Source organism: Mustela nivalis (genome assembly GCF_964662115.1).
Source record: "Mustela nivalis genome assembly, chromosome: 14".
Classification (NCBI taxonomy): Eukaryota; Metazoa; Chordata; class Mammalia; order Carnivora; family Mustelidae; genus Mustela; species Mustela nivalis.
Genome location: NC_139033.1, coordinates 36,195,066 through 36,712,564, shown reverse-complemented (window position 1 = coordinate 36,712,564; position 517,499 = coordinate 36,195,066). Strand labels below are relative to the sequence as shown.

The following is a 517,499-nucleotide window of genomic DNA, read 5'->3' as shown; positions in this document are numbered from 1 at the left end:
ATTCCTGGAGCCCTCACAGCCTTAAAACCCTCAACCCTCCCCTCCATAGCGATGTGGGAAACAGAGGTAGAAAGGAATGTAAACAAAATAAAATTTCCTGATAACCTGAAGTCCATGGACAAGTACTTGAGTATGACATTCCTTTAGGAAACTCCCAACTGGTCTGAATGTTAACGCTTTGTTAGAGGGAAAAACCACCTTAGCTTGACCCTGGCAAAGCCTCCAGGATCCCGAGAGCCTTCTTTAGCATATCAAAATCCTCTTGGATGCCTCCCTTTGTCCTTACCTGCCCCAGCTCCCAAGTATAGAATATGTCCCCCCTCACATCACCAGTGCAGATCTTTCTGCCCACAGATGCCATCCCCATGCTTTAATAAAATCACCTTTTGCACCAAAAACATCTCAAGAGTTCTTCCTTGGCCTTGGCCCTTGGCTCTGGACCTCACCCACAGTTAAAAACTACATCCCCATGAGATATAGAAACAGCCTTAAAACCCTCAATCACCCAGACATTTTACACAGTTAGAAACTGAGGCTCCAAGGCCAGGGTATGGCAGAGCCCAGCAAAATGAAGTATTAATGGCCCCAGCACAGCCCGCTTGCCCTTTTAAAGTGGGTAGGTGCAACTTCGTCCAATTACATGTAAACACTTTTTAGCTATTGGGGTGCAGGTCATGATCCCAGGGTCCTGGGATCGAGCCCTACATCGGGCTCCCTGCTCAATAGGGAACCTGCCTCCCCCCCTCTCTCTCTGCCTGCCTCTCTGCCTACTTGTGATCTGTCTCTCTGTCAAATAAATAAATAAAATCTTTTTAAAAAATACTTTTTAGCTATTAATAAAGCCAAATGACACTCTGTTGAAGGGGGGGGGGCATTTCACATGTTTGTAGCTTTAAAGAAACCAAAATAGATTAGTATATAACCATTTTCCTAGAGTATGGGGACCCATGAAAGGAGACCATGAATTTCAACCCTGAATCCCAGAACTCCAGTCTGTGCGTTATTAAAAGGAAAAAGAAAAAAATAAATAAATATAAATAACTAAAGGAAACACCTTTGTATCAGGATTATCGTTCCTCCCCCATGGGCTGAAAGAGGAGTTGGTTGTACCAGTGTCACCTGTATCAGGACCTGAATTGTTTTGGAAGGAAGACAGATTCCCAAAGCTTGAGCAATGCAAAAGTGATCGCTGCTCTGGGGAAGCATGAGGTCATCTGCACGTGTTGACTCATGTCCTCTTACCTGCAAAGCACCTGGCTCCCTAGCAACTTCCCTCAGACCAGTCTCTTTCCGCTGCTGTGGCTGCAAAATCTTTTCTGCACTAAGACTTCATGAACCATCTTCAGAAAGCCCGGTTTTTGTTCTTCTTTGCGAATGGGCTCAGGGCTGCATTTGTTTCATTCATTTCCTAAAGACTCATGCATGAGCCTCTACAGTTGAGCAGAAGGGGGGACAAGGGGAGGGGGAGTGGGGGGTACAACTAGCCAATAAGCCCCATGCCCGCCCTCAAGGAGGTGACAGCTCAGTGGGAATGCGAGGAGGGAAACAAGCCATCATAACCCACAGGTAAGCTGGGTAGCAAGGCAGGGGTGGCTCTGACTCATTCTCAGAAGTCACAGAAGGCTTCTTGGAGGAGGTGCTATCTAAATAGAGATCTAGAGGATGAGTAGGAGTTTCTGTCCTCCCCTGAGTCACTGTTCAGTGGCAGCTGCTGTTATGGGATCGTTCCTCACTCTAGATCTACAGAGCAAAACAGCGAGGCAGTGGCTAGACAAATGAAGCGCCTTCCCTCTTGTTTCCCTCCAGGTCTGTAGACAACACTTCATTCGTTCTGGAAGGAGTCTGAAGCCAGGGCAAGGGTGGGGCTAAGGGGCAGGGATGCTTTCCTCCCCTGAGGACACTGAGTCAGGAAGTACCAACCTCAGCACCATGGAGATCATGGCCACCGGACTATTCTGGAAACGGGCAGCGGCGTTTATGATTGTGGGTCTTCTTCTCCCCTCTTTCGCTACCATGTATGGATATTTTGGGTGTGTGTGTGTGTGTGTAAGTAACAGCTTTATTGAGATACAATTTACAAAGCATATTATTTACTCACTTAAAGTATATGGTGTCATCGTTTTAGTACACTCAGAGTTGTTCAACCCCCTCCACAATTTTAGAACATTTCACCACCTTAAAAAGAAACCCTGAACCTTTAGCTGTAAGGCTTCAATCTCCCCATCTCTCTCAGTCCCTGGCACCCGTTTACCTCTATAGTTTTTGGTCTTTTTTTTTTTTTTTAATTTTTAAAAGAGCCCTCATGGCTGGAAATAAAGGCAATGTGCTCCAGCCAGGTGGGTCCCCAAGGGTTTTTCATTTTTAAAATTAATTTATTCATCAATTCATTCATTTAAGTCATCTCTACGTCCAACATAGGGCTTGAACTCATGACCCTGAGATCAAGGGTCACGTGCTCCACCGACTGAGCCAGCCAGGCACCCCAGTTTTTGCTCATCTTAATATTTCAAACATTTCGTATAAGTGGAAGCATATAATATGTGGTCTTTGTGACAGACTTCTGCACCTCCCCTCAGGTTTTCAAGGTTCCTCTGTTTCACTCTTTTTTACAGCCAAATTATACACATGTATCATGGGCTTCAGACTGACATCAAGCCAGTCATCAGTCCTACACAAAAAATGCCACTGATTCATTGATATGTTCTACAAACATGTATGGAGCAGATTCCACAGGACGCCCAGACCATGTCCTCAGAAGGTTTCCAATTCCTGTCGCCATCTTGATCACCACCATCCCCAGTCTACCGCCATCTGCCTGCTGGACCAGGGAACGTCCCCAGAGTGAAATGTTAGCCTTCAACCGTGACCTCTTCACCTTCCATGGCTTCCCCTGGTCTCAGAACAAAGACAAAACTCCTGGGTGTGACCAAGTACCACCCCCATCCCCAGGCTGGGCCTCCCTCCCAGCCATAGCAGCTTCTCCCTATGCAATCCCGCTGTCCCGTCTTCCCTCACCCTCTTACTTGCCAAGAACTGTCCATCTGGAGGCCTCTCCCTAGAACAGTCTTCTCCCTGATGCCTGCTTGTCCTTCAAATCCCAGGCCAGTCGTCCCTTCCCAGAGAAACCCTCCCCTACAGTCACACTCACACCCTCATAATTCATCTGATAGCCTTCTACATCTTTGCCACATAGCTTAAACCCAGGTTCGACTAGACATTTGTGATTGTTTAAGACCCGCCTCCCCTCTAGACTTTAAGCTCTTTGAGGGTGGGTCTAGTTTTGCTCAACCTCGAGTCCCTGCGACCGAACAGTGCATGCATCATAAACACAGAAAGGACATAGGTACCAATATTTGTAGAGTGCCCCTATATCCAGACGCTTCTACCAACGCTATCTCATGTACCCTTACACGGACCCTATGTGGAAGGTATTGTTAGTTTCGTTTCACCAATAAGATCCATGAAGCTGAGACAGTAAAAATAAATAACCTGCCAAAATCTGGTGAGTGACAGAGGAGGAGTCTCTCCTGGGCCTATGGAATTCTCAGTTCTAAGTTCTTTCCACTAATACCAGGTTGTTTCTGGAATCAAGAAGACACATCCCTCCCATTCGAGAATTATGAAATAAGCCCCTGTTCACAAATGCCAGTTAAACACGGAAAGAGAGCAGCAGGGCAAAATGTAGCCTCCAAGCAAAAACCATGGGTTGTAGAGATCACAGGGAGATACACTGGGCTTGTCAAGGGGGAAGCTTCCTGATACTTGAGACTCACAAAAACTACCCCCCAACCCCCGTTTGTCAGTTTCATTCTTAATTGACTTGATGGAAATGTGTTCTCACATTTCTAAGTGGAGACCGAACGTTTCCTTTGGAATTTTCTTACATTGTTTTATTTTTGGGCGTCAACCTTTTTCATTTTAGTCCTGCTAAGAATTCGCTGTGCATTTCCTTTGGGGGAATTTTTTTTTTTTTCTTTTTTTAGGGAGGCATTACCTCCACCAGGAAAAACTGGTTACCAGAGCCAGCCCCTGAGGTCGGCTGACTTTGCACAGTTATCACTGAGGCATTTTCATGTAAAGGTTCTCCATCGTTTCAGCGTGACCTCAGAGCACGTGAGGCAAGGTTCATCTGCGACCACACCCTCCTGGACCTGGTCCTGCCACAAGCTTTGTCATCAAAATGTGAGTGGCTGACCTCTCGATGACATAGTTAGGTCATTAATAATTCTTTCAAACCAGGAATTCCCCAATTCATGTTAAATGGGAAGAGGGTGATCCGTCGAGGCCCCTGGCAGCAGGCCATCTTCCTATTACAAAGGACAGATTCCTTTTACTCTGGGGAATGTTCTGGATATGTTCTTTGGCAATCGAAACTGCTGTCTGTTTCCAACAGAGATAAATTTGCTAAAAAATAATGTGTCTGTACAGATGCTTCAATATTACTCAGTCTTAAAAGGGAAGGAAATTCTGACACAGGCTACAACGTAGGTGAAACTTAAGGATATTGTGCTCCATGAAGCTGGTCACAAAAAAACAACTGTCGGGGCGCCTGGCTGGCTCAGATGGCAGAGCACATGACTCTTGATGCTGGGGTCGTGAGTTCAAGCCCTATGTTGTGGGTGGGTTTTATTTACCAAAAAAAAAAAGAAGAAGAAGAAGAAGAAGAAGACCAATATTACATGATGCCACTGATAGAGGCTCCTAGAATTGTCAAATTGATAGAAAGAGAAAGTAGAACGGTGGTTGCCAGAGGCTCAAGAGGAGGAGGGAAAATGGGAAGTCAGTGTTGAATGATCTTCGGTTTAGGAAGATGAGGAAGTCGTGGAGGTGGGTGCTGTGAGTGTATGTGGTGCCCCTGAACTGTGCACTTAAAATGATAAAAATGGTAAATGTTCTGTATATTTTACCGCCAAAAAAAAAAAAAAAAAGTGTCTGGGAATTTTTTTAAAAGTCTCACCTGTTGTCCTTCTAAGTGTTCATGAGTTGCCCCTTGGGGTGGCATGCCCCCTACCACCTTGTTTTTCAAGGTTCCCTGGACCAGCAACCTCGCCATCAGCAGGAAGCTCAGGCTCACCCCAGACCTACTGAAGTGTTATTTGCATTTCACAGGATCTGTGGGGTTTTGAGAAGCCCTGCAGCAGACCGGGGCACTCAAGCTTGAATGCACATTGGACTCACCTGCGAAGCTTCAAGATCCTAATTTCATAGTTGAGGATGGCCAGGGCCCAGGATCTGCAAGTGCTCAGCGGGGAATTCTAATCTGCTGCCAAAACTAGAATTGCAGCCACAGCTGGGATCTACCCATCCGGACTGAAGACTTGGCACTTTAACATCTTCCAGATTTTCTCATCTCGGCACTGGGACATGGTTTCTGAATGGAACACTCTGAAGTTCTGTCTGGAAAGTCTCATCCTCTTGTTTTTTTCATAATCTAAATTCATACGACAGGGACTCCTTGTGACCGCTCGTCTAATTGAACTGACTGGTGGGGCATGAAAAATGTTTATATTGCTCAGTTTTCTAGATAACCGAAACTTATACCTTTTGTGACAGAATTTTTCTGAAGATTTTAAGTCATTGGGATGTAAATATTTCTCTCCCTTTTAAAAAGATTTTATTTATTTATTGGGGGGGGAGAGTATGAGTCGGGGGAGGGGCAGAGGGACAAGCAGTCTCCCCACTGAGTGGGGAGCCTGACCCTAGGCTGGATCCCAGGCCCCTGAGCTGAAGTCAGACGCTTAACCGACTGAGCCATCCAGGTGTCCCTAATTCCTTCTTTAAAACTTTGGGACTAACCTAATTTCTCATCTTGCAGTAGCATAAATTTTGTTTCTTAGTTCAAAATTTTTATTTTATTATTATTTTTTAAAGATTTTATTTATTTGTTAGAGAGAGAGAGCATGCACAAACCAGGAAAGCAGCAGGCAAAGGGAGAGGCAGACTCCCCACTCAGCAGGGAGCCTGATGTGGGACTCAATCCCACAACCCTGGGATCATGTCCTGAGCCAAAGGCAGACCTTAACTCAATGAGCCACCCAGGCATCCCTTAGTTCAAACATTTTCGACCAAACTCCTTTCCTCAATAAATACTGTACTGCAGCATGACATAATAATTGTATACAATCAGCTTTCACGATATTAACAAAAAGAATAATCTCAATTTAACACATTAGTTCTTATTTAATTCATAATTTTCACTATGACACTAGGCATGCATTTTTTAGTTTTTTTGTGGAAAGACTTTTTTTTTTAAGATTTTATTTATTTATTTGACAGAGAGAGATGGCAAGCAGGCAGAGAGGCAGACAGAGAGAGAGGAGGAAGCAGGCTCCCTGCTGAGCAGAGAGCCCGATGCGCGGCTCGATCCCAGGACCCTGAGATCATGACCTGAGCCGAAGGCAGCGGCTTTAACCCACTGAGCCACCCAGGTGCCCCTGGAAAGACTTTTTGATGAAGGAAGCAGTATGTTGATTTACATTTTGGGATAAAACCCTTAATCTGTATAACTATTCCAGGAGCTTACCTGTCATTACACCTACAGCATCCAAACTCATCCCTGCATAAATCTGAAACTCCAAACTACATTTAATTGCCAGTATAACCCCTCCGAGTCTTATACAGTTCAGAGCTAATTGTGTCTGTAGTCAATGAAGCTGAAATAAATAATTCTTCCTTTATAATGCCATTGTGTTCAAAACATACTTTAAATATTATCATTAGCAAGTTCTGTTCCTTTATCAAGTTGCAATGAAAACACTAGCTTTACTTGTTCAGTTGGTTGGTCTATAGCATTAGTCAGTTCCTGAAAACACTGAGCTATACTATCCTAGACAAATGTTCCTGAGCTATCTTCTTTACACAGATCCACCTACTTCCAAGCAAACCTCTTTAATTCAGTCTTTTACTGGCGTCTCAGCAATTGTATTTTTTGAAATTTTATTTTATTAAAGATTTTATTTATTTATTTTTAAAGATTTTATTTATTTGACAGACAGAGATCACAAGTAGGCAGAGAGGCAGGCAGAGAGAGGAGGAAGCAGGCTCCCCGCCGAGCAGAGAGCCTGACTCGGGGCCTGACACCAGGACCCTGGGATCATGACCTGAGCCGAAGGCAGAGGCTCAACCCACTGAGCCAGCAAGGTGCCCCAAGACTTTATTTATTTGAGAGAGCGATCAAAGGGTAGAGGGAAAAGCAGACTCCCCAGTGAGCAGGGAGCCGGACTCAGGGCTCTATCCCAGGACCCTGGAACCCTGACCTGAGCCAAAGGCAGACACTTAGCCAACTGAGCCAACAGGCATCTTGAAATTTTATTTTATTTTAAAGTAGGCTCCACACAGGGAGGTCTGAGTGGCTCAGTTGGTTAAACCTCTGATTCTTGTTTTAGGCTTGGGTCATGATCTCAGGGTCCCCTGAGAACTCTTCCTATTTTACATATAAGTGCTGCTTAAGTTTTGACGGTTCCATTGGTTCATCAGAGTATCTATTTCTTTCTTTTTTTTTTTTTTTTTAGATTTTATTTATTTATTTGACAGAAATCACAGGTAGACAGAGAGAGAGAGAAGCAGGCTCCCTGCTGAGCAGAGAGCCCGATATGGGACTCATCCCAGGACCTTGAGATCATGACCTGAGCCAAACGCAGAGGCTTAACCCTCTGAACCACCCAGGCACGCCAGACTATCCATTTCTACAAATAATGTATCATTGTTCCTGCATTTTGCCATCAATGATGCCTATAAAATCAAAACCAATATAGCAACCAACATATCTGAGCCAAATTACTATTACAACTTCAGTCCTCCCTTCTTTGAAATAACTCGTTTTCATCATATGGTTTCCTACTGCTGCCACTTTGGGAAAAAGTGTGTCTCCCCTTGACAAAACTAGTCCAGTAAGCTTCGTCACCAGCAGTAAATCCGGAGTTAAGAAATCGTACTCCCACACCAAGATCCTTAACGTAACCACATCTGTAAAGCCCTATTCGCTATTTCATAGGTTCTGGGGATTGGAACATGAATATCCTTGGGGGCTTTATTTTATCTACAGATAGACATGACTTTCAGGGAAAGCGCCCTGCTCTTTCTTTCTGCAGAATGGAGTACAGATGAGTCAGCAGGGTCAGAAGCCACCGGGTTGGATCATGAGAAGATTAACAACCACCTGCTGTAGACGATAGAGTGATTTAGGTAAGAAGAAGCTTCCTGGTATGGCTGGGATTGCCATGCTAGCTTGGACCTCTATGTGCCAGAGAAATAAGCAACTATCTTACTGGTGAGGCAGCCAGTATTATCTGAAGGCTTCTCTATTACAGCAATGGGCCTAGTATCCTAATGAATTTTACCATCAAAAGAAAAAAAAAATAAGATGAGAGGAGGGGGGAAAGGGAATGAGGGATGGAAGAACAAAGTCAAATTGCACTCAGTCAAATTCCTAGGTTGGCTCAAAAGCAATTTCGAATATGCGGAGGAATGTGACAACTCACTATAATTCATATAGAGAAATAAATTCCTCAAGTGACAAATCCCTTTGCTTTCATTTCTTCTCTTGCAAATTGGTCAAGATTCAGATCCACATCCTGATAGCCAACTCGTGTCAGTGACCTCTGCTCTTGGGTTCGACTTTGGCAATCTTGTCCTTTGATCTCTATTTTCATGGGCTTTTTTCATTTTCATGGGCTCAGGGGCTACCGTGACTGAATTCTCATCTCAGGATGAGCTCCCGAAGTCTGGAGTGTTGGTCGTCTTAGGAAGCAGATAATCTTGGGTTTAAGAGCAAGTTTGCCTACCTGCGTTCTCTTGATTTCAGTTCAGGGCTGAGCGGAAGGTGAATGACCAAGAGCTTATCTAGTTGGAGTTTGCATTCCACGTGGCTCAGATGGGGAACAGTGGAGGCTGAGTAATCAGATGTGGTTTTTGACAAGATGGTTTTAAGACCCGCCTTTCCGAGCCCGGTCTGTAGCCTCTCTTCTCCTCGGGGATGGTCTGGCCGACAGGAATAGGGAAATGACAGATTGGACTTTCCTACCTGCTCTAGTTGAAGCTCTAAGGATTCCACCAAGTGTCGATCCCTTCTTAGCTGATGGGGAGAAAGAGCTGCAGCTTCCTGTCTGGCTCTTCAGTGCTTAGGGGACATAGAGATTTGAATTTTTTATATAGTGTGAGCATCCTAGCTCTACCCTTCTTTCATTTCTTGCAGTTTTCCTCCTGGAGAATTCTTAGGTTCAACTAGCTTTATAAGCTATTATCAAAATAACAATAGTTAGGGTGCCTGGGTGGCTCAGTGGGTTAAGCCGCTGCCTTCGGCTCAGGTCATGATCTCAGGGTCCTGGGATCGAGTCCCGCATCGGGCTCTCTGCTCAGCAGGCAGCCTGCTTCCCTCTCTCTCTCTCTCTCTCTCTCTCTGCCTGCCTCTCCATCTACTTGTGATCTCTCTCTCTGTCAAATAAATAAATAATCTTTAAAAAAAAATTCAAAATAACAATAGTAATAGTAATATTAAAATATGGTGTTTTCTGGTGTGCCTGGGTGGCTCAGTGGGTTAAATGTCTGCCTTTGGCTCAGGTCATGATCATAGGGTCCTGGGACTGAGCCCTGCATGGGGCTGCCTGCGCACCTGAGAGTCTGCTTCTCCTCTCTTTCTGCCCCTCCTCCCCACTTATGCTTTCTCTCTCAAATTAATAATAATAATAATATGTTTTCCACATTCCTAAAAAATTTGCCATGAAACATTTAAGACATTTTTTAAAGGTTTTATTTATTTAGTTGACACAGAGAGCGAGAGAGAGAGCACAGGCAGGGGGAGCAGCAGAAGGAGAGGAAGAAGCAGGCTCCCCACTGAGCAGGGAGCCAGACACTGGACTTGATCCCATCTTGGGATCATGACCCAAGCTAAAGGCAGCCGCTTAACGACTGAACCATCCAGGTGACCCTAGGATATGTATTCTACTGCAATGGTTCTTTCTATTCAACACTGAGAGGTCCATCAGCTTGATATGTGAAACTCTAGCCCATTAACTTTCACTGCTATTTACTATATGTGTGAGTATATACTACAATGTATTCTCCTGTGGATATACACATAAACACATCTTATAATTTTTTTTTTTTTTAAGATTTTATTCACGGGGTGCCTGGGTGGCTCAGATGTTAAGCATTTGCCTTGGGCTCAGGTCGTGGTCCTGGAGTACTGGGATTGAGCCCCACATCAGGCTCCCTACTCAGCAGGAAGCCTGCTTCTCCCCCTGCCACTCCCCCTGCTTGTGTTCCCTCTCTCGTTGTCTGTCTGTCAAATAAATGAATAAAATCTTTTTTTAATCTTTTTTTTTTTAAGATTTTATTCATTTATTTGATAGAGAAAGAGCACGGCAAGGAGAGCAGCCAGCAGAGGGAGAGGGAGAGGCAGGCTTATCAATCAGAGAGCCCAATGTGGGGCTTGATCTCTTGATCATGACCTGAGCCGAAGGCAGATGCTTAACAACCGAGCCACCTAGGTGCCACTAAACGTGTCTTTTAAAAGTAAAATAAGTTTCAGGACTCCTGGGTGGCTCAGTTGGTTAAGCATCTCCCCTCAGCTCAGGTCGTGATCCCAGGGTCCTGGGATCAAGTCCCACACTGGGCTCCCTGCTCAGCGGGGAGTCTGCTTCTCCCTCTGCCTGCTGCTCCCCCTGCTTGTGTTCATGCTTGCTTGCTCTCTCCCTCACAAATAGATAAAATCTTTAAAAATAAAATAAGTTTCTTTGTACACAGTGTCAATTGTGGCACCTGGAACTGTTTTTTCTAGATCTGTACTGTCCCAGGCAGTAGCCACAAGCCGTGTGTGGTTACTGAGCACTTGAAACCTGCCTCGTCTAAACTGAGATATGATGTGACTATAAAATAATAAAGTAGATGCCAGATATTGAAGACTTAGTATAGGAAAAGGCAAATAATTTTTATATTGATAAACTCTTGGATGTATTGGGTTAAATAAAATAGATAATTATAATCAGTTTCTCCTGTTTCTCATACCTTTAAAAATGCAGCTACTAAGAAACTTATAATTATATGTGTCTCTCATCAAAGGCAGTCCTGAGAGGAACGTATATAGCAATACAAGCCTTTCTCAGGAAACAAGAAAGGTTTCAAGTACACAACCTAAAGGAGCTGGAGAAAGAACAGCAAAGAAAACCCAAACCCAGCAGGAGAAGAGAAATAATAAAGATCAGAGCAGGAATCAATGAAATAGAAACCAAAAGAAGAGTAGAACAAATCAACGAAACTAGGAGTTGGTTCTTAGAAAGAATTAATAAGATTGATAAACCCCTAGCCAGACTTATCAAAAAGAAAAGAGAAAGGACCCAAATTAATAAAATTATGAATGAAAGAGGAGAGATCACAACCAACACCAAAGAAATAACAAACAATTATAAGAACATTTTATGAGCAACTATAGGCCAGCAAATTGGACAATCTGGAAGAAAGGGATACATTCCTAGAGACATAAAAACTACAAAAATTGAACCACGAAGAAACAGAAAACCTGAATAGACCCATATCCAGTAAGGAGATGGAAGCAGTCATCAAAAATCTCCCAATAAACAAGAGCCCAGGGCCACATGGCTTTCCAGGAGAATTCTACCAAACATTTAAAGAAGATGGGGCACTGAGGGGGTTCAGTGGTTAAGCCTCTGCCTTCGGGTCAGGTCATGATCTTAGGGTCCTGGAATTGAGCCCCGCATCGGGCTCTCTGCTGAGCAGAGAGCCTGTCCCCCACAACCGCTGCCTGCCTCTCTGCCTACTTGTGATCTCTCTCTCTGTCAAATAAATAATAAAATCTTTTAAATAAAAAAAAAGAATTAATACATATTCTCCTGAAAGTGTTCCAAAAAATAGAAATGGAAGGAAAGCTTCCAAACTCATTTTATGAGGCCAGCATTACCTTGATCCCAAAACTATACAAAGACCCCATCAAAAAGGAGAATTACAGACCAATATCCCTAACGAACACGGATGCAAAAATTCTAGCCAACAGGATCCAACAGGATTACTCACCACGACCAAGTGGGATTTATTCCAGGGCTGCAAGGTTGGTTCAATATCCGCAAATCAATCAATGGGAAACAATACATTAATAAAAGAAAGAACAAGAACCATATGATACTCTGAATAGATGCTGAAAAAGCATTTGACAAAGTACAGTATCCTTTCTTGATCAAAATTCTTCCAAGCATAGGGATAGAGGGCACATACCTCAATATCATAAAAGCCATCTATTAAAAACCCACAGCAAATATCATCCGCAATGGGGAAAACCTGAGAGCTTTTCCCCTAAGGTCAGGAACATGGCAGGGATGTCCACTATCACCACTGGTACTCAACATAGTTCTAAAAGTCCTAGCCTCCGCAATCAGACAACAAAAGGAAATAAAAGGCATCCAAATCATCAAGAAGAAATCAAACTCTCACTCTTTGCAAATGATATGATACTTTATGTGGAAAACCCAAAAGCGTCCACTCCAAAGCTGCTAGAACTCATACAGGAATTCAGTAGAGTGTCAGGATATAAAATCAATGCACAGAAATCAGCTGCATTTCTATATACCAACAGCAAGATGGAAGAAAGAGAAATTAAGGAGTCAATCCCATTTACAATTCCACCCAAAACCATAAGATACCTTGAAAATCTTTTTTTTTTTTTTTAAAGATTCCATTCATTCATTTGACAGAGATCACAAGTAGGCAGAGAGGCAGGCAGAGAGTGAGAGAGAGGAGGAAGCAGGCTCCCTGCGGAGCAGAGAGCCGATGTGGGGCTTGATCCCAGGACCCCGGGACCATGACCTGAGCCGAAGGCAGAGGCCTTAGCCCAAGGCAGAGGCCTTAGCCCACTGAGCCACCCAGGCGCCCCAATACCTTGAAAATCTTTTAGAAATCTCCACTTGTCTGTTTTTGTCATTTGACTCCTACGCAACCCACAGGTGGATGGAAGATCCTCCCCCTACCCAGGAGGGTGCAGGTTGACTCTTGTCTCTGGGGAAGGCCCACCAGCCTTGGCAGCCTGGGGGAGCTGTGTTGAGCTTGCGCTCAAGCCTGTTGCTATGCAGTGTCACTGGGCCCAACTCTGTGAGGTGTGCTGAGGTGGGTGGGAAAGTGGGGACATCTTCTTCCAGCTGCTAAACTATGAGAGGACCACCTTCTGGAGTCTGCCAGATCTTTCATTCTTAAGAACATTTTAGTCAAAAGTAAGAACTTTACCTTTGCCTGTCCACAAGTCATACTTATTTTTGATGCAACTTTTGGCAAGATCAGTCCTGCTGCTCTCTCATAATGCCAGTGTTTCCAAAAGAAATGGGGTTCCTGAGCCACATGAGCAAAGGCACTCATACTTTTCTCTTGGAGTTGAAATTTACTTTCTTTGGGTTGATTACGGGGGAGGTGTATGCCCCATCCACTCCAATTCTCTTATTTTGCAAATCTCCAACTATGAGTGTTCTTGCTTCCTATCACAAGAGGAGCAAGTTCAAAACCAATAATTCTATCAGAGAACCCTGGGCAGACTCTCATGTTTAGAACTTTGAAATCATGGCTATCTGCCTCAAGTTACTTTTAGATCCTTAAGCAAATAGTCAATTACCTGCCTCATGGGCCAGTAACCCTCAGCACACCTACCCTGCCATCTGTTTCACAGATGGCAATGTTTCAGTATCAGGGAGGGATGGTGTGTGGCTGAAGAGGTGGCTGGCTGGCCCGTGGTGGGCTTGCTATACTGTGCTAGAGGGTTTGAACTTAAATATACAGTGTACATCTAAAAACTATTAGGAAAAAAATGGGAAATTTATGGACTCTAAGACTAGATGAAGAGTTTTGAGACTTCACACTGAAAGTACAATCCATAAAAGGAAAAACTGATAAATGAGACCCCATTCAGAATTAAGAATTTTTGCTTTGTGAACAATGGTGAGAAGGCAAGTTATGGATTGGAAAAATATGCTTATAAACCACATATCCAACAAAGGACTTATAGCTAGAGTATATAAGAAGTTCTCCAAAAACCCAAACAATCCAATTGAAAACAAACATATTTTACCGGAAAGCATATACAAATGATGAATTTTTTTTAAAAGCCTGAACAATCCAACTAGAACAGAAACAGACACGGCACTGGAAAGCATACACAAATGACAAAGCACACACAAAGATGTTCAATATTATTAGCTATTATGGAAATGCAAATTAAAACCACAGTGAGATATCATGACAAACCTAATCAGAATCACTAAAATAAAAAATACTGATGACACAAAATGCTGGCAAGAATATAGAATCACTGGATAGGAATGTAAAATAGTACAGCCACTCTGGAAAATAGTTTGGCAGGGGCTTAAAGAACTAAACATGCACTTCCCGTATGTCCCAGCAATCGTGCGCTTCGGCGTTGGCGTTGATCCCAAGAAATAACTCAAGTTCATGCAAAATCTATACACAAGTGTTTGTAGTGGCTTTATTCACAATAGTCCCGAACTGGAAATATCCCGGATGTCCTTCGAGGGGTGAATGGTTGAGCAAACTGCCGTGCAACCCTGTCACGGAACACTGCTATGCAATAACGAGGAATGAACTAATGATACACTCCGCAACTTGGATCTAGGGAATCAGTCTGAATGGAAAAAAACCAGTTCAAAGGTTATATATTGTATGATTTTATTTATAGAACATTCTAGAAATAACAAAACTATAGAGAAGAACAGACTAGTGATTGCCAGGGGTTAAGGGTGGGAGTTGGGAGGATATAGAAGGGAAACAGGAGGCAGGCATGCGGTGACGGAACTGGTCTGTATCTTAGATTGGTGGTTATGTGAAGCTACACTTGTGACAAAATTGCATACACACACACACACACCACACACACACAGGAGTGCTTGTGAAATTGGTGACATGTGAATAAGCTCTGTGGATCGTATGAGCAGTCAGTTGCCTGGTTTTGCTCTGATGCTGTAGATGTTACCACTGGAAGAGGCGAGACAAAGCTCGCTGAACTTCCCTGGGTGGTTTTTTCCTACAACGTCTTGAGAATGTATCATTTCAAAATAAAAAGTTTTTTAAAAACCACATTTGGGGGCGCCAGGGTGAATGTAGAGTTGAGTGTCTGCCTTGGGCTCAGGTCATGATCCCAGGGTCCTGGGATGGAGCCCCGCCTCGGGTTCCCTGCTCAGGGGGAAGCCTGCTTCTCCCTCTCCCACTCCCCCTGCTTGTGTTCCCTCTCTTGCTGTCTCTCTCTGTCAAATAAATAAATAAAATCTTTAAAAAATTTTAAAAAATAAAAACCACATTTGGGGGGCACCTCGGTGGCTCAGTTGGTTAAGCATCTGATGCTGGCTCAGGTCATGATCCCAGGGTCCTAGAATCCAGCCCTGTGTGGGGTCCTCCATGCTCAGCAGGGAGTCTGCTTGTCCTGCCCCCTCTGCCCCTCTCCCAATACATGCCACGTGTGTGTGCGCACACGCGTGCACTCCTTCTCTGTCTCTCTCTGTCAAATAAATAAAATACTTTAAAAAATAAAAAAATAAATAAAATAAAAACTGCACTTGGGGATAAAACAATTTTTAAATTTGGAATTATCTCAGGATATATACATTTATAGAACTCTTATTTTGCACCCAATACCCATTTGCTTCGGTAAGTATATCTACTTAGAAATCTGTCTTGCCATTCAGTGCCCTGTTCTGCTGAACATAGGGTTAAACAGCATTTTTGGTATGACAGTCGTGGACTGTTCTACGACTTTCTAGATGTTTGCTAGCAGTGTCTAGAAATGATATATGGGCACTAAGTGGGTCAATTTGTTGGAATGAACGTGGTTCCTTGTGTAAACATCTCGTGCTCAATCCCATCAGCACACATGCAGAGTCTGTGGTAGTAAACTTGCTTGACTTTGGGGGGTTGGAGAGTTATGAGTATTTTTAATAACCATAATTTCCTGAACCTGATTTTAGTATACTTTCCATATTTGCTAATATACCATCTACTTGAAGCGTGTCTTTAAAAATATGTGACTTTGGAGGCGCCTGACTGGCTCAGTCAGTGCAGCATGCAACTGTTTGATCCTGGGGTTGTGAGTTCGAGCCCCATGTTAGGTGTGATTACTTAAAAATTAAAAATAAATAAAAATAAATAAAATTATGTGACTTTTTACATTTTTTGCATGTATTATCTTATTTAGGACTCCTATTAATCCAACTAAAAATATGCTTACTTCCTTTCCTAAAACATAAACATGATAAGTTATTTTTCCGAATAAAATGGTCCATGAACATTGTTATCCCAGCATTGCTATCATCGCTCACAGCACTGCGGAAACTCTCCTTTCGGCCTTTTTCTGGGGGTAGGGGGTACTCTGAGGCATATTCTTTTGACTGCTCTCAGTTGTGGAAAGTTTTCACCATTTCAAGTTTAGAACTTTATCTACCTATCTACCTAGGTCTGTCATCTAAAGTAATTCGGCACAGATTAAAACAACAAGGCAGTATTTTCTACTTTCAGGCTTACAGAAATTCATCTGTACCAGCAAGGATGCTGAGAAGCCGGGAGTCCTCTGCATTGCCAGGGACAGTCTGACTTGCTACAGGTTTTTGGAAAACAACTGGGCAATATATCCCTCCAAAGCCTTGAGGAAGGTACAAACAGTTCCAGGAGGCATTCCACTTTGGGGTAAGTATCCTGTATTTTAAAGTTTACCCAAAGTGATGTGCACTGCCATAATGGAAACCTAGTCCATTGCCTACAGAATATATCCCCTAATTTACTGTCAAGTTACTTCCGTTCTCCCCTGGGGAGTCCTGGGAGACCAGCCAAAGGAACCGATTTTCCCCAGCCTGCCCATCTCAACTAGAGGAGGTTGGGAAAACTGCGCCACACCCACCCCTCCCCCAGGGGGCTCCAGTTCCTGCTAGTTTCATTTGCATCTCTAAGTGGGAGGCAGAGTGACAGCTGCTTTGAGTGTAAAGAGCCCAGGGCACGTACTGCAGTAAGAGTTCAGTACGTGTGCTTTCCAGCCTGTTAATCATAAACACACACACACACACACACACACACACAGCCTGGGACTACTATTTTGATGTAAGAATCATTTGGTGTGTACACTCCCCTGTGCTCATTTACAAATCAATCCTATTCAAAGGCTTTCCATCAAGGTCATTTTTAGCTTTTGCCCTTCCTTCTCAGCTGTTTTTGTTTTGGGGGTTTTTTGGTTAGTTTTTGTTGTTGTTGTAGTTGTTGTTTTCCACTAACGTCTCACCATTCTCTTCCATCCTTCCCCCAAATTTAGCCTCCTAATTCAAGGGCTTAAAAATATTTATAAATACTTTCAATACCAGGTGCAAATTAATCCCTGTACACACGTCAAAGGGATCGTGTAATGACTTTCAACATCTATCACTTTCCCCTACGGTATACTGTACAAGGGCCCGCCCCTGTTCCTTTCTTATATTGTTAGATGTGTGAAATCATTGTCCCCAACCCACAATCCCTTCTTAGAAATGCTTCTGTTCCCACAGGCCAGGGGAGCCAGCCCTACCTGCCCATTACTTTACATGAACTGGATGCCTATGCCTCCTTTACGTGAACCCGCATAAATGAGTTTTTGTTAATGACACCCAATGATCCTTGAATCCAATTCTCAGAGTGGGTCTTCAAAACAAAGATTATATAAACTAATGAATAAATATTAACCATATTAGGAACTAAGCCCATTCATTTTTCATCTCTTTTTCTGTTTCTAAAAAATGTGAAATATGCCTTCCATACAGAAGAGTGCATACAATTTATATATAAGGTTTAAAACAACGTCTGCCTGTGGTGGGTGGGTGGCTCAGGTGGTTAGGCATCTGCCTTTGGTTCGGGTCATGATCTCAGGGTCCTGGGATTGAGCCCCAAGTTGGGCTCCCTGCTCAGTGGGGAGGCTGTTTCTCCCTCTGCCCCTGCTTCTTGCTCGTGTTCTCATCTCTATCCCTCTCAAATAAATAAATAAAATCTTTAAAAATAAATACATTTTTAAAAATAATAAAACAACCTCCGCTAGAAACTATGCACATGTTTAATGAGTTCTTCTGGGCCAGACAGTAAATATTTCTGGCTTTGTGGGACATCCGGTCTCTGTCAGAACTTCTGTAGAATGTTTGTAGCACTAAAGCACATGATTATTATGGTTGTATTCCAGTAAATATTATTGTAAAAAAGGCATCGGGCTGGATTTGGTCCAGAGATCATCACTTAAAGATGATAAGATCACTTCAAGATGATAACACTGGAGCAGTTTCTGTTGGCCCATGCTGGACAGTGAATCCTCGCTCCCTTCAAGACACAGCTGCCATTCTGATCCTTGTGATACACATTTTCTCGCTCCTCTTTCCAGCTCTGTCCGCTCTGTATGTGTTACTAAACAGGAGAGCTTATTTTTGCCTGTTTTTGAAATTTTAATAAACGGAATTCTAGTGAATGCATTCTTCGTTTTCTCTTTTTTCTCCTCCTTTTCCAGGCTGATATAATCTCTCCCAGACATGCAGATCAAGGAATTCTCTCCCAGAAGCAGAACTATAAGGTTAGGAGGCTGTTGGGGGTGGCACAAGGCAGTCCAGCTCATGAGAATAGAATATACCATCAAGTTCCTCAACGTTGTCTAAGGTGAGTCCCGCCCCATATATGCTGCAGTGAGCACCTCAGTGGCAGAGCCCAGTCTGGAGACCTCCAGGGCCCAGCCCTTCAGGGCAACCCCTGTCAACCAGAGCGTACAGAAGGACATTGTGACCTACGGTTTGGGGGGACCCCTTCCAGTCCGGGACAGCCTGATGCTGGCAGACAAGATGGCCCCACAGGAAAGACAGAAGAGTACTGGGCACCCGGGTGGCTCAGTCGGTTAAGTCTTTGGCTCAGGTCATGATTTCAGGGTCCTGGGATCAAGCCCTCCATCGGGCTCCCCACTCAGGGGGGAGTCTGCTTTTCCTTCTGTCTCTGCCTCTCCCTCTGCTTGTGCTCTCTTGCTTTCTCTCCTTCTTTTTCTGTCTAAAAATAAATAAAATCTTTTTTCAAAAAACAGAAGAGTATTTCTAATCCCTGACCGACAAAACAGTGTTGATGGTCCTCCAGAAGGTGTGGAAATGGCAATCTCCATCAGAGCTGGGGAGGTCCCTACTGGGGGAGAACATTGAAAACCTAGAAGCGCACGCGTGTGCACGCGCGCACACACACACACACACACACACACACACACAAGCAGCGGAAGATGGAGGGCCAGAGGGAGAAGCAGATTCCCCACTGAGCATGGAGCCCGATGCGGGGCTCGATCCCACGACCCTGAGATCATGACCTGAGCTGAATTCAAGAGTCAGACACTCAATCGCCTGAGCCCCCCAGGCTCACATAGAGAGCCTCTTGCCGCCTCACATGTCTCTCTTCCCAAAGAGCCCATGATTGAGGAAGCAGGGGGAAGGGCACGAAACCTCGAGTGGGCTGGCTAAGGGAGACCCGAGGGTTCTTGACCTGGCCTGGTTTGTTCCTGCCTGACATCACTGAGCTGAGCAAGGCTATGGCCTGAAGTCTGATCCTCAGCATCCTGTCTTCCCACCTACACTCTCCCTACCCCCCCTCCACTCCGTGCAGAGTCCTCCTGAGTGACCTCTCAAGCCCACTAGTGCGACATTAGAATGTTCGCAATGAATTATTTATGCTGGGGGAGAGGACACTTCCTGCCTCATTTTATGAGCCTGGTATAAACTTGATATTAACATTTAACAAAGATATTATGAGAAAGGATAATTCCAGGCTATTCTCCCTTGTGAACATTAGATGTAAAATCCTACACAAAATATCCACAGATTCCAGCTATATAGCAGAAGGTCAATATACAGAATGATCAAGCTGCTTTTTCCTGCCCAAGAAAACAAAATGTATTTAACAGTCAACAATCGGGTGCTGGGTGGCTCAGCGAGCTGAGTGTCTGCCTTTGGCTCAGGTCATGATCCCAGGGTCCTGGGATCAAGTCCTGTATCGGGCTCCCTGCTCAGCAGGGAGTCTGCTCCCCCTGATTATGCGCTCTCTCTCTCTCTCTTTCTCTCTCAGATAAACAAATAAATAAAAATCTTTAAAAAAGGAAAATAGAACCTGAGTGTTAATATTGATTTATGCCAAACAATTCTGTGAAATCCTATACAATTAAATGTGCCTTCAGATATATTGAAAGACAGAGGGCATACCGTCATTGCTTCCTTAGCAAATCGCCATAGATCTCTGCTGTGGCTAGTTACCAATGGCTTTTTTAGACTTTCTAAATGTCCAGAGATCTCCGCCGACTCAGTCATCTCACTTTGGATGGTAGCAAGAGCGTTACGGAGATTCAGTAAACTTCGGCTAATGGCAGTGGTATTTGCAAGCAATAAAAGAAGGTCAAATGCCAAGTTCGTTATTGGAGATTATATCTGATAGCCGTGTCTTGCCTTGCAAATAAATTTAAGAGTTTTGAGTCACAATTTAAGGCTGTTCATGCATCATCAAAGGAAGATTAGACGACATCATAGTCCACATGAAGGTAATCATTAATTCCTTCTTTTTGCCTGGGAACTTACACGTCTTGGAGCCCTGACACATCTGTGCCCATTTCACAGCAACAGATGCATATCCTCTTAACTGAAGTCAAAGAACTATAGTTCAGTGTCATATTTTAAACTAAAGGCACATCTATTGATGCCTAGCCAAGCACTGGTTTGTAGGCTGGGCTATCTCTACTATTGCTAGAAAACTAAAACCGTATAAAAAGTTTCACTATGATAATAATTTTTCTTACACCCAAAAGGAAAAAAAATATCCTGGAAGAAGATCATTTCCACTTTGTATGGTGTTCTTTAAATGATCCCCAGCCTAAAATATGCATGAGGTCATATAAGCTTGTATTTGCCTAAAGAAGTTCTGAAGGAATAAACCTGAAACTGACAAAAGTCATTAGTGACCTGTGCAGTCTCAGAGATCAAAACTGCACAGAAGAACCTAAAAGTTTTCACTCTAAAGCGTCTCATATTTTTAAGTTCATGAACTATGTGAATTATTTATCATTGAGAAAAGAAATCTGCAGCTAACTGAGCAGACTCAACAAAGACGCAACTTTGACTTTGGAGTTCTGTTAACGATAGTTTTCTGCCCCTGAATGCCCCTTTTGTTAGCCCCAGCCCGTCATGCAGGTGTTGGTGACAACAGGGCACAGAATAAGCTAAAGTTTATGAGGTTATGGGCAAATAAAGGACACCTGCCCTCCTCACTGTTCTTCTGCAATCTTCCCTCCAAAGATAAACTTGGTACATTACAAATGAAGTTTGTGGCATTGCTCCAGAGAGATAGAATAAATGAAATCTTCTCAGTGCCAAACGGAATTTTTTTTTTAACTTTAAGGACTTCTTTTAACCACATGAAAGAGTCTCTCTTTTTAAAAAAGCCTTTGTTATATTGTTTTTCGGATTGCAAAAACGAAATAGAGATTTTTGTAAGGACTTTGGAATACACAAAAAATAAAGAGGAAATTCACTAACATGAATTTAGAGTCAGAGCTTAATAGGGGGATGCAGTTAGCCTTTCTTCCTTAGAACACATTTATGAGGCAGAAAATGAATTTCAACTTAGCTGTGATCTGATAGTTTATTTTTTCCTACTACGGGGTGTGATACATCAGTCTGAGTGTTGGCAGCAACGAAGGCCTCTTATTAAAACTGGAAATCAGCTGTCCCAATTTATAGACATGTTGTGATTCAAAATCCACTTGGAATGCAAAACACAATTTTCTCATAGAACAACATAAAAATGATGGCAAGATTCTGAGGCAAACAGAAGTCCACATAATTCACAGTGACTCAGAGGCCAAGAGCGTTTTGTTACACTGAAAGGAAAGAGAATAGACCTTTTCTTTGCCTCAAGAAATAAAAAAAGACGTTTATAAAGAAAGTATATGCTGATATGATAAATATACAGCAGGATACCCTTTTATCAGTTATTTATCGAAAGTGATTTTATTCCTTCCTATTTGCTCCATTACGATTGGCTTTAAGGCTTTCCCTCTCACCCTTGTTCACAATGTCCATCTTGCCTTCATGTTTAAATGCTTTTCCCGTTTTAATTATCTTCATTATTGTCCATCTCCATTACTGTCCATTTGTTTGGATTCAAACAAATCATCTTTGATTTTACCCATGGAATTTCAAGATGAGGAAAAAATCTTGTGTGGGACTACAGAAACCTTTTGCATAGCAAAGGAAACCACCGACAAAATGGAAAGACAACCTACTGAATGGGAGAAAATATTTGCAAACTGTATATCTGATAAGGGGCTAATCTCCAAAATACATGACGAATTCAACAACTCAACAGCAAAACAACAAACAATTGATTAAAAACTGGGCAGAGGATCTGAAAAGACATTTTCCCAAAGAAGACATCCAGGTGGACAGCTGTCACATGTACAGTTGCTCAACATCACTGATTATCAGGAAAATGCAAATCAAAACCACAATGACAGACTCTTAAATACAGAGAACAAATGGATGGTTGCCAGAGTGGAGGGTGGTGGGGAAAGGGTGAAATAGGTGAAGGGGATTAAGTGCAAACTTCCAGTTATAAAATAAATAAGTCACAGACATGACAAGCTCAGCATAGGGAATGCAGTCAATAATACTGTGAAATTGCTGTATGGTGACAGATGGTGACTGCACTGACCATAGTAAGCACTGAGTAATATATAGAATTGTTGACTCAAGGGGCACCTGGGTGGCTCAACTGGTTGAGCATCTGACTCTTGGTCTCAGGTCATGATCTCAAGGTTATGAGATCAAGCCCCGAGTTGGGCTCTACACTCACGAGGAATCTGCTTGGGATTCTCTCTCCCCCTGTGCCTCCCCCTGTTTTTTTTCTCTCTCTCTTTCAAATAAATAAATCTTTTTAAAAATGTTCAAAAAGGGGCGCCTAGGTGGCTCAGTGGGTTAAGCCGCTGCCTTCGGCTCAGGTCATGATCTCAGGGTCCTGGGATCGAGTCCCGCATCGGGCTCTCTGCTCAGCAGGAAGCCTGCTTCCTCCTCTCTCTCTCTCTGCCTGCCTCTCTGCCTACTTGTGATCTCTCTCTGTCAAATAAATAAATAAAATCTTTAAAAAAAAAATGTTCAAAAAAAATTGTTCAGTCGATGTTGCATACCCCAAACTAACATTTTGTGTTAATTATACTTCAATTAAAAAACTGCAATAAGATACCACCTCACACCTGTTAGAATGGCTGTTCTCCAGAAAACAAGAAATGAGTGTTGATGAGGATATGAAGAAAAAGGGAAACTTTGTATCCTGTTGGTGGGAATGTAAATGGGTGTGATCATGGAAAACAATATGGAGGCTTCTCAGGAAATTAAAAATAGAGCTCCCACATGATTCAGCAACTCTACTTCTGGGTATTTATCTGAATAAAATTAAAACACCAATTCAAAAGGTAGAATATTATTTAGCCGTTAAAAAAGATGGAAATTGCCACTCGTGACAATGGTTGACACTTGAGGGCATTGTGCTAAAAGAAATAAATGAGAGAAGACAAATACCATATGATCTCAGCTATATGCAGAATCTTAAAAAAGGGGAAAATAGCAATAAAAAATAGTTCATCAGAGAATAGATTGCCAGAGGTGGTGGGGGCAGGGGAATGGGTGAAGAGGGTGAAAAGGTACAAACTTTCAGTTACAAAATAAATAAGTCCTGGTGATGTATTTATAGCACGGTGAGTATAGTTAACAGAACTATATTATATTTTTGAAGTTGAATTTTGAAAGTTCTCATAACCAAAAAAAATTTCTGTAACTGTGTGATGGTGGGTAAGAGACTTACTAACAGTGACCGTTTTGCAGTACACACAAGGGTCGAGTCCTCTTGTCGCACATCTGAAGCTCATATAAAGTTATATGCCGAGTATACCTCAGAAACAAATCTTGTGGGGCACCTGGGGGGACTCAGTCGCTAAGCATCTGCCTTCGGCTCAGGTCGTGACCCCAGGGTCCTGGAATCAAGTCCGGCATCGGGCTCCCTGCTCAGCGGGGAGCCTGCTTCTCCCTCTCCCTCTGCTCCTGCTTGTGTTCCCGCCCCTGGTGTCTCTCTCTCCCTCAAATAAATAAATGAAGTCTTAAAAAAAAAAAAAATCTGGTATGTGGAGAACACAGTCGTTCTCTGGCTTTCTCCTGAGGGTGTCTGAACCTTCTAGGCTGTGGAGCGCTCTGAGCAACCCTTTCCTCTCAGCAATGAGCCTAACCGTGACAATATGACCACCATCAACAGCAGTGACAAAATGGCCACTGTCATTTGAAGTTCACATATCCTGTTCCAGGCACCTTTTTTTTTTTTTTAAGTGGGGGTGGGGAGGGGCAGAGGGAGAGGGGGAGAGACAATCCCACTCAGAGTCCCCACTGAGTCGGAAGCCAGTCACAGGGCCTGATCTCCTCACCCTGAGATCTTGACCTGAACTGAAAAGAAGAGTTAAGCATCTGCCTCCAGCTCAGGTCATGATGCCAGGGTCCTGGGATCCAGCCCTGTGTTGGGCTCTCTGCTCCGCGGGGAGTCGGCTTCTCCCTCGCCCTCTGTCCTCCCCCCTGCTTGTGCTCTATCTTAAATAAATAAATAAAATCTTTAAAAAAAAAAAAAAAAAGAGGAAACTTCTTTCTGTCTAAATCACGAGAGCCGCTCTCCCAAACACAAAGATAAGAGCCAATAACCATCTTTGGGTAATGTATGACTTTGCTAGAGCTGCCCTGCAAAATACCGCCCACGGCGGGGGACTTAAATATCAGAAATTCATTTCTCACCGCACGAGGCTGGAAGTCTGCTATGGAGATGTCCCCAGGTTTGGTTCCTCCTCTCTTTGGCTTGCAGACGGCTCCCTTCCTCCTGAGTCCTCTCGCCATCTTGCCCGAGGGTTCATATCCCTGGCGTCTTTTCCTCCTCTTAGAAGGACAGCAATCCTACTGGGTTAGAGCTCCACGCAGATGCCCTCCCTTACCCTTAGTTACCTCCTTAATGGCCCCTCTCTTCAGATTCAGTCACACCAGGGGCTGGGGCTTGACCTTATGAATTGGGGGTGGGCGAGGATGCAGTTTAGCTTATAATAGCATATAATCCGGCACTGGATCTCCACACAACACCCCCCTCCACCACCAGCCGACCCAGACCCCCTGCTGTAGCAGATTAAGCCCTTGACCTGCGCGGGGTCTCCTGGGATTGCAGTCAGGCCGATGCTGCTCTCTCTGCGATCGCTTCCTGCGAGAGCGTGAGGCTGGCCGGGGCGCGGCCCACCGGCGGGCGGCACAGCGCTGGCATCCTAACACTCCGTCCTCCGTGTTTTATCGTATAAGGTTCTTTCATTCTCGCCACAGTCCCCTGCGGTATTATTATTATTTCCAAATTATAGTTATGGAAGGGAAAGAGAGAGAAGTGGAATCGTTTACCGAAAGCCAGAATGTTAGCTTTACATAGAGAAGCAGAAAAAAACATGTGAGAGAGAGAAAGACAGAGAGATGAAGATTCACAAACCAAAAAAGGCTGGAACTCATGCCATCAGAAGAAGGAAAAGACAGCCAGCCAGACATTGGTACTTGGGGGAAATGGGTGTTCAAACTCAGGATAATTTGGGAAATGATGAGGTCAGAGTCCTCAGTTGTATTCACCAGCTGGTGGAGCCTGGACGTCCCTGATGGGGTCTGCGAAGTGCTTATCACAGGGCCCAACGCGAGAGGAACATAGAGGTAGATGGTAGATGTAGATGACCGTGATCCTGAGACTCTGGGCTTCCACCCTTCTTGAAAGCAAATGTGGGGGCTCCAACTTGGAAATCAGAGAAGTTTGGCGTAGGGTCATTCATTGGACAAGTATTGAGTTTGAATGCTGTCCGTGGCCCTGACCTCAGTGCGGCAATAAAGTGGGGAAGACTGACGTGTTCCCTGGGTACCTCGTCCCCCCCCCCCCGCATCGGCACGTGGTCTGAGAGGGAGGAGACAGAGAAGATGGGCCATGACACCCCAGCATGAGAAGTGCCAGGGTGGCCCGAGTTGTGGTAAAAACACACAGGTTGGCACCTTCTATGCTTTGGGAATGGTGGGAAAGCTCCCTCGTGGAGGGAACTTCCATTATGAGCTTTGCGAGACATGTAGAATGTCACTTGTCTGTTCATTTAATTTTTTTTTTTTAATATTTTATTTATTTATTTGACAGACAGAGATCACAGTAGGCAGAGAGGCAGGCAGAGAGAGAGGAGGAAGCAGGCTGCTGAGAAGAGAGCCCGACGTGGGGCTCGATGATCCCAGGACCCTGGGATCATGACCTGAGCCGAAGGCAGAGGCTTTAACCTCTGAGCCACTTAATTTATTTTTTATACATTTACAAAGGATCTTTGAAATCCAAGGCATTATGCTAGAGCTAGGAAGACAACAATGACCTTGCCCTTATAGTACTTCACCAGGTATGGGGGGGAGAGAAGCATTAAACAAACAATTATACCAAGAGTAGGTGGGGGAGAGAATGCTCCGGTCTGCAGGACCTCCTGAGGCAGAGGTTTGGGGCGAGAGAGTGTCTGTTGGAACATTCTGTTGAGGAGTCAGGAGGGAGAGGAGTCAGGAGTCAAAAGGCTAAAGGAGCCCCAGGGGGAGATCGCCAACCGTCTTGAAAGTCCTGTTGTAAAGGGTGGGCTTCCTCCTGCTCCTGCAGAGATTTCTGGCCCGGAGGCATCAGATCTGCATTTTAAGACAGGTCACTGGGGCAGCTGTGCTGGTGCTGGATGGGAGGAGGCAGGCCCGGACAGGAGTCCCCTCGGAAGTCTTGCCCCGGGCAGAGTACAGAGTGATGGTGGTCTGAAGGTGTTGCAGAGAAGGGGACAGATGGAGATTGGGGGGTGGCACCCTGCCCCAGCCTGCCTCGTAGCATTCAGTGAAAAGGGGCGAGTGCCTGCCTTCTATGCCAGGCCGGACAGGTGGCTATCTTGCCGTCTCTGGCAATGAGAGGAGATCCAAGTGCTCCTCTAACGCCCCCTCCCCCCAGCAAGGGCATTGAACCAGGAGAGGGGCAGGAGAGGGTCTTGTCAACAGGGCTCTAACTGTAAATCCCCCACCCCTGAAATGAAGGGGTGCACTTAGGGAGCAGAGGGGAGCACCGGGCCAGTGCAGGGACCTGGGTTTTATTTCCAACACTATCCCCAAGTCTCCTTGAGCCCATCCTGACATCTGCCCTAGGCCTCTGTTTTCTCTGTGGTAGAGCCAGGGGGGGCTGAGTTAAAATCCTGTAGCCTGTAAGCTAGATTTCAGAATAACATTCACAGAAAAGAAAGTATTTTCTGAAGCTGTGTTTACTTTGGGGTTTGATAAGAAGAACATAAAAGGCTCTGATTGGCACCATTTAAATATTTGTTCCAGGACTGATATTTGCATTTAGGATGAAATGAATAGATACACATTATTTATGATTAACTCTGAAGCTCGGGAGGAAGGGAGGAACATATGGAGTCAGGAGGCAGTTAAATCAGCCTGATCATAAGTAAAATAAAGCCCTTACTAGCCGCCCTTCCATCTACTAGCTAACTCTCCAACTCTGTCTTACTTGTGCATTTTCGTGGCACTCTAAAAGCTTATCCTCATTGCTTTCAAAGGTTCTATCTACAACCTCTGGGGGAAAGATGCAGGCAACCAAATCACACAATAAATAGCAAACACTATCTGCCCCCCAGTGAAAAGCTAATGGTCTTTGAGAATGGTCTGCAACAGATTCCTCTTAGCAACCACCATGCTCCTGCTAATAGTCAACTCACTTTCAGCAGTAAAGATCAGGGCAAATGACCTGAATTTTAAAAAAATAACATAGGGTACAATAAATGGGCTGCAAATTGCTCCTTTCTGTATAAACTACACTCTCAGGGGTAAAATTTCAAACTTCTAATGGCCAGAATATTGGACAAGTGGGGATTTTCCTACTAAGGAATCAGAGAAGGTGACAGAAGAGAATGGCTTTCGCAAAGAGAGAGCTGGAAGCTAGGAGAATTAAATCCTTGCATCTGTGGCAAGATCTGAGCTGCGAAAAGAATTAGGATCAGAAAATTGTCCAGCCTTCTCGGCATTGGCTGGGGCAGGCTCTGATGGTTCTTGTCTCTTGACTTCATGTTATATTGAGACCAGAACCAGATGCACCACTGTAACCAAAATTCCTGGAGACATTTAACAAAATCCACCAATCCTCCAGGGGGGAATACATAAAAATCACTTTTTTTGGCTCTTTGATCTGTGAAGGGGTACACGCCTTGACTCCATTCACCCTTTTGGTGACTCCATTCACCGTCACTCCCCCAAAACCATTTCATCAACCACCAGGGAACCCTCAGCCTTCATGAAAGGGACAGAAAAGGAGCATTTCGCCCAGCTGATCGCCACCTGCTTCCCGAGCTGCTGTCTTCTCTTCGATTTCAAGATATGTACGGCACAGTCAGATGGATGCCCACCAATGACTCATGCTTCCTTTTCTACTCAGAGCTGTTTCTGGGATGGAGCCGCTCGGCAGGGGACTCCTTTTCCAGACCTTTCTGTCACCTAGTCAGGGCACAAAGTAATTCTTGCAGTGGAATATGACCAGAAGTGGTGAGGCTCGGTCCCAGGCTAAGGAGCACCTCCTTTACCCTGCTCCTTCCCATCTGGCTGTGGGAGGATGCCCAGGATAACCTTGGAAGCCACTGTTGCAGGTGACAAAGCATCTGTCGCCTGGGTCCCTGAGTCACTGTGTGCAGCAGAGCCCCTCTGATGCCAGTCAAGAGCGTAGATTTGGACTTGACATGAGTGAGACACAAAAGTCGGAGATGGAGACAGTTATGTGGGAAACTTCTCCTTCTCACTGGTCGTTCCTCCCCAACATCCTTTACTGCTCTTCCCCTTCTTCCAGACCTCCAAATGTTGGGGTGCTCCAAGGCTCAACTTGAACAGGTACAAAACTTGGGTCTTGATTCTACTTCCCCAAACCTATATCTCGTCCAGCATTAGAGAAAAGCAGAGGCTGTTGTGAAGCCAAAGAGGGGCTTCTAACCCAGGCCATGTGGTAAGGGAAAGTTTTCCAGAAATAATGGCACCAGAGCTTAGTCTTGAAAGAGGAGCGGGAATTATGGAAGGAAATGGAGCAGTTGAGGGCACCCCATCAAAAACCCAGAAGGAAGCAGGAGTGGTGAGTGTATCAGCTAGTTTGGAGAGTAAACTGAGTTTCAGGAGGAAGCTGGCTGTTGGCAGGGCTTGGCTCATACCCAACAGGCATATCTTATCCAGGTATATCTAGAAGACCACACTGAGCTAATGGAAACTTTAACCAACACTTTATTATATAAGTCTTGTTATCCAAGCAAAGGTTATTACATCAACTTGAACAACATTGAAGATAAAAATTAATTCCCTCCATACCTGACATCAAGCTCCCCAAGTCAAGCTCCTGGCTATATGAGACATGAGTCCCACACCCCAAGGGGGAGATGGGCCATATCAGTGTCTCCCAAACTGGTCTGCCCATCAGAACAATTTAAAGGGCTTTTAAAAGTTAGACGCTAGATTCTGAGGTGCCACCCCTGACCTGCCTACTTACCTGGAACCCTGTCTTTAGTACGTGTCAAATTTGGTGATACTTTAAATTCCAAATATCTTGGCAAGTACTTTTTCAAAGGTGTGACCTGAGCTGAAGGCAGAGGTTTAACCCACTGAGCCACCCAGGTGCCCCTATTCTGTCACACCTTTGAAAAAGTACTTGCCAAGATATTTGGAATTTAAAGTATCACCAAATTTGACACGTACTAAAGACAGTTATGCAAAATCATGTATTGCCATTCAAAACGATAAAGGTACATGAAGCTATGGAAAGTGTTTGCGTTGGGCCATCAAAGTGTGGGCAAAAATGATTTAAATGAAGTCACTTGTTTGAAAAGTTGTTTTAATAATAAATATTTAAACAAATTGAAATGATAGTGGTTTAGATGGACAATGCTACAGCAGGAGTTTTTCTGGATATGCAGTGTGCGGGGGTGGGGTGGGGGTGGGGTGAGGGAGATTGCGTGTGTTCACTTCAGTTACTCATTAACTATGACTGGAGCCCAATATCATCCATGCTGTTTGGAAAAAAAGTTTTTTGAAACATGGATAGCTATTCTAAATCTCTCTCTCCCTCTTTTTTTTAAAAGCTGAATTTGGCTTATTCCAGTGTTTCCTTTCTCAAGATTCCTTTTAATATTAATATTCCTATTAATATTCTTTAAAAATTATCCTAAAATGTGTATTGACTATAGGGTGAGGATAGATGCTCTTAAAACAGAGAATTGGTTTTTTATTAGTAGAGAGTCCAGGGTTTAGCCAAGTTCACTTGGTGAGGATTTGGATCCTTTCCCTTTGCTCGGGGTCCCTAATTTTGAGAAAAATGGGGTAATTTGAGATGGGCTACTAATCAAGCAGGAAGAAACCTTGTCCCTGGGGGATACTTGACATATTTTTATGTTCTCGGTAGTAAGAAAAACAGACTGGATGAAGATATGCAGTTTGCACATAAAGACTCATGGATGACTGTATGGAAATAGAAAGTTTCAGAGATGTGTTTATATACGGAGATGTATTTATCTCTATATGTATGTGTTTATCTAGCATCTGGCTGACTTTCTGAGCTTTGTGATTATTGGTGAAATACTCACTTTTCCCCCTAATCTCACTTTTCACCTGCAAAGTGGGGATGATAGGACGTTGGTCACTTAGTTCCAGTTAAGAGGATGTGGGCCCAGTGTGTTGTCTGATATGTGACCCATGACTGAGACCTAAAAAAGAACTCCTTTCCCTGCCCGTTCACAATTTAAAACTACATATTTTTATAAGGGAAAGGGATCTAACCTCCTCTTTCTTCCTAACCAACTCTCACAACCAACTTCTTTAAATATTGGAGCTGTGGACATTTCAGTAAGGAATTCTTTTTAACTCTAAGTAATGCAAATCTCGCGGTCATGCAGACTCTGTTTCATAGGAGCGTGGTGTATGCTAAACCCCAACAATCCGGAATCACTCGAGAACGATTTGTCCCTAGTTTTCCGTGGTCAGTCAGAATTTTGGGGGGTTGGGAGGAGAAGTCTCTGTTTTTTCCAGAGCTCTCTGGAGGGATTCAGAAGCATAGTTGTGCTTGGAGATTACTGGTCCAGTTTTTCATTTCACAGGTGGGGCCCTGGAAAGAGCTGTCCACAGTCAAGGTTGAGAGTGGTTTCTTGTTGACCTTTGGTCTTCTGCCAGACTTACTAGATTGTTCATCCGATTTATCATTTTAGTGCAAATTTTAACCCTGTCTCTTGTACTTCCTCGTGATTTTGTATCCTGGGGTTGCTGTACAGAGTCTGTATGAGGGAGAAGAGACAATCCGACTAGCTCTGAGGGCCACAGGTGGCATTCACCTGGGGCTGGTCTATGGGCTATGCAAATACGGCTGATGACTGCAGGCCACAGTTAAATTCTATGAAAACAAGCCCACGTCTCCAGTTCAGCAAGACCCTTCCTCTGCCTCTTCCAACAGGGGACATTAGAACTCCTGAGCCATAGATCAGTCACAAGGCTTTGTGAGGGCTGCAGGAGACCCTGAGGCAGCCCTGGGGGCTGGTGAAGAGCAGGGCTCAGGGGCTGGACCACTGAGTCCACATTCCAGCCCATTCTTTACTCTCCATACTCACCAGAGCACGTGTTCTCCTCTGTAAAATGGGGATAATAACATTACCCACTCTTACAGTTGTTATGAGTATTAAATGGGCTAATATTTATGAGCCTAGAACAGTGCCTGCCATTCCTCAAGTACTCGGGAAATGCTGGGTAAGTGCTTTATTAAATGCTTTCCAAAGTCCTTTCCACATGTCTTGATAAGGGGTCCCTGATGTCTCTTAGAGGAATGGGGATCAGATTCTGCCAAAACACATGCTGCTTTGAAACATGGCTTTCTTTATTGGGTCCCTAGAAGGTCTGTTGCTCTTCCACCCACAGAGACCTCCCTGACCCAGGGGCTGGTCTCTCTAGTGAGACAAGATGGGACTCAGCTTTCTTCGAGGACACCGAAGCTGTAGTAGTAGATCACACCCCCCTTTTCTGGACTCAGCTTGTACCAAACCGTGCTAGACTCAGGAGAAACTTGAGTCCTTAATGGCCTCCTTTATTGGAGAGGCGACGTACCTAACGCTCTGGGTATCAAAATGACAAGAGATGACGACGCACCTCACATATCCTGCAGGTCAGTGTTCCTGGGTGCAGTCCTCACCTCCACAGAGCAAAGAACCTAATGCAGGCTCCACGTCTGGCACTGGAAAATTAATGTTTAATCAGACCAATACGTCAGCATTCATTACATTTGACCTTCCCTAAAGCCTTTTAAAGCAATGAGAACAATTGTCATGGGGAAACGGAAATCCTAAATTGTACTGGCATTTTACCAACTTCTTTCTTCAAAAAAATGGGAACCCCTATTCTGAATCTTATGCTAATCATTCTTTTGTTTTTCGTTATAACTTTATCACCTTAACCTATGTTTTGTAGTTTTTTGCATGTTTTTGAACTTGCTCTAAGTGGAATCACAGCGTCTGTGCTCTTTTGTGTCTGGTTTCCTCAGCTTGTTGTATTGCTTAGATCTTTTTAGTGTGGTTGATGCAATAATGTGTTCACCTCTGTGTTGGCATCCCATTACGGGCTGTCTCTCTGTTTTTCTGCTCTGCCGTCGCCTGAAATTAGGATTGTTTGCATCGTCTGTTTGGTTGCCGTTAGAGATCAGGAGCAGCCCTGCTGCCCTTGTGTAAGTTTCATGACCGTAGCTTACAAGTATGATAGAATTAATCAAGTGGCGGCACGTACTTTCCTTCATTTGGACCTCAGCCTACCTCTGTGTGATGTCTCTTCTCCCACCGAAGACACTGAAAGCTGGAAAGAACATTGTTCTCGCCCTAATGATAAGAGAAAGCCAGGTCATCTACACCATGACTACTTTTGAGGGCTTCACAACAGCCAGTGTTGCAAGGCAAATAAGTAGCTGGAATTCCAAGGAGACAAAGGACCCCCTGAACAAAGATGGACACATGGACTCTTCTATCTGTGGCGGAGGATGGGAGGAAGAGGCACTGACCACTGTATAAGCAGGTGAGAGAAAATCAGCTAAAATTTTAACAAATTGTAAAAGAGTGAGTATACACTGGCAAGACAGCGTAGGACCAAACACAAGAGAAGTTGGCACTCATGGATAGCTCTTTTCCAGGGGCTTCCACTGGGAGTTCACAAGAACCTTGGGGGCCAGGTGGGAGACCAGAGGCACCAGTGTGGACCTGTGGGAGGGGTTTGGCCATGATTATCTCATGGCATAAAACTTCCCTGTCATTATCAAACTCAACAGCCAAAGAACAAACAATCCCATCAAGAAATGGGCAGAGGTGAGGCGCCTGGGTGGCTCAGTGGGTTAAGCCGCTGCCTTCGGATCAGGTCATGATCTCAGGGTCCTGGGATCGAGTCCCGCATCGGGCTCTCTGCTCAGCAGGGAGCCTGCTTCCTCCTCTCTCTCTGCTTGCCTCTCTGCCTACTTGTGATCTCTCTCTGTCAAATAAATAAATAAAATCTTTAAAAAAAAAAAAAAAAAGAAATGGGCAGAGGACATGAACAGACATTTCTGCAAAGAAGACATCCAAATGGTCAACAGACACATGAAAAAGTGCTCCACATCACTTGGCATCAGGAAATACAATCAAAACCACAATGAGCTACCACCTCACACCAGTCAGAATGGCTAAAATTAACAAGTCAGGAAATGACAGATGCTGGCAAGGATGTGGAGAAAGGGGAACCCTCCTCACTGTTGGTGGGAATGCAAGTGGGTGTAGCCACTCTGAAAACAGCACGGAGGGTCCTCAAAAAGTTGAAAATAGACCTACCCTAAGACCCAGCAATCACACGACTGGGTATTTACCCTAAAGATACAAATATAGTGATCAGAAGGGGCATGTGCATCTGAATGTTTATAGCAGCAATGTCCACAATAGCCAAACTATGGAAAGAACCTAGATGTCCATCACAGATGAATGAACAAAGAAGAAGATGTGATATATATATACAATGGAATGCTATGCAGCCATCCAAAGAAATGAAATCTTGCCATTTGCAATGACGTGGATGGAACTAGAGGGTATTATGCTGAGCGAAATAAGTCAAGCAGAGAAAGACAATTATCATGTGATCCCCCTGATATGAGGAATTTGAGAGGCAAAGAGAGGAGTTTGAGGGGTAGGGAAGGAAAAAATGAAACAAGACGGGATCCGGAGGGAGGCAAAGCATAAGAGACTCTTAATCTCACAAAACAAACTGACGGTTGTTGCGGGGAGGGGGAGAGGGAGAGGGTGGTGGGGTTATGGACATTGGGGAGGGTATGTGCTATGGTGAGTGCTGTGAAGTGTGTAAGCCTGATGATTCACAGACCTGTACCACTGGGGCTGATAATACATTATATGTTAATAAAAATAATAAATAACAAAATAAAATAAAGCAATTAAATGGAAAACAAACAAACAAACTTCCCTGCCAGGACTCCTCTTGCATACAGAGCAAAAGTTTTAAACTGCTGGGGAAGGGGCATCAAACCTCTACCTCCCAAACCTAGATAGGGGCCCATCACTTCTGGGGAAGGGAAAGAAGAACAAATCTACTCCTGGGGGAGAAATAGGAAAGAGCCCTGATCCAAATCCTGTGCCATATCATTGGATGTCTCTCTCTCTCCCTGACTCCCTCACTAGCCCCCCTGTCTGTGCAGACACAGGAAAAAAGGCCACGTGAGGACACACAAAGAAGGCAGTCCTCTGTAAGCCAGGAAGAGAGCCCTCATCAGAAATGGAAGCTTGGGGCACCGGGGTGGCTCAGTCGTTAAGCGTCTGCCTTTGGGTCAGGTCCTGATCCTGGGGTTCTGGGATCAATCCCCTCATCAGGCTCCCTGCTCAGCGGGAACCGTGCGTCTCCCTTTCCCACTCCCCTTGCTTGTGTTCCCTCTCTCGCTGTGTCCCTCTCTGTCAAATAAATAAATAAAAATCTTAAAAAAAAAAAAAAAAAAAAGAAAAGAAATGGAAGCTTGCTGGATCTTGACCTTGGACTTCCAGCCCCCAGAACCGTCAATTTCTGTCCTTGAAGCCACTTAGTCTGTGCTTCTTTGTCAGGGCAGCTTGAGCAGGTCAATATAAAATGTGAATGTACTCGGGGCCACTGAACCGAATGCTTAAAATGGTTAAAACAGGAAAAGTCGTGTATATTTTATCCTATGGCAGTAGCTGCCCGCTGGCCACAGAGCTGAGCAGTAGCTCCTTGCTGCTGTTGAGAAGTGAGACATACAGAGAGTGTCAACAAACCAACACCAAAGGAAGACTTTTTTTTTTTTTTTTTTGCTTTCAGCTATATGAAAGAATTATGCCCAATGGGCAGGTAGATAAGCAAATGCACTAAGGTAAGTGAAGTTCTGCTCAACGACCACACGGGATGTACAGCTGGTCTAATAGCAAGATAACTAGGGGCGCCTGGGTGGCTCAGTGGGTTAAAGCCTCTGCCTTTGGCTCAGGTCATGGTCTCAGGGTCCTGGGATGGAGCCCCACATCGGGCTCTCTGCTCAGCGGGGAGCCTGCTTCCTCTTCTCTCCCTGCTTGCCTCTCTGACTACTTGGAATCTCTGTCTATCAAATAAATAAATAAAAATAAAATCTTTTTTAAAAATAGCAAGATAACTATACATTTTTAGGGGCGCCTGGGTGGCTCAGTCTGTTAAGCATCTGACTTTGGCTCAGGTCATGATCTCAGGCTCCTGGGACTAAGCCCAGAGTCAGGCTCCCTGCTGGGGGGGCGGGGAGCCTGCTTCTCCCTCTCCCTCTGCCCACCCCCGTGCTCATGCTCTTTCTCCCCCTCAAACAAATAAACAAAACCTTTTTTAAAAAAATTATTCAGCTGTTTAGGTATAGGTACAAGCTCAGACATCAGTTGGGTTAGGTCAGGGTTTGGTTTTTCCTAGGTGTACCAGCTATGATGTTTTTATTTGCCAGTAACAGAAAACCTCTCTCAAACCAGCTTAAACAATAAGAAAATGAATTATTTAACTTAAAGGGAAGTTTAGAGGTAGTTCAAGCTCCAGGGATGGGTGATTCCGTGGCCCAGTGGTTTCTTCAGGGATCTGGGTTCTCTCTTCTCTGCTCTGCTGTTCACATATTGGTTCCTCACAATGACTTGTGTCTTGCAGTTGTGACATGACTGCTATTGGCAATTAGGTCCACCTGCTTCCTTGTTCCTGCGGTGCAGGAGGGAGAGAAAATCTTTCACCAATCAGGGAGCACACGGCCTTTTCTTCAGATTCTGACAACTACCGTGGCAAGAGGGCCATGGGTTTGCTAGGATGGATTTAGACCTGTGGTTCTCAAAGTGGGATTTTTGGACCCACAACATGAGCATCACCTGAGAACTTATTACTGAGTAAAATCTCGAGCCTCTGAGGAGACCTGTTGAATCAGAATAGGTATGAGGCCCAGTGATCTGTGCCTTAACAAGCCTTTCAAGTGGTTCTGAGCCACAGCAAAGTTTGACAACCATTGGCTTAGGACAGTATGTCGAACTCCATGAACAACGGGAGGGTTCTGCTAAGAAGAAGGGTGTGGGGAACAGACATCTACCAGGGTCTGCTAGACCAGATGAGCATCTCAGAGCAAAGCCACGGTCAGCCGACTTCAGGGTGTTTGCAGGAGAGCGATTCTAGGGATGGGCCCTGACATCTCAGTTGCCGGAGAAGGGAAATGAGAGCACAGAGGAATGATGAATGGTGGAGAAGTGAAGCTAGCAAGCTTCAGAGGCAGTGAGGCTGGAGAACTGAAATGAGCTGATAAGACAGAAGGTGTGGTGGCCATGAGACTGTACCCACAGGCCTCCAACTATAGGGAGTGTAAGTGACCAATGGCATTGTCTTGGCCCGAAGACCACACTCACCATGGGCTGTTCCCATCACCAGATGAGAAGGATACTAAGGCTGGACCATTCAAGGGGCACACACTCCTTAGAAGGTTGCCTTTGGGCTGGAGGACCCCCCATCTCAGCTTTAATGAGTCTTCCTCAGATGCCATGACAGCCCAAGAACCTTCCTGCCGACCTTCTCTCCTGTTCTTCTTCATTCACTTTAAACTTGTATCACATCCTACAGCTCTCCCAGCCTTAGCCAACTCCCAGTTTTTTCCTCACACAGGCACTTCCCCTGTTAAAATTCTCGTGTATTTAACCCCCTCTTGGCATCTGCTTCTCAGAGGACCTCGACAAACACAGAAGGTGATGATTCTTGAGTTGAGTTGGAGACTGGGATTCCATGTGGCCAGTGATGAAGATTCATAACTGGTCATTGCAGGGCAGCTCGGGAAGCTCTGTCCGGGGCCCACCCACCTGCCCAGCAGTCACAGCCCCCTATGGTTGACCTGGGCATCCTTTGAGGTGGAGAGGAAGATGACACTTCGGTACAGTGGCTATCCTACTGGCTGAAAACACCCCTACTTGTTTAGTGACAAGCCCGGTGTCCAGTTGAGTCCTGGTGTCTTAGAGAACCTTAAGCTTCTCTTAGGGTTCCCCACAAATGCCTGGGTCAGGATAACTCAGCATCTCCCTGAATGAGCCCGGTGTCCATGACGTTGCCTCCCCAACGCGCTATGAGACAATTCCTTCCCCTTGCGTCCCTTCACTGTTGTCACCAGCCAATGGCTCCATGGGTGTGGAGAAGAGGGAGAACTATTTTATAAGGATTTGGTTATGTTATTCTGTTTGCATCTCTTCCCTCAGTGGCTGTCACCCTGCCTTCAGTGGTCCTGCCCTTACCGATCTCGCTGGAGACGATGCCTGTAAGCAGCTCTAACAGGTGCCTGCTCCCCTCAGTTTGGCGACACCCCCCCATCCCCACCAGAGTGGAGCCAGCTGCCTTCTCACTGGGCACTGCACTCTGAACCCTCGGGGCACCTAGGACCCCCGTCAGGTTCTCAACCTGGAATCCAGGGTCCATGAATGCCTTTTAGGGAGACCGAACCCCCACACATCCCGCAGTTGGGTGCACACTTTGTGCGTGTGTGTTTGTAGGCGTGTACATTTGAGGGGCAGAGAAGGAAGACGGGTCCAGAATTTGCCTTATTTTCTCAAGAGTTTGTGACTTCCAAAAATATATGTATCAAGGGTAAAAGCCACTTCTTTTGGAGAGAAAAGTATTCGAACCTGATCTTACAGGGTAAGGGTCTGACCTGTAGCAAGTCCGCCCTGAGAGCAGGAAGGCAAGGCACCTCCGGCTTTGCTGTCAGGTCCGATTATGATGCTCGAAGCAAAGGGAACTGATCTTCCCCCTAATGAATCCGATGTCACTAGAGGATTTTGCTGAGAACTAAACACCAAAAAAGCCCCATAGTTTCTGTTTTCTTTCTTTGTCTGCAGAGGATTAGTCCAAGGAATCCTAGATGTTTTCATATTACCACGTGGAGGGTTTCCTCGGAGGGAGACGGATACAACGGCGGATGGCGATTGCACGACAAACTTGAAGGTGTTACCAAAATGCGAAATCGGTTCCACCGCGTTTCTGACCCGCGACGGGAACCCCACGAACGCTAGGGGGAGCTACACACCGCGGAGCCGCCGCCTTCCTGGGCATTTCACAGTGAGCGCGCGGAAATACGCAGAAGGCAGGAAGAGCAGCGCCTTGCTCCACGTGGGCACCTGTCGTGAGGGGCCCGGCAGGTGTCTGTCCGGGTCTGCAGGCGGCAGCCGGCCCCGGGAGGGGCTCCTGCGCAGGCGGGGCGAGCAGCCTGGACCCGCCGCCTTCCTCCCACTGTGTTTTCTCCAACCTCAGTTCCCTCCTTGAAAGGCGAGGAAGCTGGTGGATTCATAAATGCGCGAACAGATGAGTGAGCATGCTCAGGCACTGATGAGATCCATGAGGATCTGGTCTGCCGGAGGGGAATGATGGTGTCCGTGGGAGGCCGGCATCAGCTTCATTTACTTATTTTTATTCGCAGTTTCCTGCCACCTGCTCTAGGCTGCAGACTAGTTTTTTGGTTTTGGTTTTTGTTTTTTTGAGGGGTCCTGACTCAGGCACTGATGATAACTGGAGGGAGGAAGTCTTTAGAGCCAGCCTTTGGCTCTTGGGGTTTTTAAATTGTGGTGAAACATAACATAAAATTTGCTTACTTCTGGGTTATACGAAAGAGACATATTTAGCCGGAAAAGAGTTCATCTGTATAAAGTATCTGTACTTGAGTAATTAAAAAACAAACAAACAAACAAACAAACAGGTACAGGGGCTCCTAGGTGGCTCAGTGGGTAAAGGGACCGACTCTTGGTTTCAACTCAGGTCGTGATCTCAAGGTCATGAGATGAAGCCTTGCTCTGGGCTCCACCCCGGCAAGGAACCTGCTTGAGTTTCTCTCTCTCTCCCTCTGCCCCTCCCCTTGGTTGCATACTTCCTCTCAAAAAACTAAATAAATTTTTAAAATAGTTATCTAGAGGTGCCTGGGGGGCTCAGTGGGTTAAGCCTCTGCCTTCAGCTCAGGTCATGATCCCAGGGTTCTGGGATCGAACCCCGCATGGGGCTCTCTGCTCAGCAAGGAGTCTGCTTACCCCTCTCTCTATGCCTGCCTCTCTGCCTACTTGTGATCTCTGTCAAATAAATAAATAAATCTTAAAAAAAGAAAAGATATCTCATATATATGTTACATATTTAAGTATATATACACAGTAAAGAATTGGGATTCTTGACTTGGTAGAAAAAGATGTGGTCATTCTTAACAGTAGCCTAAATATGACACACCACTGTGATGAATGAGCATAGCAAACATTGATGGTAATATTAGACCACATTAATAGGAGCAAGCATCTAGAACACTGCTTCTAAGTCTTGGCTGCACATTAGAATCACCTAGAGGCTTAAAAAAAATTTGATGTCAAATTCTTGAGGCAGTTGATGTAAATGGTCTGAGATATGATTTTTTAAAAGCTCCCAGGCGATTCTGGTGCGCAGGCCCGGCTGAACCCCTGAGACATTCCTGTTCAGCTGGGCTCGGGCCCAATCACACCTCTTGTTCCATCCATGTGCTCCACTTAAGGGAAATAAAGACAAGCCAGTTCCTATTCAGGGAGGAGTCAGAATTGTGAAAGAACAACAATTCGTTTTTATAAGAGGAACAATTGAAAAAGTACAAACATGAGGACAGTGGAGAGACAGTCAGGAGGGACTTTAGAGCTGGCGTTCCGCCTGTGAGAGCCTTCTCATGGAAGCGGCTTCTTTGTCTGGTGGCCTTTGTATGGTAGTAGCTATTATTACTTTTTATGAAATAAATGTTTATTTTTTAAAAGATCTTATCTGTTTATTTCAGAGAGTGCGTGTGCGCATGTGTGGGGGTGGGGGCAGAGGGAGAAGCAGACTTTGCATTTAGCAGGGACCCTGACGCCTCAATCCCAGGACTCTGGAATCAGGGCCCGAGCTGAAGGCAGATGCCCAGCCGACTGAGCCACCCAGGTGCCCCTAAAATAAATGTTTAAGAATAGCACTATCCAAAGAGGGATGCTGCCCAGCGAAGCAAAGAGTCCTCTTTTGAGGGGCATGCCAAAGGAGCCCGATCACTGGCAGGGATGTCACGGAGACGTTCTGCAAGTGGAATGGGTGACAGTTACAGTCAAAGGGATCCCGTCCAAGCAGGAGGACTGACTGGCACTTTCTGGTGTCGGGCATTGTGCTAAGATACTGCGTTCCTGGGTCACCTGGGTGGCTCAGTTGGTTAAGCGGCTGCCTTCGGCTCAGGTCATGATTCAAGGGTCCTGGGATGGAGTCCCACAGGGGGCTCCTTGCTCAGCGGGGAGCCTGCTTCTCCCTCTGCCTCTGCCTGCCACCCTGCCTGTTTATGCTCTCTTTCTGTCAAATAAATAAATTAAAAAAAAAAAAAAAAAGATACTCTGTTCCTTTATTTTCAAGTTCACACTATGCCCCCAGGGAGGGGACTATCGTTTTTTCCAGTTCATACTGGAGGAAGTGGAAGGAGGCTCTGAGGCCCGGCAGGTGTCACATGTAATCCACAGGCCCCCCTATGGATGGAGCTTCCTGCCTGGGGCTTCTATGATTCTAGAACATACAGTGGGTAAATACCCAGAAATCCAGGCCGAGTAGGAGCGATAATGAGGCAGTATTTAAAACGGCCCCATCGGCGCTGACCTATGCAGATGAAAGGTGGTATGTGAAAGCTTTCTCCTTAGAATCTCAAATGTCAGCGCTTCAAGGGTGAGAGGCGACCCTATCTGCACCCCGCCCCGGCCCTCACAGGCTCAGAGAGAGTCCCGAGTCCTGTCCCGGGTTACACACCCGACATTCACATCCTCTGACACGTAGAAGAGCCTTCTTGCTCCCGCTGCCCTCGTCAACGGTCCTGCCTTGGTTCCAGACACTCCGGAGCTGAGCTCTCTCAGGCAAACGCTTTCAGGGTCAAGCCGGCCAGCGCACAGGGCACTCCCTCTCCTCACTGTACTGATACATTTTCGACTTTGATTCAAAAGGGCATTACTGAGCCTCTGCTTCATGCTCCAGACCTGGCTCTGAATGACTCATGACTAATTTGCAAGAATTAAATCAGCCCACAGAGAATGCACACGGCCACCATTGAAGGGTTTACAAAGAAAGATCCTTTGTTCCCAAACTGCTTTCAAAGTGGTTTCCAAAGAAGGGTTGCCAAAGGTGTACTGAGCTGTGTCCGCATCCCTGCCATAGGGCATACCTGCCTGGGGAAATACCACTGCAGAGCCTAGCGGTCCCTGGTGGCCACATCCCCGGGTACTGGCCCCATGTGGCTCCAGCCGGCTGCTGCCCACTGGAGTGGCTGCCCTCTGGGAAGAGGTTGCCGAGCGAGGAGGACATTTCTGAGCACCCACCCCTATACGCGCACCCAGACCTCACATCTAGATCTTTACCAGTATAACCAGAGGAGATGAGTGTCACTTCTGGGCAAAGGTGAGTAGGAAAAAGGAGTGTCCTCTGCATTCTGGCTCATTTCCTATCAGGGAGCTGCGTGGAAATGACTCTCCTGCCCCAGGGAGGGTGGGGCCACAGGAGGGAAAGAAAGTGAGTGAAAATCGACTTAGCCTATCTGAATAAGGAATCAACCTTGGTCTGTGCAGTTGTTAAAACATGGAGACGTATCTGTTAGAGCAGCTAGCCTAGGCCTAGGACAGCGGTCAGTATCAGATTTCACCGGACTCTAAATACATAGACACAGAGCCCAGTCACTTGCCTCGCACTCAGTAAATGTGCACTGGGTACATGAATAAATGAATCTAAAGTGTGTGATTAATGGTATACTTTGCTGGATGGAAGTTAGGAAATTCTAATGAACAACTTTTAGGATGTGGAGGGTGTTTTAACACATGCTGAGCCTTGGTCCTCAGGTGGCACCTAACAATGAGGGAAATGGATTGTAGCTGGTACAGCCACACCCCGAAATAGATCTCTTAGTCCAAGAAGGTCTACATTTTCATGCCTGCAGAGTTCTGAAAGCAGGCTGATGAGTCTCTCCCATCAGGGGAAGGGAGGCTTCTTGGCTGGGTCCCAGGGAGATGGAGAGCCTCACGCGTACCCAGTGTAGCAGCCTGGAAATGCTGCTTCCTAGAACCTCAGGGCTAGAGGTTGCCAAGTTCCCAAAGAGTCCTGCGTGTCACAGACAAGCCACAGCTTGGTGAAGCAGACAAGTCACCCAGGGTCTCTTGGCCATCCGTGGGTCCACAGCCAGAGGCAGGATAGTGTGGATGAAGGGTTGGGATCTTGGGACCCAACCACCCTGATTTGAATCCTAGCTCCACTCCTTCCAAATTACCTAACGTCCCCATGCCTCTACCTCCTCATCTTTATTTTTTTTTATTTTTTATTTTTTTAAAGATTTTATTTATTTATTTGACAGAGAGAGAAATCACAAGTAGATGGAGAGGCAGGCAGAGAGAGAGAGAGGGGGAAGCAGGCTCCCCGCTGAGCAGAGAGCCCGATGTGGGACTCGATCCCAGGACCCTGAGATCACGACCTGAGCCGAAGGCAGCGGCTCAACCCACCGAGCCACCCAGGCGCCCCCTCCTCATCTTTAAAATGGGGGTAATTAGAATAGTACCGACCTCATAGGGCAGTTACGAATATGAAATAAGCTAGTATACGGAAAATGTTCCACACGGAGCCTGGCACACAGTAGGCATTAGGGAAGGGTTAGCGCTTGTCTTTACTACTGAGTTCAGATCGCCTTTTCCCCACGTCAGTGCTCTCGGGCTTCCAGAATGAGGTTGTTAAAATGATGAAATATGGAGACTCATCATGAAGCAGAGGATGCCAGAGAGTTCTTATACCAGATTTCCAGAACACACAGCCTGAAACCCGAAAGCTTTCTGCAGAATAGAGCCCATGAACTGATACTTGGCACACATGGAATCATTCATGATGGGAATGGAGAATTCAGGCGTGATTCATGTCTCAGGAATGCTCTAATGAGAGTCGAAGTATGCTATTGTTCTTCAGTGTATAGTAAAGGGAAAGAAAATACAGTGAGTGAAAAAGTAATCCTAAGTGAGAGAGACCATAGGAGAAGCGGCCCAGGAAATGAACATGGTCAACCGCTTTTCTCTGGTTTGGATGCCAAGCTGTGGAAGACAGTGACTGTTATGGATTTCATATTGCAAGCAAGTTGGTCAGGTTTGGGGAATCCTAGAGTGTTAGGGTTTTTTTTTTTTTTTTTTTTTTAGAACTGCCTAGAATCAGTTAGTGCACATCTATCCTCTCATCGAGTTCCCCTGGCCCAACCTTCCCTCCAGGGCGGAATTCCTTATTATATCCTCAGCAGATGGTTGCCCAAGTTCTGCTTAGAGCCTCCTTGGTGGGAGCCTCAGGGAGCCACGGGGCCGCCCACTCATTACTGGGCAGCTCTAACTGTTACCGAATCCTCCCCTAGACTGAGCCAACAATCTGCCTCCCTGGAATGTTGGCCCTTCGCCCCTACATTTATCTTCTGGTGTGAAACATAATACACCTCTTTGCTTTCTCCCTCTTGATGGTGCTACAGCAGGGTTAGACCTCCCCAGGTGGAGGGCTGGACTTGACATTAACTTAGCTATGGCCCTCACATAAATTACTGAAACTCTCATGGCCTTGATTTGCTTCTCTTTAAAGAGGGCCATTGAGTTTTCAGAAGGTTCCTGTGAAGTCAAAGTAAGGAGGCGGAGGGTAGACAAAGCATGGAGAATAGAGTCTGGAACCCAGCATGCAACAGATGGCATGCTTACGGGGCCCCCAATCTCCTCTCTAAGTTAAACAACTCCATTTCCTTCAGCTGTTCACTCCTGCTTGGGGACCAGCTCCTAGCCCCATTCAAGCTGTCTCTCTTCAAATGCTGGTCTACAAGCTTTATTTCTTCCTTCATTTGCCTCGTCTCCATTGGTCCTCTTCCTGGAGAGGCTCACGGTGAAGACAGACTCAAGCCTTGGAGTGGGGGGGATAACTCTGAGGGCTGGGCTGTATTGGTGGGAGGAGGACTTTGGGGTGCCCAGGAGGAAGTTGATGTTAAGGGTCAAGGTAGAAGTGGCTCTTCCAAGGTTGTGCTGTATGGAGGGAGAGAGAGCTAAAGGGAGAGATTCAAGCTTTGCTTCTAGAATGTTCAAGCCTCCTCCGGGATATAGAGAAGATATTCAGTCTACAAATGAGTGACCATAACATTGGAAGATACTTCCTTTATCTTATGTCCCTCAAGACCCTGAGCTCAGTTAATGGAGTATATAAGAGAGAGGGGGCTTCTTGTTAAACTAGATCTATTTCCTAACCTCGATCTGGGCACTACAGTGTCATGAAAGCAGCCTTAACTTGTGCCCTGCCTTTTGCAGCCACACATGGTGATGATGTTACTCATTGACTAAGCTTGTGGTTGACTGAAACCTTTATATTTTTTTCATAGGAACCACTTTCATTTATTTTTTAAAATTTGTTTAAGATTTTATGTTTAGGTGGGGCACCAGGGTGGCTCAGTGGGTTAAACCTCTGCCTTCCACTCAGGTCATGATCTCAGGGTCCTAGGATCGAGCACCACATTGGGCTCTCTGCTCAGCGGGGAGCCTGCTTCCCCCTCTCTCTCTGCCTGCCTCTCTGCCTACTTGTGATCTCTGTCAAATAAATAAATAAAATCTTAAAAAAAATTTTTTTTTGTGTTTAGGTAATCTCTACATCCAATATAGGGCTTGAACTCACAACCCTGAGATCAAGAACTGCTCGTTCTACTGACTGAGCCAGCCAGGTGCCCCACGAGAACCACTTTTTTTTTTTTTAAGATTTTATTTATATATTTGAGAGAAAGAGAGAGCACAAGTCAGGGGGATGTGCGGAGGCAGAGGGAGAAGCAGGCTCCCTGCCCAGGAGGGAACCCTACACAAGGTATGATCCCAGGAGCCCAGGGTCACAACCTGAGCAGAAGAGAGATGCGTAACCGACTGAGCCACCCACGAGCTCCAAGAACCACTTTTAAACAGGTTGTCCCCATCTTAAACATGTATAGCTGATTCTGCAAATCAAACTGGGAAAATGGGTAAGAAACTTTACAGTGCCTAGCCCATTATAAATGCCAAATAAATGACAGTATTTTATTAGCAATATTAGTATTATCATTGTTTGGTTTAATTTTTCTAGTTTCAGCAATCTAGCTTGATGAGGTTGGGTAGTAATTCCATCACACACACACACCCTCCTGACTTAGACCAAAGCCCACATTTGACCAGTGTGCTGACTCTGTCCCAGAAATTAACGTGACGGTAGAAATCTGATAGAATCTGATGCAAGGTACGCAGCCATTAGAAAGAATCCTCCTACTCACTTTCCCTCTTCCCATCCAGAAATATATCCCTCAGCAACATCTAACATTTTACAAGGAGAAAATTTTGCGCTGGTGCGAAACTGTCCCCTCTCTTATTCAAATTTAAGCCACCGTTATCTGGGAGGAAGCGCCTATCCCCTAAAACCTTAGACCAAATTAGTCAGCGAGCATGAGTGTCCTTGTCTGTGAGAGAAGGCAGAAGCAGAAGGCGGCAAAAAGGAGACAAACCAGGAAGAAAGGGGCAAACAGGTGAACTCAACCTTCATTTAAGCTCCACACTTGTTCTGGAAGGAAGTTTTCACGACACTGCACAGAGAGAGTAGAGCTAATGCCCTCCTCATTCCTGGAAGTTGTCTTATTTGGAAAAAGGGTCTTTGCAGATATAAATAAGTCAAGGATCCCGAGATGCGATGATCCTGTGTGATCCAGGTGGACCCTAAAGCCTGTGACAAGAATCCTTCTAAGGGAGAGACAGAGGGAGATTTGCGACTCCAGAGAAGGCCGTGTGAAGACTGAGGTGGAGACTGGAGGGACACAGCTGAGGAAGCCCAGGAACACTGAGAGGCCCCAGAGCAGGGGGAGGCAAGGAAGGATTCTCCCCCAGAACTCTCCAAGGACACACGGTTCTGCTGACACCTTGATTTTGGACGTGTGGCCTCCAGAGCTGTGAGAGAATACATTTCTTTCATGTTAAGTCACCAAGTCTGTGGTAATTTGTTACAACAGCCACAGGAAACTATGACGGAAGGTATTTCCCCTCCCTCGGGAGCTCCTCTCGGGCTGAAGGTCCTCCCCTGGGGAAGACGTAAACCACCTCTTAGCTCTCTGACCGTTTCATCACCATGAGGAAATAGAATGAGAGATTTAATATCAAGTGGAAAAACTCAAACAGATGATTAAGGAATTAATCTGTCACAAGTCAGATGACCACATCTAGGTGAGCAAGAGGCATTCCAAGTTCATAACTGTCAAGGCTGGACAGGCCTGTGGAGTCACTGATAGGTCTGGCCTGAGGGGAAAAAAATGCTGCCTGGGTGACTGGTGCTGCCATCTTGGATCCCAGTGAGGCAGGAAGGTAGCCAAGCCGGCTGGAATGAGCATGTGACTAGGAGTCATCCTGGATCTGGGACTTGCCTATTGGCCAGAAAAAGAAATTTATCTTCTCTAGTCTTTAGCTTCCTGAAATGGAAAAAAAAATAAAGATATTCCAGCTCTAAGAATACTTCTGTGGGCTAATCTATTCATGTCTGCAATACATGTAATTTTCTTTTCAGTATTCTCTAGCATAGTTTTTAATAGAACCATAAATATGGACAGACAACTCTGCCATTTCTAGTCTACGTGTGATTGTGTATTTTTTGGTATGTGTCAGGATAGTCTGGAATATGTTGTGGTAACAGACACACCCAAAACGCAGGAGCTTAAAACAGTAAAGATTTCAAATTGTGTCTTTTCAAAATGCCACATGTCGAAGTCCTAACCCCCAGTACCTCAGAATGTGACCATATTTGCAGATAGGGTCTTTAAGAGGTAATTAAATTAAAATGAGATCATTAGGATGGGCTCTAATCCAATATGACTGCTGCTCTTAAGAGAAAATTTAGACAGAGACACACACAGAAGGAAAACGATATGAAGAGAGACAAGATGGAGACTGGCTTGGGACAGATTCTTCCCTCACTCTCAGGAGAACCAACACTGCTAAAGCTTTGCTCTCAGACCTGTAGCCTCCAGAACCGTGAAAAAATACATTTCTGTCATTTAAGCCATTTAATCTGTAGTCTTTTTTTTTTTTTAATGACAGTCCCCAGCAAACTACTATAAAGACTTACTGTTGACCCTTGATCTATGTGAGTTTAGTGCAGAATGTGCAATGGCATCTTTTATCTATTCTAGCCCAAGAAGCCAAATGGCAGAAAGCTTTGATGGGTAAATGGACGTTTCTCAGTTGTTCCAACAGAGAAAATTGGTGAGGGAATGGAGTCATGACAGGGCACGAAGTGTAATCACCATCCCAGATTAAAAAGCACCTACCCCGCAACCAATGGGACCACACTCAATGGTAATATCGTGGGGGGTATCATGGGAGCCTCGGAGCCAGACTTGCCTGGGTTCAAATCCCAGCTCTGTCACTTACTCTAGGTCTGATCCTGGGCAAATTAGCTAACCTTCCTTTGTCTCACTTTCCCTCCATCTATAAAGTGGGCCTGGCAGAAGGACCTGTTTTGAAGGGTTGTTAGAGGCTTGGCTGAATTGGTTCACTCATTTAGAACAGCTCCTGGTACTTACTAAGCATTAATAATGGCCATAATCACAGGGTAAGATGCTTATGATACCTCTCTATGGATATCAATTGTCTAAACAGTTCATTAGGAGTAACTGCGGTAGTAACTAGAAAGAGGGAAATATTTTGTTCTTAGTACCAATAATATATGGAGAAGTGATCCATTTGATGCTGAGTTTAATAACCCAAGCTGGCTAGCCTTATCATTGAATGGCTAAGATATTTTTACAGAGTAATCAGGTGACCGGAGACTAAAACTGACATTTCAAGTCTACTCACAAGACAATTTGGTGAAAGTATGAAGTCTTAAATCTTAAATTAGCAAAGTCTTGAACATATTTATGTAATCCCTTAAGATATACCTAATAAGGGGCACCTGCGTGGCTCAGTGGGTTAAGCCTCTGCCTTCGGCTCAGGTCATGATCTCAGCGTCCTGGGATGGAGCCCCACATTGGGCTCTCTGCTCAGCAGGGAGTCTGCTTCTCTCTCTCTCCCACCTCTCTGCCTACTTGTGATCTCTGTCTGTCAAATAAATAAATCTTAAAAAAAAAAAAAAGATACACTTAATTATTTGCATTATTGAGGTTGAAACACAGGAAAAGTTTAAATATAGATCCAGATCTCAGGCTATATCTTTAAACCCAATGAAATCAATTTAAGTTTCATGCAATAATATAATTTGCTACATGAAGTTGTGTTGTTAATTTGACGAGCTTGGTAGCTTTTCAAAGATGTGTAAATGCAGTTTGCTTTATAGTTTACATACAGTTTCTATAAGAGCTAAAAGCGAAAGGAGGTAAAAGAGATTGGAAATGTATTTGTGTGTGTTCAGGTTATTTATCCCTGACTAGAATGGGAGATAGAGATTTTTGTCTTTTTTGGTCATTACCTTCTCTTAGGATCCAAGAACAGAATTATGTTCTAGGTGCTTAACAGGTACTAAAGAAATATTTGCTAAACTGTGTTGAATTAGCAGTATAATAAAAATATGAAGGCCAACATTGGATATTTGGGAGGTATTAGTTTGCTCAAAATAGTATCTTCAAACAATTTCTCTGAAATAATAATTACCAGGATGCCTGGGTAGCAGCCAACTCTTAATTTTGGCTCAGGTCATGATCTCAGGATCCCGCGATCGAGCCCCACATTGGGCTCTACACTCAGTGGGGTGTCTGCTTGAGATTCTTTCTCTCTCCCTCTTCTTCTCCCCTGTCTCTTACCCACGACTCTCTCTCTCTCAAATAAATCAATAAATCTCTTTTTATTTTTTTTAAATTTTTTTTAAAGATTTTATTTATTTGACAGAGAGAAATCACAAGTAGATGGAGAGGCAGGCAGAGAGAGAGAGAGAGGGAAGCAGGCTCCCTGCTGAGCAGAGAGCCCAATGCGAGACTTGATCCCAGGACTCTGAGATCATGACCTGAGCTGAAGGCAGCGGCTTAACCCACTGAGCCACCCAGGCACCCAATAAATCTCTTTAAAAAAAAAAATTATTGATTTATTTTATAAATCATTATTTATATTTAATTGATTTGATAATTTTATTGATTTATTTTATAAATCTTCATTATTTATATTCAAAAGATTTCTATTTATTATATAAATATTTTTTTAAAAAAGATTTTATTGATTTATTTGAGAAACAGAGACACAGTGAGAGAGGGAACACAAGCAGGGGGTGTGGGAGAGGGAGAAGCAGGCTTCCCGCTGAGCAGGGAGCCCGATGTGGGGCTCAATCCCAGGACCCTGGAATCATGACCTGAACCGAAGGCAGCCACTTAACAACTGAACCACCCAGATACCCCAGTAAATAAATAAATCTTTTTTAAAAATCCTATTAAATAATAATTGCTGGCATGGGGAGACCCTGCTGACTTGTCGCTGAGTCTTTGATGTCATTGCTGGAACTGTGTGTGGGTCGTGGCCTCGTCTCTCGCCCTGCTGCAGATAATCCGTGCCTGTCTGGGTTCTTTGGGATATTAAGTGACAAAAACCCAACCCAATACAGTTAAGAGAAAAGAAAGAATTTTTTTTTTTTTTTTAAGGAATTGAACAAATCATAGTAAGAATAGGGGATCCTTCTGGGCCTCAGAAATACCTAGAACCTGGATTTCAATAACACCAGGAATAATTGTTTACTCTCTCTCTCTCCCAATTCTGTTTCTTCACAATTTCCTTCTCTCTTCTCCTACTGCAGACTGGGTTCCTCCAGACAGCTGGGACCTGACTACTGGATCCTCTCCTTAGCGCTAACTCAGAAAGCCCTGGAGAAACATTCTGATTGGCCCACCTTGGAATGGGCACCCCTTCCGGCCCAATCCACCATGTCCAGAAGACCGACTCCTCTAGCCCAGCTTGGTGGGGTGTTTATTTGTCTCTTCGCTGTAGTGCTATTAGCTGTGGTCAGGGCTAGAGCTGCAGAGCACAGACTGGACCCCCGGCTACCATCTTCCCAGTATTCATTGAAAGAGAAATTAAGAACCCACCACGATGTATGTTCAACCAGAGGCCCTTCTCTTTACCTGGCTTTCTGTCCTTGCTTCCAAGTGGATGCTTGAATCACCCACCAGAGCCTGCTCACAGGAACTGACCTCGCTGTGCCTTCTGAACCTTGTCAGGAAATCTCCCAAACTCCCAGAAGTGCCTGATCCTAATACAAAGCCCATGCCCAGCACAGGAGAGACACATCTAGGATGGGCAAGGCTCAGGGTTGGGAGAAGCGCCCCATCACAGGCCGGCACCCAGTGGACCTCAAACACAGCGTTTAATAAAAGGGTCAGAGAGAGAGAGACATAGCCCCTGGGTAAGGACGGTCCCAGGGCTCCCACCTCCTCAGGAGGGACCCAAGCATAGTCTGGGGTCAGCCCATTATGTCCTTTAGGAATTCCCCGTTAAGCCCCACTCTTCCTCTGATACATTTTTCATGGCTGAACTCCCTCGTGTCTGTTCCCTTCATTCCCTGCCCACTCTGTGAGGACAGGCATTCTTCCTCTCATGCCAGGTGACCAGCAGGTGAAACACTGCCTGCCGTCTTAGGCACCCAGATAAATGAATGGGCTACAGGAGTGGGCTGGGGGGGGGGGGTGGTGATAAGGGTGTGGGGGATGCCGCCAGGGAATCTGCACTAGACTCAGGGGAGGAGTGACAAGAAGCAGTCTGGTAGGACAGTGAGGCTCCAAGCTCCAGGCAGGGAAAACCTCGGGTCTCAGTCCCCTGGGCGGAGAAGTCACATGGTGAATGTGGACCTGGAGCCAGTCCAGAATGTGACTCTGCACCCCCTGTGACTGGAGAGCCCCAGGTTAGGTTCTGTTCTAGAAGGACTGCAGTAGATCACTGTTTTTCCAGCTCCACCATGATTAAAATATTACCCAGACGCTTGCACCCAACCAGAGGACTCTTAATATTTAATATCCTGTTGATTCTCAAGGGGAAACTGTAATTGCCTATTAGTCGTATTACAGCTGGCTCCAATTTATGAGGGATGGTGTACCCTGTGCATGGCGGGGGTGGGGTGTGTCACAGGGGGCTGAAGCAATGGATAATAAGAAAAGCCCAAATGGTTTCGAAGTGTGGAGAAAAATAAATAAGTAAAAAAATTAGTAAGAATAAAAAAAGAAGAGTAAGAAAGAAAAGCACACATTTATTTGAATTATTGGGTTGCCTCAGAATGAAGTAGACCCCACAAATATAAAGAGAACCCATGGTGGATAAAGCACCACGGTGCTGGTTCAGAAGAGGTCAGTGCTAATCCAAGTACAATGTAAAGCTGCCTGAATCAGAGTCCTGGGGGTCTTAGTGCCGCTGATGCCGGGATGGGATGAAATCTAGAATCGACCCCCTACCAGAAGTTAAAGATGCTTTCCATTCTCTCCCCAGCAGAAACACCAACGCATTAACAAATATTTAATGGGGGCTTGCCACATGCAGGGGCCTCCCAGAGACGCTTCCCAAAAGAGCAGCCCATTGTGGCCACTGTCCTGAACGACACTGAATAAATACTTGCACCGTCCTGTCGAAGAACCACACCTCCGATCCATCCATTAGAAGCACCACATAGGGGGCGTCTGGGTGGCTCAGTGGGTTAAGCCGCTGCCTTCGGCTCAGGTCATGATCTTAGGGTCCTGGGATCGAGTCCCGCATCAGGTTCTCTGCTCCGCGGGGAGCCTGCTTCCTCCTCTCTCTCTGCCTGCCTCTCTGCCTACTTGTGATCTCTCTCTGTCAAATAAATAAATAAAATCATTAAAAAAAAAAAAAAAAAGAAGCACCACATAGATTGGCCCCCAGGGAGTGGAGGCTCTCCATCAAGATTTTGCAACCTGTCTGTCCCATTATTTGGCTTTCTCCTCTGATAGTGTCCCCCACACAAGCAGGAGCGCAGGATCCCCTCTGCTGCTTCTCCCTGTTTCCTTCTTCCTTCTTTTCTCCCCAGATGGTTCTGCCCAAGTGGGCCCCTTCAAAAGTTGTCCTATGGTCTAGAAAATTGTCGCGCTTCTACACGGAAGACGTAGTCGGGTGACCGGAGACGAAAACTGACATTTCAAGTCTGCTTGCAAGACAATTTGGTGAAAGTATGAAATTTTAAATCCTCAATTAGCCAAGTCTTGAACATATTTATGTAATTCCTTATGATACACTTAATCGTTTGCATTATTGCGGTTGAAACACAGGAAAAGATTAAATATAGATCCAGATCTCAGGCTTTATCTTTAAACCCAATGAAATCAATTTAAGTTTCGTGCAATAATATAGTTTGCCATGTGAAATTGTATTGTTAATTTGATGAGCTTGGTAGCTTTTCAAAAATTTGTAAACGCAGTTTGCTTTATAGTTTACATACAGTTTCTATAAGAGTTAAAAGCAAAAGGAAGTAAAAAAGATTTCAAATTGTGTGTGTGTGTGTGTGTGTGTGTTCAGGGTTATTTATCCCTGACTAGAGTGGGAGATAGAGAGTGGGAGATAGAGTGGGAGATAGAGATTTTGGTCTTTTTATGGTCCTCTGAGGACACCAGGGCTTCTAAGAATCTCTTGTCATTTAGAAAGTGCCACACCTAGCATAGAGCAGTGTTTGATGAATGAGTCCCCCTTTCTCCCCTTGTGGACCTACACCATTCCTTCCCAGACCAAGTTCTGGAACCCATTGTCCTATTTCCATCCACACCTCCCTCTAACAGCAAGTGTCTGGAACATTTTCTCCAGATTCCTCGCTCAGGCAGACAGCTGGAGTCTGAGGGGCCATCCAGTGGACTGTTATTGGTAGTTATAGGTGCACAACACACTAAGGAATGGAGAGGCCAAGCCCACAAGGGAATACCTTGAGCAGAGCACACAGTGGATAAGCTTTAGTTACTAATGGACAACTTATCACAACCAGGTTAACGTCACTTCACCAGGCATGGTAGCCTGCAAAATGGCTTCCCAAGATACGAGGTCCTAATCTCCCAAACCTGTAAATGTTACATTATTTGGAAAAGGGTTCTTTGCAGATGTGCTTCTGTTAAGAATGTGGAGTGCCTGGTTAGCTCAGTCGGTTAAGCATCTGCCTTCAGCTCAGGTCATGATCCCGGGGACCTGGGATCAAGCCCCACGTTGGGCTCTCTGCTCAGTGAGGAGTCTGCTTCTCCCTCTCCCTTTGACCGATACCTCCTCCCGCTCATGCTCTCTCTCTTTCTCTCTCTTGCTCTATCACTCAAATAAATAAATAAAATTAAAAAAAAAAGAAAAAGAAAATCTTGAGCTGGGAAGATTATCCTGGATGATCTGTGCCCTATAGGCAGTCACAGTTACTTGGATAAAGGGAAGCAGAGGAAGACTAGACACACACACAAAGGAGAAGACCATATGAAAAAGGAGACAGAGATTGGAATGATGCCAGAAAAGTAAAAGCGTGTTTGAAATGCACATCTCAGTGAGCTCGGTGAAAGGGTGTGTGTGTTTTCTTTGCGTGAACTCGCGCACACAGGGTTTAGAAACAATTGTATTCTTATCCTTCAAGGTACAGCTTCAAGGGCTGGTAAAGGCTAGCTTACATAAATAAGTAGGTAGGAGCAGAGGATTTACTTATTGTGGTCACACTCAATTCCTTGAGCTCCATCTAAGGCATATGCCAAAAATCGTATTTTACATCTCTCAGTTGACAGTTCAGTTAAATATTCCTTCAATTTTGCTCAAGGCACAGAATTGGAAACCATCTGACTTGCAAAAGGATTTGTTACCCAGTCATTAGAGTCATTCATTTTTCTCACTCTCTGGGAAGTACATCAGAAAGTTTTTCCAAGATTTACCAAGTTATTCTTAATTATACCAGTCACTCTTACTTTGGGAGCATATTTTCATTCCTATCATACTCAGAAAAGGTTGGAAAAATGGAAATACCGTTACTTTCTATTCTTGCTTAACAATGTACTTAAAATATATAATTTTTACATTGCATGCTTAAACATGGGGAGTATGTATTTTTTTTCCCCCAAATCTGGGAGCTGCCGGTTTAGCTCTTTCCATATATAGATAATGTCTGCCACGTAATCCAAATGACAAGGCCAGTCCTCACCATCATGTCAGTTAGCCAAGTAAGACTTCCTTTCTGCTAGAAAAAAATCCAACTTTGTTTTTTAATTCATATCATCCCCCTACTCTGTGTCTTCCACGACGGCGACCTTGCATTTCTGACCCCTGCAGGTGAGAGAGATGGAGAGCTGAGGCATGGAGCCTGCCAAGAACATGGCGCCTGGGTGACCGTAAGGCTTGGCCGCCATCGTGGGCCTCTGTCTAAGGAGGAGTGCAGTCTTTGACAAACAGGGTGGGTGTGCATTGCGGCGGAATAAGTGAGGTGTGTCACCTGGGTTCTCCAAGAGGCAGATGCAAGATGGGCTTAAACGCAGGAAGACTTTATTAGAGGCAACCAGGATAAGAGATAGTCGAGGCAGGGTGGCTCTGGAGAAAGCGGAGAGAGCTTTCTGACCACAATGCAGGTCTGAGGGCACTTGGAGAACCGGTAGAAGCGTTGTAGGTCACATGGTCTAATAAAGGATCAGTAAAGGCCATCGGAGAGTTCTGGAGGCAGAGCTGGGTCTCCCACGACCAGGTCTGTCTCAGTATCCCGGCCACCCCCAGCCATTGGCAGAGTGCAGCCCCCGGGCCGCATGGCAATGGCTTTTGGAGCAGTAACTTCACTGAACCCTTAATCGACAGAGCCACTGTGGGGGGGGGGCAGGTTTGTGAGGGGCCTTTTCATGGCCACTCCTGGAAATATTTATCTGAAGATTGTCATTACTTCTGTTGCCCCAGTCTTTAATAGATCTGAAACAAGAACATGATGGCACAGGCCAGAACACCCCATTTCTTATGCTGTGGTTTGACCCTTACCAGCAACATACTTCAGGCTGGACCTGAAAGACCCGCGGATCCCCTTACCCAAGAATCCAACACTGCCACTGGATGCAATCAGCAAGAGGTTCTTTATTGTTACGCAGGCGCCTGTGGGTGGTCAGCAGCTCCTGCTAGCTGAGCACACCTGGCTGGGGTGGTGCAGGATTTTTATAGACAGGTGCAAACAAGTTTTGGGTGGGGCGCAACTGATTGGTTGACAGTTAGAACTTTTGAAAAAGGCATACGTGGAGTTTGCTGATTGGCTTTGGGGACCCGCTCGCGCGGAAGAGAGAGGCGGGAAGGGGGAACAAGCTGATTGGTTCTGAGGGCCCGCGCGCAGGAGGAGAGAGGCAGGGAGGGGGAACAAGAAGGGGGAAGGTAGGAATGCCATCATGGCGTCTTCTATTATTTCTATAAGCCAAGCAGTTACAGAAGGGCAAAAGAGCAATTAATCACGCAATTAATAACCTAATCTACGCCTAAAAGCCAGCGGTTCACAGAAAAGCAAACAAGCGGTTAGTTATCCTATCTATCTTCCAGGGGAGGGGTCTTTCCAGGGCAGGGGTCTTTCAGACCAAAAGCAAGTTCGTTGTGATAAGGTTCAGGACACACTTTCCCAAAATAAGGCACCTTGACCTATTGAATATTTTAAGTTGAAGGAATTTGAGAAATGGCAGGGGGAAGAAAGACTCTCTGACCTTCCCCCAAAGCAGGTCATAGACCCTCAGGTAAGAGGTGCCCCCTCCCCCACCCGTGTATTCCTGGAGGAGAGAAGCATCCTTCTCTTCAAGAGGGAGAGAGGCCAGAGGAATTGGGACAAACACGCCTCACTGACTGTCCCCAGTTTCTTACAGTGGCTCATATTCTGTCCTGTCCTGTCTGGCCACGACAGTCTACTCTTCTTCAAACCCAACATAAAAACTCAGGCTTACCCATTTCTTTGGGTTTCATTTCCTTATGAAAGCTCCCATGGCACATAAAACTTAACATTAAATACATTTGTATGCTTTTCTCCTATTAATCTGTCTTCTTCAGTTTAATTTTCAGACCCTGTCAGGGACCCTAAGGGAATCAAGGAACACATTTGTCTCTCCTCCAGGAGTGTCTTGCGTGAAGGAGGCTAATGCTAATATTCTAAATTGTCCTTTGTTTGGCAGCTGGGACCTTTTTAATACCCTGGGGCAGTGTTCATAGTAAGATTCCTTGTGGGTGAGAGTTATCTGATAATTTTGTGCGGTGGGAAAGGGGTGAGTATGAGTGTGCCGAGGGGAGAGGACCCCTTGGATCTCCACTGCGATAGCCTCCCAATGACATGTGCTTGGACAGCCCGCGGGCTCTGGGTCGGTTTGCGTCCTTCCAGGAGCAGAGGCCAAGGTGGAAGGAGACGGCAGGAGATTTCTTGGGAGCGTGTCTGTGGATGACAAAGGAGACAAAGAGCAGGAGGGGGTGGGGAGAGCCTTTAGTTCAGGACTCCGATTTGCAGCCTGTGAAAGGAAAGGAGGAAGCGGGAGAGGGCAGGGAGGAGGGGTCCCAGATGGGAAGATGGGGAGCCAAGTGGCAGGTGTGACAGGCAGGCCACTCCTGCCAGATGTAGTCCTGGGTGGGCAGCAAGCATGGCTGGAGGGAGGGAGGAAGCCCAGTTTTGAGGGCGGGGGCAGGTCAGGAGATGCAGGAAGATTGGGCAGCGTGCACCTGCACCTGCCACGGTGTCCCCTCATGGGGACACATCCTTCCTCCCATTGCTTCTGCACTTGCCCCCCCCCCCCCCCCCCCCCCGCCCCGTGTGGATCCTTCAGGACCGCCTCTCTCCCTGCAGGTTTCAGAAACCCTGTCCTGAGGCCATCTCGCACCCTCCCCCACCCAGCTCCCAATCTGTGTCCTGGAAATCAGGCTCCACCCTGTAGCAGAAGACTCAGCCGCTGGGGGAGATGGGGTGGGGGTGGGGAAGCGTTGCATCTGGTGATGGAGGAGCGGAGCAGGTACAATGTGGCTCTTCCTGATTTTTTTTTTTTTTCCAGCCCTGAACATCTAAAACTGGATTGGTCCTTTGGCCCAGCCCTGTAAGAGCTATGTCCTCCTCCTGAGATGGGGAAGGGGAGGGGGGTTGGGGGTAAGCGGGAGTGGAGGGGAAGACTCTGCACAGGGCGTTTCCAGTAGACTGAGCTGCATCCAGTGCTGTGTTCTGGCAAGGTGACCTTGAGAAGAGTCATGCTCAAGGCTGGGTGCTGCTCCCTTGTATGTAGCAGGTGTCGTGGGGAGGGCTGCCTAGACAGGCAGCTTACTCAGGGTCACACCATGAGCAGGGGCACACTAGAATCAAAACTCTTGTCTCTGGGCTTTTCGATCAGACCTCTGTGCTGAAGAGGAAGAAGAAAGTCGTGTTTAGAACAACTATGTCCTCCCTAGCTCACAGTGAAATTCTGCTCTAGGAGGAAGCTCAGATTTCTTAAATACTGAGATTCGCTTACAAGTCAATAACCAATTAAAGAATTTTTTGCTCACAATAATATCAGATTCTTTGGAGCCAAACATTTAATCTTTCTAACCATATGTTCTATACGTTATTCAAATTTGGAGGTGGGAACAGCTGTCAGGTGCACAGAGGGAGGAAGATGATGGGCTCATACTGGGTGCTGAGACTCAGGACCTCTGAAGAGAGGTTTTCTTTTTCTTTCTTTCTTTTTTTTTAATGAGGCGATTATTTATGAAAAGAGAGAGAGCCTGAGAGAGAACAGAGAGCACAAGCAGGGAGGTGGGGAGCAGGGCAGAAGCAGACTCCTCACTGAGCAGGGAGCCCAATGCAGGGCTCAATGTCAGGACCCTGGGATCATGACCTGAGCCAAAGGCAGACGCTTTGCCGACTGAGCCACCCAGGCACCCCGACCTCATACCCAAGCCAGACCCAGGACCAGTTACGTCAGAATCTTCTGGAAGTAGAAGCCCGGCATCGGGAGTATTTGAAGCTCTCCAGGGGACTCTAACGTGCAGCCAGGAATGGGGACCGTCACATATAAAGGGGACCTAGCATATAAAGATGACTTTAGTCAAATGAGAGACCCTGAAATCCTGACTCGGACTACATACACTCTTCATTTCGAAGTAGTTTAACTAAGGTTAGATGTCAGGATTCTCAGCCCACAGGAAGGATGAGCAGGGGAAGATCATACTCTCAGAAGCAGATTTACCAAGAGCAACAAGCAGGCAAAGTGTGGTTGATAAGCCAAGGAAGAATTGTAAGACCCCACAATTCAGAGACAGAACTCTGAGGATACTTGTCTGGGGCCATTACATAGCAGGGCAAACTGACCCGCCCCCCACAGTTTCCCTGAAGGCGACCTATTAGCGCAGCACAGTAATTCGTGTTCATAACGATGGCTGAGTCATCCCACAACCACACAGCTTTGTTTTGGGGGCAGAAGAGTACAGGGCACACCACCGGGCTTGAGTCACACCCCAGGAAGACAGGCTGCCCTGACTAGAGCCATGTTCTGTTTTTGGAAACCCTGATGGGTTTGGTAGCTGGATAAAGCATCACTTTAAAGTTAGAAGTGGTTTCTACTTCCTAAGAGGTGGATATTAAATTTTTCATTGGGGCAGGCTGTCCCTTCTTCAGAGAAACCCCTTGCTGAGTGCAGAGTGGGCCACACATCTCTTGGGGGAGAAAACCTGTACTGGGCAACGTGGTCCAAAAACAGATCTCCCAGACTGTGAAGTTAAGCTTTTTTCTTTGTTTTGCAAACCTTTTTTTTTTTTTTTAAGCAGAGATTTGTTATGTTCTTAGAGGAGATTTTATTTTCCTCAGTAGGGAGTTCTGTTGCTCTATGTCTGGAAGACGTGCCTATTTTTCAGAGCCGTTCTTGAACAAGCAGGAGAGCTAGATCGAAGTTTCCATGGGAACAGGAGGGCTCCACAAGACTTGAACTTGACCTCACATGAAAGGAAGTGGGCATATGGGGGACACGTGGTCATTTAAGTCCGAATACCCCAGAACGTAAGGATGCTGGGTTACCATTTTCTGGGATAATTTCATTTGTCCCACTCAAGGCCACAATGCAAGCCCTTGTAGAGGCAGAGACTTTTCCTGCTGCCAATCCTCCCAATGGGAGACTGGGTCAGGAAAGGAGACCCCGAAAGGTGAGCTATAGACAGAGGAAGGAAGAAAAGTCCCTTTTTTCTCTGCAGTTTCACATCAGTTTTCCTGGTCCTCGTGTAGAGCAAAGCAGGGTTAGGCACTTCCGTTTGGAAGCAGGTTGAGAACCAAGTGTGGTTAGCAACTCTTGAGTGGATCCAGGCAGGAAGCTCTGTGAGAAGCCACATCTACTTGAAGTTATCAGGTGTTCTTTGGGTTGTATTTTTCTTTTTTCTGTCTCCCGAGCAACATCGCACTGAAGTTTGATTGAAAGGGACCCCTGGGCTCCTGAAATGCTTTGGGGAGAGTAGGGAAGGAGGGTCCCACAAGGAAAGGAAGCCACGGAAGTGGCCTGAGAGGTACTAAAATCAGTGGCCACCAGCAGAGGGCAGGGGTGGGTAGCAGCAGCGAGCTCTCCATGGTGATAGCGGCAAAGGGTAGAGTGGGATGACATCTAAGACAGGCAAAGTCGTGACCAGGATGCTCATGGAACTCTGTACAAGCCACACCGAAGGGTGCTAATTCCTGACAGCCATATAGGACTGAAGCCAATGTAATTTGAGTGTGTGGTGGCAACGATCTCTAATTATAAACCGTTGGGCTAAAACATTGGGCAGACACTTAGAATCAGACCTGTGTTCAACAATACAGCCAACTACTTACCAGCTATATGACGTCAGGCAATCCACCCAGAGCCACCCAGTGTCAATTTCCTTACGTGGCAAGAGAGTTATCTACATTATCTAATGTTAATCCTCCAGAAGTTTTTTTTGTTTTTTTTTTTTAAGATTTTATTTATTTACTTGACAGAGAACATAAGCAGCGGGGAGCAGCAGGCGGAGAGAGAGGGAAAAGCAGACTCCCCATTGAGCAGGGAGCCCAACGTGGGGCTCAATCCCAGGACCCTGGGATCATGACCTGAGCTGAAGGCAGATCCTCCAGAACTTTTAAGTTTGTTTTAAGGATCAAAAGAAGTCATCTCAAATATATTTCAAAATGGTAAAATACTATGCAAAGCATTATTTCATCTTTTTCAACCAAAATGATGAAATGTTAAAAAAAAATTGCTTTTACTGATAATCTGTGTCTCTAACAGGCACTCTGGGGGCTCTATCCAGCAGGTGCTGGAAAAACGCAGGTGGCAACTGTCCCTGGTTATTAGTTCCACTTTCTCTGCCTCTGGAAACACACTGAGGGGCAGGGAGACGGAGTGGTCTGGCATACGCATCCCTGACTTACTGGAAAAATAGAAGTTGCCTCTAAAGCAAATAAATAAAATGCAGAAAAAGCAGCTCAGCAGATATGCCCAGATAACCAAGCAGAGAAAAGTATACTTTTTGAGTCCCAAAATGACAAAGAGCCTGCCATGGGGCTCAATCCCAGGACCCTGGGATGGTGCCCTCAGCTGAAGGCAGACTCTTTTTTTTTTTTTTTTTATGATTTTTTTTTTTTTTTTGTCAGAGAGAGAGCACATGAACACAGGCAGACGGAATGGCAGGCAGAGGCAGAGGGAGAAGCAGACTCCCTGCCGAGCAAGGAGCCCGATATGGGACTCGATCCCAGGACGCTGGGATCATGACCTGAGCCGAAGGCAGCTGCTCAACCAACTGAGCCACCCAGGCGTCCCTGAAGGCAGACTCTTAACCAACTGAGCCACCCAGGCGCCCTGAACAAAATATATTATTAAAATGTTTAACTTACTTTTAAAAGACAGGAATCAGTTATCTAATCATTTTATTTATGTAGGAGCCCTTGCCCCCGAATGATGCTTCACCCTGTGCCCGTGTTCAATTCCATGCCGCTCTCCGGAGTCCCCCCTCCCGCTTAGCGTGTCTCTTCCTCTCCCATTTTGCTGCTTTCCTTAAAATGGAGCTAAAAGGCAGAGACTATTTTCACCTGAATTTAATCTAATTCTGATTCTAATCGAGATCCATTTAAAATGCTCATTCTTTATCCCAGCATTTTTTCCAGGCTCAGGGAATGACACAAAACGCACACCTAACAACAGCCCTGGGGCCAGAGACTCTGGGTCCCTACTCAGTTTCCTCGGCAGTGGAACTCCTCCTCCTTAGCCCTCTGGTATGGATGGTTGGCTCACTGGAGGAAAACAGCCTATTTTGAATCTTTTGAGCTTCCTGCATGGAGCTGGATCTTTAACGCACTTATAACAACGGCCCATACTAGGTGCTCAGTAAGTCGTTGCAGGGATGAATTACGAAAGTTGTTATTCTTCCAGAAACCTAAAGTCCTCTCATAGGAAAGAAGCATTAACGATACAATGTTTTCATTTCTAAATGCTTAGAGATGAAAAGTTAGATCTTTGGCGATTTCAATTTCATTCTGCTTTTACAAGTGCACCAAACTTGAACTTGACACAGGGCAGAACTTAGCCGTGTGTTGACACAGTGCCTCTTCCCTCCCTCCTGGGCTGACCTGCTCTCCCGCAGCCCTCACGCCAGCCACTTCTCTTCCCATGCAGGGCCCGAGGCTGTGAGCTCTCGCAGCTTTTCCCTTCTGCAGCACCGAACCACACACAACGTGGGTGGCAGCTGCCGGCCTGTTCACCTCAGCAGTTCTAGAAATGCTTTGCCATGAGCAAGCAGAAAGCATGTGGTTTTTTGTTTAGTTTTGTTGAGTTTTTTAGTTCATCCAACAAGAAGCCATAACTTGATTAATGATAGAAACAGTACAAATTTCAAACCAAGCTGCAGTTATTCTTTTGAAACACCAAAAAAAAAAAAAAAAAGTCCTCATTTTCAGATGGTTACATTGTTCATTCCATAAGAGTATTTACAATATCATTACTGTTGTTTTTGGGGGCTTGGCCTGCCTTTGCTCTTGACACATTGGTTTGTGACTTGACCAATTCTATGTCTTTAACCTCTACACCTGTTTCATCAACCTCTTCCTCTTCACTCTCCTCTTGTACAGTTGGAGTCTGTGTTTCTTGAATGTTTGAGACAGCTTCATCTTGAACTTTGAATTTCTCAGCAGTTGCTAGTTGTGCTTGGGACCGGCCTGGAGGACTAAGTCTTCACCTGCAAAATCTGCTTCCATTTAGTGTTTTATACCTGGTCCCTCCCGTGTAATAGAGGGAATGAAAAAAAGCCTTGAATGACTGACCAGATGAATTTCATGCAAGAATTTTTAAAAATTAAATGATTAGATATTTTGAGCATTTTTCTTGTGGGTTTTATGGGCATTCATGCATCTTTTGTGAGGCATCCGTCAAAGTTTTCAGCCATGTTTAATTGCGTTGTTTTTTTGCTGTTGATTTGTAAGCACTGTTTAGATATTCTAGATATGATTCCTTTGTCAGGTATGTATGTTGGGAGTATTTTTTCCCAGTCTGGTTTGTCTATTCATTTTTTAAAAAAGATTTTATTTATTTACTCGACAGAGAGAAAAAGAGCACAAGTAAGCAGAGCAGCAGGCAGAGGGAGAGAATCAGGCTCTTTGCTGAGCAGGGAGCCCGATGTAGGGCTCAATCCCAGGACCCTGGAGTCACGACCTGAGTGGAAGGCAGATACTTAATCAACTGAGCCACCCAGCCACCCCATTCATTTTTTTTTAAGATTTTATTTATTTACTTATTTGACAGACACAGATTACAAGTAGGCAGAGAGGCAGGCAGAGAGTGAGGAGGAAGCAGGCTCCCCGATGAGCAGAGAGCTCAATGCAGGCTCGATCCCAGGACCCTGGGATCATGACCTAAGCCGAAGGCAGAGGCTCAACCCACTGAGCCACCCAGGCACTCCCCTATTCACTTTTTTTTTTTTTTAATGGTACCTGAACTGAAATTTTAAATTTTTATGAAGTCCAACTTATTATTTTTTTTAATGGTTAGTGCTTTTTGTGTTCTGTTCGAGGACTCTTTGCCCATCCCAAGGCCATTAAGTTATAATGCTTCATTCCAGCAGCTTTGTGCCTGTGGATATTACATTTAAGCCCATGATCAATTTTGAATTAGCTTTTGTATATGGAGTGAGATAGGGATCAAGGTCATTTTTTTTTTCTCTATATATATCTAGTTGTTCTACCAATATTATCAGAATTATTTTCCTTTCTCTGCTGAATTAATGCCAACCTTGGAAACAATCCAAATGTCCATCAACAGATAAATGGATAAACTCCAATATACTCATACAATGGAATATGACTTGGCAATAAACAAAGTATCAATACATGCAACGACCCGAATTTGTTATTCAAAAACACTGAATGAAAGAAGCTAAATACAAAAATAAAAGGTTATTACTCTATTTTACTTATATGACGTTCTAGAAGAGACAAAACTAATTCTACAATGACAAAAAGCAAATCGATGTTGTCTGGTTGAGGATAGGGATGGAAACTTTCTGGTGTGATGGAAATGTTCTGGAACTTGTTTTTGATGTTGGTTACATGTGCATATACAACTGTCAAAATTTATCTATCTGAACAGTTGAGGGCCATGCCTTTCATTGTATGTTAATTATACTTCAGTTTAATATATGTTAAAGAAAAGGAAAGAATTAGAATATTAACATCCCTGGACTCTGCCCAGGGAAAAGCAAGTGTCCTCTGTCTCTGCAGATGGCTTGCTGGTGAGGCCTGGGAAAGAGAGAGGAACCCAGGCAGCATACTTTACCTCTCCCTGTTCCTGAGACTGTGGGATAGATTTTCAAAACATTGGCTAGGAGAACTGCATTCAAAAGCAGCTGAGTAAATAATGGGCCTTCAGTGAACTGTTTTTTTCCCCTCTGTGTTTGGAAATCTGAGCCTGGTGTATCTTTCCCAAGCACATTTCATTTAGAAGATAATTTACATTTGCACAGAATCATGGCTACAGCCCATCTGCTCAACAATTATGCAAAATCCAGCACTCATTAGAATGTGATGTGCATTGATCATAACGAGCATAGGAACTTGAACGCTTGGGATTCAAGTTCTTCTAAAATAATCCCCAGCCCCGTCCACACACCAGAGCCTGTCATTTCCGACATTTTCTCTGGAACGTCACAGTTAATATCCATTTGGGGGCAATTGCAACACGGTGGCAGGGGGTGGGGGTGGGGGTGGGGGCGGGCGTTAAATTCCCAATCTCTATACCGGATTTTTTACTACTGTGGTTGAAAGAGATCGCCTTGGCAGTTGTGGAAGGGTGTGGCTGGACGAGGAGATGTTTGGTTATTTATACTTGATGGTTTTATCACCGAAGATGATCTGTAACAATGAGACAGCTGGAGCGGTAACATGATTCATATTAATGTATGCATGTAAATGGCTTAGGAATGGAATTAACATAATTCCTGTGCTTTGGTTTTCCCTCAGAAGTTGAGACGACTGGTTTATTTACAGTCTGCAGTGTGCGCGGTCAGGCAGTTATGCTGCGGCACAGATGGTGATGGAGGGAAGGCCATGTGCTGCGGATCAGGGGGTCAATGTTAACGTTACAGTGTATGGGTACACTGAGGAGCCCAGAGGAGAAAGCAGATGACAACAAAGGCTCCTTTCCTCTTCCAGAGTTCTTAACCCATCCCTTTGGTCCCTTTGTTCTAGTCTGCCAGGACTTCGGAGAGGAGGGGGATGGGGAGGCACAGTGAGATCCCAGGACCCGGGCTGCCAAAGCAGAACCTCGTGGGAAGCAGGAAGGCACGGCAGCCAGCAGGCTCCAGGGCATTGGTGGGAAGCAGGGGCTGTGATCCAGTGGGGAGCTGGGCTCCAAGATGCTCGAGCCCACAGACCGGCCAGAAGAAGTTTCCATAGGCATGACAGACTCTGAAAGCTGACACGGCAGCAGTGAGAAGGCCCAAGGGGGCACCCTGCTCTCAGAGCAGAAGTATGGCTGGGGAGACAGGAAGTTTCTCTGCTACTGAGAGGAAGTCCTAGGTCACTGCAGAAAGAACAGAATTCAGTCCCAACACAGAGAGGCCTGTGGGTGGAAAGGTGAGGCCTGGCCAGAAAGTAGGCCTGGGGAGGCCGCCATTAGGAAGGCTTCTGTGTTTTCCCCTCTCAGTCTTCCATTAAAACTTCTCTTCCCCTCAGGGGTGCCTGGCTGGCGAGGTCAATAGAGCAATGAGTTCTTGAGCTTGAGATCGTTGGACATGTAGCCTGCTTTTTAAAAAATTATTTAAAAAAAAAATTTTTTTTTTTTAAATAATTTCTCTCCTCCTCAGACCAAGTTCACTCCCACAGTTGGAGACGTAAGCCCCTGGTACAAGGAAGAAGGCTTTCCTCCCCAGCCCAAGTCTCTCTCTTTCTCTCTCAGTTATGTGTGTATGTGCAAATGTGTGTGTGTGTATGCAGGTGTTTCTTCTGGGGAAAAGTGCATAGAAAGATATCAGAAGTCAGAGTGGTTGTTTGTGGGGGAGAAATGGTTTCCCTGATCCTCTTGGAGCCCTGACTGGGTCTGAAAATTTATATGACACTGAAAGATTAATAGGAGAACTGTGTACAAATTTATTTAGTATCAAGTTTATGTGACATAGGAGCCTTCATAAGGAAACGAAGACCCAAAGAAACGGTTAAGCCTGATTGTTTTTAGGCTAGATTTGGTGAGGACTGGACAGTCGTGGTGAAATATGGAAGGACAGAGTAGGAGGTCAGTGTAGTGAAGGGGAAGGGGACTTAGCAAGGCCTGCTCAGCTCCTTCTGGGTGCTCCTCTGTCTTGGGAGATAAGGATGTTCCTTTCCTTGGGGTACAGACAGGGAGACTGCCTCTCACATGAGGTCTATGACCCGCTTCAGAGGAAGGTCAGAGAGTTCTTCCTGTTCCTGCCATGTCTCAAGTTCCTTTGTCTTGGGGTATTTCATATGCCAAGGCGCCATATTAGTGTCCTGTGTCCTGAACCCCAGTGTCTCCCACATGGGAACATGAGGCAAGGGGGAAGGTAGCTTCAACCCCATCCAACAGCAAGGTCTCAATATACACATTTGAATGGATAAACACATAATTTAAGAGCATTTAGTAGTGAGTTTTCATTCTCTGAAAAACCATCTTTATAGCTCTATTTTTATTATATATAAAATCCTCCATTTCTTGGGATGGATTTTGTTAACTCCTAGCTCTGCACCATTATGAAATGCACATGCTTTCACATAACCATCTTCAGAAATGGCCTCAGCATCCCAGTCGATGTCCTTTCCTCTCTCCTGCTCTCAAAGCTCTGACAGGGTTGCCTGGCATCACCATTCCTCAGGTGCCTGCTTCAGGCAGTGACCAAGCTGATTCAAGCATGTTGCTGTTCTCAGAGGCCCTAGTATCACCGATGGGCTCCAATGATGGCTCCCATTCATTACCAAGCATCTACTAGGTGCTGGCCAGAGTGCTGTAGACTTTACAAAAGTGACCCCATGAGTACTCCTGCCGACCCTAGAAGGTAACATTATTTCCAATTTCAGATGGTGAAACTGAGACTCAGGAAGCAAGCAACTCATTAGAGAGCAGAGTTGCAATGCACATTCAAGACCTATTTCAAAGTCTGTTCTTTTTCCACTAAGCTCTTCAGACTTCTCCATCATAAAAGCTTTTTAGTTCTCAATAGTTTCCAATTAAAATTAAATGCTCTGGAACAGTATGAAACCCTGAGAGCTAATGTCTTGGTGATGCCAACTGAAATACAGGCTGGCCGCCAATGGAGACTCAGTATAGACAATTATCAGGGGACAGCTGCGGGGCAAGGAAGCCATAATCAAGGGAAAGGAGAGAAACTATGATTGAGGTTGTTTTGTTCTAAGCCTGCAGAAGTTTGGGAAAAGCCAAAAAATAAATGTAATGCTGCAAGACTCATTTGTTATTCTTTTCTAGCCACTTAGCAGCTCACCCATCCTCTTGCATTTGGAGTTCATAGTTTACGAATTTGATGGTCTAATGTCCAACATGGAAGATACTGGTGTTCACTATTCCAGCCAGCTTTGCAGCTGAGCATAAGCACATGGTCTAGCATCTTCCAGTTAGACACTCCACCCAAGAAGGGTCTTGATTTGGCCGTAAGTTTGACTTGCCGGGCCAACAGGGCACTCAAGGCACTGCTGCATGCTGCCTCTGGGATGCAGTCACCAAGACAGACTGGGCTTGGTGAACCAAATCTGCAGCAGGTTCTAGGGTCATGTTCCCAGCTATTTTACCCTGGGCATGGTTCTTCAGCCCTTCCCTAATTCTCTGAACCATCCAATATCTCTTTCTAAAATAGCTACATTGAGATGAACTTTGTAGACTATAAAATTCATTCTCTTAAGGAATACAATTTGGTGGTCTTCAGAATATTTTCAGAGTTGTGCATTCATCAAAACTATCCAATCATAGGGACACCTATAGGTAAGCATGGGACTCTTGATTTTGGCTCAGGTTATAATCTCAGGGTCATGAGCTCGAGCTTTGCATCAGGCTCCCATGGTCAGCCTGGAGACTGCTTGAGATTCTTTCTCCCTGTCTCTCTGCCCCTCCCCCACTCATACTCTAAACAAATAAACAAACAAAACTATCCAATTACAGACGATTTTAATCATCTCCCCTGCAAGTTTCATACCCATTAACAGTTACTCCCCATGGCTCCTTCCCATAGCCCTTGACAACAACTAATCTGTTTTCCATCTCTATGAATTTACCTATTCCGGACATTTCATATAAATGGAATCATACGGTATATGGCCTTTTGTGTTTGGCTTCTTTCAGTTAGCATGATGTTTTCAAGATTCATTTTGTGGTAACATGGATTAGTACTTGACGACCAAATGATTTTCTGTTGTATGGAAATATCACAATTTGTTTATCTATTCATGTATTGATGGACATTTGGGTTATTTTCACTTTTGGGCTATTAAAAGTGATGCTTCTATGAATGTTTATGCACAAGTTCTAGTGTGGATGTACATTTCAGTTCTCTTGGGTATATACTTAGAAGTGAAATTGGAGAATCATATGGTAACTGTGTATCTAACAGAGGAACTGCCAAACTGTTTCCATAGTGGCAGCTTCATTTTACTTTCCCACCAGCAATGTGTAAGAGTTCTGATTTCTCCACTTCCTCACCAACACTTTTTCTTTTCTTTTTTCTTTTACCCATCCTAGTGAGAGTGAAATTGTCGGTCTTATTTGCATTTCCCTAAGGACTATTGGGCATCTTTTCATGTATTGTTGCCCACTTGTATATCTTTTTTGGAGAAATGTCTGTTTAAATTCTTTGTCCATTTTTAGATTGGGTTATTATTTTTTCATTGTTGAGTTGGAAGATTTCTATTTATGTATTCTTGATACAAGTCTCCTATCAGATATAGGATTTGCAAATATCTACTCCCGTTTTGTAAGTTATCTTCTTTTATTCTTGACAGCATCTTTTGAAGCACCCATTTTTAATTTTGATGCATTTCAGATTATTAATTTTTCTCTTGGATTGCTTGTGCTTTAGGTGCCCTAAGAAACCATCGCCTGATCTAAGGTCACAAAGCAACTATGCTTTCTTCTAAGAGTTTAACGGTTTTATCTTTTAACATTTAGTGCAATAGTCCATTTTTAGTTAATGTTTGTATATGGTGTGAGATAAGGGTCAGAATTCATTCTTTCACTTGTGGTTATCTGGTTATACCAGGACCATTTGTTGAGAAGACTATTTTTTTCTCCATTGAATTCTCTTTGTAACCTTGTCAAAAATAAGTTAACAATAAATATAAGGGTTTATTTCTAGACTTTTAATTCTATTTCATGGATCTAAATGTCTATCCTTATGCTCTTCACAGAAGAGCACAACAAGCAGAGTCAAGAGGAAGAGAAGAGCAGCAGAAGGGTGCTTAGCAATGGGAATCCACCCAAGCATCCAAAAGGGAGAGTCTCAGGGAGCATGAAGCCAGATTTCCATGACACCATTTCTAGACTCTAACAAATACCAGAGGAGGATTTCTAGATGTGTTATGGGAAGGGGGTGGGAAAACTTGGAAGGGAATAGATGGATTTCTTTTGTGCTCCCCTTACCAAAAAAAGGAGGCAAGCAAGCATTTGCACCCAACTTGGATACATTAGTTGCACCCTACACAGTGTAGAGGGACATTCTAGTTCCATACAGGATGAGTCTAGGACCAGAGTGCAGTGTTGCTTTGACTTTGGCCACCAAATCCTTCTTGGTGTCCTCCCTCCTCTTTCTCCAGCAGGTCTCAGGCTTTAAGTTCTAGCCTCTGCTGGACTCCGTGTTACACTGAAGTCTGCAGTCCAGGCCTGCCAGAATATGTAATGGCTAGTTCTTCTCACATCTTGGGCCATTTCAAACTCCCATTTCCAGATGTATTCATTTCCTACTGCCACTGTAACAAATGACCACAAACTTAGTGGTGTAAAACAACACACATTGGTTTTCTTATAGTTCTAGAAGTCAGAAGTCCAAAACTAGTTTCACTGGACTACGAGAGAAATGTTGGTAGGGTTGATTCCTTCTGGGGAGGATCTATCTCCTGGCCTTTTCTGCTTCTAGTGTGACCCACATACCCTGTCGTGATCCCTGCCTCCATCTTCAAAGCCAGAAGCACAGTCCTTTGCCCCATGGATACATTGCCTTCTCTCTTCTGTGGTCAAATATTCCAGGTCCCCTGTAATATCAGGTCCCTCGTAATATCACTTAGGATTACATTTAAGGCACACCCAGACAGTCCAAGACAATCTATCTCAAGATCCTTCACTTAATCACATCCATAAAAACCCAATTTCATCGTAAGGTGACAGTCACAGGTTCTGGGGATTGGGACAGGGACATCTCTGGTCACCATTATTCAGCCCACCACACAAGGTGGCTGCACTGGCTGATTAGAGTTAGAGATTCCTCTGACTGGTGGGGTTTCTGACAGTTCTCTATATTTGGTCTATATCTTAACTCTGGCCGTTATCAAATATTCTGAATATGACCCATGTTTCCAACCTTCTTTGTTGAGGTGGTCAGTAGATATGACTTTGTAGGAGGCTCAAACTGACAGTGAGTGAGCTCAGGAATGTATGAAACTGATGCTCACCTGTAAGAAAATCAAGTATGAGTCGAGGCAAAGCATATACGAGAAAAGCCCAGGGATAGATCAGGGATACAAGTCTGAAATATCAGAGACAGAGAAAAGCCACAGGAAGGTAAAGAGCAAGGTTCTTGACTCACGGAGCAGATATCAAGCAACTGATAGGAGGCTTTCTGAAGTTTCAATTTATCTGGATGCCAACTGGAGACAGAGCCTGAGGCAGCAACCAGGAAGAGCTTGTTTCTGTGCAAGAAAGATTAAGGCAGAATCCAGCCCAGGCCTGGAAGTAGAACCCTAGCTGGGACCCACCAGGAACAACCCAGAACTGAACGTGCCAATATAGCTCATTTATTTCCCACACGGGTTCCTGAACCAGTGCCATGAGCCCATGACTCGTCTCCCCCCTTCTGCGGCAATGCCTTCCAGAGAGTAATCAATGATCAGCTGCATTGCCATCACTTGGCAAAATGCAGGATCTCGACCTCTTCCCATAATAATAAAAATTTCTGAGAACAGGGTCCTGGACTTTATATTTTAATAAGAAGAGATAATAATCCTTAAGCATTGAAGTTCCCAGCTGGAGAGCATTAGGGCTGGCATACTCGAGGCTCAGGAACACTACATTTTCATAAGCTGTTGCACAAACTACTTTGAGTCACCCATGAAGGCAAGTGAAATAGTCATAACCATTAACCAAGAGACCCCAGAATCACAGAAGACCTATCTGAGAAGGCAGATAGATCTGTTTCTATTCACTAACCAACTGTGATTGATTGGTAGTGACTTCCCAGATCACAGTGTTGAGATACATTATGAGGCCTTGCTTGGGCTTGGAAAGGAAGAGAGCAATGCTTGATTAGTAATGTCTGCTATGGTCACAGTGGTGGGGTGGGGGGGGAATGGTGTATGTAGGAATACGTGCTTCTCTTTGCCATTTTCTTCTAGAAAGACTGAGTATTTTATGATAAGGTAGAGTGTACATACAAAAGACTAGATGGAAACATATATGTACACTTTAAAGAATAAAAATAAAACACATTCTTTTAAAGATTGCTCTAGATAGCAGCTTCCAAAATCTCCTTGCGTAACACGTGGCATTGTCTCACAACTTTTTAAATGTCTAATTTAAATAAATCCCTTTTGGCACAATGCGAGTCCAGTCCCTTCCATTCTATCCTCAGAGAAAATCAGAACAGCTGCTCCTGCTCTCTTATCCAATATGTCTCCCTATTTTTAAGAATTCAGTTCTCTAGAAAAAAAAAAATTAATGAGACTCTTCTATTTTAATGAGTTACTTGTTTGGTGGCTCGGCACTTTTTCCTCCCCCAAGCCCAACAGTCTTGGTTCCAGAGACTGAGAATAGGACATTGAGAATAGAAGGAATTTAGATACCATCCAACTCTTACTTCTCACAGATGGTGCAAGAGGCCTAGGGAAATGGAGGACGTGGCTTGCCCACACAGCAGAATCAGAACTAAGACCCAGCTACCCTGCATCTTAGTCAGAGTTCCTTCCAACAGACCATGACACTTCAACAATCGATGTATTCTAAAGTGAAAGACTGTACGTAGGGCCAAACATGTTTCAGGGTTCACTTTCCACACACATCGAAGGCCTCCTAGCTCAAGCCCTATTTCTTTGTCCAAGGGATTCAGACCCATGCCTGGGTCAGACCAGAAGAGCTGGGGGGGTAATTCCTCAGAAACAACATTTGACCACTAAGTGACCCTCCCATTAACCTGCCCTTTATCTGCTTTCCTCTTATGCTCTTTTTTTTTTTTTAAGACTTTATTTGACAGAGAGAGAGAGATCATTAAGTAGGCAGAGAGGCAGGCAGAGAGAGAGGGGGACCCCGCTGAGCAGAGAACCCAATGCGGGGCTCGATCCCAGGACCCTGAGACCATGACCTGAGCTGAAGGCAGAAGCTTAACCCACTGAGCCACCCAGGCGCCCCTCCTAGGCTCTTTCACTGCCTTACTCCCTCATGGTGCTTTCTGGGATTCTCTCCCAAATAAACTCTTTGCACCCGATTCTTGATCTCCGGATTTTTCTTTTTGGGGAAATCAAACTGAGACCATGCTTTATAAGAAAAGAGCTTTATAAGAAACTCAGCAAGAGCTGTGAATTTAGGAAATCGCTTGTAAGTGGATTTCCAAGGATGAGTGGTTTGAGGACTAGCTTTATAACTTATGGAGCCCAGTGCAACCTGAAAACAGGAGGGGTCGGGTTGAAAAAATACTAGGAATTTCAAGATGCTGACAGCAGAGCATTGAACCAAGGACAGAGCTCGAGCAGGCCCCTGTGACTGGCTGTGCACCCGTGAAGTTGGGCCTGACGCTCTTTCTATGTAAGAATGACAACTGGCAATGATGGTGCCGTTTGCTGAACCCTAACTGTGTGCCAGGCAACATGCACCATGACCTGTATTCCTCATGACAGCCCCAGGGAATAGATACTGTTTACTGGAAAATCACTTGTACTACAGGAGGAATGTATGATGAGATGCTGAGTGGAACCTGTCCTGTGGTTCCAGAATCATGATTAAGATTGAAACCCCCACACACAAAAAGGTACCAAGTACACCCACTATGGTAGGCAGAATAATGGACCCCCAAAGGTGTTCACATCCTGATCCCCAGAACCTGTGAATATTTACCTAGCATGGAAAAAGGACTTTGCAGATATAGTTAAGGATAAAGGCCTTGAGATGGGGAGAGTTTACTTGATTACTCAGCTGGGCCCAATTTGCTCACATGGATCCTTAAGAGAACATTTCCCCGTTGAGGTCATGTGACTATGGAACCCCATCAGAGAGACGCAAGACTGCTGGCATTCAAGGGGGGATGGGCGTGCATGAGTCAAGGAATGTGGGTGGCCTTATGAAGCTGGAAAAGACAAGGAAATAGATTCAGAGCCTCTAGAAAAGAACTCCGCCCTGCTCTGTAAGGAGATAAATTTCTGTTATTTTAGGCCACTGAGTTTATGGTGAGTCGTTATAGCAGCCACAGGAAAATTATACGCTCACACTCTAAAGAAGCAAGCCAGCACTCCTCCAGATACCTGCTGACTGAACTTAGGAGGATGTTGTGGAGTAGGGACCATCCCCTCCCCCCACCCCAGGACCCCGCCGCCCCCATGGGGCTGGGGAAGAGAGGCCATGACCCCATGACAGGGAGATCGTGGGGTATGCAGGGATCCCACAGGGGCAAGGGGCTGGTCTTTCTTCTCCCAAGAGGATGCTTTCCCTTCTCCAGACAAGTGAGGGAGAAGCTTCCAGGGGTACCAAGCTGTCCAAACCAAGCTCCCAGGATGCCCCATGCTGCTTCAGCCTGAGTCCCATGGCCACACCATGCCTGGCGGGTCACCATCCTGCTTCCTTGGCTGACAGCGGGTCTGCTCTGAGAGCTGCACCAGGAGGAGAGGGGTAAAGCTACACCCAGTAAAATGAAGGAAATATATATATATATATATATATATATATATATATATATGATCTTAAATGTATATTTAAGATCTTATTTATTTGGCAGAGAGAAAGAGAGAGAGCACAAGCAGGGAAAGTGGGAGAGGGAGAAGCAGGCTCCGTGCTGAGCAGGGAACCCAACACGGGCTCCATCCCAGGATCCTGGGATCATGACCTGAGCCAAAGGCAGATCCTTAACTGACTAAGCTACCCAGGCTCCCCAATAAAATATACCTTTACCATACTCAGTGTAGCTCAGCTAGTTGAGCATCGGACTTGATGTCTGCTCAGTTCGTGATCTTGGGGTCCTGAGATCAAACCCCAAGCATGACTCAGCGTGGAGTGTGGTCGAGATTTTCTCTCTCCCTCTTCCCCGGCCCTTCCCCCCTGCTTGTGCTCTCTCTCTAAATAAATAAAATCTTTTAAAAAATAAAAAATAGAAACATATCTTTAAAAAAGTTGAGCTGATTACTGATTTGCCCTGTAAATGGTATGTGCCCTCATTATAAAGCTTGCTTGTTCATTTGCGCTTCCAAAATATTTGTAGAGCATAGTAAAAAGAATAAAAATTCACCACTACATAGCAACACTGTAAATATTATGTTGTTTCCTTCTAGGCTTTCATTTACCGTGTGGTCTTCCACATCTCCTTTTATCAAAACAAACATGATATACAGCTTGTTTCATTGAACAATAATGTTAAATTACTATTTTCCCACATTATGAAAGATTTTTGGAAGACTTTTTTGAATAGCAGCTATTATCAGACATGTGGACAATAATTTAACAGATTTGTTTCCTTTTTTTTTTTCTTCAATTTATCAATAATATTGCAATGAGGATTCTTACACTCCCATCTCAATATAAGACAGTTTCATACTTTATCTTTCCCTTTCCTTTTTTGGAAGGGGGAGGGGTATCTTTGGATAATAATCTATTTATCTTTTGTATCAGTCTATGTGCCGAAGAGTATATAAGCATACATGTGGGCTTCCAGGATGATACTAGAATGAATGCCATTACTCTCAGCTCTCAGATCAAATCTTATATCAGTAATAGGACGGTAACATTTATATCATTTAGAAACCTTCAGGCACTACTGGGTATTTACCCTAAAGATACAAATGTAGTGATCCGAAGGGGCACGTGCACCTGAAAGTTTATAGCAGCAATGTCCACAATAGCCAAAGTATGGAAAGAACCTAGATGTCCATCCACAGATGAATGGATAAAGAAGATGTGGTATATATACATAATGGAATACTACGCAGCCATCAAAAGAAATGAAATCTTGCCACTTGTGACGATGTGGATAGAACTAGAGGGTATTACGCTGAGCGAAATAAGTCAATCAGAGAAAGACAATTATGATATGATCTCCCTGATATGAGGAAGTTGAGAGGCAACATGGGGGGTTTGGTGGTAAGAAAGGAGTAAATGAAACAAGATGGGATCCGGAGGGAGACAAACCGTAAGAGACTCTTAATCTCAGCAAACAAACTGAGGGTTGCTGGGGCTTGGGGGGATAGGGAGAGGGAGTTTGGGTGATGGACACTGGGGAAGGTATGTGCTACGGTGAGTGCTGTGAAGTGTGTAAAACTGGTGATTCACAGACCTGTATCCCTGGGGCTAATAATACATTATATGTTAATAAAAAAATTAAAAATTATAATTAAAAAAAGAAACCCTCTTCAGGTCTTTCTCTGATCACATCCCCCATCCCAACCCAGGGAAACCTTCTTGTGAAAATTCCTTTAGGTTGTTTATTTATCTTATTTTAAAGATTTTCTTTATTTATTTGATATAAGCAGGGGTAGTGGGAGAGGGAGAAGCAGGCTTCCCTCTGAGCAGGGATCCTGATGTGGGCCTGGATCCCAGGACCCTGGGATCCTGACCTGAGCCGAAGGCAGACACTTAACCAACTGAGCCACCCAGGCACCCACCACTTTAAATTTCTTCATAACTTTGCCACCTATGCAAATCTGACTGAACTCTACACTGGGTGTACATGATTCTGTCCTTTTTGTGATTGGAATTACATTTTTAGTGTCTTTTATAACTTCCTTACTTTGTCCACATGGCACTCTTACGCCCATTCATGCCAGTCTGTGCTGCTGGGTGTTGGGGGGGTCTTGTTCTTGGCTGGCTGATACGGGCCAGCAAGGCACTGTAGCTTTGTCAACACCGGCATTAAACACTTTTTTTTTTTTTTTAATTTGGCCAATTTCATAAGTAGTTGTTTCAAGACCCGTGTAAGCGGGAAGTGTCGAGTCATGGCCCACATTGTCGGAATGAGAGCACCACGAGGTGGCTGTCTGAGAAGGAAACCACAGACATCTGAATGCAAGGAGTGTGATATGTGTATGTTTTCAAGAACCCACCTGATTACTTTACCACCGCATCTGAAGTTCGTGCTCTACGCCTGATGCCTGTAGAAAGCAGGGTGTTCGTGGTTCCTGTCACTTCTAAGGAAACCTGCAGGAAACATGACTGGGCTGGTCTGCTGCATAAAACAATTTGTTCCATGCCTGAAGATGCAGATGCCAAGGACAATGTCACTGTTTGGGTACCGTTCCGCCTTCTTTAATTGGCTTCGGAAAACTTGAGAAAGAGGAGTCCTAAACAGTAGTAGGCAGATCTTTTTTTTTTTTTTTTCAGTTGTAGTGCCATGTTCATTGTTCCTTCACTTGTTTTTTGTTAATGTTGTATCTAAATACGCCTCCTGGTTGGCCGCTGTGCTGTACTGTGAGGCCAGACACGCCTCCTCCCTGTTTTGGGAGCCAGAGAACGACTGGCAAACTCCAGTTGCCCCCAGTGACAGGAGCGTGGGTGTGTAATCCACACTCTGCCGATGGTGTTCTGGGAGCTGGGGCCCCGGCCCTCCAGGAGTAAAGCAAAGTGAAAGATAATCACTGGCCAGGGTCAGCAAGGCGTCTGGTGGTGAATGCCCGTGGTGAATGTCCAGAATGTCCAGACGTGTGGGACCCATATGGCGACAGCAGCGGCGTAAGCAGACTGTCCCTCTTGGTGGATTTTGGCAGCATTCCCAGCTGCTGGTGCTTTCTGTTCCAACCTGTTTCCCGAGCCTCGTTCCCATCTGCTACCATTAGATCCATGGGCTACCTGTTATCCTTCTGATATACTATATTTCCTACTTACATTTGCCAGAGATGACCTCTGTCTGCAGTCACCAAGAAACTCAGATGGTCACACTTACCAATGATGGTGTTCACAGTAATTTCTTTTTAAAATCTAGCATCAGACATTGATGAGGACTCCCTCCATTTCCTATTAAAACTGTTTTATGGAGGGGCCCCTGGGTGGCTCAGTGGGTTAAAGCCTCTGCCTTCAGCTCAGGTCATGATCCCAGGGTCCTGGGATGGAGCCCCACATCGGGCTCTCTGCTCAGCAGGGAGCCTGCTTCTTCCTCTCTCTCTCTCTGTCTGCCTCTCTGCCTACTTGTGATCTCTGTCAAATAAATAAATAAAATCTTAAAAAAAAAATATTTGGTACATTGTATCCCCATTTCAGAACATCTTTCAGCCAGACCGAAGATCTAAATATAAATAATATTAGTAATAGTCTCAACGTAAAAGAAAAAAAATCTCTGAGAAAAGAATGAATCACACATTTGAAAAATGGAAAAAAGATATGAAAATAATTGAAAGAGGGCAAAATGTAATGGCAAATACATAGACGGAGAGACACTGAAATTCTCAAGGAATTGGTGCATGCATTTCCAAACAATGATTCACAGTGTGTGATGATCAGATTGGCAGGGGCGCCTGGGGGGCTCAGTCGTTAAGCGTCTGCCTTTGGCTCAGGTCATGGTTCCAGGGTCCTGGGATCGAGACCTGCATCAGGCTCCCTGCTCTGCAGGAAGCCTGTTTCTCCTCCTCCCACTCTCCCTCTGTCTCTCTCTGTCAAATAAATAACTAAAAACCTTTTTAATAAAAAGTATCTAAAAAATGATCAGATTGGCAAAGATGAAAGAGACTCATACAGCAATGTCGGTGAGAGTGTAGGAAAAAGACCCTCTTATTTACTGTGAGAGGCTGTTAAGATAGTTACCTTGGAGAAGAACTCGGTAATAACTATCAGAAGTTCAACAATACACAGCTTGCAGGAATGAGAACATGGTACAACCTCCTTGGAAAGTAGCTGCTTTCTTACACAGTTAAACATACATCAACCGTATGATCCAACCTTACACTCCCAAGCACCAAGAAGCGTGAGAACACGTGTCCACACCATACCATGTACAAAAATACTCATAGCAGCTTTACCCATTACAGCTCAAACCTGGAAACAACCCAAACATCTATCAACAGATAAATATATAAACAAATCGTGGCATGCCCTCCTATCCTTTCCATGCACAGGAACATACTCAGCTGCAAGAGCAATGACTATTTCGTCCAACAACGTGGGTACATCTCAAAGAAAGCCAAACACCAGAGCACCTACTGTGTAATTCCACTTTTTTAAGGTTAATTTATTTATTTGAGAAAAAGTCGAGAGAGAGCGCGCAGGAGCAGGGGGGAGAGGCAGAGGGAGAAGGAGAAGCAGATTCCCCACTGAGCAGGGAGGAGTCCGACGCGGGGCTCGATCCCGGGACCCCAGAATCATGACCCCAGCAGAAGGCAAACACTTAACCAACTGAGCCACCCAAGCGCCCCTAATTCTGCTTTAAAAAAATAAATCTAGAAAATGTAGGTCAATCTATAATGACAGAAAGATCAGTGTTTGCCTGGGGCAGAGAGCCGATGGAGGCACAGACTGCAAATAGGAAAAGGAGAATTTGGGCTGAAGGAAATATTCTGTGTATTGATTATGCTAGTGGTTTCACAGATGCAGATTTTCACAGGTGTGTATGTATGTACAATATATATAATTTGTTGAAACTCATTAAATTGAACATTTTAAATAGGTCAACTTATTGTATGTAAATTGCATCTCAACAAAGCTGATTGTAGAACTGTAAGAACGCGTTCCCTTTGAGCCAGCAATTCTGCTTTAGGGATTTATTATACAGAAGTATTTGCACAAGTGTGCAATGACAGATGTGTAAGATCATGAATTACAGGGCAGTTTGTAACCACAAAAACATTGAAAATCACCCACAATACCCATCAGGGGGCGGAAGAGGAGGAACCAAAGGCTAAGCCACTGTTAGAGCCTAATCTGTAAACTCCGAGGGGCTGTATTTCCAGGCCTTGCACAGGGCCCAGCACACTGTATGTGGACAGATGCAGAATGAAATTCAAGAGAGAGTAGGAAAAAAAAAATCAACTTTCAGGAATAGATGCTCCCACCTAAAGTGACCTCGCCAGAGTTAGTCTGAGGTGTTTCAGGCTCCGCAACAAGACTGGGGGTCCTGGTAGTGGATTGTCCCCAGGTGAGGCTGGGACATCCCTGAAAGAGGTGAAGTAGGGTGAGACCATAATATGCTGCGGGGAGATCAGAGGAAGAGTCATCTACGGGGGTGGGAGCTTAGCCCACCAGGGGGGAGGTGCCATCAGCAGCTCCTCGGGAAAAGTGCTTACTCAACACCGCCGGACCCCCTCCATCCAGTCCAAGGAGGTAGTGGTGTGTCCTCAGGATCCCATAAGCGCAGTGCTCTGGGGCACAGGGCCTCTCGGAATCACGGCGACACAGGGCTATTGGCAAAGGAAGAGGGTCCCACGCCTTGACCCTGAGACTTGGCGTTGGTGGACCCTTGTAAGGTATAGAAATTGATGCAGGCAAAGGCAACAAGATGAACCAAGTGGAGAGTACAGGGCCTCGGGGCTCCTGGTTCCGGTTCCCATTGCCAGAAGCTCCCATGCGGTGGGCGGAGCAGGAAAACCAGGCTGCTGGCCAACGTGTCAGTCAGGCAGAACAGGGTTTGGCAAGAGAAGATCCAGCTCCGAGCTACAGTAAGGGAGACAGGCAGTCGGGTCAAGAGGGGGCTTGGGGCTCTCGGCAGGGCTGCTGGAAGCACTAAGGAGAGAGAAAGGCAGGCTCCGTCCCAGAGTCACCGAGAGTCAGTCCTGAATGAGGCTGGGGAAAGCTGTAAGGGCAACCAGGGTAAACAGCCCTGGGTTCAGCCTGGTCCCTTGCTTATGAGCACAGGGTGGTGTGAACAGGGCATCCGGCTTTAAGGTCACAGTTCATACTTAGCCCTTTCGGGTGTGACTGAAGCACATGATACGGTTTCTCTCTGGCCACAGCAGGTTCAGAAGCCAGGGCAGAGCTAAGCCTCCAAGTCAGGGGCATGAACGTTTCCACAGGGAGGAGTTGAGGTCAGAAATACCAGAGGAAACAGGGCAGGGGATGAAGAAAAGTGCATCCCCGCTAATCCCCAGGGTCATGTCTTACTCTTCTTCTTTTTTTTCTTTTTTTAAAGATTTTATTTATTTATTCGACAGACAGAGATCACAAGTAGACAGAGAGGCAGGCAGAGAGAGAGAGAGAGAGGGCAAAGCAGGCTCCCCGCTGAGCAGAGAGCCCAAGGCGGGGCTCAATCCCAGGACCCTGGGATCACCACCCGAGCTGAAGGCAGAGGCCCCAACCCACTGAGCCACCCAGGCGCCCTGTCTTACTCTTCTTTTGAGGGATAGATTCTTATAAGAGAAATTTGATTGGGATCTCTCGCCAAGGGCCCTCCTACAAAGCAATGCTGAATGGTTGGGAGAAGGATGGAGTGGCTTTTTCCAGGCCCAATCTTCTAGATGGTGCCTGTTTTTTGAAGAAAGAAAGCAAGTGCCTATGCTGGCAAGGGAGGAAGTGGAAGAGGGAGAGGGAGAGAATCTTCAGCAGGCTCCACACTCAGCGCAGGGTCCAACTCGGAGCTTGATCTCACTACCCTGAAGTCATGACCTGAGTCAAAACCCAGAGTGGGATGCTTAACTGAGTCTTCCAGGCGCCCCTGGATGGTGCCCTTTCTATTTGATGAGGCACTTGAATGGTCTCAGCTGGGAAGAAGTTCTGTGTTTCAAACACCTGTGTCCTTCATTCGCATGGAAAGTGATGGTTTGCATTGCTGGGATCAAATTATCATCCCTCACAAAGCATTCCTGGTATGTAAACTTATGGAGAAGCAATAACAAATGTTGCTAGATTGAAGGTCTTAGTGTTAGAAGAGAGTCCAGGAACATTTGGAAGCAAACAGAAAATAGAGTCAATTCTCATCCATGACCCACCACTTTCAGGGGTTTCCAGGGACTCTTGTTTGTTAATTTCAGCTCTGAAGGCTATTTTGACCTGTAACTTGGCCCTTGAGATCATAGAAAGCTCCAAAATGTGGCTATCCTTGGCTATCTAGAGTCATAATAGTGCCTGCCCAAAGGGTTGGTGTGAGAATCAAGTAAAATCAGGTCAACGGAGTTTGTGTGGGTCTGTCTCCTTGAAAGTGCTGTAAGTAGTGCTTCCTATTATGTTTGGGACACAGTAAGTTTTCGTCAATAAGTTTGCTTCTGCAGCCACAGGAAAAACATTTTTTTGACCAGTCCATTTACACTGGCAAACACCATCTTGTCTAGAATCCATGAGAGGCCAAGACCCATTGTTCAGGCATTGATGTCAGGTCTCAGAGATCCAACCCTCCTTCAACTATCTATGCAGACCTCCAGTCACTGCCCATAGACCCATCCAAAGAGGCAGCTCACAACTGGAAGAAGCCTTTAGGTTTTCTGCCAAAAACATCAATGTCAGAGGGCTCCTAAGTACCACTCATTTCCATGTGACAAGTGGATCAGGCTCTGGCTGGCTCTTAATATTACTTCCACGCAAACTGGGAGAAGACATGCCTTTCGTTGGCCAAGTTCACGTTCATGTCTGTCAGTGAGATACTCACATTATTCCGGGGAACAGTAATGGCAATATTTTTGCTTATGGGAGACCGAGAATGCTGGGCCTTCTTTAGACCACTGCATGGTGCCATTTCTAAAGATTATTTATTTATTTATTTGACAGACAGAGATCACAAGTAGGCAGAGAAGCAGGCAGAGAAAGAAGGGGAAGCAGGCTCCCTGCTGAGCAGAGAGCCTGATGCAGGGCTGGATCCCAGGACCCTGAGATCATGACCTGAGCTGAAGGCAGAGGCTTAACCCACTGAGCCACCCAGGTGCCCCTGAATGGTGCCATTTCTTCTGAACATTCAGAACCCTCTGGTGGGAAAGAGCCCTATACTGTTTTTTAGCTTCTTGTAGTTTGGAGTTGCTTATCTTCTTCCTCCACAGGGATATATATTTTTTATTGCCCCCTTTTTTTATGCTGAATTTCCTAAACTCCTTTATAATGCTTTGCCTTATGAATTTCCTCTTGAATGAATCAAGTTCTTTCCTGTTCTTGGTCTAAATTGTTGGTTCCTAGTTGCCCCCACCTACTAGGAAGATCCAGGCTCAACACATAGCCTTCCCTGCTTACCGCAACAGCTTCCCAGGATTTTCATATATCCCAGATCTATATATAATTTAAGGTCCCCTTGAGCGCGGATAGAGTCCCACTTGCTGACATGGTTTTCAAGCAAGATGCAGGACTCAGTCCCCTAGTTTTCTGACCAATCGATATGTAAGTATTAACACCTCTTTCTTTTGTTTTTAGTTGAAAGGGCAGTAATTTACATGGCGGGCCATCCTTGGACTCAGGGCCCAGATTAAATGCATATTCACATTTAACCTTATTTATTTTAAATATTGAAGATACATGGGAGACCCCCACCTGACCCATCTCTTTCTTGCTTCCTTGGAGGTCAGCACCATCATTTATATCTTGCCCAGAAATGTTTTTGTGTTCTTGCTGCACTTGGTGGCCAAAGGGCTGGGAACTGGAGTTGTAATCACGGTCTCTTCCTCCTTTCCACTTCTTATGGGAGTTGGAGGGAGCTTTTTGAATAGGAGAAAAGAAACCCCAAGCGTCAATTACTTGAGATGTGGTTTCTGAGGTCTTTGTTCCAGTTGCAAAGAGTATGAATTTGATTAAAAAAAATTGAGTTACAATAGATGAGTCTTGTCCTTTTGACAGATGCTTTGAGCCCCAGAACACTACCAGTATCACATAAGGCCACAGAGAAGTGTATAGTCCTAAGTCAGCCTTCAAAGGGAGAGTCAGATCCATTCAAGCCCACAAGATCTTTCTAGTGCAAATTCTTCGCTTGATTCTGGTTCAAGCTCCTAGCCAGCTACAAGTAAATAGCAAAACAACTCCTTTGGAGGAGCTGGCATATCCATTAAGATAAAAACATTTTCTAAAGAGAATAGTAGGAGGCAGATTATAATCAAGCTTGGAATAGAGTGCGGAGAAATCTGAGAGCCAAAGGCAGTCAGAAAAGTGTGTGAGGACACAATCACGATGTGAGTGGCTAAGAGCAGAGCAAAAGAACAGCTAAGTGAGAAGGAAGATTGGGAAGAATGGTGAAGGCCATGTGATAAGCCTGGTTTTACTTGGCTAAAACACTTTCCCTGACTACTTCTCACCGCCCTTAGAAGAGCATCATTTTTGTTTTTAGACGAATTAATTAATATCAATTGTAATGGCAGAAAATGTTGTCAAGAATTGGAAACGCTGGGGCACTTGGGTGACTCAGTGAGTTAAGCCTCTGCCTTTGGCTCAGGTCATGATCCCAGGGTCCTGGGATCGAGCCCCGCATCAGGCTTTCTGCTCAGCAGGGAGCCTGCTTCCCCTTCTCTCTCTGCCTGCCTCTCTGCCTACTTGTGATCTCTGTCTGTTAAATAAATAAATAAAATCTTAAAAAAAAAAGAAAAAAAAATAAAATAGTATCAAAAGTTATAAAACTTATGAAAAGGAAAAATATATATAAATATTGGTATTTTTCCTACATATTGTAAATTTTAAAATTTGTTTTTATTTATATATTTACTAAAGATTTTTATTTATTTACTTGAGAGAGACTGAGAGACAGAGAGGAGGGGCAAAAGGAGAGGGAGACGCAGACTCCCCGGCTGAGCAGGGAGCCTGACACAGGGCTCCATCCCAGGACCCCGGGATTGTGTCCTCAGGCAAAGGCAAATGCTTAACCAACTGAGCCACCCAGGCATCCCCCCCTCTTTTTTTTTTAACAAATAAAAATGATTTATATTTAAGGTATACCATGTGACACTTATATATATGTATACATTGTGAAGTTATTACCACAATCAAACTAATTAATATATCCATCACTTCCCTTAGTTACCATTCTGAATACTCTTATAATGTGTATTCCTAGGAGTGGGAATGTAGGGTCCGTGACCCTATAGACATTTTTAAGACTCAACAGATATCGCCGAGTTGAATCTAGAAAAGGTGTACTAATACACATTGCTGCCTATAGTTTGTAAGAAGCCAATGTCATTGCTGCCTTGCCGCCCACAAATATAATTATAAAAGTGTTTCTCAGTCCAGAACCTTGAGGTGGCCCCAAGAGCTAGGGCTTGGGAGGCTGAATGCCAAGTTCAGCGGGCCTGAGTGAGGTTGTGCAGGGGAGTTGGGGGGCACACGAGGAAGGTTTAGAAGAATTCCTGCAAGAACTCTGATGCCCCTAGGTATCTTCGGACACTTTTCAGGAGACCACAGGTGAGCTGCTTGTGCATGGACCTGCTGGGTGGCTTAAAGGTGCAGACCAGAGGCAGGTCCCATGGGCATTTCTTCTTGACATCTCTTCTTCCCAGACTCTGCTTAATTTCTCTTGCCTCGGCCTCCTCTAAAGCTCCTCTCGGTATAACCTCCTGACAGCCCTAGAACAACCACTTCTGTTTCAAGCCAGGGAAGAAAGACAAGGTGGACCCATTGCCTCTGATCCACTGGAATTAGGACGCACTCACATGCCCGGAAATGGTATTTCAATGTTGCATGTTGGGTCACCTCTGCTTCCAACCAGATTCAGGACCTAATGCCCAGGGACAAGGGTGGGCATACGCAGACTCCTGCTGCTTCCCTTCCTTCCCTTCTCCACCATCTAGTCTGCCACCAGTAGGACATCAGAGCTGGCATGTACCAGTTTGCGAGAGCTGGTGGCTACATGCTCAGGGATTCTGAGAGCCAATTGTTAAATAGAGTTATTAGGAAAAAATTAAAATATATAAACTCACCACTAAATACAGTTAAAAGCGAAGGTGGTAAATACCCAAAACTTACCCCTTGGTTATCTTACACCATTTTACTCTTACTTACATCTGCTGAGTCTGTGTGGTGGAAATAATATATGATGGTGTGCTACTGCCCATGTCATGTCTACTCCAAGCCCAGCAACGTCACACTGGTGGCTTGAAATCAGCTGTGGCGGAAGGGCTTCTGCTCAGAACCATGGCCAACGCTACAGATTGGGACTTGATTTATTGTCTTACCCATTGTCTAGATTGAGGATTACATTGAAAATTGCATCCTACCTGCAGCTGTTACATTTTGAATAGCACAACAATGTCGAGGAAATATTCTTCCCACATGGGAAACTCTTACCTTAAGCAGCAGAGAAGTCGCTGACACCGTGATGAAGGAATGAAGTCCCAGTTTGCTCCGACGTGGAAGTATAAACTGAAAAGTAAGGAGGGCGTTTGAGCTGAATACTGATTTTATTTCTGAAATTATATGAGGACACCACTGACAGAAGATGTTATATTACCCTTCAAGTGCCATTGTTACTTTTACTGGTATGACACACAATTCTTTTTCAGATTCTGATACTTAAACGGCCAAAATGACAGTGATGTTAGAGCGAAACTGAATGAGGTTTTGGTGTCATTAACGCAGCGTTACAAGGCTCAGGGGGAGTTTGACGGTAGATCCCCTATCAGAATTAATGACGACTGCATTGGAAGAATAGTGGTTTGCAATGCAACTCTACTCACCCAGAGTGGCTGATTTACAACCAGAGGTAGACTATGAATATGAGGATTTGATAAAAATAAGAATACTTTCTGTAAGCATCAAGTGGCTATACGGAATTTGTCATAAAGAGTCTTATATATGTTAGTATTGTTTATAAGCTGTGTGCCACACATCCCTTATGTGAGTGAAATTTATCAAACACACATGTATTTTTCCACAGAGCTGGTTGTGATATGTTCACCAGTCTATCTCTGCCTGTCACCAACCTCCAGCCTATACTCACCATGCCCTCTAGTAGGTTCAAGTTCTGTTCAGAGTCCCCCTCAATGTCATTCATGCCTAATGTTACAGGCACCTGCCCTTAGACCAGTAGTCCAAGGCCAATGCTATGAGACTTGGGAGAGAGCCATGGCACATCTTGGCTCTGCACAGCACCCTTCTCTGGGTTGGCCTGGCCTCAGCATCCCTTGGGTCTCCAGCTAGGCTCCTATCACTGCGGAGAGCATTTCCAAGACTCAGTCATTGCTCCCAAAAGTTGGGTTCTGAAATCCTTGACTACATTTTAAAATAGTCACACAAATGTCATACCACATTTTTTTTTCCCCCCAGAAGGAGCCGCCAACTGTATATTTTCTAGCTTAGAGAATTTTTACATTTGATGTTTTAACTTGTTGTTTTGACAATGCTGACTTCTACCTGGATCGCCATCAATTTGCTTTGAGTGTTTGTGGGATCAGGCAGGGTCTCCTCAGCCCACAGGGGCATCTAGATGCCAGTATGAAATGATAGTGAGCAAGAACATTGCTTTTACCGAGCCAGGGTGGTTTTATCAACTTACTCCACCAGGGAAGTCTCACAGGGCTTGGTAAGAAATAACTTCTCTGCACGCTAGAGAGACTCTTAAGAAGCAAACAAGGCAGGAATAATCTTGGAGCCTTTATTTCACCCGCCTCTTCTTTTGCATTAAATTTAGCTAAGACCATTGCCTTACACAACTCCAAACTCTTTATTTTTTTTTCACATGGACTTTATTTCCAGCCACCATGCATCCCCACGGGAAGCCCCAGAGAGCTGTGTTGGTGTTTTCAGAATTAATGTATGGGCCTCTGAGGGCACTCGGCAGGGTCTCCTTTGCCCAGGTGATGCAGGAACTGGCGGAGATTTTGTACAAGACAGATGTCATCTGGAACATGAAGCAAAATGCCAGTGCCACAAAACAAACTCAAGGTCTGAACAAACAGAACAAACCCATTGTTTAACCAGTAAACGGCATGCGGAGGAGGGGGTTCGGGTGGGAGCGGAATGCATCTCGTTCCCGGACCATTTGTGTGTTATTTTTGTTTGAAATGATCATATTAGCTCAGAATCATTTATATTTTTAAAAGATTTTATTTATTTATTTATCAGAACGAGAGAGCGAGCACAAGCAGGGGGAGCCGCAGGCAGAGGGGGAGAAGTATTCCCGGCTGGGTAGGGAGCCCAGGGCGGGGCTCCATCCCAGGACCCCGGGATCATGACCTAAGTGAAGTAGACATTTCACAGACTGAGCCAGCCAGGCATCCCCAGAATCATTTAATTTTTAAGAGCAGCGTGAGCGTGCATAAACCATCTTGGAGCTCAACCTGGGGGCGCACTGAGCCTCCTGAATAAAGACAAAGCCCTGGGAGACAGACAGCTGTAGATAAAAATTCAGCACCCTTTCCCTCCATCTAAAATGTTAGAATTCAAAAGACTGGAAGAATCAAGTGTTTGCTAATTTCTGCCTGGTCTGAGTGATGGAAATAAGATGAACCCAAACTGAAAATATGGGACAAGCTTTGGAAAGACAAACAGCCAGGAGAATGTACTGTGGGAAAAGGGATCCTTGCAACAGTTTCATTAAGAAAATTAGCCTGGTTGTAAATATCACCTATTGAATCCTTCCTCATGTAACCTTTTGTTATTTGCACAAAGAACTGCACATTCACACTCTGTTGCTGAAAAGAGCAAACAACATATGGCTGACAAAAGGCACGTACCCAGAGCAAGAGTTTTCACCGGGCATGTTCCCAGCAAACACGGCTTCGCGGTAGCAGTTCCAAGCAGCTCAGAACCATCCGTGAGATCAGGGTCAGGACCAGCCAGCTCAAGAGCTGGTGCTCCCCATGCCAGTGTGGGTTTTTTCTGGGGGTGGAAGGTGGAGGGGAGGCTATCTTTCCCACCCTTTCCCGTGGGACTGAGTTCCACTCAAGCCCTCCCTGACACTTGTCCCATAAATCACTGCCTAGTGAGCAGCACTCACGAGGGAGACACCTCCAGCATTTATTGTTCGTGGAGAGTTAACAAGCCAGCAGGTGAATGAGCCTGCTGATTACATGCTACAAATCAAGATTTTCCATCCTCTCCTCTGCTTCCCCATCATATGGTGATCCTGTGGCACGTGCACACGCCCACGCCCATGCCCATGCATGAAGGTGGCCCTGGAGTCAGCAGTCTGGGCTTCTGCTACTTCTCTACTACAAACAGTGTGATTGAGAACACCCCACGCATCTGAGACAGGTCTCCTCTTTTGTAAAATGAGGGGGTGGGATTAAACCATCACTGGGGTCCAGCTGAGTTCACACAGCTCTGGGACCTGGACCGCCACACGACATACCTTTGAAAGGAGACAGACCATCTCTTCTGTGGGGACAATGAAAGAAAGCACTGGTTGCATCCCGCTGGTGACCCATCGTCCTCCTGACGCGCAGTCGTAGCATCTCTCCTGCACTTTCCTTTGGCCCTTCCTCTTCAGAGCATTTTCCGGCCCCCAGTTCAAAGGCCTGTGATTAAACATGGTGGCTCAATTAAAATAGTTAGCAGGTGGTCAAGAAAGGCAGAGAGGAAGAAAGGCAGAGAAGTTTTCCTGGGAAAACTTTTTCAGGGTGAGTGAAGAGGCTGAGGCCAGTGAAAATTAGAATTGTCCTTACTGGAATTTCCCAGTCTGGGAGCCCAGGTACCTCCCAGGAGCTCTGTGAAACCAAAGGGAAACTCACTGAGAAGGGAAGGCCAGCTACTTTTGTACTCCCATAAAGAGCAGCTCCTGTAAAAATAGATAGCCTACTGTCCCACTTATCTATTGTTGCATAGAAAACTACCCCAAAATGCACTGGCTTAAAACAGCAACCATTTTATTGTATTTCCCAATTACGTGGGTCAGGAATTCGGGCAGGGCGTAGCTGGTGTTTCCTCCGTTTCCCCAGTCAATCTGTAGAGGTCATTCCCTAGTTGCTGGATGAGCTGGTCTGGGGCGGGACGGGAGGGGCGTGTCCAAGATGGCTTCTCCGGCTTGTATGTTGCTTCGGCTAAGGAAGGCTCAGCTCAGCTGGGGCTGTTAACCGGAGCACCTACAGGAGATCTCTCTGGTGTAGGGGTCTCAGGTTACTTGAATTTCTTACTCAGCGTTCAGGGCTCCCATAGAGAGTATTTGAAGAGGCCAAGTAAAAAGGAAAGCTTATGATCTTAGCCTTGAAGTTTCTGGAACATCACTTTCACTGCATTCTACTGATGAAGAAAGTCACTGCGGCCAACCCAGATTCAAGGAGAGATGAAGTAAATGCCATCTCTCAGTGGGAGTAGCAAAGAATTTGCAGCCGTCCTTAATCTACCACACCCACCCCATCCACCCCCTCCCCAAATTCCCTACAGCAGGTGCAGTGGGTGTCCAGCCACTGTGCAGGATGGCTGGCTTCTGAGTTCAGATACCTAATCAAGGGCACAGGGCTTTCATCTCTGTGTGCTTAACACTTAACCCAAATGCTGGTGACTTAACTCTAATGGCCAGATCCTGTGGTCTATTTTCTCTTTGCTACTTGGCCCAGACTGCTCTGCTCCTCCTTTGTTCTTCTTCTACTTTTCCTATTAATAATACATAATATGGTGTTTGTCTTCATTCCTTCAGGCTGCTGTAACAAATATAGCTAGAAGGAGTGGCTTCCCCAACATTTATTTCTCACAGTTCTGGAAGCTGGGAAGACCAAGATCTGGTGTCTGGAGAGGGTCTGCTTCCTAGCTTGTAGGCAGCAGCCCTCCCGCCGTATCGTTACCCAGCAGAGAGAAAAAGATCATCTCTCTCCCGTCCTTTCCTATAAGGAGGCTCCTCCTATCCAGAAGGACTCCACCTTCTTGACTTAATTTTCTGGCAGAAGTTCTAGCTCCAAGAACTTTGGAAGTTAGATTTTAACATACGAATTAGAGTGGGGGGTGGGGGGGGCCAAGCATCCGGCCCATAGCAGAGTTCTTTTTCATCACAAAGTCACACATGCTCATTTGTAGAAAATAGAAGGATGAAAATGACTCATAAGGCCACAATCTGGAGATAAGCACAAGCGACACATTCTTCCATTCTTTCTTCTGTGCATACATATTTACATTTGTAGTTTGCATTATACAGAGCTTGTATCTTGCTTTTTCAATCAATAACTCATGACCATTTTTGTGAGTGGTCACATCCTCCTTGCATTATGTTGTAATGCTCACAAACAATTCCTTTCCTTGGGATGCCATCATTTATTTAGCAATTTCCTAATTGCAGCTCCTATTTTAAGTTTTTCCCAAATTTTGACTTTGATAAGTCATACCCCAAACATTCTCACCTATCAAGTTAGTTCATGTTTTGTTATTTCGTTACAGGAGGTTGTGAGAAGTAGAATTCTTTGAGTCACATCGCATCTGGAATTGCTTCCTTCCTTTGACTTCTGGGTCACTTTTTCCTTCAGGATCATATTATCTCTAGATAATCAGTTCTTAGCACAAGGCTTCATCTCGTCCACTGCTTGCAGTCGATGGTGAAAGTCCTGGTGATGTGGAAATCGTTGGGGTTCGGAGGGCCCAGTCAGGAAAGAATTCTTGAGACGTCTTCCATACAAAAAGGTGATTTTATTCAAGCACAGGGACAGGGCCCTTGGGCCAAAGAGCTGCACTGGGATTGTGAGGAGTGGCCCATGGCTTACTTTCAAGTTGGGGGTGGGGGGTTGAGGATAGCCTCAGTCTCTAAGAATTTTGAAAGAAAGGTTTCCAGAAACTTGAGGGGGCTAGCTATCGTTAGGAAAAGGTCATTTATTACCGTCTAATAAAACCTTAGTCATGAGGCCCTTCAGATGAATACCGGTGGTTCATATGCTTGGAGGATGATTGCTAACATGTATCTTGGGGGTAGAGATAAAGGAAGTTTCCAGAGGAATTTTTATAAGTTGAAGAAGAGCTACAGGATCCTGGGGGGTGGAGGTGGGGGCTAAGATTGCCTGTTGCCCTTAGCAGAGTATCAACATCCAGGCCTCCGAGTTCCTAAAGGAATGTCACCCTGCCTGCTTCAAGGGCTGTAGGCAGTAAGGAAATGTAATGTTTTTCTTTTGCCTTTGTTCCCCGTATCACCAGGACCTGGTAAGAAGGGCCTGAGTTTAAAACCCCAGAGAAACACAGAAAAAGATTATTTTCAACTGGCAAAACTGTATTCCTATAAAACCCAAAGAAGTAAACACAAACATTACTAAAGACTATTTAAAAGTTCACTAAGATGTCTGGCTATGAGAGTCATCTTCAAGTTTCAGTATTATACGTAAAAAGAAAATACAATTAAAATAGTATAATTTTCATAAAGGCAGGTAAAAATATAAAATAGTTGGGAATCTAATATCACTGGAGCAAAATACCATGTTCCTTAAAAAACAGAGGAGATATGGTAATACAGCAATTCTCTCTAATTCTAAACCAGAGTTTTAGCACTATTCTAATTAAAATTCTAATTGCATGCTTTGCAGACCTTAATATAATAAGCCTAAAATTCATTTGGGAAAATAAAGGGAATACTGGTAAAAAGAATAGTGAGAGACAACCAGCTTTATCTGAAAATTGATCTTTTTATAACACTCAAATAGTCAAAATGATATTTTAGAGATTTGCTGTAAAACAGAAGCTAACAGCACCAAACAGAAATGGAATAGTTCTAAAATATGTACAAAATTTAGTATGTAAGAAATCGAAACAAATAATAGAATTATTTTTCTTATAATAATGTATCTGTGTGGTTCAATATCAGTAACAGAAAAATTCATTTGAACCCACACTTCTCACTGGGGATATTAAAAAGAATTAGTTTTTATTTTCATTGTGAAGATGAACAAAAATACAGAAAATGATTAAAGGAATTAATAAAGATTTTTTAAGCAATAGAAAAACTCATCCCCAAAAAGGACGTTTTTTTTTTTCCCAAAGATTTTATTTATTTGACAGACAGAGATCACAAGTAGGCGGAGAGGCAGGCAGAGAGAGGAGGAAGCAGGCTCCCTGCTGAGCAGAGAGTCCTACTCAGGACCTGATCCCAGGACCCTGAGACCATGACCTGAGCTGAAGGCAGAGGTCCAACCCTTTGAGCTACCCAGGTGCCCCAAAAGGACAGTTTTTAAACAAACTCTTGGAAGATCAGGGGAGAAGCCTATTCCAAATGTAACTTTCAAATGAGAGAATTTCTTACTTCAGGATGTGAAAAGTTCTGCAGATTACCATACCTCTGGGTCCTGGGGAACCAAAGCTGCTGAGTTTCAGGGGAATGGAGTATATACAGAAGCCGTCAAAGCTGCCCAGAGACCATCCCACTGGAGACAGGGAGCTTGTTCAAATTTGGGCTCCAGCATCTGAAATGGTCTCAGTGACCAGCTTTGTGTCTGAGGCTTTCCGTTTCAAGATAAAGAGGTTTCTCTTCAGGGAAAGGGAAAAGCAGGCACAGAGTTCTGTGAGGCAGCATTCTGGAGATGCTGGCGCCAGGAGGCAAAGAACACCGGAGAAACCTGTCTGTGGATAACAGGGAGGGCCTTGGAGCACACTTCTACAACTGGAACTCAGGTTCAGGTTGTTCCTCTGTTCTACCTCTTATGAGTCTGGATCTGGGGGACAGCTAGCCGGAGTGGGAGAACTATGGCGAGAAGAGAAGCCGATCCCATCACCATTACCCGGGACTGTCAAGGAAGCCACATGTTTACTGGTTGTGTTCCAGGAGAATCCAAGGGCGGGGAGCCAGCTATGCTGGGAAGCAGCCTCTGTCATGTCCCAGTTGGTCCAGCAATAATCTTGTGCCTACCAGAGGGCAGAACATTAACCCTTTGTCAATTTCCTTTACTGCTTGAAAGGGGAGAGAAAAGTGGAGAAAATACACCCTGTACCATTTCCCATCTCAACAGACATCTTTAAAAATGCAAGAGCTTGGGGCGCCTGGGTGGCTCAGTCATTGGGGCGTCTGCCTTCTGCTCAGGTCATGATTCCAGGGTCCTGGGATTGAGCCCCGTATGGGGCTCCCAGCTTGGCAAGAAGCCTGCTTCTGCCTCTCCCACTCCTGCTGCTTGTGTTCCCTCTCTCGCTGTGTCTCTCTCTGTCAAATAAATAGATAATATCTTTAAAAAAATAAAAATGGGGTGCCTGGGTGGCTCAGTGGGTTAAGCCGCTGACTTCAGCTCAGGTCATGATCTCAGGGTCCTGGGATCGAGTCCCGCATCGGGCTCTCTGCTCAGCAGGGAGCCTGCTTCCCTTCCTCTCTCTCTGCCTGCCTCTCTGCCTACTTGTGATCTCTCTCTGTCAAATAAATAAATAAAATCTTTAAAAAAAAAAATAAATAAATAAATAAAAATGAAAAGAGTATGTTTTAGCTTTTGGTAAAACCTTAGGGCTTCCTCCACAAAAGGAGAGGAATAGCAACTCCTATGTGAGAGGATGCTCGGCCTCACTACCAATCAGAGATATGCAAATTAGTGTCCCCTGGACCTCCGCCTCTCCCAGGTTTCAGTTGTGGGCCTGGTGGCTGACCAGTTTAAGAAGTGAGAGCTCAGGGCAGGACCACACTTGCACACATACACACTTACTTGTTCCTTAGCGGCCGACCGGACAGACTCTGCCGGATCCCATGCTAAGTAGTTTTAATTTGTGGAAAGGAAACATTATTTGGAAAAATAAGAGTTCTTAGTGCTTTTACACTGCGGTAGGGCTTGGAGTGCTGGAGAAAGCACTTTGAGAGCCGAAGTCCAGCCACGTTATTAGTAATTCATTGGCCTTTGCACATATGGGAGATAATGCGTTCCTTGGCCCCGTGGTCCAGGTGGTCAGCTCTGCCAGCGATGATCTGGAAACACTTTTGAGCCGAGCACCACGTGGGCAGCTGCAGGGGGTGGGGGCCTCCCTCCTGCTGCAGCTGCCGGGGCAGCTGGGATGGAGGCTTCTCCTTTTGTCTGGTTATAGCAAGCGTCCGGGTTTAGCACACAGCCTTGTACGCTGCAGCCCAGACCCACTGAATGAAAACGGGAATGCTCGCAGATGCCCAGGGAGCTATTTCTGGTGCCCTAGTACCCCCGTTTTCATTGTCCAGATGAGACCTGATTGAGTCCAGCTCCCGCATCCTCTAGAAAGTCCCGAGGTGTCAGGGTTGAAAGGTTGGGTGGGGCCCAGAAGCTGCACATTAAATCTAGAGTGGATCCCTGGGCTTTTTTGCACATTCTGTATGAAAATGTGCGCCCTACAGTATTGCTTAGTAAATTCACCAGGCCCTGGATCTTAGTAATCTAACTTAGGTAATCAGATTACTTATCAAATACCTGTAATTACTCAACGTCTCTTTAATCATCAATGGTAACAGAGAACAATACTATAACTTTCCTATTGTAAACACAAATATCTAACAAATACATTTCATTGATTATTATACATATCAGTGGTTGGAAAAAAAATAGAAAGAAAGGAAATAACCCACTAGTTCATGGGTCGAGTGGGATGGCATGAAATGTTCTCACAGTTGGCGTCCCTTTCCTTTAATTGTTTTGTTGGGCTGGTGCTGAAATGAGCTTGAATTTCTCAGTATGCACTAATTAATGCTACAGAGAAGTGGCCAGGAAGTTTGCTACATGAGAGAGGAATTGAGTTTAGGATTAGCATTTGAACAGCATTTGCCAGGGGAGGGCAGAGGCAGCTGGTTTTTTCGCCCATGCAGAAACCTGCTTTGCTTCCATTATCATAGCACTTTGATTCCAACATGCAAAAAAGTCTTTCATCCATTCCTTTTTATCAGTTTCCCTAACAGGCAAGCGAAAGATGTGAAGTCACCATTGAAATGTCCTTTACATGGCCACCATCGAGATGCCCTTCACATGGTCACCGATTAACAGATCATTCGGGGACCATCCATCCAAGTGGTCATCAATCACCCCCATTGAAGGACAGGATTGAAATCACGCTCCTCCAATTTCTAACCAGAGGAGAGAAAGAAAGGTCCAGAATCTTGATATGTCAACCCCGGATTCATCAGGACCACGGGGAATCCAAGCCCTCTGTGAAGCTTCCCTAACCCATCTGGCATCCCTAGTGTCCCCCTTCCATGCTCTCTAACTGCATCTGTTGCTTTGCAACTCCCCACAATGTTTGCTGCAGTCGCATGGCACCCCATTATATTTCACGAGGGCTTGTCTTCACTCATTCAGCGGTGGGGTACTACGTTAGACTGCATGGTCAGGCTTGTGAAGAGATGATTCTGGGCTGATACCTCCATGGTGAGTGTTGCTGGTCAGTATCCTCGAGAAACAGCCTCTGGGTGGAAATGAGCACACAAGGCATTGATTACAGCGTGGGGGGCGGGGATCAACCCCCATGGAATGGACAGAGGAAGCAGCATTGGCAGATACCATCCCAATGAGGCCTCAGGAGTGGAGACAGCCTTTTGGAGTTGCCCCAAGTTGGGGCAAGCGGGACAGTCATTTATGCCTCTGCAATTATTAGCCATTAGATATGGACTGCTCCAGAAAGGAAACATGACCTTGGGAGAGGCAGCTCTCCTGGCTGGGGAGCTCCCCAAGGACAGTGACTGCTGAGGACTGTCTGCTGGCAACACTTTCTGCAGCTGGGGAGCAAGTCCTTCAGTTCTGAAGTGGGATCTCAGCAGCCTCCATAACAGTGAGTGCAAATCTCCGGAGCAAGAACATTCTGGGTAGAGGCATGACCAAATGCAAAAACCTAAGGCAAGAGTTTGCTTGGTGTGTGTAAGCAACAAAATGGAGGAATGTAAGTATACTAGAGGGAATGTGCTAGAAGACAGGTAGTGGAAAGGCAGGCAGGAGCTTATGAGCCAGGAGTTCTGGGTCTATTCTGGTGGCAATGGGAGCCATTTCAGGGTTGAAGCAGGAGAGTAACAAGATTGACTTTGACTTTTGCAGATCACACTGGCTATCAGGTGTAAGTGGCTTGTAGCGTGAAGACTGGGACTGGGGAAGCAGTAAGGGGTTGTGGCAGGTAGGGTAAGAGAGGATAGTGACTTGGATTAGGGTTGTGGCAGGGAAGCTGATGAGCAGTAGTCAAAGTCAGGATTTATCTTGGGAGCAGAGCCAATGGATCTTGCTGACTGGTTGGATATAGGGTTTGAGGGAGAAAGATAATTAAAGAGGACTCCCACATACGAGCCCGCCCAAGTGGGAGGTAGGGGAGATAGAAATAGTTTGGATGTAATTAGATATGAGTGGAGGATAGAGAGGCAAATGAGTTAGGATTTGTTCTGGACCTGGTAAGTTTGAGATTCCCGTCTTAGTCTTGGTTCCCCAGAAACAGATGCTGAGATAAGAGTTTGAGTGCAGTAGTTGGATCAGGAAAGGGTCCAAGGAAACACAAATAGGGAGGTGGGGAAGGGAGACAGGGAAAGAAGGACGCCATCGGGTTTACTTTACCAAGCAAGTTACTGATGTAGAGACACCCACACCTGACTACTGCCGGGGAGCTCTAGAAAGCAGCACAGAGGGGCACCTGGGTGGCTCAGTGGGTTAAGCCTCTTCGGCTCAGGTCATGATCTCAGGGTTCTGGGATCGAGTCCCGCATCGGGCTCTCTGCTCGGCAGAGAGCCTGCTTCCTCCTCCTCTCTCTCTCTGCCTGCCTCTCTGCCTATGTGTGATCTCTCTCTGTCAAATAAATAAATAAATAAATAAATAAATAAATAAATAAAATCTTAAAAAAAAGAAAGAAAGAAAGAAGGAAAGAAAGCAGCACAGAGCACGCACTGCAGAGCAGTCCCAGCCAAGGGGTAAGGCTGCTGGCATATTTGTCAACCACTCTTACGTGCGCTCCTGAGTTATTAATTCCTTGGCACATCTGGCTATCCATATGTTTGAGCAGAGTAGGCTCTGCCAGCCAGAAGCAGTCCTTGGGCCGAGAGGCAGCTGCTAGCCACCAGAAGCCGGGCTGGTGGGCCCTGAGATGGTACCCCGGTGGGAAAGAATAGTTCCAGAGTCAGGACCTAGTTAAGACACCAGATAACACAAGGAGGTGCTAGGATGTAAAGGAGCCAAGCTCAAGGGCCAATTACATCGTTGACTGTCAAGTCACAAAGAGAAAAAGCACGTGGGCAGATGAGGGGCTGGTCTGATCTGAGGGATGCCCAGGGACAGAGCTTCTTGGCACTTGGCACATTTGTAGAAGGCCCCGAGTCAATAAGAGTGTATCTCGCCAATTCCAGAATCCCCGTGGGATTGTATGGGTCAGTTCGGGATATCAGAGCTGCTTCTTCAGGGAACTTACCTCAAGACCAATGAGGTAACTTTCTCAAGGTCGTCTATAGACTTAAGGTGCTATGAATGTTCCTCTTCTACAAATGCAGGTGCTGGGGTACAAGAAAGAGAAGGATTTTTCTTACACTCTGCACGTTTGCCAGAGTCCCCAGCTAGAGCACACGGCACACATAAAAGCTCATCTCGGTAATTGTTTCTACGAAGGAGGCTTGACGATTTTATCAATATTCATGAAAAACTATTTTTTTAAAGCTATGAGGCATGTCAAAACATCTCAAGGCTGAAGGTCACATTATTCAGAATCCTTTTCTTCTCCTATAGTGCTTTAATTCTATGTCATCTTTCTGTCACAGTCCAGCACACGTTCCCAAGTAGTATTAATTACTCCATTACTTAATCAAACTCCCAATCAATTAGGACCTACTGTCAAATGTAATCAGCTATTTATCTTAAACAGGCTGTCGTCTCTTCTCTAAAGTCACTGTTGATGGAAGTGTTGAAATTTTCCTCAAGAACAGCTGAGTGTTGGGGTGCCTAAGTGGCTCAGGCGTTAAGCGTCTGCCTTCGGTTCAGGTCATGATCCCAGGTTCCTGGGATCGAGCCCCGCATCCGGCTCCCTGCTTGGCGGGAAGCCTGCTTCGCCCTCTTCCACTGCTTGTGTTCCCTCTCTCGCTGCCTGCCTCTTTGTGTCAAATAAATTTTAAAAATCTTGAGGGAAAAAAAAAAAATGGCTGAATGTAACCTCCTTGTTTCGTTTTCCAGCCCCTGGTCCTCTAGCTCTGGAACCCGACGGTTGTGGGGGAGTGGGGTAAAGCTTTGCAATTTAAATGTCAACAGCCTCCAACCTGGAGCTATCCCTGAAGCTTCTCCTAGGCGCACCATGGGACTGGATTTCCCCCTCAGGTCCAACTTTTGCTCTTAGCAATCTTTTTTTTTTTTTTTTAAAGATTTTATTTATTTATTTGACAGACAGAGGTCACAAGTAGGCAAAGAGGCAGCCAGAGAGAAGCAGGCTCCCTACTGAGCAGAGAGCCTGATGCGGGGCTCAATCCCAGGACATTGAGATCATGACCTGAGCCGAAGGCAGAGGCTTTAACCCACTGAGCCACCCAGGCGCCCCATGCTCTTAGCAATCTTTGCTTGGGTCCTTCATGTTGGTTTGGCTTAACTGTGTTCTCGAACAGCATTTATGATCCGGCCGGGAGAAACCCCACCCTTCAAGTTCTCATTAACTCCCAGTCAGAGGCTCCTAACCTGAAGCTCATGGAGCACTAACAATCCATAGATTTGTTTCAAGGATTCCATGGACCATTTCAAATGAATCCGAATTGATGTGGCTCTGCGTTTAGGCTTTTCCAAGATAAAGCTCTTTCCACAGCTTCTCAAAGAAATAGGTGACCTGAAACAAGACTGAAAACCACTTTTTTCCCTTATTCCTTGTAAAGAAGTTTCAAAGAAATAATTTTCCTTTGTTTAATGTTTTCCTTTTGAACTAGCTCTTCAGTCAGGACATCAGTCGGGCTGCTCCCTTTCATCTGAAACACCTTCGATAATTTTATTTTTTATTTTTTATTATTTTTGGCATTCATGCCAGATCACTCACATTTATACTCCAAACCCATACATTAAGGTAGGAAATTATTTCTAACTCTCTGATTCTTAAAGTGGTTAGTTTATTTTCCCCCTGGAATGGGCATTAAGATTTTGTCATTTCCTCATGTATTTATAAACTGGAAACGTAGACTCTGCTCAAATAAAGATGTCCCACTGGGTTTACCATGCTAGGGGACAGGAAAATGAAAGGACGTTCCATGGCCAAAGGAGGAAACCCTTCTCATATCACACTGAGACTTTTCCTCCTCCTGCTGGATTTCACACTCACAATCAATAACCACGCGCCACATGGGCAGCTGCATGGCACCCTGGGGTCAACTTTACCAGCACATGTTTGCTAAGCAGTTATGGTCTTACCTGCTACCTTAAAGAGACGGAGCCATAATCTCCCAGCATTTGTCTTCTAAGCTCTTCTCCTGAATTAGGAAAGCCAGGTTGTTGTTGAGGGTTGTTTGATTTTTGGATGTGATCTAGAGGTGGGCTCTTCAATGGTCAAGGAAAGCCATGCCAGGAAGTTTGGACATTATGCCAACCACAATGCCAAACCACTAAAGGATTTAAGTTAAACAAGAGAATAAGAAGAAGAAGGGGGGGAGGGTGAAGGGGGAGGAGGAGGAGGAGCAGAAGTAGTGATGATCAGATTTACATTCAAAAAGTAACGCTTTCAAGAATAATAAAGGGAGGCCTAAGATTTGGAGTCCGCATGTCAGGCTAGAAAAGAGTTCCTCTGCTCTAGATTGAATGCGGTGGGGATGGAGAGAATGGGCCAGATGTGGGAGACTTAGGACATGGGAAGTGAGTGAGTTAGCATGGCCATCAGAAGGGAGTAAGAAAGGAATCAAAGAGTACCTCTTTGTTTCTGGATTGGGTCGGGGTAGATGATGGTGCCAGTTACAGGTAAGAAACAATAAGTAGGTTGGGTGTGGGCAAAGAAAGAGAGGTGAGGAATTCAACTTTGGACTTGTTGATTTTTTTTTGTTGTTTGTTTTTGTTTTTAAAGATTTTATTTATTTATTTGACAGACAGAGATCACAAGTAGGCAGAGAGGCAGGCAGAGAGAGAGAGAAAGGGAAGCAGGCTTCCTACTGAGCAGAGAGCCCGATGCAGGGCTTGATCCCAGGACCCTGAGGCCATGACCTGAGCCAAAGGCAGAGGCTTAACCCACCGAGCCACCCAGGTGCTCCTGCACTTGTTGATTTTGAAGTGCCTGCAAATCATTCAAGAAAAAATGTCCTGGGGCGCCTGGGTGGCTCAGTGGGTTAAAGCCTCTGCCTTTGGCTCAGGTCATGATCTCAGGGTCCTGGAATCAAGCCTCGCATGGGGCTCTCTGCTCAGCGGGGAGCCTGCTTCCTCCTCTCTCTCTGCCTGCCTCTCTGCCTACTTGTGATCTCTGTCTGTCAAATAAATAAATGAAATCTTAAAAAAGAAAAAAGAAAAGAAAAAACGTCCTGCAGATAATTTCAAATACAAAGCCAGGAGCTTGGGGAAGAAGTAGAAACATCAGTCTATTCCCATCAGTATGTAGATAATTAAAAATTACCCTGGGATTGGGATAATGAAAAAATTAGGTACAGGACAAACTCTAATATATTAAAAAAAATTTTTTTTTAAGAGAGAGAGTGAGAGAGGAGGGAAGGATAGAGGGAAAGAGAAAGCATCTTAAGAAGGCTCCACACCCCGCATGGAGCCTGACACAGGGCTCAATCTCACGACTCTGAGATGACCTGAGCCAAAATCGAGAGTCAGACTCAACTGACTGGGCCCCACCTAATATAGGATTTTAATTTTTTCCTTAAGTAAACTCCACAGCACACATGGGGCTCAAATTCACTACCCTGAGATCAAGAGTCACAGGCTCTACTGGCTGAGCCAGCCAGACATTCCAGAACCCTAATATTTAAGACACAGATTAACAAAGAGGAGACTAACAAGAAGTCACCAGGGATTAGAAAGGAAATAAAATGTGTGTTGTAGCCTGGATGAGCCCTAAGGACAATTATGACGAGTGAAGTGAACCGGTCACCACAGGAAAAACATTGCATGATCTGGCTTGTTTGAGGTACCCAGAGCAGTCAAATTCTCAATTTCCTGGAGCAAGGGCAGAAATTAGAACAGTGGTGTCAAGAATGAGGGGAAAAGAGATATGGGGAGCTAGTATTAAATGGGTATAAAATTCCAGTTGTGCAAGATGGAAAGAATTTTGGAGATGGACAGTGATACCAGTGGCTCAACAATGTGAAGGTACTTAATGCCATGGAACCATAGGTTTAAAAGTGGCTGAGATAGTATATGCTTTGTTACATGTATTTTGCCACAATTTTTAAAGTGTGCTGGAGAAGCCAGGAGAACAGAGCATCTGGAGGGAAAGGGTGTAGTCAACAGGCATGTCAAGAGGCCAAGCATGATTGGGACTGAAAGATGTTCAGTCAAGCAGCATAATGACCACTGACATTCTTTTAAAAAGTAGTTTTACAGGTATCATGGGGATAGAAGTCAGATTTCTGTGGGTTAAAGAATGAAGGGGAGCACCTGGCTGGCTCAGTTGCTAGAGCACACAACTCTTGATCTCGGGGTTCAAGCCTTACATTGGGGGCAGAGGCCACTTAGAAAAGAATGGAGGGCTTCCAGGTAAGACTGCATTGTAGTTTTAAAAGGTAAGGTGCCCCCTTTTTGCTGCAACATACAATAAACAAGATATAAATACATGTAAAAATATAAAAACAGATGTCAAAGAAAAGTCAGAACTGGATAGAATTTAAGGTGGTGAAAACAGATTTTATTCATAAAGCTATTGCGATAGGGGAAGAGATTCTAGTATAGAATCGGGCTTAATTCTGGAAACAGCTAGAAGCTGTGAGGAATTACAACCAAGGAACAAATTTTGGGGAGGGGGCATTGGTGATGGACAATGACTATGAGGAGACACCACACCTGGAGGAATTATGGTTGAACCCACCTAAAACAGTGTTGCTCAAGGCCACCCAGGGTGATCTGACATCACCTTGGGGTAGGGAATTCTTACTAAACTGAGATGCTTTTTTTTTTTTTCCAAAAATTTTCTAAGTGACCACTACACCTGGTGTGACGCTCAAACCCATAACCCCAAAATCAAGATCACATGCTCTACCAATTGAGCCAGCCCTGTGTCCCTAAACTGAGGATTCTTGCTCAGACTGGATCCCACAAGGAAGCACAGACAGGCCTTGTTAGAAAGTTGAGGCCGCAAGAACTCTTTGTCACAGTCCAAAAAGAGAACACAAACACTTTTCTGCTGGAACGAAGCCAAGCTACCAAAGACCTGGTGACTGATCTTAAATATTCTCAACATCATATGGAACAGTATTTCCATGTTGCTATAGGGAAGGCAAAAAAAAAATTCTTTCTCTACTCTTTTTGGTTCAGTGGGTGGAGTCCATGAATCAAACTGGGGAAAAAAAAATAGATTAACAGGAGAAAAAAAAATAGATTTAGTTCTTTACCTATAAGGGGAGTTCACAAAGAAATGACTCAAGGGGTGCTGGGTGGCTCAGTGGGTTAAGCCTCTGCCTTTGGCTCAGGTCATGATCTCAGGGTCCTGGGATCAAGCCCCGCATCGGGCTCCCTGCTCAGCAGGGAGCCTGCTTCCTTCTCTCTCTCTGCCTGCCTCTCTGCCTACTTGTGATCTCTCTCTGTCAAATAAATAAATAAATTTTTTTTTTTTAAAAGGAAGTGTTGGCTCACTGTACTATACACCTGAAACTAATATGACATTGTATATTAACTGGAATTTAAAGAAAAACTTAAAGAAGAGAGGGTTAGTCTGGAGTATCCAGCATAACCCCAGGTTTCCTTTACATGTGGAGGAAGTGGAAGACCCTACGTCAAGGTCAGGTGGGAAAGACTCGGCGGCCCTGCTGGCTTTGAAGGTGGGGAAGAGGCCACAGCGCAGGCCTCCTCTGCAAAGTGGAAACCGCAGCAAATGGATTCTCCCTGGGAGCCTCCAGCAGGAACGGGGCTCAGCCAAAACCCAGACGGTAGCCAGCGAACTCCACGCCAGCCTTTTGACCTCTAGCACTGTGAGATAATGTGTGTGTTTTTAAGGCAAAAAAAAATAAAAAATAAAAATAAAGAAGAAGGAAGACAGAATTCAGGGATTATAAACCATTTTATTTTTGTTTCTTAAAAAGATTTTATTTATTTATTTGACAGAGAGAAAGATCACAAGTAGGCAGAGAGGCAGGCAGAGAAAGAGGAGGAAGCAGGCTCCCTGATGAGCAAAGAACCCGATGTGGGGCTCAATCCCAGGACCCTGAGATCATGACCTGAGCAGAAGGCAGAGGCTTAACCCACTGAGCCACCCAGGCCCCCCTTATAAACCATTTTAACAGAGGGTCATAAATTGATTGCGGAGAAGTAACTAGACAGAGAAGGAAGGGTCGGGCGTTCTAAGAGCAGTAAATTAATTGCGGAGAGACAAATACGTGGGGAAAGCTAAAGGAAGATCAAAGTCATGTGGTGAGGTTTGATAAACAGACTCGAGGGGTCTTTTCCATCGACGAGGGTTGTTTTTGTGCTTAAGGTCGTCCTCCTTTTCGCAGTTCAGGATGGGGAAATAACATTAAAACAGAGATAACTTGACAGACGGAAACGGATGCGGTCCTGCCTCTCATAGAAAGACGCGGGTCAGTGAGATTTTCCTGCGTCTGCTGTTCTCAGTCACCTTCAGCTCAAAATAATCCTTGTGCCAAAATGGCGTATTTTGGGGTCACATGCTAAGATCCTTTTCACTGTCAGGATGAGACCTGAGTGGGACGCTGGGCCCCATGTGGAATGCTGAAGGCAGTTGTGAAAAATAGACCGGGGGAAGGGAAATACGAGTGAGTGAGTGTGCATGTTTGCACGCACATGTGTGTATGCGTGTGAGAGAGAGAAAACCCTCCCACTAAATGTAAGCCCAGATTCCAAAGTACGCGAAAAAAAATCTAAGAACGCCGACAAAATAATCAAAAAATAAATTCACTCAATTAATTATTTGGAACTCATGCTCCCTAATAAGTAGTTAAGAATCGTCACAAAAGAGAGCAGATGTGAGGGGTATCAGAAAACTCGACACGAAGACAGACAAAACAACCTTTAAATCTTCAGAAAAGAAGAAAGGATATGTTGCATCTATCCAGCAAGATCAGAGAGGTTAAAACAAGGAACATTTTGAGAACAAGAAAGAATGTTTGGGAATGAAAAACGTACTTTGAAAAAATTTCACTGAAGATGTGGAGAACAAAAGGAGAGTCGTCGTCTGGAAATCAGAACAAAAGGACAAGAGAAAATAGAGCAGAGAACAAAACTGCGGGATCTGTTTCAGAGACCAGACATCTGATTCTTCACCAGACAGACTCACAGAAGGTCTGTGGAGAAAGTTCTAGAGATCCAGGAACTTGGATATAAAAAAAACAAAACAAAACACATCTTTATTTTCCCTAATCTCTAACAGACATAGAACATTTCCTTCTGTTGTTAGTATAAGCAACAAAACACAGTAGTCCCGTGACTGGGTCACCAATAGAAATCCTAGATATTTTCACTTTTTTTTTTTTTTTTTTGACAGACAGAGATCACAAGTAGGCAGAGAGGCAGGCAGAGAGAAGAGGGAAGCAGGCTCCCTACTGAGCAGAGAGCACGATGTGGGGCTCGATCCCAGGACCCTGAGATCATGACCTGAGCCAAAGGCAGAGGCTTTAACCCACTGAGCCACCCAGGCGCCCCGATATTTTCAGTTAACAGATCTCTTGAAATTAGTCTGCACGCATTACTATTTCTTTTTCAAGACTTACTTATTTTTAAAAAAAGATTTTACTTATAGTAAAAAATATTTACTTTATTTACTTATAAAAAGATATTTACTTATTTTTAAAAAGAGTTTTCTTTATTTGAGAGAGAGCACACAAGCTGGGGGGAGGGGCAGAGGGAGACACAGACTCCCCACTGACCAGGGAGCCTGACGCAGGGCTTGATCCCAGGACTCTGAGATCGTGACCTGAGCTGAGGGCAGACGCTTTACTGACTGAGACACCCAGGTGCCCTGTAAGATTTTATTTTTAAGTAATCTCTGCACCCAACATGGGGCTCAAATTTACAACCCTGAGATCAAGAGTCACATGTTCATGGTGTCTGGGTGGCTCAGTCTGTTAAACGTCTGCCTTTGGCTCAGGTCATGATCTCAGGGTCCCGGGATTAAGAACCCTGCATCGGGCTCCCTGCTCAGGGGGGAGTCTGCTTCTCCCTCTCCCTCTGGGCTTTCTCTCCCTCTCTCGCTTTCTCTCAAACAAAAATAAAATCTATAAAAAAAAAAAAAAAAAAGTCACATGCCGTACTGATGGAGCCAGCCAGGAGCCCTGCTCGTTACTATTTTAAAAAGTCATGGAAGTTATTAAATTTGCTACTAGATTTTGTTATTTAAGCATATAACTCTAACAAATACAATAACACATATAACTACATGACAAATTTATTTCTTAATGTTTTTTTAATTATATTTCAGCAGAGCTGTTTTTATAATCTGTTAACTGAAGGAGAGCCAACTGGGAAGTAGCTTAGTAAATGCTTTACTCGTCCCCTTACTGAGCACTACGGTCCCAGAGACTGTCTTTCAGGTTACTCTGAAGAACTGTTCCAAAGCCTGTGAGTTCCAGGGGATTCTATATGCAAAAAGGGGAAGGAGGTGTACTAGTTTGCAAGCAATTCTCCAAACACTCATGGGTCACCAGGTATAATTTGTTTTGTTGTAAAGACTAAGGTTTGGAGCACCTGGGTGGCTCAGTGGGTTAAAGCCTCTGCCTTCGGCTCAGGTCATGATCTCAGGGTCCTGGGATCAAGTCCCTTATTGGGCTCTCTGCTGAGCAGGGAGCCTACTTCCCCCTCTCTCTCTCTCTCTCTGCCTGCCTCTCCGTCTACTTGTGATCTCTCTCTGTCAAATAAATTAAAAAAAAAAAAAAAAAAGACTAAGGTTTACTGCTTTTCACACAGACACACGGGATACCCTTAAGTCATCATAATACATTATGTTTCTATCATAATGATTATATTGTCTGCGTGCCTCTGTTTCCCTGGTTTTCTGGTTATTGTGTATGGCTTCTCCTTGAAGTCACTTGAGAGGGCCCCAGAAGGCTAACAACAGTTGCCGATTTTTTTTTTTTTTAAGATTTTATTTGTTTATTTGACAGAGAGATCACAAGAAGGCAGAGAGTCAGGCCAGGCGGGGGATGCCGGGGGAGGGGGGGTGCGGGGAGCAAGCTCCCTGTGGAGCAGAGAGCCTGGTGCCATGTGGGGCTTGATCCCAGGATCCTGAGATCCTGACCTGAGCCTAAGGCAGAGGCTTAACCCACTGAACCACCCAGGAGCCCCTCAGTTGTTGATTTTAATGCACTACAGTTTTAGGACATGAACTCGATGCATTCAAGGCACAGAATGCATACGTATATCTTGCATTTCAAAGCGTTATTGTGAAAAGGGGTTCATAATATAAAAGATAAGAACCTTTAATTTGGAAAATGAGAGTTTCATAAAGAAAGATATCAAGGGAAAATTAACTAAAGAAATGAAAACAAGAGTAGGATTCCCGGACCTGAAGGACATAAATATCCAGATTGAGTGGAGAGTCTGTGTGCTTAGACCAATAAATGAGGATCCATGTCAAGATCTAGGATCATGAACTTGAAGAACTTATGTGAAGAAGACCCCTCCCGCCGAATCTTCCAAAGAAACAAAAGAACTTATGAAGATTTGGGCATCGGGCAGCTTATCTGAAACACCGGAAGCCAGAAGACAATGGAGAAAAGTCTTCAAAATTTTGAAGGAAAATTATCTCCAGCCCAGAATTTTAGATGCAACCAAATTATCCATCTTAATAGATATGAGTGCACACAGAAGCTTCTGCTCCAGCAAAATGAAGGAAGAAATCACAAAAAGTACGAGACAGGGATTCAGCTAACTGGTAATCCAACACAGGGGAGAAGTGAAATTCCCCAAATTACAGCACAGGGTAGTCCCAGATTAATATCTCTCCAGCAGTTCTACAGAGCAGACAAGAGGAGAAAGGGATTCCCCAAGAACAAATGCAAATGATCGCGTATTTGATGTTTCAACATATTGGAAGATTTCATCTCCTGCAGAGATTGGAAGATAAATCAATGATAGCTACTTTTAGACACATCCACTCGTATCTGAAACTTGGTTTGTGGCGGAGGTAAAATTACAAACCTCTAGAGAATGTATGGCTTATTCGATAAACAGCCCTGGGAGAATTAGTTATCTGCATAAAAAAGCAAATTGGATCCCTATCACAGAGAGAAACCAATTCCAGGTATCTTACGAGCCTAAATCTGAAAAGTGAAATCAGGGCGCCTGGGTGGCTCAGTGGGTTAAAGCCTCTGCCTTCGGCTCAGGTCATGATTCCAGGGTCCTGGGATCGAGGCCCCCATCCGGCTCCCTGCTCAGCTGGGAGCCTGCTTCCTCCTCTCTCTCTGCCTGCTTCTCTGCCTACTTGTGATCTTCGTCTGTCAAATAAATAAATAAAATCTAAAAAAAAAAAAAAAAAGAAAAGTGAAATCATAGATGAGTAGAAAATATCTTACCTATAGAAGAACACACAAATCTCAACAGAAGTTACAGGTACTTGAGTAATAATTATATTATTATATATTATTATATTTTATATAAATAATAAATTATTATTCAATATTACTCAAAATTATTACTCAATAAATTATTACTCAAATTTGAGTAATAAATTTACAATTTTAAATTTCTTTTAATTAGGGATACCATACATAAGTAGCAAAGACAAGGCCCTCTGGAGGAAGCCACTTGTAATTCATTAAGTGACAAAGGATTCATACCCAGTGTATTTCAATAACTTTTACAAAAAAATAAGATAACTTTCATTGGAAAGGAGACAAAAGAACAAGCAGGTCATGCCAGAAGTGGGAGACGGGAATAGTGAATAGCATATGAAACGATGCTTACCCTTGTATTAGTCAACAGGGAAATGCCAGTTAATCCCAATAATCTACCATTTCATACTTTAAAAAAAAAAAGATTTTATTTATTTATTTGAGAGAGAGTGTGTGAGTGAGAGAGAAGAGGAGCAGGGGCAGAGGGAGAGAGAGAAGCAGACCCCCCTTTGAGCAGGGAGCCTGACACAGGGCTCCATCCCAGGACCCTGGAATCATGACCTCAGCCAAAGACAGGTGCTTAACCGACTGAGCCACGCAGGCGCCCCTACCACTTCATACTTATGAGAGTCTCAATTTTCTTATTCTTCTTCTTTTTTTTAAGATTTTATTTATTTATTTGACAGACAGAGATCACAAGTAGGCAGAGAAGCAGGCAGAGAGAGAGAGGAGGAAGCAGGCTCCCTGCTGAGCAGAGAGCCTGATGTGGGGCGCCATCCCAAGACCCTGGGATCATGACCTGAGCCGAAGGCAGAGGCTTCAACCCATTGAGTCACCCAGGTGCCCCTCAATTTTCTTCTGGTACCCATTTCCTCCCGTGTCTCAGGTAAATCCTGGTTTAAAGCCATCACAGCTAACAAGGCCACAAGGCAGTATCTACTGTGCAGTTGTGAGAAAGGATTATTCACTCTAAAAAGAAAAGACACGTAGGGAAGTAAGAATCTTGGATATTTTGGGGTCTCCCGGTGATGCCTGGAGCTATGGCAGCCACCTTGTGAGCGTGAATAGAGTGAGGTTGAAAGGAAGACACTGAGTGGCACACAGGAGATAAATGGAAGAAACCTGGTCCTTGATGAATTGTTGGATTAACCAACCCTCGTAATGCCAAACCAGATTTTGTAGATCTGTGGAGGGCAGGGAGGCATAGAATAACACATTGTTGCAGACGTTTTGAATTTGGTTTTCTAACAGTTGCAGCTTAAATCATCCTAAGTGTCTCTGACACTAAACTGCAAATTACTCAAAAGAAGGGACATGTCTTTTTCACTTTTATCCTCAGTACTAAAAACTGCTAAACAGAGGCTCAAAAATTACTTAGTAAATAAATGAGAGACTATCCAGTCAGGATGGCTCTAGACAGACTATCCAGTCAGGATGGCTCTAGACAGAATGGTAAAGGAAATGGAAGACTTTTTTTCTAGTCCTCTTTCTTGGTCCACTTTCCTATCACTTCCCACCCACATATTCCCACCACACCCACAACACCCTCTTAAGTTCTTCTGATACAAAGTGACAGGTGATAAAATTTTTCTCCCCTTCTCCAAGCCCTTTATCAAAAACACCTCTTAAATTGTCATTCCCTCCAGAGTCTCACACACTGCAAATGTTAATATTATTAACCAATTGCACCAAAATATTTAGTTCCTTAATTTAGCTTCCTGCCCAGATCACATCTCCATTTTTATAGCCATCTGGGAACGCTTAACCAAAGAAGTCTCTTTTAGGGTTCCCAGACCAAATTCCAACATGGCAGGGGAGAAGTTTCCACCCTGCAAGTCACCAAGCAATTTCCTCAGACGTCCTGCTGGTGTCCAAGAATTCAAGTCAAATCTGACACCGTCTACCCAGAGAAAGCATCAGATCCCACAAGTTAAGGATTCAGTCCCACCAGACTGCCCCCAGGCCACTACAGATGCCAGTTGCAAGCCCCAGGCTGTTACCTGCGCTTCCAACCAACTGGCTTCAGATCGGCTACTCTGATGACCTCTTCTTAGGTGGTATTAGTTTGCTAGAGCGTCTGGCCGAACTCAGGGAAACACATTTACCTGTTCATGAAGGATTTGATAAAGGATTCGATTCAATGGCCAGGTGGAGAGAGATAGAGCAAGGTCCCGAATAGAAGAGCTTCTGTCCTCATATCCTCATAGGGCTTTGGGCCAGCTTGGTGACACGTGGAAGTCTTCGGGCTCTAAGAAAGGAAGAGCCCAGAAAATGAAAAAGCTCTCCTTTGCGGCTTTATTACATAGTCGTGATTGATTAAGTCGTGGGCATTGCCTGATTCAACCTCCAGCCCGTCTCCCCTTCCTGGCGGACTAGGGGTAGACTTGAACCCTCCACTCATGGTTGGCCCTCCTGGCAACCAGCCCCTGCCCTTGAGTGGAGTCCAAAAGTCACCTTTATAATAACGAGGCACCATCCCACTTCTCCATTAGAAGCGTGTTCCAGGAACTGTGGATGAAGACCAAATACAGCTGAATGACCAAATAGGTATTTCTCACAAAAGATTATATCAAAAAGCCAATGGTAGGAAGATGGAGCCCAAGGGCAATGTTGGTAAGATACTGGAGGTGTCGGGGTGTTTTTCCAGCACCTCTTGGCACCTTCCGCACACACGGCCGTGCCTCCTGCTCACCAGCTTCCCTGTTAAGCCCACCCCATACAGGCCAGCGGAGGCTCACGACCGGCGGGAGTAACACAGGCATCTCCACTAGAAGCCTCACGAGAAATGAGACCAGCCGACCTCACACCCCAGGTGGAACATCACCAGCCTGTTTCTTCTCAGGGGCGAGATAAGTGTGAAATTAATTATTCATCTAATTTGGGCCAGCCCTTGAACCATGGCTGACCAGTTGGCCAACTCCAGGTGGCACCATTTGCAAACAAAAGTTTTATTCACAAGGGAGCTTGTCGCACAAACCGGTGTGAAGAGTGCCCCCTGGAGTTGTGTGACGATGTGCTCCTACTCCGAACTCAGCAAACAATTAAATAGACATGGTGGCCTAGAGATGGTCTCTCTTCATTCGGTGAGTGGGAGAACCCTCCGGAAGCTTCCAGGGCTGCCTCTTGCCGGCAGTCCTTTTGGGGTGAGGCAGGAGGAGAGCAATGGAAGCCCTGCAGAGTGGAGACCGATACCAAGAGACAGCCCTCCACGGTCATGGTCTCAGCCCGGGCTGCATACTGGAATCATCTGGGAAGCCGCAAAAACAGATGTTTGCATCTGAAGTAACTGGTCTGGGGTGTAGCGGGGACACCTGAGATACGAAAATGTCTCCAAGGGAGCCCGTGAGGCACCAGGTGGTGAGCCATGCTCCAAATCTATTTCAGCGGGCAACCCCACCCCGACCCCCGAACCGGTACTGGTGCCCCAAACCCCACCCTGTACCAGAAGTGTTTTCTCTTTCCCATAGCCCATGAGTTAATCTACATAACATGCCTGCAGGGCAGGTCAATGCAGCTAGCCTTTTTTTTTTTTTTTTTTTTTTTAAGTAGACTCCATAACCAATGTGGGGCTTGAACTTAACCCTGAGATCAAGAGAGTCACGTGCTCTCCTGACTGCGCCCGCCCGGTGACCCACTGTTTGCCCATTTCTGATAGGAAGAAACAAAACTCTGAGAACACAGGTATCTAAGTTAGGGATTTACAAAATGCCTTTCCTTCTATGAGATCTTTTAGATTGTGAAAGTGAAGATGTGCTTTCTGCCTGTTCCTTGAGGGCAGGAAGATCAGGATTTGAGTCCAGCACAGAAGGATAAGGTGAATATGGGAATGGCATTGACAGTTGGACCTGTTAGGTGTGGTAATGTGTCATCGTAGGGAAGGCCGGGTCTTACTCTATAGGCACTTGTATTTCAGTTCAAGATACTCGTATTAGAGGAAGAGAACTGACCAAGTAATTTCATGGATTCTTTCCAAATCTTTGACACCTACAGTTTCTATGGCTCTCTGTGTTTCTCTCCATAACACATTTTGTGTGTGGGCGTCTACACTTATCTGTTTGTATACGCATGGGTCTGGGCTTGTGTGAATGCTCTTTTTTTTTTTTTTTAATTTTTTTAAAGATTTATTTATTTGACAGAGAGAGGTCACACGTAGGCAGAGAGGCAGGCAGAGAGAGAGGAGGAAGCAGGCTCTCTGCTGAGGGGAGAGCCCGACGCGGGGCTCGATCCCAGGACCCTGAGACCATGACCTGAGCCAAAGGCAGAGGCTTAACCCACTGAGCCACCCAGGTGCCCCTGTGTGAATGCTCTTTTAACATAGCGTTTTCAACCACCTACCAGAGGATCTCATACTTATCCCGGGATCATGCCTTGTACATCACTGGATGCCAAATCACTCTCTCTCTCTCTCTCTTTTTTCTTTTTAAAGATTTATTTATTGAGAGAGAGAGAGAGAGGAGGTGGGAGAAGGTCAGAAGGAGAGGAGATACAGGTCACACATGCGCAGTAGAAAAAGCCCTGGCACTTGGGGCTTGATCTTACAACCTGGAGATCATGACCTGAGCCCAAACCAAGACTTGGATGCTCAACCGACTGAGCCCCCCAGGCTCCCCAAACCTCTTTTGTTTTAGAGCAGATTAACAAAATCTTGATAAATTCGATTATGAGTTGGAAATGTTTGTGATAACAAAGGCGGTCAACAAGAACACTCAGGTGGTTCAATGAACACAAGCACGTTAACTTTTTATTTGGAAATAACTTTAAAAATTCAGAGTTTCCTGGTACATCCTATGCTGAGATTCACTGTTATAAACATTCTCCCCTGTGTGCTTTTTCATTTGTTCTGCTTGAGCGCTCTCTCTCTCTACACACACACACACACACACACACACGCACGCACACACACGCACGCACGCACACATGCACACAATCTTTTTCTGAAGGGTTTGAGAGCAAGTTCCATGTCGTGATCTTAACCCCTGAATACATCAGTGCGGATCTCCTGAGGATAGCGCTCTTCCATTATGTAATCATACTGCAGTTATCAGCTTGATAAATACATTTCCATTGACTCAAGACTCTACCATCCGGGCTCCAGTTTGTCAGTTAACCTAATAACACCCCTAATAGGCCCCATACTGCAGGATCCCATCTAGGGTCAGTTATTACATTTAGTGTTTCTGTCTCTCAGCGCCTCTAGTCTGGAGCAGTTCCTCTTTCTTTCTGGATGGTACCATTACCATCTGTAAAGAGCACAGTTAGCCTCTGCCCCGGCTTTTTCTGATAGGCCATTCCACATTTGGGGTTTGTTTGATGTCTCTTGGGAATGAGATTGAGGTTAAGGATCCTGGTCCAGAACCCCACCCAGATGATGCTGTGTCCTCAGGGCACCACACTTGTGATGCAGTTTTGGAAGGATGGTGAGGTCCAGAGCTGACAACCAAGAAAATTCTTGAGACATCTTTGGTGCAAAATTTCTCGCTTTATTAAAGCACAAGGATGAACCCTTGGTTGGAAAGAGCTGCTGCCCTGAGGTGGTGGGGAGTGGCTGATTCTATACTTGGGGCTTGGGGGAGGTAAGGGCAAAGGGAGGGCCCACGAGGACTTTGATATGCGAAAGAAGACCCTCCGGATCCTGGAGGCCTCGCTATTGTCAAGCTAAGGTTGTTTTTCCCTCTAGCAAAGCATTAACATTCAGACAGTTGGGAGTTTCCTGGAGGAATGTCACTCACATCCCACCCTGGAGTGTATGTTGGGGGGTGGGGAGGGGAGGGAAAAGGGAGGCGGGGGATGGGGGGTGGGGGCGTGGGGAGTGGGGAGGTGCTTTGCAGGGTGTCAGCATCAGCTGTGTCCTCAGCTGGCCTTCTGCTCCCTCATCACTCGGAGGTACAAGGCGCCCCTGTTACTTAGTGATGTTAATTTTGATCTCTCAGTCTAGGCATTGCCTGATGTTTCCACTGAATCATAACTTTTAACTTCCTCCCTTGTAACCGTGACAGCTTCTCTGGGAAGATACTTTATGACAATATATATTCTCTGCGCCTCTGGGAAGATACTTTATGACAATATATATTCTCTGCGCCTCATCAAAACACCGCCCTAGATTTAGCATCTATTCAGGAGTCTGGCCTTTCCCAGTCTTTACCTTGGTGCTTGCTCATACGGATTTTTGGAGACCATGGTCAACCCAGCACTCCCTCATCACCAGTTGGTCTATAGCCCTGCTCTTCTCACTCCGTCCCTCCCTCCCTTCCCTAGATGCATGAATTCCTATTTTTTTTTCCCAATGGTTTATAAATTGTTACTGTGCTTAATCATTGTTGAGCTCAGATTGGGAGACTCTTCAAGGTGGTTCCTGTATCGTCATGATATGCCCACCATTGTACAATAAGGCACTTTCTTACTTTCTGGCATAAAGGACTGTTCCAGACCACTACTTATGTGGGAAACAAGGCAGAAGAACCGTTATTAAACTTTCTTACTACGTACAGCCCACTGACAAGTCCTTGAAACCTGGAGAGTGACCTTCCTCTAGGAGCTCAGCTCCTTGATGTTGACACTTTGCTAAAGGCCAAAGGCTATCTTAGCTCGACCCCCAGGATCCTGCAAGTCTCCTTTAACATCTAAAAATTCCTTTGGAATGTTTCTTTATCTCTGCCTCACGCTCCAAGATACATGTTAGCAATCATCCTTCAAGCACGTGACCCACTGATACACAGCTGCAGGGTCACATGACTAAGGTTTTATTAGACAATTTTCAGTGAATTCTGAGCCCTTCTATCAAGTTATCAAAACTCAGGGTGATTGTGGGATCCTCCTAAACTTGCAACTGAAGACTGAAGAGAGAAGCAGACTCCCCACTGAGCAGAGCGCCAGGCATGGGGACCCATGGCAGGACCCTGAGATCACGACCCGAGCAGAAGGCAGACCCTTAACGGACTGAGCAGCCCAGGCACCCCTCATGGTTACAGTTTATTCCAAGGAAAGGATACAAACTGAAGTCAGTGAAGGGGAGACGCATAGGAGAGAGCCCGGGAGGGGTCCAAACATGGAACTCTGGTCATTTTCTCCCTGCGGGGCTTGGTCAACGTGACTTCCTCTGGCCATGGTGTCTGAACGCACCTCTAGAGATTGCCAACCAGCGAAGCTCACCTGAGCCTTTGGTGTGGGGCATTTGTGTTCCTGCGCAATCACACGCTGCCCCCCTGCTGACCTTCAGTCCCTAGCCCTTCCCAGAGACTGGGTTAAAACTTGAGTCTCTAGTTCCTCTAGAGGTCAGAACTGATAAGGCATGGCCCAAAGCCCCATTCATAGATCCCATTGTTAGATTGTCCCACAGCCAAGGCTCCCAGGTAAACAAACATTCCCAACAGGCAGGACGTTCCAGAGCCAGGAGATCACCTCCCGGTAGCTCAAGGCTCTTCTCAATTCACCCGTGAGCCCTTCAGGGATCCTACCCGCCCGTGCCCCGCCCCATCCTGTTACTGGTGTGTGCAAGGTAGGGGCATAGTCAACATGGAAAGAGAACAAACTCCAGGAATGCCTGAGGAGTTCAAGAGATGACACAACAGGAAGACACATTCCTCTACATTCTATCAAATTCAGAATGTGAAATTTAACATGCCCAGAAAACATGAAATAGGTCGTAGCTCCCTACACGCTTCGTGCAGGGGAGTCAGCGTTCGCGGGCTTGCTCAAGGGATGAGGCAGCATCACCAGCAAATGGTACCGGAGAGATACAGAAGCAAAAAACCCCTACATTGTTGCAGTAATAGCCGGTTCCAAAGAGCTGTGGCTCTGGCAGTTAACAGTGTTACCTTTTACCTTGTGGTGAGACCCAGGAGTTTAGCCAAGGAGAGTGCTTTGGGCAAATAGAAAGCGATGGCACCCAGCTCCTAGAAAGGATCTTCGTGTGCACTTTGACCAATCGCATAAAGGTGATTACTTCTCTTCTCTTCTCTTCTTTCAGTCAGTCTAAATCTTCATGGATAAATCACCATAACTTAGGTGATCTCGTGAATTTTCTAACACATTTGTTAACCAAAATGTTAAAGAGACAGCCCACAGAAATGACTGGCCTGATGTTGGATATACTTGGGGCAGCCGGGGTCCGGGCCATCTTGCACCTGCTCTGGTCCAGTCCTGGAATCAGTCTTTTGTCCATGGAACCCGGACAAAATGGCTGTCAGAGACCAAGGTCTCTCTATTAATTCCATGAGCTCGAGAAACACAAAACTTTGAACTTGGGAGGGAGAGTTAACACTTTCTGGTCTTTTATCAGAATCGCCACCTGTAGGGAATAATGCCATTTATTTGGGGCAGTCCAGCATCTGTCCCTTTCTCCCTCCTGCTAGTACCCCATCTTCCGTGGGGTGTCTCTGTTGGGCATAGTTGGTTTATCACTAACGGAAAGGGCCATTAGCTCCTCCTTATCCCCCCGAGAACCACATGACTAAGCCTCTCTCACTTGGATGCTTTCCCCTGTGAGTTTAAATCTTGAGCAAGTATCACAGGAACATAGACAGTTGGAGGTGGTCCCAGTGGCAAGAGGGGGTAGTGGAACTTCTCACGTTCTGTTAGTCGATCCCTACTGAATCCCCTGGTTGGTTTTGTTGTTGCTGTTGTTTTGTTTTGCTTCCATTTCCCAAGACAAAGTTCATCATCCACCTGTTGATTTTCTGGACTCTTCTGAGCCTTCTTGCAATAAACACTCTTTTTTTGCTTTTTTGCATAATATAGTCAGTATTGATTTTGTTCCTTAAAGCAACGACTCTTGACTGAATTAGCGTACTATTTATTTCTGTTTTTTTTTTTTAATTGTTGTTTGGTATCAAGAGGATTTTGATTCCGTTAAGTTTTGCAAATGGTAGTAATTTAACAGCTTGTCTTGCAATCTCAGGATACACAGAAGTAAAGTCTTCCAAAAGCTTGAGCGCAGAGTTATAGGAAATTTCCATTTCAACATGGAAGCATGTAGCATATCTAAGAACAGTTCTTAATCCTTAGTGGGTGATTGTTTAATTTTGAAAGTGTTAATGAACAGCTTTCTCAACCACTTACAATTTTTGCTGTTCATAAAAAATACTTTCTAAATATATCTTATAACATGAAATGTTCAATGATATACGTGAAAAAGAAACTCAAAAATCTCAGGGCTTTCTCTTGACCCTTAAAAGTTCTAAAACAACTAAATTTGTTTTGTCTTTGTATATGAGAGATAATCTTTGTTTCACTTTCATCCTTGGTGCATTATTTACATTTGTAAGCGTATAAGAAAGAGATGGAGGTCAGCACAAAACGGTTCAGCCTTTTGGCACAGTTAACACATTGGCAGCCTCCCTTATGTTTAAATCTGTGTCTGTCACATTGGAGTATATGCAAATGTGTGCTGATACACTTCCAAAAAAATAGAAAAAAATCCATTGTGAAAAATGAAATTTGGATGTAGGCTTCTATGTGGAATCCTAAAAATCCTGCTGGAAACAACAGGTTTGCTGGGAATATTCACCCTGTTCTGTTTTATTTTTTTTAATTGTACATTTCTAGGCTTGTCCTCCCTCCTTCCTGACATCTTCCCTATGCCCAGCTCAAAAGAAATATCTCCCTTCCTGGGGCACCTGGGTGGTACATTCAGTTAAGCATCTGACTCTTGGTTTCAGCTCAGGTCACGATCCCAGGGTTGTGAGATCGAGTCCCGCATCGGGCTCCACTGTCAGTGTGGAGTCTGCTAATGAACGCTTCTCTCTCTTTCCTCTGCCCCTGCATACTCTCTCGCGCGCTCTCTCTAATATAAAGAACTATATCTTGAAAAGAAAAGAAATATCTCTCTTTCATGTGCTTAAAGCAATTATTTCCTTTCTATAGAAAGAAGAGGCAAGATATAGCCTTCCCTGAGTGCTCACCATTTGGGCTCAGGATGTATTTATTTAATTTTATTTTTACATATATAATGCCTTGTTTTCTCAAATGTATTTTAAACTCCTTAAAGCCATGAGCCAGTTCTTGCACAGACAAGTGTCACGTGATCAGTGCGAAATTCCACTTTTGCCCTGCAGACCCATTTTCACCTACTGAATGGAGTGTTTCCCAGTCATGTCGCCTGACACCTTTGCAATGTTGACTCATCTTCGTGCCACAGGTGCTATTTTTACTAGACATTTTTCTGCGAATTACTCACTTTCCAAATCAAAAGTAACTTATTTTATTTTATTTTTTTTAAAAGCTTTTATTTATTTACTGGAAAGAGAGAGAAAGAGAGAATGAGCAGAAAGAGAGAAAGACGAAAGAGAAAAAGAAGCAGACTCCCTGCTGAGCAGGGAGCCAGGCTGGATCCCCAGGTCTGGGGATCATGACCTGAGCCAAAGGCAGGCACTTACGCAGGTGAGAAACCCGGGCACTTCCCCCAACCTTAACTTGTTTGAAAGGAAGCTTTTCTTTAAAATAAGGAAAGCTGGTTGGCTCAGGCAGAGCATGTGACTCTTGATCTCAGGGTTGTAAGTTCAAGCCCCACGTTAGGTATAGAGATTACTTAAAAATCAACTCTTTAAGGGGCACTGGGGTGGTTCACTTGGTTAAGTGTCCTACTCTTAACCTCAGGCCTTTCTTTTTTTCTTTAAGATTTTATTTATTCATTTGAGTGTGTGTGTGTGTGTGTGTGTGTGTGTGTGTGTGTGTGTGTGTGCATGAGCAGGAGGAGGGACAGAGGGACAAGCAGACTCCCTGCTGAGCAGTGAGCCCAGCTTAGGGCTCTATCTCAGGACCCCAACATCATGACCTGAGCCATAACTGACTGAGCCCCCCAGGTGCTTCTCAGTTCAGGTCTGCATCTCAGGGTCATGAGTTGGAGCCCCACGCTGGGTTCCACTTTGGAAATGGAGCCTACTTAAACGTCAACAACAAACCCAACCCTAACCCTAACCTTAACCCTAACCCTAACTAACTAACTAACTAAAAGGAAGCTCTCCATAAATAGGAAACCAGTATTGTTTGGCACAAAATAAAGGTAACATAAAAATAAATACATTTTTTATGGAGCATCTGGGTGGCTCAGTGGGTTAAGCCTCTGCTTTTGGCTCAGGTCATGATCCCAGGGTCCCAGGGTCTATGATCCCTGAGATTGAGCTCTGCATCAGGCTCTCTGCTCGGCGGGGAGCCTGCTTCCCCCTCTTTGCTTGCCTCTCTGCCTACTTGTGATTTCTGTCTGTCAAATAAGTAAATAAATAAAATCTTTTTTAAAAAAAATACATTTTTTAAAGCAGCACCATTATTTCTTAAACTCTGGCCAGCCGCTGCTGCCTTTGGGCTTTGAGGCCAAGGGAAAAGCACATATTAGAGCCATTTCTCCTTAACTGATTGGAGGGATTTGGAACTTTGGAAAGGGCGTACCTTTCTTTGTCACCATGGGACTCAATGTTATTGAAGTTATCCACATCAACTAAGTCCACCCTGTGTAGCATAGGAGACACACACCCCGTATAAGGAGAGCAGCTGACCAGTAGCAGGAAATGTCTTGTCCTCCAGCTTCTTGCTTTGTGTGTCTCCATGACTCAGTCTGCAATTCTTCCCCACTCTTGCTTGCATGGTGGGACCACACAATGCGTGTCTCATCATTGACTCAGCCTCAGATCTCTTATCTATAAAATAAGAGAATTTTACCAGAAGCTCATTTTGGCCATTTCCAGTCCTGACTTTACCAGAGTCTATGACCACCAGATCATAAGCAGTCATGGAACTCAGGACACACACTCCTGTCTGCGTCACCCCCCAGCGACTGATCGCTGTTCACCAAATGTTCCGCACTGACTCAGTCATCTTCACCGTGAAGGATGATGATGGCCATTATTCTGCCCCCTGACAAAGGACCAGAGTTAAATACAGGACAGATCCTTTCTCCCCTGAAAGGCAAATATTCAGGAAACAGAGAGTTTTGAGCTTGGCTCTGCCCCCCAGAGTTTCCATTGTTCCAATTACTCCAACTCTCTCACATTTTATTTCCATAAAGGGAAGGAAATCATAGACAAGCTAAATATATTTTAGCATGTAATCCCAGTTTAAGTTAGCTAAAGGGCAACCGAGCTCTAAAATCATGCTGCAATCTCCCAGAAATCATTTTCTAAAAGCAGAATGTTGGGACCTCATAGAATTGATGGTAGTAAGAATGTGCAGATTGTAAAGCTGGTCTTCCCTTCTCTTGGCGGCGTGAATTTCTGGAAGCTTCTGCTTCCCCATCCATTACATGAGAGATGTGGGCTTTGCTAGATTACCTTCGTTTTCTCTCCTAGCAATTACCTTAAACATTTACAAAAATTCTCAGTTTTGAGGAAAATGATCAGGAATCAAATTTGTAGTCAGCCCTAAAACCACGATATAGTAGGAAGTGCAAATAGGAGGTAAGATTTAGAAATTCTCCCTTATGTAATAGTTTAAAAAAAAAAAAGATCTTAGGTGAAAATACAAGTGAGAATTCCTTATAAAATGAGAGAAAATGGGGGTGTCTGGGTGGCATAGTCAGTTAAGCATCTGGCTCTTATTTCGGCTCAGGTTGTGATCTCAAGATGGTGAGAGGGAGCCCTGCCTGGGCCCTACACTCAGCAGGGGGTTTGCTTGAGATTCTCTCTCCCTCTCACTCTGCGCCTCCTGCTTGTGCGCTCTCTCGCTCTCACAAATAAATAAATCTTTAAAAAAATAAAAGAAGAGAAAATATAGCCTTCCAACATGGTACCTATTAATACATAAAGCCATCAATTCATATAATGCAATTTTTTAAAAATTTTAAGATTATTTATTTATTTATTTATTTGAGAGAGAAAGAATGAGCATGAGAGGGGGGAGGGTCAGAGGGCGAAGCAGACTCCCCACTGAGCACAGAGCCCCATGCGGGACTCCAGGATCACAACCTGAGCCAAAGGCAGTTGCTCCACCAACTGAACCACCCAGGTGCCCCATCATATAAGTCAATTTCTGAATGAGCACCTTACATTTTATTCCAAGCAATATTAGTGAGAAAAATATTTGCCTGCAAATATATATTGGAAAACTGTTGATTATCTGCCAAAATATTGGCAATACTCAACACTTAAACCTACAAGCCTGTTTGGGAATATGGGGTATTTCAACACTAAACACAGGCCAGCTCACCTGCCTAGCCATTAGCCAATAGCAGAGATATAGGGGCAGCTTACAATTAGGCTAGCAAGGGTTGTATACAGACTTTAGATACAAACTACTGTAGCGGAGGGGAAAGAACTCTTTCTAGGAACTCTAGGTTCCCAGCTGGGGCTCTAACAAAAGACAGGGTACTAAGAGAAAAGCATACACATTTATTAAATGTCAGTTTCACATGGTACTGGAGCCTTCCTACAGAAGTGAAGACCCAAAGAAATGGTTCATCCTGAGTGTTTTATACTTGGTTAGATGAGAAGTGGGAAGTGGTGGGAAAATGGGATAGGACAAACAGGCATGAGCTAAACTGAGGAAACTCAGCAAAGCCCGTTCCTTTGGATTCCTCTTGCAGTCTCCTGTTCTGGGAGGGGAGGGTGCTCCTTTCCGGCAGGTGCGCACGGGGCGCGGTCTGCACGCGTGTGCAGGGTCTATGACCGGCATCAGGGGAAGGTCAGACAGTTCTTCCTGCACCTGCTGTTTCTCACATTCCTGAAGCTTAATATATTTAATGTGCCAAGGCGCCGTATTTTGCGGTAGCACGGGGTCTGAACTCAGTCATGGCAAAGTGAATACGGAAGGAAGGTCGGAGCGCTTCAAGAAGGCAAGCCTCTGGAGTTCTTGTGCTAAGCGAACGCCTGGGGGAGGGGTGAAGCTTTAGCCACTTCTACCGTTTTGGGAAATGAGAGTCCAGGCTTTCCTTACAGACTCTCATGTTACGATTTCTGTTGGAGAAGGCATTTAGAAAGAGCAGAGACTGTAATTTTATCTAATAAGATTGGTCCCTGTGCAGGGGCAACTCCAAGTCCACCTGCAAGAGGAAACAGTCTTCCTTTGATTTCTCTTGCCATCTGAGTCTTCTGAGTTAATTAGAGCCGGCAAACTGGTTTGAGTTATACAGTCTGTCCACTTCAAGAAAACCTTACCAAACTATGTATATTTCATCAAGCAAACTAATTTAGGTAAATAGCACAGGGGAAGGAGGGGGAGGAGGAGGAGGGCAGGAATTTTAACTACTACAGAGAAGCAGCCTTTGATTACTTTAATGTGCTTTAGAAACACTTACTTCTTTTAAAGTCATTGAGACACTGACTTATTTGTTAAAACGGATAAATTATGGGATCGCTATTCCCGTTACTAATGATTCCTGCACAATTCCCAGAGACAAGTGACACCGGAATGGAATCAGGATTCAAAAATCTGAGCTACGCAGAGTTGTGGATGAGTCTTGTTCAGGTGCTGAGTCAAGGACTCACGCATTTTAGGTGAGATGGCAGATTGCCACAGGGGATATAAAGAAGCCTTCAGAGACGCTGCGATGTCCTGGAATCTGGGGTGACCGGGAGGCAGGGAAAGTGGGAATACAGGGATACAGATGAAACAAGATTGGCAAAGAGTTGATCGTTGTTGAAGCTGATGATGAGTGCATGGAGGGCTCAGTATGCTATTTTCAACACCTATTGAAATTGTCCACAATGAAATGCTTAAAAGTCTTTTAGCGGCACCTGGGTGGCTCAGTTGTTAGGGGTCTGTCTTCCGCTCCGGTGATGATCCCAGGGTCCTGGAATTGAGTCCTGCATTGGGCTCCTTGCTCAGTGGGGAGCCGGCTTCTCCCTCTGCCTGCTGCTCCCTGGTTTGTGCTCTCTCTCTCAAATAAATAAATAAAATCTTTTTTTTTTTTTTTAAGATTTTATTTATTTGACAGAGAGAGATCACAAGTAGATGGAGAGGCAGGCAGAGAGAGAGATAGAGGGAAGCAGGCTCCCTGCTGAGTAGAGAGCCCGATGTGGGACTCGATCCCAGGACCCTGAGATCATGACCTGAGCTGAAGGCAGCAGCTTAACCCACTGAGCCACCCAGGTGCCCAATAAATAAAATCTTTTTAAAAATTTAAAAGTATTTTAAAAAATCTCGCAGAATGCATATGGCCAGGAAACTGGGACAGCTGAGATGCAGACAGCAATGTGGCTGAAGGGCACACTGAGGGAGCCTGCAGGTCAGCTGGGCAAGCGTTGGGCCACGACTTGGTTGTGTTTGAACTTGCATTTTTGCCCCTCTGCGGCAGGCAGGAAAGATCAGACAGCGTCCGCCAGGGCTCGCCCTGAGTCAGACTGTCACGGAAGCTCCAGATGCCTTCTGTGCTCTTTGAAACGCTCAGTCTTTGCTTCTTCCTCCTCGCCTGCAATGCTGCATCCGCCACACTCACTTCAAGGGCGCCTCTTTATCAAATCCCATTGCAGCGGAAGTTCTGAGCTCGTAACATTCATTTTTAAGAAACATAATGGTGCTTTTCTCATTTACATCTTTGTGTTCATGACCTTCTCCCTATTGACCTGTCTGTACATGCATTTCTGGGAGAGAGGGGCATGGGATTCTCACCGGTGGGGCGGGGGGGTGTTACAGCAGGAGTAGAGAGAAGTCCTGTTTAGGCTCTGGCATCCGAAATAGGATTTTTGCCCAAATATGTAGCGTTACAAACCACACTTGGTTGAGAAATAGGATTCATGTTTTCTTTTGGTCTCCTCCAAGAGAATACCAAGAGCCTGGCCCCTCGTACCACAGGGTTCTAGGTTAGAGGGTTCCCATCGGTATATAGGGGAGAGGAGAAAGTCTGTCTCTTCCATCCCGGAAGAGTGTGGGGAGAAGTCAGGGGACAAGGTAGAGGGGAAGGCAGATGCTAAGATCCTCAATTTCTGTTCAAGCTCCCTCAAGGAAGAAGCTGGAGGCAGCTTTAGAAATGTGTTAAAGGCTGGAAGGCAGCAGGGCATTTGGCCTGCTTCCCATTGAGGGCTGTAGGCTGCCTGCTTTTTCCAATCTGGGGATAGCTCCATCAAAGTGAACGCAGACAACACATCACGAGTAGTAGAAGGAGGGAGGACGTAGCTCCATGTGGTACTCATGGACCTTTGAAGGTCCCACCTGTATATGAGGCTGAAGGGGGTAAAATTGAAGCTTAGAGAGTTTAAGTAACTTGACCCTAGATAGTAAGTGGCAGAGCTGGATTTTGAGCTCTTAGTTCTTCACCACCACGCAGCTCTGCTTGGCTCTACCCTGCGGCTGGGTAACACAAGAGCAGAGTTCCCGTGTGGGTCGCAATGCCTTCTCCTCTGCTCAGGCCCTGGGCGCGGTCAGCGTTCACCCAGGTGCGTCCCCTGCTGCTCCCGTCATCCCACAGCAGCGGCTGCCGAAGTGCCTCCACGTCTCCCATCTTCATCGTATTTCTTCCACACCTTCCCCTCACACTCATGACTCAACTGCAGACATCACCTCCTGGTTTCTAGAACTTTCTATGGCTCCCCATGGCAGTGACTCATTCCCTTCTGTGGGTTCTCACGGCATCGCACACAGAAACATAGTTACATACTTACAGGACAATCACCTGAGCTGGAGTGGGCGTCTTCAGTGACAGGCGAGCACCATATTCATCTCTGAGTTTCTAGCCTGGAGAGGAAGTGCTGGACTGTGGGCTGCCTTGGTTGCTTGAGACTCTTCATACTGTCAACCGTGTGTCTTCCAATACAGCGGAGGCCAGCAAGCAGAAAATGACATGTGAAGCTAGGTTTCCATGAGGAATTTGGGTCTTGCCAGTCACGCATTCGTGTAAGACTCTGAAGACTGAGCTATGTATTGCAAAAGGCAAGGGGCAGGTATTCATCTTGCTGGGGTGGATCTTGACTTTTTAAATTGTGACACCAATTCCCTGAGTCAGGTGGATCTACATACAAATGTAATATAATCCACAGAAATTTGTCATGGGGAGGAAAAAAGCATGAACTTAACAGAACTGCTCCCTTAAGTTGTCAACAACCTCTAAGAATCAATATCCATCCCCACCCAAATGACCTGGGTAGCCATGACTTTCTCACTTGCCTTTTCAAAGAAAACAGGCTTTGTGTTGTATTTGATCTAGATCATATGGAAATTCTGTTAAATTTGTCACAGATTCTAGCTGTTGAAAAGAGAGCGGGAAATAGTAAACCAGGACAACAGTATGATCAAAACGACAAAAAAAGTAAACGATTATTACTGGCAACAAAGTCAACAAATGTCCCCTGAATTCCCAAAAATCACACCAGAGAGCTTCCATGTAGCGCTCAGCCCAAAGTTTTATTTGTATAAATTTGATTATATTTCTTTCCACCTTTGCAATGGAAGATTTTCACCTTCAACAGCCAAGATGTATGAACCAATTATAAAGTACACCAGGAAAGCTGTGGGCATGGGAGTGAGGACAGAGTAGAAAGTCCTGGTAGAATTTTACCAGGAAGGCAAAGGGAAGCTCAGTGATTTGGTGAAGATCCCAGAGAGTTGGTAACCGAACCAGTTCTCTTCCTACCATGCACCTTCTAAAGGGGCTATGTTTTCAATAAACTTCTTGGGAGGAGTCAAGAATGGCCATAGCCCGCATCCCAGAGCCAAGAGGCCAAGCCTGGTGAGATCCTGCCAGGCTCCTGGGTAGTGGCATGGGGCAATGGATACCAGAGCATCAACAGAGCCACGGGAACTAGAAAGAGCTGCAAATTGTTCATGGTATGGGCTTTGGTGCCTCCCAAAGGGCGAGAGCACCGGGGATGAATGTATATTTATATGAGTCTTAGTTTAAGAATCATGTAGACCATTGGTCCTTCGCAGCTCTATACCCAATGCTAAAAATATGGTCTTAGTTTGGAGGCATCCAGTTTGCTGCGTTGGTATGCAGGGCTTTTCCTGGGCTGATCACTTACATTGTATTTTCAACACCGCTCTCAGAGGCACTGTAACAAGCAGCCACTGGGGGTATTGAAAAGATAACAATCTACCCACACGGGGTCCTTTCTTCATTGTTAACCAGCCAGAACAAGCCCAATGACATCTTCAACAATCTAGCAGCCTTTTGTGACTTCTTCTTCCTTAGTCAGCTCTTGACACCAACTCAATGATTAGGTTAGAGCTGCAAGGAATATTTCAGATGCAGCTCAAGCATTCATCATCAGCCCCACCCCCACAAATGATATAAAGGGAAATAAAGACACTTAAATAATTACAAGTTTAGAAAATATAAAGTAGAGCAGATGGTTTTATTTTAGACCGTTAAGTGAAAGTGGATTAACGTTTTTTTCTTAAAAGACATTTATTTGAAAATTTCAGATCAATTCCTGTGTCACTGTCTAGTATCTAGTCTTGCTTGTTTTAATCTTGTCTCTGCAGATTCACTCCTTCTTCTTCAGCTGCGGTCACTGTCGTGGGTCTGCCCTTGCGTGCCTGTCACTGGACTAGGTAACTAATATCCCCAGGAAAGGTGTGGACTAGAAATGTTTGAATGTCTTTTTTTTTTTTTTAAATATTTATTTCAGAGAGAGCAAAAGTGGGAGAGGCAGAGGGAGAGGGAGAAAGAATCTCAAGCAGACACCATGCTGAGTGTAGAGCCCAATGTGGGGGTTGGTCCCATGACCCCAAGATCATGACCTGAACCAAAACCAAGAGCTGGATGCTCAACCAACCTAGGCACCCCTGTTTGAATGTCTTTTTATTTATTTATTTATTTATTTGACAGAGAGAAATTACAAGTACACTGAGAGGCAGGCAGAGAGAGAGAAAGAGAAGGAAGCAGGCTCCCTGCCGAGCAGAGAGCCCGACGCGGGACTCGATCCCAGGACCCTGAGATCATGACCTGAGCCGAAGGCAGCGGCTTAACCCACTGAGCCACCCAGGCGCCCTGTTTGAATGTCTTGATACCCCGCCACCTGACTGCGACTGCATGCCTACCCTTGTTGCCTAACACCGCGTCCATCTGGTAACACCCCACCCCTTCCTTCCTAGTTAGCACCACTTTGTGACTTCTTGTCTTTCCCATTGCCTAGATCTTCCCTAACAAGGTCAGTGCCAAGGACTTTGACTTCCTGAGGTGTTTCTACATTTTAAAAGTAAGATATGGGGTGCCTGGGTAGAACTCAGTTGGTTAAGCAGCTGACTCTTGATTTTGGTTTAGGCCATGATCTCCGGGTCCTAGGATCAAGCCCTGCATGGGGCTCCCACTTAGTGGGGAGTCTGCTCGAGGATTCTCCTTCTTCCTCTCCCTCTATCCCTCTCCCTGCTCCTGCTGTCTCTCTCTCTCTAAAACAAACACATAAATCATTCAAATAAATAAATAAATCTTTAAATAAATAAAAAATAAATGTAAAATGCTTATCCAGAGAAATAAAAGGCAACAATCCAGAAATGTATTTTGTTATAAAAGTAATGAATTGACCTGAAAACGAAAGTTAAAGTGTTGTCGAAGGCTCTTGAGTGAAAAGAAAACATTCTCCTCCCTATTCCCCTTTCTCTGTCCTCCTCAGGTGAGCTGTTTTTGACCATTGTCTCTCATAAATCATGAGGAAGTAGCTCCATAACTCTAAATCATGTGATATACCCGTTTCCTGATTTCTCTAAATAGCGCCTCTTGACTTCTCGTCATGAAAATGAGGAATTTACTTTGTCATTGTCCTTTTCCTCCTTTGCCAAAGTTTTATTATATTTTTATCTTTTGATCCTTCTGGGAGTCAACTGTGGAAATAAGTGAAGACCAACCAAATGAGAAAAGCAAAGGCTATTTATTCTGAGCTTTGATACGGCAAAGGAGCCAGCCACCATCACTTGTATTTTGGCAGAGATTCAAAGGCAGGCAAAGGAATGGGAAAGCTTTGTAGTGGAAAAAAAAGAAGGCTTCAGAAGTGCCCTGCTTGGGGTCTGTTTGCCTGGGAAGCTGTAAGCGAGCCAACTAGAGGTGAGGCATCCTATTAGTAATTAGTCATTAATAATTAGACAGGGGTTTGTTTGGCTTCCTCTGATTGGTTTTAAATTGAAGAGAGCGCAAAAATTAGGGAAGCTATCGGTTACCGATTGTCCCAGCCATTTGGGGCTGACTGGTTACAGAAGTTATTGTGTAGCGTCCTGAATTATCACTAGAGATAGGAATCTGACTTCCTGCAAACTTAATTTCCTTCTCTTCAGACAAGGAATCTTTAGATCTTAATGGCCAAGGTTGTCTTGTAAGTCCATGCTTTGACTATCCCATTCACATTTCAAATAACTGCTCAAGAGACAGCATATTACAGCAGAAGGAGAACTACGTGAGTGTCATGGAAAGCTGAGTTCAAAGCACAGCTGTGTCTTCCTACCCCCAGTTGGGTGTTTGGGGCTGTCCATCCCTCATAATGCTGCCCAGCCATTTCTTCGGTCCTACAGAGTGGAAGAGTAGAATAGACAGATAAGGCGTTAACGTTAGTGTTTCTGCTTCCAGTTCCCGGTATTGGGGTGGGTCCCACTCAAGGCTGATAAGAAAGCAGAGTAGTCTGTGTTGTCAGCATAGACTTAGGAATCCAACAAATTTGAGTTCCCTCCTGTCTCAGCTGCTTACTCCCTGTATCATCTTAAGAAAAAAATTACTCAATCCCCCAAACCTCCATTTTCTTATCCATTAGATGGAGATTAAAAAAATTCTATTTCTTAGGGTTGTTGTGAAGCATAAATTAAATAAGAAGCATAAATTGTGAAGCATAAATTAAATGAGAATTTGCACCCAAAACTCCTATTACAAGCAAGGGTTATTGATTTTGTTGTCAGGGGTAGATGTCATACCTACTCAATAGAATTAGAGTCTAACACTTATCCTTGGGAGCATATGTATAACATGATGGGAACCAAATGCTCATAAAATACCCATTCCCCCAAAGGATAACACATATAAAAAGAAAACCTGGCCCAATAGATGTCCTTATATAAGTGGAAGAAAGCTTAAGCACAGCATTTCTAAAGTATAGAAGAAGCTCCCTGGAATGGTTTTCAAAAACACAGTTGAAGGTTGTAGAGCTCCCAACCCCGTAGAAAGGGACAACTGAGCCAGATACAGGCTCAGCAGCAGAAACCATCCTCTGGGCCAGGTGCGAGCTGCTGGTGTCTGGGAAGGTGCATGGACTCCCTCGGGGAAAAACAAGCAAGAGAAGAAGGTGAGGGAAAGTGGCATTGAGAGAGGAATGACCTAGAAGAGTAATGAGTACTTCTAAGTGGAGAAGAACTAAGAGAGGGAGCGTAGCGTGCTTGTGCATGGGCGTGTTTCCGAATGTGTTACAGGCCAGGTCAAGGGAGGAGAGAAAGGAAATAACAATGAAAGTAGTGAGTGAGGGGCACCTGGGTGGCTCAGTGGGTTAAAGCCTCTGCCTTCGGCTCAAGTCATGATTCCTGGGTCTTGGGATCGAGCCCTGCATGGGGATCCCTGCTCAGCGAGGAGCCTGCTTCCCCCCTCTCTCTGCCTGCCTCTCTGCCTACTTGTGATCTCTCTCTCTGTCAAAATAAATAAATAAAATGTTTTAAAAAATCAGTTCTGGGGCGCCTGGGTGGCTCAGTGGGTTAAAGCCTCTGCTTTCAGCTCGGGTCATGATTCCAGAGTCCTGGGATCGAGCCCCACATGGGGCTCTCTGCTCAGCAGGGAGCCTGCTTCCCCCTCTCTCTCTGTCTGCCTCTCTGCCTACTTGTGCTCTCTCTCTCTTTCTCTCTCTCTCTGTGTTAAATAAATAAATAAAATCTTTTAATTAAAAAAATCAGTTCTAAGCATTAAAAAAAAAAAGTAGTGAGTGATGCTAGATACAATCTGAAATGGATTTCGTAGTTCTGAAACATAACTGAAAAAACAGTGACTGGGAGATTTAAAAAATGTTTATAAAGGAAAATTTCAAGCATATACAAAATTATAGAGAATGGTTCACCCCACATATTCACCACCCAGCTTCAGAAATGATCAACTCCTATCCAAGGTCATCAATCACCCATTATTTAGTCTTTTGTGTCTGACTTCTTTTACTTAGCATCATGTTTCTGAGGTTCCTCCATGTTGTAGCCTATTTCATTACTGTATTTATTTTGATTGGTGAATAGTATTTCATTGCATGGATATACCACTGTGTTTATTCATTCACCAGCTGATGGACCTTTGGACTGATGTCCAGTTTGGGACTGTCATGAATACTGTTGTTCTGCACATCCATGCACAAGTCTTTGTGTGGACGTATGTTTTCATTTTTCTTAGATAGATTTCTTGAATAAATTTGCTAGGTAGATTTATGTTTAACTTTTTTACAAGCTGTCAAAATTATTTCCCAAAATGGCAGTCCCATTTTCTATGCTCACCAGCAGTATATGGGGGTTCCGTTTTCTCTGTGTACTTGGTATTGTCTCTTTTTGTGATAGCCAACCTAGTGGATATGAGGTGGCATCTTCAAGGGGCTCTAATTCCCCATGTACATAGTGATTAATTGTGTTGAGCATCTTTTCATGGGCTTATCAACCATTTGGTGCAATATCTTCTTTGGTGCAATATCTTTTCAAGTATTTTGCCCACTTTTTCATTGGGTTGTCTTGTTATTCAATAGCAAGAGTTATTTATATATTGTGGATACAAGTCTATTATCAGATATATGATGTGCAAATATTTTCTTCAAGACTTGTCTTCATTTTCTTCATGCTATCTTTTGAAGTATTGATGTTTTTAATTTAATAAACTTCAATATATCAAATTTTTTTCATGAATGGCTCATGATTTTAGTGCTGTATCTAAGAACCCTTTGCCTAAACCCAGGTAACAAAAACTTTCTCCTATGTTTTCTTCTATAAGTTTTGCACTTCTCACATTTACATTTCACCTATAATGTGTATTTGTGTAAGGTGAGGTAAGAGCCTAAATTCCCTTTCTTTTCTCTCTTTCTTTCTTTTTTTTTTTCCATACGCATATGCAATTGTCCTCATGTTATTGTCAAGAGAAATATCATTGAAATGTTTTGGCACCTTTTTGTTCCATTGATTTATTTTTCTATCTTTACTTAAGTATTATACAGTCTTAATTAATTAACTTTTGAAATTGGGAAGTTTAAGTCCTCTAACATTGTTTTTCCTTTTCAAAATCATTGTTTTGTGATAAAATGATCATTAATACCAGGATACTCCTATTTGAACTTAAATAAAAAACAAAACTTGGGATCAAATCACACTGTTGTCAGGATTTGACATGGGTTAATTTCTCTAGCACAGAGACATTTACTTCTTCACCCACCAAGTCTCTTAGTGGGCAAGCCTCCTCTGGGGAAAGCACTATAATCACCATGATTGAGATTCAGTCTCTGATCCGGGAGGTTTTTTTTTTTTTTTTAATTAAAGATTTTATTTATTTATTTATTGGACAGACAGAGATCACAAGTAGGCAGAGAGGCAGGCAGAGAGAGAGAGGAGAAAGCAGGCTCCCTGCTGAGCAGAGAGCCTGATGCGGGGCTCGATTCCAGGACCCGGAGATCATGACCTGAGCCAAAGGCAGAGGCTTTAGCCCACTGAGCCACCCAGGTGCCCCAGATCTGGGAGGTTTTATGGTCTCAGACAGAGACATGCATATTCACAAAAAATATAGCACCTGTTGAAGTCTTAAAGTTCAAGTGCACACACATCATGTATCTAAGACACCATAGCACAAAGAGCATAGGACAACTTGCTCCACCAGATGGGTCCCAGAAGGATTTATGTGGGAGGTGACAACTGAGAGAGGACTTGACAAAGGGTTGATTTTACCAAGATGGCCTCAAGAAGCTCATCCGGGCCTGGGAAGGACATAGGAAGGCACAATACTGCTTGAGGGCAGACCAGAGCGGGATCATTTTGGAGAAGGTGCGAAGGACAGAGCCCAGGTCTGGACAAGGAGAGTCTGCTCTTTAGGCTCAAGAACCTCAGGGGACATTTGGCATGATTGAGGGAAGCGATGCCTATTAACACCTCCTCCAGGTTTGCCCTCTTCTCTTCCTCCTTTTCAAACTCTGCTGGAGGGGCTCCTGTGTGGCTCAGCAGTTGGGCACCTGCCTTTGGCTCGGGTCATGATCCCGGGATTCTGGGATCAAGCCCCACTTCAGGCTCCTTGCCCAACAAGGAGCCTGCTTTTCCCTCTGCCTGCTGTTCCTCTTGCTTGCACTGTCTCTCGCTGTCAAATAAATAAATAATCTTAAAAACAAACAAAGCCGACTGGATATTTTTTAGGACAAGTCTCTGCCTCTAGAGCCTTCCTTCCAACCACCATCTGGGGCCAAAATGGTAACAAGACATGGAATCTCTCTTTTCTAATAAATGTCCACAAGCTCTAGTCTAATACTGAATTGATTATGTGTATTACGTTAACCCTTGAGAACACTTCTGCTTGGACTAGAGACCGAGTCTGGATTTCAGGAACGGCAGGCTCGCAGAACATGGCCAAGGTCTTCCTCAGTGGGCTTCTGCCTGGTGAATAAGGGCCCAAGACAGGAGATCATTGGTCCCCATTGCAGCCATCTAGGGTCCCCAGAGCATAAGCACAGACTTGGCACCGCTAAACAAAGTACCCCATCCAGGTAGCTCTGAGCACAAAATGTTGAGGTGGGACTTGGGCAAATGTGTGAAGGAGAGGAACTGGACAATGCCCAAGACATCTTTCCTCCAATTTTATCATGTGTTCTACTTTCTGATCCCTTAAGGACTTTGAATGGTGGTGAAGTTCAGAATGTTCATGACATAAGAGCCTTTGAGTGTCAGAACTACAATATGTACAGTTGACTGGTCAGTTATAATACATATGGCTAACACATAGCCATCCCAGTCTCTTTCTTCCTTGAGCTACGTCCTCCAGAGAAACTGAGAAGTGAGATCTCTACTTAGCTGACCATTCTTGCAGTTGGAGGCAGTTATGGGACCCAGTTCTGGTCAAAGAGCTATAAGGAGATTTGGGACAGAATCTTCGGCAAAACTTTTTTCTTTATGAGGAGGCATTTTATCGTTAGCTACCGCCCCTCCTCCACAGCTTCCTGTTTTGGAATTCTGTTGCAATTTTGGAAGCTGGAGCAACCATTTTGTAATCATGAGGCCTCAAACTCAAAGATAAAAAACTAACACATGGAAGATGGTGGGCAAAGAAAGATGGAAAGAACCAAGTTTCTTGATGTCATCACTGAGCTGTTCACCCAGCTCCGGTCTGCATTCCTTCAAATTTCTCATTTGGTGAGATAATAAGATGCCGTCATTGTTTAACTCATGGTTAATAATGTTTTCTGTTGCCTGTAGCCAAATATATCATAAAAAGTATGACCCTAGTTCTTTCCCTTTCCAAACTTTCTAGCCTTTACTTACACTGAAAAGTACAGAACCCTTCTAGTCCCTGCCTGGAAAATAAATTGGGGGAAAAAATAGCCAAACTTCCAGGAAAACACCCTCGTGATAAATGATTAGATGATAAAGAGTCCACAGTAACACTGATGGAGGAGAGTAAACAGCTAAGGACCCATTGTGACAATGGCCCTTGTCCCAGTTACTTCATGAGAAAAACAGAAGGACCAGTGTTTTGTTGTACCACTCTGGTAAATGAGTGAGTTCAATAGTGACCGACCAGAAATATCCATCTCACACAAAGCAGAAGACCATTGTTTATAGAAGGGAGGGAAGCAGAAGGTAGTAAGGGAGAAAGGATGGAGAGAGGCAGGAATGAAGGATGATGGGTGCGATACAAAATGGAGGGTACACTGTTGAGGGCTAGCAAAACATGCCATCTTGAAACATGCCACCTTGGCATAAAGGTTATTCTGACCTAAAGACACTTGAAAAACAGAAGATTCAGGAAGGGCATTCTGACTTCGCCTTGTCTCCCTGAAAGCAGGAGAGAAAACTCCCAGGGGAAAGGTTTCCTCAGGAGGAGAGAGAAATTCTTATCACCAGAGATGGGAGTCAAGGTGAAAATAAATCTGTACAAATAGACCTTGTTAAAATAGTTAAAAAAAAAAAAAGATTTTATTTATTTATTTGACAGAGATCACAAGTTGGCAGAGAGGTAGGCACTGAGAGAGAGGGGAAAGCAGGCTCCCTGAGAAGCAGAGAGCCCTATGTGGGGCTGGATCCTAGGACCCTGGGATCATGACCTGAGCTGAAGGCAGAGGCTTTAACCCACTGAGCCACCCAGGTGCCACTTAAAATAGTTTTGTTTTTTTTTTTAAAAGAATACAAAACAAAAAGAAAACTCGTATCTTCCTATACTCTCCTCATATATGTTAGTTACTTTTCTATTATTGCTATTCTTTAATAGTATGTGAGCTCTTAGGACTACCTGTTTGGGGTCTTTGTTTTCCTATGGGGACCCTCATGTCCACATAAGAACCTATTACTCTGTCTCATATCAATGTCCTTCCCAGGCCCCGCTGGAGACCCTCAGAGGGGAAAGGTAAAATTTTGCCTCACCTGCAGGGAGAATTGGGGCCACCGAGAGTTATGGAGCAACGGGCAATACCAGGACTAAAATCAGAGGCTATAGAGCAACATCTGGCCTGTGGGGTAGTTGTGGGGATTGAAAGCAGACACTTGAAGGGACAGGAGAGTCCCTGGCCATGGAGTTTGTCCTGCAGGAGGCTGAAGATAAAAGAGAGAGTGTCTTGAAAAGTAGTTCGCAAAAATCTTGTTTCTTCGGGCTTCAAGGACTTTGAAGAGGAAAGCTCTAGCTTGTTTGGGGGGTGGGGTGGGGCAGCAGAACCTGGAAAATCAAATACCCAGTGAGAATCCAGGCAAGTGAACAGTAATCCCAGGAAGGAGTGGTGTTAGTAAGCAGGCTGAGCGCCTGCCAGGTACACGACCATGGAAAGTGTCCCTGACTCTTTGCCATAGCACCTCTCCCGTCTGCGTTTAGAAAGCATGGGCGAATAACATTGTAGCATCGTGTAGGTTAAAATGCAAGCTGAGCTGAGGACAATGTGGCCAAATGACTCTGGGCTAAGGAGAGGAAACTGGAAAGAACAAAATGGCAAGGACTGTCATTAGCAGACCAAGGGGTGGCTTAGGGGAAGGGACTTAGCGCATCTATAACCTCTGTCAGCCACTCCACGCCCCATGGACCATTGACCAATGTTCATGTAAAATGTTATCTCTATTCAGCCTCCTACGTAGAGGCATAGCTGGTTTTCTTAGAGCAAACTGTGTTCATTGGCTAGGGCTGTCATAACAGAATAGCTCACGCTAGGTGGCTTAAACAACCGAGATTTCCTTTCTCACGTTCTGCAGGCTGGAAGTTCAAGATCAAGGTGTCAGCAGGGCTGGTGTCCCCTCAGGCCTCTCCCTTGGCTAGTAGATGGCTGTTCCTTCCTTTGTGCTCACACAGACTCTTCTCCACACCTGCGCCGTGTCCTTCTTATAATCCTAATCTCTTCTTATAGGGACATACTGGATAAGGGCCACCAATGACCCCTCATTGTACCTTGATTACCCCTCTAAAGGTTCTATCTCCAAACACATGCAAAGATACTAGGGGTTAGGACTTCATATGAATTGGCGGCAGGGGATGGGGCACATATAATTAAGTCCATAGTGCCTCTATAACAAATCAACACAAATTCAGTGTCTTCAAGAAACACATTTTTTTTCACAGTTCTGGTCAGATGTTCTGAAATCAGTTCCACTGGGTCAAACTCAAGGTGTCGGCCAGACTGCTTTCCTTCTGGTAGACTTGGGGAGACTCCCTTATCTTGCCTTTTTGACTTCTAGAGGCTTCCTGCATTTCAGAATTCATGGGCACTCCATCTTTAAAGTCGGAAATGGTTGGTGTTAAAAGATAAACTGAAGCTCAGGTGCCTGGGTGGTTCAGTGGGTTAAAGCCTCTGCCTTCGGCTCAGGTCATGATCTTGGGGGCCTGGGATCGAACCCTGCATCGGGTCTCTGCTCAGTGGGGAACCTGCTTCCCTTTTCTCTCTCTGCTCACCTGTGATCTCTGTCAAATAAATAAATGAAATTTTTTTTAAAAAAGAGAGAGAGAGAGAGTGAACCACCTTTCTAGAAGAAAATTTGACAAAAAAAAAAAAAAAGATAAACTGAGGCTTATTAAAAAATTTAACAGTTTATTTGAGTAAATACTAATTCAAATTGGGCAGTACCAAACGGGTAGAAGTTAGGACCTCTCCACCAACAGCAACCAGGGCAAGATTTTTACAAAGAAGATGTGGAAGCAAAGCAAGGAAGTTAGTTGGTTGACTATAGCTTAAATGGTTGAGAAACCCTAGCTGGCTGTTGGTTTTCATATCTTTCTTCCTTCCTTTTTTTTTTTTTTTTTTTAAGATTTTATTTATTTACTTGGCAGAGAGAGACACATCCAGAGAGGGAACACAAGCAAGGGGAGTGGGAGAGGAAGAAGCAAGCTTCCCACTAAGCAGGGAGCCCGATGCGGGGCTCGATCCCAAGATGCTGTAGCCATGACCGAAGCTGCAAACAGATGCTTAACTGACTGAGCCACCCAGGCCCTTCTTTCTTCCTTCCTTTCTCTCTGTCTCTGTCTCTGTCTCTCTCTCTCTCTTTTTTTAAGATTTTAATTTATTTATATGACAGACAGAGATAACAAGTAGGCAGAGAGGCAGAGAGAGAGAGAGGAGGAAGCAGGCTCTCCGCTGAGCAGAGAGCCCGATTTGAGGCTGGATCCCAGGACACTGGGATCATGACCTGAGCCCAAGGCAGAGGCTTTAACCCACTGAGCCACTCAGGTGCCCCTTTCTCTGTTTCTTTTTCTTTCTTTCTTTCTTTCTTTCTTTCTTTCTTTCTTTCTTTCTTTCTTTCTTTCAAGATTTTTATTTATTTATTTGAGAGCAAGAGAGCAAGAGCCGGTGGAGGGACAGAGGGAGACACCAACTCTCCGCTGAGCAGGGAGCCTGATGCGGGGCTCAAAGGCAGATACTTACCCAGTTGAGCCCCCCGGGTGCCCTGGTTTTAATTTCTTAACCTTGAGGGATTTCGGGTTGAGATTTTGGTTTGCATAAGTCGCCAAGTAAGACACAGTAGCCACCTCAATCTAATGTTAATTCATTTAGCATCAGTCAATTCTTTCTGTCACTGCGTTCCTCTAACACTCTGTTCTGTCGTCAGATCTCCCTCTGCTTCCCTCATAAAAGGACACTTGGGACTGCATTTGGAACCCACCCCAATAATCCAGGATAACACCCCTCGCATTTTAAGATCTTTGATTTAATCATACCTGCAAAGTCTTCTTGTCATATAAGGTACCATAATGACAAATTCTGGAGATGAGGACAGGTGCATCCTCAGGGAGGTCATTAGTTAGCTACCGTGCATCATAAATCTGCTTCGCTCTTGACACCCCCGCAGCCAATCAGATTGCTTTCCCTAACCCCGCCTACATGGTCATCCGAAGCTGCCAGGGGCTAGGAGCTGAGGACTCATCTTAGAGAGGAGCCTGGGAAGGAAGCAGCCAAAGAAATCTTGTTGAAAGCAGGATGGCTTAGGGGCATCTGGGTGGCTCAGTCCATTAATCATCTGTCTTGGGCTCAGGTCATGATCCCGGGGTCCTGGGATGGAGCCCTGTGTGGGGCTCCCCGCTCAGCAGGGAGCCTGCTTGTTCCTTTCCTCTGCTCCTCCCCCAAGTTGTGCGCTGGCCCGTGCGCTATCTCCCTTTCTCACAAATCAATTAATGAAATGTTTTTAAAAAATAAACCAGAAAGGCTTAAGTGTGAATGACTCTGATGTCTCATTAAACCCTGCTGGGTGTAGTGCCCTGTTTATTTTCTTGTTTTGTTTTCTATGTATTTACCACTAATCAACTTCAACCATTTTTCCAACTGCACAAATCTCCTCTCGAGGCATTCAATTAACAAAATTAACAAGATGTATTTTTTAGAAAGATTCTATTTATTTATTTGAGGCGGGGAGAGAAAGAGGGAGCGTGCCCAAGTGGGGAGGGAGGGGCAGAGAGAGAGAGACAGGCAGACTCCCTGCTGAGCTGGATCGGTCTCTTTCCTACATGTTTGTGAAACAAACTTTCTCTCTCTTGGCTTACTCACTCATCTGGGGGGAGGACATCCTCTAGTCAAGCAGTATCCAACAGAAAACCTGCAAGGATGTGTATATTCTCTGTCTATATAGTCCAGTGCAGTAGTCAGCAGCCACAAATGGTAATGGAGCATAAAATGTGAATGGTGCAACTAAGAAATGAAACTTTAAATTATATTTAATTGCAATGAGTGCAAATTTAAATAGCCACATCTGGCAAGCAGCTGCCATATTAGACAACATTCCACTAGTAGTTTCCAGTGAAAGTATCCTTGGGAGGTAATTTTTTGGGTCTCAAAACATTGTGAGGATACAATAAAGAAAAAACAATTTCTTTATTGCATCCTTACCATTTATGGTTTGTCTGAGAACATAATTCTAGTTATTTTACTTTATTTTTTAAGATTTTATTTATTATTTGACAGAGAGAGGAACAGCGCAAGGGAATCACAAGCAAGGGGAGTGGGAGAGGGAGAAGCAGACGCCCCACTGAGCAGGGAGCCCGATGTGGGGCTGGATCCCAGGACCCTGGCATCATGACCTGAGCAGAAGGCAGACACTTAACCACTAAGCCACCCAGGAACCCCTAATTCTGGTCTTAAAAAATTATTTTACCTTAAAATTGTGAAGACATTGTTCCATATATTTCTAACTTCCAGCATTGCCTGTATTGTGATCTGCTTTGCCCTCTGAAAGTTTCAAGATTCCATCTTTGTCTCAAGTGGTGGTTTTGCACTTCCTGATACAGTGCCTTGGTTGTGGTTCCCTTTTCTTTCTTTCTTTCTTTATTTCTTTCTTTCTTTCTTTCTTTCTTTCTTTCTTTCTTTCTTTCTTTCTTTCTTTCTTTCTTTTTTTTAAAGGATTTTATTTATTTATTTGAGAGAGAGAGCATGCATATACACAGGAGTGGGGAGGGGCAGGAGAGGGAGAAGCAGACTCCTGGCTGAGCAGGGAGCCCGATCCAGGGCTCCATCCCAGGACCCTTGGATCATGACCTGAGCCAAAGCAGATGCTTAACTGACTGAGCCACCCAGGTGCCCCTTAATTGTGGTTCTATTTGCAACATTGTTCTGGGCCCTTGATGAGCCCTTTCAATCTGGAAATGCATGTCCTTCAGCACTGAGAAATTGTCTTGAATTATTTCACTGAGGGTATCTTTCCATTATTCCCCCAGTTCTCTTTTTCTAAAAGTTCTATTATTCAAATGGTAGACATCTTGCAATAATTCTCTAATTTTATAATATTTTTCCTCTCCTTCCCAGCTCTTTCTTTTTGCTCAGCTACCTGAGAAATGTTTCCAGCTCAATTTTCTAACCCTTCTATTGAGTTTCAGATTTATGCCCTCATATTTTAAATTTCTGGCAAATATTTTTGTTCTCTGAATGTTCTCTTTTGATAACATTCTGTTCTTGTTTCGTGGTTACAATATCTTTAACTCTGTTAAGAATATTGATAGCTTTTTATTTTTCATTTGATTTTTTTAAAGATTTTATTCATTTATTTTTAGAGAGAGAAAGAGAGTGCATGTGCAAGCAGGGGGAGGAGCAACAGGAGAGGGAGAGAGAATCTCAAGCAGACTAATTGTTGAGCCTGGGGCTGACATGGAGCTCAAACTCATGACCCTGAGATCATAACCTGAGCCAAAATCAAGAGTTGGGTGCTTAACCAACTGAGCCATCTCAACACCCTGATAGATTTTTAAAAATAAATTTTCTCCTACAGATATAGTTTCCATTTCCTCCAAGCTGCTTTTTGTCTGTTTGCTTAGGTCTCTTCCTTGTTTGAGGCTTTTACCTTGCAGTGAATATCCTTGGTTGTTGATCCAAATGTAAGAGCAGGGACTAAAATATTCTTCGAAAGCTCTGGGACAGGCTTGGAGTTTACCAAACCCATTAACCTCACTATGGAATGATCTGGTTGGACTATTTAATTGGAAAACCTGCTATCACCTGGGTCTTTAGGTGTTTGTTCCGCATTGGTGAGATTCTTCATTCACAACAGACTCTTGTCTTTGGTGTAGACTGCGAGTCTCCTGCCAGGAAAGACACTGGCCTGGCTGCTAGCTTTCTGGTACTCCCAAGGAGGAGAGCAGGAGGGTTTGTCATGCTCGGGTTAACTTAATCCTCCCACCATTTTCAGTTCGATACTCCTATCCTTAATCCAGAGCCCATCTTCAGAGCAAAGCCCTGAGTCTTCCGCCAGAATGAGCAAATCGTGGGGCAGATCTATGCAGCCGACCGCTTTTTCAATAGACTTTCAGGCAAGTGTCCCTCCTTTAGCAACCTCTTTTTAGTCTTCAGTTTCAAAGGTGCCTGCTGCTCCAGGTTTGGAAACTTTGAAGCATTCATTCTGTATCATAAATCAGATTGGGTCTTTATTTTCCCCACTGCCAGCTTAGAATTCAGCTTTTTTTGACTTTTTGAAGTTCCTTTACCAACCATTTCTCCAATTTCCAAAACGTGCCTGCTGCTGTCTCCAATCCCATGCTCCCTGTCCTTGCGTGTCAATGTCTTTAAAAAAAAAATCCCTCCACTGTCATTTCAATGAGGTTTCAAGAGACAGCAAAAGTAGATGTATACATTCCATATCCTTTTATAGGCCTACTGGAAAATGAGTTCGTTTTCATCTTCATCCTTCCCTCCCACCCCAATCTAACTGGTTCCAAACCACAGTGCCTTTAGTTACACAAACATTTACTGAGCAGCTATTTTGTCAGCCTGTGTTTGCCTCTAATTAGACCGAGGTCACCCAAATGAATAGACTCTGAGTAGAGACTTACTGAAAGGCACTGCAGCATCCTGGGAGTTTTACAGAGAAAGACCTGGCCTGGCTGCCGGGGTGGGGTGGGAGTCTCCTAGCCTTTGAGTCAACCCCGACTCTCGCACATTCCCCTCTGTGACCATGCTTGACCTTCCTTGGACAGCTGGCTGTCTGGATTCTGGCCTCCTCCTACCATGCACAGAAGAGCCCCACAGTAAAGAAGCATCCGGCCTGATGTCACCAGTGCTGAGAATGAGAAGCCAGGATATGGGGTATGTTGGTGAGCTAGTCACTGACTTGCTCAGTTAATATAATGTCACTGGAAGTGAGGTGTGTCACTTCTAGGTGAAAACTTCTAAAGCCACGGGGCGCCTGGGTAGCTCAGTGGGTTAAGCCACTGCCTTCGGTTCAGGTCATGATCTCAGGGTCCTGGGATGGAGCCCCGCATTGGGCTCTCTGCTCAGCAGGGAGCCTGCTTCCTCCTCTCTCTGCCTACCTCTCTGCCTGCTTGTGTGATCTCTCTCTGTAAAATAAATAAATAAAATCTTAAAAAAAGAAAAGAAAAGAAAAGAAAACTTCTAAAGCCAAACGTGCACAATACCACGTTTCCTTTTTTTTCTACTTCGGCCATCTTGGAAGTCTTGGAAACACAAAGATTGAGTTTATCTCAGCCTCTATCTTTCTGTGAGGATAGAGCAGAAAGAGCTCCTCAGACGACCCGTGATAGATGAGCAGGCTGAGCAATCAATATTCTTTGTAATTTTAAGCCCCTAGGAATTGGAGTTGGTTCCACAGCATGACTCAGATTCCCCCGACTGATGAACTGCCATCTTAACGTTAGCACATACCTTCCTGTCTCGTGTAACATGACTGAGCCCTTCTACCCAGTTCCCAGGTTCCTCCTCAGGTAAATGGTTTCCTGTGCCCCTCGCACGAGGCCTGATCACTCTTCTTATACTAGGAGTTTTGCTGTGCCACTGAGCTAAACATCTAGATTCCATGACAATGGACTTGTTACCCATTTTATGTTATGACAAGCCTCTGACATAAGTTGTATAGTATTTGTTGCCATAACAACCATGCAACTCAGATTTTCCAAGCTAACACACACATACTTGGTGTTCTAACTATTCCTCAACCAGCTCTGGTGAGGTTGGAATTATTAACATCATAATACCTCGGATTATATGAACTTTAAATCCCAAGAGTTATGGGCAGGCTTTAGTCATGGTATTCTACTTTATTCATAAATCTCAATGCTTAAGAAATCAAGTGTTCTGGTTTTACGATTTGTGGACCTTATTTCATATGTCAGATTCGTCTGCTTCGTGATGAATTGGAGTTTCGCCCAGTGTGGATTGATACAGAAAAAATTTATGGCATGAACAATGTATATTAATGAATAATCCACTCCAAAATGTATAGTTTTCACTAAAAAAAAAAAAATCTAGATATTCAGGGTGAAGTAGGTCTAGATTATAGAGTTGGAACCAAGCATATAAATAAGTGCTTACAAAATCCAGTAGCCATGAAAAGACAGTAGAAGCAACAGACCGTGATTACTACTTCTCTCCAAGAAAGAGTTTCTGTCATGAGCATCTCTTTATGGTCTTTAAAATGCCAGTCTTCTCCTTCTCTCCACCCTTACTTAATGTTCTCCTGCTATTCTCCCAGTTTGATATGCCCTCCCGTCTTCTTTCCTCTCATCCAAATCCAATAAACCTTCTCCTAATGTCAGGTTCAAATTTCTCATCTGAAGCCTTCCGAGCCAACACTACTCTCTTTCCTTTCATAGCATTTATAATTTGGTATTTTAATACTGGACTGTAAGTCCTTCATGGGCAAAGATCTTGTTGTACAGATCTTGAATTTCCACACAGCAAAACAATGTAGATATTTTCATTCTTTCGCTCACTCAGCAGATTGAGCATCTCTATCCTGAGTTAGATCCAGAATTATAAAAGCTCTGACCTGGAGGTCTGATGGGGCTAATAGCTATGGAAACAGGTAAATACATTATGATAAATATCTAGAAGAGGTTTAGACTAAGTGTCCTTGGCTGTCTGAATCTTATCTATGCTCTAAGAATGGCTCTGTTGGATCAAAGTAGGATTAGCATACAAGGTATGGGACACACAGAGAAGCCTGCCAGGCTGGTAACCAAGGTCCAAGAAGCAAGAAAGCAAGCTCTGATAGGAATTCAGTATCAAGAGGCAAGAAGCCATTGTCAAAAGACGTAGAAAGTGGAGGGAATGCACCAGCAGGTAAAGTTAAGTGGGGAGCTGTTCTGGAAAATCACCTACACCTGTTCCGGTTATTATGGCTGCATAGCAAATGACCCTCAAATTTGGACAAAAACAATTTTAATTTTGCTCATGAATCTACAATTTTTTTGTAGATTTTACTTATTCATTTCCAAGAGAGAGAGAGAGCTCAAGCAGATGTAGAGGCAAGAGGAGAAGGAGAAAGAGAATCCCCAGCAGACTGCACTGAGCAGAGAGCCCATGGTGGGACTGGATCCCATGATCCAGAGATCACGACCCAAGCCGAATCAAAGAGTTGGACATTCACCCAACTGAGCCATCCAGGCATCCCGTGAATCTACAATTTGGACACGGCTCAATGGGGATAGCTTATCTCGGCTGTCCTTAGCACCTTGAGGGGGTCAAACTCTGGGAACTGGAATCATCTGAAGGTTCAGGTACAAGTCTGGTGGTCTGGGAGCTGAAGCAGCTGGGGCTCCTCGGTCTGTCTGTTTGTTTCCATGTGGCCTTTCCATTTGGTGTCTCCACCATGGCGACTGCAGCATGGCCAACTGCACTGGCTTCCTGAGGCCACACAGAAAATTATCTCCAACTTAGTACCTTCGACAAGCACATTTACCACACAGTTCCTGGGGGTCTGCATGGCTTAACTCCACTTAGGGTCCTCCACTTAGGGTCTCACAGGGCTGCGATTAGGATGTTGGCCTGGCTGCGCTCACATCTGGAGACTCAACTGGAAGAAGTATGTGCATAAGTTCACCCAGGTATCTGGCAGAACTTATTTCCTTGTGCTAGCTGACTCCAAGTCCTGGCTTCTGGCTGGTTGTCAGCTGGAGGCTGTCTTCAGCTCCTGCCCAGATTCAGAGGGAAGGAGTCTAGACTCCACATCTCAGTGGAAGCAGTAGCTGTGCCCTTATGGGAAAAGCACTTATGGAAAAATATACTTCATTCCTCTGTCCCAGGCTTTGATTGGCTTTACCAAGAGATGGCAAGACAGAGTACTGCTCCGTGTGAAGAGCCAAGTGGGAAACGCATTAGGAACATAATCGGGGAGAAAACCTTTCAAACGGGGTTTTTCATCTGAGGTGAATTTTGAAGTGGGAATTGGTTAGTGGTCTATAGGAGCTCGTGAAATGACATTCCCTTTGGCACTGAGCCTGTAGGGTCTGGTACAGCTTTCTGCTTTGGGTATGTCTGTTACATCTCCCTAACCGGACCATTAACCTTTAGAGAAGAGAGAGTCGTGCTTTTTGTGTTCCTTGAGCATTGTTAGTCTCCAGGGAGGGACGCCATTCATTCCTTCCAAATACCTAAATTCCTAAGGCCTCTGTGTAAAAATTATCACCAGTTCTTGGAAAAGACTATCCTGAAAAGGTATCTCTCAATCCTGCTGTGATGGCATCCTTCTTATGTCAAGACACACAGGATGATTTTGAGAAGATGGCTGGATGTTTAATGAAATCTCTTCCTTTCAGAAACCTGTCTTCATGAGGAGCGGGAGGAAGAAGTCAGGAGACACAGGCAGAGGCACTCGGCTGTGCTCACGGATGAGTGGATAGCTCTGTGGAAGGCTCGGTCATCGAAAATGTCTTCAAGGGTCTCCCTCCTCCCGTCTCACCCCCAGCGGAAGAAGTTTCGAGAGTTGAACTGGTGAGGTGAATCAAAGAGCCCTTCCATGTCCTCGCTGTTTGGAAACATCTTTACAGGGATGTTTCTGAGCTGTGTTTTCAAATATTTGTAAGTCAAAGCTGACTCTGAGCCAAGCTTTGATACAAAGGTTTTTCCCAATGCGTTCTGCCTTCCCTTTTGCGCTGTGTTTTTCCAAATTTAACTCCCTCCAGCATCATGCCAAAATTCCCTCTTTCTTCAACCATAGGTTCTTCGCCTTCATCCTCTTAAATAAATACAATTGGCAGGAAGGAAAGACACCAAAATCTGTTCACATGCATGTCCGAGTGACTGGTAGTTGCTCACAGCTGTGTTCTCAAACGTGACAGTGTCTGAGAATCTCCTAGTTGGTAAAAGTGCAGATCCCTGGCCCTACCTGAGGCCCCTAAGTGAAAGGCTATGTATGAAGGGGCCCAGCAGCAGCTTCTCATGGTCCTGTAGGGAATTTTCTTTTCCTTTCTCCACATTCCAAGTTTGCCTTTGAGAAAAGCAGTCAACAAAGGGTAGGACTAATTTATGAGGAATTTTCCTGCTCTTGCATCTATGATCTATTAATTACACCTGCCCACAATTCCCAAATGCTCAGACCCACCCTGCAAGATCGGGATTTTTCTCTTGAAACCGAGCTTAGCAGCCACATGTGCATTCTAATTTCCCAGGTCCTTTTCCCTGTGGAAACACACCTGATGAAACCCAATTCCCAATTCAAATTAAAGTATAGCACCAGGGATTGAAATAAACACTAAAGAGGATCCCCGATTTGCTCATTTTTCTTTCCTCTTGGGGTCCTTAGCATTGCTGTAGCTTTGCCAATACCCCCTTCACTGACTCACGTGGCAATGAGGGGAACACAAACATCAAACCTCAGGCACTGAAGACACCTTTCCCTGCCCTCCGGGCAGTAGGTTGTGTGCCGTCCCCTGGGGACGTGAATCTGGTGGGCACCATTGACTTGGTGTGCCTCCTTATTCCCTATTGTCCTGTGGTAGGAAGAGCTCACTCATTTACTCATTGCACCAACTCTCCAAAGGATGGTAAAGGGAAGGATGGAAAACAAAATATTTGCTCCATCCCTAAGGCTAGAGGGTGTGGTTGGGGACTCAGTCCGTGCATCTTGCTAACAACGGATGACGAAGGAGAAAGGAAAACTAGATTCAAGAATTTTGTGACTGTTTCCATGTGTTGTATGGAAGGTGACCAACATGGAGGTGAGTGGCGATCCCCTCCGTTCTGCAGGTGAGGATTCAGAGTCCGACAGGTGAAATGACTTGCCCAATGTCACACAGTCCATGTATTTTCTCCTAACCTGGGACTCTTCCTGCTATAGCAACAGGTAAGCCGAGAGAAGCCAGAACTTGGCTTGTACATACCAGTATTTTTCATCAAAATCTTCCTGGTTATCCATGGGGTGTCCGTGTGGTTCAGTCGGTTAAGTGTCAGACTTGGGATTCCGACTCAGGTCGCTACCTTGGGGTGGCGAGATCAAGCCCCGTGTCGGGCTTAATGCTGGGCGTGGAGCCTGCTTCAGAGTCTCTCTCTCCTTCTCCCTTGACCCCTCAGCCCTCACCGGTACCCATACCCGCTCGCTCTCTTGCTCTCTCACTCTCTCCAAAAAAATAAAGAAAAAAATCGTTGCTCTCCAACAAATGTCATCCAACATTTGGATTTGGTTATCCAAATGGAAAAATGGCTGTCTCTTTCTCTGGTAAACATTTTTTAAAAACTTTACATTATATTTATTGCAGCTCAATAAAAATATTTAATCAAAGAAGAGAAAATACAAAGAAATGACCAGAGGACAATTTAGTCTTGTCATTTGTAGTCCTCTATTTTGGTGCCACTATGTTGTCTCAGCCACTTCAGCTGAAACGCCTTTGATCAGACAAAACCTTCCTTTGGTAAATATTCCCATCACTTTTTTTTTTTTTTTTTTTTGGTAGGCAATGTAGGGTTAAAAGTGGTAATCATTACCAACCATGAGCCCATCCAGATGATCTCTTCCAGCCACTCCCTTTCCAGATCTAGAACACAAAGCCCAGAGGGCTGGAGCGCCGGCTTACACAGCTAGGTGGGAGGGGCAGAGGGACACTGGAATCCAGGAAATCAGGAGTGCAAGTTCATGACCCATCCTCTCTGCTGCGGCTCTGAAAAATAAATCTCAGCACTGACTCAAAATACATTCAAAAGACTTTGTCACCTTTTTTCCCCCCTAAACTTTGTGTATTTATACCAGGACCGTGTTGAGCCTTGAGCTGTAGGATTTTCTATGTCAGTCCCGGGACATGGTGACATGTCTCCACTGTAAGACATTAAAGGAAAAATGGCCTAAGTGTACTTTAAAAATCTCCCTAACAGGTTATAAATGAATCTCTTAAGCATTCTTTCAGAACAGAAGAGCCTGCAACAGATTCAATACTTGGCATCGCGTCACAACAAGTTCGAAATCCACACACGGTGAGATGGAGACGGGCACCACAGGCGAAGGCAATAACAAGGCAATAACAAGCCCGGCAGAGCGCGGCGGGGCGCGGGGCATCAAAGCCCTGTAGGCTCCGGAGGGTCACAAACCCACAACGTCAGCACCACCGGGAGCTCGACAGCCACGCAAAACCTCGGGGCCATCACACACCTGCTGAATCCAATGCTCATTGACCCCAATTTTTGAGGGAACTCCCGTGCAGGTCAAGTTTGCGAAGCATGGTCTACAGTATTTTCCCATTAATGACAGAGCAGTGGGCAGCGTGAAGGGTTGCAGAGTAGATGAGGTAGGGCAGATCCGACCCTACAAATGTAATATAAACTTTTTCTTTTCTTTTCTTTTTATGATTTTATTTCTCTGACACAGAGAGAGAACACAAGCAGGGGGAGCAGCAGAGGGAGAGGGAGAAGCAGGTTCTCCATAGAGCAGGGAGCCTGTCGTGGGGGTCGATCCCAGGACTCTGGGATCATGACTGAGCTGAAGGAAGACACTTCACTGACTGAGCACCCAGGAACCCCTTTCTTCTTCTTCTTTTTAAGATTTATTGACTTATGAGAGAGAGAGAGAACAGGGGGAGGGGCAGAGGGAGAGGAGGACAAGCAGACTCCCCGCTGAGCAGGGAGCCTGACATGGGCTTGATCTCAAGACCCCGAGACCATGACCTGAACTGTAGTCAAGAGTCGGACGCCCAACCGACTGAGCCACCCGGGTGCTCCTCACCTAACCTTTCTGAGGATCAGCTTCCTCGAGTATGATCTGAGGCTTTGGTTAACAAGGTGTTGTAATGAGTTGACCAAGTTTTTTCAGTCGAAATTGTGTAAGACCGAAGGTTGACTGACACATACAACACACATTTGGTATGCTCCGTGAGTTCACCACCAATTTTACTCCCATTTACTTCCCATCTCAGAAAAGAAACTGTACATGTTGCACAATTCGTTGAATTTGGGCAGCTGGTGTCTACTTTTCTTTCTGAAAAAAAGTCCCGAGAGCCAGACCAGTCTTGGCTTTACCAAGAATCCTGACTTGGTTTCCAAAGCTAAATGGTTGCCATTAAAAGTCAACATGTCATTTGTCAGTTTCCTCATTACATTACTCCCTGCCCAGAGTTTCTGTAATCTGCAGGCTTTCAACTCCACTTTTGACTTGAGTTACTGATCCCAAAGTAAACACCGACAAAGGTGGTGGCAAAGTCAACATGTTCTTTGAAAGGCAACTAATCTAGGCATTGAATGAAATCAGATGTCAGCAGTTCTAGTGTACAGTGTAGGTTAGAGGAATTCCTTTCTCCAGGTAGTTAAGTACACCATACCAGTTCATCCGGGTGAGGAATGGAATCTACATTTGGCAAGGACCAAAGAATATTTTTATAAATCAATAACTATTCTCAAAGCTACTATTGACCTCTGATCAGCAAACCTGACAGTGAGGAGAGGTTATGGCGACAATTTTCCTGGTAAAATGCAAACCTTGTGGTTAAACATTTGCCAAAAGCCCTGCTAGTAATCTCCAATAAAAATGAACCTAATTTGGCCATGTGTCCTTGCAGTGCTCTGGAACATCAGGAGAAATTAACTGGCTGACCCAGCACATCCCAGCTCCTGGAGTAAGAGATTCCTCTGGGCCTTAAGTGCCAGCAGAGAGAATTCTTTCCTCAGTTTCTCTTCTCTATCATGGGGCCCAAGGTAGTAGGATCTGTTAGGAGATTAAAACAATTTTTTTCCTTGAGGCATATGGGTGGCTTTTCCAGAATGTCATATAGTTGGAATCATATAGTATATACATTTTTCAGATTGGCTTCTTTCACTAAGGGATACGGATTTCAGTTTCCTTCATGTCTTTTCATGGCATCCATTCACCTGCTGAAGAACATCTTGGTTGCTTGCAAGTTCAGTAAACATGAATAAAGTTGTTATAAAAATCTGTGTGCAAATAAATATTTTAAAAATGAGGGGTGAGGGGTGCCTGAGTGGCTCAGTGGTTTAAAGCCTCTGCTTTCGGCTCAGGTCATGATCCCAGGGTCCTGGGATCCAGCCCCGCATCGGGCTCTCTGCTCAGCAGGGAGCCTGCTTCCTCCTCTTTCTCTGCCTGCCTCTCTGCCTACTTGTGATATCTGTCTGTCAAATAAATAAATAAAATCTTTTTTTTAAAAAATCTTTTTTTAAAAATAAAAATATATTAAAAATTTTGGGGGCGCCTGGGTGGCTCAGGGGGTTAAGCCTCTGCCTTCGGCTCCAGTCATGATCTCAGGATCCTGGGATCGAGCCCCACATCAGGCTCTCTGCTCAGCAGGAAGCCTGCTTCCCCCTTCTCTCTCTGCCTGCCTCTCTGCCTGCTTGTGGTCTCTGTCTGCCAAATAAATAAATAAAATCTTTTAAAAATACATATATATTAAAAATTTTTAAATATTAAATTTTTTTTTTTTAATATTTTAAAGCCCCGTGTTGGGCTCTCGGCTCAGCAGGGATACTGCTTCCTCCTGTCTCTCTGCCTGCTTCTCTGCCTACTTGTGATCTCTGTCTGTCAAACAAATAAATAAAATCTTTTAAAAAGTAAATAAATAAATATTTTAAAAATGAATAAATTATGCTTTCTACCGTGCTTGAACTATATACAATTATCTACTTAAACACTTCCGTGTTGAGCTGTATTGTGTGTTTATATGCCTATTTCCCTTTCAGTGTTCTGAAGAGTCTATGTCTTATTCATCATTATTTCTCGTGGCACAGAACACGAGGATTATAGGTTCTGCTCATCCCTTGGGTTGTAACTGGGGGAGTGGGATGGTAGGTGAGAGCCCGATAACCTTGCCTGCAAATGTCTTAGTGATGGATTTAACAACCTGTTCTTCATAAATATAAACACAGTAAGACCTCAACTGAAAGAGTAAGATTCAGGATTTCCCCATAAAAAGGAAAATTAGGAGGTTAAACATTTTCAGTTTTATGGTAACAGAGAATGGGATCCCAACGTTTGAGTGATTCTGTGAAAGCCTTTATTAATATTTTCTGTGTTCACAGAGAGAAAATAGGCAGCCGAGAGCATCCTCAATAAGAAAATACCAACAACGCATTATACATCTTTAATTAGTGCTAATGGGTGCTGTATGTAATTAATTCAAATTACCATCCCTTCTTCAGTGGAAACATTCCCCTTCCCTGAAGCGTTCATGAAATGCTGTACATTTGTCCTGATTTGCTGCAAACAAGATGCTTTGGTTTCCTGACAAGCAAGCATTTGCTGCCTTTCTGATCGTACCCTGCTTACCCTGGAGCTTGTATGAGAGAGAGACCCAGAAGATTTGGGTGTTTGGGGTAACTTTGATTTCCTCTAGTAAGCCTAGTTCAGGAGACACTTGTCAATGCCCTTCCCCAAGACCTAAGACTAAGCAGATATAACCCTGTTCCTGCTGACTACAGAGGGACCCACTCCTTACCCAGATCCCAGCTTCTCTGTCCTAAGTGTCAGCACCAAACTCCAACGACCGGCTTTACTGTCCTTCCATATAATTAGCACCACATTCATGTTTTTATTTTCTACCACTAATTCCCATCTGAGGGTCATAAACTATCTCAACCCTAATAGTCCCTCTTTCATAGTTTTCGAAGTTGAGCCATTAATTACCATCCATCATTCCCTGAAACACAGGGAATGTTAAATTGCTCTTTTGACAGAGACTTCAGGTAAGGCACAGGGACACAAACATGATCACTACAGAAACTAGCTTACGGGCTCTAGAATGCAAAGCGAGCTCAATATTGCATTACATACTCTACAAAGATGGGCAGGAAGATAACATGGAAAATAAGATAAATTCTCTTTTCCATCCAAATGTATTTAGGAGGCATGAGAGAGAAAGCAGCTATGGAGGTACACAGTAGCAGAACTCAGCATAAGGCAGAGCCCAGATCAAGAACTAAGATGGCTTTAAACAATCCCCCATGAAACTAATAGACATGAACATGTATCATTTCTTAGTGGGACTTTTTGGCTGCACATAGGGAAGAAAAGTCTGGATATCTGACCTTTGCAGAAATGATGGAAAAACAGATCTGATAGTGCTTTCCTTTGGGAAAACCCATTTTTCTATACTACATCCAAAGAGAGAAATTTGAAATCTATCATGCAGGTCCAGCACTGTGAATAGCCACACAGTATCTCTGCGGGAATTAGAAGAAAGCTCGCCTATCTCCAGGCAGATGCAACCTTTCATCGCATCCTGGTAAACAGAACACAGTCCACGTTTCAGCCCCTTTGCCCCTCAGCCAGACAACTTTGAGCAGTGAATAAACATCATCTTTTATAACAATCCTACTCGATGCTCTATTTAAAATCTTTCTTTAAAAGTCTTTTTTTTTTTTTAAGATTTTATTTATTTGACAGAAAGAATACAAGTAGATGGAGTGGTAGGCAGAGGGAGAGGGAGAAGCAGGGAGCCCGATGTGGGACTTGATCCCAGGATCCTGGAATCATGACCTGGCCAAAGGCAGCTGTTTAACCAACTGAGTCACCCAGGTGCCCCCGAAAATCTTCTTTAAAAAAAAAAAGAGAGAGAGAGAGACAGCACAAGCAGGGGGAACAGTAGGCAGCGGGAGAAGCAGGCTCTCCCTGGAGCAGGGAGCCTGATGTGGGGCTCGATCCCAGGACCCTGGAATCATGACCATAGCCAAAGGCAGATGCTTAACTGACTGAGCCACCCAGGTGCCCCTCTCCTTAGAATCTTTCAATGCTTATTGCTTTCAAGATAGAATTCAGGCTCCGTATTATAGTCCCAAACTTGCTCTCCTCTCCTTTTCAAACTCTGATTAGAAAAGCATGAGACCTTTTACTCTGTCTTCTGTATCTTTTAATTTCCCATCTATATTTTCCACCTCTATCAGAGTGCTACACTCTGCATAATGACTTCAGATCGATCTTCTAGCCCATCAATTCTTTCTTCAGCCATGCCTAATGGAATGCTTGCTATGTCCACTGAGTCTTTAATTTCCATCATTGATTTTATTTCAATACATTCTAATTTTTAAATCTGCTGTGTTAGTTGCTCCCACCACCAGAAATTACACTTATGGTGACACAATAGTGTTAGCAAACCAATGATGGCAACTATATTGTAAAATAAATGTGTCAGATGAATATGTGAGCCACCTGAAAGGTACACAGTGTTACACATCAATTCTAACTCAGTTAAAAAAAAAAAGTCAGTCGGGCGCCTGGGTGGCTCAGTGGGTTAAAGCCTCTGGCTTTGGCTCAGGTCATGGTCCCAGGGTCCTGGGATGGAGCCCCGCCTGAATCGAGCTCTCCGCTCAGCAGGGAGCCTGCTTCCTCCTTTCTCTCTGCCTGCTTCTCTGCCTACTTGTGATCTCTGCCTGTCAAATAAATAAATAAATAAACAAATCTTAAATAAATAAATAATATCTTAAAATAAAAATAAATAAAATCTTAAATAAATAAAATATATAAATCTTAATAAATAATATATAAATAAGTAAATAAAATAAATCTTTAATAAATAAATAAATAAATAAAATCTTAAATAAATAGAATCTTAAGATAATAATATAATAAATAAATAAAATAATAATCTGTTGGGCACCTGCGTGGCTCAGTGGGTTAAGCCTCTGCCATCGGCTTGGGTCATGATCCCAGGGTTCTGGGATCGAGTACTGCATCGGGTTCTCTGCTCAGCAGGGAGCCTGCTTCCCCCTCTCTGCCTACTTGTGATCTCTCTCCTCCCTCTGTGTCAAATTAAAAACAAAAAGTCTATCATTGTTTTGCTAGTGTTTTCTCTTTTAAGCTCGTCTGTGTTTCTTATCTAACAGGCAGAATATGTTTAAAAATAATTTCTTTTTAAAACAAATAATTTCTTTTGGATAATTTCAGCACTTGAAACTTTATAGGTCTGTTCTGCCCTGTTTTTTTTTCTATTGGTTTGCATTCATGGTACCTAGCTTCCTTGAACGTGTGTGTGTGCACTCATTTATTACCGTGAGCTATGCATTTTCCTTAAGAAATTATTTGAGGGGGGCGCCTGGGTGGCTCAGTGGGTTAAAGCCTCTGCCTTCGGCTCAGGTCATGATCTCAGGGTCCTGGGATCAAGGCCTGTGTTGGGCTCTCTGCTCCGCAGGGAGCCTGCTTCCTCCTCTCTCTCTGCCAACCTTTCTGCCTACTTGTGATCTCTTTCTGTCAGAGAAATAAATAAAATCATTTAAAAAAAAAGAAAGAAATTATTTGAGGGAATTGCTTGAGGCCAGGGATGAATGTGTGGTTCTCTGAGATGTACATTCACTTCTGCCAGATTCGTGAGGATAACTAAGAGCCTGGGACATACAATGAAGTCATACCTTGAGGTTAAAGGCTTTCAAAAAAATTTTTTTTTGCTTTTGTCTGTTTTTTTTTTTTTTTTTTTTTTTTTTAAGATTTATTTGTCCAAGACAAGAGAGAGCACAAGGAGGGGGAACAACAGAGGAGGAGCGAGAAGCCCAAGGAGCCCGATGAAGAACTTGATCCCAGGATCGTGGCACCTGAGCTGAAGGCAGAGGCTTAAACAACTGAGCCACACAGGCGTCCTAAGAATTTTTTTTTTAATTTAAAGATTTTTATTTATTTATTTGACAGACAGAGATCACAAGTAGGCAGAGAGGCAGGCAGAGAGAGAGAGGAGAAAGCAGACTCCCCGCTGAGCAGGGTGCCTGATGCGGGACTCGATCCCAGGACCCTGCGATCATGACCTGAGCTGAAGGCAGAGGCTTTAACCCACTGAGCCACCCAGGCGCCCCCTAAGAATATTTTTTACATATATGTTTTACCCAGGCTATTTTTAGTTGTTTCCTGCTGGAGGGCCAGTCAGGACTTCCGGTCAGTCTTGGTACTTGCCATGAAAGTCTGAGCACGGTGTGTGACCTTGGGCAGGTTACTTAACCTCTCTGTGCTCGGTCTGCCTCTCTGTAAAATGGGGACTATAGTAGTGCTTGTTCAAAGAACTGTTGTAACACCTACGTAAAATGACAAACATACAGTGCTTACAACGATGCCTGGCACACAACTAACGCTCTGTGGCTTGTCTCCTGCCTTCCTAGCCTCCCATAAGCTCCGCCACCACCATCAGCTGTTCTTATTTCTCACTCAACACCCCTTCTTGGCTTTTTGTCACAGTTGAACGGAACGGGTGCTATAGCTCTTGGGTAACATCTGTCTCCCCAGTTGGACTCGTCTCTAGGAAGGAGGGGTCATGTCTGTCTGAAGTGTCTATCTATAGTTTCTAGTATAGGACATGACCTGTTGTAGGCACTCACCAAACCTCTGTTGAATGAACAGATGCGTATTTCCACATTTTCCCAGGGGCCACATGCGGAATGTGGATGGTCTCTAAGTATAGAAGGCTTTAATGGAGACTTCCTAACTCTGGTGAAGCACAGAGCTCTGCAGTGGGGCCAGGTGTGAAGATACTAACCTTCTGGATCTCGGTTTCCCAATCTGTGAAATGGGGACAACAACAGTACCTACATTGATAGTAAGCACTCGATACCGAGCCCAGGCTGTAAGAACATGCCAAATGCTAGTTGCAATTAGGTCCACTATCTTTTTTTTTTTTTTTTTTAAAGATTTATTTATTTGAGAGGCACCTGGTTGGCTCAGGGGGTCAAAGCCTCTGCCTTCAGCTCAGATCATGATCCCAGGGTTCTGGGATCGAGCCCTGTGTCGGGCTCTCTGCTCAGCGGGAAGCCTGTTTCCTCCTCTCTCTCTCTGCCTACTTGTGATCTCTGTCTGTCAAGTAAATAAATAAAATCTTTAAAAAATGTTATTTATTTGAAAGAGAGAGAGTGAGGGGATGGGGGAGAAGCAGACTCCCCTGCTGAGCATGGAGGCTGATGCGGGGCTCAATCCCAGGTCCCTGGGATCATGACCTGAGCCGAAGGCAGTCGCTTAACTGACTGAGCCACCCAGGCACCCCCTAGCCTTTCTCTTTTGGTTACTCTAGATGACAGTCCAACTTACGAAAGTGCAGGCTAAAGGAAATAAGGACCAGTAATCATCCGGCAAGGTGGGGTGTGTCGATGTTTTAGGTTTTCTTGTTTCTGAAAATGTGTGTGACACCGTGTTTAGATGAAAAGCAGAAAAGTGTTTCTCGTGCGCCTGTGCTGTTACTCTTTTCGTTCTCTGGGGCGTAAACTTGAGCACTTAACAAGAAAGAAATGTACTCGCATGTAATAGAAAGAACTTGGGGCTCCTCCTATGCCACTGGGTTTCACCATTTGATTTATATTTAGGGAAATGGATTATGAACTTTTATAAAAGTCACCAGAGCCAAATAATGGAGAGTCCTGAGGACCAGAACGAAAGGAATCCATTTCTTAGGGTGGGAATACGTGCCTCCCCGGCCCGTGGGGAATAAAGTCCTAGTCACGTTCAATGCAAGCTGAAAAATACGGTGGTTTAAATGTAGAACTCTAGGTTTTAGCTGCTCATCCTTTATGTGAACCTTATTCACCAGCATTTCAAATGTCCCCATACTTCCACCTCCCACACCGGGTTCTGTATCATCTTTACCTGGTTCGGGATGTTATGGAAGTGAGTTCGGTCCTCAGGTGTGTCTCAGGCCAGCTTTTCTTACCTCAAGGTGAAAAGGAAAATGGAGATAGAGTTAAAACAGTAATATTCTCCTGTATCAAGGCAACAATGTGGTGGTTACTTGAGTTGAAAAAAAGCCACAACAAAGCCAAACAAACCAACCCCCCAAAAACCCCAAACAAAGGAAGGAAGACATGTTCCGTTCCTGCTGGAGGAATGCCCCTGTTGGCCAGCTTGGGGCAGCGATCACGCGGCCAGCACCTGCCAATCACAGCTGAGGGAAGAAATAGCACTCTTGTGGTGATTTGCATAACTTTCTGAAAAATGCTGATTTCAGTTGAGGAAATCATCACATTCACCAAATGAGGACTAGCTGTCTTTAAAATGAACTGAGATGGGTGCCTGGGTGGCTCAGTGGGCCTTCGGCTCAGGTCATGATCTCAGGGTCCTGGGATCAAGCCCCGAATTGGGCTCTCTGCTCAGCGGGGATCCTGCTTCCCTCCTCTCTCTCTGCCTGCCTCTCTGCCTACTTGTGATCTCTGTCAGTCAAATAAATAAATAAAAATCTTAAAAAAAAAAAAAAGCCTCTTTAAAATGAACTGAGAGCAGCCCTCTCACCTTAACTGCACATCAGAATCACCTGGAGGATTTTCAGGTGTTCTGATGCCGGGCCCCACTCCTGACTGGCTTAAATTCGGATTACAGAGCTAGGGCCCAGAATACTGATATTTTTAAATCTTCCCAGGTTATTGAAATGTGCTGCCAAGGCTGAAAACTGCTGCCCTAGCCTCTTGTTATTGTGGAGAAAATCCTAATAGCCCTTAGGCTTGACAAGTATTGCCCCAGCTGTTGATATGAGAGATGATTCCCAATTTACAGATGGGAAAACCAAGATCCAAATTATTTACCGGTGTATTCAAGGCTTAGCTTCATCACTGCTCAGTTTCAGAATGTGATCAATACCTTTGAGAATACCCCCTCTTTAACTATTTTTTGGTCCTCTGTAAAGGACACTTGAATTACAGATTTTTAGACTAGAGAAGGACCTCATTTGAAGTGATTGAACAAAGAAGGCATCCGAGAAGAGCAGGAGCTGATCTCCGCCATCTTTGTCTCCTGTGCTCCCTCTGACCATGCCCAAGACAAACATTTGTTAAGTGGAACCACGTGACCAAGGTCCCACAGCCCCTACACCTGGCCTCTGGTCAATGGTTGCACTACACCTGCTCCCTCATTTGGAGGCTTAAAATGTGTGTGACACGGTGTTTAGATGAAACTCTGTGTTTCATCTCAACCATGGGCTTTTTCCTCAGGCACCGTCAGCTTCCTGTTTTCCATGATGCTTCTCCTCAACATACCACATTTCACTCATTTCTCCTTGCCCTGTTTGTGGGCAGTGCTCTCTCTGGAGCTCTGAGACAGTCTTGGGCACTACTCCACCTCCTCGTCTGCTTTTTTGGCATGTCTCTGAGGAGAGCCGAGCTTGAGGCCGTGGTGTATGAGTCTGAGCCTGGGGTTTGTGGCTGTGACAAACTGGGGGTCTCTGGTACCTGGCAAGAGTAGGGCTGTGTCGAGGTTGATACTGTGAGGGGCTGCATGGGGCTTGGGAATGGAAAGAAGGGCTGGAAATTTCCACTGTGAGGGCACTCACGGAAGGACCTCAGGTGAGGGGTGGGGAGGCCATAGGTCTGGATGACAACATCACCATCAGTTAGAGGAGAACCAGCCTGTCTAGGAGCATAAAGGGAAAATGAGTTACATCCTGAGTAGGCAAACCCGGGCTTGGAGAGCTGGAGATCTCTCGACATTGAGGCTGTTCCTCCAACACAGACTTCTTGCGGGCAGGCACTGCCTCGCTGCTGGGATAGAAGCTCAGAGAATTGCTTTGGTCACTCCATGGGAGACACGGAGATAGACACCTCAAGGCATGTCAAGGAGCTATTGAGTCGGACTTATCGGGGTCTAATCCTGGCCATGTGACTTCAAGCTCACTCCTTAACTTCTCTGGGCCCCAGTTTTCTTTTCTGTAAAATACTGTCTACTGTAGAAGATGATTGTTGCTACTATTATTTCAAAATATAATTGAGATTGAATATAACATTATATTAGTTTTATATGTGACATATGATTTGCTACTTCTGTATATTGTGAAATGATCACCACAGTTACCATTTTTTCCCTTGTGTTGACAAATTTGAAGATCTACTCTCTTACTGACTTTTAAATATACAATACAGTATTATTAGTTTAGTTTATAAGTCCCCTGACTTATTTTATAACTGGAATATTGTACCTTTTGACTACTTTCACCCGTTGTTACTATCATTTACACAAAAAGCACTCATTAAATTCCCTCTGTATAGATTTTTGTATTTGTACTGAAACAAAAAGAGATTTGCAAAACAAAACACCAAAAAGCAAAGCTTAAAGGGAACTTTCTTTGACCATATCTTATTATCTTGCAGTCCATAATAGAATGCAAACACAACTGATATCAATTGTGGCCTCTGAGAGTAACTTCTGAATTGTCAACATAAATGACAATGTTGTATTTAGTATAGCTTGTGAATTATTGTATTTATACCGAATTTTTATTGTTAGAAAATAAATAATTTAAGTATGTTATATGATATCTTCCTGTTTATTGGAACATTTAAGTAGACCGAGAGCCAACTTGAGGAACTGTGTTAAAGAATTCAGAATTGCAAATATGGTTCCGTTCTCTAAATCAGTGAAAAATGGGAGTAGAAGCAAGGGATGGAATCAGAGCAGGGATTCTGGTTATCTTTCTGGAAGGCTCAGGAAATTTGTAGGTTGTGTCTTTGTAGCTGATGGGTTGTATGTATGTGCGTGTGTTTCTTAAACTAGGATTCAGGAGATGCTAATGAAATCACTTCAAAATGACCTTGTAGCTACTGAAATTAAAAAATGTTGGAAATAAGAGCCAAAGTCGATAAATTACAGACCAAAGGGGGCAAAGTACATTGGATTTTTGATTTTGATTTTTTACAAAACCGTGATAATGACATCATCAAATTTTGTAGTATTTTTTCACTTTACTACCTCAAAACACACTTCATAATCATGAGCTAATAAACCTTAAAACTACCCCTACCTGACATCACTATCAGCGTCTGTATTTCCCGCTGGGAGGAAGGGAGATAGAGGAATTAAGTGATGTATCTACTTAGGGGCCAGAATTAGTTTAGATATTAGTTTTCAATTTTAACTAATCACTGAAACATTATTTGGGTTTAAAAAAAAAAATACACCACAACTCTTGAATAACTTTTTTCCTCCATGTATCTATTTCAGAACAGTCTGGTCATCAAAAAGAATTCTGGCATTTTCTTCTCTTCATAAAAATTGTTGCCATGGAAATACTTCGGTTTCCCAAGTCCTTCAGTTGCCTGCATCTGAACAGGTCATAAACAAGCAAGATTAACGGAGGTCCAAGGTGAAGTCTTTTATGATGGAAGTAAGGGTGGTCATAGGCTGCGTCACAAAGCCTTCCCAAGTGCATTTCTTCAGAATAATGGGACGGTTCGTGAGGCTGTGTTCGCTAACGGTGGTTTCTTCTGCTAACTGGCAAGGGTCTCTGCCTCCTTCCAAATCAAACCCACTGAACCCCTGACTGTTTCCCATGCAGAAGTCTTATTTTATTTTGATCAGCTAATAAATATGAACTTCTGTATACTAGAAATGCCATGGCATCTCTTAGAGGCTGTTGCCCCCAAACATTGGGAGTTGGTGATATTTTTCAAGGCAGTCCAGGCCATTGCTTGCATTTTCATCAAATCATGTTGTTAACTGATAACAGTCATTTGTTTCATTCCTGGGGGACCTGACCACGGTGTGATCTTATAGCCCCCGCAAAAACGTTCCCCCTCTTGCCCTGGGATAGGAGCTATGCATTACTTTTCCATGAATTTGTTGAAATCCAGTGGGTGCAGGAGGAATCGTAAAGTTCAACTCTGAGCAGGAATGTTTCAGAATCTGAATGAATAAGAAGGGGAAGATTGATTCATTTCTGGATCCATGATCTCTACGCATCGTTTTATTTCATTCTGATACAGTGTCCCTCCCAGCTCCTGAGCTCTATCTGGTGCTCATCTTTTCGCAAAAGTAGGTTAAACAAGAAATGAATTTTGCATTGAGATTTTCATCACCGCTCTCATCTGGAAGGGAGATCAAGAGTTGCACACTCTTCTGGCTAAGCCTTGCATTTGTAGGTTTAAAAAAAAAAAAATGTTAAGCAGACTCCCAGGTTTGGAAATAAGAAAGAAGGCCCGGGACAGAGATGTATATTTCAGAGTCTTTGGTGAAAATAGTGTAATTGAGAGCAGAGGTGAAAACAAGATCGCAGGGGACATGATAAACGGTACGAAGAGAAGAGGGCCCAGCAATGAGTCCCTTGGGAGCTCCCAGGCTGGAGGAGAAAGAGCCCGTGATGGAAAGGGACCAAGAGAAGCTAGGAAGCTGGATGGGAAACCACGTGAGTGTGCTTGTCTGTCAATGAGCCCAGGAAGGACCACGGAACGTTTCCAGAGGAAAGACGAGGACTCTGTGGAGGAGGCTACTGAGAGAACCAATAAAAAAGACGAAAGAGTATCTGCTGGCATTGTCGAAATTAATGAGAACCGGACTGGAGGGTCAGGAAATCAATGGTTGTGAGGAGGTGTAGACAGCAGGTGTAGACATTTGATTGTGAAGGGAAGAATTGAGATAAGCTGGTGACAGGAAGGGGATGAGAAGTCCAGAGAAAACTCTGTCTTTATGGTTTGTTTTTTGTTTTTGTTTTTTGAGGTTGGAAGAAAATTTAAATGTTGATTAAAAGATCCAGTGGGCAAAAGAGGTGATATCTGGGAGCAATGGGCTTCAGGCCTCCTTGGGATGACTGACCCAGAACAGGAGAATGGACAAGGAGGAGGCAGTGGGACTGGGCTGTGGATGGGATGTTTGCAGGGTGACAGTGAGGGGCCTGTTGGATGGTTTCTGTTTTCTCCTAGAGCACCCCCTCTCTTTTTAGATTTTTTTTTCCTTTTTTTTTTTGACAGAGAGGGAGAGAGAGTGCATAAGCAGGGGGAATGGCAGGCAGAAGGAGAGGGACACACAGACTCCCCGGGAAGCAGGGAGCTCAATGCAGGACTCAGTTCCAGAACGCTGGGATCATGACCTGAGCTGAAGGCAGCCGATTAACTGACTGAGCCACCCAGGTGCCCCTAGAGCCCTTTCTAAAACAAGAAGCAGAGCCATCCACTGAGAGGGATGGGGTAACACAGACGTCAGGAACAAGGGAGCACAGCTGAGGTTAGCAACTGGGAATTCACGGTGTGAATTCCTGGCTTCACGTCTTCAACGATTCTCAGCTACCCAAGTTTAGGCTGGGATAAAGCAGAAAGAGCAGGGGTTGGAGGCAGACGCAATTTGGGCACAACTACGAGAGAAAGGGACAGACAGAAGGAATTAGAATTTCAGGCAGACCAGGAAGGTGGTGAATGAAGCCAGAGAGGTCTCAGAGCTCGCGGCCGCCATGGAGGGATAATGGTCTTGATGATGCCAAAGGACACGGGAGACCCTAAATTGGGGTGAGAGGAGTCTGACACAATAGAATGGGTGTTTAAATCACTGATTTTTGAGGTAGAGCAGTTTGGAGGGCTGACAATATCTAGGATGTAGAGAAGAGGAGGGGGCCATTCGAAACAGGGGTGGGGGGTTGGGGAGTCAAGGAGCTGAGAAGCCGGGAGGCTGGATGGGGAGCTCCACTCCCATTTGTTCTATTCCAGGCGGATTATAGCCCAGCACTGAGGTGGCCAGAATAATGAGGAACCAGGCGCCAAAGTTTTCGTTCAGTACAGGGGCATGGACTGAGAGATCCAAGGACCAGAACAACAAGAGGAAAGAAAGGCACAGAGACCCAGGCCTCAAAGAAGTGATTTTTTTTTTAAGATTTTATTTATTTATTTGACAGACAGAGATCACAAGTAGGCAGAGAGGCAGGCAGAGAGAGAGGAGGAAGCAGGCTCCCCGCTGAGCAGAGATCCTGATGTGGGGCTCGATCCCAGGACTCTGGGATCATGACCTGAGCTGAAGGCAGAGGCTTTAACCCACTGAGCCACCCAGGTGCCCCTCAAAGAAGTGATTAATATTAAACTTTAATGGTAAATGTGTAATGGGATGTATTTTTAATGTGCTGTAGTTTTTTTTAATTAATGTCTTATTTTTTTCAGGGTGACAGGTCTGTGATTCATCAGTCTTACACACTTCACAGCACTCACCATAGCACACACCCTCCCAATGTCCATCATCCAGCCACCCCATCCCGCCCACCCCCCTCCACTCCAGCAACCCTCAGTTTGTTTCCTGAGATTAAGAGTGTTTTATGGTTTGTGTCCCTTGCCAGTTTGGTTTTGTTTCACTTTTGTCTCCCTTCCTCTATGATTTTCTGTCTTGTTTCTCAAATTCCTCATATCAGAGAGATCATATGATAATTGTCTTTCTTTGATTGACTTATTCCGTCAGCATAACATCTAGTTCCATCCACGTTGCAAATGGCAAGATTTGGGGGGTTTTTTGATGGCTACATAATATTCTATTGTATATACATACCACATCTTCTTTATCCATTCATCTGTTGATGGACATCTAGGTTCTTTCCATAGTTTGGCTATCATGGACAATGCTGCTATAAACATTGCCCCTTTGGATCACTACATTTGCACGTACCCCTTCAGATCACTACATTTGTATCTTTAGGGTAAATACCCAGTAGTGCAATTGCTGGTTCATAGGGTAGCTCTATTTTCAACTTTTTGAGGAACCTTCGTGCTGTTTTCCAGAGTGGTTGCACCAGCTTGCATTCCCACCAATAGTGAGGAGGGTTCTCCTTTCTCTGCATCCTCACAACACCTGCTTTTTCCTGACTTGTTAATTTTAGCTGTTCTGACTGGTGTGAGATGGTAGCTCATTGAGATTCTGATTTGTATTTCCCTGATGCTGAGTGATGTTGAGCACTTTTTCAAGTGTCTGTTGGCCATTTGGATGTCTTCTTTGTAGAAATGTCTGTTCATGTCTTCTGCCCATGTCTTGATTGGATTGTTTGTTCTTTGGGTGTTGAGTTTGATAAGTTCTTTATAGATTTTGGATACTAGTCCTTTATCTGATACGTCATTTGGGGATATCTTCTCCCATTCTGTCAGTTGTCTTTTGGTTTTGTTGACCTTTGCTGTGCAGAAGCTTTTTATCTTGATGAAGTCTCAATAGTTCATTTTTGCCCTTGCTTCCCTTGTCTTTGGTGATGTTTCTAGGAAGAAGTTGCTGCTGCTGCGGCCAGAGAGGCTGTTGCCTGTGTTCTCCTCAAGGATTTTGATGGATTTGTATCTCACATTTAGGTCTTTTATCCATTTTGAGTCTATTTTTGTGTGTGGTGTAAGGAAATGGTCCAGTTTCATTCTTTTGCATGTGGCTGTCCAATTTTCCCAACACCAATTTTTAAAAAGATTTTATTTATTTATTTGACAGAGAGAGACACACACAACAAGAGAGGGAACACAAGCAGGGGGATTTTGAGAGGGAGAAGCAGGCCTCCCACTGAACAGGGAGCCCAGTGTTGGGGTGCTCAATCCCAGAACCCTGGGATCATGACCTGAGCCGAAGGCAGATGCTTAATGACTGAGCCACACAGGTGCCCCACAAACGCCAGTTGTTGAAGAGACTTTTTTCCTATTTTGTCAAAGATTAGTTGACCATAGAGTTGAGGGTCCATTCCTGGGCTGTCTATTCTGTTCCATTGATCTATGTGTCTGTTTTTGTGCCAGTATCATACTGTCTTGAGGATGACAGCTTTATAATAGTCTGGAGTTGTGATGCCACCAGCTTTGGTTTTCTTTTTCAACATTCCTCTGGCTATTCAGGATCTTTTCTGGCTCCATACAAATTTTAGGATTATTCGTTCCATTTCTTTGAAAAAAGTTGATGGTATTTCGATAGGGATTGCATTAAATGTATAGATTGCTCTGGGTAGCATAGACATTTTCACAATATTTGTTCTTCCAATCCATGAGCATGGAATGTTTTTCCATTTCTTTATGTCTTTCTTAATTTCTTACATGAGTATTCTATAGTTTTCTGAGTAAAGATTCTTTGCCTCTTTGGTTAGGTTTATTCCTAGATATCTTACGGTTTTGGGTGCCATCGTAAATGGGATCAGCTCCTTAATTTCTCTTTCTTCTGTCTGGTTGTTGGTCTATAGAAATGCAACCGATTTCTGTGCATTGCTTTTATATCCTGATACTTTACTGAATTCCTGTATGAGTTCTAGCAGTTTTGGGGTGGCATCTTTTGGGTTTTCCATGCCATCTAATGTGCTGCAGTTTTAACATAGGGTATCACAGATTTAAAAATCACATATTTCTGATTTTTTTAAGAAAAGAACTTGAGGGGTGCCTGGGTGGCTCAGTCGTTAAGTGTCTGCCTTCAGCCTGGGTCATGAGCCCAGAGTCCTGGGATCGAGCCCTGCCTCCAGCTCCCTGCTTGGCAGGGGGCCTGCTTCTCCCTCTCTCTCTCTGCTGCTCCCCCTGCTTGTGTTCCTTCTCTTGTTGTGTCTCTCTCTGCCAAATAAATAAATAAAAATCTTGAAAAGAAAAGAACTTGAGTTGATGTGATTATGAGACATTTCTGTTGTAAAGGCATAGGAGTTTTGTTTGTTTTATAGTAATTGAAGTTGAGGCTCCACTGTGGGACCCTGGGACCATGCAGAGTGAGTGACCATCCGATAGCAGGGCTTACTGGAATCATCTATCAAAAGGTAAAAAGGTGGGACACCTGGGTGGCTCAGTTGGTTGAGCAGCTGCCTTCGGCTCAGGTCATGATCCTAGCGTCCTGGGATCGAGTCCCACATCGGGCTCCTTGCTCAGCAGGGAGCCTGCTTCTCCCTCTGCCTCTGCCTGCCATTCTGTCTGCCTGTGCTCGCTCTCTCCCCCTCTCTCTCTCTCTGATAAATAAATAAAATCTTTAAAAAAAAATTTAAAAAAAGGTAAAAAGGTCATTTTCCCAGACGCCATTTCAACCACGGGAAGCAGAAGATTTCTTGATCTACCGTTCAAAGACATCTGGTTTTAGAAGACAGGGAAAGAAAGGAAGAGAAACTGCTTTTGTACAATTCCATAAACGTAGTTTACAAGAATGTTCTTCCTACTGAAACAGGTGGGATGACTCCACATAACCTGACTGCTTAGCCATCACAAACTTTGGATGCCCAGAAATTCTGCTTTCACAGGGATGCTCTGCTAGTGTCTGGAAATACTAAGACTGGGCCGGCAGCCCATTACAAGGCTTGCTGGAGGCTCTTAGTTTGTCCCAAGTGCTGCTGAGGTCATTAGCCTTCTTCCACTAAGCAACACCTGCCCCTTCCCAAAGCTTTCCATTACAGCTGGCCCCAGAGAATTCCAGAGGCATCCACACCAGGAAAGCAAAGGGAGAGCTCTTTGGGTATGAAATGTAACACCAAAAGCTATTTCGTCCTTGTACAGGCGCAAGTCCTGCTGCTTTGATTCTAGTTCCACAGTCCAGTGTTCACTTTCTCAATTCCTGCTCTGTTTCCAGGCAATCGGCTTCGGATTCCCAGAAAAATCTGGTAGGTGAGGTGGAGAAAGCAGAAGCCAACTATGATGCCAGCCCCACATGAACTCAGCAGATTGCTGTGAGTTCTTGACTATGAAGTTTGAAGAAATGTTTGCAGCTGCTTCTATCTGATCCCCCCAAGGGAAGGAGGCTCAGCTACTCCACAGAACCGGAAATGTGCACAAACTTTGAAATGGTCCCTTCCCATTGTCTTGTTCTTAGAGGTCTGATCCTGTCGTGGGCTTCTCTTGCCCTTGTATGTTCAGTGGCCCCATTTCATTTGGGGACCTTCCCTGCTGTCCTGCCATCTGGTCCTGGCAGGGCTGTCACCACTCGGTCCTCTTTTCTCCCCTGCACAGGGGCGGTACTGTAACAGACCCAGGCAGGGCCTTCCCTCATTGAGGAGCCGCGGCTGCAAGCAATCTTCTCATTTGGAAAGAACCAGACTGTGGAGAGAAGCCAAGCGGAGCCAAGGGGAGCCAAGCATCAGAGCCCTGATGACATTATCTGTACTTCTGGACTGGGGCAGGTTTCCCTATTTGCATTTGAATGGTAAATACGGTTCTGTGCTTCGTTTTTTTTCTTTTTCTTTTAGTTAAACAACATATCCTTGAGATTACTCCGCATCAGTGTAAGGAGGGCACCCCCATTTATCCTCACAACGACACAGTTCTTTAACGTGTGGATGCATCAGTCACTGATTCAACCACTTCTCTATTGATGGCTGTCTAGGGTTATTTCCAATCTTTCAATATTTCAAGTGCACAAAGCTTCATATTTTCCCATGGCTGTTAGTCTTAGAGGTGGGGTTACTGGATTATCCTATCAGTGTAATTTTGGCAAGACACGGACCAATTCTTCTCCACAGGGATTGTTCTGCACGCTCACTAGGAAGGGGGGGTATTGTGTGTCTCCACCATCTGGCCAACAGAGTATGTCATCCAACCTTTTTTTTTTTTTTTCTCTCTCCAGCGTTTTAATCCTGTTCTCTCAAGTCCTGCCCTCCTTGGAAAGGCAACGCAGCTTCTCACCGACACCAATGACATCCACTTGATAAGACTGTAAGAATATTCATGGAGGTTAAGTTCTAGAGGTGCTGGCAAACCAAGCCTAGAGAGGGTGGAGAACTCATCTATGTTGAGGGGCAGATCACGACCTCCTAACTGGTGATACTGAGGAATAGCCCAGGACACTGGAAAAAAGATGGAGTAGAGGTTGGGGAAAGTGGTGGCAGCGAGCACCTTGGGGTACATTTGGAGGTGAGAGAGGACAAAAATTGTAGAGAACAATGTAAGATGTTTTGTCCCAGCTAATAGCTGTGGGAGTTGCTTTGGTTTATCTCCAGAAGTGTAAAACCACTGGTAATTCAAGAAGATTTTTAGTATATGAAATTGTCTTTCTTTTTTCCAGTCTTTTGGGAACTAGATCTTTTGGGAAATAATCCCAACGCCCCTCCTCCCCTTCACCCTTCCTCTGGCACACAGCAGAAAGCTGTTTCAACATTGTTAGGGAAATCTTGGGCCCTGTTGGTTGAGTTCAATGCGTTTGCCTCAATTTCCTTGTTTCTTTCTTTCTTTTTAAAGATGATGGGGGAAGCAGGCTCCCTGCTGAGCAGAGAGCCTGATGCGGGGCTTGATCCCAGGACCCTGGGATCATGACCTGAGCTGAAGGCAGAGGCTTTAACCCACTGAGCCCCCCAGGCACCCCAATTTCCTTGTTTCTAATAAAATAATAAATGCCAAGAATATCATTTAGAAGCATACTTTTAAAATTTTACTAGTGGGGTAAAAGAGTTCTAAAATGAAAAGACACATTTCACCTTTTAAATCAAGTAGAGAGTTTTCAGGTCACTTGGGTTTTCGTTTTGTTTTTTTTTTAAACAATCAATGAACTTGTTAAAATTGTTAATGAAAGCAGCTGTTTTAGACCTCCAACCACTGAGTTGAAGGAGGTAATTTATTTTGCTTCTGGCAAATGAAAATGTAAAGAGGGAAAAAATTTATTCCTCTTTCTACCAAAATTCAGATCAAATAATTGAGCGTTTGTGCCATCTGGAAAAGCTTAGACTGAAACTTCCACCACACTTTTTGAGGTTGGCTGAAGCACTGCCTCCAAAAATATCTAGGTCCTAATCTCTGGAATTTGTAAATGTGACCTTATTTGGCAAGGGACTGTGCAGGTGCGATTAAATTAAGGCTTTTCAGGTGAGGGGATTTTCCCGGGATGTCTGGGTGGGCCCTAATGTAATCACAACCCTCCTTCTGAGGGGGAACCTTGACTACTGGCAGAGGAATAGAAAGACTTAATGGTGGTTTCCACGAGGAGAGAGAGTTTTGAAAATGGTGGAGAGGAAACTGTAAGCAGAGGAAGACAGAAGATTCTCCCCCGAGCCTTCGGAACCTTGTTTTTGCACCCAGTGTTACTGATTTCAGCCTTCTGGTCTTCAGAACTGTAAGAGAACCGATTTCTGTTGTTTTAAAACACCAAGTGTATAGGCCTTTGTGACAGGGGCCATAGGCAACTGATACACTTTCCGGCTTCTAGGAAATAAGAACTTGGTCTCTGATTTTGAAATTGACTGAATCAATTACCGGGCATGAATGAGACAGTAAAGGCATTATTTAAAAGAACAAATTTGCGGGGTGCCTGGGTGGCTCAGATGGTTAAGCCTCTGCTTTCGGCTCAGGTCATGATCCCAGGGTCAAAGAATCCAGTCTCGCATTAGGCTCCCTGCTCAGCGGGGTAGCCTGCTTCTCCCTCTCCCTCTACTGCTCCCCCTGCTTATGCTCCCTCTCTGTCAAATATATAAATGAAATCTTTAAAAAACAAAACAAAACACAAATTTGCCTCTTTGAGGGAGAAACCCATAATTATATTAAATTTCAAGTGCTCCATTTACAAATAAGATCATACCTCATCTGGCATGATGGTTGTCCGGCTGCTCCAAAGGTTTTCGCTACTATAAACTATCTTTGCTATTATGTTTTTATCTTTAATTTTTTGAGAAAAAGTGTGGGGAGCGGCAGAGGGAGAGACAGAAGCTTAAGTGGGTTCCATGCCCAGTGCAGAGCTGGACATGGGGCTGAATCTCAGGATCCTGATACCATGACCTGAGCCGAAATCAAGAGTCAAATGCTTAACCCATTGAGCCACCCAGACGCCCCTTATCTTGACTTTTTAAATGTATTGTCAAGTTTGCAGTTACAACATAAACTAATTCCCAAACGTTCCATGCATGAGCTTAGGCTGCAATAAAGATGGGTAGCAAAAATCTCAAAACCTCTACAATAATAGATGTTTATTTATGATTTATACTGAATTTTGGCAGCTAAGTTTGTGACCTGCTCTAGGCTGCAGGTCAGTTTCAGGTCTGTTTCTTGTGTGTCATCATGAGGGCTTAGGAGCAACCCTCAGCTGGGTTGTAATGTTCCAACCATGGAGGGCGAGAGCACAAAGAAAGTGGCAAAACTTGCAAAGCCTCTTATCTCTATTTTGAATTGGCCACCTGCGTCTTCTGCTCATAAGCCACGGGAGCAGAGTAAATTACGTGGTCAGGTGTGATATCACTGGGGCAGGAACACTTATTCTGCCTGAAGGTGAGGAAGTGAATATTTGCTGAAACAGTCATGAATGGGCTCTACTCTTCCATCCTGAAAAAGTTAGCTGAAATCAAAGAATGTTGCAGGAAATACAGTGTTGGCATTGCGGCAGTGGCTGAACCTGAGACTTCTGTCTGAAATCAAGGCTCTGAAATGCGGATAAAGTGGTCTCAGGGTGGTGATGGCCCTGGTTCTTAGCAAACAGGAATCCACTTTGGATTGCCATTGACTAAGATTAACTGAATAAATTCACAACCACATTCATTAATGATAAACACACATGGAATGAAGTCACCATGGGTGAGCGTCAGCAGAAACCAGAAGAGACATATTCTAGACTTTTAGATATTAGAAGTAGCAAAGCATAAAAATTAGGTATGACTTGTTTAGTGAAGTAAGTTCGGAAACACAATAAGAAACTATCAGGAATGATAAAGCCGAGTAGAAAAATAGAGCTTTTAGATATGAAAAACATATCTGTTGAATAAAAGCCTCGATGGGCTAAACAAACAAACAAAAAAACTAGACTCCACTAAAGTTACTTAGCAAAGCAGAAGAGAGATCTGCATAACCCCCTCAGAAGGCAGCACGAATGGACAAGGAGGTGGGGTACATTAAAGAGGGTACGAGACACTGACAATAGAATGATAAAGTCTGGGACGCCTGGGTGGCTCAGTTGGCAAAGCAGCTGCCTTCAGCTCAGGTCATGATCCCAGCGTCTTGGGACTGAGTCCCGCATTGGGCTCCTTGCTCAGCAGGGAGCCTGCTTCTACCTCTGCCTGCCACTCTGCCTGCCACTCTGCCTGCGTGTGTGCTCTCTCTCTTTGACAATTAAAAAAAAAAAAAAGAAAAAGAAAAAAAAGAAAGAATGAGAAAGTCTACGTGTGATCAGTTGGAATACCAGAGGGACAAATCTGGAGAATGGAGAAAGCAGTATTTGCAGTGATGAAAGCTATTTTTTCCAGAAATAATAAACTTAAATCCACAGATAAGGCTCAAAGTAGATTAGGCAGGATAAATAAGAGAGCCACATATAAGCAAATTATAGAAAGCTCAGAACACCAAGAATGAAAAGCAGCTAAAGATAAAACAAATGACCTACACAGGAACAATAATTAGACTAAGAGCTGCCCATTCATCACTAACAATGGAAGCCAGAAATCAGACGAATAGCATCTTCGAAATGCAGAGAATGAGACCACCCTTTTACCTTGGATAAGACCATTGAGTTTTGAAGGGTTGTCGTGTTCCCCAGTTGCTCCCCAAAGTATTCACGAACTTAATGACTTTAGAGGGGTGGGGCCGGGTAAATGGGTGATACTAGCCACATTAAGAAGATGTATTTACATCTTTCATTCCATCACCACTCTGAGTCTGCTTCTAATATATAATTTTCATCATCTTCCATGTACAGAGACATTTTCAGATAAATAGAAACACAGTTTATCACCAGTCAGCCTTTACTAAAAAAAATTTAAAAGTCTGTTCCTCAGGAAGAAGGAACATGATCTCAGATAAATGCCTAAGAAGCAACAAGGAATCCTGAGAAATGAAACCACAAAAAACACATTGCTAAAAATAGAAGAAAAAGAAAAAAGGTATGAAAACAACTAATTTGGTAGTTTAAAAAAGGATGGGATGAAACTGGGTAGTGATACCATGGAAGAAGCAAATAAAAAAATAGTGTTTTAAGCTTCTTCTGTTGTTTAGATGGGGGAGAAGACTAACTTTGGATTTGTTAAGTTAGGCATGCATATAAAATGTTAAAAGTAGACAGTAAAAGAATAGAAATGCAACAATGAACATGCCATCTGGGAGAGGGAAACAAATAAGAAACAATAGCACAATTCAATAAAAAGATTCATTTAAAAGGGAAAAACACAGTGAAAATGTGGAAACAAATCTAGGTATTTTAGAAATATTATTTAGAAAGGAAAACAGCTAAGATGGCCAGTTACGAGGCAAGTGTTTTATCACACAGAGGAAAAAAAAATAGGAATCCGGTATCTATGTCTCAGATATTTTTGGAGCCCTAGAATGAACAGTACACAGGTGTTCAAGGTATGGTTCTTAAAAAGCTTAGCTATATATTTTTTGCAGAAAGATTAGTTATTTACAAGCCTCTCTTCTCTTCCCACCTCTATACTCTTAGCAGTTGGAAGCATGGTTTATTTCCATGCGTAATCATAAACACCTTAATCTGCGGTCTTTATAGGTCAATGAATGCAGCTAAGTTCCGAGATAACACCAGTTTTTACAGGTACGTGGCCATCTTCAAAAGGCCTGTTTCATGGGCTTTCTTTTTAAAGAACCCAAGTCACCAAAAAAATTGAGAAAAATGTAGTGTTATTTATGTGAAATTTATGCAAATATGTGACACTCCATTTTCAGCAGTGGGTACTTCCCAGGCTGGATCAAGTTACACACAGTTAGCCAAGCCAACTCAGTTTGTAAAGAGGCTTAACATTAAAATGTTCCCTATTTGTGATCCTCCGTTGTACTTTAAAATCGTTCTTGCCGATTTTTTACTTCTGATGACCCAGTGAAGAGCATTTACCAAACACCCACAGCATCAGATCTTAGGACGGTTCAAGGCAGCCCCCAAAGCGAACAAAACGGAACACATTCTAAAGAACGACCTACAAGTCAGGTTCTGGGTAATTGTTGGGTAGATGGGAACCCGACGAGAGGATGCAAAACAGTTTGGATAAGAACGCCAAATATTTTTTTTTAAGGGTTGTCCTCCCCACACTATCTCCAACCCCCCAACACACACAGATTGCTCTGCTGAGACTTCTGAGTACTGGGGGCAGTTGGAACTGGTCAGCAATATGAGTCACGTTAAGTATATTTGTTTACATCCTATTTCCTTCCACAAAGGATTTGAGTATGTTTATAATATGCAATTTTGTCTACATTAAAAAATCAGGATCATAGAAACTATGTAGAGTGGGAACATTTGTCTAGGCTAGAGATCCCTAAATTTTGTTGTGCCTTAGAATCACCTGGAGAGACTCAAAATCCTGATGCCCACATGGCACCCCCAAATCAATTAGTTCAGTGTATGGGGGAGGAGGGCAGAGAATAATAGTTTTAAAGCTGCCCAGGTGTTCCTCTGTGCAGTCAAGTTGGGAACCACTGGCAGAGAAAATTTACATGAGCATCACCTGGGAAACCATTGGAAGCACTGAGGCCTGCTCTCTTTCCTGAACTAGTGTTATCCTAGCCTCCTACGTTTGCAACTGAGCACTTGGTACTGGGCGCTGGGTCATTTTAAAGCTCCCCGGATGGTAACAATGTGCATTCAGCATAGAGAACCACTGCACTGGGGGAAAGCCTGTACGTAATTACAAAGGGGACTGATTTCATTTTAAATAGGTTCTTTCATGGCTTAAGGCCATAAAGTTGGTCCTGAGGTGCCTGGTGGCCAAAGTAAATAGAAAAACAATCATTTGAAATAATTCTTCTCTTCCGTATGTAAAAGTTTATCAGTTCCTTGGAAGAAAGAAAGCTTTTCTTCAGAGGTCTGAAATGTCTCTTTTGAGTCTTTTTACAGGGGCCATTCAAGGATGTTATGGATCACAGTTTTATAAACACCTCTACAGTAAATGACATATGGAGAGTCTCATGTCATTTCTAATTGCCGTCCCTGAGAGAAGGCCAAGGATATGACCCAAGAGTGCCCGCGATGCTGGCTGTTAGGGTGGGGGCTTGGGAGCGGACCCATGAAGACAGGATGAGAGGAAGTATGACACACCTCTACAGTTCCTGTGTAATTTCGGCCTCCCCAGAGATAAAGGCTGGGACTGTGTACCTCCAGGATGTAGGAAGGGTGTACTATGTAATTAGAAATTACAATTCTCGATTAGAAAACTTTAAAATCAATTTACACCCCCCCCCCCCCCTTAAAGGGCACGAAGCTTGACAAAGGCCAGCTGGTGAGGGTAAAGAAGTACTAACTCATGCAGGAGTCATAGGCCGGTGAAGAGCATGTTACCATTGAGGTGTGCACAGGTGTGTCTGCCAGAGAACCTTGTTTATCAAAAGAAAAATAATTTAGGTCCGAAAATGTGGAAAAACTTTGGAAATGTGGAAAAAGAATGAATGGGGAGACCCGTCTTCTGTGCTAAAGGTTAATTTTTTTTTTTTTTTTCTTCCCCGTAGTGGGCTTTTCTGGCTTCTAAGTACTGTTGATTTAATGGCAGATCTTTGGTCGACCAGAAGGCTTCTGAGTATAAGTGCTGACTCCCTGCATCTGCAGGGCAGATTGTTTTAAGCCATTGTACTGTCTTGGGGAGTTAGGTTGGGTACGCCCATTTTCTTTTGAAAACGATTTAGCTGGGCCTACGGCAGATATTTTAGTAAAGTAGCTGGCAACAGCCATAAGGATACTTATGGATCACGAGTTCTCGCTTCTTACTTGAAGAATTCTGAAAGCACCCTTTTAATCCTAAGTAGGCGTCCCGAGGTTTCCTCTCAAAAGAAAATCGCATGTTCTGCTTTAAAAAAAAAAAAAAAAAAAAAAAACCAACCAAACCCCAAAAACCAAAAAATGAAAACAACCAAAAAAACCAACAACTCGCAATATCTAAATTTAAGGAAAGGCTTCCTGGAAAACGTCGAGGGATGAATTTTTCACTTATTTAAAGTAGTCTTTGGCGTTCCTATAAATCTGAAGGATGAAAATGAACTGCTTGCTATGGAAGAAACAGTAGCGGGGATGTGGGAAGAATCCTACGGTGGCTAATACAGACGTCTGTAGGGTTTGCATATGCAGAGGATAACCTTAAACTGGAGTTTGGTATTTCACGTTGCGGCTCACAAATGAGCTGCCTTTTATTCAAAGAACAGCGCTGTCTGTTTTCGAGTGGGTGGGTGTGTACCCAGAGCGCGCGCCGGGTTGGTTTTGTGCCCTGTGAGGTTGACACAGGCAGTGGCGACTCGCGGCCACACCGGGGCAGCCTCTTCCCTGCAGGCGGCCGGGTCGGGCGGATCGGCCCCGGGAGCTGACACCGTTGCCAAGTCCGGCTGGCTGGGCTTGCCAAGAATTTAAAGGGGTCTAGAAACATCCATGTTTCCCCCTTTAACGATTACGGCGAGCTCAGGGCTCTGAATAAAAAGACCACCGGGAAGAGGAATGAACTGAGCGGGTTCCCCCCACCTCGGGAAAATGCCTTCAGCCCCCCCATCTCCCCACGCGCCCAAATGCCCAGGTCGCCCCTTCCCCCAAACAGGGAAAGCTGGAAGGGGAGGGTGGATCAGCTCGGAAGGCCAAGCCCGCACCCGCCCCCAGCCCGGGCAGACCCGCCGCGGGGCCTGGCGATCCCCACCGCGCCGCTCGGCCGGCCGGGGGTGGGGTGGGCGTGGGGGCAGAGCCCCGCCACCCCGCGGCCCGCGGCCCGCCCCCCAGGCCGGCCTGTGATTGGCTTGGGGGGCGCGTGTGCCCGCCCCGGCGAGGCGGGGAGGGTCCCCTCTGGGCGCCTGGTGGGAGGAGGCGGAGGACGGGGCGGAGAGAGCGGGGGCCGCAGGGAGCGAGCGAGGGGGCGGGCGAGCCGGGTTCCGGAGATCCGAGAGCAGCCTCGGAGAGGGGCGGAGAGCGGCGGCCGGGCGAGCGGGGAGGGGAAGCCGGGCGGGCTCGGCGCCGCCGCCCGCTGCACGGCGCGCTCTCGGGACCGCCAGCCCGCACGGCCCCGCAGCCTTCCGGGAGGAAGCGGGTCAGGCAGCGGCCGGGGCGCGCGCTCGGGCTCCCTCACCTGCCGGCGTCCGGCGGCTCCTCCGGAGGAACGGAGGGACGCGCGCAGGCCGGGCGCGGAGGAGGAGAGAAGAGCGGCCGCTCGCGCCGCAGCCCAGCCGCCCCGGAGCGCCTCGGAACCCGCGCGGGGCGCCGGCTCCATGGCGACCGGGCTCGGGGAGCCGGTCTACGGACTTTCGGAAGACGAGGTGAGTGGCGTCCCCTTCCCGCCTGGGACTCCCCGGGGAGTTCCTGTCCCGCGCCGGTGGGGGGGGAGGGATGAGGACTGGGCCGACCCCCGGGGTGCGCGTCCCCCGAGCCTGCGGCGGAGCCCCCCAAGCGCGGGTGCGCCGGGCTGCGGGGACCCGGCTGGGGGCGGGGGGTGCTCGGGCCCATCCTCCCGGCGCTCGCGCCCCGCGTCCCCAGCGGAGTGCATTGTTTGTAAATAAAGCGGCGCGGCGCCCTTCGAGCCGGGGTTCGCTCGGCCGCTTCCCCCCTTTGGGGGGGTGGGAGGAGGGCGCGTGCGCCTCTGCCCCCCTGTTCTCCCTCCTCTCCCAGCCGCGTCTCCCGGGCTGTTGGGCAACTTTCCGCCTCTCGCCCCTGCAGCTTGAGAGTCCATGATGTGTGTCACGTTTGGGTCTCGGCTGGGGGCCCGCGCCGCGCGGGGGAGCCCGGGGCCGCGGAGGAACCCGAATTGTTCTCAGCCCCCTCCCCCCGGAACTTTCCGGTGAGAGTGTCCGTAAGTGCGCCGACGAGTGCATGCTGCTCCCGGTGGGAGTGGGCAAGACGCTCCAACTGGGTGTGTCTGTCCCTCTGGCTGGCAGAGTCGTAACCAGAAGTGTGGATCTTGGGGTCTTTTTTGGCGGGGGAGGGGGGCGGCCAGCATGGTGGCAGGTGCTACTGGAAACTTCGAGGAAGCTTGCAGCCCTGCCATTTTTTTTCCCCTCCCAACGATTCAAAGCCCGGCACCTCCGGGGTAGGTGGAGGGACAAAAGCTCCATCGATCCCCTTTATTAATAAAGCAAATCAAATAAGCCACGCCCCCAAGGCTGTCGGTTTGAGTGTTAAGAGCTTTGTTTCTACCCTCACTCTCTCCTCGCGGTTCCTCCCCCCCCCCCCTTTGGAAACGATCCTGCTCCATCGCTGCTTAGCTCTCTCTCGACCAGCCACGCTCGGCTCTTATTGGTGTGTTGCTCTGCCAAAAAGGGGGGTGGGAGGCCTGTCGCCGGCGCGGCGTGACCGGCAGGGTGGATGGAGCAGGTAGGAGGGCTTTGCCATCTGGCGGGGTGCGCGCTCAGGTCTGGCTCCCCTTTGGAGAGGTGAATTTACAACCCATGAAGCATTACTGAGCAGGGAGGTATTTCCTATACTGATTGTGCATTTCATGAAAAGTTGATGCCCGAAAATTCAAGGATTTCTGGCTTTCTCCTTTTCTTCCTCTCCTTTTTTCCTGAGGTTCTCTCTTTCGCTGGTGTTGGGGGTGGGGTTAGTGGAGAGGCTATAATCTGGACCTGCCCACGTTATGGCTTCTCTCTCTCACCAGCTTGCCCGCTCTGGTATGGGGTGTGTGTGCGTGCGCGTGCTTTGTAAGTGTGTAATGGAATAGTTATCCTGGGGTGGGGAGAGTGTTTGGGGGTATGACCTTTTTTGTCTTCACAGGGCTAGGTAAGGCTTGCTGTGGTATGTAGTTTATCAGAGAATGATCACAATGCAAATTATGTGTGATTTACGTTTTCGATTATTTTGCCTTGCTGTGCTCGTGTGCAATTCCCATTTTGGTGCAGTTACCTGGGGATGGGTGAAAAGGATCATTGTCTCTTTCACCCCGGGGGTTCTCCTCTCCCAGGCTTCTCTCTCTGGCTCCTCTACCCTTTGAGGGGCTTTCCCTTTCATTCTGTACTTCTCCATTTAATTAGCAACCGTAGATGGCTGGCAGTGAGCTTTTAGAAAGGTGCTGAGATACAGACATTCCTAAACAAAGGGCTTTTGAGGTATTGTTGGGGGAAGACAGCTGTACTTCAGCTCTGGTCTCTCTTGTTCTGAATTACTTGATTTTTAACAGTGCAATGAAGAAAAATTTATTAAGAGTGTTTTGAGAAATTCAACTGGAGAAAGGAGTCCAATGCATGTCCCTGTTGCTGGTTCTTTGTTTACATATCTAGTGTCCCCATCTACCTAGCATACATCTGGCCTCTCTAGATGAGTTAACTCGGGTCGTCCTAACTGGTGTCCCGTGTGGAAGTGAAGGATAGAATATACACAGAATTAGGGTGTGTGTGTGTGTGTGTATGTGAATGAATGAGTTCACTCCTGTATGTTACTACAGGGACGTTGGGGCTCTGTGGGGAACAGCACGAGGTGATGAAGACATTTTCTTGACTGGGGGATGGCTATGTTGCTGGTACTGTGAGGTTTCCCAGCACGTTGTAACACAAAAGACAAGTCGCATCTGTTGTCTTTTTTCAGCTACTCCTCCCAGTGAAAAAAATAAGGCAGGGCTGTTTTGATGACTTCACATTTCTCTGGTATTTGCTTTTTATGGGAGGTTTTGCACCATCAGGTCAGCCTTTGGAAAATCAGAGAATGCCTTCGTAGAATATTAACAAATTGTTGAATTTGCACAGCTTGTTTTGTCCCCCTGAATTAGTCAGCGTAAGAAAACAAATGAAAGATCTTAGCAGACTCTTAAGCAGCCCAGCTGATGAAACCAGTGGCCAGGGTTGGTTTTCTAAGGTGTGTCCCCCCCCACCCCTCTGCGCCCCGTCAAGGCGTTTTAAAATATGAGTGTACTTCAGTTCACACACTTGGTGTTCTGTGGAATATTACACTTGAAGATATTTTGATGGCTACTTAGAGTTATACATCTCTTAGCAAAATAGGCGTCCATACCGAGTGCATTAAGTTAGTCTGTGTTTTCATTGGAAGTTGATGGAAAGCATTGTGTGTTTGCAGTGCACTTAGTTTCCTATCCCATCTCAGAAAGATTTCTTTTGCTCTGAATACTGCTGGTGACGAAGCATTGCGGTGGGATGCTGAGACAGGACCTTGCTGCCAGGTCTCTCCGGCTTTTAGAATGGAAGGGGTTAATTATGGGCTTTGCTTGTGTGAGTGTGTGGACTGTTTATTTTTTGTGTCTTTTCTGGCTGAGGTTCCTCGAGGAGGTAGAGTTCATATTTACTGATGTAAATCAGGTCACCTTAGGGAGACCAAATTTGAAATTGCCATGAAGGACCTTGGTGTTAGATTAAAAAATTAGCAAAACTTGGGATGCAGGGCCCAGCATCAGATTCGGTTTGGAATCCGAACATTGGGATTAGTTGCTACATCTGGCTTGGTTCCTTGGCAGTTTTTTGTTTTGCTTTTTGTTTTTATTTATTTTATTTTTTTGGCAATCAGTGGCACATTTTGGCAGTTTATTTGGGAATGTTACTGTTAACCTCTTGAAGTCTTTGATGACAAAGTCTTAGAAAGGTATCCTTTATTGAAAAGATTCTGGGTAAAATAAAAACTGACGTCTGAATGACATCTTTCTTATTAGATGTGGCATTTTTGGGGTGGTTACAGTGAGGCAGATGGCACAGGAATGAAGGCCAGGTTGACGTGGGATAGTACTTTGACACCCTCTCTCTGTGTTTTCTACAAACACAAATGCTTGGTTAATGTTTCATATTGCCTACTCTGCATTTAGCATTGTGTTAAGGCTTTATGTACTTGTGGTCTCATTTATCCTCAGGAGCCCCCCCACCCCTTAAACTGGAGGCTCAGAGATGTTAGGTGACCTGCTTAAGGACACACAGGAAATTACAGAGTCAGGATTTGAACTCCATTCTTTTGATAGCACAGCCCTAGTTTTTAGCATTCTTCCTCTCTTCCAAGTTCTTGAAAGGTTTTCATTGCTAGGTTGTTGAGGTTGATTTGTAGTGGAGATAAACCTCAGAAGTTGTAAACAGAAGACTCGTAGGTCCGAATTGACCAGGAGGCTTGCTTAGTGTGGTCTCCACTGTGTTTTAAAGCTTGTGAAATTTTGCAGAAAATGGCAAAAATCTAACCTCATTGGGGCTAGTATCCTCACTACTCCTTACTGTTCTAGGATTCCTTTTGTTCCTACGGGTGGTTTAACCATTAGCATAGGTATATTTTTTCTTTAAGATGCTGTCAATTTTAAGATGCACCATTATTTTATGTACTGCTGATACAAAAAAAAAAAAATTGGTGTCATACTGTGATACACCATTAATTTTATGAAGAATCCTTATTTGAGGATGTTTTAGAATTACTGACTCTCATTAGAAACCTGGGATAATGGGGCACCTGGGTGGCTCAGTGGGTTAAGCCTCTGCCTTAGGTCACAAGTCAGGATCTCAGGGTTCTGGGATCGAGCCCCAAATGGGGCTCTGTGCTCAGCAGGAAGCCTCCCCCCCTGCACCCCCCCCCCCACCTGTACTTGTCATCTCTTTCTCTCTCTCTTCTCTCTCTCTTTGTCAAATAAATAAATAATTTTTTAAAAAACCAAACCAAACCTGGGGTGACCCTGGGCGGTCAGTTTCAGTAGGTTCCTCATTCAATGCTTTCACGTCAGTTGCTGGTCAGATTTCTGCCTTTCTGTTCCTGAGAAAAGGGGTCGCATCGGGGAAATGCTCTTCTGGGCATTGGCAGAGAAGAAACAGGGATCCTACAAGCTAGGCTGCCTGAATAGCCATCTGTAAGTAATTCAGAGTGGTCGTTCATTTTTTAAAAAGTGGTCTGTGTTTTCAAGAGATTCCTTGAAACCCTGCATGCCGTGCCATCTGTGCAGCTGGGGCAGACGAACACAAAGATTGCTTTTGGAAATTGGTTAGAATATTGTCTGGACTAAAGGTGGAGGCTGAGCTGCAGTTCTGCAGAGGGAGAGAGAAGACTTTCCCATTTGTCCCAAGTCCGGATGCGTGAGTCAAGCCCAGCCATGCCGGCCGGTGTGCTTTCCGCCTGGGACACGAGCGTATTCGAGTTACAGCCTGCGTCGTGATTGCTGACATGTAAGAAAAACCATAAAAGGACCTAGGTTTTATTGTGACATTTAAAAGCAACTTTATAAACCGGCGAATATAATGTATTGTCTTAAAGGTCTACTCTCATTAGGTTTTTATTTTCTTAAAGGATTGTGCGGCCTTTGTAGAAACTGACATTTTAATTTATATTCCATTTAAGTCAGAAGGCTTTAAATGATCTTGTTCCTGAAAAGCAGTTTCCCTAACTTAAGGAACAAAAATAGTTTTGTTCAAAGGATTGTGGCAAAATGGGAATCACCAGGCCATGGTTTCTTTCCCGTAGCAGAACTCGGTTGAAAGAGAAGTGGTTGAATGGTACCTGGGCGACTCCGCAGTGCAGCGAGAACCTGCATCTCAGGAAACTTCCTTGTAAAGGTTTCATGATACTGAATCATGAGTATGTTTGTTGTTTATTTGGAAGACCTTTCCAGGAAGCCAGCCCCGACGTTAGAGGATGGTATCACACATCATGGCGCCAGTGCTCTGGAGTTCCTGTGAAATCGCTTCTGCGCTCACTGTGAGGGAAGAAATGTTGTGCTCTTGGCTCATTTACTTGTCGCCTGTGTCTTGCGTTTACTTAAACAGCATAGAAGCGCGCTAGTGTGTGACCCGTGAAAGAAATCAGTTTGTCTTTGACAGATTGAGATCATCTTCAGATTTTTGAGTTAGAAGGTCTATTTGAGCAGATGTTGTTGGTGTCCTTGAATTCTGGGTCCTAGATGAATGGCAGTAAAATGAGATTTTACCTTAAGAGTTTTCAGGTGTTTTGATGTTGTAGGTCTGTGGAGTGATTTGGGTTTAGTGATCTATTTAATTGGCAGTACAGCAAACTATACTTTTGACAGATCTGTATGAAAGAGGATCAAAATAATATATGAGTAATTTTGAAAGTGCATTTTAGAACAGTAGGATTGGGGAAGGCTGTGAGAAGGGCGCCCAGATGTTACTTTCTGTTTTTGTTCTGTTTCTCTTTCAGGTCAGCATATAAACAGATACATCTCCCTTTCCGACTATAGGTGGCAATGTTTGTACTGTTTCATGATGCCGCTCCTGGTTGGGAGTTGCCTCTTGGTGGAATATGGAAGTGAGAGCCGAATTGAGAGATGAAGATAAACTAGATTTAGAAACCAATATTTTCCTTCAAGCTAAAAAAAAAATTGTGTAGGTAAAAACACTTAAGGTGATTGTCAATCTGAGCATTATTAAGAAACATCCTTTATCTAGGCCATACTAAATCTGGAAGAGGAACGGGCATTTGGATCTGGGGGAACCCCCCCCAAAGCATGCACAGAGAAAAGTCTCTTTGAGAACCTCGGTCATGTCCTTTGTTCTTGGGTGCGTAGGGTCTTCTAAAAAAATTGCTAGGGGCGCCTGGGTGGCTCAGTGGGTTAAAGCCTCTGCCTTAGGCTCAGGTCATGATCCCAGGGTCCTGGGATCGAGCCCCACATTGGGTTCTCTGCTCAGCGGAGAGCCTGCTTCCTCCTCTCTCTCTGCCTGCCTCTCTGCCTACTTGTGATCTCTGTCTGTCAAATAAATAAATTAAAAAAAAAATTGCTAGTTCTGTACGGACTGTTCTGGAATTGTTGGCATTGACTTTGAGGAGGAACTAATAATTATCACCACTCCCGAGTATTTGATTGCTGGAGAACCTCTTGATTCCTGAGGTAAGACTGTGGCTCGGGTTCAAGCAGAGAGAAAACCAGCAGTGTAAAGATCTGGGACCCACATTTCATAAATACAGAGGAGCTCGTTAGAGTTGTAATGATTTGTTCTGAACCTGAGTGGCCTGATTGCGGCTATTACTGTAATACCTTTAGGTGAGGAAAGCTGTGTTCCATTAGTGCATTTGGGGTAACTAGCTTAAATTTGACCCTCTAGTCGACGTTTTGTCCCTGACTCCACCTGTATTGATTCAGAACTTGCCAAGTTTAATGGTGAGACTCTCCGATTCCCCCACTGTCATCGAATTCAGTGTTGGGTGACTTCTTGGCAGGCAGGCATCCGCGGAGAGATTTCGTATTTTTATACCTCCAATTCACCAAGAAAAAGGGACCATTGAAAAGTGATTTTTTTAAAGAAATTTTTAAAAAAAGATTTTATTTATTTGAAAGAGGGAGACAGCACAAGCGGTGGGGGGCAAGGCTCCCCGCTGAGCAGGAGGCCTCGATTCTAGGACCCGGAGATCATGACTTGAGCTGAATGAAACCAGGTGTCAGATGCTTAACCTACTGAGCCACCCAGATGCCTGAAAACGGACTTTTAGTGCTGCGATGTAAAATCCAAGATGGAACTTGGAAGGGCTTGTAGGGATCTTGGTGGGACGAAGGGGGGGATGGCCTGGCAGTGGCGGCTGAGGGTCACAACCCATCACCTGCGGTGTGTTCGCGCTCCCATGGACGGAGGCGTTCCGGCACACGGGGGTGAAGTTTGGGTGGATGGCGTGAGTGGCTCAGGCCCATGTCCGCCTCCTGTCTGCTGGACATGGGCCCTGTGCTCTTTCTACCCCCGCGAAGGACTGGCGACTTCCGGGGGACCCTGGAGTGCTGCGACAAGGGCAGAGCTGTGCCCATCAGTCTTGGTCTGGCCTGTTAGCCCGGTTTGCACTTCCCCGCTGCCTTCGAGGCCTGGCTCGAGAGTTCTCCATGGGAGCCGCTGTGGATCGTGCTCTGCAGTGTGCCTTCCAGTGCCCGCTGGGAGGCCCAGCTCGGCGGTGGGTGAAGCCCTCGTGGCGGAGAGCACTGCCTGCCGTTGGGGAACGTGGCCAGCACCTTGGTATCGGGTGGGAAGTCCCACTGAACCGCCTCTGGAACATCTGTTACGAATTAGTGTCTCAGAATGCAGACTCCGTTCCGTGATCTACAGGATTTCGAACGTTCCACGGACATTTTGGCAACTGTGTTAGAAATCCCGGGCGCGAGGACTCCGGTGGAGACAGGCTTGGTCAGAGGTGACGGAGAAGATGAAGATCGTCTCTTGATTTTTTTCCTTTTTAAACGAAGATGTTTGTTGAATGGGTTAGTTTTACTTTACATGCGTATGTCTTTTTTTTTTTTTTTAAATACTGGAAGTTATTTTGTCTGTTGTCCTTCCTTCCCCGCCTTACACCCCCACCCCCTAAAACAAAAGCCTGAGCTGTTTAGAGAATTGGCTTAGTAAGTTCTCCGTGTGTATCTCACAGAACTAAAAGCTCCACGTACTTACACTCAAATCTGCCGACTACTTTTAGAACCGGAGTCTGTTGAAAACTCGGCTCCCCCCCACCCAGTCCCCCCCCCCCCCCCCCAGTTAATAAATGATTCATCTTTGGTTGTTAGTCTAGTGCCAACTTCATCTTTGGCAGTTTGGGTTGGAAAGGGGAAGGAGGAGTGTGAGGTTTAAAGAAAAAGCAAAACTGAGAATCCGTTTGCTTCCTTTTATCCTCCTCCAGTTCCCTTTGCTTCGTGGCTGGGCTGTGATAATTGGATGCAAGCAGAACCGCAGGCAGGTCGCTTCTGAACTTTGAACCCGCTGTACGTCCTCCCCATTCGGTAGTAACTCTAGAGGATAAATGCATGTGGCCCGTGGCCTAAGCTCTGGAGGGAGCTGAACCCCGTGTTGATATTGGAGTTCCAGAGTATGTTGATGCTGACGATTGAGAAATTGGTATGTGCCATGCCGTCTGCCTTTGGAAGAGATGTTTTCATTTCACTGGCTGTTACTAGTGAAAGAGAACACTTTGAGCTTGGGCTGAGAGCTTTTCCTTTCTTCTCTGAGAAGTGAGATAGAGAAGAGCATCCTGCCGTCATGAGAATGGCTGGCTGGGGCGCAAGGGTGGTATTGGAAAGTATTTAATAATGTGGAGAGGTCACTCATCTAACTGGAAAAGTAGGTTACAAAATAGCGGGCTACAAAATAGCGGGCGCAGTGCAGTCTCGTGCTTAAAAGTATTTATGCATATGGGACACCTGGGTGGCTCAGTTAGTTAAGCGTCTGCCTTTGGCTTAGGTCATGATCCCAGGGTCCTGGGATCCAGCCCCACATTGGACTCCCTGCTCAGCTGAGAGCCTGCTTCTCCCTTTCCCTCTGCCTACCACTCTCTCTGCCTACTTGTGCTCTCTGTCAAATAAAGAAATAATTTTAAAAAGGACGTATGCATAGGGAAAAATGACTGGGGATGTATCTCAGGATGTTGATGGTGGCTATCTTTTGAGCAAAGGGATTTCAGCTGATTCCCATGGCCTTTTTAATATTTTTTCTTAGATTTTTCTACATGGAAGATTTCTTAATACAAAAATAAGTTTCAAAGTGAGGTATAAAGATGATGGTGGCTATCTTTTGAGCAAAGGGATTTCAGCTGATTCCCATGGCCTTTTTAATATTTTTTCTTAGATTTTTCTACATGGAAAAATTTTTTCTTAATACAAAAATAAGTTTCAAAGTGAGGTATAAAGAAACCTCCCAAATGCTTGAAGCACTTCAGGCTCTGGGTAAAAATGAGAGCACTTACTCAGAACAAATACTGATGGCTTGTGTTCAGCTGAACATATGTTCATCGAGGGCCTGCTGTGTGCTCTGTATTTAAGGATGTCAAGGTCAAGGTTGTGCATTGCCGCTCTTGCTTTTGAGGAGCTCCCTGCCAAGGTGGGAAGCCCAGGGGTAGGTAAAGGGTGGGACATTTTTCAAACAAAGTGACCAGGAAATGAGACTTTTTTTCATTTGTTGCTTGTAGAACAGGTTTGGTTTTCTCCACCATGGACATTTGTATTTTCATACTGGAATCGGTATTTTCATCCTTCTGTGCACTACAGGGACATGGAAGTAATTTAAATCTTCAGTGGCGTTTTGTGTTCCCCGAAATTTTTGGTGTGCGGTATAAAAACCAAACAGAAATCTGTTTCTCTTCTTGTATATTTGGGTTTTGCCTGAGTGTCTTGGTGGTGCAGCCCTGAGTGGTTCTCAATGTCAGAATGGTACTAGTGCACCAGCTATGTCATCTGTGCAAATATCTCGGTATCTGGAAGCTGCTGGGAGCAGGCTTGGAATGTCCATCCAGTATCCATAGGCCCGTGTATGTTTCGTGGTGGTCCCTTCCCGAACAAAAGGGTGCAGTTGACCTATGTCACCTTATGTGTCATCTGCCCCCCCCCCGCCCGCTGCTTTTAATATTTCCGACATAAGGATGCATCTTACAGCTGATCTATGTGTTTAATGTGATGGTGGGTTTTTCATACCGCACTCCCTTCTTCCTGTCCCCAGAGTTACAGCCTACAAAACTGTGGTGCCTGAGTTGGCCAATCTCAATTTGTGTATTTCGGCAGCCTGTGTGTTATTGTAGATTATTAATAGCTGTCATGGAGATGAACGTTATCTCTCCCTCCGTTTTGTGTCTGTTAAGTGCCCACCTGGGCGGTAAAGACATGTGCCAGTTCAGTGATGTCACTGAGGAATCAAGTTCCATTCTTGACTCCGCTGTCCAAAGTCTAGTCCTTTTCAGAGCCCTGTGAGTCCTAGGGGGGCTGCCAGTGCCAACCAGAGCTGTGTTCTTTTTCCCAACTTGAAGAGCAAAGGGAATGGCTTCCTGTGTCCTTCTTTTGAGAGTAAAGAAATTTCATTCCCAGAGATACCCAGGCAATCTCCTGTGTCCCACTGGCCACGGAAGCTTCCATCTGCTTATCTCTCAACTAGCTAATGGCGAGGAGGGGATGGAATTACGTTAAGTCTTCTAAGGTTCTACTCCTTGAGCTGAGGGGGAGTCCGTGGTGACCTTACAGCTGGGTAATTGACCCACCTTTAGAAATGCCCATGGTGGGGCACCTGGGTGGCTCAGTGGGTTAAGCCTCTGCCTTCGGCTCGGGTCATGATCCCGGGGTCCTGGGATCGAGCCCCACATCGGGCTCTCTGCTCTGCTTCCTCCTCTCTCTGCCTGCCTCTCTGCCTACTTGTGATCTCTGTCAGATAAGAAAGAAATGCCCATGGCGCTGGGAGAGCACATGCTCCCTTCAGCCCCAGTATTCATTTAAGTATTGCATGGATCTCTGGGTGATACACTATCTGTTCCTTAATAGATGAAAGGAGTTTTCTTTTCTTTTTAATGGTCTAGTGACTTATGGCTGAGTAGGTTTGGTCCCCCAAACATCCACCCACAATGGTGAAGAAAGAGTAGGATACTGCAGTAAACCTCCGCCTTGGGAGGCGGGAAAAATGAGAAAACTGAGCGTGGTGGCGGGCAGATGAGGACTGGCCCGGAGTTCCTGGCTCGGTCAGGTGGTCTGGCAGCTTCGGGCCCTGCTGGATTACGCCCAGTGTGAGACCTTCCCGTGGTCCGTGTCCTCTGCAGCTGCACCTGGCTGGGGCAGGCACCTGCTTGGTGTGAGTGTGGGGCTTTAGGGTTGTGTGTCTGGGGGTTGAACAGCCATGGCCAGGGTCACCTGACCTGAGTGTTGCTCCTGGGAGAACTTCGAGTTGGGTTTGTTTGCGTCTAGTCAAGTCCTTGGGCTGGTAAGAACAGTTAGTGACCTTATCTAGATGAGGTCCGTGGTTCTGGGAATTTCTATGTCTTAGTGTCTGGTCTCTGTGCCCTGTTCATTCCCTGTTCCTTCCCAGGGCTTCTGCCTCAAGGCAATTTGAAAGGAGCCTGGAATGAAGAGATGCAGAGTTGTGGTACGACGGCCAGCCGGGCGCTTGAACCCACTCTGCCTCTGCTCTGCTTCTTCGGAACGACCAGCTTCCCTGGACTGGGACTGTGGGACCCACAGGACCCCTCTGCTTGCCCCCTGACTCGGCCGTTTCAGTTTGATGTATAGCTCTTTGTAGACAAAATCTTTTCTGGTTAGGGCTCCTGACTGCAAGCGACAGTGACCGGTCCCGATGAAGTTTAGCAGAAAGGGATTTACTGAAGGCATTTTGGATAGCGCAGAAGTACCTGTCAAGCTGGAGACCCAGGCTTGACTAAGAACAGTCCTGGGGCAAGGAAGGCTTTGCACCCCACCATGGCCAGAGAAGCCTGGCTCCCGGCTGCCGAATGCCGCCGTGACCCCGTTCCTCCTGTCTCCGGATGCCGTGTGGGGGCCCGCCTCCTGCTGGCTGCGCCGCCTCTCCTCTGCTTACCTGTGTTGGGGCCTCACAACCACTCAGGCTCAGCGATGCAAGAGAAGGACTAACAAGACCCAGAACTGGTTCTACTCACAGTGACGGTGTCTTAACAGTAATAGGATATGGAGCAAAATCCACAGGGAAAGCTGCGTGCACTGGGGTCCAGAGGAAGCTGGGTGCTGAGCTCCCGGGAGGCCTCTCTGGACGGCCACACGCAGGATGCGCAGAACTCCTCTCGCGGCGGCAGTTGTGACAACATGTGGGCGGTGTTGTCCACCCGGGAATCTCCACAGACTCCAGGCCCAGGGATTTTATTGGGGGGGGGGACTCCCCTGTAAGTACCCTGTCTGCACGCCCTACCGTTCCTGCCTCGGGAAGGAGAGTCGGTGTTCCGTGTGGACCACGTGCTTGGCACAGTCCCGGCGCAGCGGGACATGCTGCTCATTTAGGGAACACTTTTTATCTGTGGAGGGAACTGTTGCCCATTCGAGTTCCCAGACTCCAGCCGAGGGCAGTCTTGAAAGCAGGCCTTTGTAAGGAGAGCGGTCTGAGGCTGCTGCGCGGCTTCTGTCCTGCAGCCCGCCTCTTGGAGGCCTTGGCCAGCCTCTGTTGCAGTGCTGCCCGGGGAGCGGTGCGAGGGCTCTGCTCCTCCTTTCTGAAATTCTCGGTGTCCTTCCTGGGAGGTGGGCTTGACCTCCCAGTAGAAGTCGCCCTGTGGGGGATCCCCAGACATAGGAATTGTTTTTAGGTGCTGGCCAGCGCCGCATCCTCCTCCCCAAAAGAAGACCCCACTAAACGTGCCTCGGGCCCATTATAAATGTTAAAGGTGCTTGCAGTAATGAGGCGATGCGGTGTGTGCTGAGCCGTGGACGTCCCTGCATCAGGGAGAGGCTGTGACATGTTTTTGTGTCCTCGATGGGGGCTGAGTCATTCATATCACCCCCCTGCCCCAGTGCTGTAGGGGTGCAGACACTCTCCAGGGACTTACAGTATAATAGATGGATATGGTAGGGGTTGAGCTGAGCCCAGATGAGGTGTTACCAGCTACTTGAGGTTTGGAGACAGAATATTCCAGACGGGGGAAGAGCAATACTGAAGGCCCCAAGATGAAGATGAGCTGGAGGAACAGAAGGAAAACTGAGTGGCTGGAGCTTGGGGGAGGCTAGCAGAGAGTGGGGTCAAAGAGGGGCACTGGGGACAGATGGGGAATGGCCTTGACAGCCGCTGTGGAGGGCTGGGGTTTCCTCCCTGTAGGGGGAATCCATTGGAAGGTTTCTGGCAGGGTAGTAGCAGGATCTGACTTGTGACTTGAAGGGGCTCTGGGGAAGGGGGTGTTGGGGGCAGGATAGGGATGAAAGCAGGGAGGCCAGGCAGGCAGGGAAGTGGGGAACTGGTCGGTGAGGAGGTGCGGCAAGCTGGGATTCCGGTGGGGCTCGGCAGGGGGAGGTAGAACGGAGGGGCTGGGCATAGGTTGGGGAGGAATTGTCTGGAACTTAACAGTTCCAGAGACAGGACCTAGGATTTCGGTGTGAGCAGTTGGGTGGAATGTCCATTCCTGGGAGGAAGACCGGAAAGAACAAATGGGGGGGGGGGATCTGGAGATCAAAAGGTCTGTGTGGAGGATAAAAGTAATACACCTGCCAAGCATCGGCACGATCCCAGCGGGCAGGTGGATGTGAGTGTCTAGAGCCCAGTGGAGCTCTCCAGGCGGGGATGTTGGGGCCTTTGGTGGGCTAGTTGACACTTGAGACCTGGGACTCTGGAAGGTGAGGACTCGGTGGAGGAGCTGGGCAGGCCCTGGGCGGGGAGGGTGGCTGCTGGGATGGGGTTGGCCGACATTCCTGGTCCTGTGGGGCCCCTGGGGCCAGGAAGCCTGGGAGCGGCTGCACTGGGATGGGTGGGAATGGATGCCCTGGGGAGGGGAGCAGACACGTGGGGACTGGAGGCAGCCCTTCAGAGGAATTTTGCTCTGAACACAGTGCGAGACCTGTGGCAATGGGTCCTGGAGGATGTTTTCAGAAGTTAGGAGACCCCAGAGTGTATGTGTGTGAGGAGGGGAGAAGCTGGTACAGGAAGCGGGTCTGCCTACGCAGAGAGCTTGGTGTGATCACTGCTGTTTGGTTCCTGGGCCTGCATTCGGAACCATCTCTGGTTGTGTTGGCATAGCTGACCCTTCAGTTGCCTCAGGCCAAGGAGGTAGAAGCACTGATGCGTCGGTGCTGACCTTCTCCTGCCTGGCGAAGGCAGGTGATGGCGGAAGGGGGTCATGAGTATGAGTTGGCCTACAGTGGGAAAGGCACGGAGCTCGGGGTCAGCACCAGACATGGCGGAGCTGGCCTGGCAGTGCTGGGCTCCGGGAACCAGCCCGGTGGCAGCCAGCGCCAGGGGATGCACACCTACTTCATGCCTCATGAGTGAGATCACAACCCAGAATTTAAAGTCTGCACAGAGGAGAATTGAGTTTTTTCACCTTTCAAATGGAATGTCAGGCTTGGGAATTACATTCTCATGCATGGTGGGTGGCCACAGTGGGGTTCCTAGTGCCCTCTCTCTTCTCTCTCTCCCATTGCCCTGACTCTTTGAAATGCTTTCATAGGCTTATATTTGATATCTTTAAAGCAACTTCAGTCTTGTTAGAATGAGGCTGGTCTTAATACCCAAAAAGGTTAACAATTGCAGGAAGGGACCAGAATGCACGCTCACGGAGAGCTTCATGGATAGGATGAGATGGGTTGGCAAGTCCAAGTTCCAGAATGTCCCTGTTGAAGGAGCAACTGCTCGGTTTTATTATTGTGATTTTAACTCCCAGGCAACAAGGACCGTGCCCTTCTCTGCCAGGCAGCCTGAATTCTGGAGTTTGCAAAATGGCATTTCAAGCAGGTGCTCTGGTGTGGACAGTGACAGTTCTAACCGTTTCTTTGCCCTTTTAAGAATTTGTGGAAAATGAAACCCAAGGTATGTCAGAGGATCAAAGGCGAGTCGAGTCTTGCCCTTCTGTTGAATGTATTTGCTTTTCTTGGGGGCTTAGAGAGGCAAGAGGTCTGTCTTTTCAGTTAGAATTTTGCTCTTACCTATCCTTGCCCCCCCGATTCTAGGTAATGGCATAGACTAGGAAAAAGGGATAATCTCTATGGTATGAACAACTTGGGATTCAAAAAAGACCTTAAAAATGAATTTTTTGGGCGGGGGTGGGGGTTCCAGCTGATCTGATGAGATGGTCTGATCTGTGAGTGACTGGAGTGAACACCTCCCTGGGCCTGATGTTGTAGGTGGGGGCAGGTAGCCGGGGGCCTGTGGCTCTGGCTCCCTGCAGGTGTCTGATCAGTTTTAAGACCTGCCTACACACAGCGATTGCTGGTGGTGGGCTGTGAAGGAGCAGAAGCAACTTTACAGGACGTTGCTTTTCGGTGGAAAAGCCAGCTGGGGTGTCCAGCACACACAGAGCTTCTGAGCTGAGTTTTAAGACTTTTTTTTAAAATTTGACAGAGACACAACAAGAGAGGGAACACAAGCAAGGGGAGTGGGAGAGGGAGAAGCATGTTCCCCGCGGAGCAGGGAGCCCGAAGTGGGCCTCCATCCCAGGACCTCGGGACCATAACCTGAGCCCGAGGCAGATGCTTAATGACTGAGTCCCCTGAGCTGAGTTTTAGATGCAAATAAGTGAACACCTAAAATTTGAGCACTTTCCACATGCTCCGGGCTGATGCTAAGATCTTCCAAAAACGACCTCCCTTAATCATCCCATCAGCTCTTTGAGGCGGGTCCTCCTAGCTCCGTCCTCCGGGGTTGGGGCGAGAAACTGAGGCACGGAGATGTTAATGGACTTGCTCAGAGCATCACAGAGCTTGTAACTGGCAGAACCCGGACTTGAATCCGGGCAGCCTGGCCCCCAGGACCGTGGATGGAACCACCACGCCCTGGGGTCTCACGTGGTTTTTCACGGAGGGGGCAGACGGCCCTGGTGGCAGGATCGAAAGGCAAAGAGGGCGTGGCTGTGTGCGGAGAGCCTGTGGACTTGGTTGAGGAACTGGGTCTCCATCTGCTGAGACACTTTGGGAAACTGGTGTCAGTTTGGGCTTTTCTGGTGCTCACCGTGCAGCAGGGGAGAGTGGATGTGAGGTGAGTGATGGCAGCTCATGCGGCGGGCCCGGCAGAGAGGCTGGAGATGACGGCGGGCACCAGCAAGGGGGATAAAGGCAGGAGGGGTTTAGGACTCAGGTGCCGTTGGATTGATGACTGGTTGATTGGCTGAGAGAAAGGAAGGACTCGAATCACCCACGTTTCCTGTTTCCTTGGGCCACATGATGGTAGGAATGGAGAAACCTACATTTATTTTTTTTAAATTACCATTATTTCTTAAAGATTTATTTAGAGAGAGTGTGGGCGTGAGTGGAGGGAGGGACAGAGAGAGAGAGTCCTCTCCTCCCCATGGAGCGTCGAGCCCGACGTGGGGCTCCGTCCCAGGATCCTGAGATCATGACCTGAGCGGAAGAAATCAAGAAGTGGCTGCTGAACTGACTGAGCCCCCCAGGTGCCCTGAAAGTTGCATCTATTAAATACCTAAATACAAGGGTTCTAAACAGGGGGCATGCCCCTTCCAGCATTTGGCAGTGCCTGGAGATATCTTTGGTTGTCACAACTTGAGAGGTGCTTCTCGCCTCTGGTGGGTCAGAGGGAGGGGATACTGTGAAACATCCTACAAGGCACAGGGCATGCGCCCAAGGAAGAAACACCTGGCCCCGAATGCCAGGAGGGGCAAGGTTGAGCAGTCCTACTCCAGTGTATGCCAGTGTTACATAGCTCGCTAGCTTACTCCGTGAACCAATCATGAGACATTATAAATCCAGCCTTTCTCATTTTTCCAGTGAGAAATTGGAGGGGAGCAGGGCCAAAGCCAGGGAGCTAGTAAATGCCAGAGTAGGAATTTGAACCCATGTCGGAATCCAGACATGCCTTCTCAGTTCTCCCTGCTGCTCTAACTCCTCACATGGCTGCAGAGGAAGAGGCTCGTGGGACCCAGGGGTTCTTTTTCTGTAGCGTTGGCTCCAGACTGGAGGAGGCAGGAAGGAAGATGGTTATTTATACTCAGTTCTGCATAGATCGAAGAGCTCTGCGTCTTCCGATCCTGAAGGTCTTACAGTGAGGATTTCGCAGAAATATGATCATTTAGACGTTGGCTTCCCCCTGCAGGTCTAAATATGGGAACACATACTATCTTCCTTTAAAAATACTGCTGTTAATTTATGGTAAGATAAAAATGCAGCAGTTTTAATTTCCAAAGCCTGTTTATTCCTTGTGCATATGAACTGTTGCAGGCCCCCTCTTAGTAATTTAATTACTAAGAATCCCTTTGGGAAAGGATAACACGAAGAGGGGAATTTGGAAGATCCTATAGGACTGCTTGGGATTTAGAGCTAAATGTAAAAACGCATTGATTGGCCAGAGGTAAGGATCCCTTTGAGAATCCGTTTGCTGTAGTGTGGTCTGGAATGGCCTGACCACGGCTTGTGGCAGCTCAGGATGCAGTTGCTAATGCTCGAATGGGGCTTCTAATTATCATCCAGCAGCCTTCCTTGATAGCTCTGAACATTAGTGCTTTGAGATCAAGGTTTCATATTTGAACTCTCCATGATAACCTATTATTGACATTTTCAGGGTTAAATATTTTAAGATCTGGTCTTGGATGGGGATATGAGGGAGGCTGCCCCACTGACATTGGGGTGGGAGCTTAAGGGCAGGATTTGTCTGTTTGAAACAGCCTTTGCGTTGTGTAGTCTCATTTTTTTGCTGCCCACACGGTGTTCTGGTGCTTGGGCTACTGGGGCCACTTGGTGAGAGTGAAGTTTGTCCTTCCCCCGTTGGATCTGTTGTGCTAAAACAGATGGGGCTCTTCAGTCCAGCCCGTTTTGGGGGAATCCTCTGCTGCACCTGCTAATCTGTGGTCTCTTCTGCGAGAGTTGGTGCTTAGGGAAGACGGGAGGGCGATCCCCTCACGGAGTTCGGCAAACCAGCAGCAGAGCTGCAAGCTCCGTGTTGGGAGAGTTCATGTTTTTATCCTGGCACGGATGCACACAAAGTCAGGGTGAAAATGAAACAAGGAGGACCCAAAACTTCACCGTTTGCTGCTGTCCTGGTGTTAGTGGCTGCTAGCCTGTTTTATACCACAGGAGCACTGAACCTGTGTCGTTTCTGCTATTTTCAGATCCCTTGTTTAGGTTCACAAGCATAACCCAAAAGTAGTAATAGGAAGTTTTGATAAACTGAAGGCATGATCAGTGAAAAGACCTCTTGTAAGTATGTGTCAGTATTGAGGCATAACCATCAAAATAACAACATAACGTTTTTTTCACTATGCTAATGTTCCTCTAACTCAGTGCTTAACTGATGGGGCTGAGCTGTTTTCTGCCCCAAGATTTCCCAGTGAGGAAGACCTTATTCTGTATTGCTTGTTTTGGGAAGATCAATTAATTGCATTTCCTTTTTGGGGTGGGGGGCAGATCACAGGCATCATGAAGTAGACCTCCTTTAGGAGGAGAACATGAGTGAGGACTCCATGTGTTGCCTTAAATTATATTTTTATTATGTGTCTTAAAGTATGTCTAAACATAAAAGGAATAAACATGTTTATAGTGCACGTATCCCTGTAATGATCACCAAGACCCATATGCAGATTCATTACAAATTTAATTCCCAGCCTCATTAAGATGAACCATGATTTCAGCGCGACATCTGATGCTGTTTTGCTAAAACCACAGCTGTTGTATCTGTGCTCAGGAAGTCTACTGGCAGCTAGGACAGGTTTTCCTTTCCTGACCGATCATGTGTGGGGACTTGAGGGATTTGGGTGTCATCATTTAATTCTGCTTTCCTTCTGTTATTCAGACTTTTACTGTATCATGTGCTAAGCATGAAGACCTCTTTAACTTGAAGTCTTGTTAGCTGGAGATCCTGCAGAAGTTCTGCTTCCATCTTGACCATGAACACAAGTGCCAGTGGAAGCTCCAGAAATCAGTGGGAGTAGTCAGCTCTATGAGATGGTCATCTAGGTAATCTAGACCATGCCTGTATTAGTGTACGAGGATGGTCATCGCTGGAGGCTCCCTGTGCAAGGTGTGGTCCTTGCTCTCGAGTGGGATCCAGCAGGGAGGGGATTCTGAAGGGAAGCGGGAGAGCCTCTTTGGGAAGCTGATGTATTATTCTGTCTGTTGGCTCTGGCGTTACACAGCTGTGATGGGTCAGAAGTGGGGGGACTCTCACCCGGCCCCAGCAGTGTATTGTCAGTTAGCTCTTAAGCTGCTGTTAGATCTTTTACAGATCTTGCCTTTATTGTGTGTGTGTGTGTTTTTTTTTTAAGATTTTTATTTATTTATGTGACAGTTAGAGAGGGAACACAAGCAGAGGGAGTAGTAGAGGGAGAGCAGGAAGCCTGATGCCCGCCTGCATCCCAGGACCTGGGGATCATGACCTGAGCTGAAGGCAGATGCATAACGACTGAGCCACCCAGGCACCCCAGCCTTTATTGTTAAAGACAGTTTGGTGCTGAAAATTTCCCTGGTAAAATAACACAGTTCAGGGGCACCTGGGTGGCTCAGTTGGTTGAACATCTGCCTTTAGCTCGGGTCGTGATCCTGGGGTCGTGGGATCGAGTTCCGTGTTTGTCTCCCTGCTCTGCAGGGAGTCTGCTTCTCCCTCTGTCTCTGCACCCCCCCATCTTGAGTAAATAATAATAAAAGTAACGCAGTTCATTCTGTCTCATCCTTCCATTCCTTAGCCCTTTCCCTTTTCCCGCATCACCATAACCTTGACCTTTCCCCCATCACCATAACCTTGACCCATCACCATCACCATGACCTTGCTGATTTTGCAGGTAGTAAATGCTTTTGTTGGATTTTTCTTTTTCATGGCAACCAGAAATCAGTTATTGGCTCTGGAGTTCCCAGCATGGCAGACCTTGGATCTCTGTGCTCTGCACAGCATGTAGCTGGGGTGTCTGCTATGCAGACTTGCACATGGTTCCTGAATAGCTTTGGTATTCTTGCTTTAAAAGAACTCCTGCCTCCCTTTGCTTTTAACCAGGGATGATCATAACATAAGGAACATTTTCTTAACAGATCGACCGGATGCCGCGCATCTAGATGAGCATTGCCATTCAAGGTGGGTTCGTGGGAGGGTAACTGTAGGTCAGTGAATTCCTCCGTAATCCTTATTCTGCAGAACTGCCTTTTCAGCCAGGTTGCTGTCCACATTAGCCTCATTGCCTTACAGTAACACCTCATTAAAATGCTCTTAACTGGAGTGAACACTCATCTTAGTCACTATGGCTGGCTTTGAAGCTGTTTCTGGAAATTAAATTTTTCCCCCGGGAAAGCATACTTGCCCACCACTCAGGGTGTTGGATGTAACGGGATATGGGCTCTGATGGTCACTCCTCTGGTCGAGAAGGTCTGAGAAGGTGTCGAATGAGGACTTTCTGTTGAAATAAGTGTTTAGAGTCCCAGTGTGGCTAGAATGGCATGCCAGAGTTAACTCGCACCGGAGTCACAAAGAATTGGCCATATTCTTCAAGATACATATCTTGTAGAGTTAGTATCAGGAAATAAACTTCAGGGGTGCCTGGGTGGTTCAGTCATTAAACATCTGCCTTCGGCTCAGGTCGTGATTGGGATCGAGCCCCTCATCAGCCCCTCCTCGGGCTTCCTGCCCAGAGGGAAGCCTGCTTCTCCCTCTCCCCACTCCCCCTGCTTGTGTTCCCTCTCGATGTGTTTCTGTCAAATAAATCAATAAAATCTTAAAAAAAAAAATAAACTTCATATAAATATTTAACAAAAGTAAAAGCAGAAACTACTGAATTCTCCTACAGTAGAAATATAGACCCATCCCCCTTCTGCCCCCCCCACACCCCGCCCAGTCACTTAAGTTGTGTGTTTCCTGTTACTTCGCATGGTATTTTTGAAAGCCTTTTGTAAATCCTGTTGTGAAGCCTCTGTTTTCATAGAAGTGAGTTGGTTTGGGGCTTTCCTTGGGGCGTTGATTTCTGGGCACTAGGAGATCCAGTCACTGGCTGAGCAAGTACTTTCTCCTCCGGTGCTACGTGCTCGTTTTTTGGGTTGGGTTGATTTCTGTGAATTTCTAAACTTAGATCTTACCTGCATGCCCACAGTGGATTCAGAATTTGTCACCTTTCAGGGATCCTTGATATGCTCACAACGTAAGCATTTTAGGGACCTTTCTTTTAAAGTGAACTTAAGCGCGTTTGCGGTTTCCCCCAAGAAAGAGCAGCAGCGGAACGAGGCAGGATTGGGCAGCACCAAGCGGAGCTCCGGGGAGGCCTGTTGGTGCGGACACTCGCGGTGCTGACTTAGGGTTTGAAGCAAGCGGCTCTCCTCTTGGCGTCAAACAGGTCTGGATGAAAGTCCAGATTCACCAGTCGCGCTTGCACGTGTTCGGCTCTGATTTTGAGGGTGTCGGTGTGCATCTGGTGCCACGGTGACCTCGGGCCATGAAGAGCGACCATAAAGGGAAGTGATAGGCAATCCTGGTATCAGCACGCAGCTCGGATGGGGCCTTTTCGTGAAGAAATTGAGCTTAAGCTAGAAGTAAGAGGAGTAGCTTTGTGAGGACTTGGCAGTACTTTCTTCAGGGCTCTTGTGACCGCCCGCGGAGACTGTCCTTTCTGATGTGTCATTGCATCCCAGGGGAGCTCCGGGGTGGAAGCTGGAGAGAGAAACAGAAGCAGGTGTGCTGCAGATGGGAGGTGAAGGGAGGCGCCCCGGGAAGCTGGCACTTCTCAGCCAGGCTGGGAGCGCCAGGATTCTAGGGGACAGGTGGTGGCAGCAGCAGGGGGCGTGCAGGTGGTCAAGGTGGGGCACTGGACCCCCAGGGTGTGTGTGGAACTTCCCTGAAGGGCGAGGTGGGATCGCACTGTTCAGCCACAGGGCTGCACAGTTTTATACACAAAGAGTAGAAGCGTCCCCCCTCGCTCTTCTCCATCCTGATGTGTTTGTAGGCTCAGCAGAGAGAAAGAGGATTGTCACTTGCGCAATGGAGGAGCTAGATGAGGAAACGACTCAATAGGATTCTGGTAAGTGACAAAGGAGATGAAGGAGAACAAGCTCTCTTACTGCCTTGTGTTGGGGGTGGGCTGTGCCTTAGCATTGCTGCATGGGAGACCGAAAGGAAACCTACCTACAGGGGAAGATGTCTGCTCCCCACCTACGCCTTCTCTTTTGTCCCCATTCCTCATCCAAGAAAGGTAGACACTTCAGAGAGGTCAGTGAGGTGGATGGCTGTGGACCGGTTTGGCCCTGAAGTGATGGGAGGACCTGGCTGGTAGGTCACAGAGTGGGGCCTCTGAGGGCCCCTTTTGAAAAGGATGTGTTCCTCTGTAGCTCCTTGTTACCTACCCTTCTCTCACATGGTTTGTCAGGTAGTAGGATGATCTCATTAAGGCCTTGTGCAGCCAGTGTTAACGTCCTGATGAGCAACCTGAAGGCTTCATTTCTACAACTTTGCAATAGTCGCTGAGCTCTGGCAACGTTGGAGCTGTACAAGGGGCTGTCTTGCCAGGAACCGACTCTCAGAAGTTGAAACCGACATAAATTTAGCAGTGTGGGAAAATTATTATTAAAACACTCTAGACTCTAATCATTTTTCTCTTTCCTAAGCTGAGTGTAAGGAAGTGGTTGATGCTAGGGATTCCCCAGGAAGAAAATTTGCCTGGATTAGAGGGCAGTGCTTATAAACTGTTCACATCTTTTTTAATCCATACTTCTAAAGTAGCCATCTCTGTGAACTCGAGGAGGAAGTGTTAATGTTGGAATGCTGGGCAACACTGTAATACTGAGTTTTATTTTTAAAAGATTTTATTTATTTATTTGACAGACAGAGATCACAAGCAGGCAGACGCAGGCAGAGAGAGAAGAAGGGAAGCAGGCTCCCTGCTGAGCAGAGAGCCTGATACTGGGCTCTATCCCAGGACCCTGGGATCATGACCTGAGCCGAAGGCAGAGGCCTTAACCCACTGAGCCACCCAGGCGCCCCATTGTAATACTGAGTTTTAAATGGTGGTATATACCCCACTGAAATTTCATGCAAGAATAGAGAAGGGCTCTAGAACTCCCGAATGGGCAGAGTAAGGGCCTCTGGGCATGTCTGCCACAAATGCATTGAGAGCAATGGCAAACGCTAGTGATACCTGCTTTTCCAGAACTTTGCTAAAGACTTGCAACAATTTGAGGAAAACTTGTTCAGGAAAAACAACGAGGTCTCTCAATAGGAATAGTGAACCTCAGTGGGATCAGGGGTGTTTAAGTTGTATTATTCCCTCCCCCCAGCTGCACTGTGACCCTGAAAGCTGACAGCCTTGCAGATATGGTAGTTGTGAAAACCAACAGTCCAGGAGTCCCTAGATGGGGCAGAACAGAATTTTGGAGCTCCCTAGAATGCCTGCTCTGGCAGGAAATATCAGTATCTGACTTGCCTAGCAGCTTGCTTAAAAAGCTCCATTTTTCCGGCTTCTCTTTATTTGACCTGACTCAGTTCACTTTGTGTAAAGGGCTTTACTCACTGAGCATTTGTTGGAAACAGATGCAACTGTTTAATCACAGTGCCCTGAGGATGGCCTTGGCTAGTTAGGGCCCAACTAGTAACTGATAAAATGTCCTAAAAGAAAAACCTGAGAATGAAACGTCCATCAAGGGCTTTGGGAAAAGTCCAGCCCATTTCTGGGAATTTACAAGGCTTTGCACATGTGCAGGAAGGACCTAAGAAGACTCTAAAGTTCTCACCTCTGGCTGACCTTGATGCCCTGTGCAAGCAGAAGGGAAGACTGAGGCCAAGTTTACACTGTCTGACAGAGCACTGAAGGCACACCCCAGCATATACACAGAAGCCCTTGGTAAAGGCTGGAAAGTTACTGGTTCAGAGTCATGCTGTCATTGGCACACCACTAAGCAGAGACTTCAGGGGCTGTGTATGACGAAAATAGAGAGTTAGTGATTTTCCTGGACTGTTTACATAACTAAGAACACTAGCAAACTTGGGGACCCATGATAATGCTGAGAGCTGATTCCCAGAACCGAAACATTATAGTCTTCAAAGTGTTCAGTTTTGGGGGCACCTGGGTGGCTCAGTGGGTTAAGCCTCTGCCTTTGGCTCAGGTCATGATCTCAGGGCCCTGGGTTCGAACCCCGCGTCAGGCTCTCTGCTCAGCGGGGAGCCTGCTTTCCCCCCCACCCTGCCTGCCTCTCTGCCTACTTGTGATCTCTGTCTGTCAAATAAATAAATGAAATCTTAAAAAAAAAAAAAAGTGTTCAGTTTTCAACAGAAAATTATGAGCTATCCAGAGAGGAAAGGAAAATATGGCCAGCCCATACAAGGGGAAAGGAGGAAGCCTGGATGTTGGATCATCTACACAAAATTTAAATCCGCTGGGATGGATATGTTTAAAGGACTACAGGAAACCATGTCTGAAGAATTAAAGGAAAAAAATGGAGTAATTTGTCACCAAGTAGTGAATGTAAGGAAAGGTATGGATTATTAAACAACAACAAAAAAAGAAAATAAATAAAAAAAAACTTCTGGAGTTGAAAAGTACAGTAACTGAAAAGAAAAATTCTCTACAGGGACTCAGTCGCAGATTTGAGCTGGCCCAGCAATGAAGCCGTGAATTTGAAAGCAGGTTAATTGAGATTTTCCAGTATGGGGAACAAGAAGAAAAGAACAGAAACATGAACAGAACCATAGATACAGATGTGTTGGGCATTGACAAGTATACCTGTGATCGTGGACTGGAAGACTTACGTTGTTAACCCGGCAGTACTCCCCAACTTGATGTACAGATTCACTGAAGTCCCCATAAAACCCGATCTGGCTTTTTTGTAGAAACTGACAAGCTTGTTCCTAAGATTCACATGGAAATGCGAGGGTCTCAGAAGAGCCAACACAGACTTGAAAAAGAAGAACGCAGTTGGAATCAAGTTCTCAATTTAAAGAATTTACTACAAAACCTACAGTCTTAAGCCATATTGATCAGTGGAATAGTTGGAAGTCTCGAAATAAATCCTTAAGTTTATGCTCTGTTGTTTTCCACAAAGAGGACATGCAAGAATAAGCAAAATGTGTTCTTTCTATGCAACAGAATGTTACTCTCATTAAAGAAGTCAAGGTCTGGTAAATGGTACAACATGGGTGGACGCTGGAAATATTATACGAGGTGGAAGAAGCCAGGCATAAAAAGTCACACATTTATTTGAGTTGTTTTTCTTTTCCTTTTTGTTTGAGAGGGTGAGAGAGAATCCTAAGCAGGCTACGTGCTCAGTGCAGAGCCTGATGCAGGGCTCAGTCCCAGGACCCTGAGAGCATGAGGACCTGAGCTGAAATCAGGAGTCGGACGCTTAACCGACCGAGCCACCCAGATGCGTCCACACACTGATCTGAACCAATCAGGATGGGCAGATCCATGTGGGCAGCAGGTGCTTAGTGTCTATGGGAGTCTGGTGGCAGGAGGGAATTGAGTGTTTCTGTAAAGGGTATAAAGTTTCTCTGGGGATGATGTGAATGTTTTGGGATTATCTAAAGGTGCTAGGTGCCCAGCTTTGTGACTAAATTAAAAATCAGTGATTTGTATCTTTCAAGGGGTGAATGTTGAGTTTAATCTCAAGGTTATTTAAGAACAAGGGCACATCCCCGTGCAGCTGAGGTTAGGAAAACTGTTAGGCCTCCCTCTCTGGCTTGTGCACACTTTAGGCATTTTGTTCCTTGTGCAGAATTCTTTAAATTGCATTTTGTTTTCCTCGTCCTTCCTGCTGCCACTGGCAGGGTCTGCTTCCATGTCCTTGGATCAAGGGGGGGCAGCATGGGGGTGGGCTTTTGTTCCTCAGTTGAGCCACTTAGGGGCCAGGGGCCACTGAGTAGGTCATCTGGACCTAATACATGAGGCTGAGCTTCCTTCAGTGTTGGACATAGAACCCTGTTCCTCCCCGTTCTCCGCACACCTTGTCTTTCTGCTCTCACCCTCCCTGAATCCTGTGAAGTAAAAGATCAGCACAGTGAGGAAAAAAGCTGTAGACACGATCTTAGGTAACTCGAGGCTATCAAAAAGCTTCTGTCTGGTGGATGCGGGACTCCAGTGCTGAGCAAACGTTTGCAAAGGAAGCAAGGATAATTTGATTTGAAATTTTGTTTGAGACTGAGCCGTGAGCAGGGGGAGGGACAGAAAGAGAGTGCGGGAGAAGCAGGGAGCCCAGCATGAGGCTTGATCCCAGGACTGTCGGATGGGACCTGAGCCACCGAGGTGCCCCAGATCATTTGTTCTGAAGAGTAAAACAGATTCTTGGCCTTGGCCAGTTTACCCTCAGGGAAGAAATGGTGCTGCCTGTTAAAGCAGGGTGATGAAGCCCAAATGACAGCAGGGACCTAGAAGAGAGTATGCAAAGACCCCCAGCGGTTGGCTGGAAACATTTTGGTACTTGGCACATGGTGGGCTCAGAGAGGATGCTGGGAAATAGGAGAGTGGGAGGGGTGGGGAAGGGAGATGTCTCTATTGGTGAAAAGTTGGTTGGACAGATAGTTGTTGGGACATAAGAAAAACACTGCATGTCTTTCCCACATGTCCTGTGTGCTCTTGAGAAGAAAATATTCTGCGTTGGATGGTGTGTTCGGCCTACGTCTGATCTAACACGTCATTTAAAACTGATCAGTTTCCTTAACGATTTTCTTTCTGGATGATCTATGTATTTGATGTGAACAGGGTGTCATAGTCTCCCAGTATTACTGTTTCTCTCTTTACGTGTGTTAGCATTTGCTTTCTATACTTAGATGCTCCTGTGTTGGGCGCATACACATCTCTGGTTGGCTTGACCTCTTGGTCATTATGTAATGACTTTTCTTGTCTCAAATACTTTCTTTTATGGAATCCTCTTCTCCATCGCTCTCTTGGGTGGGCGACTGCTTTGTTTGCACAGGTCCCATTGATCCAACAGTCTCAGGACCCTGGAACATCCTAGTAGCAGGGATTTTCTCTAGTAGACAGTGAAAAGGAGAGAAAAAGGATTGAGACTCCAGGAAGTGGTTTTTAAGAACTTTTTTCCTCCGATAGCGGGTCATGGACTTGGTTACTGCATGGGGTAATCATGAGGTGTACACAGAGTGCTGTGGAAAAGAACCAGTGCTGTTACCAAGAGAAATGATGATGCCATCTGATGCTGTCGTGCACTGGATTGCCAGAGTGTTTCCCTTGATTGCTGGCATTGTGGTTCGGTGGAAACGTTACCTGTCCATTTCTTGCGGTCAGGACTTTCTGGTAAGTTGAGAAGCCGGCGAGTACGTGAACTGAAGATGGTGTGTTTTGGGACGAGGCCAGACTGGCATGGTGTTAGTAATCTGAGTTGTATAAACTGCAGTGGGGGAGGCGGAGTTAGTGGCTCGTGTCCTTCGAAAAGCAAACCCTTCTTTCTAAAACTGAGCACTGTGCAGGATTAAAAAGGCCTCAGCAGCCTGGGAAGAGCTCCGCCTTGGGCCTGGGGCTATTACCCAGAAAAAACGGAACAGAATTAGGAAGGGTGGTCAATTTTGCTTTGCTTCCTATTAGAATATTCTGTTAGAATAGAAGGTTGCAGGGCAAGAGGGAGAAGGACCAGCAGACTTTTAAAACTCCCCTTTGAGGTTTGGATCCGTTTTTGTCCATTTCTTTAGTTACCTTGGCTTGCTGCGGAGTGAGCAGAGTGAGAGGTTAGATGGGGCGTGTCTGCTGCACCGCAGAGGAGTTGCACATGCTTTTCTAGCCCTGGTTTTTCAGATCCTGCTGATAGTCAGAAGTGCTTCTGCATGCTACGCCCCCCCCACATTTTATTATGAAAAATCACAATTGTGCAGAGAAGCTGGAGGAATGTACACCCATATACCCACTTTGCAGATTCGATGATGAGTGTTCTACTCAGCCGGCTTTAGACCTGTTTGTGCCCTCTGTCCATCTTCCTTACGGGTCTGGGCTCCGCGGGCATGACCCACGTTGGAACACTTCAGCCCCACAGATTGAATGTGCATGCCAGTAAGTGGATCTCTTCAGGAATTTTTTTTCAAGATTAAATTCCCTGGCTTCATCAGAGCTTCTGATTTAGAAGGGTGGGGCAGGCCCAGGGTCTGTACTTGGGAAACTCCCAGGTGCCTCTGATAGGGAGCCAGGCTTGGGGTCTTTTGCTCCGGGAAGTGCCTCCTGGTTACTTCCAACCTCCACCTTCACTGAACATGCAATTCTGGATTACTGCCCTTTTCTTAGCCATGGAGCTCTATTTTTGGTTTCCTTGGGATCTTTTGTGTGAAACACAGGTTCTTGGGGGTGCCTGGGTGGCTCAGTCTGTGAAGTGTCTGCCTTTGGCTCAGGTCATGATCCCGAGGGTCCTGGGATGGAGCCCCGCGTCGGGCTCTCCTCTCTCCCTCTGCCCCTCCCCTCCTCATTCTTTCTCTCTCTCTCATAAATAAATAAGTAAATAGAGTCTTAAAAAATCCCACTGGTTGTCAACTGGGAATGTTCTGGTTGTCCTACCTGGTGGGGGGAAGGGGCCGCTGGCATCTAGTGGGCAGAGGCCGGGGTTGTGGCAGGATGTTTTCTGCTCTACACAGCAGCCCCTGCAGTGAGGACTTAACATGGACTGAAGTGTTAGCAGTGCTGAGATTGAGAAACTTTTTTTTTTCTTTTGGCGTAAAGAGTAACTAAACCAAGAGATGGATTTAAGAGTTGGGTGGCACCATTAGAGATGGTATTGTAATCAGGTTCTACCTGTTGTCCACAGAATACAGATTTCTGCTCCAGAAAGTTCCTCATTTAAAATCTGATTTCCCAAAGCTGGTTAAAAGGTCAGTTATCTCAAACTTTGAGTGAATTAGCCTGGAAAAGTAATGTGTTCTGTGGCCTTTAAGTTTCCTTTAATTTGAAACTGTTATAAGCAGAGAAGAGTGTTTTGGGGTTGCACTAATCAGCATCAGACCGAACAGGGTCATGCAGGCGGGCAGGGAAGTGATGAAGGTGATGAAGGAAGACGGGGTGGGGGCGTCTCCGTACTTAGTTAGGGGCTTGAGAAGGTGGTGGGGCTGTTCCTCACGAAGTCCAGTTTGACTCCACAGTGTCTCTTGATAAAGATGCATTTCTAGAATTGCTCTGGCTTCTTAGCTGTATTCTCCTAGCTTTCCAGGAAAACAAAATGTAAAATAAAAAAGAGGGGTTAAAAAAGTGTGGGAGAGGGGCTCCTGGGTGTCTCAGTGGTTAAAGCCTCTGCCTTCAGCTCAGGTCATGATCTCAGGGTTCTGGGATCGAGCCCCATGTTGGGCTCTCTGCTCGGCGGGGAGCCTGCTCCCCCCCACCCCCGCCTGCCTCTGCCTACTTGTGATCTCTGTCTGTCAAATAAATAAATCTTAGAAAAAAATAAAGTGTGGGAGAGATGTTTTCTTGAGGCGGTCAGGTGGGAGAGGGGGCTTGCTCTGGCCCCAAGAAGAGCAGGAAGCTGAGGGTGAACAAGCAAGATGGGGTCCAACGATGTTCCTTCTTGCTCAGTTTCCCGGCCAGAGATGATGTGGCAGGAGCAGAAAGCTGGCCGGATTGGATTGGGTCAACCCTGGCTTTGTCTCTGGATGGGTCAGTTAATTTCACCAGTAAACATCCACTTTGAGGAAAAAGAACACTGTGGCTGTTGCAAGATGAAACGGGCTTCTCATGTGCAAGTTGGCCAAGTGCGCCCAGCAGTCCCCAGTGCTAGAAGGCGCCGGTGTCTGGTGGAGGAAGCCGCTGGGGCTGTGTGTGACCCGGGCACGAACACTCCTGTACCTACCTGTCCGGCGTGTATGAGGTGTGCCCGGGTCACTGCCGACCAGTGATAGCCTCCTGGGTGTGTCGCAGGGAGTGCTCGCGAACTGCGAGTCTTGACTCAGCTCCGGAGTTTAATTACTTTTTACTTTCATTTTTTAAAGATTTTATTTGAGAGGCACCTGGGTGGCTCAGTGGGTTAAAGCCTCTGCCTCCAGCTCAGGTCACGATCCCAGGGTCCTGGGATCGAGCCCCGCATCGGGCTCTCTGCTCAGCAGGGAGCCTGCTTCCTCCTCTATGCCTGCCTCTCTGCCTATTGGTGATCTCTGTCAAATAAATAAATAAAATCTTAAAAAAAAAAAGATTTTATTTGAGAGAAAGAGAGAGAGAGCAGAGGGAGAGGGCTTGATCCTTGACTTGAGCCACCCAGGGGCCCCTCTGGGGTTTAATTAGAGGGGGTCCTTGGGCAGGTAAATCTCTCTCTCTCTCTTTTTTTTTTTTTTAATAAGATTTTTGGTTCTTGCAGTGTTGGGTTTAGCTGAAGCTTGTGGTTTTTGACCTGGAGAGTAAAGGTAGCATTCTTTCTGTGAGATGATATCTCAGTTCCGCTAGAGACCTTTCTGGTCTAGAAAGGTGTGAGAAGCTATATATTCATTAGCTTGAGCCGCCTCATGAAGAGTTTGTGGAAGAGAAACCATTGTGGGGAAGGCTTGTGTCACTCCAGCGAGCGGAGCCAGATGAAGGGAGGCGGCGGCTTGGCCTTCATTCCTGTACCTGTTGCTCCTTTGGAAAGCAGACCCACATGTTGATAGGAGGGGCCATGTTTGGCTGATCTAAATAGAGAGGATTTTTTGGTTTTGTTTTTAGCCATCAAGTATAAGCAAGCAAGAAGAAGAAAACAGCCCTTTAGTATCTGTTTGAGTGAGTATCAGAGCTTGGGGGCGGCCCCCGGCCAGCCACCTTGTGTGAGGTAAGACAGTAAGTTCTGGTAAGTTCTGGTGGCTGGCCACCATCTTCCAGGAGGAGAGAGTAGTCTCTGCTCTCTCAGCAGAGAGCGAGCAGGCAGTCAAGCTTTTAAGAGGAAAAAAACCAAATAAACCCCCAAACCAGAAGACTCTGCTGTAGCGGGGAGAGGAGGGGGTTAGGGTGGGTGAGTGGGGCAAACCCTGTCGGAGGTCAGGGGCATGTGAGCACCAGACGCCCAGGCATCCTAACTCCAGGAATAACAGTGTCTGGGCTTGTACAGCTGCTGTACGTTCCTATTACCATGACGTTGTTTTTCGCTGCTTTCAGACAATAAAAGCGGGTGGTGGTTTCAGTCATGTGGGGAGTTAAAAAGACAGTTGGGGACCAGCTTGGAAACTCATTTGTGTTCGGGGAATGGATTCCGAGTTTCAGATAACTGAAAGCTCACAAACGAAATTTTGGAACGCGGTGAGTGTTCTTAAGTAGGGGATTTATTATTATTTGTATTAAAGGACTTTCGAACACATGTGGAAGGTCTGAAGGCTGGAATGAACCGTCGCAGCAAAATAAAATCCAGAAATAAGCCATCCCGTCTTCCCCTGGCCTGATGTGGACTTCAAGCTTTTGTTTATCTTCATTTTCCCTCTTCTTCCTTCTGAACTGTGTGGTACAGGTTTAACCCTTGTACCTGCTTCAGAGTATTTACCTCAGTTATTCGAGGAACAATTAAGAGTTGGCTGAGTCTGCTTTACTTACTGCTTTTTCCAGGCCATTCTCCCTAACAAATGTGCTTCGCATAGAATTCAGTTTGCCTGTTTCCCCAGTGACACCTCCCTTAGAGTTGGCGGCAACTGTCTAATCTAATAATGTCCCTGTGCTTGACAGGCTGTTTATATTTTAAGAGTGAAGTAATGCATGTCTTTCATGTTAGAAAGGAATGGCCCAGAAAATGATGGACTGTGTCCATAATTCGTTGGTTTCCTTCCTTATCTTGGTATTGTACACTCCATTGTTTCCTCTTGCTCCTGTACGTTCTGCTTTTCTTACATTTTGTCCTATTTGCTGTGTTACTCGGTGACCTGTCATTCGGGAGACATGACTTTTCCAGGAGTTGGTGGTGCTGATTGATCTTTGAAGAGACAAGAGACTCGAGACACCATATAAAACCTGTAGTGGTGGTTTTGTGGAGCGGTCCTCTTTGTGACCCGGAAGAGCTTTTACCCTCTGCAGAGACAATAAATTATGTGTCCCAGGGTGGTAAGTGGGCTAGTTGTTCAAGTTTTAGAATTGGTCAGGGAATTCATGCACGTACTAAACACACACTGTCTGTTTGGTGTATATAAGTAGTAGTAGCGTGTGCAAAAGATGTGGAAAATACAGTGACTTAAGTTGTGACAATTTCTGCCTTTAAGGAGCGTACCTTAAGTGTCTTTGGACCTTTTTACTGTGATTATTAAAATAGACGGAGAAGTGTATAAAACAAGAATTCCCAGCTCGGATGCACCACAGTGACCCCATGTGTCCGCAGCCGCGCCTTCAGAAGGCGCAGTCGCATCTCCTTGATCCCTTGACCCCTGCGTGCCCAGATTGAGATAGAAACTCCAGTTCTAAGCAGTCTGATGTTTTTAAGGGGTATGTTCTAGCTGGAAAAATGTGAGAGGAGAAAAAAAAAAACCACCCCAGAGCCAATGGATGTTACAATTTTTCAGTGCTTCTAGTAGTTTACAGATTGAAATACCTCTGTTGATGCATTTTTTTAAACATTACTTTTTTATCAAATCAGCGTTTCCTTGAAAACTTCAGTAAACATTATTGTTAGTGATCGTTGCATCATATGGATATTCTCTAACTTGGACTTGGGTGGTTTCTGGTATTTCCTATGTCACCAAACAGGCTGTGGGAAGCATTTTTATTCATCGTGTTCTTTCTTTTCAGATGTCCATGACCCGTTTCTCTTAATGAGCCAAAGGGCATATTCATTTTTAGGAGGATCGTAAATTTTGAAGCGTGGCCCTTTAGCAACAATCTGGGGGTTATGGGCACTTGATGGCTGTTTTGGAATATAGGTGAGGTTGGGCGGGTAGATTCCTGAGCCATTGGACCAAGAAAGAATTCTTAACCTGTCTTTGGTGCCTATTAAAGAATTCTTAACCTGTCTTTGGTCCCTATTAAAGCATAGGGACAGGCCCCTTGGGCAGAAGGAGCTGCTGCCCCGGGGTGGGGGGGTGGCGGTGTGTGTGTGGGGGTGGGTGTGGGGGGTGGGTTTGGGGATGGTGGCGATTGCATACCATGGGGTTGGGGGAGGTAAGGAAGGGAGGTTTCAAAAGAACTTTCATATTTAGTTAAAGAAGACCTACAAACTCGAGGCCTTGCCATTGTCAAGTTAAGGTCCTTTTTTTTGCTCTAGCAAGGCATTAACTTGAAGATAGTTGGGAGATTCTTGGAAGACTGTCACACTTGTCCCAGGGTGGGGGGGGGGTTGTGGGGTGTCAGCTTCTGCTTTGTCCTCAGCTTGGCTTCTGTTCCTTCATCGTCCTGACCCTCCCTCCTCCCTAGTTGAAAAGCTACATAGAACTTTTGACTGCCCCAAAACTTAACTACTGATCGTCCACATTTGACCAGAAGCCTTCCTGATAACATAGGTGTAATATGTTTCTTATACGTTACATGTATTCAATACTGTATTGGTAAAATGAAGCTAGGGAAAAAAGAAAATAAATATATAGCACTGTATTGAAAAAAATCCCCGTATAAGTGGATGCATGTAGTTCAAACCAGTGTCCAGTGGTTGAGTGTAGAGTGTAGGTAGCACGTGGGGCAGGCACCTGGGTGGCGCAGTTGGGTAAGCGTCTGACTCTTGGTTTCAGCTCAGGTGGTGATCTAATGGGTTGTGAGTTCACGCCCAGCCTTGGGCTCTGTGCTCAACATGAGTCCACTTGAGTTTCTCTCTCTCTCTCTGCTCCTCCCCACCACGTGCTCATTCTCTTTTTCTCAAATAAATCTTAAAAACCCACACACACAGTCAATGAAGATTTATAAGGGTCGCTAAGGCATCTGTTTTATTAACTGAATATGTAGTTCTGGCATGGTGCCTTAATGTAGTAGATGCTCAGCGAATGTTTATTGATGGAGTGAACTTGAGACAGCGATCATAAAGAAGGCGATTGAATGGTTGTCTATACAGGAAGTGCTGCTGGTGCTGCTATACAGGAAGGGTACTGGCTAATGCTTCTTTTTTTTTTTTTTAAGATTTTATTTATTTATTTGACAGAGAGAGATTACAGGTAGGTAGAGAGGCTGGCATAGAGAGAGAGAGAGAGAGAGAGAGAGAGAGGCAGGCTCCCCACCGAGCAGAGAGCCCGATGTGGGACTCGATCCTAGGACCCTGAGATCATGACCTGAGCCAAAAGCAGCGGCTTAACCCACTGAGCCACCCAGGTGCCCCCTGGCTAATGCTTTTTATGTAACAGTTGGACACTGGATATTGGGTAAGTAATTTATATGTTGTTTTCTGGGGTCGGGGAGTTAAGGGAGTCTATTTCTAATGTTCACATTCTGGGGAGGAAGCAAGACTTAAAAAAATTAGGTGGGCTTAAATAATGGAAACAACCCAAATGTCCATCAGCTGTTGACTTAGATGAACAAAACATGGTATATCCATTCAATAAAATATTATTTAGCAACAAAAAGGAATGAAGTTCTGACAGTTGTTACAGCATGGATAGACCTTGAAGAAACCCAGTCACGAAAGGCCATATGTTGTATGATTTTATTCGATGCAGTGTCTGGAATAGGTGAATCCATAGAGACAGAACAGAGATTAGTGGTTGTTTAGGGGTAGGGGAAGAAGAAAATGGGTGCGGTTTTTATTTCAGAGGAGGAAATGGTCTAAAATTAGTTATCGTGGTTAGGTGACTCCAAATACACTGAAAACCTTTGTAAAACATTGTAAAACTTTAAGTGGGTGAATTGTATGGTATGTGTGGTATGTTTAAATTATGGCATATTTTTAAATTAAAAAAAAAAATCAGGTGAGCTTTAGCATTATAGAAGAATGGTGGGGGTGGGGTGCCTGGCTGGGATGGCTCAGTTGGTTAAGCAACTGCCTTCAGCTCTCGTGGCCTGCATCGGCCTCTTTGCTTGAAGGGGAACCTGCTTTTCTTTCTGCCCGCTGCTCCCCCTGCTTGTGTGTGTGCTCACTCTCTCTCTTCTGACAAATAAAATCTTAAAGAAAAACAAAACAAGGGAAGGTGAGGGTGGTTTCTAGTTTGCTAGAGCTCCCATAACAAAATATCGGGGACTGGTTGGCTTCAACCACAGAAATTATTGTCTCACATCTCCATACGCTAGAAGTCCAAGGTCAAGGGCCTGGCAGGTTTGTTTTCTGTTTGGCTTGCAAAAGGTCTCACATGGCCTTTGTTTTGTGTGTGTGCATCCCTAGTGTCTCATTGTGTGGCCGAATTTCCTTTTTACCTAAGAATAAGAATGCCTTTGGGGCCACCCCGATGGCCCCATTTTCATTTAATCACCTTTTAAAAAAAATTCTTATTTATTTATTTGACAGACAGAGATCACAGGTAGGCAAAGAGGCAGGCAGAAAGAGAGGAAGGGAAGCAGACTCCCTGCTGAGCAGAGAGCCTGATGTGGGGCTTGATCCCAGGACCCCAGGATCATGATCTTCTAAGCCTAAGCCGAAGGCAGAGGCTTTAATCCACTGAGCCACCCAGGCACCTCTCATTCAATCACCTTTTAAAAGGCTCTCTCTCCAAATACAGTTACATTCTGAGGTACTGGGCGTCAGAATTCCAGCATATGTACTTTGGGGGGACACGGTTCAGCCCATTACAGTGGTTACCAGGTTGAGATGAGGAACCTGTGTGAGTGTAGATGCAGGGAAAAGGGGTATGGGCCAGTGACCTGGCAGATCTTCCTAGGGCCAAAGGATTGACAGCAGTGGCAGGGGCGCATAGGCCTGTGGAGTTGGGCCAGTTTGGGAGGCTGGGCGCTACAGTGAGCAGTGTGGGCTTGGGTCTTAAGGCAGTGGGGGCCAGCAGGGGGCCAGCAGTGGGCGGATAAATTGAGAATGACATAGTAAAAACATATTAGAGAAAAATCAGTGTTGCTCTGCTGCAGAGAGAAGAGGCTGGAAGGATGGAGATACGTAGCACAAGACCACGAGGCAAACATAGGAAAGGTACAAGAATTGAAGCCCTTGTAAAAAGGCAAGATTCAGAACCGAGAAGTCTGAGTTGACTTCAGGATTTTGAAACTGGACATTTACAGAGTAACGTGAATTAGGGAGATGTGGGCAAATGAAAATATAGGTCCCGCTGCTGGTAAGTAAGTAAAGTGTTATTTACTCATACAGTATACGTAGCTTTCTTCCAAGCTAAACCTTTGCAATAAGTTATTTCCTTTTTCTGTTGAAACAAGTCTTATTTTACACCAACCTGAGGTTCTCCTAAGAATTTTCCAGAAGCCTAACCCTAGGAGTGGGATGGAGTCCAGTGTATTGTTGAATCACTTGTATTGGTTAATGTGGTTCAGTTTAGCATATTTTACAAGCTGATTAACAAGGGATGGTTAGGATTCGCACTGTTTTTTATCTTACCTTGTTTATAACCATCAGAGCATGGGGGTTATACTCCTGGGTTTGGGTAAATTTTGTTTATAGGTAATTGTGGAGTTCCAGCTGTTGAATTTCATACATATTTCATTTTGACTTTTAATCCTTTAAAACCCTTAAAGTGCATCGAGCACTGTAGAACATTTATCTTCTAGATGCTTGTCAGAGTACAGAGCCTTGCTCTCCAACTCAGTTCCCTGAGCTGTAGAACAGTGTGTAATAGATCTGCTTGTTTTGTCAGAAGGGAGAATATGAGATAAGATTTTCATATTTCAATCTGCAGAAAGACTTTGGAAGCATCCCCAAGAAACCTGGCAATAGTGGTTTCCTGTGGTGTGTGGGTGGGATGGGTGGGGGCTGATGGGGTGGAGGCTGGGTGAGAGGGATTTTTTTTTTTTCCTAAAGATTTTATTTATTTATTTGAGAGAGAGAGAGAATGAGAAAGAGAGAGCATGAGAGGAGAGAGGTCAGCGGGAGAAGCAGACTCCCTGCCGAGCAGGGAGCCCGATGCGGGACTCAGTCCTGGGACTCCAGGATCATGACCTGAGCCAAAGGCAGTTGCTTAACCAACTGAGTCACCCAGGCGCCCTGAGAGGGATGTTTTTACAGTGTATCATCTAATATATATTTTGTGAACTATATGAATAATTTAAGAAAACAATTTCATTACCTAGAAATGTTATGGAAAAACTCGAGTCCTTGGTTTTAGTTTTCAGAGTATTGTTTGTTTTGGACATATAAAGGACAAGGTCACCTACCTGATATTTTAAGTATAAGCAGACTATCTACAAATTTAGCTTATTGAGTTTACTCATCTCTCTTTCTCTCTCTCTTTTTTAAGATTTTGCTTAAAATTTGACAGACCAAGATAGCACAAGCAGAGGGAGCAGGAGAGGGAGAGGGAGAAGCGGGCTCCCCACTGAGCTGGAAGCCGGATGTAGGGCTTGATCTAGGACCTTGGGATCAAGATGTGAGCTGAAGGCAGTTGTTTAACCATCTGAGCTACCCATGTGCCCTGAGTTTATTCACGTCTAATCAAAAAGTCACTTTTGAGTCCAAGGGAATTAGAGGAATAACCTTCCTTCTGTGTTTTTAGGGAAAAAGTATACTAATACATAATATTAAGAATTTAAAAATTTAACATCAGGAAACCATTATGTCCTATAACATTCTTCCTTTTCTAGAAAAGCCTCTGTTCATAGCTGAGTAGATTTCTAAGCTTCTTGCCAATGGAATTTTATTCTGTGCCATCTCTGTGTCTTTCAGTTCAAGCAGATGTTTCTGCAAGTATAATTCCTTTAAAAATGTTGTGGATGCCCTATGAATGTTACTGGAGTTCACTTTATTAGACCAAAGCCACACCTACAGATCTGCTGGAGAGAGAACCTGTCATCTACATTAGGTTACTGCTGAGTGTTTTTTGTTTTTTTGTTTTGTTTTTGAGTACTTAAAAAGACTATCTATGCACATTCAACACTGCATGGATACTTCCTGTTTCATTAGATACATTTTTGACTTTTTGCATGACCATAGGTTACAGTGTTGCTAAATTATCTGTCCTTAGTAACCAGGATTCCTTTTATCAGCTTCTGACCTTTGCTTCTCTGGACACCATCCCTCACAGGTTCCTGAAAAACCCTGAGGGCTGCGCTTCTGGCTTTTGCAACACAGTTGTTGTTCTTCCAGCCTCCTGCCACTGCCATGGCCATGTTCCAAAGCTACTGTCACGTGTTAGGTTAGAACAACAGCACTATTTATTGTTGCAGGATGAGTTAGTCCGAAACTCCGTGGCTTTCTACCATGGACATCATCCGTTCATTGGCGGTGTAGCTCCGGGGACACGAGAGCGCTCAGGTCGGGGGCATGCTGGCTCGGCTCAGGGTCTCTCTGGGGCTGTGGCTCAGAGGTGACCACAGCTGGAGTCATCTGGAGGCTTGAGTGGGGCTGGTGTTCCTGCTTCCACCCCTGCCTGGCAAGTTAGCGCTCGAGTTCTTGCCACGTGGACCCCTCTCTGTACTGCTTGAATGCCTCCTTGGTATGGCAGCCAGCTTTCCTCAGAAGGCGAGACCCGGAGAGGTGACAGGTGTTTGTATTTGATGGGCTAATCCAGAAGTCACAGTTCGTCTTCCCACGATGTCCTTCCTGTTTGTTACGGACCAGCAGTACTTACTGTGGAAGGTGACCGCACGCGGGTGTGAGTTCACCTCCCGCTCAGGGAGGCCTCGAGATGATGATGTTAGCCTGGAGACTGACACCATTTCTGTGAAATCCAGTAATTTATGTCAACTGATTGTGAGAATGTCTGTGCTGTTATGTACAAGCCCGCAGCTTCTGTGAACGGATGCCTGTGAGACTCCTGTGAGCTTCTGCATTGCATTTTTAACAGGTGCAGGGGGGCATCTTGCTGATTACATAACTTGGTGTGCGATGCAGGCTTTCTTAGAGCAGTGGTCCTCCAGAAATTGGTGTAATCAAAAGCTTGGTTTCTGTTGTTGTCTGGCTGTGAGGACATTAGAAGTGGTATTTGTTCAGACATGGCAATGATCTTGATCCTCCTGACTTGCATATTTCTATTATTACTTGTTTGTGGGGATAAAAAGCTTGATGTTTCGTTTGTGGGGATAAAAACCAGATTTGCTTAAATGCAGTGCATATTTCTTGAACTCCACGCACTTGCTGGACCGTGTTCCTAGGGCTTGTGGATACACGCTGTGCAAGCAGATGAGGCCCCACTGTCGTCTGGCTCACGGGTCAGTAGGAGGGAATATAGCCTCCTTTGCTCTAGGAGGATTCGGCCTCAGAGGAAGCCCAGCTCATACCGTGCTTTCTTACCCATTCAGGTTTTATAGCCCGATTCTCTAGTTTGGGCCCAGAAAACAAATGATAGGAGAAAATGTAACTAATAGGAGTGGGTAATTTTGGAGAAGGCTTTGGGAAGTCACCGATTGGGTGGTGGGTGAGATGGTGTCATGTTTATGTGACCTTTGTCGTATGACGTCATGACAGTGACACTGGATCTTTGCAGGTCCCAAATTTGAATGGTTTGAAGTGCGTTTCAGGCAGGTAATGGGAGACTCTCCATTGAGAATAAGAGCTCCCACCGAGAGTTACTAGCCTTTGAAGAAGACTGGAAGACCTGTGGGGTTTGTGCTTTCTTCCTGGTCAGTGACTCCATTCTTGCCTTTGGGACCACCTGCTGTTCCTCTTTGTCTTCCAGGACCCTGTTATCCTTGGTGGTCATCTGCCACGGCTCTGAAGGCAGCTTGGTTGGAGCTATGTGACTGACTAGTTGAGGGGCCCAGCAGAAGTACCGCTTTAAGTATACATGACAGTGGGTGTGGGGGGCCCAGAAGTCTTGGTCACTGGGTCATGAAGGCTGTTGAGTACAGCTGGTGCCACCTCTTCCTTTTCTTTGTCACATGAACGCCTGTGAACTTCGGTTGGTTCCTTCCATTTTCATGGGGGAACAAACCTTTCCCATTATGGTGATATTATCCAGATAGCACCCATGACTCACCGTGTTCAAGATTTCCAACTTTGTTTCTTATTGTTTCTGCAGAATCTTTTCTGTAGAGGTATGTTGCTTTAAAAACAAACAAAACCCAACCACCTAAAGGGCACTGATCCCTAGACTCTCACAGCTCAGATGAAAGCCTAAAGATCTTGCTGCCCCAGATCTGGGCAGGTGGCCTCAACCACAAGTGATTATCTTGGTGAAGAAGCTGACCCTTGCTTTTCCCTGCTGACTGGGAACTTATTGCCTCTCAGAGCGCCTCATTCTGTCCTTGGAGGGCAGCAGGAGACTTTCAGAGCTGAATGAGTCCCCTCCCCCCATTGAAGCCCTAGTTCTCAGTTCCTCTATATTTGGAGATAGGGGTGATTAATTTAAAAGGAGGCCATGAGGGTGGGTCCTAATCCAATCGTACTGGTATCCTTAAAGGAAGAGACAGTAAGAAGATTCACAGAGGAATGGTCCCTAAGAGGATACCTCAAGAAGGTGACTTTGAGCAGGCCCAAGAGAACTGTCTCAGAAGAAATCACATCTGCACCTCTTGGGTTTCTAGCTTCTAGAAAAATGAGAAATAAGTTCCTGTGGTTTGGGTCACCCAGTCTGTGGTGTTTTGTTATGGTAGTCCTAGGAGATTGATATTGGGACAGATCGGTTCTCTGTACATTATACATTAACCTTTAATCATCGTATGAGCCAAAAGAGACCCAGGTTGAGTCTTTTCAGGGCTTCCTGTTCCCCATTCAGTTCTCCCCGCTGGAACTCGGGCCCTTTGCCATCCTCACTGCTCTCCACCGACGGGCTACCAGTTTGTGTGGATCTTCAAGTGTGGTGGCCAGTACTTGGCACACCAAGGGAAGGTTCTAGAGCCTCTCAGTGCAGCAGGGTAGTGGAAGGTTCTAGAGCCTCTCAGTGCAGCAGGGTAGTGGAAGGTTCTAGAGCCTCTCTGTGCAGCAGGGTCGATGGAGCTTAGGCCTTGGAGTTTTTCAGATTTTGCAACTCATTTACCCTTCTTTGCTCTCCATTTGCTCATTCGTAAGTTAAAGATGAAGTGAAATGAGAGAGAGAGAGAGAGAGACTGTGTGTGTGTGTGTCCCTGTCTGTCCATCCTGATGGGGACCTGGTGTGCGGTCAGTGCCCAGTAGAGATGGACAGACAGTGAGCAGCTGTTCTGCTTATTGGCTCACTCTGTACCAGGTCCTGTTGCTCAGGGCTTGACAGGGATTTACTCTTTAGTGACGGGAGTTACCACTGGTGAACTAGCCCCATCTTATAAATGAGGCATCCGAGTCTCAGATTATGTCGCTTGCCCACGGTTGCACAGCTAATAGAAGGAGGAGCCGGGTTTCCGTCTGACTGGAGGCCCCCAGGATCTGCTTCCCTAACAGCCATGCTGTGTTCTGTGAACAGACGGTGGCATGAGACTTTGTCTTCATGTAAATAAGCACGGATATCGTCACGTGTGTTGCTGAAGACCACAGAAACACCTTTGGCAACCACGTAGGACTGTGGACTTACTGCACTCTGGGGAGACTCAGGCCCCCATGTGCCCCAGGACCTGCATTGCTCCTCCACTGCCCCCCCACCCCTGTCTTGTACCCCTGTTTGTTGGCTCCCAAGGACGGGTCGTTGCATTTGTCAGTTAAGTGTCCTCCCTGGAACTTGATTGTGTCCTTCTGTGTGTTCTCTATTGCTGTGTCCGCTCCAAGTTGGAGATGTGGGTAAAGGCGAGTGATGGCATGGGACAGGGGTCCGGGCAGGCTCTGTGACTTGCCACCAGCATCCTCTTTCTAGGTGAGATCTTGATCTGGAGATTAGCTGGAGGGTGTTGGCAACATAGGAAAGCAAAATGTGGGTGCACCAAGGGGAGGTTTTGCAGTCTGCCGGACGACAGGACTGCCTCTCCCAGATGGGTCACCTCTCTGTTAGAGAGTTGGCCAGCTTGGGGTTGGCGGTGGGGAGGAGATGGTGTGTAGAGCACAGCAAAAGACTGTCGAGCATCTCCTGTTCGGGGTTGGGAGGCAGAGCTGGGTCTCATCGGCCCCCATAAGCCTAGGCCCCAAAGGCAAAACGGTGCTGGACTGTCAGATCAAGACTGAAGCAGATGCCACGCTGAACACAGAGCGTGATGCCGGACAGATTCACGACCCTGAGATCATGACCTGAGCCCAAACCGACTGAGCCCTCCAGGCACCTCTAAAAGCAATAGCCCTTAAGATACGTGCAGTACAGTTTGCCACAATTTCCATTTATGTGGAATTTAAGAGTTCAGATTTAAAAAGCCCAAAAAACCAGATCTGTTTCCTCTTTTGAATGGTGTTTCAGGAACATGTTCAGTTTTTTGGGGTGGGGGTTTAAAGATTTATTTCAGAGAGAGAGAGAGAGAGAGCGAGAATCCAAGCAGGAGGGACAGAGGGGGAGGGGGAGACTCTCCAGCAGATTCTGCACCGAGTGTGGAGCCCCACGTGGGGCTCAATCCCAGGACACTGAGGTGACCTGAGCTGAGATCAGAAGTCTGATGCTTAACTGACCGAGCCACCCAGGGTCCCCCATTCAGACTTGGTTTTAAGGTACAAGGTGCGTGTGGGGGAGACATACTACCAATGTCACTTAGGCAAAGAGTTTCTGTGCAGTGGAGATGGGATTAATTTCCTTTATAAGTTGTAAGCTTTTGGGAACATGGGTTTTGCTGAATATAGTGATTTAATTTTTTGATAGTGTCTAGCATGGTGTTTTCATGTAGGAGTTTCTCAACAAGTATTTATTCCATGAAGGTCTTGAGAAATAGCAAGATGTTTGGGGAGAAAAGTCTAAGATGTTGAACACTTATTCTTCCTCTGCTTTCTCATCTATTACTGGAATTGGTTAGTGAGAATGTCCTAGCAAGTATTATAGCTTAGCCAGTTTTTCTTGAAGAGTACGAATACCAAGTAGTTACCCCCAGACCAGGGAGGGGGACCCCTACCACCCCGCCCATAGAGAAGGTGGCCGGTGGTGCTCAAGCCACTGTGCTATGTGCTTACTCGTTTCTCAAGTCGGGTAGTTCACCTGAAATGTTGTCCCATGAAGTGGGGGCCCTACCCTCCTTGGGACTGTGCCTTCATGTTGTCCCATGACGCAGAGGTCAAGCCTGTGTACCTCACGCTGGAGGGGAATTCTGTCTGCTCTCACAACATCGTAAACATTCTAACACTTTGGAAATTAAGTCTTGTAGAGGGGTGTATAAGATACATAACCTAAACTAGGTTATAATCAGAGAAATCCAGTGGTAATAATACATTGTTCTAAATGAGAGCCATTCTTTCAAAGCTGCTGCATGCCCCCTGCCTCATGATTGAGGAGGACCCACAGCCCCAACCCAGGGGGCTTCTAGAGCTGTCGAGGAGGGATCAGGGCCCGGTTTCCTGAAGCCTGACTCCCTCCTCTCATCCTTCCCCGCACACAGCCGCGGCGGGGCCGTCTCTGGCACACCCGGAGCCGGAGCCTCCTGTCTGTGCTTCCTGTAGAGTGAGGGCCTCCTTCCCTGGCCCAGCTTCCAAGGTCCCCCTCCCGGCACGCCCCCCTCGGAGTCCTGCCCTCTTACCTCCGGCTGCCCTGGCCTCACTGAACAACTCCCATGTGACCTGGGGGTCCTGTGCCCCCCTGCCAGCCCTGCCCTCTGCCTGGGACGCCCTCGCTCCGCCCTCGCTGGCCTGAGGGGCTTATGCTCAACCTTCCTCCCCCTTCAGGGTCCATCTTCGCTCTCCCTTTCTCCGTGGACTCCGCCTCTGCAGAGTGGACTTTCCGCGTGGTGCACGGTGTGCCCACGGCAGGGGTCATGTGGCGGAAGGCCAGACTGGACGGAGTGGGATCTTGGGGGCCCCAGAAATGAGGTGCAGCTTTGCAGACGCCCTTCTTCACCTTTGAAGATAGCGGCGCCTGTGGGAGAAGCGTGTGGGCCCGTCCAGCCTTCCTGCTTCTCCCTCCGGGGACCAGCTAGAAGGAGCGCCTCCAGGAGGAACACGGACACGGCTTTCCTTGCTCCTGGCCTCAAAACAAGGGCTTGGTGCTGCCTTTTTCTCCGCGTGTCTTTGGCCTTCCCTGACTGCTGTGTTGACAGCTGAGAAGGGGCCACGTGCATCGTTAGGATTTCAGGTTCCCACATTTTTCTAGATGTTCTACGAGTTGGGGGGGTGTTATGAGGTGATCATGACTCCTCTTCTTCCTTCTTCCCAGCGCGGTGCTGCCGATCTCCATTCTCTGCCCCCGACAGGCTGGTTGTCCATGGGGATCGGTGGAGCCACAAGCCATGCTGCTCCCCCACTGCACTCAGCTGGGTCTGACTTAGCAGCCCGGCTTCCGAGGGCCTGCTGGGGAGGGTCTACAGGCCGTGGGTGGTGGGAAGGCCTGCCTCCTCCCATCCTGCTCATTCTCCGTCTCACACATGGCTTCGCTCCCCGTCTTGCACACCCATGTTCCCACAGAGGCTGCGGCAGGCTGGGGCCCTGCTGCCTGGGAGGGAGGATCTGCCCCTTAAGAGACCGGGCTGTGCTGTGGGCCAGTGAGGTCTCAGCGGACGTTGTGGGGTAGGATCGACTTGGAAAAGTGGAAGGATGGACCATCCTTTGGGCTCCTTGGCCTTTGTGAGCAGCTAAGCACAGGCCCGGCTCTGAAGGCCGGGGAGTGACAGGGTCCCTGCAGGGAACCCGTGACAGGGCAGTTGGCTGGGCCTGGCTGGCGGAGGCCCCGCAGGGCTCACTCTGGCCTGAATGTGGATGGGACAGGCCTAGGGAGAGACTCTGGTACGAGGTCAGCCGATGGCGGCCTCCCAGAATCACCCGGAATCCTTACCTTCCTGGGCTTTGAGACCGCAGGGCTTGTCATCCTCAGGGTGTGACCTCTCTGCACGTTCCCTGTGATTGTGTCCACAGTTTGTTCTGTTTCTTATGAGCATTTGTTCACATTGAAGCTAAAACAAGGTGTGCCTTGTACTTTTAAAAAAATTTTATTTTAATTTTTTATTCTTTTATTAACATATAGTGCCTTGTACTTTAAATTCTGCCAGCAAGGGGTGCCTGGATGGCCCAGTCCGTTAAGCATCCAATTCTTGATTTTGGCTCAGGTCATGACGTCAGGGTCCTGGGATTGAGCCCCTCGCCAGACTCCACACTTAAACAGCGTAGAGCCTGCTTAAGATTCTCTCTTCTCCCTTTGCAGCTTCCCCTCCCCACGTGCATACTCTCCCTCTCTCAAAAAGAAAAATTCTGCCAGAAAGCTTTGACTTACAAGATCTAGAGTTTCAGGCTTTAGGTTTTGGGAATTAACATTTTTGGTGTTTGGATTTTGGAGCGGCATTGATTGGGATGAGCTTGCTTCTTCCCGGTGGGGGCTTCTTGGTAGACTCTTTAACGTTGGTCCTTGTGTTCATCTGCAAGGGTACTTTCGAGCCAACAGCTGTGTAGGGAGAATGATTTGTGAATCCTGCACCGGGAATGGTTGATCTGTCATTCATTCCCTCGTGATGCTGAACCAGCCAGATGGAGCCCTGCCTCCGGTGAATCTCGATTGCACGTTGTGGTTTTTGTTTAAAACCAGGAGCGCCCGCAGATTCAGAAACCAGGTCCATGCTCCCAGTTGCTCTAATGGGTTTCTTCCTTTACAGTGGAAAAATACAATTGATCGGTCCTGAAGGCCTGTACATCATGGAGTGCGATGTGTTGGGATGCACATTCTTCTTACCCTTGCCAAGTCATTATCAGTGTTGTACAGTGACATGTGGAGGCAAAGCAGGTGGCAGAAGTTGGAGATTTTTCTCTGCTATAGGGTTGTAATAGCCAGTTAAGGTTCTAATCTGCAGACCATTCAGGTCAGTGCTTCATAAAATTTTAAATCAAGCATGGCATCTCTAGAGGTAAACCATTTAGAATTCTTCCTTAAGATACTAAAGGGAAAAAAAAAGGCGAATGCATGAGGACTGTTCTGTTTCCAAGACTTATGACAGGCTCTGTGGCTTTCATTCTAATAGGAAAGAAACACGGCCATTGTAAGTCGCTGTCAGGAGGAGATTTTAGTGCCAGCTCCGCGTTAAGTGCTCTTTAGAACTTGGAGAAGCTGCCGGATCCTCTCCCGGCCAGTTTGCGGTTGGCAGGCAGGTGGTTTACGCAGGGACCATTCCAAGTGGGAGAAGCCTTCCAGTCCCGTGATGGGTGAACAGCGAACTCAGAGCAGGCCGGGGAGTAGTGGAGTTAATACTGTACCAGACCAGGGGCTCCACTTTTAATGGGTGAAGGTCATCAAGAAGCGAAAGGTCAGAGGCTCACGCTTTATCTGGCCCTGTTTGCAGCCCCAGGGCAGGAATTCTCCAGTCTTTATCTTTATCTGGACACCTATGCGTTATCTAAAGTCTTAGGTGACGTGGAGGACCTTAGCTTCCAAAAGGAGAGGCAGAACGCTGAAGAGAGATGTGCACCTGGTGAGAGCAAGAGACAGGAGCCCTCTCCAATCCTCGCCTGGGGGAGGTAGCTGCAAGCTGGAGGGGTTTATAGGGAGCATTTAGAAGCAGGAAACAACAGCTGTCCTGGTGAGTGGCTTCCTGCATCCATCCCCCACATGCCTTAGTTTTACCCAGAAGTGGTCCTAGAATCGTGGGGAGGTGCCTGGCAGAGGTGGGGTGCAGGGCCGTGAGAAAGGGGGAGTGGTGGGTTGCAGTCCAGGGGAGGAGGGCTGGGTGTGGAGTGAAGAGGGGCTGGCTCATGGGCCCAGTGCTTTGTGGGGAGCGCCGGTGGGGAGCGCCGGCAGCCAGGGACAGGAGTCAGGGTTAGACAGTGTGGCTGCCTCCTGCAGGTGTGGGAAGGGCGTTCACAGTGGCCATACTCATGTTGCCTCCAGGATGCCAGATGTCACTCCGGGGTCTCCCTTCAGGCCTCTGTTGCCTGAGGTGGCACAGACTCCTGGGCCTGTAAGAGCTGGAGTTGCTTCTGGAGCCATGCCCCCACCTCTGATTCCCGCTTCATGTTGTTTTTTCTTTATTTCCCAAATCTGCGCCGTCTCTGGCCCTTTCATCATGGGGTACGTGGAATATAGGCACAGGAGCCCTGAGCAGCTAGAAGCAGGGTTCCCCGACTGTCCTGTCTCTGCCCCTTCCTGGCTGTGTGTCTTTCGGGGAGCGAGAGCTGTTCAGATGTTGGCTGTTGCTGTATTCATCTCCTGTCTTTTCACACAAACCCACACCCTTCCCTGAATCATTTCTGGAGCCCCACCAAAGGTAACGAATGCCCTTTATTCTAGATTCCTTCTCCAATCCATTCAGGCTGCTGTACCAGAAATACCACAGACGGGGGTGCTTGTAAACAACAGAAGTTTATTTCTCACAGTTGGAGCTGGGGACCCAAGATCAAGGCAAATTCGGTATCTGGTGAGGACTTGCATTGTGGCCCAGAGGCCACTGCCTTCTCACTGGGTCCTCACCTGGGACAGGCAGGCTCTCTGGGATCACTTCTGTCAAGGCAGAATCCCATTCATGACGGCTCCACGCTCACAGTCTCATGGCCTCCCAGAGGCACTGGGAATGAGAAATACACGTGAATGTCGGGGAGGAGCAGATGTTGGGTGTGTGGCATTCCCTGTGGGGGCACGAGGGTCGTCGGGTCAGGAGATGGGGTTCACAGCCACCATGCTGTACCTACTAGACTCAAAAACATGTCAGCTTCCTCTCATTCCTGAGCCTCTCTGTCCCCACACGTGGAAGAGAGCGGGGGATACCCTGCCTGCCTGTGTCTGTCAGGTGTTCTCAGGAAGCACCGGGTCTCTCTCATTAGACGAGTTGTCCTGATGACTTGGCTTTCCAGCTTGAATTATAGTTGTGTAAGAGGTGATGCTCTGCTTCTCTTGCTTGATATTCTGCCTGCCATAGAAAATAATCCGAGATAGCTCAGAATGAAGGTTTCGGCCCAATAAAATGAGAATGATTGATGGAATTAGGAGGGAAGGGATATAAAATGGAATTGAGGGGGCTAGGGGTCTTCTGGCATCTAGGACAGAGCAGCTGGCTGAGGTGACGCATTTTCAAGCTAGTGGGAGGAAGTGGGGGGAAGGGCCCCCCTCTTTCAGGCTGCTGAGGAATAGATGCCGGAGCCTTTCACCAGCCTGCACCTGGGGTTGGGGGTGGGGCACATTGTTGGGCCGGTGGCAGCGTCCTAAGGCCTCTTAGCATCCTGCTTGATTCTGAAAGTCCTTTTGGAAAGCTGAGGATTCTTCTGTTGGACTGTAGCTTTCCAGAGCTCGTTCTGCTGCTGCAGGCTAGAGTGACAAGTTGAGTGTAAGGTCAGTTATCTGGCCCTTCCTTGTGAGAGATGGTTGGTCAAGAGACTTTGCCAAGGTGATTCTGTTGAACAGACTCCAAAGGAACTTTCCACAGCAGCCCATCCATGATCCTAAACTCAGGTTTTATGGGGAGACTAAAGCACACTTGGGAGCTCTTCCTACACTGAGAATGTTGCCTGGTCCTCCGGTCCTGACTAGTGCTCTGTCCACCTTGGCGGAAATAATCCAGATCTCTCTTCTGGGGTTTGACTCTTAGAAATCAGACTCTCCCTGATGGGGGGAAAAGGACAAGGCCTAGAACAGCACATTTTCTGCCTTGTTGTGGCCCTCTGAAAGGGACTACTTTCCCACCTTGCTGATAGAGGGAAGTTGATAGAAGTGGATGTTGGAGGAGGAAGCTGTTGCAAAAAAGAAACAATTGACTTAAGATCTAGGAAGTTTATAGCTTCAAAGAATGCCAGCCACAATGCACACCTTAGTCTTTCAGCTGGAATTTCAGTTTTCAACAGGATAGAGCGAACGGAGAGGGCGACGTATATTAAGGAGCCTTGGATAAGTGCCGTCAAACGTCTCTGGTTGAGGAAGGAGCCTGGCTTCTGGGCATGTTCCCGGCGACCCAGCTGTGTTTCGCTCTCAGCGTTGTACTCCTCAGGGTCCGTGAATGGCTGAACTTAGAACAAGGCTTTTGCAATCTGTGCTTTGTGAATACGGTTTTTGTTCTGTTGGTTTAATTTGCATTTGGTGTCTGGAGTGCCTGGTCATGGAAAGAGCCAGTGCTTTGTTTTGGGTAATGAGGGCTGAGGTTTCAAATCAGTGTTTCTCGGTTTACCCAGTGTCAAGTGTTATTTGAGTAACAAGCGACTGTGTTGCTCATCGCTGCTCTGAGGTCCTGCGAGTTTCCATTTACAAATTAGATTTTCGCATACCCGCACATCGTAGATTGCTGAATGATATCATGGAATAGGAAACTGTATTCACAAATGGAAATTCTCTCCCTATGTCATTCCAGGACACATGTCTTTTTAAGCCCCTTCAGATGCTTGTTTCTCCCCTTGTCAATTACTTCATCTCAAGGGTCAGTGGTAAACCAAGAGAAAGGGAGGGTCAGAGTGGGAGACTTATTCTTTCTGTTGCATGGGATCATGTTGGGTGCATCTTGGAAAGTCGGTGAATTATTCATGATGAAATGAATGAGGGTATTCTTTTAAATTGGTGTAGTCGCAAAGGGTTAACCCGTTTATGAAGCAGCTGGTGTTGATCAGGAGGTGTCAGAACATATGAGACATGGTCCTTGGTTGTTTTTTTTTCTTTAATTTTTTTTTTTTTAAATGTATCTACCTAACTACCTTAAAGTCTAATTTGATCCTTCTTTGCTTTTCTTTACCTAACCTTTTTTTCAGTTCTGGTAATTCGTTTTGAAATAAGGTCAGGCATACAGTTCCCTTTCTCCCCTTCCTTGCCTTTTCATCATGGCGGCCATCCTGATGGCATTCCTGTTGTGGGAGAGGCAGTCTTCCTACCAGGGGAGGGCTGAGCACTTGGAGAACTGGGGCCCATGATGGATTTACAGAGGGCTAGGTCATAGGAAATCTGACTTAAAAGAAAATCCAACTAGTGTTAACAGCTCACCCACCTGAAACTAACTTTGTAACCCAATCAGAACCCGAAAGTGAACCGAATTGGCCTTTGAAAATAGGACAGAATTCTGTAGGGTAAACATCCTGCACTTCGTTTCACAGAAGTCTCTCTCTGCGCCCTCCCTTAGGACCAATTTTGACATCATTTTGTTCCTTCTTAGAATATGAAATGTAATAAAATAAAAAGTCAATGAAAAATACTGAAGGTTTGAGGCTATGGCACTTCCTGTCTCCAAGCTGCTCAGTCTGTTCCTGCACTCAGAGCTGGCTCCTGATTCGGTGTCTGAGAGCACAGTGAGTGAGAGAAGTTGAAGAGGCTGCTGCTTGAGGGGAGAACTGTCCTGACTTGTCGCGCAGTGGGTGCTCAGCGAGTTGGTACCCAGAACGAGCTGGATGGAATGGAGGGAGGCACCGTGTCCTGCGTGTTAGTTTCTCCATGGAGCAATGGCGTCGCTGTTTGCTGTAATGCTACTTACCTTCAAGCTATGTACTGTAGGTAGTAATCTATGTGTTGTGCGTATGTATGTCTGTTACTCCGTGCCCACATCTGTAGGAGGTCCTCACCTGGCAAAGTTCTGATATGCATGAATTTCAGTGATCACCCTTTAAAAAATACCAGTCCCCCAACAACAGTTCACATGTCGGTTACCCCATTGTGTTGCCAATGTTAACTGCGGCCAGGGTGTCAGTCGGTGACTCCCTGCATGTATCACTGATCTGTGATCGGGAACCAGTCACACCCCGTCTTCTTTCAAAGTCTGGTGGTGATTGGTTCCTGCACCTTTTCACTCTGTTCATGCGCAGGCAGCAAAGTGTGTGGCTGGGTTGCCTTGTTGTCTTTCAGGTATAAACCAATATGACATTTTATAAAAATAGCAAAAACTGTGGAGAAATTGGCCAGTAAAGGTGAAAGTGCATGAAGGAAGTTCAAAATGCTGGAAGTGTCTTTTACAACCTACGTGGAGTTGCAGAAGGAGTAGTTTGTATTTCTTGCCTGGGAATGTTGCTGTTCCCGCTTCGGAGGGACTAGGAGTGCAGCCTGGGAGAAGGGAGGAGTGTGAGCTACCCATGGAAACAAGGAACATGGTTGTGAAGGAGAGAAGGATCCCCCAGAGAACGTGAAGCTGGCGAAACACCAAAACAAAACACTTCATGTTCAAGGAACTCTCAGATTATTTCCCAACATAGAAAGTGCAGAAGGTAAAATACATACGTGTTCCATTTTAGGAAGGACTGTGGCCTGTGGTGCAACAGTGTTCACATGATAGCAGAAAGGTGATGAGAACCCAGGCATCCGTCTGAGAAGGTGGCGTAAACAAATCGTGGTACCTACCCACAGCGGGAGTATTACTTGGTCATGAAAAGGAATGAAGTGTTGGTACGTGGTACAGTGGTCATGAACCTGGGAAACATGATGCTAAGTTGAAGCCAGGTATGAGAGATTGTGTATTGTATGATTCCATTTATATGGCGTATCTAGAGAAGAAGAGGTAAATCCGTAGAGATAGAACGCCGATTCGTAGAGATAGAACGCCGATTCGTGGTTGTCCGGGCCTGGGGAAGGCGGACTAACTGCTTAATGGGTTCAGGGTTTCCTTTCAGGGCCTAAAAATACCTCAGCTAGACAGAGGAGGTGGTGACACAGCATGGTGAAGGTGCTAAATGCCTCTGAATCCTTCATTTTAAGTTTAAATTGTTCACTTGTACCTAAAACCATACAAATCCTAGAAGAGAGCACAGGTAGTAATTTCTGACATTGGCCATAGCCGCATTTTTCTAGTCTCCTGAGGCAAGGGAAGAACAAAAAATAAACCATTGGGACCATATCAGAATAAATGGCTTCTGCACAGCAAAGGAACTAATCAACAAAACTAAAAGGTAATCTGAATGGGAGAAGATCTTTGCAGAGGACATGTCTGATAAAAGATTAGTATCCAAAGTGTATAAAGAACTTCTACAACTCAACACCCAAAAGGCAAACAGTCCAGTGAAAAAATGGGCAGAAGGCAGGGACAGACATTTCTCCAGAGAAGACATACAGATGGCCAACAGCCACATGAAAAAGTGCTCAGTATCACAGAACTGCAAATCAGAACCACAGTGAGCGCCCCCCCACACCTGTTAGAATGGCTCAGATTAGAAACACAAGAAATAAGAGTGTTGGTGAGGATGTGGAGAAAAAGGAACCCTCTTGCACTGTTGGTGGGCGTGCAAATTGATGCAGTCATTGTGGACTGTGGAATTTCCTCAACTACATTATGGTCAGCAGTCGCACTACTGGGTATTTACTTCCAAAAGTGCAGAAACACTAATTCAAAGGGATACAGGCAACACTGTGTTCATAGCAGCACTGTTTATAATGGCCAGATATACAGGCAGCCCAAGTGTTCATCAGTACATGAGGAAGAGTGGTGTATACTTACTGTGGAATATTATTCAGCCCCGAAAAAGAACGAAATCTTGCCCCTTGGGGCAACATGGATGGAGCTAGAGCATATAATGCTAAGCGAAGTAAGTCAGAGAAAGACAAATACCATGTGATTTTGACTCTGTGGAATTTAAGAAACAAAACCGAAAAGACAAACCAAGAAACAAAACTTAACAGTAGAGAACAAACTGATGGTCACCAGAGGAGAGGCAGGAGGGTGAGATGGGTGAAGGGCGTGAAGGAATGTACTCGTGATGAGCAGCTCATACTACACTGTATGTTAACTACACTGGAATTAAAATAAAAAACATAAAAGTAAACATTTTTGGTTTTTTATTATCTGAATTTCACGGTCAGTTAAAAATAGTATTACAATTAGCCAGGGTAGATGTTTTCTTAGTGTTGTAAGTTACGCTTCAAGAAGAAGGCAAGCACTTTTAAAGTGTTGATAGGTTTTGTTATTTTATTTTATTGCGAGAGAGAGAGAGCGCGAGCCAGCGTGCGCACGCCTGAGTGGGGTGAGGGGCAGATGGAGAAACTGGCTCTCCATCGAGCAGGGAGCCCAATGTGGGGCTCGATCCCAGAACTCCGTGATCATAACCCGACCTGAAGGCAGACACCCAATGGACTGAGCCTCCCAGGTGCCCCAGGTTTTGTTGTGTTTTTTTTTTTAACAAAGAAATCAAACACTTCAATTTCTGGAGTCCTAAATGGCATTGTACTTTAATATTAGCTTGACACGTTTTCTTCTCCCTATACATTTATAAGTGACAGTTTTCAATGTTTTGACAAACATTTAAGGGTCACGGGACAGTTGCAGCTTTTCGTGTTGAACAGTTTCTGCTTCTGTGGGCATTTCTCTCGTCCCATGCTGCCCTGAAGACTGGGACTGCCTGTGCCTGTATTTCACCATGTACGTGGGTCCGTGTGATTCTTGTCCATTGTAACGTGTGGTTGCCGTACAAACCCTTCCCTCTGCGGGCGAGCGTCCTGGATGTGTCTCTTGTAGTCCGCCTATTCTGACGGGGTGCTCTGTGGAAGGAAAGAATAGGAAAACCAGCCCACAAGAAATCATCCGGGAGGGGTCCTAGGCGGGGCTTACAAAGCACACTCTGCCTTTTCCAGGGCCAGCCTTCCAGAAGGTTTAGATTTCAGGAACTGTCTTGGAAAAGGCAACTTGGGAACACCCAGTGAGTAGTGACTACAGCAGCTGGCCGTGGAGTGAAGTTTCCATTATGCCCTGTAGAAGGAAAAGTGCTCTAAGTTTGGCTGTTTGATGTGTGTCCAGCAAAAAGGACAGGCTTGGCCTGACCCCAGGTATCAGGTGGCCCTCAGGCACAGCTCCTGTGTGGGGCCGTTCTTACTGCAGAGATGGCCTGAGGCTTTTGGGACACCGTCCTGGTCAGCTTTCACGCTGGGATTCTGCGCCCAGAACAGCGAGGGGGAATTTATTCTGGGGTCGTAGGCATTCCTTTGCGTACCCACGGCTCAGTCTTGCCTCTAACTCCACGTCAGGTTTTTAAAATCCTACTATAAGCCAGTTTATCTGTAGGTATTTAAGATAGTTTTGCATCTATCACTGTGTGGAAAGATTAAAAACAAAAAACCCCTAAAGACTGCTGTTCTTGGGGGAGGTCACAGCCCCCCACTGTTTTTAGTCTCTTGACTGCCAGGCACTTGTGTGTTGATGGAAGCGCAAGACGCAGACCCTGCACTGTGGTGGGGCAGAGTCCGGCACACGCACCCCCGGGGCTGGGCTGTGCTGCACGCCTGGCTGTAGGGCCTGTTCTGCTTCTCAAATGAGCTGTGACTTGAGGCAAATCATCTGTAAAATGGGCGACCTAAGGACCCTCGTTACAGGGTTATGAGGATTAAATATTTTATATATGTAAAGTGCTGAGAGCAGTGCTGGCTTTTCTTTTTTTTTTTTTTTTTAAAGGTTATTTATTTTTAGGGGAAGGCAGGGACTGACGGAGAGTCAGGGGAGGGTCAGAGGGAGAGGGAGGGAGGGAATCTCAAGCCAGACTCCCTGCTGAGCACCCTGAGATCAAGACCTGATCCCAAACCAAGACCGAGCCCCCCAGATGCCCCAGGTGATAGGTTTTTTGTTGTTGTTGTTGTTGTTTTTAAACAAAATTATTGTCCTAAAACTAAAGGGCATGACAATTCCTGATCCCATTTATCCTCAAAAAACAGTCAAGGGGAGTGGATGACGTCCCAATTACTCTGTGTCGCAGAGGTTCCGTTGCTGGAAAGGGGCGGAGGCGGGGTCTGAGCTTGTCTCCAGACCCTTCACTCTTGACTTTTTTGACTGACGTGGCAGGAGAAGATTGGGAAATGGGTTAGTCCACTCTGGGGTGGGGGTGGGGGGCGTGGGAAAGGGTCCCAGCCTGGGGGCTTAAACAAGTGACATTTACTTGTCACAGTTCTGAGGTTCAGAGTTGAAAATGAAGGTGTGAGCGGTTTGATTTCTTCTTGGGCCTGTTTCCTTGGCTTGTGGACGCTGTCTTTTCCCTGGGTGCTCATGTGATCTTCCTGCATACCTGTGTCCAGATGTCCTCCTCTGCTAAGAGAACGGGTCATGTTGGATTACAACCCGCCCTGATGACTTAATTTTTACCTAATCACCTCTTCATTAAAGAGCCCGTGTCCCAGTGCAGTCATGTTCTGAGATGCAGGGGCTTAGGGCTTCAATACGTGAATTTTCGGGAAACATATTTGAGCCCATAGCAGGTAGTGACTAGAAGTAAAACCAGAGGAATGGAAGATCTGTAATCAGGAATTGGATCAAGTGAAGGCAGAGTCAGGAGCTTTGGAACGGACAGAGCAGATGGTTGGTGTGAGTGATTTTTGAGTTTTGATTCCAGACGTGGTTTTCCAAGGACAGAGAAGAACAGCCTGAAGAGTGCTGCCCCAGGGCACAGTGGTCTGGAATGAGCAGCGCTGTTGTGGGGTGTGCGGGCACCCTGCTTTGGATAGAGCTGGGTGAGTGGGAGCAGGCACTGGGTGGCTGGGTGGGTGGGAAGTGGGAGCCCAAGAAACGGGTATTTTGTTTTGCTAGGCATTGGAGATCTTACTGAGCAAAGTACTTACGGAGGGCCTGACATCTAGCTAGAGTCACAGTGCGGTTCTGTCGGAGGAGAGAGAACTGGGATCTCCTGCTAGATTCCCTCGGTAGCTTCTGACTCCAAAATTGTTCTGGTCTGTGGTTGTAGATAAACAGATTATGTAAATCCTCTAAAATTAAATTTCTTAAGTATGCCTTAATTTTATTAACAAATGTTACTTTAATCAGCAAATTGTGGAGTAGTTGAGATTAAATTTAGAGCTGAGACTGACTGGGTTTTCATCCTGGCTTTGTCATTGGTACCAGCTTTGTCAGATTTGCCATATGACATAAATTGGCAGAGGTTCAATTTTCTCAGCTGTGGAAAGTGGATAATTACGCATATCTCATTGAGTTGATGGAGAGCGTGCATACAGTAATGTATGTGAAGGTTCTAGCACTGTGTCTCTCCCGTGGTGAGCACTCATCATAATGATGCTTGAAGGAGGATGAAAGACTTTTAAATGGAGGAAAATAAATAGCAGTGAATTTTGGATTAATTCACTCATTCGACAACAGCAAAAGTTTTGAGCTCCAGCCAGTGGTTGAGTGCTAGGGATTAGAAAGAGGCAAGGCTCCTGCCCTCTGCAGGCTTCCTGGCCCCCGGGGGCAAGCCCAGGAGGGTACGCAGAGGGTTGCTTGGTGTGCTTATCCTGACATGTAGGTGTTGAAAGGGGTTACTTTTTAAAAGAGAGGAATTTTGCAGGATGTTTCACATGGGAGCAGGCAGTAGCATTGACCTTTGAATTCTGGGAGGGATTTGTCACCCAGAGGAGTGGAAAATGTATTTCAGAGCAAGATAGTGACACCTGTGGGAGTCTGCAGGGTACACAGTGTGGTTAGGGAACAGCAGTGTGTGAGTGGACATGAAGGGGGGACAGACTTTCCCAGTCCGCGGGGAACTGCCGGGGAATTTTCAGGTGGGAAGAGAGGTGACGGTATTTGCAGTTAAGGAAAACTTACCTGATGGTGGTGTGCAGGAGGCTTTGGAGAAGAGGCAAGGTGGAGACCCCAGAAGAGTTCTAGAAAGATTCTCAGCGATCCAGATGAGCTGAGATCTTGAACTTGGGCTGCAGGTGCGGGAGCCTGGAGGAGAGGACAGATTCCAGAATTGTCGGAGTGGCTGCTATCAGAATGGATGTGCCTGGGGTGGGGGGGACTCCGGGTTTCTCCTTGGGTGTCTGGGTGATGGTGTCGTTCACACGTGCTGGGTGAGCCGATGCTGGGATCTTAGATTGGTTGAGTTGGAGCTGTCAGGGAACAGCACTTGTTTTCCTTTCCCTCCTCTGGGTCTGGAACCATCTGCAGAAGAAAGGACAGTGACTGTGACTGCCTCTCTTCAGACACTCGGCCCTGGGGAGTAGACCTTGAGATCCGGTGTCTGTGGCTCCCAAAGGTGGGACCTTCTTCAGAGTAGATGGTGAAATTACGTCTCCCTACCCCAGGGAGCTCAGACATGGTTATGTGACCTCCTAGAGATGAATTAGAAAGTGAGCACGTGAGATTCCTATTGCTTTTGAGCCAAGGCGAGACTCACTGGTGCGCTCTTGGGTATGTGCCATAGGGCACCTCAGCTGTGTGGGGGGCCGGGGTCCCTGAGTGAGGTCAGTGCCCATACATACAGACCAGACTCAGGTCGACACGGGAAGAAACCTTTGCTCCTAGGCTTCTAAGATGTGAGACATCATGGTGGTTTTCTACCGTCACCCAGCCCCTCCTGACTCAAGTTGTTTTACAAGAGGCTGAACCTTACGGATTCTCCTTTTCTAGACTAAAACTCAGTGCCTGTGCGTGTGTGTGTGAACGCACACACAGGTGGATCAGTTCAGCTGCAAGCGAAAGCATTTCTTTGTCACCATTATACTTTGACCGGTATTTTTAAATGAATGAATGGTCAAACTCACATTTTATGGAGACATCATTCATGTGCCGTACAGTTCACCCATGAAAAGTATACAGTTCTGTGGCTTGAAGTAGATTCACAGATTGGTGAATTCATGTCGCCATAATTCTACAACATTTCCATTACTTCCAGAAGAAACCCCACTCCCCAGTCCTCTCATACCCTCTCTCCCCAGACACAGGCAATCTCTAATCTACTTGGTACAGGTTTCCTCTTCTGGACCTTACACATACATTGAGTCCTACATTGTATGGTCCTTTGTCACTGCCATCTTTCCCTTGGCAGAATGTTTTCAGGGCTCATTTGTGTTGTAGCTTGGACCAGTATTTCCTTCCTTTTGCTGTGAAGAGTATTGCATGGTATGGAATACTGTGTCTTGTAAAACCATATGGTTTCTAAAGATGGAGGCAGTGCTGGCCCTTCTAGCTCTGTGGGTATCCATTCATCAGCTGAGGGACATTGGGGTTGTTTACACTTCGACTGTCATGAACAGTGCTGCTGTGAACATCTGTGTGTCTTCTTGCATTGTTTCTTACATGTTACTCTGTGAACATGTGTTCATTTCTCCTGGGTTTATACTAGGAGCGGAATTGCTGGGTCTTACGCTGACTACATTTAACTGTGAAGAGCTGCTCAGCCATTTTATACCATTACATTCCCAGTAACATTGGTGTCACGTGTTCAAGATTACATTATTAGCATGAAACTTAGATGGCAGCTCATGCTTTTGTGACTTTGTGTTCCCATATTAGTGGTGGTGGTGTGTATGTTTTGTGGGGACATGCTTACCTTCCATCAACAGACCTACAGTCTCAGTTTTAAAATATGATACTTTGGGGCGCCTGGGTGACTCAGTCATTAAATGCCTGCCTTTGGCTCAGGTTATGATCCGAAAGTGTTGGGATGGACCCCTACTTCGGGCTCCCTGCTCCGCGGGGAGTCTGCTGCTCCCTCTCCCACTCCCTCTGCAGTGTTTCGTCTCTCTGTCAAATAAATAAAATCTTAGGCAAAAAATGTGATACTTTGTTCAGGGTTGGGTTCTTTGGCTTCACACTGGCCAGGTGGATGGCTTCTGGTTGGGAAATGTTCAAGCTTAAACTTAACTGAGGATTAGTCCTGTGTGGGCGCCTGTCACTTACATGAGGAGCTTTGGTGGCGTTTCCTGTTTCTCTTCATTCTTGAGCCTACTTCAGTGTATGGTGAGCAAAGTCTAATGCATTTTCAGTATATATTTGAATATCCATGTTGTAAAATCACATGGTTTCTGAAAATGGGCATGATTCTAAAAACGGGGATCCCCTGGAGTTCATGTGCTAGGTGAACAGATCTTTGAGCAACTGGTCTGCCATTGGTGTTGAGCAGGGAGCTTGCCTTCCTGGAGGGGTCAGGGCTAGCTGGGGACAGACCGTTCAGGAATAAAGGCCTTACAAATCGTAAAAGGGCTGTGAAAGCAAGGGGTCCTCTGTAGGAGAATGACAGGGACTCCCAGGTTGAGTTTTACTTTCTTTTTGGTGAGGGATGTGTCAGGAAAGACCTCTCAGAGCAAGTGACATTTCCATCTGAGACCCAGGGAGAGGGGAGGGGAGCTGTGACCACGGAAGGCAGGGAAGCTCTTCCAGTTCAGAGGAAGTACAGTGACATCAGGGTGGTGGAGGCTGGGGAGGGGGAAGAGGGGACTCCTGAGAGCAAGCCAGATTGGGCAGGACTTTTTGTGGATGTGCATAGTATTCAGGATGCAGTGAGGTCTCACTGAAGGGTTTTTTAAAATCGGGAATGGCATCATCCAGTTAAAAAAGTCCACTTTGGGGACCCCTGGATGGCCCATTTGTTGAAGCAGCTGCCTTCGGCTCAGGTCTTGATTCTGGGGTTCTGGGATCCAGTACGGCTTCTGGCTACTTGCTCAGCAGGGAGCCTGCTCTCCCTCTGCCTGCTTCTCCCCCTGCCTGCTTCTCCCCCTGCCTGCTTTTCCCCCTGCTTGTGCTCTCTCTTTCCCCCTCAGGCACGTAAATAAACAAAATCTTAAAAAAAAGATAAATAAAAAATTCAGGGGCGCCTGGGTGGCTCAGTGGTTTGGGCTGCTGCCTTCGGCTCAGGTCATGATCTCAGGGTCCTGGGATCGAGCCCCGCATCGGGCTCTCTGCTCCGCAGGGAGCCTGCTTCCTCCTCTCTCTCTGCCTGCCTCTCTGCCTACTTGTGATCTCTGTCTGTCAAATAAATAAATAAAATCTTAAAAAAAAAAAAATTCACTTTGGTTGCTGAATGTCAAATGCATTGCAGTTTGGGGGTGGGAGAGGTGGCCAGAATGGGTGCAGGGAGACAGAGGGTCAGGGATCCACCTGCCCAGAAACCCCACTGGAGGCACGGGAGCTGGGACTGTAAGTGGGGGCTCCAGCACCCTTTTTTCCTATTTGTCGCTCTGTGAGGGTGCACACACTCCTGCTCGAGGCAGGTCCCAGCTGCTCGTCTCTGTCGCAGGGAGCGGTCTCTTTCGTGTTTGTCCCTGTTGCAAGCCTACTAGTGAAGGCTCAGCAGACATCCTCTCTGAGCTTCCAGGGCTGTGCCTTTCTCTTAAACAAATATTTGAGTGACCCTTCCATAATTAAAATTCCTCAGCCAAATTAGAAAATGTGTTTTTGCAAGCTTCTGACACTTGGGTAAATTTATTTCTGTTGGGAGCTGAAGTGCTCCCTGCAAAACTGCTAGTGACAGTTTTGCTCCTGGGCAGTAGTTGTTGGGTAGAGGTTTTTTTTTTTGTTGTTGTTTTAAAATGCCTTTATCTTTTTCTCTTTTGGTTTTAAAAAAACCAGTGTTGGATGCCTGGGTGGCTCAGTTGGTTTAAAAAAACAGTATTTCTTTTTGTAAGCACTTAACGGAGAGAAGAAGTCATTCTGGCACTCAGAGAGGAAGGAGGAATGGCCCATCTGTCAAGTCAGAGGTTCGTTTCCTGTGGCTGCTGTAGATCATGACAACCTTGGTGGCTTAATGCACCTCAAACTACTGTCTTACAGTTCTGTAGGTTCCAAGTTTGACACGAGGCTCACTGGGCCAAAATCCAGGTGTCTGCAGGGCTGCGTTAACCCTGGAGGCTCCAGGAGCTGGGTTCCTTGCCCTCTCCAGCCTCTTTCTAGGGGAACAGACACCCTCTTCCTTCCTTCACTTTCAAAGCCCCCAGCGGAGCCTCTCTGACCATTCCTTTATAGGTGCATCTGCTTCTCCTCCTGTCTCCCACTTGTAAGAGCCCTCATGATTCCATTGTGCCCATCTGAATAATCACGGTAGTGTCCCTGTTTGAAGGTCAGGTGGTTACCAGCCTTAATCCCCCTTTTCCCTTTAAGATAGTCCTGGGTTCTAGGGATTAGGACATGGCCAGCGTTCGGGGCCATTGTTCTGCCTCCCACAGTGGTGGACTTAATCTTACACTTTCTGATATTAGGAAATTGGCTCACTGATTCCTTCTGGTATTGACCTTGGATTTATTTTCCCTCCTGAACACACAGTAGGTGCTTTAAAATCATGTCGTGGAATTACCTTCTGGGAATGTGTATTATCCTCTACTAGAATTCGTTTGTTGTTAAAATGATAGGGGCTTTTCAAAGCAGTCTTGGGGGAAATAGCTTTCATGACCTGATTAGGTTGAAGGTTTTCGAGAAGACTAGTTTGTTTAGGAAACAGTGGGTTACCTTGGGTTTTTCTCATTTATGCGGCCTGTTAAAATACTACAGGGGAGGTCCAGGGGCCCTCCCAAGATTAGTTTAAAGGTTTATCCTAACTGTAGAAGTTTCTGAGAAGTAATCAAATTCTAATTTCTGGTGCTTGCGTTGGTGGAGGGGGCGGTGATACCTCCCTAATTGAGAAAGGAATTCGGATTTTAGGACCTTTGAAAGAATGACTTGCACTTTCATTATTAGTTCTGTTTTAATTGCTCCTTAGATGGAAAGGAGGTACATCCTGCATTTGTTGTGTCTAAGAATCCAGTTGGAAGGTTGGGACCTAAGCCAAATGTTGATAAATGGGAGCACGTCCGTGAATGATACTAATACAAAGTTTGCGAGTTTTAACTTGACCTTTTGTACTGTCTTGACATTAGGAGTCTTGGAGAGGATTCTTTTTCTGCTGCTGGGAGGTTAGAAAAATCAGTGCTCTGTGTGTGTGTGTGTGTGTGTGTGTGTGTGTGTGTGTGTGGCAGGCCCTAGAGGACAGTGCATTTGTTAACTGTATATGTGGGTTGGAGATTGAGGGTGGTTGGAGGAGAAATGTTAAGACCCAGTGATTTTTAGGGAACTTGATCGTAGCCGGCGCTGCCACATTTTCTCCAGAGCTGCTGTGTCCCCTCTCCGTGGTCTCTGTGCTCATGTAGGGATCCGGCCCCCTCCCCACCACGGCTCCTTGGGCTGTGGGTGACTCTGTTGGTGTCTGACTGAACTGGTTGACAGACTGGGGTGTCGGGGTTCTTAAGCATGCTCGGGCTTTCATTTCTCACCTGCCGTCTTCCTGTCCTGGGAGCATTTTCTGTGGGTCACCCAATCGACCGTAAAAATAATTTCATCTTACAGAAATGGAAGCTCAGATTTATTACTAACCTATTGTGCTTTTATTTATTTATTTATTTAAAAATATATATATTTATTTGAGAGAGAGAATGAGAGAGCAAGAGAGAGAGCACCAGAAGGGGAGGGTCAGAGGGTGAAGCCAACTCCTCCCTGATCAGGGAGCCCAATTCGGGACCCTGGGATCTTGACCTGAGCTGACGGCGGACGCCCAACAACTGAGCCACCCAGGTGCCCACCTATTGTGCTTTTTTAAAAGCCCAGAGGTACAGAGCCACAAACACCCCCGCTTTTCTCCAAGTGTGGTTTTTGGTTTAGCTGTGACTGTGGGAGGTGCGGAAGCCTCAGCTCTCCTGGTGGCTTTATCCAAATTTACGGGCCTAGGTCTTGGGGATTCGCGTTTTAGAATAGCTTTTCCAGGGGCGCCCACATGGCTCAGTTGGTTAAGTACCTGCCTGTGGCTCAGGTCAGGATCTCAGGGTCCTGGGATGGAGATCTCCACCTTGGGCTCCCTGCTCAGCGCGGAGCCTGCTTCTCCCTCTGCCTCTTGCCCCTTCTTGTGCTTCGCACTCTCTCGCTCTCAAATAAATAAAATCTTTAGAAAATTTAAAATAAAACAACCTCTCGGGGCACCTGGGTGGTTCAGTGGGTTAAAGCCTCTGCCTTCGGCTCAGGTCATGATCCCAGGGTTCTGGGATCGAGTTCTGCGTTGGGCTCTCTGCTCGGCGGGGAGCCTGCTTCCTCCTCTCTCTCTGCCTGCCTCTCTGTCTACTTGTGATCTCTGTCTGTCAAATAAATAAATAAAATCTTCAAAAACAAAAACAAAAAACAACAGCCTCTCCAGATAGGCCTATGCACTCAAAATTTGGAGCCACCCTCTGGGCTCTGAACTCCTTGGCCCTGTACTTTGGTACCTTCCCAGGGTCCAAGAGGGTCCGGCAAATACACCCCATCCTCTGACACTAACAGAAGAGTTAATAGTTCAGCTTTACTAGGGCTAAGCTTGACACAGGAGAATGTGGGTATGTGGCCAGGCCAGTGGACTTGGTAATGCAGAACTAGGCAGACTTAATACGCCCTTATACCCCCTCTGGTCAGAACCATCATGGACTTTGGCTGCCTTACCAAGCAGAGGGAGGATCTCTGAGGGTAAGACAGAATCAGAGGAAGGGGTTTGACCTGGTTCCTTATCCACAGTCAGTGTGTTCTTGTCTTTGGGTGGAGTGAGTGAAGGTAAAAGCAGGAATATGCTGGTTGGGGTTCCCTCCTTCTAGAAGGGAGTTTCAGGGTGGGAAGGAAGCATTGCCTGGCCTCAGGAAAGAAAAAAAAAAAACAAGTGCTTAGTTAATATTTGAGAGATGAACTAAGAATTTAAAAATTTAGATTTTTGGGGCACCTAGGTGGCTCAGTCATTAAATGTCTGTCTTCGGCTCAGGTCTTGATCCCAGGGTCCTGGGATCGAGCCCAGTATTGGGCTCCCTGCTTTGCAGGAAGGCTGCTTCTCCCTCTCCCACTCCCCCTGCTTGTGTTCCCTCTCTTACCGTCCTCTCTCTCTGTCAAATAAATAAATAAAGTCTTAAAAACAACAACAACAACAACAACAAACTTAGATTTTCCTAGTTCAGAGCATTTGTAGAACTACTTCCATCTGAGAACTTTCTCCAGACGCATTAAAGGTCAGGGTTCCAGGTGCTAATTGAAATCAGCACATGTATTAAAGAGGAGGTAGGAATTCATGTAGGTCCTGGTGGCCTTTGAGCAGGAAAAACAGCCCATCCTTACTACTAAGTAGAATAGTTTATGTTGAAGATAATAATGCAGTCAGTTTATTTTATTTTATTTGTTTTTAAAATCTTTTATTTATTTATTTGTCAGAGAGAGGGAGAGCGAGAAAGCGAGCACAGGCAGGCAGAGGCAGAGGGAGAAGCAGGCTCCCCGTTGAGCAAGGAGCCCCATGTGGGACTCGATCCCAGGACCTGAGCCAAAGGCAGCTGCTTAACCAACTATCGTTTTCCTGATTTGATATCAGTACGTGTTGGAGTTTGGGTGTCCGCAGAGTTTGCTTCTCTGCTTTAATCTTTTTTTACAGGGAAGCTGTCGGCCATTTTTGGCTCTTCTGTCTTAGTGGAAAGGGTAAACTTCTACTATGCCCATGAGAAGGTCTGTAAGTGAAGTTACTGTCAACAGTTACCGTTGAATGTTTCCCTCCGATTGTGGGCAAGGATGTGGCTCTGGTTCTGCTTACCCCAACACCCTGGCCTGTGACACACACGGAATGTTGCCTCCCTCCCTCCTTCCTGAATGCTCTCCCTAGAAGCCTTTCTCGTCTGTTCTGTCCGTGAACGCAGCTGTGTTCACGGACCGTGTTGTTACCAAGTGGGACAAACACGTGTGTGTGCTGCACGACGCACTAACTGCCATTAAGTGTGTCTGTCGGGGCTTCCCTCGTGCCTGCTGCATGTGCGATGTGGCTCTTGGCCGAGGGTGGGCTGTCTCAGGCTTCTCATTTCCTTTCCTGGTTTGTCTGGAAGGTCTTCCTAATCCATGCGCTAAAACGACAGTTTGCGTATAGTCAGAACATGTTTTTCTTACAACAAAGTAATTTTAAATCTTCCCTCCCTTGGATGAAAAAAATGTCCTCAACTGCTCTGTCCTTTTTGAAGCCTGTTCCGTACTCAGTGAACTTGTATTCCCTTCTCAATTGTGGCTTGTTGTTGTGTTGGTCATAAAATCTCCTCATCAAATCTTTCAGAATTTCCTGAAATACTTCACGAGCCGTAGCAGACTAGGGCTGAGGGGAAGCCTGATCTCCCAGTTCTAGAGCTGAGGGAAGCTACTGCTCCTTCCACCTGAAATAACAGTGGTCCCTCCCTTCCTCCCTCCCTCTCATGAAGGCTTCTCTTCCTGCCAACATGTTTTTCTTTTTTCTTTTTCCTCTTCCGGTGCAGATTCCAGGTCACCTTTGGCCCCGCCCTGAGAGCGGGGAGAGCCTCCCTTCACACCACCCGCTGTGCCTCTCCAGGGCCACACCTCTGTGTCCCTGTCCCTTCCTTACTTTGCATCCGATCCCCAAGTCCTTGTCAGCACCTTTCCTATCCCTGTGGATGGGCTTTCTGGTCCCCTGGCCTTGGAGTTCCTCACTGAAGGAAGTCCAGAGGCGCTTTTCCTGAAGCCAGGCCCTTGTTGCTTTTGGAGGTGTTTCAGCTCTGCCATCTTCCCTCCATGACCTTAACTCTGTGCTCCACGCTTCTCTTGTCCTTCTGTCTCCATGGTCTCTGTGGGACAGAGGTACCAGACACACCTGGGAGACATCCCCAAACACCAGAATAATGGGGGATGTAGAGGGAAGGTGTGGCCCTCATATGGGTGGCCATAGTTGGAAGGGTGCCCAGCCGTGCTGCCATCGTCTGACTGCCCCCAGCCTGAACTCCCCCGGTTTCTGTCGATTGTAGTCGGGCCTCACCTCTGTCTTCAGCCTGGACTCCTTCCTCAGCTGCTGCCTTTGTGTTCCCTTCATACTCTTTAATCTTGACCCACTGACCTGGTGTCCTGGGTTACCTTGCTGTGTGTTCTATTCTGCTCCGAGCTGCAGAAAACGGCTGGTGAATGTCACTGATAAGTTACGTGCCTTTATCACAAGTGCCTGCTGCTAACTTGGGCGGGACAAGTTCTGACACCATAATCCTGCCCATACCTGCCTTTTGTTAACAGCTTGATTTCAGTCCTCTTAGCTGTTGGGTTGGCCCTGTGGTTCTTAATTCCAGCCGCACAGTAGAGTCACCTCAGGGAGGTTTAAAACTTTATCGATGGCTGTGGGGCTCACCAGAGGTCCGGCTGTCACTGGCCAGGGGTGGGCAGGCTGGGCTTCAGTGGGTTGTGTTCAGAAGCTGCGCCGGTGATTCTGAGAAGCCAGAGCTAAGAGCCAAGGTCTATTCCTGTCTCATCCTTCGTTAAGAGGATTGCTGGTCTTTTAAGATCCCTGCTGATCTTACATTCTTCTTGTCCACATCTGACCCTCCCCCTGCCCCTCCCTGGCCTGTGTCTTCAGGATCTGAGCCCGTGAGCCCTTTTCCTGCCTGCACTGACCCAGGCACATTGGACAACCCAAATAAAAATGTCAGTCTTGTTGAAAGCAAGGGCGCAGAGGGGCTGGCGAGGTAGTCTGCTCGGCAGGGGCTAGGACCAGAGATGGCGTGGGTTAGGCAGACCTGGGTTTGAATCCGACTGTTACTCATTGGCTACCTGTGGTCTCCCTCCTGAGGGAAGTTCATAGTTACTGCATGGGATTTTTGAGGACAGAACTCGGTAACAGCATAAACTGCTCTTAGCACATGCTGAGCCCACAGCCAGTGCTCAGCAGATCCTCCTGCTATCAAATTCGGGAAAATCCTCCTTCGTGCAACACATGTAATATTTCACCCCGGTCAGTCCCTTTATACTCGAATGGTCATGACCATATTTCTCTTGTGCTGTTTTAATAAACTGTGGTGATTCGAAGATGACTACATAAAAATATTTTTTGAAGATTGATTTATTTGAGAGAGAGCGTGAAGGGAGGGGTTTCCAGGGGAGGGAGGAGCAGAGGGAGAGGCAGTGAGAACCTCAAGCCGACTCTGCTGAGTGTGGAGCCCGAGGTGGGGGGCTCAATCTCATGATTCTGAACTCACAACCTGAGCCGAAACCAGGGTTTACAACCAGGACACACAACCCGGGAGCCTGAGGTCTAGCTGGGTTTCTGGTGTTTATTACTCTAGTCATGTGATCATGTATGTTTTCCATCAAGAGTTGAAAAAGTCAACCAGTATTTGTTAAAATTAAATTGAACCGAAGGAAGACTTACACTGTTTCAGGCACATGATCTCTAAGTACCCCCCTCTCCCTGCTTTTGGAGGGGAGAGACATGGGAATGACATTGAAGAAACAGAGAATTGGTGATTGAACATTGAACAGTGTTTTCATAGAGGATGAAACAGGATTCCTGGATGAAACTTGGATGTCATTTTAATTTTGCCCCTGTTATTTGAGCAAATTACTTAACCCCTTGAGGCACTGTGTTCTTCCAGGACAAAATACAGAATTAGATGAGGTGGATTTTAGATCCCGAGTTCTGCCATTCCAGCCTGTCTGTAGTGAATAGCGTCCGCTGTTATTTTGACTCTCCGCTGTTATTTTGACTCTTCCTATAAAGTTTGCGTCCTGTAATAGGTTTTCTGTCTATAATTCTTACCTTCTAATTTTTTTCTCATTAAACTTTTGTTTTAATGGGTCTCAGTTACCTTATAGTTTTTAATGTTTTTTTAATTTCAAATTTCTTTTCTTTTCTTTTTTTTTTTTTTTTAAAGATTTTATTTATTTATCAGAGAGAGAGGGAGAAAGCGAGCACAGGCAGACAGAGAGGCAGGCAGAGGCAGAGGGAGAAGCAGGCTCCCTGCTGAGCAAGGAGCCCGATGTGGGACTCGATCCCAGGACGCTGGGATCATGACCTGAGCCGAAGGCAGCTGCTTAACCAACTGAGCCACCCAGGCGTCCCTCAAATTTCTTTTTTAAAGATTTTATTTGGCAGGGCTGTGGGGGGAAGACAGGGAGAATCTCCAGCAGACTCTGAACTGAGCAGGAAGCCCAACGCAGGGCTTCATTTCATGACCCTGAGATCATGACCTGAGCCAAGAACCAGAGTCAGAGGCTCAACCAACTGAGCCACCCAGGCGCCCCTAATTTTCAATATATTTTTAAGTGATAACAGATAATATGTGAATGCACTCTTGAAAAATAATTAAGATAGCATATAGACAATAAAGTGAAAGTGAGCCTTTTTGTGCATCTCACCCCCCCTTTCTTTTTGTCAGAGGGGAGCCCGTGTTAACCAGTTTGATGTAAAAGCCTTTGAGATCTTTTTCTGGACCTATCCAGACACACGGTCCTTTCTGCATCATTATAGTATTCCACGCTCAAAACTGAACTAAGTGAAGTTTGAACTTGAGAGAAGTTTCCGCCCAAGTCAGCTCCAGCCTAGAGCTTGGTTAATTAAAATTCGTGCCTGGGAGTTGCTGTGGTTTCCGGGCTGTGTCGCCCTCTGGTGGTGGCTGACTCTGGTGTAAAGCGGCCAACGTGCTGCGGGGCCGGGGGTGGAAGGGATGGTTCCAGGACAACAAGCCGAGGACAGGGTTGGCTGTTGGCAGTCGCTGAGGCACTTCATTGGGCTCTGGAGATGCTGTCACCTTTGTACTCCGAGCTTGCCCTTTGTAAGAGCCTTAAGCTTGTGGTAGCTTCCCAAAGGAGGCCTGCTTAGGTAACTGGGAATTAGGAGGCTCTGCCAGACTGGTGTGTCCTGTCCCCCACCAGAGGAGCTGGACGGTGGCGCCCCCTGGCACCGTGTTTGCACTGCTGATCTCTGCACTGGGACAAAATCTGGCTGGTGGTGCCCAGAGGACAGTGTTTCCCTTCCAGGCTCCTCAAAAAGTAATTTTTCCCTGTTGCTCTTTCCAGCTAACCTGGCTTTTCCTTTCTTAAATCTGGGCCTTCTTGGAGCTTGTGCCACCAGCTGTGACCCCCTTTGCCCCCTGGTTCTTCCTTGCCTCCTGAGCAGTGGTCCTCATTCATAGATGACCGGCCTGCCTCAGCCTGCCTCAGCCTGTGTGAGAAACTTTGTGTGTACCTTGATGACCACCCCCACCTCCCCCCCCCGCCAAGCAACCTGGCCTCTGTTCCTGACCTCTTCAGCTCCTGTGGCCTGTCCCCACCTCATTTGAGTGACCGTCTTTAGATCTTGTCCCTATCAGGATCAGAATTGTGATGCAAAGCGCCTCACTCCTCGGTCTTACACTTCTGAGCTTCTGTGTCCATCTGCAACTTCACCCCTGAGCATTCTGCAGAACTGGGGACCCCACGCCACGCCACCCACCTTTACGTGGTTTCTGTCCGCAGCCTGGACTTCGGGGTTCCCTCCTGTGATCACCCAAGCCACCTTGATCCTCTGACCCCGTTGTGCTTCCTGAGGAGACCCCTGCCAGCTCAGGGTAGAGCCTCCGCCATGGTTCGGCTCATTTTCCCAATGTAGCAGAACGGTGGGGGCAGGGCTCCCTGTCACACTTGGGACCGCCTGCCTCAGATGGGCATCCGTCCAGTGGCTTCCTTACGCTTCTTGAATAGTTCCATCTCTCCTCAGTTCTCTCATGTCTGCCTCCCTCTGTCACCTGAGTAGGATGCCAGACCTCAGTCTGAAGCCCGAAGTCTTCCCGCATAGACCTTCCCCTGCCCCTGCAGGAGGCTTATTTCCTCGTGGGGCTCCCCCACTGCCCGGAGACATCAGCCCACAGAGCATTCCTGCCATCTTTTGCTCACTGGCATCGTTGCTGCCTGTCTGACCCTGTCCTGCCTCCTTGTTGACTGACAAGAGCACCTCGGCATTTCTCTCTGCATTCATGTCTCCTTCCTTTCTGGCTGGGTAAGACCCGCATAGCTGGGTCTTGGCTGGGTCTTCTCTGCTAATGCTTCTGCGCTTTTCTAACGGCACCGTTCAGGATGGCATTCTACAGCACTTCTGGAAGTTAGAGCTGTGTCTGCTGGTCAGGAAGCTTAGCTGGTTGAGATGAGTTAAAACTAAATAAAAGTTAAAATTCAGGTCCTCCGTGGCATTGGCCACTTTTCAAATGCTCAGTAATGACTTGCCGCTAGTAGCTTTCATGTGGGGTGTTGCACATGTCATAGAAAGTTCTGGGCGGTGCTGTTTCAGTTTTAAATACAGTAATTTGGCTGCCTGAAGCTTCATTTCCCATCAGGATTCATTTAGTCCTCTCAGCATCCCTGGTTGTGGTTATTCTGGGAAACTCAATAGGTAAAAGAACCCAATCTCTGAAATGATTTGACGGGTGGGACTATTTCTGTCTAGCTGCCTCTCAGTACATGGTACAAGCATTTAGGCAACCGGAAGTTTCAAGTCCAAAAATGTAAATTCCATAATCGAAACAGCAAAATGCAACCTAAAGCGTTTTCTCTTTCCTTCTTCCACTGGGTCCCCTTATTTTGTTCTCCGAGAGTCTTACCCTGACCCACGACCAGGGCAGGAGACCCAGCTTTGCCTTGGCCTTCTAGGTTTGGAAGCAGGTCTGGTTAGCTAGGACTTGCTGTTACCATTACATAATGCTGGGATGCAGAGGATTAAACACCTTCCCTGATGAATGCCCTGTGGCTGAACAGCCCATTGTAATGCCTGGAGTGTAAAATGGATCTCTCGGATATTGAGGGCAGTGATGCTTTTGTTTTTCCTGGTTGATTTTGGCCTTTGGAGTGCAGAGAGTGAGCTCACTGTACTCAGTTAATGATTTCCCACCTACAGTAACCCAGTCTGCTGTGCATACATACCACCGTGGGGCAGTTAGTTCCGAGCTATGAAGTGCCCGACATGCATGTATAAGATTTCTCTTATCAAGAGAGGAGGTTTCGTAGGGGGTTAGATTTTCTAGCATTTGTTTTCGCAGTAGTACAAACTACACATCACACATGGGAGAGCTTAAAAAAAAAATAGCCAAGCCATGTGCTTAATTCTTTATTGAACATGTGTCTTTGCAGTTGGTTCAGCCCAGATTGTTGATAGAGAAGGTCCTCAGAAACTTGTCTGGCCAGATGCTTTTGTTTCCTTCCCCTAACAGAGGAGGCCATGTCCAGCCTTGCCTTGTTTTCAGTTACCAACACTTGGAGGGAAGCCGAACCCTTGACTCAGGAGGAGCAGCAGAAGTCATTTGCTTTCAGGTTCAGTATATGTACCGGCCTGAAATTCGGGCGCAGCTATGAGCATCACATCCTGGGATCAGAGAAAGAATGGAAACTCATAGTTCATCTGGCTTGTCCTTTTGCTTTGGTCATCTTCTCCATTCTGGAAGCTTCTCCACTAAAATGATGCACCCATGTTAGTTTCTGCTTTTCATTTTGGCCCATTAAGTGTTATAGTTTTAAAGTAATGTTCCTGATAAGAGAGAAATCGACAAGTGATTATGTTAAAGAGTGTATGTGTGTGTGCGCGCACACACACACACTAATGGAACTCTTGGACGATGGATCGCAGACAGAGCCAGACCTCGTAACCCCACAGTCCCGGATTCATTTTGTGCATCTGTGCCTTCGCTGTGGTTTCCTTGCCCATGGCCCGGTGCTTTTCACCAAGCCATGCTCTTTGAATTTTTGTTTTGTGTTTTGTTTTTTTAATGAACAGAGGCTTCCTGGACTCTCTGTTGATGTATACTTGGAAAGTTGTGGGAGGAAGGATACAGAATTTTGACCGTATTTCTATGTAAATTTATTCTGAAAAGATGGGAGAAAACACGCACTTTCTGTTCTAAGACAGGTCCTCCTCCTCCTCTGCCATCAGAACCCTCCACCAGCCCCGTGTCCCACGCCCCCTACCCCCAACTGCTGGAGCAGAGAATTAAGACTAAGTGACTCTAAAAGCACCAGGAGAGAAACAAGATCCCTCGCTGATGGACCTTGTCCCTAAGTTCTCCCCTACTAGGCATTCTAAAAGCCTTTCAGTCTTCTCCTGGCCTGTAGGCTCAGACTTTAAAAGGGTCTTGTTTCTGTGGGTCTTTTGTTTTGGTTTTGTTTTGCCACTCACTGGAAAGGGGATTAGGAAAGGAAAACCTGTGGGACTTCCATTGGATGAATTAAATGTGGGGTAGTATTATAGGATTGGTAGAAGGGACAGTGTATTTGTTTATTTAAAAAAAAGAAGATTGTTTATTTGACAGAGAGCACAAGTAGGCAGAGAGGCACGCAGAGAGAGGTGGGGAATCAGGCTCCACACTGAGCAGAGAGCCTGATGCAGGGCTCTATCCCAGGACCCTGAGATCATGACCGGAGCAAAAGGGAGAGGCTTTACCCTCTGGTTTTCTCCTCCATAAAATGGCATGATGATACGACACGGCCTCGGCCTCGTGGGCTTTAGGAGTTTGTAAACTCAGCAGATGGCTGGTGCTCAGTTGATCTCCGGTACCTTTCTGAGCCATTGAGGACTTGGAACGGAGCAGTCGGTATTATTCTGGTTTTTTGTTTTGTTCTGATTTGATTTGTTTCTTGAAGGTGATGAGAGTGTCTGTGATTTGAATTCATTAAAACTAAACTTCTGTGAAAAATGTCAAAAGGCAATCTGTGAAGAGTGATTTTAGCAGACATGGCAGCTAGAGGTTTGTGAACCTTTATAAATTAAAGATGTGTATTAGGAAGTCATTAAACTCAAATAAACAAATGCTAGTTAACTCCTATTTAGGAGGTTAACAGTGGCTTATAAACCATCGCGTGCGTTCCAAAACCAGATGGAGGGGCCTCTGGGACTTGAGTTACTCATGGTGCTGTGGGGCTTCCTCCTTTCGGTGTCTGGTATGTGGTAGTCAGTAAATAGTTGTTGAATGAATGAATGAATGAGTGAATGAAACTGAGAATTGGGTTCCTTTCCTAATTTATTTGGGAGATCCATGGTTTTGACCCTAATGGAATTCCTTCGGGAATAGTAGCTTAAATACTACTATTGATGGAACATGTTAAAGCTTTGAGGAAAAGGATAATTAGGAGAATGAGCTCCTGAAGTTTCTATGGCGGTTAGTTTTACTTCTCTAATGTTTGCACAGTTCTAGGAATTCCAGAGGGTTTTTCTCAAGTCCCGCATTGAATCTCGCCCCTGGGAGGTAGATGTCACTTCCATTTATAGATGAAATTGGAGCCCAGAGGATTAGAAAGAAGCTTGTTTACAGCTGATGTGCTGGAAGAAGTAGCTAGCTGGGTTAGGACTTGAATTCACATCTTTCTAACTGCAGATTGTATGCTCTTAGCATTAATCTGTGTGTGTGTGTGTGTATGTGTGTGTATGTAAAAAAAAGTCCATGTATTTAAATCAGGTGAACAAAACTGCAAGTTGATTTTTTTCCCCCCAATCTTCTAGGGAAGAAGACACCTTCTCCCTTCCATGAACATAGACGACTGGACGTACGTCCCATGCTGATGAGAATGTTAGCATAGGAAGTGCTCACTCTGCTGTCCTGTGTTCGGAGTGCTTCACAAGTAGATTGTGAGGTCCTGTCGTCCTCCTGACAAGTCTTGGGATTAATTTTATCCCCTTTTGGGGGATGAGATTGTGAGATGTAGAGAAGGAACCTTCATATTCTTAATTTTTTCTGTCCTGCGTCACCTGGATCCACCAAAGCAATTCCGTGTCCTAAGTGGAATTTCAGAATCATGTTTTCTTGCCATTCTGAACTGGGGTTGCTGTGGTGGGACTGTGCCCTTTATATCCTGGCATCAAGGGTTTCCCGTGTTACTCGAACTGCCTGCTTAAGTATTTCTGGCTCCCCAAAGGCTGTGAGCCCTTGCATGCCCGCCCAGAGTGAGCTCTCCAACAGCACCCTGTGATGAATATGAGTGAAGGAAGGAGAAGTGAATGTTGCGCCTTCCAGATGAGGGGGGATGGGCTGATGCTGTGACAGTATGTACCAGGGTCTTGAGATCTGTGATTTTGGCCTCCTGCTGTAGCTTCATGACTCTTTCTCACACTCGGGGAAAGTGCTTTCTGCGCTGCAGTTTGTTGTGAACATGAGTGTTTGTGCCACCTCTGAGAGGCAGGGATGGGTTGTGTTTGTGGTGCCGCCTTTCTTGGTTTGCCCTTCTGATTATCTGTTGACCTTGAGGTGGAGACCATCTGACCTTGAACTGAGAAATAAAAATCACTTTTTTTTTCTTTCCAGAAGTTCTGGTAGTGCAGAGTGTGAAATTCCAAGTTGTGATCTGAGGCATTCTGCAAAAACTAACCTTTGGCATAGTTGGCTCTAGCCAACCTCTTTCTAGTAAATTCCCCACTGGTTCTTGGCTTTTCTTCTGGAGTTAACACATTTAGAAAGTTTTCTTCATTGGTATTCCTGGTGCGTGGGCTTGAGTGTTCCTTCTGCCCCATGATTTGTGGGCTGGTTTTGTCTTTGGGTCTCACAATGAGAGAGGAGCCAGACAGAGTAAGGGGTAGAGCGGAAGCAGGTCTCATGTAGTGATCTCAGCTTATTGAGACAATCCTCAGCGGCTTCCTGAAGAAGACACTGGATCTGCTCATTGATGTCAGTAGCCCCAGGGAGGTTGGCTGGGAGCTAAATGCTTGCCCGGCTGCCCCTCCCTCCCACACTATGGCTGAACACAAGGTGGTTGGACTGGCAGACCCAGTACTCACACAGCCACCCAGGAATCAAAGGGAGATTACAAATGCAGACTCAGTTTGAAGCTTTTTGTGCCCCAGAGGTAAAGCAAGTAAATCGAGGGGAGACGGCTCACATGCTGCGGGTGTCTCCTGGGTTTTTATTGTGGAGGGTCACACCAATTTTGCTCTCTGTGGGAAGCAGTTTCCTACATTTAATCACTTGGCAGAGAAAGGGGTGATTGTTCTATGTGAACAGAGAAAGTAGGGTTTCAAGGAAGAACTTTCCTGGGAGTCCTGCCCCCGAGTCAAGTCTGTCTGTGGAAGCTGCTAGCAGGGTGGTTTTAATGACCGACGGTCTGCTTGTTTGGGGACTGGCGCGGGCGCTTGTGTCTTTGCTCAGTGGCCTCGCCTGGAATTGAAGCTGGAAGAACTCTGGTTCACGTCCGCTTCTCTGTCTTGTCTTTTTTTTTTTTTTTTTTTTAAAGACTTTATTTGTCACAGACAGAGGATGAGTGAGTGAGCAGAAGGAGAGGGAGCCGGGGCAGAGGGACAAGCAGACTCCCCACGGAGCAGAGCCCAGTGCGAGGCTCCATCCCAGGACCCTGGGATCATGGCCTGAGCCGAAGGCAGACACTTCATGGACAGAGCCCCCCAGGCATCCCAGGTTATCTGTCTTGAAAGCGATTTTTGTTCCTAGCGGGAAACGGGAGGAGAATGAATGGGTGGGGGCTTGGGAGCACCTGTGCTCACGGTGGAGGACACTCACAAAGGGGGATTTGAGGAGGGTCTCAAGTTGGAAGGGAAGGGGTTACGGAATGAGAGGGACGTAAGGAGAAACTTGTCAGGTTTAAGGGACCTCTAAAGTGAGGAGCACGGGCATTGCGGAAGGAACCAGAGAGGCTGAGCCATCAGCCATTGAGATGTTGGGGGGTTGAGGAGAGGCTGTCCCAGACTCTGCTCTGTTCTGTTCTAGTTTCCTTTGGACACATTTTTGTTTTCCTTGAGTCCTTCAAAACTGAATCTGTTATCCCTAATGCTGTGTGCACTGGCTGACAGGTTTTGCCACTGAAGTGGAGTCTGAGCCTGATTTTCTTTATTTCCTCCCCTTCCTCCCCTTCCCTCCCTTCTGGCCCTTGCTTAGTTACTTGAGTGAGAGCGAGCATCTTAAGTGGACTTCCTGCTGAGCACAGAGCCCCACAGGGGACTAGATCTTACGACCGGAGCCGAAACCAAGAATCAGAGGCCCAGCCCACTGTGCCATTCAGGCGCCTGACAGGAAAATAAAATTAAGAAATGGATTAGATTTAAAAATTCTAAAGACTTTCTCCTGTGTCCTTAAACATTTGGTAACCTGCTGTTGTAACTGTGGTCTTCCCTCCGCTTAAAGTGGGGTTATATCCTGACCTTTCCACCCCAAGCTGAAGATACCATGTTGAAAGTGCATTTACTACATGAACCTTTGGAGCATCAGAACTTGGCCCTGCCTCCCTTACCTGGGCTCTGAACACTGACCTGAGCCCATACTTGGGCAAAACCCTTGTGCACAGGGCCTGGTTGACAGCCAGGGGCCGATGTTCCCGACCGCCGCCACAGAGGGGGGGAAGAACAGTGCTGTGTGGACGCAGACGGTTGGCAGGGGGTGTTGTTGACCCTCATGCCCGCTGGCTGACAGGGAGCCTGGTCGCGCCCCCTTACCTCACCCGTATCACGAGACAGGGTCCCACTGTGTGTCCCCAGTCCTGGGCAGGATCCACATTTTCAAACTGCCAAGTGGGGTTTTTACTGAATATGAGTGGCTTTGGCTCCGTCAAGGTCAAAAATCTCAGTTGAGCCATTGTAAGTCAGGGACTTTCTGCATATTGACCTTGACTTCAAGGGTCATCAGGTGTCTGATCTGGTAAAACAGTTACGGGAAGTGTGAGTGAGCAGTACTGAGTGGCTTTCAGAAAAGCAGAGACCACCTCGACTCTTTTGGAAGTTACATCTTATCGGTGCAAGCTTCCCTCAAGGGTACCGGTTGTGCCCTGGGGCTGTCCTGGGGATGGAAAGACAGACAGACACACACACACACACACACACACACACACACACACGGTCATTTATGGGCAGTGGGCTCAGGTGGCTTCACTTGTTAACACAGGAAACTAGATAACCAGACTCTCTCCTAAAGTTCGACCCGCCTCAGAGACTGGTGACAGGAGTTGTGTCTGTCATTCAGTGGGGAAGCCCTTGTAAGAATGGGACTCTGGGAAGCCTGAGTGGAGGAGGAAGGGGAGGGTGGGCTGGCGGGGAGGTGGTCCTTTCTCTGGGGAAGGCCCTGAGAGCCAGGAAGAAAGGCTCACAGTTGACAGGGGTAAGAATATGGAGGAAACCAGGGCGAGGCCCCCAGTGTGTATCCATTTCCCGGTCCTGAGAGGCAGCCACTGTCCTCTCTTCGGTTAGCTTGTGTCCCCGAGTCTCAACATGATTTGGTCGCTTCGACTTGAATTTTCCAACTGGATTGCCGGTTTGGAAGTTAGGGCTTTGCCCTCCCTCCGTCCACACTGGTCTGTTGCCTTGTCCCTCAGATGGGCTTTCCGGGTTTATCTTGTGGAAGCTTCATCTGGACTGGGACCTGAGGAGTGGATTGCGATGCTGCCTCTGCACAGCAGTGCTTTTGCCTGTCTTGTCTTCGGGATCCCCAGCTCTTCCTCCAAATCTCAGCCCCTGTAGGTGCCTGTGCCGGCGATGTCTCTCCCAGACCCGCTGCCCTGGTCAGATCGGAGCCCACCGCCGGCATCTCCTTGGCTTCTCTCTCACCTTCGGGCCTCTGGGGGATGGCTCCTTTCTCTTGGTTTCTTGACACTTTTTATCGCTACTTGTTTATTCTGTTCTTTTTGTTTCGTTAAAGAGGATACACTAGTTTGTTGTCATAACCATGGGTTATGTGTTGAAAACCACCGAGCTGGATGACCAGAGCTAGATGGCCACTTACAGTGACGCTGTGGCATTGCTGCTGTGAGTCCCCCTTTCCCCTCCCCCTCTCCTCACCTGCCCCCACGTCCCCCACTTCCTCCCCCTCCTCCACATTTCCTAACCCCCACCTCTCCCCCCTCCCTGAAGCTCTTTGGAGAGGACAAGTGGCAGAGTTAGGAATGACAGAGGAAATAAATGATGAGGTCACCACGAGCAGCGTTACCGTTACTGTTGACCTAGGGCGCAGGGTGCCGGGCTGTGCTGGGGTTGGTGTGGGGAAAGGGGCTCCCGGCCCAGGGTTCGGCTGAGGTTTGGGTACTTACCTGGCCTGAGAAATAAGTTCGTTTACTTTTTTAAATAAATTACTGAGTGTGGGAAGTAAGCATCTCCAGCCCCTGCCTTCTCACTCCATGGCTGAGGGACGAGATTGGGTACCGTGTGGCTGACGCAGCAGGAGGCCAGAATCCTCTGAGGACTGTGGCACAGGAGCCACCCGTCTCTGCAGCTGGGGTCTGCTTGTCATCTGGACATTTCTCCTGTGTCCTCGTACTCGGCCTTCAGATCGCCAGTGTAGCCTTTCAAGCTGAAATGCTCATACTTACTGACTTTCACTTACTAGATCGGTCATTTAACAATGCGATTAAATTCCTGTTACTCCGCTTGGGCAGGAGCAGCACATTTCCTAGGGGCGAGCTGGGAGGAGAGGGTAGTTTGGAGCAGATAATAGGATTCCTTATTGCCTCTCCCACACTGAACCCCGGGGACCCTCAATTACAGTTGTCAGCACCCTCAGTTTCATTTCAAGGGATATGATCCTTAATGAACTGAAACTTCATTTGGATGACATGGAGCAAATGGGACTGATGTACTTAGAGGGTAATCCATTTTATCATTTTATTTTTTATTTATTTTATTTTATTTTATTTTTTTTTAAAGATTTTATTTATTTGACAGAGAGAGATCACAAGTAGGCAGAGAGGCAGGCAGAGAGAGAGGAGGAAGCAGGCTCCCTGCTGAGCAGAGAGCCCGATGCGGGGCTCGATCCCAGTACCCTGAGATCATGACCCGAGATGAAGGCAGCGGCTTAACCCACTGAGCCACCCAGGCGCCCCCCATTTTATCATTTTAATACATTCTATTATTTTATAATAAAATATATTTAAAGTAATGCATATTTGTTAGAAAAACATCAAATAAACACCCCCCCCCCAAAAGATGTGAAAACCCCTAAATCTGTGGTAGTTAGGGACAGGTTAAAGATATGTGTTGTCTAAGTTACTTGTTATTAACAAGTCATTCTACATTCTGGTAGAGCTGCATGGCTCTGGCTGAGGAGGGACAGCTGTGTGTAAGGATCTGTTTCAGAACAGCTGTAGTCACACGTCTTCCTTGCAGCTCCGGAAGGGGGAACGCTTTATGGCCCAAAGGCAGTGCGTGGGGTGGAAGGAATGAGTGAGGCTGGTGAGTTAGGTGAGCTCAGGCTTTGTAGACCTGTTAGGGCCGCTGGAGTTGGAGTTTTCCATGAGGTGTTGATTTCCGATTTATATTTTGGTTTCTCTGCCCTTGGTACCTTTTTCCTCGTCTTGGGGGAGGGAGGGCAGGAGCAGAGGCAGGGACACAGGCTAGGAGCTAGGCAGGTCCTTCAGGTGAGGGACAGATGGGAGCATCCAGAAGGTGGACTCAGCCATAGGGTCTCTGCCTGTGGCCCCAGAGGGCTTCCTGGCAAGTGTGTAACAGGGAGATTCAGTTGCTGAGATCAAGGACTGCTCAAGTTTCAGGCAGTGGATTTTTTTTATTTTACTTGATGCAAATCTTAATTCCCAAGGCTCATAAAAAGCTCCCTGTTTGCTCTGCAAAAGGCCGCCAGCACTGAGAAATAGGCAGCCTGTCCCCTCGTCATATTACACAAAATGCAGATTGGTGCTGCATGCTGTAAAAATTCCCATCAGATTGCCTCCTTTGTGTCGTCATCAGTGGATTCTTTGGTCCACTTCTGAGCAAAGGACTCCTCTCCCTTTGTGGGGTGTACTCTCAGTGTTCTGGAGGAGGCCTGCCCCCCTTTGCAGCAAGACTCCGCTCTTGAATGAATCCATTGTGCTCCCCTCTGCCCCCTGCACGTCTCCGCCAGCAAAGAACAGGTGAAATTGTCTTTGCTCTGAGTCACTGCTTATTTTTTCGAGACTGTCAAAGGCCTCCGGGGAAGCATTCGAGACTCTTGTGTGGCTGTTACTAGCGATCATGTTGGTGATCACTGATTCTGATGACAGCGTCGTGGGAAGGAGTGTGGGTTTGGGGGGCGGACAGACCTGAGTTTGAGGCCCTGCTCCCCCGCCATGAGTTCCTCGGGGTCCCTGTTTCCTTCTGCATGGGAGGGAGACACGAACACTGCTGATAGGCTGCTGGGGATGATGGTTTTGGCACAGGTGGCTGGTGCCTAGGTTAGTGCCCATCAGCAGATCGGCGTGGGGGGAGGGTGGTTCTCGCTGTCCTGCTGGTGATGCGGTCCTCACCGTACAGACCCCCCTGCTGGTGAATTTTAAAAGTGGCTTTGATTGTCTCCCAACCATGAGGCTGTGGGAGAAAACAGTATAAATTATTCAGGTGGGAGAAAATATGAGCCCTTCCCCAGTATTACCACGGAGAGGCAAGGAGGGTTGGTTGGGGCTGTGATGAAATAATCAATCTTGAATCACAGCCTCTAATAAAATTCCTCTCACCATCAGGGGGGGGTTGGAAATGAGACAAAAGATTGCACCTTTCTTTGAAGGTCCAACTGTAAATTGTCCTTATTTTGAACATTGAAGTGCTACAGTCAACTTGGTCTGGTGATGGTGTTAACTCCGTCTTGTCATTCCTACTCCGGGTGTGAAAGCAGGTCTGACTTCCTATACAAGTAATTGTAATTCATGGGAAGTTCTGCTTTTCCCTCTAGGCTAGACCAGTGTGTGTCGTGACTAGTATTATACGTACGCATGTGTGCATTTGTGTGTCTATATATATCATTTAGATGGAATGTCCCTAAGAGGGGTGTTTGAACATTTTCCTGAATTTCTAAATTGAATCCTAGAGCTGGTGCCTGTGGTTTGGGAACCTGGCTTGGCCCTTCCCATTCCCACCCCCGTCTGTGCACCTCCGCCACTCTGTGAAGGCAAGCACGGGGTTCTGGTCACGGCAAATTCCAGATCTGTGCAGGCAGGCCCAGCTCGTCTCTCTTGCCCCCTGCAGTTAAAAAAAAATAAAAAAGTATTTATGTGATTGATTTGTCAGCACAGGCAGGGGGAGCAGCAGGCAGAGGGAGAAGCAGACTCCCTGCTGAGGGAGGAGCCCAATGCGGGACTCAATCCCAGGACCCTGGGATCCTGCCCTGTGCTAAAGTCAGATGCTTAACCGACTGAGCCACCCAGGCGTCCCAGCCCTGCAAAATTTCTAATTGAATTTGAATCACCTGCTCTAAAATTCTGATCCTCACTTCTTGCCTGCAATTTCCTTCAGTTCTCAGAAGGAATACCCCGTCGTGTCTTACACTGGGGCATATGGGAGCTGGTGCTGACAGAGTCCTTGGACCTGCTGTAGCCGGGCAGCGGGGCTCACACATGCCATAAACCTCTGTGGCTTCTGAGCGGCAGAATTTGGAGCCCCAGCTCTATAAAAGGAGTTTTAGGAATGTTCAGTTGGATTGCATTCTGCTTTGTAGAAACACTTGCATTGGATGTACATTTCTCATTACGGGCTTCCCCAGGTCTCTGTGTTCAAGAAAGGATCTTTCCACTGAGCGATTTTTTTTTTTTTTTTTTAAGATTTTGTTTATTTATTTGACAGCGTTCACATGTAGGCAGAGAGGCAGACAGAGGGGGGAAGCTGGCTCCCCACTGAGCAGAGAGCCCAATGTGGGGCTCGATCCCAGGACCCTGAGATCATGACCTGAGCCAAAGGCAGAGGCTTTAACCCACTGAGCCACCCAGGTGCCCCTCCACTTAGCATTTTAATGCCAGATATTTATAATGAAGAGTCTTGAAATGAGAATTGAATTTTACATCTTTATGCAACAACAGAAGGAGCTTGAAAATGACAGACCTCGCCTTTCATAATTTTTTTCTAACCATTTTAACTATTTCAGAGGAATCTTTATCTTGGGTGTCTGATTGTCAAGCCACTGATATTTGGATGCAGGGAGAGTCTGTAGAAACAGATTGGGAGAGGGGAGACCAGACTACATGGTTGGATCAGAGTTGAAAACCACCCAGTTGATGGACAAGAGACAAGACGTGCACGTGGCCATGTTCCTGGTTAGAGGTCAGGAGGCCTGGCTCCCAGTTCTGAGTTAGAAGTGACTCGTGCCACTGTTCTCTCATGCCACAGCTGCGGCAGCTGCTGATGGTCTTAGCTTGCTTTAGAAATGTCCTCTCAGGGGTACCTGGGTGGCTAAGTGGGTTAAGCCTCTGCCTTCGGCTCAGGTCATGATCTCAGGGTCCTGGGATGGAGCCCCACGTCGGGCTCTCTACTCAGCAGGGGAGTCGGCTTCCCTCTCTCTCTGCCTGCCTCTCTGCCTACTTGTGATCTCTCTGTCATATAAATGAATAAAATCTTAAAAAAAAAAAAAAAAAAGAAATGTCCTCTCAACACTTCCAGGTAGAGGATTATGTCCCTGTTTGCTGATAGGGAAACCGAGGCTGAAGAACACCTTGGCCAGGCTGACTTGACATGTAACACTGGACTCAGCCTCGTTAGATGGATTGCAACGGCCTGATCTTGCCAGAAGGGTTTGGGGTACGTCATTGATGGTAACTCCGGATCTGGACATTTCAGTAATTCTTGTAAGTCTTCTCAGAAAGGCAGTTTCGTTCACTTCCATGCTTCCTCCTTATCTGCAGTGATGACAGGCAGGCTCTGCAAGATGTCATAGATCTTCCGGACCCAGTGCCAGTCCTGCCACTGTTGCTGTTGCAGGGTGGGGGGGGCGCATGGCAGGAGATTAATGTTGGGAACCCCGGGGCTCCGGGGCTCCGTGCCTGGCCTGGTTTCCGCTCCCAGGTGCAGGGAGGGAGGCGAGGGAGCCGCAGGATGGTGAGCTCGGGTAATGGGAAGTAGTAGAACCTTCCTGCTGGGGGCTGGTCCTTAGAAAGCAGTCATGGGGTTGGCTCTTTGCCCACAGGCCTGGATATCCTTAGCCGGCAAGGAAGGGAGGAGGGAGGAGGAGGGAAGCCAGCTCCAGGATGCTTGCGGGTTAGGGTTAGGGCACCAGGAGGCTCTGTTGTCTCACGCCCAGGAAGGAAGAGAGTTAATGAACAGATAAGGTGGGTAGGCCTTTCCTCTGTGGTGTGGCCCGGAGCATCTAAACTACTGCTTTAGGTGTGAAGTCCTAGCTTGCCACATAGAAATAGCAGCGCTTCAGTTAGTGTTTGTGGGGGTGGTGATGGCTTCTGGGATTGCTCTTGGTTCTGCTCTCTCTGGCCAGAACAGAAAATATTCTCCAAAAATAATGGTTTCAGGACCATGCTTACATACAGAGAGCATGGTCCCTCTTATCTCCCAGGCCAATCTTAAGGCCATTTTACCGTCTCCTTGGAACATTATGGAGTTCACAAAGGAAGACAGTTTTTCTACTTTATTTTTAAATTATTTATTGGACTTACTAATTATAATAAAGCAAATACTGGGAGGGAAAAAAAACCAAAGAAAAAGAAGAGAAAGGGGTGCCTGGGTGGCTCAGTCATTAGGCCTCTGCTCAGGTTCTAATCCCGGGGTCCTGGGATCGAGCCCCGTATCAGGCTCCCTGCTCTGTGAGGAGCCTGCTTCTCCCTCTTCCACTCCCCCTGCTTCTGTTCCCTTTCTTGCTTTCTCTCTCAAATAAGTAAATAAAATCTTAAAAAAACAAAAAAAGGAAAAAAGAAAATAAAAGAATCACGACCCATCCTCTCAGTCAGCTGAAGTGGCAGCACGTACCAGTGCCCTTTCAGCATATGTGAACCCCATTCTCTGTAGGCAGGCAGACCTGCTTGTGAGATGCACGCCCCAAGAGCTGAGTGGGGCCTGCCTGGCCTGGTCTGTCCCCCAGGCCCCTGGAGGAGCCCCTGATATGAGGTGGGAGCTGGGGAGTCACCCCCGCTCTGAGCCTGCTGAGTGTGCCTGGTGCCAGTCTCCGGCAGAAGGGTCCTGGCCCCGAGACCTGCTCGCACAGGAGTGGAGGCTGAAAGCAAAGGGGGGGTCACTCTGCTTAATCTGAGAAAACCCAAAGATGGTTTCAGCAGGAAACAGCTGCCCCCCTCCCTGCCCTCCAGAGCTGTGGGAACGAGGGAAGAACAGGGCGACCTGAACTGCAGTGGTGTGAGGAGGCCTAGTGGGGAGATTGCTGAGCCCCTGGGCGGGGGTTGGGAGGCCCTGCAGCTGTGGTGGAGCCTGGCAGTTGCAGTGGGGGTGGGGACTCAAGGACCGTGCTGGGCGGAGCTGGAGTCCCTGCTGAAGGCCACGGACACTGACAGTGGGAAGACCTGAGCACGAAGCCTCCTCTGGACCCCCCAGGGAGCCAGCTGAAAAGAGAATTGGGGAGGGCAGTTTGTGGGGTCCTCAGCCAGGTGTCGCAGAGCAGGGAAGGGGAGGGTGGCCTTGGAGTGGAGAGGCCCCTAAGTGGCCAGCGCTGTGTGCCGTTTTTTTTTTTTTTTTTTAAAGATTTTATTTATTTATTTGACAGAGAGAAATCACAAGCAGGCAGAGAGAGAGAGAGAGGAGGAAGCAGGCTCCCCGCTGAGCAGAGAGTCCGATGCGGGACTCGATCCCAGGACCCTGAGATCATGACCTGAGCCAAAGGCAGTGGCTTAACCCACTGAGCCACCTAGGCGCCCCATGCCGTTTTAAAGAACTGGATCTGGAATCACCCTTGGCTCTGCTCTGACGTTGCTTCTGTTTTTGCTGTGGATTCTGTATCAAGGGCATTTTCCTGTATCAGCAGATAGAGCTCTCCTGCGGCTCTCTGCCGTGCCCACAGCTGGACTGCTCATGAAGGGCACAGCCGACTGGTTTCTGTTACGATTGAAGCAACTTTTTCCTTGTCTGCAAAGTGCACCCAATTGTGAGGATTAAATAAGTTTATGTCGGAGCATTAGCAGCTTGTCCTGGCTGACATAACAATGCTAACGATGGGAATTAATTACTAGTCTGATGGCTTTCACCAGCCCCATTCATGAGGTGGTACTTGTTGAATTGTTTGTCCTCCCCCCCCCCCCCCCCCAATATTCTTGTAAATGCATCTTTGCTCTCTTGTCTGGATGCTTCGGTCTGGTGGATTTTTATAGCTGTTTGCACCAGCTGCTTACTCTTTCTTACGCCTTTCTTATGTTTTGCCAAATTGCCTTCTAGAAATACTGTACCAGTTTTCAGTCTTCCTTCTAACAGAGTACCTGTCCCTGTGGCCCTCCCCACCACCGTTCACCAGCCTGGCTATTGTCGCTCCCTCCTGCTCTTTGTCAGTTCGCTGGGCCGAAGACCTATACTCTTGTTTTTTACTGACAACCCTTGGATATTAGTGCTTTTGAAAGCAGTTTTCATAGACTCAGGTGGGAGCAGCTGTGCTTTGTGTCCAAGCTCTTGGGTCCTGGAGGCCTCCCCGGCTCAGTGACCAAGAGCGGTTTCCTCATAGTGTCTCCCCGGGAGGTGGGGACAGTAGGACAGCGCCCATCTTCCAGCCCTGGTGAGGACTACGAGGGACTCTGTGGAGAAAGGGTGACTCCGTGCTGGGCTTTTGGAGTTTTAACCTTTCATGAACCTCTGAGTTAACTTTGGCTCCTTGTATGTGGGTTGGTCTGTCGACCCTCAGGAAAGGGAACTGGGGACACTTGAAATTGGGGCGTGGGGACTCCTGGATGACAGTTGCAGAGGTGGAACCATTCTAAGTGGTGGCGAAGGCCAGCGAGTCTGTGGGTGGTTGAGGGGGATGTGGGCACAGATGCCTGGGGGTCGGAGGCCGTTTAGGAGCTGAGAGTGTCCTACGGGTGTGGGCCCTAACGTCGGTGAGGGCAATGAAGGGTTTGGACCAGGGAGGAAGATGGTGCCCCAGGCTCCAGTGTGACCTTTGAAGAAGGGGTAGGAGACAAGGGTGTTGGGTGATGGGCCAGGTGGTCTGTGGCTAATGTGGCAAGTATATAGGACCTCCTCGCCATAGTCAGAAAGGTCTCTACACATAGCCCAGGACCCCTCTTACAGCGGAGCCGGCCCCAGGTGAGAAGCACTGTTGTAGAAAAAACCGAGTTTCTGCGCATCCTCTGTCTCTCATGCCACATGATCTTGGACCAGTGACATCTCTTTCCCTAAGCTTCTGTGCTCCCGTCTGTGAATTATCTGGTGGTTATTAATGCTACTGCTCCGAATGCTCATTTTTGGCATAAGCAGGATTGCTAAAATGTTAATTTTTCCTAAATTAAGAAGCGTTAAGTCACTGTAACGTGAATAAAGCGATGGGGGAAGTTGGCGAGTGTTTCCACTGTGCGTTTGCTGGTTACATAGTGCGGGCTTGATTCCTCCTGCTCGTTGCCCAGTTTTCTTTTGTTCATTTCTCAGTTGGGTTTTGCATGTCCTCTTCGTGCGTGTGGCCTCTCTCTGTTACCCTTGTCTTCTCTGCCAGCAGTCTCCTCCACGTGCTGGGCCCACCTCGCCTGGCAATCTCTGCGACGCCCCGCGGAAGGCCAGGCTGATGGGGGGCCTCACCTGTCAAAGGGTGTGCCCCGGGGAAGGAAACACGACCTAAGGAGCTCTTCTCCTTGTCCCCTTGGAATCACCTGTCCGAAGATTCTTGGACTGATAATGCGTCTTACTGTCTTGCTTAACCAGTCGGACGCTTGAGTGCTGTTTTCTCTTTCCAGCTCAGTTAGTCTGCTTAGGCTGCCAGAGCAAAAATACCACGGAATGGGGGGCTCAAAAAGCAGAAATTTATTTCTAGAAGTTCGCTATCAAGGTGCCGGTGGGATTGTTTCTCGAGGCCTCCCACATACAAGGAACCTAATGTGTTTGCCTTGGGTGGGACAGTGCAGTTTCTTTCTGAGAATCCTCCGGCCAGTTGTGTGAGTGTGAAACCTGGAAGAGGGCAGAGAGGAAGCCTTTGCAGAGGGAGGAACTGACCATTGAAAGTGTTCCTTTAAGACACAGTGTACCTGTCCGCGTTTACTGAAGGCGGAGGCACACTGATTGCTGATGTGACTTACCTGCGCGGAGTGCTAGGTCTGTCCTTCTGTATCCTGAAGACCGAGCCCTGTGGGGTCTGGGGATCCGGTGTGGCCAGGGGGCAAGTTCCTGGGGCACCTGCGGTGTGACAGGAGATGGGATAAGAGCGCATGTTTCTAGAGAGGAGCAGACCAGAGGCACATGTTCCTGGGAGGCGAAGCAAAGGTGGTGTCCCTACATCTGTCACCTGGCAGTGGAAAAAGGTACCCTCCATGGCTGCCTGGACTTCCGCATACTCTTGAGAACTGCTCATGCTCTTGGGTTTTCTAGCATCACCGCACTTGTAACGTCTAGCATATTTGTGGTCTCTTCAGTGAGATGTCTCGCGTTGAAGGAATGAATTGATGCTACCTGGTAAGACTTCGTGGTGCGGGAGGAGGCTTTGCCTTCCTGGGACACTTAAAAACGGAAATTCTTCCACAGCCCCTAGTAGTGCTGGGTTACCTCGAGATTCCTGAGCTGGTCATTCAGCTCCAACACTGTGGACCTAGTTTACTTCTTTGTGGAAGGATTCTTGTTCAGACCCAGCATTGGGAACTTTTTAAGGAACAAGTCCAAATGGGTGTGATTGGTTTTCTTAAATGGAGATGTTGCTTTGGGGGAGGAAACGTAAGAAAATGGGTGGATTTAAAAATGTACGCACACTACAGAAGTTGAGGATTTTTCTTGAAGGAAGACGAAATGGGCATCTGTGAATTTCTCTTAAATTTTTGAGTAAGAATTGAAGCTTTTCTGGGGAAGGGAATAGATTTCTGTGCATTTTGTCTGAGTAAGGCTCTTCCCAGTGTTGAATATTGAATAGAACTGTTAGATTTTTTTTTTTTAAATTTGGGCAGAAAGGTGGGTTTTCTTTTAGGTTTTATATGTTTCCTTAGTTATTAAAAGATTTTAATGAAAAATTAAATGTAAATGGCTGAATAACATTCTGTGTGAAGGGGCGGCACATTTTCGTTCTGGAACTGACGGACCTTACCTGCTCTTCTTCACCCTGCTGTCCTGGGCGATAGTCCTTTGTGTTGATAAATTCTAACTACTGGTTTGAAACCTGTTTCTGGTGCTTTTTAAAGGGTGAGAATGAAAAGCACCAATTATTTGGCCCGATAAAGCACATTTTAGATCTGAGATAGCTAGATTGCTTTGAGTATTTGCTTAGGAGGAGGAGGAGACTAGAGGACCACTTTTTTTTTTTTTTTTTTTTACCCCCTCTGAGAGGGACACCTGTATTCCTTCAGGTGACTGGTCCCTCTGTGAGCGGGCTGGTTCTGCCTGGTGGCCGGTTCATGGCTGTGGGGGTTGGTGGGCACCACGGTCGGGCACTGTTTTCCATGCTGGGGGTGGGGCTAAGTTCATGGAGGGTGGTGGGCCGGAGTGACGTCCTGGCTACTCCTCACGCCCCTCTCCTGGCTTAGGTAAATTACTAGAAATCCCAAGAGTCCTCCAGGTGCAGGAGGACTTTTAGCTTTGATTCTTAGGGAATTCTGGCCACGTCTCAGCCAGATTTAGATTAGAATGAAAATCCACTTTTAAAAAACCCTTATATGGGGGCTGCCTGGGTGGCTCAGTGGGTTAAGCCTCTGCCTTCCGCCCAGGTCATGATCAGGGTCCTGGGATCGAGCTCCACCCCCTCTCTCTGCCTGCTGCTCTGCCTACTTGTGATCTCTCTCTCTCTGTCAAATAAATAAAATAAAAATCTTAAAAAACCCTTACGGACAGCTTTCACAACCTTTTTGGGTGTCATTTTCCACTGCCTAAACTTAACTTTTGGAGTCCTTCCTTGGCATACATGCTCACCTGAAATGATCATGTAGCCGATGCCCCTTCTGCATACAGACGACCGGCCCGGGGTGGGGGCTGCTTCCCGCTTGGGCGAACCCTGCCAGGGAACAGCCTGTTCGCCGACCCCCTCCCGGTGTCTGCTCAGCCGTTCTCCTTTTCTCCTGTGTCTTGGTCCTCCGTGGTCTGGCCCAGCTCCATTACTCATACCGTTGGGATGTTCCCTGTGTCGTGATTTGCTTCAGGTCAGGGATGAGTTGTAGTAATTCAGGATTAAACTTCTGGTGCATAGCAGGTTCTCAATGATGGTTGCTAAAAAGGAAGAAGGCCCAGAGCCAGTGTGAAAATATGGAGCTCCCTCCAGCTCAGTAGTTCACAGGACGGCTGTGAAGGGCGAGCCTGGAGGCTGGGACTGGCCCTGCTGGGAGTGCATGTGGGTGCACGTATGGAGGGGGCGGCCAGGATGGGGCTCACTGGTGGTGTAAGTGGTACCGGACACGTCGGGTCAGGTGTCCCTAGTGACTGAACGCACTGGGACGAGAGCGTCAAGAGGAGGCTGTGTGCCCGCGCGGAGGGCCGACTGTGCGCAAGCCAGAGCCCTGGACTGGGGTGACCGGGGTGCCCGAGTGTCCCTGGCTGGACCCAGGGGGAGAATGAGATCACGATGCTGACATGGGAGGAGGGTGCACACGCGTAATTGTTCATTCCCGTTTGAGGACATCGAGTGATCTGTTCTGTGGGATAGGAGGGCGGGACCAGCGAGGTTCAGTAAATAGTGGGTGACCCAGAAAGAAGCTCTTGGGCCTTAAAATGGTTCTGCTTCCTCAGACAGACAATCTGATTTCTTACTTTGAAAGTATAATAGATGCTCTTTGGAAGAATAAAGGTAAGTGAAACAACAGCTCAGACATGATCGAAAATTATATCCAGGGGCGCCTGGGTGGCTCAGTGGGTTAAAGCCTCTGCCTTCGGCTCACGTCATGATCCCAGGGTCCTGGGATAGAGACTGCGTTAGGCTGTCCTGCTCAGCAGGGAGCCTCCTTCCCCCTCTCTCTCTGCCTACTTGTGATCTCTGTCAAATAAATAAATAAAATCTTAAAAAAAAATTATACCCAAAGTAGGGAAGCCTCCCATGCTCTCGCCCCATAAAGAACTTTTGGTAATGTGTGGTGGGTGTGTTTTCCCAGAGGGACTCTTGTAAGAGTTACTGGTGAGGGGCCGCCTGGGAGGCGCAGTTGGTCGAACAAGATTCTTGCTTTCCGCTCAGGTGATACCAGGGTGGTGGGATGAGCCCTGTTTCTGACCCCACGCTCAGTGTGGAGTCTGCTTGAGATGCTCTTTCTCCTTCACCTGCCCCTCCCCCCATCTCTTAAAAAAAAAAAAAAAACACCTTACTGGGGTGCTGCCAGGAGTAGGAGCAGAGGAACAGGGAACACAGAATCTGTTCAGCTTTTGTTGTACAACCCCAGTTGCCCTTGCCAGCATTGCTATGAGATTCAGGGCTGGGCTGCCAGAGGAAGGGGTATTAGGGTTGGAGACGCAGATCTGGGAGCCCTCGGCATTTAGAAGCTTCGTTGGCTCTCCGCGCATGTTTTCCCTGGGAAGAGGGGACTGAGCTCATCATCCCTGCAGATGAGTCCAGAGCTGCCAGTTGGAAATGGGAGATCTTCAGATGTTGCAAAATGCCCGTTTTACTCGTGGTACTTCCTTGTTTGTTTTAATATGACCTCGTTCCCGTTCCTCGGAGTTTATTGTGCTTCCGAATCACCCGGGAGCCTGTAAACACAGATGGCTGTGGACTTCAGCCTAGAGATTCGGATTCTGATTGTGGAGGTCTGGGTGGGGCCTGAGCATGTCCACCCAGTTGTCAGCAGGTGGAGGTGCTGGTCGGCGGGGATCCACACTTTGAGAACCACTGTCACACTCATTGAGACTTCCAGAAAAATCGGTGCCCCAAGACAGTGTTCCCATCGGTGGCTTCCCAGTACAACATCCTGCATAGAACCGTGCAGGGAGGGACCCCCTGCCCCTCGTGTGGAAGGCACAGGCTGTACGGCAGGTGCTCGCCTTCTCTATGAACAGCACTTGGAGGGAGGCTCGTGTCTTCCCTGTGTGCTCAGGGCTTCAGGGGACAGGAGGCGAAGTGAGCTGGCTCAGACTGTGTGTGTGTTGGGGGCGGGGGGCGGCGGCTGCACTGCCCCCGAGGGTGGGAGGGCTTCTGTCAGCAGCTTTCTTATCCTGTGGATAAATCAGTATCTGTCTTCCTGCAGTCTCACATTTGAGAATTAAATAATCACCCTCACGGATGTAACAGGCTCTTCATAGACGGACCTGAAGGAACAGCAGAGGTTTTGCAGAAGGTTCAGAATGTGTACCAGGGCTTGAAGCTGTAAAGATTTAAATTAGAACCGGGAGGAGGTTGACATTTCTGTCTCCTGAGGTACATGTTGGAAGATTCGAAGGAAAAGCAAGTAAACAACATCAAGCATCAGTGGTCTAAATCAAGTACACAGTGCTTGGCCTCAAAATTAAATATTAACTTCCAATAACAGAAAAAAGCCCAGCATTGAACTGAGTTTGATAGACTAAAGAATGGAATAAAAATGTGCCATAGAGGGCGCCTGGGTGGCTCAGTGGGTTAAAGCCTCTGCCTTCGGCTCAGGTCATGATCCGGGGGTCCTGGAATCGAGTGCCGCATCAGGCTCTCTGCTCAGCAGGGAGCCTGCTTCCCCTTCTCTCTCTGCCTACTTGTGATCTCTCTGTCGAATAAATAAATTAAAAAATAAAATTAAAAAATAAGTGCCATAGAAAATACTTAATAAAAATGGGGACCCCAGGGTGACTCAGTCGGTTAAGTGTCTGCCTTCAGCTTAGGTCATGATCCCGGGGTCCTGGGATCGAGCCCTGAGTTGGGTTCCCTGCTCAGTAGGAAGTCTGCTGCTCCCTCTCCCTCTGCTCTTCCTCCTCACTACTTCCCGCTCCCCAATAAATAAAAATCTTTACTATAAAATAAAAATGGACATGTGACATGGGCCTTAAAAAAGGGCCACTTTCCAAGGGAAGTTCCCTGCAGTGAAAACTTAGCACTGGCAGCCCTTGCTTTGCACAACCGTGTGACACATGAACTTGGGCACCTGCAGAGCAGAACTGCCTCTGTGTTTCCTGGGCCCCATGGAACCTGTGGGGTTCTCGTGGGTAGAACTCTCTCAGAGCCAGCACACCATGAGAGGGACATGAGAGGGGAGATGCAGGGCTTTGTGCGGTAACCACAGAGTTCAGAATGAGGGGACAGTCACAGCTTCCTCAGCCACCATCTGGAATGGAATGTTCCAGATGTTTTTTCCTAAGATTTTATTTCTATGAGAGCGCAAATGCATAAGCAGGGGGAGGGACAGAGGGAGAAGCAGACTCCCCACTGAGCAGGAGCTTGACAGGACACCTGTGACACACATGACGTACGAGGGGCTCCTGTGGCTCCATCCCAAGACCCTGGGATCAGGACCTGAGCCAAAGGCAGATGCTTAACTGACTGAGCCACCAGGCACCCCTTGATTTTGATAGTTTTCATTTTTTTTAAAAAAAATATATATATTTGATTAATTTGACAAGACAAACACACAGCCAGAGAGGGAACAAAGCAGGGGGAGTGGGAGAGGGAGAAGCAGGCCTCCTGCTGAGCAGGGAGCCCGATGCCAGGCCCAATACCAGGACTCTGGGATCCTAACTTGAGCCGAAGGCAGGCGTTTAATGTGGTTGCCCCAACTTTGATAGTTTTAATAAAAAACAAATCAAATTGAGTACTGAGGTGAAATTGTTTTGTCTTACTTCTTTTTTTAATGAAACTGAAAAATACAAGCTTTCTGTTTTTAGGAATATTTTTTAAAAATTTATGATTTAGAACATAAGGTAAAATTCCAGTAAGCTAGGAAATAGAATGTTTCTGTCACTTTCTTAATGAATGACTGATGTTAGGTCTTTGTGATAACATGGCGTCGTCTGATGTGAGACTCAGCTGGAATGTGAAATCTGATAGCACTCGTGAGCACATCATAAGGCTGTAAATTCTGCTTTATAAGAAGCAGAGATTCTGCCCAAGAAGATCAATAATCTTACGTATTTGTTTCCTTTTTAAAATTTTTAAAAAATACGTATTTGAGAAAGAGAGAGACAAGGGGTGGGGAGGGGAGAGGGGAGGCAGATGCCCTGCTGAGCTCAGAGCCTGACCCGCTGCCAGCTGGTCCCAGGGACCTGAGAGCACGGCCTGAGCCAAAACCAAGAGCCAGAGGCTTCATCCCCTGAGCCACCCAGGAGCCCCCTTGTCTCCTTTTAAATGAAGTCAGTGACCATGAAGGTTTTTCTTGGGTATACTGGTAAGAGACGGACGTGGTGTGTGGCTGGCTTTCAGGCACAGAGGTGACAGAAGGTGGGTGAGGAGTTAGGATGGATTCAGAGGGGCTGCTTCCTGGGCTACAGGCCACAGATGGTCACAGATCCTATTAGCCTTGTCACCCAGCACCTGCTCTCCTGTGGTTGCTGCCTAGGCTTGTGGCACTGGGTGCCGTGGCTTCTTGAAGTTTCTAACGGGACAGCTCAATTCCGTTTGCAGCTTTTCCCTAACTGTGGTTTATCTCGCCATGCTCGTTGGAGCTGGGGGTAGTGCTGTGTCGGTGTCGCTCAGTTGGGCTTTCTCGAGAGGCCCAGGCTAACCTCCGCGGCCCCTTGCACCAGCGACGCCTCGCCTCTTGCCCTCCTACACGGCGTCATCTCTGAAAAACACTCCAGCCACCTGCCCATGGAAGAAGTTTTGCTGTTCTTCATGAAAGGAATTTTAAACGTCTCGAATAGAGCCGACTAGCCAGAGTTCATCCTTTTTGAAATAAGGTGTGGAATAAGAACCGCAACAGAACCAAAAACCACATCGATTGCATGTGCTCTTATTTCTGTGGGTTATTTCATTCATGATATTTTGAAACTGGTCGCAAGTAAAGAAGCCTACTTCTTCTTCTTCTTCCTTTTTTTTTCTTTTTAAGATTTTATTTATTTATTTGACAGAGATCACAAGTAGGCAGAGAGGCAGGCAGAGAAAGAGGGGGAAGCAGGCTCTCTGCTGAGCAGAGAGCTGGATGCTGATTCAAGACTCGATCCCAGGACCCCAGGATCACTACCCGAGCTGAAAGCAGAGGCTTGAACCCACTGAGCCACCCAGGCGCCCCAAGAAGCCTTCTGATTTATGAATCACCTTTTGTGTTTTGCTGTGAGAGAGGTGGGACTGTGATTACTATTTGTTTTAGAAAAATTACATGTGCGTGCGTATATATAGAAAGCGTTGTGTGATCTCGCATGAATCCTCTTGGTCTGAGTTTCGGGCTCCTCCTGGGCAGGCCTTCTCAGATCACACACCAGGGTTGGGAAGGGACATCAGGGATTATCTGGTTCCTCTTCCCTCACCCCCCCCCCCCACCTGGTGATAGTGGTGGCAGGTGGCAGGTGGCAGGCCTTTGCTCTCGCTCTGGTGCTAGCCGGTCAGCTCTGGGCCTCAGGAGGCCACCTGCTCTGTTTGACCAGGCTTAACAATCCAGAATTTCCTTCCCTCTGTAAGGCACATCTACACCCTTACTCCCTGGTTGGAGGTTTGCCCTCAGCAGCCTCCGAACAGAAAATATCTTGGCTTCTGCCACCCCACCCCCACTTCCCATAGAAAGAATCTGATGGTGGTTGTTAAACCAGGTTAAACATTCGTGTGATGTTTGTTTATTAACTATCCTGGATACTTAAAAAAAATTTTTTTTTCTTGAGTTGTTAATACATTTAAGTGGTTTTAAATCCAAGCTTTGAGAAGGCTTTCATGCAGTGAGGCGTCTCTGTGTGTCTATCTCACGTGCCTTGGTCCCTAGCCAACTCATTTCTGTCCTCAGTCCATTAGTAGTACCATTTTCCTGTGTCCTTACAGACTTTTCTTACACACATGCCAGTAGATACAGGAGTGTGTCAATGCATACACACATCGCCTTCTTTGTCCTCATGGAGGATGTCGCACCCTGCAAAGCCTTTTCCCTCCAAGCCTTGTCGTGCATGGCTGGGGTTTGTGCACAGCTGCCCGTAGAGCACACCCTCGTTCTTACGGTTTCTTCATGTTCTGTGGTACAGATTTTGTCCTCAAACAAAGCAAAACAACCATCTTCCTCCTAATTCCTGCACCTTGGACTCGAACGCAAGGCTGGCCCAGGGTGCAGTGGGATGACATTGCTGGCTCTGGACCTTGAATAATGCAGGTGGTTTACTATTGTCACAGTGTTGAGTCATAATAGAGCTTGAGAGAAAATAAAATCCCCAAGATTTTTTTTTAAAAAGGAAGCGCTGCGCCCAGCGTGAGGCCAGTATTCACAACCCTGAGACCAAGAGTCGCATGCTGTGCTCACTGAGCCAGCCAGGCACCCAGAACTGCGAAGATCCCCCCATTTTTGATGCTCTTCCCTCCTGCCCCCTGCACAGCACCAGGCAGCCAAGCACAACACATCCCTGTAAAACTGCACTCTCAAGGTTGGACCTGTCCCTCATCTGATGTAAGCTTGTTGGTTTCTGATCCAATTTTTTGACATTTTCTCCACTTGTGTGTTTCGGTTGTTAATTGCATTAGCCTGCCATCCATCCTCACCCACATGTTCCAGGCTCACAGTGTTTCTGAGTTAATAATAGCGCCTGAGACCTAACACACCTCTGCCACCACCTCCTTGGAGTTGTCTGATGGTTACACTTGGGATGGGCACTGACCTCGAGGTACGACTCAGCCCCACCCAACTTAATATCAGTTCACCCTCCTGTCGTCTCCTTGTCTAGAGGAATATGATCATGGTTTGGCCAAAGTCTCTGTACACCAGGTATGCAGCCTTGGAGCTGTAAATCTTATCAGAAAAAGAAGTAAGTTTGCAAATCTTATTCTTGGCAGACCTTACTTATGTAGATTGTTTTCGTTTTCTAGCTGATGGCAGGCTATTGAGTAATTCACCCAAGAACTTTGTTTTGGATTGATGTCATTTATTCACCCAGCCGTTTACTCCCCTGGGAACATCTGGGTGCCAGGGTCTTTACTAGAGTCTCGGAAAGCTGCGGTAAGCGAGCTCTGTGGCCACCCTGGCCTTGACCAAGCTCTGCGCGGACCATGACTCTTGCTGCTCCCAGTGATCTGTCTAGTGGCTGCCTTCTCAGAGCTCTGTCTTTGGCACAATAGCTAATTTTAAGATTTTATTTTTTAAAATAACCTCTACACACACTGTGGGATCACCACTCCAGGATCAAGGGCTGCACGTTCTACTGACCGAGCCAGCCAGGCGGTCCATGATAGCTAATTTTAAAAGTAGCAACAGTGAAGGGTGAAAGAAGCCATCTGGGGCACCGTGGGAGGCCCTCAGCAGCCGGGGAGCCCTGGGAAGACGTTTTTCAGAGAATGTGTTCTGTTAGCGGAGAGAGAGAGGAACCAAAGAGCAAGTTGGTGATCTGGCAGCGGGGAAAGCTATCCTAGCCCAGTGTGTCGTTTATAGTACGATTCATTTCTTGAAGTTGGGACATTTGCCCATCTCTTGTGTCTGATTCCTTTGGGATCACGACAGATTCCCTTAGCCACTGTGGGAGGTGACTCCTCAGGATGAGTAGTAGAGCTAGTAGTCCTGGGCATCATCCCAGTTCTGGGGCTTTGGGGCGCTGGTTCCCCCAGCTTGCTCCTCCCCCGGCCTCAAATGAGGATAGGAAGGCTTCAGGCTGGAGCATGAGCGTGGGTAGTTACCTCAGGGGATCTTCCTCTCCCTCCAGGAATCAAGAACCGGAATCTCTTGGGGTGGGAGCCCGCCGTGGAATGATCTGGAACTACAGGGCTGCAGATTCTGGGAACACCCACGGTTGCACCTGGTTCGCTGGCCTGCCGAGGAACGCGCCAGGCCCGAGGCTTCAGATGCATGCGGCAGGCCATTTCTTCGCTGTAAAATCAAAAATACTAAATGTGTTTCTTACCAGCTTTGTTCAGGTGTGTCCTTTTCAGGATGCTAGGAGCCCTTGGCACAGGGACATGAGTCACGTTTTTGATCCTGTGTGGGGAGATTCAGACACGGGACCACAGAACTCATTCCGCGGCTTGTGTTCTTGGGGGCCGCCTGAAACCCAGACCTTCCACGTCCTTCTGGTCCAACTACACATTCCAGAAACCCAGCCTTCACTTTACTGAAGAGGAGAGGTCAGAGTTACGACTGCCATGAAAAATACAGAACTTTAGATTTTGAGCTATGATTTTTGGCTTTCAACAACGTGCAGTTGTTTATTACGATCATTTTTAGAACTATAAACAGAAGATAATTCTTGTGTTAGTGATCTTGGGGGAACTTCAACATGTTTCCTGTCTTGTGATTAGAAGTTAGGAACAAAAGCGCCATTGATAAATGGATTCTTTGAAGACTTTTTACATGGAGTTCGACCAACTAAAAAAGAGAATTTTTAATTAGCGAAAGAGAGCGACTCTGTGCTTTGTGCTGGAACTCCTGCCAGCTCATTCATTTTGTGGCGCTGTTCAGTGGCACCCTCCTTTCCCAACTGTGAGAGTGCTGAATTACGGGGGATTCTTGGCGTTCCAGAACTGAACATTTCTTTTTGAGATCCACTCTGAAACTGTCCACACATGGAAGGCTTCACATTCTTGCTGAGGTGTACATCTGAGTCCTTTTAGGGACTTGTGGGGGGGGCCCGTGGGCCTTTGAGCATTGCCCAGTCCACGGCGGATCCTGGACCCCCACCCTGCCTGCTCCCCCATCTCCTCTCATTTAGGGACCGGTTTTCCAGGGGAAATGGTGGCAGTGGTGAGATCTATAAGGAGCCCTGAACACCATGGCTCAACTCTGTTCAGAAGTTAGAAACAAAAGAAACAGATGTAAAGCTAACGCTTGGAAGGCATCTTAGTTGTGGGAGGCGAATTCATTGCGAGCAGTGGGGAGTTGGCCTGAGGCTTGCCAGAAGCTTCCAGGTCCTGCTCCACCGACAGCCTGGCCTCTGTGCGGCAGGTGGGTGTGGCTTCCTCCCTTGTCACGAGTCTCCTCCCTGTGGGCCCTGGGTCCTCTGGCCTCCCTCCAGGCGGGCTTTGGTGGTGGGCTGTCCCCCCTTCACCCTCCTCGGGTGCCTTTTTCCTACGCACCCTTTCCCTCTGAGTATTATCCATGATGTCTTCTCTTTGAGGGACCAAGGACAGGGCCCTGTTGGGATTTTACCCCTCTTTTCGCCTCCCCCATGCCTTTCGCTGTGACTGCTGTGCAGGACAGAGCAGCCTGGTTACGATGAGCCCGGCCCCATCAGCTAGGCTCCCCGGTCTCCGTCGCCGGCTTGAGTAGGCTGCGGTCCCCACCGTTGTGTGATGATACAGAAGTCAAGACGCAGGGACGGTGCTGCACTGTGTCATACTGTCTTCACACGGCTTCCCAGCTGTGAACTGGCACCCCGGCCTCCTGTGTTCCCGAGGGAGTCTTGCCCTTCGAACGAGGGATCACAGGAGCTCGTGCTTCATTTCCAGGGAGCTGGATTCCGCAGCTGGATTGCGTTACAGTCGGCTAAGAGGGGTCCCTTCCTCCCTTTCTCCCTTCCTTCTTTCTGCTTTTCCACCTTTCACAGGATGTTGTTCAAACCCTGCTTCGTTCTTGCCTTGAGTAGCAGTGCCCCTCAGAGCAGCCCCTGCCGGTGGAACTTCTGTGAGCGTGGACATGTCCCATCTCTAGTCTGCCTGTCGGCCACGGTGGCCGGCCCCGAGGCATATGGGCCTGTGGGGAACCTGAAATGTGGCTCATGTTACTAAGGAACTGACTTTTTTTTTTTTAAGGTTTTATTTATTTATTTGACAGGGAGAGAGATCACAAGTAGGCAGAGAGGCCGACAGAGAGAGGAGGAAGCAGGCTCCCCGCTGAGCAAAGAGCCCGATGTGGGGCTCGATCCAGAACCCTGAGATCATGACCTGAGCTGAAGGCAGAGGCTTAACCCGCTGAGCCACCCAGGTGCCCCGGAACTGACTTTTAATTGTAATTGATTTATTTCAATTTAAATATTCGCATGTAGCTGGCGGTTGCCATATTAGCGCAGCCATGGCGCTGAGAAAATATGACTCATGTACAGGGAAGAAAGGCTTCAGTGGCTTACTGTTACTTATGTGCCAGACGGCATGATCAGTCTGAAGTGGGGCTCGGAGGAAGGGGCGGGGTCCCCCACCCGCAGTGTCCATGTCCGACCTCTGTACCCAGCTCTGGTTTCCGAGTGCTGACTGCCGCCTGGACGTCTCTGGCTGCACGCTGGCAAGGGGACCTCAGATCAAGACATCCACCTTCTCCTATTTCCCTTTGCCTCAGACTCACTTTCCTCCTTTATTTCCTGCCATCAGGTAGCAGCAGCCCCCGTTACACCCAGACTGGGAGTTTGCGGCGGTGCCTTCTTCGCCTTGCAAAACCAGCCCGTCACCCGGCCATGCTGTGTGTCCCCCCAACCCCTACCCCGGAAGAGCTTTGGACCCAGTCCCATGTCCTCCATTCCCCAGAGCCACAGCGCGCTCTCCGCCAGAGCAGGGGCGTGGACCACGTCATTTGTGTCCTGTCCTCTCCTCTCCGGACTGTCTCTGCTCCTGTCCTCCAGTGAGCCTGTCACTCATCTGCTGGACGTGTCTGCCCTGTAGCACGCAGAGGATGATGTCTGGCCTCGGCAGCTCCCCTGTCCCTCTGCACGTTGATTTGCCCTCCATTTCGAGGTACCCTCATGCTGCTTTTGTCCTCCCTTTTCAAAAGAATTGTTCCTCCCTTTTTTTCCATCTTTAGGGCCTGGCTCCCATGTCTGCTTCTCTGAGGCTTGCCCCAACTTTCTGGCCAATTTCCTTCTCCCCGCCCCTTACACGTACATCATTTCTTCCTCCTCTGAGTTCCTGTAGAAGATATGATTCGTTGCTGTGATTAAATTTATTGTGTCGTCTTGTAGTTGTGTGTATGTTGTTCTCCTGGGACATAGAAAGCAAAGTGCCATAGGCTTGAACTCTGTCTTACTGACTACTTTCGGCACTGTTCTCAGAGTAAACACCTTGGGTGATGACGACGTGGACGGAGCAGACCATAGGCGAAAGGACCTATGCCCTGAGGAAGGGCATTGGGTCCCTGCGAAGCACGTAGGTAGTAGGGATAAAGCTGGTTGTGGTGAGCCTTCACTGCTGGGCTGAGGGGTTTTAGTTAGACCCATTTATTCATGAGGAAGACCCACTGCTGTAAGGGAGAAAGGACATTCTAGAAAGGTTGGACTAACGAGGTGGCAGGTGAATTAGGCTGGAGAGAAGCTGCCACACGTCAGTAGGTGCTACTGGGTAGGGACATCATAGATGCACAAGAGCTTTCTGAAGAAGGAGCGATGATGAGGTGACGGTGGTTGGTGTTGGATCACCACTCGCGTCCTGCGGGGTTACTGGCGTAGAGCGGCCCGGGGTCTGCCCCGAGACAAAGCTCCCTGCCAGGATGAGGTCAGTGGGGAGTGCAGTCTTCGGAAGCGGTGCCGGGGTCTGGAGGATCCAATTCGAGATCGTTCATTCACGTGGCCGTTAGCGGGAGGCCTCTGTCGTCACTCCCGGGACTCCTCATAGGGCTTCTTGAGTGTCCTCACGACATGGCAGCAGCCGGCTTTCCCCAGTGAGTGATCTGAGGAGGCCGCTACGGTGCCTTTAATGACCTAATCTTTAACTCTTTCCATATTCCGTTTATTAGAAAGAAGTCACTATGTCCAGCGTCCAACTAAGCCCTGCCTCTTGAAGAGCAGAATTTTAGGAAGTTGTGGACGTATCTTAAAACCGCGGCACTTAGGGACCCCTGGGTGGGTCAGTCGGTTAAGCGTCTGACTTGATTTCAGCTCTGAAGCCCCTTGTCAGGCCCTGTGCTCAGTAGCGAGTCTCCTGGAAGTCTCTCTCCTTCTCCTTCTCCCAGTCTCATGCTCGCTCTCAAATAAAAAAAAGAAAAACCCCACAGAGAATGATTTCTGAAAGTTAGTCACCTTGAGCATTAAAATCCGGATTCTGCTCTGGAGGGCCATCCTTTTAGCTCTCCCCATTTGATCTGTTGGGCATAAATAACGGCCATCATCTAGCAGAGGTTGAGAAATGGAGGTTGTGGACAGTCCTGGGGTTCTGCGTTTTTCTCTGGAACTCTTATCCCTGGGACTTGGGTTGTTGAGAATGTTCCGTGTGGGGCTGACCATGGGTGAGCCTGCGAGTTGGGGCTGTTTGCTGTCATGAAGGTTATCTGAGCTCGGCTAGACATGAGGTTCAGTATTGGGCTCCTTGGCTGTGACCCCCTGTGTCTTTGTCCTCAGTCCACATATCTTGGGTTTCTCTTCCCTCCTGTCTTACAGGTCTCACAGGTGTATGTGTGTCTGACCTCCGCGGTTGATGGTGAGCCCCTCCTGGGCACAGAAGAAGGCGTCTTGCTTACTTTTGTGTTCTTTCTAGCACAGCGCATTGACCATAAATGTCACTCAGCACGTTGTTTTGAATGAGCACAGAGAAGGTCAGAGTGGAGAACCGGGGCAGAGGAAGAAGGTGGGAGAGGTAGCAGCAGTGTGAGGCCGGGGACCCAGCAAGGGAGCGAAGAGAGGAAACGGTTTAGAGAGCAGGAGCTGGGGTAGGAATACAGAGCAGGAGAAGGCAGAGCTGAAGAGGGCGGGAGTAAGGGATGTGGTTGGGGACGGCCGGGGCTGTAGATAGTTCAGAGAGGTGGGTGGAGCAGGACCTTGGCCCATAGCCGGAGCAAGAGCAGGTGGGAGCGGGAGGAGTTGTGGGATTACTGTGTAGAAGGCACAGTGTGGGCACTTTCTGTATGTTGTTGGCTGATTTAATTTTTAAAGCAGCTGAAGTTAGTGGACATACATAGAACTTGGGTATGTATTTTAGGGTGTAGAGCTACTGATCATCCCTTTGAACCAGGAGGTGTTTACTGTGAGCCTGCAAGTGTCGTGGGTAATAGTGAGAACGATAAATACACTGTAGAATATGGAAGATAAATGCGTAAATTAATTTAGGGACGAAGGACCAAGACGTGTAGGTCCCTGATGTAGATCTTCCTTGTCTGCAAGGATGGCTGGGGTCCCTGGAGAATCCTGTGGCGAAGGAACACTGTTTCCTAACCCACGTATCACCCTTTGTGGCAGGGGTGGGGTGGGGTGGTGGAATCAGCCACCATTCTGAGGGATAGGGACTAAAATACCAGAAGTTGCCTTCTTGGGGTGTGTGGGTGGCACAGTCGGTTAAGTGTCCGGCTCTTGGTCTTGGCTCAGGTCCTGATCTTGGGGACCTCCCTGCATCAGGCTCTGTGCTTAGTATAGAGTCTGCCTGGACTCTATCTCCCTTTCCCTCTGCTCCAAACCCCCCGCCCCCCCCTGCCCTTCTGCCCCGGCCAGCTGTGTGGGTTCACTCTCTCTCTCCCTGACTCAGATGAATAAATAAAAAATCACAAAAAAGTGACCTTCTCAAGGTGGATTCCTAGGAGAAAATGTAAATTCTAGTATCTTTCTCTGAGTTGGAAGTTGAGGTTTATTTTATGATAGGAGTAATTTTGATAGATGATGTATTTTAATAGGCTTTGTTGGGGGGGCGTGGGAATTTGGTAACCCCCTACCCACAGTTGATACGAGCAGGCTTCCGAGCTGGAAGTAGTGGTCTTACAAACGGGCCTTTGGAATCCCCCTCTTTTTAAAGCTGGGACTTGGTGCTGTGCCCTCAGTGGTGGCTTATGCACCTTATCTTGTTTTAGGCCTTCAGGAAGAGTTAGAAAATGAAGTGGAAAAGAAAAACACACGTCAAGTGCGTAGAATCGTCTGTGTCGTGCAATGACTGTGCGAAAACAGAGGAGTAGTAGCTGGTAGAGACCCCGAGGGTCACGAGCAGACCCGCAGTTTTCGGCCTCCCCGCCTCTCTGCCTGCACTGCCCCCGCCCCGTGCAGTCTGACGCCGGAGAATATCTTCGTTGTTGTGAGCCGCCTTTGTTAAATACTGAATTCTGCTGGAGCCGTCACCAGGGCCCACAGTGTCATGCGTAGACATTATGAAAGTAATAAAATGCCCCAGAAAGCCTAGTTGCTGGGCTCGTGGCCCATTGCAGCTGATAACAGTAGTCACCCACCGGATCGTGTGTTTCTTTACGGGGTGATGACGGCTGCTTATCTGTGTACACACTGAGTGTTGATAGGAAGCCCAGATAAGTTTCTGTTGTATGTCTGAAACCCATGTGTCAAAGCAGTTTTTATAGAGCAGCATTCTCTTTCCTGCTCCCCTGCCCCATAACTTCGGAGGGAGGTGAAATTTCCTGTCACAGCTGCTTGTAAATAGTAAGTGCTCAATAAAGGCTCTTTCCTCCTTTCACCTCCCAGCTGTTGCCGGGGTGTTACAGAAGAGTGGCCTTTTCACATCGCCTGGATGGACAGCTCTGTACCTTTGTGAGTTAGCTAAAATACGATCTGTAGGTTTTTATTATGACAAAGGTTAATCACTTTAGAAATACAGAAGCCTGGATTCCTAAGCCTGTGATTTTAAGTTTTTCTTCTTTTCCTTATGTATTTTTCTGGAGTTTCTCCAAAAATTTAATTTCCAAAGAATATTTAATGTTTCAAAAAGAAAAAATGTAGATGATCAGAAAGTTACCCATTATCCAGAGGTAGTCGCTGCTGCTGTATCCTTTCGACATTTTTTTCTGTGCTTATGCATAATGGATATTTATTAAAAATTGAGATTATATTGTATGTCAATAAAGGCCAACTCCTATAGCGACCTTCAATTTTCAGTGGGAAGAAACAGTACAAATCTATTTCCAGCTCGCTGTCCTGGCAAGGTGGGAAGGTGATGGTACGGGGGAAGGTGAAGTGGAGGGAGTGTCTCCTGCTACGCTCCTTTTTCAGAGTTTTCCCCTTCCTGGCCTTCAGGATTTTCTCTGTCATTGAGCTGGGAGAAGAGAGTGGAGGGAGGATGATCAGAGGTGGAAAGTCTTATGGGCCAGGTCAGGAAGATACATACATCATTTTGGTGCTCCTTCCACTGGCCAGAAGTTAGTCACATGACCACCTAAACTACAAGGAATGCTGGGAAATGTAGTCCAAGCAGAATAGCTGTCAACTGCCTTGCTTATCTCTAACTCACTTGTATAACCCATTTCTGAAACTTTTTTTTAAAAAATAAACCAAGTTGTTTATTTCAAACATGGTCACCTCTCCATCTCAATCCTATGCGAAGCCCCCACCATCTCTTGCCAGATCTCTTTCTAAAAATTGGTGTGTTTCTGTTCTTGGTCCCCATAGTTTGGTCTCACACAGCAACCAAGGTGGTCTTCTAAAAACTCACGTCAGGTGTTACCGGTCCCCTGCTGAGAACTTGCCAGAGATGGTTGCCGTAATGCCCACTTTCTAAGGAGGGTGACCCGCTGGGGCTCTGGCCCCACCATACCTCTCTGCCCTTGCCTCTCCTTGCAAGGCCAGACCTGCTCCCTGAGGCCTTGGAACTTGCTGTGGCCTTTGTATGAAAATCCCCACCCCCAGCTTCACCCTCTGTCTCCTTTGGTTTCAGCTGAGGTGTGTTTTCTCTCCAAAGGGGCCTTTCCTGACCTCCAGTCTCTCTTCCCTCTCCCCCCTGCTTAGTTGCTTTTATTGACCCGTCATTAAAGCACTTACCACCATCAGAAATTCCTGTTCACAATATGTATTTATATTCTGTCTGTCTTCTAGATTGTATTCCTTGAGGCAAGAACTCCATCTTGTTCATATCTGTATCCCTAGATAGTGTGTCTGGCACATGGTCGGTACTTAGTAAACACTTGTGGGATGAATGAAGGTCATTAGAGAATCTCACACAATTTTTTTAAGAGATTTTATTGATTTGAGAGAGAATGTGTGCCTCGAGCATGAGCAGGGTGACTGACAGGCAGAGAGGGAAACAGACTCCCTACTGGGCGGGGAGTCTGGCACAGGGGGCCCATCACAGAGCTCCATCCCAGGACCCTGGGATCAAGACCCAAGTTGAAGGCAGACGATTAACCTACGGAGCCTCCCAGGTGCCCCAGAATCTTACACATTTGTAATGACAGTGTTGTAGCTCATTGCACAGAATTTTGCTGTGAACATTTAACTGTCTACATTTGAGGGACTTTTGCATTTTTTTTTCCTGATTAAGAAATGCTTTGGTGACTGTCCTTTCAGCTGTTCTTTGGTTTGCTTTGTGCACATATCTGTGCTTATTTTCTTAGGTTTGATTCCTAAATGGGAATTTATTTAGTGGAAAGCTATGTGTACAAAATTTTCAAGTCTCTGTAATGTATTACCCTTTGCCCGCCAGACCCTCAATTTGTGTCCCCCATGTAGTTGAGAGCCCTGGCATACATACAGCTTGCTTTCAGGAGCTCCGGAAGCTCGGCGGGGCAGGTTGGAGGTGGGGCATTTCGTCTGTCTGTACTGCTGTACCCTAGATCTTAGAACAGGTGCTCATGCTTACCAGATGAATAAATCAGCTTCCATAAAAAAAAATTCTACTTGTTCCTTCAGTGAAGTTTATTTTTAATCATTTATTCATATAAATGTTCCCTGACTTCAAAATGTGTGCTTTTTGAAAAGTTCTGCCCAGTGTAAGAATCAAGAACATTCCCCCAGTGTTAATACAAACCTTGGGGAAGCGCCATGAGCTGGGCTTATCTTAGTGCTCAGAACCCAGACCCCATGCACTTGAGCCCCCTCTCAAGTTGGTGGCAAGTCCAGGACCACTGCCTGGGATTTTTGAGACTCCCAAGGGCTAGGAGATAAAGAGACTGTGTCTTACAGAATCCTTATCTTTTGTTCTGTGACTGCGCGTGGATTTCCATCCCAGATAGCCCCTTGTTCATTCCCCCCAACGCAGTGACCAGTGCCTGCCTGAGGTGGAAAGACGGCCACCCTGCCCCAGCTGGGTGTGGAAGGTCACTGTCTGGACGGCCAGATCCACCGCCTCCTTCCGCTAGCACTGGCCCGGAGACTTCGCAGTTCCCTTAACACAGTCCACCTTCTGCGGGTACCGGCTGAGTTGTCCCCTCTCTGCACAGGGGTGTTTGTGGGAGACTTGCTGGTTGGAAGTCTTTGTCATGGAGTGGGGGAGGCCCAGAGAGCTGGGATGCGGGGAGACAGCGAGACAGAAAAGTACGTTCCTCTCCAGCTGTTTCCTCTCCTCATTTCTTCTGAGTGGTTCCTGGAACATTCCCTCTCAGGTCAAGTCTTAACCCCTTTGTCTGGCAGACGAGGATCTCGTGTTCACCCATGATTCGCAGTTTGTACACCTCAGTGGGCCTTAAACTCTTCCTAGAAACTCTACAATACAAGGTGCTGCCAGATTTTTACCCACGTGTTTAAAAAAAAAAAAAAATGCATCCACTGCGGCATTCCTTGAGTCCAGGAGGTCATCAGAGATGTCTAATGGGAAAAATAATAAGGTCTAATGATGGGCGGTGGGGTGCAGTGTGCCGGGGAATAGCTGTGCTAACCAGGAATCCTTGATGACCGGCGGTGGAGGTGAGTGGAAGGAGAGAGGTCAGGGCTTCAGTGCCTGCTTAAAATAACCAAGGGAAGGTCACTTAGCCCGGAAGCCTTGGGAAGCCCTTGGAGACACTGCCAGGCTGTAGCAAAGCCATGTTTTAGTGATCCCTCCCTTGTCTTAAGCCTTTCACGAGGCCCGCCAAGCGCATGAAATCCAAGCTGGAGTGCAGACCTCATTTGGAAAGGGATCCTAAGCACACACGAGTTGGGAAACCTATTTGCGTCTCTACTGTGTGCGCGTGTGGGCAGCCTTGTGACAGGGGGAGGTGGTCGGAGGGAGGGAGGGAGAGAGGGAGGGAGGGATGGAAGAATCCTGGAAAGTAACCATCTCCAGCACGGTTCGGTTGCTCAGTGTGTGTACAGCTCACTGACCAGGTCTCCGTGGCCGCCTGTCTCCATGTTTAATTTCATCCTGCGTCTTTCAGCATAGTCTGTGTAATCGTTTGGATCTTCTTTCCTTCAGCCAGGTCCTGACCGAACACATGGATAGATGGCTTTCACAGTCCCTTCTCTCTTGTCCCTCGGAGCTCCTGTCCCCAAGGGCTGTACCCCCGGCCCTTTCCCTTCCTCCCCCTTCCTGGGTTTGTTCTCCTACGCCTGTGGTTGTAACCACCAGCTACCACGCTGCACTGATCACTTCCCTGTCGGACCCGTACCAGATGTCCTTCCCATGTATCTAGTTTTTTGTTTTTTTTTTTCTCCCCCACCTGGTGGTTTCGTAGATGCCTTGGATTTAACTTACTCTTGTCTTTTCAGTTCATGTTAACACTTAGTGACCCAAAACTGAAACTTGAGAACAAGCCACCTCCTCTAGCCTGGATGTCTTAGCCCTTAGCTATCATCACTCTAATCTGTGTCTTTCGGTGTCAGGCCATCAAGGGATCCTGCCCCATGGGTCTGCCCAACCCTCATAGGAGACCGTGAACCTGTGCATATCTATATTTTAGACCTCGCTCAATATCCATTTGGAGTAGGAGCTGTTCAGAGAATGTTGGAATGAATGAATGAATGAATTGGTGATTTCTGAGAGGATTTGAGATGATTTCCACTTAAGATGAAGCTCTTTATTTTTTTTTTTCCTTCTCATTGCAACTGAGGAATTATTTTTGCTTGTTTAGAACCAATGTGATGGAACTATCGTTTTGAGGAAATCTGTATACCACATGAAATTTTTTTCTGTCTCAGGCAATGTGCACAAATGTACAAATTTCTGTGGAGGAATTACTAAAGTGAAAAATCAAGGAGCTGTTTATTAATAACTTCTTCATTAAAGTTAAAAGATCTGCGTGGTTTCAAACGTATGCTTGTGTTCTTGCTGGAGAACTGAGAAATCTTTCACTGGGTCAGATCATTGATCTGCATGATGTGGTTTGAATTAAACTTGTGCTTAATTAACCTGGGTACTCCAAATTTTTTTTAAAAAGATTTAATTAATTATTTGAAAGAGGGAGAGAGCATGGGAGAGAGGAGGGCAGAGGGACAAGTGGATTCCCCACTCGAGCGTGGACCCCGACTCAGGATTTGATCCCAGGACGCTGAGATTATGACCTGAGCTGAAATCAAGAGTTCGGATGCTCAACTGACTGAGTTACCCAGGCGCCCCAGGATGTTCTAAATTTCTGGGGCTATGGGATTTTAGAGCTGGAATGTTGCATTTTGAACTTCAGTGTAAGGAAGAGTCGCCTCTGCTCAGTTGATTGGTTTTGTGTCCCCAGGACTGGTCCCAAGAGAAATCATTACCTTTGCATATTGGATAAGGCAAGTGACCTATTGAAGGTCCACTTCTTAAACTTTTTCTTTTCTTCTCCAACAGGGAGAGTCGCGTATTCTCAGAGTGAAGGTGGTTTCTGGAATTGATCTCGCCAAAAAGGACATCTTTGGAGCCAGGTATGTTGGCTTTGTTTTTGTTTTTGGTTTTGTAGGCTTCGGTGAGTTAGGCAAGCACTTTCCAACCTGAGGCAAGCATCAGCTGACCCCTGGAGGCCTTCTTAAGACAAAGATTGCGAGCCCCCCCGGAGATTCTGGGGGAGCGATAGCAGAGGAGTGCTGGGACCACCGGGCCAGGGACCGCGCTTTGTGCAGGGGTCTTGCCTTCCATCTGGCTTGATTTCCTGAGGAGACTGGATTCCGTTGTTTCTGTGTTTCTCTGTAGAAAAATACAGTTTGGGAATGTTTATTCATTTTAATACAATCCTTTAAAAAAAAAAATCCCTAGTTTTTGAGACATGAAAGCGTTACTTTGTTCCTAGCAGAACTGGGTATTCTCTGGCTTGTATGATCTGATTGGAGAGATGTGGTAATGAGTGAGTGAATTTGGTGATTTCTGGGCCTTTTCTGGAAGCACCGGCAGCTGATCTCTCTGTGTCCTTAGCTTTTTTTATTTTGAATACTGTGCCTGATAATCCTTTATCTTGAAATCAGTCCTTTTGTTCCCACTGTCTCTGCCCGTTGTCGCAGTAAGTCATTGGACCAGTAGCACGGTGAGGTTAGAGCCACTGAGAACTGGGATTTGGACCAGATTTTGGAGAACAAAGACCTTTTTGAACTTTAGACATGGAGGAGACATAAATTATAAGTGTTTGGTCCTACTTACTTGCCCTGACTGATAGGACTTTCTCCAGGAAGGTTACTGCTTGCCCAGGGGTCTTGCATGTCAGCAGTGCAGGAACAGGCTCCCGCCCCGCCCCGCTCTCTGTTTGAGTTGGGAATGCTGTGGGGTTGAGCTGTGAGAGCTGCGGTGGCTGCTGGGGACAGTTAGCTGTTGCTGGAATCCACTCACTGGAATATCCGTTTCATTCTGTGGGGCCCTGCTGTTGCCCGCAGTCACCCTCTGGCTTCAGGGCCTCCATGTGATGCTGGACATTCTGAAATGGGGCCTCACCTTCCTGCTCGCCCAGCAGAAACCCCTTTCTGCCCTGGGTAGGCAGACCTCTTGATTTTCTGTCCTGTATCTTCACGGACACATTTAGCTTTTCCCATCCCGATAAGTTACTTTAGTAGCACCTGGAGAAATTATTAAAAATGGATAAATAAAGTTGATGCAAGAGAATATTTGTGAGCTATCTCGTTAATTTCCCCATACTTGGGGCACCCCGGTGGCACATTGGTTGTGTGTCTGACTCCTGATGTTGACTCAGATCGTGAGCACATCTCACCTGCAGGTTCCTTCTCCTCTCCTGCCGGAGTGAGTGATCAAGTACTTGGCTGGTCTGGCTCCTACCAGATGAGACATTTACAGGAGACTGCGACCTCTTGCTTGCGTTGATTACTGTACAGAGCACTGTGACCAGGACTGGGCAGATTCTTTCTTTTTTTTTTTTTTTAAATATTTTATTTATTTATTTGACAGAGAGAGAGCACAAGTAGACAGAGAGACAGGCAGAGAGAGAGAGAGAGAGAGGAAAGCAGGCTCTCCACTCAGCAGAGAGCCCGATGCGGGACTCGATCCCAGGACCCTGAGATCATGACCTGAGCCGAAGGCAGCGGCCTAACCCACTGAGCCACCCAGGCGCCCCGGCAGATTCTTTCTTAATTGAAACGTTTTATTGAAACATTTGCATGCGTGACGGGGGGCTCGATCCTAGAACCCCAGGATCATGACCTGAGCTAACAGCAGATGCTTAACAGACTGAGCCACCCTGGCGCCCCTGTGCTTCGTTGTCTTAGTTTAATAAATACAGAGCCTGGGGCACCTGGGTGGCTAAGTGGGTTAAAGCCTCTGCCTTTGGCTCAGGTCATGATCCCAGGGTCTGGGATCGAGCCCTGCATCGGGCTCTCTGCTCAGCAGGGAGCCTGCTTCCTCCACTCTCTTTCCGTCTGCCTCTCTGCCTGCTTGAGATCTCTGTCTGTCAAATAAATTTAAAAAAAAAAAAACTTTAAAAATAAATAAATAAATAAATAAATAAATAAATAAATAAATACAGAGCCCACCATCCTGCTTCCTGCCTTCCTCCTCTGCTCTCCGTGCTTCCCTCAGGGTCTTTCTCTGAAGTGCCGTGGTTCTTTTAGGACCCATTCGCCAGCGAGTGAGCTAAAGCGGAATGGTTCCGTGGCAGCGTGCAGTTCCCGCCACGTTGGCATTTCTCTCTAGAATGGCCCCGTTATCACCTTCTTACTCTGCCCCATGACCTTCATTCTCCTCCACATTGTCTTGAGCAAATCCTCTCAAGCTCCGTGTGACCTGGTAGCTCGTACAGAGCAGGGGTCACTGTTGCCTGTAACTGGTGCGCAGGGGTCTGGGGAGAGCCCCGGGGCCTCTCCGCTCACCTGGCAGCTCTCCTGTGATTGGAGGCAGAAGTCACAGGTGTGGGTCTGTGGTGTGTGTCCCCTGCTGTCTGCTGGGGTGAAGCCCTACTATCTGTGTCCTTCTGAACCCCAGGCTGGTAAGGCGCCCCCCTCCCCCCATCACCTCAGCCCATCACTGAACCTCTCCCATCTGTGTCCCCCATTCTCCCTTCCCAGGGAGGGAGTGGACAGGAATGGGAGCCCTGTTGTGGAAAGGATAATGGATGGAGAAAGAAGGCGAGTTTTGGCGAGCGGTATCATCAGAAACGCCTAAGTCATGGAAACCACATAGACTTGGAGATTTTGAAAAGATAGGATTTACTCTTTTTTAATAGTTTTTTCTGTTTTGTTTTTGTTTTTGTTTTTTGTTTTTTGTTTTTTGTTTTTTTTTAAAGAGAACGAGGGAGAGAGAATTCCAAGCTGACTTGAGCCAAAATCAAAGTCTGATGTTTAACTAAGCCACCCAAGAGCCCTGAGACAGGATTTACTTCTCTGGGGTTCTCTCTGCTTTGTCTCCAAGGGAGGCTGCTTGCCCCGGGGTGTGTGGGTGTGTGTGTGTGTGTGTGTGTGTGTGTGTGTGTGTGTGTGTGGCTGGGGGCTGGGCTGGTGGTTGGGGCACAGTGGCTGGTGGGGGAGGGGCGGGATGTGTTGGTCCGAGGTGTGACGAGCACCCCATCTCTCCCTCCACTTCGGAGGACTGGGGTTTGTGGGCCCCCGGTATCGGACCTGCCTGTCCACCAGGGCAGCTGATTCACCCTCTAGGCCTGTACCTGAAATGCCCTTCTTTTCCGCATTCTTTGTCCCAGTCCTGCACTGAGAATACAAGATCATTTTCCCGCTTTCTTCCAGCAGAGTCTGACTTCATTAAAAGAGCCTTTGTTTAAAGAAGATTCGGTAATCGAGCTGTGGCTCTCCTTGACTGTCTGAGCATTTGGTCTGTGTGGAAATGGCACTAGCAGAGAAAGGTTTTCTTTGGGCCACACCTTTGGGTCAAAGAAGGGCAGCCATATAATCCGTCAGCTAAACAGGGACGCTTTTGTCTGCAAGAAATGCTACGTTGAATGTGGGAGATCAGGGCATAGGATGTATATGGAGACTGGTCACCCCAGGTAAAAGACCTCCAAACTTGATGACCCAGACTGGGACGGGGTTGGGGGGGGGGGGACGCTGTGTGATTCCCTCCCCCCCGCAAAGCTGAGGAAAAGAAAATCTTAACTCTTAAAACAAAGACATACCACCTGTGGATGCCAGTACGATATCCAAAAGGAAGTAAATGGTGGTGTTCTAAAACATGGTATACATGGGGTACCTGCTGCCATTTTGGAAATGGGTCCATTGTCTTTGTGAGGTAAAGTGTGGTGTTGGGGAATCAAGGAGGCATCTTTACCCTGGAAGTCCTCTTGCCCCTCTTCACAGCCCCAATCTCCTATTAAGGTGTATGATTCAAGTCTGTTGGTACCAGGTTCTGCCAGCTTCTCCAGTCTGGTTTGCCCCCCACTCCAGTGCCACCCCTGTCTGCCCAGACTGATCAAATTGGACTGCTCTTTCTAAACGGTGGGTTAATATTCTACCTGAGTGACAAACGTTGAGTCACTGGGTGGGCCATTGGACTAGATGACTGCCAGGCTCTGTCTAAAACCTGAAATGTAATGACTACATACTTCTTAAAAGCCGATTTAAGGAACTCCTCATTATATTTGAGCTGGCCCAAGTTCTTAAAATGGTAAGTGCATATCATAAAGTAAATAGATTTCAAATAGACTTCACCGAGTAAGATCTTAGTTTGTGGTGGTTTTCTGTTTTGTTTTGTTTTCTTGTTTTTGTTTTTGTTTTTTGTAAATTTTAGAATACCTTTAAGTTTCAACCTGTATGCTTCAGGTAAGCTTGTATCTCAGGACTTCTAACTTTTTGTCATGGGCTTAAGTACTAACTGAATAGGGTCCTTTTAATACAAGTTTTAGTGCTACGTTCCCCTTTTCCTCCTGAGCTGTGATCGGTCATTTGAGGTTACTTAGAATCATCTGAGACCATAAAGCGCTCCTTCAAATTGAGCAACAGTGGCTGAGACAACTAGAATTTCATGCTTTCATACCGAAGATTTCAAGACTCTGATATCACACTTGGGTCAGTGTATTTTGCCTGTTGAACTGTTAGCATCAAGTTGCACTTCTCTGGGTTGCTGTCCTTTTTTTTGTTTTTGGACAAGTGGTGATTTGAAATGCAGAACACAGACGCACTCGAGGGCACGGGAGGGATGTGGCCACAAATCCTGGTGTTGGCCAGTGATGGGGCCAGATGGCTCTGTGGCTCTGCCTCACCTCCGTCCCATCTTCTAGATTGAAGTTAACATTCCTCTGCATTGGCTTCACCTGTTTTTTGTTTTTTTTTTTTTAACTGGAATATTCCACAGTGAATTACATCATGACATCCAGTCCCTAAGTACTTCAGCCTGTACCTCGAAAAAAGGGCGTATTTCTTTATAACTACAACACAATTTTCACAAAATTAATAGTAATTGCCTAATGGACTCTCTTACCTAGTCTATGACCTGAATCCCCCCCAGCCATGCCCACGATGTTTTTCACAGCGGGCCCTTCAGAGCAGAATTCATTTGAGAATCACATGTTGGGTTTAGTTTTGGTAGGTCACTTAAGCTCCTGTTCATCTAGAATTCCCCTTTTAAGTGCCCTGGAATGGTCAGTAGGTTGTCTCCCCTCACTCACTTGTTTCCCGTGGTATCATTTAACATACTTTTTCTCCTCCTGGGTTTTCTGTGGGGTTGGGTCTAAAGGCTCAGTTGGAGCATCTGGGTGGCTCAGTCAGTTAAGCATCCGACCCTTGATTTCGGCTCGGGTCCGGATCTCTGGGTCCTGCGATGGAGCCCCTGTTGGGTTCTGCACTCAGCACTGAGTCTGCTTGAGATTCTGTCTGTCTCTTCTGCCCCTCCTGCTCCTGTGCTTGCTGTCTCTCTCCTCTGTAAAATAAATAAATCTTTAAAAAAAAAAAGGCTTGATCAGATTCAGTTTCAGTACTGGGGACAGAAATGGGGTTGCTGTCTGCTCGGGAGGACCAGTGTTCGGTTGTCGTACAACTGACAGTGCTACGACAAGATGGATCCCAGGTTTAATGGGGGGCCGGTCTGTCCATCCACAGTCAGGACTTTTCCCCCAGGTGACCAGCAAGAAATGGGTGGGGCAATATTTTGGCTACACGCTTTCACTAATCACTTTCTTTCCAAATCAGTTTCGTTTCGTTTTCTCCATTTTTTGAAAACCTTGTATAGCGGAAGTTTCCCTTCACCCAGTTGGGAAACCTTGAGACTTACATGTACCTTGAGAGTCCCCTTGATAAATTGTAAGCCCTTTTAGGACGTCATTAGGCTGGAGTTTGCAGCCTCTTGATCCCTGTGGGCTAGACTGAACTCACAGGTGTGTGTGTTTGGCCCATGGATCACTAAGACATAAAAATCCCGAGCCAGCATTTGGGAGATTTCTTGTCCGAAATCCATTATGTCCCGCCTTCTGGAAAATCTTGGCGGTCTAGACACCCAGGGTCATGCAGCTGAAGGTATCTCCTGGATGAACTCGTGAGATGGGGCCATGACCTCTTGGCTGCCAAGGCCCACTTGTCTCCCGACCTCCCCTGCTGACGCAGCCCTGAGCTCCCTGGAGGGACAGACCTGTGTTTGGTTTTGATCCCTGCACTGGTGGTGTTTAGCTCAGAGAGTGGACTACCCCTCCCCCCTCCCCCCAGTACAGGGATGTGCTTAGGTGGGCGCAGGGCCCCTTATACTCAGCTGAGATGGTGTTTGTGATGTGCAGCCGCTTGCAAATCGGCCTCCTCTCTGGAGGCCTTGAACCTCCAGGGCATTGCTGTGAATCACAACATCAAGTATTTGTCTTAGAAATCCCTGCACGTAGGAGCTCATACGGTTACTCCTGTGCGTGCCCCAGACCCCCTCACCGTCAGACCGTTCGTTCTAGCCGCGCACCCACCCGGAGAGGACTTGGGAGGATCTTGCCCGCCTCCCCTCTCAGGTTGAAACCTCTTCGTGTTCTGTACAAAGCGCACACCACTCTTGCCACGTTCATGTTTACTTTTCTGGTCTTTGAATGCACGAGGCTGTGCCACGTCCTTAGAAAGTATGTCGGTCGTGGCTTTGCACCCGCTCGGCCCACGCGGTTTCCCAGAGCGGAGCGATTCGAAGCGGCAAATGGGTCAGTCCGGGTGGAGGGCCAGTGCGTTTCTATTCTGCGCCAGCCGTGGGCTCGCTTTGTTACAGCTCGTGTCCTCAGACACTTCAGGATGCTCTTGAATCGCTGGGAGAGCTGTGCCTTGCGGGGACTGTCTGGGACTTGGAGAACTCCTGGTAGACTGGCCTGTGTGTCATCTCAGGTCGGGTAAGGCAGGAGCGAACCAGACAGGCCACACTTACAGACCACGCTCCGACGTGGTGTTCAGGAGAAGCCCGCACTCGGAATCTTCTGCTTGGCCTTCACTCTTGATGCTTGAACGTGTGGCCCTTGTTCCAGGAGCCTCTGCTCTGCTGTGTGGCCCGACAGGAGCAGAGGGAATCATCGGAGGACGCCCTGCACTCATTGTCACCAGAGTCGAGAGCAGTGTGCCCCGGTCACTGGGTCTGTGCGGCAGAGATTCGGATGGCTCAGGAAGATGACGGGCACCAGCACATGGTAGATGGGCAGTAAATTTCGGTTGTCGGGTCAGAGTGGAGCCCGAGAACGTTCAAGGTACTCATGAGCACTGCTTGAATCCCCTCATGTGATTGCAGAGGGCAGCTCTGGGGATTGGTGGTGAGTGGACATGTGGACTGGGGGGGGGGGGGCTGCCCCTTCCCGGCTGTCCACCCCCTCCTGACTCCTTCCTCCCCCTCCCTTCTCAGCTGCAGGTCTTCGCCCGGATGCCCCCCTCCCCCCGAGCCTGCACCCCAGTCCCTTCAGTCTCGCGTTCTCCCAGGGCGCTCTCTGTCTGTCTCCACCATCTTCCTTTTTGGGGGGAGGTTGAGAAAGCGGATAAGAAGCTAAGTGTAGGCAAGGCGGTGTGCCAACTGGAGATGAGTCAGAAACGAAAGCATTTCTAAATGTGTAAGACAATGAACACAATATTTATCTTACAAAAATTGAACTTCACAACCAGGCCTGCAGCAACACAGCCGGAAGGCACCGCGCGCGCAGGGAGGTCCGGCGTGGGGACAGCACAGGGCCTCCGCCGCCGCTTTCTCACCCAAGGAGGAAAGAGAGTTTTCTCCACCAGTGTTTTAGGCAGTGGAGGTGGCTGGCCAGCCCATCCTCAGTGGCCAGGCCTCCGAGAGGCCGTGGGCATAGCTGTCCGGGACGGCGATGCGTCAGCGTTGACAAAAATGCCGTTACTGAAGGTGGAAATGCCCTGATACTGAACCTGAAAGAGACCCTTTTAAAAACGGGTACAGCTCTCTGGACTCCAATGGCACTAGCTTTCTCAGATGCAAATCTCCCATGTTACCCTACTTCACCTTCTTTTAAGAAACACTGTCAGCAAGTTTCATGACATTTCTACTTAGGGTTTATATTTAGGGGAGGGGTCTGGAAGATAAAATTTGTAAGATGGCTTGTAAGGGTGAGTGAGCTGGCAGGGTCTTAACTGGGAAACACAGCCTCCTCTGAGAGCTGTACGTGGTTATCCGAACTGGGGGCCAGCATGCTTCTTCCAAGGTCAGGTAGCAGAGCGCTTCGGCTCGGCCCGACTCTCGGAGACACGCGGAGGCAGCCAGGCAGGGTGCGTTGGGCCGGCTGTGTGCCAGCAGCCCACGGGCCCTCGGTTGCCAGCCCCTGCGAATAGAAGCTATTGATTCTCTACAACGTGTATATTTAGAACTGGGAGTGCCAGTGTTATTCTGTCATGATTTTCAGATTAAACTGTTACAGAGAGCTCCTGGTCAGTGGATGACAGACAGGAATTGAGCCAGTATTGACTTTTTGGGCGTGGAGGAATGGGGGTTCTAATCTCTCAGGAGTCTTTTGTTCTTTTCCCCTCTTCAAGGGCAGCATGCTTACGGTATAACTTATGGAACTTCCTGTTTTTTTTTTTTTTAATTAAAAAAAATTTTTTTAAAGCTTTTACAAAATTATTTATTTGAGAGACAGCATGCACAAGCGGGGGGAGGGGCAGAGGAGAGGGAGAAGCTGGGGCTTGGTCCCAGGACCCTGAGATCATGACCTGAGCCGAAGGCAGGCACCTAACTGACCGACCCACCCAGGTGCCCCCCTTGTGGAACTTTTTAGATAGGCACTGTGGATTTCGACGTCTACAAATGAATGCAACTGTCTCTGGCCTAGAGAAAGTGATTCTCACTGCTTTGTCTATAAATACGTGAATAATAAAGTATTTCTACGTGTATAAGCAGATGGGCAGTCACATAATTTAAATTAGTGTATTGCAATTAAACTATGGCCCGTTTTCTTCATGGAGTATCTTTTAGACTTAGGACCTTTGTGCACGTAATGTTTAGTAAGGAGTCTGCCGTGTGTAGCTCCTCAGTAAATTATTAAAAGAACTGGCATTTCTTCTGTATAATATCAACACAAGAGATACAAAATGCGCCTTGCCTCTTCAAATGAGTGTGTCCTCGCTCTCCTGGCACGCCAGGAGCCATGGGTAGTAAAGTGCCTGAAGGATTGTTTGCCTTTCTTCCTTTCCTTGTTCAAGGTGCAGTACTGTACTTCCCCTTTTGAAGAACTGATGACTATTTCAAGTCTGTTATTTTTAGATGCTTGAAAGTAAGCATTCATGATAGGAAAACAGAAGATTTGAAAGAAATGCTACGTTTCACGTTTGGGGGCAACTGGTTGTGAAATCAGAAATGAGTAAATCTTAAAAACTTGACCTTGTTGTTTTTTTTTTTTTTTTTCTTTTTTTTCTTTTTGTTTCTGCTAGTGAGAAAATGATACTGTTGGTTATACATTCTCCGCCTCTGACTTGTAAACTCCTGGGAGTTCATTGTGAACAGTGGCTTTAATGTTGTTGAAGTGATTTTAAATGTTATCTAGACAGTCTGGAGAATAAAAAAGAAATTCGCAAATTCCTTTCTTCTGGAATGAGTTACGGGCTCCCCATAGTGTGATTTCGTTTTCTCTCTTATTAAATACACAGACCAGCTTGAGATGTGAATGACGAGTGAGACCATACAACTCAGGATCTTTGGTTTGCCCTGTCAAAATATTTGAAACTGTTCTTTTTCTGGAATGATCTGTCTTCACCGGTGGCTCCAGTGACTCCCCAGGCATTTGAGCTGGAGACCTGTGAGTTGTCCTTGGCGCTTGTCCCTCCTCCCCACCCTCCAGGCTGGTCCCCATGTTCGTGTAGAGGACTTCCTGGATGCGGTTCACATCTGCCTTCTTTCCTGGCCCGTCCTCACAGAAACAGAATTCTCTCTCTCTGGCATAGACTGATTTCGGCTCCTGGCAGAACCCGTAAGGATCCCATCAGTGCATGCTGCGGATGAAGGTCCCAGCTCCTTAATCTTGACAAAAGCGCGCCCTGTGCACCCTCCAGGGCATCTCTTGGCCATGACCTCCCCAGGCAGCCACACTTAGTGCTGTGGTCCCCTTCAGAGGGGGACCTCTGTATCCACCCTCCTGTGCCTTTGCTGGTGTCCAGAATGACCACCGTTTTCCCATTTTGCACAGCTGCCTTGTTCTTATCCTTCATGCTGACTCCCCCATGAGCTCACCCCCAGGCAGATTTCCGTCTCTGCCCACTTGGCTCAGGGCTGGTGGCCCTTTGCTTACCCCGTGCAGCTGCCTATGGGCACACTGAGGTATGGCATTGGGACTTTTCCTCTGCACCCTGCTGTGGTCACTTGCCCAGCACCATCTGTAACTGCAATCACCCCCCACCCCACCCCCACCCATGCACTTGGCAAACTTGCACATTCCTCTCAGTTGCTGGGCACCCTTTCTGCCACTAGGCTGAGTTTCTCCTGCTTTGGTGCCCTCCCAGTGATTTATACATGCTCTTTCCTTACCGTTTCATTTAATAATATCTCACTTATTTTATTCTGTCTGTATCTTTAAGACCCTCATTCTTATGAAGGTTATCAATTTTTAATAATACGCAAATTCTTGACTAGCACATGCATTATTTCCAGCTCCTTCCTACTTTGGAATTGCTATACATGCAAAAACATTAAGGAATAACTCACCATTAACTCCTCTGTCCGTGTGAAGCTCACTGGAGAAGAGGAATTGTGAGCATCCCTGACCACGGAGGAAGGTTTCGTGAATCTTGCGGCGCGGCTGTGATGTATTGGGGAGTTACAGCTCCCTCTGGTGGCCATATCATGTGCATTTTCATTCTAGACTGTAAGAATGGTTTTTAGATATAATAATCTTTTGGAGTTCTTTTAAATTTAATTTTTTGATTTTTAAAATTAACTCATACCTTTGCTTTAGCAGGTATTTAAGTCATTCTCAAATAGTGACATACACAGGAGAAAGAATGATTTTACTTGAAGCAGTTCCTACTTTTTACATAGTTGGTTTTAAAGTAAACAGTAGGTGGCACTAACTTTATTTCCCCCTTTCTCTTTTCCTTGCTCTGCCCAGTATTTTTCCTAAACTTGTACCATCACCAAAATGCCACAGACTGCAAAAGAATAAATAACTGATACTGAGAAGGAATGAAATTCTTCAAATGAGGGGGACTGTATTCAGTATGGAATAGACAGTATTCATAGACAGAATGAATCGTAATGTGTTTTTAGCCTCACACTTCGATGGATCAGAACTTAAGCACTTTCTTTAAGAAGGGAATTTCCAGGCTGACATTGTAAATATGGAAAACTAATTAACAATAAACAGTACCGATACCCATGCTAATTATGGGAAAGAGGTATAGATCATCTGAAATACTTATATTTGACTTTGGAATTAAAAAAAAAAAAAAGCTTAAGTTTTTACCACTACAGAGAAGTTAATGGAGCAATTGATGATATGAAAAACTAGATTCAGAAAAGTTGAGAGGATTAGAAAATGTTTTTTCTCTTGTTTTCTCTTCTCTGTAGCTACATTGGAAATGATGCAGGGAGGTAAAATTATTTTTCAGATTGATACCCCCCAAAGAACAGTGGCAGCACTCAAATTTTTTTTTTTTTTTTAAATTAAACATGCAAGATTTGCTGATTTTCTCTCAGGTATGCTTGGGGGTTTTTGTTTTGAGAAAATTCTGTCAGGTACAGGGAAGAAGTCATTAAGTTGTCCTGGGCGGTCTGCCTAAGTGGGTGTGTTATAGCAAAGGACTTACTTAGACAGAGTCAGGGTGATTCAAACACCCACAGAGGAAAATGGCATAGATCATTTATCTAATTATTTTGCAATAATGTTATTCTCCCCCTTTGCCATTTCTTAACGTCTGCAAATACTGCCAAAAAGCAAAAACCAGAAGAAAGCCACGAGTGCTTTCAGTGGGAGAGAAGAAATGAGATCTCTCTGCGGGGAGAAATATTAGGGAGAAAATTGTTGGTGGGAGCAGATACTAAAATAATTCATGTTCTTTTCAGTTGAAGACCTCGAGATTCTTTCTCAGAGCTCTTAGGACTGTTTTCTTGAGATAATGTTTTCATGTGATAGCCCCTGATAATACAAGGTCCTACTGTTTTGTCTAGGCACCTTCCCCTGGGGAGAAAAAAACCCCGCCAGCCTCCAAAGCAGACAGGTGAACAAACAAAGAATGCCAAGACCATCTCGGCTGAGAAGAAAATGCTGTGGGCCGAGAGCCCGATGGTCGGCAGTGGGGAAGGTGTTCACTGCAGGGTCATCACAGAGGACATCATCATAGCCTGGGCTCCAGCCCTCAGGCAGCTTTCCCCCAAGCCTTTCTCTTGCTCCGTTGTATCCTTTGGGGCCTTTGTGGAAAATCTGAAGCTTGATTTGCAGAGTAGACTCCATAGCGTGTGTCCCTAATAACCATGAGGAATGGCAAGGAAATGTTGCTGGGCCTGATGAGGTTATAAATATTGTCAGGGCCTAAAACCGGGTTGCAGTATTAACATAAATATTGAAGAAAACAGCGTGAGTGTCCATTGGAGAGAGATGAATCGTGTTCCTTCTTTTCCCCAAAAAAGAAACCCAGCAGTGCTCGCGGGCAGCACATCATAGATTCCCAGTATAATAATGAGAACGGCCCGTATGAGTGTTTTTACTTATAAATTAGCATGTTGCCGTGATCTGGAAAAAGACACATGTTTGTGGAGGAAATCTCAGCAGACCTGTCGGAGGCAGGGAGGAGAAGCCTGTCTTGCTTGGCCTTCCACCCCCGGGCCTGCTGTGACAGACACTTTGATGACAGCCCCCCAGGATCTTGTGTGTGTGTGTGTGTGTGTGTGTGTGTGTGTTGGGGGCAGGAGGATGGGAAACACACAGGCATCACACTGTACGATTTTATTAACATTAAGCTCCACAGTACTCTGTAGAACCCATTCGCGGTCGTCCTATGTATCTCTATCTTCATCTTTTCTGCGGCCAGAGAGAGTCTGAGAATGCGGAAAAGCTGCTGTGATGAAGGGCCGATCCCCCGCCCAGCAGGCTGCGAGCAGACAGGACTTGGCTTGGAAAATGATCTCCTGGTTCATCTGGCCCAGGTGACTGGTCGCCTTTACCGGTGCAGCTGAACTAATGCGGCTCTGTACCTTGATTTTTTTTTCCCCCAGGTGTTTTTTGAGCTCCTTAGAGTTGCACGTGCATGTGGAGAGAGCATAGGGTTGGTGCTGGCTCTGGGCTTCAGTTCTGCACCGCCTTTATCTTCGGGACTGCAGAGGAAGCGCGCCCCCCTCCCCCCCACCCCCGCCACCCCATGATTCCGGGAGCTGGGCTGCTGCTGGTTATAAGTCATGCTTCACATGGAGGTCGCCTGTCCCGTGCTAGCCATCTTGGTTGGAACTTTGTCCCAGACGGGGGTGCTGACATTGGGACTGAACCCGTCTCAGTGGCGTCCGCGTGTAGCACGCGCTCCAGGCGGGTGGTTGCAGTCACCTGTGCCCCCAAGCCACCGCTTCTCACTTGCAGGGCCCCCGGGTGCCGAGAGCTCTTCCTCTGTCACCCTCCTCAGCTGACTGAGCGGTCCCTGGGAATCTCTGTACGGCACCCCGGGCCTGTCACCTTCAGCCGGCAGTTGCTGGCACTTGTGGACATGATTTCCATTGCTCCCTCAGTTTCGAATGACCTCTGTTTTCCTCAGGCTCACTTAAGTTGGCAGAAACAGTTTTTTTTTTTTTTTTTAAAGATTTTTATTTATTTATTTGACAGAGATCACAAGTAGGCAGAGAGGCAGGCAGAGAGAGAGAGAGGAGTAAGCAGGCTCCCCACTGAGCAGAGAGCTCGATGCGGGGCCCGATACCAGGACCCTGGGATGATGACCTGAGCCGAAGGCAGAGGCTTTAACCCACTCAGCCACCCAGGTGCCCTGGCAGAAACATTTTTTAACCTAGATATAGATGTTTTTTGATTGTACTTCTAACCTCATTCCTTTTATTCATGTCACTTTCTGATGCAGAAAGAGGTCCAAGTTCATTTATAGAAAGAAATCGGTTATAAATAAAAGCAGCAACGACTCTCTGAAGGAGGTGGGCGTGTGCCTTGTGGCCCCCGGGATTGGCTGTGTTGGTCAGAGGGGTTTCCAGATGGAGGCTTGGTGGGTCCCGTGGCCTCTTGAGCTGCCACACTGGGGAGTGACTCTCGCAAGAAGGTGGTCCCAAGGTTTCATAGCGGTCTCCCCCTCTCTCAGGGCTTTCCTGCCCTTTGCTGTGCACTAGAAGCCTTCCAGGAGGGTGGTGAATGTGGGGCTGAGGCCTTGCTGGCAGTGTAGCCAGCATCGTCTCCGGGGCTTGTTGGGTCGTGAGGCGGCGGCCCAAGAAGTTTCCAAGAAGGGCGAGTCAGTTTTCAGAGTTTCCCTGATGGAGTAATGTAGTGTATTCCAGAAATGCTTTTCATGGAGTCTTGTTTTGTTTGTTTGTTTTGGGTACGAGGAGGTGTCGTTGTTTTGCTGAGCCCTGCTCACCTTTCTCCTAGAGCAGCAGGGCACCCCGCCAGGGAGACAGGGTTGTGTGCTGTGTTCGCTTGCGGTTTGTGTGGCTCCAGTAATTCCCATCAGCGATGGTCCCTGATGATGGCCCTGGATCTCCAGCCCCTGTAGTAGAGGTCGGTGTGGGGGTGCAGTTCAGCAAGGAGCACAGGTTTCGCTAGATGCCACTGAAACGGCAGGCGGCCTTGACTGTGCTAAGACCGAGGGGCGAGATGACACGCATCAGTGGCCCGGGTGAGACTCGCTTCCCTGGGAGTCTTCTGCTCCTGAGCTCGGAGTGAGCAGGGGTCCCTGCAACCAGGTTTCAAAAGGAACAGTACCTTTCCCACAATTAACACACAACAGGGCTCCTGGATGGCTCAGCCAGAGGAGCGTGTGACTGTTGATCCCAGAGGTCATGAGTTTGAGCTCTCCACTGGGTGTAGAGATTACTGGGAAAAAGAAAGAAAGAAACTTAAAAATATTTAAAAGCTAACAATGTCCACAAACCTCAAGAATTTTTTTTGAATTTATGGTCTCATCTCAACAAAAAATGAGAGAAATTATAAATCACCAGGTTGATGAATTTGTCTTTAAAAAAAAAAAAAATGTATGCATGGCCAAAAAAAAGGAGGGGCCATGAAGTTAAAAGGGAGGCAAACTGGGGGAAATAAGGCCAGTTTCTGTTCCAGAGAGAGCTAATCTGCTTACTAGGTAATGATCTACAAATCACTAAAGAGACTAGTAATCTAATTGAAAAATGATCAGAGGGTACAGGCAGGTCAGAGAAGGGAGTGTCCGTGACAGCCACACATACAGTGGCAGCTCATCTCACGGTAGGAAGAGAAACCACAGTTAACCCAACCGAGTACCATTGTCAAATACCCTGTTGTCAAAAAATCAAACTTCAGCAGCATATGGAGTCAATTAGTGATCCTGGACCAACATAGGTGGTGGTAGACAGAAGCACACAGATCCTGGGGGCCCCGAGCCCGGGTGGAGATACTGAATCACTGCATGAGGCACAGGGAATTGACAGAACACTGTGGGTCAGCTCTGCTGCAGTGGCAGGAAGATTTGATCGCAGAGTATGTTGGCAGCAGAGTGAGGAAGTGACGAGCTGTCCCTGTTGGAGGATATGTAACCGGTGGAGCCTCTAGCTGGGGAAGTATTCCCAATATGGGAGCGCTTCTCAGAATGACCAATGCCATGGGGCACCTGGGTGGCTCAGTGGGTTAAAGCCTTTGCCTTCAGCTCAGGTCATGATCTCAGGGTCCTAGGATCGAGCCCTGCATCAGGCTCTCTGCTCAGCAAGGAGCCTGCTTCCTCCTCTCTCTGCCTGCCTCTCTGCCTACTTCTGAACTTTGTCTGTCAGTAAGTAAATAAATAAATCTTAAAAAAAAAAATGACCAGTGACTGTTACACTGAGACCAGCATTTGCAACTCTGTCCGTGTATCCCTCTATCTATCTATCTTTCTTTTTTTTTAAGATTTTATTTATGCGAGAGAGTGAGAGAGGGAAGACAAACAGGGGGAGCTGGAAGGGAGAAGCAGGCTCCCCGCTGAGCAGAGAGCCCGATGTGGGGCTCCATCCCAGGACCCTGGGATCATGACCTGAGCCAAAGGCAGACACATAACAACAGAGTCCCCCAGGAGCCCCCCATGCATCCCCTCTTGAGGCAGTCAGAAAAGATGAGGACTGCACAGAAGTGCTCATCACGCCCGCAGGATCCTGTGTTGGGACAGCAGCATTGGTTCTGCTCCTCCGCCTTCCCTCTCCCCTTGGTTGCTTTTTTCTACTGGTTTTATTCTAGCTGGGTTTTCATTCCCAGTTTAGAGAAGGGCGGCTCTGGCAAAGTTTGGGGCTTGCCTTTCATTGGGTCATCTCTGACCTGGAAGCAGGGGAACGGAATGTTCCGTATGTTGACCGATCGTGGAGTAGTCCTCTCATTTATATGATAGAACAGGCCTGGGCTCTGTGACTCACAGCCCCTCCTGCCTGCCTTTCTGCAGTTGGGGTTCCCCAGTAGATCTTTGTCCATGTCCGCATGATTTGCATTTTCCAGGCGAGGAGCACCATGGGTCAGAAAGGTTCAGCGCTTTGTCTGAGGTGCCAGAGCTGGAGATGGACCCAAGGTTGTTGGCAGAACCCTGCGCCCCCTGCCCGTAAGGGAAGCTCTTGCCAGTGAGGTTCTGCTGGGCTGCAGTGTTGACCGCGCCCCCCCCACTCCCCCCACCCCCCCACTGGAAGGAGCAGCTCGCACCACCAGAAAATGAAGCAGGTCCCTGGGATGTTGGCATCGTGAAAGATTCTGAATCCTGGTGCTTCACTTACAGGCTGAGAGGTCTGCACACCGCCAGGATGACCTCCGTGTGGGAGGCTGATGGCTGACACAGGCTTGGAAAGAATGGACGCAGCAGACGGTGGCCAGGACTTCACATAGGAAGGACAGGCACAGTGCCTTGATGGCTCTAGAAAGCACTCCATTCGCCGCCTCTGACTGGGGTCTCCGTTGTCAGCGGTTGTTGGCTTCCCGTGAGGGGACTCCAGAGGGACCTGCGGAAACCCCGGGGGAACTTGGGTTTGTGCTCATCTTGGAGCATTGGCTTTCTGCACTCATTCCCCAGGAAAGTTGCTCCACCAGACAGGGAGGTGGGGGAGGGGGCGGGAGCAAAGCTTCTGGGCAGAATCAGCAGGTAGAGATGCACCAACAGTGGGAGCCACAGAAGGGGAGTTAGGAGAAACCCATCTTTTTGTCTTTTGTTAGGGTTCTTGTAAATCAGAAGAGTTAACAAAGAAACTTAAAATCTAAAAATGATGGGATAAAGATTTGAGTTCAGTACCCTTTGTTCTGTATGAGCATTTTACTTAACGTTTTTCATAGTAGACGAATGGCGTGGAAAGTAGGACCCCCTTTGGTTTTCCTTCCCACATGTCCTGAGATTTTTGTGTTCTCTTCTGTATTTTGTAAGATTAACTATACAAATCAAATTGCCAGACACTTGAGATAGAAATCCGTGTTGGTGGTACTCAGGGAGGATTAAATGCGGTTTTCCTTGTGGAAAAGCAGACAGAACTTCTGTTCTGGAAGCCACGTTAACCAGGCAGAAAACCTTCAGTCCCTCCCTCTCACAATGGGATTCCTTCGTCTGTGGTCTGAGCTCATGGCAGAGAGACCAGGAAGGGGCCGCTCCGTCCTGGTGGCCACGTTGCTGCGAATCAGGGCTCTGTGTGGGGTCTGCTTTCTCTCTGGGCTGCAGCTCTGCTGCTCCCATTTAAGCCAGGGAGAGCAGCGTCTTCTGAGGCAAAGACAGGCCCTTGGCAGTGAGCTGGTTGTTCAGAATGGAGTGGGGCAAAGATGCGTTTGCTGCGGGTGCGTGGTCCAGCTGGAGTTGCGCCCCAGGTTCCGTGTGCGGGCCACCCTGCGGGGCGCACCGTCTCTCTCCCTCTCCTCATTAACCTGCCAGGGGAAAAGAGATACAAGTCAAAGTTGACACCTAGGACTTCTGCGCTCGGAGCCCCTGGAACCAGTGTTCTCAAGCCAGGCTGTACATTAGAATCATGTTGGGCCTCTGAGCTGCAGACAGAGGCCGCATTAGGGCTTCTGCCTCCTGTGTGTGGCCTGGTGTGTGCTCCAGCGACCCGGGGGAACTCCCGGACTCCAGCCCCAGAACCCTCACCAGCCCAGTGCTGGTGGTCCCGTCCCCCAGGCCTCTCTTCACCTTCCCAGCAACGTCACAGTTCCGGGCAGGTATAAGCCCACTGGTCTCCAGCACCTAGTTTTGAATGGAAGTTGAGTTCATGCATACTTAGTTAGGTCTGTAGGATGGATAACTCATCTGGACTTACTGCAAACCTCTATTTATTGTTGGTATTTCAGGGGCTTCGTTCATTCATTGTCTTCCTGATGGAAACAGTTGCAGGGTTCTTCCTGCGCCCAGATAGAAGCCCGAGTTATTTGAGTTATTTTTCTGCACCGTTCTCCTGCATCCGATCCAAGCCTTGACCTTCTCTTCCAGGCCCCTTTGTCATACAGCAGGGAGGGGAACAAAAGACTTATTTCACCTGTCTGGGGTGCCAGGCAAAAGCAAAGAAATCCCTCTCACAGGCTTTGCAATTCCCCAGCAGCTCAGCTCAGAGAGCCTTTATCCTCCTCTGATATTTACTCAACACCTGACACCTCCTGGGAATCTTTAAAATTGCTCTAGAAAGAAACCTTTCTGCCGCAAGTACCTATTTTTAGACTTTCTAAAGCCTTTCTCTCTACCAGCCTGGCCTGCTGTTTGAAAGGCACCAGGATCCTTTGTCTTTAAAAGTTCAGCACCCTCTGGCTTGTTCCCCACCTGAACTTGCCCCCCCCCCCCCAAGTCCTGGAATGCTCTGGGGGGTACATCTCTCCATTCTGACCAAAACTCAAATGACAGGTTTGACCTTCACACAGGAGTCCTTGAAATTATACAGCTCCGGGGGGTGGGGGTGGGGGTGGGAGGTGGGGGGGTAGGGGTGCGACTTCCTAGCAGTGAGCCTTGGGTGAAAGTATGAATCGGTAGGTCTTGGAACTTTCCATCTGCCCCCAGGAACCTGTCAGCTGGACTGGTTTGAATTTTGGCCCCTGCTCCTGGCTGGCCAGGTTCAGCACAGGTACACCTGACCATTACCAGCAGCTATCGAGTTCCTGGCAAAACTGTATAAAAAATGGGGTTATGTGGGCCTTGACCACATTCTGGTTAGCCTGGGGTCATCTCTGTAGCCCTGGATTTTGGCTCTTTTCTTTCCGTGAGCCCATAGGTTGTAACTAGTGTAAAGTTTTTTCCGGCGAGATAAACACAACACCAGGCAAAGTGGGTGCAAGGCAAGATTTATTAAAAACGCTCTCCGGCGAAGTTTCAGGGCTCAGGAGAAGGGGAGCCAGGAAAGTTGCGCCGGGAGGAGGTGGGCACCCTCGGGTGAGGTTCCGCCACTCTGCTTTCCAGAGTGGCGGAAGTCGCGCCCAAGGCAGGGAGGGGGGGGGCTTTTAAGGGGTTTTGGGGAAAGCTCAGGGGTCTTTTGGCAAGTTTCCCTTATTTGGATATCCCGCCGCTCATCGGGGTCCCATTGGTCCACAGGAGCCCGGAGCTGGGGTCTCAGATTCCTGCTTGGGCCTTTGTTCTCCTGTCCGAGCTCAGGTCTTGTGGCGGGAACTTTCGCCATCTTTAGTAGCCCTTCCTGCCAGCCCAACATTCCGACCTTTTGCTTAATATAATGTTGTCAGGGGCGTCGACTGGGTTCTGGCTACTTCCTGCTGACAGGGGGCGTCGTCATGGGGGTAGTCGGAAGTGGGCAGGCGAGAGTAGGGCTGGAGGAGGAGTTGATTGACAGATACTCGGGCAAGTTCTTGTAGGCGACCCTACAAGTACCGGAAAAGACAGGGAGCAACTGAGATTAGGAGGAGGATTATGCATACAGGTCCCGCCAGAGGGAGCAGCCAGGTTACCCAGTTGTAGGGGTCCAGGCCCCAGGAGGATGTGTCTCGCCACTGTGCTTGGATCCGATCCCTGAGTTCTTTGATCCTGGAGGTAACTATATGATTGGTTAACAAAGTAACAACATTCTTCATTTAATAATAGGCAGGTCCCCCCTTTTTCGGCGGTCAGAAGGTCTAAGGCCCGTCGGTTCTGTAGAGCTAAGGCTGCCAGGCTGGTGACTTGTGTCTGTAGGGCTGTGAGGGAGTCAGCAACCCGTTCCGTGTCATCATTCAGGGCTTGGGAGAGTTTGTAAGAAAAAAGTCTATGGAGGTTCCTATCCCCGCTGTTCCAGTTGCCACCCCTGTGGCTATTCCTGCCCCTGTTATGAATGGGAGGAAGGCAGCCCTTCCTCCATGGTGTTGGGGAAATAGGATGGACAGCAGCTGGGATTCAGAGTAGATGGTGGTAGAAGGAGATAGTAGGATGAATATACAGCCCAGGGAGTCGTTAGTGGTCAGGCAGCGATAGATTCCCTGAGGGCACAAGAGAAATATTCCCGAGGGAGTACAGTACAGGAGGGAGGAATTAGTGATATGGCAGCTGCGGTGGTAAGGGAGGACACATTAATAGTATGTATGTTTCCCCCATGGGGCCCATATGGACCGTATTATTTGTGGCCCTGAAGTTGGGGAGTGGCCAGTCAATAGGGAGGGGTATCCCCAGGACATAGAGTGAGGTAAGGTAGATAGGATAAAAGAGGCGGGGAAATGGCTGGAGGGCTATGATTTCTAAGAAAGGGCCGGCAGTATAGTAATTCAAATGGGCTTAAGCCTGAAGACCCGCGGGGCATAGCCAGGAGTCTGGTGAGAGCCATAGGCAGAAGTGTAGGCCAGGAAAGACGGGTTTCTAGAGTAGGTTTGGTGAGTTGGGCTTTGAGCAGCCCGTTGGCCTTTTCTACCTTACCGATGACTGTGGGTGGTATGGGATGTGAAGTTTCCAGGTTATGTTGAGGCTCTCAGCTACCTGTTGGGTTACACTGGAGATGAAGGCAGGTCCGTTGTCCGACTGGAGGGTCCGGGGCAATCCCAACCTCGGGATGATGCGCTCGATGAGTATTGTAGCCACTACGTCCGCTGTTTCCCGGGCCATGAGGTATGCTTCGATCCAGCCTGTGAATGTATTTTATGGCGAGGCATGGGAGTGAAGTCCAGGTGTCAGTCTTCCCCCGGCTGATGACCTCGGAGCTGTTGGTTAGGCCCTGGTCTGCGGATTCCTCCTTGTGACTCCTTGTGAATTCACGGTGGAACAGGTTTTGCAAGCCCTGTGGACAACTTCGATTACCTTAGATAAGGAAGGATGATAGAACAATGGCTGAAGAAATTAGTGGAGAGCCTATGGGCCACTATGGAGGGATTGGTGGATGTCAGTGATCAAGGTGTGCACCAGATTGCCTGGCAGGGCAATCCTGTCCTGGATGTAGATCCACCCCTTATCTGGCAAGGGTATAGGCAGTAAAGTTGCAGGGTTTAAGCGGGGGGAGGTAGAGAGAGAGAGATGCGGGTTCTCTAGGAATAGCAGATGGAATAGCTGGGGACGAGGAGTCAGATGGGCCAGGTATCGGTGGCTAAGAAGCTCTGTGAGTTGGCAGGAGAGTAGACCGTGATGGGCTGCCCTAAGGTCATGTTGAGGGCCTTAGAGGGGGGTACTTGATATCCCTTGGCCCCCAGAAAGCTAAGTAGGGTGGAGGTGTCGTCTTGGGAGACCGAGAGGGAGGGGCTACAGAGGAGGAGGTCATCCACATATGTAGTAGAGTACTGGCCTTAAGGACGCACTGCTGTTAAGTCTGTAGGCCTGGCCGAAAATGTGAGGGCTGTCCCTGAACCCCTGGGGTAGAACAGTCCAAGTTAATTGTCCAGAAGCATACATGTCAGGATCCTCCCAGGTGAAGGCAAAAAGAAAATAGGAATCAGGGTGCAAGGGGACGGTGAAAAAAGCGTCCTTTAGCTCCAGTACAGTAAAGTGAGAGGTGTTTGGGGGAACGCGAGACTGTAGGGTTAGGAACGACTGGGTGGAGGGGGACCACGACCTCGTTGATAAGCCTAAGGTCTTGTACCAGTCGATAAGCCCTTGAGGGCTTGCGTACTGGGAGGATGGGGTGTTACAGGGGGAAATGATGGGGATCAGGAGTCCCTGACGTTAAAGCCGTTCTATGATAGTTTCAGGCCCTGGCGGTGGGCTAAGGAAATAGGGAACTGAGCTTGAGGGAAACTTAGAGTTATCCTTAAGCTGTACTTTCACCGGGGTAAGGTGGGAAGCAATGATGGGTTCTGAGGTGTCCCACACCTGAGGGTCTACAGTAGGTAGGTCATCTGGAGTGAGGGTCGAGGGAGTGGAGAGGTGTAGGATGAGACGGGTTGAGGTGGATAGAGGGGAGGAAGGGGAGAGGCAGATAGTTGCCCTTAGTTTTCTGGAGAATGTCCCTACCCAGTAGAGGGACCAGGCAGGAAGGAATCATAGGAACGAGTGGGGGAAGGGAAACCCATCCAGGCTACAGGTAAGGGGAAGGGTCACCCTAGGATTGGAGGAGGTCCCATCGATCCCCGTAACAGTAATTGGTGAGGTTCAAGTAAGTCCCGAGTAGGAAGGCAGAACAGAGTAGGTAGCCCCCGTGTCCAGCAAAAAAGAGATGGACTTACCCACTACCTGGAGCGTAACCCTGGGCTCGGCCTGGGTGAGAGGGGTGGCTGAGTTTGGGCTTCGTCAGTCGTCCTCCAATCCAAGCAGTTGAAAGGCCAGACTTATTATCTCGGGGGGTCCCCCACATTGAGGCGCCGAAGATACCCCGAGGTTAGGGCATTCGGATTTCCAGTGGCCCATCAAATGGCATTGAGGGCAAGGCCGAGTTGGCGGCTTTAGATTGGGGCACTGGCGAGCCCAATGTCCCTTGGCCCCGCATTTGAAACAGGCCCCCCGGCGGGGTGCGATTGGTTGCCCCTCTCTGCTGGCTCCTGGAGCAGGCCGGCCGCAGGGCTGCTACCAAGGCTTGGGTCTGCAACTGAACCTTTTGCTGGAATATGGCTTGTCGTTTAAGCTCAGCCGCCTCCTCACGGGAATTAAAGACCTTAAATGCCATTTTCACCAAGTCAGAAATGGGGGTCTGAGGGTCCTCCTCAGCCTTCTTTAACTTTCTCTGTATATCCGGTGCCGATTGAGAGATAAAATGAGTAGCCAGTACCGTGGCCCCCGCAGGAGAGGCAGGGTCCAAGCGAGTGTACTGGGTTAAAGGTTAGGTCAACTGGTTAAGAAACATGGTGGGGTTGTCGTAGGGGCCTGGACAATATCCCTAATCTTGTCGTAATTAACGGCCTTATTAGAGGCTGGCCACATGCCTGCTATGAGACACTGGACCATGCGGTCGCGGCGCCAGTGGCCATCTTGGCCATCCTGATAATCCCAACCTGGTTCTACAGCTGGGACCGCCCGGGCTCCAGCATCAGTGAGCTGGACCTGATCCGCGTGCTCCCGGGCAGCAGCCTGGATGCGTTCCCTCTCTGTGGTGAGGGTGGTGGTCTGGACCACATGTAAATCATGCCAGGTGAGGTCATAGGCTTGTGCCAGATATTAGAATTCTTTAATATAGTTATCAGAACTGGCCGAAAAGGAGCCCAAACGTTTCTCAATTTGGGAAAGGTCCTGTAGAGAGAAGGGCGCATGAACTCAAACTTACTCAACTCCAGCAACCTCCCTTGGGGGGCAGACTAACTCAGCGGGGGGCTTTAGAGCCCTAGTGCGGCTGGAGCCACACAGACACATTCACGCAGTCAGGCACTCTTCAGATTCAAACAGATTGGACATTCTCCCCTTTGGGTATCCCTGGCTAATGGGAGGTGATCAGTCTCCCCTTCCATTCTTTACGGAAGGATCTAGCTCAAACAGTAGCCCTGCGGCTATTACAACAGAATTCAATTAAGCACAAAAGGTGTTTACCAACAGATTTCAAAAGCGTAAACCTAGTTCAGGGACCAGCGCTCGGGTATTTTATCCCATTCGGTTAAAGGTTACCAAAGACTTTGAATGCTACCTTAAGAATGACCCATTAAAACTCCGAGACACACAATTAACCAGCAGTTCTAGTCATCTCTTTGCTGCAGATTTTAACAAATAACAAGAGCCTATTTGACCTTCAGTAAACTTTGATTGGAGTTTCCGGTTTACTGCGGATAAATTTGTCAGGAGTTCGGATAGGAGTGGGGAGGGGGAGGAGCGCCGGTTCAGAAATCCTGAATTTAAGGGACCTTGGGGTGAAGGATCGCGGTGAGGAGGAGGAGGAACCAGAGGCCCTCTTGTCAGTGGGTGGGTGAAGCTCTCCGGGGGTTCAGAGAGGAGACGGGGAGGAGAGGTCCGAGTCTTTGGGAGCAGTGGGTGGCAGGGTAGGGGGAGGGGAGCGGGCCAAGAGGACCTGAAAGGTGGAGCAGGGAGAGCAGAGGAAGGGGCGAGAGTGCAGAGTCCAGAAAGCTGGACATAAGGGACCTTGGCCCATCTGCTTTGGTGTCTGCCGAGGTTATTTAGGTCCATGAAAGTCTGATAGTTAAACGTGCCTTCCGGAGGCCATTGGGACTGATTGTCTAATCGGTATTGTGGCCAAGCGACAGTACAGTAACGTCGTTTTTGCAGGTCCTGGTCCAGTTCCAGGGTTTTAAGATTGGCCAGCAGGCCTAAAACACCCCCGGGATGTTTTAGGGTCGAATTTGGATTGGGAGGTCCCCACGATTTGTTGCCGGGTAACCCGAGGGCTGGAGGAAGGCGTCCCCTCGTCCACCACTGGGTTGCGGAAAAACTGTGTCGAGGTTGCGGAAAAACTGTGTCGACTGCCATAGAGGTTAGGACGTCTCCCAGCCTCTCGGAGTCACGGAGGTCACCTGGTGACCAGCGGGGTCCACCCTGACGCGGCAGCGATTAGGGCAGGGCTTTCCAGAAGGAGGCGCGGAATCGGGGAAACTCACCACAGCTTCGGAAGTGGCGTTCGGAAAGGCAGGTCCGGTTCGGCCAGGGAAAGGAGAGAGCCTCCCCACTGTGTGGGGGCTCAATCTCCTTCCCGGGTGCCGGCACCAAATGTAAAGTTTTTTCCGGTGAGATAAACACAACACCAGGCAAAGTGGGTGCAAGGCAAGATTGATTAAAAACACTCTCCGGCGAAGTTTCAGGGCTCAGGAGAAGGGGAGCCAGGAAAGTTGCGCCGGGAGGAGGTGGGCACCCTCGGGCGAGGTTCCGCCACTCTGCTTTCCAGAGTGGCGGAAGTCGCGCCCAAGGCAGAGAGGAGGGGGCTTTTAAGGGGTTTTGGGGAAAGCTCAGGGGTCTTTTGGCAAGTTTCCCTTATTTGGATATCCCGCCGCTCATCGGGATCCCATTGGTCCACAGGAGCCTGGAGCGGGGGTCTCAGATTCCTGCTTGGGCCTTTGTTCTCCTGTCCGAGCTCAGGTCTTGTGGCGGGAACTTTCGCCATCTTTAGTCGCCCTTCCTGCCAGCCCAACAACTAGTAGCAACTGTGTGACCTTGAAGGCAGTAATCTTAAAGAGTGAAGCCCGCCCTCCTGGGGCAGTGGGGGGGGGGGGCAGTTGAGATGTCTCTCCTCTTGGTCTTTCCCTGGTTTGTTTGTTTGTTTGTTTGTTTTGTTTTTCCCACCTTTGTCCTTCCTTTCTTCCTCCTTGTGTCTCCATATGGGCCACACTGGAGAACTGAAGTGTCCTTAATTTCGTAGTGTGCACTCAAGCTTCAGGAGGTGACTGTCAGCCTTCTGTGACCCTCTCAGGTGGCCTCAGAGGATCTCAGGAACAAGAAGAACCAGAAAACCAGTTCAGCAGGCATGCGGGCAATATTTTGGAACAATCAGATAATGATAGAAGTGTATTAAGATGACCTAAGGATCTTTCGCATGTTTGTGTGGAAATCAGGAAGCCAGGAAACCGTAATTTTAAAACTAGATGGTACCTTGGGGCATTCAAATGTTTGAAGAACTGCTTGCAAGCACGTAGACCTCTTTCCCCCTTCTGCATGTAGAATCTTCTCTAGCCCATGGGTCCTCAGGGCAGCCTGAAATACGGCGTCTTGGGCCACGGCCCTCGGGAAGACAACAGATAAAGTGTTTATTAACCTGCTTTGACGTTGGCGGTCTTCTGGTCCACAGGAGGACTTCCTGAATAAAAGTTTTGATTCATGCTATTAAATTTAAGTAGGTAAATTGAATATTTTCATATGGAACTCTCTTAAAATTAAAACTCGCAATAAAACCAACCAAGTGTTGCTTTAGGCAAAATTTTTCTAAAATTGGGACAAAGGAGGACATACACACATAGAAGTGCTTGAAATGGGCTCACAGTAAAATGTTAACATCATATCGGGGTGGAAGGATTACCAGTTTTTTTGTTGTTGTTTTTTATATTTTCTAAATTTTCTGTAGTAAGTATATTATTGTTAACAATATATTGAAAGAAAAATGTGTGTGCCTGATGACGTAGCTAACATACTTCAGTAGGAGCTCCTTCTAAGAAAAGTTAGGTGTGTATTATATCCTTATATGTATATATCCTTATATGTATATCCTAAGGATATATATGTGTAGTAGATATACTATAAAATATTTATATTTTACATATATATCCAAAGAATTAAATTGCTATAGACGAAGCTGTTGGGGAGCCAGAACGTCCTGTTGCCTTCTAGCCAGGGTCCTGCTAGCCAGACTGAAAATCAAGCTGACATAAGACAGATTAGGAGAAGAAAATTAAATTTAGTAGGGTAAGTAAGGGGAATTCACACAGACATGGAAATTCCAAAGATGGGCACTATGAGGTGTATGTGTCCTTCTGAGCTAAGAAGGGGCTGGGGGTGGGGTTCTGGGACTTCAAAGGGAGGGACTGCCATTCACAGGGAGAGGAAAAACAATGTTTGCTGGACCTCTCAGAAACCATGGGACATGGAGGATTTGATCAAACAGGCCTTGTTAGGTTGCTCCCTGTCCCCCAAACCAACCCAGGTCACAGAGTAATGTGGTTGTGTATGATGACCCCGTTCTTCCTGGAGCAGGTCCTCTCCCTAAATTCTTTCTAGGTAGTTGTAGGGGGAGGTAAAGAGCTTTTCTGAATCTATTTTCAAGATTTCTGAATTTATTTTTCAAGATTTTATTTATTTTAGAGAGAGAGAGAGAGAGACCACACAAGGGGGCAGGGAGCAGCAGAGGGAGAGGCAGAAGCAAACTCCCCACTGAGCAGGGAGCCCAGTGCAGAGCTCAGTGCCAGGACCCTGGGACCATGCCCTGAGCCGAAGGCTGACGCTTCGCTGACTGAGCGCCCCCAAGGGCCCCTTCATTGCTTTGTGACTCAAAATGATCTTCATGTCAGAGCAGTATATTTGGGCGCAGCCTTCCCTTGGCCCCTGCGAAGCAGTGTTTATCATAATGTTCAAACGTGGAGTTCAGACAGCCAGACTGAGTCCATTTGTAGTAGATACCTGAGATGGAACAGTACGAAACCTTAATTAAAAATGATGAAGGTATGTGAGGACAGTGGAAACCTATCCAATGAAAAACTGTTTCAGACTGACTTGTATTATTTGTTCCCATCTTTTTGTAAGAAACCTGCACATAAACAAAAATACGGGTGATCTGAAAGGGTAGGAACATGCTGACGTGTTAATAGTGTTAGAGAAGGGGAGTCCTGGGTGTTCATTTCCTTTGTGTGTGTATGTGTGTGTGTGTTTGTGTGTAATTGCCCTGTAAAGAATCTACATTGCTTTTGTAAACATTGGGAAAGCTTCAGTTTAAGCAAATAAAATTTTGCCTCTTGGGCGCCTGGGTGGCTCAGTGGGTTAAAGCTTCTGCCTTCCGCTCAGGTCATGGTCTCAGGGTCCTGGAATTGAGCCCCACATTGAGCTCTCTGCTAAGCAGGGAGCCTGCTTCCTCCCTTTCTCTCTGCTTGCCTCTCTGCCTGCTTGGGATCTCTGTCTGTCAAATAAATAAGTAAAATCTTTAAAATAAATAAAAAAATAAATAGAATTGCCTCTTTAGTGTGAGATCCTGTGTTTCGAACTTCACCAGAGACCTTTTACCCTGTGGTTTAAATCCCATCTTCATGGCTCCTCAAGAGAATTAAAGCAATGATAAAAAGAGCTTAATCTGACAAACCCAGTTGCTGAGTGGACTGCTGATAATTACCATGGCTGAGGTTTTTGATTGCCATTTCTATCAGTGAGTACTTTTCTCTTTTCCTTGTATGTTTGGATTTTTCTAGCAGAAGCCACAGTACAGTTCACTGCACTTTATGGAAGGTGAGAAGCTTGATCTTTGCAATGGGAAGCTAAATAATGAAGCTTGTTCAGGATGGTGTTAAAGGAAGTCAGACTTTGAGCCCAAAGGCCCTGTGATGGTGGCTGCTTTTCCGAGTTCAGACTCTGTTTTTGCTTGCTTAGGTTTGGCAGCCCCAGCTGAGTTGGTCAGAAGACTGGCTCCAGGATAATTGGTAAATGACTAAGGAAGACAATGGCCTTGACTCTGGAGCTTAAAGGTTTATTGGTGAGATGGGCTCATTAGAAATCAATTACATTAGGAGCGCCTGAGTGGCTCTGTTGGTTAAGCGTCTGCCTTCGGCTCTGGTCATGATCCTGGGGTCCTGGGATCGAGCCCTGCATCGGGCTCTTTGCTCAGGCGGCGAGCCTGCTTCTCCCTCTCCCTGCACTGTGTTCTCTCTCTTGCTCGCTCATTTTAATAAATAAATACAGTCTTTAAAAAAAAAAAAAAACAACAATTAGGGGGCACCTGGGTGGCTCAGTGGGTTAAGCCTCTGCCTTCGGCTCAGGTTGTGATCTCAGGGTCCTGGGATCCAGCTCCACATTGGGCTCTCTGCTCAGCGGGGAGCCTGTTTCCCCCTCCCCCTCTGCCTGCCTCTCTGCCTACTTGTGATCTCTTCCTCTCTGTCAAGTAAATAAATAAAATCTTAAAAAAAAAAAAAAAAACGATTAGGAGAATCTAGAACTTGGTGTACAAGCTAAGTGCTGAATCGTGTGCATGGATGACAAGTGTTGAGGCTTCAAGAAAAGAAGACCTGGATAGTCAGGGGAGGTCGACCCTTCATCCCAGAAGCCCCAACATGGGGTGCTTGATACATGGAAGCGGCTTGCTGATGAGACAGCATCTGAGCTGGGTTTTTAAGCCCAGGTTCCTAAACATGTGAGCCTGGATCGTGAGACTGCAGGACAAGGGACTGGAGCTTACGTACGACCATCCTAGGATCAAGAGATTGAGTTCGTGCTCAGGATCCCAGGTGATTCCCAGTCCTCAGCCCTGCGGACAGCAAGTCAGGTGCCCGTTGACAGAACAGCAAGAGGGGAACAGGGCGGGCAACGTTCCTCTACTACTTTCCTATGAGCCTCTTGCTGATTTCAGGAAGGTAAAGATGCTAGGGTGCCTTAAATCAAGCGAAGAAGGTATTCCTGGCATCCTTACGGTAGGTTTGCAGGTCTCCGGACTCCGGCCGAAATGATTCATATCAGCCCTTTGACACTGGACCGCCCGCCCGAATGGTTTTCCCTGGGCTGCCCTGACGCGCTCCGGGTCGTTCGTGTCCTGCCTGGCCGAACGCGAAGCTCCGGGCTCTTCATTGGGTTCGTTTGTGGGGATGCAGCTCCCAGGGGCTTGCATCTGCCTTTCACTGGAACTTAGTAGCTGTCTCCTTGTGTCTAAGGTGGCGTGCCGGGAGCCAGAGAACACGGGGTCCGGGGCCTCCAGGAATTTGTCATCAGCAGCTAACTTGGGCTCGGCGCGGCCCCTGAACTTGGGGCATCGATTTCCAGATACTTAGGGCTGATGCGCTAGTGCACGGATTTGTCTCCCTGCCCGCGTGCTTCATCTCTGACTGTTTTAATGAATCAGTATTTAAGTTGGATACTGTCCTGTTCAAACACAGCGCAGTGTGGCTTGTGGGGCCTTGGGGGGCGTGCCTGGGACAGTTAGCGGGGTTTCTAAAGTAAAGCGGCTCACAGGAGAGCAACAGCAGTGTCATGGGGGGGGGATATGTGGATTGACTGACTGACTTTCTTTCTTTCTTAATTTCTTGACTCTATTTATTTGACAGAGATCACAAGTAGGCAGAGAGGTGGGCAGAGAGAGGGGGAAGCAGGCTCCCTGCAGAGCAGAGAGCCTGACACCGGGCTCGATCCCAGGACCCTGAGATCATGACCTAAGCCGAAGGCAGAGGCTTAACCTGCTGAGCCACCCAGGTGCCCCATGTGGACTGTATTTCTTGATCAAAGCGTTTTATCTCATTTTATCTTTCTGCCAGTTATTACAAATGGAAACGTTTAGGAAAGAGCTAATTGTAATACTGGTGAGTTACTTTATGTATGAGAGTGTACATTTGATTGGAAGAAACACTGTAATAGACCTCCTGAATTAGTGTAATACAGGCATATCTTGCTTTATTGTGCTTTACAGATATTGCTGCTTAATACTAAGTGAAGGTTCTTAATGACCCTGGTACCAGGCCAGGCTGTTGGTGCTGTTTTTCCAACAGCATTTGGTCACTGTGTATCTCTGTGTCAATGTCTTGGTCATTCTCCCAATGCTTGAGACTCATTCTTTACTACATTTGTTATGGTGATCTGTGAGCCATGGTTATGACTCCCTGAAAGCTTAGATGATCGTTAGCACTTCCTAGCAGTAAAGTATTTTTTAAAAAATATTTTGAGGAATTTAATTATTAGTAAGCAACAGAGAACACAAGCCAGAGGCAGAGGGAGAAGCAGACTCCCCGCTGAGTAGGGAGCCCGGCTCGGGACTCAATCCCAGGACCCCGGGATCGTGATCTGAGCTGAAGGCAGATGCTTAATGGACTGAGCCACCCAGGTGTCCTTCAATAAAGTATTTTTAACTTAAGGTATGTGCATATATATTTTTTTTATTGTACATACCTAATGGACTATGGTATAGTGTAAACAGAACTTGTATATGCACTGAGAAACCAAAAAATTCATTTGATTCCCTTTATTTTGACACTTGCCTTACTGTGGCAGTGTGGAATGAACCTGGAATGTCTCTGAGGTGCGCCTGTAGAAGACAAAGCTACATTCTGGCTAGGTAGTTAACTTCGTGATTGCTGCAGATAACCTGTCCAGATGATGTGGGTAAAAACAGGGGGGGCGCCTGGGTGGCTCAGTGGGTTAAGCCACTGCCTTCGGCTCGGGTCATGATCTCAGAGTCCTGGGATCGAGTCCCGCTTCGGGCTCTCTGCTCAGCGGAGAGCCTGCTTCCCTCTCTCTCTCTCTGCCTGCCTCTCCATCTATTGTGATTTCTCTCTGTCAAATAAATAAATAAAATCTTTAAAAAAAAAAAAAACAGGAAGGACATTTGATGTATGATAAAGTCCTGAAAGTTCCTTTCTGCAGGAGTAAGGAAAGGAGGCATCTTCTTTTCTCCCCCAAGCAGCTGCTGCTACATAGAAGGAGGCTTTGCCAGCTGTGACACATCTGGTCACCCAGGCCTTTCTCAGCTGCCCGTGAAACCTGTATGTACTGTCTTCCCGGCACTTGCTTAGGAATCCCTAATACCCTTTGGGGACATATCCCAGTGATGCCTTTTAAAGGTGAGTTTTGCAGTGTCTTCTCCGTGGCCCTCACTTCCTCTGGCACATTTTTCCTGAGGTGGTCACCTGCTTTTGGGAGCCTCCTGGACCTAAATATATTCCCCCAGAGATTGATGAAGTCTTTGGAGGAGTGAAGGGGTTAGGAGCACTCTTTCAGGTGTTACTTGATTGGCCACTCTTTGTGACCTGATTTTTCCATCCCATTCTGCCCTCCCGCCACACAGAACAACTTCCCTGAACCCACCTGAGTCTTGCTCACTGGCCAGGGACCAGCTCAAAGCCTGCTTCTTTTTCATTCTGTCCTGGGTCTTCAGCTGGCTCCTTTCCGTGGTAGAGTTGCCTGCCTCATCTTTTCCAGGCAGCCCTTGGCTGTTACGTGGAACATACTGTCTCTTTGCTTCTCTTTTCTCTGTCTTGGGGACTTTATTCTTTGTAACCAAATCACCAGGCGCAAGTTGGATGGGAGACAGAAGTGAGAGGGAAGAACAGAACTTTTGACCTCCCCTTTGTAATGAGTAGCCTGTTCAGAAGTCCGTGGAGAAGGAGGAAGGTGGGGAGGATGATGTGCTGGGGAAGAAAGAACCAGGATTGTCCCTGAGTGGCCACAAGTCAGCAAAGCAGGAATGCCCACCTGCTGCTGCCTCTGGAAGGATGGTGTGGGGCTCGTGCCTGCACTGTGACAGAGCCACCACCAGATGGTGACGGCAGCTCCTTGGCCCCACCGGACTCTGGGACTCCCCCTCCCATCAAAGGTCTCTAGAAGCATAACATTGATGGGGAGGTGGGGGGGTTCGGGCCATTGTCAGTCCTATCAGAGAGTAGTATCCTAAGCAGCCTCTGAATTCCATTTTAAGAAATCATTGCCTTTAAAAAGGAAGCATTAACGAAAAAGACTTCTGGCTGAGTTAAGTGCCTATTTTTTTCCTGCAACGTTTATGACTCTTAGAAGTGGGTGTGTGCATGTTCTTGGCCCTGAAGTGGGACATTACAAGGAATTTGGGTCAGAAACCTCCTCTGACTTGAGATCCAAGTTCATATACAGTGATCTAGCTCAGACCTTCGGATGCTAGAATGATTTTTACATCGGCCTCCCTAACCTGTTGGAGACATGGGTTAAAATAGAAAGTAGGAGGAACATGTTTTGCTGTTGGATATGTGTTGGATCGGTTTTTAAATTGAGGGGAGGTCAAAGGGGTCGCTGTGGTTGATCTAGGACAGGACTGCTAGAGCCACAAGCTTTTGGGGCGGGTATCTGAATGCGGATGGTGCTCAGTCCCGCGGACCTGAACTGCTGGTTTCTGCCGCCCAGGATCTCCTTCCTCACAGAGGAGGCCAACTGAGCAATTATTTAAACACTAGTATCCAGGATTTCCGTATTTCCTTGAATGTCCTTCCTTTCAGAATTGGCATGAACATGTAGGGGAAAATGCCATTAATTTTCAAAAAGGGACATTCTGTGTGCCTTAGGGTTCCTGGAGTCCCAGGATCGCCTCGGCTCGGCTCAGCCGGCTGTGCGCACTTCTTCGTGGAAGTCAGCTGCTCCCTTTCCCCATGTTCTGTTGCGGGGGCCGTGTTGTGAGACCCTGTCTCGTGTTTTGTGTCTCTTGAATCCACAAAGTTCCTCTTGTAGCCATTGGTTCTGCTGCCTCAGATGAGCGGATTTGATTCTGCTGCCTCAGATTCAATCCAGGCACAGACATCAGCAGCAGCTTCCAGCCCAGACAGGCTTCGGCACAGCACCAACCGGTTCGGCTCGAGGGCGTCCTGGGTGGGTGGCTCTCCTGGGTGGGTGGCTTTCAGTGGGGCCCTACCTGGGCGGTAGCTGCTGCAGAACCCTCCCCGGGAAACACCTCCCGCAGAGCACGGTGCCTCTGCTCCAGGCTGCTGATCACCTGTCGACAGGGGGAACCGGCAGAGACCAGGATTTCTCCTCGCAGCTGCTGTTGTTAGGGGAAACAGACAACCGTCTGCATCTAGACCAGCCTCTCTCTGTCTCTCCTCTTTAAAAGGAGGTCTTCCTGCCCAGGGTCTGGTAAGCACCCCAAAGGGTTCTGTATTCCTTGCTTAACATCAGGAGAACGTTCTCTTACGATGGATTTGTTAGCTTTAATCTAAATTGTGTCAGAATTGGGGGAATTATTTGATCTGTTTTGTGTCAGTTAAACATAATTTGCATGCTGCAGAAATCAAAGTATATACAGTGAAACATTTTAATTTCATCTGGTTTGAGACCTGTTTTTCTTTCAGTGTTCTGGAAAACCATTATAGATACTGTTCTTCTGCCCTCCCCCCATGCCCTTTTATGCATAAATTACTGCATTTGTCATCACTGTGTTCCTGAAATGTCAGAAATAGACACAGTTGAGGGATCTGTCATGCAGAGTTAGGAAATTTGGTACCAAACTCCAGGTGAACTGAGGATAGATCTTCCACTTAAAACATTTTCTTTTTCGACTTCATTGTGAAGTGCAGTGTGACCGTTGCACAGGCAGTTGGCTGGGTCAGGGAGGGGCAGGCGAACCTCTCTGTTGTCTCAGAGTTGCCTCCTGGGCTGCAGACACCTCTCTCATTTGTTTTATAACCCTTACAGGAAATGCTTGACAAGGAGTCAAATGACTCTCCTAACTTTAGTTTTTGCTTGTGTTTATGCAGATTAAATGATTTTGCTCTGAACTTTTCAGAATTATAAATCAGGCGCCTGATCATCTCTTCCCCACATTTTCCATTGCCCACATACACAAGCCTGTATTACCTTATAGAGAAAATAAAACCGGCACTGAGATTTTCTGGACTCTAAGTTAAAAGAGTGCTCCTGTTCAGCGTCATTAAAAATACGTATAGAAATTAATCCCCGGGAGTCCGTTGTCTGTCCATTTCAGGTTAATCTCACTAGCAAGAATTAGTGTAGTTCTACTTTCTCTCTTTTCTCTTTCTCTCTTTCTACATCGGTCACAAATAATGCTTTATGGTGAATACATAATTGGAGGTAGATTGACTTATGTAATACTGGAATGGAGAAGCAGGGCGGCAGTGCGTGCTGTCTTTGGGTGAGTCCATAACAAGAAGAAACTGTCAGGCTGCCTCAGACAGAGGATGGCAGTGGGGCTGCTGATCTCTGGGCTGTGGAGGAGGGTGTGCGCGGGAGGAAGCCTAAAGCATGTCAGAAAGAACACTTGTCAGAAGTCCTCAAAACCATGACTGTCTGTAATGTGTGAAATTGAACTTCTGACCCTGTTTTCTTGAATGTGACTTCTGGTTTTGCGTGAGAATTGAGTGGTATTGGGTCCTTGGGTGTGGGAGAAAAGGCAGAGCCGCTTAATGAAGAGGGACACACCATTCTTTTTGTATGTGGCTCGCAATCATGGAGTCTAAACCGTCACCTTAAAAGATGAGGTTTCCACCAAGAAATGGAAAATTGGAGACACGAAGTCTGCACGCCGTACCTGTTTAGAATTCCTTACCTGTAAACTCCTTGCTTGTGAGGTGACAGTTACACCTCATAAGGGATAAGGAAGAACAGAAAATAAACCACAGAGAATTGACTGCAGCTATGGGTGGAGAACATTCTAGAAGGAAAGAAGTACGCCCCCACCCTGCGCCAGATGCCCCTGTTTGGTTCTGTTCCTTCTGTGCCATTGAGGTGCCCTTCTCCTGAAATGACCCAGACGCTGTGTTTGGCAACAAGAGTCTGGGACTTTATCTAAATGCATTTTTTTCAGCTTGTGAACTCTCATTCTTTGCCAAGAGGCCCAAGCGCCTGGTTAATGATCTTTAATGTAAATGATCCTATGCCACGATTAACATTTAGCTTGGTTAGTACCACACAGGCTGAACACCCTGGTCCTCCCCTGTGGTTTATTCTCTGCCAACCATCTGCCCACCTGTAGAAACTAGGCACAGCCGGTTCGCGCTCTGTGTGTGCTCTTTCCCTGGGGGTGGCCGCGCTCGGGGCGTGGAGAGTGAGCCTGGCGAGAGCCAGATGAGGCAGAACCAGAGACACTGCATGGAAGGGAGCGCCATGCGCTGGGGGCTCTGGAGGTCAGAGACCCGTCCAGAGCCTTGTGCGGAGCCTCTTCTAGGGAGCTGCTCACAGTTTCACTCGGGCTGGTGCCGTGGGGGAGCCACGTCTCCCAGCCCAGGCGCTTGAGTGCCTGGGTCCCTGAGCCACCCTGGCAGCCATCTGTGCTCCTCCGTTTCTTTCTGAGGCACCTCTGGTGGCTTTCCTTCTCGAAGGAAAACATAATCACCATGTTAGGATGGCCTTGGCGCTATAGGCTGGATAGAATTAGCTGTTTCTTCTGACCTAAATTTATCGTGATGGGGAGTTGTACATGCTCACACTGAACACTTAGGAGAAGATAAGAAATAGCTTCCGTAACCACAAAAATGAGGATTGTCTTTTTTTCTTTTTTAAATGATTTTTAAGAAACTGCTTTTACAACCAGGTATTTAAAAAGCCAGTGACTTCCAACCTGTAGTCTCTCAGGCTTCCGTGAAGAACTTCCTTGTCCTGTTTCACTGTGGGTGACAGAAGGATTTCTCTTGGGGCGCCTGGGTGGCTCAGTGGGTTAAGCATCTGCCTTCGGCTCAGGTCATAATCCCAGGGTCCTGGGGTCGAGCCCCACATCAGGTTCTCTGCTCAGCCCTCTTACCTCCCTCCCCCCCAACTTGTGATCTCTCTCTCTTTCTCTCTCAAATAAAATCTTAAAAGTATTTCTCTCCTCTCCACCCCCAAGTTAAGCTGAGTGACATGTTGGAAAGCTCCAGGCATTAGCCTGAAGTGTTTGAGGCACACACGCAAATTAGCTCTCTCTTCTTTGCTTGGCCTGAATCTTCTTTTAGGGAACGGGGTCTGTGTTAGTCATTGGTGGCAAAATGACCCTTGGGCAGTGTGCCCTCCATCCTCTGAGGTGTTATGTGGGTAGGGTAGGTGGCACCCAGTGGTCGTGAGTCGCAGGGTTTGGCTTCTTTTCCAGCTCAAGTTCTGCCTTGTGCTTGGTTGGTTTGGCTGCTGCTTGTTAGAATCTGATGTTTACTTCAGAATCCTGGGATGGAAAAGATTAAGAATGATCTCTAACCCAAATTCTTCGTTTCTAGGGCATTATCAGGTCTATAAATTGCATTTAGTTACTGTTGTAAAAAGTACTAACTTAGGAGTGAAGGGAAAAACCATATTTTTGCTTCTTTGGTCATTCATGGTGATTATGTTTTCTGAGACAAATTACTGGTACGTATGGACCAGTTAAAAGTTTTTTTTTTAAAAACGTTTAATCCACGTTGAAATCTTACATTATGATTGAAATCCTGTTGTATTCCTATCTGTCATGAATTACTTTAAGGCAGAGGTTCTCAGCCTGGGACAGTTTTGCCACCTCCCAGGGGACTTGGGCAATGTCTGGAGACATTTTTGACTGTCTGTGAGTGGGAACAGGCCAGGGGTGCCGTGTGCTCAGGACATCCCCCCACCACAGAGAAGTGTCTTAACCAATGTGTAGGTGGTGCCGCTAGAAAAACCTTGCTGTAAATAAGGGACAAACAGAGTTGAAGAGGCCACAGAAAATCTGAGCTCTCTGCGTGGTCTCTCCTCGAAGGCGTTAAACCAAGTTTGTTTGCTTGTGTTGTTTTGCCCAAGTGCTGAATTTGGGCCTGGCCGAATTAACTAATTAATGGAGCGTGTGGTTTATATAACAGAGTTTCAAAATAGTAAAATGTCTTGAAGTTCAAATTACTGGCAGAGGGTCTTAGTTGAACGTAATTTCTGTGGTAGCGACTAGGATTGCTTGCTTGTACCGTCGGCCCGACAGGAGGATTCCTGGTCCCCGCCAGGCTGGGGCAGCTCTCCGTTTATGGGATCGCTCTGTGGCAGCTGGCGGGGAGACCTGCTTGTGGTCATGTCTCAGAGGCCCTCTGTGGCCGATGGCAGGGTCAGGTGTCCCCACCGCTAACCTCCTGGGGCTGTTGGCGACCGAAATGAGAAGCCACTGTGGCATATTTGACACAGAAGGAATCTGTTGAGTCTCATGCCTTCTCTTTTGAGATGAACTTGAGCCCAGAAAGGTGGGCTTTCCTTTTCTTTTTTTTTTTTAAGAGTTTTATTTATTTGACACAGAGAGATCACAAGTAGGCAGAGAGGCAGTCGGGGGGTGGGGGGCAGGGGGGCGGGAAGCAGGCTCCCTGGTGAGCAGAGAGCCCGATGCGGGGCTCCATCCCAGGACCCTGAGACCATGACCTGAGCCAAAGGCAGACGCTTAGCCCATTGAACCACCCAGGCGCCCGGGCTTTCCTGCCGACAGGGTTTCTCTCTCCAGTTCTTCAGGCAGTTTCTACCTAAGCATTTAATGAATTCATTTCCAGTTTCTCCTGGGCTCACCGCCTCCACGTTATCTGTCATCCTGCTTGCTCTTTGAAATCTTCCTGGTCCCCTGTTTATGCTTTCACTCCTCAGCTCCTTTGTTGGATCGAACTACCCTTGGGGATGGGGCAGTGGCTCTCGTGCCTTCGGGGCCCGGCAGTGTCCACAGAAGCATTCTGCACAGTCCTGACGCCTGGAGCTCTTTCTTGCCCTGATTTCAGGGACACGGAAGCTTAGCATGACTGACCCGGCCTCACTGTCTGAACCTGCCTCCGCATTCGTGTTCTTTGTGCCGCAACTCAACTTTGCAGCGTGGCAGTTCTTGACCCATTTGGCAGGTTCTCTGAGGTGGTAGTTAGGAGAGCTGTATAGATCAAGGTGGGCCGGTTGAGTAGCTGACTCTTGAGGGTGTTTCATCCGATATTCGCATTTTTCTGGCCTTGAGAAACATCGTTTTAGTCCTTTTTGCTTGTATGTCATATTTGCTTGAATAGCCTTCCTGTGGTGAATTTTAAATGGTAAGAAAATGAAAATTGCATCCTGGAACAGGAAAAGGACATTAGGGAACTAAAGCCTGGATTTCAGTTAAGTATGATGTATCAGCCTTGGTTCGTTAATTGTAACAAATGTACGCTACTAATGTAAAATGTAATAATGGGGGAAACCAGAGGATATGCTATATGGGAACTCTGTGTACTGTCTTTGGAATAATTCTGTAAGTCTAAACTGTTCTTTAGAAAATGTCTAATTTTTAAAAAAAAACTACCATTTTATTAAAAGACATAATAGTAAATGTTAGTGACTTTTTTCCTTGAGTAGGCTGTTGCAAAGTTGAATTCCTTGTTCACCTCTCAGCTTTCTGCTCAAGATAGCCACGAAGTGCCTCTTTCCAAAATGCACCCAGATCGGTTTGAGCAGTTTCAGACCAGGTTATGTGATGTTAATTGCCTGCCATTGCGGTGACTCATTTCTAGGTGGTATATTTAAAAAGACTAGACAGAATTTTCAGGTTAAAAAGTTACATCAACAGAAAGTATATTTGTAGTTACCAATTGAAATATTATCAGCTGGGAATGCTCCCAACAATGTGCTAGTTGGACAATGGGACGTGTCCCTTTTTTTGGTGGGCCTCCCAAGGCATCTGGGTGACAAATGTCACCATCCCAGTGCAGCCTGGTGTAATTCAATGCCTCTGAAACTGGAATAAGGAATTGCGGATCCTGGGTTCGTACAGATACGAAATACACATGTGAGTTTATTTGGTAAATCACTGAAAGTGTTAAATGTGCATATATTCAGGCGGAAATGAAAATCAGCATGAGTTATTTACTTATTCTTTTTTTTTTTTTTTTAATTTTTAAAAGATTTTATTTCTTATTTGTCAGAGAGCACAAGCAGGGGAAGCCGCAGTGGGAGAGGGAGAAGCAGGTTCCCCGGGTGAGTTGGGAGCCTGCAGTGTGGCTCGATGCCAAGACCCTGGGATTATGACTTGAGCTAAAGGCAGGCACTTAACTGACTGAGCCACCCAGGTGCCCCAGGATGAATTTTTTAAAAGTTGGGCTTCAGTTGTTGGCAGTGCCCTCAGGCTCCTGACCCTCACTGCATTCCTCTGTTGGCGTTGGTACATGGGAGGAGTTTGTGAAAGCTTGGAGATCGGCGAGCTTGGGTTTGAACCAGTTTGAGTCCATTACCTGAGCGGTCAGTGGGCTAGTCATCAGAAATTTCGTTGTGAAAATAGAATGAGATCATACAAAATGTATCTGAATACAGTACGACCTGCACAGATGCGGGACATGGGTCTCCCCTCTTCCTGCCCTTGCCGACTGTTACGGTACATTTTATAGTAGGAACCTTGATTTTCACTTTGGGCTAAGGTCAGCTTTGTTGCCCATCTGCCCCCTGTCTCGCATTCTCGTTTGGTGTGCATGTGTGTTAATATTAAAGGTTACTTGGAGAGCATATTATTCAGGTGTATATAAAAATAGAGAAAATTGCAGGATGGCAGACAGCAAAGTGAAATCCCGTCACCCAACTTCAACAGTCACTGACATCTTGCCTTTTACTGCTATTGGATGCAGTTAGTATCACTTGACAATTCTTTCTACCTTAGGGTCTACCCCATTAGGGATGTACAATAAAAATAGATTTTAGGGTCAAGTGAAATAATGTTTCTCTATATAATTACAGCACCAACTTTTGATAAAGTGTTAGTTTTGTTCATTTGGTTTTTTCCCTAGTTTTCTCACTCTTGGTAGATAGAGAACTTCTCACATATTTTTGCATCTGTGCAGTATACCCTTGTATGAACGTATTAGCATTTATTCAGTTAATCCCCTACTGATGGACTTCGGGGTTATTCCCAGACTTGTCCCTTGTTTCTCAATAAATAGCGTTGTGCACACATCATTTTGTATTTTTGTCTAGGCATTCCAGTAGGGATAAAGGGATAAGATTAAAGAGGCAAGTAAATTCTTCCAGTCTTGTCTGGTAGAGGTCCAGCTGCTCAGTGACCTCCCATTCCCTCAAGCTCTGGTCTCCTCTTTCACACCTGATCTAGGAGGTGTAGCTCTTCAGGTTATAAGCCTCCCTTCATGTCCCAAGGTTTTAAAGTTAGAAAAACGCCTTAGAGATGGCTTGTCCTTCTGGTGTTAACAGCTGAAGGACGGGAGACCCAGGAAGTGAGAGGGGGAGGTCTGCCCTCTTCCTGTGGCCTGCCCAGCAGTGGATGGCCTTTCTGTTTACCTCTTCCTCTCTGCCCACCATTGGCCAGGCTGTCCTCGAGGGCAGTGGTGCTGCTCAGAGTGGACCAGCAGCTTCACCTGGCTCCTTGTTAGACATGTAGAATCTTGGACCCTGTGCCCAGATGTACCGAGGCAGTCTGCTTTTTCCCGGGATCCCGGGTAACTTCATGCCCAATCCAGTTTGGGAGAGCAGGGCTGGTGGCCTTCTTCAGGAGGGGACCCAGCTTTGTTTTATCTACAAGGACAGGCTAGGGTTTCTCAACAGAGGACAATAGAATAGATTCTATCCCTCCTTCCGAGGCACCGCTCGTCCTGCCCCGCACCAGCCTCTCTCTGTAGAGGACTGAGAGTTAATCTCTTCAGGGGCAAGGTCTTTCCTGGTTGGTGCTGGCCTCCCTTCCCCTTTATACACAGTCTTCATCCTTCTGGATTTATCTTCTATAGCATGTGTCACAGGTTGGGCAAGTACCTTTGCTTTTATTTCATGACTCTGTTCATGCTAATTTGTTTATTTATTTATTTATTTATTTAAGTTTATCGTGCATTCTCTTACCAATATTAAGGGCCTTAAAAAGCTTGCTAGTGGTGTATACCATCACCTAAGAGGCTCCTTCGTCATTATCATCATCATTATTTCCATTATTATTGGTTTCTCTGCTGCTGCTGCTGCGTGTGTGTGTGTGTAACTGATAATATTAGGCTTCAGTGCATACTGAAATAAAAACCTAATTGGAAATTATTCCTTAAATTATCCCCAAACTGAGTTGGCAGCTAAAGTGACTATATTTTGAAATCATTAGCATAATTTAAAAAAAAAAGGCCCTTACCATTGGTTTCAGCGTTTCCAGTCCCTCTCACATTTCAGTTTTGGAAGGTCAATTTTTGGAAAGTAGAAATGATCATCTACATTCAGTGCTGAGGTTTAATACACTGGAGGAAAGACTTTGGTATAATACGGAGAGCTGGTAAATGTAGAAGAATAAGAAGTTTTCTTTTAAAGGCAGCTTTTTATACTAGGAAACAGATGATCTTTTTTTTCTAAACTGTGTTAGCTGTACCCAAATTAGTATATGTTAAAATAACTATGACTGGTAAAAAACATTTTTCAAATTCTTTTTACTTTTTATATAATTACATGAAATTCTCCATTTGGGAGTTGATCTCTCAGATAAATTAAGTCTTGCCAGACTGTCTGAGAAGACACGTCATGAATCAGACCCTAAAAACTTGTTGCATTTGAAGAAATAACAACTGTGTACTGCCATTTATAAGGGCGTGATTGATTAAAGAATTTTTTCCATTACTTGAAATTTTGTGCTAAGAAATCTTAGCCCGGTTTAAGGGAATCCAGTTCAGATCAGCTGTTGTGAAAAAGTCATTGTTTCTAGCCACAGAAAATAACCAGAAGGACTCTTAATAAAAATTCAGCCTTTTTTAAATTGGAAGGCTGACTTGCCCTCATTGCCAGATCTGTCGTGTGTATTTGACTTTTTAAGCTCTCCTGCATTTACAAAATACTTAAGGATGATTTCGTTCTTCACAATAAGCATTTATTTTGCTTCTGGTGTCTTTGTGACATTGGTTATGTGGAATACAGAGGTTTAAGTCCCTTAACTTTAGGATGCTCACAGTCTAATAGAAACCTGAACATTTCCACTGGGCGGGGCTCCATGAGGGCCATCCCAGCCAAGAGAATGGGTGGGTAGGCGTCTGGATAGATGAAAATTACCCGTGGACCTTTACAGGTATTTGACATTATGTTGATTGCTGACAGGTCATAATACTTGGGTACTGCATCTGTTTCTGAGTTTTAATTAGTCTTTGAAAATGCAGAATTTCCGTAACATGTGCAATATAACACATCCATTACACAAAAGGTCTCATAAGTATCGCACAACTTTCTGAGAGTCACATGTAACGGTGTAAGAGGAAGAAAGTGCTAAAACACTGGGAAAAAGGGATCGGATGGTTTGTGAGATGAAACTGGCCAACTTGGGAATCTTGACAGAATACAAGGAAGAAAGAAAAAACATTACAGGGGAAAGAGAGGAACTAACTCAGCATGGTATCAAGTAGAATGTGTATTGGGTGCATATATCCAGTCAGCTGTGGGCACCTCAGCATAGGAGGTTTGGGTTGAGAGTTAAACTAACTGAACATCACTTGATGGGTCATGATAAGATATTCTAAGCTGGTCTCCCTGGTAAGTAACGGAGAGTCAGTTACAGGTGCCCTCTCTTATTGTGACCTAGTTCTGTTTCCTATTTTTTTTTTTTAAGATTTTATTTATTTGACAGAGATCACAAGTAGGCAGAGAGGCAGGCAGAGAGAGAGAGGGAAACAGGCTCCCCACCGAGCAGAGGGCCCGACACAAGATTTGATCCCAGGACCCCAGGCCCACGACCTGAGCCGAAGGCACAGGCTTTAACCCACTGAGCGATTTTATTAAGATCATTAGTCCTCCTAACAAACTGCTAGTGAACTGATGTGGTTTTATGGTCACCAGCTTCTAGCTGGTTCTTAAACATCTTGGGGCTGTAGGAATGTGCGCAGTAGAGCACTGAGCTAATAGGCCTCATAACGTGTTGTGTTCACAAATGGCCAAAGGCCTAACAGAGATGAAAGATAGAGTCACCTGACAAAAATATTTGGCCTTTCTCAAAATTATGGAAGTTATATTTAGGAGAAATGTTTTTGGTAAAAATATTTGAAAGTTTGTTTTATAATCATAAGTAGCCTGGGTTGTTTCCACTAAAGGGAGGGGGTGAGAGAGAGAGAGGGAGAGAGAGAGGGAAGGAGGGAGAGAAGCAGGAGAAGCAGCTGATAGGGGCTGGATTTGTCAATTGGGAGCGGGAAACGAGATGATTAAGCTAATTGGTGTAGAATAAGAATAGAAAAACCCGTAGGAAGTAGAATCGTGAAATTTCAGGGCTTTTCATTAGTCATTAGCCAAAGACTTACGGAGACATGGTGGAAACCACCAGTAGTTAGGAAAGGAAAGAAAAAGACTGAAAAAAGGGCCCCATACCGTTTTGTACACCCCCCATACCGTGGTGTACAGGGAGGGAGGGTGGTTCTGCTTCAGCCCGAGTCCCCTTCACTTCCTTTTCCACCTGCTTTGCTGCCACCAAGCTGAACTGCCCAAGTCCCTGTATGCTTGATTCGCCCTCTGACACCCCCTCCCCGGATCTTCCTGCGGTACCCCAGGGTCGGGGTGTGTGTGTGAGTGTGTGAAGGAACGGGAAGGAGCGCCTGCGCCCGCGTGCCCTCCTCACTGGGGAGGCCCCGCCCCATAGCAGCCCCCTACACGGGCTGCCTTCGTTTCTGTAACAGCACTGAGTTGGTCCTCCAGGGAGCTGAGGTTGTTCTCCGTGCGCAGAGTGCAGGATCCTCTAAAACGTCAGCCTGCATGTCCCTTAGCTGAGCTTGGTGACGTCCGTGTCATGATCATGCCAACCTTTCCACTCGGACACCACCAGGCGCCTGCGCTGTGTTGGGGCGGGGAGGCCGCCTCCTGTCCTCAGACCTTGGAGGATGTGGGCTGCCAGCGCATGGCGAATCCACCTTCGCTTGTCGCAGGAGCTCCGGTGTGAGATCTGGCGTCCTGGCTAAAATTTGGGGGGGGACTACAAAGTGGGGAGAGAGAACGGGTGGGAGGCAAGGAGACAGACTCCGGCACTGGAGCAACAGCGGAGTCACTGGCGAGATGGGTACTGTATGCGCATGGAGGCCAGGAGGTCCACATGGCCGTGACCCCACAACGTGCGTGCAGCAGGATGCCCCGGCAGCGCTACCTGGGCATGGTGTTGTGATGGGAAGTGGGGAGACGTGCAGGTACAGGCCTGCCTCCCTCCTGGACTTTGGCAGTGAAACATGCCTCCCTCCTCTTGGAGCTAAGCCAGCATGTAGTTGTTGGCTAAGTGTGCAGGGGTCAGAAGGATTTCCACCAGAGGGGCACCTGGGGGGCTCAGTCATGAGGCGTCTGACTTCTGCTCAGGTCATGATCCTGGGGTCCTGGGCGGAGCCCCGCATTGGGCTCCCTGCTCAGTGGAGAGCCTGCACCTCCCTCTCCCTCTGCTGCTCCCTCTGCTTGTGCTGTCTCTCTCTGTCAAAGTATTCTTTACGAAAAGAAACCCTACCACCTGAAAGTGAAATGTAAGTACTTGAAATGATAATGAGCATCTCTGGCCCAACCAGATTTATTTATCTATTTATTTATTTTTAGATTGTTAATTGAGAGAGAGAGAGAATGAGCGGGGGTGGGGGGTGAGGGCAGAGGGAGAAGCCCACTCCCTGCTGAGCAGGGAACCAGTTGTTGGTTGGGGGGCTGCCTGAGATCATTACCTGAGACAACGGCAAATGCTTAACCCACTGAGCCACCCAAGCGTCACCCCCCCCCCCCCATTATTTCTTAACCACCAGTAGCTGCTTGCCGCTGAACCTTGGAAGCAAATTATCCCTTTTAATTTTGGCAGATGGAAAGTGGAGTGCCAAGCAGGAGAAAACAAATAAGAACAGCCAACAAAATACCCCACGGTAAAAGATTTTTCTGGGGAACTGGAAAGTTTGTTTGTAGTTAGTGCTGGTCCTTGAATTGAACTGTGACTCCTACAGCCAGAGTAGAGTAGCTCCCCGCCTAAGAATGGGGTTCAGCAGTTAGGCTGATGTACGCATATGCTAGGTATAGGGGGCATTGTCTCCGAGACTGTTCTTTCTGGGGAAGCAGGAACTTGGGTGTTTGGGTTGCCGGTCTAGTACAGAACCAGCCAGGAGATTGTAAGAGTCCTGAGAGCCTAGGGCTCCTGAACCTTAATCCACCTTTCTGACACCTGCGTGATATAGCAGTAGCCATTCTGGTGCCTGTCTCCCGGTAATGTTCTTGGGGTGCAGTTGCACACGTGACCTTCTGCACTGACGCACGCACTGGTGTGTTACATGTGGGTGTTGATTAGGATATGCAGGTTGCTTAAACAGGGTGTTGGTCTACGGTGGGATTGTGGTCCTTGTCCAAAAGCAGTGCAAGTGGCCCAAAGAGAAGGGATGCATTTCCTCACTGGTTTAGAGACCCTACCATCAAATGATCCCTGTTCTGATGGGAGTTTAATAATGGCCTCTTTATTTACTGCGATTCACTTTGGGGAAATACTCAGGAATGAAGTAAAAAGTTGTAGAAGACTTTAATTTCTTGTTGGTTTCAAAAAGGACTTAGGGTAGCAGCCTAACCAGAAGTATATGCTTTAACCAACAGATAAGCTATTAGCACGTTGGTTGTTTACAGATGAGTCAGAGCTTCTAAAATTTGTTCCCATAAGTAGGTTGAGCCTCCTTCTCTGCCTGTTGTCATAGGGTCTAAAAATGGAAACCTGAGTCCAGACCTTTCCAGATCGTAAAAATAATTCTGAATTAGTAGAGCATAAATGAATGTGATTTTATCTGAGTGTCCTCCTCCATTTCCCCAGGCGGGGTTGGGATGTTGGAAGTCCTCTCAAGTTTCCTGTAGTGAAGATTAAGGAAATAGTAGCAGCTTTGCTTCGGGCCTCAGACACTTTTCTAATTAGGTCACAGCCGCTCACCCTGGGATGCACAGTCAGACCCTCTTTCTATCCCTTCGGCATTGATTTTTTAAGAGTTGCTGTTGGAAGCAATCACACGGATGAGGTTGCCTCTTACACGGTACATGGTTGAAGGTGGAAACAGCGAGGGTTTTGGGTGATGAGTTCTGATCACCTGGGCAGGGTCACACGGACCTGTCCTGAAGATGGACCTCAGAGGCGTCGGGCCACATTCTTCTGTTGGTAAGTTCGCCTTTGTGACCTGAGAGCCCATTTTTGTTGGTGCAGGATCTGTGGTGCCCTAGATTTAGAGCCCTGTTCTGATGATAGATGGAAGCTTTAATAAGGAGGCTGAGTGTTTACTGACGACACTCTTTATCCCAGTAGTGATTTTGTAACCTATATATGAATCCAGTCACTTTTCCAAGTGTGACATGCAGAATGGAAGCGCGGCAGGGCTGTAAGGGAGAAATTTCTTGAGACTTGGCCTGTGCTAAGGAAATGGGGACAAGTCTGCCTCCTGTGCCTGCTGGTTCTTTCGTCCCTTGCTCGTAGCAGGCCAACTAGGGGACTGGTTGCAGTGCTTACTTGTGTTATAGCTCTTAAAATGCCATTTGAGGTGTTCTCCTTTCTTGTGCTTTATAAAAGGGAAAAGTCTAAATATTGTAGATCAGGGACGCCTGGGTGGCTCAGTTGGTTAAGCAGCTGCCTTCGGCTCAGGTCATGATCCCAGCGTCCTGGGATCGAGTCCCACATCAGGCTCCTTGCTCGGCAGGGAGTCTGCTTCTCCCTCTGCCTCTGCCTGCCATTCTGTCTGCCTGTGTTCATGCGCGCTCTCTCTCTGACAAATAAATTTTAAAAATCTTTAAATATTGTAGATCACCTAGAAAGAGGCTATCCCGTGGAACAGGAAAGCTATCTTCATTATAAAAGGAGATAGAAAACAAAGGGATTTGAGTTTTCATCCTAAGAAAGTAGAAAAAGAACAACTTAAACAAAAAGCTGGGAAGGAGGAATGAAGAGATACCGAAGGCAAAAGTTAAAATTAATAAAGCAGAAGACCTTACAGGATAAATAAATCTAGTAGGTGGTTGTTTGAAGGGGCCAATAAAATAAACTCTCACCACCCTGTGGAAAAGGGAGAGAAAGCACAGGTGATGGGAACGAGTCGAGATACAGCGGGGATTAACTGGCTTTGTAAGACGATGCTACAGGTAGCCCCCGGCAGCACATTCGAGAAGAAAAACACACAGATGATTTCTTAGTAAGGTAAAAATTACTGAAATCGATCCAAGAAGCATGGAAAACTTGAAAAAAAAAAAATACTAGAACTAGTATGGAAGACATATGAAATGTGATTGGAAAAGCCACCAGGCCTTTGTCGGCTGCCAACTGAGTTTTATTTAACCTTTAAAAAAACAGGAAATGTGTTATTTATACTTTTTTGGGATTTAGCAAATATGTAAAGGTTTGTGGTTCCTTTTATAAAACCAGCATAGTTTTGATACCTGATACATTTTTAAAGAAGAAAAGTATAGACCAGTATTATTTATGAAAGTAAATGGAAAAATTCTAATTAATTCATTAACAGACTCTTGAGGGCATCAAAAGTTAATGCATTATAATCAGTAGTTGATTCCAGTAAATAATCAGTTTCAGTAAAATAGTTATTCCTGGGGCTCCTGGATGGCTCAGTGGGTTAAGACTCTGCCTTTGGCTCAGGTCATGGTCTCAGGGTCCTGGAATCGAGCCCTGCATCAGGCTCTCTGCTCAGCTGGGAGCTTGCCCCCCCCTCTCTGCCTGCCCCCTGCCTCCTTGTGATTTCTCTCTCTGTCAAATTAGTAAATAAAATCTTTAAAAAAAAAAAAAAAAGTTTTTCCTTTGGGGTTAATACCACCAGTAATGCAATTGCTGGGTTATATGGTAGCTCTGTTTTTTAACTTTTTGAGGAATCTCCAGAGTGGCTGCACCAGCTTGCATTTCCACCAGCAGTGTAAGAGGGTTCGCCTTGGTCTATATCCTCTCCAGCATCTATTGTTTACTGACTTGTTAATTTTAGCTGTTCGGCTGGTGTAAGGTAGTATCTCATTGTGGTTTTGATTTGTATTTTCCTGATGCCGAGTGATGGGAGCATTTTTTCATGTGTTGCTGTTTGGCCATTTGGATGTCTTCTTTGGAGAAATGTCTGTTCATGTCTTATGCCCATTTCTTGATTGAATTATTTGTTATTTGGATGTTGAGTTAGATATGTTCTTTATAGATTTTGGATACTGATAAGACCATTGTAAATACGTTCTCCTATTCTGTCAGTTGTCTTTTGGTTTTGTAGACTGTTTCCTTTGCTGTGCAAAAGCTTTTATTTTTTTGATGAAGTCCCAGTAGTTCATTTTTGCCCTTGCCTCCCTTGCCTTTGGGGATGTTTCTAGGAAGCAGTTACTGTGGCTGAGGTCAAAGAGGTTGCTGCCTGTGTTCTCCTCGAAGATTTTGATGGATTCCGCTCTCATATTTAGATCTTTATCTATTTTTAGTCTATTTTCATGTGCGATGTAAGAAAAGGGCCTAGTTTCATTCTTCTGCATGTGGCCGTCCAGTTTTCCCAACACCATTGTTGAAGAGGCTGTCTTTTTTCCATTGGACATTCTTCCCTGCTTTGTCAAAGATTGGTTGACCGTAGAGTTGAGGGTCCATTTCTGGGCTCTCTGTTCTGTTCCATTGATCTCTGTTTGTTTTTGTGCCAGTATCATACTGTCTTGATGTTTACAGCTTTGTAATAGAGCTTGAAGTCCAGAATTGTGATGCCACAAGATCTGTTTTCTTTTTCAACATTCCTCTGGCTATTCAGGGTCTTTTCTGGTTCCGTACAAATTTTAGGATTATTTGTTCCATTTCTTTGAAGAAAGTTGATGGTAATTTGATAGAGATTTCATTAAATGTATAGATTGCTCTCGGTAGCACATTTCCCCAATATTCTTCCAGTCCATGAGCATGGACCATTTTTCCATTTCTTTGTGTCTTCCTCAATTTCTTTCATGAGTATTCCACAGTTTTCTGAGTACAGATTCTTTGTCTCTTTGGTTAGGTTTATTCCTAGGTATTTTACGGTTTTGGGTGTAGTTGTAATTGGGATCTACTCCTTAATTTCTCCTATCTTGTTGGTGTGTAGAAATGGAACTGACTTCTGTGCATTGATTTGATATCTTGCCACTTTGATGAATTCCTGTTAAGAGTTCTAGCAATTTTGGGGTGCAGTCTCTTGGGTTTTCCACATACAGTATCATGTCTTTTGTGAAGAGTGAGACTTTGACTACTTCTCTGCCAATTCACATGCCTTTAATTTTGTTTCATTGTCTGATTGCGGAAGCTGGGACATCCAGTACTCTGTGGACCTGCAGTGGTCGTAGTTGAGATCCCTGTCATGGTCCTGACCCTAGGCGAGAAGTTCTCAGTTTTCCCCCATTGAGAATGATACTTGCTGTGGGGTTTTCATGTATGGATTTTATGATATTGAGGATTGTTTGTTCTGTCCCTACACTGTGAAGAGTTTTAATCAAGAAGCGATGCTGTACTTCGTCAAATGCTATCTACTGAGGGCATCACATGCACCCCAGTGTTTATCGCAGCAGTGTCCATCATAGCCAAACTATGAAAAGAGCCCCGATGTCCATTGACAGATGAATGGATAAAGAATATATGTGTGTGCACGCGCGAGTGTGTGTGTGTATAAAATGGAATATTACTCAGCCACCAAAAATACATGAACACTTGCCATTTGAGATGACGTGGATGGAACTGGAGGGTATTACGCCAAGTGTAAGAAGCTCTGCAGAGACAATTACCATACGATTTCACTTCTGTGTGGAATTTAAGAAGCAAAACAGAGGAGTATAAGGGAAGGGATGGAAAAATAAACAAGACAAAATCAGAGAGGGAGACAAACCACAAGAGACTCTTAACCATAGGAAACAAACTGAGAGTTGCTGGAGGGGAGGTGAGTGCAGGGATAGGGTAGCTGGGTGACGGACATTAAGGAGGGCACTGGATGTAATGAGCACTGGGTGTTGTATAAGGCGGATGAATCACTGACCTCTACCTCTGAAACTAATAATATACTATCAGTTAGTTGAATTTAAAGAAATAAAAGTTTATTCCAATAATCAAATAGGGTGATTATTAGGAACCGTATCACCATCATCGATTATTATACCTCAACACAATAAAGGAGAAAAGTTTTAGACCAGCTCAAGAGAGGCTCAAAGCCATATTTGATCCAAGTTAAGAAGGCATTCCTATTTTACACAATCTAAAAAAGCAAAATTACTTAAACATAAAAAGCCTAGATATTGCAATATTAACAAAAATACCTCAATAACAAATGTTTCCTAAAAAGGCAAAACACTAAAGCTATTTCTGTTGTAATTAAGAATTTTCAGACATTGTCTGCTTTTACAATTATTTATCACTGTCTTAGAGGTTCTACTAAATTTGATAAGACAACGAAATGGATGTCTAGAAAATCTAAGAATCTCTAGTTTAAAAATACATGTATAAAAATCAAAAGGAAAAATCGTCTGAGGCGCTTGAGTGGCTCAGTTAATTAAGCCTCTTCCTTTAGCTCAGGTCATGATCCCAGGGTCCTGGGTCCTGGGATGGACCTTGCTCAGGAGAGAGCCTGCTTCTTCCTTTCCCTCCGCCGGCCACTCTTCCTACTTGGGCGCTATCGCTCTGTCAAGTAAATAAATAAATAAAAAGCGTCAAAAAATACATATATATAAAAGGAAAATTGTCAAGGGAGCTGGATAAAAAATAAGTCTAGAAGTGGTCTTTTTTGTTTTTTGTTTTTTAAATGAGCACCCAGAAACGGAAATCAAGTATGCGTCTTCCCACACTAGCAGGTGACCTGGGAAAACACGGAACCAGGTATGGGACTCGTATCCTTTCTGGTGAAGATTCTGAAATAAAAACACATAACACGGGGCGCCTGGGTGGCTCAGTGGGTTAAGCCGCTGCCTTCGGCTCAGGTCATGATCTCAGGGTCCTGGGATCGAGTCCCGCATCCGGGCTCTCTGCTCAGCAGAGAGCTGCTTCCTTCTCTCTCTCTCTCTCTGCTTGCCTCTCAGTGTACTTGTAATTTCTCTCTGTCAAATAAATAAATAAAATCTTAAAAAAAAACAACACATAACACACAAAATACATGCATTTATGGCAGTGCCACATAGAATTTCCAAAGCAGTGGGTGTTTTTCTTTTTCTTTTTGAATAAGATAAGTTTATGTAGAATGAATGCATAGTACTTGAGAAGAACTCGATGAATGTAGAAAGAACCAGTGAGGGCAGACCTGGCTTACGGGTGATCACAATGTGCTGAGAACGTCTTTGCGATGAAATGAATGCGTATTGACACAGGAGAACAGAACAGAGAATCCAAGGCTGCAGTTCATTAAGTAGGAGAATGTAATATGTAAAAAGATGAATAGTTCAGTACTGTTGAAAAGAATTATTTAATGGGGGATACTGTCATAACCAACTCTTTAAGGCGGGAGGGTAGATGGATCGATATCTTACATTATAATCAGAAATCCCAGAATCTTCAGAAATTTACACAAGGTAAATTTTGTAAGAAAACGTAAGAAACCGCTTGTATTATCATGGTGGTGGTGGGGGGGAGAACTTCTTCTGCAAGATTTGATGCTCCCAAGCTGGACACATTGGGGAGGGGGATGTTTATCATGTGTATGACAGTAAGGAGGTTACTGTCTATCATTTTAATAACTTACAAATTGGCAAGAAAAACCGAACGCAGGAAAATGGACCAAGAAGATGCAATTCATAGAAAGCAAACGCAAACCTATGAAAAAGAATTTTGCATTTGTTAAGGAAATGCAGATTAAAACAACAATGAGCCATTACTTTAAACCCATCATCAGACTGGTAAAAATAGAGGAGCGTAGCACTTGCTAGCCAGGGGATGCGAATTACCATGATTTCTTTGGAAAGCAGACAGGCAGTGCGTATGAAACTGAAAATTAATACATCTTTCTAAGCAGCCTTTCTCCTGGATATCTGTCTTCTAGAAGTAAGTGTCTGTACACAGAGTCATATGTATGAGATGTTTATTATACCATCGTGGCGGGGAAAATACTGAAATTAACAAATGCTTGTGGCTTGACACGTGGCTGACTTACGGGGTATTTGTACCATGGCTCCTATGCAGCCATTAAAGAGAGACACTCACAGCCATATTACTGTTGGCTTTGGGAGGGGAGGGAGGGGGTTCCTGTGGGAAATTGGTGCATGAGAAGCAGGGTTCAGGAAAGTGTTTAATACCCAGTTCTGAAGCAAAGACCAGCTCTCCTATTTGCCCCCATGGGTAAATGGGGGAGCCTAGTGAAGCAGATGAAAACTCTGGTTCTCTGAGTGAAGGGAGGGGAGTGGAGGTCGCTGCAGATGGTGGGAGGGGCGGGGAGAGAGGGATTTCCAAGCTGTCACCGAGCCTCCATCATGGTTAAGTGTCCACCACATTCCGCATTTCCTCCTGTGCAGGAGCCTGCAGAGCACTCTGCTTTTAATGAAAAATCCCGGTTGCCTTTTTTAGATCTTTCACTTTTTCTTTCTCATGCCAGCCTGTGCTTGTTCTGACGCCCTGGTGCCCTCCCGGATTTTATGAGAATATTACTGGATGTATTTAAAATTACTCTAACATTTCCGACACCGGGTGGTCCCTCTGCCTGCCTGTGCCCCTGTGCCATAGCCCTGGTGTTTTCCCGCGTGTGAGTCTTGGTTGTCTCCCAGCCGCTACATCTGTGACTCCTCCTGTGTGCCCCTCTCACCCGAGCAGCCTGTCGCTGGGATTTGTCAGGTTGAGGCCACATGTGGACTTTGATGGCCTTGTAGATGTGGCTGCTGTGTGTTCCTCCTGGCCGTCTTCTCCCTGGATTTCTGGGTGCAGCACCGCACCGACTACTGCCTTCTGGGCAGGAGAGAGGTGGCAACGGGAGGAGCTAGAGAGAGGGAGGTTTCCTGATGAGTCATCATGGCTGTTGGTCCTGGGTCTCTCCAGCCCGTTCTGTCCCTGGTCTCTTGACTTTCTGGCACGAAGAGAGCACTTCTCCCTATGTAGCTGGCTCTCCTCTGCATACTGGGAGGTACTGGGAGGCTCCAGTTTTGTTTTTCTCCCCATCCGACCCGTCCCATTTCTGCTCAAGTGAGGATGGTGGTTCCTTCTTCCCTAGGACTCAGGGCTGTGATATTTCGTCTGTATGGAAGGAGAGTGGTAGAACTGTGCGCTCGGGGCATTTGAGTATAAACTTCTGGTACCCTCTCATCTGTAGAGCAGGGACAGTAAATAACAGTGCTTATTAGCTCCGGGGAGAGCAAAGTAAGCAGAGCCCTGAAGGGCTTGGAGCAGCACTAGCCTGTTGTGGAGGAAGAGTTACATGAACGTTAGTTGCTGCTTTTTTCAAAAATGGGACCATCCCAGATAAACAAGATTGCAACCTTGTTTTTCCTCCCAGTTGAACGTCAGGATGTCTTCCGACACCGTATTTTAAATGCTCTGTGGTGTTTGTATCTGAGTGTGCGTGTTTCCATAGATAAATTTCTACAGTTGACTTCCTGGATGGATGGGCATCACCTAGACCATTTTCATAGATACAGAGACTTGTCCTTGCAAGTATCACCCTAGTTTCCATGGGCGCCAGAAGTTGAGGAGATGTCAGGTTTTCCCCTGCTGAGCATGCCTCCATTTTATCCATCTTCAGTCCTGCTCATTAGGAAGGTAGAAGTGTCTCTTTCCTGTCTTTAATCAGTGAGGTTGAATCTCTGTTCATTTATTTGTTTTTCTTCTGTTTAGCAAGTGCTAATTGGTATCCTTTGTCCATTTTCCTTTGTGTTGTTAATTTTTCATTGATTTGTAAGAGTTCTTAGAAATAGGATTTGTCTCACTTGATTTATAGTATATTTTGTATAGAAGCTTGTAATTTTATTTCATCTTTAAAGAAAGCCTGCAATAGCATTTTTTTTTAAGATTTTATTTTATTTATTTGACAGAGAGAGACCAGTGAGAGTGGGAGAGGGAGCAGCAGGGTTGACGCCAAGCAGGGAGCCCTATGCAGGGCTCCATCCCAGGACAATCAAGACCTGAGCCAAGGCAGAGGCCTAAGGCCTAAGCCACCCAGCTGCCCCAAAGCTTGTAATTTTAACATTGTGCTTTGAAGTGTCTTTTCTATGGTGTCTTGGGAACCCTAATGGCTACTTACATAGCATTGTGTCTTTATGTTCAAAATGAGGTTTCCTGGGGCGCCTGGGGTGGCTTCTTAAGCGTCTGCATTCAGCTCAGGTCATGATCCCAGGGTTCTGGGATCAAGTCTTTCTCGCTTTCCCACTCCCCCTGTTTGTATTCCCTCTTTGGCTGTTTCTGTCAAATAAATGAATAAAGTCTTAAAAAAGTTTTTCCCCTCCAATTGTGAAAGCTAAGCATACACATTTTTCTAAATCTGAAAAAAAAAATATGAAAAATTAGAAGGAAAAAAAAAGCAGCCAACAACAGAAAGAACACTTTTTTTTTTTTTAAAGATTTTATTCATTTATTTAACAGGGAGAAAGATCACAAGTAGTCAGAGATTCAGGAAGAGAGAGAGGGGAAAGCAGGCTCCCTGCTGAGCAGAGAGCCCCATGTGGACCTGAGATGCGGACCTGAGCCGAAGGCAGAGGCTTTAACCCACTGAGCCACCCAGGCGCCCCGAGAGAGAACACTCATATTATTTCGGTGTTTTCCTTTTACTTGACCTTCAGAAGATGCGAAGATGATGGTAAGAGAGAATGGAACTTGAGGGCTAGGTCCCAGATGTGTAGGACTGTGGGGGTCATTGGCATTTAGATGGTCCCTACAGCCAAAGGGAAGGGACAGGAGCATGAAGGTTAAACATTTCTGCTTTGTGAAAATGGGTCCAGGATCCTGAGTAACAAGCCATTTTATCAGTTAGGGAACTTTCTGTAGGCTGTCAGGTTACACGTGCTTGAGGATACCCCCCCCCCGGGGGGGGGTTGGCTAGTGCCTTGAGCAGAGTAGAGGTTCACAGTTTGATGTTTACAGGTTGAAAACTCCTTCCCCCTTCTCAGTGAGACCCTTTTCTTTTCAGATGTTTTAATAAAGTCACTAGTGACTTGATTGTATTAACCCGTGAAGCGTGTAAATTACACATTGCCCTCTTTTGTAGCGTTGGAAGAAAAAGCTAATGCAAGTTAGGAGGATTTAAGACCTTGTGAGGAAATTGAAGACTTAATGTGGTAATTCCCACACCTTGCCTGCGTTATATAAAGATTCCCTGTGTCATATCATCCTTGTTTTGTTCAGTGTATTTCTCCCCTCCCAAGTGTCCCAGTACTCCACCGCACCCCCCCCCAAGCTGATTTTGAACAAAACAGGGAAACATGGGGTTTTTCCCTCTAGTATTTGGATTCTTCTTTTGATTGCTCATTGTTTTAGGATAAATGATAACACATTTTTAGCAGTTAAAATTTTTTTTTCTGGTTATAAAAGAATTAGACATTGGGAAAGATTCATTATAAAACAGGGGTCTTGGGCACCTGCGTGGCTCAGTGGGTTAAGCCTCTGCTTCAACTCGGGTCATGATCTCAGGGTCCTGGGATCGAGTCCCACATCGGGCTCTCTGCTCAGCGTGGAGCCTGCTTCCTCCTCTCTCTCTCTGCCTGCTTGTGATTTCTGTAAAATAAATAAAATCTTAAAAACAAACAAACAAACAAACAGTGATCTATCTGTAATTGAATAGCCAGAGAGAGATCATTGGTTGCCATTTTATTTTCTTTTAGTTCTTTGGCTTTTATTTATATATGTATATGGGAGTAGTTTGTTTACTTCGAATAATGATATAATGTTGTTTGGAAGATGGTTTTAAACCAGGATTTTATGGTGATCATTTTATGATAACTTGTAATATTATTTTTGGAAAGATGATTTTTGAAGGCTGCAGAACATGGGTGGATTCACGATGGCTTTTAAGGAAAAAAACTCAAGATGATCTCAGTAATTGGTGAATTCTGCTGAGATCAAAACTCCCCCCCACCCCCCATCTCCAAACACTGTAAAGTCTTTGGAATCTTACTCTGAGGTTCAAATTTTATGTTATTAATAGGATTTTGTTATGAATAAAATCAGCCTCCATAGCTTTCTTACTCCTTTTGGTTATATTAACTTAAAATTCACCTTTTTGTATACTTCCTCTGCCTTCGACCAGAACATACGGATCTGTTGTGATTTTTTGTGGTATTTCATGAGATCCCACCTTACAGATCATCCCAATCTCCCAAGTGTAGTAAGTGATACTAAGTAACTTTTTTAGTACTGTATCAGAATTGCTGGAAGCTGTTAAAATATCCGTTTTATTGTAAGCAATGCAGAATTAAAGAATTGTCCTGAATTTGAAACATTATTTTGAAATTTAAATTTGGAAAATAGGTCCCCAAGGGATGCGAGTGAGAATAGAACGAGAACAGAAGCAGCCTTCCCTATTGGCACACTTCTGGGAGGACGACACCCCCTTCCCCTCCCCCGCTGACTCCTGGGCTTCCCTTCTGTGGGGAATTCCAGGAAAGAATCCTTCCGCTCCCTTTGGTAACTGCATACTTTCCGCACTGTGGAACTGGAGTATCGGTCCCAAGACAGCAGCGGCTCCCTGTTCATCACGTCCGGGGTCCCACATTTGCGCAACACGTTCCTCTTCCACGTTTTTTGTAGCCCTTGACAATCTCAGCTCCGGGCTCTCCTCCTTTCCCTCCAACCACTTCTTTTGTTAGGTCTTCTCCAAGAGGCTAATTATTTCCTTACGATTTATTTTTTACCTAGGAAATCTTGTGTCTGCTCTTGCTTCAATGGCAATTAAAACTCAGAAGCTAGAAACACGTGTATACGCATATATGTGCAATTTTAAAAACGGGACCACGTTTTATCGAGTTTTATAGCTTATATTTCTTAACGGTCTATTTTCCCCCTGTTGTAGAATATTCTCTGAGGACATGAACATGCAGATTTCTGTAATTTATCTTCTATACTGTTGGTCCTGTAAGGTGGTGTACAGTTTCTAATTTTCGTAATGAACTTACTGGTCTGTATCACTTGACTAGATCCCTGATAATTTCCTGAGGAAAGATTCCTTGGATTGGAATTACTAAGTCAAAGGGGAGAATATCATTGGCCTTCTAGATTGTCTGCAGGATCTCAGTTTCCTGTTCAGCAGTGCCCCTGTCTTAGGCTTGCCTCATCTTTATTCTGCTGCGGCTCCTTCCTTGTTTCCAGTTTCTGGTGACCCTGGGTTGCTCTGCCCCCCTGTGAACCGTAGTGGCCTTGAAAAGTGCCGCGTTATCAGTGGCACCCTGTGTGCACACCCCTGGAGGGTCCCCAGTTGCGTTCAGCCAGCCAGCTTCCATACCTTCTGCCTGCATCCTCCCATGGGCATGGAGGGGGGGCGGCGGGGGAGCCTGCACTCATGCTGGGGATGCTCTGAGTTTAGGGGACTGTCTTCCATCTGCCTTCAGAGCTGCTGGATGTGCTTGACTTGGCCCCTCTCTGATCCTGTCTGCTGTCTAGCTGTTCCAGACTTTGGTATTCTTGTCTCTCTTGAATCTGTAATTCCCTCACTCTCAGCCCATCACCTGGTCTGCTGCTGCTTTGGAAAAACAAAGCAATGAGTCACAAGAAAGGAGCCCTCAGAGGGAGAAATACTATACACCGCCCTCCCTGCCCCAAGGTGAACAAGATGAACGTTTGGCTCAAAGTTCAGCGTTTATCCCCAGATTGTGGTGCTGCTCTGGTTGAGTCCCAGCTGCCTCTTCTAGACAGAGGGACTCGAACGGAGAATCCTGACGTTTCCTCTGTCGTTAATATTCTTAATTCAGTGCCAAGATGGTTGTCAGCAGATTAAGTTGCATTTTCATGGGGGTTGAGCCGGAGTTGATTTCTGTGGGTTGAGGAGAACAGCGTGGTTGGAGGTTGATTGTAAATGGAAGTGGCCTAGTTAGAGTTGGAGAGGCCATTTGTAGACCCTGTTTTGTCCTTCGGCCAGAATAAGGTTTCCTATGCATTAGTCAAGGCAGAGCCTTAGTAGACAGGGAGGGAGTAAAAATACTAAAATGAAGGGCTTGGCTATGGGAGAGTCTCTGTTCACCAACAATGCGAGATCTGCCTTCATTTTTAAATTCATAGTCAGAATTAAGTGATTTTTGTCATTAGTGTACTGGCTTGCTAAAGCTGCCGTAACAAAGTACCACAGGTTGGGCGGCTTAAACAACAGTTATTTTTTCACAGTCTGGGAGCTAAGATGGCGAGGGCAAGGTATCAGCGGGGGAAGTCCCTCTCCTTGGCTTGCAGATGGCCTGTCCTGTCCTTGTCTCCTCCCGCTGCTCCTCTCTGTGTCCTTTTCTTCTCCTGTGAGAACACCAGTCAGATTGGACTAGAAGCTCACCCTGAAGGTTCACTGTGGCTCAGTTACTTCTTTGAAGACCACGTCTCCCAACAGTCATGTTCTAAGGAACTCAGGATTGGAACTTCAACATAAGCGTTTGGGGATGGAGGCGGGGACACGATTCTCAGCCCATAACAGTTGGGTAACAGTTGATGGGAAGGCTTAGGTGCCTCCCCTCCCCCTCCGCACCCCACCATGTTTATTTCTTTGTTTTTAGTAATTTCCATGCCCGACGTGGGCCTGAAACCCACGACCCCAGGATCAAGAGCGGCACATTCCTCCATGGGGGGAATGTGAGCCAGCCAGACATCCCAGTGCCTTACATCTTGAAATAGGCAAAATGCTAAATAACTTACTTGGCTTATATAGGTATATTTTCTTACAGTCTATCGTGTTTCTTGTTTTTTTAAGCGTCCAGCCAGTGTGTAAATGTGAAACAGCTTAATTTTGTAACTTAAGAGAGAGTCAGAGACAGAGTTGTTACTTTTAAATGTGATGTTTGGCACTTGCATGTCCTCACCTGCTGAATATTGTTGTTTGAAGATTTCTACTAAAAATGGTTGCAGTGGTCAGCCTGTCAGTGCAGGTGTGTTTGGGGGCAGGGTTTCTAGAAGTACCCCGGGGGCTGATGTCTTCTGGCAAGCCCTCAGTGAGAGGTCCCTGACTCCCCTGGTGATCTGCCTTGTCCCAGCAGCTCAGGGAATCCCTGCTTTTGAGCCCGGTGGGCACTTAAAAGTCTAGTTCAGAGGTTCTCAGCTGGCGTGCCTGGAGTAGTTCATGAGTGAGCGTGCCACCAGATTCGAGTTAATGTAGAAAGTTAGATTTTTGCTGCAAGTGGGGACACTTCCTGTCTCAGCCATGCCCTCTGGGGTTGTAGATGTGGGTTTCGACTTGGCTTTGGGCATGAGCAGAGTGGAGCTCCGTGCCAGTCACAAGGCAAAGACAGAGCACCTGTTTTCGTCCCTGGGAGTCCAGGAAAGAGTCGGCAGGTATGTAAACTGTACCCCTCCAGCGGGACACAGTGCTGAAGAAGTACCAAGGGGAAATCTGCCGGCCCTCACTCAGTGCCCTTGGTCTAGACCTAAGGACACCCAGCTCGTGAATCCGAAAATGGGTCTGCACACCGGAGATGGTAGATTGGTTTATGGGGTGGTGTGCTCTCCAGTGATGCCAAACCAACCGCTTACCCCGCCCTGTCAGTTCTGTAAGGTATTGTGGTTGGCTTCATAGTTACCTTTGCTCTGGCCTTTTGCCCCTTCAAGACTCTCAGCAGGGTCGTGAGTTCAAGCCCCACCCTGGATATAGAGATCAGTTAAACATAAATTTTTAAAAATCTTAAAAAAAAAAAAAGATAGCTTTCAGCTTTTTGAGGTTCAGCAGGCCTTCTCCAGCCTGTCTGGTGTGCGGGGCCTCTCTCAGGGGAACTGGAGAGAGGCTGAGTTCCTTGTGAAGGAGGAGCACAGACCTCTACTGCCTGTCTTCCCAGAAAACTGGGACGCAGCTTTAAATAAACAAAACCACGCAGCCCCCGTTAGAGTTAGTGGCAGCGAGATGTGCTCTCCGGTTGTCGCCCGGTTGGGTAAACCGGGAGCTCCGCCTCCCGGCCGGAGATGCTGTGCGCAGGTAACCTAACGTTAGCGCACCGGGCGCACCTGGCGGCAGGGAAGCTGATTGCTGCGCTGGGTGGAGTTCCCTAATCCTTGCGGGAGGGGTGGAGCCTGACTCACCTCCTTCTCCACCAACGAGCACTTCTCTCCAGCTGTCATTGAAGTGAATCATCCGTCTAAGGAGCGAGCTCCCCGCGTTCGTCCTCACTTGTGTGGGGACTTACTGGTGGTCCCCGCGTGCGGGCAGAAGTGTGCGCGGGCAGCACTTCCACAGCGGGAAGGAAGACAGGAGGCCAGGAGCCCCGGGGTCGCCCAGGTAGATCGCACTCAGCGAGACGGCACAGCTAGCCCCGCCAGACGCTTCCTGGCAGGCAGATGGCTTGTTTTTCCTGAGCCTTGAGGACAATTAGAGGTAAGAACAAAGACACCACTGTATGTTTGTTATATGAAGGCGTAACATCTATCGGCACAGAGTTTGATTCTGGTGTAGAGGGCTGTTTGGATATCAGCGGCATTTTTTCTAGCACATACCAGGATTTGCCATGATAATTTACTTTTCAAGTGTTCAGGGTTAGCTGTGGTTGATGGCTTTTTCCCTTGCTCTGTGTAGATGGGATGGTAGGCAAAGAATGAAACTTGGGAAGAGTTGCGATCTGCGTTCTCCTGGTCACTACCCTTCTGCTTTCTCCCCTCTCTCTTGACTAGAAAAAATGTACACTTCATATTCTCAACATCAAAGCACTTTGTTTTCTTTGTGAAAATAATGGAAAATGGAGACCACTTGGGTTCTGTGGATGTTGTTCTCTCTTAGAAGTCAGTGGTTTAGGAAGAAACAATTGTTTCTCTTCCTCCTCTCTGAGTACTTCTGCCTTAGAAATCTCCCTGGAGGAGAAGCACCAGCTCTGCTTGGCCTCAAATGAAAATAACATCTTAGGTTGGAAATGGTTGGCTTGGAGAATGATTTACGTTTTATATCTGAATCGTTAGTTGGTAGGGGGAAATCTTTCTTCTCCTTTGTATTGGCTTTCGTAACTTGTTCTAAATGCCTTTAGTATTGTCATTGTTACCACATTTGGTTTGAGAGCGAAAAAATTAAAGCCCATATTCAGCTGAGTTTTTCCTTGAGGTTCTGCTGTCATTTTTCCCACCCTCAGTAGTCATATGTACGGATAGACTTTATGATGAACACGTGATTTTCCTGTTTCTTTACTGTCTGATTTGATGGTGATTCATAAACTGTTAGTTAACTAGTTGGTGTGTGTCGGTGAGTGTTGCCGAAGCTTGAAATAAATTGGAGTGCGGGCCACACCTTGATATTAATGAGCCAGGTTACTTTCAGACAAGTATTCTTAATGTTACATGTTAAGATGGATGGAGTTTTAAGACGATAAATAAAAAAACATATCAACCATGTGAGATGGCAAAGCCCATGGTCAAGTCTGAGTCACTTCTTTTTAAAATACTTCCTTTTAAAATACCTTTATTTCACCTGGAGAACCATGTTGTCCTCAGGTGTTTGAGTTAGATGGGGCCAGTCATACAAATGAAAACAAGCAGCCAGGCTAGAAGAGAAAGGGGAATTTAAGGAACCTGTGTGCTATTACTCCCCCTCCTTGAAATGTTTGACAAGAGGACTAGGTGAACTTTAGTTCCCAAAGGAATTGGAGTAAGCTGTGAAATCAAGAAGGGGGGTGCGGAAATCCTTTCTATTTAGGAGAAAAGAAAGGGGAATGAGTCTCACAGATGTTACACATTTTTTTAAAATCAAGGGGTTTTGGAGTCCTGTATTGCCAATATTGATTTAAAACGTGTTTAGGATACTCTTTTTGTCAGCGTGGAATAGAATAAGATATAAAACGAAGGCAGGAGTGGAATGATAGGAATGTGCTCTTGAGGGAATATAAACATTTCATCCTAAAGTGGTTTGTTTGGGTGGGTGTGGTGATGAGCCCTGTATGCCTGCAGCCTCTTAGAGGTAATTGATAACTAGAGGTTTTTGTGATCATGATAGTTGTGTTGGGTTAGCAGGGTTTGTTCACTTTTTTTTTCTTTTTGAGTTGAATTCCAGGCCGTGTTCATTCTGGCGTCTGTATGGAATAGAGCCTTTCCAGATCGTTTTCAGGTGAAGGCATTTACATGCCATGCCTTTCACCTTGGCAGAAATCTTTCCCCTCCCTGTGATTTTCCTGCTTGTACATTTTGGGTTAGCTAGCAGTGACTGACTGAGCTAGCCATGTAAAAGATGTCCCACTCTGCAGGGCAGCTCAGAGCAAGCCAGCTCCTCTCTCCTTGGATCCAGAGGCTCCTGAGGTCATTCACCTGCAGGGTGAAGGCTGCAGCACGTGTTCTCAAGTGTTTCCAGAATCGCCCTCAGCTGTGTTCTCAGTGGCTCAGAATTCCAAAGAGAGTCACTTGGCACAGCTTGAACTGCCATAAATATTTGTGCTTCTTGGGCGCTTGGCCTGCTTTTCTTGGGAGCACACATAAGTAGGAGCACAGGTAAGGCAGAGCACAGGGAAACAGACCCCCATGTGGTCCTGCCCACTGGCCGGGACTTGTGGGTCAGCCTCCTGTGGAGACGGCCCTCTTGCAATCCAAGAGGACTTTGTTTCTGGATGACTCCTTTAAAGGCCCAAAGTTCTAGGTGTTTTTGTTTGTTGTTGTTGTTTTTTAAAAAAGAAAAGAAAGAAAATTCCTTCTGCCTGGCTGCTGTTGCCAAAACTAGATCAGCCCCAAATAATCACGAGATCTTTTCAGGCACCCATGAGCTGTACTCTCTCGGCTGAGACGGGTGAGCTGTTTATTCATCGTAGAGGCAGTTACGGGAAGAAAAGTCAAAATTCCATCTCCTAAGAGGAACTTACTGTGATGAGCGTTGAGTAATGTATAGAATTGTTGAATCATTGTATCAGACACCTGAAACTAATATAAAACACTTAATGATACTTACATTGAAAAAGCTGAAAAAAATTCCAACCCCCGATTGACATCATCCCTGAAAACAAAGGATTGATTTTTCTTCTCGAGCATGTAAGACTCAGTGGAATTTTTGGAACAGTACCTGAGACATGTGACGTAGCGTCACACCATAGAGGCCGTTAACAGTGTTACCTCACAAGTAGAAACACAGATGACAGATGCGAGTTGGGCAGACAGATCTTTGCAGAAGGACCCAGGAAAGCACCATTGGCAGTGACTTGGGCCGTCCTGCTCATCTCACTGTTACTCACCGGGCTTGCTGCAGGCAAGAGATCACATGCGATTATAAACCAGCTCTGACTCAGGTCAGTGCTGGAAACCTGGTCACATGACCTGGGCGTTTGGGCAGAGGTTCTGGAGCAGAGGCCGTGCGGTCCTGGGGCGGTGATCTTCAGGAGCTTTTGCCAGTTGCAGGGATTTGAACCTTCCGCTCAGTTACCGATGTCGAGGAGTTTACTTTGGCCAAGATCTGCCGGGCTAAATAGACGAGCTTGAGACTCTGTGTGATCTCTGGCTCCATTAAAGGGAATGGTGTGGTGGCTTCAGGGTGTGTTGATAGAGTCCTCCTCCTCCCTCGTTGTGCCTTCGTGTTGAGGTCTGTACCTGTGTCCATCAGCGAGCAACGTCATCTGGAAGAGCGGTGCTCTCTTAGGACGCCGTCCATCTGGTGTTCTGTGACTGTTTTAACCCCTTGACCAGGCTATTTACTCCAGGTGTCATGACTTGTCCATTACCTTACAGTGATTCCTCTTAGATTCCAGCCTGTCAGCTACCAAATATTAAGCATCTTTGTGCTAGGTGCTGAGGGGTACCTCTTTTTTCCCTACAGGTGGCAGTTTTTGCTGAACTAAAATTCTTTCAAGGTTGATTATCCGCCACCCCCCCACCTTGTTTTTTCACCCGATTTAAAAAAACAACAAAACTTTCACAGCCGTGAAGAATTGGGCTGAGTGAAGATAGCAGTCAAAGACAATTAAGACTTAATTGACTTGTAAGATTAATGAGACCAGGAAAACATAACCCCTAATTATGTTAAATAGCTGGTTTAAAAAAATTTTTCTTTTCAGTTCTTTGTTCATGGATGGGAAGCCACATAGCAAAGATAGTAGTTTTCTTCCCATTTGTGCCAGTGGAGCTGTTTCTGGCAGCGGCTGCGGCGGTGGTGGGGACCCAACACACGGACACAGCTTGACTGCTGGAAAGTTTACTTACAGCAGGGAGGTGGGTGCCCCCCCCCCCCCCCCAGGACCCGGAAGAGGCTCTGTCACCTTTGTGGAACTGCAACTCCCTGAGCTGATGCTGAAGGGATCCTGCTGTTTGTTTTCAGCTTTTAGCATGACACAAGACTGGAGGCTTGGTGACAGAGATGGCATTTTGGTTTAGCAATGACCCGTTGAGGGGTAAGAGCCACTGACCCAGCAGAGGAGTCCCTCCGTGCACTTGCTGGCGCTGTAACCCCTTGCCCCTCTCTGAGCAGGATTCGCCAGCCCCCTCCTCTGTCCCGAGCAGCAGGTCCTGGCCTAATCCCAGGTGTTAACCTGTGTCATAATTAGCTCACCCTTTTGTTGTGCTTGGGCACATCCTATATTTGGCTCTGCTGGTTTTTTTTCTTTTTAAGGGAGGGGAGATGTGTGGGCAGAGAACAAAATGAAAAGCAATCTGTGAGCTCCCACACTGAGCGCGCGCCAGTTAGAGCCCGCCTGGCCTCCCAGCCTTGAGGTGAAACTTACTTGGTTACTCCACAAAGATGGCCTGAGCCGCCTTGGGCCACTGAGGGTCTAGATGCTAGGCGGACTGCACAGCTTCCTGCGGCCACCTGCCCCTTCACCCCCTCAGGGAGCTGCGGCCTGTTTGGGGGAGACCAGTACCAAGTGAACAGAACTGTAATGGAAGGCGGTGTGAGGGTCTCCAGAGAAACAAAGTCAGGAGGAGGGTCTAACACTGTACAGGCAGGTGAGCTTTCTTCCTTCTGCATGGGAGTTCCTGACACTTCCAGTATGGTGGGTTTCAGTTAGTATGGAAACTGTGGCCTACACTAGGGTAAATGGTTGCTTCTAAAAAATCCTGTAAAACAGCCTTTGTGTAGAAAGTGCTTCATAATTGTGCCTAAAAGGGTAAGTGGTCATTGGATCTTAGGGCAAAATTAGAGCTGTCCTGGGGGAAAAAAATTCCACCCATCCAACATTTTTAAGTGTCATTTAGTCTGATTGGAAATGAGGGGCATCCATCCACATCAGTGGAGTAGCAGAAAACGAGTGGTTTCTCTGATAGGGGTGGCGGCCCAGATACACAGACGGAAGGTTGAACTTGGAGCTGCACCATGGACATGACACAAGGTTTGTCCTCTGTCAGATGGAGTTGTTAGATTATGTGACCTCCAAGAATTGTCTTTTTTCTCAAGGCAGGATATATTACAGCAGTCTATGGAACCAAACCTCATAAACTTTTTTAAAACTTGAGGCTGATTGTTGAGAGGGAAGGGGAACGGGAAAACAGGCAGAGCAGTACTTGTGGGCGGTAGGACCTTCCTAACCCAGCATCGATGAGAATGAGACATTTTGAGGGGTTCACATTCCCAGGCTGTGAGTTCCTGTGCTTGTGAGCAGGGTCCCTTGGGACCTACTGTGGTCTCCTGCCTGCTAAGGACAAGAGCGGCCCACGAAGTGCTAAGGAAAGGGGTATATATGGAAGCCTGGCCACCGTTGGATGAGATTTGCTGATCGAGATCAAGGCATCTCATGATTTCCAGTTGGAAGTAGCAGAACTGGAAAGCAGCCCCGGGTGTGTCTTACTCTTGCCCAGGCTCACGCCCTTAATTGTATGGCTGTGTTACCCTAAGTCTAGTAAACCAAGGCAGCCATGAGAGAACATCATCTGTTTTTGTCAAATGTGCAGCTGTCCCAGCTCTGTTGAGGGTCTCCCTCCCACCTCCCGTGAATGAGTTGAGTTCTCATTTCCTTCAAGTTGCTGTTCAGAAATCACCCTTTGAGAAAGGCCCCCAGCATCAGCCCTTTGTCCCCAGTGTGAACTTCTCACACACTGTTCTTCACGAATTTCTTCTTTGTTTACCAGGATCTCCATTTGCTGGAGTGTAAACTCCACAGAGTGAGGGACCTTGAAGTGTCTTTCCCTGGCATGTCTCGGGTGCCTAGACCAGTGCCGGAGACACAGTGTGAGTGCTCAGGGAAGATTTCTTGAAGGAAGGAATGGGGAGGGTCGGTGAAAGGAGCCTCCTCTGGGCTTTCCTGGTCCTGACTCGGGTCTCATGGAAGCTGTGGTTTCTTCTGAGTTGTCCATGTTTTGAGGTGAGTTGTCAATAGGTCACCTCACCCTGCCTTTATGCATTGGGTTAATGGGGTTGGCTGGATGGCTCTCAGTGCTTGGAGATGAAAGTCCGATGGAGACTTTCTTACGAGGGTTTTCTAAGGGTGAGAGTGTGGCCTCCTGGCGTGTGTGCACAGCGAGGTCTCTGCGCAGGCGGGTAGCTCGCCGAGGCTCCTTGCAGCTCGTCATTGACAGAGCAAATGTTCTACCCGTTGTGGGTTTTTCCTGTCTAATTGCTGCTCTGGTTTTCCGCACTCAGCACGCTGCAGTTACACACTCCACTGTGGTTTTACTTTGCCTTAATCCTTTATTAATTGCCTCTTGTTCAAACTCCCTAAGAGCAGATTAGCCTTCGTGGTGGGCTTCTGCTCCATGACTTTGGGTTTCTTTGTTTTCAGTCATGACTTGAGAAAAATAACCAAGAAATCGCAAATGAGGTTGTTTTGTTTCCATCCAGTTTACTCCTTTGTTAGTGGTGTTTTATTTTAAAATAAACCTCACATGGTCCACGATATGGTCATGCTATTCCAGGATCTGCCTACCAGAGAGGCCCCGAGATTGAGCCTGCCCACCTTGTCTCCAGGGCCCCGTGAGCCTGACATGCTCGGGAGCGGGCACGGTAGCCTGTGAAGCAGTGACCTGCTGCAGATCTGCTGTGGGACTGGAATGTTGTATACACAAGTGACCAAGACGTGGATGGCTTGTTTGGAAGGATTTTCCAGACCAGTAGCAAAAACCGACGCATATGTAAATGATCGGTGTCCTCATAGGCTTCTAGAGCAGGAGTGGGGTTTGGGGGTTTGGGACTAGGCAGTGTTCGCAGAGACCGCTGAGCTGGTCTTTAAGGTCCAGTGAGGGTCATGTGTGGGCAAGGTGGGCGTAGGGCGTTGGCAGCAGAGGGAAAACTTTGGTGTGTTTGGAGAACGAAAAGTCCTCCCCTTGGCTACATGTATAAGGCACGTGGGTGATGATATTGCAGGCCCAGATCAGGGCCAGAGCCAAGCAGACGGCCTATTCTCCAGACTTGGTCTTGTAGGTTACAAAGACATGAACAGACCGGGCCAGAGCCAGGCAGACTGCATATTCTCCCGACTTAGTTTTGCGGGTTACAAAGTAATTCACAGTGGGTGATTCCTTCGGGCTGGGCTTGGGCAGTTGGGTTAATGTTTGGCTGTGCATCAGCAAGATTTGTGGAATAGAGGAGGTTGGGGCCTGCAGTGAATTTCATCCTCAAGGTGTTGAATCACTGAGGGTGGATGGCCAGAAACGTCCTTCGTTTGTTTGCCTAGTGCTCAAGACTTGGGTCCTCAAAATTATAGACTACAGAACATGGAGTATAAATCTAATTAGGTAATAATTGGTATTTGGCTAGAATACAAGGTTATCCCCATGCATACCATTTCTCAAATTTAGATTGCATGGGTCTGGGCAGGGTTTTGTGCTCGCTTATAAGGAGTCATGCCGCTACCTGTACGTTAATTGCCGAGGTCTCAAACTGCTTGTTCATTGTGGTTACTGAATATTACTCCTGCAGAACAGGCAAGTGCATGTGCATGTTGACCTTGCTAGGGGTAATGTAACCTGCCTTATCCCCTAGTGACCCAAGGAAGGGAGAGATTATGTCTCCTTTCGTGGGGACACCGGCTGCACCCACAAGTGTGGTATATGGGATATTTTATTTACTTGTGATCACTGTTCCAGGGTATCTCGATCCACACCAGCCACATAAGAATTTGAGGTTAATAAACTTGAGAAATGCATGCTTTGGCAATTGGGCAAGACTCTGTTTCTAAGTGTGTGACCCTTGGAAGAAGTTACCCTGTCGTAATGATGGGTAGGAAGGCAAGCAGCCAGAAAATATTTATTGTGAGAGGTTTGGTGGAAAATGCAGACTAGCCTCAAACACAGATGGCGGCCTTAAGTGTCTTGCAAACAGTTTAAGAGCATTAAGATTTACACACTTAAGAAAGGACAAATAATACAGAAAGGCCCGGTGATTTGGTGGTGAGGAGTGGTCTCAACAGTCACAGCTGTAGGAGGGTAGAGCATGGGGAGGCCGGTTGGTGTAGGGCGCTGTGCTCTGGGAAGAAGGGGGGTGGGTGGTGACGGCTACCTGGATTTCCCCTGCAATGAGAGGAGAAAACCTGGTCACCTGTGAGCAAGCATGCATCCGGGCAGGTGGGCTGAAGACCTAGAAGATGGGCGATTGGCACATTTGGGGAATCAGGTGTGGATGTTGGCAATAAATGGTTTAGCTAGGTTCTGCGCTTACTGCCTAGCAGAAATTCTTAAGCACCAGGTACAAGGAAAACAAAGATCCCATGTCCTATTTCTATGTTACAGAGGTCTGACCACCGTAGTTGTTATGGGAAAGGTGTGTTTTGTTCTGGGTAGATTGTCTTAATCTGTTCTGTGTGCTCTCACCCCATGATTATCTTAATAGTACTTCAGGGACACAGGGACAAGCAGAAACACCTTTATCTATTCACAGAGTCACCTAGTGACTAAACCTTCATGCTCAGACACCCTCTATGAGACGTGGGGTGGTGTGAATAGGACCGATACCCACTAACAATTTTAGAACCTACCCGGGGCTCTCTTTACAAGTCCTTCGATAGCCAGTCTCATCTAGCACAGTAACTTAGGGAGAATTTTACGATGTCTGAACAAAAGGAGGAAATCTTCCATGTGTGTCCAGCTTTGGAGACATGGTAAAGGGGTCTGGGGGTGGTCACACCAAGGAAGAGCTAGCAAGTCAACCGAAATATTTCATGCTGATGAAGCCTTTATTTCTTCTATAAGCTGCCTTTCTTCTTGACAACATCCAGGCCAGGAAGTCCAAATGTGAGTATGTTCTGTACATTTATTGCATCGGCTGGGGGTGGGGGTATATGGGGACTTGTGCCCTGTGACCGTTCTCTGTTGCTGGCATTAAGGTGGGGGCATTTTCACCATCTGGCCTACTTGCTATTTTATTTTTAACTTTTTTTTTTTTTAAGATTTTATTTATTTATTTGACAGAGATCACAAGTAGGCAGATAGGCAGGCATAGAGAGACGAGGAAGCAGGCTCCCTGCTGAGCAGAGTGCCCAGTGTAGGGCTCGACCCCAGGACCCTGGGATCATGATTTGAGCCAAAGTCAGAGGCTTAACCCACTGAGCCACCCAGGTGCACCTGGCCTACTTGCTATTGATTATACTTGTTCTTCTTCCGGTGGTGGTAGCAAAGCATAATTGTATTGCCTCTCTTTTAAAATTTCATATTAAAGGGGCACCTGGGTGGCTCAGTGGGTTAAAGCCTCTGCCTTCGGCTCAGGTCATGATCTCAGGGTCCTGGGATCGAGCCCCGCATCGGGCTCTCCACTCAGTGGGGAGCCTGCTCCCCCCCACCCCTGCCTGCCTCTCTGCCTACTTGTGATCTCTCTCTCTCTGTCAAATAAATAAGTAAAATCTTTTTAAAAAATTTCATATTAAAAAGCCTTGTGGTGACATGGTATAAAACTCTGCATAATGGAAAGGTCGAGGGTCTTGTGGCTTGTTTGCATGTGTAACAGCCTTGCAGATAAGACTTTCAAAAAATTATTTTGCAAATTATGTTTTTAAGAGTTGCGAGCATGCTTTCGTTTGCGTGGGGGATTGCGGGATTCCTTGGCAGCTGTTTTCCGAGCACAGTCTGAACGGGGATGGGCAGGTGGTGTCAGGGAGGATGTGTGTTTTAAGGGTTGTTCTGCAACATGGGACAGGCCCGTAGTCCCTTATCTGTTCTAGATCCTTCCTTTATCAGTCCCAGAATCCAGAGAGCCCTGGAAGTTGGGAATATTTCTGTAGGTTTGTAGGAAACTCATCTGATGGCAAAACCTGACCTGAACAGACTTGAGGAATCTCAATTCCGGTGAGATTCTTATGACACGTCATGCAGAGATGGACCGTTGGACTGTGTTTCTTGCCCCAGCCCCTCCTGGGCACACTGTGTGAGCGTCCAAGTGGTCAGGGTCCTCCTTTTAAAACAAGAAAGGAGTGAGAGGTTGAGAACACATTTGGGCCCAAGGGTTTCTCAGAAAAACTGGCTTTAACACGGACTTGGGTTTCCCAGGTTGGCTATAACAAACTACCACATCCCGGTGGCTTAAAACTGAGCAATATATCGTCTCTCAGTTGTGGGGGCTGCACATCTGAAATCCAGGTATAGGCAGGGCCGTGCACCCTCCGGAGCTCTGGGGGGACCTCCTCCCTTGCCTCTTACCCCTTCTGGCGTTTGTTGGTGATCTTTAGCTTCCCTTGGTCTTGCAGATGCATCCTCCCAGCCTCGGGGCCATCTTGTCCCCATGGGTCTTCCCATTATCTTCCCTTGTGCATGTTGATCCTTGTAGGGACAACGTTGTAGTGGACTAGGGCCCACCCTAATGACCTCACGTTGACTGGATTACCTCTACAAAGGCCCTATGTGGAACTCGTTCCCAGGACCCTGGGGTCATGACCTGAGTGGAATGGCAGGTGCTTAACAGACTGAGCCACCCGGTGTCCCAAGGCCCTGTTTCCTTAATAAGGTCACACTCTGATGCGCTGGTTTTAGGATTTCAACTTAGCTGTCTTTTGTTGGGCCGGGGGCACGATTTAGCCCATGACCTAGGGAATGGTTCAAGATGAGCTTCTCTGTTCTTTCTGTGTTTAGGTGTGTGCCAAGCTCGAGACCCTTGGTTCAGGGCTTCCCTGGTGCCCCCTCCACCCCCTCGCCCCACTCCACCCACTGCTTCACTGAATGGGCGCCACTCATGGGACTGCCCGCCCAGGCTTTGGAAGCTGCCACATTTCATTCTGACTTCAGGTGAGGGAGGAATCCCTTTTCCTCAGAGAATTTTGTCTGTGAGAAGAAAGGTTCTTGTAGCAAAAACTACACCAGTTTAGGGTTGTTACCTCCTGACTGTGTCCCACCCCTGAGAAATCTAGAAACTTTTTTAAGTAGGTTTAAGGAAAGATTATACAGAAAGTTGTAGGGCAGTGCTTGGCACAGAGTCAGCACTTGGGGGGACAGAGGTGGGTGTTGATGTGCAAATGATATATGGAGTGGAGTACACTCTGACCTTGGGTCCCCTCCACTCCCTGCACTGTCCTGTCCGTCTGAGGCGCTCTCTGAGCAGAGCTGATGTCCCTCTGCTCGACCATTGCTCCCGAGCACCAGGCACACGGGCGTCTCAGCTGTGTCCATCTCTGTGATGGCCAGAGGTGCAGTGGCCACCTGCCTCCCTGTGCCCCACACAGCCCCAGAGCCCCGGAGTGTACCAACCCACCTCTGCTGGGGGATCCAGCGCTCTTCCGAGTTCATTGAAAGTATCTTTTCCTCTGTTTAGTTAATAAAGGCCGGGCTCCCTGAATCCTTGTCTGCTTTGGTCTTGGCCATCTTTTCCAGGTAGGCACAGCTCAGTGTTGATTGCACTTTGTCCTCAGCTCACAGTTGCCCTGTTTGACCAGCGCTCTTCCTTTTGATCAGGTGGGATTAGCCAAGGACATGGCTTCGGTGTGACTGGTGAGTAACTGGAGTGGACTGGAGGTCTGGTCCCACACTGGCTGATGTCGGTGCTGGTCTGCGTGTATGCACCTGTTGTTTTCCGGCTACCGACTTGATAAATTGGGGGTAAAGGGAACTAATTCATAAAAAACAAGAACATGTCTTTGAATTTGTCTTTGATGATACTCAAGTTGGATTGACTCTCAATAGAGCCACAAGAGAAGGTGAGCGGGTACTGGTATCCCACTGGCCTCGTGTAAGAGCACAGAGCCTGGCCAAAGGATCGAATCTCAGATTTTTCCTCTGTATTTTCTTGAGAACTGAATTCCTGATGGGTTTGTGTTATTGCAGGGTACCTGTAACCGGTCTCTCATTAGACAATGGTGTGTTTTTTAAATAGGCAAGAACTGACTTGCCCTTGCTCCGCGCTCTCTCCTTTCCCCCCATTGAAATAAACACAAAGCAGTGCTGACTGGTTAATTAAAATGACAGGTAGGCCTTGTAGGTTGCCCTTTACAACCCCAGTAAACAAGGGCAATGTCAAGCGTTAAAGACCTTGGCGTCCAGTATAGGTGAGGCTGTACCCTCCTCGTGCTCTCAGGGCTGATGGGATAGTGGGGGTGGAAATACTGACCTGAATGAACCCATTGTGCTGGATCCTGGAGAAACAAAGAGGAAGAAGTAGAGTCTCCCTGCTTCCCAGAGTAAGGGTTTGGGGGACACATAAGCCAGTTGCTAGAAATGCAGACTGCCCTGTTCTACCTCAGACCAGAATCGGAAACTCAGGGATTGGGATTCAGCAACCTGTGTTTTTGTCAGCTTCCCAAGTGATCTGATACCGCCTCAGTTTGAGAACCTCTAGGAATTCCTAATCCCTAGGTCACAGCCATTGTGGTGATGCGGTGTGCTAGAGAATGGACCTGTTTGCACTTGAGCCCTCTTCATAGTGCTCGTACAACAGACAGGGCATGTGTGGATATTCTCAGTTGTGCAAGCTCATCTTTCCTGTGGGCAGTCACCATCAGGGGATAGGCACTGCCAAGCGAAAGCAAGATTGAAGCCCTTAATAGGTACCTGGAGAAAGGTGAGGAGGAGACTTGGCAGGACAAGCCATCTTGTGACAGGATGTGGGGTGCAGATGGGGAATATTAGAAAGTTTTCTTGGTAAGTCTCACCAAGTTCCTGATTTTTCATAGGAGCACTATCCTCTGTGACACAAGACTTCTTACGTGCAGACTCTGTGCCCCATATACGCTGCCTTCTCTGGCCTAGATAGTTAAATAGATCGAGCGCATTTCTGTTTCTGCTGGAGTATAAAATACTGCTTAAATAGTAGAGTTGAGTTGTATGGTTTTCAAAAGAACTTCTTTGGGGATGATTTAGCATTTAGGTTTCATGATCATTTAGGATCTCTAGGACTTGTAAGATTGAAACTTGTGTTCAGCCAGCTCAGGATTCTGTTAGCAGGGGAGGGGGAGACTGAATGAAAGTTCTGGAAGGAGAACGTGGCTCTCCTCTCGACATTAAGTGGGAGAGCTGTTGGTATTTGCAGGGATTTCCTGATAGCCATGTATGCATCTGTTTAACATGCTTGCCCTTCCCAGAGAGTTTCTGCCTGAGCTACTTATTGGAATTCCTGTCTCACTTCTTTGGAGTTCTGGAAGCTTATAACCATACAGAAACATTTAGGGTGGATAACACTTTTACAGGCAGGAATGAGTTCTGCAGAATGTACGAGTGAATGTACAAGCATATTAGCGATAAATTGGTCTTAGAAAACATATGACTTCTGGGTTATGCTAATTACTCAGTTAAATACATAGGATAGCTACTTAAATATTTAAGACCAGTGAAGACTGACGACATGGAGTTTAATGGTGTGGTAAATTTGAAAGTATGCTTTTTTATACTGGGGCTATATTGTCATACAGATTTACTACCCATGGATATTCTTCTGGGACCTTTTTTTTAAGGAATCAAATGCACGCATGATTTATTGACAAAGACCAAGTATGCTCTCAGCAGTAGTAAGGCTGTGTGTGTGTGTACACGTGTGTGCAGGCATGTGCACTTTTTTTTAAACAAATGTGTGCACATTAAAAAATGTGTTTTCCGGGTAGAATTTTTGTTCATGGAACCATGTCTGGGTCTATGCCGGGAGGTAATGAATGGGGAGATCATCCCAGTCACACATCTGTGTTCAGCCAGAGCATCTAAGGAGTACTTGAGGTTTATATGAAGTGAACCTGAGATACGTGTTTTGGGCTTTAGTATGTGCTGTATTGGGATTAGGGCCCTTGTGGATTTGGGTTATTGTCTACCGTGGGGCTGGCCCTGGGGCTGTAACAAACGTGACTAGTCAATAGTGCTCGAAGGAAAGGATTAGAAGTACCTCTGAACTATCATGACAATTTGGAATTAGTGATATATGCAGCTGTGTTTGCTGTAATGGTCTTGTGTGGCCAAAGATTTCCCTAATGTTCTGCATGTTGAGAGACAATACCACCATACTATTTGAGGGCAGTCAAACTCACTTTAACTTTTTTGTTCCATTTCTAGTCTGGGAAGTTCATGTCTTTTGATCAATGGATTGTTTGGGGGTATTCCATTATATTAAGGCAGTAAACCCCCTAAACTTTCCAAACACTCTGAAGCTGGGGCATCCTTCCTGTATGTGTATGTGGTTGGTGAGTGTGCATGTGCTGCCCCCCCCCCCCCCCCAATTCCTGAATGACCTTTTCGGTGGAGAGACTCTTGTGCAAAGTCTTTTCTCAGCAGTTTGGATCAGGGGTGCTTTCTGTCACAAGCACACGGATTTGAATTGCTCCCCCCCCTCGAATGTGTGTGGAGGACAACCCTCGAGGCCTTCGGCAGAATGGTTTCTTAGAAGAACCTCCTAAAGGGATACGAAGGGAGGTGCTGTGGCCTGGTGACTAAACATTACCTCATTGCCACGGCCCCCACAGGGAGATGCATGCTATTAAAATGATGATGAAGCCTAGCTCGCCAGCAGGACATTGAACGGAAATTAACATCCTCCCTTGCACTCCACTTCCTGTGTTGTATGACTTTCCTTTAAGGTTCTTTGGGACCTCTTTGCCCTCTCACGTACCTTCTGGCTGTTAAATGAGAGATTCATGTTAAGGTTCAAATGTCTTGTCTCCCATCTAGTTCGTTAATAGGCACACATGTGGCATTTTTAACTGGGATTTTCTAGTTGCTCCATGTGGGACCATTTTTGGAGCGGGGGAAGCCCAAGCCCACCAGCTCTATCACCTCCCGTTTCAGCATCCCAGCTCAACAGTAACATGCCTCTTTCGTTTGGAATATATGGAGATAGGAAAGGAGGAAAAAAATCATGCACGGTCGCATTAATGCAGGAATAAACACCATTTTATAGTTTGGCGTACTAGTTTTATTTGCTTTTTTAGTTGCAATACATGATTTTTAAAAACTTTCTTTAAAGGCAACTAAATCAAGTTCATTAATATTGTTTTAGTATATGTGCTGCTGCAGGGAGCACCATTAATACCATTTTAATGGTTACATAGCATTTCATGTGTACACATACATATGAGGGCATCTGGAAGTTACTACTACAGTTCATAGAAGATATTCCCTGCATTTCAGAGCATCTTAGAATAATCATAAAAATCGATGAACTTCTTTGAGTTCTTAATATACACAACCAATTCCATAAAGGCAACACACCTGTATTACATACATTCATCTGACTTTGGTGTTTCTGGAGGGGAAGGGAAGACAGCCTCTTTAAGGGCCCCTCCTCATCTGTCCCCTGCCTCCCACTTATCTGACCTCCCCCGGGAGTACCCGCCATAATCCCTTGCATCTGGTGGACACTCAGTGACTATTTGTGGGTGTAAATCAATTATTCATTTCTGAAAAGGGAGCAGTTTCTGTTTTCCCCTCTCCTGTGGCTTTGTCAGCTGTTCTCTGTTAAGTCATTCCTGGAAAGAAGTGTTTTTCTTAACCTTTGGTAGTTGCATGTATGTGGGGGAAGAGACAATACGCTGGAGATAAGGGCAGGTTGTAACTATCACTTTCTTTGGCAACTGTATTACGTTTCAGTAATTTATAGGTGAAACAATTTTCTAGCAACAACATGAACGATAATTATACTATTACAGCATAAGAAAACATTGGTTTTAAGTAAGGGTTTTTGATTGTTGTGTTTTTTTGTTTTTTTTTTTTTTAAACAAACTGTAGCTTAAATATTTTCAGGGGCTGTTGCATGTCTGCCTAGATATAAAGAAAACTCTTTGTGTGTTAGAGACAGACAGGCGGGCCTGCAGTAACAAGCCCTCCCCTGCCAGGCTCCCAGGTTCTCTATGGCCCAAGTTTGGGACCAAGTTTGGGACCCCCCAGGGGAGGGGTTGTAGATGGCAGGGGACCAGGAGGAAGTCAGTCTTGACTAGCAATTAAAGGCTTAGGTGACAGGGAAGGTCTTAGGATGGGGTAAGCCACTAGTTGCTCCCAGTGGCAAAATCATAATGGAAGTATCAGAAAGTGGATTTTTTTCTTTTAGCAGTTTCACAGAATACACCTAAGCTGTAAAGTTTTAATGCCTCCCTTAACCTACCTCGAACCCACATGAGAATTCATTTGTCTGTCAACTGAACCATGGCTGTCCCATGTTTGTTGAAAGATTGTATAAAGTAACTCACTGCCACTATTGGTGGCGAGTAATATATCTCATGCCTTTCATTAAGTCTCAAGGGCTGCAATGTATATGCATATTCTTTCAAAAATCTTCAGTACTCATCCACTTAAGGCACTTTTCTGAGTAGAAATAAATTTTTTGAAGCCCTTATGGGTTTGTTACCGTAGTGTAGACTAGCCATGAAATTACAGGTTTCAGTGCCTTGTCAAAGAGTTTATTATGGTTGAAGTGTAACTATTATTAGTATTTTCATGACTTTTTGCAGTTATAAAAATTGTACTTCCTGGGGTGCCTGGGTGGCTCAGTCAGTTAAGCAGCTGACTTTCAGTTTAGGGTCCTGGGATGGAGCCCCAAGTTGGGCTCTCTGCTCAGTCAGGAATCTGCTTCTCCCTATCCTGCCCCTCCCCTCCCCTGCCCATGCTTGTGCGTGCACACACACACACACACACACACACTCTCTCTCTCTCTCTCTCTCTCTCATTCTCTCTGTCTAAAAAATAAATGAAATCTTTAAAAAAAAAATAGTACTTGCTCACAGTAGAAAATTTTAGAAAAAAAAATGACAAGGAAGAAAATAAACATAATTCATAAGCATAGCTAGAGAGAACAACTGTTAACTTCAGCTCCATTTTTCTCAACTATTTTCATATGTATGTAGAATTTTTAGATCCTGCTTATTCCTTAATGTTATACCATGATTATTTCCTCCCACTTAACAAATATTATTTGAAAACATAATTTTCATGGTTTTAATATTCTAGCACGTGAAGATACCATAATTTACTCAATCATTTCTCTATTGGACTGTAAAGTTGTTTCTAATTTCTTTTTATGTGTGATGTTGTAATGAGTATCTTTTCTAGGTAAATATTTGCTTGCATGTCTGATGATTTCTTTGGGATTAATCCTCAGAAATAGATTTGTTGAGTTAAAGGCATCAATTCTTTATATGGGATACCTGCTGTCATGTTGCTGTCCAGAAAACTTGGAATAATTTCTTTCCGGTAGTACTGAGATGTCTGCCTCTTTTAGGATTGTTGCCTCTTTTATGTCTTCGACAATTTCTTAGACTAAAAACTTCAGTTTCAACAATACGGCTAAATTTGTGTTTTAGGCTCACGCTTTCTAGGTAATATTTTTCCTTATTTTATGCTATTATTACAGTTGTCAGTACTTTATGCAACAGTGCTGTAATAGTCAGCTGTAGAAAAGAATGAGGAAAAACCTTCAACAAATAGATTTTTCAATGAGATTTTCTCTGGGTTGGCAAAGTCTCTCTGAATAGATACATCAGGTAGTCAACACAATCTTGATCTACGGCACAACGTAATATACTACACTAGCCCTCTGTTCTTGGCTAAGAGGGAAAGAAGACACAGCCCTTTTACGGGTTGTCCCAGTGACATACTGAGTAACCTCATGTTACAGGAAAGAATTATTGCTTCCTTCAGGCTGTGGTTGTGGTGTTTCCCTTAGAGGAGAAAAATAGTTAAAAATGGAAGACCTTTCTCGTTGTTCCTCTGATATCCAGATACTTGGAGGGATGCTTTGATAGCAGGGAGGGGGAGGGGACGGGGGACAAGGCAGTGTCATTCCAACCCAGCTGCTGGCGATCTCGAATGCTCTGCGCGGCCTAGGCAGCCCTTGGCCCTCCGGCCTCCTCTAAGGTATAGGGATCTCAGCAAAGACTGCTCAATCTGACCAAAATCAGTAAATGATCTGCACGGAAGTATTCGCCTTTATACATCCTTGTTCATCATGGACCATTTGAGCCAGTCAGATGGAGAGGGTCAAGCCTCACTCTGGTCATGTTTCCTCCGACTGCGGGTCCTAGTTGGTGCTGGTCCGGGGGTGGAGCAGTGCACAGGCCCAGCAGGTCTTACGTCTGTTGCTCTCTGAGAAGTGGCCACGTCTGCAGTGTCTGTGCTTCCTGGTGACGAAGGTGGAACCAGACCCATCTCTGAATTCTTGTCTGGTTCCACCTTTGTTTATCTCTACCCTAGATCCTGCAGTGTGAATGAGGAAGCCTGGAGGTCTGTGTGCTGTGGTTGGCCCGCCCCCTGTGTCACGTGGAGGTCATCAGGGGCCAATCAGATCAGCAGTCACAGCAGAAGTGGGAGTCAAAGGAACAACGGAGAGCCTTAAAAGTCTCACAAGAGGAAAGAACAGAATCTATGCTCATAAGATCAGGGCCTGCGCTGAGGATGGACGGACAGCAATTTCGATGGTCTTTGCTTAGCAGTTTTGCAAGGTCAGGGTGCCTTGTGACTGAGGTTCCTTGGCGACATTTCATGACAGAGCAGGTCCTTGTGGAATTTTTTTGTTGAGCATCAACAAGTAATCTCAATTGTTAGACTATTGAGAGAGATTTCCTTCCAGTGAGCAGGGTCTGTCTTCTAGCCACTGATTGCCTGTGGCATCTGGGGCTTCAGTGATGACACTTTCTGTTTCTTCCCTCAGAAAATCATCATCTGGGTGTGCAGCTGCAGGGTCTTGTTTGTGAGTGAACAGCCTGCGTCTCCAAGGTCATTTTCTCTTCTGAACTGTACATACCCAGTGAAAAGTGCGGAGGAACCCAGGCGCCTTTAAGATGCTGGCTTGTCCAATTGAGACATAAAGATTTGGAGGCCAATTCTAACTTAACAACTTCTTGTGTAAATAACACTCAGTCATTAGAATTCTTTGAGGACAGACGATGGCCTTGGATGCGTCCTTGGAGACTTGGATACAAATGCATCTTCGTGGGCAGGACACAGAATATGCCAGCGCCTCTCGTGTGATGGCTCAGACTTCGAGAGCTGCGTAAAGGTGGTGCCTTGGGGTTCATGGGCCTCGCCCCAGAGGGTAGAGCAGCCTTGTCAGTGGGCACATCCCACTCCTCCATGACTGATGTGCTGGCCCAGCAAGGGATTGAAGCCCTAGTCCCGTTCTGTGGCATGAGCCTGTGAGGAGTCTGCTTCTCCTCCTTCTTCTCCCCCTGCTTTTGCTCTGTCAAATGAATAAATAAAATCTTAAAAAACAAAACAAAACAAAAACCCTTCCCTTTCCAAAACCCGTGATAACAGTGATGTCGTGGCAGAGGCAGCTAAAATTCATTGAATGCTTACTGTCTGTCTAGCACTATGGTTATCTCAGTCCTCCTGAGAGCCTCCTTACAAAAGGAAGTACTGCTTGTCTCCCTATTACCGAGGGACAAAGAGGACACAGGAGATTTCCACATACAGCTACAAATAAGGGGGCCAGGTTTGGAAGCCCCCCAAACCCTCCGTGGCGATGCCCAGCACTTAGTTGCATAGAAGGCTCCCTGTGGTTTGAACTGGAGCTTCCTTTTCCTCCCAAGCCCTCTGGTCTGCAGCTATGGCAAACATCCTGGCTCCAGCCTGCCACTGGACCTTTGCTTATGTTCTCCCCTTCAGAGAAATCTCACTTTGCTCTTGGTCCTCCCTTCTTGGCCTCTGGGAGGGGTGCCAAGATTGCCCAGTGCATGGAAATCACATGGAACATTTGACAGATGCAGAATCCCACGTCCCAGCCCTGGAGGTTCTGATCTGGCAGGCCTGGGGTGGGGACGGGTAACCAAGGTGAGCGTGAGGTCAGGAGGCACGGTGGAGTGCTGTATTCCTGGGTACTGGGCACACCCTGTCTGAATCATTGCTTTGCTTCTCTGTGCCCGGTTCGGATGGGGTAGGGACAGGGTCTTCTTTCCACTGTTTGTCTCCTTGCCTTGAATAGAGTAGGCAGCCAGTCAATAGGGCGCTTGAATCCTATTATCAATTTGTTGCCTCCTTCAGAGGCTTAGAAAGTGGTGCCTAAAGCACGTGACTGTGCAGAGAAGGCAGAAGGCTGTGAAACAGAATTTCTCTTCTAATCCGTAAAGAACTGAGCTGAGTAAGGGAAATGTTCATGCTGGCCCTGAGTTGTCCTGCACACCAGCCATTAGGACCTGAACTAGTCGCGAGGAGTGGATTCTGGGCTCAGCTGTGAACACCTTGAGCCGATTATCTCTACCCTAGATCCCGCAGTGTGAATGAGGAAGCCTGGAGGTCCTTGTGCTGTGGTTGGCCCGCCCCCAGTGTCACGAGGAGGTCATCAGGGGCCAATCAGAGCAGCAATCACAGCAGAAGTGGGAGTCAGAAGGAACAACAGAGAGCCTTGAAAGTCTCACAAGAGGAAAGAACAGAATCTGTGATCATAAGAGCTGTCATTTATGAGGCACTTGTACCGTGTGTCTGGTGCTGACTGGGTATCGATATCAATACACAATTTTATTTCTTTTTAAAGATTTTATTTATTTATTTGACAGATAGCACAGGTAGGCAAAGCGGCAAGCAGAGAGAGAAGCAGTCTCCCTGCTGAGCAGGGAACCTGATGTGGGGCCCCATCCCAGGACTCTGGGATCATGACCTGAGCCGAAGGGAGATGCTTAACTGCCTGAGCCACCCAGGCGCCCCTAATACACGCACCTAGTTTTATCTAATCATCATCACAGTAACCCTCTGAGTTAAAAACCGTTCCCATTTCGTTGGAGAATGGTCTGAAGGTCACTCCGTGCTGGTGAACCAGAGATTAGAGACGCCAGTGAAAGCAGTCAAGGGTATCAAATGGAGAAGCCTGGTGAGGGAGGGAGGGATGGTTGTCTTGCCTGTTTCCCTCTGTGCCCTACCCCTTCTGTTTTGTTTTGTTATTATAAAAGTATTATGTATTAATGGTTACCAGCAACAAAATCTGCCAGCCGTGTATAAGGAGTAACATGAAAGCCAGAACTCTCTGCACCTGCTCCCATACCCTGTATCTGCTCCCCATACTGGGACCTTCTAAGGAGCTGCTTCTGTGTCAGGAAAAGGATCCTGGTGGAACCTGGTGGTGCTTCCCCCACCTCGGAGTGGGGAGGCGCGTCTGAACTAAGCATTAACCTCAGGACTGAGTCAGCCTGGCAAAGGTACAGAGTGCGTCGAGGATGTGGGAGGTAGAACTTCAGAGGACAGAAGGGTCCCCCACAGTTGCTGTTTTTATTGGAGGGCATACGTGGGGTCAGGTGTGAAAAAGACTCTGGAAGCTGAGTTCTCCCTTTCTCCACTCCTGTAGAACATCGTGTTCAGAAATGAAGGCCCTGAAGGGACAGCTTCTCCTCCAATGTGTGGGGGGTGGCCTAACCCCAGGAGCCTTCATTTCCCTGCCCTAGACTCAAGGGCACAAACATACATGGTACACGGGCCCCTTTTGTTGGGCTTGTTGTTTAGGTCATGTGTTTTTCCTAGCAGGTGGGTTGGTTAGAAGCTGGTAATGTGTACAGGAAAATTTCAGCCCGGTGGTGACCAAGAGTGGTTTCACATACTCAGAACTCTGGGCTTTTTTACCCTTTATCCTCTGACAGAGAAAAGGCCTGTTAGTAGAGATCAGGGCTTTATTCCTGATTCCTCCTGTATCTTGGGCAGTTAAGCTGTGTTTCCTTAAGATGGACTAGGCTGTAGTGTTACCATGAGTGATGAGAAGTGAGTCTGAATTGTTCTGAGATTCAGAATGTTCTAACTAAAAGGGATCGTGTAGTCCAATTATTGTTAAAGATTTTAAAATTTAGTTTAGACAGCATGCGAGCTGGTGCGGGGGAGGGGTAGAGGGAGAGAAAATCTCAAGCAGACTCCGCGTTGAGTGTGGAGCCCGACTTGGGGCTCTTTCCCTCGACCCTGACATCGTGACCTGAGCCGAAAACCAAGAGTCAGATGCTAAACCAAATGAGCCATCAAGGCGCCCCTAAACCCGCCCCCCCATTACAGAACCCTGCTCCCACCCAAATTCTAACATGGAAGCCCCAGTCTGTGAAACAGCCGAAGGGGGGATGGTAGCCTGAGTCCCTGGGACAGTTAATGCAGAAGAAAGGCTCTGTGGCGTCTGTAGTCTGAAAACCACTGATTGAGTCTAACCAACCCCTTTATTTCAGAGAGAACGAAAATTGAGGTTCTGAGTGTTAAAGTGACTCGTCCGAGGTGTACAGCTAGTTATTCCGGGGGTGTTGAGAAGATAAGATCTCGAGGTGTGGCCTTCCCAGAGGGAGACAGTCAGGCGACTTACTCTTCCTCCAGATACGACAGCAGCAAAGATAAAAATTTAGGTCATAAGAGCAGTCACAGTACAGAATGTTTTCCGACTTGGCATCATGTTAGGAGCTCCTGCCCCTAGACGTTCCTTCCAGCCAGCTCCCTTGGTGGCCAGCCGGTAGCGGGTGACAGCAAGGCTGGCCAGCGAGCGCTGGGTTCTGGAGCAGGCATGGCTTACGATTCCACCCTGGGCAAGTGATTTCTCTCATTTTCTCATCTGACAAAAGGTGCGGACTTCCCGAACCTGCACTGAGGACCCAGTGAGCTATTGCGCGTATCTCACGGTTGCAGGCACGGACTGGGTGCTGGACCTGTGGTGGTCGTGTTGCTGCCAGTTGAGCCCACAGTTGGAGTAGTAAGGATTCTTGTCTGGGCTGCTCTAGCATCTTCCTGCTCCCTTTCTGGTGCTCAGTGCCTCGTCCCTTTTCTCAGCATCGTGCCCTAGCGTTCACCTTGCTGAAATGGAATCGCGCCATCCTCCTCACTCAGCTGAGATCAGTGGGATGATTCCCAAATGACCATTAATGATCTTTGTTGTTTTCATCATTTTTGTTGTTGTTCACTCCTTTCCCCAGCTCACTGACTCTTGTCCGCTCGGAGCAGTGTCCCTGGAATGTAGTTGGTGCTCAGTCAGTACTGTTCGATGTGAATGGTACAGCGGAGAGGGAGAAAGAATGGGGAACCCGTCTCTGGTCTGTCCCCCCACCCCCACCCCACCACCCTTGAACTTACAATGCCTTGTCACCAGTGAGCTCAGCCTGTGCCCGGCGCCCCCTCCCCGTGTCCTTACCTCTCACCGTCCTTCCTCAGCTCGTTGGCACACTTCTGGATCTCTCCGTGCTGCTCTCTCTTCCAGTTGCCTTGGTGATGTTTCACGGGCGCCTAGTACTTCCCGACGTGGACCAGCGCTCACGACACGCTTAGACATGCCTTCTCTCATGGCTGAGACACCTTGTCCCACTCAGAGACCCCGCTCTCAACTCCCAGCTGCCTGTGTCACTCGCCGTGAACTATTCGGGGGATTCAGAGCGGAGTGAATAAATGATTAGTAGAAGGATGTGCATACACCGCTCACACAAACGCTTGTCTCTGTTGCCGTGATGTAATAGGCAGCGCTGTGATGGCCGAGGGCCATGAGAACGAGATGGCAGCCGGCAGAGTTTATGGTGTTTCTGTAGTACTGGAGAGAGAGAGAGAGAGTGAGAGAGCGAGAGAGCGTGCCCACACATCCCTGTGGCGTGCTCAGAGCCTGTTTCTGAGATAACAGAGATACCAGACCTTGAGCTTTTTTTAGCAGTAGCTTGGTGGCTGGAAATAGAAAATTAGTTTCTATAGCTAAAAAATACTCTTTTCTAACACTACCTGGAACAGTGGTTCTGAACGTGTGGTCCCAGGATCAAGAGCAGCAGCATCAGCAGGACTTCATCACAAATACTATTCTAGGGGTACCTGGGTGGCTCAGTCGTTAAGTGTCTGCCTTGGGCTCAGGTCGTGATCCCAGGGTCTTGGGATCTAGTCCCACTTTGGGCTCCTTGCTCTGCGGGAAGGCTGCTGCTTCTCCCACTCCCCCTGCTTGTGTTCCCTCTCTTGCTGGTGTATCAAAAAAACAAACAAACAAACAAACAAACAAATAAATATATATTTTTGAATTTACAAATTCTAGGGTCCCACCCCAGATTTTACTGGATCTTTGCAGTTGAGGGGGTGGTCTTTGAGTTTGGGGCCCAGCAGTTTCAGCTACCCCCTTGCCCGAGTACTGATATGCCGAAGTCCAAGAGCCTCTGACCTTAAAACTGACTTCAGATTCATCACCTAGACTGTGGTTCTAATTAGGAAGGTATTCTTGGGGTCTTGAGGTTGTAGCTCTGGATTCATCTTTATTCAGAGTCTGAGTATCCAGATAAGAAGTAGGTACATTGGGTTTGATATTCTTTAATCAAATAATACTGATAGTTTATGGATCGGAGGCAAAGAATTGACTAATCCCTTTTAAAATCAGAATATTAAAAATATTTACTGATAATAGAATACTATTTTGTTGCTGGTTTTCCATTTTTTTTTTTTTTTTGAAGATGTGTTGTAGCTTCCATTAAGATGCAGTTTATGAATAGTAAATAACTATATATACCAACGATATTCTTCACTGACTTTGGATTTCTGTTTGGGATATTGGATTATTACCGAACTTTGAGTTTTAGCAAACCTTTCTCTTTCTTAAAAGGATTTCATGGCATATTTATTGAGGTACTGAATAAAAATCATTCTAAAGCATTTTATTATGCACTGTAATCTTTGGAAATATTCTAGAAGTTGCCCCCCACCCCCCAAAAAAGGTTTAATCATCATGGCATAGCCACTAAAGGGTAATATTCAAATGGGATAGAAATCAGTCATTAGTTACAGGTAATTAATTAGATGAGTGAAAATTTGGGAGTTGAATACATGAAGGCCCTATCTATGATTTTCAGGATTTCCAGTGTGAAACAGAAGAACCTGGATTTTAAACCCTTAAAGAGTGACAGTTTGAGTAGATTTGAGGTGTCCGAGACTTAGTAAGACTAGAACATGTGAATGGACTTAGACTCCTAGTAGAAACTCTACAGTGAGTAGTCCTTTTAATATACTTCTTGCTATAAGTGTTCAGTTATCTAGCCTTTACCAAAATCTGTAACACTGGACAAATCTCTCTTGCTTTTCAGCACTTCAGTTCTTTGGGTTTTGATTTTTTGTTTTAATCTGTAAAATGATAGGTGTTGGTTTAGATGAACAGTGCCTGTTTCACCTTCATTAAAGGAACAATCATTTTTACCTATATGATGGAAATCAGAATATAAATAAGATATAAACTAAATTTTTTTGGCTAGATTTTACTACCCTAATAAAAATTCGGTATGCCTTTTAATAATCTTTTTTGTAATCTTTTCAGAATCTGTGTTTAGGAAAAGAAACATGGCAGATTAGTTCTTTTGAATTAATTATCTTTAATGTTAGTGTAGGGGCTTCCGGGTAGCTCAGTTAAGTTCCCGATTCTTGATTTCGGCTTAGGTCATGATCTCAGGGTTATGAGATAGAGCCCGGTGTTGGGCTCTGTACTGGGTATGGAACCTGCTTGAAACTCTCTCTCTCCCTCTGCACACCCCCACCCCCAAAACAGAGTTAGTGTATGTTTCATAATATTTTTTGCTTTTATTTTTGTTTTTTTTAAGATTTATTTATTTGAGTGAGAGGGAGTATCTGCGAGCAGGGGGAGGGATAGAGGAAGAGGGAGACAAGCAGACTCCCCACAGAGAAGGCAGCCTGATGGAGCTTGATCCCAGGACCCCAAGAGCAGGAGCTCAGCCAAAATGAAGAGTTCGATGCTTAACTGAGTGAGCCACCCAGGTGCCCCCCTGCCCTTTATTTGAGAGAGATTTTAAAAAAGATTTTATTTATTTATTTGACAGAGATCACAAGTAGGTTGAGAGGCAGGCAGAGTGAAAGAGGAAGGGAAGTAGGCTCCCTGCCTCACAGAGAGCCTGACTCGGGGCTCGATCCCAGGACCCCGGGATCATGACCTGAGCTGAAGGCAGAGGCTTTAACCCACTGAGCCACCCAGGCGCCCCGAGATTTTTGTTGTTAAATAAGTATCATTGATTGGTTGGTAGAAACTTCTCTTGTATATTTCCTTATTAGGCATGTTGAAAATATTACTGCTTAGTTTGTGGAATTTGTATAAACTGGGTCATTAACTGATATGTGCATTTGCACTTAGGTTTTTGTCTGTATTTTTGTATTTTTTGAAGTGAAAAGTATAACCTCATTAAATCTGAAATATTTTCTTACAGTGATCCATATGTGAAACTTTCATTGTATGTAGCGGATGAGAATAGAGAACTCGCTTTGGTACAGACAAAAACAATAAAAAAGGTAGGTGTCCATCTTTAATTAAACTTCATGTAAGTCATAATTTAATCCAATTGAATTAAGTACTCTGGCTCTGTAGAAATTTATATTTTAAGTTTGGCAATTTTTTTATTGTAAGCATTTCCCAATATTAAATCTATAAATTTAACATAGAATAAGCTTTTCAGTAATAACCCAAGATGCCCATTCTGGCTTTTAGTTAAATGACTGTAAAAGCAATATTCTTAAATATTATTATAATTAACAATTTTTTTCCCTGCAAAGAATTCAGTAAGACAAGGAGTTGTTCTTTTGGCTCGTTGTTTTTCATGAAATCATTTAAAGTAATTTAAAATACAGTTAATGAAATGGAGTGGCTTGCATAATTGCTAGACACAAAAGAAATGGTTTAACTTGAAGCAAATATTACCGAAGGAAGCAAAATATTTTTACCTAGTTACATGAGAACAAATCAAAATAGTAATCAAACTCTATATTTACGTGTATCTATTTTCAAAATCTTCATTACATAAGTTCATTAAAGATTTTTCCATAATTCATCTATTAGCATGTTTCCGTGTGTGTGTGTGTGTGTGTGTGTGTGTGTGTGTGTGAGAGAGAGAGAGAGAGAGAATCTAAGTCTTTACTCCGTATTTGGGGCATTTATTGAAGATGTGGGTTTTTTATCCAAAGTACTGTTTTTATCTGTGCTTCACTCTTCTCTATCAATTACTATTTTCCCGTCCCCTGGGCGGGGGTAGATAGTCTAATACTTGCGTGATAAGCATTTCCTGGAGAACAGGACGGCTGTAAAAAATGCTAACTCTCCTGCCATTGTGCAGGCACCTGAGCTCCTTGAGCGGGTCATTCTGTGTAAGGAACAGCCATTGTTGCTCGTCCTCCTCCTGGCATTGTGAGTGGCATTAAAAATCTGTTTTGCAAACAAGAGCCGTGTTTTGATTAGTGGGGAGGGCTCCTGGAAGCACAGAGGCCATTGTTCCCGGTGTCAGGCGCTGTCCCTGCTTCTGCGGGCAGCGAGCTGGGGGCCCCGCCTGGTGGGGCCGGCGCCCTGCAGCGAAGGCCAAGTGGAAGGGGGGCGCGGGCGGGGACCTGGGCGCCCGGACGCAGTGGGGAGCCGAGAACCACAGCCCCGGAGCCTGGACTGGAGTCGGGACTGAGGATACCGACATGGCTTTTGCTGCTCGGGGCGGGCCGCCGCCTCCCTCCTCTCCCGCGGAGCTGGAGCTGGGCTGCTCCGCCTCGCTCGCAGCCTCCCGGTTAGTATTTCCGTGCTGCGCGCTCCGTTTGCTTTCGGAACCGCTGTCCTCCTCCTGCCTCGTGGCCCGCCGCCTGGTCCTTCGCGCGCGCAGTGGGCTCCCGTCGGTGCGCTCTCCCCTCACCTGTCTTTTGCCTCTTGCCCGGTGCATTTCTGGGCGGCCCGCGCGCCGGCCTGCACGCGCCCCCGCAGGCCCCCGGTCCTGCCCTGCGTGTCCCGCTCTCTGCCTGGCACCTCTCCCTTCTCTCCTCTCCCCCCCACTCCTCCTCATTCCTTGTATCCCCGGGTCCATTCACCGCAGAAGTATGAAGCCCTGTCCTTTTCAGACAGGATTCCCTCTTGAGTTGTGGGTGGGCAACGTGCTGATTTTTTTTTTTTTAATGCCAGTTCCCTGTAGCGTGAATTGTGTGTGTGTGTTGTTTCTAGGGTATATTTGTGTTCTTTGCTGCTCCGTGGACTCGGATGTTAAAGAAATTCAATTGATAAAAGCAAATACGGTTCAGATGAAAAAAATACCTGTAGCCTTCCATGAAGTGGTGATTTTTCAGTCTGTCTGTACATAGGATGTTTGAGAGATGTATTTATTTAAGAGTATTATGCCTGTCCATGCATAAACACGAATATATGTATTCTTGAACAGTATGTTTCATTTTAGTTTCAAAGGATGCTTGGCAGCCCATCTTTTGTTCATACTGAGGATAGAAGTACCTGTTTCGGGTCTATGAGATAGATGCGTAGATAGGTTGGTGTGGGGATGAGTGTGTGGATGGACAGAGGAAGGGGTAGAAGGACTGAAGGACAGGCAGGTGCAGATTTTAAACACTAATTATTTGGGGGGAAAATCCACTTCTGAGTTATAACTGGCAGGTTTTTTTTTTTCCATGAACAATAATCTGATAGTATTGTTCTTACAAAATATTCTTCAGATTTCAGCGTTTTATATAAATAGTGAATACTTTTGCTTTTCTGCCACCTGCTTCCTAACTCTCCAAAACAGATGTGTGGTAGGTCAAGAGAAATGAATTCATTTCATTCTTGATGAAATAATCATACGAACATAAATTTCTTAAAGAATTACTTCGTATTTTTCATGGTGGTGGCTCTAGGTAGGTCCCTGACATTATTCCCTCTGGTTGATAGCATGCAGTGCATTTTTTTTAATTATTTGTGAATTATCTTTTTAATAAATACATCCCTTCCTGTCTAGTTTGGTTATAGAATAGTCTCAAATAATTGACTAAATGCTTTTTATGGCCATTTTAAATATCTCTTAGCTTTATTTTTTATCACACAAAAAAAGGTTCAAGCAAATACGTGGATTGCATTGTCTTAGTAACTGTTGGTGTTTCAAAGACTGGAAAAGATATTACAAGATCATTTCTCTTTCAGACGCTGAACCCAAAGTGGAATGAAGAATTTTATTTTAGAGTAAGTTTTTCATTTTTTGGGAGGGGGGTAATAATTGTTACTGATAACTAGGGTGGTACCACAATAGATTCATACTGAGTAGAAGCTGTTAAATTTTTATGTGAAATTCTTTTGAGAAATGGCTGCGTAGCCATATCCTTTTTGGCCTAAATTTTTCAGAGACTGCCTGGTAGTAGCAAAATCTGGACTTGTTTCATTTGGAGGTGTTTCAGAGAAATATTAAAAAAAAAATTACCTACCATATTTTAGCTTTTCTACTTAAATTTTTCTTTAAAAATAAGGTAAAATATAATTAAAACAATAGCTTAACTATTTCTCTGAGACATGGGATATGAATGATTTTAGAGGTAAAATAAAGCAACAGAGGCCACGTGGTTAAAAAGAAGCCCAACAGTCACCAGTCGGGTTCGAGTTAGGAAGGAAGAGTTTTGTAATTCAAACCTGTAATGTGTGTGTACAAGTGTCCTATAAAACTATTTCTGGACTTTAAATGTCACTGAAATAAGTAAAATTTCATCAACCTTGTGAGTTTAACACCTAGAAGAGCTATATGTAAAAATGACAGTTGTGTGAATTAATGGATATTACTGTTCAAGGAGTTCTTGTGGTGGTTGCTGTATTTTTGGGTACTAAAATTTGGGAAATACTACAGTGTTTATCTGTTGAATGGAGAGAAAGGGACCCCCCCCCTTCAGAATGAATATATTTTGCTTGCACAGCTGTGATACTAATCACTTTTTCACTTCCAGAAGTGCCCCAGATAAAATCTTCAGATTGGTCTAGATTCCCAAAGATCAACACTACCATTAGACCCATTACAGTTGGTCCCGATTTCTTCCATTCAGTTGCAATAGTATTTTATGTGTTCCAACCTCGGGTCACTATCTGCAACACGTGTTTTTTTCTCTTAATGTTCAGATCTGAAATACAGTATTGATATTTTAATACTTGGTGGCTCTTGTGTATAGCCCTTACCTACCAGATGCATTTTAAATTACTCTGTGAAGCCCTGAAAAGCTAATGGGCTCATGGGGGCAGAAGGATGTTATTGGCCCTTAGTTAAGTCTCAGACACAGCTTTCCACTTGTAAAACTCTAAAAGCCTTAGACTCCTTTCAGTTTAACATCTGGGCCACATTTATGTAAATTTTAGTACATCCAAGATTTTGTCAATTTACCTTGGCTTCAGCAGTTTGTAAACTCTGTTTTTCTTAGGTTTTTAAAAAAGGGGGGAAGGGCTTTGTTTTATTCATTGCACAAATCTGAACTGAGTGCCCACTGTGTGCGGCTCCGGTTGGGGTCTGTGTGGGGTGCCTTGATCAGCACAACCTTCCTGGAACTTTGACCAGATACGAGCTAGCCCCGCCCCCTTCGCCCATCTCCGTGCTCTGTCACGAAGAGGAGGGCAGCCTGGTGCCAGAAGCCCATGATGCTCTCCGTGCTCAACTGTCCAACTTTATTTTGTTTCACTTTATGCAGTGGAACAGTCCAGACTCCCATCACAGTAGACCTGAGTCCCATCTCTGGCTCTACCCCTTCCCACCTTTTGTGATCTTGGAACTCTGCCTGAAGACAGACATCTGCTGTGGGTTCCTTCTCTCTCATGAAGGAGAGACAAGTCCTCACTGGAGAGGGTTGTTTCCACGCGACATTGTCATTCAGAAAGCCTACTGCCTTGTGTCCCATGTGGTTGGGACTTAGTAAATGATAACTGAGCGATTCCTGACATTTTGGTAAAAAGCTAGAAAGAAGCAAAAGGACACTGAAAGGCCCTGGAACTCTGACCCCACAGTTGCTGGACGTGGGAACATCTTTGATTTCTTCGTTCTCTCTAATTTCAGAGTGTGGACTCTGGGGACAAGCAGGTCAGACCTGCTTGGGGGTGGGGTCCCAGTTGCCCTTTATACTGCTCATGGGCTTCTGGGTGGTTCCTTCACCCTCAGAGTCCCAGCTCCCCATTTGCAAAACTGGGATGACAATCATACACCATAGGTTGCTGTCAGGATTAGGTGAGGTCATGTGTTTTTGATACTTAATAAGGAGATAGTATCCCCCAGAGGAGTGGACAGTAGTAAGCAGCTCCATTTACTCTTCTCTTCATTTGTGTCCCAGGCCGTCTCATCATAATGATGGGCCTGAGAGATTTCCTCAGGCACGGACCTTTGTGAAGATGTCCCTTGGTCTCCATCCTTGTCGTAGGGGAGATTTAGGAACTCTCCAAAACTATTTGAAATTTTCTTTGCAGCTGAAAGCATCTTATTCTTCTAATAATGCCTAAATATTAGGCATAGAATAATCTAGAAATCATAGCAGAAAATGTGATTTGGTGGATACAGGATTACTGGAAGAGTAGCAGGTTAATTATTTAGATGACACGAATGATCTGAGTACATTATAAAGCATTTCATTCTGTGTCTCTTATTTTATCCTTTGAATTATTTCTGCCCATTTTTGAAAATACTATTTTTGTCCCCTTTATAGGTAAACCCGTCTAATCACAGACTCCTGTTTGAAGTATTTGATGAAAACAGATTGGTAAGTGGGTCCCAGTTCTTGATTTTTGCTTCATTTTTTAAAAACTGGATTTTAAAGCAGCAGTTTTGAGAACTCTGTTACCTGTGTTACACTCCTGCAGTACATAGCTTCCCCGGCACCCTGAGACTCTCTTTGTCCTACTGCTGTTTCATAATTCTAACAGATACATTTGTATGGCTAGGACAGAAGATTTATTTGTACATGTGTATGTTTTCATCTTAGTCAGTATTCGTGAAAATCACACTAGCAATACATCAAACCCTACGCCCCTGCTCTTACGTCTGGCACGTAGCGGTAGGCAGACCTTTAAAGAGGCCATCACTAATACAAACAAACCTTAAATATAAGCCTGACTATAGCCCTTTCACCCATTCAGTCGTGAATCTATGGTGATTCTCTTTGGGAAAACAGAAATGTAATTAACAGTATATAACAAAAAGGGAATCTATATTTAGCAGGCAAAATTAAGCTGCATTTTAAAAATGGTACTTTCTCAAGGGAAGTATGTGGAAAGTACCTTTCAAGAACCAAAGATATGCCTGAGGCATAAAAGTCACAGAAATACACACACACACACACACACACACACACACACACACAGATAAGTAAAAAGTGGACATGTTACATCTGTCTCTGTAATGCATATAACTAAGATTTCATTTTTAAAATGGAATTTCAGCATCACATGTGGCTTTAAAGCATTTTGGCAGAATCAGCTAACTAGAGTGTATTCGTCAGGCACCCACAAACCCAAGTGTTCGGCTATGAATATGAGCGTTACTTGGTCCTGGTGTAAGCCTTTAAGGAACTCTCAGACGTGGTGTTAGAACTCCAAGTTGTCTGTTATTAGTTGCATCCAGATTTACTTTTCGTGAAACTTGTGTATATTTCTTGGTTAAAAGGAGTATTCTTATGAAAAAAGAAAAAAAGAGAAATAGACAAAACATAAAATAGACTCAATTATAGAGAACAAACAGGGTTGCTGGAGGGGAGGGGACAGGGGAGGGGTTCGATGGGGGCTGGGGATTAAGGAGGGCGCTTGATGAGTGTTACATGTAAGTGATGAATCCCTGAATTCTGCACCTGGCAGTAATATTCTCCTGCCTGTTAACTTACTAGAACTTAAATAAAATCTGGAAACAAAAAAAAAGGAGTATTCTTACAAACCCTTCTTGCTGCTGATTTCAGCTGAAACTCCTGCCTTTTGAGTAGTTTAAATCTAATATAATATTTTTGAAGGAACCTTATGGTAGATCTCATTTAACTTCCTGTCCTTGCCCATGAGACAGGTGGGGTCTAGAGCCTTTACATAATTTAAACACAGCAGCCAGTAGTAACAGCACAGTGGAATCTGCTATTCTCCTAAGTCCTCAGGCCAGGGGTAGTGAATAACCAGGCCTTTTATGCTTATTATGGAACTCGGGAGTGTAGTTAATCTCCTGGGCTGGGTATTACTCTCCAGAATGGAAAGCCAACAGATTCTGGCCTACTGTACCAATGCCTTTTCTGTTAAAATATTCGGGGCCTTGGTGGCTTTACATTGAACTCTGCATTTTGCACCTTGGGTGATGAGTATTACCAAATAACTAAATCACTTCTGCTGTGTGTATGAAGTTATTTTCTTGTCAAATTGAACGAGAGTCTGATGGGGGTGCAGTGCCTAGCACTCCATCTCTTCTCCAGCAAATACTGAACCCGGCAATCTTAACCTCAGTAGAAGTCAGTCCCTGAAGACCTATCAGGTACACCTTCAGACCAATCCTGATTCTCTCATTTATTGATGATAGCAACAGGTTTTCAAGGTGAAGAGAGGTTCAGATTTAAGGGGAAAATGCCTCTGGTCAGATGTGTTGTAATTCATTATTTAATTTTCTTTTTACTAAGAGAAATTTGCTGTTTTTTTAAAAAAAAAAAAATCTTTTTCCATTTTCATTACTGAAACCGTGGCTACTGTTGAGATGACCTCACCGTGGAACCCAGACTAGAATTCCAAACCCAAAAGGGCTTTGACTGCAGACATAAGAAATCATGTGTGAGTGAATACACACTTCATCTGAAACATTGTGTTTTATGATACTAATAGGTAGCTTTGTCCCAGGTTACTTGCAGAGTTGGTGTGCGCCACCCCCCGCACCCCCCACCCTCACCCCCACACTGAACACCCGCGGTGTTTGTTGCTGGATCAGGTCGTCATCCAGCTAGATGGTACACTACTATAGTGGTCCTTTGCAGTTCGAGCATGTCCACGTTCTAGCTTCCATTTCTCTCGTGGAGATCAGTTTTGGCATTTAACCCACAGGCCTTTGGAAAACAGGTTTGCACGAGTGTAAACACGGGGTTAATCCTCCACACCCTCATTCTAGAGCTGTTGACAAAGTCATGCTTTGTGGATTTTAAAATAAACTTTTTGTCACTCTCCGCAGCTTTTGGTATTTTCCCCTCCCATTTTTTTTTTTTTTTTAAAAACTCCCTCCTAAATACACTTCTTTGTTAAATCACTGTTTCTGGATCATGGAAAATAGTAAGCTTGAAGCCCACAGAATATATCCAACTTGACTACAGATCTGATGACAGGTCTTTGAATGTGGACCTTTATTACTTGGGTCCTTTTTGGCCCTTCACAAAAATGGTAAGATTCCATGCTTGTGATAATATTGCTGACTCTCGCTGGAAAACAGTCAGCTCTGGGCAGCCTTCTTCCTGTATGGTATTTAAGTTAACTCACTATGAAAACCACATCACACCCTTCCTCAATTTTCCTTCCTTTTTTGGTGGGGATTTGGGGGGAGGGTTCTCCTGTCTGGCATATAGGAGACAATGTTTTCCCCAGCTGGGCTCCTTTTCTCTGGGACTTACATGTCTGACAGTCCTCTTATGAGTGAGATCGCCATACACACACACACACACACACACCCATTAAATGAAAAATACAGTAGTAGGAGGCAGACAGCTAACTGATGGTGTTGTAAGTTGTGCCTCCCTCCACTTAGCTATTTTGTTCCTTGTAGATCATGGTCTAATTATTTAGCATTAAAGGGGCACTCATTCTGTGGGGTGTGTAATCATATTTATAGTACCTTTTATTAGTTTGCATTCCGTCGTGGTAGTGTGGTGATATCATAAATAACAGAGAAACATAATATCCGATGCTTGTGAAAGGATTTTCTTACAGCCAGAGCATTTTTCCTTGTCCTTCGGTTTGCTAGGGGAGGTGGGGGAAATACGGTGTGTGCTCATGTGTTCAGTGCCCAGTGCCCGGTATTGGTTAGGGAGTCCGAGTGCTCTGCCTTTTCGGAAAGAACTGTCCCGTGAATTTGATGCCGTCTAGATTTATAGCGGCATGGCTTGGGCTGTGTTTGCTGCCTTAGTCAGCTGTGAGAGCTCCCTGCTGGGGCCACTCCTGTCTGATGGAAAAGCAGCAGCTGGGAAGGTGCTGTTTCAGGCTCTTGCTGTTTAAAAAAAAAAAATGAGAGCGAGAGAGGGGGGAAAACTCCAGTAAGTCCACAAGCTGGCATTGGAGGGGGAGACCGTGGTCATGTGGTTCTGGCCATCCTACCCTCTGTCACAGTGCGGATGAGAGCTTTTTGCTCTTATCCAATCATGCCTGGAATGCCGCTTGCCACTTGGGTTATTTCTGCTATCTGTCGCTCTTGGTGCCGCAGTGCTAACGGTTTGGCAGATGGGACACTTTTTCTTGGAGTTTGTGTCTTCGGTTTTTGACTTCTGGCAGCGCCGGGCGTGTTGTTGCCGCTCGCCCTCTCCCTCCCTGCCCCCCTGGGCACCATGGCCCATCGGCTTCGGTTTCATTTTGGCTCGGGGCGCAGCAACACGGCCCCCGAGTCCGAGATCCTAGACCAGGAGAGGGAAGACGACTTTTTCATGGCATTCCACACGCTGCCGCGGAGGAGCGGCCCGCACCCCTGCGCCCAGCACGGCGCGGAGGCCGGCGGGGGCCTGCGGGAGGCGGTGGGCGCGCTCAAGCGCAGCACGTCCATGTTCATCCCGCAGCTCCTGGGCCCGCTCGACGCGCGGCCCACCCGCAGCTCGTCCGTGCAGATCTCGCTGCAGCGCAAGGCGGCCGACGGAGCCCCTGACCCGGGCGTGCCGCCCGAGGGCCCGGACGGCGATGCGGGCTCCGCGTCTCGTGCCAGTGGCCCGGAGCCCCCGGAACCCGAGACCCCCGGGAGTTCGCCCCCAAGGGCGGCCCGGGCCCCGCAGCTCAACGGCACGTGCGGCCGCCGAGCGCCTGGCTCCGCCGCCTGCGATGGCCGCGAGGAGGCCGAGCCGAGGGCCCCGCGGGGCCCCGAGGGGGGCGGGGGGCTGCGGATCCAGCACCGCGCCTCCAGCGCCGACGTGCGCCAGGTGAGGCTGACGCCCTTCGGGGCTGATGGCCAGAACAGCCCTTCGGCGCGGGAGCCCAGGCGCTGGTCCCTGCAGCACGTTCCGGATGCTTCTGGAAGCTCCGGGAAGCGCTGCTTCGTCTTCCAGTTGCAGCAGCCACAACCAGGCGCTCCGGGGCCGGGCGGGGACTTCAACTTCGGTTTCACCGGCACCAAGGGGGACAGGCTGGTGAGGTACCCCCGCATCCGGCTGGAGAGGAGCACCTCGTACCCCACGCAGCCCCGTGCTGAGCGCGGGAGCCCCACGGAAGAGCGGGGCCACCCGGAGACGCCGCCTCGGGGCCGCAGGGGGGCTCCCGAAACCCACAGGACGAACTCGGTGGAAAGGACGCCACAGGGGCAGGGCTGCACGTTCAAGATCAGGCAAGATCAAAATGCCGGGCAGCAGCACTTCAGAATTCTCGTGACCCGCGGGCCGGACGAAGCCCCCCAGAATCCCGAGGAAAGTAACGCCAGCAGCCCTGGGTCGGTGGTAGCTGGCGCCCCGGTAAGTTGGCTGCGTTCGCGTGTGAGCGCCGGCTCCGAGGGGACTCAGTCAAGCCCAGAAAGCTGCTCCTGCAGGCTAATTAAAACAAACTTCATCCTCCTCCTCTCTGGGAATTTCCCTGCTTCGGGCCATTGTAACAAGGTCTGGCTGAGTTGTGGGACCATGATTTGTAGCCCGGTCTTTTGTAGAAGCCCATAAAACTGTTAGTCTTTGAGAAGACACCGTGTGTTTAGATCCTAAAAGTCAAATAAGTGTTTTGAAGAGCGATGCGATCCCTGCCCCCTCCTTGCCCCTTTCTGAATAAAAGAATTTTTAAAAACTTACTACTTTAAATGAATCTGCGCATGCCCCAACTAGTTGCCCTTTGAAATTCATTTAAAAACTGCTTGCATGTGTAGCCTGTGATACTGTTTCATTTAAAAATAACCAGTTCTCCTAAAGGTGAGACAATGTCACAAACTTGAGTCTAGTCTCTGAACAATTAAGTGTGCAGAAAGTTTGATCAGTTCTTCCTAATGGCCCTTTTTGCTTTGGAGGGTTGGCCCTTGTTATATAATTTATTGTCTTTGGGCTTTTGCCCCATTAAGTAATACTGAGCAAGAGTAGTCATGCTTGTGGGGACTTGTTCATGATGAGATTTCGGAGGTCGTGCAACCTAACACGGGCCACTTGAATATCTAACCTGGAGGTTGTATATAGAATAGTAAGTGTCCTGTCTCCAGCTGTGGAATCAGGCACCCTAAAGACAGATTTGGTCTTTCATTCCTCCTGTGTTCTTACTCTCTCCCTTTGGTGAACGGGAGTACAAAAAGACAGCTGCTAATTTTACTAAGCAAATGATGACTCTGCAGCTTTCATGGTTTACAGTGGGATAAAAAGTTTTACCAGTTAACTTTCTTTTACCTAGTAATTACCATTCACCGAGTGCTGTCTAAACAGCTGACTCCTTATATTTTGAATTGGATTCCTCCCTCCCCCGCCCGCCCTGGATTTATTTGGTGACCTGTTTGATGATAAGATCGTGAAATATCGAGGCCACTTTCTGTTTGGGTTTTGGCTGTGTGCTGTGACTTTTCAAAGTGGATGACTGAGTATTACTGTGGAATTGGATCGTCTTTTATTGCCATGTGTTGAGAAATGTTTTTGGCTTACCACACAGCTCCATCATTGGTTTGCACCATTTGGAAGGTGTATTCAGATGCTCTGTGCAAATACGATTTTTCTTGGAGTTCTGTAAATGTTTCTTCTGTTTTCATTTCCATTCATCCTTTTATTATCTCTAACCCTTTTGTTAGGAAATGTCTGAGTGCTTTGTCTTGATTCTGAACCAGTATCATTTTTATATAATAGTACAAATTTCAGTAGCATTTTGATATCATAATAGTTCTGACCTTCACCCCAAGACAGTACATCACAACAGTTGTAGGTTTCACTGGGCAAGACAATTTCTTGTTGAACTTGGAGTACCTGCCAGTGGAAGTTTCATAAACAAAATGCCTTCCTAAAGGTTTGGTAACTACTCAGTGATATTACCAAAAACTGAAGTCATTTTGCAGTTCTGTGTCACAGACAGATGGGTTTATATAATTGAAGTCTCATTTGGCTTGAGATTTCTAATGCAATTAAGAAACAAATAGGATAACGAAAACTGATGTGTACTTAGATACAAGGGCTATTCTCTCTTGAAAGGACTGTGAGAGCCGAAAACATTTCTTCCCATTTTGGAAATTTAATGTCTAGAATAAAGAGCCTTTCTTGAAAATAGGTTCTCTGGTGCAAATTTCATAGGTGTAGTTCTCAACATGTGAATTTTTATACACCTGTGTATTTTTGTTCATAGACATAAATTCGTTGGTAAACAGCTTTTTTTTTTTTTTTAAGCAATAACTTTTTTTCTTTAAGAGGCAGAACTGAAACTCGTCACATCACAAAACCGACTGCTCCATTCAACACTTTTCAAAGGGGCAGGGGTGTCAAGTCTAGGCAGCAGCTGCCCTGGCCTTATTTATCTTGAGGGAAAACATTCACTGGGGCGTCTCCAGTCTGGCTGCCACCAGGCTTTTTTGATGGTTCACATGTCTGCTGCTTTGGTCAGAAGGGTACATGAAAAATTAACTAAAATCTTTTGCAGCCTGGTTTCTAAATACCATCAGAAACCTTTCTTGATTGGGCAAACCACTCAGACTTCATTTACAAATGTGCGCCTGTTTCACATCTATCTTCTGCCTTGGACCTTATTACGGGGTTACCCTTTAGAGTAGTGTTCTGTGTTTCTGTCTCCCAGACATCCTGCCATGAATAAATCTCAGATGCAATGTGACTTCAGAAAAAAAAAAAGTCGACCAGCTAGATTCCTGGACAGGGGGACATGGAAACCTCCTTTGGTGATGCTTTTCCATCTGGTCTGGCCTCCCATTCAGGAAAGTAGAATTGGTTCTTGTGGTCATCCGCTGGGATATTTCAGAGGACTTTAGAAATGAGCAGTTCCGGGGCACCTGAGTGGCTCAGTGGGTTAAAGCCTCTGCCTTCGGCTCAGGTCCTGATCCCAGGGTCCTGGGATCAAGCCCCGCGTCGGGCTCTCTGCTCTGTGGGGAGCCTGCTTCCTCCTCTCCCTCTCTGCCTGCCTCTCTGCCTACTTGTGATCTCTGTCAAATAAATAAATAAAATCTTTAAAAAAAAAAAAAAAAGAAAAAGAAAGAAAGAAATGAGCAGTTCCATTTGTGGTGTTATGGCCAGCCATTTAGTGAATGCCTTATTTTCTGAGTTTTTGAGGTATCTGGTTTGGCTATGGACTGCTTCACTGTATTTGAGTTTTTCTCTTGAAGTCAGATCCCTCTTTCCCAGCCTCAGTGCCCCCTTGAAAACAGTCCCAAGCATAACCACTGCTAGGTTCTGTACTGTACAAGCTGAGTTTTCGTATCCCGTTAATGTTACCAAGTGTTGCAGGTCCACTGTGTATATAACATTACACTGGGTAGTTGGACGGTTTTCTGGCACTGTCTTCAGCTGCTGGCTAACAGGGTTTGTAATGTAAGCGGGGGAGGGAGGTGGGTGCAGGCAAAAACAGGTCGTCTCCGACCTACCACATACACCAGTGGGGAAGGGAGTATTTCTCCTTTCCTTCCAGCCTGGGTCCTCTGCGTTTTCTCTGTGCCCTCTCAGTGGACATCAGTTTTGCAGAAGTAGAGGAATCATCTCTTGGGATTAAAAATTCATCTTATCAGACAACAAAAGAATACCCAAACTGTTTATATTTGGAGTGCATTTTAATTTGAATCTCTTTTAGAGATGATGATTTTACTGTACGGAAAAACTTTGACACCAGTACTAACTGGTGTCCCTTTTTTACCCTAAAAAACAACTCTCTGAATATATGTATAAACCACCCCTTTGTTTTAAAAAAAAACCACACCAGCAGCAGTGTGATGAGTAAGAAAAAAGCTGCTGTTTCTTTCATTCACCGGGCTGGATTCTATAAACATTTTTTTCCCCTTGAATATAGTAATATTGGGGTCTTTTGAGAATACTCCAATGCTATGTAACAAAATTTCAGCTATTCTCATGGATACTTTGATTCGACGTCCCTCAGGGTTGACAATGACAGGAGTTTTTACAGAGTCTCTCTAGTACTTCAGCACTTGAAGGATACCTTCGTCTGTTTCCCTTAGTCCTTGTAACTAACATCTGGTGGGAAGGCGTTGCCTCACTCAGCCTTCCTTGCTATCCTGCAAAATACTGCTGTTTTTTTTTATTTCTGATGAAATTGTCATTGGATGTGGGAACTAGCATATTCTATCACTTGGTATGTGCGTAATGGGAATTTTAAAAATATCTTTGAACAATTTAAAAGTCTGTGTAGCTAAAAAGTAGTTAAATGCTTTCAGTGATGTGGCATTTTTGCTGAAATTTTTGGAGATGGTACCTCCAGTTGGTGCTTTGCAGTGTAACAGAGAGAAGGGGGGCAGCTTTGGAGACGCCCAGGGGCAGCTTGCCAATTTACTGACCTGTCTCAGGAGTTAGAAGCCTTCTCTGTGATTACTCTTCTGTGAAAAATGAGGATAAAAATGTCCAGCTCCCTGGTTTTTGGTGAGGTTTAAGTGAGGGAAGATATGTGGAAGTACCTGGTTGAGGTTAATGTTGGGGTTGGTTTTCCTTCTTAACCAAATAGTCATAGTATACAAATCTTTCTTCCAGGAAGGTAATCAGGTTAACTCTGAACAATCAGGTTCGCATCAGCATCAGGCATAGCAAGGATTTAAGGCATACCTGGAAATACTTAATAAATAGTTTTGATATTCTTGAGTCATGTCATCTATCCTAAGTCTGGCTGTTGGATAATCAGCATCACAAATACTACCACCACCTGTGGTGATAGGTCCCTAAAAAGACTCCAGTTCATTGGTGAGCTATGGACTGCAGAAAGGGATCTTTAATTGCATCCGCTGTACTGTATTTTCAAACTTTGAAACATCTGTTTCACACTTCATATTTTTGCCTTATCATTTTGCTGTAACATTTCCATTGGTTACATTTTTTTTCTTACAGGTTGAGGCTCACAAGCAGCAATCTATTATCTGTACAACATCTCCACGTTGTATGATTTGCAAATGAGGGTAGTGTTCAGGCCTTATCAGATTCTGCTTTTGGAGGGTTTTCATAAATGCTGCAGCTGCTGCTCTTGGCTAAGTCTGGAGCCAGAGTTCCTAGGAACTGAAATTAATCCATAATTTTGTGACACATGTTAAGAAGAAAGTTGTTATCGCTACATAATAATTCATAATACCAGAAGAAATTGAATTCTCTTAAACTTTAGTAAATGTTGGGTGTCCATATAGTTGATTCAACACTTAAATAAACAGAATAGATTAAAAGAACAGGGAGTTAAGGCAGGCACTTAAAGGAGCAGATACAAAGTATCTGAACACTAGGTGTAGGGACCACAGGCAGTCTGAAGCAGAGGTTTTTGTTTGTATCATTGATGGTTTAGAACTGAGTCCAATCTAAATGTTAATGTATTGTACAACTTGAGATAACGAGGCACATTTTTAATAAAAATAAGCACATACTATTGCTGAGCACTATTACTGCCCTTAAGTATTTTGACCAGCCCCCTGCCCCCAGCTCTTAAAGATAGTACCAGGACATTGCTGTAATGAGGAAAATGCAGGAAATTCACAGGGTCGAAACTATTGATCAGATGCACAAATACCAGAGTATCTTAAGTTTCCACTGTAATTGCCAAAAGAAGTTAGGGAAGCCTAGTCCCATCTAGTGGCTATTGAGAAGTTTAGTATCCTGTCTTGGGTCATTCACTTCCTTGATTCATACCAGGCAGCGTAGTAGGATAGAATTCATGCGCCGCCCAAGAGAGAACCCCAAGACCACCTGCCTGCTGCGTACACCCAGCCCCAGCTCAAAGATTAAAAGGGCCTAAAAGGATAGAGTGTTGAAAACATTAGTTATAAAATTTCAGGAAGTCTGTGGGTTTTTTTGTTTGTTTTTGTTTTTGTTTTCCCCGGGCAAATGGAGGTCATCGATTTTTAGCTTGACTCCTTAGGCATCGTGGGTGAATAATGTTCTCAATGGATGTTCGTTTTTGAACCTTGTTTATTCTGCTCCCAGCTTATTTGGGCGAACTGGAATACAGAGGACTATAAAAGAACAAGCGAAACAGGTGGCCTGAAAGGAAGTGGTTGATGTCCTGGCCGGTTTTGTGTTGTCCCGAGTTGACACTTCGGTGGTCTCTAGGCATCACCACGTTGTAACAGGAAGTTGAGCTTTAAGTATGGAGGATGGAGAGATTGAATTTCAAGAAGCCTGCTTTTTATACCCTGATCGTTTTAGAACCATGGGCTATTGTCATACTTGGGAACAGAATGCCTAATGTGAAGGGAGTGGTCCTGAAATGAAATCAAAGTGTCAGAAATTGAGTTGGAAGGGGTCCTCTCTGCTTCAGATGGGCTGTGATCTCTATACCTTGTTCGGATACTTTGTATCTACTCCTTTAAGTGCCTGCCTTAACTCCCTGTTCTTTGAAATCATTCTGTGTTTATTTTAGTGTTAAGTATTGTGCTAAATTTTGCTTAACAGTTAAGCAGAGAGGGAATGACCCCAGGGAGAAGAGACCAGCATTCCCCCCCTAGCAGATCTGCCCCTGGATTTTACACAGCCTTCTCTTGTGACTTAATTTTTATAGACGGGAGTGGGGAGTGAATCACGGGGCTTTTACACCCTGCATATAGTAACTCGGAGGAGTCTTCTTTCAACCTGTGGTCTTTCTTCCCATTGCTCACCTCTTGGTGTGGGGGGGGGGGTGTGTGTGGCTAGGACAGGGTAGGGATGGTACGAGGCGTATTACGTATTTGGTGATTCAGATAGTTTGATAGACGCATGGTTTCTCTTTCTTACTCTCTTGAGGTCAGTCTAGAACTGATAGACCTGTAAAATATATTTAATGGCCCACATGTCATAACTCATTTCCTTGACTTTTTAAAGCTTCATAATCAATTGTATTTCTTGACCATTTTTTTTTCATACTCTCTCAAAATACACAATTAGATATTTGACTCTTGAGGGAGAAAAAAAGAACTGCTTTGTCCAGGTTTTTTGGGTTGAACAGAAAAGTTGAGTTGGAGCAGAAATACGGAAATGTGTCTGTCGAGCTCCAGCCGAGAAGCCCAGCACTTCTCCGAGCAGGGAACTTCTGGCTAAGAGTTTATTGCTCAACACACACACCTCTCTAACTCTCCCGAGGAGTCCGGCCAGGTTGACCACTTCACACCAACAGCACAGCTCCACAGTTCTTCTGTATTCTGCTTGCGAGCAGAAATGCCTTCATCTTAGGATCAGTTCAGTATTTACGTACTTACTGTGTTTTACACCTGAAAAAGATACTAAGTTGTAATAAAACTTCAAACTTTTGATGCAGCTTTAGTATTTAAGTGGATCTTAGGGTAATAGAAACCATGTTTTTTTTTTTTTAAATCCTGGTATAATATTCTACATTCTGCTAATTCAAATTAGTATGCATTATTAGGGTGCCTAGTTAATATTGTAGAGTAAAGGACAAAGCAGTAAAAACATTTTTATATAAACACAGTGTGCCTGAGAGCCTGCCTCCATCCTCTGTTCAAATTATATTAGCAAGAGATATTCCTGTATTTTGTAATACGGCATTGTTCTCTCGCTAATGTATGCAGGAGTCCTTTTTATTTTTACTTATTTTTTTATTTAAAGATTTTATTTATTTATTAGAAAGATCACAGGCAGGCCAGTGGCAGAGGGAGAGGGAGAAGCAGGCTCCCAGCTGAGCAGGGAGCCCGATGTGGGGCTTGATTACAGGATTCTGGGATCATATCTTAGTGAAAGGCAGATGCTTAACCAGCTGAGCCACCTGGGTGCCCCACAGGAGTCTTTTTAAAATTCTATATGCATAAAGTTACTGTGAGAACTGTCGGACCAGTTCCTTTCAAGTTTAAAATAAGGAAACTGAGCATTATTTTTGCAATGACAGAGAACATCTGTTCTGTCTCACAGGTGTGAAATGATTATTGTTTCATAAGACTGCATCTGTACCTCTGGTATGTGCACTGTACTTCTTGATGTTAGAAACGTGAAAGGTTGGGAATCCTGTTGCCTTGGAGCTTTCCAGGTGACACATGGGACAGTGGACTTGAGGGAAGCCAGCAGAAGCCTTGTGCATGCACCACACTTTGGGCTGATAGTCGGCGTAGGCAACGGGTGACAGGCTGTTGACTCACGGGATGGGACACTGTGGGACATGGTGGACAAGAACGATGTCACAGAGGGGAAAGTCAGAACCAGTTCTAGAAAGATGACCAGGATTTGTCTCAGTGGATGGGTGGAAGGGACTTTGTTCGGAAGATGGAAGGTAGCAGTGACTGCCAGAGATGTGCTTGCTGTGTTTGCCTAGGAATTTCCTTGATCACGATCAGCAGCCTTTAACAGACTGGTTTTTGATGTGAAACGTTGTTGGAAGAATTTTGCAGTATAGTTATCAGAATGAATAATTCTTCTCTTTCCCATCAGACGTTGAGTTGAATGAAGTCCTTCCCTGCCTGTCTGTCTGTCTTCCACAGAGCTGTTCTGTAAGCACCTGCTTGGCCCAGCCCCAGGCCAAGGACAAAGAGATAGCAAGACAGTTCCTGCCCCGGAATAGTAGCAACGGGAATTACATTGGTGCTTGTAACCTTCAGTGTAATCTGTTGTAGGGCCGTAACCCAAATAGAAATGAGTACGCTTGGTTTATAAGGTTTGCCTCTGTTAATTGTTTATGTATGTGCTGGAGATTTATCCTGAAGAAAGGCTAAAGGAATGAATATTCTCAGCCTTATTGGCCTTTCTTCCTGTTCAGAATGACACTTTAACATAAGAAAATGCTAGTCCTTATTCTACATTATGATATGGGAACTGTTACGTTAATTATATATAGTACATAGACTTAAATGCTGTATGCATTTTTGAGTTAACAACACAAATCCAGAAAATAACCCCATTTCCACTATTCAAATTAACCATATTCACTTTCATGTGGATACGGTCATTACGTAAAATTAATCATATTGATTGGGTCTAAAACCTGAATCAGGAACTAAAATAAGCTCAAAATTTATCTGAACCTAGATTTAACTAATTTTATACAAAATGTACCACATCATAGAATAAAGAGCAGTTAAAAAAGATCAGAGAGTGCCTGGGCGGCTTAGTCAGTTAAACGTCCCAACTCTTGATTACAACTTAGGTCATGATCTCAGGGTCATGAGATGGAACCCCAAGTTGGGCTCTGCACTCAGTGGGGGTTCCACTTGAGAGTCTCCCCACCCCCACCCTCTGTTTCTCTCTCAAATAAGTGAATGAATGATTAGACTCCCCCCCCTTTTAAGATTTTATTTATGTGAGAGAGAGGGAAAGAGATTATATGACCAGGGGAAGGGGCAGAAAGAGAGGGAGAAGCAGCTTCCCCACTGAGCAGAAAGCCCAGTATGGGGCTCAGTCCCAGGACCCTGAGATCATGACCTGAGCCCAAGTCAGATGCTTAACGCAGTAAGCCACCCAGGTGCCCCATGAATAAATCTTCAAAACAAACAAAACAGAAATCCCATATCTGTGAAGGATCCCTCCTAACCTTGGAAGCAGAAAGGGGAATTGCAAAAAAAAAAAAAAAGACCCAGCTATATTAAAGTATCAAATTTCTGAACTATGAGAAATATTAAGTCAGGAAAACAACAGATGTTTTTTTTAGCGTTTAATACGACTTTCTTGCACGGTATATCTTCTCCGTGTCTGTGGTGCTGCGTACATAATTTTGCTAAGAGATTAATGTTTGTGTTGTAAAAGCTCTAGTAAATACCAGAAAAATACGGAGGTTCCCCTTCTCCTGATTCCCCCACCTATGCCCTGGAAAGTAAGCACGTGCAGGTGAATCACGTAGTGGGATGAACAGTAGAGACCTAAAAGCCCATCCCCCCAAGATGCATCACTTTGTACCTCTCACATTACAAAAATGGTAGACTTTCTATGTAGAAATGGGAGACACTAGGTTTGCAAATAGTACATTCAAATTGCTGGCAGTAGTATTTGCGCATGTGACTTTAAAATGATTATTGTGCATTTATGCATTTAAAAATGATGACACAAGTTACACGTACTGAAAGTCTTGTGTGGTGCAACATTGGAGTTAATCCGGAGGAAGTTACAAACTAAACAGGAGCCTTTATAAAGAGATGTTTCTAGGGGCGCCTGGGTGGCTCAATGGGTTAAAGCCTCTGCCTTCGGCTCAGGTCTTGATCCCAGAGTCTTGGGATCAAGCCCCGCATCGGGCTCTCTGCTCAGCAGGGAGCCTGCTTCCTCCTCTCTGTCTGCCTCTCTGCCTACTTGTGATCTCTGTCTGTCAAATAAATAAATAAAATCTTTCAAAAAAAGAAAAGATGTTTCTATTTTCTGGTTTTTAAGTAGTTTGCTTTCCTGTACCCTTTACCAAGAGCAGATGGATGAAAAGAAGGGCTACTATGAAAATAATTTGTTGATTGTGCATTTATAGTTAGGTCTCAGCCATTAGACCTTTTGGTAAATGAAGACTCCTTTAATCCCTCCGTGAGTACATTTGTCACCAGAATTTTAACATTTGAAATCCTCTTAATTTCTTTTCAGCCTGTACTAAAGTAAATAGCTGAGTTGAGCTGTATGTGTCATTATTTTTTACTCATGGAAACTTAATGTCACAAGAATGGGCTTCCTGAGGTTAACATGCTGAAGCACTCTAAAATGGTCCCATTCGAGTTGGATTAATAGTTTAGATTGCCACTTAATGGGGTGCTTAGTTGGCAATTGATGGAGAAAGTGGTCTGTGTTTCGTGTTTGAAAATCAAGGAGCATTTCAGATGAAGACCTATTGCCCCATAACGTGTTGCTGGTGTCAGTTACTAGACCAGAGACACTTCCCCAGGACCTGAGACATGCGCTCGCTGAGCAGGGGCTGTGGACTGTGTCTCAACAGAGAGAGCCTTTTCTTTGCACACCTTTTAAAGGTGTGAAGGGTTCCTTGAGTTTGGGGGATATAGGATCTGTCTCTGTCCCAAAGAGCTGATCCTTTTGATGAGAAGGGGGAAATCACACAAATCAAAGACCCATGATTGGGGGGTCCCATGAGGGCGACCCATTTCCATTATCTGTTGACCCCCCCTCAGCTTCTGATTTAACACAGGAGCACTGGGAAAAATCAGGCGGCAGCAACAGTGTTGGCCTCATCTGGAGAAACCTGGGAAGGGGCCATATGCAGGGATTGAATATGTATATTGATCTGGGGACCGTGACACAGCAGAAATCCTGGAAAGGCCATTCTGTGACTCTCTGGAGCCAAAGGGAGATGTGCTGGATGGGCAGGATAGCTTGTGGAAAGGGATCTGGAAGGAAGCAAAAACAGTCATCGTAGAGATCAAAGTTCCTGCGTCTGTGCCGTAATCCAGAAGGACAAAACATTTAGGATCTTCTCTCCACCCCCACCCCATCTCCTTTTAATTTAGTACTAATTAGGAATTGGGTGGGGGGAAGGTTTTCTGTGGCTTCTTTCAAGCAGATGATAGAAAAATCTGTTGGCACACCCATTCTCCAGTCGGTGTGACCTTTGTATTGAAGACCAGCCCTGACTTGGAGAGCCCGGGCAGTCAGGTGAATGCACCGCCTGTACCCTGGTAATAGATCTGCGGGGTTCTAGATGGTGATGATCTCCATTTCAGTGCCTTTGTTTAGAACTGATGTTGGGGTGAAGGAGACGGTTGTGTGTTTCTGACTCATGGGATCATAATATTTATTTATACTTTTCTGAGCCTCCCTGTTTCTCTAAGATGAAGTTTTTTTTGTTCTGAGAACGAATGGGTGGAACCGCCCAGTCAGGCTGCCTGGAGACTGCTAGAAGTCATCTGTGAGGTTACTAGTAGATGAGATAAATGCGTGTGCAGTGCATTCCTTGGGTACTTGGTGCATGCCACACACCATCTGGGTTCTAGGTATATGGCCATGAACAAAACCAAAAGCTCTTAGCCCTCACACAGCTCACATTCTGATAGAACGGGGACAGAGGAGCAAAATAGGGGAGAAACACAGACACTGAATGAGGATCAGCGCCCTGGAGACGAGCAGGGAAGGTGGGTGTCTTCACGTGGGCACCAAGGAGCCAAGGAAGGCCTCTGGGAGCTGATGACGATGAGCCATAGCTCCTAGCTGGGAGGGGCCATCCCAGATTGGGGGCCTGAGGTCCCAGCACAGTGGCCCTGAGGTCCAGGGATTCCTGGAGAGCCGGAACAACAGCACGAGACCAGTATGACCAGAATGGGCACGCAGGCATGAGAGGCCAAGATTTGGAAGACAGACTGGTCAAGGGGTTGGACAGGTCGTGGAGGTCCACGGCGGGGCCCTGAGGAAGGCCACGGGGTTGGAGGGGTTGGAGGGGCTGAAGCAGTGGAGTGATGAGACCCCACAGGCTCCTGTCCTGAAACGGTGAGGCAGGAGCACGGGGGCTATTGCCGTGTGCGCATCACCTTGGAGGTGGCAGGGTGCGGGCTCTGGCCTCTGCTGCTGTCCCCGTGCCGTATGTTCGTTCTTCCAGATCCTGGGGGCAGTCATCCGTTTTCTCAGGAGTCAGTCTAACCTTCGTACTTAGCCTGTCAAACCTTCATAGCTAGACTGTCATTTTCGTGCTGCATTGCCGAGAAAATGGGAAGCTTTTATTCTCCTAAGCGAGTGTTATTTCAAGATGCTTCCTGCCGCCTGTGTCATGCCAAGGTGGGGGCGGGCTCGGCTTTGCAGTTCTGCACGGGGAGCAGGCTTCTGATTTGCAGACGGCATTTATTATAAGGCATATTGTCCATTGATGAATGCTGTGTGGGCTGCAAGGCAGCTCCACGGCTTTTAAAATAGCTCATTAATCCCGCAAGCTCACCCCCCGAGAGAGAGAGGCAGCCCCTTCCAAAGTGGTGTCCAGGAGCAGGGGTTTTTCCGTCCATTCCTCCGTTTTTGTCCTTTGGTTCATTGTGTGTTTCCCTGAGGGGCTGAAGACTTGAAATGGGCCCAGACGGTCTCAGTTCCTGGAGAGGATGTGAGATTGGGAGACAACTTTTAAGTTGCTGTTAAGGAAAGAGATGCATGTTGGTCTCTGCTCCTGAAGATTTCCCACATAACGTGGGTTGAGACAGAGGGAAATAGCAGGCGTCATGCTCTGTCCCGAAGCTCCGTAGGCACAGCCGGTCTGTCGTCCTCACTCTGAACTGACCGAGTGGGGCCTACGCAGAGGCTCTGGGTTTGGAAGGGCTGATGGAGTCCTCGGAGAGCAGGAAGTTCCACTAGTGAGAACACTGTTGGGGACATTCTTGCTGTCTCACGGCCACGAAAGGGTCATGGGCAGAGGGTGTAGGGCACAGTGGGGTTCCAGGCCACCTCCCTTACTGAGTGGAGCCCTGCAATTCCAGTGATCTTTGTTCCCAGAAACCTCACTGCCACTTGCTTTTTCTTTTGAGCAGGCTTCTTGTTTGGCCTAATACGTTGCAGTCGGGGCTGGGTGGCCAGGTGGCATCTGTTGGAACGCTGGTGTGTGTTGCCAAGCAAAACAGATGCAGGAAGATTTGCCTGAAGGGGGGGAGGAAGTGGGAGGCAGGTCGTGCTGGGGACGGGAGTGGGACTAAACCATATTTATCTGTGGAAGGGAGGGCATTGCTTTCTTGCATTTCAGAAAATCCTTTTGGGTTCATGCAAGTATTTCCAAGCCCCTCGAATGCCTCTTTTTCCTGGCCCACCCGGCATTCACAGTGGTGTTTAAAGATTTACTACAGCAGAAAGAATTACTGACTTTCTCCCTCGTGCAAGTCACTGGCCATCAGGTTTTTAATTTTATTTTAATTTATTGCTCCTTCTGCCTGTTAATAGGTTGGCCCTTAATGGAATACAGTCTGCCACAGGTGGCGCAGACTGGGTAAAAAGAATTTCACTGATTCTCATTATCTAACTCATTAAAGGATCCCGGGGCCGTGTGTGGATTTACTGATGGGGGCGCCGTTTGGGAAGGTCAGTGTACCCCAGTGATGCCACCATGCTGTCGGGGGTGAGAAGAGCTAGTCTAAGGGGTTAATGCTAGAGAGCTAGTTAGTTAAAGTGAGCTAGTTGATTTTTGTACTAAGCCTTGGTGTCAGAGCCAATGTCGCACCCTCGTCTTCTCGTGGGCCTCCGTACTCAGGCCACAGAGGAAGTGTCCACTCAGATGGGTCTCTTTGATACCACCTGTGCATTTAGAGTGACAGAATGTTCCCGCTGAATATTTGCAAATGTATATGGAAAAAAGCTTATCTCCCAAAATAGCTTAGAATGAAAGGGATAATTTTCTCCTCCCTTTCCAGTAGCAAGAAGTAAGTGAAAGTGGGGTTCTAATTCGACACTGGCAAGACAGGTCAATCCTGTTCTGTCTCCTTCGCAAATACCACTGTCCTCCAGGTACCCGGAGTAAAGAGTCGCCGCGTGCGTTCTTGTGCCCTTTGCCAACTGCCCTTCTCGAAAGCGTTGACCAGCTGTCCGGTGTTCATGAATTTCAGAGAAGGGGTCATAGGTTGTCTTCCTTTTATGGTATTTAAAGCGGAGTATTAAAAAAGTGAAGGATCATAAAGGTCATGTGGGCCAGTGTCTTATTTTTTTAAGCAGGAAGGTGTGGGGTCTTGTCCAAGGGCATGCGGGAAGGCGGTAGCTGAGCTTGGGTATCGGGTGGCCTGATGCCCAAACCGCTGTTCTTCCTGCTCCCCCCAGCACAGGAGACTGTTAACTACAGCTGAATTTTGGCCATCGGGAGTCCTTTCACATGAACTGCCGGAAGACCGTGCACCCTGTTCTAGGGCCTTCTTTCAAGCTGCCTTAGCGGAAACACTCGGAACAGACGTCAGTGTACTTTTTTTTTTTTTTTGACTCACTGTTACCCTCAGAGCCATAGATTATTAATATAATCTCATCATTGTGTAAATAAATATTTTTTAATGATGCCGTTAGGGTCTGATAAGGTACACAGTCTGCTTTCCCTCGTCATTAAAGTTCTCACGACCTCCGTGATCTAGGAGAGAAGCTTGCCCTTTGTTCATTTCTCATTTCCCTTGCTAATCCCTTACCCCTTCCTGGGGCTGTCACTCCACTAGCCCTCCTCCCTCTCCTGATTGGCTGCTTCTCCCCTGCTAAGGCCTGAGAAGGTGTTCGGGTGTGCTTGGTGGGATTGCTTAGAAAGTAAGAATAAATGGGCTGCGGATAGGAGTTTGAGTCACTGTTTTTGAGTTGAGGACCTGTGATCTGTCTTTTGTCTTCTTCCCCACATCTCTTTGCCTGTTACACTCCTCTTTGCCCCTCGGAGCACGTCCGGAATCAGAGAGGGGATTGTGAGATTTTGGTTTAAACGTTCAGTGGGATAATCTGGGCCAGCTGTGTGGCGTAGTTCCTGGCACACATTAGTGCTTAATAAATCTTTGCTGTCTTCGTTGTTCCTTCTGAAGGACAAGATGTAAATTCTTCACAGATGTCTAGGGATTGTGTAGGTTCGCTGCCCATCCACTGAATTTGTATTGGCAAGCACATTTTTAGTTTATCCTAGTTTTTTTAGCGGCTGTCGGGGTGTTGCCCTTCTCTTTCAGGGTTGATATATTTTCTACTGCGCTGAATGTAAGAACCATGGAAAAAAAATCAAGAAGTATTCTTCAATAAGATTTTTATGATTCATTAGACTAACAGGTGTCAGCAACTTTCATTTTCATGACTTAAGGTAAAAGGACTTGAAAGGCTTTGGTGGTTTATTCTCCTTTTTTTCAAAGGCCAAAACCAAGATCGCTTTTTGGTAATGGCTACCTTTCCCCTGGATATATGTTTTCCCAAAAAGTACTGTCTGATTTTCATTAAACCCATGCAGAGTTGTCCTCATTTAAGTTACCCTTTAGATCTCTATAAACTTTTAAAAACCAAATCATAACTGGAGATGTGCAGGTGGTTGGGGGTCAGTAACCTCATCAACAGTCGTGTAATGGCACGTGTAGATGGCGTAGTTTGCTCTTGAGATGAAAATGCAGGCACCCGTATTTTCCTGGGTAGGTCATCAGGGACCGTTGGGTAAGAATTACATTAAAATCAATCTTCGTCTTGCATCTTCCCCTCTTCACACGGAATGTGCCATTCTCTCCTCTGAATTTCAGGAGTCTATTAATAAAGTGTGTGTAAAGAATTAGTTGCTAATTTTGGATGTGCTTGAAATGAGATTGTCAGCAAATCACAACTTCACATGCAGGACTGCAGCGGAAGAGGAGTTCCTAACTTACGAAGAATATGAAGGGTGCTTGACTTCTCGTTTTTTCCCTTCTATTGAGATCTCCGTTGTATACTTTAAAGACGCTTAAGTGTTCTATAAGATGATAGATAGTGTTTCTGTCCAGACTTCATGTTAAGATGTTACAGTATTAAACCTGTTTGTTAACTCTCTACTGGCTAGACAGTAACTCGAAATAACATTTATTCCTCCACCGGAGTCAGTAGGTAATAGCTGTGAGATGGGGTACAGTTCAGTGGTAAAACTGGCAAAAAATTAATATTCTTTAGTTCAGCTTCCCCCCCTTAAAAAAGAATAAACAAAGTCCGGGGAGGTTGTGTGGTTCGTCTGCTGTTGCTGCCTTCACAAACACTGGAAGTTAGAAGTGAGCTTCTGAATTGCTTTCACATTCCAGGGAGCGTTCTAGAGATGAGGGACATGGCGACTGGCTCGTGGGAGGCTTAGGCTGGCTTTGTAGTTACTACGAACAGTAAAAAGCTACCAATAAGTAACTTACATACTTTACTAAGGATGCTGGAGGAAGTAAATAGGAAGCTGAGGCAGAGAAAAATCATAGTGAGGCCTCCTTGAATCAGAGCTGCTCGGGGCAGACCCATCTTGGGCTGATCGCAGCGGAGGCCTCGCGAGTGGAAATACTGAGCACACTCGGGGGTCCTGCTCATCGGAGGGACAGAAGGGATCACAGGGCCATGAGTGTGTCCAATGAGGGAAGGGGAGAGAGTGGTCCAAGGTGAGTCCAGGGAACAGTGCAGAGCGGTAGGTCCTTCACGTCACAGACTGTCCTCTTGTCTGAGTGTAAATGCCACGGAGGCACCTGGATGGGTAAAAGTAACTAGCATTACCTCTGGAGCCTGGGCAGTAAAGGAGCTGTTAAAGGAGAAGCCCTCGCGTTTCCAGAGGGAAAGAAGAATCCATATCCTATGTCATCTCTGAGATTTACAGAGGGTTGCTTCCTGCCATTGTTTCTCTTACAAACGATCGGAAGCCACTTCTTTGTTTCCTTTTCAAAATTCTGCACTGTGTGTTTTGCCTTTACTGAGCTGCCATAAAGACCGGGCAGTCAGGAGCGTGTGCGAGGCCGTGAAGATCCTTTCCTCGTCCTGAGACTCCACTTCCCTTTGGGAACATTTGGGAGAGAAGTTGACGCTGTCTCTGTTGGGGTTGCTGTTCACTTTCTGGGCCCTGCTCGTTGTGTCCCGCGCAGACACTGCGTGCCGGCTGGTGGTCGGGTGTTACAGACCGGCTTGGTGACCTAGTGGCGTGGTGATGAGCAGGTGTAAGCTCTGGGCACTCCGTGAGCTCTGGGAGAACCTGCTTTACTTTGGACCACAGTGGTGGGCCGTGTGACCTTCCGTCAGATTGCAGGTCCTGCTCTCAGACCATGGTTCGAGTTTATATCCATTTACCCTTCTTAGAGTGCGCATGGAAGACAGTGTGGTGGAGAGCTGTTTCAGCCCTCCCCCAGCGGGGGCCCGGGGTGGGGACGGACAGGGAGGGTGTGTTTCCCTTCCCCCGTGAATGCAGTGGCCTTGTGGCTGGTCTGGTCTACGCTTAGCCTGTGCAGGGTAGGCCACTTCCGCTCTGTCTTTGGGGAATGCGTGCTTTTGGGATCCAGCTACCATGCAGCAAGTTGACTGCCGAGTCGGTCCAGCTTTCGGACCTTCCCCACCAAAATGCCAGACGATGGAGCGAGGCGTTGGCCGTTCCAGACCCAGTCATAGCTGACCACAGCCCCGGGGAGACCACAGGCTGCCCGGTCAGTCCACGGACTGTAGAAGTCTAGAATGGCTGCTGTGGGTTTTAACCCCAGAGTTTTGGAGGGGATTGTTAGCAACAGATAACTCAAAAAGGACAGTGTCCTTCACATCCAGCCCTGGGGAACTGAAGTGAGGCGGGTTCAGCAGACCCACCTCCTGTAGGTGAGCTTGGGGGAGTGCGGGGTGGCCCAGTGCTCGCACAGCTGTCTCCCGGGAGGCTGGAGCGGGGGAGCGGCGTGCACAGCGGGCACACCAGACGGTCCAGGGATACACTTGGTGTGCACAGCTGAGAAACAGCTGCAGGGGCCCCACGGACGGGGAAGGGTGGGTGTTTTGCTCTCAGGAATGGAATTATTCAGCTTGAAGGGAAAAGACAGTTTAAAGAAATGCATCGTATCCCTAGGAGAAGGAGAAGCGTTCTTCGCCTAGGCCTGCACCAAGACCCAGTTCTTTGTTAAAATCTGGTTTAGTAGGTGGATAATGAAGGACTTCTTCCAAATAATAAAGAATGGCTTCCTCTGGGGTGAGCGGCTCCTGTGGGGTGATTTGCTTCTTTCCCAGATGTGAGTGGACTTCAGTGTTGAGTCACCTGTGAGGTACTGTGTCCTGTAGGCCTCTGTAGCTACAGCAGTTGGTAAAACGCTGTGTACATCGTAGGTGCTCAGTAAGTGAGGTCAGTTTGGTTTTTATATAATTAGATTCACATTACACGTGATTGAATTAAATTTGCTCCAAAGCAAAATCTGCTCTTGCGCTTAAAATCACAGTAGAGGGGCGCCTGGGTGGCTCAGTGGGTTAAGCCGCTGCCTTCGGCTCAGGTCATGATCTTGGGGTCCTGGGATCGAGTCCCGCATCGGGCTCTCTGCTCAGCAGGGAGCCTGCTTCCCTCTTCCCTCTATCTCCCTCTCTGCCTGACTCTCCATCTGCTTGTGATATCTCTCTGTCAAATAAATAAATAAAATCTTTAAAAAAAAAATCACAGTAGACAGTATCCGTTTAAGACCATGCCTCCATCCTTGAACACATGTTCTCCATGTTACGTGATTAACCTCCCCACCCACAACATGTGCGCGCGCGCACACACACACACACACACACACACACACACAATCACATAGTTTCAGAGCACAAGTGAAGGATTTCCTGTTTCTTGAATAATCTGAAAAGATACACAGCTCACGTCCTCCATCCTGAGCATGAATCGGTTTGTAAGGTCCTTGGCCGGTTGGATGCTGAGTTTTCATTCCTAGGGAGTAGGGTCTGGCAGCTGTGTGAGCTCCCCGCCCGGACCCAGCAAGGCCTGAGTCACCTGCATGTAGTGAGGGCTGCTGCTGCTGGCCAACTGGTCCCTACAGGCTCAGTAAGCCCCAGCCCTCACCTCTTAATTGACACAGACTTGTGGGTCACAGGTCTCTGATCTGGAGAGGGAGGAGACAGATGAGAGCAGGAAGACTTAGAACCTCTGGGGCTCACAGCCCTGGCCATTAAGTAGGCTCACCGGTGGGCAGCTGATGTCCGCGGGGCCAAGGCCCAGCTCATCCCTCCCTCCTCTTTCTGGCACTTCATGGACCAGAGCCAGAAGCAGCATCGTGTCGTTTTAAGTCTTTGGTCTCATCTCCCCTTCGTCTACTAATGTTCTGTTAAAGAGCCTTTGTCAAGTCAGTAGGAAGAAAAATTAATATTGGCTTTACATGTGGGTTCGGCTTGCAGTGTAAAAAATAGCCTGCCTTTATAAAGCACTAGATCTAAGGTCCCTTTTCTGCCACTGCTGTGACCCCTGGTCATGAGAGTTTTCGGAGTTCACTTCCGTGCGTGTGAAATGACACACTTGCATAAGAGTCTCTGAGAAGGAAGTGTTACATACGTGTTCTTGTGCTTTACAGATGTGGTTGGTTATATTATCAGTAATAGCTTAGATATGTCAAGGTTGGTTTTTTGTTTTCTTTTTTCTTTCTAGAAAAGCTAGAAAATGTCGAGGATTTCTTTGTTTTTTTGCCCCTAAGATGACTTGAGAAGGATTTTAGCCTGAAACAGTTGAGGGAAGGCTACGTGCTGTCAGGAACAGAGTCAGTCAGCCTGAACTGCGCACCCGTCGCTGGCCCTGGGTCTGTCCTGTGTCAGGGCGTGTTGGGTGTCTCTGGTTCCGAACTCGGACATGGTCGTGCTGAGGCCTTTTGATCCCATAGACCCTGTCCTGCTGTTGCTCAGACATTTCTGTGTAGAAGGACTCTGTTTGTTCCCTGGGGGGGTGTTTATTTCTCAGTGTCAGGCTCCAGGCTGGCTGTGCTCCTCCAGGCTTCCACTTGCCAGCCAAGCAGCTGGGCCAGAAGGGGGACTTCACGGCAGGTCTCAGAACACTTGTTGAGAAGAAAGGGTACTTGGCTCTTGAAGGGGGAAGTATGTTCGCCTTGGCTTCTCTGGGCCCACGCTGCCCGTGGGGGCTTTGATCCAAACACTGATCCGGTGGGTCCCTCCCGGTGGAAAGCAAAGAAAGAAATGGCTTTGAAAATAGAAGCAACAGATAAAATAGAGAGTGATAATTCTAGAATAATCCCCGAGGTGGCAGAGAAAGTCAGGATTTAGCTTGCTGGGGGTGGAGGTCGGAAGGGGCGTGCGGGTGGAGGGGTGTACTCCCAGATGCGACTGTGTCAGGTTGGCGGGAAGAAGGCTGGAGCAGTGAAAAGCAAGGCCGTTGAGCAGCAGCTTGTTAATGTGACGGATCTTGACTTACTTTTGGGACCGCTAGCTAGCCCTTTTCCAATAGTTAGTTGCTAGATGTTAATTGCTGACCAGGTCACTGGTTACATTCGCATTTGTGGCTTGCTCTTGAGTGCATATGAATGGGGTGATTAAAACCTGTGGTTTTTAGATTTTGCTCCCATGGCTGCTTCTGAGATTTTGCAGAAATTCACCTGAATTTCATTTTTATTATTTCCGACCTTTACCAATGATGAAGATGGATATTACACATTTAAACATATAAAGTGTGTAATGATAAAATGTCCTGTGAGTATTTTCTGTAGTTTAAGATTCTGCATATGCTGTTAGAAATTCATTGGTATTTTCTTCTAGCTTATTTTCAACTCCCTCTGGATCACTGTAATATTTTAACATTACCTGGTTAGATTAGCTTGGGCAGGTTATGGTTCAAAATTTTCAATTTTTATAAGCACCAGAGGTGGTCCATGGTCTGCTTTGAGAAACCTTGGCCTAAGAAATGTTGAATGATGCCTCATAAAAACTGATAGCCTCAGAAATACTTTTTCCTTTGATTTTTTTTTTTTTAAGATTTTTATTTATTTATTTGACAGGGAGACCACAAGTAGAGAGGCAGGCAGAGAGGGGGGTGGGGGAGGAAGCAGGCTCCCCGCCGAGCAGAGAGCCCGATGAGATGCAGGGCTCCATCCCAGGACCCTGAGATCATGACGGGAGCTGAAGGCAGAGGCTTAACCCACTGAGCCACCCAGGTGCCCGATTATCTCTCTTGATTTTATTTTCAGCTCCAGTGTCATTACTGGAGAAATACAAAAAGCCTTTTATTTTTTTTTAAATGACCCAGTAAAACAGTAATGTTGAATGTTGAAGTGTGTCTGTAATCCCGAATAGTTCTTTGATAGCGCTGAACCTCACGTAGACCTAAAAAGTTAAGGGAGGCTTTCTCTGCTTTGGAAATCTTTCTCTGCATTGGACATTTCACAATGAACAGCTTATAATGTAGCCAGTTCTGGAGTTTGGGGTAAGGGTAACCAAAGCCATATGAAGATCAGAAACTTTGGAGGCACCTTAACTCTTTTTCCACGTCCACCCGGTGGCCAGGCGCTGCCCATTCTGCCCCTTGCAGTGGTCCCTTCTTCCTTGGCCCCCCGCCACTGCCGTGGTCAGCTCGCTGTCTAGGACAGTAGCTCCCTAACTGGTGAGAATCCTCACCACCTCCAGACTGACTCCTCTCATCTGTCTTGCACGGTGTAACCCAGGAGTGTGATCTTCTCGACGACAGATGCCTGCTTCCATTCTGTTCAAACCCCAGAGTGGCAGTCTCTTACCAGTGCCATAGATCGGCTTGAGATGCCCGCCTTGTGCTCCTGCCCGTCCCCGCAAACGTTCTCTGACAGAGTGCCCTCTCTCCACGTGTGTCCCCACGGCCTCCCTGCTCGAGCCAGCTGCCCTCCCCCGCTTTCACTTGGTCCCTCACTCACTGAGACTTTGGTTCCCTCAGGGAGCTCTGTTCCTAGCTCCCTCCAGCCATGTATGTTCGCAGATCTGCCTTCTCTCAGACGAGGCTGAAAATTTTTAATATAGGAACTTGGAGGTTTCGGAATAAAAAAACTGTTCACATAGTGACCATATATTTGGCTTCTTTTACTTAAATGTTTATTAGTTATTAGTAGAGGTGAGGGAGTCCAAGGGGATATCCTCCTCCCCCCCAAACCCCAAGGGCTTACAGTCGAGCGGGAGAGGCAGGTACAGGAAAGATAAGGGTGGTGTGCACTCAGAATGGTAGCGAGCGTTCAAGCCCCAGGGAAGACCTCACGAAAAGCTGTGGGCTCTCACAGCTAAGGGAAGCCAAAAGGCTGCAAAGAAAGACAGGTGCGAATGGGTCTTGAACGCATGGGGTTGAGAGCCCTGGAGAGCGCATTCTGGCAAGAGGCTTGGGGACAAGGAACTCTTTACCTGCGTGGGCCAGTGTTGGAAATGAGGTTGGGGGGAAGAGGAAACGGGGCTTCAGACGGAGGTGGAAGCAGGTACGCGTGAGGCGCTGTTGGCTAGTACATCGGCATCTTCTGCTGCTGTGAGGGGAAAGCACTGGGCCCCTTGAGGGCTGGGGTTTCGCATCGCTGTCCGGGATACATGACATGGTCGACTCTACTTGATTTGACAAGAATTTGCTCTGTATTCTAAAGCAGCAGTTACCAGACGTTTTCTGTAAAGGGCCAGAGAGTAAATATTGTCAGGGCTCCATTTAGAGTCTGTTGAGAACAGACCACTTTATACATTGCTCGTTGTGAGATACGCAGACCATGAGTGGAGAGGAAGCCCCTCTGAATGTCTTGGTCTCGCTGCTCTAAGCTGGGCGAAGCGTTCCTGGCAGGACTCCGTCCCCTCCAACCCGGAGCGTAGTCTGCCATCAGGACTCTCTTCCAAGTTAGAATCCGCAGCGTACTAGGAGCCACTGTGGTGTCCTTTTTGTTTAAGTTGGGAGAGGCCTCCCAGTGGCCTTCGAGGTGGGCCCGCCTCTCTGTTGACTGTGCAGTTGTCTGCGTGTTGTCACATGCAGCGAAGAGAGGGCGGGGGGTTGCTGGCCTGGCCACGTATGCTTGCTTGGCGGGACCGCGAACAGGTGCAACACAGAGGAAAGTGGAGGGTATGAGCTTGGCACCAGGGTTCCTGGTTTGCTCTGAGTAAATAAAGGAAAGCTGGTGGGCACTCCAGAGGCTGGCTGGGCCGTCGGGGGTAGGCATAAATGCAGGTCTGTGGGGGCTGGTGAGCTGGGTAGCGGTACCACTTGGACATGCAGACTCATGGAGTCTTTCCAGAAAGCTGCCCCTGTGTTTTCAGGAGGAAATTACGGCAGCAGGGAGGGAGCAGAGGGAATTAGAAATGAGGGCGGAATCTGAGAAATAGTCCTTTTAAATTAAGTACTCTCTTTTTTCTGCATCCATACGCACTTTATGGATGTTCATCATAGAAAAACGCAAAAGGAGGAAAACCAGCATGTCTCATGCTCCTGTCACGCAGAGAGAATCAGTGTCCCTTCTCTGCAGCCTATTAGAGAGGCACTGAAAAGATGGAATTTAGTGAAATACTAATCACAGAACGACTTACTTCATCATTAACGATCCACTTCTGTCTCACTTCTAAACTCTGCTGTGATTTCAGTTCTGTTCCTCCCTCCTTTTCTTTGGTCTGGAAGGACTAGTCCCAAGGAAGTGGCAAGACTTCAGCCGAATGCCTCCGTTGGCGTCACTGTGCAGAATGTTAAAATCCACGGAGGTGACTTGTTTCCTGTCGTGACTCTGCCTTCTTTTCATCATGGTTTTCTCTTCCTCTTTGCCCTCCTGCCTCCTCCTCCTTCGCATTTCTTTCAGGCATCAGGCACTCTCTCCTGCACCTCCTGGCCCTCTAGGCCTGCAGACGCTGCTAAGATAAGTGGTGTTTCCTGAACAGGTCCGCAAGAATTTCCCCTCGCCTTTGGAAAATTGTGTTGAAGGAAAAAAAAAAAAATGCCTGTCTCCCCCTTGGTACTTTACAGGGATCTGTTGGAGCAATTTTAAAATTAAGAAACCTAATTTTTAGGTAAGAGGTAAAGTGGTTCGAAGTCTTTATTTTACAATTCCAACAAAATGTCGACGTGAGCAGTACTTAGTTTCTGCTCGTTTATTTTTCCATGCGTTCATTGCATCCGGGCAACAAGGAAGGTTCTCTAGGCTGGTTAAAATGCTCCTTCAGCTGGTAAATCCGGTTCTCCCACCTCAGAGCAGGGCCAGCAGCTCTTTCTAAAAACTCTTTCTCATGATCTTAAGTGAGCCATTTTTTTCTCCAACTGTTTGATTTTAAATGCCACTAAAATTTAACACTCCCAAGAAATTGAAATGAATGTCCTTAATGGTGGGGGAAAAAAAAAAGTTTGCAAAATAATGATTTACAGTGACTAAAATATAAGGTAACTCAGTACCTTTTGGATAAGATTAATGGATTTAAATAGGAAATGTGCACCCATGGAGTGGTTGAATGAATGAACAGATGAATTTTGGTTTGTATGGCTGTTGTCCGTGAGCTGACCTACCTGGGCTTGAGGCGCTGAGCTATCTCGCAGGTCTGGATGCCTGACTGAGTGGGAATGTTCTCGGTGGGCAGGGCAGAGTGGGTCAGACCGCTGTAGCATTCTGCAGTTAGGCCTGTTAGTGCCTGAGAACTCGTGTGATGGCCTTCCCTTTCCTGATTACGGAAGGAAGAGAAGCCCGAGGGAATACAGAGCGCTAGAACACAACGGAGGGAATCCCCATCTCTTTCGGGCTGTGTTGTGCCTCAGAAGCAAAATCTCAGTGGATTAGATGACGAAGATGTATTTCCTTGTTCATGATATCTGTCCAGCATCTGTCAGCTGGGGAACAGTGCTCTTTGTGGCCCCAAGAGTCCCCCCAGTGATGACCTCTAACCCTAATGCGTGCTTCCACCATCACTGGCGTGGGGGAAAGAAACATGACACGGTGCACGTTGTTCTAGAAGGCTTCTGCTTAACTCCAGACTGGGGAAACGAATCCCTGTCACTGCCCAGAAGGAAGAAAAAATCCCTGTCACTGCCCAGGGTGCCTGAGAACACCCTTGATGACCACACCACACCCCATTCATCCACGTAATGGTGCTGAGGCTCTGGGGCAGTAACAAGTCCCTCCCCTTACAGAGTCCTGGCAGGCAGTGTCGCCTGCCCCCACCATGCCCTGGGTTCAGAAGATGTCCCTCTTGAGAATGTAGCTTGCCTCGCCCCTTCTTCATTAATAATTGTTGTGGGTCTAAGATAGGTTGAAGTCCTAACCCCAAAAGCGTAAAAATGTGACCTTATTTGGGAACAGGGCCTTTGCAGACATAGGCAAGGGAAGGTGAGGCCATCCAAGTGGGCCTCAATTCAGTATGTCTGGTGTCTTTATAAAAATAGGGAAATTGGGACACGCACGCATGCACACACACACGCACAGAGAACACCATGTTCCATGATGGGCAGAGGTCAGGGTGATGAAACAGAAGCTGATTGCCGAAGATTGCCGGCAAACCTCCCACCACTGGGGGACAGGCATGGAACCCATTCTCCTTCACAGCCCTCAGCGAGACCCAGCCCTGCTGACAACTTGATCTCAGACGTAGGCCTCCAGGACTCTGAGACCCTTAGTTCTGTGGTTGAAGGGAGATACTTGAGCCTTAGCAAACTCACCCGCCCATCAGCGTACTTCGCATCACTTCTGCCGGTCCTGGCAGGGACAGCTACAGGGAAAATGGAAACAGGAGTCAGCTCGGGGAAGTGTGAGTCCTCAGCACAGTGAGGTCTCGAGCTGCTCACAGAGAAACTATTGGAAAAATCTCCGTGATTACAACCCCCTCCCCCCAAAAGTAGTCTTTAGCAAGTGTATCTCACATGACAGCCCTGGAAATGAAAAGTGAAATGTGTTAGTGGATACTCAGCAATAGCGAGAGGAGGAATTCAGGGGACAGTGTAGCCACATGAACAGGCTATTTTATTATGCTCTTGTGGGGGTTATCCAGAAAGAGAATGTTTCTGTGGGATAAAAAGCCTTGGGGGCAGGAGTTGGTTGTATCTGTGATAGGGGAAGGGAGCGTTTATACAGGTGCATGTGCTGGCGCCCGCCATCGGATGCTCTCCCGTGCTGTGGCGGCAGTCCAGTCTTTGGGGCAGGCTGACTCTGCATCACCTGTGACTCTCGGTGAAGATAACCTTGCTAAATACTTAATTCTACTGCTTTGAGAAGCTTTTATGTAATTGATGCTTACAAATGAAACTACTTTGCTAAACTGTGTGTCTGGATATTTTAATTATAACCCTATTTTTTTTTTTTTTTTTAAGATTTTATTTATTTATTTGACAGAGAAATCACAAGTAGTTGGAGAGGCAGGCAGAGAGAGAGAGAGGAGGAAGCAGGCTCCCTGCTGAGCAGAGAGCCCCATGTGGGACTCGATCCCAGGACGCGAGATCATGACCTGAGCCGAAGGCAGCGGCTTAACCCACTGAGCCACCCAGGCACCCAACCCTATTTTTTTTTACGTCTACTGAAGCGAGGGATGCTGGGGGCGCTGTCTGGTGTTCCGTGGTTGACCCTGCAGGTTACATGTGACCAGATTGCTGTGTGACCGGGTACCAGGCTGTGAACTCCGGGTACTGGTCACCTCCTGTGCTCTCCCCTGTGTGTGTGTGTGTGTGTGTGTGTGTTGTCTCCCCTCTCTGTGTACATCACCTATGTACACACTCTGTCCTTGGACCACAGGCTAATATCTTTCAGGATCTACATAATAGGAAAACATTCTGAGTAGATATGTTAACCATTTGCTAACCTATCAGTGCTAGAGAAGGAGGTGCTTGGTGATGACCGAGCTGTCCTTTCTCCCCAAATCAAGTTCTCCCCTTCTGGTGACTTGTGAACCCTAGATTTTTTTTTTTTTTTTTTAATTTATTTACTTGACAGGCAGAGATCACAAATAGGCAGAGAGGCAGGCAGAGAGAGGAAGAGAAGCAGGCTTCCCGCTGAGCAGAGAGCCCCATGCGGGGCATGATCCCAGAATCCTGGGATCATGACCTGAGCCGAAGGCAGAGGCTTTAACCCACTGAGCCACCCACGCGCCCCTGAACCCTAGATTTTGTGCATCTTCTTACCTGATGCTTCTCATGCTGAGCCGTACTGACTGGTGGTCATGTTTCTAGGAAGTGGGCCATTCTGATGGTCCCTGAGAAGTGAGCTCCGCAGTGAAACGGTGTGCGCAGGTGTATTTCAAAGCACACAGATTCACGCGCATGCGTGTTTGTGATGCCCTCTTTGCCACTGATTGGATGTGTGTGAAATTTAACATTTCAAAGTGGTAGAGTTCTTACTCAAGTCCGGATGTGTTGTGATGGTGCGTGGCTTTTTTGTGAAGATTTGTATGTATTTCTTTACTGTTGGTTTTGTTTTGTTTTGTTATCTGATTATGTTGGCATAGTTTTCATGATAAGTGCTTTTTGAACTTAGTAAATGGTGTTCTGTTGGTTGGTTCTTTAACTGTTCTAGAGTTAGTAACTTAAAGTTCGTGAATTCTGGTCTGTTTTGTGGGTACATGCGCTATCCTGAAATTATATGCCCAAACTATTGGGGAAATACTCTGTTGGTTCTCATTAAATATGTTTGACTTTCTTTATAGCCTCCAAAGAGGAGTATGTTTTCTGAAAAATTTCTTACCCAGGGTGAAATGGATGCTAGAGGTTGGTTCATCTTGTGTTAAAGGAGTGGTAATAATAGCGATTGGACTCACTGGGGAGAGAGCGTTATAGGCAAACATAATCATCCTACTTTTCACACTTAATTCAAAGCATCTCTTTGCTGTCATGTTGCAGAAACAGACTTAGATTCCGTTTGAGGTTTTACATGGCTACACGACAGCAGAAAGAAGCAAGGGGCCGTTTCTTTGTAGTTGGAGATCATCTTTTATAGTTTCACTTGATGACGATACTTGGTCTGTGACTGGGTGGTTTTCAACACGGAGACTTGGCGAGAGCTTTGATGGGCTCTTTCTCATTCCTGAACTGAGTTAGCCGGGGACTTGTAACAGAGTCACTTAGGGCAGGGAAAGTGGAAGAGCGAATTTAATTCAGGGATGCTGAAATCTCTTTGAGAAACAACAGATTGTTCTAACACTGTTGCAGCATTTCCTTGGGATATTACAGCACCGTTAGGAATTCTATTTCCAGAGTCTTCACATATGTCTTTCTGTACAGCATAATGACTGCCGTTGGGCACGAAGTCATCCCTTTGTTGTGGGGAGCCTTGGACTTTGCTCCTTGTGTTCTCCACAGAGGCTAGGCTTCTGCCTCATATACCTCTAGAGGATTATTATGTACCAAGGATTGTAGAATCTTCCTCTCCTTTAGCTAGATACTGCCTGGCTTTATTGTTGCCTTGGGTTTCTATTTTTTGTTTGTTCCCATTATGTAACCAGCCAGTAGAACTGTGTCTCCCTGTTACTAAGCAGCTCTCCCAAGTAGCACTGAACGTACTCACAGGTGAGGCGTTTGCAGGCGTACCAAACCCATGGTCATCGCCGCCTTCCTCCTCTGTGACTTCTTACTAGCATTATTGAGGAGTTGAAGGAGTGGTCCCCGCACTCAAGAAGTGGGCATGCTATCTAGGAAGCTAAGACTAGCACCTCAAACATGTAGATTTATAGGTATTTGCTTATGGAATTCTGCCAAAATTAAGGCTGTTTGTGTGTATACTGTACACCCACGTCGGAAGACCGTATGTTAAGACCTATTCTCTTATAAGTGTTTTGTCTTATGAGAGTAAATATTGCCCTTAAATCCAGTCTCAACCCTCTTGTTTACTTAAATGTGGAAAAAATATAAAAACCTAGTTCGTACTACAATAAATGACCAGTTACCCTGTCAGCCTTAAGTTTTGATGTTTTGAGTTTATACTGATTTAGTGTTGTTTTCCAGTGAGCATTTGAACATTTCCTTACAATCTGATCATAATAGCATTTATCTTCAGGATGTGATACCCTTGTATGGTGAGTCTTTTGATGTGTTAAATCCCCACCTGTAGTAGTAGTAGTAATTTTTGGTCTTAAGAAGATGTTTAAGGGAAGTCAGAAGAGGGTGGTTTTGGGGGGTTCCTAGAAGTCATTTTCAGTGAGCTGAGTTTTTTTTTTTTTTTTTTTTTTTTACCAACTTCAATTCTTACTCCCTCACTGCCCTAGATAACTGAGGGTTAAGGTACATAAAATTTCTTTAGATTTATCTTAATTTTACAATAATTCTTAATAGCGCTCTTTGTTTTTTCCATCTGATTCTGTGCCCCTCTGAATCTTTCTTTTTTTTTTTTTTTTTAAAGATTTTATTTATTTATTTGACAGAGAGAGATCACAAGTAGGCAGAGAGGCAGGCAGATAGAGAGGAAGGGAAGCAGGCCCCCTGCTGAGCAGAGAGCCCGACGTGGGACTCGATCCCAGGACCCTGAGATCATGACCCGAGCTGAAGGCAGCGGCTTAACCCACTGAGCCACCCAGGCGCCCCCCTCTGAATCTTTCTAAATCCAGCTGTGCAGGGGCCCCTGGGTGCCTCTGTCAGCTAAGCATCTGACTTTGGCTAAGGCCATGATCTTCGGGTGGTGAGATGGAGCCCTATGTTGGGCTCAGCTCTCAGGGCAGAGTCTACTTGTCCCTCTGCTCCTATCTGTTGTTCGTTCTCTCTCTCCCTCTCTCTCAAATAAATAAAGTGAGCCAAAATCAAGAGTTGGACTCTTGACAGACTGAGCAACCCACACGCCACCCTTTGATTTCTTTCTATCTTAACTGAGTGGGATCAGAGCCTGGCTCGGGAGAACACTGAAGGCATGGAAGTAACCCAAGGCTAGAAAATTCTGAAAGGTAAAAGATACCCATTTGCCTGGTGGGTTTTTGTGTATTTTCCAACAGCACTAACAGACCATCTAGCATGGTGAACACCATTTACCTAAGCAGGTACCCCCACCCCCAACCTTCCTGATAACCAAATCAAAGTAGCAACTTACAATAACTCCTAAAACATTGGCAAAGTTTAGGCATTCGGGCCGAAAAACTTGATATAAAAGTCCATGTTCCCAGAAACTGACAAATAGTAAAAGCTACATTTTCCAGGTCAAGGCCCCAGGCATATTTAATTCATGAGTTCAGGCCACCGGTACTTACTGCGTCACCTTCAGCACACAGTACTCAGCGGCAAGTGAGGTTAGTGCTGAGCAAATGAGTGGAAAGGAGACAGAAGACAAGAAGGAACCAGCTCACTGGTTCACTCAGGTCATGATCTCACAGTTACGAGTTCAGACCTGCGTCATGCTCTGTACTGGGTGTGGAGCCTGCTTGCGATTCTCTCTTTCCCTCTCTGCCCCTCTTCTCCCCATCCCCCACTCATATGCTCTTCTCTCTCTAAAAAGTTAAACAAAGAAGTTAAAGAGGGGAGCCCAGGTGGCTCATTCCATTAAGCATCTGACCTTGAATTTGGGGATTTTCACGTATGGGGACCAGTGGAGAGACTTGCCCGGAAAGCCAGGGATCTGGGAACCAACCATTCAGTGTTCTTTGACGGTAATCACATAACTTTTCACTGGGGCAGAATGAGCTCCTGCACCCTAACACCGACACCAAAGGAATTAGTGCCGATGCTTAACTGAAGAGCTCGGAGAGCTATTTGAAAACACTTCCTGAAGTTTTTCACTGAACCCTTACAGTTTGACATTGTTCAGATTTACCTTTGTCCTCATTTAACTTTATCCTGTACAAATGCTGCAGGGCTTAATAAAGGTCTATATGATCACAAAGGCAGCTCATAACCCAGCATGAAATTCCATTCTCATTTATTTCTGTTTGTCCACTGCCAAAGAATACAGACAACTGCATGCTTGTCTTACAGACAAGAGAGGGCAAGCTTTGGTCAGCAACTCAGTCTAAAAGATGGAGCTGAAATCAGTTTATGGAAAATAAATGCACGAGAGAGAAGAGAGCAAAACGTACTATGACTCTTCTGGTACGGGCTTCCTGCCCATGGGGTCCATAGAGCCGAATTGTGGGAGGCATCTCAGAGAATGCCCTCAATCTGTAGGTGACATTTGTCCCCCTGATGAGAAGTTCACATCTGTATAACAGGACATTTCTGGACAAAGTAAAGTAATTAGATTCCCACTTTATATAGCAGAATCTCAACTCCCAATTCACAATGCTTTTCATGCTCCCAGGCTATTCGGAGAATTTCAATACATAAATATTTTTGAGGGATGCCCGGCTGGCCCAGTGGGTGGAGGAGCGTGGGACTCTCGGTCTCAGGGTTGTGAGTTGAGCCCCACATCGGGCATGGAGCCTACTTAAAAACACTGTAGATATTTTTGAGACTGAGGTCTACATGAGTTTTGTAGTACGTCTTTCCACTTGCTTCCTTCTGCATCATAAATTTTGTCAAATAGAAAACCTCAAACTTGATGGACAGTTAACTCAGTGTACTAGGGCTTTAAGTCTGGTGAGTGGCCTTTTGTAAGTCATGTGTGCACACACGTCTTTGTTTTGCTGGGAAGAACAATGAGTAAGCCATGGGCAGAGCTCTTCTGCTCTAACACAGATGGTGGGAAGAATTTTCTTAGAACTGTTTCAAAAAAGAGGCAATAATGATAGTCATGTGGCCTGTTCATCCTCTAGATTCATTTACAGCTGAGCATGATCTTGACTATTACAAGGAAATAACCCTTAAAAATCAAATTACAGTAGAACTTTGCCAATTCATGCCTGACTAATTTGCCCACCCAGTAAGTAGTTCTTACTGAAATCTTGCTGTTCTTCTACTGACTTTGAGAAAAATGTAATAACAGGCTTCTGGGGAAGGCTCATGTTCCTTTTTCTTTCAAGGTTCATTGTGAAAAATATAATGCTATACCTTAAGGTATCATAAACAAATAAAAGAGAACACAAATCTGTCTGGCAAACCGTGAAGGGAAAGAAAGCATCTGCTGTAGGCTGGGTTCTGTCATCTTTCTTATTTTTAACCGTAGGATATTTTTAAGAAAACAGACCATAAATTTTCATATTGTAAAATAAAATTATATAAAAGCAATAAACTGTAGAGATAAACGTCAGACAGCCTATGTAAGGCTGTGAGGTGGGCTTTTAACATGATTTAGTAATAGTTTTATGATAGAATTTTGTTCTGTCGTCAAAGTGACTTAACTGTTCTCTGTAGGTTCATCGTGTTGTCCATTGAGACCTTTGGCTTGCTGTTTGCAAAATAAAGGAAATTTCAACTCAATGTTAACTTTATTTCTAGAACTCTGGTGGGTGCTGGCTAGATATGTACCAGTAGAGCATGGTAGGGTTTTTAAATTTTATTTTACTGAGGTCCTAATGAAAGTGTCTTAAACCTTGAACGTTCGTCATGTAACTTTTTCTGTAGTCTAGATAAATCTTGCTAACTTGCTACCAAAACCCTGGAAGGCTCAGATGGTGAAGGATATGTTCTTTCTCCGGTGAGAAGACAGAAGTAGCAGCAGTTATGTCATGTTCTCAGTATGAATTCGGCTTGGTTCTTTATGCCACAGATCCAGAACTATAAAAATAAGTGTACGGACCAGAGAAAAAGGCCCATAATTAGGTACCATCTCTGGGCCTAAGTATAGTTACAATGTAAAGTCTTTGCTCTTTTATTCTGAGAATTGAAACATTTCTGCTATACCGTTAGCTTCATTTGCATATTCATTTATCTCAGTTAGCTGTAAAAATGACCTAGATCCCTGCATTGACAGGAGTGCTAGATCATGGGTGAATGCTTCCCCAAGTAAATTTGACAGCAGATTGCTAATGTCTACTGAAGATCACTTTGCAGAAAGTGGCTCGCAGTCAAGGTTGCTGTCCGATAGCGTCACTCTCAGGTGCGTCTCAGAAGGTGCTGAGTGAAGAGGTGGAGGGGCAACAGGTTTCTCACAGGAGATCGCAGGTGACCCTGGGTGCCCTCGGGTGGCAGCCTTGGGGTGCGTGGCCAGGAGGAAGGTTTGAGAACCAGCAAGCGGAAGCATCCCACTTCCTGAATTCTTCATGTTTTGATTACTAGAATCTGCTTTTATACAGAGCTTTTATTTTTTATTTTTTTTTTAAGATTTTATTTATTTATCAGAGAGAGAGAGGGGGAGAGAGCGAGCACAGGCAGACAGAATAGCAGGCAGAGGCAGAGGGAGAAGCAGGCTCCCTGCTGAGCAAGGAGCCTGGTGTGGGATTCGATCCCAGGACGCTGGGATCATGACCTGAGCCAAAGGCAGCTGCTTAACCAACTGAGCCACCCAGGCGTCCCTGTACAGAGCTTTTAAAGGAAGGTTCCGAACAGAAGTGTGTTTTGCACACGGCCTGCGGAGAACACGCCTCTCAGGGTGTAAGACGAGTCATCCACACGCTCTCTCGCAGGCCTTTCCTCCAGGCCCAGTAGCTGCTGGGGCTGCGAGCAGCTGAATTGGGAGGAGTCTACAGGAATGAGGGAAGGAAGCGTCCACTTGACACCTCCTCACCACCAAGTGTTTATAAAGCATCTTTAGTGTCTAAGGCAGGAGAAGGTCGTCTGTGGGTTTTACATGTAAAGGGCTATCAGAGTTACAAAACCCCCTGAAATGTGTATGTGCTGAGTAGGAATATCTCTGCAGCTCTCTACAAGGTTTCAGATTGTACCTTAAATCATGTATGTATGTGTGTGTGTCATCTCTGCACCCGGGGTAGGGGTTAAGCTCATGACCACAAGGTCAGGAGTCGCGTCCTCTACCGATTGAGGCAGCCAGGCGCCCTTCACGTTCTGCCTTAAATTCAGTTCTACTTTAACTGCTCTCATCAGTCTGAAGTCTTACTCCAGCATCGCATACCACAGATACTCATGATTTCCTTGGTAGAATTCATAGAGTTGACTTTTGGGAGCATCATCCCTTAATTCCCAGGCACCCCTGTAACAGTGCAAAGTGAGATATTCAGTATCCATCTGTTTTTGTTACTAGAACTTTATACTCATAACTGCCAACTCTCTAGCAGTCAGACCAATATTTTAATAAATTGATATTGCAAACCCATAGATTGGTATTTGACTGTGGATGCTTGGAGCCTGTTAACATGCTTAGCGTAAAGCAGGTGCAATAGAAATTCGCTGCATGACTGAATAAGCCAAGAAATGACTAATGGGCCAACCGTTGATGATGCAGTTTAGTAATCAGGAAGTTCGGCAGGAATGTGCAGTGACCAGATTTCTTCTGCTAATCTTAATAGTGCAAAATATCATAAAAATAGGTCTGCGTTCATTGTTTGATCTAAAATAGATCTGAACCGATTGTTTGGCCTTCCTAAGGGCAGGACAAAATAGATCATACTTCCTGTCGCCTGCACGACGCCCTGCTCCTTGCTGAGGTAATCCTGCTCTCCTGGCAAAGGCGGAACAGTAGAGGGCATGAAACCTTGAAGGTCACTCCAAATGTATATAAACAACCTGGGCCAAGCCCAGAGCTGGTAGAGCATCTAAAAATAGATACGTAATCCCTTATCTTGTTGCATATGAAAACAGTGTTTATATGAAGCAATATGATTAGGAATGACGTGTGAGAAAAGAATGTCTGCAGTGTCTTCTACAGTTTGGAGCGAGAAAACATGTTAGCATGACTTTCAAGCACAGGATTAGTGCTGCTGGAATGGGGGCTGAAACTGTAGCCAGTTTCCCTTTGATGAGAAGAAACTGATGATTCCTGCTGACATGTAACAGTCTGTCTTGTAGAGACTTGTCCTCTGGCCACAAAGTAGCACCCTGTGGTGGGAAGCTGGCTGCTGGTGGTCATTAAAATAGAGAGGTGTGTTCACACACCGCCTCTCCTGTCGCCTCCCCCGCCAGAATTTTAGCTGAACACGCCAGAGGTTTATTTCTTATTCCTGCTACCTGCCAGCCCAGGTCAGTGGGCATTCCAGTCCACGTGGTCACCCAGACCCACGGGAGCTCGCACAGGATCTTTTCTCAGCCTCCATTCTGGCCTGACACTTGTCACCCCCTCCTCTGAATACATTGGCCCAGACTAGAAATACGGCCCCTGCCTGACTGCCAGAGGGCTGGGAAACACCGTCCTCTCTGCATCTAGGAAGGAGAAAGAACTGAAAAGTGCTAAGCAATGATTATAATTCATGAGCAGTATTATTTATATTAGAATCAGAGTGTGGTATGATACGTCCTTCACCAGAGGGGCAGTTTTAATTGGACTGATTTAATGAAGCCAATTCCATGTCCATTGGCTACTTTCTGAGCCCTAAGAATAACTGGATGCCTAATTTCCCGCTACACTGGATGCCTAATTTCCCGCACACAGCGAATGGGTTTTTGCCTGTGGTGTACTGTTGGTCTGTGAAAGACAGCACTCGTTTTCATGTCTGGTATTTTCCAAGACACTGATCTGATATATCCGTTTTTTTTTTTTAAATGTTTATTTATTTATTTGACAGACAGAGATCACAAGTAGGCAGAGAGGCAGGCAGAGAGAGAGGAGGAAGCAGGCTCCCCGCTGAACAGAGAACCGATGTGGGACTCGATCCCAGGACCCTGAGATCATGACCTGAGCTGAAGGCAGAGGCTTTAGCCCACTGAGCCACCCAGGTGCCCCCGATATATCTGTTTTTAAAGCTCAAGTGTGTCTGGGTGCAAGTAAGTCAGGACAGAAAATGTGCCATTGATAATTGTTGATAAACAGGAATTTCCTAGGATTTCCCCCCGTGGATAACAGTGAAGAGCAGCTGGGGTGATTTTCCCTTTCTCGCTTCTCCTGTCCAAATCACAGCACGTGGTGCATGCACGCATTCACGTACACACACACACACACACTCCCCCCCCCCCCCCCCCCGCAAGCTGTGCGGCCATCCGTTACCTGGAAGCCTCCAGTGAGAGAAGCACCATGAAAGAACCCAGGCTTGGGGGTTCACAGGAGGCTCAGTGAGAACTTGGACTCCAGGTGCTACGGGCCTTCCAGTGCGCACAGGAGGCACCCATGGGTACCGCTGGCCTCAGGTGCAGAAGCATGCTAGGAAATTAACAGTGCGTTCCCTCCCATTGCCACGTGGCTGCAGGGACTCAAGGACGAGCTGACCTTGAGCGAGTTCCTACACCTCCATCCCTGCTGCTGCCTCTCTGACTTCCCAGTGCCCTCCAGCGGGAATCCAGATGCCACGCGGGGCTCCGGGCCTTCCTTGCCCAGGTTTCCCAGGTGGTGGGTAGGCCTTTCCCCTCCCGCTCTCCTGGGTGTTCCTTTTCCGAGGAGCTCTTGCCTGGCCCTGCCTGGGAGGGGGTCTCCTTTCTGCTTCCACCTCAGCCTGCCACTCCATCCCACTCCTGCTTCCCTTGGCAGGACTCCCTTGGCCCCTCCATGGGCACCCTCACCCATGCCTCGCTGCCCCTCTCTGCTGCCTGTAGTACTTGACTTTGGCCTTGCTCGTGGCTGATACTACACTCTGCCCTGTAGTTACCGTATTTCTGTGTAAATCCCCCTTTACGTCCTTTTCTCTCAGCTCCTGGAAGGTTAAGGGTTGTTGTAGGCATTTTCTCATACTCCACGTTGTCATGCTTTATAATGTGACTGAATGCTCATTCAACTATTACATGAGTAAGTTTGTTACAGAGTACTCTTTGAGCGTGAGTGAGTATAGGGAGTGTTAGCTCCTCGGTATTTAACGTTTTTTGGATGATTAGATTACAGTGTACTTAATAAATGAATGTCTGCAAAATAGAATTCAGTCTGGAAAGTAAAATCGTTTTACCCATAGAATATTCATCTTAAAAACACATGAATTGACACCTATGTAATTTTTTATTCTTTAGTATGAGTTTAGCTTATGATAACCAAAAATAAACGGACCTGTCTTAGGGCTAGGATATATCTACGGTAATAGTTTTCTCCTGAATCGTTTTTGCTGGGTTTTATCCTGTCCAGCTGGGTGATGTCCAGGAGTATAAGTTAGAGGTTCAGAGAAAAACTGGTCAAACAAGACAGGGACATTTGTAATTGACCAGAGCAAAATGGATTGGTGTTTACCTGGTACTTAGATTTGTTTTTTGGTTGTGGGATAATTGCATCCTTGGATTCTTCATTAACTGTTGGATCGTTTTTCTTAATAGAATAACTTTTTATGAAGCTGAGAACTGGCATGTTCTGTTCTTGGCAAAATCAGTGCCAGTGTAGTTAATCCACCAGTCTAGCTGGGTTTTAATTTAAAGAACAAATTACCTCTGAAATAGTAATAAATCCCACTTCGGAATAGCAAGAAGATGTCAACTCTTGCACATGGGATAATTATCATGTCATTAAAAAGCACAGTAATTTTAATAACCCAGGTTGTGTGCAGTAAAGCTCGTCTTAAGAATACATCAGCCATGTGCTAGGATCATGTAATAATAAACTTCTTATTTATGCTCTTATTTATTTAAAGTTTGAATTAACATAGCCTAGTCTTTGCAAAACATCTTACTGCTTTTGACTCTTATATTCTCTGCTGTGTAATAATGGGTTCTTGTGATTTGTTTGTTTTAGATCTCCTGTTTACTCCAAGTAAGGGAATCTTGATATTAGGAATATCTTCTTTTTAAAGATTTATTCATTTATTTGAGAGAGAGAGAGACAGTGTATGTAGGGGGAAGTAGAGGGAGAACAGAGATAAAGGAGAGAAGCAGCTCCCCACTGAGCATGGAGCCAGAAATGGGGACTCAGTCTCACAACCCTAAGATCAAGAGTCAGACATTTATTGACTGAGCCACCCTGGGGCCCCTAGGAAATTTTGCATATACCAGTTGTCTTTAGTGATGTGAACCCTCCCTCCCCCCCACTTTTTTAAAGTAATCTCCACACCCAGTGTGTGAGGCTTGAAGTCACAACCCCGAGATCAAGCTGAGAACCCACACACTCCACTGACTGAGCCAACCAGGCGCCCCTGAAGGTCCGTTTTTTACTGACCTTCATAACCTTATACTGACTTCTCATGTGAGCACAGGAGAAATCTGGTAATGAGTCACTGCTATGGAAATGCACATCACATTTTTGGCTTGCTGCTTTTTCTCAAAATAAACTAAAGGATTCCCCTTCCTGCCACCTTCTGGTAATATTTTCTCACTTAATTTAGATAACCAAGATAATGAGAAGGCTTTCCTAATCCGTGGTGGGGTGTCTTACCGAGTCTGTTGAATTTGGTCTGACTTGGATTCATTTTGGGATTCCCTTTTTTTAGAATAAATTGCGTCTGGGGTTGAGGGGAAGCACTTTCACTGCATGGCTCCAAATTCAGTGTCTTATTTTTCAACCCAGCAGCTGTTCCTGCAGATTTCTTAAGAAGGGCTGAGTAAAAATATGGCAGTTCTGAAATGAACGCAATAGTTGCATTATCAAAAACCAGCAGCTGCCAGCATGTGATTTGATTTCTGTGCTACAAGTATTTGTTTTTCGTAGACATTCTCACTGTCCTATATTTGATTAAACTGCTGGAGCAGGTGATTCCCTCCCCCCTCCCCCACGCACCCCATGTTTGAGCTCCCAGGTGAAAGCACTGGAGTGATTTCACACTGTACATTTTGTCTTCTGATTCTAATAATCATCATTATTAAATAGTACTAAACATCACCCACAACAAAGCCCTCAAGTCTTTGAACAGCCCGTGGAGCTTGGTTTTAAAAGAAACTGTGGTTCAAATAAAATTTAAATCCCTCCCCACTCCCTGGTAGTCACGTGGCCTCGGGAACAACAGTGTGAGGAGCCCAAAAGCATGATGGGTGTTAACAGCATTTGCTTCAGGCTCATGTGCGAACACAGTGCAGGAGGACAGTTGTAAGAGACTTGTGTGCAAGTAGATGTACAACCAGATGGCTGTACATCTACTCCGAGGGCTCTGAGGGCAGGCACACAAAAAGGGGGAGAGTTTTATTTGTTGAGAAGGGATATAGCTGGCACATAATAGGGGTTCTCTTCAGAATCCTGGGAGTTTTATGCAGGGGGAGCGCAGGGGGAAATAGTTGTTTTAAACAGACTTCTGTAGGGCATTGGAGTAGAAAAAGGGATTTCATTTTTGCTTAGGTATTCTTTGCGTTTCCAGGAAGAAACTTTTTCCTTGTCTGTGAACACAGAGGAAAAGCTTTGGGCAGGATGGGAAATGTATTGGCACATCCCCACCGTTACTGAGTGCCTCGGAAAGTGAGGTCGGGGCAGACCTGCAGACGGTCTCCTGATCTCTCTTGCAGAATCTGAGTTTGGCCCGTGGATAGCATTTTCATGTTGGGGTCCTGCGCAGAATAAAAGTTTGCATAGATCCTCGCAGCACCACTAGTCAGGAAGCCCTCTGGGTAAGAATGGGATGTCCTGGGCGGTTTCAGTCTTCTGGATGCACATCAGGAGGGTTCTGCTCAGGTAATCGATGGGCGAGGCATCTCCTGGAGCTTCTGTTATTTTCCTCCTAAACAGGTTTTCGGACTGGTGGTCTGCCTTTGTATGCATTTCCTGTGGCTGCCATCTAACTAGTTACTACAGACCTGGCTCAGAAATGCAGGAACTGGGGTGCCTGGGTGGCTCAATGGGTGCCTTTGGCTAAAGTCATGATCTCAGGGTCCTGGGATCGAGCCCCACATTGGGCTCTCTGCTCAGCAGGGAGCCTGCTCTCCCCACCCCCACCTGCCTGCCTCTCTGCCTACCAATGATCTCTATCCATCAAATAAATAAAGTCTTAAAAACTAAAAACCAAAAACAACAAACAAAAAACACAGGCACTTACTCTGTCTCCATTCTGGAGGCCAGAAGTTCAAAGTCTGTTACTGGGCTGTTGGGAGGCTGTCAGCAGGACTAGCAGGACTGTGCTCCCTCTGGAGGCTCTGGGAGAGAATCTGTCCCTTGCCGCCTCCAGCCTCCCGGGCTGCCAACATCCGCTCCCTTGTGGCTGGGTCAGCTAGGTCGCTCTGGTCTCTGCCCTCCGAGGTCATGTTGACAGTATTCTCTGCCATGTCAGATGTCCCTCTGCATTTCTCCTGTAAGGACACTGGTGATTCCATTTAGGCCTACCTGGATAGTCTGCGGTCCTCTCTCCACCCCAAGGTCCTTCATTTAGTCACACCTGTAAAAACTTGCAGGTGACCCATACAGGTTTCAGGGATGGGGACCTGATATGTTCTCTGGCCGTTACGTTCAGCTTGCTATGCCCTGTTTTTGCCAGCTGGGACAGCTTGCAGAGAGAACTGGAGATTTCCGATTATATCCTCCAAGGGTCATTTTACTCTGAAACTAAACTGAGTGATTATTGAGAACATACTGTGTGTTGGTGCCGTTGCTAAGATACGGAGACACACAAAGCGGGGTGTGCCCCCAGGTTGTTTGTGATTTTAATGCAAGCGATGGGCATGTACAGCAAGTCCTCAGAACAGGGTCGCATCAGATCCTAAGAACCACAATGTGGTACCCACAGCGACCTTTGGGAGTCCCTGAGCTGCACCCTTGGCCTGCACGGATGTGGGAACATCTGACCCTGGGAAATTTAGTAGATGGCATGATGTTGTTAAGAATTCAAGGATGCCTGGTGTGCGGTGAATCTCAGGGACCCTGGTCATCTAAACTAAATATGCAGTGACAGCTTGGAACACAAGCCCAGCCCAAGTCTGAATGCTGGGTCTGTGCTCCCTGAGGGTCACCCTGGTTGTGGGTGCCTAGAGCAGGCTGCCTGACCTGCCTAAGCCATACTCTTCTCATCCTCAAAATAGGGCTAATGTTACCTCTCTCAGGCTTTTTGGGATGAAAATGAGCTAATGCATATACAGTGTTGACTAAAGTTTGTCTTTTCCTTCTCTCTCCCCTTTTTTCTTTAAAAAAAAAAAAAAAAAGGCCGGGGGAGTCAGTTTACTGGCCATGTTGAGCACACTGTCCCAAGTAATCAAACACTGTCCTGTCCAACCCCCCCAGCAAGCACATGATGACACGTTCAGCATTTCTCAGGATACCATTTCGACTTGGATATAAACCAGTCTTCTAAATTACATTTTATATGACAATGTGCCCCCATAATTTTCCTCTCTAAGGCTTCTTGAATTGCATCTTAGCATGTTTCTTCCAGTAGAACTTGAAATTAAATAAATAAATGGTTAAGTTGCCGACTGTAGCTAATAATGATTTGTACCAAGGCTGAGGATTACACGGCGGTTACATTTAATGGTGACAGTTGCCTTCAAAATACTTCCTTGAATCAGAGCGCTCGAATGTCTGCATATGCGTTTGTTTCTCATCTGTGATGTGTGGGCGCGGGCACGCACATGCGCACATGTGAGAGGGCTGAAGGGAGCGTGCGGTTGAACTCCATTTGGTCTAATTTGAACAGCAGTTGTTCTAGAGTTCATGATTCTATCTCGTTAAAATTATTACTTGAATTTCAAGAAAAAAGATTCCTTCCACACTCAGCCACTCACATAGGAAGAAGCAATTAGGGCAGGTGTCACCCCAGTTCCCTTGTCCAGCTGCCATCTTGTGTGTAATGGCCCCTTTGAGGGGTGAGGGGCAGAAACCAAGTTTGACTGAAATGATAACAGGTAGATTTCCTGGCTAGGTAGACACCAAGGTTTGTGTGTGTGTGTGTCTGTGTGTGTCTATTTATACATGCATATATACACATCTATTATATGTTACATATATACATATGTATTAATGCATTCTGTATGTGGATATCTATGTGAAGATCTATATTATGTATACACACGTTTACTCTGATGGATGCCTAAAAAGAAAAATGTAGTATGTGCTAATGAATCAAAAAGAAATTTTTTCAGGACCTTTTTCAGGACCTTTTTATAAATTGAGTAGTATTTTAAGTTTCTTTTGAAAATTTAACTCTGAAGCTAGTCTTCATCACTGTGGCTTTGAAATGCCCTAAATTATTTTCTGTGGGTGGGTAGACCCACTTTACCACCCATGGCAGCTTTCCAGCTAGGGTCCTAAAACGGATGTAAGTGGTTTGTATTTCATGAATTAGTAGATAAGCAGTCTCCTCCCCTGTACTGGCCCCTTCATTCCCCTGTACCGGCTGATGACTACAAATCACAAGGTTAAAAAACAGGACTAGTACCTTGAAAGCTTAGTTTAACCTGAAGGTTTCTATGGGAAAGTCAGTCAGGATTAGAATAGTGGGGAGTTTGGGAAAGACGCTGATGTTTATAAGTCTAAGAATCACATTGTTAACTCTTCCCAGTCTTCTTCAAGATGGTATCCCATCCAAGTACTAACCAGGCCCGACCCTGCTTAGCTTCCGAGATCAGACGAGATCGGGCGCGTTCAGGGTGGTATGGCAGTAGACTTCAAGATGGTTTCCCAAGTGAGGCTCAAGTTTGTAATTCTCCAAATGTAGTTGGTCCATTTATGATCTATTACCACGTCTTATATACTTGTTCTGAAGGGACAAATTATGTTAGTATCTGGGTAAGATTTTTATCCAGCACCCCCCCCCCCGATCTAAGAATTAGGGTTTTTACCCCCCGCCCAGATCTAAGAATTAGGGTTTTTACTTTGAATGTAGGCAGCCAAGCCTGTGGGAGTTTCAGACTATCCATACAGTTTGGGTAGGAGTTCAAACCTTGGCTCTGCTCCTTACCCCACCTCTCTGATGTTGGACAAATTCCTGAGCCTTTCTTTGCTTTAGTTCACTCCTCTGTAACATGCATGATAGAAGGACTAAGAGAGACAAGTTCTGTGAAACACTTAGAATGTGGACAGGGAGTTAGTGTCCCCAAATATGCTAATTGTTATTGTTGATTTATGGCTAAAAATGAATTGTTTCATGCAAACATTTAGGAGGTGGACCCACCCCCAGCTTATATAGATTTTACTGCATAGTTCTACCTAGAGATTTTTATGGGAAAGTCATCACTCTTGTCTTAAGCCTTGGAAATGTCATGGAGTTGAATGTAGAATTCTTGGGAACATTGAGGATGCCCCCAATTTTGCCCTGACCTCACACCCAGGTCTGGAGATGATTCACCTGTGCGGTCAGTCATTGTCCCCATGCCCTGCTGTTACCTGACCTTCGAAGTCCACCATTGTGCATCTGGGGTGGGGGCAGGCAGTGTGATGATGTCACAGCTTAGGGGAGTATTAGCTAAGGAGCTTGGTGCATTGGGCAAGTGAGGCTGGCGTCCTGGGATCAGGGCTGCTTCATGCCAGGTCACTGCATAGATGTGGTTGGCTCTTGCTGTGCGGCCCTGGTATCCCTGCCCGTGGGACCGTTTTCTTCAGGATTATAGGGTTGACATTCCCCACACCCAGTGTATTACGTAAATGGACGCTCAGGTGTAATTTAGTTGTAAGTTGAATAACCTCACAACAGATCAGCTTTTTTTTAAAGATTTTTTATTTATTCATTTACTTCAGAGAGCGAGCAAGCTTGTGCCAGTGGGGCAGGGGTGAAGGGAGGGCGAGAACCTGAAACAGATTCCACGTGGAGCTCTGGAGCCGGACATGGGGCTCGATCTCATGACTACGTGACGTGAGCCAAAACCAAGAACCAGACGCTTAACCGACAGAGCCACCCAGGCACCCCTCAGATCAACTTTAAAAAAAAAAAAAGGCGGGCATTTCTAAGCTTAGACAAGTTTTGTAGTCTTCCTTGGTCTTCCATCTTGGTCCCTAACATGGCATTTCATTTCCATGTATTTTTTTTTTTTTAAGGGATAGTTAATTTTGTAATTGTTGATTGTTTTTAGAGTTCTTTATCTGTTTTGCCTTCATAGGATAGAACAAAGGTTTTCTCAAACTGTACACGCTAAACTGTTGGCAATATAAGAAAAGGGTTTTGCTTGGACAGCAGACTAATGGAACCACCAAGTTTCTGAAAAGAGCTGTTGGCTTTCCAGTTGGCTGGGGTTGGCAGGGACCCCACGTCCTCCCGTTCCTCACCTCTGCATTTAAAATACTCCCTAGTAATAGAAGCTTTATAATGTTCAGTTGTGACTTACCCGAGATTTCCACGTACACTGACCTTTGAGGTGTGTGACCATTTATGAACTTGGAGGTGCACGTGGTCAGAGCCCCACGTTCCAGATGAGGAACCTGGTCTGGGAAAGGCTGAGAGCCTGAAGTTACCCAGCGAGTTGGTCCCTGCCCCAGTTCAGCACTAGCAGGCTGTCCCCCTCCCAGGCCCCTGAGGGTTCTCTTTTGGGTGCATCAGAGCCACACCTGCGGAGCGGAAGCTGGACTTCTCAGAGACTGTGCCTCCCTCTTCTTGGAGCTGTGGGTGCAGGGCAGACGGTGCCACACAGGTGTGTGTCAAGGTCAGGACCAAGGTGAGGCCAGGGAGGACTACAGGCTCCGAACTCATGTTGGTAGTACATCAGTACCCTGCCCCCCGACGGCTTTGCTGGGGGCATCCTAGGCCGATAGGTTTTACGGGCGACGTGGATAGGCCTCTGACATTCGCACTATGTGTGGGCACTTGAATGAATGCTAGTCCCTGTAATTCTAAGAGAAAGTCACAACTTCTACTAAGTTTACTATGTGTGTTGAGGCATCAGCAAAGACTTAAACTTTGGTACCTACAGTGGTTTGATTGTTCAAGGTCTGGTGTGATACTGAAAGGGGTACTAGGGGATTTTTCTCCTGGAAATTTTTTTTTTAATGATTTTTTATTTATTTGAGTGAGCATGGGTCGGCGTGGGTGGAGAGGGGAGAGCAAGAGGAGAGGGAGAAGCAGACTCTGCTAGGCAGGGACCCTGATGCGGGGCTCTGTCCCGGGACACCAAGATCACGACCTGAGCTAAAGGCAGCCAGGAAATTGACTAAACCCCCAGGCGCTCCTCTCCTCTCTGATTTTTGTCTCAAGTTCGTTCACACACACACACACACACACACACACACACACACACTCTCTCTCTCTCTCTTCTGAGTGTCTGGTCCTGGCTTCAACACCAGCCCCCGCACACTCCCAGTTCCCGCTCTCTACAGCACGGTTCCTTGTCCTGGGAATGTTTTTGGCCCAGAGCTTCAGTTCCTGATTGATAACTGCATAACGCTTGCTCTTGCTTTGAGACACAATGCAGGCAGGTGGGAGCTCAGCCTTCAGTCTCCGCTTCTCAGGATTTTCCTGGCAACCATGTGGTGAACTGTCACACTTGCTGCTCTTCTGTTAGGTAGAAAATAGTCTGGTGCATGTCACTTGGCTTGCATACCTCTCTTTAAAATCAATCAATAAATAGGTCGATCGATTGATTGATCTCACACACACACACACACACACACACCCCAGAGGTGGAAGGGAAACCAGGATAAGGATAAGAACCAGATAACTTTCTTCAGGTAAGTGATTGAGCTGTCCCATTCACCGTGGAGAGTGATTAGTCCCGAAGAAATGACACAGTATTGTGGAAACAGATGTTAAGTGTTGGAGTCAAAGAGGCTTTGGTTCAAATCTCTGCTTTGCCACTTTCTCATCATAGAAAGTTCTAGTTACACAGAAGCTCCCTGACAGTTTAAGGACGTGGGAGTTGAAAAATCAACAACAGATCACCAGAACATTCTTTACAGAATTGCCCAAAGGTGGCATGAACACCTTACAAAGCATAGAGTAAGGAAACAGAATTGGACAGTGGTTCTCAGCTGACCTATCCACCTCCCGCAACCCCCTCAAGCTCTCCCCCACCGCAACCCTCTGTGCTTGACAGTGTTTGCAGACATCATCTGGTTACCACAGCTGGGGAATAGGGATTGCTGCTATACGTTGTGGGTAAAAGCCAGAGGGTGTTTCTAAAAACTTTACAAAACATAAAATAGCTCCCAACAAAGAATTATCTAGCCCCAGATGCCAGTGGTGCTGAGATTGAGTTAGGAGTAGTATTTATTGAATCTAATTGTCCCACTTAATATCCAGTGACTATGCAAGATGAAGTCGTTCTCATCCCCATTTTACAGATGAGAAGATTGGCCTTTAGTGGAGATTAAGAAACTTGCCTATTCAGCTACTTCTAGACAGACCTGGCATTTTGGAGTTGACATGTATGCGTCCAAAGCCTGTGCCCTTTCAGCTGGCCTCCGCAGTGAGTGCACTGCTCTGTCAAGCGATGGTCACAGCCAGGCAGGGTGAGCACCTGCTTGAGAGGGATGGATAGAGATGCTGGTCTCCACTGTTTGCACTTTGGAGGTGTCTTCTGAGAATCTCATTCTCGGATTCTTTTCTGAAAGGCGGTTTGTCGTCTCGGCCCCAGAATTACAGTGGCAGGCACATAGTCCTTGGCCACAACCATGAAATCCCTCTGCCTTGTTTGCACCTGTGAGTCTTATCCCTGTTCCTGTCCCAGCACTATCAGCCCAAGGGCTAGGGTTCCAGTGAGGGGCAGCCAGAATGCACCCCCTCCACCATCTCAGCCACCTTCTAGACCCAGGCAGTTCTTTAACCAACGCAGGTGAATGGGTCCGGCTCATTTTCCTTTGGGAGGTCCGTAGAGGCACAGACGTGGAGAAGGGAAAGAGAGGGCAGGGGAAGCTGTCACATACTTTTAGAGATTGCAGCTTTGTGTCAGCTTGCTGATCAGTGAAATTCTGCTGGTTTCTCAGGTAGAAATTCACAGGTAATCAGTTTCTCTTGGAAACCAGAGAGGTCCACTCAGTGGCTGTCAACCCTGGCCACAGATAAGAATGAGCTGGAGAGCTTTTTTTAGGGGGTGGGTGGGGCCAAGGGAGAATCTTAAGCAGCAACCCCCTCCCCCCCAGCATGGATTGTGACCTGGGGCTCATTCTCACAACCCTGAGATCTTGATGTGGCCTGAAATCAAGAGTCTGACGCTTAACCAACTGCATCCCCCAGGCGGCCCGCAGCTGAAGAGTTTTTGAAGGACTCCTGTGTTTGAGCCCCTCTACCAGAAATTTTGTCTAGGTGAGGGCTGGGTACCTGGGCTCTTTTTTTTTTTTTTTTTTTTTGGACTTCTCAAGAGTTTATAATGTCCAGCCAGGCCTAAAGAACCCCTGGTTAACTCCATGCTTCAGTCCTGCCCCTTCTGCTCAGGAAAACCCAACTCGGGGACCTGTTGACATCATTCTGTTTCTGGAGACTAGAAGGGTCGGGGGCGGGGGGCTGGGTTCTGTGTCCCAGGGTGGCCTCAGCAGCTTGCGTGGAGTGGAAGAGGGGCCACAGTCCGGTCTTAAATTCCCATCTGCCAGAACCTTATATTGACATAAAATTTCTCCTCCTCCTTCAGATTTCTTATTTTAAATGGCTTACTCTTAAGCTACATGTTATGTAATCATTTGGGTAATTTCTCCACAAAGCTTGGAAGTTTCCCTCTCCAGACTATGTCTCTCACCAACATTGTTTATAGAAAGGAGGTGATTTTCATTTCCAATTTTCCTTTTTATTTCCACTTTCATTGCTGTCTACAAATTCTGTACCCCAGAGGAGGAAACTCTAAATATTTAATGAGCTTTGAGGGAAACTTTTTAACAAAAAATAGCCTAATTAATGGCTTGACATCCTGATAGACGATACACTTGAAACTGTAGTCTCCAAACATTTTTGCTTAGCGAACCTTGTGAAAATTTTGAAAAAGCCATGTGTCACACATTTTATAAGAAATTTTTTTCTCATACATTTTTGACACCTGTAATTCGTCAGCAGCTCATTAAGTTATTAGTCCAGTGATTGCAAGAGATGTAATTTCTCACGTAGTGAGTACTTGAAAAATTTGGAAATTTCGTTTTGTAATTGCAGACATGCTCATTTTATGGGAAATATTTGCCATAAAATAAACACAATCATTCCTTATTGTTTAAAACAGCTATATGAAGTTTATTCCCTGTCACTAAAAATCTGACTTTATTTTAAAAAATTAAATAAGAGAATTGGGTGGATGAGTGGTAGATAAGCAAGACTTTCCACTTTGTGGGCCTGTCACCCAGGCAGTGGTGAAATAATCTGTCTCATGTTCTCGCCACTCTCTTTTCTCCCCCTGGGGCTGTGTGTTTTTCAAAGCCTTCCCTTCACTCTGTGCTTTTATACCCAGCCAGGTGCCTGCTGGTGAGCCTCAGGATGGGTGAGAAGCACATCTTTCTTTGGAAAGCAGGAGGGGGCGGGTTGTGATTTAGGTAAGAGCAGGTTGGAAAGGAAGGGCAGCGGAAGACAGACACTGTTCTCCGATCAGGTTTGGGGAAGAGAACATGTGGAAAGAAGGATGTAGAAAATTATTTCCTTAAAGCCACCCGTGCCCAGGTTTCTGGTAAGTCTTCGTATAGTCCCAGAGGTGTGCGTTCTTCAGTGTATGGAGCTCCACTGTGGAAGATATGGGGGTGGGGTGGCAGGTGGGTAGAAAGAAGAAAAATCATTCGGCTCCCTGTCATTTCATGTCCTGTCACTTTGCTCATTTCATTTATTAATTAGAATATAGATGAGAGAGAAACATACACAGGAGTGTACACATGACAAAGCCCAGATTATGTTAGAAATTGGCAGGTTGCAAGCACTGAATCTGGCAGGTGTAACCCCGAGGAGAGGAGGGAGTTGACACAGCCGAGCTAACAAAGATTTCCATATCAGAAGGAGGGGAGCCTGTTCAGGGTTTTCTGTAAGACCCGGTGTATGAAGTTAGGGGCTCTGTCTTGTGGTGGTAAAGAGCAGGGACTCCAGAGCCAGCCTGCCTGGGCTCGCATTCTGGCCACTGCTTACCAGCTCCGTGACCTTGGGCAAGTTTCTTAAGCAGCAGCCGATGGTTTCTGGCACATGATAGGTGAGCCATACATTAGCTTATTAGTCTTTGCAAGTCTTGAAGTTCGTTCCCAGACTGTGGCTGGAGCTCTTCCCCCAGCAGACTTGGAGTCTACTGGCCAGAGACTTGATGGCGGCCAGAGGATGGCCAGTGCGGAAAGGAGACCAACCAGGATCTACCTGGCGTGCCAGAGCTCATGCCAGGGCCGTTTTCATGGAACCTTTATGAAAAGCCAGTTGGTGTCCTGGTGTAAACCTATAAAACCTCTAGTTCAGACTCGCCACTCATTGAAATTCCAAGAGCGAGACCACATTGAGTTTGATGGAGTGTCTTGATGCTTGCTTGAGCACAGTGTGCCATTGGCTAGCTAGGCAGGAAGACGGACTGCTAGCTTCAGATGCGCAGAGATGTGGGAGGAAGAGCTCTCAGCAGGACGCGTGCTAGTCAAGCCCAAATCAAACATTGGGCTTCTGGGTACTTAGCTTCCCTTCTCCCCAGTATCCCAATCATTCCTTGACCCTGTTCTGCCTACTAAAGGTGTACGTTGTGTATTTCTTCAGGGTATGGAGGTCTGTTCTTTGGTAGCTGAGTTGGGAGAGAATCCAAGTGTATCCTCACTTTTTTTTTTTTTTCATTTATGCATATACTCTGTTTCTTAAATTGCTTGCAAAAAATTTTGATTTTAAAGCTTCTTCAGAGAAATGAGATACTTATCTTGAAAAAATTATTCCAAAATCTTGAAATTCATACAGCTGCAGGATGACACAGCATTTTAAGAAACCGTCCGTGTCCATGGTGTGGCTGGGCAGCTTTGTGGCAGGTGTCGGGTCACTGTGATGCCAGGCTGTGCCCCAACCCCATGGGAGGTGACGGCCTGTGGCCTCTTCCTTCTGCTGAAGATGGGAACAATTGTAGGGGCATATCTGTTCTCCTTGGTCTGTGTCCCTAAGCTTGTCCTGTATGAAGGGAAGGACCTCTCTGCAAACAGGAGTGTGGAGGAGACCTGCGTGTCCGGGTGTCGCACGGTGTGGGTGATGACACACCGCACCCTGCAGGCAGCCCACTGCCCTTGATGGAACAGCAGCCTGGCCACACCTTCCCCCTTACGTGGCCACCACCTCCACCATCTTGTGCATTCGCCTTCTGTCACTGAAGTCAAGGTCGTCACTGTCCCTGGTGCTGCTTCGTTCGCCGTGACACTGGGTCCTGAGTGTCCTGGTGGACACTGTGGTAAGGACACAGGGTGTTCGTGACTCCTCCCTCATTGCACAGTGACCCGGAGAGTCCGGGGGCAGAATGCTTTCGAGCAGGTGCTGAGCCTTCCAGGCACCTGCACGGTCCAGCCCCTCAGGCCGCCTCATCCGGACAGCTTACCCCCCGCAGCCCTCTTCCTCCCCTGGCGCCTTCTCCTCCAGTCACTTCCCCTTCCAGCACTCAGGGGACGTTTCTAAAATGCAGCCCCTGCCAGTCACACCCACACCCCACCCCGTACCTTCTCTTCCTCCCCCTGCTACACTCTCCCATGAGCCTCAGCCCAGCGCCTCTGCCTACACACCCCTCCCCTGCTACCCCCTTGCCCCCGAGGTCCCCCTGCGAACTCGTCTTCGGGACCCTGCCTAAGATGACCCATGGCAGACGAGTCCCTCCCCCAGTGGTGTTCCTGCCGTGTCTGTGCCTGCGGTATGCAGCGGCAGGTGGGCCATGGCGTCCCAATCGAGGCTTGCCGTGAGCCAGAGATGTGCACCAGTTTCAGAGACGTGGTGAAGAGAATGTAAAAATGCTTCAGTTACATGTCGGAAAGATATTTTGGGTGTGTTGGGACAACTACGATACAGTATTAGAATTGTTCCTGTTTTTTACTTTTAATTCTGACCATTAAGAATTTTTCGAGTTCTCCATGTGGCTCCCATTATGTCTCTGCTTCCCAGGGCTAGTTAGTTTCTCCCTGTAGGGAACAAGGGCACCTTGTCTCTGGAACCTTTAGGATGTCCCATTCTGGGTGTCTAGTCCCCAGAGTTCTTCCCCAGAGTTTCCACGTCTAGAGTTGATCGGACCAGAAGTTCAGATCGCCGAGTGCTCCTCGTGCAGAGAGCTGGGATTTCCGGGCCCTGAAGTCTGCTTCCGTGTGGAGCAGGGAGAGGACTGGACGTTGTTGAGCTGCCGCCACCCACGGAGGAAGGAGAGGACGCTGTGATCTCTCAGCCCCTTCTTGGGACGAGCAGCTACCTGCAGCCGCTGGGAGTCCCTTTGGGCTCGCACACAAGTGCTGTCTCACAGCCGTTGGGACGGGGCAGGGCTGCGCCTCACTGAAGGCCCAGCCTCTCCGGCTTCAGTCTTCGCCAGCGCTGTGCTGCTGTGCTGCTCGCTCCTTCTATTTCATGTTCTGAATATGGAGCCAAGTGTCCTTTAAAAGGGATAATCTTGGTGCACCTGGGGGGCTCAGTGGGTTAAGCCGCTGCCTTCATCTCAGGTCATGATCCCAGGGTCCTGGGATCCAGCCCCTGGTTGGGCTCTCTGCTCAGCGGGGAGCCTGCTTCCCCCTCTCTCTCTGCCTGCCTCTCTGCATACTTGTCTGTCGGATAAATAAACAAAATCTTTTTAAAAAGGTGGGGGGCGGATAATCTTCCCCATCACACATTCCTCCAGCATGATTAAATTCTGCCCGCCGTCCCAGTGCCATGTCCCAGGAGCCTCTAATGGTCCTGGTCCCGTAGGCTTGCCCCGACTTCTTGCTGACACAGAAGTCTTGTTTGTTGTTGTAAATAAGAGCCCGCGTCTCCAGGACACACCTCGCTGTCCCAGTGAAGGCAGGTCTCGTGCCTCAACTCAGAAAACTGAGTGGCGGAGGGGCGGGCGATGTGAGAGTCGGATGTGTTTCTTTGAGAAAACCTGAACTTGGTTTGGTTTTGTGTTCTGGGGCCTACCTGGTGAGTTCTGGCGAGAGCACGTGCGTTCAAGGAGCATCCCATGGTGGCACGTTTGGCTTTTTAGTGGGATGCCACGGGACCGTTTGATGAAGGGACTTCTGGGACCTATTTTTGAAGCCATTTACCTTGATGGCCAGAGGCATGTGGGGCTGAAACATTGGATTTTGCAGTGCGTGAGGCGGGTGGAGGCTGGACTCACGCCCTCTGCGGAAGCCACAGCCATTCTGTCCGCGTGGCCAAGGCTGATGTGTGGGGCAAGTGGAGGGAGAAGCAAGCCCATCTGCCCTTCGTCTTGTGTGTGGTGGCACAGCCGGCTTCACGCTCCGGTGGGGAGTAGACCGCACCCACCACTAAGTGCAGATCGACTCTCCGGTGACTCTCCAGACACGACGCTGTCGAGTTCAGATATTTATAACATTTTGTCTAAAAGTGTCTGTAAAAGGTTCTGAAGCCATTCATTATTTAGATCATTCAGGCCACATACTTCCCAAGTCACTAAAAATAGAACCCGTTTCCCCCATCGACTGAGTTCTGGTGCCGGACTGCGGGCCGTGTGCTTTGGAAGGAAGGGGCAGATGGGGACGTCGCGTGTAATGGTTCGGTGGGGAAGCAGAGGGTTGGGCTCCTGGGTGCTCAGTCAGCCAAGAGACTGCCTTCGGCTCAGGTCATGATCCCAGGGTCCTGGGATCCAGTCCCACATCGGGCTCTCTGCTCAGCGAAGCCTGCTTCTCCCTCTCTCTGCCTGCCACTCGCCCTGCTTGTGCTCTCTCTCTCTCTGCCTCTTTCTCTCTGTCAAGTAAATAAATAAAATCTTTTTTTTAAAAAAGCCAAGGATTCTTCTTCTGGCTGGGTGTTAGAGCTGTGATGTGTACCTTAGCCCATAACAGGCAAAAACCTAGTCCTGCTCTATCTTTCCTCCCAGATTCTTTTTCTGTAGTTTGTGTTCCGATTCCTCTGTATGTCTCTTCCATTTGTCCTGAGAAATTCTAAATCTAATCTTCCTGGAAGTTACTGCTTAATAATTTCTAGGATAAAACCCCAGGCAGTTGATGTAGTACCGAATGGTTTCTGCTTGAGAGGCTTTTCAAGTTTTGATTGTGAGACCAAAAATGGAAATTTAGATCATAACTTAGCACACATTCTCAGATGTATGTAACTGAAACGGTTTTCTTGAATCACTGTGTTCATGTGAGGCACTCCTGTTTTCTGTCTCATTCTCCTGAACTTCTAAAAAACGCTTCTCCTGGGCTGCCAGTGGGATTGCAGCTCCTGTGCCCCGGGTGCAGTCGGTTAAGCATCAGACTCCTGGTGTCGGCTCAGGTCATGATCTCAAGGTCATGAGCTCCAGCTCGACTTGGGCCCTGCACCCAGCAGGGAATCTGCTTGAGATTCTCTCTCATTGTCGCTCTCGCTTTCTCTCCAATGAGTAAGTAAATCTTTAAAAAAAAAAAAAAAAAAAAAAACCCACCGCCCAGCTGTACCGCGTGCGCCCTTCTCTTTCTCCTGGTGCTTTTCTCCTCGCACAGTGTTCTCTCCCTTCCACTCGCATGTGACACGCAGAGTCCCAGCCCTGTTCTCACTGCAGCCTCTGTGGTTCTCCTGACGTCATGTTCTTCGATGTGACCTTTAGCTTCTAACCTAAAGACTGAAAGTCTCTGTTTGTGTTCTTTGAGAAGCTGAGTCTCATTTCTTGAGTGAGGGCCACAGAGCCTGGTGGGCGCTTGACGGCCGGCAGCCCAGGCCAGTGTGCGCGGGCAAGTTTGGGAGACGTCCGAGGGCCGTCGTAGGGCTTCACCAGAGCTGTTGTCCTGGTCCCCAGGCTTCAGGTTCCAGTGGCATTCACATGGGTGGCAGCTTCCCTCTGCGTGGCGATGGCACACACTAGTCCCTTTCCTTTTTATTTAAATGGGGAGAGTTATTTTAAGGGGAGGGAAGGACGGTCTGTAAGATAGTTGATCATCGCCTAGTGGGGACGCTCCCGGCTGCGTCTGGTATGGTTACTTTACGTTTCCAGTAATGGAATATAGATTTTTGCTGCGCCTTATCTGATACGTTTCAGGGGCTCCATTTGGCCTTGTCATTACGTTGGAAAATAATTTGGCGGCTTGTCAGAAGGGAACATTTGTAACCGTGTTAGTAACCGGCACATGTTCAGCCTCGAGAATAGCAGGACAGGTCATGAAGGCTGGGACGGTCAGCAGTTACTTAACACATTACCGTAGGCACAAGGAATGCCCGTGTTCACTGTACGCGCTGAGACCCGTTTGGCTTTGTACACTCTTGTAGGTGACTTGCTGCTGGAGGGAGATACCTCATAGTAGAAACGAGGAAAATTGATTAATGTATTTTCATAACATTGGTGTAAAATGTCATCCTGTGGCAGCAGGGACGTCAGGAAGCTGTGCTGGCTTTAACGTTGTCTGTGCGGGGCCCATGGGTGGGGGTCCTGCCAGAGCAGCCCTACCTGGGTGTCCTTGACATGCCCCTGCTTCTCATCTTGCCATAAAGACCACCAGTAGGCTCTCTGAACCCCTCCTAGCTATCTTCTGTGGAACTGAAGACGTGTTATAAAATTGGTGTGTTGTCATTAACCTAAACGCTTTATATTTCCTGCAGTTTCTGTGGTTCTGGCAGCAGTGGGCTGGTTTGAAAACGTAGATCTCCCCACACGTTCTGTTTGGTGAAACCTTCGTGTAAGCCAGTTTCTTTTAACCTGGTGCTGTTCCGTACTTTTATTTTATGTTCCGCCTGTTTTCTTTAAAATCTGGTCTTTCTGCGGTCACCCTTGGTGCAAACCAGAGAGAGAGCCTTCGGTCTGCTCAGTGGGCGAGGTTGCTTCATCTTCGGCTATTTTAGAAACAGTGTGTTCTGTTGAGTGAGAAGACCTGTTCATGTCCAAGTGCAGCTGCTGAACCTGACCTCAGGCATGCCAGGGGTTCAGTTACCTGCCCGCCTGAGAAAAGCAGAGTCCGGACTGGAGACACTGTGACAGAGAATGCCCCACATGGGCTTTTTCGTAGGACTCCACCCAGCCCTGTCACACTGCTCTCATCACAGTCCCTTCCCGTCCATGTCATACTGAGCCAGTGTCCCAGGGAGAAGCCCAGAGCTGGTGCACAGCCATGCCTTCCCGCTGGTTACTGAGCCATAGGATGGTACTCATTTGTAGCCCAGACTCTAGAACCAGCCCGCCCAAACAGGGCTACCTTGGAGAGGTCCCACACCTCTCTGGTCTCTAGGTTCTGTGAAATGAGCACCATCATAGTGCCCACCTCTTACAGATGAAGTGAGACTAAGTGGCCCGAGCACAGCACCTGCTTCACTCCTGTAGCCCTATAGTGGCAGGTGCCCGGGTTAGAACTCTGACAACCTCTCCCCAGCAGCAGAACGTGGGTAGTGGGTGTTTTGTAAGTTTTTATTAAGATACATTGAGGTTAATAACTGAGGAGTAGCATTTCAGAGATGGGAGGGTATGGAACTCCTTTAGGTAATAAGCCCATCTTCTTCTGATATGTTTTTCCTTCATTGGGGGCAGCAGGGGACAGGGGCAGGTGGCAGTACCACTAGTTACGTAGAGTCCAACTTACTGTTCATAGTCAGCACACCTCTGGTTTTTGATCATGGAGTTAACTACCATCCCCACTAGCTACATTAAATCAGTCAAATGGAAAGTGGGAATGCCCCCCATCACTTTGGCTGGTGAAGATGTCTGCCTTTTCTGGACCTTCTGCTGACAGCTGCTGTTTCAGATCTACAGCATTAATCGGCACCTGTAGCTTTGTGTTAGATGTGGTACCTCCATGGTGGGTTTTAGCAGGTGCAGCCAGGAAAATAAAAGGAAGGATTGAGGCTAGTCTCATGCTTCTTGTACACCCGGCCATTGGTAGCTGGTTTTTCATTGTCCTCAGTGCATCACTGAGAGGAGGCAGGTAGCTTTCTAGCTAATAGGATTTTTTTAACTACCTAAAAGGCAGTCCTGCCTAAAAGGCAGCAGATCATTCCAGTGAATCTCATTCGTATTTCCCAGATGCTGCTTTATAAATGCAAGAAGAGAGGTTTTTCAAGTACATTTAAAAAGTAGTTTGTGTAAATTAGAGAATTCCTCAGTAAATCAGGGATGAGTGAAAATAAGAGCCCAGGATTTGGGGTTAGGAGGTGTGGATTCTCTCTTGAGCTTTCAGGCTGGCTGTGGGACAGGTCGGATCACAGAACTTCACGAGCTTTTAGGGATTTGAATGTGGTAGAAGCAACTTCGTGTGTTTATGTAAGGGTAACAGACTTACACCCTGGGGTCACCTGAGTGTCAGAAGCTCTGACACAGGCACCCTGCAGCAGGGCGTAGAGGCAGCAAGACCTGTCGGATGCCCTTTGGTCCAGGCCGGTGACCCCAGAAATCTGAGTTACGACTTCTCAGGGGACTCCCAGAGTCTGGAAGAGGACTTGTGAGTTCCTTCAAGTGAATGTCATCCAAGTCTCAAGTCAGAAAGATCTATTCTGTGTGGTAGCACAGAGGCAGGAAGAAGTATGTTTCACCCAGAAATTAACCAGCAAACTAATCCATGAACTTGGATTCCAAAGTAGCGTACTTATAAGATTGAAAGTTTGAGGGCCCCCCCTTTTTTTTTGGTGAGAAGTAATTTCTAAGATTTATTAATCACTAGATTACTTCACTTGCCCTGGACTCTCAGCTCTCAGGAAGCTCTTTACAGCACCTAATAAACATTAGGGTGTTCCAAACTTTCCATTACTGTCTTCCCTATAAAGTGGGCCACCTGCAACCCCAAGCCCTGTGTGGTCCTGAGTGTCCCTTCCCTTACTGAAGGCATGCTCCCCTGTTCCAAGACTTGATTTGTTTCCATTCACTTGGGTAGCAGCCGCCCTCCAGGGCTGCCAACTGTCACCACACAACACTGTGACAATATCCGGGACTTAGGTGGCGTCTTTCATCCGTGACTTACACAGAAACATCATATTAAAGAAACACTAAACATTTTTAAGATTATTGATACTCAGTGGAGAGATGGGGACACTGACTCTTTGCTTTCTTCTCCACAGACAAGGGACGACTTCCTGGGACAGGTGGACATACCGCTCAGTCATCTCCCGGTAAGGACCGTCAGCCTGTTTCCTGGGGCCAGTTTCGGGAGCAGTGCTTTCCGATTGTTTCCGGTTGGGTGTATTTCAGAGCAGTATTTCCTCAAGGCGGCTTCAGAGCAGGCTGAAACGTAGAGCATGTGCTCAGGCCCCTGTCCCTTTCTAGAAAGTGGTCCTTTTGGGGGGACAGGAGAGAGCTTAATTATGAAAGTCCGGCGTCTCTAAATCACCCACGCATCCCGGTGTGCATCACCAGCCGCCGCCTCTTCCGGCCTTCCTTTTGTCACATCATGGAGCAGCTCCCTGTCTCTGTCACACCCTCCTCCTCTGCGTGGAATGTCTTTACCTTCAGAGTCATCCTTCGGGTCTGATCAGACATTCATTCCCATTGTCTAGAATTACACGTGTGTTTCTCGGGTTACAGCCATACAAGCGAGTGCTTCCCAGATTCGGGTGTGTGGCTTTGCTCGGGCAGCATGGAGCCACAAGTGACAAGTTCACTCACTGTTCTCAGTGAACTTGTCAGCTGCAAGCACCCATTCCAACTTGAGAAGTTACCCTGAGTTAGCGGACAAGGTGTTGCTACTGTTCCTACCTGCTCAGATGAGTAGCAGAGTTTGGGGGGCTTTTGACCAATAACTGGGTGAAAGGGGTTTTGCGCGTGCCCCAGAGGCAGTATAGGGAGGAGGGGAGACAGGACCCGGAGGCCTTGGTGGAAGGCGGATCAGCTCGGGGTTTTCACTTTGTCCCATTTCCCATCCTGGCCCTTCTTCCTCTGGGCATCACAAAGTGACTCAAATAGCGTCACCTAGGGGACGGTGAGTCCACCGCTTCTACCTTTCAGGGGCATTTTATTAATTTTTTTAATGCTTCATGTGAGCGAATAGCTGAAGTAGTCTATAAACTAAAATGACTTAAACCACCTCTGGGAAGTCTGCCGCTGTGCTGAAATCATGGCTCTTACCGTATCTTACGTACCAAGGACGACTGTTGTCTTTCAGGAAGCTCAGATGTGTAGTGAAGGCATGGGATAGCGAGCAGCGGGTTCTTGCTTACTCAGGGGAGCTGTTAAGGAAGAAAGGTTTCCAGCACATTCCCTTCCAAAAAATCGGAAGCAAAACTGATACCATTAAAATATTTTTGTTTCTGTCTAAAAACCCGAAGTTCCAAGGTACGCATGGAGGGAGACTGTGTGTGCGCGAGACCAGCTCCATGAGCCGTCAGAAACCTCGTTGTCCTTCTAGAGCCCCGTTGAGCGGATATGGAAGTCCCAGTGTTGGCGACACACACCTCCGTGTCCGTAGGTCTTCTGTTTCTGCTCTTCAGGTCAAAGCTGTCCTCTCACATTTTGAGGCAGTGAGGGTTGGCCAGTTCTTTTGTGGGTCTCCCTAACCAGCCACCCTTTTCCCGGACATAAAAACCGACTCTCGGTCAAGGCAGATGATGTACTAACAGTCTCTGAGAGGCGCGAGTGGGATCTGTCAGGCATCCTGCTCCGACAGTCCCGGGTTTGAGCGAGTGAGTGCACGTTGGTTTTGAAAGGTTGGGCGGAAGGTGCACCTGGGTGGCTCAGTGGGTTAGAGCCTCTGCCTTAGGCTCAGTTCGTGATTTCAGGGTCCTGCGATTGAGGCCCGCATCAGGCTCTGCTCAGCTCTGCTTCCCTTCCTCTCTCTGCCTGCTTCTGATCTGTCAAATAAATAAATAAAATAAAATCTTTTTTTAAAAAAAGAAAGGTTTGGCAGGACTCACAGAGGACAGAGTAGTGTTGCTCTCCAGAGACAGAGGCCGTAGAGGGAACAGTGCCGCTTGGGGTTCGGGTGGAGGCAAGAGTGAGCTTTCAGCGGAGGAAGCGGTGATGGGGCTGGAAGCTGGAGTAGAAAGCGGCCAGTGAAAGGAAGTAGCTGGTGAGTGCCTGGAGGGAACTGAGAACTTCAGCGAGGGAGCGCCCTGCCTCACATCTGCGCGACCATGACCTTGCGTGGAGTGCAGCAGTCTCCGGACTGACGGACTGACGATGGGCTGGCTTTCTGAGCCACCGAAGTCCGGGAAGTGGGCCACAGAGGAAGCAGGAGTGGACCGAGGGTGCACCTTCGCCTTCCACGTGGTGGTGAGACGCAGCGAGCGTATTCTGAGTGGACGCAGCATTTTGGGCTCCGGATTTGAGGGGCTGCCGTGTGGAAGGTTGATGGTACGTGAGGGGAGCTCATGGGAAAATCACACAGTGTCCTTACATTTTGGGGAACACAGGTGTGGCCGGGAGAAACAGATGTCAGCATTTGATTGTGTTTTGTAGAGTCAGAGGTGGTCGCTCTTGATAGCTACATGACCATGGTCGAGGCCGATCATTTATGGCCTAGAGAGGCAGTTTTTGTCCACATCATCAAAGTTTAGGTAAAAGAGATTAGGAAAATTGTCTCCTTAGCAGTGAGGAAGGACAGGGAGTGCAGTAGCGTAGTACCGTGGTGGTGAATTTGCCGTTCCTGAGCCAGGCGAGTCTTTTAGAGGTTGGGGGTGTCTGGGCTTTGATTATTAACCTCATGCGGCCCCGTGAGCTGAGGGAGCTGGCGCTCCTCCACAGCTGTTTGCTCTCAGACGTGATCCAGGGTCTTCGGGGGGTGGGGGAGGGGTGTCCAGGCAAGCAGCTTCCTCCACCCCCACCCCCCTGCAGCCCGGCGTTGTCAGTTGTGACAGCAGCCACGTGCGCTAGCTGAGCCTTTGAAATGAAGCCGATATGGCTACAGAGCTGAATTTATAATATTTGTTTCAGTTTATCATTCATTTATCATTATTTCAGGTTAATTAATTAAAATTTAAATTTAAAAACTTTGCCACATGTGGCAAATGGCACCATATTGAATGGCCATGGGAGGGTGCAACCGAGCGCCCTGCCCTGGCTTGGGTAAAAAGCACGATTCTGGATTCCCCTTTCCTCAGATAATAATTCCAGCTGTTAGAGGGGTGCCCAAACCCCTACTGGTTTTACGTCGTGATTTATCATTTGTTTTTTTACCCCCTACCTGAGGCTTTTTTTTTTTTTAACTCTACAAGTCAGATATACTAAGAAATTTTAATTTAGGTTATAATAAAAAGCCCAGATGTTTGAAATTATAGAAACTTAAAAAATATTTTTTTGTTATTATTTGAAATCCATATTAACAAAATACCTAATTGCATTTGCATTCATGTGCATGTGTGCGGACAGACACACTTATTTTAAGACATTTTATTTTATGACTTTTTTTTTAAAGATTTTATTTATTTATTTGGCATACAGAGATCACAAGTAGAGAGGCAGGCAGAGAGAGAGAGGAGGAAGCAGGCTCCCTGCTCAGCAGAGAGCCCCATGCGGGGCTCGATCCCATGACCCTGAGATCATGACCTGAGCCACCCAGGTGCCCCTATTTTAGGACATTTTAAACCAAGAATGAGGCATTATCTTATTGCCACAAGATAGCATGAACTTTTATTTCTTTTAAAAATAAATCCTCCCTGTCTTGATTCTGGTCTAAGAGATTGCCTTAATTTAAATGAAGCCCTTTTCTAAGTCAGGAGCTTCACGGAGAAGATCCAGGACAGCAGAACTAAACTCAGTGTAATCTCTTGTGATCATTAACATTATTTTTGATAATTTAAATCCTATTTTATGTTTCGTGTATGTTTGAAAAATAACTATTTTAGGCCTAGCAATTGATTTGAGTCCACTGAAGAACCTTCATTCCTTGATGAAATTCTAGAGGCGTGTTGGCTCTGTTGGCGAGGGGATATTGGTGTTGCCGTGTAAAACCTTTTAGGATCTTAGGAGTGGCTTGCCTAAGCTGTCTATACTAGGCAGCTCTCATTTGACCGACACCGCTTCCCCACCCTGCCCCCCCGGAAGTCTGGAGGGTCAGAGCGACCCTTCCACTGGCGCCCGTGGGAAGTCACAAACACCTCAGCATCTTGGACCTGGTGCACGAGGGTCCTCCCTGGACCCCTGCCTGGCATCAGGTCCCTGGACTGTGGCCTCGCTGGACCCTGTGGGCTGGTGCGAGGGGCTGAGTTGGCATTCTGCCAGGGTGACAAGTGACGGAGGCACTCGAGAGAGGCAGGGCGGCAAGGCGCACCCCGCAGGCCAGTGTCACCACCTCAGTTCACCACCACAGTGGCCAGAGGAGGCCTGTGTCAGCTCTGTCCTTGTCCCCTAACTAGGAAAGAGGAAGGGTTGTTCATCTGGAAGGAAGTAACCTTGTTTCCCGTTCCGATGGTGGAACTCTCCATGCTTTATACCCCTCAGATACTCCCGGAGGGGGAAGCAAGTCCTTTTGGACCTGGGATTTACTTTTCATCCTTCCTCAGCCCTTAGAGTCCAGCTTTATTCCTGGAAGAAAACATGGAAAGGAAACAGGACACGGGAGCTCGGGACGGGAGGGACGTCTATGTCCTTTGCTCCCATTCTAGATGAGCCACTCATCTTTCATACTTCTTGTCCGTTTTACTTACTTTTGAGGGCAGGAGTGAGGAAGAGGAGCAGGGCGACAGGAGAGGGTAGATGAGGTTGGTGGATCTGAGAATTCAGAAAACATCAGTTCATGTTCACAGGAGTCTCCAAAGGTCAGGCTTTAAAAGATCTCCAGAATTGTTGGTCCAGACCTGGGGGATGGGCGAGTCGCCTTGGTGACCTTAATAAGGTAGTAATCCTTTTCACCTGTAAAAGGAGGGCGGGTGCGGAGAGGACCCCGGGTGTCCATCCTGCTCTGGGAGGCCACATCGTCACTGCCCCATGGCTCAGTGAGCAGAGGCACAGATCACCAAGATAACATGCGCGTCACCTGGGAGACTCAGGCCGCAGGGCTCGCTGGAGGCGTGCAGAGGCGGGGAGACTCAGTAATTTAGGAAGGTTCCCCTCCCAGCCTGACATCTGTATGGCAGGGTCATACAAACAAACAAGTTTGTTTGTTCCCACACGGGGGGCGGGGGGGGGTGCGCTTGGGTCAGCTCAGCTGTAACCCGGCTGCGAGGCCTGATTGCGCTTCAGCTACCGTTTTTCCATCTGCTTCTGAACTGCGGTGTCATGGTCTTGAAAAAGTTCATGACTTTCATGTTCACGTTTTATGACTTCAAGTTTTATGACTTGCCTTTACTAGTTACTTAAAGGCAAAATAGCTCCGAGGCTGGTACTCACAGCAGAAGGACATCTTCTGGCAGGTGCTTCCCTCTTTCACTTCTGCGATTTTCCTGGACTTTTCCTTCCGTCGTGCCTCTCCTGTCCTTTGAGCCCCCAGTCCCCCCCACCACCCCACTCCATTCAGCTACGAAATCTCTTGTCCATGGGAAACAGGCCAGGGTGGAGAGAGCTCTTCTAGAACATCGGTTTCTCCTGTTGTCGTCAGGTGCTCCTCGGAGCTCTCAGGGTAGCGTTTGGATTTCAGTTCTTTAGAGCGAAGCGCGGTCACAGTGGTGGCGTTGTTTCGGGTGCCTTGGCCGTACTTGGACCTAACTCAGATGATGAGCACCTCTTTTCTTTTTACAGCTGGTCGCAGGGTAATGGTTCCTTCTCGTGTGTGTAGAATTCAGTGTCCCAGAGCGTAGAGGGGCCTGACACCATTTGTCCACACCCTGCGTTTGACAGAGGAGGTTACCTGCGCCCAGACAGGGAGGTGACTCGCCAGTGATAGTAGGTTGGCAGCGCTGCTTGGCCACACCCTGCGTCTGCAGCCTGGATCTGTGAGGTAGTCAGGGTTCTGGGGGTGCGCGAAGGGGGGTCTAGTGTCAGGCTTGTGTGCTGTTGGTGGTTGCCTTCTGGTTTGGCGTCTAGGGTCCCGGGAAGTCTGCTCGCTTGCATTTGCCCACAGAGCTGTTCTTCTCGCAGTGATGGCGGTTCTTCAAGGTGGAAGTGCTGTCTGTCCAAAAGGTGTTCTTGGGAACGTGCGGTGCCCCGGAACAGGAGGCAGCTGTGTGTTGGAGATGGTTTCTAACCACTGCTGTCCTGGGAATCTCCACGGGGCTTTTTTCCAGCCAGTAGGATCTGGTAGGACCCTGAGTAATGCCAAAAAGAGTCCTGTCACTCTTAAGGCGGTCACCATCTTGTTCGCATGCAAGTATTTCCATGGAGGTGAATTTTCATTATTTTTTTTAAAGATCTTATTTATTTATTGGAGAGAGGAAGAGAGAGCATGAGAGGGGAGAAGGTCAGAGGGAGAAGCAGACTCCCCACGGAGCTGGGAGCCCAGTACTGGGCTCGATGCCGGGACTCCGGGATCATGACCTGAGCTCAAGGCAGTGGCTTAACCAACAGAGCCACCCAGGCGCCCTGAATTTTCATTATCTAATGCCCTGCCTTTTATTGGAGAACATGGAGATGACAGTATTCACACGTGACAGGAGAATGAGAATTAGCTGCTGGGGACAAATGGCCAGCGTGTGTGAAGTGTGCTGGGTGCCCTTGCAAGGACTTCATCAAACCGACTCAGTTGCTTGATTCACAACAACTCTGAGATCCTGTTACGGCCCCAGTTTTTAGATGAGGTCACTGAAGCACAGAGTGGTAAGGGACTTGCCCTTGGCCGCATGGCTCTGCCAGTAACGAGGCCAGGACACAGACCCGGGAAGTCTGCCTCTTATCTGTGTGGTGTTGGGCATTTGAACTATGGAGTTGTGTGGACAGGGTCACTTTCAGGGGAGTCTCTGCAAGCTCTGTGCTTTCCTCTGCTCACTGGCTCTTGTGCTCTCTGCTGACCCCAGACCCCCTCATGCCTGCTAAGGATCCTGTAGTTTGGTTCGTGCAGGATCTTGTAGCCAATTTTCCCAGCTTGAGCTATCCTTCCTGCCGGTGGTCCACCTGTCCACACTTGCCCGTTCATCTCCACGTGGACCGCACATACCCGGACCATTTTGATCTGCAAGTTGAGAATCAGCCCCTGCCCTCCACCCCAGGTCCCACGGAATGTGATCTCTCCACATGGGTGAATCTGTTCCACCTTAAGTTGAAGTTACTCATTGCTACCGCGGTCCCTGTTACACATCCTTGTTACTCTCAGGGCAGGCACCAGGTGGTAGCCACACGTCTTTCCATGGGTATTGTTCTAAAACGTGTTGTGGTTAAATAAATGAGAAAAGGAAGAAATGCAGTAGTATTCTGATTAATAGGTTTTCCATAAGAAGTGGTATATATTTGGAAACCCTTTTCTTTAGAAAATGTTTCCACAATGTCTAGCAGGACCACCTTAAAGTGGACCGCCCAGAGAGTATAATTGACTTCCTTCAGCAACAGTGACTTTTCATGGCTTTGATCAGATGAACCAGTCAGCTGCTCATACAAGTGCCTGCTTCGTGCCAGGCAGTGTTTCTGCCACCAGCGATTTACTGGTGAGCAAATCCAGGTCTCCGACCTCGTGAGCTTAATTCTGAGAGTGATAGATGACAAATTAGTAAATAAGTGAATAAGATAATTTCAGAGGGCACAAGGGGGGAAGGTAACCGGGATGCTCTGATAGAGGGTGGTGGTAAGGGGAGCAGGTGGTGGCAGTTAGGATGCAGTGTCTGCGCATATGACCGGGGATCTCACACCTGGGTTCCGGAGTGGAGCCCGCTGAGGCCATTTGGAGGCAGAGCTGTCCAGCAGAAGGACCAAAGGCAGGATTGGACATGATGTGCACCAGGAGAGATGAGGCCAGGATCCTTGGAGCAAGGGGCAAATGGACAGGCTGGTTCACAGTGACGTTACAAGTAGTTAAGAACCAGGTTATGTTTAATCTTGTAGGACATACAGGAGAGAATGTTCAGTTTATTGTAAGCAGAGTAGAAAGCGATTAGAGTTTATTGTAGGGAATGACATAAGGTATTTCGGGTATAAATATATACATGCATCCCTCCGATACAAATCAGTACATCATGATACCATGGTTTGTCTCTTTCACTACAAAAGTAAATATTTTACCTTATTTTAAAGAGCCTAGGCATTTGAGGCTTTGCTACATACAGTATTTAAAAATTAATGAAATAATAACATTTATTTTTCCAACTTCCTTCTTGCTCTGACCAGTGAATTCGGCACAGTGAATACTGATTTCTTTAAAAAATATCACAGTTACCTTTCCTAGCTTCATGAAAGACGCACCAGCAAGAGGCTGATTAACGGCGCTATGGTCTCCATGGAGCGGATAGTCTTAATCAGTTATCTTGGGCTAATGATATGATACTCCAGTGTTAAATGTAAAGCAAAATTGCTTTCACAGGCATATTTTCCTGTTAATTCCATTTTTAGGTTTCTTGGATCACAGGGACAGGAAGGCATCAGTGACCACTGGTTCTCCAGAATTAACGAGCATTGAGATGGAGGCCTGCACCCTGTGGTTAGAAATTAGACTTGGCAGTGACGACTGTAATTTTGTCATTTGTCTAAGGCTGGGGTTGGCTCCTAAAAATGGGTGTTGATAGTGACATCTAGTGGATCTTGGGTAAAGTTTTGTGACCTATAAAATAATTCACCGTCAACTACTGGGTGAGGAACCAACTCTGTTTTTACCTTCCTATGTTCTAAAACACCGGCGTGTGTTCTCTGTGACCGATTTTGGTGTATCTAAAATACAACAGTATCAAGAGTTTTGAAATCTTACTCTTTCTTCCTGTAGACAGAAGATCCAACCATGGAGCGACCCTATACGTTTAAGGATTTTCTCCTTAGACCAAGAAGGTGAGGCTTCGGGGTGCAGGTGTCCTTCGTGCTTCGGTCATTGGTTTTCTCTGAGGAGGACTTCGCATTCTTTTCGTTTTGTGTCTTTTTTTAAAAGTCATCATAAATACGAAAGATGTAACCAAGTCATGTCCTTTATAACCAATTCTCTTCCGTTACGCAGTCATAAATCTCGAGTTAAGGGATTTTTACGATTGAAAATGGCCTATATGCCGAAAAACGGAGGTCAGGATGAGGAAAACAGTGAGCAGAGAGATGACATGGAGGTAAGTTGCAGAGCTGCAGGCCTTCCTCTGTTTTCTTTGCCCAAGATCGTGTAATATTTCATGTAAGACTTTATAATTTAAGGAAATAAAACTGGATAAAACTTAACTATAGAAAAACGTACCTGGGTCTTTGAATCTGTGATCCTCTACTGATGTTGTTGGCTGCACTTAAAAATAAATAAATTTAAAAAATAAACTTCTCATTTTATGTCACAGCACTCATAATTGAGGAGGCTTCTCTTGACAAAATGCTGTGCCCACATTTTGTGGCCAGCCCCTAGCCTGTGTGAAGCTCGGCTCACCCTATCTCATGCTCGTATTTCTTTGGACTTGAGCTCGTTTTCAATTTCCTCAGAGTGCTTGGAATTGCTTCAAAGCGGATGAAATGATTTAGAAAATCTCTTCCAAGTTCCTTATGCGTTTGGCCCACAGGTGATGCATTAGGAAAGCTCTCCTCTAGATAAGCCATTTTGGAAGTGGCCGTCCAGAGGAATTTTTCTTGCCTCCTGGCGTGGCTAGCTGCCTTTCGTAACTCCCTGGTCCCATGCCTAGATCGTGGGGCCTGCCTTCCCCGTGCATGCTTCAGACAGTGCTGTTGCATTAGACAGATTTTCCTGTTGTTCTGAAAATGTGCATGTAACGGGGCCTCTCTGGGGCTTACTTGCACATCTGTTTGCAGCTGTGGCATATACGTGATATGTGAATTATGTGTTACGGGCATGTTATCAGAACCCTCTCCAGGCCAAGTGGTCACATTTCCGGGCCGTGTTTGACTTGTGCATGTGCTCTCTATGGGGAGGAGCGAAGCGGGTGGTGGGCATGGACGTATGAACGTTAAGATTTCATGAGCACATCGGCCGATTTTTATCTCAAATCCGGGGAATTTTTTACACTCTTGTAGCTTTCCAACTGCACTAACCCGTGAATGAGTTTAATTTTCCAGTGACTTTACTAGGGGATGTTAGGAGGGAATACTTAATGCCTAAAATATGTGTTGCAAAAATGTAACTCATGACTCTGGTACCATGAAGCCTGTCGATGGGGCAAGCAGCAAGGGGGGAGGGCCTCAGTGGAAAGCTGCTCCTGGGCTTCTGCTCTCGTGCTCATACTCAATGCAGAGTGGGAGCCTTCCAGGCTTCTGGAGTTGGTCATGGTGCCATCCTGCCTGGGGAGTGATAGAGCCTGGGCCTCCTGGCCTCCTGGCCCCCTGGCCCCCTGTGCAGTGATCTCTGGTGGAGCACACACGTGGTACGGCTCATCGCCCCGGCTCCCTCTTACCTTATGGGGGCATCAAAAAGACAACAGTGGTAACGTGACCCATGTCCCTGGCATGGTTCTGCACAGCCCTGTGGAGGCCTTCAGGTCAGAGTAAACCCATCTGCGGAAAGAACATACGGGAATCAACACACTGTGTATGTATTCAAAGCTGTGTTGCTCTGTACTGTGCGGTCACGTTCAAAGGCAGCACAATTAATTGGTCATTGCTCAGAATTATTTTTTGAGACTCTTCTAGAATTGATCCCCCCCCCCTTTTTGAGACGGTCTTCGCATGTGGCTCATGAAGCCACTGAACAAGCCAGAGTGCCAAGGAGCAAGGAAGGGCCCAGAGCACCCCATGATTGTTTCTCCTCACGTCCACGGGGCCCACCTCAATGATCTTCATTTGCTTTTATTCCACAGCATGGTTGGGAGGTCGTGGACTCCAATGACTCGGCCTCTCAGCACCAGGAGGAGCTCCCTCCCCCGCCACTGCCCCCCGGCTGGGAAGAGAAGGTGGACAATCTCGGTCGGACCTACTATGTCAACCACAACAACCGGACCACTCAGTGGCACCGACCAAGCCTGATGTGAGTACCGTCCCGTGGACGGGAACCGGGTCAGAGCGGGGAGCGAGGTAGCTCCTTGGGGCAAGTAGAGTGATTAGTCTTGGATCAGAGAAAGTGTGTGGTCTTACCAGGAGCCCGTCAGAATTCACTTGTGCTAGAGAAGCACCTCTTGCCTTTGTTTCGTGTTCACCTGTTCTGAGTATGAACTAGTTCATTTTGTATGTCTTTTTATGTAGGCTCGTGAAATAGAGGTTATTTTTCCTAAGTGTATCTTAAAGGTGGTGGCGCTTTCACTTCCCTCGCACTCCTCTTCCTTTCCTGACTAACCCACAATGGAAAACAGCAGGCAGATAGGCTGTGCGATTTTCTCTGAAGTTTTTGGATTTTTGCTCCCTTTAATTATTTGATTTGGGAACACAAATTTCAGAAATTTGTAAATCACCCTCTTGATCTCACTAGACACTTTCGGGAGGGTTGCTAGCTCAGAGTTAGTCATTACTGTTTATTCTGTTCCCTCACCAGCCTCTGGGATGTAGTGAATTGATTACTGTTTTGTTCACACAGCAATATCGTATTTGAAGGTAGAAAATAAACACTAGTTAAACCTTAGCTGCATTAAAAAAGGATTTGAAGAAGCTTGCTTTTAAATCATGATATACAGCAAGACCAAAAACTGTTACTGTACAATAAAAAGCAAAGCAAAATATTAAAGAAAGGAAAAGGAAAAACTTATCTTTGAAGATTTGAGCTCCCTAGCAGCCAAGACAAGGAGGGTAATTATCAATGAGTTATATAATTTTAAAAGATTTTTTTTTTTTTTTTTTTTAAGATTTTATTTATTTATTTGACAGAGAGAAATCACAAGCAGACTTAGAGGCAGGCAGAGAGAGAGAGGGAAGCAGGCCCCCTGCTGAGCAGAGAGCCCGATGCGGGACTTGATCCCAGGACCCTGAGATCATGACCTGAGCCGAAGGCAGCGGCTTAATCCACTGAGCCACCCAGGCGCCCCTATAATTTTAAATATATAATAAAAACAAGTATATTAAGTGACATCATTCTCTCTTTAACCCAGACTCTGGAATAAATTTGCTCATGATGGTTTTTAAACAACTGTATTAGCCGTGTGATGGTGGTGTTGTCAGTAAGCCTCTTACCTTTAGATGTTCCAGAGAGATTCTGCTTACGACCCCACGTGGGTTGGGAAGGTAGCCAAGAAGTCTGGTCCAGGTTTCGTTTAAGTTGTAGATGAATCCAGTCCTTCCTGAGCCCCCAGGTGGGTTCCTGTGCAGATCAGTTGTCTTGGGTCAGCCCTCGACCAGCTCCTCATTCACAGGACAGTGTCAGCATCCGAACAGCCAAATGGTGAGCTCTTCTTCTGTTGTGATTTTTTTTTTTCCCATAGAAATACGAGTGGAAATGGTTTAGCTAATTCTTTCCTTTTTATTTTTTACTATTTCCCTTGGCTCAATCACCATTGCTATTGTGAAACCGTTTTAAGCCATTTGACTATTGGACAACCCCCCCCAATCAGCTTGGTTTCATGTCATGATCGGGAATCTTGAATCAAGAATCTCAGTAGCCATACCCTAAGGAAGGGGCCGTTATCTTCCTTTGCTGCACATCACTGGACACATACCATTCTGTGGACCAGAGTGTGCTATGACCTCTCTAGAAAAGTGACCACTGGCAGCTCACAAAGAAATAATCAATGGCCATACATACGTGTAATAAATACTCCCCTTCGTTATAATCATGCAGAATGAAGTCTGTTATTTTGATATAAGTGGAAATCTTTGCTTTCTCTGCCTCCCAGAGTTGTGAGACTCTGATGAGGAAGTTCCTGAGAGAAAACTTCGGATGTTTCTGTAAGCATACCACCGTGGTGGCAATGTCCCAGAGAACTAAACCAAAGCAGAAGAGATCATTTCTGCTGGGCTGGCTCATCCATTGTCCAGAGGGACATGGGAAAAATGCAGCTCTTCATCCAAGGTCAGGTTCACATGTAGTTTAGGGAGTGGTCAGTGGCGTGACTGACCCCATCCCTGAGGCAGCTCTGCCAAAGAGGGTAAACCAGGAAGGATGTCAGCAGAGCCCAGGTGGGGCCCAGGGCGTGCGTCCTCTCCAGTGGGTGTGGCTTCTAGAAAACAAGAGAAGAGTTAGTTTCTACAGTAACCTCTTCACCCTGTCTGAACTGTTTCAGGAATTTGAGGTGCTCTCTCCTTAACTTCACTTGGTTTGGCCAGAAACCCTCAAGCCTTCCGGAATTATTTTAAAGTACTGTTCTGATTAAAAATAACTACTTTCATAATTCAGTGTTTACAGAATACTGCCACACTCTTGGGGAGAAAATTGATATTAAGTGTCTTTTTTTTTTTTCTTTAATTTTTTAATTTCATTTGTTTTTTAAGATTTTTATTTATTTGAGAGCATGGGCAGGGTGGGGGGGGTGGGATAGAGGCAGAGGGAGAAGCAGGCTCCCTGCTGAGCAGGGAGCCCAACAGGGGGCTCTATCCCAGGACCCTTCGGTCATGACCTGAGCCGAAGACAGATGCTCCACTGACTGAGCCACCCAGACACCCCTACAAGTGTCTTCATTAAAAAGCTCGCTCTGTCTGAGGAAGTGCGACCCTGAAAACCCTATGCTAAAGCAAAGAGTTAAGGCCATCGCAGTGACTCTGGTCTTCCCCAGTTCATGAGGCCTGTACTCCGAACTTGAACCGCCTGAAAAATCCGCGGTGACAGCTCCTTGCCCTCTGGCTGTTCTTGACGCTCCGGCACCCTGTCTCTTGCCAGATCCCCCACCCACAGCCATGAACCTTCAGTGTGTCGAGTGGCTGGACCTTACACAGCTGCCGCCTCATCCCTTTCTTCTCTGCCCTGTGGACGTGGTGATGTGCCCCCCACCCCCGCCCCAGACCGGAACAGAGCTGGAAGGCCCCTGTTCTTCCGGCTGCCTTAGAGGTCAGCTTCCCCCAGCATAGCATGGAGCACACAATGCTCCCCCTTGCCAACTTGGAGCTGGGATGGTGTTTTCTTCCTCACAGATCCGCCCCTTAAGCAACCGGCCCCAAGGAGGAGCTCAGCAAAGTGCCTCGTAACTGAATGAATGAGCACAGATGACTCACTTCGGAAAGTGATCCCGGGCACGCGGTTTAGTGAACCGTCTAGGTCTGCATGTAGAATTCCAGGATGGAAGGCTAACGACAGAATGCTCCCAGCTCTCTCCAGATGGAGGGTGTCTTTTCAAACACCCCTAATGTTAGAATTCTCCTTGACCCTATTTAAAATGTTAGCTGTAAGCTCTTTACTGTAAAACACACACACACACACACACACACACACACACACACACACACACAATTTTAGGGGCACCTGGGTGGTACGGTCCATCTGAGCACTGGAGTCCTGGTTTTAGCTTGGGTCATGATCTCGGGGTCCCTGGGACTGAGCCTCACGGCAGGCTCTGCGCAGGCTTGAGGTTCTCTTGCTCTCTGCCCCCCCACTCGTGTTTTCTCTGTCTTTCTCCTCTCAGAATCTTTAACAAATACAATTTTAAAAACCTGCTGAAGGGGAAAAAAAAAAAACCTGCTGAAGGATTGAAATTAATGTTATAAATGAAGATGAATTTGAGACTGAAACAATACCATTTCCTCTCTTTCTGAAACTTCGTACATCTTCTGTCATAGCAACAATGTTGTCCTCGTGCAGTAACTCCTCTATGGGAGTGATCTCACGCGGATCTTCCTTGGCACTGAACTTGATAAGCTGCTAGTTTATCTTGCCTTTTTCCACTTTTATATTTCCCCATGAATATCAAATGAAGAATATGTCAATGAAGTCAGTGACTGAAGAATATTGAAATAAGTTTGATAAAATATTGGCTTGCCCCCAGTAAAGTCATTTTTGTTTTAATCTTTCAGCTCAGAAATATTTTTAAACGTTCATCTTCCCATTAGTGACTCTTTAAATTTCCACTTTCAACAATCCTCACATTCAGTTGCTTAGTGATAACCGAAGACCTTCTTTGTGTGAACATTTCCACTTTATCACTAAAGATGGTAAAAACCCAGGTTTGGAATTTCAAAATCAGAGGTATCTTCTCTGTGCTGTTTAGTTGTTTCTGGTTCACACCGATTACTATTGTATGAGCTGGTGGGATAAGAAAGATTTGCATAATTGGTTTTAAGTGCACCCCTTTTAAAAGTAAGTCCTTCCAAAGCAATGGAATTTTATATACTTCTGAGAGACAGAAAATGTAGGCATCATGGTATTAAAAGCTCATTTCTTCTCAACCTCTCAGAAGTCCCTGTAGCCTTGCAAGTATGCATTAGGACCTGGCACAAAGCACATGCACCTTAGTGACTCATTGTTGACTGAATAAATGTTGATTGGCCTTTCAAGTGAAGATTTACAATTTTGATGAAACTCTTATATACATAGAATATTTTAAAATAGGCCCGTCATAGGGTGCCTGGGTGGCTCAGTCAGTTAAGCTGGTGAGACCCTTCGGCTCAGGTCACAAGGGAGTCTGCGTGAGAGTCTTGCTGTCTCTCGCTGCCCTTCCCCCTCCTTGTGTCCATCTACCCACCCCACCCCCAATAAATCTTTAAAAAAAAAATTTGAATTGAATGACTATGACAACATAAAATCACAAATGTTGATATTACCTTTTCTAACCTGTCCAACAAAGTGTCTTTTTTTTTTTTTTTAATCATTTTGTTTTGGTGGTTTCAGAAATACATTTGTATCCTTCTATGTCCCTTGATTTTAACTATTTTCTCTATAGCCAAAGATATTTCAGTTTTCTATTTTAGTCTAGTTATAGTTCAGTAGAACTAGAAAATATGCGAGATTTTTATTTCTGTTAAGAGTTCCAAAGTTTATGTATTGTGTATGCAGGTATAGGAGAACATAACTGATTCAGATTTCAGTAAGGAATTGTCATTCTGATGCTGATTAGATGGAAACTGACCATATTACCATGTTTACCAGAAGCTATGTAAAGATGTTTGTTGGAAATAACACTATTTCTGAAATGGGCTTTGAGGGGTTATTTATTTACTCATTCATAAGGTTTTATTTATTTGAGAGAGAGAGAGTCAGAGAGCATAAGTGAGGGAGAAGGAGAAGGAGAAGCAGGCTCCCCGCAGAGCAGGAAGCCCAACGTGGGGCTCCATCCCAGGACCCTGGGATCATGACCTGAGCTGAAGGCAGATGCTTAACCCACTGAGCCACCCAGGCACCCCAAGAGTCACCTATTTATTTGTAGGCAGTGGTATTCACTATTCCAGGGATCCAACAAGCTTTTTAAATTGGGATATAGTAAAAGTTAAAGAGTATATTTGAATATTTTAAAACCTGTGTTTAGGAAGAATCTATGAAGAGGGCCCTTGATTAATACTCTCTTCCAATTAGTCTGAAATAATGTTTTCAAATATTTTGAAAGGTTAACTTGCAACAATAATTTTTTTTTTTAAAGATTTTATTTATTTGTCAGGCATAGAGGGAGAACGAGCGAGTGAGCACAGGCAGACAGAGGCAGAGGGAGAAGCAGGCTCCCCGCCGAGCAAGGAGCCCGATGCGGGACTCGATCCCAGGACGCTGGGATCATGACCCGAGCCGAAGGCAGCCGCTTAACCAACTGAGCCACCCAGGCGTCCCAACAATAATTTTTTTTTAACTGAATAGGGTGTCTTATTCAAAGAGTTTTGAGTTTTCTCCAAAAAACATTTTGTTCCTAAACTTCTGCTCTAAAAGCCAGCAAGTAGTATTTCTTCCAAACGGTGATTGCCTGTAATTTACTGCAAAAATTTTCGAGATTGAATTGATGCTTTCAGAGCCTGAACTAAGATACATGACCAAAAAAAAAGGAGGGGGGGGGGGAACAGCACATGAAGTTACAGTATTCTTCAAATTTCCCTTTATTTGGGAAGTTACCACCTGATGTTTGTGTGAATTTTTAAAAGTGGTTTAAGAGGGAAAAATACGGTGTCCTGATTCAGAGATTCTGTCAAAATGTAACCCACGGGGCCGCCTGTGTGGCTCAGTGGGTTAAAGCCTCTGCCTTCAGCTCGGGTCATGATCTCAGGGTCCTGGGATGGAGCTCCACATCTGGCTCTCCGCTTAGCAGGGAGCCTGCTTCCCCCTCTCTTTCTGCCTGCCTCTCTGCATACTTGTGATCTCTGTCAAATAAATAAAATCTTAAAGCAAAAATGTAATCCATGGCAACCAAAAAAATTCATGTTGGACCAGGAGCACTTTTCTCCAGATCTCAGCTTTGGGTTTGTCGTATTTCTATTCTTTGGCCAGTTAAAGACCAAAAGTTACTGCCTTGGCATTGTAAGTCTCTTTGTAGGGTCACCACCGACTGGCCCCAAATCTGAGACTGGTCACCTGTCCTTTGAGAAACCTGCCTTATCACTAGAGTAAACGGATGGAGGTCTGTGATTTCTCTCTCTCTCTTTTTTTTTTCTTTTTAAAATTTTATTTATTAGAGACAAAATGAGCAGTGGGAAAGGGCAGAGGGAGAAAGAGAGAAGCAGACTCCTTGCTGAGCAGGAAGCCCCATGGGGCATGATCCCAGGTCTCTGGGGTCATGATCTGAGCTGAAGACAAGATGCTTAACCAACTGAGCCACCCAGGTGCCCCAGGGTTGTGGTTCTTAAATACTAAAGTACCTTTTGCAGTTTATGACTGAAAAATACTCAGCCGTCACCCCGGATGCATTTCAACACTGTATTTGTTGGATTGAAATGAACCTGCAACTATACTTAGCCTGGCTTTGCAGGGAGAGTTCTCCTATTTACCGGCCAGCTGGTTGTCGGTGTCACACAGGACGACCCTGACATGTCTGTGAGGGGAAGGCCCCTGGAGAGCGCTGGACTTTGGCCCAGGTGCCGGGGACCAGTGCGAGCTCTCCCAGCTCACTTACCCTTGCCCCGCACCCCCAGGGACGTGTCCTCCGAGTCTGACAGCAACATCAGGCAGATCAACCAGGAGGCCGCGCACCGGCGCTTCCGCTCCCGCAGGCACATCAGCGAGGACCTGGAGCCCGAGCCTGGCGAGGGTGGAGACGGCCCAGAGGTAAGCTGGACCCCGCGGCCTCCGCACAGCTTATCTTTGTGTGCCCTAGGTTGCTTCCGAGTCCTTGGTTTTGCTCCAGGTAAATGCAGTCTAAAAACAGGCGATCGGGGTCTCCTGGCCCACTGACGAACATCAGGGTGTCCCTTCATTTAGGAAGTGCTTACAGGAGTTGTGTTTGATGAATACATGTGTCTGTGCATTACAGAAGGGAGTGACATTGTTTCTAATAGTGGAAATCTTGATACTTTCACTGTATAATGTACTTTTCCCCAGAGTCTGACTGTATCTCACTGGATAACAACATGGTTGTCCTGTTTCTGTGGTTGAATGAGCTCTGTAACTTGTGTGGGTACCACGAGCTTTCACTGAGCGTTGTTGCCATCATCATGAAAGAGATTTATTACCAAGAAAACAAATTTGGGTGAATTTAGGAAGGTTTATTATTTTTCCCCTTAAATATTTATGTTAAGTCACTAGAGGAAAAATTGGGAATTGAACAACAAATGAGCAATTTCTGTAACTCCATGCAGCCTTAACCAACTCAGTTTCCTTACTAAAAATCCATTCTTTCTAGCCCGTGTGTTAGGAAGAGGATCATTCACAAAATGTTCCAGTGCTCAAATTTGGAACAGCAAAATTAATGATGATTAATTCACTAAAAGTTACTTAACAGCACTTTTTAATTACAGCTTATAGCATCTCTGCTGTTTTCATTTTGACTCCTCAGCAGTAAAAGAAAATCCCTGAAAATCGTGACTGCATTCCTGAGAACATTTTAACCCATGCATGTAGTCCCTCCTGCTAGAAGTGAGTCACTGCTCGGAGGAGTGGTGGTAGACAGTGGTTAAGAACGCAGCCCCTTGAGCCAGGCTTCCTTGGATCCATGCCTGGCCCTGCCACTTCCTCCCTCTGTCCTCTTTGGCATGTTACACTCTGTGCCTCGGTTTTCTCATCTGTCAGTTAGGGTAGTAGTCACATCTTCCTTGTCGTTATAGAAAAGGTTGTGTGTCTTCTCAGTGCCGGGTGAATGTTAATTATAGTTAATATATTGGTGGTTGTTGTGGGCAAGGTGACGAGAGGATCCCTTGTTCCTGCCATTGACCCCTGCGTCTCTCGTTCCTTGATAGCCTTGGGAGACCATTTCCGAAGAAGTGAACATCACTGGGGACTCCCTCAGTCTGTCACTGCCCCCACCGCCGTCCTCTCCAGGGTCTCGGACCAGCCCGCAGGAACTGTCCGAGGAACTGAGCAGAAGGCTTCAGATCACTCCAGACTCCAATGGGGAGCAGTTTGGTTCTTTGATTGTAAGTGATGGTCCTGTTTGAATGAGAAGTTGAGCAAATGTTTTACCATTTCTTACTGCCTTAAGAGAGTCTTGTGTGCAAATAATGATCAAGATTCTGCCAGCTCCCAGAGAACTCTTATATTTTCCAAAGCTCTGCCTTTCCTAAGAGGACGATACCAAAATTAGTCCAAGCAGGTGAGACTCTGTCTTGATTTGTTAGAGCTCAAGTAAATAAGAGTCCATGACTTTTTTTGTTTTTACCAGCTATGACCCTGAATGTCTTTTCCCAGCCAAAGGCTCATAAATAGTACCTTCATCCCAAAAGTGGTAGGTAGTTCACACTGGGACCTGAGCCATTGGGCCTCTTAATGAGTTCTCTTAATGTGTACTCTGCTGCACCCTTCATCATTCTCATGTCACAGATGAGGCATGATGTTGAAGGGACCCATCCAAGAGAAAGTTAGAATGGGAGACAGAAGACCTCCCTTAAGTCCCAGAGAACAAATCCTTAAGAAGGATTATGAAGTTGTGGCAAGGACCTCAGGGTAACATTTGAACTCGGGTTCTCCACCATTGGGGAGCCTCTTTCTAGAAACTTAGGATGGGGCCGAGCCCCAGTAAGAAGCAGCATGAAGTCCTCCCTGTTTGCCAACACAAAACCGTGCAGAAAAGTCCATAGAAAAAAAACCTGCTTGTATATAAAGTTGAGAACAAATGCAGTCTGAATGTTTCTCAAGAAATTGAACGTAAAGATGTGTTATAGTAAATGATAGTAGTCACTCCACTGAAAATGGCATCCTAGGAAAATAGTCGTTATTACAGCCACAGCAGACGGTAGTGGATGGGACGACCTCGTCAGTTGTAAAAGCGCGTGAGTGTTCAGAGTCATTACTCCTTCAGTTACGGTGTTTTCATTTAAAGACACCATTGGCCTATATTGTATGAGTCGATGTGATTACTCAGCTAATGGGGCTTTATATTAAAATACTGTAAATGTCTTTTAGAGAAACACCACTGAGATAAAAAAAATTTAATACTAAAAGGACAGGGGAAGAAATTATGTGGGGGATATTTGCATTGGTGAAACTGTTGCTGTGGAAATGACCTAAGCAACGAAGCCATATTTAAAACCTATGAAAGGTAGTAAGTGATGCAAGAACCACAGCAGGTGTCCACCTCTAGTCTACCGAGTAAAATAATCAACATTATCTTCACCATTAGTATTAAGTTAGTATCTCCACTTATTTTTATGGGTACCTGCCTGCATTTAATTATTCAGGTGCATAAAATACTTTCAATATCCAAGTGCAAACAAACAAACAAACAAAAGATCCAAGTGCTGAAGTCTGTATTATTTTAAGATTGTTTTGAGTCTAATTCAGCGATTAAGAATGTCTTGGGAAAAAAAGAATACGGGACTCTTGGATTTTGCTTCTCAGGGTCACTCCATATTCAAAGACAGTAGCATGCCCTTTTCTAGTGAAGGGATCCTTCACGCTAACCGTCGTGGAAGGGCATGAATAGGGCCCCGTCACTGAGGCAGAGTCTATGACTTTACCCCACTTCACTTACCATTGCAGGATACCGTGAATCAGGGAGTGCTACGCACACACTTCTCCCACCGGTGAACCAGTTGCTGATTAGACACGTGGCCTGTGTGTGTGGCCTACTGCTGTTCCCTGATTGGACCTGTGAGGCATTTTTCCTCACAATACAGATTAATAGAAACGAGCGGAGGAACATGATACATCGCACATTCGATGTTCTAGCTTAACGTCTCTATTTTCCCTTATTCCTGTTCTGTACGACTTCAGCTCCATTTGGAAGCCAAAATGATAAATGCGTGAGCCTTAGAAGTAGCACAGGAGCGTGTCTGAGCTCTCTGGACTTTGACTCCAGCTGACCCTGTCAGTAGAAATGTGCACGCAATGTCTGATGACCACGTGTCAGTATTTGGTCGTCTGTTCACGGCTCACGGGAGCTTACCCCGCGGGCGCATCCCAGAGCAAAGCAAGGACTGCTGGCTTCCCGTTTCCATTCGTAGAGCAGCACGGGAGCCTTACACTGACCTCTTGAGTCCCCTTTCTTGTTTTGGCCTCTCTCCTATTTTTGCTCTTCCTCCTTCCCAAGGACCAGTGAGAATTCCAGTCCGCCCAAAGCACTTGAAAATGCAAGATTACTTGACTGCTGGATTACTTACCGCGTGGCTCAGGAGAGCTGGTGTCTCGTTTAATTATCTTTTGATACCAAAGAGCACTCGGGAGGCTTGAGGGACCTCTTTTCTTAAGCCAGCGAACCTTGTTGCTGTGCCTGTGTTTTCATAATGTTCCGTGTCCTTTCCTCCCTTCAGCAGAGAGAGCCGTCCTCAAGGTTGCGGTCCTGCAGTGTCACGGACGCGGTCGCCGAGCAGGCTCATCTACCACCGGTAACCACGCCCCCCGCCGGTCCCTGGTTGCCTGACGCAGATTGTATTTGAAATCATCTGGGCTACGGAGGAAGAGTTTTTCCTGTGCAAATCCATTCTCTGTCAGAATGAGACCTTAGGCTTTCCTAGCAAATTGCCCAAGGAGAGTGGATTTCTAATAACTCAGAGTTATTGCCACAAAGGCTCTGAAATGCTAAAAACTTTGCATCGCTTTGCTTTTCCACCCAAATGAATACCAGATTCTGATGTGCTTACCTGACTTAAACTACTTAACCAGAAGCATGCTTTAATAATTCTTTTCTTTTTTTAAACTTCATTTAGTCACTAACGCTGTGCTCCAGGGAGTGTATCTCAAGACCGTTCTGAATCCCTTTGAACAGGAAGAACTCTTCTGGGTTTGCGGGGAGCGGTTCTTTCCCATCACTAATGGCCTAAACTCTTAACCCACAAAGCACCTGTACCTTCTCCGGAAAGGCAGCTCTACTGACTAAAGAATTGGCTGTTATTTCCCACCCCCCCACCATGATCAGCACTACCAGTAAATACGGGAGAATGAGGAATGTTTGTCAATATAGGACAAAAATAAGAATGAATATTCAAATTGGAAGGCAGACCAGGACTGCCTTGGGAGAGGTTTGGCGTATGCAGTAAAAAGATTTTTGTAAATTTGTTTCTTTTGGAGGAGAAACTATTTTGTGGTTTTAGCATGTTCAGCTTGTTGAACCTTGACCAGTTTTTGTTTTTTATTAGTACAAACCTTTGCTCATTTGGGGGGGACTAATACTTTATCGTGTATGAAGTTAAAGGAGAAAAAGATAGCACTTATAAGTTTTTGCAATCATGGTATCTTTCTGTTGTGTACATTTTTATTCCAAAGCCTGTTGCTGCCCATGGTTTTTACGGTGACTGAATGAATTCACGAGTGTGCTGGTGAGCTGAGTAGTCAGTACGGTACATTCCGTTGTGGCGCACATAGAATGGGCTTGGCGCCAAGAGCATCCTTGCTGAGATGGTTTAGTCCAGGCCTCCCCCAAAGAGCAGAGTACTCGGCTGTGATCGCCTGGGAAGGGGATCCTGCTCTACCTGATGATTCTGTGATTTTCCTGGATGAACTAATGGCACTTTGCCTCCTTTTCAAAAATCAATGTCAATTTTATCTATCAAAGAGCTCACTCTCCTGGAAAGCTGTTGATTCCTCCCTCTTTCCCTGTACTCTGTAAAGCTGTCCACTCACTGATCACTGGTGGCCAAATTACTCAAATTATGAGTTTGGCAGATTTTAAGAGTCTGCCTAATTATTTAACAATAGGGGGGCAAAATCAGAGTGGTTGTTTCAAGTAAGACCTCTCACATTCCTGAGGTTGCAGTCCATTTTTCCCCGAATCATGGCTTCAGCCTGAGCCTTCTCTGGGTGGGAGGGTGATCGTGTCCCTCTTTTTCTCCCGGTCATCAGTGAGTGGTTGCCCAGCTTTCTTTGGACAGGGTGGATTTCAGGGATTCTGATTCATATCACCTGCCTTACTGGCCTCAGCAGTGATTCCTGATTCAGTAAGCAATGGGTGGTCTTCCTGATAAGTGCGTTTCACTGATGTGAATTGTCATTCAACAGCCCAGCGCCCCAGCTAGGAGAGCGCGGTCATCAACTGTCACAGGTGGTGAGGAGCCAACGGTAATGATGCCCTTGATCAGACATGATAGCAATACTGGGGGTTTCAACATTTTGTATAATGGTGACTATACCTTTTTTGGATTAGCTCAGCTTCTTCGTGCTACAGAGCTGTACATGCTGTAAACCTCTCACATTGTTCAAAGGTAGTTAAAACTATGATTTTTCATTTCATGTAGCTTTATTGGGAATACTGTGTCAGACTTCGATAAAGAGCATTTAATTTTATTTAAAATATGTTTCTGGGACACCTGGGTGTCTCAGTCAGTTAAGCATCCAACTCTTGATCCCTGCTCAGTTCTTGATCTCAGGGTCATGACTTTAAGCCCTGCATTGGGTTCTACACTGGGTGTGGAGCCTACTTGGCAGCACATCTACTAGAATATATTGCTACCTTTAATGTTTGTATTCCTGGTCAGCTTTTCTTGTTTGTTAGACTACTTGGGTAAAATAATAGGTTTGGAGGAGAATAGAGAAGTCACAGGAACCATACGCAGTTACGCTGTGGATTATGGTCTTGCACACGGCCCGCCTCTCTTGCCTATTTCCCATACCAGATTTTACATGCTGCGCTAGATTTACTGTGTCGTGAGCATGAACTGGTGACCCTGCTCTGCCACAAGGGTCTCTACTCAGAGGAATGAACAAACGTTATATAATTTGGGGGCAGAGATGAAGGAACGTGTTTAAGAAGTTTAAAAGATCTAGGGGAAAAAGTAGTTTCTCTGAGCCAAGTATACGTTACTCTTATTGATTATTTTAAGTAATTTTTAGCATTCACGTTTTTGGGTGACTTGGCTAGGACTGTGTACTTCAATTGCCTGGTTTTTGCTTGACCCCCAGAGACTGGCTCAACTTCGAGTTTAGCTTTGATCTCCTGTAGCTCTTAGAAGAATTTTCCTTACTGTGTCACCATTGTTAGGTTTGTAATAACACCTATTACTTGAGAATACCTTTAAATACACATGCAATTGCTGATTTTTGGCAGGACATGGACGTAAAGGAATAATTCAGTTACATTGTTAGACTTTAATGCTCAGTATTGCGCACAGGAAAATCAGATTGGCATGCAACAAATACGAGCCCAGTGTGAGGTATTGAACTGTAGTGATTTCTGTGCAAGTCAGTCTGTTGGGTGCCCAGGCTCAGCCTCCAGTAGAATTGAAGAAATTCTAAATGAACTAGTGCATTTCCTACTGTGCATGAGTAACTTTTACCAGAAGCAGAAATTTCAAGGTGGACAAGATCATGTCATTAAAGAATTCCAGTAGAATTCAGGGCTCTTGAGCATTCTCTGTCACCCATTTTTGCATTTTACAGGAGCCTTGGAATCTGCTGTTAGCACTGGAGTGTTGTGATAGCTGAGGATATTAAGCGATAGGATAAACCGAATTTTGAGAGCCCGGGGCTCCATGGTGAGAGGTACTTGGCGGGACAGAGTGACCCATCTTAATGAGGTCCTGTGGCCCCTGCCACTACCGTGTCTGTGCCCTCCCCCAGCCGTGAATTAAAAATACGTGTTTGGTTTTGTTTATTTTTAAGGACTGGGTAGTAGTCCTTCCTAAATGCTTTCCTGCTCTCATGTTTCCCACGTACCTGGTGACCTCTCAGCTGCCGTACGCCAGCGTACCTGATGGCTGCGTTAGAAACTGAGGTTTGATGAAAGTTTGTTTTTCAGTTCCATCTCTCCTCTCTACATCCTCTCCTGCCCCTGCCTGCCAGCCCCACGTGTTCTGTCTCCTGCCGGAGCTACCCTGGGACCTACCCTCTCCCTCCATCCCCCTGTGCTCCCGCAAACACACGTGGCACATGTGCACACATGCAGCTGGGATGTCGTGTACACGTCACGTAGCACCTCAATATTTTTCACTTGTGGTCCTTCCTCTGGGACCTGTTAATACCTACTATCAGCAATGTGAATGTTTGTCGGTTTGTATCATTTTCCCCCATCGGGGAGCATTCAGCTTACCCATATCCTCCTGGGGTAGGTTGCGTTAACCCTCCTGGGGAACATTTCTTCTCATGGAAGTGCTTTGACTGTTGCAGCCTTAATGAACAGCCCCTGGTTCTCACCTGCGGACCCACAGCCCTTTGTTTTGAGAACAAACACTGGTGTATACGCACACACGGTACACACTGGGGTTGCTTTCCGGCCGGCCATGCAAACTGGCCTGCTCTAAGATAAAAGGGAGAGAGATAGTCTGGTCCTTCTGGACTTCGCTGTATATACCTAAAAATACGCTGAGTTAACAGAATGGTAGGGTGTGAGCAAATCTTGGGGAATCTGTGATAATACCAAACTGTTGATCATCTTTAAAAGCAGATGGAAACTTTTGCAGTTTACACATAATGGATTTCTCTGTCTTAATGAAATAAATGGAGCCACTAGAATAGGCTGGTTGGCCGTGCAGACACAATTGTCTGTTCAGATGAAAAGCTGGAAATTGTTTAATTGCTCACTAGCACTTTATAACTTGTCTCTTGATTGATTAACTTGCACATGTGAACACACACACGCAGCAGCAGCAGAAATTGGATTTGGGCTCCAGGGCTGGGTCTGTTGTACAATCTGCCTGGAGAAGCTGAGTCCTGGCTCGTCCCTGGCTGCATGCAGGGAGAGCAGTGTTACGGGTCACAAATGCTGCTGTTCTTGCAAATACGGTGTTCTCCATGGCTGTATAGAAAGAAATCCGTAAAGACGGATTTGAATAACACTGTCTCATATAAATGGAGCTAGAGTATAGGTTGCCCATTCAGTTCTCAGTACAAGGTAAAATGAGCCTGTTCATCAGAATCACTCTTCTCTCCTGCACTCTTAGTTTCCAGAAGCTGATTAGTCCCATTAACTGGATCTGTGAGAGGAACCCAGTACAGGAGGTCTTAACCACTTTCGAATTTGATTCTGAGATTAACCATGGTACATCCAAGTTTATATTGTTTATGGTGTCTCCCCATAAGTACTCTTCCAGGAATTCTGTCACTTTAATACTATCTTGATGGTTTCCAGAACAGAGCTTTCAGAGTGCAGATCTGAGTTTCCTCTCCCCAAACTTAACTCAGTGGAGAGGAAAACCTGTATATTCCATGCAGGATTCCGTTTAGCCCAAGCGCTTAGGGCTGTCATATAAGCAACAGTAGGTCAGGGATGGATGGCGGATACTTTGCCAAAAATAAGAATTGATCACTTTGGTTACAGCGTGGGTTCTGACTCAATTCAGCAGAGTCCAATTTTTATAGTTCTGGAGAAAAAGTAGCCTAGAAATAGCTCTTTTGGATGGGTGCCCCAGCAAGGAAAGGTGGGAGATTAGAGCTTGAGGCTGCAGATGAATTCGTCTGTCTTCAGTCCTCACAGAAGACTCGAGTCTGCACGTTGACATCACTTCCTCTCTTGCGGCCCCACACCTACATCACGACCCAAACGGTCACACAGTCTGGAAAGTACCATTTAGGACCTTCAGGACTTCATCTGGGAAGAGGTCAGGAAAATAGTTACTGTAGTTTGAGCCCAAAGTCCTCTTACAGATAATCTTGCGTTGCATGGGAAACTTGTTTTAGAAATAACCATTGAAGCAGCTGCTTCGTGGCTCAGTTTTTCTCTGGGATGTGCTGTCAGGCTCAGAGAGTAGAATATTGAGGCTCAGGAACTGTACTCCCCAAAGTACATGGCCATGAAGTTGAGCGCACTTTCCAGTTCACGATTGTGCAGTGGCCCACGGGCCCTCTGACCGGGACCCGCCTCGTCAAGGCACAGCGTTGGTAGTGACCTGGAAAGACAGGATGCGCACATGGAGTTGGGCTCAGAGACTCACCTTCTCACCCTGACACCCACCTGGTAAAACACCCAGAGGTTCCAAGATCCTGATGAGGGAAGATGCAGCTTCTTTTGTCACCTCAGGGAGGGATGATTCCTGATGTATGGCCTCCTGCAGCTTCGATATTCTCCCAGCAGGCTTGGTGGCCGCGGTTAGCTTGTTTCTGAGTCGCCACCCTTGGGGTAGCACCCCTCGCTCATTTCCAGAACTTCTGTGCCGCATCCAGGCACCCAGCACTTCCGGGACAGCGCGGACCTCCAGGGTCCATGTCCTTTTCCATGAATCTGAAACATCCTTGCTATTCCCATGTTCCTCCGCCCAGGCCAGCATTTCTCACACGGCTTCCTGCAAGCAGAAGTGTCTCAGGAATCGGTCTTATTTGGACGATGCTGGTGCAGTCACTCTGGACCGGACGAGTCTCTGAACCCAGAAACTGTGTGTGCTGCTTTCACCCTTTTAAAGAGAGACAAGCTCGGTGTGGGAGGACAGGGACAGGTGGAGCCTCGATTCTCCGTGTCCTCTGGAATTCTAGCCTTAGCTGGCCCCGCCGACTTCCTGATGGGGACAGCTGAGCTGTCCTGGTGGGGCTTCATGACTGCGTGCCCTGGTGTGCATGGCTAGAGGGGAGACTGTTTTTGTCCCTGAAAGCTATCGTGGCAGGTTCTAAGCTGATGGAGACTTTAGGAATTAGGCGAGCATCTCCGTGGCAACTATATTGAGGGGAAAAAGTGTTCCGAACATCCCTCTCTTGGTAACCTTTGACAGTTTGAAATAACTTTAAAGCTCTGTGTGGTTTGACAGTAAAATCTAGTAACGGAAACCGATTGTAGGTTTCTCTTACGATATGAGCAACAGTCCTTTAAGGGTTCAGGCCTTTACAGTGGACTTCAGTAAGACTTTGGGCCTTGTGGCTGTGTGGGGGTTCATCTTATAATCGATGGGAAGCTGTTGGAAATCAGTTGCCTTCTTTCCGGACACTGTTTTCAGTACAAGTGAAATTAAATTACCTAGTCTAGAAAAAGTAATTCTCTGGGTGTACGTTACTTTATTAAACTGATGAGAAAGCAAATGCAGGATATTAAATAATGATGATTTCTTACACAAACAGCCATCAGTGGCCTATGCGCACACCACACCGGGCCTACCTTCAGGCTGGGAAGAAAGAAAAGATGCTAAGGGACGCACATACTATGTCAATCATAACAATCGAACCACAACTTGGACTCGACCTATCGTGCAGGTATGCAGACCGTCTACAACTACAGTCTCAGGTCGTAGAAGCCAAAATGTCCACGAGCTCGCTGTTCCCGGGGTGAATGTGTTGTTCTAAAGGACCCATGTTTAGGAAGATGTTCTCACAAAGAAAATGTGTGACTCTAAGCCTGATACTTGCCTGAGGGAGAATTCGGTCCGCAGATCAGTCCATCCCTAGAGCTGGTCTTAAAGTGGGGCGTGAGAGCCTGTCACAGTGTGTAGCTTCTCTCCCTGCCCCCCTGTATTCCCCAGGCTGGTTCTTACGCTGGGCTGGTGATTCATTTGTTTCCTTTGAATGTGTTCCTCCATCCGTGCCCCCATCATTAGGTTTAATCATTTCCTCCACGCTGGAAATCGGCCAGACCTCTTATTAGTGCTGGCTGCCTTGTTGTTTGGGTCTGCGCTCCCGATCACTTGCACAGGGGGAGCCTCCCGCGAACCTAACTTGTTTTTGCCTCCAAAATAGCTCGCCGAAGACGGTGCGTCGGGATCCGCCACAAACAGTAACAACCACCTAATCGAGCCTCAGATCCGCCGGCCCCGTAGCCTCAGCTCGCCGACCGTAACCTTATCCGCCCCGCTGGAGGTGAGAAGGCTGCCTGGTGCTCTCACCGGGTCCCTCTGTCCCGGCACTGCTCGTGCTCCTTGCTCATCTCACTGGGTTTGAGTTCTGCAGCCCCGGTGCTCTCTCTGGTCAGTCGTGGTGTCTGTGGTGCGGGGCGCCCTCGTGCAGGCTTCCCTCGTCCATCCTTCATGCTTCTCTGTGCCGCCACGGGTCTCCGTGCTGGAAGGGGACGCGTCTCTTCCACGTGGCTCCATTCTCCTTGTGTTTGCTCTTGGCCGCGTGAATAACTCTCTCTCTCTGAGACCGATGCCTCCATTGTGTTTTCAAACACGGCTGTGGCTTTGATCATTTCTCTTTTTTTCTTTTCAACTGGAGGGCCTGTCGCCATACAGGCATCGTGTTTCTGATGCACACTCGCATCTCGAAGCCATGGCTGGGCATCTGCTTGTGCTCCCCTGTTTGTGTTGGTGTTGGTGCCCTCCCTTCACTTCACGAGTGTCCGAGTTAGAGAAGCCAGAGAGTGAATGTGGGAAGTTCTGACCTTGACTGTGTCTTAGAGCTAGCCGTGGGCCCCATCCCGGGGCTCCTGGTGCTGACGACTGGGAGTGGATGTGCTCACTTCCCAGCTGGGGTGTAAGTGCTGCGGGTGCCCCGTGCTCGTCTGACAGCTCTCTCTGTGGGTGCAGGGTCTTGTCTCTCTGCTCTCGAAACTGCCTCCCCCTTCCTCATTAGACTGTGAGCTCATTACGAGCAGGGGCACGCATTCCTCCGCCCTCTGTAAGATTTCCATCGTGTTCACCACAGAACCATGTTTTGAGTGTGTACTGAGTAAGCCGTCCAGTGACCTTGGTTGTAAGTACTTAATATTGTTGTGTGTTTAACCAGCCGAGAAACTTGGAAGGTTAGATAGGTTGAAAAGTAAATGGATGACAGAAACAGGTTTCAGGAGCTTCTCTGTCGTGCCTCCAAAGAGGAGCGTTCCTTGTGTACCCAGGTCCGTTTTGAGACCTCCGGAAGAGCCCCTGGTCAGCGTTCTAATGCTCCTTATTATTCCTTAGGGCGCCAAGGACTCGCCCATACGCCGGGCTGTGAAAGATACCCTTTCCAACCCACAGTCCCCACAGCCATCACCCTACAACTCCCCCAAACCACAACACAAAGTCACACAGAGCTTCCTGCCGCCCGGCTGGGAAATGAGGATCGCGCCCAACGGCCGGCCCTTCTTCATTGACCACAACACAAAGACTACAACGTGGGTAAGGCTGTTGGTTTCATTTGGTTCCGTTTTCATCGCGAGGTCTACCATGGAGTTCGATTTCCTTCCTCAGGAGCCCTGCTTCTTGGAGGGAAGGTTCCCTGACCCTGAAACACGGCCCCAAGAGGACCTCCTCAGCCTACATCTGGACATGGCTTGGCAGGGCCGGTGGGGGTGGGGGGTGGTGAGGAGGGGGCCTCTGGGCTCGGGTTTGTGGCTGCCTCTGGGATTGGCACCATTCCTTCACAGGACTCCTGGAAGGTTCTAGTCCTGACAGTTTACCATAGTGGGGAGAAAGGTGTCGTGCTCCCCAGGGCCAGGAATTTGATATCATGGCTTCATTTCCCATGATCCTCTTAATTTTATTAGGAGTTCTAATCTTTTTTTAATCATTTCTCCTCATCAGTTTTTTTCTGCATTTCTGTTGACATGATCACCTTTGTTTGATGTGTCCTTTTAGTCTTCACTATTCATGTCACGTTCATGTTTTATACTCCTGTCCTCTGTCTCATTCCTTTGATTGGGTGTTAAGAGATGTACCGAGGACTTCGGTTGTAAATTTGATAGATCTTTCTGGTGAACGTTTTGTCAAAACTGATTTCTTCTGGGCGCCTGGGTGGCTCAGTTGGTTAAGCGACTGCCTTCAGCTCAGGTCATAATCCCAGGGTCCTGGGACCGAGTCCCACCTCGGGCTCCCTGCTCCACGGGGAGTCTGCATCTCCCTCTGACTTTCTCCCCTCTCGTGCTTTCTCTCACTGTCTCTCAAATAAATAAAATCTTAAAAACTGATTTCTTCTGATGCTGTTGCTCTACCACGTGCCCCTGAATCCTGCAGGAGAGACAATCTGTTGGATTAACGAACACAATGAGATGAATCAGAGGTGCCCATGTATATCTCTGTATGCCTCAGTCCGTCTTTCATTCCTGAGCTGAATTCGTGGTGTCTTATTTAACATAGCATCTAGGTCCTTTTTAGAAGTCAGTGGTGTGTTTCTGCTCTATTGGTCTATAGACCTATGATTAAACCGCACTTGGTTTTCTTGTTTCTATTTCTGATGCCACAGGAAGTGTTGCTTTTCTTCCTGTCCCTTGTCTCCCTGCCTAATTCTCCGGGTACAGAGCTTAAGTCTGTCCTTCTGTCTCTCATCTGTACTGGTTGAGTTTGGGTGATGGTTGCTGGCCCAGCCATGTGGGCTTCCAGTGAACACGTGTAAATTCCCACTTCCAGTGAAGGCACCAAGTGTTGTGTACAGTTGATAGAACAGTAGTGTTGTGTTAGGAAAGAGGCCTGGACCGCAGGGCCAGTCACTCCCACTTGGCCCATGGTGTCCGTTCACTTAGTCCCTAAAGGGTTCACACTCGAACATCCGGTGGCTTGTGACACAGTGCGTCTCCACAAGGACGTTCTCTGCCTTTGGGGCAGGACCGTGCCTTTCATGGCGGGGCATCCAGTGTGCTTGGCTCCTGCCGCTGAAGGCTAATAGCCACCGCCCCCCCCCCCCCCGGGACAACCCCGCCACAGGGACAACCAAAAATGCCACCATATGTTTTAAATAGTCCTTACAGAGACCCACTCAAAGTTCTTTTTCAGAGGTGAGGGGAATTCATCATGGAGATCTGGTGACATTTCATTTAACGAATTCACAACCGTTCCCAAGGCCCGTGGTAGTGTGTCGCTCTGTCCGACGTGCCTTTTCGCCCAGAAATAATATGACAGGATTGTGGGCAAGTTGAGAATGAAAGATAGGCCGCTCTTTGGAAAAGACAGTCATAGAGAGAAGTCTTTAAGCCTTTCTTTCCCTAGTGGATGTGGAACCTGTGGTTGTCACACTGTGTTTTCCAGCCCAGAGCCAGAAACGGGAGCTCCAGACATAGGGTGGGTGTTGTCGGAGGAGATGGATGAGCTAATGTACGGGCCGCTGTGCTCCCCCCCCACCCCCAAGCTGCAGGTGGAGGCATTCGAATGAGCTTAGCAGTCTGGTCTCCGAACCTTCTCTCCATTGTTCATGCCACAAGTGCCGTGGAATTACAGCTGGCGCAGGTTTCTGTTAAACCTCCACACCAGCTTTGTCTGTTGCCTGCATCGTGGCTGAACACACCCCAGGTTGAATTTCCCGTTGCCCCTTTCCGCCCAGATCCTTGCTGTTGACTCATGTACTCATTGCACATTTCAGTATGTTAAACTAGTGTTTTGTTGCTGCTGCTGCTGTTGAAAATCCTCAGGGTAACAACGAGGAAGTCCTCCAGTGACTCCCCTTCCCCATTCAGCTCGGAGGTGCTGGGCCAGCGACATCACCCATTCTAGAAAAGGCCTGTACAGAGTGCCCTCCGTGGAAGGCATTCTCTCCCCTGCCCCTCTGTTTTGATGAAAGACGGAGGGAAGGGTAAAAGACGGTTTTCAGCTTAGAATCTGTTTGGAGTTTGTTCGTGTGTGTGTGTGTGTGTGTGTGTGTGTGTGTGTGTGTGTGTGTGTGTGTGTTTTAAGAGAACAGCATAGCTATTCTTGGAAGGTTAGCTTTATAATGGAAACAGGAAGAGAAACTGGTAGGACAGGTTGGGAATTATGAGAGCACTGGTCCTGCCTCAGGGACCTGCTTGTAGGTCTTTCTTCCTGCATGTAGCCAGCAGCACGAAAAGATACAGGCCGACGTGTCCCCTCGTATACACTGATAGGGGCAGATTCCTTTTGAAGTCTATTTATAAAACACAGCCTTTCACACAGCGGGTAACGCAGGCCGGATGCCAGCGGTCTGTCCGGGATAAGGTCAGACCACATCCATGGGGCATCACTGTGTCCCCACCTGGGTTCTCAGGGCCAAGGATGCATGCTGGAGGCCACCAAGTGTCTGAAGGCAGATGACACGAGGCCCTCAGGTTGCCCGTTCTGCTAAGGAAGCAGCTGGAAGTGTGCGTATGTAAGAGTGCATTTATGTCTTCTGGAGGATAAAGTGTTGGCTGGTTTTGTAGCGAGAGAGAATGTACGTACCTTCAGTCAGTGGCAGGTTTGTTTTGTGCCCAGGTCCAGCCTCATAAACTTGGTTGTTGACTTCTCCCAGGAAGGAAAAATCACAGCTGTTGATTTGACCCAGCCAGCCCTGTGGGGCATTGGCTGCCTTCACCTGCTCCACTAGCTTGGGGGCCAGTGGTTCACGGGACTCCCCGTAGCGGAAGGGGCGGGGGGAGGCGGGGGTGGCTCAGTAGCGCCCTCTAGGTTGAGCCTGTAGAGCTTGGTGGAAGGCAGGTGCTGCCATTGTTCTGACTTCCGGTGGTATAATAAAATAATAGAACCCCAAGGGTATCCAGCCCTCACAGTCTGCGAATTCCGGGTTTGCATGCCAGGCCATTTTAGCAGACCTGCAAAATTGAGTTTTCTGCATCATGCTCCTCATCCTCACAACCCCGCATTTTTCTGTAACTTCACCTGCTGCTTTCTGTTTGAGTGTCCTTAAAACCATCAGCTTTTTACTGACTGTCTCTCACAGTAGCCTCTGTGGGTGAGGGCGGCAGGGCGGGGTTGCATGCGGCATCCGGGAGCTCACATGGTCAGCAGCTGGGAGGGGGGTACCCAGGGGGCCTGTGGTGGGCATCTCCAGCGCCAGCTCAGAGCTGGCTCTCAGTGGGTGCTCCCAAGTTTTTCCTCTGTCCACAGTCAACCTGTCAGAAACATTTACCCAATTTCCAGCTTCTTGGACCTTACAAATCCAGAATCTTACTGTGTGTGTTTACTATACTGCTTGTGTTCCAGTATACAGCAGAATACGGGACCGATTGCATGCCTCTCATTGCACTTTAAAAAGGGTGTCAGTGAGGGGCACCTGGGTGGCTCAGTGGGTTAAAGCCTCTGCCTTCAGCTCAGGTCATGATCTCAGGGTCTTGGGATTGAGACCCACATCAGATCTCTGCCTGCCTCTCTGCCTACTTGTGATCTCTGTCTGTCAAATAAATAAATAAAATCTTTAAAAAAAAAAAAAACATCAGTGAGGTTCAGGGTCAATAGCCATCATAAACTCCTGACACAATTTACTTCTTCAGGTAGTTTGGTCTAGTGAATAGAAAGTCGAGGTTGGCTTTTGGGGGGGTTTGTTTTTTGCTTTTTTAATAGACTTAGCCAGTTCCAAAAATCTGTCGCTTTGTTATAATCCAGTGATGCTAACAGCTTACACTGTTGAATTGGGAGATATTTTTAACAGCTCTCTCGGAGTATAACTTATGTGTCCTACAGTTCACCTGTTTAAAGATACACAAGTGGGTGGTTTTTAGACCATTAAATAAATATGTGCAACCCTCACTGTAATCAGTTTGAGGTCATTTTCATACCCATCAGCTGACACAAAGTGATTTTTATTATTTTCTGAGGTTTATACCAGTTATTTCATTTTCTTGTGGCCTTGGGAAAGTGGTGAGGCAGAAGACCTTTTAGTGATTTGCCAGCAACAAAGGCTTTCATATAATTGAAATAAAGGGGTTTTTTTAGGTTTCCTTTTGTTGTTGTTGTTGTTGTTTTTAAGATTTTATTTATTTGACAGACAGAGATCACAAGCAGGCAGAGAGGCAGGCAGAGAGAGACCAGGGAGGAAGCAGGCTCCCCCCGGAGCAGAGAGCCCGATGCAGGGCTCCGTCCCTGGACCCTGGGATCATGACCTGAGCCGAAGGCAGAGGCTTTAACCCACTGAGCCACCCAGGCGCCCCTGTTGTTGTTTTTTAATCTCAGGCTTATTTAATTGACCGTGTGCTATTCTGAGTTTTATCATTTGTTTCCTAATTTTTTGAGTTTAAAGCATGAATTCTCCGAAGCTCATTGTACTTCATTGGGTCTGTGTTCATGAGAGGGTGCTCCCAGACTCTGGGTGAGGGCTTTCAGGCAAGTTCTCCTGATCTCACAGCTCAGTGTCCTCATCTAAAGGAGCAGAGATCATGTGTGCACAGCCTTCTGATTGACACCTGCCTGTTCTTTGTCAATTATAAAGCATGACCCAAGATGCCAGAGCACAGATTTCTCCTTTGTTGTGTTGGTTTGTTTTTTTTTTTTTTTCTCTCTTTTGTTGGTTCTTCGTAGTATCTTATGAGCCATATCCCTTAAGAGAAATCTTTAGCAAACTTTTAAGTATTGAGACATAAATGAGAATCTCATTTACAGGACCGCATCAGGAATCTCAGTAAAGTTCTCTAGTTAGGGGTAGGAGGTATCACGTAATGAGGCCACCAAACCCTGGCCAGGACACGACTTGACCCTCAGATCAGAGTCACAGATCAGGGAGTAGAAGGGCATAGTAGGAAGCTTGGGACTGATGGGAAGGCTGGCTGCCCTCACCCGCAGCTCAGTAGCAAAGAGACATGTACACACCACCATCCCCACCCCCTCTGTCCAGGAGAGCCTCATCTGCACAGCCCCCTCCGTTGTGGTTTCCATAGTAACCTCTCTGCTGGGACTCTTCCTCTTCACCTGCTAGAAGCCTCAGGGGAAAACACTTCACCTTTAATTGAAATACCCTCACTGTTCTGCTTTCACCAAGGACAGGAGAAGAATAAAATCTTTCTTGAGAGCTGGTCAACCAGCCTTCCTATACAAAGAGAAGACCTCTCTTCCCCAGGGCAGGCAGGCAAGTGGCTCCATGCCCTTGGACTGCCCTGCTCCAGAAGGGGAGGAGCCAGTGACATCACACACAGAGTCCCTTGTAACGTCCTCTGCCTTTGACGTTTTTTCTTGCAGGAAGATCCACGCCTGAAATTTCCAGTACACATGCGGTCAAAGGCATCTTTAAACCCCAATGACCTCGGCCCTCTTCCTGTGAGTACACTGGAGACACGCAGACTAGTCTCAAAGTATTTATCCATTCATCTGCGCCATGTTGATGGAGAGACCCTGTGGGCCTTCTCTTTCTCTAGGCATTTTTTGGTTTCATTGGTCTTTAATCGCTTCATAGAATTGGGTGCATGGCTGAATTCCAAAAGCACATTCAGTCGATGCCCTGTACTTGTGAAAGAGGTTTCTGAATGTTAGCAGCTCAGAGAAAGTAGACCCTATAACTAGAATGTCAGAGGTGGTCTCTACACGTGACCGGCCACTGGCATTTATTTTCTAATGTTGTAGCCGCTCGGTTCCATCCGTCCTGCTGATGCAGTCACTGGAACAGAAATATTGAAAACAGTGGGAGACAAAGGAAGTAATCACCAACCGTTTCTGTAAATCATTAGCCTGCAGATGTATTTTAAGTTTTTCTCTCCTGTTGAGGACTGTCTATAAAGTTTAATTTCTTTGATGTTTATTGTCTCTGGGGGGCCCAAGTGGGCGTTGAGCTCTGTTTACTCCCATGTTGGGCTGGATTGAAACTTTACTCACTACTTTCTCAGCCTCCCCCCATCCACAGTCAAAAAACCATACGAGGGCAAGAAGGTGGGGAGACTCGAGGCTCCTGTAGAACGGGGGGTGCTGGGAGTTCTCGAGGGGATTTTCCCAGTGCCAAGAACCTCTCCATTGCCTGGCCTGTGGTCTGTGGTGGCACAACTTGAATCTAGAAAGGTTAGGGGTCAGTTTTCGTTCCTCGGGCTTTACACAAAGATCCCTCCCTCTCCAGAACTGTCTGGTTCCTGGGTTGAGCTGGAGAGAGCCTGGAGAGAGCCAGAAACCGAGATCAGATACGAAAGAACGCGGGTTGTCATCCCGTGTTGGATCCCTGAGTTGTAATAGCAAGTAGGCACCGTTCAGATAATGAGGGCATTCCGGCCTTCCCTCGGAAGAAATACCCAAATCTGTTTCCTGAGTCCAGAGAGAGAGAGAGAGAATCTCAGTGGTAGGTCCCTCGGCCACGCGGTGACAGGACTAAAGCCTCTGGCTCTGCATGTTTAAGTCAGCCTCCCTTCTCCCTTCAGTTCTCAGTATGAGCTACTCAGTCCTAAACCCGGCTGTTCGTGGAACCCCGGAGTTGCTCTTGGAAGCTTTTGACAGAGCAGGCCCTGCTTCCTGGTCATCACACAGCCAGTGAGGGCACCAGAGGCTGGCGGACACATGATATAGCGTGTTGATAGATGTTGACGGGTTAACGTGAGTTGTTTGTGGTTTGTTCTTAACCTCACAAGAACCCTGGAAGAGAAGAGCCAGAAAGTGTCCTTGGAGTGTTTAAATTTAGCCATTGAGATCGATTGATTGATTTACTTACCTACTTATTTATTTATTTACTTATTTATTTATTGAAACTATTAGGTAATGGTTGTATATTTTTTTTCTTTCTTTCTTTCTTTCTCTCTCTCTCTCTCTCTCTCCCCCCCCCCCCTCTCTCTCTTTTTCTCTACTACCAGCCTGGTTGGGAAGAAAGAATTCACTTGGATGGCCGAACATTTTATATCGACCACAGTAAGTAGGCTCTTCCATGGACACACAGGCATGGCAGGTGGAGGGACAGGGGAGACGGAATCATCCGGATGATAGTGAAAGGCGTGTCATTTTACTCTTCGTCCAGGCAGCCAGGTGTTCTGTGGCGAGAATGAGCCCAGGGAGTCAGTGCCCTCGTACGGTACTGTGCATTCCTCCCAAGTTTGCCTGAAAGGAGCCCATCAAGCTTTTACCCAATTTGATCTTGTGACCTATTAACTTTTTTTTGTCCCATTAAAAAAATTTTTGGGTCAATAACCCCTTGATCTCTGCGCTTTTAATAAATACACTCTAGTAATAGAAAATAAGGTTAGAAGTAACAATGGAGTCAAAAATCTGTGTGAGCCATGCTGAAAGCAGCATGTGTCCTCAACACCACCATCAGAGGTCTTACGGCAAGAAGCCCATTCTGACTTATTTTCTATTCATAGCATGTGCCTTTACACCCAACACACTAATCTCTATGTAGTTCATATCTTGAAATTACAGTTGCTCCAGCAGCTGTGAATAAATGTGCGGTTTCTCATTTCAACTAAAAGTTAAAATAATGAAGGTTTCACTTTTAGCCAGTGTTGTTTTTGGTTTTTGTTTTTAAGGCAACATGCCATCCATGGTAACATACTTGTATATCCCCCAGAACTTCTAGAATATGTGTATGTAAGAGAAGTCTTCAGTTCTGTTGAGAGGCGTGTGCAGCTGGTCGGATTTTGTCCTGTGTTTTCATTTGGTTCCTAAAGATCAGCGAGTCGGCCTCAGGTTTCTCCAGCGTCGCATTCTCTTAACTCATCAAAAGTCCCCCGGGGAGCCGGTGGCTGGAGAGTCGGACCACGGGTGTCCTCAGGAGCCTGACAGACTTTTTATAAATTAAGGAGCCCAGCAGTTAAGACTTAAACCAGAAGTAGAATTCCTAGGGCTCTGGAGAGAATGGGCTACCTTTGGTTAAAATTCAGTAATTCAAGGTACATAGGCTTAGTTTTGTCTTTGACAAGTAAAAGTACTAAGGGTTTGCCTGCTTTCCAGAGTTTTACGGTGAGCCTAAAATTGCTACCATAAATGTTATAAAACGTGTGTACTGCCACTTTTTTCTCTAATATGCTGTTTGTTATAATTCTACTCCTAACATAATTTGTTAAAAGAAGGGAGGGGAGACACTCTTTTTTCCACAAAAAACAAAAAAAAAATCCTCTTTTAGTTTTAATGCTTTGCAGTTTCAGTTTTCAAAGGTAGGTACAAATGATAATGATCTTTTTCTTAAAATCTTAACCAGTAGCCTAACCTTGGTCTGCTACACACAGACTATCTCTCACAGCATCGTGGCCATGTTCTGGCTGGTGACCTGACGTTCAGGTCAACCTGAAAAGAATTTTATGAATGTCCTTAATGCCACGGCCCCCAAACAAGAAAAACTCTATTGCAAAAGTCCATCCTACTGTACATGAGAAATAATAAAGATCATAGACTATTTTCCTAGTGCTATGCATAGATTAGTATAATGCGGAGTAGATGCTTAATGAACAGTGACTTGAAGCTAATTCACGGAGGGTCCGTGGTGAAGGCGTGAGGCAGGTGAAGTCCTTGGTCGGAAAGTGGAGAGAACTCGCCTTGGGGAAGCAGCAGCCAAGCTACCCCTGCTTCTGTTCATCAGGAGGCAGGAGAGGGTAGTTCTGCTAAGTGTCTGGGCTGTTCCTCCTTCCTGACTGGTCCAGCAGCCCCTCCCAGCACTCAGGCCCTCCCTTCCCACTCCCCTTGCCAGAACAGACCACCTGTCTGAGGCTCCTCTTTGCTCCCGGGGATGGTATAAACCACATACAGTGCCTGGCTGAGCTGAGCTACAAAAGGTGGTATTTTCAGTCCTTTCCATGGAGATTAAAGTTTGCCTTTGCTCTCTACCCTTCGAAAAGGGTCTCTGAACCAGAGAATAGTGGAAATGAGTAAAAGCCGCGAAAGAGAAAAGATCGGTTTAGGATCACCTCGTTTGCTGTTGATGCAGCGTTTCTGCCATTTCTCCCGTTTGTCAAGGTTTATTCAATGGAAACCTATAAAGGGATACATGTCAGTGAAACCGTGAACTTCATGTGCTGCTTCACCAAAACCCGGCCTGTGAAAAGCACAAAATACATGTCTCTTTAAAAAGCTCTATCGGGGGATGCCTGGGTGGCTTAGTGGGTTAAGCCGCTGCCTTTGGCTCAGGTCATGATCCCAGAATCCTGGGATCAAGTCCTGCATGGGATCCTTGCTCGGCAGGGAGCCTGCTTTTCTCTCTGCCTCTGCCTGCCTCTCTGCCTGCTTGTGTGCTTGCTCTCGCTCGCTCTCTCCCCCCCCCCCCGACAAATAAATAAATGAAATATTTTTAAAAAAAAAAAAAAAGCTCTGTCGGGCTGACAAGTGCTCTCCAGATTGCCTTTCCTCACCTGGTAGGTGATGTTTTAAGAATGCCTTTACCTTCCAGATGAGCTGTCCTTCCAGGCAGTTTCCCCACATCAGATTTCTTGAAAAATTCTGCATCTCCCTTTGCTGTCCTGCCTCGAGCAGGGCAGAAGCCATGCCATCCCTACACATGGCATTTTACTGTGCGGCCTGTTGTCTCAGGACAGATGCAGAGTCGTCCTGTCTCCATCATCACCAGCACACGGGAGTGCACACGAAGGACAAAGACATCAGTGCCCTTGTCCTTTAAACAACGAGGCTATCTATTTTTGCTTCATAAACTCTTGAGAAGTCAGACACTTTGAGGATTAGAAATAACCATCTTAAAGATATCATTTCAGAAGAGCCAAAGTATTGCCGTTTATCAGATAGCTCCTGTGTCGAGCCTGGGGTAAAAGGTTAAGGGAAGATCTTGAACCGAATCTGCCTCTCTTAGGGGTCGTGTGGTTCTTAAAGATCAGGGATGCCCTTCGTCTGCCCTTTGTCTCAGTCCGTGGCCACAGGTGTCTGAGACACAAAGCTAGAACAGGAAAGAGAATTCCAGTAAGGCCAGAAGATCCTATTTTCGTCTTTCTTGCTAGCAGTCTTAGCAAACCTGTTAACCGTAGCTGAATGAACTGAGTTTGTAATTCTTCTTCATTCTTGTCCCTTTATTTCAAATACAATGACGGCATAAAGCAAGTTTACATTCAGAAGTTCTGGAGAATGGATAAACGGCCACTTCACATTCCTGTCCTGTATTGACAATACTTAGCTTTAAATCGATCTGCATGGTCACCACATAGAAACTTGGGAGCCCCAGGAAGCATTTGCAGTGTTGGGTAGAGGAGTGAACCAGCTCTGAAAAAGCAGAACAAGTAGAGACCACACTAACTTGCCATGTGGCCCGGCACCAGGGCTGGGGGGCTGGCTGCAGGAGGGCCTTAGGAACAGATGAGTTTTCGGATGGATCCTAAGTGAGGAGTCACATTTACCCAGGAAAGCCCGGTGGAGAGCGAGCCCCGGAGGGAGAAAAGAGGCAGGTGTATGAAGGTGTGTGGACTGGGCCACAGTCCAAGCGCTGTGGTGGGGCAGCAAAGGGCCAGGGCTCCGTGGAGGCACGTGGCTCCAGTCCAAGGGTGTCCACCAGGGGTGGGAACATAGGTCCCTTCTCCTGGCAGGAGGGAGGCCCTAAGGGTTTTTCTGGAGGGGCCTGACAACCGTCAGATTTGTTCTCTAGAAAGATCCTCATGGCAGAACTACCGAGGAAGGCTCGAACTGGGCTGAGTGAGCCCAAGGCCAGGGAAACATAGGGCAGAGTCCATGGAAGCGATCCGCCCTTCAGAAAGCAGCTTTCTCGGTGAGACAGGGGACAGAGCTTGGTGAGCGTCGGAGGAGAACGGCCAGGGAGGATAGGGATGGGGCCAGTGCCGGGTTTGAACCCGAGGAGCGCTCTGGTGCTGGCATTTGGGGGTACGGGAGGAATGGGTTTTGTTTCGGGAGGATTATGAGTTTGGTTTTGGTCAAGTTGGAGTTGAGGTTGCCATGGAAATGCAGGCACACGTGTCAAGGGTAGATCTGGATAGACTATGGGAGGCGCCATGTGTGTGTCGTCATCAGTTAACTTTAGCTTCGACCTAGGTAGCTAGGTGATGGGACTATGGTCCAGGGAGCTGTCACTCAGCTGTAGTCTCTTTATTTGGTTTTCTTTCATTCTCTATCACAATGGCAACTTTTACTTTCCAGATTTCTTATGTATGAGGTAAGGGACTCAAAATGCCTTTTGCTTCCATCAAAGTTCTCTAAGACCATTGAAATGTCTCATGTGCATTTCCTGCCAACATGAATCTAGAATCCTGTGCTTCAGCAGTGGATTTTAAAACTTGACCTCTACTTTCGTTAAAATAATTAGAATACCAGATTTGGAGAAATTTCTGCTACGGTCACTAAAACCAAATTTTTTGCTTAATCTTATCCGTCTGTTTACAGGATATGTAGGAAATGAGCAGAATCCATATTTTTAATTTCCTGTTTTGTTTTTTTTAACCAGCTTAGATTCCCTGAAGTCCCAGAGAGAACCCATTGTCCCCCAGTCTTCCTTCCCTGTATATTTCACGCGAATCCATCCCTGCCTCCCACACACACCGCCATCCTGTGGCATAGTCCGAAAACCCACGTGATTCGGGGCACCCAGGGCACCATGTCACCTGCACCCCTGGAATAATTAATTGCACAGGCGCCATTGAACAGTCTTGCTGACACTGACTCATTTATAAGAAAGAAACGCACTTCTTGCCAACATGACCAAAAGGGAAACCTTTTTCTGTCCTCTTCATTGGCTCTATCTGATGCTCATGGTTGTGGACTCCTCAGCTGCTCTGATTTTTGTGTGCCCATGAGTAATGGATCATTCGTTGGTCCAGTGTAGGATTCTTAGTTGAAAGCAGTTTGCCAACACTGTAAGCAAAGAAAAAAATACTTGAAATGAGAAAAATCGTGTGTGTGTGTCTCTGTGTGTGTTAACTTTTTAGGGACTAAGATTTGTTGTGCCTTTTTTCAGTTAAAGGGAGATCAAGATCAAGTTATAAACCCTTGAAAGAACAGGGGTTTATAATTGAAATTTTGGCAGGCTTTCTTGCCAAAAACAGTGTGAATAGATGGTTTGGCTTTCGTCGTGCATTTTTGATGGAGTGTTGTGGACTAAACAGTATTGGGGGAGGGGCTGCCGTATAGACTAGGTGCTCTTCTAACCCTGAAATGCTAAGTTACTCATTTTAGGGGACAACTTTTGAAAAACCCAGAAATAATTCAATTTTTTATAACATTTTTGACACAATAGATTGGAAATGCTGATTTTTTTTTTTAAACATTAATTTTCAGATAGCAAAATTACTCAGTGGGAAGACCCAAGACTGCAGAATCCAGCGATTACTGGTCCGGTCAGTATTCTCAAGTTTTCACTCTTCGGTGTAATATTTGGGTTGCATCTAGACACATAGTTCTGGAGTATGGCCGCTTCCCCAGTGCCGGGGCCTGGGGCGGTTGGCTAGTTCAGAATGGTCCTCATCTCCTCCTCACTTGAATTCCTGGGTGGGATCCAACTGCATTTGCCTTTTCGAAGGGCTTTCACTAGAAAGGAAAAGAAAGTGCTTGGCTAATGGTAACAAAACTAAACGTTTTCTTTTCACATTTGTAAAAAGGTGGATTAAAGGTCCAACAATTAAAATGTTCTCTCTTTTTATACAAAGCCAAGCCCTGTATCTGTAGCCTTCTGTCCTTTCTTTTGGCCAAGGGTGGTAAATGCGTGCTAACAAATTTAAGCTGTATTCTGACTCTCTTCCAGCGTGGGACGTCTGGAAAAGTTTGGGTGAGGTTGTAGCCAACCTCTGGAGCTGGCGGAGTTAAGAACTCCTGTCTCTGCTGACCCACTCAGTTCCTCGCAGCCCCCACGTAGACGCCGGGCGCAGAAGGAAGCTAGGTAGAGCGCCCTCTTAAAGTCCTGCCACACGCTGTGTTCATAAGGACTTGGTACCGAACACCACGTGGGTGACGGTCACCGGCAGGGAATGGACCAGCATCTCTGGCCAGTGTTTATAGGAGTGCGGGGAGCTAATTTGGAATTACAGGAAACATGTGGCCTCAGCAAAGTATTGCAGACCTGGGAATCTGCTAAAAACTGGAGGAGGCGCAAAAGGAAAGAAAGCATATTGAGTGCTGAACTAAGACGCCATTAAGTATTTTTAAAATACTGCTTTTGTGGCTTTAATCTGATTCCATTCAAATTAGGTTCTCAGTTAACAAAGGTAAGTCCGTTTGAAAACGTGAAAGGTAATGCCATGCAAACGTACCTTTGATATTTGATATCCCCTTAGTTTAAATTGTTGGATTTGTTTATTGGCTTTGTTCAGCTCCTTTGCTACTGTGTAACGCCAAGTGCCCAGTCATACCTCAGTTAAAACAGCTGCTTTTTATGTGACTTCAACACCTGGCTTACTACCATGGCTTCCTTTTGATACATTCACAGTCACGATAAGGTGTTAGAGTCCTGTTTTCTCTTCTACATCCTCACAAACAAGGTATTCAGGAATCAGTGCGGTTTTCAAGTGACAGAGGACTTCTGACATAATTCTGAAGCCTTTGAAAACATCTCTATCACTTAACTGGTCATCTACCTTTACTCAAACACTGTTAGTTCTTACTGGTGTTGAAAATTATTTAGCATCATATATCCAAGTAAATTTGACCCAAAGAAAGATACTTTTTTTTTTTTTTAACTAACAAAAGAGCCTTGTTTTATTCTTTCATTAGTAATAGGGATGCTTCTTTCAGGAAGAACATGTATATTTAGGTAATTATCAACTTAATACAGACAGCTGGCTTTTGTTGTCATTCAGTTCTGAATATTTGGTAATTTCCATGATTTCTTTCTCTCCTTGACTTACAAGCTATTTAGAATGTGCTTTTCGTTTCTAAGAGTATGGAAGGGTTTTTGCCTATCCATTTCTTACTAATTTTCCAATTTTACTGCATTGTGGTCAGAGAATATTATCTATGGAATATTGATTACCAGATATTTGAAACTTCCTTGGCAGCTTGGCCATTTTTTCTAAATGTTCCTTTTGTGTTTGAAAAGAATGTGTATTCTGTCTTTGTTGGGTATAGAGTTCTTTACATGTCCATTAAATTAAGCATATGGTGTTCAAATTATCCATTTCCATCACTGCTTTTTTTTTTTTTTTTTTTTTCTTGGCCGTTCTGTCTAACCAAGACAGTAGTGTCAGACTCTCCGATGGCAAGCATGGCTTTATCAGTCCATTACATTCACTTTCTCTTCTTTAATATTTCCCTGGTATGACTTTCCTCCCGCTCAGCTACCCGTATTTTTCCCCTTTCCTTACCTTCTGTCAGGTTGAGGAAGTACCCTTTATTTCTTTTTGTTTTCTATACTTGCTTTGAAGTTGTATTTCCTATTTCTGTGCTTCTGGTGCTTACATTAAAGTTTTCAGTCAACGTACTTCATGTCAAAAGTAATAGCTCCGTACTCACCTCCTGAGCAAGGTAGGACTTGAGGGAACTCTCAGCCATTCTTCCACTCACTCTCCATTGTTTGGCAACATTTTAAAACTTTCCAAAGAGCCATTGATATTTTCCCATTTCCACAACAGACAACGTGCTTATTTCCTTCCGGTGTGTGTAGACAGATTTCTGCGGCCACATTGGTTCTTAGACCTGCTGTTTAAACACCAGGTTATCCTCCAAATGAATATGATTCCTGGTTCTCAGAGTGTTGTCTACAGATCAGCAGCATCAGAATCATCTGGAAGCTTCTTAGCTGTGCAAATAGGGGTGTCCCAGCACAGGCCTGCTAAAGGTCAGCGAGGTCTGTGTGTGAACACCTGCTCCCACGGTTGGCCTTGCCGCTCAGGCAGCACTGTCCGAGAGTGGGAGCTCTTCGTCTGAAGGGAGGGCTTATCTGACCTCTCAGTTAAACGGCACTTGAGCTCTAGAAGCCTTGGCCAACAGTTGTTTTCCTAAAACTTTGGAGATTTTCTTTCTTGTTTTCCAACCTCCACGACTATTGAGAAGGTTGTTGATTGTCATTTTTTGGTAGGTAAATCTTTCTTTTCTCTGGCAATTTTGAATTTTCTCTGCAACTTTGGCACTGTATCATTTTACTCTCATGAACCTAAGTGTGGATTTCTTTATATTGATTCTGCTTTGGACTCACTGTAATTCTTCAGTATGAGGACCCTGTCTTCCCTCCATTCTAGAAGATTCTCAGCAGTTATTTCTCACATACTCTATCCTTGCCATTCTTCCTGGTTATCTGTACCAGTATTCCTCCTGGGTATGTGATTCACCTTTACCTTCTGTCTTCCTAATCTCTTAGCTTTCCTGTTTTCCATCTCTCTCCCTTTCTCTCTCTCTGTCTCCTTCTCTCCCTCTCCCCCTCCACCCCCAGCATCTATCTCATTGCTGTATTGCGGGCTCAGTTCTCAGCTGATTCTTTCTTATTAAGCTTTTTATAACCTGCCCTTTACCAGTTCATTGGGTCTATTCTTCATTAACTGTGTTTAATTACTCATCATTCTATTGGGTCTTCTTAAATTTGCTTGGTCTTTTCAGTTACTGTTACTCTGTCATGCTCTTTCATTTTTTATTTTCTTTTTTAATTCATCCATAGCTCTCCGATCATTCTTAAAATGCTTATTTCATATTCTCTTTCAGATTATTCTGTTATCTCTGAAATCTCCCATATGTCGTGTCTGTAGACTCTCCTCCATGCTAGTACAGTTTAGTTCGGTTTCTAACCAGTTTCAGTTTATAATTTGTGTGTGTGCGCTCATCTTTTTTTTTTCTTTTTTTCTTTTCCTTTTGTTCCCGCCCCCCCCCCATGAGGCACTTATAAGACCTGGCTTGTGTTTACCATGAACTTCTTAGCTTGGGATCATGCAGACCCAGTTACTAGAACTGTGGACTTCATACCCACTTTGGTGTAGGCTTAGAGTATGACTGTATTACAGGTCTGTTTCTTTTTGTTTTTCTCTCGTTTGTGGTCCTGGACAGAAGGTAAGCTTCCTTACAACTTTCCTGGGCTGGCGGGTAGTTTTCTTGTCCCCATGTCAGATGGAGGTTTTAAGCAGGGAACTCTATTCTTACTCCCTAGGTCGTGCAGACTATAGGCCAACTTCTGTGCCCTCCCCCCCGTGAGGATTAAAATCCCAGCCCAAGCACCAAGTCTAGGTCCAATGCCCACTTCTTTAATTTTAAGTCTTTCTGCTTATCTGGAACCTCAAGTTTCTCTTTTCCCCCAAGTTTAAAAAAAAAAAAAACCAGTTTCGGGGGGCGTGGTGCCTTCCTGTGGCAGCCAGCGCAACATTACTGTAAGTCAGTAAGCTCTCCGTGTTCCAGGCATCACCAGCGCGAGTGTTAAGTGCTGTCCGTGCTTGCTGCTCTTATGAATGCTCTCATGTTTGTGTCACGCTTTGTACTTTGCTGAGAACTTCATAATCAGCTGCTTTGACCATTCAGAGCAGGTCCCCTCCGGAAGATAGGGAAGACAATGCTCTTCCCAGTTTGTCAGCAGCTCAGAAAATTAATTGTGTCGCCCTTAGTTCCAGCAAATGCCAGAAGTGGAAGTCGAGCAACAGGTGTGCTGACCTCTCCCCTGAGTCTCCGTGTTGGACACGAGCCCTCCTCCGGAAGGAGCTCTGGCACCAGCTGGGCTAGGATGGACAGAAAATACTCAAGCCCAGCTTCTGCCACAAGGCAGCATGTCACCTTTGCTCAGAATAGGAAACCTATTTAATAAAGAGTGAAGGGCTTAAATCAACAGGCACGTTAAATTCTGAAGCAGGCTTTATTTTATAAGCTAGATTGCACATAAGAAAATAAGATGCCACGTTTTCAAGAGCGGGAGTAAACGGTCTGGCCTGTCCAGTACAAGACATGGCCAGCCTACGCTTGTCATTGTCTTCAGAGGCTCCACAATACGGATGTCTTCGTCCTGCTCTGCTGTTGACATCTGTTGAGAATATAAAAACCTCCTTAATCTTCTTTTTATTCATAAGAACTCTCTCTAGAGAGAAAAGTATTGGAGGAAGATAATGATTTTTCAGTTCTCATGCCTCATTCCCCAGAAAGAAAGACCAGAAATACCTCAGCATTTTATTTCCTCCCACGTGTAATCAGCACCTCCCAGTTATAAGGCAGACAGAAGAAGAGAGAGCTCAGGCTGGGGGCAACATTTTAAAATACATTCCCTCCCCTTCCCTGTCATTTAAGACTCTTGAACTTGAATTTTAAGCCTTTCTTCAACATTTTCAGGGAGCACACAAAACAAAGTAAGAGCTGGGGATCACAGAATTTTGGAAATGGAAGAGCCTTGAAGTGTATCTGGTCCATTTCTTCTTAACTGTGAAGAAATTCTGTGGTCAAGAGGGTTTGTCAATGGCGAGCTGGCATGGGGCTCTGCCTGACAAGTCAGGTCCGCTAAAGCCGGCCTGAGGCAGTGGAAGGGCCTGGCTTTGTTCAGCTTTACTTTCCCTCTGTCACTGTTAAGTGTAACTAAGAGCATCGGCTGAACACTTTCCTTCCCGAGACTACACACACTGCTTTTGTCCCTCCTGTCACTCTGCTCTGATGTCCCTTCCACAGAGCTGCCTTCCCTGACCACTTATACCAAGTAGCTTACTGGGCACTCTCTCTCCATTTTTCCTCAGTACATTCACCACTCTTCGTGTATTTCCTACTGCCTGTTGCACATAGTAGCTTGCAAGCCTGGCGAGGGAACAGGGAAAGAAATCATTGGTTGAGATAGCATTACTTCCCAAGCACCTCAGATGCCCAGCACGTAGTAGGTGCTCAAGAAATGTCTGTTGAGTGACTCAGTAAAGGAACCACCAAATAGTGAATATACAGGAAGTCTTAGTTTGTAATGGGCTCTAGTGTTAGTAAAGCCAAAAACATGAAAATGTCTTCATTGGCTTATGTCAGAACATTGGGTCCTTTCCCTTATGTTGGTGGTTGTCCAGATATTGGCAAAATTTCTGCCTTTTCCAGAATCAGGACCTTCATACGTGGTATCATCAGACTAAACAGGGCCCAAAATAAATATGATAATGTGGTCAGATCTAGAGCTCAATGGAAAATCAAATGAAGAATGGCTTAAAAACTTCAGAACAGACCCCAGGTACTCTAAATTGTCCTTAGACTGTCCTTAGGACACATGAACACTTTGTCTTTATTGGTCTTGAACTACAAAGCAAAACACTGACATGACTATTGTTTTCTATAAGAGTGGTTATTTTTGTTTTGGCTTCTTGTTTGTGTGATTGTGTCTTAAAATAGTATGAAGGAGGGAAGCTTTGGTTCCTCACTTTTCCTCTTTCTGAAAGTGTAAGGTGGCGTTAGGCTTGGAGTCTGGAGACACTTGCTAAGGATAAGTTTATTTTATTAACTTAGCCCAAAATGATATCGGCAAAACTGTTCTTGCCCAAATTCATACTATTTGTGAAAAAGCAATGAGTTTTTCTGAGTACGAAGCTTGTCCCAGTTACGTCCATGTGTGTGCAAAAGCCAATCTTTTCTGCTTCATAAAAAAAATTCGAAGGCTTTTCAGGAGCCTGAAGTCAGGGCTCTGGCTCTCAGATACTGTAAGCTACTTTACAACATCGCAAGTGAAGAATGTAAGGGACTACATTAAAATGTTATTACTTCGCCAGGAGAGATTCTACAACTTTTGAGTAATGATCGCTAACTTAGTTACTGAATCCCCCAACTTTGGTACCATCACTCTGCTTCCTAGATAAGCTATTCCACATTTAAAGAAATCCCTGCCCGAGACTACTAACTAGTAAGAGGCAAAACTTCTGATTCCTAAACCGAAGATGTTTCCAGAATGCTGTCTACCTGGTTTTAGAACCCTGGACAAGAGTATCCAGTCACTGGCCTTGTCATTTTATTTCCTCCCCATGGTTTTTAAAAGCATGGTTAGTCTTTTCAAAATGACCACATAGGTCATTTTGGGTTTTGTGTTAAAAAATCATAACCAGTAACTTTTTCCTAAACTTAAAACAACAAAAAGGTTACACCCTGACTCCCATTTAGACCAAAGTCACATGGACAGTGCTTTGCTTTATGTGACAAATCCCCAAAAATGATTTCTTAAATATCAGTACCGTTGTTTTCAGGGGTGAAAGCCTCCCCCAATACAGTGCTGATTAGCCTCAATAATTTCTAGAACTTTCCCGTGTAGACATTATATAAATTTCAGTGATAATATGGAGAGTGAGAACTATAAGGTTTATGATTTGTGAAATTCTGTGAATGTTGGCTCAGTATACATAAAATTTCAAGTGTATTTGTTTACATTATTTATATTTATAAATTTATCTTCCAGGCTGTTCCTTACTCCAGAGAATTTAAGCAGAAATATGACTACTTTAGGAAGAAATTAAAGAAACCTGTGAGTAACATGTCCTCCAAAAATGCTGTTTTAGTCCTTTGTAAGTGACCAAAGTGACTTCAGTGAGAACAACTTGTGTGTTACCGTGTGTGTGCACTAAAAACAGTTATCTTCCTTTTCCCATTGTACTTTGATCCACCTGGCTCTTCAGTCTGAATTTTCTTTTTAAGAGACCTGGTAAGTGAAGACTGACTTAGTATTACATATCAAATCAACCTGAACAGTTATGTCTTACATAATACATCGCAAGGTAAAAATGATTTTAATGGGGTATAAAATAATTAGGGACCTACTGGGAATATGCAGAGAAGCCTACAGTGATCGTCTTGAAACCTGACCCTACTCAAAAAAAGGTTCCTATCCTTCCCTCCCCATTCAAAAGTATAGTTTTAATTATATGTATAACACAAAAAAAATTTTTTAAATTTTATTTGACAGAGCGAGACAGCAAGAGAGGGAACGCACGCAGGGGGAGTGGGAGGGAGAGAAGCAGGCTCCCCGCTGAGCAGGAAGCCAGATGTGGGTCTTGATCCCCAGACCCTGGGATTGTGACCTGAGCCGAAGGCAGACACTTAACGACTGAGCCACCCAGGCGCCCCAGCACAAATACAGTTTACCATATTAAATTATAATATTTGGCATGTTAGGAGCGAGTATAATTTTCAGATTGAAATTCTCAGTGGGAAGCCCTGTGAGGTGTTTACAGGCCACGTTTTAAATCACAGTATTACACTTCTGCTGACACCATCCTGTGGTCCATCCCTTCCTGTTGTTCCCACCCCCACCCCCACCCCCCGCCCCGGGTCTTCAGCACTGTGTCTTCTGTCTTCCTATTTGACGTCACCTCCCTGGTACAGATTCCGTCTGTTTTCCCCTCAGTGTGTGCGCTCGTGGTTTCTGCACCGGCCATTGTTTCTTGGCTTCCTCCCCTCGGGAAGAGGCAGTGTTAGGCACAACTCCCCTCGCCCCAGTCTGCCCAGGTGTCATCTTGGTCTCTCCTGCTCCATGGCCTTGGTCGATGCCTCTTTTCTGGGTCTCCATGATGGCCAAGGCACTGGGGACACACAGGTGCATGGGGCACAGTCTCTGCGTCGGGAGCCCCCACTTTGGGTCTTCTCCCCTCCAGCGTGCTGATGCAGGTAGCCCTCGGAGAGCCGCTTTTGCAGTGGCTCTGTAACACACACGGGAAATTCATCAGCGTTACTTCGTGAGTATCCTGCATGTCCCCCAGTGGCCGGGGATGACTCTGCATAAGAGCATGTCCCGCTCTGGCGTCCCGCCAGGGCGTCCGCTGTCGGGGCAAGGCTAACCCTGGTCCTCCTTTTTCCAGGCAGCAGTGATTCACAGCTTCCCTTAAGGGCCTGTTCATGGTCACGTTCTTTAACTGTAACCTTTGTGTTGCTTTTCCACAACCTGGTGTGATCCTTGAGGGCCCGCCTCTCGTGGCAGCAGAATTAGCCTGTAGGCATGGGTCACACGGCCCAGCTGAAGGCCGGGCCAGAGTTGAGAAAGGGTCTCCCCTGGGCCGGATGGGGATGGTTTTGTGGGTTATGATGACCTGGACTACCATTCCTTTCTTCGGCAGAAGCAGTATGGAGAGTTGACCATATTTCAGAGGTGGATGGGTACCTCACAGCTATTTATGGAAGGGGGAGAGGTTGACTGTCCAAATTCTGCTCCGTATCGTTTCTTGTGCCTCTGTCGGATGGCTGCTGGGACACGCTCTGTGTATCTTGGCCACACACAGTGAGGCGTGCTGTGTGTGAGGAAATCCCTGAAGGACGGACTCTCTGTTGGAGCCCTTCGTCTCTGCTTATTTGAAGACTGCTGTCATTTCTACTCTTCGTTGTTTTCTCTGTTCAAAAGTCGGATGCGTATTTGCTATATGATTACGTGCTTGTTTTCTTCTTTCGTGTAGGCTGATATTCCAAATAGGTTTGAAATGAAACTTCACAGAAATAACATCTTCGAAGAGTCCTATCGGAGAATTATGTCCGTGAAAAGACCAGATGTTCTGAAAGCTAGATTGTGGATCGAATTTGAATCGGAGAAAGGTCTTGACTATGGGGGTGTGGCCCGAGAGTGGTTCTTCCTACTGTCCAAAGAGATGTTCAACCCCTACTATGGGCTTTTTGAGTACTCTGCCACGTAAGTATGCCGAGGGCACTCAGAATGTGCTCCCTCCCCACCAAAAAGGGTTTTATTTATAATGAATTTAAACTTAATGGGAGAATGAGTGGCTCAGTCATTCAGGACGAACTAACACTGCTGATTTCAGAAACCCCTCCCACCCCACATAAGTCTTGAACGGGTTTCCACTCCACATGGTGAAGTAATGTACTCTGTGAACACCTAAGAATGATTTTTCCCTTGTCATTCGGGTTCATGTAATCGAAATGGAAAATGTGCTGGGTACTTCTGGTGAGGAACAAGAGGCAATGTTCATTAGTAATGCTGTGCTAAATTGGGAGCATTTGTCAGTGTCAGAATTCCGAAACTCATCATCACGTCAGGAACAAGGACACTTTCTGAAGTTCTGTTACTCAAAGGCAAATGATACGAACTTTGAGGACCCATTCTTCAGGATCTAGAGTACCATCTCGGTCCTATAAAGGAAGAAACAGATTCTCCCTCGTATTAGGATTTCATCTTCGCCAAACACGAAGCTGAGACAGACTTAGTTGCTTTCTCAGGAATCAAACACCCATGGCTTACACAGCTAGGCACTCCTTCCAGGCTGTGGAGTCTCCAGAGACTTGGGCTCGGTTTAGGCTTGAGGCCCCAGTAGAACAGTCCTTGACCTTGCTGAAGGGCAGCCTGTGCTGTAAGGGGACCTGGGTTCTCCTGCATCATCTACCTGGTGCTGCTCCCCTGAGAGCTCTTTTGGAAGCCAGTCTCCATGCCCTCCTCGGTTGCTCTAGCCAGGAATTCCCATTTTGGTTTTTTTTGTTTGTTTATTGTTGTTTCCAAGTCCCATGAGAAAGCCTGCAGTGTGAAATTGATAAAAACCATTGAAGTGGAGGGCAGGGTAGGGAGGTGAGACCCTTATCTCTCTCCCACATTCCCAGAGAGACACCACCTGCCCTGCCGCCCAGGGATTCTGTGGAGCCCCTTTTGAAAACCACTGATCCTCCAGATCTTGAGACCAAAGACAGATGAGTAGCTACATGTGAACATTTTGAGGTTGGCATTGTTGAGAGAGCCGCGTGCTGCTCCCAGTGTTCTTGGAGCCTTTCCGGGCAGAGTAGTGGTCAGACCAGGGTTGGGTCCATCGGAAAAACTTTGATCTCCAAACCAAATGTCTCTCAAAGGAATCAACCCTTATCCTCACAGAGAAAACCCGTAGTACTCACATCATTGGGAATCGACACACGGCCCTTCTGATATATGGTATTCCTCATCCTCCCAAGATACTTGATTGAACCGTATGAAATTGACATTTTTTGTAGAGTAAAAGTAGTCAGATATCAGCAGTTTCTTGCGGTGTAACTTACATAGGGCATGTGCGCCTGCTCTGTTAGACATCAGTTGGTCACAGCGGGGCTAACTAGACAGTAAGTTGTGTTCTCTAGCATTCCCATTGGGTACAGTGCTCACAGGTGTGCCATGCATGTCTAAGGACGGGTGGCAAAGGAGAATTCAGACTGTTGAGTTTCTTATTTAAAAGTATGATTGTGGGGTGCCTGGGTTGCTCAGTGGGTTAAGCCTATACCTTTGGCTCAGGTCATGGTCTCAGGGTCCTGGGATCGAGCCCCACATCACGCTCTTTGCTCAGTGGGGAGCCTGCTTCCTTCCCTCTCTCTGCCTGCCTCTGCCTGCTTGCGATCTCTGTCAAATAAATAAAATTTTAAAAAAATCAAAAATAAAAGTATGATGCGCTTTACCTCTCTCTCCCTCCCCAAAGGGACAACTACACACTTCAGATCAATCCCAACTCTGGCCTCTGTAACGAAGACCATTTGTCCTACTTCACTTTTATTGGAAGAGTTGCTGGTCTGGCGGTATTCCATGGGAAGCTTCTAGATGGTAAGTTACTGAGATGTCATGACGTAACGGAAATAAGATGGGGCTGTCTGTGGTTCCTTACTAGGCGTCGTGTCTTCACATTGCAGTTTTAAGCAGAAGTTTCACTAATTCTCTGGAGTTGGATAAATTCGTTTTATGGTTTGCCGTGAAAGAGGTGCTTTTCCCTGGTGTCATCCTAATTTGAGCACCGAAAACAGTGTCTGCACATTTAAAAAAAAAAAAAAAAAAAAATTTTTTTTTAACCTTACAGCGTGAAGCACAGAACATTCTGTATTTGCACATTTTCTGTGTTTTCCAGAATAACTTTTTTTTTTTTTAAGCAAGAGGTAGATTTGGTGACAGATGGAAAAGCTAATTGAAAAGTTAATTTAAATGATCTAATCCATCCAATATCCTGCTATTGTTCCATTTGTCCCTGAATCATTACTTTTGAATGCAAAGAGATTATAAATAATTTCAAAGCCATGCTATAACCAATGAAGACCTCGACCCTGGGATCACTGCTAAAACAGACGGCACGGAAGAATCTCATTATTACTCAGAGCATATAAGTCATGGAAGAATTTCAAGGCACACTCACAGTTAGAAGTCAGACTCCCTCCCTGGCTGGATGCATAGGCTTAGTTAGAGGAGAGACCTATGCTGGGTTCTGACACTTCAGAAGCAGCACCCATAAGAGGGCCTCGCAGAAATCATGGGTGAGGCGGTGGAGTCAGAAATATCTTTGAAGGGAGAGCCTGGGTGGCTCGGGTTGAGCATCCAACTCTTGATTTCAGCCCAGGTCATGAGATAAGCCCCGCAAAGGGCTCTGCGCTCAGCAAGGAGTTCGCTCGTCTCCACTCTACCCCTCCAGTCCACCAGCTCGCTCACTCTCTCATAAATAAATAAAAGCTTCAGAAATACCTATTTTTGAAGAATTTGCGCTTGAGACAGTTGAAGATAGGCCAAAAGTAAAATTTGGGGTCAAAATTGTGATTACCATAGAAAATGAGGTTTCCTGGGGAATTAATGTTAATTGTGTTTATGGAACCTTAGATATTCCAATCAATAATTGATGGCCCCTCTGTACTTTTCCTCTTTAATGTGTTTTTGCTGGTTCTTGCTAGCTGGTTTTTGATCTTCTCATTTCATATTTTCAGTTGAGAAAGTAAACATTTTTTTTTCTCGGTTAAAAGGAAACTGCCCTTGGTATTTTTGTACATATAAAATACATACATATGTAGTGTGTGTGTGAGTCTATTTTACTTTGCAACTTTGGAGTCATGGCATAGATTATTTCAGCCTATGCAGATTCATTTCAGCCTTAGAGGTCCGTTTACTTACCTTCTGCCAAGTGAGAAGGCATTCTTAGTTACTCTGGAAAAATCTAGAAAGTAGAAGATAGGATTCTGACCTCAGTGAACTTCTGTTCTCTTGGCTGGGGGGAGCAGGAGAATCACAGCACCAGGAGAGGGTGTCTTGGCTGGAGGGTCAGGAGCGTTTGACCATGATGTGTTTGACCTCGGTGGGGTGAGGGGGGTAGGACTTGCACAGGTAGAAGCTGGTATGGCTTAAGGACAGGGACTCTGGAGGAAGTAGCAGGGACGGGCAGGAACGTACCAGGGAGTGGAGGAGATTGCCCTAGGGAATTGCGGAGTTAAGAGCCAGAGTGGTCAGAATGGTGAGTGCGCCGGTGGCCACAGCCTCTGTTCTCTGAAGGTCCGCCCACCCCTCCCTTCTGCTGGTTTACTCCTTTCACCACCTTTTACCTCCCTAGACCCCGAAGGTAATTGAGCCAGCAGTGTTGGGAATATGTAGCAGAGCTCTGTGATAGATCAGATGGGGGGGCGTGGTGAGAGGGAGGGAGGAGGTGGCGTCCAGGGATGCCGGCTTACGTCGGGGTCCCTGCTGGCCACCTGTGTGGTGGTGGGGTCCATCGCCAGAGGCCTTCATCCCCAGCCCTAGAAGGCTGCACAGCTTTCGAGTGGTCTCCCTCGTTGGCCCTGTGCCGCCTTCCTGGTTTTCTCCCCATTACTGCCCAAACAGTGGTCCCCAAGTGCAGGCGGAATTTTCACCTGGCTTTTCCCTGATGACTGATCCCTGCAGGCGGGGCCTGACTCTCCAGCCCCGTCACTGGCCTGTCCTCCCCAGGAGGCGCTGTGCTTCCGCAGTGGCCCACCTTGGCCAGTCTCCTTCTGGTCCCCTCTGCTTCCACTGCTCTTTGCCCTCCTGTTCATGTGCCTTGTTTGAGCTGCAGACTCCTGCGTGGCCCGGAAGAAGCTCTTTTTCCTCCTCCCAGAAGCCTTTTGACCCCTCACTGCTATAGTGTCCTTCCTGAGCCCCGCCTTCCCCTAGGCCATGCCTGGCCCCTCATTCAGCCCGAGGGCGGCCTCACTTCTGTTTCATGCTCTGATGCACGGCACTGTCAAAGCTCTGAAACCAACCCTATCTTTCCACCCGTCCTAGGTTTCTTCATTAGACCATTTTACAAAATGATGTTGGGCAAGCAGATAACGCTGAATGACATGGAGTCTGTGGTGAGTAAATACGGAGCACGGCCGGGCATCATGGGCCCCTGTGCCTTACAGAGGGGTAGCTGAGGCCACGTTGTAGCCACAGTGATTTTTGTGGGTGTCATCGTTCAGTTTGAACAACAGGGAACGTTGACTTGTTCAAGAAGTTAATTGAGCTCCCTGAGTTTTCTAGTCAGTAAATCGTTGTTCACGTTCCCTGGAATTGTGGTGTTTGAGGTGGGTGTAGACTCCAGTCTCAGCCCCCTCACTTACCCAGAACTGGTTGGACCAGTTTAAATCCACGGGGCCACTGGCGGTCCCGCGGCAGCTCTTGCTTTCCATCGAGGCCTGCTCCTGCCAGTGTTGAGAGATTTCGTTGCCCGCCCCTTCGTTTTCTGATCTCAGCACAGAGCAGGAGCAGAGGCCAAAACATAGATAAAGGGACGAGCATGTACCCTCGCCCCGATGCGACAGTGACCGGTACGGTGCCGGGGACAGGATGAACCCAGTTAGAGGAGGATGCTGGGAGACCTTCTGAGACGGGATTTGAGTTTTCACGTTGTAGTCGACGTACCCATTTTGTCTAGGCTGACCATTGTAGGGCCGGAAGGATTTTCTATAAAAACAAAAATGACGCTCTTCCCATAATGTACTTACTGCTTCTGTTTTTCTTTTAATTTACGCATCCCCCCACCATCCAGCTCTGGCCGAGCATAGGGGTATTTGCCCAAGTGCCAGCGCACTCACTGGGCCATCAGGAAGCTCTCTGTCCCCTTAGGACCTTTGCATCACTGCTTTCATATCCTGTTACTTGACAAGAAAGCACCTGCATCCCCTTGACCTTGCTGCGGTGTGATGGTGTCTGTTAGATGGTTGGGCGTGGGAGCCGTGTTCTCCTCGCTCACGGGCATCCGTCGGGGCGCCTCTCACCAGCTCCGTGTGAAGGGAGCGGGTGACGCTCGCGGGGTACCGGAACCCACTCAGCTGGTCTTCCTGCGGGCGAGTGGCTCCCCAGAGCCCGAGCACCAGCCTGAGATGGCTTCTCAGCTTCCACCTTTAACTTACACTTTTATAGCTGGGAACGTAGAAATTTCTCTTCACGTCTAAATTGTATACCATCTCCTGACGGTTGGTGCGCACATTCCCTTCTGCCTTCCCGGAGCCTGGCCAGTGTGTCCCCGATCCCAGGCCCTTGGGCCTTGTGTTCCGGCTGTGACATCAGAGCAGCCATCCTGTTTGCTTACAGGACTTACAGAGCCCAGTAAAAGCGCAGGAAGGTGGTATAAAACCATTGGTATTTAAGTAGAACATTCTCTGTCTTTTTTGTTTTCCTCTGATATTTTCATCCTCAAAAGATGGGGAGTAAGTTGATCTCTCCATGGTCAGCTTGGGAATGTACCTTCTGCTGGGCCAGAGCAAGTTGCTTTCTCTATGCTTCATGGAGGACAGCATTCGAGTCCAGTCCCCTGTTACCACCAAAACATTGGTTGGGTTTGGTTTATATTTTAAATGACCGGGGAAGCGAAGGTTTGGAGCAGAGCAAGACACCTGTTAGTGACTAGTAAGCCTTGAGCATTCTGAATGGGATTACATAACAAGGAGTTAATGGCATGAATAAGTCAAATGAGTTTTGGGGAAGGAAGACTTAAGTTCTGTGTCATTTTCTATAGGATAGTGAATACTACAACTCTTTGAAATGGATCTTGGAAAATGATCCTACTGAACTGGACCTCATGTTCTGTATTGATGAAGAAAACTTCGGACAGGTACGTGTGGGGCTCTCCTGGACTCCCTCTTTGACTTTCAGAATCTTGGCTGCTTCACAGAAGGGCTAGGCCTCCGCTGGGCAGTTAAATCACCTCGGAGAGTTTTAGATGTTAATTAGCATCTCATCATGTTGGTACCTCCTGTCCCGCCCAGAAACTAAATTCCGATCACAGCCCCTACCACCTCTCCTTCCCTAGAAGTTAGAGATTCTGAGGCCTCTGGGGCGTGAGGTCCATCTCCTTCTCACAAATCGAAATATGACTGTTTGGGCCTTGGTTTTAGCATTGAAGTACTTCAAAAAATAGTATGTATATATCGTGGTTTAAGTACATGACCAGGAGAGGTAATTTCGGGAGGCCTTTAATGGCTCTTTGGTCATGATGGGAGTTGTCTTGTGGGGCTCAGCAGGCACGGATCTTTGTAGCGTTCCCTTCTTTTTTGGCACACACCGTGTCCTTAGACTAAATTCATCATAAATGTCCATGTCAAAAAGGTAAAGTTGCCTGCTGAGAATTCTCGTTACTATCATAAAGTTCCGTAGGATGTGTTTGTCTTAAACCCAGAACCTTCCATTCATTTGTCCCTGGTGATGACAGTGCTTCTTGGGAGGTCTTATCCGATCCTGGTCTCTGTCCTTTCACGAGAGCCGAGACACGGTTCCCATCTCCCAGAGCGGACCTCCACGACCAGGGAGCCTGTTCGAAGGTTGCCGTATGGGAAGTGAAACGAGTCTTCCTTACTGCTTCAGGGGTTGTTAAAAGTGGACTCTGCTGTCAAAAACCACCTGTCCCTTTTTATACATTGAGGTGCTCAGCGGTGTAGGTGAAGCCAGGAAATCAGGTGCCTGCCCTTTCGGGTCCCCTGTCTTCAAGAGCAAACACAACCATGCAGTTTGTCTGCTTAAAAATTCTTTGTTGATTTTTCTGTGACCCTCAGGGTAAATTGAAACCTTTTTTTTTTTTTTTAAGCATAGCTTATGACCTGACACTGTCCACCTTTAGCCTTGTCTTTTGACCCCTCCATTTGCTCACTTTGACAACCATAGTGTGCCTATGACCTTGTCCCCAGAGATACTTCCGAGCCAGCTCCCTGTCTGTGCAGCACCCTCCGCATTCCTGCACAGTGTCCTCCCCTCTCTCAAAACTCTGCTCAGGCTGTCCCCTAATCATTGCTAATCCACTGTCTCCTGTGAGCTGACCTCAGTCGCCTTGGCGCCTCCAGCACTTGGTGGCCCCTGAGACCTGCTTATTGAGCAAATGAATGATGGTGGTAACCTAGTTAGTTGTTTTTTTTTTTTAACTGTTAATAATATAGTGAGTAACAAGCTCCGAGTGTGAGAAAACAAAATAATTTAAATTGCTGTGACTTTGTTTTGTAAGCAGGATCCACTTAAGGGTCTTTACTGCCAGTTTTCAAAGGGTAATACACGGATAATCCTCCTGGAACTCTGTCTTCCTTTCATTTCTAACACAGAGGAAGGAGTAGCAGTAAATGGGAAGAAAGGCGGGGGGAGGGGAGGGCTTCTGAAAGGGCTCTCCAGGGGCCAGAATGACAGAGAGGCCGAGAAACTCTGCACAGGGGAAGGAAATGAGTGAAAGGCAGACACTGGATATAGGAGGAAGGGTGTGCAGCAGACAGGGCAAGGTCCTGGCCAAAACTGGGAAGGGCAGAGGCTCTGGCTCCTCAAAGGCCCAGGTCAAGGAGCTAGACTGATGACACCTGTAGGGTAGAAGGGGAGGTTGACTCGGATGCCTCGTGGCTGGCTTTCATGTCTGCTTGGAGAGAGGCTGGGGAGGGTGAGGCGGCTTGGCCCCCTGAGGCTCATCCTGCGGGGTACGGGGGACATATATCCTGTGAGCAGCTGCGTGTTTGCCCGGCAGTGAGCAGCGCCCCGGGTTGGGGCCAGAGGCAGATGCACCTTGCTCTGCCCGAGTCCCACGTAACTTGAAATGATCCAGGCAGTTTCTCAGCAGACGCTCACACATTCGACATACAGCACCTTGGGAAAAGCTGGGGGATGTGTATGAATCCAGAGCTTTAACCTGCCAAGGAAGAGGGTCTAGATTTGTGAGAGTCCCATCTCTGATCTCATTTATAGTCTTTGTGAAGAAGAGAGGTGACTTTGTACTCAGGCCAGTAGACTTTTTTAAAAACGGGGATTTTTTCAGAAGCACCTTCTGAGCACCTCCTGTGGGCAGGCACTGGGCCAGTGTCCTTTACATCGGGTCCTTGAGTTCAGACACGACAGCGATGACCCTGGCCCAGAATAGGTGTTCACGAGAGGTGGGGAGATGGTGGGGAGATGGTGGGGCGGCAGGAGGCCACTCCCCACTTCCTGAGTCTCCCCTCTCCGTGAGAAAAGGGCAGCAGTGGCACCTGCCTCGTGGGGACTGGTCCGTGACTTCTGTGATGAGCACTGCACCCGGAGCACGGGGAGCGGCCTGTGTCTGGCCCTACGCAGCCGGTCTAAAATGTGGAACTGGAAGCGCAGCCAGAATGGCCCGCTCAGGTGTTGTCGGTGAGGAGCCCGAGCAGAAGGGAGAGTGACCACAGAAAGCTTGAACTGAAAGACATTGCTGGCCGGGCTCGGGGAGCAAGACCTGGAAACCAGCCTTCCCTCCCTGCCAGAGAGACCCGCAGCCAGAGTCAGCCACAGAACCGGACGGCTGCCCCCGGACTGGACTGCTTGCTTGCCCTCCTTACGTAACACAGTATGATCCCCCCACTTTTTTTTCTTTCAAAAACAATTGTATTCGTTTATCTGATTACAAAATACCAAAAGTTTAATATAAGCTACTGCAATCCATCGCTCTTACCACCTAGAGAAAATTTGCGATTAAAATTTTGATGCCTTCCAGAAGTACTCTTTGAACGCACATGCATACAAGACTTTCTATTTTTACAGAATGAAATTGTGCATTGTGTACACTGCTAAAAATCCCAGATACCTTTCTGTGTCAGGTCAGGAAATGTGGAGGTAGGCCATTGTAAGGGCTGCACTGAATTCCATGTCATAGACTGTACCTTTTCTAGCTCTGCCAAGGGCCCTTGCTGGGCATGTAGTCTGTTTTGTTACTTTGCTATTTAGGCAGCATAATGATTATAATCTTGAAATATACATTTTGTTCTTCTGTCCAATTTTTTCCCCTTGGTATAAATTCTAGAAGAGAAAGTATTATGACGAAGGATGCTGTGCACATTAAATTTAGTTTGATGCCTGTTGCCAAACCCAAAAGATTTGGAGCAATTAGATTCCTACCAGCCGTGGAGGGAGGAACGGTTTCCCTGCGGTCGGCAGTGCGGGCTGCCTGCTCTTTTCTCGTGGCCGGGTGTTGCTGTTGGCGGCACCAGACGTGTTTTTCTCCTTGCCCCTCCCCGACCTCGCTGTCTCTGGTCCATCGTCTCCTTCCAGAACTCTCTGGAAATTGCAGCTCCTGGAAAAAATTCTTAGTATTGCCGAACTGTGCTGAAGACCTCTCAGTACCAAGAACTGGGCTTGGATTAATGAACTTGTTTGGTGTGGATCAGATGGGAAAAGTCCATTCCTGAGCAGGAATAGCATGACAGTCTTTGGGAAGAAAAGGAAAAAGCATCAGGAGCTATTTAAAAAAATGCAGTGGTATAAATGAATACGGTCCACAAACCTCCAAAGAGGTTATAGTCCAAGAAATGTCCCCACCTCACACCCTAAGCGTGTAAGTGTGCACCATCCTTGAGGATTGGCCCGGCCCCCCGAGGCCGGGCGGGCAGTCACAGGGAGAACCCGGCGAGGAGGCCAGCCACGGAAAAGGGGAAAGCGGGCTGGAAGGAGGGGCTTGAAGAGAACGAGAAACACGGTAACAGTTGAAATCCACATCGCGGACGGAAAAAGAACTGAAGTGACATCATAGAGTGGAGTTCGGCCATGGCATGGAAACACCAGATCTCTCCCCAAGCAAGAGGAAGGGAAGAAGTCAGGAAACGGAAACTGAGCAGTGACCCTGTGACTAATCTGGAGGCCACTGGGAGGCGAGCAGGGGCTGCGTCTCCGGGTCACGGTGGACCCCCTGCCCAAGCAGAGTTCATCGGTGCTCCAAATCTCTTCTCCCTCGTGAGGCATGTGACCCGCAAACTTACCAGGAAAACCCTCTCCACGGGCTTGGCTCACTCTCTGAAGTAGCCAGTTCTGCTTAGAAAAAAGAGGACACCTGGGTGGCTCAGTTGGTTAAGCAGCTGCCTTCGGCTCAGGTCATGATCCCAGCGTCCTGGGATCGAGTCCCACATTGGGCTCCTTGCTCCGCGGGGAGTCTGCTTCTCCCTCTGACTCTGCCTTCCACTCTGCCTGTGCTCGCTCTCGCTCTCCCTCTGAAAAATAAATAAATAAAATCTTAAAAAAAAAAAAAAACAAAGAAAAAAGAGGAGAGGGGACCCTGACGGATCACGGATGTGGCTGTCTTTGATTAGGAGACATGCAGGTGGTATTTAAAATTTAAAATATTTATAAGAGTAAACTTTATTTTTAAAAAAAATTAAAACTTTATTTAAAAAATTAAAAAAGTCCCTCCCTTGCTTCCTGCTAGTTACTGCTTTCTGTGGCATGATATTTGTGGGAAGTACAAAAGGTCGTGCTTCCTCTTGGCCAATTTGCTCTTAACAGTCCTGGGGGGCCCTGCAGGAGGAGCTCGTCTGGGCAGTGAGTGAGGAGGCGTGCAGGTGCCCATAGAAAGCCAGGGTTCTCAGAACCCATTCCTCAGCCGGGCTTCTTAAGCTGCCTTTTCTTTTTTCTTTTTTTGAAGTCCCCATGTTTTGCCTTCTTGAGAGAAATTCCATGCATCTTTTTGTGTGTGTGACTGTAAAAATCTAATTTCCAGAAACGGAGTGCATTAGAATTTGGATCTCTTGTAGTCTTGATGAGTGTACCCTGTCTTTGCTGTTATACATAATTAATTCCTTGATAAATGAGATTACAAAATGTTGCTCCTCTCCATTGCTGGTAGTGTATGAAGAATAATTAAAACTCATAAATAGCCACAAAATAATTCACCTTTGATAATATCTTTCAGTGTGTAACATCTCAGCAGTTTAAAAGGCTCGTTAGATATTCTCTTGTACTCTGAGCCCATCTCCTGGGAAGTCTTCTTGAATGAATGCTGCTTATCTTGCTTAGTAAGACATCATGACTCAGTAACGTGCACGGCACCTTCATGATGGTGATTGTTGTTATCTTTCCAATTACAGACCTACCAAGTGGATCTGAAGCCCAATGGGTCAGAAATAATGGTGACAAATGAAAACAAGAGGGAATATATTGAGTACGTATACACAGATTCGCAACCTTTTCTTTTATTAAATTGAACCGTCCGTTTGGTCGATGTCTCTTGCTAACGTAGCTCCTGCCTGTCGTGGGCACACTTCAGTAATAGGAGCTCCTTTCTGGCTTGGGCTAATAGAAGTTGAATTACAAGATGGAAAGTTTGACTTGTATCATGACTTCAGTGAGCCGCCTTTTGAAGGAGTCATGAAAGGAGAAAAAAAGTGTACAGTATTGAGTAATACAGCAAACTTGCTTTTGGAGGCTCTGACACGTAGTCTAAAATTGAGATTTGCAATGTTGGAACATAGTGTCAACAACCAGTGGGGTAAAATTAGAAACAACCAGAAATAAAATATTTCCTCTCTCTCCTGACTTCTTGTCCATAATGAAAATGGAAGAAAATCATTAAAATGGGTAGGAAAATGCACAAACACGAAACACTGTGAATTATTTCTGATATTTATGATGAACCCAATATCAGTCTCAGCTGGTGGACCAAAACGTTTAGTCCTTTGGGAACCCAGCAGTTAAGCCATCCCAGGGCACTTCTGCTGGCCAGAGGGCCTTTGTCTGGTGGGCACATGGCACTTTCCTCTTTGTATGTATTATGCTTCCAGCACGCAGGTGCGGGAGCTCCCTGGCTAGCCCTGGTGCAGGGATGAGGTCAGCACAGCCGCGTCACAGTGTCTGCCCCTCACTGGTTGCCATGGTGGTCTGAGTACCGCGTCTGCCTTCAGCCCTCCCGTTTCAGCTGGTCAGAGGACTTGAATTTGGAAAAGCAGCCAAGAGTCTTGGCATCTCTTAGTGTCCTCTACAAAGAAAAAGACATCCTTCCTGATTAGGGAGAAATGGAGAGTGTTGGAGCCTCTACTTAGAGACCCTGACAAAGCACAGGCTTCCCCTTCCTTCCCCCATTCTCACAAGGTAAAAGCTCGCTGTGCTTTAAAAAACAACATCAACATCTGTGAATAAGCTACCACAGTTCTTAACCTGGTCACATTAATCAGCACTTGGGTTCTGACTGGGAGCGGGCAGGACGCCACCTTGCAGACCCCACGGTCTCCCTGTGAAAGCACAGGTGTCCCGTGGATTTGAAAGCGCCGTCCCTGAGGGTGTCCGGGCTCCGAAGTCTGAGGGTTTGGATCTGGCGATACGGGTGGTAGAGCAGCCTTTGCAGCTACTTGCTGTAGGTTATTCAAAGTTGGTGGGGGGTGGGCTTGGACAGAGTTGCAGCTGGCTTCCCTGGAAAAGAAAGGAGGGCGAAAATCTCCGCCCGCCCTCCGGCACCCGGGCGCCCCTGAGGTGCAAGAAGGCGCTCGGGCCGATGGGTGCAGCGGTGCGGCGAAGCCTCGTGCGGCTGAGCAGGGCCCGTGCAGCGGGGCTGGGCCTCGGGGGTCTCCTTGCTGGGGAGCGCCCTGCCTGCTCCTTCCTGACCAGATACCTTAGCTGGCGTCCAGCGCAGACTTGCCTGGCATTACGCTCTGCTGTGCACTAAACATCATCACCGAGAAAACGTTTTCTGTTAAGAGGCCGTACCGTCAGTCCTCCAGATTTTGGTGTTAAAGGCTTAGCTTAAATCATTTTACTGATAAGTTTTGTGTCACTGTTGAAAACAGTACACTGGACACAAGTGCAGTGTACCACAAAATGTTGTACTAGATACTCCTTTTAAAAACATATGTACATGTTTAGGGGTGCCTGGGTGGCTCAGTCAGTTGGGCATCTGCCTTTGACTCAAGTCATGATCCCGGGGTCCTGGGATCGAGCTCCGCATCGGGCTTCCTGCTGGGCGGGAAGCCTGCTTCCCCTCTCCCACTCCCCCTGCTTGTGTTCCCTCTCTCACTGTGTGTCTGTCAGATAAATAAATAGTATCTTTTTTTAAATGACGAAATGGAGAACAAGTTTCTCCCTCTGCCTCTTCCCTCTGCTTGTTCTCTCTCTCAAATAAGTAAATGAAATCTTTAGGTTAAAAAAAAAGGAAAAAAGAAAAGTCTCTGTACATGTTTACGCACAGGTGGGAGTGGGTGTGTGTATGCGGGTGTGCATGTGAACACATGCGTGGTGTGCCTGTCTATCCACGGCCCTTTCTATCTCCGTCCGTGTGGTCCTGTCTGTAGGCAGCTTTGGTAAACTGAGACTTGATCGGGGGGAATAAATTACATTAGAAACGCTCAGAGTTGAGGTCTCCCAGCTACTCCGAGGGCAGTACTGAGTCAGCAGTGCCGGGGCTCTAGACCCTCCCTGTGGTCTGCTGCGGCAGGGGTGAGGGGGGCGTCCTGCCCTCCTTCCCCCTCGGGAGAGTGTGTGAGGAAATGCGTGGGGCTCGTGGTGACAAGGGGGCTCACTGCTTCTCTGTCTCTCCCGCAGCTTGGTCATCCAGTGGAGGTTTGTGAACAGGGTCCAGAAGCAGATGAACGCCTTCCTGGAGGTAAGTCGTGCACCCTCGGTCCTGGGTGGAGAGACGAGCGCTCTGGTCCTTGGGGCAGGAAGGGCACCACGCACACCACGGCCCGGCCCTGGAGCACCTAGCCGGCCATCCTTTCTGTTCGGTGTCCTCCTGCTCTGCACAGACTCGGTTCCACACCGGTACAAGGAAAACACACCCGTCTCTGGCTGGGTTTTTATCTCATGCTGAGCCGTTTTGCGCCAACTTTGCTCCTGTTAGAGGGCGAAGCCGCTGCTTCTCAGATCCAAATATTTAATGTCATTGATGCTCCCAGGCCCCTAGCAGAGGGTGGTGGGATTCATCATTTTTGAAAAAGGGTTCATTTTGGGGGCATCTGGGTGGCTCAGTCTATCAATTATCTGTCTTTGGCTCACGTTATGAGCCCCTTGTTGGGCTCCTCTCCCACTCCCCCTGCTCATTCTCGCTCTCAAATATATAAGTAAATAAAATCTTCTTTGAAAAATGGTTCACTCTGACCACAAGTAGAATTCTTTTTAAAGTCCTGACAACAGAATTCTATAAGGAGAACGTAGGAATAAGCCCCAAGTGCTTATTACGGATTGCCGACCCTGGCAGAACACTCAAAAAATTCAGGGACTTAAGGGCATAAAATATGTTAGACCCACAAGAGGACAGAGGGTTTCATACTTTATTTACCTAAGAAACCCAGGAGGCCAGGTCCTGGCCCCGCCCCAGGCAGCCCCACATTCGGAAACGGGACGCCTGCACGGCCCCGCTGTGCGGAGCATCTCCCCGGCCCGCCCCGGTGGTCAGGGTTAACCCGGGAGCTAGAGCTCAGTCCCTGCGCTCCTCCCTCTGCTCTCCTGGATCACGCCGCCCCCTATGCAGCTCATCTCTGTACTTTCAGTACCTTATTTTTAAACATGTTCTCTTGCACATCCGTGGCTCGTGCGTTCTAGGACACACTGACTCATAGCGATGTCATAAATGGCTTTTGGAATTCGCCTGCCTACAGTAACCCATATTTTCAAAGGGCTTCTGAAATTGCTCAGACACCCGAACCTTCTAGATTCTCCTACTTTTCTGAACTTTTACATTGTGACTGTGCTGTTTTTATTAGAACTACAGTTACGGGATACTGTCGCCGATCTATACATCAGCAAAGAATGTTGTTTTTTCCCGGCTGTTTGTTTTTTCTGTAAAATTTGTCTCTTTCAAGGAAAAAGGTGTTGAGGTGATTTTTTTTTTTTTTCTCTTTCAGGGGTTCACAGAACTGCTTCCTATTGATTTGATTAAAATTTTTGATGAAAATGAGCTGGAGGTTTGTATTCTGAACATACTCTGTAAAGTAGATATTTTTAAATGGTATTTTACTCTTCTCTGGCCCATGATGTTCTAGGAAGTAAGTTGAGATGGATTTTATTCTGTGTCTCTCATGGGGTGCGTGTGTCAGTCACTCGGTAGGGAACAGTGAGAGTAGCCAGCTGTAGGTAGCTCACCCAGGAGAGGGTAGTTCCAGAAGACATCGGACAAGCGGAGACCCACCGAGCTGGGTTGGCTTCATGGCCAGGTGCACCGGGTAAGGAAAGTTGCTTCAGATAGAGTCATGGTTGGGACAACCAGTTGGGGTGGCAGTGTGCTGGGCTGGCTTGAGATCCTGCTCCCTAGCTGACTGTGACCATGGTGGCGAAATGAGCACCAGGGGCTGTGGAACAGAGAAGTCTTTGTGAACTTGACCTGGTTTTATTAAGGAAGAAACTCAGAAGACTATGAGGTCGAGGCAGGAGGCAGTTTGAATGAGATTGCTCTGACTTCTCTGTGGACCTAGAGGAAAACTTAGCAGCCGAAAAAGCACAGGGATCTCCCACCGTGTGTTGTGTTGAAATAGGAGGAGGAAGGCTGCGTCTGCGGAAGCTCTTGCCCGATTTGTCCAGGCCACGTTTCCCATGAAGCGTGTCTCACAGGCTAGCCTTCTGTTCTTCTGGAAGTAGAAACTTCAAGACAGATGATGTCAAAATCCTGTAGTGTGAGTCCTTTGTTTTATAAATAGGGAAACTGCTCCCAGGTTTACCCAGCAAGTCAGGCCTGGGATCTAGTCTTGGGCTTCTGGCGTGGTTGTCTTTCCATTTTTTTTTTGGTGCCTTTGTGGGAATAGCAGGCTCACTTATCCCAAGGACACCTTCCCTGCTCGGGGGGTTAGGTAGTAGGAGGAGCCCTTGGACTCCATCACAGACCCGGTCATTGCAGGAGCTCGGGTCAGCGCCGGCGCACGTCCGGTCGCCAGGCTGACGGGGAGGAGCTCTGGCCACCGCAGAGCACACATTCTCCTGGGAGTTGGGACACGTCTCAGGTCCTGAGACACATAAGGTTTTGGAAGGGGAAACAGCTAGAGTGACAAGCAGCTGTAAACGGAGCACAAGAAAGGCTGGGCCCCGGGCTCAGATGGGAGGCGTGGACGAGAGCCAGACGCGGAGTGGCACTGCCACCGTGGGGGGCTGTGGCCTGAGCAGGCGTTGGTTCTGGGCCCCCATCCTTCCCTGCGTTGCGAAGGGACAGGAAAATGATGTCCGCGTCACACGTTAAGAGCCACCAGCTTACCTGCTCTGCACACGACAAAATGCTGGTGTGGAGAAAAGGCCATTCCTCTGTGGGGGTCTGTGCGGCGCTCACGCGGACCCACTCATGCCTACTCCTTCTCCCCGCTAGCTGCTGATGTGCGGCCTCGGCGACGTGGACGTCAACGACTGGAGACAACACTCTATTTACAAGAACGGCTACTGCCCAAATCACCCTGTCATTCAGTGGTTCTGGAAGGTAAGGCCATGGCCGTCCCCGTGCTCTCCCCAGTCGGCATTGAACCCCTGGGGGCGGAAACCCAGCTTTTTCCATGGCTGTTGGTAGACAGCTGTCCCTGCCGCAGCTCCATCCTTACCAGAGCACTTTGTCCTTCCTTAGCAGCTTGACTACAGCAGCTCTGTTGGAGGAGCCCACGAGTAGAGTGAAGTAGCTCCTTGGGTTCAGGAGTTAGAACGGGCCTGCCCAAGTGTGACTAACAATGGGAAGCTTCTCAGGGCAAAATGTGTTTGGGGCTGAGTTTTCCAAGATCCCCTATTTGCTTACAAAATATTTTTCCCATTTTATTGGTTAGTTTCAACAAATATTTTGATCTTTATATCCTTCGGTGAGAGATGCAAATGAAATTTGATTTACTGTTTTAGGGCCAGTGTTTGCTTTCTCTTGAGCTTAGGAGAGAAGCAAAATGGTGAGTTAAGTCCAAGGTAGAGACTATAAACTGCCAAGCATCTGCCTTCGGCTCAGGTCATGATCTCAGGGTCCTGAGATCGAGCCCTACTTTGGGCTCCCTGATGAGCGGGGAACCTGCTTCTCCCTGTCTCTCTCTGCTCATTCTCTCTCTCTCTCTCAAATAAATAAAATCTTTAAAAAAAAAACAACTTTTTTTTCAGGGGGGAGAAAAGGCTGATGACTTAAGTAATAACTCCTATAACTTGTTTTAATTTCTAAATATCTATTATTACTATTTTATATGGTATAACATATAATACTATACTACCACTTGTTTTCATTTCTAAGTATGTATTATTAATACTATTTTTTTTAAAGATTTTATTTATTTATTTGACAGAGCTCACAAGTGGGGGGGGCAGACTCCCCACTGATCGGAGAGCCTGATGTAGGCTCTATCCCAGGACCCTGAGATCATGACCTGAGCTGAAGGCAGAGGCTTTAACCCATTGAGAGCCCCTATTAATACTATTTTAAGTGCTAGCAGTCATGTAGAGAGAAAGACGTCACAAGCAGACTCTTCAAAGCCCAGTCCACGTGTCTGCTCAGTTTTTGTCCTGATTCAGGTGTGTGGCACACACTACTGTAGAGGCCTACCCTGTCATCTGGTTTTCTTTCTATAAAACGTTCTCTTTAGAGAATTTGTCTATAGTCTGGAGTCTCACATCTCGTGTCCTAGCCTGGGTTCCCGTGGTGTTGGCGCTTCTCCAACTCCGGGTGTGTGTAACTGGGCCTGGGGGTCCTGCACGCCTTCCCCAGAGACCCTGAGCTCGGCGCCAGCAGAGTGTTTGCTTTGTAAGAAAGAGACCTTGGGATCTCTTGTGCTCTGAGATTACACAGGTGGCATTCTGGTGCCCATTTAAAAAAAAAAGCCCCATTCTCAGTCCCCTGTCCCGATCTGCTACCACAGCCTTGGCGGTGGAGTCTTGGGTGTCTGCGCTAGTGTGTCGTGTGCTGGGCATCCCACGGCGCCCTGACCACCATCTGTCCCCGTCCCCATGACCACCGTCTGTCCCCTTCCCCAGGCCGTGCTGCTCATGGACGCTGAGAAGCGGATCCGGTTACTGCAGTTCGTCACGGGGACGTCCCGAGTGCCTATGAACGGCTTTGCCGAACTTTATGGTGAGACTCACTGCTGTTCCCGCAGGGTCAGGCAGCACTGTGGCAGATCCCGTGCAGGGGATCGGGGTTGGGGGGTGCTTTGGGGTGTGTCCAGAAACAGGATGGTCATTTCTGTCTGCCTTGTCTTGTGGTGTGTCTCGAAGGACCTCGGGAGACAGAATCACCCCGTGCTTACTGTAGAGATGTTAGAAAGTCACGCTGCTCTGCACAGTAAAGGTCGCGTTTCATCCCTCCCCTGAAGGAGCTTGTGGTGTCAGCCTTCGGTGCTCGGCAGAGAGGCTACACCTGTCCGCACCTCTGCGTGCCCTGCAGCGCTGCGCCCCTCCAGTCCCAAGTGACGTGGGGTCTGTGTCCCGAGGCTATGGGGGCCTCTTGCTTCTCCCCACAGCAGATCTCGGTACCGCCTGGACCCGGGAGGGTGTCTCCGGCTCCCGCTGGGCACGCCGGCCCACCTGCTTCCCGTTGAAGCCCTGCCACACTTAGCTTTGTTCTCCGCCTGCTTCTCCGACGCTGGCATTTATTTATTTCTCTGCTTTTGTCTAGGTTCCAATGGTCCTCAGCTGTTTACAATAGAGCAATGGGGGAGTCCTGAAAAACTGCCCAGAGCTCACACATGGTGAGTGACAGAAGCACGGTTGTCCACAGATTGGGCTTTAAATACTCAGCTGAGGCTGCTGCTGTCACAGGAGGCCGTGTTGCCTGCCCACGAATAGCACAGTACGAGGTGTCAGTGATGGTGACGAAGTGTAAGTTGTGATGCTGATAAAACACAAACCAGGGTCTGAATGGACCCGATGTGTTCGGCTCAGAAAGGGTTAACCGCCACCACCCCCCCCAGTCCTGGGGGATGTTCCTCCTCCTGACCCCATCCTTCCCTCCTTATTCCTGGAAGCAATAGTGCAGTGTGTATGCACTCGACATGGAAATGACTGTTCTCGAACGCTGTAAGACAGATGGGATTTTTACTCCAACCATGAGTTGGTTCTTATCCCCAGAACTTGGGATAAAATTCCCTGGAAAAACCTTGTTTTAAAAGGTCTCTCATGGGGGGACCCTGGGAGGCTCAGTCCATTAAGCATCAGACTCTTGATTTCAAAGGCTCTGGTCATGATACCAGGGTCGTGGGATCGAGCCCCGCATCGGGCTGTGTACTCAGAGGGGAGTCCGCCTGTCCATCTTCTCACGGCCACCAATAACCCCTAGGACCCTTGAATTTAGCAACAGTTCGACCGGCTAGAGGAGCGTGAGAAGTGTGACAGGCCTGGTCCCCAGGGGTTGGAGTCAGGGGATACAGGGGAGACAGGTGTGGAGCAAGGCAGCCCTCAGGCCTCCAGGATCCAGGGCAGGAGGAGGGGCCCCTCATGTCTCTGAAGGGTCCCTGAACCCAGCAGCTCCTGGGCGAGCTCTTCCTGACGCGAGCACGTGTGTTCTTCAGCTGGTTCCCCCACAGGCTTTCCTTTCTTGCTCTTAGAAGTATGTGGCGGTGGGCCATCGGGAAGACGGCGAGTCCCCAGCTCTCCTCTCGTCACCAGCAGTGAGGCCCTCCGGAGCCCACTCGGGGCTACACGGCGCCACCACACTCATTGCGGGAAGCGCCTCCCCGCCCTCCCAAGTCCCAGCGAGGGCAGAAGTCTCATGAGAGTGTACTGTGGAAAATTGGCTGTGGGAGGTCTTTTTGATTCCTTTGCCTTGCCAGAGAGAAAGTGTTCCCCATTTAGACCATTCACGGGACTCTGAATGGCATGAATATGGTCCTTGCCCATCTGATCCTCACAAGCGCGCGGACTCCAGCTAAAACTGGCGGGTCTCCGGAGCGCTGATTGCTGCCATTCGTTTTCTTCTGGGGGAGAAGGAGGTGGTATTTTGGAGCTCTTATTCCAAACGCTGAGTCGTGTTATTTTCTGGGTCATGATGGCCTTCGTCTGGAAGGCAGGCAGCGTGGGGCCGAGCCCCGGGACTGCTGGGATTGACGCACAACTCCCAAATTCTGGTCTGTCATGATGGGAGGAGGCAGTGCTGGATTCGTGGGCGCAGCCGTCTTCTGTGGACTGGGCGCTGTGGGATCTCTCCCGCGGCTTCTGGCGTGCTGGCATTCCCTTAAGTGGTGGGGAAGCTTTGCCCTGTGATCAAACAGCTCAGAGTCCCAGAGCCCAGGATTAGAACTTCGCTCTGTCCGAGTCAGTCTGCACACTGGCTGCCGCGCTAGGATCCGCTGCCTCTGTTGCTGCGGAGCCCTTTCCTTGGAGGCTCATTGAAGAGAACCAAGTAATGTAGTGTCCAGCACGGGCTGTCCCTCTGTGCCCCTGGGGACAGATGTCTTCCTGTTGAACTTCCCCTCTGTTTCCAAGTCCATATGCTTGGGTCACAGCTAAAACACGGTGGTACCCAGATAAGGCCTCTGAATTCATTGGTTCCCAGCGTCGGCTGCACATTGAAACCGCCTAGAAAGTTTTTTGTTGTTGGCTTTTTTTTTCTTTTTTAAATACGGATGCCAGGGTCCTGCCCCCAGAGACTTGGAGTTCGTGGGCTTGGTGTGTAGCCTGAGCTGTCGGGTTTTCCAAACTGGAAAACCCGACAGTTTTCCAGTGGCTCTGGCAGACAGCTGGAGTTAGATTCCTGCCCTTCCCTGGGACGGAGCTCTGCCCACGGGAGGAGACCAGCCCGGGGGGCTCTTACAGGAGCCTCTTCTTGGCTTCTCTGTGGGTCACAGCATTGGATTGCTGATGCCCCCACAGGTGACTGCCGCCTACCGAGCAAGGGCGCAGGGTTGCAGGTGGGCAGGGGTGCGGCTTCGAGGGGGCATGCATGAATGTCTCTCTGTCTGGCCAGTCACTGCCGGCCCAGCCCCGGGGAAGGAGCTTGGCTGGCTGCTTACAGCAACAGGGCCTCCACCAGCTTTAGCTGGAGATAACCTGATTTCTTCCGAGTTTTATGAAAAGATAAAATTGACAGTTAAGCTTCAGAATCCAAACCTGATTCAGCAGGAGAGCGAGAGCTAGCGTACTTTTTATAAATCTTGCAGATGTGATTATTGATGTGATGGAAAGGGCTTCAAAGATCTATCAAAGATCAGTCCTTGGATATTTAAAATTACACTTTATAGAGAATCACAGACCCACCTGCTCATTGGAGTGGAGGAAAAATGATCTCCCGAGGCCACTCAGCTGTGCCAGGCCAGAGCCAGAGCCCTGCCCCCCGCTGAGCACACTTGGCCAGCACTTCCCGTGTCCCACACAGGGTCCTGAGCACTCTACGCTTTAGCTCCTGTGGTCATCTCGATAATTCTGAGCAGAGGGTCCCACACAAGAGGAAGGTGGTCACAGATCCTAAGGAGAATGCAGGCCCCCAGGAATCCCCGGCCCTGGACTCCGAAGGACCCGCTGCGGTTGACGCAAAAGCCACCTTCTGTGACAGGCTCCTATTCAGTTCAGCCTGCAGAGGTGGGGTTCTGTCTTCACAACTGGTGAGGGCATGCTTGAGAGCATTATCAGACTGAAAGCCCTTTCAGACGTCGCCTTCGGGATTCCCACGTTCCCGAGAACTCCAGTTTGAGCAGCACTGTGCGCTCCTTCCCGTAACTCCTAGTGCTTGCTGACTTACTCTCAGTGCTCAGTGTGTCTCATGAAGCACACGCGGGGTTTTGACAGGGCCCACCGGGGACGTGCATCTGTTTCGTCCTACTGCTGACAGCAGTGAGTTTTCGGAATGTGGGGGCTCTGTTCATATGTGGAATCCCAGGTGACCATCCAGAAGTTACTATGCAGAAAAGCACTTGGCGTGGGATCTAGTGTAGAGGACGCGAGGGCATTCCAAATAGACTTGACCTTGGTTCATCCCTATCGTGTTTAAGTGCTTGGCGGTCGAGGGCCTGGAGCTCGGTTCACACCTCAGGGACCGCTCCCCTTTCGAGCTCCCCCCGACCCCAGCTGGGCCTTCCCGGCCCCACATCTGGCTGTGGTAGAGAGGTTTCGTGGCCTCTCAGAAAATTCTCGCCTCTGTTCTGGAGGTTATATAACCTCATTGGCGTGGGTGGCTGCATTGCCCCATTTATTTTTAATGACTCAGGATTGTTGCCGAAGACTTGTACATTCTCCTGCCCAAATACCGCCTGCCTCCTCTGGCCCCGCCTAGGAAACGCTGTCGTGACCACAGGGTAATAAGGATGGCCTTTGACTTACCCTTTCTGTTACTTCTGCAGCTTTAATCGCCTTGACTTACCTCCATATGAAACCTTTGAAGATTTACGGGAGAAGCTTCTCATGGCTGTGGAAAACGCTCAAGGATTTGAGGGGGTGGATTAAGCGCCCCCCACTCGCTCCCCAGCCTCGGGGTGGCTGTTGGTCCAGCAAGTCCTGCTTGCACTTTTGCATTTGCCTAACAACAGACTTTGCAGAGACCAGGCAGAAAGAGCAGCCGCAGGCATGGCTCTTGAGCTGAGCCTTCGCGAGCCTTCGCCTGTGACTTGCCCAGGTTCGGACGTGGGAGCCCGGTCCCAGGTCGCGTTCCTGCATTTTCCACCATGAATTCTCAACTGGTTGATGTGTACACTAATTACATTTCAGGAGGACTTAATTCTATTTATGTTGTGCCTCTGTAGGCAAAGCCCTTAATAAATATTTTACATACTTTATAATGACAATGAATGGAATTAATCACTCTACAGGTATAGTATTACAACTCATGTTTACTTTTTAAAATGATTTAGACCGATTTTCAGATTTTATTTCATTACAATTAAAGATGTCTCGTGTACTTGGAAAAGTGAGCATACTTTTTTTGTATTTGAATTTCATACCAGGTTTAATGTCAGTGACATTTTTTATTTTTGAAGTTTTAGTACCCTCCCACTCCTTACTTGATTAGAATTGGAAGACTGATTTTTGTCCAAACATCTTCTACAGACAAGTACTTTGAGAGCATTTAAACTACAATGTTAGGCATAATGATAATTTGCTCCATACTCAGAATGCAAACAAACTGGATATTACATTTTTTTTTTTGTACAAATTTAGCATCCTAGCTGCAGGCTGAGAGAATTGTAACATAGCATGGTAAATTCAGTGTTGACTTCAAAGGAATCATACCGTTATTCCTTAGAAGTAATTACGTGTGCCAGAACACATCTGGGGACAGGGTTGGACTGTCCTTTCTCAGAAGAGACCTTAGCTACCGCTCTCTGACGCTGTACAGTCCTTCCCTTCTCGCCTTTTCTTCTTTGCTGTTTGTAGTAGAGACATTTGAATGAACCTTGGCACCGCTTGATTTGAAACTGCAGAAACCAGAGATGTGTTTCATGTCCTACTTGTATGCGTTGGCTAATGGTCGCGAAATAACCAATTTTTGTTCTAACTGCACCAATTCTGAAGGCACTTTATGGACCACATGGAGGTCCCATCTGGTTTTGTTGATGTTTTCTTTTTTACCATAGACAGTCATTGTGATGATGCTCTCTTCTCCCTGCACACATCTTTCCGGTGCAGTGTGTATCCGTTGTGACTCTCGCTGCTGGTGTATAAAACCTAGCTGGAAAGCTGAGCCTACAGACTCGTCCTCACCCGCTGTTCCGCGATTTCTCTGCAACTACCAAGATTCACTGAATGCACACTTCATCTGACCGGGTTTTGTCCCCGGGACGTGTTGCATGCTTCCACACTGTGTACTGCCTGAGTGGTGTCCGTTCTGTGCTGGACTAAAAAGTGGGCGGGAACTTGGATGTGAGCCCCACGGTCAGTCAGCCGATCGGGTGGTGGGGATGGAGGGTTCCGCGCACTTGGATTCTTTGCAGCTTTGAGTGTTTGTTGCAGAATTCCGTGGTGTCTCTAGAGAAAGCCTGCAGAGCTGCATAGGGGTTCAGCAGCCCTGCTGCCCTTTTAACCTGTGTTACCCTAAACCCTGTTATGACAGGGGGCTCTAGAGATATGATTTCTTGCCAGTCATCAATAAGACAAAATTGGGGTTTCGGGGCCTCCCTGTTTGTTATGTAAGGACCTTTTGGTGTAAGAAATTCATTGTTACCCAGCTCTGGGTGGCTGGTGGAAAAAAACCGTGAATGTTCGTGATTGTAAGTGAGCTGTCTTCAAAGGTGCAGACGTCGGGGGGTTCTGAGAGAAGGTGGATTTCTACGGAGCTGAGGATTAGTTCCCTTTTCTATTGACTTAAAAATCTCCAGTAGTGATCAGAGAACTTAGATGTTGAATGATTGGAAAAAAATATCACACTCTTTTTTTTTTTCTATCTGTGGGATTTTTTTTTTCCCCTGGAGTCAATATATAACATGTCTCTTGGCAAAAACCCACTTCATGTAGCCCCTCCTGGTCCAGAGGGCTTTCTTTCTAGAAATCGCACCAAAGCCCGTGTTCGGATGGATTCTGAGAGTGGTCGTTTCATCACAGAGAAAGCCTGCGGTTCTAGCTGAAGAACTAGGTTTCTGTCATTTTGCAAACTGAATATTCAAAAAATCAGAGTATTCCATGTAAATGCAAATTAGGCAGTGTTAAAAAATATGAATGAGAAATCCATCCTGAGATCATTTCCGTGCCAGGAGCAGATAGGGATTGTCGAACTATACACCCCTGTGAATACTTGAAAGACCATAGTTGTGATGACCGTTCCGTTCATCTGCCGCTAAATGCGGGATTTGGTGACGGTCAAATAGCAAATGGGTTCGGGGTTTGTTCCTGTTTGGCTTTTGATCCATGCCACATCCCCTCATGTCAGCAATTCTCAGTGTTTCGGTCTTTGTCTAAAATAGTCCTAGATCTTGTTTTCTCTAAGTGCTGACAACCACTCGCCGATGTCTTCCCGACAGAGTCCTGGTGGTGGTTGACAGCAGAATGCTGGTGGGTCCCGTGAGCAGGCACCCCCAGGGACAGGGTCCAGGACGGGCTGCTGGTCCTGGTTACCCTCCTCTCTGGCGCTTCGGAGTCCAGGGGCTCTGCACCTTCTGTTCCCTTAGAAATTAACCCAGATCAGGCTGGATCTAGCTATTTTTCAGTTGCGTGAAGAAGGTGCAGTTCTTATGGGTCATTTTGCCCCGAGGTTAAGAAGCTAGTTCCAGAATTAACAGCTGCACTGTGGACATGAGCTGTCACGTCCGCCTGTAGGTCCTGGGCGTTTCTGTCCCTGTCCGTTGTTGGCCTGCAGTCGGATTTGGAATGTCTGGATTAGCTTCAGGAGGCGCACTGCTGCTTTTGTGCTGGCTGCCTCTGCAACAGGAAACCAGGAAGCATTTATCTGTTTTAAAGTTGTATTCAGCTCTGAAACTGTTCTGTTCCGTACTTCTCTGTAGCCAGTCCTGTACCAAATCACAAGAATGTAAGATGCTTCTTTGATTTTTGTTTACGAGGCCCTTTGGTCGACCATCGGGTTTTTCCTGTGGTCAGATGTCAGATGCTCTAAAGTGACCGAAGTGGGTTCTTTCTCCCACATAAGGGTGTAGCGAAAGATTCTGAGAAGTGGTTGGCCGAATATTTGAACCACATTCCATATCTCACAGCATTAAATAGACAACAAGTACCGTGGCTGTTCCATCCTGCCAGATCTAGACTGGCTCTCTCGAAAGCCAAGTTCACATGCAGCAAATTACTAATTGTTCTAACAGTTAACTCATTGTTTAACACTTGGCTGTAGCATTTTCCTAAGTCTTGTATTTCACCTCTGAACTTGAATGTGGAGAGCATGGGTTAATCTGTTCTCCAGCCCCCTCCCGGCTGTGCTAGCCATCTTCTTTATTTTCCTCTTTCCTCTGCACCCCTTATTGACAGGGAGAGACGGGCACTTAACGTCTGGTATCATTTCCTGCCTTGTCCGGTAGGGGGTGCTGCTGCGCAGGGTGACTGCCTGGTCTCCTCCCTTCCTGGCCCCCAGGCACTACCTCTTGTCTCCTTCGGGCTTTGGGGTACATCCTGAGAAGTCACGTCAAAACTGCCAATTTCAGGTCTGAGATGCGTTTTTAAAAATCCTTACAGACTCCACTTTGTACTTTAGATTTTAAAACTGGGAAGACAATGGGATACACTTTGGACCACTTTCTAATTTATCTAAGCCTTAATGAACAGCGTATGTACACTTGCATACGCACACGCCCGCCCCAGTGTATGTTCAGTGTCAGAAACAATGCTGTAGCATCAGGACGTGAGCTGGTGTCCTGTTTTATTTCAGAAAACGATAGCTTTCTCTCTATATGAAATTTACCAAGAAAACTTCTCATTAGGCGTCTGTTCTTGGTGAAAGGTGTTGTGCGTGTAGCAACACATGTTTTAAAATGCATGTCTCCTTGTTCGTTGGGCTGGTGTTTCTCGGGAGCATCAGTAGGAGTCTTATGTCGGCTGCAGACCTCTGTGTCCTGCATCTCAGCCTCGTGTCAGAGCATCGAAAGCCTTTCTAATGACCATGACCCTGTGTCCGCAGACCCCTGTGTTCCTGTATAAGCCAGTTCGCCCTTTCATTCAGACTGATGTCATCAAAATTGTCACGGTTTCCTTCATGTTAACTTTGCGTGACTTTGTTTTTCCTTTACTAGTACTTACGTGAGATGTGTATACATACATACGTATGTATGCTGTCCAAATATATCTATATATTTGTATAGCATTTTTACACCTTTCTCGAGTAATCTGGTTTCGAAAGGGAGTGAGAGAGCTTAGTCCTTCTACAGTTTCCTCCAAGCTACGTCCTGAGATGTCTGACCCTCAGAGCCTGAGAAGGACCCCAGGAAAATGATGCTAACATGCTGTCATTCCGTAATTCGGGATCTTTTACCAAATGAAACATTAAAAACAAAAACAAAAAAAAAGCTACTTTAAGGTGAAAAGAGTTTCAAGCATTCCAAATGAATTCTGTGTTTCGTAACTTTTTATTATAAACCCCACTTCCTAATAATACAAAGCCAAGTACTATTTGATACAGTGATTACAAACCAAACTACTTTGAAATTTTTTTTAAAGACAACTTCTGGATAACGCTCCTTTTCACAATCAGAATGGCTTTAAAATACGGTTGAATTTGATACACACAGGAACAGTTTTGTTTAAGAACAAATCTTTTTTTGCTCTTCATTTTTCTTGAGAGATCTAAAGAGAAATTGTAGATTGTTTTCCTGACAGCAAAAGAGTAATGTGACAAAATGAAGTCGTTGTAAAGAAGTGATACAACTTGTCAAATATTTAATAAAGAATTATGGAAGCTGGAACGTTTTCTACATCGAGTATTATGGGTTGTTTGATTTCAAGCTTCTCCATCAATGCGTTGTCTTAATTGTTGCGGGGGGTTAAATGCCTACTGATGGAAGAGCGCTCCTTTCCTTAGTATCCCTCAGAGCCCCACACCTTTAGGGCATCACCAAAGTTTGCCCAGACCACAGAGTCCCTGAGTGATCCCAGCACCTCACCTCGGTCAGTTCAAAGCCCCCAGTCAAGCCGGCCGCGCCCCGCGTGGGAATCCAAGTTTCTCAATCCCATGGTTCGCTTCTGAGGGTCCATGACCAGATGGCCTCTGGGTGTGAGAACACAAAAGCCACAAAGGCAGACCCCCTCACCGAGCAGGGAACACTTCTTGAAAAGCACGGTAGGTTCCCAGAGAAAGTCTTTATGGGACTTGAATTGGACAGGAAAACAAATTGATGGTGTCTTAAGACCTGGTACAGACTCCTTCGTTAGTAGACCACAGGACCCTGTCACGACCAGGGGAGTGGGGGGCACGGGTGGGGACTGAGTGAGAAGGAAGCTTTCCTCCATGGGGCCGAGCTCAGGCAAAAGATGAACCATCCCTGCCCCCAGCCTGTCCCCTCCTGCTCAGCACCCCTGCAGAGCTGCACAGAACACGGTGTCCACCGAGTGGACTCGAGAAGCTTCAGCTGGCTCCTCGGACTGAACCCCCTTCTCAGCCGGGTGCCCAGCAAACTGGCTGTTCCGTACACGCTGTCCCCTCACATGCGTGAGGCACCTGTCACCAGCAGCTCTGTGGCCCGGGCGCGTCGCTCCCTGTTGGAACAGGACCCCGGGTGGCAGAGGCGAGGGCTTGGGGCCAGCATGGTGAGGAGGGAGGGCACTGGTTTTCTCCCAAAGCTCCTCTCTGCTTGCCTCACCACACCCCCGTGCTCAGAGAAAGCCTTTTCTTCCTCCCTGAGAGAACAGCTGACCTGGGAGGGGCATGGGGCGCTGTGTGCGGCAAGCACGCCGCCAAGACCGACACACGGAGCCCCGAGGAGGAGCGCTGGGTGAGCAGCTCAGCCTCAGCCCTCTGGGACTAAAGGCAGAGTCTGCTTTGGGCCAACTTTTAAGCAGCCCTTGCGGCAGGCGTGGTATAGAGTTCCCAGGACTGGGAAGGCCCACTTGGCCTGGTCCAGACGAATAACGACACAGGCTGAAGGTAGAAGCTACGAGTCCTCTAGACTTCGCTCTTGAGAGATTTCTGTCCATCCTTAAAGCTGCTCTCTACAGGGGCGCCTGGGTGGCTCAGTCGCTTGGGCGTCTGCCTTCAGCTCAAGTCATGATCCTGGAGTCCCAGGATCGAGTCTCACGTCGGGCTCTCTGCCCAGCAAGAAGCTTGCTTCTCCCTCTGCCCCTCACCCCACTTGTGCTTGCTCTTGCTCTCTCTCAAATAAATTTTTAAAAAAAATTTTTTTTTAAGTTTCTCTCTACTTAACACCGCTCAGCAGAGACTGGTAATGCCATTTTCCTTAGTACTCCAGACAGTCCGCTTTGAGTCCCAAAGAACACCCCCCCACCCCACCCAGCGCTTTGTTATGGAAACATTTAGAAGAGCTGAATAGTGGGGTGAACACCAGGACACCCACCCCTAGTTCTGCCGTCCTTTTTTTTTTATATATACTACAGCATGCCTAATACTAACTAGATTTTGTCATTTCGATTTTTTTTTTCTTTTGCAGAATGAAATAAAATTTGAACCGGGTAAATTCGGAGATATAATTGACTTTACCAAATGATTCATGAATCAGACAGCATCCAGTCTAGCCAAGAGAAAGGAGCTCCAAGGAGCCATACAATATGGAAGGTTTTTAAAGGCAGGAAGGGAGTGGGGAGAAAGGTTTTATTAGCAAAGAATGCATTGTGTCAAGCAAGTCCTCCTCCTACTGGGAAGGGAAAGGGTCTGCCTGTGAATTAACCTCCCAGAGCTGAACAGTAAGTTCCAGGTTAGCTGGTTAAAGATCACATTCCTGGCCGTGGGGAGAGGAGAGAGCCCGCAGTTAGGTATTAAGTTCGGTTTTGCTTAGCACGAGTGATTCCATTTTGGACTCACTGCCCTTTATAAACGGAGGTAAAATTCACAAAAAAGTACATCTTCAGTGTACATTCCCAGAGTTTTGACAGATGCATGCATTAGTATAACCCAAATTCCCGTTGGCCCAGAAAGTTCTTTGTGTCTTCTCCTGGCCCATCTCCAGTCCAGTGTCGCCCCCCCACCCCCGACCCAGCCACTGCTGTTCTGAATTTTTTTTTCCCCCGCACCCTAGATTAGTTTTGCCTGTTCTCAGATTTCACAGAAATGGGACCATGAGGTTTGTTACAGTGACTTTTTAAATTGTAGCTGGTGTATGTACTGCTAGAGCTGTGAACCCCGTGGAAACCCATTAAGTCAGTGGGTAGGAAGCCGCCGGTCATCACTAATGAGAGTTTGATGCCCGAGTAGTGTCCCTCCTTTCGTATATAACATAAAAATCTCCACTTCCCAAATACAACCACTGTGTAGGATGTTCAAGCCTGTTGTTTATATACAGCGATCATCTTGGACTTAACAGGTTGAAGTCCAGGCACGTCTTGCTGTGCCTCACGGCGGAGAGGGTGGCCTGGATGGCTCCCCAGGGCCCCTTCATGAGTGCATCCTGCGGGCAGAAGAAGGCAAGAGTTTGTCGGGGCAACTTAATGGCGTCACAAGGAAGCCTGAGCGGTGGC

General features: G+C 46.6%; 1 protein-coding gene and 2 long non-coding RNA genes across 10 annotated transcripts; 1 reads left to right on the top strand and 2 right to left on the bottom strand.

The window, feature by feature from the left end:
- The first annotated feature begins 174,197 nt into the window (after window positions 1-174,197).
- NEDD4L (NEDD4 like E3 ubiquitin protein ligase) lies at window positions 174,198-514,777 on the top strand. Of its 8 annotated transcripts, XM_082699466.1 has the most exons (31): window positions 174,198-174,621; window positions 281,824-281,897; window positions 368,556-368,637; window positions 371,279-371,317; window positions 373,798-373,851; window positions 435,289-435,339; window positions 443,937-443,998; window positions 444,162-444,264; window positions 445,945-446,111; window positions 453,041-453,173; window positions 454,301-454,477; window positions 456,809-456,883; window positions 458,493-458,552; window positions 463,470-463,601; window positions 464,082-464,201; window positions 465,239-465,436; window positions 471,146-471,223; window positions 472,732-472,786; window positions 478,091-478,149; window positions 485,112-485,177; window positions 487,096-487,325; window positions 489,082-489,203; window positions 491,649-491,719; window positions 493,366-493,461; window positions 498,680-498,753; window positions 501,123-501,183; window positions 502,424-502,483; window positions 503,869-503,976; window positions 505,491-505,587; window positions 506,131-506,203; window positions 509,786-514,777. In XM_082699466.1, the coding sequence occupies exons 1-31, from the start codon at window positions 174,574-174,576 to the stop codon at window positions 509,886-509,888; spliced, it is 2,928 nt and encodes a 975-aa protein (XP_082555592.1). In that variant the 5' UTR covers window positions 174,198-174,573; the 3' UTR covers window positions 509,889-514,777. The 8 variants fall into 8 exon arrangements, with proteins under 8 accessions (XP_082555592.1, XP_082555593.1, XP_082555597.1 ...); XM_082699467.1 differs by lacking the exon at window positions 458,493-458,552 and having other exon boundaries at window positions 174,199-174,621; XM_082699470.1 differs by lacking the exons at window positions 174,198-174,621; window positions 281,824-281,897; window positions 458,493-458,552 and adding exons at window positions 341,421-341,529; window positions 342,300-342,559.
- LOC309848013 lies at window positions 221,727-223,380 on the bottom strand. The gene is made up of 2 exons (XR_014302791.1): window positions 223,183-223,380; window positions 221,727-222,289 (listed from the first exon to the last, which is right to left on the bottom strand). It is a non-coding gene; the product is annotated as an uncharacterized lncRNA (long non-coding RNA).
- Window positions 301,188-307,055, bottom strand: LOC309848206. The gene is made up of 2 exons (XR_014302897.1): window positions 306,794-307,055; window positions 301,188-302,959 (listed from the first exon to the last, which is right to left on the bottom strand). It is a non-coding gene; the product is annotated as an uncharacterized lncRNA (long non-coding RNA).
- Window positions 514,778-517,499: the final 2,722 nt, after the last annotated feature.

Bases quoted from the DNA above. Each gene is read 5' to 3' on its own strand.
- NEDD4L (XM_082699466.1), top strand. From the start codon at position 174,574: ATGGCGACCGGGCTCGGGGAGCCGGTCTACGGACTTTCGGAAGACGAG. The intron at 281,898-368,555 runs GTATGTTGGCTT...ATTTTCTTACAG, and splicing joins AAGGACATCTTTGGAGCCAG to TGATCCATATGTGAAACTTT. The intron at 472,787-478,090 runs GTAAGTAGGCTC...ATTAATTTTCAG, and splicing joins AACATTTTATATCGACCACA to ATAGCAAAATTACTCAGTGG.